The sequence below is a fragment of the Oryctolagus cuniculus genome, chromosome 12 (genome assembly GCF_964237555.1).
Source record: "Oryctolagus cuniculus chromosome 12, mOryCun1.1, whole genome shotgun sequence".
Lineage (NCBI taxonomy): Eukaryota > Metazoa > Chordata > Mammalia > Lagomorpha > Leporidae > Oryctolagus > Oryctolagus cuniculus.
In genome coordinates this window covers 65,833,169-66,280,991 of record NC_091443.1, presented here as the reverse complement: position 1 = coordinate 66,280,991, position 447,823 = coordinate 65,833,169, and the positions used below count along the sequence as shown (strand labels likewise).

The window sequence follows — 447,823 nt, the reverse complement described above, 5'->3', positions numbered from 1 at the left end:
AGGTGGAGGATTAACCTACTGTGCCACAATGCTGCCCTGAGATTTTTGTTTTTAACAGTGCCTGGAATTCAGATATATGGGACTTATCCCTCAGTTTTTTGTTTTTTTTTTTTTTTTGATTTTGATTTATTTGAGAGGTAGAGTTACAGACAGTGAGAGTAAGAGACAGAGAGAGAGGTCTTCCTTCCATTGGTTCACTCCCCAGATGACCGCAATGGCTGGAGCTGCACCAATCTGAAGCCAGGAGCCAGCCTCTTCCAGGTCTCCCACACAGGTGCAGGGGCCCAAGGACTTGGGCCATCTTCTACTGCTTTCCCAGGCCACAGCAGAGAGCTGGACTGGAAGAGGAGCAGCCAGGACTAGAACCGGCACCCACAGGGGATGCTGGCACCGCAGGCAGAGGATTAACCTACTGTACCACGTTGCTGGGCCCCTATCCCTCAGTTTTTTTAATATTAGCATCTAAGATCTGTTAATAATGGAGAATTTTGTTTGTTTAGGAGCAACAGCTCCCATCTGCTGTGCTTACAATGCTTACAATGGCACTGGCTAGGCTGGGGCTGAAACAGGGAGCAGCAAACTCAATCTAGGTCTCCCTTATGGGTGTCAGAAATCCAATTACTTGAGCCATCACCATTGCTTCCCAGGGTCCACATTAGCAGGAAGCTGGAGTCAGAAGTCAGAGAGGGGGGCTGGCGTTGTGGCACAGCGGGTTAAAGCCCTGGCCTGAAGCACCAGCATCCCATATGGGTGCCGGTTCTAGAACCAGCTGCTCCCCTTCCGATCCAGCTCTCTGCTGTGGCCTGGGAAAGCAGTAGAAGATGGCCCAAGTCCTTGGGCCCCTGCACCCACTTGGGAGACCTGGAAGAGGCTCCTGGCTCCTGATCGGCGCAGCTCTGGCCATTGCAGCCATCTTGGGAGTGAACCAGTAGATGGAAGACCTCTCTCTCTGTCTCTACCTCTCTCTGTAACTCTGTCTTTCAAATAAATAAAATAAATCTTTTTTTAAAAAAAAAAAAGAAGTCAGAGATGGGCATTAGAACCCAAGTAGGCCGGCGACGCGGCTCAATAGGCTAATCCTCCACCTTGCGGCACCGGCACACCGGGTTCTAGTCCCAGTCGGGGCGCTGGATTCTGTCCCGGTTGCCCCTCTTCCAGGCCAGCTCTCTGCTGTGGCCAGGGAGTGCAGTGGAGGATGGCCCAAGTGCTTGGGCCCTGCACCCCATGGGAGACCAGGAGAAGCACCTGGCTCCTGCCTTCAGATCAGCGTGGTGTGCTGGCCGCAGCGTGCCGGCCACGGCGGCCATTGGAAGGTGAACCAACAGCAAAGGAAGACCACTCTGCCTGTCAAAAAAAAAAAAAAAAAAAAGAACCCAAGTACTCTAATATGGTTGTCTTAATTTGCATCTTAACCATGAGGCCAAATGCCTGTGAAGAGTGGGAAATTTGAATAATGGAAAGTAGAGCTTTCAACTGAAGATCTTTGCTCATTCATTCATCCATTCAACATCTAAATGTTTTAAACAGATTTGTCAGTGAGCCAAATAATCCCTTATGGAATTTCAACCTAGTAGGAAGATAAGAAATTTTAAAAACACATTTTATATTAGAATTGATAAGGATTTAGAAAATGTAAAGTAGGGTAAGGAAGATCTGGAATATATAGGGGAAGGGATAGTGAGTTATGATACTGACTAGGGTAGGGGTAAATTATTAGCAAAGACCTGAAGCGAGAGTCTTAGATAAGTAAATTACTGGGACAGAGAGTTTCAGACATCCGAATAATCAGAGCAAAGCTCCTAAAGCTTTTCATTACAAACTTTGGCTTTTAAAAGTTGAATAAGGGGCTGGTGTTGTGGCATAGCAGGTTAAGGTACCTGAAACACTGGCTTCTCATATGGGTACCAATTCAAGTCCTGGCTGCTCCACTTTCTATCCAGTTCCCTGCTAATGTGCCTGGTAAAGCAGCAGCAGACGCAAGTGTTTGGGCCCCTGACACTCATGTGGGAGACCTGAGTTGCCACTGTTGCCATTTGGGGAGTGAACCAGTGAGTGGGAAATCTAGTACTCTGTGGTCTCTCCTTTTCTCCCTGTAACTCTGCCTTTCAAGTAAGTAAAATCCTTATGAAAAGCCTTTTGTTTTAAAGATTATTTATTTGAAAGTCCAAGTTACACACACAGAGAGGGAGAGACACAGAGCATGAGCTATTTCATCCACTGATTCACACCCAAAATGGCTACAACGGTCAGTTCTGGCCCAGATTGAAGCCAGGACCCAGGAGCTTCATCCGGGTCTTCCTCATGGATGCAGTGGCCCAAGCACTGGGCCATGGGCTGCTGTTTTTCCCCAGGCCATTAGTAGTGAGCTTGATCAGGAACAGAGCAACTAGGACATGAACCAGCACACATATGGGATGCCAGAGTCACAGGCAGTGGTTTTACCAGCTATGCCACAACGCCAGCCCCAGTAAAATCTTTTTTAAAAATGAAAAGAACTTCGCTTTTTTTTTTTTTTTTTTTTGTATTTTTGATAGGCAGAGTGGACAGTGAGAGAGAGAGACAGAGAGAGAAAGGTCTTCCTTTGCCGTTGGTTCACCCTCCAATGGCCGCCGCTGCAGCCGGCGCACCGCGCTGATCCGATGGCAGGAGCCAGGAGCCAGGTGCTTTTCCTGGTCTCCCATGGGGTGCAGGGCCCAAGCACCTGGGCCATCCTCCACTGCACTCCCTGGCCATAGCAGAGAGCTGGCCTGGAAGAGGGGCAACCGGGACAGAATCCGGTGCCCCGACCGGGACTAGAACCCGGTGTGCCGGCGCCGCAAGGTGGAGGATTAGCCTATTGAGCCACGGCGCCGGCAGAACTTCGCTTTTAAAAGTTGAATGAAGGGGCCAGCCCTGTGGCACAGTGGCTTAAGTTACCATCTGTGACACTGTCATCCCTTACGGGTGCTGGATCCAGTCCTGGCTGCTCCATTTCCAATCCAGCTCCCTGCTAATGCACCTGGGAAAGTAGTGGAGGATGGCTCAAGTGCTTGGGCCCCTGTACCCATGTGGGAGACCTGGAAGAACTCCTGGTTCCTGGCTTCAGCCTGGCCCAGCCCTAGCCATTGTGGCTATTTGGGGAATGAATCAGCAGATGGAAGATCCCTCTCTGACTCTCCTTCTCTCTTTAACTCTGACTTTCAAATAAATAAACAAATCTTTAAAAAAAGAAAAGTTGAGTGAAAAATAGAGTTGTTCAGGGTTTTGGGTGATATTTGACTTTTTTTAAAGTAAGACTTCATGATTTTAGGGAAGTTTTAGGTTTTGAGAGGAAGGTACTTAGATTTTCCATATACTTCCTGTCCCCACCAGTACCTTTGTTACAACTAAGGAATCTATATTAATACAACATCAACACCAAAGACTGTAGTTTACTTTAGGATTCACTTTTGGTGTGGTGTAGTGTATGGACTTGAACAAATATATAATGGAATCTATCCACCATCATAGTATCATATAGAATAGCTTCAATGTCCTAAAAATCCTCTTTTCCTATTCCTCCTTCCTTCTTCCCTGCCACCTGTAAACCACTGGTTTGTTTTTTAATTGTCTTTTGACTTCTCCAAGATGCTATACAGTTGGAATCACACAGTGTTTTCAGATTGGTTTCTTTTGCTTCAAGTTAACATTTTTAAAGGAGGACCCCTCTGGTGAGAATAGATGGTAGGAGTAAAGGTAAGGAGGCTTTTGGAAGATCACTGCAGTAATCAAGATGAGAAATGATGTGTGGATTTAGCTGGAGTTGGGAGAAATGATGGGATTTGGAGTACGTTCTGGGGGTAGAGCCAACAATTTCCTAATGGGCTGGAGTTGGGAATGATAGAGAGGAGTGAGGCTGGGCTGCCAGACTGCAAGCCTAAGCCACTGGAAAGCTGGAACTTCTGTCAACTGAGGCAGAGGAGGCTGCCTGAGGTGCAGATTTGCGAGGGGAGACGAGGAGTCCAGATTGGATGTGGTGCCTTTTGTGACGTCCAAATGAAGATCCACTTGCTCACTCAGCTATTTTTTAGCTTCTATCCTCATCCTTTATGTTCACCCCCCCCCCTTTTCCTTTTCCTTCTTCTATAAATATCCATAGCAAACACCAGAATGGGACTAGCAAATAAAAATGGCCGAATTGGAAATACAAATTGTAACCTTGGAACAGAAGGAGCAAACCTTCTTGTGATGGCCTGAGCCTGGCTGCTCCATTCAGACCATCATCTTGGTTATTTCTAATTTTCATTTCTTCCTGTACTAATGTTTATCAGACATACTGTATGATTCCTTATTAGCAACATTTTCAGAAAGACAGAGTTGACTATTCCCTCTCACGAGCTATCCCCTGTGACACCTTCTTATACCACCTTGCTTTACTGGGCTTCCCAGTTATATGGAAACATACCTAGTTCCCAAGGCATGCAATGCTGCTTCATACCCCCTTTCCTTTCCTTTTTAGAGTCTTCCTGTCTGAACTTTCAATCCTCTCTTTCCTTGCCAAACCCCAGCCATCCCAACCTTGTTCACACAACTCCTACTTGGTTTGCAAAGCGTGTTTTTGGAAGGTGCTTCCTGATTCTAAGTTACCCTTCTTCTGTCTTGCCATAGCATCTTGTAAATATCATTCATATTTAGCTTATATTGTGTTGCGATTTATTTTTTTAAAGATTTATTTATCTACTCAAAAGTCAGAGTTACACAGTGAGAGGAGAGGGCAGAAAGTGGGCAGGGGGGAGGGGAGTGTTCCTTCCACTGGTTCACTCCGCAGTTGGCCGTAACAGCCGGAGCAGTGCCAATCCAAAGGCAGGAGCCAGGAGCCTCCACCAGGTCTCCCACACAGGTGCAGGGGCCCAAGGACTTGGGCCATCTTCTACTGCTTTCCCAGGCCACAGCAGAGAGCTGGACTGGAAGAGGAGCAGCCAGGACTAGAACTGGCGCCCATAAGGGATGCCGGCACTGCAGACCAGGGCCTTAACCCGCTGTGCCATAGCTCCGGCCCTGCAATTTATTTATTTATTTTTTTTCATTCTGTCTTCTCATTCGGACTGCAGTTCCTTGAGGATGAGGATATTGTCTTACCTATCTCTGTAACTCTTGTCACTCCATAAACACTTGAACTGAACAAGGGTCTCTCATAGTGAGTGCTTAATTTCCTTAAGTCAGATGGCTCTCATACCCTTTTAATGTGATAAATTTCAAGTCACTGGCTCCCTGAGGAAGGCCAGAGAAGAATAACAACAGTGCCACCCTCCACACAAAAATGACACAAGCTTTTGTTGTGCAGGCCTGTTCACTGGTCACAAACTAAGAGAGAATGAGTCAGGCCCTTTAGAACTCAGCTGTGACCACACACATCTGCTTTTAGGAGCCCCATTGTTAGCTCTGCTGCTTTGTTTCCTGCTCAGACATCTGGTGGGTAGTGACAGAGATAAGTAACTGCAGACAGTTTTGCATTGTTTTAGTAGAAGACCAGTATATCCATCACATTCCGGCTACTAAGAAGATCCACCTCATTGTAGCTTGAATCTACGACTTAGCTGCCAATCCAGTTTTCTTTGATTTTATGCAGCTTGGGTGACCTATCCCTGTAGCTCCTTTTGATTTGAGTTGACCACCTAGATTCATACCGATGTCAATTCAACCACATGGATTTAGCTAGAACACACAGCAGCTCAAAGTTCTGTCTCTTGCTCTGTATTAACCAACTGTTCATTTAAAAACATTTATTGCTGGCGCTGTGGCACAGCAGGTTAAAACCCTGGTCTGCAGGGCCAGCATCCCATATGGGCGCCGGTTCACATCCCAGCTGCTCCACTTCTGATCCAGCTCTCTGGTATGGCCTGGGAAAGTAGAAGATGGCCCAAGTCCTTGGGCCCCTGCATCCACTTTGGAGACCAGATAGAAGCTCCTGGCTCCTGGCTTTGGATCGGCACAGCTCTGGCAGCTGTGGTCATCTGGGGAGTGAACCAGCAGATGGAAGATCTCTCTCTGTCTCTCTGCCTCTCCTTCTGTCTGTGTATAACTCTGATTTTCAAATAAATAAGTCTTAAAATTTTTTTTAAATATTTATTGTTGCTATTTATTGTGTAAGTTGCCTGTTCGAATTGTAGACTTATTATAAAAAGCAAGATCAACTGTTTTTAAACATTTCCAAGGACTTTCTGACCATCTTGGGGTCCCATTATTTGCCTTTTTATGAGCTCTGAATAAAATAATTATTTTTTACAAGCCCAGAGAAAGTTGACTTCAGGGAGACAGAATCCCAGCCCAGAGGAAGTTTAGAACTGGTAAGAATGTAAGGATCTGAAATAACACCACGTTGTTCCATAGCCTGTGTGTGACATCTAATCAGACAACAAAAAGGTACAGTCTTACTCAGTGGACCAGCAGAGGTCTGGAGTCAGGCTGAGGGAAGCAGCAAGAGGGACCACTGACTTCAGCAGGGGAAAGAGGGTGGAACATGACTCCAGAATACAAGGTGGGACTACCTGAGCCTTGGCAGAAACCAGCATAGAATATGGCAGCACCAGACCAGACCACAGGACACCCCAGATCAGGAAGGAGCCAGAGATCTATGTTTTTGCTCCCCTGAGGACACATGAACGCCTTCTACACTCAGAAGCCACTCTAGGAAGAAGGCAGAGGGTGAGAAATGTCTTGAGAATGGAGAAACACCATGAAGAGGGAGTTAAATGTTGAAATGATCAAAAGCAGGGGCCAGTGTTGTGGCACAGTGTGTTAAGACTCTACCTGCAATGCTGGGATACCATATGGGAGTGCTGGTTCGAATCCCAGCTGCTCCACTTCTGATCCAACTCCCTACTAATGTGCCTGGGAAAGCAGCAGATGGCCCAAGTACTTGGACTCTTGTCACCTACATGGGAGACCCAGATGGAGGAGTTCTGAGCTTCTGGCTTTGTGGCCTAGCTCTAGTCATTGAGGCTATTTGAGGAGTGAACCAGTAGATGGAAGATAATCTTTCTGTCTCACCACATCTCTGTCACTCTGCTTTCAAATAAAGCCTCAGAAAGAAAGAAAGAAAGAAAGAAAGAAAGAAAGAAAGAAAGAAAGAAAGAAAGAAAGAAAGATTGGTTCAAAGGAACACAGTTACCTCAGATTACACAAGTAGCGCATAGTGCAGCCCCAGAACCTGTGCCCTTAGCTGCTACACTACACCTGGATGGGCACCAAGCAGGATGAATTCTCCAGAGCTTTGGAGGCTACCCAAAATGATGTGGATTGGAAAACACAGGAGCCATAATGGATTCTGAGCTGAAGACTTATATGACGTCTAAGGAAGACCAGTCTGGCAGAGCCCTGCAGGATGGGATAAGGGGAGAAGAGACTGAATACAGGATAAAATTATGGGGGCTGGCACTGTGGCATAGTGGGGGAGGCTGCCGCCTGCAGTGCTGGCATCCCATATGGGTGCCAGTTCAAATCTTGGCTGCTCCACTTCTGATCCAGCTCTCTGCTATGGCCTGGAAGAACAGTAGAGGATAGCCCAAGTCCTTGGGCCCCTGCACCCATGTGGGAGACCCGGGGGAGCCTCCTGGCTCCTGGTTTTGGATCAGTGCAGCTCTGGCCATTGCAGCCATCTGGGAAGTGAAACAGTGGGTGGAGGACTTTTCTCTGCCTCTCCTTTCTCTGTGTAACTCTGATTTTCAAATAAATAAATAAATCTTTAAAAAAATTAAACAGCAGTATCTGTAACCCAGGCCAAAAATGGTAAGACCATAATACAGAGCAATAAAAATGGGGGGGGGGGAGTACACACTGGATTACTTGTAATAACAGAATTAGCATCAGAACTATATAGGCACTGAGTATGGGCCAGCACTATGCTGAAGATCATCTCGTTAGGGGCTGGCATTGTGCCACAGCAGGATGCCTGTGATGCTGGCATCCCATATGAGGGCCATTTTGAATCCCAGTTGCTCCACTTCTGATCCAGCTCCCTGCTAACGCACCTGGGAAAACAGTGGAGGATGACCCTACCACCCACATGGGAGACCCAGATGGAGTTCCAGGCTCCTGGATTTGGCCCGGTCCAGCCCTGTCCATTGTAGCATTTGGGGAGTGAACCAGCAGATGAAAGATCTCTCTCTCTTCTCCTTTTGCCTGTCCCCTCTCTGTAACTCTGCCTTTCATATAAATTAATAAGCAAATCCTTAAAAAAGATTAGTTCATTTGATTATCACAGCAATTATTGTATTCAATATTTTAATCTGTTGTTATTCCTATTTTATTCATGAGGAAATGGAAGTGCAAGGGGGCTAAGTCGGGGGGGTCCATGCCACACCCCTGTAAGTGGTAAGGCCAGACACCAAACCTGGGATATCTGATGATAGAGCCCGGGATCTACCCAGACTACTGGAACATCGTGAAGCAACAGGGCCAGGTGGCTCATGACAAGGGACAGGAGGTGGAGGAATCAGAGACCACATAAAGATGTCTAGAACTGGAGATTAGAAATGGGTAGTTGAATGGGAGACCAGGAGAAGCACCTGGCTCCTGCCTTCAGATCGGCGCAGTGCACCGGCTGCAGCGCACCAGCCATGGCAGCCATTGGAGGGTGAACCAATGGCAAAAGGAAGACCTTTCTCTCTGTCTCTCTCTCACTGTCCACTCTGCCTGTCAAAAAAAAAAAAAAAAAAAAAAAAAAAAGAAAAGAAAAGAAATGGGTAGTTGAAAAACAGGTGGTTTAGGGGTTGGTGCCATGGCGCAGGTTAATCCTCCACATGTGGCACTGGCATCCCATATGGGCACCGGTTCTAGTCCCAGCTGCTCCTCTTCCAATCCAGCTCTCTGCTATGGCCTGGGAAAGCGGTAGAAGATGGCCCAAGTCCTTGGGTCCCTGCACTCACATGGGAGATGGGGAATAAGCTTCTGGCTCCTGGCTTCAGATCTGTGCAGCTCTGGCCATCACGGCCATTTGGGGAGTGAACCTATGGAGGGAAGACCTTTCTCTCTGTCTCTCTCTCACACTGTCCGTAACTCTGCCTCTCAAATAAGTAAATAAATAATCTTTAAAAAAAAACATGGTAGCATGCACAGAAAATGAATTTAGTTTGGAATATGTTGAGTATGTCAACACAGATCAATTTCCCGAGCACTGAGATGGGATGTAATAGGACACAGTGAGTTTTTTAAACCCAGTCTGTATATTTAAGGCATTAGTTAATGCAGAGGTAATAGTAAAGTCAACCCTCAAATCTAAAGACATGCATTACTTTTGGTAATCTGAATTTTCCCTATTGCATGAATACAATTATAAATAAGAAAAAAAGTAATATAGTCTCTATCCATGAAATTAAGGACACTTGGGTGAGAGGGAAATTTAGAGATCTCTAGCAGTATGTAAGTTATCACTATTATTCTGTATTCATCAGAGAATTTTATCTTTTTTAAATTTGAGAGTCAGAGAATGAGAGACTGAAAGACAGACAGACAGAGAGGTCCCATTTGTTTGTTCTTTCCCCCAGTGCTTGCAGAGGCTATGGCTGGGCCAGGCTGAAGCCAGGAACTCAATGCAGGTGTCGCATATTGGGCAGGAACTGAATAACTTGAGCCATCACCTGCTATCTCCCAGGGTCTGCATGAGTGGGAAAATGGAATTGGAAGCCAGCGTCAGGTCTCAAACCCAGCTAATCTGATATGGGATGCAGGCATCTTAACCACTAGGCCAGTTTCCTACCCTAGCAGGAAACTTGCTCAGTGACTCGAATCTTCTGAAAAGCTCAACTATTTCTCGATGCTGCTTCCAGGCTTGTGGTTACAACACATACCTTCAAAGGACCTCACTCATCAGATCGAACAAGCCATAGTCCTGCCTTCTTTCTCATCAGAAAGCCCACAGGTGACTACCTGAGGACAGAGGTGAACTCTCCAGAAATGGAATAGGACAATGGAGAATGAAGTATGTTACTGTTGGGCACCAAAAAATACGTTGTGCCCAGATCATTAGATCCCCGCAGAGACCCCCAGAGAGTCGATCACACCGAACTGTAAAAGCAAGGTTTATTCGGGAGTACAAGCCGCGACAGGGACCCCACCCAACCAACCGGCGCAGCAGAGGAAGGAGTGAGGCCCCGGTCTTTGTTTGGGAGAGTTTTTAAAGGAAAAAAGGGCTACATCAGCAGGAAAAGAGTTACATACAGCACGGAAGCTCTGGGCACAGGGAGTTACTTCGTTCAGCAGTCTCTACTGTGCTGTCCTTGGTCTACCGAGCTAGCTGTCCCTGGTAAGCTTTCATATCTCTGGAATGCCTGAATGCCTGCTTTTACAAGGACCCAGGTCTGCTATGGGAAACGGAGGCTGCTTTTTTTATTGTTTAAAAATGGAGTCACTTTGGTTCTTCATTACCACTGGCCAACTTCTGTGGTCCTATCCAGGGGCTCCTTGGGTGAAAATAAGGAAAGCCAAGCAGAGAAGGACAGATATAAGATTTTTTTTTTAAATATGGGGCCAGCGTTGTGACATAGCAGTAAAGCTGCCACCTGTGATGCCAGCATGCCATATGGGTGTCCGGTTTGAGTCCCGGCTGCTCCACTTCCAATCCAACTCCCTGCTAATGTGCCTGGGAAAAGCAGCAGAGGAAGTCCCAAGTGCTTGGGCCCCTGCCACCCATGTGGGGTACCCTGAGGAAGCTCCTGGCTTCAGCCTGGCCCAGCCCTGGCTGTTGCAGTGATCTGGGAAGTGAATCAGTGGATCGAAGATTGTTTTCTCTCTCACTCTCTTTCTGTAACTCAGACTTTCAAATAAATAAATACATCTTACAAAAATAATAGGCAAATAAATAGGCAAAATCACCAAATAGGCAAATCATTAAATAGGCACAATCACTGCTATTTACTGAAAGTTGATTCTGCCCAGAACCGAGTCAAGTACATTTTTGTACGGCCTCCTGTGATGTTCACAGGCCTGTATGTAAAGAGGCCCTACTCCTGTGTCCCCTTTGAAGATGAGGAAACTGAGGCTTAGAGAAAGGAAGCCATGTGTTCGTGGACTCAGGCCAATCAGAGAGACAGGATTCAAACCCAGGATGGAGAATCCTGTAGTAACTCAGCGTTGAGTTCCCAGGTGTGGACAGAATCCAAACACACTAATCTTCCTTGTAAGAAGAGCTACCACCACATCTTCCAGGTCCAAGCTGGGAGCATCAAGCCGGAACTTGAGGGAACTACCTCTGGGAACACGCTGCTGGTCAGACTGGCCGTGCAGGCGGCGGCAGCCCTGCCCCTGAAATGGCACAACTCCCTTCTCTACGCTGCCTACCCAGAAACCTGAAATTCCTTCCTGTCGACTTTGAGAACTAAACCTTCCATAACCCTTGAGTGTCTCTGCTTCTTTTACAAGCCCATGATTTCACGCCACACTGAAATCAAATCATCAAGGCCCTGGTTTCTGTCATGGCAGTTGAACACAAGCCATTAAGGGGAAGCATTGTCCTTTTATTCAGAACAACCAACCAAGCTTGAAACTATGTCAGAAATGAGTGCTATTTCCTGGGACTGGTGCACTGTGGGTGACTGCCCCAGTGCCCAGTCCTTATATTACCCTGAAAACTAACTGGGATAATACAGTTTTGGGACAACTGCTAGGTAGGGAGTTGGCCTAGAAATCATTCTCTCATCCAGAAATTTTGCTACTGCTCTTCCAAGCGGCTTAGAAGCCAGATTTCAGAGCCCGGGTGTTGTGGCATAGTAGGCTAAGCCTCTGCCTGCAGCGTTGGCATCCTGGTTCACGTCCTGGCTGCTCCTCTTCTGATCCAGCTCTCTGCTATGGCCTGGGAAAGCAGTAAAAGATGGCCCAAGACCTTGGACCCCTGTACCCACGTTGAGAGACCCAGAAGAAGCTCCTGGCTCCTGCTTCTTAAACCCAGCTCCTGCTGTTGCAGCCATTTGGAGAGTGAATCAGTGGATGGAAAACCTTTCTCTCTGTCTCTCTCCCTCTCTGTCCATAATTCTCTCAAATAGATAAATAAAATCTGGAAAAAAAAAAAAGGAAAGAAAGAACGAAACCAGATCCATTTAGTTCCTGGTTTCCTGTCCATAACCTTACTGGTAATTGAGTGAGAAGTTAAGAGTGGGGACTAACTTCCAGATCCTGGCAGAAGTGTCGTCTGTCCTGAGGCTTTCTCAAGTCCATGGGAAAGTGTCATTTCAAAGGAGATTGAAGGCTGGCGCCGCGGCTCACTAGGCTAATCCTCCACCTTGCGGCACCGGCACACCGGGTTCTAGTCCTGGTCGGGTGCCGGATTCTGTCCCGGTTGCCCCTCTTCCAGGCCAGCTCTATGCTGTGGCCAGGGAGTGCAGTGGAGGATGGCCCAAGTGCTTGGGCCCTGCACCCCATGGGAGACCAGGATAAGTACCTGGCTCCTGCCATCGGATCAGCGCGGGGCGCCGGCCGCAGCGCGCAGGCCGCGGTGGCCATTGGAGGGTGAACCAACAGCAAAGGAAGACCTTTCTCTCTGTCTCTCTCTCTCTCTCACTGTCCACTCTGCTTGTCAAAATAAATAAGCAAATAAAAAAAAAAGGAGATTGAGTGAATCTCTAGCTTAGAGTTAAGAGGTTTTTGTTTTTTGTTTTTTGTTTTTTTTTTGGGGGGGGGGGGACAGGCAGAGTTAAACAGTGAAAGAGAGACAGAGAGAAAGGTCTTCCTTCCATTGGTTCACCCCCCAAATGGCTGCTATGCGCCGAAGCCAGGAGCCAGGTACATCTCCATGCAGGGTCCAAGCACTTGGGCCATCCTCCACTGCACTCCGGGCCACAGCAGAGAGTTGGACTGGAAGAGGAGCACCGGGACAGAATCTGGCGCCCCAACCGGGACTTGAACCCGAGGTGCTGGTGCCGCAGGTGGAGAATTAGCCAAGTGAGCTGCGGCGCCGGCCAAGATTCTGTTTTGAATCTCAGCTCTCTGCTTGGTGGGTTATATTGTGTGTATGGATATATTGTAATCTCTATTCCAGGTTCTTTTCTCTCACAGAGATAAGATTTTTTTTTAAAGATTTATTTATTTATTTGAAAGTTAGAGTTACAAAGAGAGAGATAGGCAAAGAGAGCGAGAGGTCTTCCATCCGCTGGTTCACTCCCCAGATGGCCGCAATGGCTGGAGCTATGCCGATCCGAAGCCAGGAGCCAGGAGCTTCTTCCGGGTTTCCCACACGGGTGCAGGGGCCCAAGGACTTGGGGCATCTTCTACTGCTTTCCTAGGCCACAGCAGAGAGCTGGATCAGAAGTGGAGCTGCTGGGTCTCGAACTGGCGCCCACATGGGATGTCAGCACTGCAGGTGGCAGCTTAACCTGCTATGCCACAGCATTGGCCCCAGAGATAAGATTTCTAAGTGAAAACATTTACATAGGTGCACAAATAGGACCAAGGTTTAGTTAAAGGTGAGAGAGAAAACATACGTTCACACGTGATTTTTTTTTTTAAAGATTTATTTATTTATTTCTCCCCATAAGGAGAAATACCCACCATGAGCAGGCCAGAGAGTTGCCAGGGTGGGGGAGAGGAAGGAGGACAAACCTGTGTAGCAGCCCAACTGCGGTGCTTCACGAGAGAGGGTCCTCCCCTGCCTCTGGTCTCTTCCGAGTTAGGAGGTGGTGCCATTACATACACGACGCTACCTAAATGTGATGATAGTTTCATGGTGTCTGCCCCCTCTAGGTCCTGTCTAAAACAGGTGCATCCTGGGAAAGGGGGCATTTTGATTGACTAACAAGGGGATGACATTACTTTGGGGCTTGCAGGGACTTCCAAGTCACTCAGACCTAAACTAGCTACCTAGTTACATTGTATCACTTACGCTCAGCACCTCAGCCACCCCAGCCTTGATGCTGCTGAAGCCACAGGGCGTCACTGGCCGCCTTGTCTCATTCCTAACCACCGTCCAGATGTTCCCTTTCAGGATGCTGCGATTCCAAGGGAACGGGCTTCCCACCCCCTTCCCCTGTTGCAAACCCTGGCTTTCCGTCTTCCCAGAAGCTCCACTTCATGGATTCATCTGTAGTCATTTATGGCGTCATGAACACTGGGTCAGGGGACAAGGAGACTCCAGGGAAGGAGACCGAGACATCTGTGAAGTTGTGAAGCTCCTCCCTGACTCCAAACCAACACCTTTCAGGATATGAAGCCATCGCCCTCACTCAGGGCTTGTGGTGAAAGTGCTGAAGCCATGGCTTAGCCGTGTGCCCGTCCTTAAGCTCCAGCCTGGCTCCTTGCCTGGATGTAGGGTTTTGTCAGCCAAGGTTGAAGAGCAGCCACACCTTCCTTTAATGATTTTTGCCCAAAGCCTGTCCCAACCGAGGAGAATCTATGCCAGAATAATAGTTAACAACACCACAGGCTGACGCAGAATAGTCTCAACCTGATTTTCGGTCAAGTTCTGAGTAAACTTTCCATCACCTGGCTCAACGGCTTTTCCTCTTGTCTAAAAGTTGTGAGGGAGTTGCTCGGGTTCATTCCTCCTGCTAACTGAACCTTCCCCAAACAACAGGCAGGGAACTGTCGGCTCAGGTGGAGTCTCACAGCCTGCGACACGGACTCAGGGGACATGGAACCCCGGAAGGCAGCTCAGGGAAGGGCGCTTCCTACCTCTGTCTGTCAAGAGACCAGAGGGAACACAGGGCCATGGGCAAAACTCACTTCAGAAATTCTGTGTGTTGGGCTGGCGCTGTGGCATAGAAGGTTAAGCTGCCGCCTGCAGTGCTGGCATCTCATGTGGGCGCTGGTTCAAGTCCCAGCTGCTCCACTTCTGATCTAACTCCCTGCTAATGTGCCTGGAAAAGCAAGCAGGAGGTAGCCTAAGTGCTTGGGGCCCTGCACCCATGTGGGAGACCTGGAAGAAGCTCCTGGCTCCTGCCTTTGGCCTTGCGCAGCCTTGGCTGTCGCGGCCATTTAAAGAGTGAACCATCAGAATGGAAGACCTCTCTCTCTCTCTCTCTCTCTCTCTCTCTCTCTCTCTAACTCTGCCTTTCAAATAAATAAATAAATCTTTAAAGAAAGAAAAGGTACCACACTGCTGTGGAGAAATGGTATGTGCTGTTTCCATGGGGTTAGGAAAGGCAAGACCCCCCAAGGTAGGGATCCTACAAACTCTAAAAGCAGTTCTGCTTCTGTGAAGTTGGTTAGATTTATGTGGGCTTTATTTTTTATCATAGTCATTATTACCATACTAGCTGTCAAAGTGATCAAATGTTTGAAATTTCAAAATGGCAATAAATTAAAAAATTTGTCTTTCAGTTAAAATTCCAGTATCATCCCCATTTCCCTGCCCTGGCCATCCAGCTGCTGTTTCTCTCATGGTCACCAAATCTGTTGGTTCAAACTCTGCATGTCTGTCAAATCCAGTGTCTTCTTTCCATCTGTTGCCTCAGTTTGCAGCTCTCCAAGGAGCCTCTCACTCAGACTACTGCAGTAGCCACACAGCTTCCACATTCTCCCCACACCATTCTATCTCCCATGCTGACAGGGAAGAAGGAAAAGCCAATATAACAACATGTCAGCATTCATAGCACAACTATTTGCAATAGCCAAAAGGTGGAGACAACCCAAATATCCGTCAACCAATGAATAAACAAACTAAATGTGGCATGCCCATACAATGGACTATCATTCAGCCATGGAGAAGAATGAAGTACTGAGACTACATCAGGGATGAACTTTGAAAACATCATGCTGGCCGGCACCGCGGCTCACTAGGCTAATCCTCTGCCTTGCGGTGCCGGCACACCGGGTTCTAGTCCTGGTCAGGGCACCGGATTCTGTTCCAGTTGCCCCTCTTCCAGGCCACCCCTCTGCTGTGGCCAGGGAGTGCAGTGGAGGATGGCCCAAGTGCTTGGGCCCTGCACCCCATGGGAGACCAGGAGAAGCACCTGGCTCCTGGCTGCAGATCAGCACGGTGCGCCAGTCACAGCGCGCTGGCCGCGGCGGCCATTGGAGAGTGAACCAACGGCAAAAAGGAAGACCTTTCTCTCTGTCTCTCTCTCTCACTGTCCACTCTGCCTGTCAAAAAAAAAAAAAAAAAGAAAGAAAGAAAGAAAGAAAGAAAAAGAAAACATCATGCTAAGTAAAAGAATCCTGTCATGGAGCCAGTGCTGTGGCGTGGTAGATTAAGCCTCTACCTGTGGTGCCAGCATCCCCTATGGATGCCGGTTCAAGTCCCAGCTGCTCCACTTCTAATCCAGCTCCCTGCTAATGGTCTGGGAAAGTAGGGGAAGATGGCTCAAGTGCTTGGGCCCCTGCACCTACCTGGGAGACTGGGAAGAAACTCATGGTTCCTGGCTTTGGCTTAGCCCAGCTCCAGCCTTTGTGGCCATTTGGGGAGTAAACCAGCAGATGGAAGACCTCTCTTTGTCTCTCACTCTCTCTGCCTGTAACTCTGCTTCTCAAATTAATAAATAAATAAATCTTTTAAATAAATAAATAATCCAGTCACTAAAGAGCACATATTATATGATTTCACTTATATGTAATATCCAGGATAGGCCAATTCATAGATGTAGAAGAGAGATTAGTGGTTTCCAGTGGTTTGAGGAAGGGAGGATGGGAAGTGACATCTTTTTATTTTTAAAGATTTATTTATTTGAAAGTCAGAGTTACACAGAGAGAGGGAAGGAGAGGCAGAGAGAGAAAAAGCAGAGAGGTCTCTCATCGCCTGGTTCACTCCCCAGTTGGCTGCAATGACCGGAGTGCGCCGACCCAAAGCCAGAAGCCAGAAGCTTCTTCTGGGTCTCCCACATGGGTGCAGGGGCCCAAGGACTTGGGCCATCTTCTGCTGCTTTCCCAGGCCATAGCAGAGAGCTGGATCGGAAGAGGAGCAGCCGGGACTAGAACCGACGCCCATATGGGATGCTGGCACTTCAGGCAAGGGCGTTAACCCATTGCACCAAGCACTGGCCGGGAAGTGACATCTTAATGGGTCTGGGGTTTAGGGGCAGGGGAGTGATGAAAATGTTCTGGAACTTGATATTGGTGAGAGTTATACAACAATGTGAATGTACTAGATACCACTGATTTAAACATAAAGGTGCTAAAACAGTAAGTTTTATGCTATATGTTAGCACACTAGAAAAAAAATTGTGATCACATTGGTCATTGCCATGGGCTCCTTGAACTCAGTCCTACTTAGAAGACCCTCTTGGAAGCCAGGGGGAGAATACCTCCTAATTGTCTCCTCTGAGCAAAGCCAGAAGGGAGGACTTCCTTACCAGACCCTGTTCCCCAACTGTCAAAGTTTTTACCTTGTGCTATCAATTTCCTTCCCTCCTTCCAGGTTTGCACGTGTGTAAATGCCCAGCAGGTTAGAGATGCCAGGAGATAGAACACAAGAGATTCCTGAGCAAGCTGGGTCCCAGGCCTTCATGACACACCTGTGGGATAGCGTGGCATCGGTCCCACCAGCTGCTGCAGAAACAGCTGGAGTTAATCGTGGGCCAAGGGAAACCGAGATGTGGGCATGAGATGTGTGTAGTACATGGCTGGCTTTTACAGAAGCAGCCTTATGGAGTAGAAAGTAGGTAGGGAGGAGAGAGAAACAGGAGCCTGATGGATTATTGTCACTCTCAGATCATCACTTGTGCTTCAGAGTATCATTGTCTCGTTTCTCTTGAAAGTGACTGCCTGTCCACAGCCTAACTTCTTGCTGTCCATCACGATCTCATACTACTCAAGCTTGCCCACTCAGTTTCTCCCACTGCATCAGAGTGCCCAGGAAATCAAGAACTCAACCTTCTCTCCATTTATCAGCTTCCTCCTGCTTTTCTCCCAAATCCAGTTTAGAATTAATAAAGGTATAGGGGCCAGAGCTGTGGTGCAGTGGGGTAAGATGACGCCCGCAATGCCAGCATCCCATAAGAGAGCTGGCTCATGTTCTGGCTGCCCCACTTCTGATCCAGCTCTTTGCTAATGCACCTGGGAAAGCAGAAGATAGCCTGAATATTTGAGCCCCTGGGAGACCTGGATGGAGTTCCAGGCCATTTATGGAGTGAACCAGCAGGTGGAAGATCTTTCTCTCTCAGTCTCTCCCTCTTTCTAACTCTGCCTTTCAAATAAATTTTAAAATATTTTTAAAAAAAGAATTCATGATATATTATTTTAGTCATTCTCTCAAGACAGTTCTAGGCTCTTGTCCATTACCACTTTCATACCATTCAGCTGACAGAACTCCACTATGTGGAGAAATCAACTCTCGGCTTTCTCCATTGTCACATCCCCAGATGCACCTCACTGGACAGCAAAGGCAGGTGGCAGGCATGTGCTTCCATGTTCACTGTGATCGTGAGGACCAGCTCCATACTCCTCCATTCCTTAAATAGGACCCTTGGTTCTAGTTGGACATACTGCTGCCACAGATAAGATTGTAGTTCCCAGCCACCCTTGTGTGCAGGTGTGGTCAAGGGACCAAGTTCTAGCAAATGTGGGAGAACAGAATGGTGACAAACGTTGACAGTTGCTGCAGGAATGCTTAAAGGGAGCTGATTTACAGAAATAACCCCCCTTTCTACCTTCTGATACAATTCCTGGGGCTGTCTGAACCGTGAGAGGACCGTCAGGATGGAAGCCATGAGCCAAGATGCTGAAGCAAACACAACGCTTTCAGTTTCTGATGTAACTGTACGCTAACCCTAGTCTTATCTTCATAATTTCTTTATGTGAAAGAGAAATAAACTTTGATCTCATTTACTATTAGTTTTTGCGTTTTATTATACACAGCCAAACTCAGGCCTAATAAATCTAATATATGTAACCACCCACCTTAGGAGGAGGGTCCCATACAACCTAACAATCCTACAACCTTTTTATGGTCAATGAATGCTCGTATTCTTCTCTATGGCTATACTAAACCTTCATCATGCTTCTCAAATACCCGACTTTCTGCTTCCTGTCTCACAGTCAGCAGATGACTGGTCTTCTGCACTGCAGTTAAAACAGGAGTCATCGGATCTGAAAGTCCCAAGATTCCTGCCACGACCTCCCCTGCCTTCCCACACTGCCTCGCTCTCCCCTCTGGTCTCTTGACAGACAGAGGTAGGAAGCGCCCTTCCCTGAGCTGCCTTCCAGGGTTCCATGTCCCCTGAGTCCGTGTCACAGGCTGTGAAACTCCACCTGATGCAGGTTCAACTGGACATTGAAAAAGAAAAGAAAGGGGGCCAGTGCTGTGGTGCAGCAGGTTAACACCCTGGCCTGAAGTGCCGGGCTGGTTCGAGACCCAGCTGCTCCACTTCCAATCCAGCTCTCTGCTATGGCCTGGGATAGCAGTGGAAGATGGCCCAGGTCCTTGAGCCCCTGCACCCACGTGGGAGACCCGGAAGAAGCTCCTGGCTCCTGGCCTTGAATAGGCACAGCTCCGGCCATTGTGGCCAATTGGGGAGTGAACCATTGGATGGAAGACCTCTCTCTCTGTCTCTCCTCTCTCTGTGTAACTCTGACTTTCAAATAAATCAATAAATAAATCTTTATAAAGAAAAAAAAGAAAGAAGAAACTCCATAAAATCTCATTCACACAGGAGTGAAACAATAGTAGGTAATATTTAAATATTAGTGAATTTTTCATTAGAAAATAAAGGGATGGTAAAGAGATTCCCTTCAACTGGCCTCTGCCTCTTGGTGTCCTCAATTTCTCCCTTCATTGATTAAAGCAGAGTAAGAGTGAGTTCAGTTTGGCCAAAGCAAAGGAAGTCAATCCTCAGTTGTGTCTAAATTCACATTCCCCAGTGTGCTCCTGACCCTCTTTCTCCCCTGCCATCACCACCTCATCAAAACCCCTCACCAAGCTACCAACAGTCCCCATGCCACAGCTGATGGGTGCTTTCACACTTTGATATTTGACTGTTTAATAGCATTTTAGATCAATATGCACTCTTTGCTTCTAAAAATAGTCTTTTTTAGGCTTCTTAAGACCATCGCCCCTGATTTTTCTCGCACCTCTTAGCCTGTTGTTAAGCTTCCACCCTGCTCTACCCGACCTTAAATCCTGGAGTTTCTCAGGGCCTGTCTAGGCTCTGTGCTTTCTCACTCACTCTGTAACATTCCCCTGGGGGCTCTCATCAAACCATCGGCTCCAGTGACTGTCTACTCAGATCTCTAACCGACTTCTCTGAGCTCCAGATTCACCTCTTCAACAGCCTAATCAACATCTCTGTTATGTCTCATTATCTTTCTAAAAATATTTATTTATGTATTTATTTGAAAGCCAGAATTAGAGAGAGGGAGAGAAGGAAAGAGAAAGAGAAATCTTTCAGCCACTGATTAACTCCCCAAATGGCCACAACTGCCAAGACTGGCCCAGGCCGAAGCCAAGAACTCCATCCAGGTCTCCCGCATGGGTGACAGGGTCCTAAGGACTTGGGCCATCTTTCACTGTCTTCCCAGGCACATTTTTAGGGAACCAGATCAGAAGTGGAACAGCTGAGACTCAAACCGGTGCCCATGTGGGAGGCAGGTGGCAGCTCAGCCTGCTGAGCCATGGTCCCCTCATTTTCATTTCAAAGTCACTACAAATCCCGGACCTGACCCATGATCTGATTCGCTCACTCCCTAAACTCGGTCCTCACCCAGTGTTTCCTATTTCAGAGAAAAGCATCACCGGAAAGCTTGGAGCCTTAAGACTCAGGATTCCTTCTTCTCCCTCATCTGCCTATCTAGTTAATCACACCACCTGCCAGTTTTTCCTTTATTGAATGTCTCTAGAACCTTCTTCTGAGAGCGTATCTGAAGGCACCACCCTGGTCCAGGTTCCCATTGCTTCTCATCTGGATTGCTGCAGGAATCTCTGCTCATCCACTTTGCCTCCCTCCCCATCCATCCATCCATTCTGATGAAAGTCTGAGTGATCTTTTTAAACACAATTTTGACATTTTATCACTCTACTTAAAACTTTCAGTGGTTTTTCACTGCTCTTAAGAAAACAAAGTCCCAGGCATGCCTTTACTTGATACTATACTCCCCTTTGCTCAAGGTACTCAAGTCAACTGACTCTCAGAAGCATGAAGACAATCACATCTGCTTCTGTTCACTCTGCAGCGTTTGTACATCTCTTCCCTTGGCAAGGAAAGTGCCTTGAAACTCAGTGTCACGTTCTCATTCTTAGAATTTACAGTCATCGGGCCGCTGCTGTGGCACAGTGGGTTAAAACCCCAGCTTACAGCGCCAGCATCCCATTATGGTTCTAGTCCCGGCTGCTTCTCTTGCGATCCAGCTCTCTGCTATGGCCTGGGAAAGCAGCAGCAGATGGCCCAAGTCCTTGGGGCCCCTGCACCCACATAGGAGACCCAGAAGAAGTTCCTGGCTCCTGGCTTCAGATCAGCTCAGCTTTGCCTGTTGCAGTCATTGGAGGGTGAACCAGCAGAATGGAAGACCTTTCTCTCTCTGGCTCTGCTTCTCTCCGTAACTCTTTCAAATAAATAAAATAATTGTAAAAATTTTTTTTCAGTCATCTTCCTAAACAAAGTCAAAGGTCATTCCCCTAAGAGCCCTCCGGTCCCTTCCATCCTCCCTAGTTCAGCCTGGCCCTCTAGAGACATGCCTCAGAACAGTCTGCACTTGCTCCCTGGGCTTCGGGAGTAATTATGAGACACCTGCTTCCCCTGAGGGAAAAGAAGCTCCACAAGTACAGCGATGACATGGCTTGTCTCCTGCAGCACCTTCAGAATCTAGCAGAGTGGCGTGCTCATGGGAACATGCAATAAAAAGGTCTGTTGGATGAATTCATGAAAGACTTTTGTCATTATCCTTCTAGAGGCTCATTCTGGAAGAAGTCACTCCAGAAACCCTCCTGCAGAATTACCTTCTAGGAAACAGAGCAGCTTCCTGAGATTTGTCACCTGGGTCAGGGGGGTTGGGTATAGCCACTCAACCATGTGTCCTCCAAGGGGTTGTTTAGGGGAATCACTTTCGTTGCTATATTAAGGTGTAGAATATATGGCACTATTAATTTGGTCTGAAATCAGCACATGTCATTCGTGTGAGGACTCAGTTGCTATGGCTGCTCTCTGAGGTTCATTGCATCTCATGAGATACATCTGCTTCAGCCTAAAGTCCCACTGTTGTTCATTGCACCTGCACCTACGCTGATCCTGTAGTGTCTACCTCTTTAAATAGCCTCCAAGGAGAATTCTGGATATACCATGTAAATCATGTTTCCTAGCATGTCACCCTAAACATACCTTTCTCATAGGATGAAATCTCTTCAACTGTATCTACAGAGCCTGGAATTGTGCCCAGCACATGACAAATCCTTAATAAGTCCTTGTGGAGCAAATGAATGGAACAGCTGCAAACTATGAGAGCATCTATCATGACAAGCTTGTGGGACTATTGCTAGCAGAGGCAGGCAGTGCCCTCCGCCTCAGGTTTCAGATGCAGAAACTGGGCAAAACTCCACTCTTCCTCCATCATTTTCAAGTGTGTCTTAGTGGGGAAAAAGAGGGACTGGGGGCCAACATGACTACTCTCCTTGGCTATCTAGCTACTAAAGCAAGTTTAACGTCCAGATGGAGGTTGAACAGGCAGGTCACCACCAGGAAGGGGCCTTCTGGATGAGAACCAAGACATAAGAGCAGGGGCTGATTCCAGGCAGAGGGTGGGGCTGATGTCACTAACTCCACCTGCCCTGCCTTCCTGGCTATATAACCAAAGGCCTCTGTAAACTTCCCAGGCCGGGAGCATCTAGCCTGGTGGAGCCTGTCAACCCACACTCGAAGAGCATGATACCAGCCGATGGGAAAGCAGACCTGACTGTGGACAAGAGTAAGCAAGCCTGGGGATGCTCTAGGGGAGGCGACTCCGAGTGGTGGAACTCAAATATTCCAGAATACCGGCTTTATTTTGTAGGTAACTCAGTCTGTTCCGGTGAGATTCCTCTGAGTGAACATAGAAGACAGGGAGGCTAGCAGGGAAGAAAAAGTACACAAATGGTTATTTAGAGTCTGATGAGTATTGTGTTCTAAGAGAGTCAATATGAGGACCTCATAGCAAGGGAACGATGCTTCAGCTAAGCTGTGAAGCGAGGGCAGAAAAAGCAACCAGGAAAAAGAAAGGCTTGAGGAAAGATTTAACAACTTATTGCTTCTTCTTAGGTTGTTTTAATTTTTTTGAACTTTATTTGTTGAAGAGGGAGAGAGACAGGCAGACGACAGAGCTTTTATCTGCTGGCTTAAAAAATGCTTACAATGAGGCCGGCGCTGTGGCTCAACAGGCTAATCCTCCGCCTTGCGGCGCCGGCACACCGGGTTCTAGTCCCGGTTGGGGTGCCGGATTCTGTCCCGGTTGCCCCTCTTCCAGGCCAGCCCTCTGCTGTGGCCAGGGAGTGCAGTGGAGGATGGCCCAAGTGCTTGGGCCCTGCACCCCAGGGGAGACCAGGAGAAGTACCTGGCTCCTGCCATCGGATCAGCACGGTGCACCAGCCGCGGCGGCCATTGGAGGGTGAACCAACGGCAAAGGAAGACCTTTCTCTCTGTCTCTCTCACTGTCCACTCTGCCTGTCAAAAAAAAAAAAGTGTTTACAATGGCCAGGGTTGGACCAAGTCCAGGTCCAGGCCAGGAGTGGCAGGGACCCAATTATTTGAGCTATTCTTGTACTGCCTCCCAGGGTCTGCACTGGAACGATGCCGAAATCAGGAATCAGAGCTGGAAAGTGAACTCAGGTACTCTGATATGGGAGATAGCATCTTGACTACTAGGTGAAACTCTCATCCCAGGGAAAGACTTGAATTTGGGAATATGATAACTGGCAAACCAGCAAAAAGATCAGAAAACAAGTGGGAGGGAGAGTTACCGGTGATGTAACTGTAGACATGGTCAGGGAGAAATAAGGTGGCAGAATTGTGGACAGCTTAAGATTTTGGACTTTAGAGCAACAGGAGCCATTGACGAGTTTTAAGCAGAACTAATCAATTTAGGTTGGCTCTGATGTCCTCAGTCCCCTTGGATAATCAAGCTGGGAACACTGGCAAGAAGGAGTGAGAATGAGGCTGGGCTCCAGATAATGCCAAATTCTCCATGGCTATGAGTGTGTCCTTGGACAGTTTAGTAGCAAGTCTTGACAAATGTTCTTTCACTCAACACAAATCTACCATTCCGAAAGTTCATGCTATCATCATTACCAATGAAAGCGGCTAATGTTTATACAGCACTTTATGGTTTCTGCAAACATTACCTATTCAATTCTCAAAGCAAGCTCATAAATTATGCATTGCTATTATTTTACAAAGGAGGAAAGTGACGCTAGTAGATAATAGCTAGCTCATGGCCAAGCAAGCACTAAAGCTCAGAAGGACCAGAGCAGGGTCCTGAACTAGGTTCTCTAACTCAGAAACCCGTGCTCTGCCCATTTGGCCACACAACCTGCGAAGAGTAGGATTTTAAAAAACTGTTGAAATTTTGTAATATTTACAAGAAGAAACAAGAAATATGAATTGGGGGTAGGTAGGTGGAGTTGAGTACAGTTTTGAATATGTTAGATGTGGAGTGACTGTGGGATCTTCAAGCAGAGAAACAAGTAGATACATATAAGGGTGTGGATCCCGGAGAGAATATAGTGTTCTATAGTTTAGTGTTAAAGGTCCTCAGAGCAAGCTGTCTTATTGTGGGACAAATCTAGGGGGTTCAGTAACCAGACGGAGTTCAATCTATTATTAGCACAGTGATGGTTCTACAGAAGGCACTTTTTGCTCTGAAAGCTAAATTTAAAACTTGACTGGGCCGGCGCCGCGGCTCATTAGGCTAATCCTCCGCCTTGCGGCACCGGCACACCGGGTTCTAGTCCCAGGGCGCCGGATTCTGTCCCGGTTGCCCCTCTTCCAGGCCAGCTCTCTGCTGTGGCCAGGGAGTGCAGTGGAGGATGGCCCAAGTGCTTGGGCCCTGCACCCCATGGGAGACCAGGAGAAGTACCTGGCTCCTGCTATTGGATCAGCGCGGTGCACCGGCTGCAGCGCGCCAGCCGTGGCGGCCATTGGAGGGTGAACCAACGGCAAAGGAAGACCTTTCTCTCTCTCTCTCTCTCACTGTCCACTCTGCCTGTCAAAAAAAAAAAAAAAAAAAAAAACACTTGACTGTACCAGGTATTTGTCTTATGGGGGATAATTTAAAAACAAAACCAATCAATTAAAGGACAGGATCTGTAATGCCATGAGTATTAATCATAACTTAATTGATGGTAACTTGATTAAAAAATTAATTGCCAGGACCCATGTTGGGGTGTAGCAGGTTAACACCACCTGCAATGCCATATGGGCACCGGTTTGAGTCTCAGCTGCTTTACTTCTGCTCTCTGCTAATACCTGGGAAAGCAGCAAAAGATGGCCCAATTGGTTGGGCTCCTGCAACTCACATGGGAGACCCAGAAGCAGCTCCTGGCTCCTGGCTTCAGCCTAGCACAGCTCTGGCCATTGCAGCCATCTGGGGAGGAAACCAGAGGATGGAAGCCCTCTGTCTCTCCCTCTCTCTGTAGATAGCTCTGCCTTTCAAATAAATACATCTTTTAAAACAAAAATTAGGGGCCGGTGCTGTGGTGTAGCAGGTAAAGCCACCACCTGCATTGCTGGCATCCCATATGGGCGCCAGTTCAAGCCCCAGCTGCTCCACTTCCTATCCAGCTCTATGCTATGGCCTGGGAAAGCAGTAGAAGATGACCCAAGTCCTTGGGCCATGGCACCTGCGAGGGAGGCCCAGAGGAGGCTCCTGGCTCCTGGCTTTGGATTGGCACAGCTCCGGCCATTGAGACCAACTGAGGAGTAAACCAGCAGATGGAAGACCTCTCTCTCTCTCTCTCTCTCTGCCTCTCTGTAACTCTGCCTTTTAAACAAATAAATAAATCTTTTTAAAAAATTAGTTGCTCAATACAGTTGATGAGCAATAGTAAGATGGCAACAGTGTGTGAGAAACCAACGTAGGGTGATGACATGGGAGAAAAAAGCTAGAAAGAATCAAAAGCCCAGTTCGATCAGTGATGTTTAGGTTTTTAAAACCAATTACATGAGGCTGGCACTGTGGCCTAGTGGGTAAAGCCACTCCCTGCAGTCCCCGCATCCCATATGGGAGTCTGTTCAAGTCCTGGCTGCTCCACTTCCCATCCAGCTTCTGCTATGGCCTGGGAAAGCAGTAAAAAGATGGCCCAAGTCCTTGGGCCCCTGCACCCTCATGGGAAGACCTGGAGGAAGCTCCTGGCTCCCCTGGCTTCAGGCTGGCACACCTCCAGCTGTTGTGGCCAATTGGGGAGTGAACCAGCGGAAGGAAGACCTCTCTCTCTCTCTCTCTCTCTCTCTCTCTCTCTCGGCCTCTCCTCTCTCTGTGTAACTCTGACTTTCAAATAAATAAAATAAATCTAAAACAAAACAAAACAATTACAGGCCTGGTGGTTAAAATTCTGATTAGGGTGCCCAAGTTCAAGTCCTGGCTCTGTTCCCAATTCCAGCTTCCTGCTAATGCACACCCCAGGAGGCAGCAGTGATGGCTCAAGTAGCTGAATTCTTGTTACCCAGATGGGAAACCTAGACTGACTTCCTGGCCCCTGGCTTCCACATCAGGCAAGAGATGATGTAGACATTTTGGGGATCGAACCAGTGGATGGATGGGAGTTCTCTCTCCCTCTGCCTCTCTCTATCGCAAACAAATAAAATAGATTAATAAAACCAATCACCCACCACTAAAGCTCTCATATCTAAAGCAGGGCATGACAAACAGTTTTCATTTTGCATTTCTGAAATTTTTGAGCTGCTTTTTCCTCCTTATTGAAATGATTGATAGAGTGAGTCTGTGTGGTGCAGGCGATTCCTGAGCTACTTTCAGGAGAAGCCCTCGCTGTCCCCCCTTCCCCGACATCACTCATGCTGTGCTTTTGGCCTGGAATGCCTTTCTCCATCCCTCTTCTCCAAGGCCCTCTCCATCCTTCAGTGACACATCACAGACCCCAGCGCCTTTCTGGGGCTCCTCCGTACAACTCCTCCATCGTTTCCAGTCAGCTACTCAGGTTCCATCATAGAGGGTGTGTGTGTTTCTCCAGCAGATTCTAAGCTCCTTGGGGATAAAGCTCAGCTCTTATTTTGTGTGCCTTAAAATATCTAATATGCTTGAACACAAAGAAGCAGGGGAACAGAAAGGCCAGTTATCCTGAGTTGATATGGCATGTTGAAAATTTGCATTGAATGATCACATAGTTCCCCATGAATATGTACAGCTTTTATGTGTCAGCTAAAAATTTAAAAACACTTGATATGATACTTACTTTTTTAAAAAGATTTATTTATTTGAAAGGCAGAGTTACAGAGAGGCAGAGAGAGAGAGAGATTTTCCATGCGCTTGTTCACTCCCCAGATGGCCGCAATGGCTGGAGCTGCTCCAATCTGAATCTGAAGCCAGGAGCCAGGAGTTTCCTCCAGGTCTCCCATGCAGGTGCAGGGGCCCAAGGACTTAGGCCATCTTCTACTGCTTTCCCAGGCCACAGCGGAGAGCTGGATAGGAAGTAGAGCAGGTGGGACTCGAATCGGAGTCCACGTGGGATGCCAGCACCGCAGGTGGTGGCTTTACCAGCTGCACCACAGTGCTGGCCCCATATGATACTTTCGACACTGTAATCATTCAGTGAGGGAAAGGAGCCAAGGTGGTGGTGCAGCAGGTTAAGCCTCCACCTGTGATGCCAGCATCCCCATATGAGTGTTGGCTCAAGTCCTGCCTGCTGCACGCTAATGTGCATGGGAAAGCAGCAGAAGATGGCCCAAGTGTCTGGGCTCCTGAACCCATGTGGGAGCCAGAAGTGAATGAGTGGACAGAAGATCTCTTTCTCTCTCTTTCTCACTCTCTCTCTGTGACTTTACCTTTCAAACAGAATAAACAAATACATGAATTGAAGGAAGGAAAGCAGGGGAATGAAAGTAGAGTTGCCCCTTGCATCTGAGGGGTTTGGTTCCAAGATCTCTGTAGATACTAAAATCCCTAATATAAAATGTCATAGTAATTGTGTAAAACCTACACATATTTTTCTGACACTTCAGATCCCTCTGGATTGCTTGTAATACTTAATACAATGTAAATGCTGGGTTTATAGTTGTGTGTCATTTAGGAAATCATGATGAGAGGAAAAGGTCTGTGTATAATCAGCACAGACACAGCCACCATTGGCCCATCTACATCTTCAACCAACCCCAGGTCTGTTGACCCTCAGGATGCAGAAGCCACGCCCATAGAGGACTGTGCGTGGTATCAGAAATTGGGACATTCAGTCCTAAACGGGGCTCTTAGGATTGACCGCATGGAACTTCCCGGATAACACTATTGTGCTTGCTTTTATGTTAATGTTTATTTTGACATGGAGAAACCTTTCTTCCTACCTGTCTTAGTCTGTTTTCTGTTGCTGTGGCTGAGAAGTGCAGACTGGATGGTTACCAAGAATAAAAGCAGCTCCTGGTCCTGGAGACTGGGAGGTCCAAGGTGGAGAGGCAGCGTCTGGCACTGTCGTCTCACTGGGAAGGACCTTGCCCGAGGCGGGGAAGGGCACTACACGGCAGGGGGTGCTTTACACAGAGGGAGCCACTCTGGAGACGACCGCTAATCCACTAATCCATAAATGGATTCACCCACTCACCAGGGCAGATCTCTCACGACCTAGTCACCTCTTAAAGGCCACGCCTCTTAGTATCTCACAATGGGGATTACATTTCAGCAGGAGTTGTGGTGGGAACATTCAATCCATAGCACCAGCTAAGCCCCAAAATAAATGTCACAGTTTGAAATGTGAAGGCTTATTTTCTCAAAGCAAAAGTCATTACGTTGTTAAAGCTTTATTGTCACATAGGATGGCAAATTGTTTTATGTAGAAATCCTATCTTTGAGATGCAGTGTGATCCCAGCTATGGGAAAAAAAATCCGCTTGTACATAGACAAAATAGCAAGAAGGAAATTTACCAAACTGTACCCATCTTTGTGCCATAAAAACAACAACAACAAAACAAAAAACAAAAAACCTGTTCAAAATATCTTTAGCATGAATTAGGACTTTTTTCAAAAAAAGATTTTTTTTTTTGAAAGCAGAGTTTACAGAGAAAGAGGGAGAGACAGAGAGATCTTTCATCCCCAAATGGCCACACTGGCCAGCACTGGGCCAGGTCAAAGCCAGGAGCCAGGAGCTTCTTCCAGGTCTCCCAAGTGGGTACAGGGGCCGAAGCACTTGGGCCATCTCTTGCTGCTTTCCCAGGCCATTAGCAGGGAGCTGGATTGGAAGCAGAGCAGACGGCACTTGAACCGGTACCCTTATGGGATGCCAGTGCCGCACCTACTATGCCAAATTGGGACTTTTATAACTAAAAACTATTTTTAAATATTCTGCCTTCATCAAAAGAGTATGTATCTCTACTATGAGAGATTCTTGGCAGCAGTAACCAGTTATTTTTCTGAGCCAAAGCACGGCAACTTGGACAAAACAAAGCCCCCGGGTGCTCAGTAAAAGCTTGGTGATGAGTTTCATGTGCCTGATCCAGGGCTATCTCCCCAGTACACACAGTAAAGAAAGCAGGGGAAAGCAGAAAGCTTGGGTTACAATGGGTATGGGAATTGGTGATGAACCACTCAGGGATTCAGGCACTTTTACATACCTTTGATAATGATCTGTAAACACGTCAACAGCTTTGCTTTCCGTGTAGCACTTACTCTTTGGAGGACAAAGTCCTCCTCCAGGGGTGTTGGATACAAACTTCTGCTTCTCACTTCAAACTGTGCTTGTGAACCAGTGGATGGAGGACCTCTTTGTTTCTCTGCCTCTGCCTCTCTGTAATTCTACCTTTCAAATAAATAAATCTTTTTTTGAAAAAAATATTTATTTGAAAGGTGGATTTACAGGAAGAAAGAGGGGGAGGAAGAGGGAGGGGGAGAGAGAGAAAGATAGAGATCTTCCATCTATTGGTTTACTCCCCAAATGGCTATAAAGGCCAGGGCTGGGCCATGGGCCAGTCTGAATTCAGGAGCCTGGAACTCCACCCTGGTCCCCCACATGGGTGCCAGGAGCACAACTACTTGGACTATCTTTTGCTGCTTTCCCAGGCACATTAGCAGAGAACTGGATTGGAATGGAGCAGTGGGGACTTGAACTGACATTCAAAAGGGATACCGCTGTCATAGGCAGTGGCTTAACCTGCTGCACCACAACACCAGTCTCCTTTCACTTGCTTTTTTAAAAAAAATTTCCCCCTCCCTTATTAAAAACATCTTCACACCCACTGTGTGAGGACATTTTTGATTCAGTAAAACATATAAAAGGAAAGCACCTTTCATCATCTCTCTGCTCTTAGACAATCACTATTTCTTATATTTCCATCCATCTTTTAAAAACCGGTCTCTCTGAGTAAACAGCATTTTTCATACTGTTTAGGTATCCTGCCTCCACCCTAGTTAACATCACATCACAGGCATTCACTCCTTGTCATTGGAAAGGCGGTCCATTTCATTTTCAGTGGACAGCTTTGCAATTCTCCATTGGTATGTGCCTTGTTTTCCTTGAAAATGGCAAAGCTCTCAGGGTCCTAAAGGGCTGTGGAAAGCCTTGTCCATGACATTCACATGACAGCTCTGCTCCTTACTCATCCCAACCCAGTGCAGGCACCGGGCCGGGCCAGGCTGAGCTGAGAATGGACAGGGTCCCAGAACTTGAAGTGACCAAGGCACAAGACGACAGACTCAAACCTGGCTTCGCCTTCCCATGCCCTGGGAGTCTTTCCAGCTTCAAAAGGAGGCCACGGAAACAAATCCCTCAGCAAAAATTCTTAAGGCTTAATTAAGGCAGAAGCTCGTTTCCTTAAGCTAAAATGCACCCAGAACAACGGGAAACTTGAGAGGAGAGACGCTGGGAGGAGGAGGAAGTGGCGGCCCCGCCCGGCTCCGGGATGGAAGGAAGGTTCTAGTAGGCTGACTGTGAATGCTCGGAGAGGCAATTAGGTCTGGAACCTCAATGCTGACTAGTGAGGGCCTTGGGCTGCCAGCAGAAGGCGGAAGATGGATCAGGGTGAGTACCGCGAACCTACTTATTTAACTCTTGTGAGGACTGAGCCAGGAGGGGGGAGAGTCCTGGCGAGGGCAGGGGGCAAGCAGAGGAGACAGGAGACCCTGACCTGATGGCTGACCGCTTACTGCATCATCTGGCTTCTCCCCCATTTCTCCACTTTCATCAAACCTTGGGGCACAAATCACACATTCATTTTCTTCCCTGACACCATGAACAATCTTCAACTTTGGGACTAGAATGGCTTTGGGCAGTCCCAGGTGTGTGGGGGGCATTGTTGTAGCCAAGCCTGGCACTGTGGGGGAATGGCATGCAGATCTTAGCTCTCCTCTTGTCCAACTTCTCCTCTGGCTCAGAGTTCCCCACTGAGAGCTGCTGTTCCCACCCCTGAGCTCAGGCCCTTGTCGGACCTCCTCAGAGTCCCTTCTGTCCCATCTGCGAGCAAGGACAGGGCCCCTGCAGGCTGCGCCAGCCAGGCAGGAACAGCGAGCCTGCCAGGAGAGGGCGCCACACGTGCATTATTTATTTCTTTAAATCATGTATCATACATTCTACTAGAGATTGGGGATGTAAATGGTTTGTAACTTATAAGCCAGAGTTTAACTGAGAAGAATCAGGAACCTTGCTCATGTGCCAGATTCCAGGGTATTTTTGTGCTTTTTTCATCAGTTGTCCCCAAATGCAATCAGCTTAAAATGTAACATTATCTTTTAAAATGGTATAGTTTAACTAAACATGTAATACACAATAATATATGCTTATTATAAAAAGGAAAAAGCTCAAGTTTTCCTTTATATATATACAAGAGCACTTCAAAAAGTTCATGGGAGGGGCTGGCACTATGGCACAGCGGGTTAAAGTCCCAGACTGTAGTGCCGGCATCCCATGTGGGTGCCAGTTTGAGTCCCAGATGCTCCACTTCTGATCTTCCCTGCTGATGCACCTGGGAAGGCAGTGGAGCATGAACGGCCCAGGTGCTTAGGCCTCTGCACCCACATGGGGGACCCAGAGGAAGTTCCTGGCTCCTGGCTTCAACCTGGCCCAGCCCCAATCGTTGCAGCCATCTGGGGAGTAGACCAGCAGATAGAAATCCCCCTCTCTCTGCCATCTGCCTTTCAAATAAATAAGTCTTTTAAAAAATGGAGAAGGTCTATATTTTGATGCAAATAATTTTGAGGCTCATGCATGGATATGTATTTTTCATGAACTTTCTGAAGTCATCCATTGTACATGGTTTTCAATTTTTTTTGCTGTAAAAAAGTTACCTTTTAATCTTATTTTCTACAAATGTTTTGAACCTAATAGTAGCTTATATAAAATAGCTTCACAAAAATGAGATGATAGATCAGGTATTACTTGGTGATTTGCTTTTTATACAATTTAATCATGTATTGTAAATCTTCATGTCAGGGTATACTGGTCTAACAAAGACTCATAATGACTTACAGTTTTCCATCCTAGGCACACAAGCATAATTTATTTAATAAATTGATTAATCTAGTTTGTTACTATCCCTTATTGATGGCATTTATATTGTTTCCAATAAGCAATGTTTCAGTGGATAACCCTGTTGATATAACTTCGCAAACATGTGCAATTTTTTTTATATGGAAGATTTCTAAAAGAACAACTGTTGGATCTGTTGATCCTTAAGAGAGATGGAGGCACAAATGGAGTAAGGAACGAAAGAGTTCATTTGCATTGGCTGTGAGCTGCAGCCCAGGAAACACAAATCGAGGAGCATTGAATTTGCACTCCAAGGTCTCACAGATTTTAAACCTATTTTTTTAAAAAGATTTTTGTTGATTTATTTGAGAGGGAGAGACAGAGAGAGAGGTCTTCTATCTGCTGGTTCACTTCCTAAATGACCACAATGGCCAGAGCTATGGCCACAACAGCCAGAGCTGGGCCAGATCTGAAGCCACGAGCTTCTTCCAGTTTTCCCACGTGGGTGCAGGGGCTCAAGGACTTGGGCCATCTTCCCTTGCTTTCACAGGCCATAAGCAGAAGCATCCAGGACACAAAACGGCACCTACGTGTGATGCCAGCATTGCAGGCAGAGGCTTGACTTACCATGCCACAGCACCAGCCTCTCAACTGTTTTAAAGGCAAAGATTGGGACAAAGAAAGGTGTTTGGCCCAGCAGTTAAGTCACCACTTGAGATCCCCGCATCCCATATCAGAGTGCCTGATTTGAGTTCCGGCCAGCCTCCTGCGAATGCACATCCTGGGAAAGCAGCTGATGATGGCCCACGCGCTTGGGTCGCTGCCACCCATGTGGGACATCTGGATGGAGTTCCAAACTCTCAGCTTCAGTCTGGCTTAGCCCTGGCTGTTGCTGGGGAGTGAATCAGAGAATTAAAGTCAATCTCTCAGATAAAATGAAAATAAATGCTTTTAAAGACAAAAATTCTAAGTGGGGAGGGGGATTGTGGCAGTTGTTTGCCGAAAATTTGGATTGATGTAGGCAGGGTGGGATACTGTCTTATAAGTAAGGGATCAGATAACCAAGGAAAGCATTAACCGCAGGTTTCAGAAAGGAAAGTGGGAAAGGGACAAAAACAGGCCAGCGCTGTGGCTCAACAGGCTAATCCTCCGCCTTGCGGCGCCGGCACACCGGGTTCTAGTCCCGGTTGGGGCGCCGGATTCTGTCCCGGTTGCCCCTCTTCCAGGCCAGCTCTCTGCTGTGGCCAGGGAGTGCAGTGGAGGATGGCCCAAGTGCTTGGGCCCTGCACCCCATGGGAGACCAGGAGAAGCACCTGCCATCTGATCAGCCGCAGTGCGCCGGCCGCAGCGCGCCGGCCGTGGCTGCCATTGGAGGGTGAACCAATGGCAAAGGAAGACCTTTCTCTCTGTCTCTCTCTTTCACTGTCCACTCTGCCTGTCAAAAAAAAAAAAAAAAGAGAGAATATTCTATTTCGATGAAAACCATGGCTCTTAGTACACAAATAACAGAGTAGAGAGTCGGGGACCAGGCGGGGAAAGAGTGTCCATCTACGCAGGGTCAGAACTGCTCTGAGGCATACATGGCAGGAGTCTCCCATGTCCTCTGCCCTCAACTTTTAGAGGTACCAGAGCCTGTTTTGTCTTTTGATTTTTAATGATTTTTTTTTTAGAACTAAGGCAATATCCACTTTAAGTTTTGATGACTATTAACTAATTTTCTCTGAAAAATCTGTAAATTTATACTTCTACCATCAGTATATGCCATGGCCCGTTTCCACATACAATCAACAAAAGGAGGTCATTGTTACTTTTTTTTTTTAAATATATACTTATTTATTTAATTATTTGAAAGGCAGAGAGACACAGAGAGAGGGAGAAACACTGAGAGATCTTCCTTCTGTTGGTTCTTTCCCCCAAAAAGCTGTAACAGGCAGGGCTGGGCCAGGCTGGTGCCAGGAGTAAAGAACTCTACCTTGGTCTCCCGACTGGGTGGCAGGGACCCACGTACTCAGAGAATGATCAGCTGCTCTCCCATGCTCATTAGCAGTGAGCTGGATTGGAAGCAGGCAGCCCAGACAAACTGGACCTCCTATGAGGGATGTTGGCAAGGCAAGTGGAGGCTTAATCCACTGTACCACAATGCCAGCCCCATTGTTACTTTTTAAATATTTGGGAATGGATCAAAGATGGATCTCATTATTGCTTTAGTCAGCATTCCTGTGATTCCAGCAAGACTATCTTCTTAATATTTATCACTGCTTTGATGTATTATGAGCAGCAATCCTCTGCTGCAGCTGAGGCAAAGGAGCTGCTGATTTGAACTGTTAGCCAGCCAGGGAGCTCCTGTCTCCTGCCAGTAGCTACTGGACAAGCTGGGCACCATTGTGTAGTTCATTGTGTGTACACCACTAAATGAAAATACCATTGCAAAGTTCATTGTGTATACACCACTAAATGAAAATAATGTCTCCAGGAAACAGCACAATAGTAAGTGAGCAACTGAAAAATCAGTGCTTTGGAGTGAAAGGCAGACCAGGGAGGGTCCTGGAGCTGGTTCTGTCCTGATCTGCTGCACTGACCTGTGGACTTCTGCCCTAAATGGCATTTGGGGTTGAGGAGGCTGAGATGGAGCTGTGATTTCTGCTGTATTCTTGGGACCCTCAGAGCTCTAAAGAGCAGCCTAGGAGACCCCTGCCCAGTTCTTCCACCACAGTGGCTCCTCTTAGGTCTGCCTGTTATGCTTTCATTAGCAGAAGGCCCAGTGGTCACTAACTTGGGGAAAAAAAGTGTGAAGACTTCCAGACCAGTGCCACAGGTCAGAGGTTTGGAGCTGGGCTCTGTAGTCAAACTGTTTAGGTGTAATGCCTATTTCCTCACTCCCTAGGGAAGTGACACTGAGTAAGTGATTAACCTCATTGATCATTTTTCTACTCATCTATAACTTGGAGTTGATGATATCTTAACGGGTAGTTGCAGGGATAGAAGAAGGTAATGCATATGGAATCTTAATAACGTTCAGTAAATATTAGCCAGATATAAATATATGATTGCAGGTGCTAAGAAATCCCCCGTTCTGAAATGCTTGGGAAGGACTTCACGGAGGAGGTGGATGTTGAGTTTTCCTTGATAAACAGGTACAATGGCAACACAAGAAGATTAGCGAAGGGACAGGGACTTCAGACTTTGGAGCTGGGTAGGATCTATTTGGAGGCTACTTGGGAGGGGGTTTCAAGCAATTCATAGAAAATGGAATTAAACAATGTTTATTTTAGTGCAAATAATTTTTGAAATCCATGCATAGTTTTGTTCATCACACACATTTCTCATGAGTTTCTTGAAGACTCTTTGTATTTATGTGCTACCGGGAGAGAGAACTGACTGGATATGTTGGGACCACACTGTAGTGGGCTTTGGGTCCTAGGCTAAAGAATATGGAGTTGAATGTTTAAGTAATACAATATTTTTATTCTTGCACACTTACAAAGGCACAGAACCTAGCAATCTCACCATATAGGCATCTCCTCAAATGCTTTCACACAGATACACCCTTTCACATGTTTTAAGGGAAGAAATGAAGAATACTGTATTTGTGAAAGTCCCTAAACCAACAATGAGAAGTGGGAAAAGAAAAGAACCTGGAATCAATACAGGGACAAAGGTGGGGGAGGGAAGAGGTGGCGTAGGGACAAAGGTGGGGGAGGGAAGAGGTGGCATGCACCTGGCTTTGGGTGCAGGTGCCCATCCTGTGCTGGCTGAACCAAGTAGTGCTTACCCTTTGCCATCTGCACCTGGAGGCTTCCAGGCCTTCAAGGCCAGCCTGGCTGCATTGTTGGCAGTGGATTCCTTTAACTGGCCGCAGGCTTCTTCTGCAGTAGTGGGGTAATAGGAAGCCCTGAAAGTCAAGGTTTCCAACAAGTATTCATTCGTTTTTTTACTGGCCTGCCATACACTCAGGGGTCTCACATGCACAGGGTGGGCCCTCTTCTACTCTTCCGGCACCGTGGTCAAATCCTCATTGGTCTCTGGCCTAGGTTATTATGACAGCACGCTCACTGGCTTCCCCACTCTTGTCTCTTCCCCCTCTGCTGTGGGCTATATACCACAGCTGAATTAATCCTAAAGCACAACTTTGATCCTGCCATCCCTGTCCAAACACTCGCCTTTAATCAAAGTAACACTTTTCTCTAAACACCCAACGAAAGCATGTGTTGAGCAAAAGCTTGGAAATAACCAAAAGACTTAAAGAAGAATGTCCCATAATTTCACCACCTAAGGATCAGCTGTAACACAGTTTTAAAATCTTCTCTATTTTATTTTTTAATATCTGGTGCATTTTCTGCCATGTGACCTTTTTCGTTGCTATTGGTGTCCTCTTTGTCGCTTATATCAAACGAGAGGAATGACATCTATGGAGCCAAGGCTTATTGTAAGATAACTGAGTTGAACTGAACATCCTTATGCTTATGTTTTTGTACACAAATGATTTTCTTAGAAAAAATTCCTAGAAGAGGACTTTTACTTGTATTTTAAGGCTTTCTTTAGTGATAAATATGAATAAATAGTCCTCAGAAGGGAAGAATACTTTAGCCTTCTGTCAGGGGTAAACTCATTCCCAATCACTCCAACAGCAGCGTCTTGGCTGGGGTCACGTCCCTCCTCCCAGGCCTTTTCCATCTCCTTGCCCTGCCAACGGATCACTCTCCCCCTGCAGGCACACTGGCTTCTACTCACTCTGCAAACCTCACTGAGGCCCACCAGAGATTGTAGAGGGCATGGGCAGGGCCAGAGCTGTGGTGCAGTGGGTTAAAGCCCTGGCCTGCAGTGCCGGCATCCCATATAGGAGCCAGTTCGAGTCCCGGCTGCTTCACCTTCGATCCAGCTCCATGCTAATGTGCCTGGGAAAGCAGTGGAGGATGGCCCAAGTTCTTGGGCCTCTTCAGTCACCTGGGATACCCAAAAGAAGCTCCTGGCCCCTGGCTTCGGATTGACTCAGCTATGGCCATTGCGGCCATTAGGCAAGTGACCCAGTGGATGGAAGACCTCCCCCTCTCTCTGTAACTCTGTCCTTCAACTAAATAAAATAAATCTTTAAAAAAAAAGCAGGTTGGGGGGAGGGCAGCAGGCAGGCCCTGGAATCAGCCCAACAACACTGCCACCCCAGAGTAGCTGTAAGAACCTAAGTGTACTTGGGGCCTGTGCCTTTGCACAGTAGGTTAATCCTCTGCCTGCGGAGCCGACATCCCATATGAGTGCCGATTCCAGTCCCAGCTGCCCCTCTTCCAAACGGGCTCTCTGCTATGGCCTGGGAAGGCAGTGGGAGATGGCCCAAGTGCTTGGGCCCCTGCGCCCACATGGGAGACCGGGAGGAAACATCTGGCTCCTGGCTTCAGATCGGTGCAGCTCTGCTCATTGCGGCCATCTGGGGAGTGAACCAAAAAAGACTTCTCTCTCTCCCTCTCACTGTCTGTAACTCTACCTCTCAAATAAACAAATAAACTCTTAAAAAAAAAAAAAAAAAAAAAAAAAAAAACTAAGTGTACAGGATTTCAGACATGTGAGGTGCTTCAGACAGTGCCTGTATGTGGTAGGTATGAAACAGGTATGTAGTAGGTCTCCCGTGAGCATCAGCCGTGGTTACCTGCACTTAGGTGCCATGCTCCACTCTACGCACGGGAGGTCCAGCTTCAAGAATGCAGCAGTGGCCTCTGCTTCCGTGGAACTAATTCTACACATCATTCAGTGCTCCGCGGAAAACAGGGGGCGCTGCGGCAGTGGGGCGGGAGGGGCGCCGGGGTCACTGGCCAGGGAAATCCCTGCTCCCGTGCAGGGGTTTCTTCTGAGCCAAGCCCAGGGCAGAGAGGCTGAGGCTCCCAGGTGAGCAGGCCCGTCTTGGTTTTGGTCCCGGAACTCACTGCAGGCAGACGCCTGTCTCCACGGCTTTCAAAGGCTGATAGTACCCCGGGATCTATTTTGATCCTTTTATACCCCTATCTTTGTATCAGTCCAACGAGGGCCAGAAGTCTTGCGGCTGAGGCTTCTCGCTGCTCTTACTCACGCCATCCACTGCCGTGGGCCTGGCGCCAAGGCAGCCGGCTGTGTGGGCGCTGACATGCTTTTAGTCATCGGCTCTACTTGATTTGCTGCTTCGTTGAACTTTTACCAGATCCTCTTGGCCTTCTTTTCCTGCTCCCCTAAAAGCCCTTCCTTTTATTCTGTGAAGTCACTGTTTCCTTGTGAAAAGCCCTTCAATGAGGCAGGTGCATAATTATGTTAAGTAGAATGAAAAAGAAAACTCAGGTATCCCATGTGTTTTCTCCGTGCACCGCACCTCGGCCATGGAGGAGGAAGAATCTTTCTTATTCCGAGTTCTCTTCTCTTCCCAACCTAAGCGAAGCCAGGGCAGAGGGGGAATTGAGTTGATGCCTTTACCAGCGGTGCTCTGGCCTGTGAACAGAGCCCCGCGTCCTGCCCCTCAGGTCCAGGGGATGCGAAAGCTCCCGTGCGCTCAGCAGTGAGCTTCCAGGGTGGGCCGCTGGGAGTTCCAGACAGGAGGAAGCCGGAAGCCCGGAACTCCAGCCGGGTCTCCCACATGAGTGGCAGGGGCCCAAACGCATGCGCTCTCTTCCTCTGCTGTCCCAGACGCATTAGCAGGGAGCTGGATAGGAAGTGGAGCAGCTGGGACACAAATGGGATGCTGGCCTCACAGGAGGCTTAGTGCACTATGCCCGGCTCTCAGTCTTAACTATGACCCACAGTGTACACCGTGACCCAGTTACACATACAATTATCCTGACTCTCCCTAGACAGCGTGCATTGTGACAGCTTCTATTTTTCTTAACATTGCTCACCTCTTTCTAAATTGTTTTCACAAACTACTAATGGTTTGGACTTGAAGCTTAAAATATGCCACTGAATGTCACAAAAGCATCTGTCCCAGATCTTTCCCTGAATTTTCTGTCGCCAATAACACAGCTCAAGTTACATCAAGAGGCTTAAAAGTTTGGTCCCCCTGTGATGGACTGACCTCAGGGACAGATTGTCAAGGGGTAGGGAGGGGGGATCAAGGGACCATTGCACATACTCTGTTTTCACAGTCAAATCCTTGAAAGATGAAGCAATGGAAGCTGGACTTGATTTTGGCCTGAGAATGAACTTTTTAAAACACCGAATCCAATTTCTTCATTGAAAGAATTGGAGGTGCTCACAGCTGGGGGGATAACCACACCCAAAGGAGAGGGCCTAATGGCTCAGCGTGAACGTGGAGGAAGCTGCACTGGCAGCCCTAATGCTCAGATCCACAGATGCCTTGGAGGACGACATGGGCGACTGTCTGGCCAGTGCAGAGGTGGCAAGGGAAAGTATTTGGGCGAAAGAATTAGGGTAGAAGCTTGAAAGGCAAAGGGCACCCACTCTGGCTGCAGGCACACAGGGGTTTTCCCTCCAGGTTGCTGTTCAGCCACACCCCTGGCTTAATGCTCCAGGCACAGGGGTCAGCCTCTCCCTGAGTCATGCCAGTGTCTCCATACATTGCCAAATGTCCTCCAGGGGACAGAGCTCCTCAGTTGGGAGCCACAGGGATAAACCAATGTACAACCAGGCAGGAAAGACCTCATGGATTTTTGCTGATAGTGAATGTCACATAAACATCGCCAGCAAAAATAGCAAAGCAAATGCAACCTGAACCTGCATTATTCCTGCTCTAAGAGTGGCTCGGAACTGCTGAGTGCTTACTCCGTACCTGGCACGACACCAGGGCCCATCCATGTGCATCCTCTCGTGAGCCCTGTGACGGAGGAATAGGCTTGCCACTGTTTTTCAGACAAGGACACTGATGTCTAAAGGACATTAAAGGACTTGATTGAGATCTCACAGCCGAGCAGGTGGGCTTGGGGCTGTGTCACTCCAGAACCTGCCCACGTGTCCGTGGTGTTGTGAGAGTTTCACAGCCAGCCACTAGGCATACATATTCCAAGAACAAGGCAGTGCCTTCCTTACAGAACTAGAACACAGCTGAGAAGCAAGAAACACGTGACAGGTAACCATGAGCCTCCCCAGGATCCTAAAGTGGGGACTTAGCCCTAGCTGAGGTCCAGCCTCCAGTCTGCTAACTTCACACAGAGTTCTAATGTGTCTTTTATTCCTACATCAGCTGGGTAATAAAGTGACTTTTAGAAAGGTTGTCTACACTGTGGGGAGCAGCCCGGACTGGACTGAGTTACTGGAATTAAGACTTATTCTATGCATCTGCTCTCCCACAATATGGCGCTGGGAGAGAAGTAAACAGCTTCCGCACAGCTGCCTCCAGTTCAGCTAATAAACTGTAGGACTTGCTCCTGATTGGAGGAGAGCAGCGTACTCGGCGTGTGGGCAGCCGAGTTAGGATTGGCGGAGGAGGACTATAAAGGAGGAGAGAGACGGCATGCACCGGGAACATCTAAGGGGAACATCTAGTTGAAGGAACACCTGTGCAGCCCCCGAGAAGAGCCGGCTGGCGGTGTGCCGCTCCCCTGCGGAAGTGGGGAATGTGGCCAGGGGGAACTGCCCTTCCACGGAGGTGGAAGGGATAGTAGCCAACCCGGGAAGAACCAGCAGCAAACCCGGGGAGGGCCGAGCAGACGAAAGAACAGCGCAGGGTCCTGTGTCGTTCCTCCACGAAGAGGGGGAGCGACATAATGGTGCCGTGACTCGGATAGGAAACCTAGGACGGATAGCAAACTTAGGAGGGAAGAAACGGGAAGAACTGGGAAAATATCGGAGAGAGAGACTAGCAAACAGCCTAGGGAAAATATCGGAAAGAGAGACTAGCAAACAGCCTAGGGAAAAGCCGGACGAAAAAGGTGCCGGAAGAAGCTATTGAAAAGCCTAGGCATAGACTCAGATACGGACTACGGGGGGAAGCTGGGAGAAATCTCTAAGGTCGAAAGCGAAAGTGAAAGCTAGAACAAACAGACTCGGATGTGGACTGTGGGGAGAGGCCAGGAGAAATGAGGAGGAGTATTGTTGGAGGAAAACTTAGGGAAACATACCGGGTAGAGAAAAGTGTTAGGGAAATTGAAGCCGCGGGGGGCAGGCCGAGGCTGAAACGAAAGCCACTTTGGGATTCTCAAGTTAGCCTGGGAATGGGGGGCGAAAAGTTGAAACCAGAAGCTGAAACGTAAGCCAGATTGGGATCCATCTGATTAGCCCGGGGAGCAAAGGACGGGAAGCCAGATCGTGGGGCGGAGACGTAAGCTGGGTTGAATTCGCCAGGCTAGCCCGGGGAACTTAGATTGAATGCTAGTGGCGGACACGTAAGCTACGCTGTGTGACTCGCGGAGGCTGCCGCGCGCAGACAGAGCGTGCGGGGCTCAAGTACATAGGGAACGGGGCTGGCGCGAGGCCGTGGTTCAGACGCGAAAGGGTTAAGTGTGAGACCGCGGAGTGTGCGCGCAAAGCCGAGCCGCGCAGATGAGAGAGACGCGGGCTGAAGCGGCTCAGCTGGAAAGCCGCTGAGAAGTAGCCTCGGGGCGGAGCCTGCCGGCAGGGCGAGGCGCCGGGAAGCTGCGGGGATAAGAGAAACAGAAGTTTAGAAGTAAAGTGAGAGAAATAGGAATGCTGGAAGATAGAAGTAAAATGGGAGAAATAGGAATGCCCGGAGATAGAGAAATAGAGAAATAGAAAGGCCTCCCCTCAACATGGCAATGAGAGAGCTTGGATTCCGTCTGCCTGATTAAGTGAGGCGATGAGCACCTGCGGGCAGCTAGCAGCTGATGCGCCGCAGGTCACCGAAGACAGGCACGAATTAACATCAGTAAGGCCTCCCCCACAATACGGCAATGAGAAGGCTTGGATTCGGTTTGCCTGATTGTTAGGGCTTGTAAGCCCCTGCAGGCAGAGCAGAGCATGCGCTGCGGGGCACCGAACACAGGCACACATCAGCGCCTAAAAACCTCCTCATAACATGGCGAAGAGAGGACCCGGATTCGGTTTGCCTGATAGGACTTGTAAGAACCTGTGGCAACTCTAGCAAGTAGAGCAGAGTGTGTGCCGCGGGACACCGAAGACAGGCGTGTATCAACGCCAAAAAATAAAAAGAAAGGGGGATCTGTGGGGAGCAGCCCGGACTGGACTGAGTTACTGGAATTAAGACTTATTCTATGCATCTGCTCTCCCACAATATGGCGCTGGGAGAGAAGTAAACAGCTTCCGCACAGCTGCCTCCAGTTCAGCTAATAAACTGTAGGACTTGCTCCTGATTGGAGGAGAGCAGCGTACTCGGCGTGTGGGCAGCCGAGTTAGGATTGGCGGAGGAGGACTATAAAGGAGGAGAGAGACGGCATGCACCGGGAACATCTAAGGGGAACATCTAGTTGAAGGAACACCTGTGCAGCCCCCGAGAAGAGCCGGCTGGCGGTGTGCCGCTCCCCTGCGGAAGTGGGGAATGTGGCCAGGGGGAACTGCCCTTCCACGGAGGTGGAAGGGATAGTAGCCAACCCGGGAAGAACCAGCAGCAAACCCAGGGAGGGCCGAGCAGACGAAAGAACAGCGCAGGGTCCTGTGTCGTTCCTCCACGAAGAGGGGGAGCGACACTACACAAGTGGTTATATGCCACCACGCTTCAAAGGTTAAGGGTCAGTTATCTGGAATGGATTCATTCTCTGGGACCCTGATCTTCCAGCACTATGTCTCCAGGTCCGGGGGCAGGGGCCACCAGGATGGAGAGCATCCTGCTCCCAGGCCAGAGCCTGCCAAACTGCCTTCAGAGGCTGTGTCGTGAAGGTAGAGGGCAGGGTGACAAAAAGGCCACAAACTGAGCAGGAATCTTACCTAAGTCAGAGCTGGTGCCACAGCAATGATTGAGAAGAGTCAGGGGATCAGAGTGCTGATTGAGACCCGGCTGCTCCACTTCTGATCCAGCTGTCTGCTAACCCCCTTAGGAAAGCAGCAGCAGATGGCCCAAGTGCTTGGGCCTCCGTACCCACGTGGGAGACCCAGAGGGAGTTCCAGGCTCCTGGCTTCAGCCTGGCCAGCTCTAGCCATTGTGGCCATTGCTCTGTCTCTCTCTCTCTCCCTCTCTGGCTTTCAAATAAACTTTAAAGGAAGAGGTGGTCAGGGGATGCCTGAGCCCCGGGACTCACCAGTGGGCAGTGACCTGTCCTCTCTTCTCCCCCAGTGGCAGCCTTGGAGCTCAGGTCTGTGGACCTGCTGAGCCCCAGGAACAACAAGGAGCACCACACGCAGGAGATGGGCCTGCGGCGGCTCATCGTGCGCCGTGGGCAGCTCTTTCATATCCGGCTGGGCTTCCAACGGCCCTTCCAGCCCCACGCTGACTACGTCACCTTTGTGGTAGAGACTGGTGAGTTCACCTGCCCCGGGGTCTGCAGGTTCCCTCAGAGTGGGGGTAGCGACAGAGGGCACTTGTTCCTCCTCGCTCAGCCAGGCTCCCCTCTCTTCTCCTGGGACCTCCAGGACCCTCGCGCTTGGCATCCTGTTGGTGCCAGTAAGGAAAGATTTGGCTAACTCAGCACACTGTTGGCAAAGCAGCCGACCTTTACATTTACAAGCCCCGTATGGAAAATTCACACACATGACCTCACTCAAGCCCCGTGAAGAGACTGTCAGGTGGGTTCTATTATAATCCCATTTTATAGATTTCAAAAAAGAGAGCAAAACCTTAAGTGGTTTGCCCAAGGACACCGAGTCTTGGTAAATGCCTGAAACTGAGAGGATTAGCGAGGATGAATGGATAAAGGAAATGTGGTATATCTAAAAAGAGAATATTATTCAGCCATGGAAAGACACGAAATCCTGTCATTTGCAGCAAAATGGATGGAACTGGAGGATATTACGGTGAATGAAATAAGCCAGACACAGAGAGACAGTTACTGCATGTTCCCTCTCATGGGTGGAGGCAAAAGAAGTTGATGTTGAAGTCAGAGTGGACTAGAAGTTGCTAGAGGTTAGGAAGGGGGGTGGAGGGAGTGCAGAGAGGGCTTGGTTCACAGATGCCTAAACCCAGATAGCAAGAGTGCCTTCCCGCGTTTTGCAGCTCAGCAGGGTGACTGCAGTTCAAAATCACTATGAAAGACCAGAGAGAGGAGCTGGGAGATGCCAGGCAGTGAGGAATGATAAGGAGGGCGGGCACACAGGTGCAGTGGGTTAAGCCACGGCCTGTGACACCAGCACAGGTTCCAGTCCCAGCTGCTCTGCGTCTGATCCAGCTCCCTGTTGGTGTGCCTGTGAAGGCAGCAGATGATGGCGCAAGTACTCGGGCCCCTGCCAGCCATGTGGGAGATCCAGGTGGAGTTCCAGGCTCCTGGCTTTAGCCTGGCCCAGCCCCCAACCATTGCAGCCATTTGGGGAGTGAACCAGAGGATGGATCTCTCTCTCTCTCTCTCTTTAACTGCCTTTCAAATACATAAAATAAACTTTAAAAAAATGATAAAGAGATGGATTTGATCAGCACACGTGTGTACAAGCATTGAAGCATCACACTGTACCCTGGACTCAGATCCAATTATTATGTTCATTAAAAAGAACAAAACTTTAACGGTGAGCACTCAATATTGTTTTATCCCAGATGATGATTACTGGGATGTTTCTCGGGTAGGGAGCAAAAGGGAAAACTTCCACGTTCCACAGTGAGACCCTAACAGCTAAAGCCTGGAACTGAAAAATAAGGCAACAGCAGCAGCATGGGCAGCAAGATGAGCGAGCAGTGGGAGGTTAGGGTCCTTCGCTCCCCCACCCCGAATCCTATGCCACACAGATGTGGAGCCTCGTGTGGGGTCATTCTCTCTCTCTCCCTCTCCCCCACCCCAGGACCGGAACCTACCGAGCTGCTGGGGACCCGAGCCACGTTCCCACTCACCCAGGCCCCGCGTGGGAATGTCTGGCGGGCTTCTGACTTCTCCATCGACTCCAGCTTCCTCCAGGTCTCCCTTTCCTCCCCAGCCAACGCAGTTATTGGCCACTACACTCTCAAGATAGAGATCTCTCAGAGTCAGGGGCACCGTGTGACTTCCCCGCTGGGGACCTTCACCCTGCTGTTCAACCCTTGGAGCGCAGGTAGGACTCGCTTGCTGGCCGCAGTGCAAGCTGGACCCATCGGGGGGCGCTCTGAGGGTCTACTGAGGAGGTCCAGGTGGCACACCACTGGGCATCTGTGCAACCCGTGGGTCCTGTGTTCAAGCTACAGATCCGCTTTACAAAGGTGCTGTAATAGCACGATGGAAGTATTCGTGGTGTGATGTTTAGTGAAATAGCTACTTAGAAAACAGCATGGCATAATCCTCATCATATTAAACATACAAGGGTATTTTAAAAGTTTATGCAAAATGGGGCCGGCGCTGCAGCTCACTAGGCTAATCCTCTGCCTTGCGGCGCCAGCACACCGGGTTCTAGTCCCGGTCGGGGCGCCGGATTCTGTCCCGGTTGCCCCTCTTCCAGGCCAGCTCTCTGCTGTGGCCAGGGAGTGCAGTGGAGGATGGCCCAAGTGCTTGGGCCCTGCACCCCATGGGAGACCAGGAGAAGTACCTGGCTCCTGCCATTGGATCAGCACGGTGCGCCGGCCGCAGCGCGCCGGCCGCGGCAGCCATTGGAGGGTGAACCAACAGCAAAGGAAGACCTTTCTCTCTGTCTCTCTCTCACTGTCCACTCTGCCTGTCAAAAAAAAAAAAAAAGTTTATGCAAAATGGAATTGAAAGGTAAGTTTCTTTTGGTGCAAAAACTTATTGAGACCTACAGAAGTGAGGGGTCTTTAGAAATCTTATGAAAAATGCGTAAACTGTGTATAGATTTAAAATGTTTGTTCCAAAATAAACTTATTTTAAAATTCCGTTCTCCATGAAACTTTCGAAGTCTCCTGGTACATGCAGAGAAAGAGCGAGAGGGCAGAGGCACCAGAATGGAGTGGTGGCTCTCTCCGGGTGGTGGGATGATGACAGCGTCCTCTTCCTGTCCGTCTTCATCGTCTAAATCTCTACAATAAGCTTGTCACTTTGCCACCGTGAAAAGACAATCACTGCTCTTTTAGAGTGTGCCTTCTCGGCCTTTCGGCTAAGATCAAGTGAAGAGTGTGCCTTATGTGGAGAGCCGGCTCTCAAGGGAGGCCAGGCTGAGTTTCTGTTGCCATCAGCCCGCTCCCACTTCTCCTGCTTTCCAGAAAGCCCTGTGGTTCCTGTGTAATGTTGTGGTTCTGCTTTCTGGTTTGGGGTGTTCTGTCTGCGGCCCTTCCCCACTCAGAGGACGACGTCTACCTGCCAAGTGAAATGCTGCTGCAAGAGTACATCCTGAGAGACTACGGCTTTGTCTACAAGGGGCACGAAACGCTCGTCACCACCTGGCCCTGGAACTACGGGCAGGTAACACCCTCACCTGAAGGCGGGCCTGGAGGGCTCCTTAAGGCTGTTCCTGTCAGCTCAGGGAGAGCAGCTCAGCCAGGGCGGGGGGCGAGGGGCTGGCCCAACTCCCATTCGGGGAGCGGCAGTGCCTTTCCTGTTCAGTTTTTAAAAAATGTTTATTTGTTTATTTTCATCTAGTTGAAAGGTTGAGTGATAAGAGAGAGAGAGAGACAGCAAGCAAGCTTCCATCCCGATTCACTTCCCGAATGTCCACAATACTCAGGGCTGGGCCAAGCCCAAGCCAGGAGGCAGGAACTCCATCTGAGTCTCCCACGTGGGTGGCAGGCGCCCAAGCTCTTGAGCTGCCATCTGCTGCTTCTCAGGTGCATTAGCAGGAAGCTGGATCAGAAGCAGAGCCGGGACTCAAACCAGCACTCTCATGAGGGACACAGGTGTCCCAAGTTGTATCTTAACCTGCTGCAGCACATTGCCCAACCCTCCTTTTAGCTTTTAATATTTTATGATGAAAAAACTTAAAGCATAATAAGCAAAAATAGGGACTTCCAGGGAACTTTCTCAGCCTCAATCATGATCAGTTTCTGGTGAGTCTTCTTGCATCCATATCTGGGATTTACAGACTATGGCCCACGGGCCAATGTGTCCATTGTTTTGTGTGGCTTGCAAGCTAAGAATGATTTTCATATTTTTAAGTTGTTGGGGGAAAAAAGAGTTTCCAAACAATAATACCTTGGAACATATGAAAATGACATGAAGTTCAAGTCTCAGTGGCCATGGATGACCTTGTGTTGGAACACGGCCATGCCCATTCATCTGGACATGGTCTGTGACTACTCTTCAGTGTCAGCTGCAGAACTGGGTTGTGGAGAGCCAAAGGCTGCAAAGGCTAAAGACGAGTATTGACTCCCTAGCCCTCTACAGGAACATTTTTCCTATCCCTGGTCTATATTCATCTATTTCCCCCACCCCAACCCTGGAATTTTTAGAAGCAAATTACAGACAGTATGCCATTTATCCCAAGAATACTTCAGAATTAGAGCTCTAAAAGATAATGACTGAAAATTTGACCACAGTACATTATCATAACTGACGACAATGAAGAGTAGTGCCTGAATACCATCCACACGCAGGGAGTGTACACAGTGAGACTTGGGCTCTGGGCAACTTGCCCACTCTCAACCCCCAACCACAGCAGGAGAAGCCTCTCTCCTCCTCCCTCTGCCCTATCAGACCTGTCCACAAACTCTGGGAGGGAAGTCATGCTGGGGCCTTGCTAAAAAAAAAAAAAAAAAAAAAAAAAAGCTCATTTCCCCTTTTCTCAACTGTGGTACCTTGTGAAAGCTTTTGGCACTGAGCCGATACCAGGGCATTTGTCAGAGTTGTCACATATGATGCAAACATGCATCATGAACCTACACCGACTTGTCTGGTGCCCACAGTAACAGCTCTGAATTCCTTCACCTGGTCTTTGAAAATTTTATTTATTATTTGAAACACAGAGAAGAAAAAGAGACACACAGAGGGAGATATTCCATTCACTGGTTCACTCCCCAAATGCCTGCAAAAGCCAGAGCTGAACCAGGCCAGAGCCAGGAGCTAGGCACTCCATCCAGGTCTCCCACGTGGGTATCAGGGACCCAAGCACGTGGGCCATCACCTGCTGCCTCCCAGAGTGTGCACTAGCAGGATGCTGGTATCAGGAATGGAGCCAGGACTGTGCCCAGGGGTTGTAGGAGTCCCAGGTGGTGACCTCAGTTGCCTGCCCCTGCTCTACCTGACTTCAGGACCCTGCCCATCTTCTCCCTTCCCCTCAATCCCAGGTCCCATCTGTACTTGCATTTACCCAACTAATCTTTCCTTGTTCCCATAAGTCCTCAGAGCGGAGGTTAAGTCCTGGGGACCCACCACCTCCGTGGCCTCATGCCAGTGTCCCCACTCTCCTGTCTTCCTGTCCACTCCCTCCTTCAAGTCCACAGGCTCCAAAAACCCTCTCAGATCTAGTGAGCCAACCATCAGTCTCTCTCCCTCTCTGAATTCTGTGTGCGTTTTCCGTCGGAGCCACACAACGCAGTTTCTCAGAACCGCAACTCTAATGGCGTCCCATTTTGATGTACCAGCTCTAGGAAGGCTGGGCCTTGCCTTAAAAGCGGGATGGTCTGTTCGTGACTCCCAATTTCCCAATTCGGGGCAACTGGTGCTCTTCTCTCTTTTTCTCCCTTGAAATCTATTGGAAGTTCGAAGAGGACATTCTCGATATCTGCTTTGAGATCCTGAACAAAAGCCTGCATTTCTTAAGCAACCCGTCCCGAGACTGTTCGCGGCGGAGCGACGTGGTGTACGTGTGCAGGGTGGTGAGCGCCATGGTGAGCAGCGCCGCTCGCGAGCCCCTCCAGCCGGCGCCCTCCCCGTCTCCCCCGCCCCGACCTGGGGCTGTGCAAACACCCCCTGCCCCTCTCCCACAGATCAACAGCAATGACGACAGCGGCGTGCTGGAAGGCAACTGGGGCGAGGACTACTCCAGGGGGCTCAGCCCGCTGGAGTGGAACGGCAGCGTGGCCATCCTGCGGCAGTGGTCAGCGGGGGGCGGGCAGCCTGTCAAGTACGGACAGTGCTGGGTCTTTGCCTCTGTCATGTGCACCGGTGAGTGAGGAATCCTCGGGATCCCCTTCGACCTCGGACCGCAGTTTGCTCTGCTCTGAAAGACTCGGGACCGGGGTGGGGAGAGGGGCAGCTGGCTGGTACCCAGAGCACCTACGCAGTCCCCGGGTGCACATTTACCTGAGAGAGGAGTCACCTGTTGTAGTCACCCCGGTTTCTTCCATGAGGCAATGAGATTGATGCCCAGATGGAGGAGCCTGCAGTCCCAGACATGTCTCTGCCCCTAGGCAGAGCTAGCCGCCTGCAAGCGTTTCTCTGGGAGATTTTTTTTTTTAAAGATTTTATTTATTGGAGAGTTAGAGTTACAGACAGTGAGAGGGAGAGACCGAGAGAAAGGTCTTCCATCTGCTGGTTCACTCCCCAGATGGCTGCAACAGCCAGAGCTGCACCGATCCGAAGCCAGGGGCCAGGAGTTCTTCCAGGTCTCCCACGTGGGTGCAGGAGCCCAGGGACTTAAGCCGTCTCTACTGCTTTCCCAGGCCATAGCAGAGAGCTGGATAGGAAGTGGAATAGCCGGGACTAGAACCAGCGCCCATATGGGATGCCAGCACTGCGGGTGGAGGATTAACCTACTGCGCCAAGACACGGCCCCTGGGAGATTGTTGAGGCATTGGGAGTAGCGTAGACAGCTTCTTTGCGCCTCATCCTTAAGGAGCTTCAGGGTTTTGCATATCCTCAGTTATTTGCAATTCTCTGCCAAGCTGCACCTGAGGTTATCTCTGAAGGTGATGGGAAGATGGAGACCCCTGTCTCCCCGTGGAAGGCCAGGGGACCTCCCGCAGGGCAGCCCTGTTACACTGTGTTGCTTCATAAACACTTGCTGAATTTACTCCTTGGTCCTGAGCGGGAGAAGCGGGGAGCACAGGATGGGGAGGACGAAGACAGTCTGATGACAACGTTCTAGACTTCTCTCTGAATGGCAGCATAGCCTGGCAAGACACACAGGAGCTATAGACAGAAGAGGGTTCGGGGCCGGTGCTGTGGCGCAGCGGGTTAACGCCCTGGCCTGAAGCACTGAAGCATTGGCATCCCATATGGGCGCTGTTTCTACTCCCGGCTGCTCCACTTCTGATCCGGCTCTCTGCTATGGCCTGGGAAAGCAGTAGAAGATGGCCCAAGTCCTTGGGCCCCTGTACCCACATGGGAGACCTGGAAGAAACTCCTGGCTCTTGGCTTTGGATTGGCGCAGCTCTGGCCGTTGCAGCCATCTGGCAAGTGATGGAAGACCTCTCTGTCTCTACCTCCCTCTGTAACTGTCTTTCAAGTAAATAAAAATAAAACTGAGGGTTCCAATTGAGTGCCATACTTGTTCCCTCGTGAAAGGGAGCTGAGGCTGCTCTGTCACCTAGTGTTCCCAATCCTGCCTTGAGCTGGGGAACTCCCAGACAGCAGCCAGGCAGGTCACAGACAAGGCCTCGGCTTTGAGTCCTGGCGGGAGAGAGAACCAGGTCCACGGCCTTGCTCCACTGCAGAGCCCCGAGCCCCACCAGGCCCTGGAGTTCCGGGGCCACTGAGAGGGGGAGCTGCTCTTGCAAACTCCAGCCCCCCACAGCTCAGGGCTGACTTCCCTGCCTGCTGAGAGTTTGTGAGAAGCTTGAAGCTGTACTGAGAGCGGAAAGGTGACTGTCAACAGGTGGCCCTTGTGGGGGTTTTCAGTGAATGGAAACTAAAGGTTTGGTCCTTTCACCCTTTAAGATGGTGGTATCCTCCCTGCAGCCTGGTGGGCTCTGTCTGCTCCTCCCGGCAGAGGTGGGGACCCATGTCCTCAAGGTCACAGCTTGGCTTCATTCCATCTCTCTTTGGGCACGTGTGTGTATGTATGTGGTGGTGGGTAATAATGCCGGCTCTGACCCTATCTGGGAAGGCTCCGCTTAACAAAGCCTTTGTAGCACTATCCTGGGATGCCACAAGAGGGAGCTGTTGCCTTATTGAAGATGGCCGCCACCTCCTCTGGGGTTTCCCTCCTGGCTTCCCCCAAAGTGCCTCTAGAAGCCTAGCCGTCCTCTGATTTCCCTTCTACCTTCCCCAGGGAGACTCTTGTTGAGAACTTCTGAACTGAAAATCACCTACTCCCACCCCTAATTCTTTTCCACACAAGTGGATTAAGACCCAGAGAAGTTAAACCACTTACCTAAGGTCACACAGCTTTGGAACTGGCCACAGTGCAGACCCACAGTTTTACATTTTTTTCCTCCTAATCACCACATTTTCCATTCTCTGTTTTTAACTTGGAAAGGTGTGCAGCAGTGATAGCCGTAAATGATGAGTTGAGTTGTTGTCCATTGTTGTTTAGAGTGATTCTCCCATGATTTCTCCCTCCTGGAGTGGCGGAGCCACTGACAGGGCAGGCGGGCAGCAGGGCTCTGGGCCTTGGCTTCTTTGTCTCTTCCAGCTTGGAGTAGGAATTACGCATGGAAACCCAGTCGTTATGCTTGACGTGGATTCAGGGATTCTCTCTTCCTTGTCTTCTCTTCAGTAATGCGATGCTTAGGTGTTCCAACCCGTGTTGTTTCCAACTTCCGTTCTGCACACAATGTGGATGGGAACTTGACCATTGACACCTACTATGACCAAAACGCAGAGATGCTGCCGACTCAGAAACGAGACAAAATCTGGTAAGGCAGGAAAACTTGTCACCGGTTCTCTGGCTCATGTGGCCCTTTACCTGCTGTGGATGCTCCGAGAATAATCCCCCAGCCCAGGAGGTGGTCCTGACTCACTGGCCCGTTGAATCAAACCCACCCCAGAGACATGGGTCAGGGGGATGACGTTCCGAAGCCATGACCGAATGAACAGCTGTGTGTCCTCCAACTGACCCAAAGGCCTTTCTTCTTACTCTTCCTCCCCTGGGTCTCCCCACTGGTCCCACTCTGTTTCTCCTGCCAGGGCCGGAGCCTGGGTTTGCTGCCTCTGAGTGCCTCTTTTCGTCTCTCCTAGTGTCTCCTCTCCTTGAACTTGTGTGCCATTCTGAGTAGTTTGATGAAATCTTTTTTTAAAAAATACATTTATTTGTTTGTTTATTTGAAAGGTGGAGTTACAGAGAGGAGAGACAGAGAGGCAGAGGAAGGCAGAGGCCTTCCATCTGCTGGTTCACTCCTCAGGGGTTGGACCAGGCAGAAGCCATGAGCCTGGAATTCCATCTGGGGCTCCCACGTGGGTGGCAGGGGCCCAGTACTTAGGCCATCTTCCATTGCCTTTCCAGGCACATTGGCAGGGAGCTGGATTGGAAGTGAAGCAGATGGGACTCAAACCAGTGCCCATATGCACAGCATTTCAGGCTGTGGCTTAACCTACCTCATCACAATGCCAGCCTCAGAATAAAGAAATCTTGGACTGTCCTACCCTGTCCTACCCAGGAAGTGAATCAACCTTTTGTCCAGCGTATCCACACTTTATATGCTGCCCACCCATTAGCCACTTAGTTGCCTTTCTGATTATCAGATCGACTAGCAGTACTGGGTACTTGTGCTCAACTAGCTTTTATGTTACTTTAAAAAAATTCTTAAAACTTACTTGTTTTTCATTTTTAACTTGCAAGACAGAGTGACACAGAGAGAGACACACACAGAGATCCCCCAACTGCTAGTTCACTTCCCAAGTGCCTGTAACAGCTGGGACTGGGCCAGGCTGAAGCCAGTAGCCAGGATCTCCATCCAGGTCTTGCATGTGGGTGGCAGAGATCCAAGTACTTGATCCATCATCTGCTTCCTCCCAGGATGCATTAGCAGGAAGCTGAATCAGAAGTGGTGTAGCCAGGACTCAAACCAGACACTCTGATATGGCGTCCCAAGTGGTGACTTAATCTCTGTGCCAAATGCCTGCCTATGTTTGCTAAGAGTAGTAATGCTGGCAATTCAGATATGCAGACAGAAGCCAGTAAGTGCTCCCTTTAACTGAAAAGGTGAAGTACAGTAAGATACAGTATTCTGAAGGCAGACCATATTCACATAACTTTCATTACAGTATATTGTTATGGTCATTTTATTATTGTTTTTAATCTGCTCTAAGTTATAAATTAAACATTATCATCATTACATGTACACAGCATATACAAGGTTCAATACTAACCACGGTTTCAGGCATCCCCTAGGAGTCTTGGAACATATCTTCCACAGACATAGGGGGACTACTGTATACACGCCCACATCTAGATTGAAGAAAAGCAAATGGGACAAACTATTAACCATAGATGAAGTGGATCTATGGGTGTTCTCTGTAGTACTCTTTTGGCTTTACTGTAGGCTCGAAATTACTTCCAAACAAAGAGTAAAACAAGAAGCAGTGCTCTAACGCACTCAGTATTGTGTGTGGTGCTGGGTAAAGCTCGGGTGTAAGGTCTCATCCCTTTACTCTCTCCTGCAGGAATTTCCACGTCTGGAACGAATGCTGGATGATCCGGAAAGACCTCCCACCCGGATACAATGGGTGGCAGGTGGTGGACCCCACCCCCCAGCAAACCAGCAGTGGTGTGTGAGGACCAGGGTGGAAGGGTCTGGGGTCCGTGGGGAGGCTGAGGACAGTGGCCATCCATGTGAGCAGGCAGAGGCAGCTTCCGGCAGGGAAGCTCACTTCACCTTGACCATGGGGGTCACCTGGGTGAGTCACTCTCTCCACTATCCAGTGGCAGAGGTAATGACACTAACTGCCCCCTCCCGGGGCAGCTGCGAGGGTCAGATGAATTAATGGGATGGGAGGGCCTCCTGTGGGTGAGCTATTAGAGCCACTGCCTGTCCCATCTCCGCACCTCCCGCCCCCACGGCCAGCCGCCCCGGCCCACCTGTCAGCAGCCTTGTTCCTCCACGTGTGCCGCATCCACAGGGCTGTTCTGCTGTGGCCCTGCCTCTGTGAAGGCCATCAGGGAAGGGGAGGTGCACCTGGCCTACGACACCCCTTTTGTGTTCGCCGAGGTGAACGCTGATGAAGTGGTGTGGCTGTCCAGGGATGGCCAGGCCCAGGAAGTGCTGGCCCACGATAGCCGCTCCATCGGGAAGGAGATCAGCACCAAGGCGGTCGGCTCAGACCAGCGCCAGGACATCACCAGCTCCTACAAGTACCCAGAAGGTGGCCCTGGCCCGGGGGGCTTTGGGAAGGGGACGAAGGTGGCCTCCTTTGTGCTGCCCCACCCCCATCTAGAATGGCTCCAGGTTAAAACCATCACTGCCTCATCACCTTGTGTGGGAGATGCCCAGGATGCCTTCCTGGACTCAGTGGATAAAAATAGGGTGCCTGGCTAAAATTTAATTTGAAAGAAATTCAGAGACACTGACACTTTACTAGTAAAACTTTCTCCCAGATACTGCAAGTGACATCCCTGTAGTAAAATGTGTTTTTGGCTGAACTGAAATTCAAAGTCAACTGGGTGTGATTTCCAGTGTCACTGTGTGCCAAATACTGCACACAACACACTACACTAAAACGTGATGTGTTCTCTCTCTGAAATTCAAACCCAGCGGGATGCCCTATGTTGTATCTGGTGACCATATCCCAGGGTCCCACTGCAGTTTCCCAAGTCCCAGAGGGAGAGGTGGCAGCAAGGGGGGAGGTGGATCTGCGAGAGAGAGAGAGAGACAGGGCCCTGGACCTGTGAAAGCAGCGGCATCTCCTGGGAGGAAGCTTCAGGGGGAGCCAGGCTGCCTGCGTGCTACACGCAGCTCTGCTGAGTTCTGGCTGTGTGAGTCCAGACGTGCTCTTCCCATCCCTGTGCCTCCTCTTCCGCATCTGTGAAATGGGATCACGGCTCCTCTGAGGGCTGTGGGGAGGGGTGAATGAGTTAAAACGCAGAACACACTGGGAACAGGAGTGAGGGTGCTGGGGACGGGAAGTCTCAGGCTATGAGGATGATGGTCGTGATGGAGGTGGCACTCGTGACAACTCCCTCTGCTCGGCTTTTTGAGCAAACCCGTGAATGAGGCAAGCAGATGTCGCTGAGCGATTCGGGGACTTAGACAGACCGAGGGTTTGAAGTCACCTTGAGGGGCCCCCATTTTCCAGGGAAGCTCCCTGGCCCGCCCTTTCCTCCCGACTGACACCTGTCCTGTGTCTGCTGTGCCAGGATCTCCAGAGGAGCGCTCCGTGTTCATGAAGGCTTCCCAGAAAATGCTGGGGCCCAACAGGGCCTCTTCGCCGCTCCTGGATCTCCTGGGGTCTAGGGGCTCTGAGGACCAGCCGGCGCGGCTGCGGCTTCACCTGTCCAGGACGCCCGTGTGGGGCCAGGACTTGCTGCTGATGCTGCATGCCCAGAGGGTGCCAGACACAGCCCACGGCCGGGGTCCCATGGGATTGGTGGTACGGTTCTGTGCACAGACCCTGCTGCACGCAGGTGGCACCTGGGGGCCCCTCTGGAGGCAAACGGTGCACCTGAACCTGGACTTTGGGAAGGGTGAGTATGCGGCAGGCCTGAGAAGGCACCTGCAACAAGGGCATCCTTGGGGTGGGGAACAAAGCTGGGCGGTCACACAGACAGCAGTGCCCGGCAGTGAAGCTGGCGCTGGAGGGTGGTTTGAATGGCAGCTGCTGTGACTCTGCAGCCATCCCATCAGGTGAATCACTGCTCTGTGGCCAGTTTGTGCATGGTTCAGGGTAAGCATACTTTCTCTCTCTCTCTCTCTCTCTCTCTCTCTCTCTCTCTCACACACACACACACACACACACACACACACACAGAGAGACACACAGATTCATATTTAATGTCTCTTGAAAAAACACCTTCCCCCTTCTCCATTCCCCCTCGCCCCCTTCCCCCTCTGGTTCTCTGGATCAGCATGGTTTCTGCTGTGTTTAGAGATCTGGTGGCCACTCCTGCTGCCCTACAGCACTTATAGAAACAAGCTGACGGACGAGAAGCTGCTCCGCGTGTCGGGCATCGCTGAGGTCGAGAAGACAGGGAGATCCATCCTGGTCCTGAAGGACATCTCTCTGGAGCCTCCCCACTTGTCGATCGAGGTAAGGCGGCGGATGGGGGCTGGGTGCTCTCTGACTCGCCCCCCCTTGGGGGGACTGGGGGTGTGGCAGCCAACAAGGCACTGTCCCTGCCTGGGATAGCAACCCAGTGATGAAAGCACAGCGGTGGCTGCTCTCTCGTGTGCTGTACAGAGTGCAGGGTGGGGCATGAAGGCTTCTTGGAGGAGGTGACACCTGGCAGGAAATGCACAGGAAGGCATGTTAAGTAAGGAAAGAGCTTTGCAGAGGCAAAGAGACCAGAAAGGCAGTGAGCAGGAGACGATGTAGATTTGAGAGAGACCACAAGGGCAGGTCCAAAAGGTGACTGCGGATATGACAGAGGGCACAAAGAGGAGGGCTGCGTGAAAAGTGAAATTTTGAGCTCAGATGCTGGAGTCGCTGGTGGGGGCATTACACGAGGGGAGAGGTGCAGGTGAAGGGAGGGAGGAGGTGGAGGCTGGCGTGCGCCCCATCTCCTGTTACCAGCATTTTCCTTCCCTGAAGCCTCCTCTAACTCTGAAAGACTGCCTACTGCCGAGATCACACATGGCTGTGCACCTGGTGGCCCCGGCATCAGCATGCCCCTTCCCCACCCAGAATGAGCATCAGTGGCTCTGGGTCATAAATCAGCAACCTCAGCCCATGCTTTGCCCCTGGGTACACTGCCGTGGCATGGGGCCAGCTGGGCAGCCTGCACAGTAGGGCAAAGGTAGGCAGAATGGCAGGTGCAGGTGCAGCCCGCTGCTGAGTTACAGCGCTGTTCACTCACCAGAACAAAGCTCTGGCTGCAACAGGATCCTGATGTACACAGCAGGTGCCAGAGAGGCCATTCCCTGGGGACTTGTGTGACTGCTGGATTCCAGGGCTATTTCAACTGGTTTTCCTTTGACACTCTCATGAGGATCCATGGTCCTGGGTTCTTTTGTTTGAACTCCAGATACGATTCGGTGTATTTCTTCCTTCTCCTTGACTCTCTGGCCAACCAGAACATGCCCATTGTGTGACATGGGTTGTCAGAGCCTCTTTCAGACCAACCCGTGTGTACCGATGTCCACCGTTTGGCTGGCACTGAGCCGGACACAGGGGCTCCAGCAAGGAGTGGGACAGAATCCCTGCCTCCCACTCACGGCCAGGGCTGTGCTGCCCTGTGACGCAGCCCTCATAAGTGATGCGCTGAATACACCCGGACAAGCTCAAGAGAGTGTCCTGCTCGGGTATAGGAAGACACAGTTGCATGGGGGAGAGATGCTAGACTGGAGGAACACATCCTGGCCGCCCTGTGCTCTCACTGGTGGAGCAACAGGCTGGAAGGACATTGGTGGCCCAGGGAGCACCCTCGACATCATTTCCTTCAGCCACACCTGCATCAGACACTGCTCATCAGTCACGACGCTCTGACTGACTCTGTCCTCGGATCCTACTTAACACGGGATTCTTGCTTAGCCAACTGGATGGGGCTGGCACTACAGCTGAAATGCCGGTGTGCACATTAATCTCAAAGATGTAGCTCAACTGCATCTTAGCTCCAAGCAGCAGTCCCTGGTGGTCACTGGAGGAAGGGGAGACCACCGAGTTGGTGAGATCAGGTGCCCATGATACCTGTCTTCCTCCCCCAACAGGTGTCTGGAAGGGCGGAGGTGGGCAAGGCGCTCAGAGTCCACATCACCCTCACCAACACCCTCACGGTGTCTCTGAGGAACTGCACGATGGTGCTGGAGGGCAGTGGCCTCATCAGTGGGCAGCTGTCAGACGAGTAAGTGACTCTGTCCAGGCGCCTGTCCCGTGCCCTGGTCCTCGGGCCTCCTGCGTCTCCCGGCTCCTGCCTACTCGCCTTCACTCAGCTGGGCTTGGTGATGTTGGGGAGTGGGAGGTCCTCACCCAGCCGGAAGGGGAATCTGATCCTAAACTCAAGGCGCTCACAGATGCTTTCTGACTCCCAGCCTTGGGACGCTGGAGGCGGGACACACCATGCAGATTCAAGTGGACCTGTACCCCGTCAGGGCGGGGCCCCGCCAGCTGCAAGTCCTCATCAGCAGCGACGAACTCAAGGAGATCAAGGGCTACAAGGACATTTTTGTCACTGCAGCGAGAGTTTCCTGAGTCCTGCCCTTCCCTCTTCTTGGCCTCCCGGTTCCCAAGCCTTCCTGGAGCCCTCCCCAGCCTCCCAGCCTCCCAGCCCCACCTTGCTCCCTGCTACTCCTGGCTGTGTTATCTTCACTACAGCTGGGTCCTCTGCCCGGCCTGCCTGGGGGATGGGTGGTGGTGGTGGTGAATGCAACTCTGTTAGGACCTCTGTGCACCTTGTCAAGGGGCAGGGACGTCTCATTCATCGCAGGACTCTAACAAGCGGCTCCGTGCCACCAGCTGGTGCTCTTGGCCTGGCTGCCAGCAGTGTGGCTGGGCCCTTGCTGCTCCTCCTACCCTCTCTCTCCTCTCCACCCGGGGCTTCATCCATAAAATAAGCCCAGCATGATTGCCTGTGGAGCGGCCCCTCTGGAGCTAATCTCCCAGGTCTCTGTGCTGCAGGGGTCTTAGCAAGGGCCATGACTGTGACTGCAGCACCCCCTAGGCCACTGACCAAAGCTGCCCAGCCTGCTTTCTTTGCTGGTGGCCCACTAGCCTTCCGGAAGGGTGAGGCAGCTGCCTTCCCACGGGCAGTCATTCAGCAAACACTGGCTGTGGCAGGCGTGCGGCAGGCCCCCCACCCCACCGCATGATGACCTGGCTGGCTCCCTCCAGCCACAGGCCCTGGCCTTTGCCAGCCCCAGCCTGCTGCTCTGCCTCCCTCACCCCAACCTCGCAGCCTCTCCTCCTTGGTGTCCCCTGTTTCTGTTATTTTAGGGACAAAGGGAACCATTCTTTTGTATAGCCCCCCTCCCCAGTGGTTATCGAAACCATTCATGCTCATTCCAGACAATTTGGAAAGACAGCGAAGTGAAAAGAAACTAAGAGAAAAACCACAGCACTGCTCCTGCGGAGGAAATCCCTGCCGATAGTGCCGAAGCGGCATTCTGGGCCTCCCCTCCCACTGTGTGTGCACGAGCATTTTAAGTCACCACTGCGGGTGTTTGGTGCCACTGTTAAGAAACTGCTTGGGACACCTGCATCCCATACCTGAGAGCCTGGGTTCCAGCCCCTGCTCCACTCCTGATTCCAGCTTCCTGCAAATGTGCGCCCTGCGAGGCAGCAGGCGATGGCTCAAACAGCCAGGCTCCTGCCACCTGTGTGGGAGACACAGCTTGAGTTCTGTGCTCCTGGCTTTGGCTTCGTTCAGCTGTTGCAGGCATTTGGGGAGTGAACCAGACAATGGAAAACATCTCTGTCTCTATCTCTCTTTCAAAAAAAAAAGTTGAAAATAAATATATAAAGTTTTTAAGTCATAAACTTGTTGATGCATCCTGATCACAGATAATAAGAAACCCAGAACCACAGAAAAGGGCAGCGGCTCCCTGTAGGTTTTGAGGCATCGGCCTTTGTCCTTGCCCGCTCCGCACTGGCTCCGTGGCTCTGAAGTTTGTTTGGCTCCTCTTGCCGTCCCTCACCTCCCCTTCTTCCTGCTCCTCCTCTCCCTCCTTTTTTTTTTTTTTTTTTTATTTGTCTGCTCGCCTTGCGTCCTCCCCTCCTTCTATTTCCTCTCTCTGGGCAGCCCCTCTAGGCTGCACCTCCCCCTGGCGGGTCCTCACTCAGTTGCTGGGGGCAGAAACAGCCGGAGCTCACACGCCCTCACTCCGCCGTGTGTGCCAGCCGCGCCTGTTTCCTTGAAATGCCATCGGCCATTTCTGTGGAGCTCTGTCACTGCCCTGTCCTGGCTGTGTTTCAGGTGGCTCCCGCCCTTGAGACAGGGTCACCTGTGCTGGACCCTGCAGGGGCATGGCATCTGCTCGTGTGCTGAGTGCCAGGCCCATCTCTGGTTGGTCACTGCCCTCCTGTCCTGCCGGAAGGGCACAGTGGGCAGACTTCGCACTGGGCCCCTGAGGAGGCCGGGGCATGGATATTGCCACCTCTACCTCCCCCACGCCCCTTTCAAATGATTTCCCTGTCCCCACCTCACAACTGGCTTCAGAAGTCACAGTCTGCAGCATTTTCTTCTGCTTCCCATTTTTCACTTGGCCATGCCTGTCTGGCTTTGTGTCCCCATCTCGGTCGGAGGAGCTAGATCATTTAAAAACTGTCTTCCAGCTGACATCCCCCGGGGCTCAGAATGCTAAGGTTCAACCCCACCTTCGTCGCACCTCTGCTTTTAGGTCCTGAGCCACCCTCTCCCCTCACAACCACCCAGTGAGGCTGACACACCTGGGCAGGTGGTGGCCCTCATGGACAAACTGGGGCAGAGGGGTCAGCCTGCGAAGTGAGGGGTGACATCAGCCAGGCCACGCCTGTGGCTTCTGACTTGGCAAAGGCCGTCATGCTCATATTTTGAGGGGTTGGTAGTTTTGGGGGTCCCACGATGTCCAGCATCAATGTGGGATATATGGCAAAGAGCTCTGACTTGTTCCTGGCGTGACCCTGCTTCCCCCACCCCAGTGTAAATTGACAGGTGCGGTGCCCGCCCTACCTTCCCTCGCAGGGCCTCTGGTGTGACTCCCTGCGGCTGGGAGTGGGCAGGGGGTGCCAACAGCGAGATCCACTTGGATCTGTCATTTCCAGGTTCCCTTTGCTGCCATCCATGGAGACCCCTCTCCCCCACCGCCTCTCAGATCCAGGCACCAGGGCGTCAAGAGCCTGACTGACTGCACACAAGGAAAGTGGGATGGCCAAGGGCAGACCAGAAACTCGGGGCAGGGGCAGAACTGGCCCCCAAGTCTCTCTGGGTGTTAGAAAGGCTGCCTGGCCCATGGGGCTGGCACGCGCCTCCACGTCTCTGCTCCAGCACCCCTCCCCTGAGGCTCAGCCCTGCTTCCGTGCAGACAGGAAGGTGCCTGCCAGCTGGGCTCACCTTCCCGACGCTCCTTTGCCTCCTTGCCCGGGACCACGCTACTCTGATCAGAGCTGTCTCCCCTCAGCACGCCCACCCCACATCCTCTGACTAATGCTCCGCAGGAACCTGTAAATCACCTCATTAGGCCCAGGGCCCAGAGCTTATTCAGCCCCAAGGGGCCGGGCCGAGCCCCTGGCGCAGGTTTTCCTGGCCCCATGAATGGGCGTCATGCCCCAGCGGCGCTCCCACCTCCTCTCCCCTTCCCAGGACTGCCCGGGCGGGCAAGTCTTCTCCCAGCCCTGCCTGGCTGTGTGAGGGCCTTTGGGGAGGTCCAGGCCCTGTGAGGACTTCTGCCCCAGGTGCAGGGGGCTGGTGTGGGGGACTGGCAGAGCTGCCCAGTGTGCGGTCCACTCAAGGCACTTTGTCTCAAGTGGCTTCCTGGGGGCTCTGCGATCCCAGCACCTTTCCCCAGCTCCTCTGGGCTGTCCCCAGGGACACCATGAAATAGCAATGGCCTGATGGCCTGTGGGCACCTTCCCCCTCCCATGCTGCCTGTCCTGGCTGCAGTTACCAGGCTGGACCAGGCTAATAGCCTGGAATGCCATGTGGGCAGTCACATGGGCTGCAGGTGGCCAAGCACCTGGCCCTCTCAGGCACCTCAGCAGGTAGCTGCATCTGAAGCAGGGTAGCCAGGACAGGAACAGGCACTCTAATATGGGATGCTGGCACCACAAGTTAGCAGGCCAACCTGCTGTAGTACAATGCCCACCCTCCTGGATCATCTTTAAATTCATTTAAATTCATTCATTCCATCAGACAACAAACAGGAATTGGAAACCCAACCATGTTTCAGATACTGCGCTGAGCACTTGGGAAGCACCCAGTCCCTGGAGTCTGACTGCCTGCCTTTAAAAGCTGGTGCCACTGGTTCTTTATGAGTGAACTTGGGAAAACTACTTAATGTCTTTAAGCCTTGACTCCCTCATCTGTGATAGGAACAATAGCAGTGCCTAACTCACAGGGATGTTTTCAGATTAAGTTGGATAATGTGCATAGAGAACTTGGCTTAAAAGCTACCACTAGTTTTTTCAGTGGTTTTACTACTAATAGCCACTCTCATTGTTATGCATGGGAGCTACTATTAATAAGACACAGTCTGTGCCCTCAGGGGCCCCAGGGCCCAGCTGGAGTAGGAGTTGGCTAACAGGGAACACAAAGAACCCCTAAACTGCTGGTGTGGTGGAGGGACGGGGCAGAGACTTGCCAGAGGGTAATACTGCAGCCCAAGTAAGGAAGTGGGAGGAGAAGGATTCCGAAAGAGACCAACACTCGGGAGAGAGCAGAGGTCTCCACCCGGGAACTGAAGGGGTTTGGCCCAGCTGGGACTCCAAGCGGGGAGGAAAGGGACCACAGGACTTTGAGGGTGATGTTGAGAAGTCTGGCGCCCCAGCTGGGTCTTAAGCAGGGGAGCAACTTGGTCAAACTGTACTTCAGGAAAATTGCTGTGATCCCTTTGGGGGAAAGAATGGTGGAAGACTCGGTAGGAGCTGCTGAGCAGCACAGTGAGGGCTTCGGCAGGGCAGGGCCTCAGACGCAGAGCGGAGGCACCAGCTTTAAACAGGAGCTAGACTGGGCTGCGGGTTAAAGGAGGCGAGGAAGCCCGAACGGCACCCGGGTTCTCCAGGAGTGATTGTGTGGGCGGAGTCCTCACCCACTAGGGCCAGCAGGGCAGGGGAAGGACAGGGAGAGGAGAGCAGGTCCGTCTGGGCACATGAGGAGTGAAGAGTCTGAGGGTCATCATGGAGGGGTCCAGCAGGTGGAGCCTGCAGCCCACAGTTCTGGGAGGTCACAGCGACACCTGGAATGAGTGGACAGCCCAGGACAAATCCTAGGCCAGCACCAGCAGGATGGGGGAACAACCTGTGCAAGGGACTGAATGGAGAGGCCAGGGAGGTGGGAGGACCACCGAGAGAAGTCACCTCACCCAGAGGGAGGGGGCTCCTGCAAGGTGCGAAGAGGAAAGAGCGCCTGGGGCCTCAGGTCAGAGAGGGTGGGGGCAATCAGGGAAGTTCCAGGAACAGAAAGCCAGTTCTGTGGGCCACGGGGAGGCACAGCAGCAGACGGGACTTGGCTAAGAGGTGGGGAGAAAGGGCAGGAGCTGGAGTTGAGGTTGGTGTGGGGGTAGGGGTAGGAAAGCAATGAATTGTGTGCTTTTGTGTATGGTGTACACTCTCAAGAGCTGCCTGGGGACAAGGAGAGGTGAAAATGCAGGAAGGAGGCAGGCATTTGGTGCAGTGGTTAATATGCCACCACCATCAGAGTGCCTGGTTCGAGTCCTGGATCTGCTCCCATTCCAGCTTCCTGCTAATGAGCACCCTGGGAAGCAGCAGGTGATGATGGCTCTAGTACTTGGGTCCCTGCCACCCACATGGGAAAGCCAGGTTGAGTTCCAAACTCCTGGCTGCATCCTGCCCCATTCCCCACTGTTGCAGGCATCTGGGAAGAGAACCAGTGCACAGAATATTGATCTTTCTCCCTTTCAAATAATGTGAAAATAAATTTTTAAAAAACACTGGAGGGAGGATAAAGCTAGTGATGAAGTTCACCTAGAAAGCAGGGGTGTGGGGGTGGGGTGTGCAGAGGTGTCCCAGAGCAGGGAAGGCAGGGTGAGAGTAGGGGTCCCATCCCTCCTAATGGCTGCATGCAGAGCTCTTCCCCCCTTCCCTGTCCCTTCCCCCATGTGCTTTGTCCACAGGGCAAGGGTTTGTACTTTTCTTATTGGGGTCAGGGACCATGCTCACTGGCATTCTCACTGTCTCACTTCATTTTCAAAATTCCTCCATCAGTCGTCTCCCACTACTTTTATTTGAGATTATCCTTGGATATGGAGAGTCTCAGGCCAGACAGTGCCACTGCCAAAAACACAGTCACATGGGGCTGGCGCTGTGGCATAGCAGGTAAAGCTGCCACCTCAAGTGCCGACATCCCATATGGATGCTGGTTCAAGTCCTGGCCGCTCCACTTCTGATGCAGCTCTCTGCTATGGCCTGGGAAAACAGTAGAAGATGGCCCAAGTGCACCCGTATGGGAGACCTGGAGGAAGCTCCTGGCTCTCCTGGCTTCAGATTGGTGCAGCTCGGGGGTTTGCGGCCAGTTGGGGGGTGAACCAGCAGATGGAAGATCTCCCTCTCTCTATGCCTCTCCTTCTCTTTCTGTGTAATTCTGACTTTCAAGTAAATAAATAAATCTTTTAAAAACACACACACACAATAAAAATCACACTCATGGCGATCCAGAGTGGGCTCTCTTTGCATTGAGTGTCCAGAAAGTAACTCTTCAGGCTAAAACAGAGGGGTCAGGCTAAAACAGAGAGAGCAGGGATCTGGGCTCATGGAGTGTCTTAGACGTGAGCAGCAGTCTTGGGATCCTGATCCTCTTTCTCACCAAGACACAGCCCCCCTCCAACCCTTGGAGACCCCGTCAGCTCGCCTCTCGGCCCACAACACAGCACCTGCCAGGGAATCCTCATTGCCCAAGAGCTATCAAAGGCCCACATGGCACAAGGCCCTGTTGCTTCCTCGGGCTCCACACCTCCTCTCAGCTGAGCAACACTGCCAAGAAAAACCAGAGGGTAAGTGAGGGAACCAGTTGTGACCTGCCCGGCGAGCAGGTGCCAGTGCATCAGCTGGACCCCGCCTTCAGTGTCTCCTGGAGTCTCGAAGATGGAAAGGGAGGCAAACACTCTGGGACCAGTTTCCTGAAGCTCCAGTTCATCCAGCTGTCCTGTGAGGAGCAGCCCTGGAACCAGAGGCAGCCACCATGGCGCAAGGTAGGGAAGGTACTTGGGGCCACTGAGTACAGGACAGAGAGAGATTGCGGGAAGTCAAGGGAGGGAAAGTGGATTCAGAGGAAGGAAGAAGGACATTCAGCATTGGGGCAGCAAGAGTAGGAACCACAGAATCCTTTGGATTCATTGGTGGCCTGCGAAGCAGGGGACAGGGCGGAGGCTGGCAGCTGAACCCCGCCAAACAGATGGGTGCCAATGCCTGCTCCCATCACCAGGTGCAGCAGGGTAGGGCCAGTGAGCAGGGGGTCAGAGTTCCTGTCCTTTTCTGCCTCCAGCTGACCTTTGGATGTTGGTCAAGTCACTTCTCTAGTTTCCACTTCCAGTGCCTGAAACATGGAAGGGATCGGGCCAGACCATCTTGAAGTTGCCTTACGGCTCCAAAACTGCCTCAATCTTCATGCCTTCCCTTCCCTCGCTACAGAGCCTCTGCTCTTCATCTTAGCGGATCATCCCACTGTCTTCCTCCTCTCTAAACTACCTCCTTTTTCTCTAGAAAGACCTGCTATGAAATGAAATGCTTAGTGGAAACTATTTGTAGGAATGAGCTTCTAGCTTGCTCTACAGCTATAACAGTATATCTTCATCTGTTACTTTTGGTGCTTAAATTTTTATTTTAAAATTCCAATAACTTTTACAGGGACACATAGTTGGAGTAGGACAAGTCAATAACTAAAGCTGTGGTCCTCCAACTGCCACCCTCAATTTCAGCCTCTTCTCATCTGTTGCTAGTCTTTTTCTACACATCTGCATTCTTTAGATAGGTAGATAAATGGATAGAGACAGATAAATATAGATGGATAGATATCACACGTAATACATAATATTAACATGTGTGCTTCTTTTTTGGTATATCCATGGTGTCATCATATTTTACATATTTTTCTACAACTTGACTTTTTTTCACTCAACAGTATGTCTTGGAGCTCTGTCCATGCCAGTAAGTATCTATAGCTCTACATCAATATTTTCCATAGTTTGGTGTAAGGAGCTTATTTATCCTGTCCCCTCTGGATGGACACTTATGTTATTTCCAATTCTTCAGTTATACAATCCATATTGCGATGAGCACCTTTGTCCATGCTTCCTTCAGCTCATGTGGGAGTGTCTCTCTATGGTAGACACTGAGGTCATTTACTTTCAAAGTTTTTCCTATAGTCTGCTTTTTATTTCCTTTATCACTTCATCTCATCCTCCCTTCACCTCAAGTAGAACAAAAATGCCCAACAGATAAATCAACCTCCCCTCTCAATGCGTGGTGTCTGGGCTGAGGAATATTCCTTGTGTTGTGGGTAAACATGAACTTGACCCATGGTGTGTCCACAGGATGAGACTTGGCTGCAGGGCTGGCTGTCTGGCAGAGGCTACCACACCTGCTGAGTAGTCTGAGTCATGTGTTCAACCTAAACAGGAGCCAGCAGCTGCTCTCTTGTTTACTCTATTGGTCTCCACAAAGGAGTGAGGTTTTTTTTTCCCCACTACTAGGAAAATGCCAAGTGCTTTCCAAGCTGGTAGCGGATCAGGATGATCTTTTTGAACATAAGTGAAAGCTGGCCATGAGTGGCAGCTCTTGGGTAATGGAAAGAGCACTGAACTTGGGTCAGGAATTCTGGCTTTACTCTTAGGGTGACATGTAGTCTACTGGAACCTGAGTTTTCTGGTCTCCAAGTGTGGATGACATGACATTTCATCCCTCCAGCACTGTGTTGAGGGTGAGATAAGATACCTGTCCCAGAGTGCCTAGCACAGGGCCTGGCCTGTAGCAGAGAGGCTGCCAATAGAATGCTGATTGAGCCTGGAATCTGGAGAAACACAGGGTGATTTCACAAAATTAACCAAATAGACATCTCTGAGTACCTACAATGTGCTAATCATCACGCTTTTATTTCTTATATAATAATAATAAGCTAATTTATGAAAAAGATGTGTAATCAGGACGAGGACAGGTGTTTGGTGTAGCAGTTATGATGCTCATATCTCATATATTAATGCCTGGCTTCACTTCTGATTCCAGTTTCCTGTTAATGCACGCCCTGGGAAGCAGCACATGATGCTCAAGTACTCGGGTTCCTGCCACCAACACGGGAGACCCAGATCAAGTTCCAGACTCCTGGTGTGGGCCTGGCCCCACCGTGGCTGTTGTGGGCATTTGGGGAGTGAACCTGTGGATGAAAGATCTCTGTCTGTTTCTGTCTCTGTCTCTCTGTTTCTTTGCATTTAAAATAAGTATTTTTTTAAATAACAAAACAAAAAGAAGTTCAAGAGATTTAAAAAGATAAAGTTTAGGCCGGCGCCGTGGCTCAATAGGCTAATCCTCCACCTTGCGGCGCCGGCACACCAGGTTCTAGTCCCGGTCAGGGCGCCGGATTCTGTCCCGGTTGCCCCTCTTCCAGGCCAGCTCTCTGCTGTGGCCAGGGAGTGCAGTGGAGGATGGCCCAAGTCCTTGGGCCCTGCACCCCATGGGAGACCAGGAGAAGTACCTGGCTCCTGCCATCGGATCAGCATGGTATGCTGGCCGCAGCACGTCGGCCGCGGTTCACCATTGGAGGGTGAACCAACGGCAAAGGAAGACCTTTCTCTCTGTCTCTCTCTCACTGTCCACTCTACCTGTCAAAAAAAAAAAAAAAAAAAAAGATAAAGTTTAATAGTTATTAGATACTGGCCGGCGCCTTGCCTCACTTAGCTAATCCTCTGCCTGCAGTGCTGGCACCCCAGGTTCTAGTCCCGGTTGGGGTGCCAGATTCTGTCCCGGTTGCTCCTCTTCCAGTCCAGCTCTCTGCTGTGGCCCGGGAAGGTAGTGGAGGATGGCCCAGGTGCTTGGGCCCTGCACCCCATGGGAGACCAGGAGGAAGCACCTGGCTCCTGGCTTCGGATTGGCGCAGCGCCGGCCGTGGCGGCCATTAGGGGAGTGAACCATCAGAAGGAAGACCTTTCTCTCTGTCTCTCTCTCACTGCCTATAACTCTCTGTCTCTCTCTCTCTCACACTGTCTAACTCTGCCTGTCAAAAAAAAATTAGTTATTAGATACTTTGATATGGTTGATTTGGTTCATACCATAATAGCTTTATTGGACATAATTCACGCCACTAAAGCTCACCAGTTTAAAGTGTATAGTTCAGTGGCTTTTGGTATAGTCATTCACTTTTCACGAGCTTCACTACTATCTAGTTCCAGAATGTCTTTGTCATCTCAAAAAGAAACCTTGTCCCCATTATCAGTCACATCTTCTTCCACCTTCCCCAGCCCCTGGCACGCTCCAATCTACTTTCCGTCTCTGTGAAATTACCTGTTCTGGACAGTTTCTACAGACGGAGTTTTACAATACATGCTCTGTAGGGTCTGACTTACTTCACTTAGCGCTACGTCTTCCAGGTTCATACAGTCTGCTCAGCGTTCCCTTCTGTGGCAGAGCAGTCACATTTTGTTTATCCCTTCATCAGGTGAGGGACACTGGGGTTGTTTCAATTTCCCAGGCTTTATGAATAATACTGCTAGCCGCATTCATGTGTGGGTTTTGTGTGAATGTAGGTCTCAATTCCCTTGGCTATACCCCTAGGGATGAAATTGTTGGGCCATACGGTGGCCATACATTTAATCTTTTAAGGAGCTACCAGGCTGTTTTCCAAAGTGCACTTTATCCCACTAGCAGTGTTTGAGGGTTTCAATTTTCCACATTCTCACCAATGAGTATCACCTGTCTCTCTTATTCTAGCCATCCTGGTGGCTGTGACATGGTATCTTACTTGTTTTTCCCTAATGACTAGAGGTTTTATTGGCTTTGTATATCTTCTTTGGCGAAATGTCTATTCAGATAAACTGCCCATTTTTAAAGAAGTTTTTTTTTATTTTTTATTTATTTGAAAGGCAGAGAGAGAGAGAGAGAGAGATCTATCTATCTATCCCTAGTTCATTCCCCAAATGGCCACAATGGCTGGAGCTGGGCCCAGCTGAAGCCAGGAACCTGGAACTCCATTTGGGTCTCCCCACATGGGTGTCAGGGGTCCAAGCACTTGTGCCATCACCTGCTGCCTCCCAGGGTGTACATTAACAGGAAGCTGGAGTCAGGAGCAGAGCTGGAACACAAATCCAGGCACTCCAGTATGGGATGCAGATGCCCCAAACAGCGTCTTAACCACTAGGCCAAATGCCTGCCACATATGCTATCATAAATGGGATTGTTTTCTTAATTATGTTCTCAGATTATTTCTGGCAAGCATCCAGAAATACAACTGATTTTTGTGTCTAGAAATAGAATTGATTTTTGTATATTGATATTGCATCCTGCAACCTTGCTGAATTTGTTCATTAATTCTAGTTTTGGGGAGTGGATTTCTTTGCATTTTCATACTCAAGATCATGTCATAAGAGAACAGAGATAATTCCACTTCTTTCCAGTCTGGAGGTCAACAATTTCTTTTCCTTGCCTGATAGCCCTGCCTGAAAACTCCAGGACAGTGTTGAGCAGATAGGATGAGAGCAGACATCCTCGTCTGTTCTAGATCTCAGCAGGAAGGCAGCCAGCGTTTCCCAGTTAGACACGGTCAGCTGAGGGATTTCACAATGTCCTTTAGGAGGCTGAGGAAGTCATCCTTCATTAGTTGCATGTGTTAATCATGATTTTATCAGTAGTCTGGTTTGTTTATATCTTAAATTGAAACACAGCCAAGACAAAGCCCCTAGGTCCTTGTCCTTACTGAATTATCTCGCTTAGTGAAAGGCAGACAAAAAAAAAAAAAAAAAAAAAAAAAAGCTACTGTGGAAACTACCTGAAGACCTCATACTGAGTCTGAAGCTGGTAGGCTCTTGGTAAAATGAACAAACAAACTAGTTTTAAATGGACAAATGAGCATGGCAGGTCATGAACTTGTCAGGAAGTGCAGTTAAGCGCTGTGGGTCAGTAGGAGATGGAGATAAAGGTAGGCCATTGAGGACAGGCTTTGGGAAGGAGGTGGGTGTCGAAGGGCAGGTAGAATTAGACAGTGAAGGGTGCTCTGAGTTGGGGCTGTAGTCAGAACAAAGCACAGGCAAGTGGGGGTACCAGTTGTTTGAGGTCAGACTGGCTGGGGGAGAGTGCCCAAGGTGGGAGTATAAGAAGAGAGTTAAGGCCAAGCATGGAGGATCATAAAAGTCAGGCCAAGGAGACCTTTTGTGCAGGACCACAGGCTATCTCAGAACACTCCAAGAAAAGGATGGCTTGATCAAGCTATCTTGAGGAAAGTTGCTCTGGTGATGTGTTGGGGGGTGGGGGGTGGGAAAAGAGACAGGAAGCAGGAGAGATGAAGGGGACAGATTCCAGTCACTAGGACTGAGGACAGGTGGTTGGGATTATGCTGCACAGGTGGGCAGAAACAGGCTTTTTTTTTTTTTTTTTTTTTTTTTTTGCAAGAGAGATGGAGATGAGAGAGAGAGAGAGAGAAAGAGAGCTCCAATATGCTGGTTCACATCCAAAATGCTCACACAACAGCCAGGGATGGCCAGGCTAAAGCCAGAGTCAGAAACTCAGTTCAGGTTTCCCATGTGGGTGGCAGAGACCCAACTACTTAAGCCATCATCTGCCAGGGTGAACATTAGATTAGTAGGAAGCTGAAATCAGGAATTGAGCTGGGACTCAACCCAGGCACACTGATATGTGACACAGGTGTTTTAACTGCTAAATCAAATGCCCACTTCCAGAGAAATCTTTTAAAATTTATTTATTTATCATTTATTTGAAAAGCAGATGACACAGAGAGTGGGCAAACACAGAAAGAGCTCTCCCATCCACTGGTTCACTTCCCAAATGCCTGCAACAGCCAGGTCTGGGCCAGTCTGAAGCCAGGAGCCAGGAATCCCATCTGGGCCTTCCACATGGGTGGAAGGGGCCCAAGGACTTGGGCCATCATCCACTACCTTCCCACGTGCATTAGCAGGGAGTCAGATTGTAAGTGAAGCAGCTGGGTCTGAAACCAGTGCCCTGTGGGATGTTGGCATCGCAGGCAGCAACTTAACCCATTGTGCCGCAACACCAGCACCACCTCCCACCCCCCACCTGGAGGCATTTTAATGAAAGCAGCAAAGTGACATGTGAGTGGCCACAGACTGAGTCAAGTGTGACTGAAAGGCTGCGAGCTTCCCAGATGCCTGGGGCCCGTGATCCCAAGTGGAGGAGTCAGGGATGGAGCAGTGCTCCCGAGGTCGGTTTCTCAGAAGACTGCACAGAAGTCTAGGAGTAGGGACTTGCTCTGACAGTCCTCAGCATCCAAGTTCCCAAGCTGCTGGTGGCCGGAGAGTTAGCAAATTGCTAAGTGAAGAGCTGTGAATCCAGAGGCAGCTAACCCTGCTCCACGTCTAGTGGCTGACACCTGGGCAGATGAGACTGTTAAGTCCAAAAAAGAGGGTGTCAGGGGCCAGCATTGTGGCACAGCAGGTTAAGTCACCACCTACTATGCCAGCATCTCATTTCTGAGAGCTAGTTTGAGTCCTGCCTGCTCTATTTCTGGTCCAGCTCCCTGCTAATGCACCTGGGAAAGCAGTGGAAGATGGCTTAAGTGCTTGGGCCCCTGGCACCCATACAAGAGACCCAGATGGAGTTCCTGGCTCCTAACTTCATGTGATCCAACGTCGGCCATGTGAGCATCTGAGGAGTGACCCGGTGAATGGAAGACCTCCCTCTCTTTATAGCTGTCCCTCTCTCTGTCACTCTGCTTTTCAAATAAATGCACTTTTTTACATATGGATACCAGGGGAGACTGATGGTAAGCTGAAGGGAGCAATGAATTTTAGCCAGGTCTACAGAGTAGTCAGGCGGGATCAGAAAGCTGTCCACCTCCAGGAGGGCATAAAGGAGAAGGGCTAGAGGGCCAGGGCGGTGGGGGAGGAAGGGAGGGAGAGGAGCTTGCGCCCAGAGCTTTGGTTAATCCTCCTGCCAATGCTGTCAGGCTTGTATTACGGACTCTGTTTCCCCAGTATGGAAGCTGAGGTTCAGAAAGACTAAGTAAGTTTCTCAAGTTTGCGTGACCAGTGAGTGGTGGACAGGACTGGAGTAGATAGATCCTCAGCTCTGCTATTTCGTCTGCGCATGGCCGCCAATCTCAGGGCTGGAGGTGGCCCTCACCGACCTCCAGAGCTCCCGGAACAACGTGCGGCACCACACGGAGGAGATCGCCGTGGACCGCCTCCTCGTCCGCCGGGGCCAGGCTTTCCTCATCACCCTGTACTTCAGGAACCGCGGCTTCCAGCCTGGCCTGGACAACATCATCTTTGTGGCTGAGACTGGTGAGGGCCCCAGCTGGCTCGAGGGTGGGGGTGGGGGCGCGCACCCCCCACGGGGAGATCCCTACGGGCTGCGAGGTCACCACAGAGGGTCTCAGCTCTGCTTCCCTCGAAGGACCCCTGCCAGACCTGGCCAAAGGAACCCGGGCAGTGTTCGGCCTGGGAAGCCGCGGAGGGCCCAGCCCCTGGATCGCCTTGCTGGAAAGCAATGGGGCGACCTCGCTGGAGGTGAGCCTGTGTGCGCCCCCCGTGGCGGCCGTGGGGCGGTACCTCCTGAAAGTCCACATTGACGCCTTCCAGGGCTCCATCACAGCCTACCAGCTCGGGGAGTTCATCCTGCTCTTCAATCCCTGGTGCCCAGGTAAGACTGGGGGGCCCGGGTGGGGGTCCCTTGTCTCTGCGTCTGACAGTGCTGCCACAGCCAGCCAGGCTCATGCTCAAACTCTGGCCACCCACAGACTTCCCCCACTCCTCTCATTCAGTACCCATCCTACCACCAATAGCCGGGGCGGAAGGACCTTGCTATTTGCTTTCTTAGTTAGAATTTTAAAATTATGAACCAAACCATCTTTACATAACACTGTTAGCTTCTACCTGCAGCATGCATTTTTTAAATTTTATTTGACAGAGTCAAACAGTGAGAGAGAGACAGAGAGAAGGGTCCTCCCGCCACTGGCTCACCCTCCAAATGGCCGCTATGGCCGGAGCTATGCCGATCTGAAGCCAGGAGCCAGGTGCCCCTTCCTGGTCTCCTATGCGGGTGCAGGGCCCAAGCACTCAGGTCATTCTCCACTGCCCTCCTGGGCCACAGCAGAGAGCTGGACCGGAATAGAGCAACTGGGACCAGAACCCAGCGTCCATATGGGATGCCGGCCATGCAGGCAGAGGATTAACCTAGTGAGCCATGGCGCCAGCCCTGCAGCATGCATTTTAAAGCTAACTTGAGCTTTTTCATTCTAAGAGTAAGAAATGCACTGCACTGAACATTTTTGGAGTGAAATAAAAAGTAAATCCCTGTGCCCACCCCCAAAGAAAAGAAAGGCAAAGGAGAGAAGTGACACCTTCCAGTCCCCAAATTCATTCTTCAGTGGAAACCTTAACACTTTCTTGCTTAACTGTAGAAAGGCATTCTATGCTTACTAAAAAATGTGTGCTTGTGTGTGTGTGATCCTACAGCACATATCACTAGTGTGGTTATAGACTACACACCAGCCTTGTACACATGTTCCTAACAGGACATTCTTCTTTTTTATTTTTATTTATTTTTTTATTTTTTTTTATTTTTTATTTTTTTGACAGGCAGAGTGGACAGTGAGAGAGAGAGACAGAGAGAAAGGTCTTCCTTTGCCGTTGGTTCACCCTCCAATGGCCGCCGCGGCCGGCGCGCTGCGGCCGGCGCACCGCGCTGATCCGATGGCAGGAGCCAGGAGTCAGGTGCTTTTCCTGGTCTCCCATGGGGTGCAGGGCCCAAGCACCTGGGCCATCCTCCACTGCACTCCCTGGCCATAGCAGAGAGCTGGCCTGGAAGAGGGGCAACCGGGACAGAATCCGGCGCCCCGACCGGGACTAGAACCCGGTGTGCCGGCGCCGCTAGGCGGAGGATTAGCCTAGTGAGCCGTGGCGCCGGCCACATTCTTCTTTTTTAAAAGATTTATTTATTTGAAAGGCAGAGTGACAGAGAGAACAAGAGATCTTCCATCCACTGGTTTACTCCCCAAATGGCCAGCATGGGTAGGGCTGGGCCAAGCTGAAGCCAGGAGCCTGGAACTCCATCCTGGTCTCCCACAGGGGTGGCAGGGTCCCAAGCACTTGTGCCAGGCACAGGCGCATTAACAAGGAGCTGGATTGGAAGCAGAGAAGCTGGGACTTGAAATGGTGCTCTGATACAGGATGCCAGTATTGCCAGCAGCGACTTAACCTACTGTGCCACACACAGGCCCCAGAACATTCTTCTTAACAGCTACAATTATCCACTGTTGGGATGCACCAGTTGTTCTAGGGGACTTTGGCTGTTTTCCAGTTTTTCTCTTGCACAAAGCCTCAGTGAATATTCTGCTTTTACCCGACCCACAAGCCCTGCCCTGTCCATCTACAGAGGCAGTAGCAGACGCATAGACACAGAACCAGGAGGAGCGAGAAGACAAGAGGCAGGAATCAGGAACACAGAACAGGTCTGGTGTGTGCTGGGGCAGAGGCCAGCCTCAACCAAGTCTTGCTTCTGGCTTGGAGAGTGATCTCCTTGCCATCTTCCCTCTCGTCCTCCCACCTTTGTCAACCTTATCCCCAGGGGGCTGCTGGGCCAATCAGGATCCAGAGCCCTGGCTGCATTCTAAGACTCTTCCAGCTTTCCACCTTCCTGTCACTGAAGGGCTAAGAACTCTCACCAGCCAGGTGAGGAGGCCCTGCCCCTGGATCAGGGAGGGCCAGCTCTGTCTCCTTCCCCTCCCCCCCCCCCCCCCGCCTCAACACTTGAGCTATGAGGAGGAAATCTTTTTTTATGGGGCCTTCTCTCCTGAGCTTGTGCCCTCTCCCAGGTCCTAGGGAGGCCCCCACACTGGGACCGGGGATTGGGAGGTGCTGAAGTCAGGATCAGCAGCTGCCTCCCTCCTGACTCACCGCGCCCAGGATCTTGGCTGGAGAGCTCCACTTTGCTGGCCCTGGCTGTGAGGAGGGGCATCTGTGGTGTCCACGGAGTCTGCAGCTTCTTGCCCCACTGGTCCATCCCAGCAAGGAGTCCTCGTGCACCTATATCCTGTCAGACTGTGTCTGAGGCTGAGCCTGATGGAGGGAGGTGGCTCTTCACCTCTGGCTCAGGCAGGCCTTCTAGACAATTCCACCACAAAAAAGAAATCTGCTCCCATGGTCTTCTGTTTGTTCTTAACTTTAAAAAGACAGTTTAAGGGGCAGGCATTTGTCCTAGCAGTTAAGATGCTGCTGGGGTGCCCATATCCCATATCAAGGTGCCTGGGTGTGACTCTGTTCTGGATTCCAGCTTCCTGCTAATGCACAACCCCGGAGGCAGCAGGTGCCAGCTCAAGTACTTGAGTCCTGGCCATCCTTGTAGGGACCTGGATTGACTTCCTGGCTCCTGCTTTGGCCTGACCCAGCCCTGGTTGGCTGTTGCAGATATTTGGCGAGTGAACCAGCAGAGGGGGAGTTCTCTCTCTTTCTCTGCCTCTCAAATAAAGTAATCAAATAAGAAAAGAAAAAACCCTGTGCTAAAAAAAAAAAAGAGATAATTTGCTATATCAAAAAACAACACATGTTCATTCCAGAAAAATTTGGAGAAAACCAACAGGCAGAAAGAAAAACAAAAGCAATTACTGTAAATGTCTTTTGGAATAGGCTCCTAAATCTGTGTTCATAGACATATATATGAGGGTGTCTTAAAAATTCATGAAAAGTGAAATGAAAAGGTAAATATATTTTGGTGCAAAAAGTTTTCAAAACCCATGCATGATTTTTTATAATATGCATTTTCTATTAACTTTTTGGAGGCCCTCACCTGTGCATGGATCTCAAATTATTTTTGAACCAAAATACACTTAATTTTAAATTCCATTTCTCACTTTCTGAAGTCCCCTTTTTTTCTAACAAAAAGTCAACTCATGACATACATATTATTTTGTAACCTATTGAGACTAAAACTAGCACATGTAGATTTATTTCTATGTCATATATACCATTTTGCCCCTTATAGTAATATTGTATGAAGTTCTGTGGTAGAGTTCTTTAATCAGTCCCCAGGAATATGGCAGTTAGGTAATTTCCAGCTCTTCAGTATTATAAACAGCACTCAGATGAACAGTTTAGAATCTAAGTGTTTGTGCACATCCTAAATATTTACATTGGCATAAGTTCTTCCAAAAGAAATGATGTTGTCCATGCCAACACTTAAGTTCTGGTTTGCAGTTTTCTGGCCAAGATCAGTGGAGTATTGCAGAAAAAACACAGAACATGGAGTCTCATAGTTCTGTTCAACTTCTAGCTCTGCAGTTAGGTGTGCTTTCAGCTTAATCTCTCAACTTTAGTGTATAACCATAGTGTATAAATGTGATTTGCAAATCAAGAAACCAGGTCAATTCTTATTATTCCACCTTGTGTTCCTATTGACCTCGTTGCTGGCACTGGGGGTGTGGTCTCCCCAAGCCCCTCCTCCTCAGCTCCATGTCACCAGATGCCCTCTCCAGAACTCAGTTTCCACAGGACTGTGAGAGTGGTGATGGGGCAGGAAGGGTAAGGTGACTTTGCTGCTTTGTGTCCTCCCTCTTTGATTCCTAGAAGACGCTGTCTACTTGGACAGTGAGCCCCAGAGGCAGGAGTATGTCGTGAATGACTATGGCTTCATCTACCAAGGAAACAAGAACTGGATCCGTCCATGCCCCTGGAATTATGGACAAGTGAGTCTTAGCCCTGCTCTTGGACCATTCAGATTGGACCACTGGGCTGCTGGGCAGGGGGGAGTGGGAGCAGGTGTACTGCTGACCAACGCTAACTGAATGCCACCAGGACGGTATGATATGTGATCCCAGGTTGCTAAAGGACCAGCCATGGGAAGTCCCTGCTGACCATGTCTGATTTGGACAGCAGGACCTAAGAGGCAAGGGCAGGTAAAGGCCACCCAGCCAGGAAGTCCACTAAGGCTGAGGGTGAGGGGCTGTCAATCACAAAGGCAGTGATAGAGCTTAGCTTTTTTGTTTGTTAAAGCGTGTTTCCAGTAGGGTCTCATTTTCCACTCGCTCACTTTGTCCTCACAGCCCTGGTGACAGACCCCAGCCTCAGTTCTGCCACACTCATGAAAACTCAATCATCTCAGCCAGAAGCAGGGCTGATGAGCAGTGACACCTCTCCCTCTTCATGACCACTGCTTCTTCTCTTGTTTGTTTGTGTGATAAATCTTTTTCATCACAGAAATAACACATGATCGTTAAAAGAAAAAAAACTTTGAGGCCGGCGCCACGGCTCAATAGGCTAATCCTCCGCCTTGCGGCGCCGGCACACCGGGTTCTAGTCCCAGTTGGGGCGCCAGATTCTGTCCCAGTTGCCCCTCTTCCAGGCCAGCTCTCTGCTGTGGCCAGGGAGTGCAGTGGAGGATGGCCCAAGTGCTTGGGCCCTGCATCCGCATGGGAGACCAGGAGAAGCACCTGGCTCCAGGCTTCGGATCAGTGCTGTGCGCCAGCCGCAGCACACTGGCTGCAGCGGCCATTGGAGGGTGAACCAACGGCAAAGGAAGACCTTTCTCTCTGTCTCTCTCTCTCACTGTCCACTCTGCCTGTCAAAAAAAAAAAAAAAAAAAAAAAAAAAAAAAAAACTTTGCAAAAACACATTACAAAAATGGGTACCTGTAAGTCAGCCAAAGCACCTCACTGGCTTGGTGGATGCTCCTCTACATTTTTGTTTTCTACTCATATTCTACAATTTTATATGCCTTTCTAAAAGGTTGCCTTTCACTTAAGGCTCAGCCCATAGCTGGTGCTCCTGGAAGACCAGGGCCAGCCAGGGAAAGGGTTTCTCCACGCTGAGCCTGGCGCCAGCAAGCAGCACTATGGGAGGGAGGGGATCAGCCCTTGGCTGTGAGAGCTCTTGAACAGGCATTTGCTGTCATACTCATTAAAACCATTAGTGAGGAGTCACTCCTTTCTGAGCCCTAGGTCCCTTCCTTTCTGCAGTCTCCTGTGAACGTACATTGCATGCCTGCTTAGTGCCCAGCTGAGTGCGAAGTGCAAGGCACAGAAAAGTAAATGGAACGCTGTCCCTGATTCCACATGTAGTGGGGACTCAGACACAGGAACAAGCCACTTACCATTAGAGGGGGTGGTTAAAGATGGAGAGACAGGTGCTGAATGTTCTGGGGCCAGAGGAAGAGCTGTGGGTTGGGTAGGGGTGTATGGGGGGAAGCTTCTTGAAAGAGGAACTATGTTAGGCAAGAGAAGCAGGCGGGGAAGATTTCCCAGGCAGAGGGAAAATGTGAGCACAGACGCAAAGGTGAGGGACAGTTTGGCTCCTGCAGAGGTGATGAGGAATTTGGTGTCGCTGGGGCAACAACAGCGAGCAAGGCAGTGGGCATGGAGATGGGAGGCTGGAGAGGTGGGAGGGGGCCCCAGGCCAGGGAGGCTCTTTTGTGTCTTCTACAGGATGATGCAGCCTTCATTCTCTGGGCTGTGGGGACCTTGGGAAAGCAGAAAAGTGAACTGATTAGATAGTCTTGCAGAAACGATGGCTTAGAAAAGCTGCCGCGTTCTGCTTATTGCCCACTGTTATTTGGGAATAAATGCATTCACTTGTTCTCTTTCAGCAAAAGTGTTCTGAGCACCTTGCATGTGCTGGGCACTGTGTGGGTTTGGGGTTTAAAGTGGGGAAAAGAGCTGGGCTGAGATGGAGTTGATGATCAGGCAGGAGAGACAGGCCTTGACTGTGTGGTTGTAATGGAGTGACGCGTAAACGGAGTACATCCAGGGATACAGAGCTACAGCAGGCCCAGGCTGGCAAAGGTCACGGAGGAAGTGACCTCACACCAGGCATGAAGGCTGAAGAGGAGCCATACATCTTAAGTGGGCAGTTTCCATAACTCACTTGCTGTTAGTCCAGCTGCTAGGTTGGTGCCAGTGTGACCTGGGTGTGCAGAAGCCACGGCAGAAGGGGCCAAGTGGTTTTACCAAGCAAATCCCAACAAGTATGGGGATTGAGGGATTGAGAGGGAGACACAGGTTTCCAGGCAGGGAGGCTCATTGGAAAAGAAACCCTACAGTAACAGCAGCCACTTCAAAATGAAGAGGGCGGCATGTGACTTGCAAGGCAAAGGCATCTGCTAGGTCGTAAACCCAGAGCTTTGAACCCCACACCTCGGGGGTGGTTCATGGCTGTTCTGTTTGGCCCAGTTACCTTCCAAATGGGTTTGATTTCCTCCAACACACAGCGGGGTGGGTTCTGTAGTTCTGTCCATAGCCCCATCTGCAAGCCTACAAAATAGGCAGGCAGATAGAACAAAACCTATTAGGTCTGTAAGCTGGAGACCACACTCACCACCACGCACCCTGTGTGATCTCACGTCCCTACGTGACCACACCTGGGCGTCCACCTGCCCACCAGACCTTGTCCCCTTTGAAAAGCATATAAAGGGCGAGGAGTGCCCCAAAATCGCTCTCTGCCTTCGCTTCGCTGTCCATGATAAGCTGCTTATAGCTACTCAAAACCAAATGCTTGCTGCACATGGCTTTTGGCCTGCTTTCTGCTTGGTTTGGACTCCAACTTAATTTCCAGACTTTCCCTTCTCCCTTAGGTTAACACCCTCACTCTCCTATGCATTTCTCTCACTGAATAAAAAGCTTAAAACTTATCATGTTGCCTGGATTATTTGTGCCAGTATTCAGAATTCTTCTCTGAATATGTGACAAGAGCCCACATGGTTTTTTAATATGGATATATATGAATATATATACACAATACATTATTAATAAAATATTATCCTATATTAATAATATATTATTAATATTCGTATTAATTGTTAATCAAATACTTAAAATCAATATATTCATATTCACATTAATCAAATATTAAAATTGATATTAATATATTCATGTCAATTAAATATTGAATAATATAATAATTAAATATGAATATGAATATATTGATGCTAATATAATTAATAATAATATTACTAAGCAAATTGTCTGCATCTCCCCTGCAGTTTGAAGAGAACATCGTAGACATCTGCCTGGAGCTGCTGGACAAGAGCCTCAACTTCCAGGTGGACCCAGCCACGGACTGTGCCCTGCGGGGCAGCCCCGTCTACATCGGCAGAGTGGTGTGCGCCATGGTGAGGTCCCAGGAGTGTCCAAGGAGGGAGGAAGCTGGGTGGGGGAGCTGTGCCCACTCACTCACAGCTGCCCCCCGCCATAGAGGAATGAGAGAGAGAGAGGCTCCCCTCACCCTGGCCATGCAATTTTGGGGAACACGTTTTCATGGCGGAGTGTGGAAATGGCCGGGTGTGGGCCGCCGCCGATGTTAACTACAAGTTGCATTTTTGAGAAAGGCTAAGTGTAGCTCCAGTTGGATAGATGGTCTTGGTTTTTTATCGTTTGAGTTATTATTTTTTCTTTTCTTTTTCCCTAAATTGTCTTTGTTCTGAAATATGTATAAGGTCCTCGAGGCCAAGATCCAGGACAGGAACAGAACAATCAACTAAGAGTAGAACACAAGTCAGAAGAGCTGGCCTCCTCTCCCCTTGCCCGCCCAAGCGAGTCTGCAAGTTCCCCAGTAAAATGCCATCCAGGGGCTCCTGGGTGGCTCAGGCCCGTGGGCTTTTCAGGGCAGCCCACGCAGCACAGGACAAGCACGGTTCTAATCTTCCCACGCCCGGCGTCTCTTCAGATCAACAGCAACGATGACAACGGCGTGCTCAACGGCAACTGGAGTGAGAATTACACGGACGGCCTCAACCCCGCGGAGTGGACTGGCAGCGTGGCCATTCTGAAGCAGTGGCACGCCACGGGCTGCCAGCCCGTGCGCTACGGGCAGTGCTGGGTCTTCGCTGCCGTCATGTGCACAGGTAGGGAGTGGAAGGGGCCCCATGGAAAGACAGGACGAGGGCCCCAGGTGGCTCACAGTCCCTGCCAGGGCACGTTCCCGCTGGAATGCCCCGTCACTGCTCTCAGGCCTCACTTGCCCAGGCTGATTTCAGAGGATAGTTCTGGAGGGGAAGCTACTCGCTTCCCGAGACTGGGCGCCCTTCCCTTCTTCTGAGCATTTTCCTCAGAAAACTCCCTAGAAATCACCCAGGTCCAAGGTAGAAATGAGATGAGAGGCCAAGCGATGAGAAAATTTATACACTGAAGCATGCCCTTTCTGAGCACAGAGAACAGGATTAGTGGCAATGTGCACCTACAGGGGGAATGTGCATCCGAGCTGTGAAATGGGCCATGGGCTCAGAGCAAGACAGCAGCCCAGGAAACAGAGCCTACATAACCTTGAACTTGGAGCTGTTAAGATCAGAGGGCCTGGGGAGTTAAGGGATGGGGACAAATGAGAGATCAGCTTTTCAGATGGGAAGTAGACTCCACGTGAGTCGAAGAAATTCTAAAAAGCAGCAAATGGAAGTTGGGTTGTATGTGGCGAGAGGAGCAAGCAGCAGGAGGAGGTGCGGAGGAAATCCCCAGGGAAGTGACATCTGGAAATGAGTCACACGCTGGCGGCGACAGGAGGAGGCCTTTTGCCTCACCCAGGGCCAAGAGCTAAGAGCTTGTTCCTGGTCCTCACCCTCACTCTGCCCCCAGCCAAGGCTGGTTCTCAGCTTCGTGGCACGCACACCTGTGATGGACTTGGGTCACAGTCAGGTAGTTATTTGTGTTAGCCAGGGCAGGAGGCCCACTCAGGCTTCCACTCACAGGACTGTTGAGTCAAAGTCAGGGAGGCCAGGTGTACCCCTAAGTTGCAGGCTCAGGCCTCCTGTGCATAAATTTCCTGTGAGACAAAGCTTGGTGCAGTCAGTGTTATGTGTGTGTGTGGTGTGGTGCTGTGTGGTGTGTGTGTGTGGTATGTGTGGTGGGAGAGGCATGTATGTGTGTATGTGTGGTGTGTGTGTGTGGTGTGGTTGTGTGTGTATATGGTATGGTGTGGTGTATGTGTGGGGGTTGTGTGTGTGTGGGATGGTGTATGTGTATGTGGTATGTGATTGTGTGGTGTGTGTGTGGGATGTGGTGTGTATATGTGGTGGTGGTGGTGTGTGTGTGTGGTGTGTGTGGGATGGTGTGTGTGTGTGTATGGTGGTGTGGAGTGTGGTGTGTATGGTATGGTATGTGTGTATTGCTCCCATCTCTGGGCTCCCTGAGAAATGTGACAGCCCTGGAGGAATCCCCAAGAGCCCCAAACTACTGGACAGCCCCTGGCCTCTGTCCAAGGGCCCAAGGAGGCTTCTGTCACTCTGGACAGAGGAAGACTCGGCGGGAGTGGATGATGATGTGATCCTGAGTTTCTTCTCCCTGCTTGGCAGCGGCCCTATCTGTAGCGGGATGCTTTGATTGTTCACAGATTAGGAGCAAAGAATCCAACAGCCTTGGTACCCAGAGTCTTGGAGATGTGGATGCAGTGGGAGCTCTTAGTCATTCAGGAAGCAAGGATGAGACTGACGGGCAGAGAATGGTCTTATGCAACATCGAGAGGGAAACTTCTAGTGTGTGGAAAGGCCAAGTGTGTGTGCAAAGGGAGAAGGCTGCGTTTGGGTGTGGTTGTCTGGAACAAGGTGATGAAAGAGGTGGAGCCAGGGCTTGGTGATTATGCCCTGACGCAGACCAATTAAAATGTTTGCAAGATTAATGGCCCTTTAGTGGCTTGAGAAGCAAACATGGCTCGGTTCAGCTGCAGCAATCAGCACCAGTCTTCCCCTAAGGGGCTACCGTGTGCTATGCTAATAAATATATCAGTAGGAAAAACTCGTTAACTCATCCTGTGCTTATCGAGTCCTTATGCTGTGCCAGGCACTGTGTTCCAAGTATTCTTAGATACAAAGATAGGTGAGATCCTACCTCTGTCCTCTACCAAAGTTGAAGTTCAGGACTTAATCAAACTCCTTAACCCAATACAGCTGCCAAAGCACATTAAATTTTATTCTTCTTATTATTATTACTTTATAGCCACAATAGCTAATGTTTATTTCTTGTGTGCTCCACTGTGTGACATCCTGACAGTCTAGAGTAGTGATGAAGCATGCAAACTGCAGAGGCAGACAGTGGATTACAGTGGAGCCCCTTGTCTGCAGGAGACACAATCGAAACTGTGGACAGTATAGATGAACACATTGTGTTTTTTCCTGTAACATACAAACCTTTGAGGAAACTTAATTTTTTAAAGTTTCCTTATTTAAGAATTTTCACTTATTTATTTGAAAGGCAGAGAGAGAGAGAGATCTTCCATCTGCTGGTTCACTTCCCAAATGCCTGCAACAACCAGGGCCGGACCAGGTTGATGCCAGGAGCCTGGATCTTACTCTGAGTTTCCCATGTGCATATCAGGGACTTAAGAATATGAGCCATCACCTGCTGCCTCCCATGGTGTGTGTTACCAGGAAGCTGAGATTGAAAACGGAGCCAGGACTTAAACCTAGGCATTCTGATGTGGGATGTGGGTATCCTAACCACTGCACCAAATGCACATCTCAGAAAATTAAACTTCAAAATTAGGTACAGCAAGAGATTAATAATAACGGGTGATAAGATAGAATAAACAATAACAACAGGGGTCTTCAAAAAGTTCATGGAAAATGAAAATTATGAAAAAAGTTATACATGAATTTCAAAAATTTTGTGCCAAAATAAACTTACCTTTTAATTATGTCCATGGACTATTTGAGGTACCATCATATACTGTAATAAAATTGCTATGGACAGGTGTTTGGCATGGCAGTTAAGATGCTGCTTGCAACATGAGTTTCCTATTTCAGAGTGCCTGGGTTTGAGTCTTGCCTCTGCTTCCAATCCAGCTTCCTGCTAAAGCGCAGCCTGGGAGGGAGCAGGTGATGACTCAAGTACTTGGGTCCCTGCCATCTATGTGGGAGACCCAGATGGAGTTCCAGGCTCCTGGCCTCCACCTGGTACAGTCCCAGCTGTTCTGGGTATTTGAAGAGTAAACCAGTGGATGCAAGATCTCTGTCTGTCTGTCTCTCTCTCTCTCCTTTTCAAATAAACATAATTAAATAAAATTGTCAGCACCACTACGCTTGCACTTTGGGGCCATTAATAAATGAAACAAGAGTTTCTTGACCACGAACACTGTCATACTCTGTTAATCTGATAACCAGGATGTCTACTAGGTGACTAATGGGCAGGTGGCATATATAGAGTGGATACAGTGGACAAACATATTACTCCAGGTGGGATGGAGAGGGATGGTACAAGATTTCTTCATGCTACTCAGGCTGGTGTGTGATTTAAAATGTATTATTTACTTCTGGAATTTTTCATTTAATGTTTTTGGATTGTGGTTGAATCAGGGTAATTGAAACCATGGGAAAGGAAGCTACAGATAAAGGAGGATGCTCTCAATACCAGCACTACCGGTAATTGGCCGAGTGCCCATGGGCAAGTCACTTAGTCTGTGCCTGTCTCCTCAGATGTGTGATGGGGGGAGTAGGGGCGCCTTCTCCCTAGGGTTACTGAAAAGATTAAGTGATTTTGTATGTGGAGAGCGTCTAGGGTAGTGCCTGGGCACTGAGAGTGTTCAGTAGCGGCTAGGGTTGTCTCATTTGATTCCCCAGACGACCTCACGAGCTAGGTTCTATCGTCTCCATTTTACAGATCAGGGAATTAAGCGGCAGAGCTGGTGTTGCCCCCAAGCGTAGCTGGCTCTGCCATCTGTGCTGTGACCATCAGACTACCCTGCCTCATGCACACTGCTGGCAGCTGCCATTTAGCATGTTTCAGTCACACACTGGCACTTCTACTGTTTCTTTTAAAAGTTGCTTTATTGTTGTATTTTATTTATTTGAGAGACAGACAGAGAGATTTCCCGTCTGTTGGTCCACTCTCCAAATGCCCCAAACAGCTGGAGCTGGAATAAAGCTAGAGCCAAGAGGCAGGAATTCAATCTGGGGTCTCCCACATGGGAGGCAGGGACCCAGTTGTTTAACCATCACTCCTGCCTCCCAGGGTCTGAGCTGGCAGGAAGCTAGAATGAGGAGCAGAGCCAGAACTTGAACCCTGGTACTCTGATATGGGACACTGGTATCTTAACTGTTAGGCTAAGTGCCTGCTTCCCTTCTGCTATTCCTAATCCTCACAACCCTACAAAGTAAATATTATCGTAGCCATTTTATAGATGAGAAAACTGAGGCTTAAAGTGACCATGTAACTCTGTCTGACTCTGCAGCCCTCCTCCTAGTATTGCCTTTTAAAATGTCCACATATTAACTTCGGCTTCCTATAGAAAAATCACAGGCATTTGGTGTGCATCAAAGATACAGTTACAATCTTTTGGGCAAGCTATTTCCTTGGCTCCATTTGGTAGATTGTCACCTGGGGATTTCAGGGAACCTGGGGTTTACCCTTCCTGTGCTCAGCACCAGCCTCCCCTTCCCACCAAGCCCCTGGCCAGTGGGCTGGTTCTGGCCTGACCCTCCACTCCCGGACAAGGCTCAGACCTGCAGTCCTCAGCTGAGACGTAGCCTGGATGCCTTGCTTGACAGTAATGTTCTGTTGTTCTGAAAATTCTTCCCCAAAGAGTCAGATGTAAACAAGCCTTATGTTGAATGATTCCATACAATGAAAGGACCGGAACTGACAAATCCATGGAGATACAAAGTAGATTCGTGGTTGCTTAGGGCTGAAAGGAGGGGATAATGGAGTGATTGCTAATGGGTATGGGCTTACTTTTTAAAGATTTATTTATTTATTGGCCGGCGCCGTGGCTCAGTAGGCTAATCCTCCGCCTTGCGGCGCTGGCACACCGGGTTCTAATCCCGGTTGGGGCACCGGATTCTGTCCCGGTTGCCCCTCTTCCAGGCCAGCTCTCTGCTGTGGCCAGGGAGTGCAGTGGAGGATGGCCCAAGTGCTTGGGCCCTGCACCCCATGGGAGACCAAGATAAGTACCTGGCTCCTGCCATCCGATCAGCGCGGTGCACCGGCCATTGGAGGGTGAACCAACAGCAAAGGAAAACCTTTCTCTCTGTCTCTCTCTCTCACTGTCTACTCTGCCTGTCAAAAAATAAATAATAATAATAAAAAAATCTTAAAAAAGATTTATTTATTTATTTATTTACTTGAAAGGCAGAGAGAGAGAGAGAGAGAGAGAGAGAGAGACGTTCCCTCTGCTGGTTCACTCCCCAAATGGCCACAACAGCCAGGACAGGGCTGGGAACTCCATCTGGGTCTCCCATATATGAGTGATATTTGGGCCATCCTCCACTTCCTCCTCAGAATCAGTAGCAGGTAGCTGGATCAGAAGCAGAGCAGACAGGACTTGAACCAACACTCCCATAGGAGATGCCATGATACTGGCCTCTGGGGTTTCTTATGGATGTGTTGAAAATGTTCTGGGGGCCGGCACTGTGGTGTAGTGGTAAAGCCACCGTCTGCAGTGCTGGCATTCCATATGGGTGCCAGTATCCCATATGGGTGCCAGTTCGAGTCCCGGCTGCTCCACTTCCAATAGCTCTCTGCTATGGCCTGGGAAAGCAGTAGAAGATGGCCCAGGTCCTTGGACCCCTGCACCTGTGTGGGAGACCTGGAAGAAGCTCCAGGCTCCTGCCTTCAGATCGGCACAGCTCTGGCCGTTGCAGCCAACTGGGGAGTGAACCAACGGATGGAAGACCTCTCTCTCTCTCTCTGTGTGTGTGTGTGTGTGTGTGTGTATGTAACTCTGACTTTTAAGTAAATAAATCTTTATTAAAAAAAAAAGAAAATGTTCTGGAATTAGATAGTGGGGATTACTGCACAACCTGTGAATATAGTACAAAGCCCTGAATTGTGCACTTTACGTGGGTGAATTTCATGGAGGGTAAGCTACGTCTCAAGAAAGCTGTTTAAGAAAAAGCCAGGCATCCTAGGCATGTGTGTTGCCTGTTTTTGTCCACAGCTGCATTGGGGCAGGGAATGGGGGCAGCAGTGGCTTGGGTGGAGGGTTGGAAGACACTCATGTGTTACTGTGAGCAGGTCTAGGGCACCATCCACTCTTCTGTGAAATAGGGCCTGGGCCTGGGAAGGGGCTGTGGGAACTGCGGAAGGAGATAGGAAGCCATAGGGTTAGGGATGGGCCTTCCCTGTCCAACCAAAGCAACACCACTTATATGTCTTAGGTTTGTTGGATCTCCACTCAGGACTGATCTTCTATGCAGTGTCCTCTGCTTGAAACTATTTTTTTAAACCCTTAGGCTCCCTATCATCTAAGTTTTTTTTTTCTAACTCACTTGGGTGGTGGTCTCTAGATCTTAATTTCAATACAGTAGCTCTTGTTCTCACTGTTTTTACTGAGCCCTGCATCTCAAAGAAGGAACCTGGGCCAAGAACCTGGTGCATTATTTTAGCCTAAGCTTTCTTTAGATCCCAGTCCAATTGCTCCTTTGTGCAATGCCTGGCTTGGACACAAATCTACCGTTATTTTCCATTGATTTATGAGACATCCAGATTGTATGGAATGTTCCCTGTGAGGGTTGTTGGTTAATACATGACAAGTGTTTAGAAAGATGTCTGGCACCCGGTCTGCTTTACATAAGTGTTAGCTGCTCTCATTTTAGTCTGGCACTGTTTTATTCTCTGCCTCTTAGGTTCCGGACCTTTTCTGGATCTCATTCAAAAGGTGTTTTTAGTCATTCACCAAATTTACATTCCAATCCTCTCTGCCACGGTTCCCCCTCCTTGTTTTCTCCCTCTTTTGGAATGTTCAGAGTTAAGTACATCATATTCCTCATTTCATGGCATGACTATAATTGGTCTGTTTTGGGTCTCTCTTGCTCTTTTTTTTTTTTCTTTTAGGATTTATTTATTTATTTAAAAGTCAGAGTTACACAGAGAGAGAGAGAGAGAGAGGTCTTCCATCCAATGGTTCACTCCCCAATTGGCTGCAATGGCTGGAGCTTCACCGATCCGAAGTCAGGAGCTTCTTCTGGGTCTCCCACATGGGTGCAGGGGCCCAAGGACCTGGGCCATCTTCCACTGCTATCCCAGGCCATAGCAGAGAGCTGGATCAGAAGTGGAGTACCCGGGACTTGAACCAGTGCCCACATGGGATGCTGGCACCGCAGGCAGCAGCTTTACCCGCCATGCCACAGTGCCCCCCCCCTTTTTAAAGATTTATTTATTTGAAAGGCAGAGTTACACAGAGAGAGAGACAGAGAAGAGATGGCAACAACGACCAGGGATGGGCCAGGCCAAAGCCAGGAGCCAGGGAATTTCATCCAGGCCTCCACATGGGTGGCAGGAGCAGAAGCACTTGGGCCATCTTCCCATGCTTTTCTCAGGCCATAAGCAGGGAGCTGGATCAGAAGTGGAGCAGCCAGGATACAAACTGGTGCCCATATGGGATGCCAGCATCACAGGTTGTAGCTTAATCCAATGTGCTACGACATCAACCCCCAGGCCTCCATTTTTAAAAATACTAAGCTAATTCATTTCCCCCTTTTCTCCCATAACCCATTTCCATTCTCTTCCTCCTACAGTAGGTGAGCATTTTAATTTGTTTTATGTGTAGCATTGTTCTTGAATGTTTTCTCACCAAAAAGTAAATTGTTGAATTCATGCATTATTCTAGTATGTTTTTGGTGTCATAGGACATGTTTTCCTCCCTTTAGAAGTTCCATTGGGTCTTTTTTATTTACTTACTAATTAATTCAAAAGGGAGAAAAAGAATGACAGATAGAACTCTCTCTCTCTCTCTCTCTTTTTTTTTTTTTTTTTTTTTTTTTTTTTGAGAGGCAGAGTTAGACAGTGAGAGAGAAAGGTCTTTCTTCCATTGGTTCACCCCCAAATGGCTGCTACGGCCGGCGCACCGCGCTGATCCGAAGCCAGGAGCCAGGTACTTCCTCCTGGCTGATCCGAAGCCAGGAGCCAGGTGCTTCTCCTGGTCTCCCATGGGGTGCAGGGCCCAAGCACTTGGGCCATCCTCCACTGCACTCCCTGGCCACAGCAGAGAGCTGGTCTGGAAGAGGGGCAACCGGGATAGAATCCGGCGCCCCGACCGGGACTAGAATCCAGTGTGCCGGCGCCGCAGGATGAGGATTAGCCTAGTGAGCCGCGGCGCCAGCCTAGATAGAACTCTCATCTGCTGGTTCACTCCCCACATGCTCATATGCTGGGACAGAACTGGCACAAAGTTGGGATCGTGGAACTCAATCCAGGTCCCCTGTGTGGATGGCAGGGACATCCTTGTCTCCTCTACTCACTAAGACTGCTGTGCGGTGGGCTGGGATCTGCCTCCAGGAATCCCCTCTGTTGGGATTTGTTGGCATTTTTCTCACTGGACTAGTGTGTGTTTGGGGGAAGAGGAACACAAGGCAGAGTGCTAGTCCATCACATCCTATCAAGGGCGTGTCACTGTGACGTGGCACTGTCGGATTCACCATGATTCCTTTTGCTGGCATAGGGTGGCGGGGGTGAGACTGTGGTGTTTTCCTGTACAAACCAGAATCTAATCCAGAGCCAAGCATTGCGCCTGCTTACAATGTCCTTTGTGTCTCTTTTAGCCTAGAAAACACTCTGTGTTCAATGAGTGATTTTGTCATAGATGCCAGGACCATTGTCCTGCAGCCCTAGTGGGGCTCCTTGCACTGCTGTTCCTTGTATTCTGTAACTAGACGTTGGGTATAAAGTCTTGAAATATTTGAAGTAAACATTTTGTGCTAGAGGCTGTGTGTTGTAAAACCACTTTTTGATTGTTTGTATTCACAACCGTGACTGAAATTTCTGTCTTCTCTGTCGGCCCAAGTGCCTGACTTCTGTGAGGACAGAATTAGACTACAGGGACAGTGCATCGTGAAAGGGCCTTGGCTACCACTTCAGACCCCTCAGACAACCCTTAGAAATGCACACATCGGGGGCAGGGCTGTGGCATAACAGGTAAAGCTGCCGCCTGCAGTGCTGGCATCCCATATGGGCACCAGTTCGAGTTCTGGCTGCTCCACTTCAGATCCAGCTCTCTGCTATGTGGTTGGCCCCTGCTACCCATGTGGGAGATCCGAAGAAAGATCCTGGCTCCTGGCTTCCAGTCAGCCCAGCTCTGGCTTTTGTGAATATTTGGGGAGTGAACCAGTGTGTGGAAGATCCTTTCTCTCCCCTTCTCTCTCTAACTCTGCCTTTCAAATAAATAAATTATTAAAAAAAAAAAAAAAAGAAAAGAAAAGAAAAAGAAATGCACACAAACACGCAAGCCCCAGAGCTGGTCTCCCGGCTCCATGGAGGCTGCTTAGTATCAGCCCCTCTGAGCTTCAGGTGTCTTATCTGTAAATGGATAATCAGAGGGCTGTGGAGAGGATTACATGAGATTATGTGTGTGCAGAGCTTGGCACTGTGATGACCTTGACAAGAAAGGAAGGCTGGGAAAGTTGGAAGACAGGAAGTTCATTTGAGGCTGTGTTTAGTGACAGTGAGTTTTCCACATAGGCTTCAGGTACATACTCAGGAGTTCCAGGCACAGGGGAATGGATGCCGTAGAAGAGACAAGCTCTTTATGGAAGGACGGAGGGAATAAGGCTCCAGGAAACACATACAGACAGATCTGAGCATCACGATGTTGAGGTGAAAGCCTTGTTCTCTCATCCCTGTGTAAGAGACCCGACTTGGTCCTCTATGGCTTCATCCTGCCCCACTGGGACAGTCCGTCCCCCATCTGCATCCTCTCCCAAGGTGTGATGAGAAAAGAGTGAGAAAGCAGCATTGCAAACCCATCACTGTCAACACTTACACTCTGTGGACAAGCGAGCTTGGTACCCAACACATAGCACACAGCTGTTACGACAGAGCTGTGTTGAAACTGCAAATCCCAGAGTGGGCAAAGATTCCCAAGACCTCTCACATTCAGCCATCCAGCAAAGATGCACCAAGCACCTGCAAAGCAGGCCTTGCCCTGGATTGTTAGTACTGACGATGAGCAACACACAGTCCCTGCCCTGCGGAGGACAGGCTTGTAAACAATCGTTACACGCATGCACTCTGGGGTAACCAAGACCTTCAAAGCGCTACCAGACTGGTGACCTCCAAGCCACATTTAGCAGGCGCTGGCACCGCAGGAACACTTCAAGTAGCAGTTCCTGAATTCACCTATCAGGATGAAGGGTGGGAGAGGTGCTCCCTGTCCTCTCTCCCTGCTCACCCGTCCTGGGCACATTCTCTCGCTACCTTGTCACCCACCCTTCTGACTGTACTTTTAACATCCATGTGCCCACACAATGCTTCTTTCTTGCCTCACTCCCATCTCATATTTCTTCAGTGGCAGCTTTTCAAGCCTTCACCCTCCCTCTGCGGCAGTCCTGTGTCACCGCTTCCCCGTAAGTCATCTGTTGGCTCTGCCCACTGCCTGCCCTAGTTCTTTAGCCCTGTTCAAACCTGCCTCTCACGGCAGAGCTCCGGGCATGCCCCTCAGCCTCTCTCTTCCCTCGCCACCCACTCCCGGAGCAGCTTTCTGCCAAAGTGCAGAAGGAACCTCAACTAAATCGATGAGCAATTAAAAACTTGAACTAAAAAGTCTAAATTTTTTTTTTTTTTGACAGGCAGAGTGGACAGTGAGAGAGAGAGACAGAGAGAAAGGTCTTCCTTTGCCGTTGGTTCACCATCCAATGGCCGCCGCGGCCGGCGCGCTGCGGCCGGCGCACCACGCTGATCCAGTGGCAGGAGCCAGGAGCCAGGTGCTTTTCCTGGTCTCCCATGGGGTGCAGGGCCCAAGCACCTGGGCCATCCTCCACTGCACTCCCTGGCCACAGCAGGGAGCTGGCCTGGAAGAGGGGCAACCGGGACAGAATCCGGCGCCCCGACCGGGACTAGAACCCGGTGTGCCGGCGCCGCTAGGCAGAGGATTAGCCTAGTGAGCCGCGGCGCCGGCCTAAAAAGTCTAAATATTTAAAAAGGACAATAGTAGGAAAGGGGTTTAGCCTACAGGTTAAGACAGCCACATCCCATATCCAAGTGCCTAGGTTCAATGCCCGCCTCAGGCTCTTGTTCCAGCTTCCTGCTAATGCGGATTCTGGAAGGCAGCAGGTGATGGTTCAAATACGTGGGTCCCTGCACTCATGTGGGAGATCTGGACTGAGTTCCCAGGTTCAAGTTTCAGTCCAGTCAGCTCAGCCTTTGTGGGCAGCTGGGGAGTGAGCCAGTGGATGGGATCTCTCTCCCTCTCTCTCTCTCTCTCTCTCACTCGCTCTCTCTCTGCCTTTCACCAAAAATAAAAAATAAAAAAAAAAAATAAAATAAAATAAAATAAATAAAACATTGTAACTCAGTTGATTTAAAAAAAAAACCTGATAGTGGTATGTGTGAGAACCCTTAAAAATATCTATACATGTTTAAGATTATTTATTTGAAAGGCAGATTTCCAGAGAGAGGGAGAGACAGATCTTCCATCTGCTGGTTCCCTCCCCAAGTCCTCACAATGGCCAGGACTGGGTCAAGCTGAAGTCAGGACCCTGAACTCCATCAGGGTCTCCCACGTAGGTAGCAGGGGCTCAAGTACTTGGGCATCTTTCCCAGGAGCATTAGTGAGGAACTAGATAGGAAGTGGACCAGCCAGGATTCGAACCGGTAGTCATTTGTGATGCCCGTGTCATAGGCGTTGGCTTACTGGCTACACCACAATTCTAGCCCTGGAAATATCTATATTTGTGACTTAGTCGTTTTACCTCTTGTAATCTGTAGCAGGGGGTGGGGAAGAATTGATCTACAAAGATATTCATCGCAGCTTTACCTACAACAGGAGAAAGACTGGAAACCAACAAAATGCCTAAAAATAACCATCACTAGAAATCGCTTTGGACAAGTATTTGATAACACGGGGAAATTCGTGCAATGCACGATTAGCTGAAAATACTAGAATGCTGACCTGTGCATGCTGAGAAGAGGCTCAGTATCGAGTACAAGCTCAGCTGTGATACCAGGAATCGGTGACAGCTCCGCTCCTTGCCCACTGTGTGACTTTTCTTATCCTGTCTTCTTATATTTCTTATCCACCATCTTCACTGCGGGGATCATAACAGCAGCTACCACGTGGTGCTGTCCTGAGGATGACGTAGGTGAAACGTTTCACACCCTGCCTGACTGGTAGGCCTCGGGATAAAGACCATTCTTGAACTGGGTGGGTCATCACTGTTGGCCTTGAGTGTGAAGGGATCTCCAGGGCCGGTGGTTGTGGGCTGGGCTGGGGATGCTGAGAAGCTGGCTGGCAGAGGGAATGGCCACCCCTTGGGGGTAGGCAGCCCTTGGTGTCCTGTCCAGGGTGGCCCTCCCAGGGGCGCGCTCTCACTTCCCCAAGTGTTTGTGACACAGCCTCCTTCCTGCCCGGCTCTATCTGTGAAGCCTTCCATGAGAGGTTTCCATGATCACGCATCCAGGGGAAGGGGGACTCCCAGTCACAGAACATTTTGCTGGAGAAGCAATGGCCTCAGTCAGCACTCCCGAGAACAGGAAGGAGGAGATGCCCAGCTGGTTGGTTTGAAGATGGAGATTTCTGGTCAGGAGAGATGTGAGGAGGACTGAGTCAGGCCTGTGAGTCTTGCCAGCAGAGGAGGCATGCCAATCCCGCCCTGCCGGTGTCGGCAGGAGAAGCGATGACTCCACGACTTGCTACATTGTCTGTTGGCTCCTTCTGTCCATCCCGCTGTGCTTGCCTGAGCAGCCAGCACTCTAACTTTTGTGCAGTTTTTCCTGTGGACTCAGGAAGTGGGGAGGGAGGCGGGACATGTCATCAACCCACTGCCCAGGCAGCTCCCGCCTGGTCCCACAGGGGCAGAATAAATGACTTCCCTAGAGCCGGGGCCTGCGGGCCAGGAGTCCGCAGTGTTCCCGAGCCCGCAGCCCCTGAGTGAGTTTTTCTGCCCTTTCTGCAGTGATGCGGTGCCTGGGGATCCCCACCCGCGTGATCACCAACTTTGACTCCGGCCACGACACCGATGGAAACCTGGTCATAGACGAGTATTACGACAGCACAGGCAGAATCCTGGAGAACAAAAAGAAGGACAGCATCTGGTGAGAGGACCTCGCAGCCCACCCCCAGTGCTGCACGTCCAAGCCCACCCCCTGAGCAGGGGCCACAGGCTGCCGCCCGCCCCATCCCTCCACCACTCACCAACCCCTGGGCTTTCGTCTCCAACAGAAGGCTGGGAGGCAGCTGGGCAAGACACTAATTTGGGGGTTAGAATCCTTGCACCCCAAGAGCTCTCCACCCTGCGTTGGGTTCACCCCTTCATCACCTCTACCCAGTGTTCAGCCTTGGCGTCTGAGCACAGGAGGGCGCCAAGTCTTCACTCTGGAGGCAAAGCCACGAGGGCCACACACAGGAAAAGGGCCACAAGGCTCTCTCTGAGGGCGAGTGAAGGATTTTTTTTTTTGGTTCTATAGACTCCGGAAGCCTTGCTTTCTATTTACACAGTCAGCAGAGGGCAGCGCTTTTCTGGGTGAGGAATAGGAGCTGACAGGAGGAAGACCCATCACTGTCTACCCCTACAGCTCTCATGCCTGGTTGTGGGCTAAGTCTGTCTTTCCATCTAACAGTTCAAGGGTGGGCATTTGGCCCAGTGGTTAAGTTGGGGCGCCATATCAGAGTGCCTGGTTCAAGTCCTGGCTACTCTGCTTCCTGTCCAGCTTCCCAGTAGTGGGCGCCCTGGGAGGAACGGGCAATGGCTCGCATACATGAGTCCTTACCTCAGAGACCCGGATGGAGTTCCTGGTTCCTGACTCCCGCCGGGCCCAGCCCTGGCTCGTTGCTGGCATTTGGGGAGTGAACCAGCAGACAGAAGACCTGTCTCTGTCTCCCTCCCACGCTGTCTCTTTCTCTCCCTGTCGCTCTGCCTTTCAAATAAGTAAAAACAAACAAATGAACTCGGTGGTGCAACCTCTCCCTCAGCCTTGCCTGACAGGCTCCTCTGACCGCTCCCCCAGGAATTTCCACGTGTGGAACGAATGCTGGATGGCTCGCAGGGACCTCCCTCCTGGCTACGGGGGCTGGCAGCTGCTGGACGCCACACCTCAGGAGACCAGCAATGGTAAGCACATGCGGGAAGGCAGGCAGGACCCGCCCCGCCCCCACAGAGCCCCCCTGCAACCCGCGGCCCTCTCTCCTCAGGCCTCTACTGCTGCGGGCCCGCCTCCGTCAAGGCCATCAAGGAAGGGGAAGTGGACCTGAAGTACGACACACCCTTTGCGTTCTCCATGGTGAACGCCGACTGCGTGTCCTGGCTGGTCTACGGTGGGAAAGAGCAGAAACTGCACCGCAACACGAGCGCCGTGGGCAGCTTTATCAGCACCAAGGGCGTCCAGAGCGACGAGCGGGATGACGTCACTGAGAACTACAAGTACCAAGAAGGTACCATGGAGTAGCCCCCCTCAGAGCCCAAGTCCCGGGAGCCAGGGGGCCGTTCCGCGGGGAGGTGCTGGTCGGGATGTCCCCACATCCCGCAGGCCAGCGAGCTCCCACCACAAGGTGTTCATGTTGATGGATGACGAGTTCTTCACCCCTGCCTCCCCCAGAATCAACCTGCCACCTTTGTAGACTCTCCTGGTGATTAATTTAACTATGCTTGTTTAATTCTAGCATTTTTTTTTTTTATTGGAAGACCAGCTAGACCCCCAGACTGGTGTAAGGCCAAATGTTCATTTTCAAATCCATCCGCTGTGGGGCAAGCAGGGCCAGAGGATGACTCCAAGGGGCCTCTAAGCCCAGCCCGGAAGGCCAGGGGGAAGGTTAAGTTGGCCAGGTGTAGATGCATTCCTGGAAATTGAGGAGGGCCAATCACTGGGATCCACCACCTGGAAATCAAACAAAGTGGGCCATAAGCAGGGGTGGGGCGGGGCCAGAGCAGGAGTTGGCAGGGGCAAGACCTGAGGGGGAGGAAGTGAGGAAGTCAGGGGGCAGAGGCCCGGAGAGCTGCCTGGTTGCTGGGAGTGTTGATGAGTGGGCGTCTGTGCTTCGTGTGGGTCTTTGGGGCAGACCCTGAGAGGTTCCAGAACCCAAAGCTGAGAAAGGCATGCCCAGGCCAGCACCGCAGCTCACTAGGCTAATCCTCCACCTGTGGCACCGGCACACCAGGTTCTAGTCCCAGTCGGGGCGCCGGATTCTGTCCCAGTTGCCCCTCTTCCAGGCCAGCTCTCTGCTGTGGCCAGGGAGTGCAGTGGAGGATGGCCCAAGTTCTTGGGCCCTGCACCCGTGTGGGAGACCAGGATAAGCACCTGGCTCCTGGCTTCGGATCAGTGCGGTGCGCTGGCCACAGCACGCGGGCCGCCGTTGGAGGGTGAACCAATGGCAAAGGAAGACCTTTCTCTCTGTCTCTCTCTCTCACTGTCCACTCTGCCTGTCAAAAAAAAAAAAAAAAAAAAAAAAAAAGGCAAGCCCAGAAGAGGGACAGTTGTTGATCACAGTCCAGCGGTATCATTCCCCATCCCACCAACTCTGCAGCTACAGAGGCCCTGGAAACAGACCCTGCAGCAGGATTCCAGTGCAGCTGGTTTCTGTGGGAGGAACCCCAAGAAATACAGAGTAGAATGAGGAAGTGAGCCTGGAAGGGGAGGAAGCCATATGTTCTATATTCTTTGTTGTTTCTCTAAAATTCAAATTAAAGGGCCTTGCATTTTTATTTGCCGAATCTGACATCCCCACTACGGATTCAGTAAGTGTCAAGTGCAAGATGACACCGCCACCAGTTTATTGCACCAGAAAGGCAAGCATGCAGGGTAATTATCCACCAACTAAGAGTTAAGGGTGGTGCCTCAGGGATGTCGCCTCCCTGGCACTTCTGGCTTGCCCCACACGTGGGCTGAGACTGCTCTGTTGGCAGAGAGCACCTCAGAGACAGAGTCTATGATGTGAAAACAGGACTGATGGGCACTGAAGTGGTGGGGGCCACGAGGATGCACTGGCGGCATTTGCTGCAGAGCTGCCCAGGGTCTCCTGGGGACTTGAGGGGACTGAGTTACCCTCCGGGGGGCCTCCGACCAGCCAGTGTGGACAGTACCTGGGGGTCAGTAGACCAGAGATGAACTAAATCTGACTCGCACCTTTCTGGGCCCACTCTCACCAAAGCCAACATCTCAAGATCCTCTTCCAAGTGGAGTGAGCTTAGACTTAGCTCCGGAGCAAGTGGCTTCTGCCCTGGGAGGTTGTGGCAAATGCACTGAGTGGGTGGAGCGGGGCCCTCAGTCGAGGCAGCTTCTCGCACAAAGAGGGACACCTGGGGAATTTTTCTGCGCATCCTGCCCTCAGGGTTCCCGAGAGCAAGCTGGGCGGCCTCGTCCTCTCTGCATACTCTACTTGTCTGAACGTGTTTCCTCCTTGCGTTCTCTGTGTTTCTGTTTCTCAATTTCTAGGAAATTGCCTACACCTGACCAGTAGTTTAGTTCCAGAACAGGAAATCACACCATCTCTTCTGTCTTTAAGAGATTTATTCTCCTGCACTTGTGGGCTCTCGTCATTCCCTTGAGGATTTCAGGATGGACTCAGGTGGTCACAGACATGGGTTTTGGAGCCAGACGCACTGGGTTTCCACCTGGACTCTGCTCCTTGCTATCTGTGTGACATGGGCAAGTGACATGACTTCTCTGAAAATCATAACAATGAATAATGACGTTTCGCGTACAAGGACGGTGTGAGGCACTCGGTAGAGCCTGACTCTTGGGAAACGCTTGACCAATGGGAGGCAGTGTTTGTTTTTGAAAACAAGGGTTTTAAGCCTCTCCATTGCCGCAGTGGTGCTGGAGGAGGGGAGGGGGAGGGCGGGCTGCCCCGTAAAGCTTTCCCTCTGGGTGAGCCTGGCCCACCCTGGTGCTGTGCTCTGCCCTCCAGGTTCCCCCGAGGAGAGGCAGGTGTTCCTGAAGGCTGTACAGAAGCTCAAGACTGGGAAGTCCCAAGGCCCCCCAGGAGCAGACGCCCCACCTTCCAGCTCCACGCCCCTGAGCGGAGACAGCCCTCAGAGCCTGGACATACCCTCCCTTCGACCCGGTGAGGTTGCCCAGGTCTCCCTGAAGTTCAAGCTTCTTGAACCGCCCCACATGGGCCAGGACATCAACTTTATGCTGCTGGCTATCAACGTGTCCCCCCAGTCCAAGGACCTGAAAGTGAACCTGAGCGCCCAGTCCCTGCTGCATGACGGCAGCCCCATGCCCCCGTTCTGGCAGGACACGGCGTTCCTCACGCTCTTTCCTCAAGAAGGTATGGGCTCGGGGGCAGGGCAGGGCAGCCCGTATGCGCTCAGTCATGTCAGGGCCAGAGGGGACAAGCCAGCCAATGCTTTTCTTCCTCCTGTCCCTTCTGGCACACATTCCTCCCTCCCCCTCCTCTGCTCCCTTCCTCCTCCCTTCCTTTCCTTTCTCCTCCTCCTCTGCACCCCCCAGCCCCTGCTTTACTCCCCCAAGGAATGCGGCCTGCTTAGTGGGAACAGCCCAAGTTCTGCGGCCTCAGCTTGCCCATTTACTGCAGAATGACCTGGAGCAAGCCCTTCTGCCCCTCTCAGCCTCCATTTCTCCACCTGCAGGGCTAATCCTTGCCTCACCAGGGCTCAGTGCATGCTGGTCCCTCTCCTCTAAGCAAGAGCCACCAGATCCAACCCAGGCCCAGCTGATTGTCTGGCTCCTCTCACATTATCCTTGTGTTCTCTCCCTAGTGAAGACCTACTCCTGCATAATCCCCTATTGCCAATACAGCCAGTACCTGTCCACAGACAAGCTGATCCGCATCAGTGCCCTGAGTGAGGAGAAGAACAGTCTAGAGAAAATCCTGGTGAACAAGATCATCACCTTGGCTTACCCGGGCATCATGATTAATGTAGGCCAGAGTGCTGCAGACGACTGTGGGCCCCCTGGGATCCAGAGGGAGAGGGTGGCGCCCTGGAAGAGGGCACCCAGGCCTGCCCAGGAGAGCAGCCCCTCCTTCCCTTCATCTCTGCTGGTGCCCCCGGGAAGGAGAGTTTGAGAAATCTTCTTCCTCTTGTACCACCAGAGGCCTTAGAGAAGAGCTTTGAGCAGGGGCCATGGACAGTCAGAGAGTGTGAGGTCCGCTCTTGTGCCACCTGCTGCGGTTGGCCATCCCCAGGGCCTACATGGGGAAACACCAGCCAAGGCAGGAGGGTCTTGGAAGGGGCACGGCCCTGCCTGGAGGGCAGCTCCCATCTGACTTGCCATTTTCTGACTGTACAAGTCCCTGGGCCTCTACTTTTTGAACTGTCAGAGAGAATTAGACTGGGTAGCCTCTGCGGACCCCTCCTGCTCTGATGTTTGGTGGTCCTCTGAGTGGGAAGAAGAGATTCAGGGCTCTGTTCCTTCAATTGCTGTCTCCCCAAAGCCAAACAGCCCCCTGGACCCATGGGGCTCTCGGTGGGGGGTGGGGGCAACTCAGAGGTTTCGTTAGAACTTGGGCTTCTGTAGCATCTGAGCAGGGGGGCAATAAGAATGAAGGGACAAGACCCAGAGAAAGGACCTTGAGTCTCCAGGGGAGAAACTGTAGGAAGGCAAAGCTATGGGACCCTCATGGTAGACAGGGGCTGGTGAGTCAAGTTCCTCTGGTTCTGTCTCCAGTCTGATCAGGGTCTGAGGTTGTCCCATGGGTTAGCCTTTGTCTTTCTGGTAGAGAGGGGAGGAGGGACACCTTTGTACATATGCGTCCTGCTTTTAGGAAATAGAGGGAGGCCAGAGAACTTTCCCCTTATGTCTACCATCTGCCTCCTCTCATTTTACTCCCCACAGAGCAGTGCCCTCCATAAACGCTGAATGAGGACTGATGTCCCGCTCCTTCCCGTGCTCTCATTCTCTGTTCAGGTTCTAGGAGCAGCCATCGTGAACCAGCCGCTCTCCATTCAGGTGATATTTTCAAACCCTCTCCTGGAGCAGGTTGCGAATTGCGTCCTGACTGTGGAAGGCAGTGGCCTCTTCAAGAAACAGCAGCGAGTTCTGTAAGCACCAGGAGCACTCTGGTTTTGTTTGTTTGTAAGGTTTATTTATTTTTTTGAAAGGCAGAGTTAGAGAGAGAGAATCTTCTATCCGCTGGTTCATTCCCCAAATGCCTCCAATGGCCAGGGCTGGAGCCCTGGGCCAAAAGGCAAGGGCTTCTTCCAGGTCTCTCACATGGGTGCAGGTGCCCAAGAACTTGGGCCATCTTCTACCTGCTTTTCCCAGGCGCATCAGCAGGGAGAAGATTGGAAGCAGAACAGCCAGGATTCAAATCGGCTCTCATAGGAAATGCTTGCATCGCAGGCAGCAGCTTAACTTGCTGTGCTCCAGTGCCCCAGCACCTAGTACCAGGCCCCGCCCCTCCCCTTTCATCCCGGGGTTAGCTTATCCCAGGCCAGGTTCTGAGAACACCAGGGGAGGGGAGGCCAGGAAGTGAGGGCAAGGGTTTTGGGATTATTCTAATGCCTGTGGCTGTTTGATATTCTCCATTTTCTGATGCAGCATCGGAGTCCTCAAACCCCAACACAGGGCCAGCATCACGCTGACGACTGTCCCTTTCAAGAGTGGCCAAAGGCAGATCCAAGCTAATCTGAAGAGCGACAAGTTTAAGGACATCAAGGGTTACAGGAGTGTATATGTAGACTTTGGGTTGTAAATTCCCGGACAATGAGCTACACATGTGGATTTTAAGTTTCAGGAAAAGGAGCAGGTTCAAGAGGATCCACAGAGCTGCAACATGAGTGGCAAGAGAGATACTGGTGATGTCTTGTTCCCTGGGTCACTTGGACAGCCCCCAGGGCTCTGTTCAGGGCCTGGGGATTCCATGGTATCCCATTCAGAAGCGCAATTCAGCACAGTGGGCAGAGCACACTTGTTGGACTTGGCCGTGACTTGCTTCCCCTCAGACATCAAGGCAAGAGGAAGACTGGCTTCACAGCTTACTGTCATTTGTTCTAATGGCCACCTCCCTCTTACCAATAAAGGTCAGTCCTTGTTCTCATCTCCCTGCCCCGTGTGATCATCACTTCCCATCACCTGTTCCCTGGATGCAGGGAACATCCTGCAGTTTCAATGCCTGAACCCACTCACTCATTCAAGAAGAATTTATTTCATGACTTCACATGTGTTGGGCACTGTTCTGAGGGCAGGGGACAAGGCAATCAGCAAAGCCCTCATGGAGGTGGGGAAGACAGACAATAAACATGTCAACAGACAAGATGCTTACAGACGGTATATGGATCCCATCAGGAAAATCAACACCTCTGTAGGTGTTTCTACATACCACCTACCATCCGGTGTCTTGGGAAAAAGCCTGGGAGATTTTTCACCTTGACCTGTACTTGAGTCCCTTGCCACATCCAGGAGGACTAAACCCCTTCACGCAAAGTCCCCCGGTGCATTGTTGTCCAAGCCCACCTTGGGTTGGTTGGGACATAAGATAGAGCCAGCTGAATAACACAAAGGTATGAATTTTTGTGCCCCATGCTTTCCCGGGTCCTACTGAACCCAAGGCAACTCTAGTCATTATTATCCCTTGGACACACTTGGCTTTTTCAGGCCTGTGCGAAGTCCTAAATAGAGAAAGGCATGATGCACCTGCCTTCCAGGCTTGGCTTCCTACTGAGCCAGTTGTCTTGATAAATGTCCACACATTAAATAAAAAGTTGAAGACTTCCATTATATATAAACAAAAGGGTTAGTGTAGTTAATCAGAGGGAGAGCCGGGGGTGTGGTGAGAGCTCTGGTGGTAGGTTGATAGCCTTGTTAGAGAGTGGGCTGAGAACCAGGAGCTGGAGGCAGGGAACTGGAAGTAACGTACAATTATTTCAACCTGTAATTACTACCTGACAATCAGAAGAAATCATTTAAGGAAAACGCTGTGAAGAGGAACGACTTACAGAGATAATGCCTCTGAAGAACTGGGATGATTTCAGCTCCCACACCCTGGGACCTTTCTGAGTCCTGATTCTAACACTGCAACCATTAACTCTTCCACTCAACAAATATTTACTGAGTTTCTACGAGGGGCCAGGTCCTGAGCTAGGTAGGTACTGAGGAGTTAGGAAGCTCAAGTCGAAGGCGATGAAGAGTGAAAAATAAACAGGAGGTTATGACACAGAGTAATGAAAACCAGTCCAATCTCGGGATTGTGGATTGAAGGCTTCCTAAAGGGAGAAGCATTTAGACTGATAGTCAAAAGGCTAGGAGCCGGTCAAATGCAGACTGAGAGTTGGAAGGGGACAGTATGGAGCTGCATGCAAGTCATTCAGAGGGAGAAAGCAGGAAAAAAATGAGGCAAAAGCCAGGTGGTGGAGAGCTTCGGGTGGCGGTTGGAGGTGCAAACACTGTGGTCCACAGGCATCTGCTTCCTGTGAGCGTGGGGTCACAGAGCTCAGTTTTGTGGAGCTGAGCACCCTTCTTGTGACTTAAGCAGCACTTAAAGAGCAAACACAGACTTCTCCACCCAGCTGCCAAGGGAACTCAGTTCCCAGCAGTGTCACTCCTGTGAGTGCAGGGCCTTCCTCGATCACAAAGCTTGTCTCTCACTCATTCCTGTAACATTTTCAGCGCCAATGCACTAAACATTCTAGGCCTGGGGGAGGGCATGGGAAGCGGGGCAGATAGGGTCCTCCCCAGTCCATCCCCACCTAACCCCCGAGCTCCAAAGAACTCAGTATAATATCATTCACACAACACTCAATTCAGCTCCTCATCCAAAGGAACTTTGACAGGGGCTTTTTTTTTTTTTTTTTCTAAATGCTAGTTTTCTGAAGCTGTTGTGTCAGCTGATAGTCTTTATTTTTTTATTTTATTTCTTTTTTATTTTTGACAGGCAGAGTGGACAGTGAGAGAGAGAGAAAGGTTTTCCTTTACCGTTGGTTCACCCTCCAATGGCCGCTGTGGCCGGCGCACTGCGCTGATCCGAAGCCAGGAGCCAGGTGCTTTTCCTGGTCTCCCATACGGGTGCAGGGCCCAAGCACTTGGGCCATCCTCCACTGCACTCCCTGGCCACAGCAGAGAGCTGGCCTGGAAGAGGGGCCACCGGGACAGAATCCGGCACCCCGACCGGGACTAGAACCCGGTGTGCCGGCGCCGCTAGGCGGAGGATTAGCCTAGTGAGATGCGGCGCTGGCCGACAGGGGCTTTTGAAGGAGTTCCTTTTCCCTGGCTGGGTATAGCTTTGTTGGATCTGCCAGCAGGAAGGCCCTGCCTTCCCATGGCCAAGAGCTGGGCATGTGACTTACACCGGACCCGCTGGACTCCTCTCCCTGACGTGAGCTCCAGAGTGCAGTGTGCCGGAGCAAGGAGAAACTTGGAGCCCGTCCACACCCGCAGTAGGGAGCCAGAAACAGACCAGCTGCTTCCACCTCCCCACTGTCCAGGTCTCCACCCTTCTCCTAGATCTCAGCTTGGTTTTCCTTCTTCCTAACAGCCCAGGAGCTCCCTCATACTTCAGCTTCTTTGTCTGAGCTGATTAAAACCAGTTTCAGTCCCTTGCATTCAAAGGACTTTTTCTGTTCAGGATTAGGTGTAAGATCACACAGAATGGTTCTGACTCCAAATTCCCCCTGTGCCATGGTGCCCCATGTTCCTGGAGATCTGCCCTTCAGTGTCACAAGCTAGCCTGAAGTTCAAGGGAGTGGCAGAAGCTCCGGTTCGCTGGAGCCTGGTGGGGCTGGGGCTGGCTGTGTAGAAAGCACAGGTGGCAGCAAGAGCTCGACTTTGCTCCTCCTTCCAGGCCCATTGTGCAGCTTTTTCCACATCGTGTGTCCACTGACCAACGGGCAACTGCCCAGGTACAGCAGGTGCCACCTCACTACCTGTCCCTGAGATCTGAGTTTCAAGTATGTGGGTGGCGGCTGGTGCCAGCTTTGGGCCTGTTGCCTTCTCAGGAGTAATCTGATTACAGAGTGCTGACCGCAGACACTTCCCTTCCTTCGAGCCCACGGGACGGCACTGGGCCTCAGATAGTGCGAGAGTACAGAGCACTCTGCAGGGAGGCTGGCCCTGTGCCCTGCACAGCGAGGGGTTCAGGGACTGCTAGACTTGGATTGATGAACCAATCTGTGGGAATGTGAGAGAGAGCCCTGTGGTCTCAGATAATGCCAGGCTTCGGATAATCCCAACATCCTCCAGAGAATTTTCTTTGTGACAGGCAGTTAGGAGAGAGGCAGAGCGCCATAATCAAGGCTGATTTAGAACTGGTTTCAGGGTTGGATGTCTGGCACAGCACTTAGGTCACTGCTTGGCACACCAGATTCATGTCCCAGCTACTTCCGCTTCCAGTTCAGCTTCTTGCTAAAGTGCAGGAGGCAGTAGGCTCAAGATCTTGGGTCCCTGACACCCACGTTGGAGGCCCAGATTGAGTTCTGGGCTCCTGGCTTCAGCTTGGCCCAGATCTGGCTGTTGCTGGCATTTGGAGAGTGAAAGAACAGATGGAAGCTCTCTCTCATTCTGCCTTTCAAATAAAAGGGAAACAAGTAAATTTTTTTTTTAAATATGAAGTGGGATTCAGTGTTTTAGAAGGCTTTGCCTGTTTCCTGTTCACTTGTGCTCATGGAGCACAGCCCTTTTGGGAACCCAGCCAAAAGCTAGAAATGTGTATTGGGACCCCTCATCCTTGGCTGCCCTGGAACTCCAGCCCTGTGAGGTTGCCCAAAAGTCTCTTCAGATTTTAGGCTGTCACCTGCCAATTACAAGTCAGCAAATGCCCCAGATGGAAAATGCCCTCAGGGTCCAACCTATCTCTTTGGCTCTTCTTCTCTCCAAGGCCTTTGTTTCATTTCATTTCGGTTTTTGGTGTGAGTGGTGCTTTCTTCTTTATTGATGTGCTTCCTATCTTCCCCAACAATTTCAGTCCCTTCTATCTACCCCCCCCCCACTCCAAAAAAAGAGAAAGTGACAAAAGGAAGGGGCTGTCCATGGGGCAGTTAGAAATGGAACAGAAACCAAAGCAACCACTGAATGTGACAGAGATTGACAGTCAAGAAGTCTACAGAATGGGGCGACCACTGTGGCCTAACAGGGTTAAGCCACCAACTGTGATGCCAGCATTCCATACGGGTGCCGGTTCAAGTCCCGGCTGCTCCACTTCCTATCCAGCTCCCTGCTGATGGCATGGGAAAGCAGTAGAAGAAGGTTCAAGTCCTTGGACCCCTGTACCTGCATGGGAGACCCAGAAGAAGCTCCTGGCTTGGGCTTGGCCCAGCCCCATTGCAGCCATTAGAGAGTGAACCAGTGGATGGAAGATTCTCTCTCTCTCTCTCCCTCTCTCTGTAATTCTGCTTTTCAAATAAATAAAAATAATAAAGTCTTTTAAAAATTTATCTCATACTATAAAACCAAGCTTATAGGGAGGAATCTTAAAAAAAAAAAAGTCTACAGCAGCATAAGCGAGGCGGGCATGGGAGCAGAAAGGAGAAAGGAAAAGTACCGGGGTCCTCCCCACATTACCCCATCCACTGAGAGGGGCCAGAGGAAAAACATCAAACATTAAGAAATGCAGGTCTTGGGGGGGAGCCAAGCTGGGGAAGGGGGCCACCTCTTCCTGTAGAACAGGACTCCACCCCCCCAAACTCAGGCAGCAGCTTCACAAACCAGAGACCCTCTCATCACTGTAGACAATGTACAGAGAAAGTTTGTCTTCGGAGTGTTCCTGGTATGGCTGACCCAGTGTGGCACCGGTGGGTGGAATGACTTTTTCTTTGTGTAATAATTGATGCAGTGTTTTGTTTTGCTTTGTTTCAAAAAAGAAACAAAGGCAGAGAACAGAGCAAAAGCTCCCATCCTCTGGTTCACTCCCCAGATGCCCATATAGGCCAAAGCTGGGCCAGGCCAGAGCTGGGAGCAGGGACCTTAATCCAGGTCTCCAATCACTTGAGCCATAACTGTTACCTTCCAGGATCTGCATTTGCAGGAAGCTGGAACTGGGAGACAGAGTTGGGAATTAACCCCAAACACTCCAGTGTGAGATACCGGTGTCATAACCTCAAGGCTGAGCACCTGCACCCGGAATGACAATGCTGACAGGGAAAAACAAGGCAGCCACAGCTCAGAGACAAATTTGCTTCTGAAGCAAGAAGCATAACTGAACAACTGAGATGAGAAGGCACTGGGTATTTCTTTTCATCCAGGTTTCCCTGTCTTCTCATCTTTAGGGAGGTTCCTCTCTCCTCTTTGTATAGGAACTTCATCCACCCAGGAACCTGGCTGGACCAGGCTGGGCTGAGGAACCTGGAGAAGAGAGGGTGGGGCAGGCAGCAACGCCTCCACTCCAGATCGATTTATTTGTTTGTTCAAAAGGTAGAGTTGGAGAGAGTGAGAGATCTTCCATTCACTGGTTCACTCTCCACCCTGAACTCCATCCTGGTTTCCCACGTGAGTGGCGGGGGCCCAAGCACGTGAATCATCAGCTGCTGCTTTTCCAGGCCATTAGCAGGGAGCTGGATCGGACGCCACCACAGGCCACAGCTTAACCCACTGCACCACAACACCTCCCTTCTACCCCTGAGGGCTTGACGCTTCAAGCTCTTGCTGTCTTCAAACAAATACTTAAGATATTTATTCTGCTTTTCTAGTTTACCCTCAACAGAGGTGCTCATTCTAATTGCTGTATCTGGAAGCAGAAATCCTTGAGAGATTTAAAAAGAAGGTTGAACAAGAGATACCTTCCTGGTAAAACAGCTTCACTGAAGACTGCAGTGAAATCCCATGTGTGGGACCGGGGTTGGGAGACCTGTGCTTGGGCCCTGCACCCCATGGGAGACCAGGAAAAGCACCTGGCTCCTGGCTCCTGCCATCAGATCAGCGCGGTGCGCCGGCCGCGGCGGCCATTGGAGGGTGAACCAACGGCAAAGGAAGACCTTTCTCTCTCTCTCTCTCACTGTCCACTCTGCCTGTCCAAAAAAAAAAAAAAAAAAAAAAGGGAGACCTCGCCTCTGTCCAGGCCTCGCCGCAAGCTGTGATGCACATGCACCGGGAAAGCCTCAACTCCTGGACAGCTTTGTGGTTTATTTCTAATGCGTGCACAGCCTGTGGACAGGTCGATTGTGAGGTGCATTTTTAGCCTCACCCTCGGCTTGGTATGGGCTCCTTGTCTATTCTTTCATTGTTTTCATTTTAATGAGCTCTTCAACCATATTATTAGTTTTCCTAAAGTTTTTCTGGAATTATGAGGAATATGAATGGATTTGTTCAAAAAAATCCATTCATTAAAATAAATGTTTACTCCTGAACCTGTTGGAATAATGATCTGTTACCTGATCTATAGGATTCTTCAGATCGTGTGAGAGAATGGATGTGAAAGTGCTTTGTGAAACAATGTTCCAGCGTAATTAATTTATCTGATCCTGGGAGTGACACTGAATACTTTTGCCTTCCCCAGCCCCTCCATTACATCGTCTGTGAATCACTTGTCTTTTCAAATCTGCCCCCATCTACCCTCACCAACACCCCCTGAGCAGGCCACTGTCGTCTTTTCGCCTGAACCATTTCTCTGGTCTCTCCTTGGTTACCCCCTTCCCCTTCTGTTCTCTTTAAATAATGTCTCCTATTTTAGTCAGTGGGATATTTTAAAAATGCGTATCTGATTGTGTTGCTCCCTGGTTTAAAATATCACTCAGCGGCTTCCTACTGCTCCCAGGATAACACCCCAAATCTGCAGCTCAACTCTGCAAGATTTCACCCCTACCTTACCTCTCGCCATCTCGCTCTGGGATGCAGCTCCACTGCCTTCTTTCTGTTGCTCCCCGCCTTAGAGCCTGAGCACCTGCTGTTTTCTCTCCTCCCACTTCACCCACTTCATTCCTCGCCCTGTGGCCCAGCGACTCCCTTTCACCTCCCAGGTTCTCAGCGCGAATACCACGTTCTCAAGGAAGCTCGCCTTGGTTTCCTCTCCTAGGTCTGAGAGCTCATAGCTTCTGTGGTACAGCACTTGCCTACCACAATGGCAGGAGGGTTGAGCTGCGAGTACTTAGTGTTTGTCTCCCCCTGCTGGGATAGAAGCTTCCTGGTGGCAGGGACACTTGGATCTAATTACTACTCCATCATTAGACCCTAACAGCTCAAACCATTCCTGGTGCACAATCACGCTCAGTACGCACTTGTTTCACAGATGAATACGTGAATCCCTCTTGGGTACACGGGAGTGTTTTTCTGCTGGAGGCTGGGGAACGGAACGGCGTGGGTAGGAAGCAGAAGGACAGATCTTTCTGGTCACCCCTCCCTCCATCCTCCTCATGTCTCCCACTCACCCGCTTATCCCAACTCAACCACAGCAGTATCTGGCTCATCATAGGCACCCCTGAAGGTGCCCCAAGAAGCATTCGTGGGAACTGTCCTAGGAAGGAGAGCCTTCTCTCTGCTAGCAACCCCGAAAAGGGGAGCTAGGCGGGAGAGAGCTGTCTGTGGTCACACAGCGATTTTAAGCCAGCCTTTTCTTCCCCCGTGTTTTTTTTTTTTTTTTCTTTAAAAAAAAAATCTCACACATAAATATATACGCATGGTACAAAGACACAAAAGTATACACAGAAAAATGCCTTGGGTCTTGGCACTGAGTCTCCTCATCAGAAGCAGGAACTCTCCAGACAGCCTCTGTGCAAGCGCCTGCACATTCATTTACGTCCCTTCCACATACAGCCCCCGCCTGAAGGCAGCTCAGTGTTTACCCCATTCTCTACCCTGCTGATTCCATCCAACAACACAGCTTGGAGACTGTGCCCCTTCTCACACGGGTACAGTGCTCTGCTCAGTGCACATCTCTGTCAACATCTTTTCTATAGATGTCTATATAGTTGCCAGTCTTTTGATAATATCAATGCTTTGAGCACATTCGTACAAATTTCATTTTATGTTTGGCTATTGTCATGGTAAATATCTAGAAGTGGAATGGCTGAATGGACGGAACTGCATGCCCTGGAGATTCGTATGCTAAAGTCCCACCCATAATGGGACTGCAATTGCAGACAGGGCCTGTGAGGAGATAACAAAGTCTAGGTGGACTCATGTCCCTGTAAGGAAAGGGTGAGCAGAATGAGAGTTTGGCTTAACAGCTAAGCCATCATTTGGGATGTCCACATCCCGTACCAGAGCGTCTGGGTTCAAGTTCCCAATTCTACTCCTGCTTCCAGCTTCCTGCTGATGCACACCTTGGGAGGCAGCACTGTTGGGTCCCTGCCACCCACGAGGGAGACCTGGACTGACTTCCCAGCTCCTGGTTCTATCTGGCCCAGCCTCAGCTGGGGCAGACATCTGGGGAGTGAAAGCGGAGGGAACCTCATTATCTGCCTTTCTCTTTCAAATAAAAAAAAAATAATATTCTTAAAAATAGGAAAAGAAATCTCTGTTTCCTCATGTTCCCAGAGAAGCAGACATGGTGAGAAGACCAGAAAGGAGACCATCACCGGACAGCAGCCCTGACGGCTCCTTGATCTTGGACTTCTGGTCTCAGGATCTGTGAAAACAAATGTCTGTTACTGAGGTCACCGAGTACGCGGTCTCTTGTCCTGGCAGCCCAGGCCGGCATTCACACTCCCAATGGTAACTTTTCCCCTAAACCATCGTCAGCTCAGAGTGCTGTCCAACTATTTTTTCTTTACCAATCTGATAGGTTAAAATGATATCTCAGGAAAGGTTTATTTTGTGTTTATATTAAAATTTTCATGTTTGAAAGATTTGCATTTCCTTTTCTGTGAATTGCCTCTCATATTCATCATCAATTTTCCTTTTTTTTAAGATTTATTTATTCATTTGAGAGGCAGTTACAGACAGAGAGAGACAGAGAGCCAGATCTTCTATCTACTTGTTCACTCCCAAAATGGCCAAAACGGCCAGAGCTGAGCCGATTTGAAGCCAGGAGCCAGGAGCTTCTTCCTAGTATCCCATGTGAGTTCAAGAAACCAAGCACTTGGGTCATCTACTGCTTTCCCAGCCCATCAGCAGGGAGCTGGATCAGAAGTGGAGTAGCTGTGGCCGGCGCCGCAGCTCACTAGGCTAATCCTCCACCTAGTGGCGCCGGCACACCAGGTTCTAGTCCTGGCTGGGGCGCCGGATTCTGTCCTGGTTGCTCCTCTTCCAGGCCAGCTCTCTGCTGTGGCCCGGGAGTGCAGTGGAGGATGGCCCAAGTCCTTGGGCCCTGCACCCCATGGGAGACCAGGAGAAGCAGCTGGCTCCTGCCATTGGATCAGCGGGGTGCGCCAGCCGCAGTGCACCGGCCGTGGCGGCCATTGGAGGGTGAACCTACGGCAAAGGAAGACCTTTCTCTCTGTCTCTCTCTCTCACTGTCCACTCTGCCTGTCAAAAAAAAAAAAAAAAAAAAAAAAAAAAAAAAGAAGTGGAGTAGCTGGGACTTGAACCAGCAACCATACAGGATGCCAACACTGCAGATGGCAGCTTTACCTGATATGCCATAATGTTGGTCTTAGCTTCATTTCTTCCTTTTTTTTTTTTTTAATTATTTACTTATTTATTTGAAAGACAGAGCTAGAGAGGCAGAGGCAGAGGCAGAAAGAACTCTTCATCTGCTGGTTCACTCCCTAGAAAGCCGCAATGGCCAGAGCTGCGCTGATCTGAAGCCAGGAGCCAGGAGCTTCTTCTTGATCTCCCACACAGGTGCAGGGACCCAAGGACTTGGGCCATCCTCCACTGCTTTCCCAGGCCATAACAGAGAGCTGGATCGGAACTGGAGCAGCCAGGACTCGAACAGGCGCCCATATGGGATGCCGGCACTGCAGGCAGCGGCTTTACCCACTGCACTACAGTGCCAGCCCTCCAGCTTCATTTCTTATGAGGACTCTTCTTGGGGGGCAAGTGAGAAAGCAGCAGTTTCTTTTTCTTTTCTTATTCCTACATGTTTCTTCAGATGAGTAATAGGTCAAAGTTTTAAACATACAAAGGGGTGAGTGAATAGCAGAAAATCATTTTCCTACCACACCCCCTTGATCCCTTCCCACCGGCAACCACAGCTTTTTGTGGGTTGTTCCACAGACACCCCCAGCACGTGCAGCCAAGTCCAGCTGCCCCTGAGAGTGCTGCTGACCGCACAGTCTCAGAGCCTAGGCTGATGCTGGGCTTTGGAGGGCCAAAGAGGGCCAGGTATGAGGTTCTCTCCTGTGCCTTGTCTCCTCAGAAACCAAACCAGGAGAAATCCAAAAGACACAGGACTTGAGCCCATAGAGAGTTCCAGACCTTCTCTGGTAGTGTCCCCACCAGGTGGGCCTGGGAGAGCTGGGGCCCTGGCTTCTGCTTTTAGGACATTTTCCACCAAGAAATCCTTATCTGTTTCACACAGATGATTTGCATACGCGCAAGTTCTCTCTTTACATTACCCAACACAGTCCATGAACATCTGGTGACTTGCAGCTCATGAAAGGTTGAGGGCTGTGACGTCTGGGGCTGAGATGTGGACCTCTTGTTCCCATGGAGTCATCTCTTCCAGAGTCTTCCAGGTAATACTGCTGAGAGTCTCCTGAGACCTCTAAGAAACTAGGACTCATGGTTTCTTCTGGATTTCAGCTGCCGCATCTTCCCTATTCCACCCCCTCCTTCAGGCCCGGCAATCATCCTTCTGCCTGGGCCTCCTGGCCCAAGAGATAAAATGAGAAGGGTTCTGTGTAGCAGCTGGCCCAGGAGATACCAGCAGAGGGAGAGCAGCAAAGAAGCAGCCTGTTGAGGTGCTCCCAGGAGGAGGAGCTGGAAATGCCACTACTCATAGATCCTTAAGCTAACAGCAGTTCACCCTTGTTGTCCGGAAGACAGGTCCAGAGAGGAGGCCTAGAAGCAACAGCTCAAGAGAGGCATTTTCTGTGATCAAGTGGAGGAGAGCAGCCTTCAGCGATGGGACACGGTGAGTCAAGACAGCCCTCAGCAGGGTTTACTGGACTGTCAGTAGCCCCTGCTCATCAAGTGTTTTCATTAAAGGAAGTAGGACAGTGGTGGTGGTGGTGGTGGTGGTGGTGTGGCTATGGTAGGGGGTTGTGGCTAGGGAGGGGCTGTGGCTGTGGTGGAGATGTGATGCAGCTGCGGAGTGGAGTGCAGTAGGAGAGCGCCAGTGGAGGCGGAGGTGATGGTGGTACAGCTATGCGGGGTATGGCGGATGGTGGTGTGGCTATGGGGTGGGGTGTGGTGAGTTGTTGGAGTAAACTGATGGTCAGTTGTGATGATGATGGTGAGATGGCAATGCTGGTTAACATAGATCTATATTCTTATCCCAGATCATCATAATGTGATTGCTCACAGCTCACTGGGCTGTGATACAAATTAGAGGTGCCATGGGGAGGTGTCAGAGGCCAAATGATGGAAAGGGGGAGGCAGGAGTTTGGGAAGCCAACTACAAGGGGGCAGAGGCAGGGAAAGCACAAGACATCAAGCAGACCTGGAGGATGCAGCAACCTTAGGGGCTCTGCTGGGGTCTGTCAGCATGGGCGTGGGTCCACGGCCCCCGTGGTGCACCTGAGATGTCAGTGTGTCAGTGTTCCCGCTCTCCCCTTGATCAAGCAAGCATGAGCGATTGGATATCTACTGAGTTCAAAGCTCTGCTGGGGCAGGAGACACAGTTATGAAAAAATACTGTACCTGGGGAAGCTCACCGGAGGATGGGAGCAAGAGGCTAAGGAGATTATAGACACAAAATTGACAGAGTGCTGAAAAGAATGGCGCAGAGTACCATGGGAGCTCAGAGGACTGACTTCCACAGGAAGTCAGTGAGGACGGGTGCCTCTGAATCCTGGAAGATGAGTGGGTGTCTACCAGGCAGAGAAGAGGCAGGGACAGCCTTCCGGACAGAACCGGCCCAGATGAGTTCTGAAGAGTGGCTCTGCTGGAACCCGGCTGCCGTTGTGTGCATTCAGACACCTCAAGGCACAAGCAAAGCCTGCAGTCACACTGCTCACCCGTCCAGTGCCCAGGCTCCAGAGGCAGGGCTGGTCCTGAGCCCGGCAGCAGCTTTGTGGTGTCTGTGTATCCATGGACTAGCCCCAGCCTCACGGTGGCTATTCTATCTACGGACCATCCCACTGGTGGATGAGGGAGACACAGAGCAGAGGCGGCCCTCAAGGGCACCAGGACCGGGGAAGGCCCTTTCCCTCCACTCACTTTCACATCTCTTTGTATTCAACAGTTCCTTCCTTCCCCCTTGACTTCCTGTCCTTGGCCTCTACTATCAGCTCCATCATGAATGAAAGAGAAAGTCGAGCAGGGTGGTTGTTTTCCCTTTTGCCCCTCATCCTTCTTGTATGCTGGAAAGGTGGGGAGCAGAGGGGATCTGAAGTAGGAATATCCTGAGTATGTCTTGGAGTCTGAAGGCCATGCCCTCAGGCTCAGGTCACTTCCTTGAAGAAGCTCAGACCCTAGTCCACACGTGCAAGCGGCCTCTCTCCTGGCAGCTAAGCCGCTGCAAAACTACACTCTGCATCCCAGACCAAGGAGGCTCCCCATGGCCTTCTGCGTACAAAGAGAACAAAAGCACACAAGTCCTGTGTTGCAAGAGAAACTCCGTTCTGTTTTCAGTCATGGGCCTTATCTTGGGTGCACCGAGCATATCTTTTTATTTCTCTGTTTTTTTTCCCTCCCTCTGTAAAAGGAACCTGGCTGACAGACTCATGACTCCCGGGCCACCTCCTTGGAGAGTTTGTCTGGGGTGCGCCGTGCCATGAGCCTTTAAGTCAAAGTGATCTTGACTGAGTCAGTTCCACTCTTCTCAACTGTAAGACAAGACAGTTGGACTCACTGATCTTAAAGGCAGCTCCAAAAATTCTCCGAATGGAGCTGGAGTTCCCAGCATCCCCTGTGACTGACAGTTTGAGTCCCAGCTGCTCCACTTCTGATCCAGCTCTCCATTAATGTGCCTGGGAAGGCGGTGGAAGATGGCCTGAATTCTTGGGTTCCTGTCACCCCTGTGGGAGACCTGAATGGAGTTCTTGGCTCCTGGCCTGGCCTAGCTCTGGTCATTGTAGCCATTTGGGGAATGAACCATCAGATGGAAGCGCTCTCTCTCCCTCCCCCTCTCTCTTTCTCCCTCTCTCTCTAACTCTGCCTTTCAAATAAATAAATAAATAAATCTTAAAAACAAAAATAAACCTCCCCCCAAATTCTCTGATTGTATTCAAAGAAAAGAATGAGTAGGGAGAGCAAAATTCTGGGTGTTATTCATTGCCTTGGACTGGGACCAGAAAAGGATGTCAACAATGAGAACAAGCAATGCTCTCGTTACCACCACCACCAGTTGCAGTTAATGGGACTTACTATGTGTCTGACACCACGCTAAGTGTACACATGATCTCATTTAATCCCCACAATTTTGCAAGGAAGGGTAGTTATGCAAAGGACAAGGAAACTGAAATTGAGTGGTTAAGTGACCTGCCTATGGTTGCACAGCTAGTAAGTAAGCTGAATCTAGCATTTAAACCCTGGTCTCTGCAGATCTCCACTTTTACGTACATCGTCACATTGACCCAGTCTCCTCCTTGACTTGTCTTTCTTCCACAATAGCCCTGGGTATCATGAGCTGTGACTTGCAGGCAGCAAGAAACAACGAGGAGCACCACACCAAGGCCATCAGCTCCCGGCACCTCGTTGTGAGGAGGGGGCAGTCCTTCACCGTCCTCTTGCATTTCCGTACCCCAGTCCGCAGGTTTCTGCCTACCCTGAAGAAGGTGGCCCTCGTCATACAAACTGGTAAGTGAACCTGAACCCCTCTGGCAGCAGGACTGAGCGGGGGAGCTTCTCTCTCCAGCACCCTGTCAGGGAACCCAGGCGGCCCCGGCAGCTGGGCCTTCTGAAGTCCCGGGGGTGGGCAGGACTGTGTGAGGGCACCACAGGACGGTGTGCACAGCACAGACTGCTCATTGGGTCACTCACCGGCTCCTCTGGCTCCAAGCACACTCTCAGCTGTGCACAAGAGCCTGTGTGGGATCTCACCAAGGATGTGTGTAACACGGAACGGCTGCCATTTGTTACATCCATGCTACATGTCAGATACTGGGCCATGAACTTCACGTGCAGTATCTCATTCAGCCCTCACACTGGCCCTATGAAACGAGTACTCTCATTATGCTCCTCTTATAGACAATGAGCCTTTGAGAGACATGGGCCCAGGAATGCCAACAGCCTATGGCTTCCACATCACCCTTTGCTGCTCCCAATTCTTTCATTCTCTTCCAAAGCCAACTTTCCCCTGCTCCATCTTTGTGACACTGGGACTTGATTACTCTGAGTCGTGACCAAGAAGTTCAAATGGCTGATTCACTGCTATGTGACTACAGGAGAGCAACCTTCCACGGCCAATAGGACCCAAGCCATCTTCCCGATTTCCAGCCTTGGGGACCGAAAAGGGTGGAGCGCGGCGGTGGAGGAGAGAGATGACCAATCCTGGACCATCTCTGTGACCACACCTGCAGATGCTGTCATTGGCCACTACTCACTCCTGCTGCAGGTCTCAGGCAGGAAGCAACGCCTTTTGGGACAGTTTACACTGCTCTTTAACCCCTGGAATAGAGGTGAGTCTGGACCTGGCTGACCTGAGCTTTAAAGGGACTGAAGGCACCAGAGCTGGGGGGTGGCTCTGGCAGGGAGCACCTGCCCCCAGATACCTGCAGGCATCTCCCTCCAGGGCAGCACCAGCACTCAGTCCCGGCTGGTGCCTTCTCCCTGGGTGAAAAGACTCTCAGATCCAGGGTCCTTGGCATCATGCACATCAGAAGGAACCTGGGGCCCACTGAAAGCAAAAGCTTCCATCACCAAACCCCAGGGTTACTCAGGTTATTTTGGTCACAGGAGTTCAGACTCACTGAGATGACTCTAGGAGAGCTACCCTTTATTTTAACAGTATAGGGTCGAGAACTGGGAAGACCTCCGGGAATAAGTAGGTGGCAGGAGGGGCTTCTCTGTCACTCTCTCCAGACTCCCTGGTCTGTCTCTAGGATGTGTTTAGCTTTTGTGGGCCCAGGAGCTTCTGTAATTTGGAGGATCTTCTTTAAGAGAAAGAATACAAAGTTTTGAGTTGCTGGAGCACCCAGCAGGCTCCAGGTTAGTGAGAATCCCTAGGCTGCAGTAAATCTGCCCTTTCTTCCTCTCCACTTGCTTGTCTGGCTCTTATTACAAGTGCATGGCTCCTCTCCTGGAGCCATGATAGTTCAGACAGCCTGTGGGTGGGTTTCCCTGTGGTCAGGTGACATCTGTTGTCCAATCAGTGCCCCTCAGGCAGAGCTCAGCCCTTGCTGTGGCTGGAGCTATTTCATCAGAAGATGGTCAGCAGGCACAGCTGATTTGCCCAAAAGAGGACCAAATAGGGCATGTTCTCTTCCTTCTCATTCTGAGTATTGAGCCTATCTCTTCTCTATTTTCAAATTAACTGATTAAAAATTTTTTTATTTAAAAGACAGGGAGAGAAAAATCTTTCACCCACTGGTTCACTCCCCAAATGCCCACAACAGCTAGGGCTGAGCAAGGACAAATCTGGGAGCCCAGAACTCAATCCAGGTTTCCCACATGGGTGGCAGGGACCCAAGTACTTGAGCCATCACCTGCTGCCTCCCAGAGTGCACATTAGCATGAAGCTGGAATTGGAAGCAGAAAATGGACTTGAACACAGGAATTCTGGATATGGAATGTGGACATCCCACGTGGAATGTTAGCTGTTGTGCCAAACATTTGCTCCATATCTTTCCTTTTAGAATCGACCACACCCACCTTAATTCTCTGGGCCCCTGAAGAGCTGATCGGGAAAATGGAAAACAGTTTCTCCCAGTTTCCCTGTCCTGTACACCTGCCCTTTCCTTTCAAGATTTTTACTGCCAGCTTGAGGGGGACTCCATGATATGTCAGGAGCAGGAGACTAGAGGAAATACAGGGAAGTACCAGAGTCTTTCCTGGTTCCTGTGGCCCCAGGCTTGGACCCCACTTCCTGACAGCCCTTCTCTATGGTAACTGAAGCCCTCTGGCCTCTCTGGCCACTTCTCTTGACCAGAGTGAATTCTCTAAGCCCCCCTCAAATGGCCCTGCCTGTCCTCAGCTCAGGCCTTTCTTTCCTGCTCCAAGCAGGTAGGCAAGAGGAACAATGGGTGGAAACTAGAGATCATGCAGGCACCCCTTGCCCTGGGAAGGAATGTGGATTCAGAGCCGTTGACCTAAGGAAGGCCCCATGGCTCTCCCTATCCTGGCCTTTAAGCGGTTCCCCCCAAAGCCAAGGCTTTTGTGAGTTCACTTCCCCCAGGACACATGCAGAGCTAGGCCCTGTAGCCAGAGGAAGGGCAGAGAAAAGACACCCACAAGTCTTGACTCCAGTGCCAAGATCCCTGCTCCATGCTCCGCTTGTAGGGAGTTGCTTAGGGATGGCATCTCCATGTGAGTCTGTCTGGGCAGGGATGGATCACTGGCTCTGCTCATCTGGGAGTTGAATAAGGGATTTTGAGAGATTCTCTGGGATCTCAGACTCGTCTCAGCATACCTGCAGGTGGAAGTCACCTGCATTAGGAAAGAAATTTTACATCATATAATGAAAGTCAGAGCCCAGTCTGTAGGGCAGGGACTTTATAAAAGGGGGCTGTACCCTACTGTACTTCCCAGAGCCCTGCAAGATGCTGGGGCCAAACATCTCAGTTTGAAGGGATTTCCAAGGAAGTGGTGCCAAGCTGACTTCCTGCAGCATTAGGGATGGAAGCACAGGAGACAAGGGCTCCCTGGGCCTATGGTTCTGTGATTTTAGAACCGAGATTTTTCAGGGCTTCCTGACTTGTAATACCTTACCCTTCTGCTGCCTTGACTGCCCCCATCCCAGCCGAATGCCCGAGGCTCCCGAGAGATGTAGCCCAGCAGTTCCTTCGGATGATTTGGAAACGCTTTGCTCTTTCTAGTTTCCAGGAACTAGACTACCCACCTCCCCAGCCCCACTCCACTCCTGCAGCCAGATCAGACACATGGGCATTTGGCAAGCAGAGCAGCTATCCCCATCGCCCCCAGCTTCCTAGAGTAGATGATGGCCTCCTCAAAGGTTGACCAACCTCCACATGATGTCCAGCCCAGCCCTTGGGTGAGAAAAGCCAAGAAGGCTACCCGAAGTGACCATGGGAGTCCTGGGCCCACCAGACACCCCAGGGCAGAAGCCATTGTTCTTGCTTCCACTTCCCCGCCCCAGGGCTCCTTTTGACCCAACCTTGCCAAATGCTCCTCTGTCCTCAGCTCCCCCAACCTATGCTTAATTGCTTCATTTCTGAAACATGTTTTTTGGGGTCAGAAATGGAAGCTGTGGGGAAGACATTTCAGGCCACTGGGCATCTCTCTGAGTGGCAGCCAACATCTCTTTGGCTGATACTGCTCCAGCTGCAAATGTTCTCTGGGAACCACCAGGCTTTTTGAGGTGGTTTGCCTGGTTGATCACACAGGCCACATCCTGACTGACCCAGGGGCTCCAGGCTGGGTACCACAGAGGGTAGTGGAAAGGGACTTCCTCCTCTGTCTTCATTAGGCTGAGAGCTGAACCTGACCTGCGCAGGGAGGGCAGAGGCCTGGGCATGGAGCACGGGCCCAGCACTGCCCAGGTCCTCATCCATCCCCACCTGTTTCTCACAGAGGATACTGTGTTCCTGGAGAATGAGGCTCAACGCAGGGAGTATGTGTTGAACCAGAATGGCATCGTCTATCTGGGCACGGCTGACTGCATCCAGGAAGAGTCCTGGGACTTTGGTCAGGTACAAATGAGCTCCAGGGAATAGAGGGGTGGTGGCTGGCCCATAACCATCAACGTTCATGCCAGAAAGAGCTGGCAGGTGAAAAGGCCCTGGTTGGGAGGCCACTTCTTTATTTATTTACTCACTTATTTGTATGTCAGAGTTAGAGAGGTCTTCCATCTACTTGTTTACTCCCCAGTTGGCTACAATGGCCAGGAATGGGCCAGGCCAAAGACAGGAGCCAGGAGCCAGGAGCAACTTTTGGGTCTCCCATGTAGGAAGCAAAGGCCAAAACAGTTGGACCATCATCTGCTGTTTTTCCCAGGCCGTTAGGGAGCTGGGTTGAATTAGAGCAGCCAGGACATGAACCAGCACCCATATGGGATGCTGCTGTTGCAGGTGGCAGCTTTACCTGTTACGCCACAACACAGGCCGCCACTTATTTAGCTCACTTCAGCCCTGGGGTGCCTCCCTTCCCTTTGACTCACAGCAGACCCTCCTCCACAGCTACCAGAGTTACCTGGCTACACATCGAGGTGAGTGAAACCTCTGTCTCCAGGTGAAGACCAAACACCCTGGCTTTCCATCTAAGGCCTTCCCACAGGCCACCCTGGGCTCCAGTCCTCACCAGCCTGGTGGGCACAGCTGCAGATTCTCTCTGCCTGCAACAGCTGCCCTTCTTCAACGCCTGGAAAACTCCCAACCATCTCTTAAGACCTTCTGAAACATTTCCCTAGCCGCTGAAGGCTAGGGGTGTCTCTCCTCTGTGTCCTGGGTTCTGGCCAAGTGGCTGTGATCTGTAATCCAAGGGGCCATGTGTCCATCTCCAGTCCTGAACTGTGGGCCCCTTCAGTGCAGGAGCTGCCTTGATATCCCCCCACTGCTGCAGGAGCTCACCTGATGGAAATGCAATGAAACAAAGCTACTCAGTGCCTGTCCTCAAGAGCTCACATCCTAGCAGGAGAGTCAGACCCCGGAAGAGTGAAGGCCTGGGTGCTCAAGCATAGGCGGGCAGAAAAAAACAGAACTCCCTCGGGGGACAGTGAGACAGGAGAGGAGGCGTGGAGCCTGCACTTGGGAAGAGGATGGGATGATGCGGCTGTGCTGTGGGATGAGTGCCTGACCAGGGACCCTTCATCATGGCCTTATGTGGTCCTTACAGTTCGAAGGGGATGTCGTGGACCTCAGCCTGGCCCTGCTGAGTGTGGACAAGCAGGTAGAGAAGTGGAGCCAACCCGTGCATGTGGCCCGAGTGCTGGGTGCCTTGGTGAGTGAGAGGCAGGGGAGGCAGAGGGAGGAGAATGTGGGACAAGAGCCCTGACAGAGCTGTCCCACACATCGCAAACAGTTCCCTGCTCCCAGGGGGTGGGAGGCAGTTCCTAGAAAAGAGTCTGGGTGAGGATGGAGAGGGACAGGTGAGAGCATCTCCAGGGACAACAAAAGCCAAGAGAGGAGTCATCCTCAGAACGGGGGGGTGGGGTTGGGGAGGGTGTCCCTCTTACCCCGTGTTTGCTGCCACAGTAACCAAAGGGACTTGCATTTACTTCTAAAGGAGTCCTAAGATGCAAACCGGGGAGCTGGCCTGGTGCTTTCCCTTATCTCTAAAAGTCCTTTGGTAGGAACCCTGCATTCCCCACTTCCTCTTGTGTCTCTGAAGTCCACCCTGAAGAGGTGCTGAGGGTCAAGGCCGGCCCAGGAGGAGGAGGAAGCTGGGATAAGTGGCCCGCAGGACCCAGCAGCACACAACCGCAAAGGAGTCAGTGCTTGCCGGCGGGCAGCTCTCATGGCATCACCCTGGGGATCGGAACCCATGGGCTTAGGAGGGAACCAGCGGAAGGCAGGCACAACAGGCACCCGTAGTTCTGACGCAGGTGGTTTGTTCTTCACTCGGACAGGGGGCTGAGCCCTCTTTACTCAGCACATGGGGGCTGTCCTGCCTGCAGGACCCCCACCAACACCACCCCTCTCCCCAAACAGCTGCATGCTCTCAAGGAGAAGAGTGTCCTGCCCACCCCACAGACCCAGGCTGCCGAGGAGGGGGCCCTGCTGAACAAGCGCCGGGGCAGCGTGCCCATCCTGCGGCAGTGGCTCACTGGCCAAGGGCGGCCCGTGTATGATGGTCAGGCCTGGGTGCTGGCTGCTGTCATGTGCACAGGTACGGAGCAGGGGCTGCACAGGGCGGTCGCCTGGGCCGCTGTACAGAGTCTGCCCTCACTCTCGGGTGATCTGTGAGCTCCCACGTGGGAGGGACAGCTCCAAAAGCAGGTGCTGCCTCTGCTCGGCAGCAGCCTCTGCGCACCCGGCAGGTTCAGGTGCACGATGTGGCCAAGAAACTGGCTGCTCATCCCGGCCACCCTTCCCACCAGCTTCTGCTTCTTTGTCCCCAGCAAAGACGGGCCCATTTGCAGACTCTGCTCCCAGACTCACTTCCTCCCCGCGGCCTCCCCTCACCTGCTCCAGCAAAGCAAGCCCCTTGGCACTGCAACACATGTTCTGTACCCCTCTCCCCTGCCCTGTCCTCTGCCAGCTGAGAACTTGCTGGCCCTGCCTCATTAGCCTCCATGCATCTTGCTGTTGGGTGTCAGCTCTGACCCCTGGTGCCTGTGTCCCTCCTCCTTGCATGACGTCACCTGGCATTTAAGACAGAGCCCTATGTGCCCCACTCACCCCTCTCCCCTACTGGCCCCCTTCCACACACACTCCTGCATACACCTTGGTCTTTCTTGCACCCTCTGATGCTGCGCCTCTTCCTTACAGTGCTGCGATGCCTGGGAGTCCCTGCCCGTGTGGTCACGACGTATGCCTCAGCCCAGGGCACTGGCGGGGGCCTGCTGGTGGATGAGTATTACAATGAGGAGGGTCTTCAGAATGGGGAAGGCCAGCGGGGCCGAGTCTGGTGAGAAGCCCAAGGGAGATGCGGTTCTGGCCCAGGGAGGGCTCCAAAACGACTGGGGGGGGGACAGGAGTGGACCTTGGGGAAGCCTCCACTCCCAAGAGTGCCCCACACTGAGACTGACCTTGGAGGCTCTTGCAGGCAGATGCTGTGGCCAGTGAGGGTGTGTACTGGGGGTGTTACAGCCACCTTTGCACAGTGTCCTCCCATCCCCATGGTAACAACGCCCTGCCCAGCTGCACTTCAGGACTCCTTTGTTTCCCACTTGACTTTCTCCCTGTGCTACTGTCAGGATCTTCCAGACTTCCACGGAGTGCTGGATGAAGCGGCCTGCTTTGCCCCAGGAGTACAATGGATGGCAGATTCTGTACCCAACTGCTTCTGGAGGAAGCGGAGGTAATGCCTAGGGGTGGGCCATGACCGCCCAGGGTCCCTCAGAATGGAAGCAGAAGCAGCAGGCAGGTCAGAGAGACTCTGCCTCCTCTGAAACAGAAGCAGGGCCCTGGGGCCAGCAGGTGCAAGGAAGTGGAGGTGTCAGTTATCCCAGCCATGAGCTAGGTGCATGGAGGGGTTGAGACTCGGAGAAGGGCAGAGGGCTCAATGGCGGCTGAGGAAGTGCTGGGCCGAGGACTTGCAGGTATGCCTCCCAGGTTCTGGAGAGGTTGCAGAGGGTATCAGGAGAGGCGCAAGCCCAGGGAGGAAGCGCCCAGAGCCACTGCAGGATGGCTCTCTTCACCCAGGAACAGAACTGTCACAGAGCCTGGCACACAGTAAGTGCTCAGGAAAGGTGACCGAGTCCTGAACATGAGGAGCACAGCTGGCTGGGGGACTCCTGGGCACTAAGCCTCCTACTCTAAGGTTCTACCTGCCCAGTTTCTGAGGGGGTTCTGCCATGGGCCACGCCCAGAAAGTACCATCACTAGAGAGTTGTGAGTTCACCTCTGGGTTGCCCTCTCACAAGTCCTGCCTGGTACCAACCTCTGACCTTGACCCTGGGGGAGGGAATAAAGGATACAGGACAGGGACTGGGCATGGCTGCCCTGCTCATGGGTGAACCTTTCCCTCCCTCAGTCCTGGGGGCCTGCGATCTGGTCCCTGTCAGAGCAGTCAAGGAGGGGATCCTAGGGCTGAGCCCTGCAGTGTCAGACCTTTTTGCCTCGGTGAACGCCTCGTGTGTGGTCTGGAAGTGCTGTGAGGATGGGACGCTGGAGCTGACCAGCTCCAACACCAAGTACGTCGGCAGCAACATCAGCACCAAGGCCGTGGGCAGTGACCGCTGTGAGGACATCACGCAGCACTACAAGTACCCTGAAGGTACTGACCAGGGAAGGGCCAGCCAGATAAATGCAGGCCAGACACAGCCCTAGTCCTTTTCCCCATCAGGGAGAACAGAGTTTCTCACCCTGGCTTCACAATATTGACATCTGGGGACAGATATCTGGGTTGGGTGGGGGGGTGGGGGGATGGGGAGGCTATGTCTGTCACAGGACCTTTAGCACCATTCCTGACCTCTATCCAAGAGATGACAGCATGCACACCCCTCACCACCACTACCAGTTGTGACAACCAAAAATAATGGCTCCAGATGTCTGTAGGGGCCAAAATGGCCCCCAGTTGATTTCTGCTATAAAACAGCTGCATGAAGCCTTGTGATGCTGCCACTCCTCCTACGCACCCTAACCTGTTGCTCCAAGTCAGTTGAAGGCACTTCTACCTTTGTCCCAACAGGGAGGCTTATGCCACTCTGGGGACTCCCCCTTAACCATCACATGGTATTTCTCACCTTGGTCTCTTCAACTCGAAATTTCCTCTTTGCCTGGAGCTAATCTGGGGCCTCACCAACTCTTATCTACAGTTTCATAGCTGGACTCTGCCTTCAGCTCTCCATTCTTGTTCCCTTTCCAGCTTTCAGTTTCCAGAATGTGCTTTATGAGACACAAATGTTGGCTGGTGCCACGGCTCACTAGGCTAATCCTCTGCCTTGCGGTGCCAGCACACCGGGTTCTAGTCCCGGTCGGGGTGCCGGAGTCTGTCCTGGTTGCCCCTCTTCCAGGCCAGCTCTCTGCTGTGGCCAGGGAGTGCAGTGGAGGATGGCCCAAGTGCTTGGGCTCTGCACCCCATGGGAGACCAGGAGAAGCACCTGGCTCCTGCCTTCGGATAGACACGGTGCGCCGGCCACAGCACGCTGGCCGCAGCAGCCATTGGAGGGTGAACCAATGACAAAGGAAGACCTTTCTCTCTGTCTCTCTCTCTCACTGTCCACTCTGTCAAAAAAAAAAAAAAAAAAAAAGACACAAATGTCATGCACAAGTATCATTATGTTACTCCCCTGCTCCACAACATTCCATCATCCCCATTGCCCTTGGAATCCATCCAGATCCCTTCACATAGGAAAATTCAATTCCTGGAAACATTGTCCTCAAAGACAGTGTGGGCTTGTCCCAAGGTTTGATGTCTCACTGCTCAAGGGGCAAAGTCAGCATTTGAAGAACTTGGTCCTGATGTGGCTTGAAGGAAACACACTGTATCTGTGGTAGATGTGCCTAACACTATTTGTCTGGCTAAATACCAGCATGACCTTAGAGGTCTGTAATGCTCTAGCTACTGCAGTGTTGAGTGGAAGTGGGTAAGTACGTTTTAATCCTGGAACTTTATTAGAAGGGTCTATGCCTGCTAGGTAAGAGGCTGCTTTGCTTCTTGCATTCCCTAGGATCCATTCAAGAAAAAGAGGTGCTGGAGAGAGTCCAGAAAAAGAGAATGGAACAAGGGAAAGACAATGGCATCCCTCCCCCCAGTGTCGAGATGGCCGATCCCCTGTACCTGTTCTTGGAAGCACCCAGCTCTCTACCCCTGAGAGGGGAGGCCCAGCTCTCAGTGATCCTGGTTAACCCTAGCGACCAGGAGAAGGCCGTGCAGCTGACAATTGGGGCCCAGGCCATGTACTACAACGGCGTCCTTGCTACTGAGCTCTGGAGGGAGAAGCTGTCCCTCACACTCAGTGCCAACCTAGGTAAGTCTCCATGGCCCTATCAGACATCCTGAACACACCCGGCTCCTGCCTTGTATGCAGCAGCCACAGGGCACACCCCCACAGGTCTCTAGAGATGGCTTTTAGCTTCTGGTGCTCACGTGTTCTCTCAATCTCTCTCATTCATTCAACACATATTTATTGAGCCTGACACAGGAAACACACACACACACACACACACACTCCAACTGCAATTGGATAAGAGATCCAGCATAGCAGTATAAGAAGTGTAGACAGAGTACAATTGCAGAATATCTCCCTTGCTTCCAAATAAACGCCCTGTCCTGAGTCATGAAGGGTGAGTAAGGAAGAGATGAACAGAAAAGTGAAGTTCAGGCCTTCCTGACAGAAGCAGCAGGTTCACAGGTCCTCCTCCTCCACTCCTCCCTGAGTTGTTGTTCTCCTTCCTCCTCCTTCCTCTTCCCCCTTCTCTCCCTCCTCCTTCCTCCTCCTTCCTTCTCCCCCTCCTCCCCTCTCCCTTCTTCTTCTTCAAAGAAACGCAGGCAGAGCTCTCTTGTCCTCTGTTCACTACCTAAATGTCTGCAACTGCCAAGGCTGGGCCAGGCTGAAGCCAGGAGCCCAGAATTCAATCCGGGTTGCCCATGCACCTGAGCACTCCAATATGTCTTAACCACTGCACCAAAGGCCCATTCCCTATGCTATTTTAGAGTTAAGATTACCTGGTCTAGAACAATTGTTCTCAAATTTTGTTGTACTTTACAGTCATCCAGGGAACTTTGATGTTCAGCTTGCATCGCAGGCAATTAAATCAGAAACTCTATGGCGGGACATAAACAACAGAATTTTGAATACTCCTCAAGTCATCCCAGGAGCGGGCAAGTTTGAGAATCAGTGACCAGTGGGGAGCATGGCATGAGAGCTGGACATGGTCCAGATGAGGAAGTCAGGAGCTCAGAACTTCTGGGTCTCCCACATGGCAGGGGCCCAGGTATTTGGGTCATCTGCTGCTGCTCTCCCAGGCATGTTAGCAGGGAGCTGGATTAGAAACAGAACAGTTGGGACTTGAACTGGCAGATATGGGAGGCCAGCACCACAAGTGGTGGCTTAACCTACTGTGCTACACCCCCAGCCCTTGAGTAATGGTTCTTTACGCTGGCTACACATTAAATCACCTCGAGAACCACCAGAGTCTCACATCATCGATTTGGGGTACGGCCTGGCAATGGGATTGTTCTATAAAATACCCCGATGTGAAGAACCACTGGATCAGAGGTTGGAAGGTTTTGTAATAGCCGAGAAATGCAAGCCAAACGAAGCCAGCAGTACTAGAATGAAGACACGCTAAGGAGGTGGGACAGACCAGCCTCATGGGAGCGGGGGGCTGCCTTCTGACTTGGGTGAATCATTAGAACAGGGAAAATGGGACAGAGCAGCAGATTCCGAGGAATGATGATGAATTTGGCTGTGGTATGTTGCTTGTGAAAACCCAAGAAATTGGGGCCAGCACTGTGGTGTAGTGGGTAAAGCCACTGCCTGCAGTGCCAGCATCCCATATGGGCGCTGGTTTGAGTCCCGGCTGCTCCACTTCCAATCCAGCTCTCTGCTATGGCCTGGGAAAGCAGTAGAAGATGGCCCAAGTCCTTGGGCCCCTATACCCGCGTGGGAGACCTGGAGGAAGCTCCTGGCTCCTGGCTTTGGATTGGCACAGCTCCGGCAGTTGCAGCCAATTGAGGAGTGAACCAGGGGATGGAAGACCTCTCTCTCTCTCTGCCTCTCCTTCTCTCTCTTTGTAACTCTTTCAAATAAATAAATCTTTAAAAAAAAAGAGAGAGAGATAATGACAGAAAACTTACCAAACCTAAAAAGAAAATAAAAGAAAACCCAAGAAATGTCTAAGTAGATGGCCAGTAAGGCAGCTGGAAACCTGAACCTAGTATTTAAGCTAAAGTCCTGAGCTGGAGACCAGTGGTGAGAATCCCAGCACAGAGGGGGCAGCTGAGAGTCAGAACCTGAATGAGCTTTTGGAGGTTGTGAGACGAGAAGAGGATGAGGAGGGAACCCAGGCAGTACCAGCACAGAGGGGGCAGTCAGGAAGGGCAGAGTAAAGGAGACTAAGAAGTCAAAGAGAAGAAGGGGGCACCTAGCAAGGCCAGCAAACAGGGCACGAGATGTCCAGCTCAGAGGCGTCCCTTGAGAGAGGGACTTCACCCAGGAGCAGTGGTGCATGCTAGTTTCCTGGAGGTTCAACCGATTAAGTGGAGGAGGTGAGACATGCTGCATGGCCATTCCCGGCAGCATGACGGGAGGAAGACAGGCTGCGTGGTAGCCAGCGATGCTGGGTCTCTGCGGGGGTGGACGCTGTTTTATTTAGATGACAGAGAATCCATCTGCTTCTGTGCTGAGGAAAACAATGAGCATAGAGGGCAAGACTGATCCTTGGGAGAAATGGGTTGTAATAGAGGAAGCAATCCTTGGGAGTATGAGATAATTGGAATCACTGTAGCTTACACGTATTGAGCACCTAATATTTCCAAAAAATGTTTTAAGTGCTTTATTTATGTTATCTCATTAATCCTCACAACATTCTTAGGAGGCAAGATCCATTTCTGTCCCCACTTCATAGATAGGGGGACCAGACAGAGACACAGAGAGGTTAAGTAACTTGCCCAAGGTTACACAGCCATCAGTGGTGGGTGGGGTCATGATGGGGCTAGACATGAGCAGGGACACAGCAGGGGTGAGGGCTCCAGTTGATGGCTTCATTTTCTCTGCTAAAGGGGAGGAGAAGCAGCAGAAATGGGAGGGAATCAGCATCTATTCAGAGACTGCTAGGTGGTGGGTTCAGAGATCACCACTCTGCAGCACTGCATTCAACACAAACCATCCCGCTGGGCAGGCAGTATCCTTAGACAAGTACAGTGAGGCCGAAGAGCTTAGCTGGTTCTAGTCCACAGGGACCTTTCCACAACCCCGCTGGGGTGCTCTGCCAGGAGTGGTGACAGGTAGAGGATGGAGGGTGAGGTCTTGAGTAGGTTCCAGGTGTACAAGTGGAGTGGGGACTGAGGTACCTTTTTGGCCTGTGAGACCCTAAGTGCTCTGTATCTCCTCTGTGTGCAATGATGGCTTGTTTCCAGGACACACACTCACCCTTTTCACTGACTCCCTCTGTCATGTCTTTCAGTTAAGAGAATAACCACCAGCCTGTCCTTCTCCTATTTTGAGCCACACCCACCAGAGAACAGCTTCCTCAGACTCACGGCCATGGCTACACACTCCAAGTCCAGCCTGAGCTGCTTTGCTCAGGAAGACGTCGCCATCTGTAGACCACAGCTTGCCATCGAGGTAGGCCCCAGTCCTTCCCTGAGTTGCTCTCAGCTGCTACCACTCAGCTCTCCATTCAGAAGGAATCCGAGCCCCCCCCCCGAGCTGCAGAGCAGATGACGACACTGCAGAACCACCAGAAAACGCTGGGTTTGAGAGCGCCTTCTCTTCAGACAGTCCTCTTACACGCACTACGAAGATTTAAATCTCCCAACTCCTTTAACTGGTTAAGTAAAGGTTCTTTCCAATCACTGAGCTATACTTACACAGATGATAACAGCCTGTGTTTATTTAATACTTTATACCTACACCAAAGTATTTTCTCCTCTTTTAATACAAAGGCCCTGTGGGGTGGAACTATTCCCATTATTCAGGTGAGGAAACTGAGTCCTAACACAAATGCCAAGGATCATAAAACAGGAAACTCCAGAGTCTGTGGCTGTTGATCCACTTGTCTACCCTGGCCAAAGTGAATGAGATCTGGTCCCTGGTGGCTATAGCTTGGTAAGGGAGATGCAATACTCGGCCCTTTGTGCTCTATCAGAGGCACAAAGTCACCACGGGATAAATGTAGTAAAGAGGACTAATTCCAGCTGATGATTTTGGGGACAAGTTCATGGAGGAGGCAGCATTTATTTGAGGACTTGCAGAGTGAGTGCACTTTCAGTACAGAGGTAGGGGAAGGCCCCCCCCCCCCCAAAGGCAGAAGGCTGAGCAAAGAGGCGCAAAGGAAAGGAGCCTGAGGAATGTGCTGGGCACAGGCAAGTCCACAACATGGCTGGGGTGTCATTTAACTGAGGGAAGAACAGGTGAGGCTGGAGAGGTGGGCTGACTTCTGAAGACAATGGAGACCTGCCAAGGGTCTCCAGCAGAGGAGAGGCACCATAAGGGCCTGTCAATGACACATCAGAGAGGGTAAGAGAAAACGCAGGAAGACCAGGTAAAGGCGCACAGAAGTCAGCTGTGGAGTCAGGGTTAGGATGGCAGAGATGGGGGTGGAAGTGAGGAGGATACAGGGGTGCCCAGGAAGGGAAGGCGTGCCTGTGGTGCTGTGCCTTTGGCATCCGCTCCACGTATTGCTTCTTCCCACAGATGCCAGAGACAGCAGAGCAATACCAGCCTCTGACGGCATCAGTCAGCCTCCATAACACCCTAGACGCCCCCATGAAGGACTGCGTGATCTCCATCCTCGGGAGGGGACTCATTCACAGAGAGAGGAACTACAGGTGAGACTGCAAGCTCTTTGTCCCGCTGAAACATCTCAACTGGTCAGAAAGCCAAGGGTCCAAAGGTAATGAATGTCTTTTTGCTACATCCATGGAAATACAAGGGGACTTCAAAAAGTTCATGAAAACATGGAATTAAAAGATAGGGTTTACTTCGGTGCAAAAAAAAAAAAAAAAAAAAACACAAAAAAACCGTTTCTTCATAATATGCATTTTCCATGAATTTTTTTCAAGTTCCTCATACATTCTAGGTATTCGTCCCTTGCTGGGTTTAGATGTTGCAAATACCTTCTTTCACATTATGTCCATCACAGCCTTTCTTGAACTCACAGCGTATGGTTTAAAGTTTAGGATGCCTGTTCCTATCATCTCTGAGCTCACTGGCAGGTGGCAGTCAGGGTTAATGAGCCACGGCCTCTGCCTCATGAAACTCACTGAGTTAACCATTCTTGTCAACTTGATGAGAAGGAAACTGGCAACATTGAAGCAGACGTTTGTGGTTTCCCAGATCAATGGTTGTGCAAAGCTCCCCAACAGAAATCTGCTGCATCCCCTCAATCACCACAAGAAGGTCCACAGGCAGGCCGGGAGGCCAGGAGGCTACTACAGGGCACCAAACACCACCTGCCGACACCTCGACGCCCTCTCAGCAGGCCTGCTGTGCACTCTGCACTTAGCACCAAGTGAGGAGTCCAAAACTAGCTTTTCCAAACATATCCAAGGTGCTAGTCATGCTCCCATAGAAACAGAATCAATAGGCTATCTATAGAGACATATGAAGGGGTGTTATTAGGAGAATTGGCTTACAGGATTATACCAACTGAGAAGTCCCACAACAGGTGACAGGCAGGCTGGAGAAGCAGGGGTGCTGGTAGCATGGCTCAATCCAAGTCTGAAGGCCTCAGAACCGGGGGAGCCAAGGAGTTTAACTCTCGGTTCAAGCCTGAAAGCCTGAGTCCCATCAAGGGGACTGCTGATGTAAGATTACCAAGTGTGGAGTATGTCCACGGCAGGGGTCGCAGGAGTTGAGCAAGTTGATTATGTCCCAGCTCTCCAAGTGAAAGACCATTTTGCCTTCTGTATTTATTCTCTCCAGACTCCCAGCCAGCTGGTGGTCCCCGCCCACATGGAGGTAGGGTTTTCCCACCCAGTCTGCTCAGATCCACATGCTAATCTCATTTGGAAACACCCTGACACACCCAAAACAATGTTGTTCCAGGTTTCTGGTATTCCTTAAACCAGTCAAGTTGACATCTATAATCAACCATCATTTACTAGTACTATCATCACCGAGAACTGAAAGAGACTGAAGGCATGGACAGAAGGAAAAACAGATGCAGCTGACAGCCCTTAGGATATTTCTCTTCTCAACCATGCAAGTGCTCAGCACAGGCAGGCTCCTGTCTTCTATCCCTTCATAACCACCTCTGTTTTAACAGCAAGGTTCTTAGCTGTTCATTTCTGCATGGTCAACCTCTCCCTGTAAGGAAGGATCAGAGTCACTGGCATGAGCAGAGCAACCTGGGACAGAACTAGTACCTGCCTTTTCTTTTATTTCAGGTTAGGCCCCGTGTGGCCAGGAAACATGCTGTGTACCCAGTTCCAGTTCACACCAACACACCTGGGGCTCCACAGGCTGACTGTGGAAATGGACTGCAACATGTTCCAGAATCTAACCAACTACAGAAGTGTCACTGTGGTAGCCCCTGAACTTCCAGCTTGAACTTCCAGCTCTTTCACCACTCTCCCCAACCAGCCCTTGATGTTACAAATCTAACACCAAACCTGTACTGGGAAGGGAAACTTTGCTCCTCAAGACAAACTCAGGTTGAGCAGAAGAGTGACCAAACACAAACTAGATCCCCAGGAATCAATAGATAAGACACTCATTTCTGTCACCCCAGCCGAAGACACCATGGGCAGTGGTTTTCTTAGAATAGAAACTGCTGGGCTTGAGTGATAAGAGGAAGCTTTTGAAAAGGTACCCAGTGGGGCCAGCCTTGTGGCATAGTAAGTAAAGCCTCTGCCTCTGATGTGCGCATCCCATAGGGGTACTTGTGTGAGATGCGGCTGCTCCACTTCCCATCCAGCTCCCTGCTAATGGCTTGGTAAAACAATGGAAAATAGCCCAAGTACTTGGTTCCCTGACACCTGCATGGGAAACCCAGAAGCAGCTCCTGGCTTCGACCTGGCACAGTGCTGGCAATTGCAGCCAGAAAAAGCAAATGGAAGATCTGTCTCTTGCTGTCTCTTCCCATCTTTCTGTAACTCTTTCAAATAAAGAAATAAATCTTAAAAAAGAAAAAAAAAAAAGACAATGAAAACTCATTTGGGTGTAGGAGTTTGGCACAGTGGTTAAGTCACCACTTGGGGCACCTGCATCCCATATATTAGAGTTCCCGGTTTGAGCCCTGGCCTGTCTACTTCCAATCCAGCTTCCTTCTAATGCGCACCTTGGGTAGCAGCAGATGATGGATCAAGTACCTGGGTCTCTGCCACTGTGTAGGTGGCCCAGATTGAGTTCTAGGCTTCTAGCATTAGACTGTCCCAGGCTTGGCTGTTGTAGGCATTTGGAAAATGAACCAGAAAATGAGATCTCTGTCTCTGTCTCTCTGCCTTTAAAAAAAAAAAGAAAAAATTTTCAGGGATGGCACTGTGGCAAAGTAGGTTAAGTCTCTATCTGCAATGCTGGCATCCCATATGGCTGCCAGTTCGAAGCCCAACTGCTCCACTTCTGATCCAGCTCTCTGCTATGGCCTGGGAAAGCAGTGGAAGATGGCCCGAGTGCCTGGACCCCCTGCACCCATGTGGGAGACGAGGAAGAAGCTCCTGGCTCCTGGGTTCAGATGGGTCCAGCTCTGGCTTTTGCGGCCATTTGGGGAGTGAACCAGCAGAAAGAAGACCTCTCTCTCTCTCTCCCTCTCTCTCCCTCTCTCTGTCTGTAACTCATTTCCTAATAAATTAATAAATCTTTTTTAAAAAATGTGATATTTACATTTGGGGACACAAGTAGTAATGATGGGTGCATGTACAACAATATAGGTATGCATAAGGAAAACAAATCTGTTTAATATATTTTAGAGGCATTGAGTAAACTGGGACAGCATTCAGAAGGACTATCTGGGGAGTGAACCAGTGGATGAAAGATCTCTGCCTCTGCCTCTCTGTAACTCTGCCTTCCAAATAAATAAATAAATCTTAAAAAAATGATACAGATTGAGAGACTTACTAGAAATACCAACCAATTACAAGGTATGAATAATTTTGAAAAAAAAAGAATAATATCACAGAATATGCTGAAGTACTAAGAGAGGCATTGGAGTCACCTTCTCCAAATAAATTGAAGGCAATTGTTCTAAATAGACTTCTGATCAGAATCAGATCTGTAGACCTATAAACCCAAATGAAAGCAATGTTCTAGCTTCAAACTGCTGTTTTTCTGATAGGAAGAAACTCTGGAAGGGTACTCATTTAATCACTGGCAGGTCAGCATTTTATTGAGACCACCACCATCTTTAACAATGAAACAACATAATTTATTACAAATAAGGCAGTTTCCCTAGTAACCTCTGAGAGTCAATTCAGGATCACGAATGCATGCAATTATCAATTGTATCTAGCACAGAAAAATATATCACACCCATATGATTTGCCAGACTGGTCTAACCAAGAATCTTTGGTAAAAGTGTTTTTTGTTAAATATAGACAGGAACTCCCTTTGTATCCCAGCAAGCATTCTGGCTCCATTTTAAAAAGCAGACATCAGAGCCTGGCTATCACAGAGAGAGAGAGAAAGACAGAGAGAGAGAGAAAGAGAGAGAGAGAGAGAGAGAGAGCAGAGTACAAATGAACCTGAACACTCATAACTGAATTTCACTCTGAGTGAGCTCCTTGATTCTGTTCATGCAATGATCAACGGCATTCATGAGTAAAGGAATCCAACTATCTTCCGGCTGAGGTGTCACATGACTTGCTCTGCAAATGAAGTAGAGAAAAAAAGAAGTTAAACTTTTTACAGTGCCGAGGGAAACACCTGTCCTCAAGGGAGAGCAGCAGAAACCACTCAAGAAAAGGCAAGCTGCTTTGCAGAAACAAGTGCTCCACAACCAAAGTTGAGAAAAGACCCCCACATTCACCCTTGCCCACTCCTTGAAATGGGGGCTTGGGAGTTGACAGTGGCTAGAGAGGAAACCAGTTTTTTTTTTTTTCCCCAAAAGGCTATCTGGGGAGAAGTTCTCATACTTACTTTGTTATTTCAAGTGCCTTCTTTAAAACAGACACAAGTTTTGCGGACTAGAAAAGAAACAGAGAAGTTACTCACCCTGAGCTCCAGCACAGAAGGGAAAGCAGAGCTCTAGTATTTTAAAAGATCCAAGTAATAAAAAAGTATTTTGAAAAAAGAACCTCTGGAGCCAGTGTTGTGGCACAGCAAGTAACGCCACCACCTGCGACTCCGGCATACCATATAGGCACCGGTTTGAGTCTTGGCTGCTCCACTTCAATCCAGCTCCCTGTTGATGGCCCAGGAAAAGCAGTGGAGGATGTTCCAACTGTTTGGGTCCCTGCCGCCCACGTGGGAGACCTGGATGAAGCTCCTGGTTCCTGGCTTTGGCCTGGCCCAGCTCTGGCTGTTGTGGCCATCTGGGGATTGAACCAGCACATGGAAGATCTCTCTCTCTCTCTCTCTCTCCCTCCCTCCCTCCCTCCCTCCCTCTCCCTTTGTCTCTGTAACTCTGATTTTCAAATAATTTTTTTTAAAACACCACACTTAAGGCAATATACAAAGACAAAAATGCCATGTAGGTTAGGGTGGTGGGATCATGGGCTCTTTTCTATTTTGCAAAATCTTATTAATACTTCTGCTATAACATTCTTACTAAGTTTTTAAATTTAAATTATTTTTAAAAGGAAAAGGAAGATAACCTAAATTTCTCCCAATTGTTCACAATTCAGAATGTAAAGTAGAAACAACTAATGTTCCTTTTAAAAATGTATAGAAATTTAAGGACATCAATATCAAGATAATATGGGACATAAGTATGTCACCAATATAAAATAATACACATGGGCCAGTACTGTGCCGCAATTGGTTAAGCCATTGCCTATAATGCCCGTATCCCATATCTGAGTGCTGGTTTGAGTCCTGCCTGCTCCGTCCAGCTCCCTGCTAATGTGTCTGGGAAAGTAGCAGAAGATGGCTCAAGTACTTCGACCCCTGCCATCCACTTGGGAGACCAACATGGAGTTTCAGTCATTGCAGCCACTTGGGGAGTGAATCAGAGTATGGAAGATATCTCTCTCTGTTACTCTGCCTTTCAAATAAATAAAATAAATCTTTAAAAAATACACAAATACAGCACATTTAAAAAAATTTCCATAGTAGATATATGTTTGAGATAACTGACAAGGCATATTGCTAAAGACATTATTGCTTAGGAAGTCAATTTTTAAACATTTAATGCCAAAAAAAAGTCAATGCCTCAGAAGGACGTATTCTACTTCAAAATGTCTGCATATCATGAACATAAATTTGGTGAGTCTACTATCCATTATCCAATTTATCAAATTTTAGAACTGTTACATCTGACTATAAAATATAAGCCATCTGGCAGTTCTTTTTTCAACAACATTAGTGATAAGAACTTGTTTTGAACTTTGTTCAGAAAATGAACAAAAATAAGAGAATAGAAATCCCTCTATTAAAAGGCACAGTACTTGAAAGAATATACTAAAATCATGGTTTTTATAAAGGAGTTGACTCCCAATGGTTAAATCACACAATATGTTTAAATCAGAACAGAGGATGTTTCTGGAACACTTACTTCTGTCTAGATACTTGTCACAATAGGTGGAGAGGTTCCTATAACACAGTATGTTTAAGACTTTCCTTTGAAAGGTCACTGTCCTCTTTTTTTCAAGATCTATTTTATTTATTTGAAGAGCAGAGCTACAGAGAGGGGGAGAGAAAGAGAGAGAGAAAGAAATACAGAGAGGTCTTCTATCTGCTGGTTCACTCCCCAAATGGCTACAAAGATCGGGGCTGGTTCAAGCCAAAGCGAGGAGCTATGAGTTTCTTTCGGGTCTCCCACGTGGGTGGCAGGGGCCCAAGCACTTGGGACATCTTCCGCTGATTTCCCAGGCACATTAGCAGGGAGCTTGATTGGAAGTAGAACAGCCAGGACTAGACCCAACACCCATAAGGAATGCCAGTGTTGCAGGTGACAGCTTTACCCACTACACCACAATGCCAGTCCCATCATTGGCCTTTTAGAAATGATTAGTTGGGGTAGGTATTGTGGCCCAGTGGGTTAAAGCCCTGGCCTGCAGCACTGGCATCCTATATGGGCGCCGGTTCTAGACCTGGCTGCTCCACTTCTGATCCAGCTCTCTGCTGTGGCCTGGGAAAGCAGTGGAAGATGGCCCAAGTCCTTGGGCCCCTACACCCGTGTGGGAGACTGGGAAAAAGTTCCTGCTTCCTGGTTTTGGATCAGCTCAGTTCTGGCCGTTGTGGCCACTTTGGGAGTGAACCTGTGGAATGGAACCTTTCTCTCTGGCTCTACCTCTCTCAGTAATTCTGTCTTTCAAATAAATAAAATAAATCTTAAAAAAAAAAAAAAAAAAAAAAGAAGCGATTAGGCAAGTGATTACGGCAGAGGAAACTACCAAAGTTCATGGTTATTATAATTCAACTTTAGCAAATGTTTATCAAGCTCAAACACATGTAAGAATTGTGACATTGCTACTGTGCATACATCCAAGTATGATAAATAAATACACACACTATATAATGATGAGTGAAATTCTACCCATCAGGTCTGTAGCTATTCCCTCAAAGCTGGTACTTACATTGATTCGCACTGTCAAATGACACATAGGTGGATATATGCTCAGGGCCAAATCATCCACGCTAAGAGTAGAAAGCAAAAATAACTATTAACAAAAAAATGAACAAAGCTCAGCTGGGTTGTTTCTAGCATATAACTATGAGACTAGTGAGAAACTAACAGTGCCAGAAATCAGTTTTACTTCCTTAAACTGGGTAACCAGGCAACCAACACAGAACAGTTGACCTGGTATACACTGAAACACATACATTTCACTAGGAAGCTGGGGGGGAATGCTCTCGGTTCATAGGATGGTGAATAATTCATTCAATCACAAATGCGAGGCTCTACAACCATCAGTTCAGTAACTGACACAGGAAGGGTTCAGCAACGGAAGCTGAAGTCACTGAGTAAAAGACACCCTCTCTTACTAACATGGTACCACTTAACCAAGTGATCAAGTTTCGTAGCACCAAGAAGAGGACAAACCTGTATCACTTGCCTTTCCCACATCATGCAATGAGAAGCACAAAATACTCAAGTACATAATATTCTTGCTAAAAAATGTTTAACCTGAATATAAACATGAGAAAATAATGCTATTACTCCAGAATGTTGGGTATTCTACAAAACAAATGACCTGGTTTCTTTAAAAACATCAATGTAAAAAGACTAAATAGACAGGGACTATTCTAGAGTGTAAGAGATGACAATCAAATGTGATGTGAGACCTGTGGACAGAAGCCTGGATTTATATAATGTATTTTAGAGATAACTGGAGAAATTTGAATACCAGATAATATCTTTATAGTCAATGTTAAATTCTTGTATGACAAGCCGGCGCCGTGGCTCAATAGGCTAATCCTCCACCTTGCGGCGCCGGCACACCGGGTTCTAGTCCCGGTTGGGGCGCCGGATTCTGTCCCGGTTGCCCCTCTTCCAGGCCAGCTCTCTGCTATGGCCAGGGAGTGCAGTGGAGGATGGCCCAGGTGCTTGGGCCCTGCACCCCATGGGAGACCAGGAAAAGCACCTGGATCCTGGCTCCTGCCATCGGATCAGCGCGGTGCGCCGGCTGCAGCGGCGGCCATTGGAGGGTGATCCAACGGCAAAGGAAGACCTTTCTCTCTCTGTCTCTCTCTCTCTCACTGTCCACTCTGCCTGTCAAAAAAAAAAAAAAAAAAAAAATTCTTGTATGACATAACAATGATGTCTTTGTTCAGGAAAACACAGGTCTATCTATCAAGGATTAAATCAGGGGCTGGCGCTGTGGCACAGCAGGTTAACACCCTGGCCTGCAGTGCCGGCATCCCATATAGGCGCTGGTTTGAGACCCCGCTGCTCCACTTCCAATCCAGCTCTCTGCTATGGCCTGGGAAAGCAGTACAAGATGGCCCAAGTGCTTGGTCCCCTGCACCCCCGTGGGAGACCCGAAAGAAGCTCCTGGCTCCTGGCTTCGATTGGCACAGCTCTGGCCGTTGCAGCCAATTGGGGAGTGAACCATCGGATGGAAAACCTCTCTCTCTGCCACTCCTATCATTGTGTAACTCTGACTTTCAAATAAATAAATAAAATCTTTAAAAAGAAAAAAAAAAGGAATTAACTCAAAGGGTGAGCATTGTGGCACAGAGAGTTAAGCACCACTTGGGACACCCGCATCTCATGTTGGAGTGATGATACAAGTTCCAGCTACTCCACTTCCAATCCAGCTTCCTGCTAATCCACCTAGGAAGGCACTGGATAATGGATCAAGTACTTGAGTCCCTGCCATCCATATGGGAAATTCAGATGGAGTTCTGAGCTCCTGGCTTGGGTCTGGCCCAGGCCCAAATGTTGAGTGCATTTAGGGGGTAACCAGCTGACAGAAGATCTCTTTCTCTTGGTCTCTCTTTCTCTGTCACTCTACCTTCTCAAAAATCTTAAAAAAAAAAAAGCGAATCAATACAGGAATAAAATGTGACTAGGTGAATCTAGACAAAAGAATAGAGGTGTTCACTGACGTACTCTTTCAATTTTCCTGTAGGTCTGAAAATTTTCAAAATATTAAAAACTGGGAGGCCAGTGCCGCGGCTCAATAGGCTAATCCTTCACCTTGCAGCGCTGGCACCCTGGGTTCTAGTCCCTGTTGGGGTGCTGGATTCTGTCCCGGTTGCCCCTCTTCCAGGCCAGCTCTCTGCTGTGGCCAGGGAGTGCAGTGGAGGATGGCCCAAGTCCTTGGGCCCTGCAACTGCATGGGAGACTAGGAGAAGCACCTGGCTCCTGGCTTCGGATCAGCACGATGCGCCAGCTGCAGCGCACGGGCCACGGCGGCCATTGAGGAGTGAACCAACGGCAAAAGGAAGACCTAACCGGTGCCGTGGCTCAATAGGCTAATCCTCCACCTTGCGGCACCAGCACACGGGGTTCTAGTCCCGGTCAGGGCACCAGATTCTGTCCCGGTTGCCCCTCTTCCAGGCCAGCTCTCTGCTGTGGCCAGGGAGTGCAGTGGAGGATGGCCCAAGTCCTTGGGCCCTGCAACTGCATGGGAGACCAGGAGAAGCACCTGGCTCCCGGCTTCGGATCAGCGCGGTGCACCGGCCACAGCGCGCCAGCCGTGGCGGCCATTGGAGGGTGAACCAACGGCAAAGGAAGACCTCTCTCTCTGTGTCTCTCTCTCTCACTGTCCACTCTGCCTGTCAAAAACAAAAACAAAAACAAAAACAAAAAACCTGGGAAAAGCTTTGGAATGAGAACACAGACTGAGATCAAAATGGCTCCAACTAGGGCTGACACTTACCTGGGGCTAATCTCATCAGAAATGTCCACAATGTCATCCAGTTGGGCCACCTGCTCCTTCTTCCCATTCTCTGCCACTAAGATCCGGATTTTCTTCAGGCAGGCTTTGGACGCTCTGACCAGTGCCAGGCAAGGGATTATGAGCTCCTGGTCTACTTCTGACCAATACAAATCCCGATTGCTTGGCAACCCCAGCATGTCATCCCCATTACTATGGCTGTCGGAGTTGTCCTCCTCAGAGTCATTCAAGAGGCCACAGTAAGGGTCACATTCTTCCACAGCCTAAAACATACCATGATATATGTGAACGCAAGAAAAAAAGGACTGCTGGGGCCAGTGCTGTGGCATAGCAGGTTAGCTGCCTCCTGCAATGCTGGCCTCTCACATCACAGTGCTAGTTCAAGTCTCAGCTGCTCCACTTCCCGTCAACTTTCCAGCTAATGTGCCTGGGAAAGCAGCAGAAAATACCTGAATGCTTGGGCCCCTGCCACCCATGTTGGAGACCCAGATGGAGTTTTGGTTCCTGGCTTCAGCCTGGCCCAGATCTGGCTGTTGCAAACATTTGGTGAATGAACCAGTTGATGAACAATTTCTGTTTGTTTTGCCCTCTCTCTTTGTCACTGTGCCTTTCAAATAAATAAGTAAACCTTTAATTAAAAAAAAAAAAAAGCCTATTACACTTTTTGTACCATGACTGAGTTGTCTAAAACCCTCGGCTAGCTACTTCACTGTTACTGAATTAAATCACTTTGTAAACCCTGTTCTTGCTTTCTGTGTCCAGCAATGGAACAGAGAGGAATGCTATTAACTCATAACAGAGGGCAGGACTACGAATGGGACCTACTCAGTCTGTGCTCAGGAAACCTCTCTTAGGTCTCATCTATTGGCCATGGAGTGGCATGTTTAATTGCTTTTTTAAGATTTATTTACTTATTTGAATTTACTTGGTCCATCATCCACTGCTTTCTCAGGCAGGTTAGCAAGGAGCTGGATTGGAAGTGGAGCAGTGGGGACTAGAACTGGTGCCCACATGGGATGCTGGCATTGCAGGTCATGGCTTAACCCGCTACACCACAGCGCCGCCCCTGGAATGGTCTTTTAATGACCAGCAAAGACAGAGTTTCCCTCACCCGCTCCATTTCTTCATGTGCGTCCTTCACAAAATCCACACTGTTGGTCAGCATTGAAAGGGCTGCAGCTTTGTTATCTGCAGGTGGAAGATCAGAAGCAGTAGCATTAGAAGGAAAACCCGACAATTCTGTTCAAACTGCAAAGGGCAACCAACACTTGCTACTGAAATGTGTCAATGCCAGTCAATAGTGTGGCAGTTTAATATAAAATTCATCTCACTACATCCACTAGTATTTGCCACAAGAAATAAATGCTTATATGATGGTTCTCATCATGTTCCTCCTAGACGACCACTGCTTTTGGTGCACCTGGCTCTACCTCACTCTGCCCCATAATACTGCTCCTGGGGTAGGACTAGGAGAAAAAACTGTATTTGTGAGACAAAGACACAGCAAGAGGGGAGCTCAAACTCAAAAGTATGAGAACCAGAGAGTGGCAAAAAGTATTACTATCTACCTATTAATGCTGATGATAAACTACATATTTTACAAAACTCTACAGTAACAAAAATACACACTGGATACGAGAGGTCTCTGTGCTTTGGCCATCAGAGTCAATGGCCCACTTCCCACTTTTACTCACCTTTTGGTATTCGAGGAACCTGCTGGCATGCAACCCAGACACTGTTACAGGATATAAGGTCATTGTTCTCAGGGCTAGAGAAAGAAATCAGTGAGGATATGTCAATAACCTAGGTTCCTCTTTCCTAAAAAGCTTCTTCCTACTGGTTATTATTCTCAGTTATCAGCAGACTTACTATTAACTGAGTTTCCTTCCCAGAGGCAAGGAACCCATTAACTGATAACCCAAACTGGGACATCACTACCTCTGGGCTGGAGTGGTGGAAAGTACTTCCATGAGCTGAGCCATGCCATCCACGATGTCCAGAGTGGCGCTTCGAACCAGCTTCCTCAGTGTGATTCCTATGGCCCAACCCAAAGAGTAAGCAGCTGGCCTTCTTCTCACAAGTTATCATCTGCTTTCCTAACTGTCAGCATTCCAGAACCACAAGGTAATGGGCACCACATGCTTTAACCAAAGTGCTAACACAAAATTTAGGTCTTATTTATACCTTATTTATACCGTGTTACAGTCTTGCCCCTCCCACTATCCTTTAGAGCCATTCTCTGTAAGAGATTTGGAATAGAATCTTCCCATGATAGCATGGACTCATTCATTACGACATAATTATGGCTGAAACACTGGAAGTTTAAACCATTTGTGAGTAACCACAAAGAACCATGACATGTATTCATCTATAACTTTGGCATCACTATAATCAAGCCATGATGCACAGGCAGGGCTGAAGGCCACTTAACGCATGAATGAGTCTAGAAATGGGGCTTGATGTGGTATGAGTGGAGAAGAGCAGCGATGGCCTGGGCCTGGAAATGGGGCTGAGACTCAGTCAGCATCTGTAGTGGTCAGAATGTGTTGGAGGAGGAGACAGCAAGAACCACAGGTGTTAAGAGTCAAGCAAAGCAGGGGAGATAAGTTCACTTCTTAGGTATCTTGTGTATCTTAGCACAATGGCTTGTTTTTAGAGGCCACTGACATTACAGAATTATCTTTACCTGTGTTTTATAGGGAACGCTACATGCTCAAGTTGGGGAAAGGGGACTATCTGAGGACATCATGCAACATATTAGCAAAGATCTAATGTAAAATCACAACATTCATGCCCACACAGTGGCTTACCCTGCTCCTTAGGAAGCGAAAAGTATACTGCAATAACTGCTGTGATGACAGCACACACTTGTTCACAGAAACCCTGGGTTTCCTGCAAGGTGAGGACCAATTCCATAATGGGAAAAAAAAAAAAAAGAAGAAGAAAATTAGATCAATGTGGTCAATTCATTTACCAAGGAAGAAAGCAGACAAGCATACAGCATCGTAAACGTCTTCTTATGAGTTGAGCCTTGAGCTATACTTAACCTATACCAGTGAGGAGTTAGCTGATCATCAGACAATGGGCAGACAATTTAATAAAGTATTAAGAAACAACAGGAAAAACTTACTCCTGATACTCTATATCCCCTAAGATATTCATGATCTGTTCTGAGATACTCACCATATCTTAGACCAGAAGGTGGCATGCTATGGTCCAGAGGCTAAATCAGGCTGGTTGCCAGTAAATAAATGTTACCAGGACACATCTATGTTCACTGGTTTACATATTGCTTATATTGTGTTGGCACTAGGAGAGTTGAGTAGTTGGCTTGCAAAGTCTAAAATATTTACTGAGTCTGTCTATCTATCTATTTATTTGAGTTTTACAGGGAGAGACAGAGGGAAAGAGGGATAGATCTTCCGTCTGCTGGTTCACTTCCCAAATGGCCACAATGGCCAGACCTGGCTGGTCTGTAGGCAGGAGCAAGCAGCTTACTCCAGGTGTCTCACATGGGTGGCAGAGGCCCAAACACTTCAGTCATCTGCTGCTGCTTTCCTAGGCATATTAGCAGGGAGCTGGATCAGAAGTGGGGCAGCCGAGTTTCCAACCGGTGCCCATATAGAATGCCAGCACTGCAGGAGGGAGCTTTACCCACTATGCTACAATACCAGCCCCTTTTACTGAGTCTTCACAGAAAAAAATTGCCAACCCCCAGCATTAGATCATTAACCAGCTCTCTCTTTTAGCAAAATTACAATCTTTAAGTGAACATAACTAGCATGTTTAGTGTTGACTGTTTTCCTTCTAAATGGTCACTGGCTCTCTCATCTTCCTTGTCCTCATTGGCTCGCACTGGTACCAGTTAGCAAACTGCTCCCAGTTTGGGATGAAGTAAGTGCAGTGACTGAGAATGTTTAGAGAGATGCAATTTGACATTGTTTCAACATCAAAGCACATAAAATTATAAAAGATATCAGTCCATTCAAGTCAACCATCTGTAGGAATGAAGTGTTGGGATTTTAGAAAGTGATTATCATTTAAATACACACACATTTGAACACATATATTTGTGAATATACATATATATATATAATAAAACCCAATTCTAATTTTTCACCCATCTATGAGCAAACTACAGTCCTTAGCAAGTACAGAAAAATATTTCTGTGCTGGCTCCTCACAGTACTTGCTGTGAGTTTTAGCAGTAAACCCCAATCATACCTGAAAGGAGTCAGCAGACAAGAAAATAAAGATCATATTAGTACTCCAGTTTCAAATGATATTATACAATTCAATTCTTGCTTACTCATCAAAATCTCTAAGGATGCAGAGAAAACAGAGTTTTTATTGTAGGTATATGTAGCAAAAAGATATTTATATCATTTCAAGACACCTGGATACACAGATCGAAAAGAGACCAAAACTACTATGAAAATCAAAGAAAGCAATGAATGTGTCATTTTGAAATAACCTCACGCCCAAATTAAGTATATATAGCTCTAGAAAAAATGGAGTCAGCAGCATAGGGCATACCTGTTCACAACCAATATGTTTATTTTCATCAGTCTTACAATAAAGGATTATTATCCATGTATACATTCTCTGTTCTAGCAATTTCACTTCTGGGATTTTTTTTCTACTGAGGTACACAGGCATACAAAGATTGTAGTATGCAATTCACGATTTATAATACTGACAAGATGGAAGAAGTTTAAATGTCCACAGAATATTGGTTAAATTATGGTAATATTCACTCTGTTGAATACCGTGCAGACACGACAAAGAATTGAGCAACTGTGTATGCGCATCAAGAACAGACACACTGATTTCCAAACTATGTTGCCAATTTTTAAAAAAAGAATGTCCAGAACAAAGTAGTATCATATTATTTGTATAAAAAGCAGCTCATTTACACATAAATGTATATACACATAGAATACACTATATAGGAAAAAAATGGAAAAGTAACCAGGAAGGGAGACAAAAATGAGGAATGGGGTGGTAAGAAACATTTTAGCACACTTATATTTGATATCTTTTGAATTTTATATTACTATAGTATGATTTAAAAGTTACTGATTAAATATAGAATGGAAAAGTACTAATATAAAAGGGTTTTATGTGGCACAGGAGTAGCTGAGACAACAGGTGGATTTAAATTCTAGCTCTATCACTTATGTGTGTTAACCTGAGCCTCTGAGCCTACTTACTCATCTGTCAGGGTGAAAACATCTAGCGAATAACCAGTGCTTTAAAAAGATATCAGAAAGGAAATAACCTAGGCCGGACTGCAAATTCAAAGTCAGAGGACCTGCCTATTCCGCGCCCCAAAGCGCACTTCACAACAATCCTGCGAGGTAAGAACTGTAATCCCGTCCGAGAAAAACACATTTCCTGGCCTGACTGTAAAAGGTAAAAAGAAAGTCCGAGGACTCCAAGAAAGGGCAGCCCACCTGTGGAGACGGCAGCGGAAGCCGAGAGAAGGCAGTGGTCAGAGTCGTGGCCTCCCTCGACACGTTCACAGCCGCCTCATCTGCGGGGTGGCAGAGGGGCAGGCAGAGCCAAAAGGTTAATAAGCGGAGCAGCTGCGTGCGTCCCCTCTCCGCCCGAGGCCTAGCAAAACACTTCTCAGAGTCAGTGGTTTACATGTCAACCTTTCTGGTGCCAGCGATGGGCAAAGTGGGGTATTCCCACAGAGAGGATGCGACTGGGGGACGGAGTCGCCTCCTACGGGCGGCCGGGAGGTTAAAGGACGGGGACGCTGACGAGGGTGAAAGATGGGGGCCCCGGCGCCAGGGGCACTCACTGAATCTTCTCCAGAACGTCTCCCGATTAAACTCCTCGACGGTGCCGCGGGCTTCGCCGACTTGTGGGTATGGCATGGGAGGGCCAGACGGTGGCGAAAGGAAAAGCTCAGGTAAGCGGAACCACGGCCTCGGCCAGGGGCTCCGCCTCCGGTCGCCGGCCAGCCTGGCCTCTCCCTCACCCCAAGAACGCACTTGCCATTCCGCCCCCCTGTGTCAGCTCACCCCGCACTCGAGGTAGGAGCAGTCGCAGCTCCACCGCCAAGTGCCGGAGCTGCTCCAAAGGCGGAACCAGGGTGGGCACTGCGGCCGCAGGTGCAGCTGCGCTCGCCATCGCAGTCGCTCGGGTGACCCCGGAGACCGAGGCAGCCGGAGGCGCTGCCAGAGACGCAGAGCAGCAGTCGTCCCACTAGGCTCGTTTCCGGCAACAAGCCGCTTGCCCCGCCCCTTCCGCCTCCCTGAGGCCACGCCCCCAGACCCGGCCAAGCCTTCCCCAAACAAGCACCACCCATTTCCAGAGGCTGGACAGCAAAGCAATGCTCACGTCCCGGGTCTTTTTCTTTTAAAGAAAATACTATGGTTTTTGTTGCTTTAAATTTTTATTTATTTATTTGAGGCTGACAGTGGGACAGAGAGGGACACAGTGGGAGCATGCTCCCATCCATTGATTCACTCCCCAAAACCCACAAGCCAGCAGCAGGGAACTCAATCGGGTCTTCCACATGGGTGGCAGGGGGCCTACCATTTGAGCCATCACTCCCTGACTCCCAGGGTGTGCATTATCAAGAAGCTGGACTCCAGAGGGGGCACAGCCAGGGCTGTTTCAACTGGTGCCTTAACCACTAGGCCAAATGCCTGCCCTCATGGTATTTATTCATTCATTAAGTCAATTAATTGAAAACACCCCCAATTAGGGCCAAAAGCTCATAACCCGGGGGCCAAACAGGACTGGGAACTAATATCTTAATGGTAGTCAGAGTTGGGCCAAAGTCCACAGTTTCCCTGCCCCTAACAGCACCCTTGACAGCTGCTGAGTTCCAGGCAGCGGTACTAGGTGCTTTACATGGGATAATCTTAAAAACACACGGGGCCTCAGATGCCCCCACTCACACACCCAGACCCTGCCCTGTGGAGCTCCTAGATTAGGATTTTCTCTTCACAAAGATAAATCAATCCTTTGCCTCCCCAGGGAAGGAAGGAATCAAGTCATTATTTAGAGACTTTTCTGCAGTCTGTTCTGTAGGAATCAATAGTGGATAATCCCTGCAACATCCAAGTGTCCAAAGAGCAGCAGCTCCCTGAGGCTCACACACCAGTGCTGGCCCTCCACCTGCTACTGGAGCGGGGGCCTGGCTACAGGTGCAGACGCTGGACTTCCAGCCAGCTGCCAGTGGCAAGACATGGCCCTCAGGAGCTCAGGTGGCTTTTAAAATGCACCATGAAGGTTCCAAATTCAGTGGAGTTCAGTTTCCACACATAACGAACGAGAAGAGGAGTCAGCAGTGACAACCAGGTCCGCAGAGGGGAGAATAAAAGAGCTAGAGTGCCGTGAGTCACGTGAAGACAGTAGCAGGAATAAAGCTGCCAGACGTACAGCAGGAACATAAGTAGGTGCACAGGTATGATTTTCAAGTGTTTTCCTTGATGGAGATGAGACCTGAAGTTGTGACCAAAGCACCGCTGCAGCAAGCTCCAACACAGGTAGGCCATCAAGGGGATGTTAAAGAACACCAGCTGGAGGGAGGAGAACACAACCATTAGCCGCCTTTGCAGGGCTCAAGTCCAAACACATTATTGCTGCTTCCTAAGAATCGGTGGCTTTCTGTCTTCGTTAGCTGTCTCACTAAGTGTCGGTCACATTCACTTACAACACAATAGCTGACTTGTGGCTAGTTGTGTATTTGCCTGTGTTCAGGTAAAGAATCAATTCATGTTGAGGCCTCAATCTGTACTACAGCATTCCATCCACAGTAGGTATCTAATAGTGTTTTACGTTGGAATTGAATAATTATATACACACAAACAGAATGGGGGGGGGGGAGGTGAGTATTAGTGCTTTTCTATTTTTTATTTATCTTTATTTTTTGAGGCAGCATAATGAATGCTGAAATATAGATTAGAAGATCTGAGTTATAATCCAACTTTAACTTATACGATTCACTTACTCAACAAGTACATACTGAGCACCTATTATGTAGCTAGACTCTAAGGACGAAGTGGTGAACAAGACAAAACAGATCCATCATAGCATTCTTTTTTTTTTTTTTTTTTTTTTTTTTTTGACAGGCAGAGTGGATAGTGAGAGACAGAAAGACAGGCTTTTGCTGTTGGTTCACCCTCCAATGGCCGCCACGGCTGGTGCGCTGCGGCCGGCGCACCACGCTGATCCGAAGGCAGGAGCCAGGTACTTATCCTGGTCTCCCATGGGGTGCAGGGCCCAAGCACTTGGGCCATCCTCCACTGCACTCCCTGGCCACAGCAGAGAGCTGGCCTGGAAGAGGGGCAACCGGGAAAGAATCCAGCGCCCTGACAGGGACTAGAACCCGGTGTGCTGGTGCTGCTAGGTGGAGGATTAGCCTATTGAGCCGCGGCGCTGGCCCTCATCATAGCATTCTAACAAGGAGACTAGAGACCCAAAGTACATAAAATCACAGACTCTGATATGTTCAATGAAGGAAACAAGTGGATCATGAGAAGGTAACTGGGAACTAGGTTGTGTGAGGCTGATGGATAGGAACGAGTCAACAGAGGGAAGCACATTCCAGGCATAAGGAACCAAAAAAGCCTGGAGGTGGGAGAAGTCTTGGCCTCTGTAAGGCAATGCTCCTAGAGCATGAAGAGCCAGGAAAAAATGGGACCAGTCAGCAGGACCCAGATCCAGTCACTGCTCCTAAAGGGTTTCACATTGAGACATGTGTGGAAAACTGCAGAAGGGGGCCAGTGCTGTGGCGCAGTGGGTTAACACCCTGGCCTGAAGCACCGGTGTCCCATATGGGTGCAGGTTCGAGACCCAGCTGCTCCACTTCCCATCAAGCTCTCTGCTATGGCCTAAGAAAGCAGTCAAAGTCGGCCCAAGTCCTTGGGCTCCTGCACCCATGTGGGAGACCCAGAAGAAGCTTCTGGCTCCTGGCTTTGGATCGGCGCAGCTCTGGCCGTTGCGTTCAACTGGGGAGTGAACCATTGGATGGAAGACCTCTCTTTCTCTCTGTGTAACTTTGATTTTCAAATAAGTAAATTTAAAAAAGAAAAGAAAAGAAAAAACTGCAGAGGAACAGAGACATAATATTAAGGTGAGGTGCCTGTTAGACATCTAAAGGAAGATATGAAATGGCGTTTGGTTGTGTAGGCACTTGAAGTGAAAAGATGTCTAGGTCAGAGATTTAGATTTGGCCATCATGGGCCTGGATGATATATTTATTAAAATATGAATGTTAACATTTACAAAAGAGAAAGCCTTGCCTTTTGGTGAGGTTCAAGTTCCACATGGCATTACGGTGCTCCTGGGAGCAGGCATTGTGGCAGAGGGCTAAGCCACTGCTTGGGATGCCTGCATCCCACTATCAGACTGCCCTGTTTAGGTTCTGGTTACTCTGCACTTCTAACAAGCCTGTGAGGCAGCTGATGATGGCCCAGAGAACCTGGGTTTCTGTTACACATGTGGGAGAATTGAATAGGGTTCTGGCTGTTGTGGGCATTTGGGCAGTAAACCAGCAGACGGAAGATATGTCTGTCTCTGCCTGTTTCTCTCTATGTCACTCTACCCATCAAATGAATAAATCTAAACAAAGTGTTCCTGACCGACAACCTCCATCTACCTAACTGAAAACGGAACTGGACCCAGACCTACTGACAGCTACAACGCCGCTCTGCACGCAACAGTCTGGAGCAGGTCAGCATCCATGAGGCAGAGGTTGCCCCTACTCTGCTGTCTCTAATCCTGCTGATCGTGTTTTACTGCCCTGTTTGGAGGCCTTGAACTCATTTTGAACACTTAAATGTTTTTGCATCTCTTACAGAATTCCAACTTATTTCAGAGTCTATTAGGTGAATAAAATAAACAGGTAGATACTTTTCAAATTTGTTTATGGAGTTTTGCTATGGATCAGGATTTTGGGGGGAGGGGTGTTATGTGTTTGTTTTAAAAGAATCAAATGTAAGGGCCGGTGCAGCGGGTTAAAGCCCTGGCCTGAAGCGCTGGCATCCCATATGGGTGCTGGTTCTAGTCCTGGCTGCTCTACTTCTGATCCAGCTCTCTGCTATGGCCTGGGAAAGCAGTGGAGGATGGCCCAAGTCCTTGGGCCCCTGCACCCACATGGGAGACCTGGAGGAAGCTCCTGGCTCCTGGCTCCGGATTGGCACAGCTCCGGCTATTGAGGCCATCTGGGGCGTGAACCAGCAGATGGAAGACCTCTTTCTCTGTCTCTACCTCTCACTGTAACTCTGTCTTTCAAATAAATAAAATAAATATTTAAAAAAAATAGAAGAATCAAATGTAAATCCAAGATATCAATGATATCCAAATAAGCATGCGGCTAGGCTATCCCTGGAAAGCCTAGGTCTAGTCTTTGCTTTGTGCAATTTCCACTGAGTAAGTGACCCACTTTTCTCCTGTATCTTCTTTTTCTTTCCCTCCCTCTGAAACATTTTCCTTCTTCATTACCATAATCCATTTTGGTTTACTCAGAATCTATAATTTTACTCTACCATGAGTCCCAAATTTCATTTGTTATCAATGAAAAAATACAATGAAACAAATAAAAACCTCTTCGTAGAAACCCTGCCAAAAATGTATTTTAGACGTGTGAGTGGAAGAAGGCAAAATTTAGGAAGCACTCTAAAAGCAAACAAAACATCAGTTATCAAAGATTGCCCTGAAAATAAAGTAGGAAGAGGATTTATGGTATTTAGGATTTATGGTATTTAGTTTAGGGCTTTTGAATTTATTTATAACCGTTATACAATCAGTCCAACAAGGCCAAGATTCTCTTGAACTTCATTTCTGACTTCTTACCTGGAGAATTCCAAACAGAAACGTTACACTGCCTTGTAGGAAATGTCCACTAACAAAGGTCCCAAAGGAAAAGCAGCAACCCAAATTGCCATCAGTGATTTCACCACAAAACCAAGGCCCTGAGAGAGGCAAAGACCAGAAAAAGAGATTAGACAGCTTTCACTTTGATTACATATGAGAGGGTCATCACAACGTTCATGAAGGGGTAGGCATTTGGCACAGTGGTTAAGATGCTGCTTGGGATACCTATATCCTTATTGGAATGCCTGGGTTTGAGTTCTGGCTCCACTTCTGATTCCAGCTTCCTGCTAATGTGTACCATGGGAGGCAGCAGAAATGCCTCAAGTTCTTGGGTCCCTGCCACCCACGTGGGAAATCCCAGATTGAGTTCCTGAGTCCCAGCTTGGGTATGTCTCAGCTATTGTGTGTTTGGGGAGATCTCATCTGTCTATCTCTTTCTGTCAACAAAATAAATAATTTTTTAAAAGTTCATGGAGGGGCCAGCACTGTGGAGTAGTGGGTAGGGCGCTTTTGCATTGCTGGCATCCCATATGGGCGCCAATTCAAGTCCCGGCTGCTCCACTTCCGATCTAGCTCTCATCTGTGGCCCAGGAAAGCAGAAGACAGCCCAAGTCCTTGGGCCCCTGCACCCATGTGGGAGACCCAGAAGAAGCTCCTGGCTCCTGGCTTTGGATTGGTGTAGCTCTGGCCATTGAGGCCATGTGGGGAGTGAACCAGTGGATGGAAGACCTCTCTCTCTCTCTGCCTCTCAAATAAATAAATAAATCTTGGCCCGCGCCGCGGCTCACTAGGCTAATCCTCCGCCTAGCGGCGCCGGCACACCAGGTTCTAGTCCTGGTCGGGGCGCCGGATTGTGTCCCGGTTGCCCCTCTTCCAGGCCAGCTCTCTGCTGTGGCCAGGGAGTGCAGTGGAGGATGGCCCAGGTGCTTGGGCCCTGCACCCCATGGGAGACCAGGAAAAAGCACCTGGCTCCTGGCTCCTGCCATCGGATCAGCGCGGTGCGCCGGCCGCAGCGCACCAACCGCGGCGGCCATTGGAGGGTGAACCAACGGCAAAAGGAAGACCTTTCTCTCTGTCTCTCTCTCTCTCACTATCCACTCTGCCTGTTAAAATAAATAAATAAATAAATAAATAAAATCTTTAAAAGGAAATAAAAAGTATAATGAAATAAGGATAAAACTTTAAGGTAATCAAAGAAGGTTGCTCTGAGGAGGTTTCTACAAAAGTACTAATTCTTTAATGGTCGTCTTGGTGCCCTTAACTTGGTGTTGACTAAATGTCCTTTTTACATGTTAGGAAAAGAACTTTATTTCCCAAAACCACATCTCAGGAAATGATTTATGAAAAATCCATGTGCCATTTGTTCTAACCTTAAGAACCTAAATTATTCTGTTGCCAAAATTCTCAAAATGTACTGCGGCAGAATTTTTCACAATTTCAAGCTTACTCATTTACTTACCCAACACTGTATATACAGTCAGCAACAACATAGAATAGTAGAAGATGTTTATTTTGCTCAAAATATGAAGAGAAAATGATGTCAGATTTATACATCCTGGAGGCGCTAAACAGAATAAGTTGAAAAATCCAGTGAACACAAGTAAAGTTCAGTTTCTTAATAACATATCCTGTATGACTTCAATAAGCTATCTACTACTATATATTCAGCAGATTTTGTTATGTAATAATCACACAGAAGACACCACCTTAAAGTCAGATTACTGGGAGCCAAAAAATTTAGAACTGTAGAGGGTAGAAAGTTCAAAGAAATGATATAGTTGTGAGGCCACATATAAAGAGATGCATATAATTATTATAATTATAACAATATTATTGGAACTACATATATATTATACATATAATTGCTGAAAACAACAGACATATCTGCCAGAGGACTATACTATTTTATCTTCTTGTAGGTGTGGAAGATAGTTCTTTTTTCAATGGATGATAAGTCTGTTTTCTAGATTTATTGAACTATACAATCTTTCAAAAGCTGTATCAAAATATGGAAAAATGTATCAAAGAAATATCAAACCTTTTCCATTCTTTTTAAAAAGATTTATTTATTTGTTTGTTTGTTTCAAAGGCAGAGTGACGGAGTGAAAGGGGAAAGATAGAGATCTTCCATCTGCTGGTTCACTCCTCAAATGCTGGTAACAGCTAGGAGCCAGGAATTCCATCCAAATCTCCTACAAGAGTGACAGTAACTCAAGTACTTGGGCCATTAGTCACTGTTTTCCCAGGCACATTAGCAGGAATCTGTATTGGAAGTACAGCAGCAAAGACAAACCGGCACTCCAATATGGGATGAGAGTGTAGCAAGGGTGGACTGAGTTCCAGGCTTCTAGCTTTGGCCCAGCCCAGTCCCAGCAATGGCAGGGATCTGGGGACAGTGAACCAGCAGATGAGAAGTTTCTCTGTTCTTCCTCTCTCTCTTTGTCTCTAAATAAATTAATTAACTACAGATTCACAGATATTTCAATTCAGTAAATCTGAAATAGGACTTGGCCTCCATATATTTTTAAATGTCCATGGGTGATTCTGATGTGCTGCAGGTTTGAGAATCACTGCAAGAAAGAAGAAAGAATGAAGAGGGTTTCAAGTAGACCAAAAACATTGGAAGACAAAAAGGACCATTCCAAATTTCTCACTTGTTAGCCATTAGCCTAAGCAGAGACAACTGATAGAATCAAAGTTAGATTAAGCAGTGAATGATGGCAACAGCTGAAAACTAGGGAGAGAAGTTATCCAGCTGAACCTACATGTCTATAACTAATCACTGCTAAATAGTCAACACTAGTGCTTTCATATAGTTACAAACAGTTATTTATTAGAAAATGCATAATATGTGGAAAATTTATTATTATTTTGCTCATTGTTCCAAAAGGTCATTAAAAGCATGACTTTCAAGTGGACTCAGCCTAGGTTTACTAAAGGGATACTACTCTGGAGAGAATAATTAGCCAACAGCCCTGTGAATGCTCCAAACTTGCACCTGTAAGTCTTGACAAAATTTTTAGCCTCTATCAGAGGTGGTGTGCCAACTCTTTATTACCTCCTTAATGGGGGCAAGACTCAATAGACTTCACAGACGTTATGAAGGTGCTAGGCACAAAGCAGGTATGTATTTTTTATCTTTAATTATTTAAATTAACAGGGGATTTTTTCCTGTTTAAAAGTATTTCATATGAAAATGAACTTGCTACTTACATTAAAAGCTGATCATTTTGAGCTATATTGTGACTTTCCCCCTCATTTTGGTTGAGCCTAATTGTACTACAAGGTAGCACAAAAACTGAATTTTTTTCAAGATAAGAATATTGTGGAAGAATGATGGTTTAAAAGGATGCACTTCACAGAGCACACAAAGACAATTTATGCTGTTATTTATCACTTGGTATTAGTGAGGACATTATGTGATACTGTGAAATAAAGTCTTCTAACAATAAAAGGAACCAAGACTTACCTTTAAGCTTTGGGTATCCTAGATACCTAAAAGTAATGAGAATAGCAAGCTGGATCAGCACAATCATCACAAAAAAGATCCGCATCTGCAGAGAAAGAGAAGTTGATGTGAAAACAGATGCATGTGTACAGTCATGTGAGGTGCTTAAACTGGCCTCATTAACAAAAATGGAAACAGCATCTGTGATATTAGACATAATACAAATATATATTTTGGTCTTTGTTCCAGCGCCTGGACAGATGTTGCAATTTTCTTTTTCTTTTTTAAAGAAAATCTTAGTGGCAGGAATTTTTTTCAGATTTATTTATTTGAAAGGCATATTTACAAAGGGAGGGAGGGAGAAAAAGAGAGAGATTGATTTTCCATCTGCTGGCTCACTCCTGAAATGGCTGCAGTGTCAAGGTTGGGCCAGGCCAAAATCAGGAGTCTGGAAGTTCATCATGGGCCATCTTCTATTGCTCTCCCAGACACATTAACAGGGAGCTGGATCAGAAGTGGAGCAGTCAGGACTCAAACCAGTACACACATGGGATGCTGGTGTTGCAGGCAGCAGCTTAACCTGCTGTGCCACAATGCTGGCCCCCAACCCTTGCAATGTTCTAAGAGAAACAGTCCTGAGGAGCATGTTTTGTTATACAGTCATGGGCTGCATAACGACTTTTTGGTCATTGATGGACCATTTATGGGTAGTGGTTCCTTAAGATTATATTGCCAGGTAGCATCATAGCCATCTTAGTCAGTCTAAGTACATTCCATGGTGTTCACACAATGACAAAATTATGTAAATGCACTTCTCAGTATGTATCTCAGTCAAAGTCACATGTGGTGGTGCGCATCGTAGATCACTGGGTTAAGCCATGTCTTAGGATGCCTGCATCCCATCTGGGAGTTCCTGGTTCAAATCCTGGCTCCTCCACTTCCAATCCAGCTACCCGGATGCAGTTGCAGACTCTTGACTTCAGCATGACCCAGTGCTGACTGTTGTGGGCATTTGGGGAGTGAAAGGGCAGACAGAAGATCTCCTTCTCTCCCTCTTGCTCTCTCTGATATGCCTTTCAAGTAGGTGAAAAAAATAAATATTAACAAAAAAAGCCGCATGTCTTTGGTTTTTGTCCCTGACTCCTCAAATAACTCTGGAGTGAAAAACTGAAAGAAGTATCTTGTTACTCACCACAAGCGCCTTTCATCTTCATCAGTTTGTTAATAAAGTGACTTTTGAAAAGCCCTGAAGGGTGGGGGTTTCCCACTACCACAGGTTGCATTAATCACTAATGGCCAACTGTTAAATTAATTACGCCTACATGATGACCTTTCCCTAGAAACCCTAACCAAAGAGATTCAGAGAGCTTTCAGGTTGGTGAGCACATGGAGATGCTGCCAAGGTGAAGGCCGTGTGTGCCTGGAGGGTGTTTGGAAGCTTCTAGCCCTGCCCCACTCTGTGCCCCATGCACCTCTTCCATTGGGCTGTTCCTGAGTTGTACTTTTTTCATAATAAAATGGCAGTCTAGTAAATAAGCTGTTTTCCTGAGTTTTGTGAGCTCTTCTAGGAGCCTTGGGAACCTCTGATTTTAGAGCCTGTTGGCCAAAGCACAGGTGATAACCGGGACTTACAACTGGCATCTGAATTGGGAGGTCTTGTGGGACTAAGCTCTTAACCTGGGGTCTGTGCTAACTCCTGGGAGCTAGGCTCAGAACTGAGTTAACTGTAAAATACCCAGTGTCCAAGAATTGAAGGGTTATTTGGTACCAATGAAAGTACAGAGAAACAGTTTCTTTTTTTCTTTTAATCATCACTAACAAAAAATTACTCTAGTTGAAAAATATATGGTCAAAGAGAATCAAACATCTTGGGGGCTGGCACTGTGGTATAGCGGGTTAAAGCCCTGGCCTGAGGCGCCGGCATCCCATATGGGCGCGGTTCTAGTCCCGGCTGCTCCTCTTCCAATCCAGCTCTCTGCTGTGGCCTGGCAGAGCAGCAGAGGATGGCCCAAGTGCTTGGGCCCCTGCACCCACGTGGGAGATGCAGAAGAAGCTCCTGGCTCCTGGCTTTGGATCAGCCCAGCTCTGGCCATTGTGACCATCTGGGGAGTGAACCAGTGGATAGAAGACCTCTCTCTCTGTCTCTCTATCTCTACCTCTCTCTGTAACTCTGTCTTCAAAAAAAAAAAAAAAAAAAAAAAAAATCAAAACATCTGATCTACCAATTAGGAAAAGCATACATTGTCTCAGCATGACTTTCTGAATTTCCATACTTAGACAAATCTTGAAGCTAAGTAGTTAAATACAGTTATATTAAGTGATCAAATTAAAATAGTACACTGCTATTGTATTAGGAGAGGGTAGTTTGTTTTATCTAAAGTTGTGTAAGCATAAAATAGCAGTATACAGTACACTGCAGGTTGAGCAAGGTTGAGCAAGCAGAGACTGATCTTTGCTTTTCTCCAACAAGCAGTCATTCACTTAAGAGATGGACTCAGTAAAGACAGGTGATCTAAGTGCTTGTTTCCCAAAATTGGTCCTAGATCATCACTAGAATCTTGAGCCTGTTAGGAACATCGAATCTCGGGTCCCACCTCAGCCCCACTGAATCAGAATCTATAGTCTAGTAATACCCCAGGTGATTCATATGTACACTCAGGTTCCCAAATACAAAGATGCCTGCCCTCATAACAGTTATATTTTAATGAAATATTTTGTATAATTCTATAATAAAAAGTAAAGTATATAAAATAATGTGCCTACCCTTTGATCCAGCAATTCTAGGAATTTATCCCTAGAAACTATATTAGATATATGTAAAAACTTAGTTACAAGTATTATTTATAAAGTAGAGAGAAAAATTGGAAGCAAATGTCCCAAAACAGGGAAGTAGTTAAATAAATTAAGGTTTATCTTGATAATATAATGTAGCTAATATCATATTATAAAAGAATACAAGTTGATACAAGAAAATAGTTAAAACAAATTTATTCATTGGGAAAAAATAAGATGGCAAAATAAAATGACAGTACAATACTATGTTTTATATATATATGTAGTATATATGAGAGAGAAAAATAGAGTATCACAATGTCAAATACAATGGTTATAATGAATATCAGTTTATTTCTAAGTTCTCTGTCTTCTACATTGAGAAATATAGTACTTATATAAGAAGAAATAAGTTAGGACAGTCATTGTAAACCTCGTAGTTATTCTGGTTTTATCACATTAAGTAGAACCAGGTTTCAAATGACTTCTCCATGCCTCTGCATCTTTTAATTCAAATGAATTTAAAAGCATTTGATTCTTTTAATCTAGACAAATAACTAAACTTTAATTTTATAAACTTCAGCTTTCTTGTCATATGACTATATTATTCATGACTTTGCAGTCACCAAATCCAATAAAAACACACATGTTTAACTGAATTCACTCACCACGGTGCAGTGCTCAGTAAGGAGAATAAAGGATGCCAGGGGATCAAATGTGAGATGAATATTTTCTTGAATAGAAAATGTGTGGTGAACATTCTTACTTCTTCCAGCAGAATCCTAGTTATAAGCACAGCACAGAGGTGACTTGCATGCACATTTAAAATGTATAAGGTGCAGGCTTTTAGCTTAGGGGTTAAGGTGCCTGTGGACCACATCAGAGTACCTGGTTTCAATTCCTAGCTCCAGTTCTTCACTGCAGCCTCCTGCCAATGCAGACTTCGGAGGCAGCAGTGATGTTGCAAAGTAATTGAGTTTCTGCTACACATGTGAGAGACTTGGACAGAATTTCTAGTTCTCAGCTTCAGCTTGGCCCAGCCCTGTGGGCATCTGGACAGTAACCAGATGGGACCTTGCTTGCTTGCTCTCTCTCTCTTTCAGATAAAAAATAAATTTGTATAATGTTCTACTTCACACAAATTACTTACAAAAATTCCCAGTAATTTTTGTTAGTTATCTCTGAACATCTTCGTTTTTTAAATTTACTTTTAATTTCCCTATAAACACTTCTAAAATGTTCTTTAAAAAAAATATTTGTGAAAAAGAAAGAGCTCTCATCTGATGGTTCACTCCCCAAATGCATGCAGTGGCTAGGGCTGGGCCACAGCTGAAGCATGGAGCCAGGATCATAATCCAAGTCTCCCATGTAGGTGGCTGGAACCCAGTTACCTGGGCCATCACTGCTGCCTCCCAAGGTCGGCATTAGTGAGAGGCTAGAGTCAAAGGAAGGTATTGAATCCAGGCACCCTGATGTGGGATGTGGGATGTGAGAAGAGGCCATCTTAACTGCTAGGCTAAAAGCCTGCTTCCTCTATAAATATTTTTAGTAGCTTTTATTTTAAACCTTGTAATTCTAGACTTCAACTAGAAATAAACACATACAATTATTTTCTCTTTTAAAAAATCTTTATTTCCCTCTGTTGACTAAAAAAGGCCTAGAAATAATTACCAAAGCAATAGCACTGAACTTTCTGGATCATGCTAAGATTGTGGTATCAAAATTCCATTTCTTACTACAATGTACCCGTGCTCTTATAGAGATTGGTGATACTAGTTCTTGTGTAAGAAATGCACAAGAGCTTTGAATATTTGTCATGCTTTGTAAAAAAACTAACAAAGACTATTGGGATTATGTCAAAGGACCTAGCAGTCAACATGAAGAGTTTCCCACTAGTGTAAGATGGAACAATTTGACAAACAAATAAATAAATGCAAGGGGTTGACCAAATGTACACCAAATACACATTTTTATAACTTCAAATTCATAAATAATGTTACTAAAAATAAAAGGCCCATTGGTCACCTTTTACAACTCATTATTCTGAAAACTGGTTTAGAAAAAGGTGGGGGAGGAGGGTTGGGGAAAGAATCAAAAATTTATTCTACATTTCTTGTATGAACTTTATATCTGGATACAAAATAAATGAGAACATTTTTCCTTTATAGGACTATTATAATTGATATTCCCATTAAAAGGAGAGACAATTGAATATCACAATTTTATAACTCTAATGAGAAATAAATCTAGGCAGTACTGTTAAAAATGAAAAGCTGATTCAGGAATAAGACAGCAGTGTGCGGGACGTAGCTTGCCTGGCTCACAAGGGCCAACTGTTAAAGTGTCAGGAATTTTGCAAGTTGGTTATCATTGTGTTGGTGGTTTAAAACCAACCATGGTAGGGATATTTATCCTATGGAAATTGGTACAAATTAGGGAAATGGTACAAACCAATGACCCCAAGCTGGTTGTTAAATATTTAAAAAACACCTCATTGGATAAGGCTACCAAACCTTGAAAACACTGATCTATGTTAACATTATAAAAGAGAGAGATAACTAGATATGATGGGCATACTGATAAAAGCATAAAACACGTAATGAAGTAGTCAAGCAAACAGACTCAAATCTGATCAATCCGCTGAATCTAACTCCTACATATAGAAACTGGTGGCAGGGGCAGGGGGTAGAGGAACATGTGAAACGATACCACAGGGACAGATGTAAACATCAAAAACCCAGAATACAGGATACTGTACAGGAACAAAGATGCAGTTTCCAAAGCAAATAAATTGTAAGGAGTAGGGCCAGGGAGCAGGGTAGGGGGATGGAATGAGGGAGGGATGGCACACACAGAATGAAAAAGATGGAAGGCACAATCAGCTGAATGCAATGCATGACCCTTGTTTGGATTCCGATTTGAACCAACCAAAAGGAAATACATAACAGATCTCCAAAAAGTTCATCGAAGAGTCATATGAAAAAAGTAGGCATGGATTTTTGAACTTTTGCACCCAAGTTATCTTTGTTTTTTAAAAATATTTTATTTTAGGCTGGCGCTGCAGCTCAATAGGCTAATCCTCCACCTGCGGCACCGGCACACCGGGTTCTAGTCCCAGTTGGGGCGCCAGATTCTGTCCTGGTTGCCCCTCTTCCAGGCCAGCTCTCTGCTGTGGCCAGGGAGTGCAGTGGAGGATGGCCCAAGTGCTTGGGCCCTGCACCCCACGGGAGACCAGGAAAAGCACCTGGCTCCTGGCTTCGGATCAGCGCGGTGTGCCAGCTGCAGCGCGCCAGCCGTGGCGGCCATTGGAGGGTGAACCAATGGCAAAGGAAGACCTTTCTGTCTCTCTCTCTCTCACTGTCCACTCTGCCTGTCAAAAAGAAAAAAAAAATTATTTTATTTATTTTGAAAGGCAGAATTAGAGAGAGGTCTTCCATCCACTGGTTCACTCCCCAAATGGCTACAAGGGCCGGGGCTGGGCCAGGCAGAAACCAGGAGCCAGGAGCTTCTTCCAGGTCACCCATGTGGGTTCACAGACCCAAGGATTTGGGCCATACCCCGCTGCTTTCTGGCACATTAGCAGGGAGCTAGAATGGAAGTGGAGCAGCCAGGACTCAAACCAGTGCCCACATGGGATGCCGGCACTACAGGTAGCAGCTTAACCTGCTATGCCACAGTGCTAGCCCCATTAATTTATCTTTTAATTCTAAGTTTCCATGACCTTTCTGAAGTACACACATATATACATGACAAAATGTGAGAAATGAATGCCATCTGGATAGTGTGATATTAAGAAATGAATTTTAATTTTTCAGGTGTGATATGGTGTCATGATTTTATTTTTGAAAATAGCCCTTATCTTTTAGTAACACATACGGACACAGTTACCAATGAAATGACATCATGGCACACGGAGGGGAAAAGCAGATAGAAGCCGAGATGAAACAAGATTGGTTATGGGTTGCTATCGTTTCATTCCCATAACTATAAAGATGGGAAATAATTGATTGTAGGTGAATCTGTGTCCTCAGGTATCTTCAACATGATCCAGTTTCTAATAGCAAAGACATTAAGGGTCCATCCTCCCTCCAGGTTTCTTTTTCCTCCTATGCAGAACACTCCAAAGAAGGGTGGTATAGCAAAGTACCTCCTCTTGTACAGATCTACAAATTCTTCCATCCATGAACTAAGGCTAAAACTACCCACCACATGGGATTGTTTTGTGGATTAAGTAAAAACTTCTAAGTGCCAGGCATCTCCTGAAAAGAAGCTCAGTAAATAAATACTTCCTGTCTCTGTGGAAAACATATTAAAAAAATAATGAAAATAATTACATGTGCTTTCTGAAAGATTATTTGGTGTTTTAAATTAGAACTCTAGGAAATTAAATAGTTTCAAACTATCATCAAATTATAAAGTTGTATAAATTGATAGTTTTTTTTCCTTAGAAACTAATTCCTGAGCACAGTTTATTCCTGGCAGAGTTTGATTACATTGTTCTATTTTGGTCATGATTACCACTTTCCACTCTGATAGGTGCTAATGAATTAAATGCCCCAAACTGAATCAGAGCAAGGACAGGCAGACTGTTATTGCATATAGAAATGCATATCTTCCAAACAAAAAAGTTCCTTTGATGCCTTGAAAATTTGTGTTCTAGAGCTCTCAAAAAGTAACAAAGGGGCTAGCAAATTGAACTACCACTTGCAATGCTAGCATTCCATATCAAAGTAACACTTCAAGACCTGACTGCTTTGCCTAATCCAGCCCCCTGCTAATATGTTTAGGAAGGCAGCAGAAGATGGCCCAGGTGGTTGAGTCCTTGCCACTCATGTGGAAGACCAGGAAGGAGTTCTTGGATCCTGATTTCAGCCTGGCCAAGACCTGGCTGCTACAGCCATTTGGGGAGTGAACCAGCAGACTGAAGGTCTCTGTCTCTTTCTGTCTCTCTCCCTGTAACTACCTTGTGAATAAACAAATCTTTCTTAAAAAGTGATACAATTTTCCTATACTTACGGACAGCAATCAAAGGCATGCATACATAAATACAGATTTTCTGACCTATTCCATCATCTTTGGGTATACTGGGGAATTTTCCCCAATCTTAAAAGACTAACCAAAGTTGGAAGAAAACGAGAATGATTTCATGGGGTTAAAAAAAGGATAGGAGCTGGCCTTGGGATGTAGTGGGTTAAGATGTCACCTGGGATGTCAGCATCCTGTATGGGCAATGGTTCATGTTCCAGCTGCTCCACTTCCAATTCAGCTCCCTGCTAATGTGCCTGGGAAAGCAGAAGAAGATGGCCCAAGTGCCTGAGTCCCTGCTATCTATGTGGGGGATCTGGACGGAGTTGCAGGTTCCTGGTTTTGGCCTGGCCCAGCCCCAAATGGTGTGGCCATTTAGGAAGTAAACCAGCAGATGGAAGATCTCTCTTTGCCTTTCCCTCTCTCCTTGTAACTCTGCCTTTCAAATAAATAAATATTTTAAAAAAAAAAAGGTAGTTGTACATTCTCCTCAGCCCCATTTTTGCCCAATAATAGAACTACTCATGAGTGCTCATTTTCAGAATGAAATAAAGTGTATTTAGTTGTTTTCTTCTTCTTTTTTTTTTAAATTAAACAGCTTCTTTATCAACTGAATAAAAAAAGAAATTCCAAATCAGAGCTTATTTTTGCTACAGCCAAAACATAGAACATAGCAAACTAAAAATTACTAACTTACCTGGACAGTCACTTCTATGTTATGTGTCCCATTACTGTAGTTTTGGGGGTTCCACTTCAATATGAAAATAGGACCAGACAAGTGAATAGCTTGCCCTAAATGAACTCCATCAATCTTAACTGTGACAGAAGTAATGGAGGATAAGGAAAAGGCCAAGACTCTAAAATGAGAGCATATATTAAATGCATGGTTTTAGGCATTTGTCATTGTTTCTGAAAAGGAGAATAACTTTATTGTAACCTAAAAACATATGTGGAGGCAGTACCACACATTGCACAACTGTAAGGATAGCTATCCGATTTTTTTTCTAAATGGAGGCTTTTAGAGTTGGACAGATCAGCAAACCTGAATTGCTAAGGATTCAGAAACTATTCTTTTACTTTTCAGAAAGGAAAATTAATTTCTTTTGACAAATCCAGCTGTGGTTACTCAAAGTTCTTTCTGAAGAAACTCCTGAAGCCCTGATTTTTCTCTTAGGCAGAGAATGCAGGGCAGACAAGTTACTTTGCTATTCTAATGCCAAACCTATCATCTACTCATTTGATTCTGCCCAACAGAAGCAAAGTCAAAACCAGGGCTGGGCTACCGGGCCCTTTCATAAGTATAATGTCTAACCCTGATATCCAGCTCCCATTACAAAACCTGCATGAGGGTCCTGTGCTGTGGGGTAGTGGGTAAAGTTTTGGCCTGTACCACCAACACCTGCACCCCATATGGGTGCCAGTTCATGTCCCAGTTGCCCCACTTCCAATCCAGCTCTCTCCTAAAGGCCTAGGAAAAGCAGCAGAAGACGTCCCAGGTGCTTGGGCCCCTGCTACCCATGTGGAAAATCCAGATAAAGCTCCTGGCTCCTGGCTTCAGCCTGGCTCTGCCCTGGCCATTGTGGCTACTTGGGAAGTAAACTAGCAGATGGGAGATCTTTCTGTCTCTCCCTATCTTTTTCTCTCTAACTCTGACTTTCAAATAAATAAATAAATCTTAAAAACAAAAACCAAAAAAACCTGCCTGATAGATGTGTGTTCACTTTTACTAGTAGTCAAAAAAATAAACAGCTTGGTACCATTTCTTCCATATTAATTAGTAAATATTTTTATTTACTATTTTATATACTATTTTTAAACAACTAATAATTATAAGAAGACTATAAATTTGGTACTTATCTTTCTTGGCAACCTTATGAATTATTATCTATTTTTAAAAGTAACTGGGTGCCTGGTGCACTCCTGGTGGGAATGTAAAATGGTATACCCACCACAGAAAACAGTAAAGCAGCTCTTTAAAAAATTAAACAGAATTACTGAGGCCAACATTGTGTCATACTGGGTAAAGCTGCCATCTGTGATGCTGGCATCCCACATGAGCACTAGTTTACTTCCTGGCTGCTTTACTTCCAATCCCATTCCCTGCTAATGTGCGTGGGAAAGCAGCAAAAGATGGCCCAACTAATTTGGTTGCTGCCCCCATGTGAGAGACCTGGATGAAGCTCCTGGCTCTGGCCTGGTCAAGCCAGAAGATCTCTCTCTCTTTCTGATTCTCTCCCCGTAACTCTGACCTTCAAATAAATAAATAAATCTTTAAAAATAAATTATTATAAGATCCAGCAATTCAACTTTTGGATACTTATCTAAAATAAATGAAAGGAGAGACTTGAGCAGATATTTGTACACCGAGGTTCACAGATGCATTTATTCAATATGAGTATAGTCAAAAGGTGGATGCAGCCCAAGGGTCTTCTTCAGATGAAAGGATAAACAAAATGTGGTAGAGGCATATGTGGGATGTTATTCAGACTCAAAAAAGAAGGAAATTCTGACATGTGCTCCAACATGATTTAACCTTAAGGACATTATGTTAAATGAAATAAGTCAGACAGAAAAGCACTTATATAGGGTACCTAAAGTAGTCAAATTCTTGGGGACAGAAAGTAGAATGGAAGTTGTCAAGGTCTTTGTTAGGGGGATGGGGTGTTACAGTTTATGGGCACAAAAGTTCACTTTTAGAAGATGAGAAAAATTCTGGAGATGGGTAGTGGTTATGTTTGTACAACAATGTGAATGTACTTAATACTACTGAACTGTACACTGAAAAATGGTTAAAATGGCACATTTTATGTTATGTATATTTTTCCAGTATTAAAAAGAATTTAATTGGGGCTGGCGCTGTGGCGTAGCAGGTTAAGCTGCCGTCTGCAATGCCGGCATCCCATATGGGTGCCGGTTCGAGTCCTGGCTGCTCCACTTCCGATCCAGCTCTCTGCTATGGCCTGGGAAAGCAGTAGAAGATGGCCCAAGTCCTTGGGCCCCTGCATTCATGTGGGAGACCTGGAAGAAGCTCCTGGCTCCTGGCTTTGGGTTGGCACAACTCGGGAGTGAACCAGCTGATGGAAGACCTCCCTCCCTCTCTCTCTCTCTCTCTGCCTCTCCTTCTCTCTCTGTGTAACTCTTTCAAATAGATAAATAAATCTTTAAAAAAAGAATTTAATTAAAAAAGTAAAAGTTCACTAACATGATAGAAAAATGGTGAAATTGTGATATATTGTCTGTAATGAAAAAAACAGGCATTAAAATAGACTATGACTTAAATAAAATTTTAAAAAAGGAATAGACTATGCCCTATATTGTAGAAACATGCCTAAAAGATTATGCCTCAGAAGGAACACTAAGAAATGTGACTAAAAGTTCTATTGGGGCTAAATGTTCTATAATCCCATCACCCTATTTTCCAAAGGTTATGTTATTTTTTAAGATAAAATAGAGTATATTTTTAAAATGCCCTGAAATTTGAAAAAAATTATTTGATTCTTTGCAAAAAGAATGTTAACATCTGCTTAAAATTCAGTAATCTATATTGTTGAAGTTACATGCAAACTGAATTTTCTATTCCCTAAGGAGTGTAGCTTTTGTTTGTTTGAAAGGCTACGTAGCAAAATGAAAACTATTTCTGATATGGAATATAAATTTTTAAAAATAGGATACTATGGAATATGTATCTCCTGATAATAACAATGAAAAAACATACAAATGAAAAGGCTCAAAAAAAAGAATGAGTGGATTATGGGTTTCCAGATGGCTTTAGAATATCATCAGCTTAAAAAAATTATGTATTTTTTATTAAATGTGAACAAGATAAGAAATTTATACAATGTTTCCATTATTGAGAAACATAAAGAAGGACATCACAGTTTCACATGGGAGCAAATCACAAAGACTTATTCTCCATCAACATCAAACTGAAAGTAAGTTCTGAAAAACGACTACATACCTGATGTGTGTTGAGTGAAGGAGTCTTTCTAGTGGTTCGTGTTTAACACAAGTATAGAGCAGTGGTTTAGGATTGGTGATGAGAACCACAGGCCACTTGTCAAAAGACAAATCTGCAAAGCTGAAGAGATCATGATCGAAAGCAAAGATCCGGTACCTAGAGAGCAAAGGACAATAAAGGAATTTAGTCACTTCACGTTATAAGGTTTGTAAGTAATACACAGAATAAATGCAAAAATATAAAACTAGGACTTTTTTACACAATGAATTTGAATACAGAATAAATAATATTGCTTCTCTTTCTTTCCTGGTGCCATCACTTTATTCTACAACTGGGCTCTGATTGAGGCAACCAATTTAATGCCCAATACATAGCATGCATGTTTTAATTTTTAAATAGTTACTTAATTAATTCATTTTATTTCTATATAATACTGTACTTTGAACCTAAGCCACTCATCCTAAGCCTAATACCTGGCATTCTTCATCCCATCAGCATTGCTACATAACATAGGTTGAGATGAGCACAATTAGAAACTTTTCATGCTCCTTTTTCCATCTATCTTTATTTCTATAATTTCAAAGAAATTAAAGTTTTTTTTTCCAAATGCAAGATAAAAGGTATGAAATATTAATTAAAGAGGACCAGAGTTTTATGATTTTTCAGCTTTTAAAACTGAGAAAAGAAATGATTAACCAGAGCAGAAACCAGTGCTAACCAAATACTCTATGCGCTCCTGTGCGTTTCCCAGTCTCCCTGGTTTTAGACTGCGGTCTAGTTCCAGCCAGTGGGCTGTGAATAGAAGTGGCATGTACCAACTTCTGCTCCAAAACATAAGAGTGGGTGTGAGTTCTCTGTGTTCTCTTCCCTGCCCTGGTATTGGCATGTTGAAACATTGACATTATGAGATGCAGAAAGTCTGAATTCTTGAGTCATCCCATGGACAAGATGTGCCCCAACTCATACTGGATTTATATGAATGAAAAATAAACATTCATTGTGTTAAGCCACTGATATTTCTGGATTTATTAGCATTCACAAGAAGACATGGCCTAATATTATTAATCTATTAGCTATTTTTAAAAATTCTACTACAACTAATATAATTTAAATGTTTACAAGGGTAGGTAAGGTTAGGTACTCCGAGTAAAACTCCAGATAAAACCAAGGTTGGAATTCAGGAAAGAGAAAGAAGGGAATGGTTTCATAGTTAACATCACAACTTCTAACTGCAGCATTAGAAGAAATAAAGAAGCTGATCAAGGGTTAGGAAGGCTATGTGACAAAAGGTAATCACAGCCCAGCCCACAGTCTCACAGCCACGAATAACAAGTCTCAGCTCAAAGTAATTATAGTTGCCAAGTAATTATAGGCTGTAAGCATGGCTCTTATAAATTCCAGGAAAGCCAACGAAAATGAGGAAATACCTTCCAAGATATAAAGATGCTTTTTACCAAATGGAGGTAATTAAAAATAGGAAGATGAAATGTTGAGTTCCAAAATATTTAAGTGCCTAATATTTCCACAGTACTAGGTTTGAATAGGTTAAACAATTTTGTTAAAACAATGAGATGACACTCTTACACTTACACTATTTCACTTAAATACTTCTAAAAAAAAAAGAGAAAAAAAGTTAATCTTACTATATGCTTTTGATAAACACATTTGTTTTCTGCTAGACTTTAACCTTTGTAAAACTAATTATATATTTGAAGAACTTAAATCACTAACATCTTGCAGCAATAAATAGAATGGTAGATATAAAATTCGTTGGGGGGGAAATGGCATTTCTAGTCCTTTTGTTTCTTAATGTGTTGCCCATGAACCACTTGATAAGGCATTTTTTTTAAAGATTTATTTATTTATTTGAAAGGCAGAGTTACAGAGAGAGAAGAGAGTGGGAAGCCTTCTATCTGCTGGGTTAACTCCCCAGATCACCACAACAGTCGGAGCTGCGCCAATCTGGAGCCAGGAACCAGGAGGTTCTTCTGGGTCTCCCAAGTGAGTGCAGGGACTTGGGCCATCCTCTACTGCTTTCCCTGGCCATAGCAGAGAGATGGATTGGAAGTGGAGGAGCCGGAACTCGAACCAGTGCCCATATGCAATGCTGGCACTGCAGGCGGAGGCTTTACCCGCTATGCCACAGCACCGGCCCCCTTTTAAGGCTTTTTAAAAATAAAGTCTTTTGGCCCCCAATCCAGATCAACACAATCAAAATCTCCAAGTAGCAAGAATGAAAATTTTTTAGTTTTGTTTTGTTTTGTTTTGTTTTTGACAGGCAGAGTTAGACAATGAGAAAGGGAGACAGAGAGAAAGGTCTTCCTTCTGCTGGTTCACTCCCCAAATGGCTGCTGCGCCGATCTGAAGCCAGGAGCCAAGTGCTTCTTCCTGGTCTCCCATGCGGGTGCAAGGGTCCAAGCACTTAGGCCATCCTCCACTGCCCTCTGGAGCCACAGCAGAGAGCTAGACTGGAAGAGGAGCAACCGGGACTAGCATAGGGGATGCTAGCGCCACAGGCAGAGGATTAACCACGTGAGCCACAGTGCCGGCCCCCCCAAATTTTTTAGTTTTAATAAGCTCCTCTATAATTTTTGAGCACACTAGAGTTTGAGACTATTTCCTGGTGGATACAACTTGAAAATTCAATGTAACATGGTATTGTAAACATCACTGCTGTAACAAGGCTTTTGCATAGAGACGATTGACAGATACATACATTACTTTCAAAAATCTATGTCTCAAGTTTTCCTTAACTGGAATAACATTTGATATAAATAAGAAAACTGTCATTGTTTCAGCAAAACTTCAGCATGTCAATTTTATTTTACGGAGTAGATCTCTTACCTTCTGTTATCCTTCCAGTCTCCCACCTCAAGTTCCAAAGTGCCTTGGGAGTGACGAGTGTGCAAAACAGGCATCAGTCCACCAAGCGTATGGAGGTGCCCACAGAAATAAGCCGTGGCTGAACTAACCAATGAAAAATAAATGGGATAAAGGAACAAAGATAACTTGTGATATAAAACTAATTGAAATGTCTCTTCAGGAGCAGCACTGTGTAACACTTTTATTTATTTATTTATTTTTTGACAGGCAGAGTAGACAGTGAGAGAGAGAGAGAGAGAGAAAGGTCTTCCTTTTGCCGTTGGTTCACCCTCCAATGGCCGCCATGGCTGGTGCACTGCGGCCGGCGCACCGCGCTGATCCGAAGCCAGGAGCCAGGTGCTTTTCCTGGTCTCCCATGGGGTGCAGGGCCCAAGCACTTGGGCCATCCTCCACTGCACTCCCGGGCCATAGCAGAGAGCTGGGCTGGAAGAGGGGCAACCGGGACAGAATCCGGTGCCCCGACTGGGAATAGAACCCGGTGTGCTGGCGCCGCAAGGTGGAGGATTAGCCTATTGAGCCATGGCGCCCTGCCAACACTTTTGATTTTAGAAGCCGTCTCACCTCATTATTGACCGGATTCCTGGTGATGGAGAAAGGATAGTGGATGTTGTAAAGTGTCCAAACCAAATCGTGTGGTTGCTCTGACTACTTTCCTTGGACAGTAATAAGAGGTCCTCCATCCGCTTCTGAAATGGGATAAAGAGGGAAGCATCTTTTATTAGGGCTGAGGTTGAAATCTAACGTCAATTGACTTAAACAACTGCTCTCAAATTTTATAATAATTATATTGTATCAAAGGCAAAAACCCTACTAGTGAATTGCCTATTTGAACCTCTGTAAGTTTCAAGCTATTTTCACATACATTATAATTTATTTATAAAAATACTAAAAGTACCTGGAATAAGTAGGGTAGGAATTACCACCATTTGATAAGGAAACCAAATAAAGAAGTTACCAGTAATAGTTTTAGCTTTGTATATATCACATTTTAATTAATAAAGAGGCAACTGAAACAAAATCTTTTTTTTTTAAGACTTATTTATTTGAAAGGCAGAGTTACAGAGAGAGAGAGAGAACCAGAGACAGAGAACCAGAGATAGAGAGAGGGGGAGGTAGGCTAAAGCCAGGAGCCATCAGGGTTTCCCATTGTGGTACAGGGGCCCAAGCACTTGGGCATCTTTTGCTGCTTTGCCAGGCACATCAGCAGGGACATGGATCAGAAGTGAAATAGCCAGGACTCAAACCAGTGCCCATATGGGATGCTAGCATTGCGGGCAGCAGCTTAACAATTGCGTCACAGCACAGCCCCAGAAACTAAATTTTCTAAAATAACACAGCTGTGTCTACACCGATAGACTTTGTACCTAAATGTTTCATCACAGCTTTACTTACAACAGCCAAAAGCTAGAAACCATCAACAAATTGCAGCATATCTATAAAAAATACTATTCAGCAATAAAAAGGAAATCACTATGGCTACACACAACCCTGTGGTGCATCTCAGAAATAGACTGAGCGCAAGAAGCCACACCCAAGAAGTCACACTCTAAGATTTCATTCATATAAACCTCTAGAACAAATGAAACTAATCTATACTAAGAGAAAACTAGTCAGTGGTTCCAAACGGGTGGAAATAGACTGTTTAGGGAGACTCTCTAGGGGGTAGGAATGTTCTATTTCTTGGCTGTGGCGGTGGTATCACGAATATGCACATCAGTCAAAGCTCTTCAAACATATAAAATAAGTGTTTCATTATATATAAATGATATAAAGTTGATTTCAAAACCTAACTTGCACATAAATATGCATTAACAGATTTGTAAAGAGCTTACAGCCTAAATTTCTGACCCCTACCCTCAGGGTTTCTAATTTGGTAAGTATGGGGTAACACCAGGGAATCTGCATTTTATAATACTCCAGTTGTTTTGATTAAATTAACCTGGGGCCAACATTGTGGCACAGCAGGTAAAGTCACTGTGTGCAATGCCAGCATCCCATATAGGTGCTGGTTCATGTCCCAGCTGTTCCACTTCTGATCCCAGCTGCCTGGGAAAAGCAGTGGAAGTTGGCCCAAGTGTTTGGGTCCTTGTGAGAGACCCGGACGAAGCTCCTGGCTCCTTGCTTCAGCCTGGCACAGCCCTGGCAATTGTGACAATCTGGGGAGTAAAGAGTGAACCAGCAGATGGAAGAGTCTTTCTCTCTCTCTCTCCCCATCCCCCATGATGCTTTCGAATAAATAAGTAATTCATTTAAAAAAAAAAAAGTTACTCCATTCTGACCAAAGAAATTTGGTTGGTAGGAAACAAAATCTAACTTCATTAATTTAAATGTTGAAAACCACACAATGCATTTGACAATATAACATTCAACTTGATTTCAAGACCCTTTGAAGGGTGTGAGGGGCAGGCATGGCGGCACAGTAGGTTAAACTGACACTTTCAACACCTGCATCCCATATAGGAGTGTCTGGTTCAAGTCCTGAATACTCTACTTTGATCCAGCTCCTGTTTGTGTAACTGGGTAGGCAACAGATGATGGCTGAAGGGTTTGGGTTCCTGCCACCTAAGTGGGACAACTGAATGGAGTTCTGGCCTTCTGGATTCAACCTGGCCCATCCCTGGAAAGTCTTGCCCTCTCTCTATCACTGTGATTTTCCAATAAATAAATAAATCTTAACATTAAAAAAAAAGATCTTTTGAACCATCATATAACTCCTAACCTCTTTCACCACTTAGCAGATTCTGATGTTTATTATAGTTATTTTTGTACTGGACGTATATTGCACCACTAGATTAAATAAGAGGCCAGGGACTTTATCTTATCAGCTTTGTACAGTTACATATGGGCAATATGTCTTAGATAGGTATACGTGCTCATTAAATGATGAGTTGGCATTTGTTGGGCCAAGACATAAGGAGAAGTTGATAATGTAACTGTATAGACAGTTGTATATAGTTTTACTAGTTAAATAGCTATAGTTTTAACTAGTCTTGCCAAAAATATTTTAAAAGAAACTAATTTAATTGTTGTCCTTACTTATGAAAAAAATAGACTACTAGTTAGAACGGCCAAGTGTAGGAATTTAGTATTATAACACACATTACACAAAGCTATATGCCAGGCACTTCACAAAACACATATTGCACTTAGTACATGTTTAACAAATGCTTACTGACTAAATACAAAATAGAAGGTGCTTCTTCCCCAGATTTTGGGTTAAGAACAGGGATATCTGATAACATGGTTGAAGTAGCACAACTTTGAGCTATACCTGAACCACAATAAAATTTTTCTTAAGCATTTGTACATAAGAACTTGTTGACCTAGGAAAGTTTAAGTGATACATATGTATCTGTGGAAAAAATAAAAAATAGGTAAGCTACAAAGGGAAGTGAGACTTTTACTGTACCTGATCTAAAATCCCAAAGAAATTATAGGGTCTCTTAGGCCCTGGATCTTGGGTGGCGTCTACATAGATGAAAGAATAGTTGCCAAAGGGAGTACTGTGGACATAATGGAAAGAGCCATCCCTACGTACAGCAGAATATTTCCTAAAAAATACAAGACAGGAAAGTTGTAGTGCAACCATTAAAAGACAAGGTCAATTTACATTCCTCCCCTAATATCACACTAGATTTTGCCTCCTTCTCAAGAACAAATTTGCTGATTTGACAGAGAAATACATTAAATTAGATCCACAATGGATAAACTGATTAAAAGAAATTTCAAAGATTTTCTTCTCCTGTCTTCAAAGCCATGTGCAAGCTAATTTGTCAATAATCAAATATAAGGTCACCAAATAAAGCTGAGAAATAAAAAGGCTGTTTTAGGCAATCCAATAAGTACTGAAAAAGAAATGAATAAGAAACCAGTGAAATAGTACTTATCAATCACTTAAAACTTTAGTGAGAGCCTACTAATTACCCAGGTGAATTCTGGGGGTAGTGAAATATGAAATGTCTTCAAAAACTTCATGGAAAATGTTACAAAAAAAATTATGCATGAATTTCAAACTTTTTTGTACCAGAATAAACTTATCTTTTAATTCCATTTTTCATTAACTTTTTGAAGTCTCTGCATATAAAAGGTGTTTCCTTTTATTGTTTATTTTTAAAGACTTATTTATTGACTTGAAAGTCAGAGTTACAGAGATCTTCCATCTGCTGATTCACTCCCCAAATGGCTGCAACAGCCGGGGCTGGGCCAGGCCCAAAGCCAGGAGTCAGGAGTTTCTTCCAGGTCTCCCACATGGGTACAGGGGCCCAAGCATTTGGGCCATCTTCCGCTGCTTTCCCAGGAACATTAGCAGGGAGCTGGATCAGAAGTGTAGCAGCCAGGTCTTGAATTGGTGCCCATATGGGATGCTGGTGTCACAGGCGGAGGTTTTACCCGCTACACCAAAGGTGTTTACTTCTTGAAACAGGACTAGAAAGGCTTAGTTCTCAAAAAGGACTTGCAAAGATGAAGTAGTCATATACTGCTCATCTAGGACTGGGTGAGTAAATCTTTTTCAGTTCCTAAAAATATACTGGGTCCACAGGTAGTAATGACAGTCCAAACCTCCTTAAATGTCAACAGTGCTCAAGTCCAGAAAGTTAAGGAGTGAAGAGCAGGGAAAAAGGATGTTAACAGGGTAGGCCCTCATTTAGCATTTGTGGAATAAATGACTAGGAAAGTATACGTTCTATTAGGGGCATACCTATATTATTCAAATGGCAGAACATCGTAAGAAAAGTTGGTATCATAATTTGTCTAAGTGTCTTAAATAATGTTTAACCTAACAGACATATTCTAAAATACAAATAGACTTCTGAAACTTAATGTGTTACAAGGGAGCTATATTTAAACCACAACAGCCATCAATATAAACAAAGAAAATATATTACATAAACATTATAATCAGTACTGAAAAATCAGTCAAACCTATATTAAACAAAGTCAACTAATTCTATTGCCTCTCTTCTTGGTAATGAATTTCCATTTCAGGGTTCTCTGACACATGAAAATTTGTATCTATTTATTTATTTGTTCATTCTTTTCAGGATTTGCTATCTCACAGAAGTTGTTTCTCTTGCTGTGTTTATTGACACATTAAAATTCAATCATTTAAAAATACATCTGGAGGGTGGGGGTGGTACAGAGGTTGTGGTACAGCAGGTTAAGTGGCTGCTTGGGATGCCTGCATCCCATATTGGAATCTTGGGATCCAGTCCCAATGTGCGAGGGCGGCAGCAGGCAACGGCCCAAGTACTTGAGACTCTGCCGCCACACGGGAGACCCATATGGAGGAGCTCCTGGCTTCTGGCTTCCGGCTTCAGCCTAGCCCAGTCCCAGCTCTTGTAGGCAGAACCAGAGGATAGAAGATATTTCTCTCTCTCTCTCTCTTGCTCTGCCTTTCAAACATATAAAATGAGTAACAAATTTGAATAAATAAATATCTGAGTGGGTGTTTGGCTCAGTGGTTAAGATGCCTGCATCCCATTTCAGAGTGCCTGGGTTTGAATCCTAGTACTACTAATGATTCTAGCTTCCTACTAATGTGAACCCTAGGAGGCAGCAGGTGATGGCTCAAATACCTGGGTATGTGGGAGACCCAGATTGTGTTCCAGCCTCCTAGCCTCAATGTGGCAACGCCCTGGCTGTTGGGGTACTTGGGAAGTGAACCATTGAACAGGCACTTTCTCCCTCTCTCTGTGTCTCTCTGCCTTTCACAAAAAGATGAGAATTTTTAAGAAAAATACACCTCGGGGCTGGCACTGTGGCACAGCAGGTTAAAGCCCTGGCCTGAAGCGCCAGCATCTCACATGGGCACCGGTTCTAGTCCCGGCTACTCCTCTTCCAATCCAGCTCTCTGCTATGGCCTGGGAAACCAGTGGAAGATGGCCCAAATGCTTGGGCCCCTGCACCCATGTGGGACACCCAGAAGAAGCTCCTGGCTCCTGAGTCGTGCAACTCTGGCCGTTGGCGCCATTTAGGGAGGGAGTGAACCAGCCAAAGGAAGACCTTTCTCTCTGTCTCTCTCTCACTGTCTGTAACTCTACCTCTCAAATAAATAAATAAAATCTTAAAACAAAAATATACCTATCTGAAAGAAGAGGGTAAAATACATGATGGGAATGGGCATTTAGCTTAGCAGTTAAGACATCATTTGGAACCCTTGTATCCCATATTTCAGTGCCTGGGTTCAATTCCTAGCTCCAGCTCCTGATTCCAGCTTCTTGCTAATGAAGACTCTAGCAGGGAGCAATGATGGCTCAGGCGTTGGGTTCCTGCTACCCATATGAATGCATGGATTGAATTCCCAGCTCCTGGCTTCAGCTCCTAACAGGCTTAGAGCTATTTCATGCATTTGCGGAGTGAATCAATGAATAGTAGCACTCACACTATCTCTCTCTCATATATAAATAAATAAAAAAATTGGGGGCCAGCAATGTGGCATAACAGATTAAACCAATGCCTGCAGCACCAGCTTCCCATATGGGCTCCAGTTTGAGTCCCAGCTCCCCACTTCTGATCCAGCTCCTTGCTAATGTGCCTGAGAAAGCAGCAGAAGATGGCCAAGGTCCTTGGGCCCTTGCACTAGTGTGGGAGACCCAGAAGAAGCTCCTGGCTCCTGGCTTCAGATCAGCACAGCTCCAGCCATTGCAGCCAACTGGGGAGTGAACCATTGGATGGAACACCTCTCTCTGCCTCTCCTCTCTCTGTGTAACGCTGACTTTCAAATAAGTAAATAAATCCTAAAAATAAATAAAACAAAACAAATAATTGGAGTACTTAGAAACAAAGTAGCACGCTAAATGCCATATCCTAATGTTAAAAAATTTTACCAAATGTATGATGAAAAGAGAGTATCCCTTGTGTGTATAGAACATTTAAAGAAGAATAAAATGATAGTATAGAAATACAAAAAAGATCCCAAAGACTGCCAAAATGCAGAATTCAAAAAATGGTATTAAATATATCTGGCCTAGCAGAGAGTTGGATTGGAAGTAGAGCAGCCAGGTCTTGAACCGGTGCCAATATGGGATGCCGGTGCTTCAGGCCAGGGCGTTAACCTGCTGTGCCACAGCCCCACCCCAATTATTTGTTAGCATATCTCCCAACTAATATTTGAAACTTATTTTACTGTGTACAATTCAAATCCTGGCTGCTCGGCTTCTGATTCAGCTCCCTGCTAATGTATCTGGGAATGCAGCAGATGTCCCAGGTACTCACTCTGGTTCCCACCATCCACCTAGGAGACCTAGAAAAAGCCCCTGTCTTCAGCTTGATCAAGCCCCAGCCATTGAGCTAATCTAGTCATCAGCAGATAAAAGATCTCTTTCTCCCTCTCTCAGTCTCTCCCTGTCTCTCTCTATAACTCTGCCTTTTGAATGAATAAATAAATTTTAAAAAATTAAGATTGAGCTTAAAATGTTTTTCCCTTAAGTTTACATTTCTGTAAAATGTGTCTCTTTCGCAAAATGTCATTTATTAAATTCAGATTGTTTAGATGGCTAGGAACAAAAAAAAATATAAAAGAAACTTAAAAGTCACAAATCACTTTACTTTCCCAGTAACTACTCAGACTCCAAGTCCTGTAATTCTTCTTTGAAAATGTCTCATAACTATGTCCTTAGTCACCATCTAAGAAACAGTGAAAAGAAAGATTTTCATCTATCCTTTCCCTGTCTCACATTAACAAAAGAGAATAATCTCTTCTTCCAAGTTACAGTGACTCCAATCATATAAATGTAGTTAGTTAATCAAAGCTTTTTGATCTGGCATCCCCAAGCTGATGTCAGCATTCCCATATCAAGGACTTTGTACAGGCCAGTGCCGTGGCTCAACAGGCTAATCCTCCGCCTAGTGGCGCCGGCACACCAGGTTCTAGTCCCGGTCGGGGCGCCGGATTCTGTCCCGGTTGCCCCCCTTCCAGGCCAGCTCTCTGCTGTGGCCAGGGAGTGCAGTGGAGGATGGCCCAAGTGCTTGGGCCCTGCACCTGCATGGGAGACCAGGAGAAGCACCTGGCTCCTGCCTTTGGATCAGTGCGGTGCGCCGGCCGCGGCGGCCATTGGAGGGTGAACCAACGGCAAAGGAAGACCTTTCTCTCTGTCTCTCTCACTATCCACTCTACCTGTCAAAAAAAAAAAAAAAAAAAAAAAAAAAGGACTTTGTACAGACAGATGTCTTCTATACATTTCAGGCCCTTCCTATATCAGACAGGACTGGAGTAGGATCTCCTATTTGACCCACGAACTCCAATCTCTCCTTAGATTTTCCTTTTTGCTCCTATCTTCTTCTTTTTCTGTTGTGAGACTGCCCTGTACAAAATACTGTGTTCATTATGTTACTTGTCTCCTAAAGAATCTATACTGGATTATGAACTATTACCTATCATATCTAAATGTCTGTGCTTGTTAGTTATGACTTCCATAAACTTGCTCTAAGCTACTTATCTAGCTAGCATCACACCAGTCCTCAGTAAGAATCTTCATTCTCATGAAACTAATTTTTTTACTGCCATCCCCCGTCTCCACACTCCAAACTCCTCTAGCTTGCAAAGCTCTGTTCATGGCTATCCTTTTGCCTACAATACACTCCTTGGTATTTCTTACTTCTCCAAATGCAAGCTATATTTTAAGCCTGGACACCACTTTATTTCTTTTACAAAGTATGACCCATGTCCACCCCACTGTCTCTCTTCTCTGACTTCTCATGGTGATTATCATGGGCACTAAATCATCCAGCATCCCATTAGCCCTGCCTTCATGCTCTCCTCTAATCATTTCCTATGTAATCCTTTTCTCCCTTAGCTGGACTATAAATTCCTTGAAGACAGAGTCCACATTTTTACACATTAACTCCTTTATCTCAATAAACACTTGGCTACTGATTGACAATGCAGAACAAAGCCAATGGATACCCAAGAACTGAAAGTGAAACTGCGACCAAAAGAATTTCAACACACTGAAACTAAAGAACTGGTTTTCTAACTCAGAAATTTCCTAGCATTTTTTTTTAACATTTATGTCATATAAAGAAAATTATTTGTATGACATGGGATGAAAGGATAGAGCGGGGCCTGTGCTGTGGTGTAGTAGGTTAAGCCTCTGCCTGCAGCTCAGGTATCTCATATGGGGGCCAGTCTGTGTCCTGGCTACTCCTCTGCCAATCCAGCTCCCTGCTAATGACCTGGGAAAGCAGTGGAAGACGGCCCAAGTCGTTGGGCCCCTGCACCCACATGGGAGACCCAGAAGAAGCTCCTGGCTCATGGCTTTGGTATGGCCCAACTCTGTCCATTTGGAGAGTGAACCAGCCTCTCAAATAAATAAATAAGAAAGAAAGAGAAAGAGAGAGGGGCCGGCACTGTGGTGCAGCAGGTTAATGCCCTGGCCCGAAGCGCTGGCATCCCATATGGGCGCTGGTTCTAGTCCTAGCTGCTCTTCTTCTGATCCAGCTCTTCGCTATGGCCTGGGAAAACAGTAGAAGATGGCCCAAGTCCTTGGGTCCCTGCATCCACGTGGGAGACCCAGAAGAAGCTCCTGCCTCCTGGCTTCGGATTGGCGCAGCTCTGACCGTTGCGGCCATCTGGGGAGTGAAGCGGATGGACGACCTCTTTCTCTCTGTCTCCCTCTTTCTGTAACTCTGTCTTTCAAATAAATAAAATAAATAAATAAATAAATGAGAGAGAGAGAGAGAGAGAGAGAGGAAGGAAGGAAGGAAGGAAGGAAGGAAGGAAGGAAGGAAGGAAGGAGGGAAAGAAGGAAACAGCAGCTAGGGGTGACCAACTGGGCTCTCTAGTCACCCCAGCATTCTGAAAACCCATTGGCTTCAGGGATTTGGCTATCAAACTCTGACTGAAATGGCTTTTGCTATGCACCAATGGTCAAAAACACGATAAAAGAAGCCTCTGTAGAGTATTAAAAGTACCACTGAGGTCGGCGCTGTGGTTCAGTGGATTAAAACCCTGGTCTGCAGCACCAGCATCCCAAATGGGCACCAGTTTGAGTCCCGGCTGCTCCACCTCGATCCAGCTCTCTGCTATGGCTTGGGAAAGCAGAAGATGGCCCAAGTCCTTGCTCCCCTGCAGCCACATGGGAGACCCGGAAGCTCCTGGCTCCTGATTTTGGATTGGCACAGCTCCGGCCAGTTGTGGCCATCTGGGGAGTGAACCAACAGACAGAAGACCCCTCTCTCTCTCTGCCTCTCTATAACTCTGCCTTTCTAATAAATAAACTTTTAAAAATAAATAAATAAAAGTACCACTGACCAACACAAAGCATTAAAGTATTTGAAACAGAATGAAAGGAAAGCAAAAATTTCAAAAAACAAAAAGTACTGAATTTGTCACATACATACACAGCTTCCTTCTCTAAATTACCAAAAGTTCTTCATGTAGAAATTGCATGTTAAAAAAATGTTTTCATTTATTCATTCAATTGAGTGCACCTGCTTGTAACACAGGCTCCATATAGTGGTCTGTCTTCTGTTCAGTACAGTACCTGTAATAATTCTGGACACTGTCGAGACTTGGAAGGTTGTATGCATCTAATCAAAAAGAAAAAAGCAAACATGGATCTACATTAAAAAGAAAAATGCAAACATGTTAATGACTAAAGAAAATGACAATTCTTTCCATAGTACTTATAAATAATAGAATACCACTCAGTTATATCAATATTTTTAAAAAAAAATCTTGATAGCTTAAAATAATTTAGACTACCTAGATTCTCTAAGGCACCTATATACTGGATAATAATAGGTGCTGTGAATTATGTAAATTCAGAATAAATCAATTTGAAGTTATAAGAATAGACTGTTGTTGCTACTGTCATATCATGTGAGTCTGGAAGCTAGGAAGAAGCAATTCCAAATGGTGGATCACTTTGGTAAAAGGGAAAAATTCCCTCTCTTAAGTCTTAGAAGATTCAATGGGAACGATGTTATAGAATGGTAAAGTTTAAGATATCTTGGAACATTCACCTAGAAGTATAATAATTCAAGAGACTTTGATTGCTTGGTTACAACAGCTAAAATTGCTCATCATTTTTAGCTTCCAGGAATCCGCTGTATTTCTAATAACCTTAGAGAGTAAGCCTGTGAGTTCAATTAAGCCAAAAGAAGTATCAATGTGAATGCAATCTCCTTACTAACAAGAACAACCTGCAGTTAAATTTCACTGACATCAAGCTTCCTTCACTAACTTATGATATGTGAACCTTCTGTGAACACATCATAAGCAATTATACCTATACAAGTCAAATTACGTAATTATGAACTACAAAGGATTGCCCAAATTATTGAATTGGAAGACTTTTTTATATTTATTACTTGAAATAAATAAGTCAGTAATTTGGCTTGGAATACTTTTAAAAATATAAGCAGGTTTGGTATTTACTGGGAAAAAATTTTGACCTATACCACTATGTAGGACTGGGAAAAAGGGAAACACATGCCAGAGAAAGCTGAAAGCCAGATAGCCTATTTTCTAAATTAAGAATTCTGAGCTTCTTGGAAGAATTATTTATAAACAGCATTTTCTGACTAAACCAATAGTTGTATATGTCACCAAGAAGAACTATCTGTTAAAATGATACTTCTAAAAAATATATAAATAGGTACTCAATGGCTATTAATGACTGGATAAAGCAGATAAATGAAGTACTTAACTAGTAAGAAAGTCAGTCTTTATAAACAACTACATCTACCCTCAGTACTCTTTTGAAGATTTCATTTCTGTACTAACACAACAAGGATAATCTAAACAATGCAACAGATTATCCATTTCTTTGCCTAGTCTATGGGGATGTTTATAATTAAAAGAATTTTAATTTATACACAATAAAGTTCATCCTTTATCATGCACAGTGCTATGTATCTTGACAAATATGAGCACACAAAATCCACCACCACAATCAAAATACAAAACAGTCCCATCAACCCCCAAAATCCTCTCATGATGTCTCTTTGTAGTCAATCTCTTCCCCCATCCCCAACTCCTAGCAACCAGAATCTGTTGTCTATAGTTTAACTTTTTCATGAATGTCATATAAATAGAATCATACATTATGCGGTTAACAGGATAGCTTCTTCCACTTTTGGAGCCAGCGTGTGGCATGGCAGGTAAAACCACTGCCTACAATGCTGGCATCTCATATGGCTGCCGGTTCAAATCCCAAATGCTCCATTTCTTTTTTTTTTTTTTTCATCTTTTTTAAAGATTTTTATTTATTTATTTGAAAGTTAGAGTTACACAGAGAGAAGAGAGGCAGAGAGAGAGGGAGAGAGAGAGGTCTTCCATCCAATGGTTCACTCCCCAGTTGGCCGCAACGGCCGGAGCTGCGCTTCAGCCAGGAGCCAGGAGCTTCTTCCGGGTCTGCCATGCGGGTGCAGAGGCCCAAGGACTTGGGCCATCTTCCACTGCTTTCCCAGGCCATAGCAGAGAGCTGGATCGGAAGTGGAGCAGCCGGGTCTTAAACCAGTGCCCACATGGGATGCCAGCGCTTCAGGCCAGGGCATCAACCCACTGTGCTCCATTTCCGATCCAGCTCCCTGCCAATGGCCTGGGAAAAGCAGCAGAAGATAACCCAACTGCTGGGGTCCCTGCCACTCATGCGGGTGACCTGAAAGAAGTTCCTGGCTCCTTGCTTGAGCATGGCCCAGCGCTGGCCATTGTAGCCATCTGAGGAGTGAACCAGCGGATGGAAGATCTTGCTAACTCTTACTTTCAAGTAATAAATAAATAAAATTTTAAAACATATACATACATACACATACATACTTACCTCTACGATTTTTGCAAGAAGTTTTTCTTCCATGCAAAGAAGAAAAGACTATACTTTCAACTCAAAGGCTAATGGTGACAAATGCAGTTTTGGAACCACATATTACAGTTGTGTTTCAGAGTTGTGGCCCTCAGTCCATTTAAATTTAATGCTTTTTTTAAAAATAGTTTTACAATATAAATTGGAGAAGCTAGGTTCCTGAAGGAAAAAACAAACTGGTCTTTATTATATTTGCTTCTGGATTCTTACCATGATTTCCTTTGATATCCAGCCACTTGGTTTTTTCCAACACCTTTGTCTTCTTCAGAATATCCTGGTAAGTCTGCCATTCTATCTCCTGCTGCCTAGATCCCAACTGTTCCTTTGTTTTGGCGTCTGTCAGGTCTCCTGTAAGTTTACAGAAGCACTGAACCACAGTGCAAATAGACACCAGGGGATTCAAATGTTTAAAAAATGCACACTGAAGGAACAAAGATAAAGTACTGAACACGTGGCAGGTGCCACTTAGGAGCCCACTTATGCCTAAAGCAGCCGTCTAACTGAACAATATTTTCTCAGCAAGCACTCTGTTTCTTACCAGTTAGCCAGAGCCCATTTAACCTCCTAGGATATTAGAAATGAATGAGTGGTAGGGGGGAGTCTTTGAAGAGAGCAGTTCAAAGTGCATGAATAAACTGATAAAGTGAAAATCCTTTATCAGAAATGCCAACACTAGGCAGGTGCTTGACATTTATGGCAACCATATTTTCCAAACCCAGAAGGACAGTGTGTGATCTGACCACGTATTATTTCCACATTAGGAACCAATCCAAAAGGTGCAGTTCAGAAAATAAAAGAGTAAAGGCTCTCAGAAATAAAACCGAACACTTGAAACAGGGACCCGTGGACAAAATGAGGACAGACACCCCATCACATCAGCAGGCGGCTTTCAGGAAGCTGAGAGACAGATGAATCCCCCAGTCTACAGACGCTCCTGCGGCTGCTTCTACCCACCACGTTTGGGAGTCTATGGTCAAGGGTTTGAAAAGCCCAAAGAACCGAAGTCACAAAGTCCTCAAGGGATGAAGGAAAAGCGCCCTGAGTCACCTGAAGCCTCCAACAACTGAAAAATAGAAGATGGATACTGTAGAGAAAACGGGGAAGTTGGAAAAAGAAGACAAGTTTTGATCCGTAACGAAAAGACTTTCCATAATTCTCTCTAGAACTGCAACAATAACAAAAAAAGAGACGACTACAGCCGACCACGCAACTGCTGCTTCCACTGCTTCCGGAAACCTCATTGTGGCCAACACCTGAGCCTGGGCCTTGACCCAGGCTGTCCATGGACAAATGGAAAGAGCACGTCCCATCTGCTCTACCTCGCCGGGCTCGCCGGGGGCCGTGGCTGTCGCGCTCCCAACGTCCCCAGGGAGAAAAGCTGCAGCCCCGGCTAGCATTCTACCATCCGGACCACCGAACACCATCACAGCACGGCAACCCTCCCTACCTGTGGCTAGGACGAGAGCTGGTTGAATGATGTCAATAGTCTCAGAACAGAACTTCTCTAAGTCTACCGCTCTGCCTGGATCGCGATACCTGCTCACGTGAATGTCGGATATCTGCCGAAAGCAGGCATGGAACAGAGACGTCTGAGTCAGGTAGAGGTAGCTTAGGCAGGGGCGGCCCAGCGGCTCTCGCGCGGAAGGAAAAAAGACAAAAGCGCAGCGTGCCAACGACCCGTCGTTGCCCTCCCAGGAAGGACCGAGCGAGGCCAGCACAGGACAGACCCTCCAGTTACCGCATGACCGACGCCCCCAGCTCAGAGTTTGAGGCCCTCACCGGGCGCGGGCCATGCCCCGCAGAAACCGCCAGGGTCTCTCCGCAGCGTGCCCGCGCCGCACCCGCCCCCCGCCGGGCTCCCGCCGTGTCACCTGCAGGCCCCAGAAGATGTTGCTGTCTCCGGGGCCCGGCGCGGGGTGCGGCCTCCGGGGGGCGCGGGGCTGGGGCAGCGGCGACGGCGGCCCGGCCAGGCCGTAGTGCTCCAGCAGCAGGGCCGCCACCGCCGCGGCCGCCAGCCCCGCGACCACCCGCAGAGCCAGCACTGCGGCCATCCCGCCCGCCAGTCGGGGCGCAACCCTCGTTGGTCCCCGGCGGGACTGAGCTGTGCCCACCGCCCCGCCCCCGGGAGCCGCTCCGTCCGCACTTCCGGACTCTATGGTGTCCGGGCCGGGCCGCACACCCGGCCTACGGAGGCGCGCTCGCCTGCACCTGCGCCTGCACCTGCACCTAGGCTGGCACCTACAGCCGGCAGGCAGGGGCTAGAGTCCTGGCTCCGCCTAGGTCGGTCATTCCCGACCCCGGTGGGGCGGTTTCCTTCCTGTGAAGCAGAGTTAATGACAACCTCTCGTGTGTACTTCGCTGAGTTGTTGTGAAAATCAAAGTGAGTACGAGTGAGGACGCCTTTTAAATGGGCCAGGAGCAGAATAAGATTCTGGCCCAGATCTTAGTTTATCTAACCGCTCCCTTGCTGTTGAATTTTCGGATTGTTTATTATGTGTTGCTGTTCTGAATCAGCATTTTTATACAAATAGCACATTTTTTAAAAGCCCCCTTCGAGTACTTTCCTTGGGATAGAGTGCCAGTATTTGTGCCAATTTCAATTTTGTAGGCACGTTTTGAGTACTTTGGAGTAAAAGACATCGATCTAAGGCAGAAAACTTAAAGAACTGCAAGGAAAGAAATTGCTGTTGTTCGTTATCTTAGGAGCTTATGTAGGAGAGAGAATTGGTTTCAAATTATTTTTGCACCATAAATTTATCTTTCTTTTTAAAGATATTTGAAAGGCAGAGTGACAGAGAGGGAGAGACAGAGAGAGAAAGGTCTTCCATCTGCTGGTTCACTCCCCAAATCTTGGCAACTGCCAGGGCTGGGCCAGGCCAAAACCAGGTGCTCCATCCCCATCTCCCACAGGGGTACCAGGGAACCAAATACTTCAGCTCTCCTCTGCTTCCTTCCCAGGTGCATTAGCAGGAAGCTAGATCAGAAGTAGAGAAGCCGGGACTGAAACTGGCACTCCAATATAGTATATGAATATGGTGTTGCAAGCTGTGACTTAACCTCCTGTGACACACTTCCAGCCCCCGTAAATTTAGCTTTTAATTCCCATGAACTTTTAAGTCCGTGAACTTTCTGAAGAACCCTTATAAAAGACTGGAAGCATATTAAAATCAAGAGAGGTAGGTCACATCTTTGGAAAGAATCAAGGAATGTTTAATTAAGGAAGTGTCATACATAGGAAGCGTAGTGTTTCTGGAGTTGTGGTAAAGAGAAGCACTTTCTATCAAAGCCTAGAAACATGAACCAAAGCATTAAGGCGAGAAAATACAAGACCTGTTGAGACAGTGAGTGTTTCAGATTGGCTGGGCCTAGCCTCACACCTAGAAGAATGGTCTAAGTAGACCAGTTTAATGATAGTTAATGGTTCTCAAGGCAAATCCTGGTTTCGCCAGCTATTTACTACAATTCAGCATAATCCATGTCTCCGAGGCCCTGACAGTCAAAGGTAAATAGATTTCTGGTTGTCTGAAAGAAAATGTTAGTGGACACAAGGAGTCTGTTCCTTTGGGATATTACTAAATAATCAACCTCAAACTGGAGATGTGCAGAGGAAAGTTTTATTTGTGATGAATATGACAACAGGAAGCTATAGTTCCCTGAAGAAACTGCCTCCCTGGGAAGTTTGCTAGAGCTTTTATAGTGAGGGTCAGAGGAGCCTGCAGGATGTGGGGACAGGAGCAGCAGGAGAGCCTTCCTGCTTGCGATACACATCTTTATTCCTTGTGTGCTCAAAAATCTGACTCATACTGGTTTCCTGCAGCTTTCCTTGTTCATGGTGGTCTGGCCTCCTCTGAATACGATTGTGTAAGATAAGCTTTCCTGGAGCATCCACTGAAAAACAAGCCGAAGCAGTAAACCCAGTGCCCTACTCTTGCCTGAATCCTATACTCTTGGTTACAAAAGCAGGTAGAAATTCACTGTGAAAGCAAACTCACCCTTGAACTGACGTCAAGGGAGAATTTATTACTTGGACATTTAACAATATAATATACCCTGCCACCAATAGCAAAAAATTCATGACTCTCATAGAACTTCTTTCAAGTCACTATTTCTTTCTTTATAAAAAAAGGATTTATTTTATATATTTGAAAGTCATGATTACACAAAGAAAGGAAAGGCAGAGAGAGAGAGAGAGGTCTTCCATCCACTGATTCACTCCTCAATTGACCACAACTGTCCGAGCTGTGCTGATCCAAAGCCAGGAGCTAGGAGCTTTCTCTGGGTCTTCCCATGCAGGTGCAGGGGCCCAAGGACTTGAGCATCTTCTGCTGCTTTCACAGGCCATAGCAGAGAGCTGGATCAGAAATGGAGCAGCTGGAACTCAAACCAGCGCCCATATGGGATTCTGGCACTGCAGGCGGCGGCTTTACCCGTTACACCACAGTGCCAGCCCAAGTCACTATTTCTCATGTTGATCTTGTTAAAAAATACATAAATATTAAGTCATTGTCCTGCAAAGTCATTTCTATAGAAAGCTAACATAATGTGATTAAAATGATTTGGTTTGTGTAAAGATTTTTAAATTATTTTAAAATATTTATTTATTTGAAAGTTAGTACCAGAGAGGGGGAAGAGACAAAAAGAAGGGAGAAAGATCTTCATTCTCTGGTCTACTTCCCAAATACTTGTAGCAGTCAGGGCTGGCCCAGGCAGAAGCTAGAAACCAAGAACTCCATCCGGGTCTCCCACATGAGTGGCAGGGCCCAAGCACATGGTGCCATCATCTGGTCTGCTACTTTCCCAGGCAGAAGTAGCAGGAAGCTGGATTAGAAGAGAAGTAGCTGAGACTCAAACCAGCACTTGCAAATGGAATGCTGCCATTACAAGCAGCAGCTTAAATGATGCTCCACAATGACAGCCTAGTAAATTGCTTTTTAAATTGTGATAAAATAGGTATGAAATTTACCTTGTTAGCCATTTTAAAGTGTGCAGTTAGGTGGTATTAACTAGTCATACTGTTTTGCAACTGCCACCACTCTTTCCAGACCTCTTCATCATCTGAAACGGAAACTCTATACCCATTAAACATTAATTCTGCATCCTTCTCCCACCCCTGCCAGGCCCTGACAACCGCCACTCTGCTTTCTTGTCTCTGTGACTTTGACTACATAGTCAGATTTGACTCATGGAATCATACGGCATGTATCCTTTAAATCTGGCTTATTTCACTGAACCTAATGTCCTCAAGGTTCATCCACATTGTAGCATGTGTATGAATCTTCCTTTTTAAGGCTGCATCATTTCACTGAATATATGAGGCACGTTGTTTATCCACTCAGCTGTTGATGGACACCTGAGTTGTTTCCACCTTGTGACTCTTGTGAGTGTTGCTGCTATGGACATTGGCACATACCAGACGTCTTTTATAAGCTTCTGAAGTAGCATCTCTTCCTTAGTACAACAAAAGATTGAGGAGAATTTAATGTAGGTAATTAATGCTGTGCACAGGAAACCCAAAATAACTGCAAAAGAAATCACAGAGCCTTGAGACATTATGCTAAGTGAAATAATTCAGAGAGAAGGAAAATACTGTATGATTCCACTTATATGGAATACCCAGAATAGTCAAATTCAAACAGAAAGTTGAATGATGGTTGCAGAGGCTGGGTGGAGTGAGAGGAAGGGGGTTTGTGTTTAATGGCTACAGAGTTTCAGTTTTGTAAAAGGAAAAATTGTTCTGAAAGTGGATGGTAATGATGGTTGTACAATGTGAATGTACTTAATGCTATACTTAAAAATACACTTAAAATGGTTAAAGTGGGGGCCAGCGCTGTGGCACAGCGGGTTAAAGCCCTGGCCTGAAGCGCTGGCATCCCATATGGGTGCTGGTTCGAGTCCTAGCTGCTCCACTTCCGATCCAGCTCTCTGCTATGGCCTGGGAAAGCAGTGGAAGATGGCCCATGTCCTTGGGCCCTTGCACCTGCATGGGAGACCCGGAAGAAGCTCCTGGTTCTTGGCTTTGGATCGGTGCAGGTCCATCCATTGCAGCCTACTGGGGAGTGAACCAGCAGACAGAAGACTTCTCTCTCTGTCTTGACCTCTCTCTCTGTAACTCTTTCAAATGGAGGATGGCCCTGCACCACATGGGAGACCAGGAGAACTACCTGGCTCCTGCCAATGGATCAGCGCGGTGTGCCGGCCGCAGCGCGCCAGCTGCGGCAGCCATTGGAGGGTGAACCAATGGCAAAAGGAAGACCTTTCTATCTGTCTCTCTCTCTCACTGTCCACTCTGCCTGTCAAAAAAAAAAAAAAAAAAAAAAGAAATAAAGAAAGAAAGAAAGAAAGAAAGAAAGAAAGAAAGAAAGAAAGAAAATGCTGTGATATAAACTCAGAGTGTGAAAGAGACAGGAGAGAAACAGAGAGAGCACTTCCATCTGCTGGTTCACTCCCCAAATGCCTATTACACCCAGGGCTGAAGCCAGGAGCCCACAACTTAATCCGGGTTTCCTATGTGGGTAGCAGGGATCCAAGTACTTGATCCATCTTCTGGCACCTCCCAGGCAAATTCTCAGAAAGATGGATTGAACATGAGGCAGAGGGAGGACTTGATGCCAAGCACTCCACTAAGGATATGGTATATCCCAGGCGGCAGCTAAACCCACTCTACCACAACAGCTGGCCTGTGTGCTGTACTTTTGTAAGAGTGGCAGTGCACTAGGTTTGTTTCTACGGCCATCACCACAAATGGATATTGTGTTGCACTACAACATTATGACAGATACAATGTTACTAGAAGATAACAATTTTTTGCCTCCATTGTAATCTTATGTAATATTATTGGACCACGATCGTATATTTGGTCCATCATTGGTTGAAATGTCATCATGAAGTGTGTGGAAATCTTTATAAAATATTTAGGAGAAACATTTAATAAAATATCAATATGTACTTTATAGTCTCCAATAAAATACAAAAATATTAGAGTACACATTCTCTTCTACCTGTTATTTTTCTTATAAAAGCTTATCTCAGGGGCATGTGTTGTGGCACAGATTTATATATCTACACAAGGAATAATAAGGCAAATACAGGTGGGCCCTAATCCCACACAAAATATCCCAGAGAATATGGGCCTTTGAAATGGAATTACCCAGGGGTTCTCACTTCTCATTGAGATCACTTGGAATAGGTTTGTGTGTGTGTGTGTGTGTGTGTGTGTTTAAAAAAAAAAAAAAAAAAAAACTAATGCTCAGGCCCCAATCCTTTCAAATGAAATCAGAATCACTACAGTGATGCCAGGCGATCCTAATGAGCTGAAACCTGCAGCACAATCCCTAAGTGAGAACCCGGGAAAAACAGTTCTGAGGATGGCTGCCCCAAATGAGTTTTATTTGGGGGCCACAAGAAAGAGAACTCGTGTACTTAAGTTGTTAACAATGCTTCAGACAGAAAAATGGCACCTGCAAAACGAGTCGTTTGTTTACTCACAAAAGCTGCTTGGACTAAAGGTAATTTTATTAAAAATGTATCTCTTTGCATAAGAATCAAATTCATAATCCTACTCTAAATTAGGTCAAGCTGTCACTCACCCAAAATTGTGGGCCTGCTTCCCAGAGTTCAATCAAGAAACACACCAGAAGGAGTCGTCACACCAAACAATTTAGTGCAGCAAATTAGGAAACCATAGGGAATTATTCCTAAAGCTGTGTCTCCACAACCCGGGGAAAACAGGTTATCTTTTGTCTTAGGGGAAAATGAATACCTCTTACGTAGTATTCTTGTTTGCACATGCAGGATGGAGACAAGTCCACACAAGAACAGTTCGGAAATATGCTTCAACATAGGTTGCATGAGATGGTAACGAGGCTTAAGCACCTCCTGCGGTGGAGAGCTTAGTGTTAAAATGAAGCAAAGTGGTGTCCTATGGATACTTTTTGACCCACTTGCCCAGGCGTCATCGCTTTTGCAGTAGGGTCTGGACAATCTAGGGTGACAGGTGATTGCACCCCTCCCTGGAATGTGAGTGAAAACCTGAAAGACAACTCAGAATAGCACCAGGTGTTTAAAGGGTCTGGAACTAGGAATCACAGTAAACACTCTCCGACACGTCTTCCATCTACCGAAGGGAATGATTTTAAATTCTTCGTTATTCCCTGCCCCCAAAACAAAACTGGGGCGTCAGCTTTCTTCATACGTGCGCAAGTGCCCATGGGCTCGACTCCTAAAGATGGAAACGCCGCGAGTACTTTTGTTTTTCATTCTGTGGGTGCCGGAGATTGACAGCAGCTGCGTCGGGAGACCAACCAGCCCCCCGCCCGCGACCGGCCAGACAGGACAGGCTCTCCCTTAGTTCTTGACAGTTGCCTTCCTCTTATAGCGGACGCTGAATTTGTCTTTCACCTCGCAGATGCAACAGATTCTAGTACCGAAGCCAGGTGTACAACCACTCAGCATTAATAGCCACTGCGACCAATAAATTTCCAAGCGAAAATCTCCGGCCCCTTCGGGTCGTGACGCCCGCTTCCGGGAAGCAGACCGGAAGCCGCTCTCGAGTCTGCGTCAAACGCGACTTCAGGGGCCGTCGCAAAAGTGTCGCCCTCCGCCTCTCGGACGGGCCACAGGTTTCCACTCGCCTCCGGCCGGGGGTCGAGCACTGCGGGAGTCAGTTTCCCTCAAGATGGCGGACGAAGAGGCTGGGGGTGCGGAGAGGATGGAAGTCAGCCCCGAGTTGCCCCAGACCCCTCAGCGACTGGCATGTGTAAGTGCCTGTAGACAAGTTCCTTTTGTCCTCCCCCCAGTCCCTCCCTACCGCGCTCAGGAGGATGTGGGGCTTCACCTCTTATGGCGGCTCTGGGGAGGGGGAGTCCTATGGATTGATCTGGAAGGAAGCTGCCGAATAAAAAGTTAGTCGTCACCCACATTTCCTGCCAGTCAAGCCTCCGGCATATAATGACTTTGCCGTTTATTAGTCTCGACGGGCTCAAGCATGCATGTCTGTATCCTGAAGTAGAAAGAACTGGTGATGTTCTTCTATGGTTTCATGTAGGGGGCTAAGGAGGGATTGGAGAGAGCCATTTTCCGGTAGACGCCGCGCTAGCCCCTCTTGATGCTAGGAATCCAGGACGCAGACCCCGCTGCAGAGTGGTATGTTGCCCAGCCGGCCGGAACCTGATAGTGCAAGGGAAGGCGGCCACTGTCAAGTCATAGTCAGGTGTGGGGTGTAGGAATTGTTGTGCCTCATTGTAGCCTCTTGAGAACCCCAGGCTTATTCCTCTGTGGAGAAACCTGCCGTATGTTGCTGCTTTTTACAGCTGTGGAAGGGACTCGTAGCTATTTCAAGTCAGAGTAATACGGTTTGCTCCTGCATTTTGAAAGACTCGGAAGGCAGAGATAGTGAGCAAATGTGAGGCAATAGTCTGACTCCAAGAGAAAGCGGACTATGGAGGGTAAGAAGTAGGGTACTGTGTTAAGGGAGTGTTCTAAGTGCCTCTGGGCATCTGGTGGAGAGCTGTGTAGGAAATATGCAAATGTATGTCACAGCTGCATATAGAAAAGTGTGAGGTGCACCCCTCTTTCAGAAGTTCCTTTGGTTTATAGTGTTCATAAAAGCATTCTTGAAGTACTTTAACCCTGTGAACACTTCAGCATTGTTTATGAGCTACAGAAATGAGTCAACCCCAGGGACTGGAGAGACTGGCTGGGAGATAGAAACCAGGTAGGGAGGGAGTTGGACTAAGGGTTTGACCACCGACTAGGCCATCGTTTGGCAATCTTTCTCCATCCCAAATAGTAATTCAAACTCACTTCATTGTTGGAATTGAAGGAAGATACTTGTATGACTATCTGACATGACAAGGCATAATGGAAAGATAGAACAAATTTAGAGCTGGTTTTAGTTTATAGCAAGTTTAGAACCAGCTCATTTTAATGGTAGCTTGTGCTTTTTTCATGTTAAAAGGAATGGAACAGGGCTGGCATTGTGGTGAGGTGCATGAGGCCCCTGCTTGTGGTGCTGGCATCCCAAATGAGTGCTGGGTCATGCCCTGGCTGCTCCACTTCTGATCCAGGCTAATGGCCTGGGAAAGCAGCAGAAGATGGCCCAAGTACCTGGGCCCCTGACACCCACATGGGAGACCTTGATGAAGTTTCCAGAGCTCCTGGCCATTGCAGCCATTTAGGGAGTGAACCAGCAGATGGGAGATTAATCTCTCTATCTCTGTAACTTGGACTTTCAGATAAATAAATCTTTAGAAGGAAATTGTGTATGATAGTCAGAAAAGTTGTTTTAGTTTTGTGTTGCCAAAGATGACTGATATTTATTTAAAGCTTCAGTGTGTTCTTTCCAGATGGTGTAGTAAAACTTCTTTATTCTGGACTCTACTAATTGGGAATTGGGAATTGGAAATAATGGTATAGGAATTTCAGGAGATATTTCAATTTGAATATCTCTGATCTGAAAACTAAAATCTTAAATGCTTTACAATCTAATTCTTTTGAGCACTGACATGATAACATAGGTGGAAAATTTCACACCTGACCTCATGTGTTGGGGCACAGTCCAATACAAGTATACTAAACATATTGTATAAAATTACTTTTCAGGCTATGTGTGTCATATATATATGGAACATAAATGAATTTCATGTTTTGGCTTGGGTCCTGTCCCCAAGATATATCTTGATATATATGCAAATGTTCCAGAATCCAAAAGTCTGAAATTTGAAAAACTTCTTGTTCTGTGCATTTTGAATAAGGGATACATGACCTGTATTAGATTTCTTCGGGCAAAGTTTTTGGATTTTGCAAAGTAGTAGGCTGATGGTGTAATACAGCCTCAGGGAAACCACATTCTAATGACACAGGTAATAGTAGGGCTCAAAGAATTTTTTTTAAAGAATTTATGTATTTGAAAGACAGAGTGACAGAGGGAGAGACTAAGAGATCTCCTAAGGGTTGATTCATTCCCTAAATGATCACAACAGGCAGTGCAGGGCCAGGCTGAAGCCAGGAGCCAGGAACTCCCATCTAGGTTTCTGGCATGGGCGACAGGGGCCCAAATACTTGGACCATCTTCCGTTTCTTTGCTAAGAGCATTAGCAGGGAGCTGGATTGGAAGTGGAGCAGCCCTGGCTCAAACTGGCAGTTTATATGCGATACCCATACCCCAAGCAGCCATGTAACCACTGTGCAGAGCACTGACCTCTAGTGCCCTAAGAAGTTTAACTCAAGATAGGGTCATGTAAGTGTGTAACTGTTAAACCTCATGACCACTCTTGATTTGAATCTATCTATTGGAGGGCCCCAGAGATCATCCTACCTTCTTTTTCTTTTTAAAGCTACCGTCTTCAATTTTATTCTGGCAGTGGAGTAAATTACTAGTTTCCCAGTTTGCTACTTCTTTGCTATTAAACAAAAAGTTCAGGTTTTTTCTTCCATTTGAATGATTCTTATATTTTAAAAAAGGTTTATTTTATTTATTTGAAAGGCAGAGTTACACAGAGAGAGGTCTTCCATATGCTGATTCACTCACCAAATGGCCACAATGGTCCAGACTGAAGCCAGGACCCAGGAGCTTCTTCTAGGTCTCCCACATGAATGCAGGGGCCCAAGCACATTTGACATCTTCCTCTGCTCTCCTAGGTACATTAACTGGGAGTTGGATTGGAAGTGGAGTAGCCAAGGCCCAAACTGGTGTTTATATGGGATGCCAGTGCTGCAAGCAGTGGCTTAATGCACTACACCACAGTGCCAACCCTGAATGATGCACATTTTAAATCAGTATTGGAGGCAGAGGAAACAAAAATAATAAATAAGGAATAGTTATGGAGGTTTGAGGGGTCTTACCAGTCCCATTAGAGTTCTTGATTATAGTTTTTTATTTCCTTAGATCAGATTTGCTTCTTGGATCTAAGATATTTTTCAGTCATACTGCTGTCAGTAACTTTGAAGACTGTCATATCCCTAATACCACTAACATGCAACAAGGTATAATAATAATAATGGGTATAAATAATTGGATATTTATAAAAGCTGTTGCTTAAGAATAATCAAGGGAAATCTGTAGCTTTGGAATGAAGTCCACAGATCTGTGTCTTTGCATCATGCCCTGCTGATTCTGAAATTCTGATCCATAGGACACACTTTGAATAAAATTTAGGTAGATATTTGGAAGTTATCAGTATAGAATTGACGGTTGAGTTTGTGGGAATGGATAAGATCTTTGAGGAAGAAAATGTATGTATCACACACACAAACACACAGAATGAGGAAGTGGACTGAAATGATTGAATTTCAAGGTTAGAAAATAGAGGAAGACTAGTTAAGAACCTTTGGAAATGGAACAACCAAGCAGGTGGGAGGTGAGAGTAGTGCAATATCATGGCGAGTAGTTTTGAAGAGAGGGTATTTTATTGGGTCCGTGGGGATGAGGGTGGGACAGTCTGCAAATCTAAGGATATGTGGGGGTGATCTGCCAGATCTGCATTCTTTGACTGTATTTTCTTCCTTAAGTCTGTCTTAGAGGTTGTCCCTTAGCATGGTGCTAAGCTTTTCTCTTTTGCTTGACTATACCTTCTCTCTAGGTGATTTCATCCAGCAGCTTTAAATACCAGCTGGATGTCTTAACTTCTAAAATTTGTATCTTGGGCCGGCTGCATGGCTCACTTGGTTAATCCTCCACCTGCAGTGCCGGCATCCCATATGGACCCTGGGTTCTAGTCCCAGTTGTTCCTCTTCCAGTACAGCTCTCTGCTGTGGCCCAGGAGGGCAGTGGAGGATGGCCCAAGTGCTTGGGCCCCTGCACCCTCATGGGAGACCAGCAGGAAGCTCCTGGCTTTGGATCGGTGCATCACTGGTCATAGTGGCCATTTGGGGCATGAACCAACAGAAGGAAGACCTTTCTCTGTGCTTTCTCTCACTGTCTATAACTCTACCTGTCAAATAAAAAAAATTTTTTTTTTTTTTTGTATCTTTGGGTCATCTCACTTTTGAGCTCTGGAATCAAATCCAGCTGCTTACTCGACATTTGCACTTGGTTGTCTGATTTTTTGAATGGGAGAGCAATTTGGAAGTAACTGCGGAAACCTAAGCCATGGGGTCGGCACTGTGGCGTAGCGAGTTAACACCCTGGCCTGAAGTGCCGGCATCCCATATGGGCGCCGGTTCTAGTCCCGGCTGCTCCTCTTCCAATCCAGCTCTTTGCTATGGCCTGGGAAAGCAGTAGAGGATGGCCCAAGTGCTTGGACCCCTGCACCCATGTGGGAGATCTGGAAGAGGCTGAAGAGGCTCCTGGCTTCGGATTGGCGCAGCTCCAGCCGTTGCGACCAATTGGGGAGTGAACCATCGGATGGAAGACCTCTCTCTCTCTCTCTGTCTCTGTCTCGGTCTCTCTGCCTCTCCTCTCTCTATGTAACTCTGACTTTCAAATTAATAAATAAATCTTAAAAAAAAAAACAAAACCTAAGTCATGGATCATTGTAGCTTGTATTAGAGAGATTATCACTGAAGATGGAGAGAAGTGGATGAATTTGAGAGAGTTTTGGAAGTTGATAAAAGAGAGACTTGCCGATGCATCAAGTATGAGGAAGAGGGGAACAAACATGATATTTAGGTTCCCAGTTTTTGGCTTAAGCATTCTTGATAGTGATTGTGCCGTAAACTGAGAGGAAGGATCATGTTCTAGGAGGGAAAGGAGGAGGGCACATCAAGAGTTTGTTATCCCTGTCTTAGTAGATGACCTCCATAATAGCTCTTGAATGCAAGCAACTTTTCTTGTCTCCATTCCACCTCTATAGTTCAATCCAACATTTGTTGCCTGGGCAACTGCAGTGACTTCTTAACTGGGTTCTGCTTCTACCTTTGCCCTTTTTCATTCTGTTCTTCCCGGATCAGTCTGAGCAATCTTTTTCAGACTAAATCAGATCATGTCATTCTCATGCTTAAAGCCTTTATTAGCTTTCCATTATACTCAGAACAAAGTCTAAGCTCATTCCAAGCCTTTCAACACTTTCGTGTTTCAACCCTTAAAGCAGCACTTCTTTTTCTCCTTTGTTATTAGTTTTTAAAACAAGTCTAAGCTCTGTTGTCCTTTAGAAACTGTGCTTTTGCTTATTAGGGTGTGTTTCCTCTGCTATTTCTTTTTTTTTCTTTTTTTCTTTTTTTTGACAGAGTGGACAGTGAGAGAGAGAGAGAAAGGTCTTCCTTTGCCGTTGGTTCACCCCCCCAATGGCCGCTGCGGCCGTCGCGCTGCGCTGATCCGAAGCCAGAAGCCAGGTGCTTCTCCTGGTCTCCCTTGGGGTGCAGGGCCCAAGCACTTGGGCCATCCTCCACTGCACTCCCAGGCCACAGCAGAGAGCTGGCCTGGAAGAGGAGCAACCCGGACAGAACCTGGCGCCCCAACCAGGACTAGAACCTGGTGTGCCGGCGCCGCAGGTGGAGGATTAGCCTAGTGAGCTGTGACGCCGGCTCTCCTCTGCTATTTCTTAATAAATTCTTCGTCAAAAAAAGTGCTTTTTGTTCTCTGTCAAAGCAAAGCATCTTGTTTATTTACTCTACTGCACTCATTATAGTCTTTAGTTACTATATTTTAATCTACTGATTGAAATGTCTGTCTCTCCTAAAATGAACATTCCAATGAAAGTTCCAGTGAAGGCCAGGATCATGTCTGACTTGTTAACTAATATATCCTGATAAGTGTTTGATACAGCAAATAGTTTCTTCTCCTCCTCCCTTCCCCCTCCTCCTATTTTTTTTTTTTAATATTTATTTATTTATTTGAAAGGGTGACAGAGAGAAGGAGAGACAGATTTTCTATCCACTGGTTCATTCTCCAAGTGCCTGCAACAGCCAGGGTTAGGCCAGGCCAAAGTCAGGAGCTAAGAACTCCATCTGCATCCCCCAGATGAGTGGTAGGGACTCGAGTACTACTGCCTCCTAGGCACATTAGCAGGAAACTAGATTGTATGGCAGAAGTGGGACTTGAACCTGGGTTCTCCACTATAGGATCCCCAGTGGCACTTAGCCTGCTGTGCCACAATGTCCTTAGTTACATATTCTTTATTTTTAATTTTAATGAGTTTTTAACAGATTCCATGTGATTTATAGATACAATTCTAAGAATATAATGATATTTCTTCTTCCCTCTCTCACTCCTACATGCCTTCTAGTTACGTATTCTTCTTCTTCTTTTTTTTTTTTTAAAGACTGATTTATTTATTTGAAAGTCAGAGTTACACAGAGAGAGAAGGAGAGGTAGAGAGAGAGAGGTCTTCCATTCACTGATTCACTCCCCAATTGGTCATAACCACCAGAGCTGCACTGATCCAAAGCCAGGAGCCAGGAGCTTCTTCCAGGTCTCCCACATGGGTGCAGGGGCCCAAGGACTTGGGCCATCCTGTACTGACTTCCCAGGCCGTAGAGAACTGGATCGGAAGTAGGGCAGCTGGGATACGAATTGGCACCCATATAGGATGCCGGCACTGCAAGTGGCAGCTTTACCTGCTACACCACAGCACCAGCCCCAGTTACATATTCTTAAATGAATAAATAAAAGAGGATCAACATTAGGGATTCGTTTTAGTTAGATTTCTAGTGATGGAGGGTGGGGGAAGGAAGGAAGGAATGAGGGGGCATATTAGTTCAGTGGTCAACCTCAGAACCCAAGCCAGTCAGGAAGTAAGAAAAGCCAAAGTAGGCATGTGGAGGACTTGGTAAGATTTGAGGTATTAAAGGTCTTGTTTTTGACATAAACGAGAAGACTGAAAATTATAGTTAGAAAGGGGAATTTTAGAGTTTGAGAATACGAGGGCATACCAGGTTTTTGTGATGGTAAATTCAGGTTAAACACACATCGTATATGTTTGTGTAGTACACTTTCTGTACTCCTTTTGGATGTAGCATGTTCTGGGTTTTATTACACAGTGCCTATTTATTATCTGCCTTTCCTACCAGACATGAATGTCTTGAGAGCATGAGCTATTCCTTATCCACAGCTGTATCTCCAGTACCCAACACATTGTTTCAGAGTTTTCATTGAATGAAATAAAAAGACTATCTGAAGTGCAATGGAGGTGGATATAATAGGAGTTGAGGAGGTTAAGAGACAGGCTAAAATTTTTAAAATTAATCAGAGAATTAAAAAATAACATTGAGGTATAATTCATATACAATAAAATGAAACATTGGATAAGTTTTGACAAACATGTACACTTGTGTGACTAACACCAAATCAAAATATAGAACATTTCTATTACTCCCCAAGGTTGTCTAGTGCCTAATTGGGAGGTTTTTTAAGTTTAATATTATGTTTGGACCAGTGCTGTGGCGCAGCACGTTAACACCCTGGCCTGAAGTGCCGGCATCAAATGTGGGTGTCAGTTCAAGACCTGGCTGCTCCACTTCCAATCCAGCTCTCTGCTATGGCCTGGGAAAGCAGTAGAAGATGGCCCAAGTCATTGGGCCCCTGTACCCATGTAGGAGATCTGGAAGAGGCTCCTGGCTCCTGGCTTCAGATTTGCACAGTTCCAGCCGTTGGAGCCAATTGGGGAGTGAACCATCGGATGGAAGACCTCTCTCTCTCTGCCTCTCCTCTCTGTGTAACTCTGACTTTCAAATAAATAAATCTTTTTTAAAAATTGTTCAAAAATATTATGTTTGTACAATGATTTTGAAAATCATTACCAACAGTCTCATATGAATAGGAAATCTTGAAAAGATAACATTTTTTGAAGATTGATCTTAAAATATTGAAGATACAGAAGGAATGAGAAATGATGCATTGTTTTCATTAGAGATAATTTTCCTTAGAAATTTGGATTTATGTGATTTTAGGCAAGAGCACAGCTTTCTGTGCTTTGTTTAAGTGGAAAAACAATTATGAAAACCAGATATCTTGCATCCTAGCTGAAGGACTGTGCCACCAAATCTTAGCTGGGGCTAATACCCATGTTTTTCCATTATTTATAATTTATCTTGTGAGCATTTAGGGAAATTCTTACTTTTAGTACTGGATTCTATAGAATTACATATGAAGTTAAATTTTGAAACCTCGGTTAAAGTGACAGATTCACTTCCATTATGGTAAGAGGCTAGGGCGGGAACAGTGACTGAGTACAGATGAGTCGGTACTTGAAACTGTCTTATGTTTAATGACACATTACCCTGCAAATAAAAAGATTCTTATCCTCAGTACTGCCTAGAGTCTGTCTGGGTAGATATTTGTATAAGGCAGTGACATAGGTGAGCCTCAGATTTCCCATTTCCTTTAAACATTTCTCCAAAGCTGTTAGTCATATTCTGTTCTCTGTCAAATAATTTGCTTGACGCTTTTAATCCATTGTCTCAGATTTTAAGACCACTCTAGTTCCAGGTGATTTGCTGTGAACTCTTATGTGTTCTTTCAGGGTATTCTGAGTTAAAATGCTTTCTTTTGAAGAAACAATAATTAATTACTTGATGAGTTTTGTTTTTTTAAAAGCATTTGGTACAGCCTTTTTTTGTTTTGTTTGTTTAAATGTTGTTATACCTCTGTAATAAGATGAGTGCTTACAGAAGTGTGCTGTGCTAAATAAACATTACTGAGAGACTTCAGAAGAATTATTGTTCTGCCCTGAGTGCTCACTTATTACCCCAGAGTGACATAGGCCTTGTCTATAATGGAGTCTGTTATATACTTGAGTATAAATTTCCTTCTAATAGTTTACTTAATGCTGCTCTTCAAAACAATGTCTGTTTGACTTGTCTATTTGGAGGAGTGAGGCTATAACCAGTTAATGTGTCTTTATGTACTATTTTAAAATGCCTTTGAGCTTTTAGTATTTATGGGTAAGCTAGAAATGATTCTAGCCTCATAAGAAGTCTGTTGTTTTATACAATAAATTTTTTTAAATACACATATGCTCTGCTTTGTAATCTAAGAAAAGATTTCAGTTGCTTTGCAAATACATATGCCAGAAAGCAAAAAGAATATGAAATACATACCCTGGAGTTTAGGAAGACAGATTGTATTCATCTACAGACTTGAAGGACGGCCCAGAAAATTGGGGCATGACCTATAGTCAGAAATGAAAAAAGAATAGCATAGCTTAGGGACAGAATACTTCTAAAAACTAGGTTCTGACAGTATGCTTATATGTTATCTCCACAGGAAGACAGAAGAGAGGCCTTGCTTGTCAAGTATCTCTATATTTAACTCTGGCTTATTTTATCAATTCCATGAAGACAGGGAAAACATAATTATCATAGACAGCACAGGCTGGCAATGATAACACATTATAGGATGAAAAAAAATCTCTTTAGGCTGAATATTGCATTAAAACTAATGAAGTGACACTTAATTGAGATGAAAGTAATGCCTTATGTATATCTTTATTTGTGCACAGGGCTGGGTCCCATCTATGTGATTGATCTAAGGGTTTTAGTTGTCTGCATGCTCATCAAGTTATAAGTTTAATGTGGCTGCCAAAAATGTGATTTTTTTAAATAGCAGTTTAGTGCCTAAGATAAAGGAGGCAATAAATAGTCCCACTCCTCAATACAGGGGCTTATTCCATAAAAGTAATCAGCATGGGGCATGGTCTAGATATCCTGTCATTAGGAATGGGTAGATTTCTTTAGTCTCTTCATTCCAGTTTGGCCCTGAATGAGGAGACCAATGAAAGATAATTACCTTCCTCTAATTGAAAAGTGGTTAGATTATATGGATTTATTTTATGAACCATAGGATAAAAGTTACAAGGAGGTAGATTTTGGGTCATTTTGAGCTGTAAGAATGGAAGTTGGCTGAGGAGTATTCAGAAAGGCTTGGGTAGCTTACCACCAGATAATATATAGATGGAGTTTCTTGTAGTAAGCAGTTGAACTAGAGTTGTTTTTAAGTTTTATGAGTCTGTCAAGTATTATTATGAGAAAACTTTGTATAGTCAAATATTTCTTAGTATCCAGAGATGCAAAAAAATTCTAGAGCCTCCAGATTTCGTTAGCACTTTAAGTCAAGAAGAATTAGGAAAGTAATTACAGGGCTTCTGAAGGTTCTATAAATGTCTAGCAGTTTTCTACACAAGGATTAGTTGTGGTTAGAAGAAAGGGATCTACCATACTTAAGTACGTTTTTTCACAGTCATGTTCCCAAACAGGCGTCCAAGTTCCTGGGTCAGAGCTGTGAACATATCTTTTTGTCTCCATGGGGATGAAGAAAATGTTTGGAATGTTTGGGAATTTAAATGTTGTGAGAACTTCTTCTTCTCTCTCTTTTTTTTTTTTTTTTTTAACAGAACAGCCAATTAGGAAAGCCTTCCCTTACTTCCAAATGTTGGGAAAAAAATTTTTAATAGACATTGAAGTTAAAAACCATTATTTTTGTTTTACTAGCATAAAGGGAACACATTTCATATAGCTCATATATACGGTTTTTAGAACATAATGATACTTCATATTCTACTTTTCCTCCCTCTCTTATTCCCACCCTCCTTCCTTCTTTCTTATCTTTCTTTTATTTTTTATGATGACATATTTTCATTTTTCTTTGTAATCGATCTTAACCTCCACTAAATAAAGAATTCAGCAAGTATTAAGTAGGAAAACCACTGTTCCTCAACAATATAGACAACAATAATCAAATCTCAAAATATTGGTTTTGCTCATATACATTACATTTTTTGTACTCTGTATATTAGTTACCATAAATAAGGTAAAACAAGATATTTGTCTACTACAGATAATAAAGGCAAAATAGACAGATGGGATTACATGAAGCTAAGAAGCCTCTGCAAGGCAAATACTCAACAAAGTAAAGAGGTAACTGAAAGAATGAGAGAAGATATTTGCAAATTATACATCTGATAAAGGATTAATATTCAGGATATATAAGGAGCTCAAGAAGCTAAACAACAACAAAACAAGCAGTCCAGTTAAAAAAATGGGCTAAGGATATGAGCAGGCATTTTCCAAAACATGAAATACAAATGGCCAACAGAAACATGAAAAGATGCTCAGGATCACTAGCCATCAGGGATATGCAAATAAAAACCTTAATGAGGTTTTTCCTTACACCAGTTAGACTGACTATCATCCATTAATCAAAATATAACAAATGCTGGTGAGGATGTAGGGGGAAAAGGTGCCCTAATACGCTGCTGGTGGGAATGTAAACTGATAAAACCATTATGGAAGACAATGTGGATATTCCTTAGAAATCTGAAAATAGATCTACCATGTGACTCAGCCATTCCACTCTTGGGGAATTTACCCGAAAGAAATGAAATCAACATATGAAAGAGTAATGTGTACTCCCATGTTTATAGCAGCCCAACTCATAACAGTGAAGTTAAAAATTCTTATTTTTATTCCCATCACAAATGGAGGAAAATGTTATAAATAGTAAAACAGAGACAAAAGCCAAACTTGCTCCAGTCACCAATCGTTAATTCCTGAACATGTCACCCAGTAAAATATGTATTGTGTAGTTTTTCTTACCTAGAAAAAAAAAATTTTAGTTGAAAAGAATTTTCCACAGCTGTGGCAATAACAGAAAAAGTTGTGAGAGAGAATAATTGTGTTTTGTCTTCTGTAAGAATTCTATAAACAAAGGTATAGAAAGCTTAGTAGTGTCCAAATCTGTTTTGTGCTCTCTAGCAAGAACCATATAGCATTTAGCAATTACCAAAAACTTGTGTTATGTACTTTTCCCAAGCTTGTGGGAACATAGGGATTTGAAACACAAAGTTCCTCCCTTCAAGGAGCTTATTATTTAGTTAGGTGGCTCGATGTACACATTTATCTATTTTAATTTTTTTTATTTGACAAGTAGAGTTATAGACAGAGAAAGAGAGAGAAGTCTTCTGTTAGTTCACTCCCCACAGGGCTGTAACAGCTGGGACTATGCCAGGCTGAAGCCAGGAGCTTCATCTGGGTGTCCCATGTGGGTGCAGGGACCCAAGCACTTGAGCCGCCATCCACTGTTTTCCCAGGTGCATTAACAGGGAGCTGAATTGGAAGTGGAGCAGCCAGGACTTGAACTGGCACCCATATGGAATGTCACCATTGCAAGTGACAGCTTAACCCACTACATCACGAGAGCAGCCCCCAGAATGAAATTTTATATGCACAACTTTATAATCTGTGTTAATGGAAATATATTTATTAATGCCTTTCTCTATTTGTAAATAAACATCTTCGGTATCATTTCTTTTTTTAAAAAATAGATTATTTATTTGAAAGGCATAGTGACAGAGAGGAAGAGATAGAGAAAGCTTCTATCCACTGGTTCCCCACCTGCAATGACTATGATGGCTGGGCTGGGCCAGACTGAAGTGAGAAGCCTGAAATTACAGCTGTGTCTCCCACATGAGTGGCAGGCATCCAAGCACTTGGACCATCTTCCACTGCTTTCCCAGGTACATTAGCAAGAACCTGGATCAGAAATAGAGCAGCTGGGGTCACACTGGTACTCTGATAAGGGATGCCCGTGTTGCTGTCTGCATCTTAACCCTCTCACACAAAATGGGCCCCTCAGTATAATTTCTTTTTCTAAAAAAAAAAAAAAAAAAATTATTTGAAAGAGTTACACAGAGAGAGGAAAGGCAGGGAGGGAGGGAGGGCGGGAGGGAGAGAGGTAGGTCTTCCATCCGATGGTTCACTCCCCAATTGGCCAGAACTGTGCCGATCCGAAGCCAGATGCTTCTTCCAGGTCTCCCACGTGGGTGCAGGGGCTCAAGGACCTGGGCCATCTTCTGCTTTCCCAGGCCATAGCAGAGAGCTGGATCAGAAGTGGAACAGCTGGGTCTCAAACTGGTGCCCATATGGAATGCCGGCGCTTCAGGCCAGGGCGTTAACCCGCTGCACCACAGCACCGGCCCTTCAGTATCATTTCTTAAACTATTTTGAACTAATTTTTGACTTGTAGAAAAGTTGCAAAAACTGCAACAGAGTTCCCTTACATCCTTATTTCTGTTTCCGCAAATGTTGACATCTTACATAACTATAGTGAATTATCAAGGACAAGAAATTAATATTAATGAATCTGTAGACTTTGACCTTCACCACTTTTCCTGTAAACCCATAAACATCCTTTTTATGTTCCAGGATCCATTGGTATTTCTCTTTCCATCCGCACTTTTTTTTTTTTTTTTGCACTTTCTTCTGCAACAGTGTCTACTCTTTCCTCATTTTCCATGACTTTGACACTTTTAAATCACACTGAACAGCTATTTTGTAATATGTCCTTCAATTTGGGGTTATTTGATGCTTTTTCATAATTGAGATTATGTTTTTGGCAAAAATAACACAAAAAGGGCATGTTGTCCTTCTCAATGCCTTTGTCAAGCAATGCCTGATATCAATAATTTCTTTTTTTTAAAGAAAGATCATATGATAACCAGTGGTTGACAACTTGCTTTTTATTTTCCTATTTTTGACAGGCAGAGAGACAGAGAAATCTACCATCTGCTGGTTTGTTTCCCGAATTCTTTTTTTTTTTTTTTTAAGATTTATTTTATTTATTTGAAACTCAGAGTTATACAGAGAGAGAAGGAAAGGGAGAGAGGGAGAGAGAGAGGTCCTCCATCTGCTGGTTCACTCCCCAACTGGCCACCACAGCTGGAGCTGTGCCTATTTGAAGCCAGGAGCAGGAGCTTCTTCTGAGTCTCCCATGTGGGTGCAGGGGCCCAAGGACTTGGGCCATCTTCCACTGCTTTCCCAGGCCATAGCAGAGAGCTGGATCGGAAGTGGAGCAGCCGGGACTTGAACCAGTGCCCATATGGGATGCCGGCACTGCAGACAGTGGCTTTACCCACTATGCCACAGCGCCGGCCCCTGCTTCCCAAATTCTTAAAACTCAGTCTTGGTCTCCCACATGGGTGACAGGGACCCAATTACTTGAGTCAATACCTGCCTCCCTAGGTGCATATTAGCAGGAAGCTAGAATCAGAAACAATGCTAAGAGTTGAAACCAGGTGTTCTGATGTAGGATGAGAACATCCCAAGTAGGGTCTTAACTGATCCACCAAATGCCCACTCCTCCATATTTTTTTCCCCCAGGCAGAGTTAGACAGACAGAGAGAGAGAGAGAGAGAGTTATAGACAGTGAGAGAGAGACAGAGAGAGAGACAGAGAGGAAGGTCTTTCTTCCATTGGTTCACTCCCCTAATGGCCACTACGGTCAGCACTACGCCGATCCGAAGCCAGGAGCTGGGTACTTTCTCCCAGTCTCCCACGCGGATGCAGGGACCCAAGCACTTGGGCCATCCTCTGCTGCCCTCTTGGGCCACAGCAGAGAGCTGGACTGGAAGAGGAGCAAGAGGGACTAGTATCCGGAGCCCCAACCGGGACTAGAACACGGAGTGCTGGTGCTGCAGGCGGAGGATCAGCCAAGTGAGCCACGGCGCTGGCCCACCCTTCCATATTTCTTACTGGTGATATTAAATTGATATCTGCAGGATTTATCTGCTTTAAAGTTACTGTCTTTCCAGTTGGAGTTAATAAGTGTCTTCTGGGACGTACTTTGATACTAATTAGCATCATCTTAAATACACATACTAGGTAGACTTTTAAGAGTTATTTTTTAGTTGCAAAAATATTCACATTTATCTAACAATGTCAAACAGTATAACATTGTTTCAAGTAAAATGTGAAAATCCCTAGACTCTCTGGGTAAGTTCTTTTATGTTATCACTGTTAGTAATTTGTTGTTTCTCCTTCCAGACCCTTAGTCTTCATTTAAGAAATGATAAGCATAGGTGTATATGCACATATAATGAATTAGCGCAAATGTGTAGAGATTTTAAAAGCATATATAATTTAGAAATTTATACAAAATGAAATTATTTGAAACTTCTTTTTTTTTTTTTTTTTTTAAGATTTATTTATTTGGCCGGCGCCGCGGCTCACTAGGCTAATCCTCCGCCTAGCGGCGCCGGCACACCAGGTTCTAGTCCCGGTTGGGGCGCCGGATTCTGTCCCAGTTGCCCCTCTTCCAGGCCAGCTCTCTGCTGTGGCCAGGGAGTGCAGTGGAGGATGGCCCAGGTGCTTGGGCCCTGCACCCCATGGGAGACCAGGAAAAGCACCTGGCTTCTGGCTCCTGCCATCGGATCAGCGCAGTGCGCTGGCCGCAGCGCGCCGGCTGCGGCGGCCATTGGAGGGTGAACCAATGGCAAAGGAAGACCTTTCTCTCTGTCTCTCTCTTACTGTCCACTCTGCCTGTCAAAAAAAAAAATTATTTATTTATTAGAGGCCAAGTTACAGACAGAGAGAGACAAGAGACAGAAAGGTCTTCCATCACTGGTTCACTCCCCAAATGGTCACAATGGCCAGAGCTGGACTGATCTGAAACCAGGAGCCAGGAGCTTCTTGCAGGTCTCCCATGTGGGTGCGGGGCCCAAGTACTTGGGCTATCCTCCAGTGCTTTCCCAGGCCATCAGCAGGGAGCTGAATTGGAAGTGGAGCAGCCAGGACTAGAACCAGTGCCCATATAGGATGTGGATGCTACAGGCAGAGGCTTAACCTACTATGCCACTGGGCCAACCCCTTAAAACTTATTTTCTGCTTAACAGTGTTTTATAGTATTGTGACTACATAGAATGGTATGGTTGTACCATACTTGTTTCATCTTTGTTGATAGACATTAAGGCAGTGTAAGTAGTGTTATAGTGAATATTCTGGTATACAAGTAGAAGCTTCAGAACTTTCATGAGCAATGAAAAATCCAATTTTCTCTTAGTTTCTTTTTTCTTTGTTTCTGAATATCCTTATAACATTTATACATTTGGGTAAGGTATGGTTAAATGACATTCTATAACTTCTTATACTATTCCCTTATTGATAGATATTCAGTTTTTCTTTGTTGTTGTGAATAACTTTGTACAAGAAATATGTAAGATTGAAAAGACTGGGGCCAGTGTTGTGGCAATGAGCAGTTAGCACCTTAGGACTCAATTGGGTCACAGGTATTCCTTGGACACAAAGGCCAGCACTTCATAGACAGTCTGAATGGGCATGCCATTGTTAAGTTGGGTTAGTGCATTTATTGCCTCCTCTGTGCCTTTTCACAGGTGTAGCTCTACCCATAGATTCAAGAAGCAAAGGCATGTCCATTTTAAAATATATATAAATTTCAAAATTCATCTTGATTATTTGATTGAAGGAAAAGTTTGAGAAAGGCATAAGGAGTAGCAGAATTGGATATCAGTTACTCATGTTTGTTTTGAAGACCAGAAGGTTTTAATTTTGAATAACCCAGTCCAAGAAATCTTAGCCTGCCCCAAGGATGTGAAGCATTTTCTTCAAAATGTTTTATAGTTACAGCTTTTACATTTAGGTCTATAGTCCATTTCAAATTTGTTTTGTGTGAATGGTATAAAGTATGAGTTGAAGTTCATATTTTTCATAAGGCTAATGGCTCCTACACCATTTTTTGAAGACTCTTTTCTCCTTTTGATTGTGTTGATGTCTTTTTAAAAGTCAGTTGACTTCATGAGTATATTATAGATTGATGTTTTGGACCATCTCTTCTATTCCATTGATAGTTATATCTGTCTCATTGGAGTGCCTGGGTTTGAGTCTAGTTTCTTTTTCTGATTCCAAGTTCCTGCTAACAGGCACCATGGGGAAGCAGCAGGTGATGGCTCAAGTATTTGGGAAACTCAGATGGATTTCTAGGCTCCTGGCATTGGTCTTGCACCAGCCCCAGCTGTTGTAGCCATCTAGGGGTGTGATGGGGGAAGAGAACTTCCCTAAATGCCTGCAAAACCTGGTGCTAGGACACACTGAAGCTAGGAGCTAAGAGCTCCATCCAGGTCTCCCGTGTAGATGGCAGAAACCCACTTGGGCCATCCTCCATTGCCTTCCCACACATATTAGCAGGAAGTGGAATCAGAAGCAAAGCTGGGACCGGCGTGGTGGCACAGGGGGTAAAGCAGCCTCCTGCAGTGCCGGCATCCCACATGGGCACTGGTTCGTGTCCTGCCTGCTCCCTTCTGATCCAGCTCTCTGCTGTGGCCTGGGAAGTCAGTAGAAGATGGCTCAGATGCTTGGACCCCTGCACCCACATGAGAGACCAGAAGAAGCTCCTGGCTCCTGGCTTAGGATCGGCTCAGCACCAGCCATTGGTGCCATTTGGGGAATGAACCAGTGATGGAAGACCTTTTTCTCTGTCTCTCCCTCTCTGTAACTCTACCTCTCAAATAAATAAATAAAATCTTAAAAAAAAAAACCCACATGGAATATTAATAAAACCAGAAAGCCAATCCATTTCATATCAACAGTGTTAATTTAATTGGGAATATGTTAAATACAACTAAATTGCCAGTGTGTTGGGTTGATAGTAGACAGTCCTCTGTTTCCCCTACCTCTGTTCACTTGAGCCTGCTTACCGATTGGCATTAATAATGGTAGGCTGCTTGGATGATTTGGTAACATTCAACCCTAACATTTAAGCCTAGACTGTCAGTGAGTAATTCTCAAGTATTTATTTTAGTAAAGCAGTACTTGATACCTGGAAAGCAGCCTTGTTTGATAAGAGTGGAATGATGATGATACTGAAATTTGTGTAAAATGGCTATTAAACCCACTTATTGTGGGAATTAGAAATTTGGCACATTAAAGGCCTGGAACATGGTGGGCCCAGTTTGTTGTTGTTGTTGTTGTTGTTGTTTTTTTTTTTTTTTTGCCTGTTGCCATCACAGGCAGTGCATGGCCTTTGGGCCACCTGCCTCATGCTTTATGACCTACATGCTCCTCCACATGGCTGGCTCCTGGTACTCGGTATGAATCCAGATTTCTCTCTCTTTTAGATAGGGCCCTCACTCTCCTATGGATTTCTCTCACTGAATAAAAAGCTTAAAACTTTGGGGCCAGCGCTGTGGCGCAGCGGGTTAACACCCTGGCCTGAAGCACCGGCATTCCATATGGGCGCCGGTTCTAGTCCAGGCTGCTCTACTTCCAGTCCAGCTCTCTGCTATGGCCTTGGATAGCAGTGGAAAATGGCCTAAGTCCTTGGGTCCCTGCACCCATGTGAGAGACCCGAAGGAAGCTCTTGGCTCCTGCCTTTGGATCGGCGTAGCTCCGGCCGTTGCGGCCATCTGGGGAGTGAACCTGCACATGGAAGACCTCTCTGTCTCTACTTCTCTCTGTAACTCTTTCAAATAAATAAACTAAATCTTTAAAAAAAAAAAAAAAGCTTAAAACTTAAAAAAAAAATTGGCACAAGCAGAGATAGACTTTGCTTGAGTCACATGGATACCTTCTATATGATCCCAATTGCTAAGGTGCAAACTTTTTAGTTTAACTTCTTTCACAACAGTACATTTTGAGCTTATCCATTATATTGTGTGTATTAGCAGTTCATTCCTGTTATTGCTTAGTAATATTCTATAGTTTGTATATACCACAGTTTGTTTATTAATTTGCCATTTGAAAGTTAGTTGGTTTGTCTCTGGTTTTTGGTAATTATAAATAAAGCCACTATACCATTTGTGTCTACATTTTGGTATGAACATGAGTTTTCATTACTTGGATAATTCCTAGTAGTTTGATTGCTGGGTCATATGGTAAGTGTTATGTTTTGCTTTCTAAGAAATGGTCACTCTTGTAAAGTGGCTTTATCATTTTGAATTTTTTTTAAAGATTTATTTATTTATTTGAAAGGCAGAGTTACAGAGAGAGAGAGTGAAGAAGAGACAGAGATAGCTTCTATCCACTTATTCACTCTTCAAATGACTGCAACAGCAGAAGCTGGGCTGATCTGGAGCCAGGAGCTTTGTCAGGTCTCCTACATGAGTGCAGGGGTCTAAGCACTTGGGCCATCTTCTGCTGCTTTCCCAGGCACATCAGCAAGGAGCTGGATCAGAAGTGGAGCAGCCAGGGCTCTAACACATATGGGATGTAAGCACCGCTGGCAGCAACAGCTTTACCTGCTACGTGTGACAGTGCTGGCCCCACCATTTTGAATTTCTGCTAGCAGTTTCATTTTTCGGCATTTTCTGCATTCTTATTGGCACTTTTCTTTAAGAGACAGCATGTGTGTTCCCACATGGGTGGTGGAAATCAGTTACTTGAGTCATCACTGCTGCAGCCCAAGATCCACATTAGCCAGAAGTTGGAGTCAGGAACGAGAGACAGAACTTTTAACTCAGGCACTCTGATATGGGATATGGGCATCTTAACCGCTAGGCCAAATGCTTACCCATTGTTGGCATTCGAGATTGCTTTTTTTTTTTTTAAAAAGCTGCTTGTGCTGAGATATCTCATTGTCATCTCTCTCTCTCTCTCCCTCTCCTTTTTTTTTTTTTTTTTTTTTTTGACAGGCAGAGTTGGACAGTGAGAGAGAGAGAGACAGAGAGAAAGGTCTTCCTTTTCCATTGGTTCACCCCCAAATGGCCACTACGGCTGGTGCACTGCGCCAATCCTAAGCCAGAAGCCAGGTGCTTCTTCCTGGTCTCCCATGCGGGTGCAGGGCTCAAGCACTTGGGCCATCCTCCACTGCCTTCCTGGGCCACAGCAGAGAGCTGGACTGGAAGAGGAACAACCGGGACAGAATCCAGCGCCCCAACCGGGACTAGAACCTGGGCTGTCGGTGCCGCAGGCTGGGAATTAGCCAAGTGAGCCGCGGCGCCGGCCTCTCATTGTCATTTCAACTTAAATTCCCCTTGATGACTAATGATGTTGAACATGTTTTCTTGTGAAAGGAAGCCGTCTATAACCGTTTCTTTTGAAGAACAGAAGATCTTGCTTTCGATGAGGTCCATGTTACCCATTTTTGTGTTCACACAAAAAAGATATAATAATTTTGGTGTCTTGTTAAACACTATGGCTCGTTAAAACAATTAAACTAAACTTTGAGGGAATGCTTTGTATAGCCTATGACTGATTGTAGAATCACCTTCACACAGCAAGAATTGGTCATTATGGAATGGAAGGGTAATTTTCATTTCCTAGGGACAACTGCACTTATTTTTTCCCATTTTTCTGTGATATGTAGGCAGTGACTTACTTGTGTGTAAATACCCTCTTTGATTTTGTATTAGTAAAAGATAAAATATATTGTCATCACTTTGAAAATACAGAATTATGCTATTGCTTGTTCCCCTAGATCTTAAGAAGAAACTTGTAAGAAAGTCTAATCTCTATCTTCTTCTTTTTTTTTTTTTTCCAGTGGTGGGATCAGCAAATTGATTTTCATCATGCTTTCTTGCAACATTTGGCACAACTGGTGCCAGAAATTTATTTTGCTGAAATGGACCCAGACTTGGAAAAGCAGGAGGAGAGTGTACAGATGTCAATATTCACTCCACTGGAATGGTACTTATTTGGAGAAGATCCAGATATTTGCTTAGAGAAATTGAAACACAGTGGAGCATTTCAGCTCTGTGGGAAGGTTTTCAAAAGTGGAGAGACAACATATTCTTGTAGGTAAGAATTAGAAATCTGCAGGGTTGATTATAATGGAAGTCTTGTTATTTTGTACCTGTTTCATGATCTTCTTGCCTTGGTTTATTACTATTTATAATATATTAAATCCCATTTAATTAAATTTCTTTTATTATATACTTTTAAGTCTCTTTTTGCTAGTACAGCTTGTTTTTGAATATGTGACTTCTAGTTAAACAATTCTTTCACTTTTGCTTGCTGTTTTCCAAATATCTGAATGATAGATTTTTGCTTTGTTTACAATGTAGTCAGCAAACTCTTATCTGAAACCCTGGGGCCAGGTGTATTTCAGAATTCTGAGTACTTGGGCCGGCGCCGCGGCTCACTAGGCTAATCCTCCGCCTTGCGGCGCCGGCACACCGGGTTCTAGTCCCGGTCGGGGCGCCGGATTCTGTCCCGGTTGCCCCTCTTCCAAGCCAGCTCTCTGCTGTGGCCAGGGAGTGCAGTGGAGGATGGCCCAGGTGCTTGGGCCCTGTACCCCATGGGAGACCAGGAAAAGCACCTGGCTCCTGGCTCCTGCCATCGGATCAGCGCGGTGCGCCGGCCGCAGCGCGCTGGCTGCGGCGGCCATTGGAGGGTGAACCAACGGCAAAGGAAGACCTTTCTCTCTCTGTCTCTCTCTCACTGTCCACTCTGCCTGTAAAAAAAAAAAGAATTCTGAGTACTTGACCAGGAGAGTCAGGGTAGGATCCTGTAATCAAACATAGTAAGGCTGGCGCCGTGGCTCACTAGGCTAATCCTCCGCCTTGCGGCGCCGGTACACCGGGTTCTAGTCCTGATCGGGGCGCTGGATTCTGTCCCGGTTGCCCCTCTTCCAGGCCAGCTCTCTGCTGTGGCCCGGGAAGGCAGTGGAGGATGGCCCAAGTGCTTGGGCCCTGCACCCCATGGGAGACCAGGAGAAGCACCTGGCTCCTGCCATCAGATCAGCGCGGTGCGCCGGCTGCAGCGCACCAGCCGGCGGTGGCCGTTGGAGGGTGAACCAACAGCAAAGGAAGACCTTTCTCTGTCTCTCTCTCTCACTGTCCACACTGCCTGTTAAAAAAAAAAAATAATAAATAAAATAAAAAAAAAACACACACACAAACATAGTAAGATTTCTATAAGAAATCTATGAATATTCTTAGCAAGTGGAATAAAGTCTATAGTCTTGTGTCCTTTTGGGTTATTTTGTATCATCAAGTGGGATTTGAAGCTAAGCCTACAAACAATCAAAACCATTTAGTTTTAGGACTTTTTGGATTTCAGAATTGTGATTAAGGAAGGGACTATAGACCTGAAGGAACAGTCAGTTTAGTTGAATAGAAGGAAACTAGTTGTAAGGAAATTAGAAGCAGTTTGAGACTTCTTGTTCTCTGTAAGAATAGTTCCTTTTAAACATCATGTTGGCACAGAGAACTTCTTTATCCTGACACTGCCTGAAATTTTCATCTTTTAGATCTCAGTAGTTTTCATTTTCTTTCTTTATTAAATGTAGTTTAGGTTAAGAGTGAATTTTTAGACTTCATAAATAGACTTTATAAATACAGAAAATTGCTTTTGTTTCACTATAATTCTGGGCTACACTAGTTTATGAATAATCATTGCTGATTATACTCTTTCTCCTATACTTTTCTCAGGATAAAAAATTACTCTCGTGTTTTATGTACTATTTTGTTTTATGGCATAGTAAGGTTTGTTTACCATCTCATGTATTTTCACCTAAAGTCTAGTCAGTTTCATCTAAAGCATAGTAGACACTTGTAGACCTCATGTCTCAGAGTTTCTTGGAGACATTTTTAATTGTTACAGCTGGGGGTTGGTACTGGCAACCAGTAGGTAGAAGACAAGCTTGCTGCTAAATATCCTGCAATACACAGGGTAGTTCCCTGCATCCCCAACAAATAATCAACTGACATCAAAATGTCAGTAGTATTGAGCTTTAGAAATCTTGTTCTAAATAGGTCAAAAGATCATATGTATTTTAGAGAATATTATTAGCCAACTTTTATTACCTATTAGCTTTTTAAAAAAAAATTTTTTTTTTTTTTTGACAGGCAGAGTGGATAGTGAGAGAGAGAGACAGAGAGAAAGGTCTTCCTTTTGCCATTGGTTCACCCTCCAATGGCTGCCACGGCTGGTGCGCTGCGGCTGGCGCACCGCGCTGATCCGAAGGCAGGAGCCAGGTGCTTCTCCTGGTCTCCCATGTGGGTGCAGGGCCCAAGGACTTGGGCCATCCTCCACTGCCTTCCCGGGCCACAGCAGAGAGCTGGCCTGGAAGAGGGGCAACTGGGAAAGAATCTGGCGCCCCGACCAGGACTAGAACCTGGTGTGCTGGCGCCACTAGGTGGAGGATTAGCCTATTGAGCCGCGGCGCCGGCCTTAAAATTTTTTTAAAAGACTTATTTATTTGAAAATCAGAGTTAGAGTCAGAGAGAGAAAAGTTTTTCATCTTCTGGTTCTCTCCCCAGGTGGCCACAATAGCCAGGAATTGAATTGGTACCCGTATGGGATGCTGGTGTTGTAGGCAGCAGCTTTACCCACTGTAACACAACAGCCGCCCCCAGTGTTTCTTTTTCTTCCTTTTTTTTTTTTTTTTAAGGTTTATTTATTTATTTGAGAGACAGATTTACAGACAGAGAGAGGAAAAGACAGAGAGAGGTCCTCCATCAGCTGGTTTACTCCTCAGATGGCCTCAACAACCAGAGCTGAGCTGATCCGAAGCCAGGAGCCAGGAGCTTCTTCCAGGTCTCCCGTGTGGGTGCTGGGGCCCAAGCACTTGGACTATCTTCCACTGCTTTTCCAGACCATCAGCAAGGAGCTAGACTGGAAGTGGAACAGTTGGGACTTGAACCAGTGCCCATAAGGGATGCTGGCACCACAGGCAGATGATAAACCTGCACCACAGCACCAGCTGCCAAAATTTATTTATTTGATTTTTTTATTTTTTTGACAGGTAGAGTTATAGACAGTGAGAGAGAGACAGAGAGAAAGGTCTTCCTTCCATTGGTTCACTCACCAAATGGCCACTGCGGCCGGCACTGCGTTGATCTGAAGCAGGAGCCAGGTGCCTCTTCCTGGTCTCCCATGCAGGTTCAGGGGCCCAAGCACTTGGGCCTTCCTCCACTGCACTCCTGGGCCACTGCAGAGAGCTGGACTGGAAGAGGGGCAACTGGGACTAGAACCTGGCACCCATATGGGATGCTGGCGCCGCAGGCAGAGGATTAATCAAGTGCGCCACAGCACCAGCCCCCCCTCCAAATTTATTTCTAAAATTTACCAATTTCATCTGCTCAACTCTGCAAAGTAAAATATCTGAAAAATTAATCCTGTAATTTGCACTAATTTCTACTGTTCTTAATGTTTCCCTGAAGACATTAAACAATATAATTGAAAAATTGCTGTTAGGGGAAAGAGTAAGAGAGATTGAATTGGTTTCTATTCCTTAAATATTGAGTACCTACTATGTGTCAGACACTGTTCTAGGTGTTTGGGACTCCAGTGAATTTTGTCTTTATTCAAGAAACACTTGACAGTGAGTAATCAGTGTTAATAAAATATATTTTAAATGACAGTATGAGATTATAAAGTAATGAAAAACTCACCCTTTCCATAAAACTAATTTTGAACTGTAATTTAACAATTTGAAACCATGTGAAGGTTTAAAGTTATGATGACATCAGATATAAAATCAGACATCCAAACTTGCACACTGAAATGTAGTTAAAATGAAGATGAACATATGCTTGATAGTGTTGTTTTTGCTCAAAACATTTTTAGAATTCTATTTTTGTAGTATCTTCATATTCAGTTTGTGTGCTGCACAGGAAACTCATCTACTTCATATTATTGTCATACCTTAAGTATCAGAGGAGCCTTCTAAATTTCAAATGTAATTTTCAATCTTTTTCAGAGACTGTGCAATTGATCCAACATGTGTACTCTGTATGGACTGCTTCCAGAATAGTGTTCATAAAAATCATCGTTACAAGGTATGCAAATAAATCCATTAGCAAAAGTCTGATGTCCATCTAGTCCAAATTCTTGACTAGTATTTGAGTTCCTGCTTTAATAGCTTTGATATGTGGACTTTTTAGCCTCTATTTAAGCATATCAGGTGATAGGACATTATTATATATAGAGATACTCCTTACAATTTTATGGTGAGATACATTATTTTTAAATAAAAGATTGTATAATAACTGTAAATCAAACACTTGTATAATAGCTACTGAAGTGGAGAAATAGGGCATTGCCAGATCTCTTCCAGCCCCACCTACTATCCCTTCTAGATTGCAATTGTAACATCTCTTCTATGTTTCTGATAATGATTTATTTGATTTTCCCCCCATTTAGCTTATAACCCAAGTCATATTAAATAATTTTTATCTGCTTTGGAACTTATATATGGATGGAGTGCTTTGGTTTTACAGTGTAAATGTAAAATGTTTTTTGTTGTTTAATAGCAATATGTTTGTAGCATTAGTTTATCTGTTAGCCTTAATAGTTTTCAATAACCATGTTATCTTTATTCATTCTCCTGTAAATGGATATGTAAGATTGTTTCTAATTCAACTATAAACATTTTTGTTCATGTGTTTTGTTATACATGTATAGGAGTTTGTATTGGATATATATCTGAAATAGAATTGCTAAGTTCCAGGGTATATTGATAATATACTTGATAATGTCTGACTGTTTTCTAAAGTGATTATAGTGATTTGTAGGCTCTCCAGCTAAATATGAGAGTTCTCATTGCTCTGTATTCCTGCAACATTTGTTGTTGTAAGTCTTTAAATTTAGCAAATCTATTCAGTATATAATAGTATGACATTGTGGTCTTGATTATATTTTTCTAATTAGTGATGGGACTGAGAACTTTTTCCTTTCCTGTTATATTTTTAGATAACCTTGTTATTTTGAGCTTAGATATGTTTCTCAAATAGTAGTGCTGGTTCTGTACTTTGGAGCTTAAACAGATGTAGTAGTTGATGTTTTTCTTTGTATGCACAAGTTTAAGATACCTCAAATCTTGTGTAAATGGAATTAACATCTTAACATTGTCTAGACAATATCTTCCATAAAGTTGAAAATGGCTTTAGTAGTTTTGGACTGGTCTCAATTTTGCTGTATGTGCTATAAGAACAGGTTGCAGATATTATAGTGCACTAGAGAAAAACAGATTGGGAGCTCAGGGTATAGTGAGATTAAAATGTCTTCCCAAGATTGCAAAGCTAATTATTAGTAGAATTTACAGAGTTTATCATTAGTTATGTTCTATATTTCTTGATCATCTCTATGAGTTATAATTTTCTTGTTCTGTCTCCAGAAATAATGCCAGAAGTAGAGATGAAGAGAAGGTTTTTAATTTCTTCTGATTCCTATTTTGGGAGACTAAAGAGAAAAAATGCTGAATGCCCACCACAAGAGTTTGAGTTCCTCAGATTTAAAGACTCCTAAACCTCTGTTTTCCAAGCTTTGGGATTTTTGTGGGTCAGTTTCAGAAAACTCTAAGCAAGACTTAGGGGACTTTGAGCTTTTTATTTGGCCAAAGAAGTTGAATTTTAATTTAAAAAGTGAGGGGAGAAGGGAGGAAAATGAACAGCAGCTTAAAAAAACCATACCATCTCATATCATTTAATAAAGGAAAACACATTTTAATCTCAAGAAAGTAGGATAACCTCAGAATAAAGAGTAGCCCTTTTAATTGAATGCATGTAACACTATAAAAGAGCTTACCATATTGTCCCTTTTTTTCTTCTGATTTCTCTATGGACTAATTAAAACTCGTCTGTTAATTTTTAGGAACCTCTTCATTAGCTGCCTTCATTTATTTATAATTTGCCAATCTACATCTCTACCACTAAGCAGCCTTTTGTGGAACATTCTTAGATTTGCTGTCTTTAGATTTCTGCAGAGTTGTCCTTGTTATTTATACAGCCTGTGTAAATCACATTGGAAAGATGAGCTATAGTGTGATTAATAAAAAAAAAAAATTGCTCATCAATAAGTTGATAGAAGCTTTCCAGAATATGAGTGTATATGGTGAGACTTTGGAGAAAAATGAAGGAATGACTAATAATTATGTAGTTACTTCTAAGGCAATGTGTGGGACTCTGGATGGTCATATTAGTATAGGGAGCTTCAGCAGAGTTGATAATTTTCTTAGGTTGGCTACTGGATTCATGGGTATTTATTTCATTGCTATACTTTGTTTTTATTTTTTATTTTTTATTTTTATTTTTATTTTTTGACAGGCAGAGTGGACAGTGAGAGAGAGAGACAGAGAGAAAGGTCTTGCTTTGCCATTGGTTCACCCTCCAATGGCCACCGCGGCCAGCGCGCTGTGGCCGGTGTACCGCACTGATCCAATGGCAGGAGCCAGGTACTTAGCCTGGTCTCCCATGGGGTGCAGGGCCCAAGCACTTGGGCCATCCTCCACTGCACTTCCCGGGCCACAGCAGAGAGCTGGCCTGGAAGAGGGGCAACTGGGACAGAATCCGGCGGCCCGACTGGGACTGGAACCTGGTGTGCCGGGCGCCGCAAGGCGGAGGATTAGCCTAGTGAACTGCGGTGCCGGCTCATTGCTATACTTTGTAACTTACCTCTATATTGTATATATTAATTTGTGTAATAAAACACTTCCTAAAAGAAAAAAAATGAAGCTATTAATAAAAAGAATTGAAAGAGATAAAGTATATGTGTTGCTTCAGAGAAAGGGGGGATGGCATTCAGAGATTGAAGATTGGATATTCTGTGAACAAAGGACCAAGGAAAACCTTTAGTGGCAAAATGATCCAAATCAACTTTTTTTTTTTTTAAATATTTATTGATTTGAAAGACAGAGTTAGGGAGAGTGAGAAGGAGAGACAGACACAGAGAGAGAGATCTTCCATCTGCTGGTTTACTCCCAAAATGGCCCCAAAGACCAGGGTTGGGCCAGGCTGCAACCAGGAGCTTCGTTCAGGTCTCCCATGTGAGTGCATGAGCCCAAGCACTTGGGCCTTCCTCCACTGCTCTCTTAGGAACATTAGCAGGGACCTGGATCGGAAGTGAAGCAACCAGGACATGAACTGGGGCCCATATTGGATGTAGGCATTGTAGGCAGCAGCTTAACCTCGTATGCTAAGCATTGGCCCTCCAAATCAACTTTTGAGAACAAGATAACAATAAAAATTTGAGCTCTTTGCTCTACAGTGTGTAATGTGACCCTGTTCTGTAATCCAGCTTTCTGATAGTTTAGCCCTTCAAAAAACTTACAGTATATACCTCTGCATTTTCCTCCTCAAAAATAAGTTAAAAACACATACCCAGTGTGGATAGTTAACCTAGCAGTCAAGACACCATTTGAGATGTGCTTTGGAGTGCCTGGGTTTGATACCCACATCTGACTCATGACTCCAATTTCCTGCTCACCCAGACCCTGGGAGGCAGTGTTGATGGCTCAAGGATCTAGGTTCCTGCCACCTGTATGGGAGATTTGGATTGAATGCCTGGTTCCTGGCTTTGCAGACATTTGGGGAGTGAACTGGTAGATGGGAGTGCTCTCTCTCTCTCTGCTTCTCAAGTAAACAAATTTAAAAAACAAAAACAGCAAAATTCTGAACCTACTCTTAAAGATTATTTTCAGTGTGGATAAATGCCCTTTATATTGTTTAATGAGAAAAGCAGATTACAAAAAGAATACGTTCTTACAACAATCGCTTCTATTCAGAAAAAATAGCAAGTTTAAAATGAAATTTCAGTTATAAAAGAAAGATGAAAGTTATACTTTAAATGGAAAAGCAAAATGTTTAAAATTATGCAGTTTTTGGTGTTTCTTTTAGAATATGTGTATATTTATTTAACTATAATTTATTTTAACATTTATCTATTGGTAGATTTATATGGGTTTCTGTTTTCTAAAAATGATAAAGTGTTGCAGCAAACATCATTATAGGTAAATCATTTTTTCCGTATCTAGGATTTTTTGTGAAGATAGATTCTCAAATAGAATTATTAGATTAAAAATACAGATATTTAAGAGAATAAAAAGCTGTAGATTGAGCAAAAATCTTTGCAAAACATACATCTGGTAAAGGACTGGTTTCCAAAATCTATACAGAACTCTTAAAACTCAAGGATAAGAAAGCAGAAAACTGAGTTTAAAAAATGGGCACGAGACCTGAAAAGATACTTCACAAATAATATATAAAAATGGTCAGTGGGCACACACAAAGATGCTCAGCACCTTATGTCCTTAGGGAACTGCTAATTAAAGCAACAGTGAAGTATCACTACCAACCTATGAGAATGGCAGAATTCCAAATCACCAGCAGCATAAATTCTGGTGAGCGTGTAGAGCTCAGGAACTCTTATTCTTTGCTAATGGGAATGCAAAGTGGTACAGCTACTTTGGGAAGATTGGCAGTTTCCTACAGAATTAAACATACTTTTACTGTACAAGCCAGTAATAACACTCCTAGGTATTAATACTAATAAATTGAAAACTTAAGTTCATGCAAAAGAGCTACACATGAATGTTTATAACAGCTCTTCATATTTGCCAAAACTTGGAAGCAACCAAGGTTTCCTTCAGTAGGTGACTAGATAAACTTGTACATATATAAAATGAAATAATACTTAGTACTGAAAAGAAATACACTATCAAGTGATTAAAAAACAACAACAACAACAACACCTGACAGAACCTTAAATACTTGGTGATAAGTGAAGTCCTTCTAAAACAACATTTTGGAGAAGGCAGAACTATGGAGACAGTGAAAAGATCAGTAAGTGGCCAATAATGTGGTGTACTAGGTTAAGCCTCTACCTGCAGTGCCAGCATCCTCTGTGGGCACTGGTTCGAGTCCTGGCTATTCCATTTCCCATCCAACACCCTGCTAATGTACCTGGGAAGACAGCGGAAATGGCCCAAGTGATTGGGCCCCTGCACCCACTTGAGAGACACAGATGACGCTCCTGTTTCCTGGCTTTGGATTGGCCCAGCTGGCCATTGTGGCCATCTGGGGAGTGAATCAGTGGATGCAAAATCTCTGTCTCTCCTTCTCTTTGTAACTCTGCCTCTCAAATAAATAAATAAATCTTTAAAAAAAAAAAAAAAAGATCAGTAATTGTCAGTGTTGAGAGGGAATGGGGATGGATAGGTGAAGCATAGGCGATTTTTTAGACCACAAAACTATCTGTATCATACTATAATGAAATATTTTATAAAAGGGTTTTTCAAAAAGTTTATGGGAGAAAGAATGAAAATATTTTGGCACAAGAAAAATTTTTGAAATTCACTCATGGTTTTGTCATAATAGGCTTTTCCATGAGCTTTTCTAAGAACTCCTCCTATGTTTGTCAAAACTGAAAAAATGAATGCTATTAAGAGGGGACTATCTTATAAACTTGGACTTTAGTTCACGAAAACATATCAATATTGACTAATGAATTGTTAACAGTGACTGATTATGACAAATGTACCACACTATTGCCAGGTGTTGACAATAAAAAAAAAAAACTGTACAGTGGAGGGGAGAAGGATATTCTGTAATTTCTGCTCAGTTTTTCATTAAGCCTAAAACTGCACTAAACACAAAATATTAATTTTTAAAAATGAGCTTTCTAAGATTCTTGATGAATTTTGCCAAATTGCCTTAGGAAATAATTAAACCAAATGGATTGATGCATCTGTGCCCAAGAACCACAGAAACCTTTTAACTGAACAACTGAACCTGACTTTAAAAATGTTCCCAGTGCTTCTGGAGTATATTTTGTTGATTGTTCTTGATGTTGGTTAAATTTGTCTTTGCTGATTTTGGAAGGATGAATACAGAATATTCTTGCATTGCTACTTTGCCTTTTTTTTTTTTTTTTTTTTTTTTTTTTTTTTTTTGGTTTAAAGGAACAAGGTATTTTGCTGTAATCCTTGCAGATGGAACCAAGGTCTTTGATTTGATGGATAGATTAAATTATAAGAGCCAAGATCAGAATAATAGCACAACTTGATCAAATAGTACCAAAATCATGGCAGAGGTCAGCTAATTATTTTTTCTTGTGTTTTGGAAACGGATGCCAAAAGTTAAGCCTGCTTTTTACCTTGAGAGTGGTATGATACTCTTTGAACACATTCCAAAACAAACTAGAACATATATAGAGTAGAAAAAAAGCCCACTAGCAATCTTGATTTTCTCTTTCCTGTGCAAGCCTCTGTCTTCACTTAGCAAGTTGTAATAATATATTTGTGTATCCCTTATCCCTACCTGACTGCAAACCCTTTGAAAACAAGACTCGGGTCTCATGTGCTTTAGATTTCCTGTCTGTCTTAGACTTACTTTTTTTTTTTTTTTCCCATTTTTGATTAACTTTATACACAGAAGACCAACTATATGCTAAGTAAAGAGTTCAACAATTTGCACAGGAAAAAAAAAAAAAAAAACAACTAAACTGTCCCTCAACAGTGAGACAAGGGCTGTTCAAAGTCCTTGCATCTTGAAGTTAATTTCACTTCTTTTTTTCTTTTTCTTTTTCTTTTTTTTTTTTTTTAGAAACCTAACTTTAAAGAAGCACCCAAGAATGATACATCTTTTGGGAGCACTTAAACATAACTATAATACAACTCTTTGAGGACGGAGGTCCTGCGTGGGAAGTTAGTACACAGGGACTCTTGTTGTTAATTTAGCAATTAACACTCTTATGTATGATCACCTGAGGCTCTTGTCATGAGCTTCCTAGGCTATGGAAGCCTTTTGAATCCACAAACTCCATCAGTTTTTAGATAAGTCCATAAGCTAAGTAGACGTTCTCTCCTCCCTTCAGAGAAAAGTACCTCCTTTGATGACCACTTCTTTCCATTTGAGGTCTTATCCACTGAGGTCCTTCATGTAGGACATTTTTTGTTGTTGTTGTTGTTGTTGTTGTTGTTGCAGTGTCTCGGCTTTCCATGCCTGAAATGCTCTCGTGGCTTTTCAGCCAGACCAGAATGCATTAAGGGCTGATTATGAAGTCAGAGTGCTATTTAAAGCAATTGTCATCCTATGAGTCTGCTGTGTGGACTGCTTCCCATGTTGGAGCATTCCTTCCTTTTTAATGTATCTTAGACTTGAAACGTAGAGGATTTCCAAATGTTGGTCAAAAGGATAAAATTAAGGCAAAGCTGACTGCTAAAATTTAATTATAAAAATAATTATTGGGGCTGGTGCTGTGGCTCAGTGGGTAAAGCTGCTGCCTGCAGTGCCAGCATCCCATATGGATGCTGATTCGAGTCCCAGCTGCTCCATTTCTGATCCAGCTCTCAACTATGGCCTGAGAAAGCAGTGGAAGTTGGCCCAAGTCCATGGACCCCTGCACCCACATGGGAGACCCAGAAGAAGCTCCTGGCTCCTGGCTTTGGATTGCCCCAGCTCCATCCATTGCAGCCAATTGGGTAGTGAACCAATGGATGGAAGATCTCTCTCTCTCTCTGTCTCTCTCTCTCTCTTTCTCTCTGCCTCTCCTCTCTGTAACTGACTTTTAAATAAATCTTCAAAAAATAATTATCAAGGTCCATGAGTATTTTAGTATCAGCAGTGCTTCATGCATTCTGTAATCCTGCACAGTGGGAATTTATATGGTATGTTGTCTTTAAAATTCAATATATTTTTTAAAGATTTATTTTATTTACTTGAAAGTCAGAATTACATAGAGAGAGAAGGAAAGGCACAGAGAGAGAGAGAGGTCTTCCATCCACTGGTTCACTCCCCAGCTGGCTGTAACAGCCGGAGCTGTGCCAATCTGAAGCCAGGAGCCAGGAGCTTCTTCCTGGTCTCCCACGTGGGTGCAGGGGCCCAAGGACTTGGGCCATCTTCCACTGCTTCCCCAGGCCATAGCAGAGAGCTGGACAGGAAGAGGAGTAGCTGGTACTCAAACTGACTCCCACTTGGGATGCTGGCACTGCAGGCGATGGCTTTACCTGCTACGCCACAGTGCCAGCCCCACAATATTGTTTTATTTATTTGAAAGAGTTACACAGAAAGAGAGGCAGAGAGAGATAGGCAGAGAGAGGTCTTCCATCCGCTGGTTCACTTCCCAATTGGCCGCAATGGCTGGAGCTGCGTTGATCTGAAGCCAGGAGCCAGGAGCTTCCTCCAGGTCTCCCACATGGGTGCAGGGGCCTAAGGACTTGGGCCGTCTTCTACTGCTTTCCCAGGCTATAGCAGAGAGCTAGATCAAAAGTGGAGCAGCTGGGTCTCAAACCAGCATCCATATGGCATGCCTGCGCTTCAGGCCAAGGTGTTAACTCGTTGTGCCACAGCACTGGCCCCACATCTGCTTTTCTTAAAAATGCTGCTCTGGTGTTAAGAAGTTAGATTGCCCACCTAATTTTTTTATCTTTAAAGTCTGTTAGTTTTACTTAGATATATTTTGGAGTTAATCACACTGTGGGGGGCCAGCGCTGTGGCGTAGTGGGTTAATACCCTGGCCTGAAGCACCGGCATCCCATATAGGTGCCAGTTCATGTCCCGGCAGCTTCTCTTCCGATCTAGCTCTCTGCTATGGCCTTGGATAGCAGTGGAAGACGGCCCAAGTCCTTGGGCGCCTGCATTCATGTGGGAGACCCAGAAGAAGTTCCTGGCTCCTGGCTTCATATCGGCGCAGCTCTGGCTGTTGCGTTCATTTGGGGAGTGAACCAGCGGATGGAAGACTCTCTCTCTCTCTTTCTCTCTCTGTCTCTACCTCTCTATGTAACTCTTTCAAATAAATAAAAAATAAATCTTTTTAAAAAATCACACTGAATTTATTTTTTTTTTCTGTTACTCATGGGCTTATGGGACTTTAAACTCATCTTTTTTTTCTAGAAAGTTTTCTTAGTTTACAATTTTATTTTATTAAAAATTATTTATTTATTTGAAATTTAGAGAAAGAAGGAGAGTTGGAGGGTGGGGAGTTTGTATCTGCTGGTTCACTCCCTAATTGGCCCCAGTGGCCAGAGCTGTGCTGATCTGAAGTTAGGAACCAGGAGCCTCCTCCGGGTCTTCCCACATGGGTGCAGGGGCCCAAGCACTTGGGCCATGCCATCTTCTACTGCTTTCCCAGGCCATAGCAGAGAGCTGGATCGGAAGTGGAGCAGATGGGACTCAAACTGGCACCCATGTGGATGCTAGCACTGCAGGCAACAGCTTTACCACAGCACCAGCCCAACCCTTCTTTACTTCTCATTTTCATTCTCTTGATGCTTATCCTGCTGTGCTTCAATGTTTATTAACCTTTCATTTAAGTCTATATCTTGGACACCTTGTAATTTAGAATCCATTTCTGGCGTGTTTTTTTTTTTTTTTTCCCATTTTATTCTATTTTTTCCCCCTTGAGTTCAATCAAGTCTTTGTTTTTTTTTTTTTCTTTTTCCATTTCTGTTCTTAATTTTTGCTGAATAAAGGTGTTTTACTCCCATTAAATGTTTTAATATCCCCAAATGCAGGATTGAGGCTATGTAATTTAATTTGACATATTGTGGTACAGATTTTTTCAGTGTTGTTTGTGTTTTGACTAGTGTTTGCCTAATTTTTTTTTTTTTTTTTGGCTGTTGACATTGTTACAGTATTTATGTGGATATGCTCTCTTTTTTTTTTTTTTCTATTCTTGTCATTTCCTGGAGATGAGTCACAAGTACTGTCTTCTGTCAGTTCTACCCCCTTCTGTCTTAAGTTCTTATGTAGATGATGGTGGTAGTGCTGACTGGAGGAGAGGATTTGGCATGCCTTGTTTCTCTCACGTTCCTGTGGATCCTTAGTTTTCCCTGCTTATTTCTTTCTTCCATTTACTGCTCTATTTTTTGGGATTACCCTGTTTTTAATGTATTTGATTTTTCTCCAAAGGCAGTGCTTCTCTGAGGCTGCCACTTCTGGTCCTGCTCACTCCTATGAGCCCCACGTCCCAACTGTTTAGTTTTTATACCTTAAATTTGGACTTTCTTATCTTGACTGTTAGTTTATCTGTATTTCATCTGTACCCTTCTGCCATTTTTCATGGAGTATCTTAAGTCCCTTCTCAGGCTGTATGAACCTACAGATCTGAAGTGAGTGCTAATGGCAACTTTGTTGGAATAAGTTATTTGAAGGTTCTGGTATTTATATTTAGTTTAATGTAGAAATCATGGGTCACATTATGTTTTCCTTAGCCATTATATGTTTTAGAGGAGGAAGTTTTGAGGGAGATTTGAAAAAAATCAGGTTGTTGCCATCATTCTCTACCTAAATTAGTATATTTAAAATTTTTTTTTTCTTTCAGGATCACTGAAAGGGAAAAGGTTGTGAATTACTTTTAGGTGTGCTGGGATATCAGTGTAAATGAAAATAACTGTACTAGACACAATTCTTACCATATAAGTTATAATGATTTTTAAAAGTCTTTTAGTACAAAATCTTATTACTCAAGCATTCTAGGCATCGTTTATATTATTTTATGTGCATTTCTCCATCTGTTCTTCTCCATTAGCTAAAAATTTAAACAACTGCTATTTTAAAAATTAGAGTTATAAGGGGTGGGCATTTGTTATAGTGGCTAAGACAGTGCTTAGGATGCCCAAATCACATATTAGAGTGCTTGGGTTTGAGTCCTGGCTCTGCTCCCTGTTCCAGGTACCTGTCAGTGTACACTCTGGGAGTCAGCAGGTACAGCTCAAGTAGGTGGGTTTCTCCCACCCATATGGGACACCTGGATTAAGTTCCTGGCTCCCGGCTTTGGCCTGGCCCATCCCTGGCTGCTTGGAGCATTTGAGGAGTGAACCTGTTTCTCTCGACCTTTCAAATAAACTATACTTTAAAAAATAAAATGGGTATGATATAAAATTTTTTATTATGATGAAATATTTAGGATTTGGTGGCTTTTTGTTTATTTTTGGGGCAATCAAAATGTTTTTGTTATTCAGTTTTTATTACATTGAAGGCAATTAAAGTTGAAGTATTAGTGAGTATTTGTTATTTGAGTCACCTTTATCTTTCTTGCTTCCTTTGTAATATGTTTTTGAACTCAAGACAAACTCCTTTTATATTTATCAGATGCATACTTCTACTGGAGGAGGATTTTGTGACTGTGGAGACACAGAGGCCTGGAAAACTGGTCCTTTTTGTTTAAATCATGAGCCTGGAAGAGGAGGTACTACAAAAGAGGTAAGAATGATGTTTTTAAAAAATGGGTAGGTAATTTAAACTTAATGAAATTAGATAATAATAAATGTTAGGTGTATGGGTTACACTGAATTCCATTTAGAATTTTACTATTTTTGTTTTCATATTTACATATAAAGAATTTTTTCTTCTTCAAAGAAGTTAAAGATTTGATAATTTCTCTAAGGAGGGAATGAATTCCCATTGAAGAATGAATCCAGAATCCTTTTTTAAGCCATCAACTTGATAAGCATAAAATAACAAGAGAAAATAATTGTTAATAAATATGAGCAGAATTTAATGAATTAGGAAACAGAATAGGTGAATAACCTACAGAATCACAGATACAGAGGAATGAAAAGGATTGTAAAAGGCTCTTTGAATGAATCCGCAAATATATTTGAAATGGATTGTTTTATAAGACAGTGTAAAGTGACAAAATTTATTCAAAAGCAGGAAATTTGGGCAGTAACCATTGAAGAAATTTTAAAAGTTGTCAAGAAAAAGTACTTCCTTCAAAATATAATGTTCAAATAGTTTCATAGATAAATCCTTTCAAAACTCAAAACATAGGTAGTTTTTATGCTCTTTCACCTGTTCCAGATTCCTCTATGGTAGTGAATACCTCTAGGTCCCAGGAACTGAGCTCTCTCATTTATTTGAAAGGCAGAGTTATCGAGAGGCAGAGGCAGAGAGAGAGAGACGGAGAGGTCTTCCATCTGCTGGTTCACTCCCCAAATGGCCACAATGGCTGGAGCTGGGCCAGTCTGAAGCCAGGAGACAGGAGCTGCTTCTGGGTCTCCCGTACAGGTGCAGGGGCTCAAGGACTTGGGACATCTTCTACTGCTTTCCCAGGCCATAGCAGAGGGCTGGATCAAAAGTGGAGCAGCCTGGACTTGAACCAATGCCTATATGGGATTCTGGCACTGCAGGTGACAACTGTACTCACTACGCCACAGTGCCGGCCCCAGAATTGATCTCTTGAGTACCATTTCCCCTAAAAGAAATCAGGCTTTTTGTTAAAATACCTGATTCCGGGTCTGTATTTTGGGAATGTTAATGTAAATTTGTTCAATTAAGTTTATATCAGAGAACTAGGACCCAACTTGTAAAGGCTCCTGTTGACATTAGTTGGATAATTGGAGCATTCTTACTGTATGATTAAATCATACTGAATATATAAAAATTCATGAGTTTCTAATGAAACTTAAATGAGAGCTAAGTAAAACAGAACTTCTTTGTCACCATGGCAGTAGTTAGTATATCAATTTCTTGGTAATTAAAGGGAATGAAATAAACATTTATTCTACCTTTTTGGAAGGAATTTTGTTTCATGGCAACTAGGTATTTCTGTTTTATCAGGAAAAGTTCTGTCTGGAGAAATGCTATTTAACAGAGAAGGAATGGTAGTTTGCAGATTCTAAGGAAATATCTGATTCAGACATGGATTGTTAATGAATGCTAAAAGCATTCAGACTTAGATTGTTAAGGAGCACTATTCATATGGTTCTAAATTATTTGCTAGTTTTAAGGGGGGAAAATGGAGCTTTACAATGAAGGTATTCTGCTGTCAGCTCAAACTAATTGTCAATATTAACATCATTAATAATGGAGTGATGTAGCACAGTAAGATCCTCATTTGATATAAAATGAATTACAGATTTGACTATCTCTTATCCAAAATGTTTCAAGTTTTGAGATTTTTCAGATTTTTAGGATGTTTTTATAGACTTTACAGATTGAGCATCCCTTCTGTGCATCAAAGATTTCAGAGTGTCTCGGGTTTTGAATTTTTAGATTAGGGATGTTCAACTTGTTGATTTAACTTTTAAAAACTAATCAGTGTAATATGCCATGTAAATAGAATAAAAAACAAAACCACATGGGGATCATAATAGAGGGCACAAAGACATTTGGCAGAATCCAGTATCCTTTCATGATAAAAATATTCAGTAGACTAAGAATAGCAAATTTCTCAACCTGATAAAAGGTATCTGTATTCATCAGTTTAATTTTTTTTTTTTTTTTTTTTTTTTTGGTCACAACTGAATACCTAAGATACACTATTACAAAGTAGGGAGGTTAAATTTGGCTCATGGTTTTGGAGTTTCACAGTCCAAGGTCCAGTGGGCCCTATTGTTTTGATGATCTGGTAAGACTAGAAGATGGCAGTGAGGGAGTATGTGCAAAGGAATGATCACACAGCAAGCTAAGAAGTATAGAAACAGGGAACATCCTTGCATCTACATGTTCTTTCACCTCAGAAAGCCACCATGATTTTCTCATGGGATGGGCTCCATCATAACAACCTAATCCAATCTAATTATTCTCTAAAGCTCTGTCTTCAGACACCATAACTAGGTTAACTTCATCCTTAATCCATTAGTCATTAACATAAAACTTTGAGGACTAACACATGGGCCTTTGGTGAACTCTCAAACAAATATCCCAATCTTAACAGCATCTGTGAAGAACTCACAGCTAATATACTTACTGGTGACATACTGGGTGTTTTCCTCCCAAGGTCAGAAGTAAGACAATGATGTCTGTTTTTCCCATATACATTCAACATTTCACTAGAGGTTCTACCATTCCTTTTAGGTAAGAAAAAGTGGTAGAAGATATCCACGTTTAAAAAAAAAAAAAAAAAGCAGCAGGAACTGGCAGTGTGGTATAGCAGGATAAGCCTCTACCTGCAATGCCACCATCCCATATAGGCACCACTTCAAGACCTGGCTGCTCCCATTTCTGATCCAGCTAATATGCCTGGGAAAGCAGCTGAAGATGGTCCAAGTGCTTAGGTCTCTGCACCCATTAGGGAGACTAGAAAGAGGCTCTGGACTCTTAGCTTCAGCTCTGGCCATTGTGGACATTTAACTTGCAGATGCAAGATTGATCTGTCTCAGGGCTGGCACTGTGGCGTAGCAGGTAAAGCCATCACCTGCAGTGCCAGCATCCCATACAGGTGCCAGTTCAAGTCCCAGCTGCTCCACTTACGATTCAGCTCTCTGTTATGGCCTGGGAAAGCAGTAAAAGATGGTCCAAGTCCTTGGGCCCCTGCACCCACGTGGGAGGCCTGGAAGACTCCTGGCTCCTGGCTTTAGATTGGTTCAGCTCCAGCTGTTGTGGCCATTTGGGGAGTGAACCAGCGGATGGAAGACTTCTTTCTCTCTCTCTCTGCCTCTGCCTCTCTGTAACTCTGACTTTAAAATAAATAAATAAAATTTAAAAAAAGATTGTCTCTTTCCATCTCTCTCTGTAACTTTGCCTTTCGAAAAAAACTACCTCTTTTTTTTTTTTAAGATTTATTTATTTATGTGAAAGAATCACAGAGAGAGAGAGAGACATTCCATATGCTGGTTCACTCCCCAAATGGCCACTATGGCCATGGCTGGGCCAGACAGAGCCAGGAGCTTCATCTGGGTCTCCGACATGGGTATAGGGGCCCAAGCATTTGAGCCATCCTCTTCTGCTTTCCCAGATGCATTAGCAGGGAGCCAGATCAGAAGTAGAGCAGCTGGGTCACAAACCAGTGGCCCACAAGGCAGTGTTTTTACATGCTATGCCACAACGCCAGCCCCAGAACTAACTCTCTTTGCAGATGTATATGGAAAAAACTGAAGAATCCTTAAAAAATTACTGGGACTAATAAACTAGTTTGGCAAGATTAAAGGATACAAGAGAATTATATGGAACCAACTTGCAGTTCTGTATATTAGCAAATATACTAAATAATTTCATTTAGTATCAAAGACAATAAAATATTTAGGAATAAATTTAACAAAAGTATAAACCTTTTACTCTGAAAACTGTAAAAACACCATTGAAAAAAATTAAAGAAAATCTAAATAAATGGAAAAGCATCCCATGTTTCTAGATCAAAAGCTTTAATATTAAAATGGCAGTACTCCCCAAAGTGACATATAAATTCAGTTCAATTCCTGGTAGAATCCCAGGTGGGAATAGCAAAATGACTGAAATTTATGCATAATTACAAAGGATCAAAATAGCTACAACAATCTTGAAAAAAAGAACAGAGTTAGAAAACTCACACGTCCTTGTTTTTAAACTTACTACAAAGCGATAGTAATCAAGATAGGGTAGTACTAGTATAATAATTGACTTATGTTGATGGAATAGAATTAAGAGTCCAAAAATAAACCAACTTGTCTATAATTAAATGATTTTCAACAAGATTACCAAGACCATTCAATGGTGGCAAAAATAGTCTTTTCACCAAATGGTGCTAGGATAATTGGCTACCCGTATGCAAAAAAAAAAAAAAAAAAAAAAAAAAAACCAATGAAGTTGGAGCCCCTTAGCCTATACCTATGTGTAATTTTTAGTACATAAAAATAAGTACATCAAAGACCTGAGTGTAAGAGCTAAAACTATGTATTTCTTAGAAGTAAACATGGGGTAAATCTTCATGATCTCAGATTAGGCAAAAAATTCAATGATACAACACCAAAAGTATGAGTTAAAAAAAGAAAAAAATAGATAATTTAGGCTTTATCAAATTAATAACTTTTATTCTCCAAAGGGTACTGTCAAGAATGTGACAAGGCAGCTCACAGAATGGGAAAAATGTATTTGCAGATCACATAGCTGATGGGAGACTTATATGTAGAATTTACAGAGAGCTCTTAAAACTCAGTAATAGGGGCCAGCACTTTGGTATAGCAGGTAAAGTCACTGCCTGCAGTGCCATATGTGCGCCAGTTCAAGTCCCATCTGTTCTACTTCTGATCCAACTCCCTGTTAATGGCCTGGGCAAACAGTGGAAGATGGCCTAGGTCCTTAGGCCCCTGCACCTATATGGGGGACCTGGAAGAATATCCTGACTCTTGGCTTCGGATCGGCCTATCTCTGGCTGTTGTAGCCATTTGGGGAGTGAACCAGCAGATGGAAGACCTACCCCTCTCTCTCTGCTTCTGCCTCTCTGTAACTCTGCATTTCAGATAAATAAATAAATAAATATTGTTAAAAAGACCTCAGTTATAAAGACAACCTAATTTAAAACTGAACAAAGAATCTCAAGACATTTCTTCAAAGAAGAAGTATTCTTATCAGGAAAATGCAAATCAAAACTACTTGTTCACACCAAATGGGCTGTATAATCAAAAGGATAATAAGAAAGGGTTGGCAAGGGTGTGACAAAATTAGAACCTTTGTATACTGTGATGAAAATATTAAAAAGTGCAGCTTCTTTGGAAAATGATCTGGCAATTTGTCAGTCAAATGTAGAGTTACCACATGACTTAGCAATCCCACAGCTAAATACAAGGACGCTTTAAAAATTCAATTAAGATGGAATTAAAAGACAAGTTTATTTTTGGTACAAAAATTTTTTGAGATCTGTACATATATGGGGTCCTCATGAAAAAAGCATATTATGGAAAAATGTCCATGGATATCAAAATTGTTGACACTAAAATAAATTTATCTTTTAATTCCCTCTTCCATCAAATTTTTGAAGTGCTCTTACATGTATTCAGTTGAAAATAGGTGTTCATATATTTGAACATGAATGTTCATAATAGTATTATTCATAATAGCCAAAAATGTGTAAACAACCCAGATGTCCAAGTGATGATTAGTTACACAACCTGTTATATATCCATACAGTGGAGTGTTATTAGTCTATGAAAGGGAAGGAAGTGCTACTTGGAAAAAGTAGGGTAAGTAAACAAAGCTCATCACAAAAGACCACGTTATATGATTCCATTTAATGAAAAATGCAGAATAGGCAAGTCCATCATACAGAAAGTATATTGGTGCTTGTTTAGGGCTAGGAGGGATGAAAGTATTGAGGGCTGAGGTTAGGAAGGATCATTGCTAAAGGATGGGGTTTTGTGCAGTTTTTTTGGGTGATAAAGATATTCTGAAAGTGATTGTGATAGTGGTTAGATCTATGAAGATACTAAAAATACTTGAGTTATACACTCTAAATTGAGTGAATTGTATGGTATGTACATTATACCATAATAAAACTTTTGAAATTCTAAATAGATAGTTACTTATGAAATATTCTTGTTAAAGGTGTTTAACCTGAACTTCATAGATTTAACTTCTAGTTTATAGGAAATACGGGAATAGATGAATAAGATAATGCCACAAGGAAGATAAATCTAAAATGATATACATTTTAAAATAAATCTAGGGGCTGGCATTTTGTTTAGTGGTTAAGAAGCCTTTTGGGACGCTCCCACCCCATATCTAAGTGGTTGGGTTTGTTGCCTGGCTCTACTTCCAGCTTGCTACTGATATACATCCTGGGAGGCAGCAGGTTATGACTCAAGAGGTTGGGTACCTGCCACCCACATGGGAGACTTGGTTTGGGTTCTTGACTCCAGACTTTTGGCCTAGCCCAGTCCCCAGCCATCGCAGACTTTTGGGGAGTAAGCCAGCAGATGGGAGGTCTTACTCTCTGTCTCTCTACCTTTCAAATAAATAACATTTTTAAAAATATGCTTTTAAATAAATTTAAAATATAGAATTTTTAACAGAAAGACTGTCTTGTCTCCATCACTAAGAATAAAAGGAGATGAGGATGGGAGAAATATCTAGATGTTAATGACATAAGAGACAAGAAATTTCTTATATGCTTACCATACCTCATCCAAAGAACTCAACTACTGATACAATATGAAGCATAGGTAGTTTAACTCTTCACATCAGGCTACTTTTATGAAAAGTTGAAAGGAAAATTTGAGCTGAGAGAGGGTTAGAAAGATAATCTGTCTCTAACAAAGGCATCTGAGTAAAATCTCCAGAGAAAAAATGTCAGACTGAGTAAAAATTGGAATTGTAAAGCATTGCAGGGTGGGACAAAATGAGTGCTTAAGAGTAAATGAGTGGGTTAATGGTTTGGTGTCTATAGAATGAAGCAGAGTTCATTAGGTTATCCTATAGAATTTAGGTTAAAATTTAATATTAAAAGCCTTATACTGCATTTCTTTTTAAGATTTATTTTATTTATTTGAAAGACAGAGTTACAGAGAGAGGTAGAGACAGAGAGAGAAGTTTTCCATTCGCTGGTTCACTCCCCAGTGATCTGAAGCCGGGAGCCAATCTGAAGCCAGGAGCGGGGAGCTTCTTGCGGGTCTCCCACTCAGGTGCAGGTGCCCAAGGACCTGGGCCATCTTCCACTGCTATCCCAAGCCATAGCAGAGAGCCAGATTGGAAGAGGAGCAGCCGGGACTAGAACCGGCGCCTATATGGGCTGCCAGAACCTCAGGCCAGGGCTTTAACCTGCTATGCCAAAGCGCTGTCCCCTATACTGCATTTCTATTGGATTTTTTTAGTCTTAAAGAGCTACCAGTTTTCTTCCTGTTTATGCCCTTTAACAGTTTATTGAGTTGTAATTTGTATGCATATTAAAAATTCACCCATTTAAAGCAGATAATTCAGTGATCTTTATAAAGTACAAGTACTTCAGAAATTTCACGGCCAAGTGGAATTAAGAGATAATGCACCTGAATTTTTGCAACTATCACCACTGTGGACTGTAGGATATTTTCATCACCTAGAAAGAAACTCTGTATCCTTTGTGTGTTTTTTTTGTTTTGTTTTGTTTTGTTTTTTGGTTTTTTTTTTTATTTTTATTTTTTTTTATTTTTTTATTTTTTTGACAGGCAGAGTGGACAGTGAGAGAGAGAGAGACAGAGAGAAAGGTCTTCCTTTTGCCGTTGGTTCACCCTCCAATGGCCGCCGCTGCCAGCGCGATGTGGCCGGCGCACCGCGCTGATCCGATGGCAGGAGCCAGGAGCCAGGTGCTTTTCCTGGTCTCCCATGGGGTGCAGGGCCCAAGCACCTGGGCCATCCTCCACTGCACTCCCGGGCCACAGCAGAGGGCTGGCCTGGAAGAGGGGCAACCGGGACAGAATCCAGCGCCCCGACCGGGACTAGAACCCGGTGTGCCGGCGCCGCAAGGCGGAGGATTAGCCTAGTGAGCCGCGGCGCCGGCCTGGTTTTTTTTTTGAGTTTCTTTTTTGACAGGCAGAGTGGACAGTGAGAGAGAGAGACAGAGAGAAAGGTCTTCCTTTGCTGTTGGTTCACCCTCCAATGGCCGCCACGACCGGCGCGCTGCGGCCGGCGCACCGCGCTGATCCGATGGCAGGAGCCAGGTGCTTATCCTGGCCTCCCATGCAGGTGCAGGGCCCAAGGACTTGGGCCATCCTCCACTGCACTCCCGGGCCACAGCAGAGAGCTGGCCTGGAAGAGGGGCAACCGGGACAGAATCCGGCGCCCCAACCGGGACTAGAACCCGGTGTGCTGGCGCCGCAAGGCGGAGGATTAGCCTAGTGAGCCACGGCGCCGGCTTCTGTATCCTTTGGAAGACATTCTTCATTTCTCCCCAACTTCCTAGCCTTAGGCAGCTACTAATCTACTTTCTGAGTCTACAGATTTGTGTATTCTATATATTTTATAAGCATAGAATCGAAATATCTGGTCTTCTGTGATTGACTTCTTTCATTTAATGTTTTCAAGATTCACCCATGTTGTGGCATGTACTTCATTCTTTTTCATGGACAAGTAATATTTTGTTGTATAGATATATATATACCACATTTTATTTATCCTTTCATCACTTGATGGACATTTGTGTTGTGTTTCCATTTTGGGCTCTTATGAACTATACTGCTGTGAACATTTCTGTATAAAATTTTGTGTGAATATATGTTTACATTGTTTTTAGGTTTGCTTTTTTAAAAGATTTATTTATTTGAAAGGTAGAGTCACAAAGAGAAAGAGAGGACAGAGAGAAATCCTCCATCTGCTGTTCACTCTCCAAATGGTTTCAACAGCCAGGCCTGGGCCAGACTGAAGCCAGGAGCTAGGAGCTTCTTCTGGGTCTCCCACGGGGGTGCAGGGGCCCAAGGACTTGGGCTACCTACTGCTTTCCCAGGCCATAGCAGAGAGCTGGATTGGAAGAGGAGCAGCTGGGTCTTGAACTGGCCCCCATATGGGATGCTGGTGCGTCATGCCAGGGCTTTAACCCACCGGGCCACAGTGTCGGCCCCTTAAAATATTTATTAGGCCGGTGCCGTGGTGCACTGGGTTAATCCACCGCCTGTGGCACCAGGATCCCATATGGGCGCCGGTTCTAGTCCTGGTTGCTCCTCTTCCAGTCCAGCTCTCTGCTGTGGCCCAGGAAGGCAGTGAAAGATGGCCCAAGTGCTTGAGCCCCTGCACCTTCATGGGAGACCAGGGGGAAGAGCACCTGGCTCCTGGCTTCAGATCGGCATAGCTCTGGCCATTGCAGCTATTTGGGGAGTGAACCAACGGAAGGAAGACCTTTCTCTCTGTCTCTATCTCACTGTCTGTAACTCTACCTATCAAATAAAATAAATAAAATCTTTAAAAAATATTTATTAAGAAAGATTTATTTAGGGGCTGGTGCTGTGGCGCAGTGGTTTAACGCCCTGCCCTGAAGCGCTGTCATCCCATATGGGCGCCGGTTTGAGTCCCGGGTGCTCTTCTTCCAATCCAGCTCTCTGCTATGGCCTGGGAAAGCAGTAGAAGATGGCCCAAGTGCTTGGTCCCCTGCACCCCCGTGGGAGACTTGGAAGAAGCTCCTGGATCCTGACTTCAGATCAGTGCAGCTCCGGCTGTTGCGGTCATCTGGGGTGTGAACCATCAGATGGGAGAACTCTCTCTCTGCCTATTCTCTCTGTGTAACTCTCTTTCAAGTAAATAAATAAATCTTTAAAAAAAAACAAAAGATTTATTTATTTGAAAGGCAGAGTTTGGAGAAAAAGAGAGAGAGAGACCAGCGCCGCGGCTCAGTAGGCTAATCCTCCACCTAGCGGCGCCGGCACACTGGGTTCTAGTCCCGGTCGGGGCGCCGGATTCTGTCCCGGTTGCCCCTCTTCCAGGCCAGCTCTCTGCTGTGGCCCGGGAAGGCAGTGGAGGATGGCCCAAGTCCTTGGGCCCTACACCCCATGGGAGACCAGGATAAGCACCTGGCTCCTGCCTTCGGATCAGCGCGGTGCGCCGGCCGCAGCGCGCCAGCCGTGGTGGCCATTGTGGGTGAACCGACGGCAAAAAGGAAGACCTTTCTCTCTCTCTCTCTCTCTCTCTCTCTCTCTCACTATCCCCTCTGCCTGTCAAAAAAAAAAAAAAAAAAAAGAGAGAGAGAATCTTCCATCCACTGATTCATGCCCTAAATGGCCGCAAAGGCTGGTAGTGGGACAGGCCAAACCCAGGAACCTGGAATTCCATCTGGGTCTTCCACATGGATGGCAGTGGCCCAGGCACTTGAACCATCTTCTGCTGCTTTTCCAGGCATATTAGCAGGGATCTGGATCAGAAGTGCAGCAGCCAGGACTTGAACTGGTGCCTAAATGGGATGCCAGTGGATTTAACCTGCTGCACCATAATGCCTGCCCCTGTGCTTAACATTTTAAAAAATTATTTATTTATTTGGGATGCAGAGGGGTAAAGAGAAATCTCCTATCAAGTGGTTCACTCCACAAATGTCTGCAACAGCTGGGGCTGAGACAGGCCAAAGTCAGAACTCAACCTCAATTTCCTGGGTTGGTAACAGGGACCCAGTTACTTAGGTTATCACCTGCTGCCTCCCAAGGTGCATATTAGCAGGCAGCTGGAATCAGGAACAGAGCTAGGAATTGAATGTAGGTACTTAAAACTGGGATGTAGGTGTTCCAAGCAGCATTTTTTTTTTTAATGTTTATTTTCATCTACTTGAAAGGCCAATTGTCAGGATGAGAGAAAAGAGAGAATGAAGAGAGAGGGAAAGGGAATGGAGGAGGGAGGGAGAGAGGGGGAGGGAGAAGAGAGATATCTTCCATCCACTGCTTTACTTCCCAAATGCCTGCAGTAGCCAGGGCTGGGCCAGGCCAAGGCCAGGAGCCCAAAACTCATTCGAGTCTCCCATATACCTATAAGTCTGTAAGTAGCAGGGGCCTAAGCCTTGAGCCATCATCTGCTGACTAATAGGATGCATTAGCAAAGAGCAGTATTGGAAGCAGAGTAGCCAGGATTCAAACTGGCACTCTGATATGGGATGGGGAAATGCTAAACAGTGTCTTAACTCACTGCACCACAAATGCCAACCCCCTTACTGTGATTTTGATGTGCATTCCCCAAAGTCTTATGATATAGATAGAACAGTCAAATACATTTTATAGCTGAATAGCTTGAACAAATGTTTTATTCATGTTATGTAATGAAGAAAACATTGTTTATTGTGGAAGTCAAAAGACCCAGATTTCAGTTGTGCTTCTGCTCTTTGACTTTGGATGGATTCTCAACCATTGTGTTTGTGTGTATGTATTGTGGATATTGTGGCACAGTAGGTTATGCCACTGCTTGGAGTACCCCCATCCCATATCAGAACGTCTGGGATCAAGTACTGCCTCTGCTTCCCATTCAGCTTCCTGCTAATGTGCCTTGGAGGGCAGCAGATGATGCCTAAGTACTTGGATTCCTGCCACCCATGTGGGAGATCTGAAGGGAGTTTCTGGCTCCTGAATTTAGCATGCTCCAGCCCTAGCTGTTGCAGGCATTTGAGGACTGAACCAGCAGATGAAAGAGATCTGTCTGTATCTTTCCTTCTCTGTCTCTCTGCCTCTAAAATAATTAAATAAATCTCTCCTTTTTAAGGTAGATATATCATTTGTTTAACAAACAATGCAAGACATTAAATTTACAGTCTTAATTGTTCTTAAGGATATATTTCAGCAGTGTAAGTAGATTTGCATTGAGTGTAGCAGATCCCAAGAACTTTTTACTCTTGAAGCCCTACAAATATACCCACTAAATACTTATTTCCTCTCCTCCAAGCCTTTGGCAGTCACCTTTCTGCTGACGTTTCTATAATTTGACTACCTTAGATATTTCGTGTGAACGAATCATATTTTGTCCTTTTGTGATTGGCTGAGTTCCTTATTTTTTAAGTGTCATTAGTACCTGTTCAGCCTTCTTTTAGAGTAGCCACGAGGATCTGTTGAAATAAAGTACCAGAGGCTGGCGCAGTGGCTCACTAGGCTAATCCTCTGTCTGCGGTGCCGGTACCCTGGGTTCTAGTCTCAGTTGGGGCACCGAATTCTGTCCTGGTTGCTCCTCTTCCAGTCCAGCTCTCTGCTGTGGCCCGGGAAGGCAGTGGAGGATGGCCCAGGTGCGTGGGCCCTGCACCTGCATGGGAGACCAGGAGGAAGCACCTGGCTCCTGGCTTTGGATTAGCGCAGCACGCCACCCGTGGCGGCCATCTGGGGGGTGAACCAACAGAAGGAAGACCTTTCTCTCTGTCTGTCTCTCTCTCACTGTCTAACTCTGCCTGTAAAAAAAAAAAAAAAAAAAAAAAAAAAAAAAAAAAAAAGAGAGAGAGAGAGAAATAAAATACCAGAAAAGTTTTTATAAAGGATAACCAGTTATTATATAATATTGTTATAATTATGCTGCTCAGAGAGGCAGAGGAAAACATTCTTAAGGGGAAGAAAATCACTGAAGGGAACTCTGTGGTTGCCTCCTTTCCCTTCTGTTATCTGTAGCACAAACTCGGCTACCAGGGTAGACAACACTGATGTGAATAGCAGCTCTCTTGAGCTCAACCCGAATTAATTCTTGGAGGATATTTTAATATCTTATGAAGTGATTATTTCAAATTGATAACATTATCTTCCTCATCTATTTGTATACAGTCTTGGTTAGTATAGTATGTTTTTCTCCACTTTCTTACAGAGTTCACATTGTCCGTTGAATGAAGAAGTAATTGCCCAAGCCAGGAAAATATTCCCTTCAGTTATAAAATACATTGTAGAAATGACTATATGGGAAGAGGAAAAAGAACTGCCTCCTGAACTCCAGATAAGGTGGGGATATTGTCAAAGCAGATGTGGCTTAGTGATGGTTATTGATATTGCAAAATAAGTGTTGGATAGCTATTTTTGTTATGATTTACTATGTAGTTTATTATTCTGAAAAATTTATGGAGAATTGTCTCTTGGGAATATCTATTTATTTTTGAAGATTTATTTATTTATTTCAAAGGCAGAGTTAGAGAGGTCTTCCATCCACTGATTAACTCCATATGGCTCCAATGGCCAGGGGTGGGCCAGGCTGAAGCTGGGAGCCAGGAACTTCATCCAGATCTCCCACTTGGGTGCAGGGGCACAAATACTTGGGCCATCTTCTGCTGCTTTCCCCAGGCCATTAGCAGGGAGTTGGATTGGACGTGGAACAGCCAGACTCAAACCTGTGTCTGTATGAGTTGCTGGTGTTGCAGGCGATGGCTTACCTGCTTTACTACAGTGCCAGTCCCTCTTGGGAATATTTTTAAAATTTCATTTATATGAGGTGGTTTGCTAGATACTTTGGGTATAGAAATTAAGACAAAAGAAGAGCCCATCAGGAGCTTTTGATTTTATTGATATCAACATTTAGTGTTCTTTTTCTAAATGTTACAGAATTTTAGCAGCCACTCATCTGATTAGGCAAATAAGTGGCTCAGTTTGATACTGGTTTGTGCCAAACTCCAGGTTTCCCAAGGGTTTGGGGCCACACAGGGTCTTTGCAACAGTGTTTCCTTTCAGCCCATGTCTTTAGCCCTTTTCCTATTCAAGAAGTTTGAGGACAGGTATTTGATGCAACAGTTTGTATGCCCATATTCCATATCTCAGTGCCTGGATACAAGTTCCAGCTCTCCTTTTGATTCTATCTGCTTGCTAATGCTCATGCTGGGAGGCAGCAGAAGATGGCTCAGGTACTTGGGTGCCTGCAACCTGCTATGTATGAGACCCAGGTGGAGTTTCTGTCCCCTGGCTTAGGCCTGGCCCAGCATTTGAGGAGTGAATCAGTATATGAAAGATCCCTCTCTCTCTTGTTTCTTTACCTCTTGCCTTTCAAATAAAATGAAAATAAATAACTTCTTGAAAATCCAGCAATATCGTAGTCATACATCTTTCAATGTTGCTAAGAATTACTCTTAACTTTAAAAATGCAAAAACCAATTCTGGACCTGGTATAAAGATACAATTAGATCCTAGAAGAATTTTTCTACCTGTATCATAGTAGGAATTTTACAAGATGTTAGCATATACCCAACTGCAGTCAGTTTTGTTTTTTTTTTAATTGTTTTGCTTTTTGGAAGGAGAGAGAATTAAGAATTTTAACTTTGGCTGGCATTGAGGTACAGAAAGTTTAGCTGCCACTTGTGATGCTGGCATTCCATATTGGAGGGACATTTCACATCCCAACTGCGCTGTTTCTGGTCCAGCTTCCTGCTAGTGCTAATGTACCTGGGAAGGCAGCAGAAATTGGCCCAGTTAGTTGGGTCTCTATCACCCATGTGGGAGACCAGGAGGAAGTTCTTGGCTACGGCTTCAGACTAGCCCAGCCTTGGCTGTTGTGGCCATTTGGGGAGTGAACCAGTGGATGGAAGATTCTCTCTGTCTCATTCTCTCTCTCTCATTTTCTGTTGTTCTTGCTCTGCCTTTCAAATAAGTAAGTAGATATATTTCAATAAGAATTTTAACTTATAGAGACATAAATGTGTTGTTTGGACTCTTTTTGGACCACAGACTGCTTAGGGGAAATAAAGGTCATAAGAAATTGTGTTCACAAATATTTTAATTTCAAGTTAGACTTTTTAAGGAACATTGTGGTGGTTAGCTTAATAAGAGCCACCACCTGCCAAAAAAGAGGAGCATTGCTTGAGTGTCATTGATCTTTGGATTTACAGTTCTGAGTTATAGTCCCATCTACTGCTTGTTAACATTGTGACCATAAGTCTTTGAACCCTTTTGAGCCTATGTTTTCTAGAACTATAAAGAGAACTGAGAAAATCTGACTCTTAGATTTGTGAGGATCAATTGAGTATCTTGTAGAAAACATATTATAAATGTTTAAAACTGATAATGGGCTGGCATTTACCTAACAATTAAGATGTAGGCTAGGATACCCAGGTCCCATATTGGAGAACATGAGTTTGATACCCAGCTCCAGCTTCCTGCTAATGCAGACCCTGGGAAGTAGCAGTGATGACTTAAAGTAGTTGGATTCCTGCCACCCACGTGTGAGACCTGAATTCAAGGCCTGGCTACTGGCCCCTGCCTCTAGGCTTCTGGCTTTCATCTAACCCAGCCTCACCCATTGTGAGCATTTGTTGAGTGAATCAGTAGGTGGGAGCTTGCTCTCTCTCTCTCTAATAAATACATCAAAGTTATTTATTTATTTATTTATTTGACAGGCAGAGTTAGACAGTGAGAGAGAGAGACAGAGAGAAAGGTCTTCCTTTTTCCGTTGGTTTACCCCCCAAGTGGCTGCCAAGGCCAGCGTGTTGCGCCAGTCCGAAGCCAGGAGCCAGGTGCTTCCTCCTGGTCTCCCATGTGGGTGCAGGGCCCAAGCACCTGGGCCATCCTCCACTGCCCTCCCGGGCCACAGCATAGAGCTGGACTGGAAGAGGAGCAGCCGGGACAGAATCCTGCTCCCCAACTGAGACTAGAACCCAGGGTGCCGGCGCCGCAGACGGAGGATTAGCCTGGTGAGCGACGGCGCCAGCCTACATCAAAGTCATTTTAAACAACCAAAAGCAGTTATGTTACCTGTCTGAGATTCTATAGCCAAAATGGGAATGCTGGTACTTTTTTTTTTTTTTTTTTTAAGATTTATTTCTTAGAAAGGCAGAGAAAGGCAGAGCTGGGCCAATCTGAAGCCAGGAGCCAGGAGCTTCTTCTGGGTCTCCTACTCAGGTGCAGGGCCCCAAGCCTTGGGTCATCTTCGACTGCTTTCCCAGGCCATTAGCAGGGAGCTGGATTAGAGGTGGAGCTGCCAGGACTAGAACCAGAGCCCGTATGGGATGCTGACACCACAGGCAAAGGCTTAACCTACTACACCACAGCGCCAACCCCTATTTTAGGGCTTTTAAAAATTCTATGGCACTGTGCTACTTGAAATAATTTCCTGTGTCAGTATTTTAGTGTTGCTTTCCTACATGTAAGAAATTACATGGTGTTGCTTCAGTATAGATGTTTATATTATTTTTGTCTATTTTTTACTTTTATTCCATTTGTAGAATCTGAATATATATTTTTTCAACAGAGAGAAGAATGAAAGATACTATTGTGTTCTTTTCAACGATGAGCACCATTCATATGACCACGTCATATACAGCCTACAAAGAGCTCTTGACTGTGAGCTTGCAGAGGCCCAGTTGCACACCACTGCCATAGACAAAGAGGTTTGTGGTCTCTATTTGGATTATGCTGCTGTCTTAGTATCAGCTTCCTGACAATCAAGTGTTGACCCAATTGCTTGTCAAGTGACTGAGTATTGTGTTAGGTACAACCATACTCTCCAGTTACTCTCTGTATCCTAGGTAAATTAGCTAGAATTTTGAAAAAGAGAATAGAAATAGGAAAAGAAGACAGAAGGAAGAATAGAAGGAAAAGAAAGTGAAGCAGAATGATCAGCAAACATTTTTAGTCCTTGGCAGTAATACTAGATTAGCCCAGGTGTTAGTGCCTGTGTTACTATTGCACTGTGGGTATAGATCATAGAAGGCGCTTTGAAGGTAAGTCAGGCTGCTGATTTTCAACTACTCGTTGTATGAAGTAAAGTCTACTTTGGTTGTTAGATTTTCCCAAAAGTTACTTAATGTATTTATACCTTAATCAAAAAGCATTAAGGTAGCTTAATCTCAAAGGCATTAACAGGTAGCCTTTAAATAACCTTCTTAAAGGAAAAAATCAGGACCTGATTTGCTGATAAGGTAACTATATAATGGAAGATTGGGAAAAGTTAAAAAGCACTGAAAAGGGCCATTCTTGTACTGAGAGCACAGTATCTGCTCCCAGTGGACGTCTAACTTTTGCTTTAGTATTTACAGTTTGGTTCTCTGTATGACTGCTTGTTTGGCAACTCTCCTAACTCTCCTTCTTAGGAGAATTATTTTTCCTATGTTGAACCAAAATCTATCTCCATGTATTTTCTGACTCATTTCTTTTAGGATAAACCAGGAAGTACTATCTTTTGCAACCCATCAAATAGTTTAAGAAACCTGTATTTTCTTTTTTATTTTATGTCTACTTTCTTCAATTCTCTCTACTATTTGTCTTGTGATAATAAGCTCATACTAGTCAAAATCTATTTTTTTTTTTTTGCCTCCATCTCCTCTCCTTGGATAAATACCAGTTTGTAAAAGTCCTTCCTTTTTTTTTTTTTTAAAGAATTATTTATTTATTTATTTAAGAGGCAGAGTTAGAGAGGGAGAGACACAGAGAGAGGACACTGCAGGAGGTGGCTTAACCTGCTACATCACAACGCTGCCCCAATGTGGTCCATCTTTACCACTGGGTTTATCTCAGTTCCTTCTTTACTGCTGTGACCTACAAGCAAAATGAAATAAATGTTCTGGAAAAGATTTCATCAGTTTTCTATAGCATAGTGTCTTTTGTTCTCTAACCTCATTTCCTGTAATATTCTTCCATGTGTAAATAATTTTCCTATAATTATTTAACTGTCCCTCTGCCTACTTGAAAATGCCTGGATTTATGGTAATATGTTGGTGATGTTTGTTTTAGGAATTGTATTTAGAATAATTTTTTGAATTCTTATATTTTTTTAAGGATTGAATTTAAAAAACACAGATTTTTACAAAAACAGTGATTCTATTTTTTTAAAATTTTATTTAATAAATATAAATTTCCAAAGTACAGCTTATGGATTACAATGGCTTTTTGTGCCCCATAACTTCCCTCCCACCCTCAACCTTCCCATCTCCTGCTCCCTCTCCCATTCCATTCACATCAAGATTCATTTTCAATTATCTTTATATACAGAAGATCAATTTAGTATATATTAAGTAAAGATTTCAACAGTTTGCACTCACACAGAAACACAAAGTGTAAAATACTGTTTGAGTACTAGTTATAGCATTAATTCACATTGTACAACACATTAAGGACAGAGATCCTACATGAGAAGTAAGTGCACAGTGACTCCTGTTGTTGACTTAACAAATTGACACTCTTGTTTATGGCGTCAGTAATCACCCTAGGCTCTTGTCATGAGTTGCCAAGGCTATGGAAGCCTTTTGAGTTTTCTGGCTCCGATCTTTTTTAGACAAGGTCATAGTTAAAGGTGAAGTTCTCTCCTCTCTTCAGAGAAAGGTACCTCCTTCTTTGATGGCCCATTCTTTCCACTGGGATCTCACTTACAGAGATCTTTCATTTAATTTAGTTGTTTTTTGTTTTTTTGTTGTTGTTGTTGTTGTTGTTGTTGTTGTTGTTTTTTCTGCCAGAGTGTCTTGGCTTTCCATGCCTAAAATACTCTCATGGGCTCTTCAGCCAGATCCGAATGCCTTAAGGGCTGATTCTGAGGCCAAAGTGCTGTTTAGGACATCTGCCATTCTATGAGTCTGCTGTGTATCCCGCTTCCCATGGTGGATCGTTCTCTCTCTTTTTTATTCTATTAGTTAGTATTAGCAGACACTAGTCTTATTTATGTGATCCCTTTGACTCTTAGACCTATCATGGTCAATTGTGAACTGAAATTGATCACTTGGACTAGTGAGATGGTATTGGTACATGCCACCTTGATGGGATTGAATTGGAATCCCCTGGCACGTTTCTAACTCTGCCATTTGGGGCAAGTCCAGTTGAGCATGTCCCAAATTGTACATCTCCTCCTTCTCTTATTCCCACTCTGATATTTAACAGAGATCACTTTTCAGTTAAATTTAAACACTTAAGAATAATTGTGTGTTAATTACAGAGATCAACCAATAGTATTAAGTAGAACAAAAAAATACTAAAAGGGATAAAGTATTAAGTTGTTCATCAACAGGACAAGGACTGATCAAAATAGTGATTCTATTTTAAGAAAACTTAATGAGTTAATTTTTTCCAGTTAATAGTTATTCTAATTAAAAGTTATTCTATTATTTAAATCCTTGAGACTGGTTGGAAAAAGGAGCCCTCTATTCTCAAAAATGTTGAGATTTACTAACCTGTGCTTTTGATAGATTTAATTAATGGAGTATTAAATAAACATAAGTAATATAGTAACTAACAAAGAGTAGTTAAAAAGTTTACTTGGGGCCTCTGTGAGATTTTATTGAGTAAGTAACAATGATGATAATATAACAGTGGCCTTGAGTAATACTAAAGAGTTCTTTTGGTATTAAGCACATGTAACTATCCCAACCAACCCTTGAGACACATTCTAGCATTCTCCCTATTGTATATTACAGCAAAGCGCAGGGTAGTTACTCAACTTTCTTCCCTTCTACTCTGCTTTATGGTCAGCATGGAGAAGACTGTGGCTATAGCTATCCTACCTACTGGTAGACCGATTTGGTTTTGGAACCACAAGAAAAGCTTTTCAGTAAATCATCTGCTCATTCAAAAGGAAAAATAGGATGTGAGATAAAGTTGTTTACCACATCAAGGTAGAAAATATATTTATTGACTAGATGAATTGATGTTGCAATTAGTCTGTTTTACAAACCCATACTTATAGTTCTGTGTTTTCAGCTATTGTATGAGAATAAAGAGAATCCATTAAAATCATTTGGAGAGAATTTTTTTTAAATGTAGACATGCTTAATAGACTAGAATTTTTGCCGGCGCCGTGGATCACTAGGCTAATCCTCCGCCTTGCAGCGCCGGCACACCGGGTTCTAGTCCCGGTCGGGGCGCCGGATCTGTCCCGGTTGCCCCTCTTCCAGGCCAGCTCTCTGCTGTGGCCCGGGAGTGCAGTGGAGGATGGTCCAAGTACTTGGGCCCTGCACCCCATGGGAGACCAGGATAAGCACCTGGCTCCTGACTTAGGATCAGCGTGGTGCACCGGTCGCAGCGCACCGGCTGCGGCGGCCATTGGAGGGTGAACCAACGGCAAAGGAAGACCTTTCTCTCTGTCTCTCTCTCTCTCACTGTCCACTCTGCCTGTCAAAAAAAAAAAAAAAAAAAAAAAAAAAAAAGACTAGAATTGTTAATAATGGGGAGAGGAAAGGAAAGAAAGTCCTATGTATTTTGAAAAAGCTGCCTCCTTCCAATTGATTTATTCTTATTTCCCCCTCCCCCACCTCCTATTTGTTCATTTAAGAAAATTTTTAATGATGATAAAAATCCATATAAGGTAAATTTTACCATCCTAACTCTTCTTTCATGTGAACAGTACAGTAATGTTAACTGTACACACATTGTTATGGAATAGATTTCTAAAACTTTTTCATCTTGTGAAACAGAAACTATTTCAATTGAACAACTTCCTCTTTACTCCTCCCTTTAATTCCTGGCAGCCACCATTTTACCTTGTAAGACTCTTTTTTTTTTTTTTTTTTTTTGACAGTCAGAGTGGACAGTGAGAGAGAGAGACAGAGAGAAAGGTCTTCCTTTGCTGTTGGTTTACCCTCCAATGGCCGCCGTGGCCGGCGCGCTGCAGCCGGCGCACCGCACTGATCCTAAGTCAGGAGCCAGGTGCTTGTCCTGGTCTCCCATGGGGTGCAGGGCCCAAGCACTTGGGCCATCCTCCACTGCACTCCCTGGCCACAGCAGAGAGCTGGCCTGGAAGAGGGGCAACCGGGACAGAATCCGGCGCCCCGACCGGGACTAGAACCCAGTGTGCCGGCGCTGCAAGGTGGAGGATTAGCCTAGTGAGCCACAGCGCCGGCCTTGTAAGACTCTTTTAGATGTCTCATATAAATGGAATTCTGCAGTGTTTGTCTTTTTGCAGCTGGCAAATTTAGCATAAACTAATTTAACATAAACTCTTCAAAGTTCATACATGCTGTAGCATATGACAGGATTTCCATCTTTTTTAAGGCTAAATAATACCATTAGTATATAAACACATTTTGTTCATCCATTCATCTGTTGAGACACATGGGTTACTCTTCTACTTTTTGACTATTGAATTGCTATAAATGTGAATGTACAAATACCTGTATCAGTCCTTTCAATTTTTTTGGCTGTATATCCAGAAATAGAATTACTGAGTCATATAGAAATGCTACGTTTAATTTTTGAGGAACTGGCAAACTGTTTTCCATAGCAGCTGTGCACCATTTTTCATTTCCTCCGACAGTGCACAGGATCTGGTTTCTCCATATCCTTGCCGACACTTTTTTTTTCCTGTAATAATCATCCTAGTAGATGTGAGGTACATCCCCTCTTCTCATTTACGTTGAGATCCATTGAGATCCACTGCTTTAGGTTGATTACTAGTATCCCTGCATGTAAGCTTATTAAGGTGTCTTATATGTTCTTTTTTTTTTTTTTTTTAGTTTTTAGATTATTTATTTATTTGACAAGTAGAGTTTACAGACAGTGAGAGAGAGAGACAGAAAGAAAGGTCTTCTGGCCAGTGCTGTGGCTCACTAGCTAATCCTCCACCTGCGGTGCCGGCACCCCGGGTTCTAGTCCTGGTCGGGGCGCTGGATTCTGTCCCGGTTGCTCCTCTTCCAGTCCAGTTCTCTGCTGTGGCCTGGAAAGGCAGTGGAGGATGGCCCAAGTCCTTGAGCCCTACACTTGCATGGGAGACCAGGAGAAGCACCTGGCTCCTGGCTTCTAATCGGCGCAGCACGCGCCGGCCGTGGTGGCCATTTGGGGGGTGAACTAACGGAAGGAAGACCTTTCTCTCTGTCTCTCTCTCTCTCTCACTGTCTAACTCTGCCTGTCAAAAAAAATAACAATAATAATAAAAAAAAATAAAGAAAAGAAGGTCTTCCTTCTGTTGGTTCACTCTCCAAATGGCTGCAACGGCCGGAGCTGCGCTGATCCAAAGCTAGAACCCAGGAGTTTCTTCCTGGTCTCCCATGAGGGTGCAGGACCCAAGCACTTGGGCCATCCTTCACTGCTATCCCAGGCCACAGCAGAGAGCTGGACTGGAAGAGGAGCAACCGGGATAAGAACTGGCACCCATATGGGATGCTGGCGCCACAGCGGAGGATTAACCTAATGCGCCACGGCGCCAGCCCCGACTTATATGTTCTTAAAATCTCTTACAGTCTTGGCTTTTCTGCATTTTTTTCTCTCTAATGGGAACCTTACTGGTATAATTAACAGTTCAAATTTATTTGAGTAGTTCTTACACTAAAGAGTTAAAGAAGAAATAGTATAGAATGATTAAGGTATAAGGCTATGAAGATGGACTACTTGTCATGGATCCCTGGATCTACCATTTATCAACTTTCTGATATGGAAACAAGTTACTTAACTTCTTTCTCTTAGTTTTTTTATCTGTGAAATGGGGAGTCCTTCCTCATCAGTTTTTACAGAGGGGTAAAAGGATGCGCTTCCAGGAGATCCTATAGAGACCTTACCTGGGTGCCTCAGGGCTTAAAGAATCAGTAGCCTGATAATACCCCGACACATTAGTGAATCACAAGTATGTTGTGGAATTCTAAATTCATTCACGAATGTACTAAAACATATAGCAGGAGTTCAGCGAACATACCTAAGTTAGTATCTGTTATAAATAGGGTATACCACCTTTAGTAAAGAACTGGCATTCTTGCTAGACAAGAAACTCAGCATCCTACGCTAACAGCACTTCTTTCCTAGAGGTACTGAATGTTCTAATGCTACATATAGATATTAAGCATTTATGTCTGTCTGCTTGGTATTATCCTAGAGTCTTACAGCTTTTAGTCAGCCAACTGGTGATTTATGATTGAGAGCTCAAATTAGGTCTTTGGGATATGAATTACATGCTGATTGTAGTTGTCATTCCACTACTTAATTCTCATTTTTACCTAACCTCAGGGTCGTCGGGCTGTTAAAGCAGGTGCTTATGCTGCTTGTCAGGAAGCTAAGGAAGACATCAAGGTAACTTCATGAATTAAGGACAAAGCAATTTTTTTTAAAAGATGTATTTATTTATTTGAAGTCAGAGTTAGAGGAGAGACAGAGAGATCCTCTCTCCACTGGTTCACTCCCCAGATGGCCTCAATGGCCAGAGCTGGGCTGGTCTGAAGCCAGGAACTAGGATCTTAATCTCAGCCTCCAACATGAGTACAGGGACCCAAGAGCTTGGACCATCCTCTGCTTCTTTCCCAAGCTTATCAGCAGGGAGCTGGATTGGAAGCCAAGCACTTGGAACTCAAACTGAAGTCCTTATAGGATGTTGACACTGCACTGTAGCCCCGAGATTTTTTTTTTTTTTTTTAAAAGATTTATTTAAAAGGAAGAGTTCCAGGGAGAGAATGAAAAATATCTCCTATGTTCTGGTTTACTCCCCAGGTGAGTGTAGCAACTGGGGCTGGGCCAGGCCAAAGCCAAAAGCTGGGAACCCCACCTGGGTCTCCCGTATGGGTGGTAGGAGCCCAAGTACTTAGACCATCTTCCATTGTTCTCTCAGACACATTAGTGGGTACCTGGATTAGAAGCAGAGCAGCCAGGACCCAAACTGGTGCTCATTTGGGATGCTAGCATTGCAGTCAGTGAGTTAACTTGCTACACCACAAGGCTGGCCCCAAAGAATTATTCACATTATGAGGATTCAAGTAGAAAAATTAGAGTGATCATCTTGAATTAGTCTGACATCCTAAAGATAGGATTGGGACACTTATATTTGGGGAGCTGGAGTTTTATCATTCCTTTTTTTTTTTTTTAATAGACCACTTAGCTAAATGTTAATTTGGTTTTTAACGTTCCTTTTATTTGTAGAGTCATTCAGAAAATGTCTCTCAACATCCACTCCATGTAGAAGTATTACACTCTGAGGTTATGGCTCATCAGAAATTTGCTTTGCGTCTTGGCTCCTGGATGAACAAAATTATGAGCTATTCAAGTAAGCATATAGTCTACTTTTAGTATTTCTTATCAAATACTATGTATTTTGTAGTCAATTTTTTAAAATGTCATTGAGCATAAAATTTTCTGTTTTGATTTATACATTTTGATTAATTTTCAGGATTAGATTTTCAAATACATATTATCAAATCATTTTCTTGGCTCTTTAAGATTGGTAGAATTATTCTTGACATTAAGCATGGGAGAATTATTGTTGGTCTTTTATCATGCTACTATAGGAAAGGTACTTTTAGAAGAAATATACTAAGAACCAAAATTCTTACTTTTTTGTTTGTAGGTGATTTTAGGCAGATCTTTTGCCAAGCATGCCTTAGAGAAGAATCTGGCTCTGAGAATCCCTGTCTCATAAGCAGGTTAATGCTTTGGGATGCAAAGCTTTATAAAGGTAAGTAGACCTTTCCCTATGCTGCTTTCTAGGAATCAAAAGATTATAACCTCCTAGTAGACCATACCCTCTTGTTTATTAACCAGTTACTAAATCTGTGATCTAGATTGATAAAGTACTATACATGAAGGTAAAGTTAAATAATCTACCTTTAAAAATTAAATTACACCTTTTAATTATATTACTCTTTTATTTAGTCGGGTCCAGTTTAAAAGAGTATGTATGTATATTCATGTGGTGTTGCCATTATTAAAGCTACATTAATTTTCATTTTAAAAATCTAAATGAGTAATAATTAAAAGGAGAAATTTAAAGAATATGTGGAAGGAAAAGTATAGTGTCAGTAGTTTTGAGTGGAATAGAATAAAAATTAATAAAAAAGTTGTGGGAAGGTAAAATTAAAGAAGATTAAGTAGTAGGAGGGAGGCAGAAAAAGAGGAAAAAAGCATGTATATGGGTGGATTTTTAAATCTTTCCTATTAAATGTTAATGCAATAAGTGCTGTTCATATTTGAGTCCTTGTGATTCATTAGCATGTAAAATATTTTTATAATCTGTCATGTCTAATAGCTGGATTTTTTTCTTTGATGTTGCCCTAATTTAAAAATGATCTGTAGGCGCCCGTAAGATCCTTCACGAATTGATTTTTAGCAGTTTTTTTATGGAGATGGAATACAAAAAACTCTTCGCTATGGAATTCGTGAAGGTAATTGCTCTTTATAAATAATAGATAATAACTAGAAGTACAAATAAGTTATGGAATAATGAGACAAAGGGATAATTATGGATCAAAAGTATTCATGGATTTTTTGATTCATTTCTTTGTCAAAAATCTGTTTTCTTGGGGACTGGTGTTACGGCACACAGCAGGCATCCTAAATGAGCACCAGGTCTTGTCCCAGCGGATCTACTTCTGATCTAGCTTTCTGCTAATGGCCTGGGAAAAGCGGCAAAGATGGCCCAAATGTTTGGGCCCTTGCCCATGGGTGGCCCTTGCCACCCATGAGGGAGACCCTAATGAAACTCCTGGTTTCAGCCTGGTCCAGCACTGGCTGTTGGGGCATCTGGGGAGTGAACCAGTGGATGGAAGATCTCTCTCTATATCTCTCCCTTTCTCTCTGTAACTCTGACTTTCAAGTAAATAAATAAATCTTTAAAAAGATCCATTATTTTGTTTTATGTAAAGATTTTCTTTTTTAAAAAAAGATTTGTAAAGTACAGAAAATGCAGGTATTTTATGTGTTACATGGACATTATAAGTAACGTTTGAGATGTATGTCTTACCCTTCTGAGGTGATGGGAATTCAAAATGTCAACTCTACTCAAACTCTTCAGAAATAGAATATTGGGCCATATGTATGATCTGATACAGAGTTTTGTTTTCTCATACAAAGGCCCTTAGATTTTATTTATTGATTTTGTATACCATGGTTACCTCTTAGACTCTGTGGGAATTATGCACAGTAAAATTTAATATATAGATATATCAAGTATCCAATTCTTCTTACACATAATAGATGCTTGAAACATAACTGAATTTAATGTGTGTGTGTGTGTGTGTGTGTTTCTGTTAATATATTAGGGTTGCTTTTAAGTTGACATGTTCTGGTGTGGATAACAAGTTATTTGTATCTGGCATCTGTTCTCTTTCAAGCTGGATTGAATCTGATTGGCTGGTTTTCTGAGTTATACCAGTTGTTAAAGCCTTTGCTTATATCCCTTTCTTTAACCATTAAAGTAAAATTTGCTATTTGCCCCAGATTCTGTTAGTAGCAAAGATAAACTGCGCTCCAGTGCCCCTGTGATTTTTACTGGTGTTTTTAGTTTAAGTTGTTGCTTTTTACAGTTCTTCTAACTCTGCTGGATTGGGCAGCTGAATTTATTATTTGGTCTTGTTTGGTAGTCTCTAGGATGTTTTTGTTGAGAATTCTTTAATAGGAATTTTATTACTATTTGTCATTTTATGGATATATATAAATAAAACTGAAACAGTTATTAAAATTAGATTTTAAAAGCTTTAGGTAATTTGTGGTTTCTCTCTGTATCTTTCAGTATTATAAACAGCTGCAGAAAGAATATATCAGTGATGATCATGACAGAAGTATCTCTGTGACTGCACTTTCAGTTCAGATGTTTACTGTTCCTACTCTGGTATGTGTCAAATATTTCTTCACAGTCTAAGTAAAACTTGTTTTAATTTGAGCTAATGCCATTTGAAAAATTGATTAATACTTAAATGCTATCTGCATGTGAACAATACTTTGGTACCTATGGTGTTGCCTTTGTCCTAATGTCCTTATCCTTACAGATGACATCTACTTTTCTCACTTTCTAGCACTGCTTTTTCAACATCAAAACTTAAAACAAAACAAAACTTCTTTTGTTCTTTAGTTATTGTTTGAGGGATCAATAGCATAAGATAAAATTAAGAAGGGGCATTTGTGCCTGTCATACATTTGTGTGAGATGGTGCTGCACAGGCCTGAGAGGAGTGTGGAGGATTCACCTTCCTTTGTTTACTACTACTTTTCCCTGTTTATTCTGCACAGTTTATGAACCACTTGTACTTCCCCTTTCCAAAGGTGAGAGAAATGATGAGCAAGGGAAATTGCATTGAAGATGAGAGAAGGAGATGCCAGAATACACAGAAATATGATAGAAATCATAGAGTAAATCTTTCTTCTTGTACATTTTGTGATTGCAATGATAAATATTTATCTACATAACCTGTATAATAAGCATGGGACATCCAGACAAGTGTTTTCCAGTTACTGAGGAGGAGATAATTTTTCCCTTTAGAAAATGACTGCTTAGTAGTTGATTTGTGTGAGACTGAGTACTGTGTTTAATGATCGCTAAATATTAAAAGTGGCCTGCTGACCAGCCAAATGAATAAATAAGGTCCATAGTATGATGTGTTAATACTAAAGACAATATTCTTGAAATATTCTGCAGGCTCGACATCTTATTGAAGATCAGAATGTTATCTCTATCATTACTGAAACACTTTTAGAAGTTTTACCTGAGTACCTGGACAGGAACAATAAATTCAACTTCCAGGGTTATAGCCAGGACAAACTGGGAAGAGTATATGCAGTAATATGTGACCTAAAGTAAGTTGTTGGAGTCATAAGGTGAGGGCACCTGTTAAACACAATGTGCTTATTTGCTTTTATATAAGTCAATTACTGATCATTTTGGTTATCTGGGATTCAGGTACAAAGAACTGTGCCTGTTTCTTGTTAATGTAGTTGGGTCTTTCAATCCATGTGCTACATCTATGGGTTCAGCCCACCTCAGATCAAAAATACACAGGAAAATACCAATTTTGCATCTGTACTGACTCTTTCTGTTCCTTTTCCTGAAACAGTACAATATAACAACTATTTACATATCATTTACAATGTATTAGGTATAATAAGTAATCTAGAGATGACTTAAAGTATATGGGGTGGAGTGGGCATTTGGCACAGTAGTTAAGACACTTGGGATGCCTGCATCCCGTATCAGAGTGCTGGTTTTAGGTCTCAAGTCAGCCTCCAATTCCAGCTTCCCCCTGTCACACAGCCTCGGAGGCTTCAGGTCATGGCTTAAGTACTTGTGTACTTGCCACCCACATAGAAGACAGATTGAGTTCCAGGATCCTGGCTTCAATCTAGCCCAATCCTGGTTGTTGCAGGCATTTGGGGGGAATATCTCACTTTCTGTATGTCTCTATTTCTGTCATTCTCTCTCTCTCCCTATGCCTTCCAAATAAATAAAATATTCAGTAGGATGAGCATAGGTTATATACAAATACTATACCATTTTATATATACAGCTTAAGTATCTACAGATTTTGGTATCTGTGGGAATCCTGGAACTAATCTTTGCAAATACTAAGGGATACTGCAAATGTGTTCAATGAAGGCTTCTTACTGAGTTATAAAACCAGTTTAATAAAGGAAGGTAATGAGAAGATCTTAAAAAAAATCCCTGGAAATGTGTATTATGAAAAAAAAAAAAACAAAACGTGAATTTCACATTTTTGCACCAAAATAAACATCTTTTAATTCCATTTTTCCATGAATTAAACTTTTTAATTTTACATGAGATAGAACTAGCTCCCACCTACTCATTCACTGTCCATTTGAATCTCCAAATGCTTGTAATGACCTGCCAAATCAAAGCCCAGTGCCATTAACTGAAATCTGTGTCAGGAACCCAATCACTTGAGCCATCACCACTGCCCACCATGGGAAGCTAGAGCCGGAAGCTGGAGCTGAGTGTCTAACCCAGGTACTCCAATTTGGATCACAGGCGTCAACTGCTTGGCTAGATACCTGCATTTATATATATATATATTTGAAAGGCAGAGTTACAGAGAGGCAGAGGCAGAGAGAGAGAGAAAGAGGTCTTCCATGCACTGTTCACTCCCCAGATGGTCGCAATGGCTGTAGCTGGGCCAATCTAAAACCAGGAGCTTCTTGAGGTTTCCCACGCGGGTGCAGGGGCTCAAGTAGTTGGGCCATCTTCTGCTGCTTTCCCAGCCCAAAAAGGGAGCTAGATCAGAAGTAGGGCATCTGGGATTTGAATCAGTGCCCATATTTAACTTAATGAAATATTTAAAGACAGCAGATAGATGTGGGGATTTGGCCTAACAATTAAGACCCTATTCAGGACGTGTCCCATACCAAAGTGCCTGGATTCAACTCCTGGCTCCAGCTCCTGATTCCAGCTTTCTGGTAGTGCAGACCCTGGGAGACAGTGGTGATGGCTCAAGTAATTAGATTTCTACACCCACATAAGACAGCTGGATTGAGTTCCCAGCTGCTAGCTTTGGTAGCAGACATTTGGGGAGTGAATTGCTAATGGGAGCTGGTTTTCTCCCCTACAACCAATCAATCAATAAATACTCAAGAAAAGAAAGACATAGGTTACGGTGCAAGTCTCTTATCAGAATGCCTTGGTTTAGATAGAAGCCTATAACTAGCTTCCTGCTAATCCAGACCTAGGGAAGCAGCAGTGATGGCTCAAGTAATTAGATTCCTGCTATACCTGAGGGAGACCTGTGTTGAGTTCTCAGCGCCTGATTTGGGTCTCCCAGCTGTAACTGTCGTAGACATTTGAGGAGTGAAACGATGGGTGAGAGTTGTCTGTCACTCTCTCTGCCTCTCCGTTGAATAGATAAAAATGTTTTTAAAAAGATGGCAGTCATAGCAGCCAAGTCTTTCTACCTTAAGCTGTGTCCATTTCTTTAGTCTTTTCTTTTTTTTAGGTGTTTATTTTCATATAATTGAAAGGCACAGTGATGGAAGAGAGACTTCCATCCACTGGTTCATTTCCCAGGTGTTTGCAACAGACAGGGCTGAGGCAGGGTAAAACCAGGAGCCCAGAACTCAATCCAGGTCTTCCATGTGGGGGTTAAGGGCCCAACTATTTGGCCCATCACCTGCTACCTCTCAGGGTACATTAGCAGGAATCTCAATCAGATGCAGAGGAGCCAGAGTCTAATGGTCCTCCGATATGGGATGCAGGTGTACCAACTAGCAACTTAACATGCTATGCTATAGTGCCTGCCCTAAATCCATTTCTTTAACTGTTCCCATTCATATTATTTAACATTTCTTCTAAATCATTGTTATCTACTTAATCTGTTCCAGTTGAATATATACCATTTATGCATTTATGTGCCAAGAAATGAACATAGTGCTCCAACTGGGGTGTATCTCAAAGAGCACAGAAGGGAGGGATTATTACCTACCTCATTTTAAATCTAATAATTCAGTCTTGTCGTCTACTCTGAGGAATGTACCTGATGGGGTACTTTGTTTCTTAGTTGCTAATTCACTGTGGAAATGAAACTTAGAGATGCATTTGAATATTAGTTCTATTAAGAAATAATATTGGGCCTGGCATTATGGTTTAGCAGGTTAACCTGCTGCCTGCAATGCTAGCATCCCATATGAGCACCAGTTCATGTCCCAACTGCTCCGCGTCTGATCCTGCTCCCTGCTAATGTGCCTGGGAAAACAGCAGAAGATGGCCTAAGCACTTTGGCCCCTACACCTACATAGGAGACCCAGAGGAAGCTCCTGGCTTCCTCCTGGCCCAGCCTCAGTGGTTGTGGCTATCGAGGAAGTAAACCAGCAAATGAAATATCTCTTTCTCTTTCTGTCCCTTTCTCTAATTCTGCATTTCAAATAAATAAATAAATAAATAAATCTTTTTTAAAGGAACAGTACTATCTTTTTAATTAACCTGTTTCTGTGTCCCATTTGTGAAAAGTATAAGCGTCTTATAAACCAAATCATTCCTTTACTCTCTCACTCTGTCCATGCCTTTCTCATATATCTTTTTAGTTCTTGGCATTGGGTTTCAGTGTCCATAATAGGTTTCTGTTTTCTCCACTATACTTTGAACTTCAAAGACAAGATATGTCTTATTCTTGTTTCTGTTCGCAATACTTTATATAACAGTATATTTTGATTGAGTGCAAATTAATTTTTAATAATTGTTAGTGAATACTTCCTGAGAAATCATTCCATGATAAACATTAGATATGAAACCAGTCATTGTTTTTTTTCATCCAGAAGAAATATTGATCTTGAAAGTTGTAGGCTGAAATGAGTTTGTTTATCTGTTGAAACTAGTGCATCCTGGTGTGAAAGCCAAGATGACATAGTTGCTTACATCCTCCTTCCAGGTTCTGACTCATGAAAACCTGGAGGTAGGAAATTGATTTCAAACCTCCTAAGCCTGGAAGGATTTCAGCTGGCTCTTTGAGTGATGGGTATGAACAGTCCTAGGAAGTCTGTACTGTGATTTTCCAGGGTTAGCCATTACAGGCTAGGTTGGTTCTAGGTTCACTTAATCAGATTAACCTCTGAGGGCATAATGTGTGTAAAATTCAGGCTTAGCTTTGGAATCTGTCCCTTGTGGACCATTCACATTTTGCTGGTTATTTAAAGTAAAGAAGAATAAATAAATCTAGCTCTGCCCAGTGATTCTATTTGTCATAAGAAATTAGAATTCATAATTTTGATAAATCAACATTGTCTGTAGCCTGAGAATCTTAAAATTGCCTTAGAATACTGAAGTGAAATATTTCTTTCTTTCTTGAAATCATAGGTATATACTGATCAGCAAGCCCACAATATGGACAGAAAGATTAAGAATGCAATTCCTTGAAGGTTTTCGATCTTTTTTGAAGATTCTTACCTGTATGCAGGTATGATAATTCTTTTATATCAGTAATAAAAGAAATTTATTTAAAAAAAATTTAAAACCTGATCTGTTTTATCTTCTTTTTAAAGACATTACAGTTTTTATTTGAGAAAGAATTTATCTAACAAAGTAGAAATAATATTTAAACACCGAACTACAGCTGCTCTAATAGATCTTTCTATAAGTTTTAGTTTACTGCTGCTCTTAATGTGTACTGAATGCTTACCATGTGATAACTGTGTACTAAGCACATTACATGCATTTTCTCTTTTGAGCCTTATCGTCTTACTCTTGTTATGGTTATTATTCTCCTTTTATGTACAAGGGAATTGGAGCTTAGAAATATTTCACAAAAATAGCTAGAAATTCCACACACAGCTGGGATTTGCAATCATATGTTCTACTTCTAAGCTGTACCCCTGAGGACTGGGAATTAAACTATGTGTTCTGACCTTTTGAAACAAACATGTTAAAATACTATGCATATATGAATATGAATCCTGACAGCTTTGTATTTTGTCACTAGAGGTATAAAGAAAGAGGGCCATGTATGTTTATGTTGACTAATCTTCTTGCAGGGAATGGAAGAAATCAGAAGACAGGTTGGGCAACACATTGAAGTAGATCCTGATTGGGAGGCTGCCATTGCTATACAGATGCAACTAAAGAATATTTTACTCATGTTCCAAGAATGGTGTGCTTGTGATGTAAGATTTATCAGTGGGTTCCATGCCTTTTTAAGGGCTGTAATTGTCACGAGTAGTATGATGTTATGTAACAGCTTCCTTTTTATGAAACTTTTTATGTAGTGTCTTACATTTTTATATTAGTCTTTCTGAATTTAGGAGGAAAATTCAGTCTTTTACACTTAATTAGAAAACATGCCCCATGATAGTTTTGCTTATTTTGACAAATACCAGGGTTAAAAATATAAATATATTTATAGTCACATACACATTTAATTTTTGAAAAATAAGTATCAATAATGTGGTAATAGGAACATAGGGACTTTAAAATATTTCAAGAATGGAGAGGGGTGGATATTTATTCCATCAAGGGTTTTGTTGTATATGTTAAACTATTAAGAAAATTAATTTCAAAATATAGAACTGGAGGCAGGCCTTTGGTGTAGACAGTAGTAAAGACAGCAGTTAGGATGCTCATGTCCCATATTGGAGTGCCTGAGTTTGATGCCTTGCTCAGTTCCTTACTCTAGTTCTCTGCTAATGCAGGACCTGGCAGGAAGCAGTAATGGCTGCTGCTACCCTAACATGGGAGACCTGAATTGAGTTCCTGGCTTCCTGCTTTTGGCCTCAGTGGGGGACTGTTGGCAGGCATTTGGAGATTGAACTGGTAGATAGAAGCACATACTTGCTTGCTCTCTTTCTGTCTCTCACAGAAGTAAATAAATTTTTAAAAAAATATTTAGAATCAATGTATTTCCTTAAGCAACATTTTGGATCATAAATTTCTCTGATCACACAGTCCTACCCCAGATTCCCTTTGGGGAAGAGGATCTCATTTATTTCATTTCACAGAAAATTGACATTACCTGAGTCAAATTCCTTCATCTCCAGTTTCATTGTACCTGTCACCATAATCTGTTCGCTGACTAAATTTGTCTACCCTCAACTGTTAGTCTCCTTTTTTTCTCTTTTTAGGCACAATGCCTCTACCTAGCCTCTTGGTTTCAGCTTATGTTATTTTTTTCCTGGAATCTGCCTCTTCAACTTGTCTCCACTTATATTCCCAACTGTTTGACTATTATTCCTATAAATACACAAGACTCCTCTCTCCTTTTTTTATTTTTTATTTTTAATTTTTTTTACAGAGTTAGAGAGTGAGAGAGACAGAGAGAAAGGTCTTCCTTCCGTTGGTTCACCCCCCAAATGGCCGTTTACTCCCCAAATAACCACCATGGCCAGTGCTGTGCCTATCCGAAGCCAGGAGCCAGGTGCTTCCTCCTGGTCTCCCATGTGGATGCAGGGGCCCAAGCACTTGGGCCATCCTCCACTGCCCTCCTGACCACCGCAGAGAGCTGGACTGGAAGAGGAGCAACCGGGACTAGAACCCAGCGCCCATATGGGATGCTGGTGCTGCAGGCAGAGGATTAACCAAGTGAGCCACAGCGCCGGCCCCTCCTCTCTCCTTAAAAACAACCATAATAGAGCTCTCTTACTCACTTTACTACCTCTGTGAACTATGTTCTCTTTGTTTTCTTTTTCCCTTCACCACCACCAGCAGTTGTTCACAGATTCAAAGTAACAGTCACACTCACAGATGCAATATACTTTATATTTTTTTAAGATTTATTTATTTATTTGAGAGGTAGAGTTACAGACAGTGAGAGGGAGAGACAGAGAGAAAGGTTTTCCTTCTGTTGGTTCACTCCCCAAATGGCCGCAACGCCAGAGCTGCGCCAATCCTATGTGAGGAGCCAGGTGCTTCTTCCTGGACTCCCACATGGATGCAGGGGTCAAAAGACTTGGGCCATCTTCTGCTTTCCCAGGCCATAGCAGAGAGCTGGATCGGAAGAGGAGCAGCCAGGACTAGAACCAGTGCCCATAGGGGATGCTGGGACCGCAGAGGGAGGATTAACCTACTACGTCAGAGCGCCGGCCCATCAATATACTTTAACAACTAGCTTTATAGAATAAAAAGGACAGGAAATATTGTCTAGCAATGGTAGCACGTGTTTTTTTCTTCCCCTCATCATTGTGAGGGACATGCATAATTGTTGGGCGAGGGAATCTAGTGTGTATTGTTCATCATCATATCACCTAAACTTCTCAATCATTTATATTTACATTTACTGTCGTCGCTCACTAGCTCCTAATATGTCTGATGCTGCCCTTAACAATCAATAGGAACTACATTTAGAAAAAAAAAAATCTCAAAGGATCGATTTAGTAGCCAAATTTAGAGATGTTTTCTTAGTCCTTATCTTCCTTGATTCTCTTGGTTTCACTTGAGTACCTTAATCTTCTTAAACTTTTTTCTAATTGTTACAAATCTACATTATCATACTCCTATTAATGATTGTCCATTTCAGTCATTAATGTCCCTTTCTCCCCATTCTTTCTGCTAAATGAGACATTCTTTAATATTCTTTTTCTTATAAATCTTTTGTTTCTTTCATTTAATTAAATATTCATAGGAATGACTCCAAGCTGTGGTATCACTTCTGTTTATATTCCTACTTAGACCTTAAACTGATTTTTCAAACTGAGTGTCTTAAATTGATCTGTCCTCATTTCCATCTACTTGCAACTTGTGTTTTTCTCATTTTGATTCTTTCTATTAATGACAGTACTAGTAATATATTCATCCACATAGGAAGTCTTTTTTTTTTTTAATCTTTTATTTAATGAATATAAATTTCCAAAGTATGACTCATGGGTTACAATGGCTTCCCCCCCCATACCATCCCTCCCACCCACAACCCTCCCCTTTCCCACTCCCTCTCCCCTTCCATTCACATAGGAAGTCTTAAAGCCACTAGATTCTCTGTGTTTGATATTAACAGGTGTTTTGAGAGGAAAAAATTTCATGTAAGATTAGGAAATTTGAGGTTGAACAAAAGCAAAACAATTTTTCTTTTTTTTTTTTTTTTAAGATTTACTTATTTATTTAAGGTTCAGAGTTACAGAGAGATGGAGAGACAGAAAGAAAGGTCTTTCATCTACTGATTGACTCCCCAGATGGCTGCAACTGCCAGAGCTGGGCTGATCCAAATGCAGGAGCCAGGAGCTTCTTCCAGGTCTCCTAAATGGGTGCAGGGGCCCTGGCACTTGGGCCGTCTTCCACTGCTTTCCCAGGCACATTAGCAGGGAGTTGGATTGGAAGTGGAGCAGCTGGGACTCAAACCATTGCCCATATTGGGTGCTGGTGCTACAAACAGATGCTTAACCTACTACGCCCAAGCTCTGGTCCCCAAAAAAGAACTTTTCTAAGCTACTATACTTCTTCAAATCCTTTAATTGGTATGATAATTTCTAAAAGGAATGTTCCCAGTATTTATTTGACTGTGGGATTCCTTTTTCAAGATAAAAATAATTGGGGGCTGGCATTGTGGCATAGTGAGTAAAGATGCCTGCCTGTGGCACTGGTATCCCATTTGGGTACCTTTTTGTGTCCTAACTGCTCCACTTCCAATGCAGCTCTCTGGTGATGACCTGGAAGAAGTGGCAGAGCATGGCCCAAGTGTTCAGGCCCCTGCCACCTACTCCTGGTTTCAACCTGGCCTAGCCCTGGCAGTTGTGGCTGTCTGGGGAGTGAACCAGTGGATAGAAGATCTCTCTCTGTGTCTCTCCTTTTCTTTCTGCAACACTTTCAAATGAATATTTTTTTAAAGATTTATTTATTTTATTTGAAAGTCAGAGTTACAGAGAGAGAGAGAGAGAGAGAGAGAGAGAGGTCCTCCATCTGCTGGTTCACTCCCCAATAGGCCACAACGGCTGGAGCTGCGCTGATCCGAAGCCAGGAGCCAGAGGCTTCCTCCGGGTCTCCCATGCAGTGCAGGGGCCCAAGGACTTGGGCCATCTTGTGCTGCTTTCCCAGGCCATAGCAGAGAGCTGGATCGGAAGTGGAGCAGCTGGGTTTTTAACTGGCATCCCTATGGGATGCCGATGCTTCAGGCCAGGGCATTAACCCACTGCGCCACAGTGCCAGCCCCTCAAATAAATCCTAAAAAAAAAAAAAAAAAAAAAAAAAAAGAAAGAAAGATAATTGTAAGAAATGACTGTCTTATGAGTGACCTTTGATTCTTTTTTCTTCCTGACATAATTACCCAAATGTTTCTTCTTAATCCCAAATGTACTTTAAATTCCTAATTTATTGTCTGTGGGTTTATTTGTTTCTGTCCTAATTGTCCCACTCTAATTTTGACTCTTAGGCTTTACATCTATACTTTTAGTGAGCTTCCTATAGGTTTTCTATCTGCCAACTTCATATACAATAATTTTTGAAGCAGTATGTTGACTACATTATTACATGTTAGACACAATTAGTGTATTCACATAGCAATGCCAAGGCATATTTCTAGCTAGATTGTTCATTAATTTCATCCATAAATCCTTTGATTTATCTAGTTTTTATTCCTCTCCACTGCCTGATCAAGAATTGTAGTTTTCCTTTATTTTTATCTTTGTTCCACATCTCTGCTTGGAATGCACCTTCTCTTCATCTTTCCCTGTACTTAAATTTTGCATATTCTGTTAGAACCTGTTCAAAAGCTGCTTTCACAGATATATTTTACCAATTGTTTGTGATCCTTTTCTTTGCCTTGTTAAGGCAATTAGTTTGTGCTATTTAAATAGTACTTAACAAAATTTTACTTTGATTATATGTATATATGTATGTGTATCTTTCCTGTTGGTTTGCACATCCTATTGAAGTAGCCCTAGTTTTATGTGGAACAATTTTGCACTCATATTTAGTAAGTGTTGAATGCTGAATGGCAAAGTAAGTAACTTGTCAATGTTCTTTGCATTTTTATTTTCCTTTTAGGAAGAACTCTTACTAGTGGCTTATAAAGAATGTCACAGAGCTGTGATGAGGTGCAGTACAAGTTTCCTATCAGGTAGCAAGACAGTAGTGCAATTGTGTGGCCATATGTTGGAAACTAAGTCCTACAGAGTATCTGAGGATCTTGTAAGCATACATCTGCCACTCTCTAGGACCCTTGCTGGTGAGTTTTGTTTTTTGCTTTTCGGATATTTCTGGTCACTGTTTTTTACATGTTCTGAGTAGTAAAATCATTTCTGTTCTGGTTCTGTGCTGGATATACAGACATACTCCAATCAGACACTGCAGTTAAGGCTGCCACTCTCCTTTAAGGAGCTATCACCAGAACAGCAGGCTAAGGGTGCTTTTTTACCTAAGCTTTTTTTTATTCTGGTCAACTAATGGATCCCTACAGTATACACATTAGGGCTAACTTGGTAACTCATCTCTCATTCAGAGTTAAATGTGATCAAATCTTAGAATGCCACTTTCTACCTAATTTTTCTAGTGTTTTGTCTGTGTCACTGTTTCTTCACCACCAAAAGAATGAAATCATTATTTCCTTTAATCTTGAATTTCCATGTCAATTCATCCTTTATCAGTTTTTTTTTTTTTTTTTTTTTTTTTTTAAAGATTTACTTATTGGGCCGGCACTGTGGATCACTAGGCTAATTCTCTGCCTGCAGCACCAGCACCCCAGGTTCTAGTCCTGGTCAGGGCGCTGGATTCTGTTCCGGTTACTCCTGTTCCAGTCCAGCTCTCTGCTGTGGCCCGGGAGGGCAGTGGAGGATGGCCCAAGTGCTTGGGCCCTACACCCGCATGGAAGACCAGGGGGAAGCACCTGGCTCCTGGCTTCAGATCGGCACAGCACACCGGCCGCAATGCACTGGCCGTAGTGGCAACTTAGGGGGTGAACCAACTCTCACTGTCTAACTCTGCTTGTCAAAAAAAAAAAAAAAAAAATGATGTACTTATTTATTTGAAAGGCAGAATTACAGAGAGGCAGAGGCAGAGAGAGAGAGAGGTCTTCCATCCGCTGCTTCATTCCCCAAGTGGCTGGAACAGCTGGAGCTGGGATGATCTGAAGCCAGGAGCCAGGAACTACTTCCAGGTCTCCAACACAGTTGCAGGGGCCCAAGGACTTGGGCCATCTTCTACTGTTTTTCCCAGGCCACAGCAGAGAGCTAGATTGGAAGTGGAGCGGCGGGGACTTGAACTGGCGCCCATATGGGATGCCAGCACTGCAGGTGGCTACTTTACATGCTATGCCACAATGCCAACCCCAGTTGGTCTTTTTTAAAAAAACTTTATTGAAGTGTTTTTTATTTATTTATTTGCAAGTCAGAGTTACACAGAGAAGGAGAGGCAGAGAGAGAGAGAGAGGTCTTTCATCTGCTGGTCCATTCCCCAATTGGCTGCAATGGACGGAGCGGCATTGATCTGAAGCCAGGACCCAGGAACTTCCTCCAGGTCTTCCCATGCTGGTACAGGGGCTCAAGGACCCAGACAATCTTCCACTGTTTTCCAGGCCATAGCAGAGAATTGGATCGGAAGTGAAGCAGCTGGGACTTGAACCAGTGCCCATATAGGACACCGGCACTGCAGGTGGTGGCCTTACCCGCTACACCATAGCACTGGCCACTACTGAAGTGTTTCTAATGGTGGTAAAATATATATAACATAAAAATTACCATGTTAACCCTTTGGAAGTGTACAGTGCTATTAAGTATATTCAGACTGTTGTACAGCCATCACCACCATTCATCTCTTGAACTCTTTTCATCTTCCAAAAATAAAACTTATTTATCTTTTTTTAAAGGATTTGATTTATTTATTTGACAGGTAGAGTTATAGAGAGAGGGAGAGACAGAGAAGATCTTCCTTCTGGTCTCCCACACATGTGCAGGGACCCAAGCATTATATGGATCATCTTCTGCTTACCTGGACCATAGTAGAGAGCTGGATTGGAAGAGGAGCAGCCAGGACATGAGCTGACACCCATAAGGGATGCCAGCGCTGCAGGCAGAAGCTTACCCTACTATTCCACAGTACCAACCCCAACTTCTATGTCTTAAATATATAGTTGTTAATAATAATACCATACCCACACCCACCCACACACACACATAGTTTCTAGCAACTACTATTCTACTTTCTGTCTATAAATTTGACTACTCTAGATATCTATTTTAAATGGAATCATAAACTCCTTGTTTTCTTGTGGCTTATTTCACTTAGCATAGTGTCCTCACTCTCCTTGTTGCTGTGTGTTTCAGGATTTCCTTTTTTTTTTTTTTTTTTTTTTTTGACAGAGTGGACAGTGAGAGAGACAGAGAGAAAGGTCTTCCTTTTGCCATTGGTTCACCCTCCAATGGCCGCCGTGGCCGGCACGCTGTGGCTGGTGCACCGCGCTGATCCGAAGGCAGGAGCCAGGTGCTTCTCCTGGTCTCCCATGGGGTGCAGGGCCCAAGCACTTGGGCCATCCTCCACTGCACTCCCAGGCCATAGCAGAGAGCTGGCCTGGAAGAGGGGCAACCGGGACAGAATCTGGCACCCCGACTGGGACTAGAACCCAGGGTGCCGGCGCTGCAGGCCTATTGAGCCTCAGCGCCGGCCAGGATTTCCTTCCTTTTTCAGGCTGAATAATATTCCATTATATGCCTACACTACATTTTGTTCATTTCTCCATTAATGACACATGAGTTACTTTTCTTTTCTTTTTTTTTTTTTTTTATGATTTCTTTATTTGAGAGGCAGAGATACAGCGTGAGGGGGATAGAGAGAGAGAGGTCTTTCATCTGCTGGTTCACTCCCCCAAATGGCCACAACGGCTGGAGCTGGGCCGATCCAAAGCTAGGAGCCAAGAGCCTCTTCCAGGTCTCCCATGTGGATGTGGGGGCCCAAGTACTTTGGCTATCTTCCACTGCTTTCCCAGGCCATCAGCAGGGAGCTGAATCGGAAGTGGAACAGCCAGGACTAAAACTGGCACCTGTATGGGATGTTGGCACTGCAGGTGGAGGTTACTCTACTACGCCACAGTGCCAGCACTGGGAATAATACTGTTGTGAACATTGATGTTCAAATAGCTGTGTGAATCCTGGCTTTCAAGTATTTTGGGTATGCTTCAATTGCGGTACCATATGGGAATTTTGCTTCTTTATGATTTACATGTCATTGTATTGATAGTATCCTCTGATGCACAAGAATTTTTGGTGTAGCCAAATTATCTGTTTTTCTTTTGTTGCCTGTGCATTTGATCCAAGAAATACTATGAAATCTAAGGTCATGAATCCTTCTCCTGGTGTTTTATTATAAGAGTTTTATAGTTTTGTCTCCTATGTTTAGATCTTTTATCTGTTTTTTTATATGATATAACTGACATCATGTGATTTTTTTTTGACAGGCAGAGTGGACAGTGAGAGAGAGAGACAGAGAGAAAGGTCTTCCTTTGCCATTGGTTCACCCTCCAATGGCCGCCGCGGCCGGCGCACCGCGCTGATCCGATGGCAGGAGCCAGGAGCCAGGTGCTTTTCCTGGTCTCCCATGCAGGTGCAGGGCCCAAGCACCTGGGCCATTCTCCACTGCACTCCCTGGCCACAGCAGAGAGCTGGCCTGGAAGAGGGGCAACCGGGACAGAATCCGGCGCCCCAACCGGGACTAGAACCTGGTGTGCCGGCGCCGCTAGGCGGAGGATTAGCCTAGTGAGCCACGGCGCCGGCCCGACATCATGTGATTTTTATGTTACTCTGTGTTTGTTTATTTTTTTTTGACAGGCAGAGTGGACAGTGAGAGAGAGAGGGACAGAGAGAAAGGTCTTCCTTTGCCATTGGTTCACCCTCCACTGGCCGCCGCGGCCGGCGTGCTGCAGCCGGCACACCGCGCTGATCTGATGGCAGGAGCCAGGTACTTATCCTGGTCTCCCATGGGGTGCAGGGCCCAAGCACTTGGGCCATCCTCCACTGCACTCCCTGGCCACAGCAGAGAGCTGGCCTGGAAGAGGGGCAAGTGGGACAGAATCCGGCGCCCTGACCGGGACTAGAACCCGGTGTGCCGGTGCCGCAAGGCGGAGGATTAGCCTAGTGAGCCACGGCGCCAGCCAGCATATTATTCTTATATAATGTATGAACATACCTATAAGATTTAAGTACAAGGAGATTTCAGAAAGTTCATAGAAGTAGCTAGTATTTGGCACAGCAGTGAAGACACTATTTGGGGTGTCTGTATCCCAGACTGGTGTGTCTGGCTCTAGTCCTGCCTTGGCTTCCCTTTTCAGTTTCCTGCTAGTGCATGCCCTGTGAGGCAGCAAGCTCCAGTCCTTGGATCCCTGTCATTCACATAAGAGACCTGTTTTGAGTTCCATGCTCTGGGTTTTAGCCTGGCCCAGCCCAGCCCTGGCTGTTCCAGACTTTTGGGGATGAACAATCAGGTGGAAAATCTGTTTCTCTGTCTTTCAAATAAAAATAAGTTTTGCATTTCATGGAAAATAGAATTAAGACATAAATTTGTTTTTAAGTAAGAATTTTTGAAATCCATGGATAGTTTTTGTCATAGTATGCATTTTCCATGAGCTTTTTTGAAAAAAATATTTATTTTCATCTACTTGAACAGCAGAATGACAGAGACAAATGACAAAAAGAGATCTTCCATCCGTTGGTTGGTTCACTTTTCAAATTCCTGCAGTAGCCAGGGCTGGATCAGGTTGAAGCCAAGAGCCAAGAACTCCATCCAGGAATCCTATGTGGGTGGAAGGGACCAAGCACTTGAGCCATCTTCCACTCATTCTAAAAATTCATTAGGGACTGGCGTTGTGGCATAGCAGGTAAAGCCACTGCCCGCAGTGCCAGCATCTCATATGGGTACCAGTTCGAGACCCGGCTGCTCTGCTTCTGATCCAGCTCTTTGCTATGGCCTGGGAAAGCAGTGAAAGATGATCTAAATGCTTGTGCTTCTGCACCCACATGGGAGACCCGAAGAAGCTCCTGGCTCCTGGCTTCAGATCTGCCCAGCTCCGGTTGTTGTGGCTGTTTGGGAATGAACAAATGGATGAAAGACCTCTCTCTCTGCCTTTGCCTGTCTGTAACTCTGCCTTTCTGCATTAGCAGAAAGGTGAATCATCAATAATGCAGCTGTGACTCAAGCTGGTGTTCTGTTAGGGAATGCATGCATCCTGAGTGACAGCCTAACCTATTGAGCCATGTTTAGCCCTACCACGCCCAACCCATGAACTTTTTGAAGACCCCATGTATGTTGGTAATAGTTTTAAAATCAGATGTCATTCAGTTTACATGGTAGAATATCATCTCTAAATTTACATTCAAATCACTCAAATTGACAAATTTGATGAGTTAACTACTAAACAAATTGAATAGGTTTAATTGCTTTCACATTTTCTCTTTTTTTAAATTTTAGGTCTTCATGTACGTTTAAGCAGACTGGGTGCCGTTTCAAGACTTCATGAATTTGTGCCTTTTGTAAGTGACTCTATTAATTATTGATTTGATTTTATTTTGTTTCTGAATACTTCTTGGTTGATGAGCGGGAAATAAAATATTTGGAAACTCACCTAATTTACCAGTCTATCATAGTTAATAACTGTATATCACACTGAGATTTGAATCACAAGGACTTTGAAGTCATGTGGTTCAAGCCTTTCCAGTTAACAGATGAGAAAACTAAAAAATGTGCACAGTCATAAGTGAGACACATCCAAGCTCTGTAAGAAATAATTAAATTTGGCTGGCACTGTGGCATAATAGGCTAAGCCTCTGCCTGTGGCACTGACTTCCCATATAGGCACCAGTTCATGTCCTGGCTGCTGCTTTTCTGATCCAGCTCTCTGCTGATGGCCTGGGAAAGCAGCAGTTGATGGCCCAAATCACTGGGCCCGTGCATCCATGTGGGAGACCTGAAAGAAGCTCCTGGCTCCAGATTGGCCTAGTTCTGGCCATTGCAGCCATCTGGGGAGTGAACCAGCAGATGGAAGAGCTTCCTCTCTGTCTGTCCCTCTCTCTGTAACTCTGCCTCCCAAATAATATAAAATATTTAAAAAAGAAATAATGTAATTGAATTCATTTGTTTCAGGAGGATTTTCACATAGAGCTACTAGTGGAATATCCTTTGCGTTGTCTGGTACTGGTTGCCCAGGTTGTTGCTGAGATGTGGCGAAGAAATGGACTCTCTCTCATTAGCCAGGTACAGTAGGATCTACTGTATCTCTAGATTTTGCTATGAATTTGCTTCTTTTCTCTTGGATAAACTATTAGATGTGAATGTTCCAGGGATCATATAGGCATTTCTCTTTTTATACTATTTACTGCTTATACTATCAGAATTATAAGAGACCAGGGTGCCTTGATGAACTGAATAGGTAAAGGCCAGCAGAACCTCCAGAAACCTCCCCTTTAATAGCTCTTTTCTTAAGAGTATCTTACTTAGAGGCCTTTATTCTTTCCACTATCTATCTTAATCAAGTGCTACCTTGAAATTGTCCCTTCTTTGTTAGAGTAAATACAGAGAAGTGCTTTTCCTGAAAGGTGGAAAATATGACTTGTAAATTACTACCTGGGAAAAAATGGTATTAGGATTTAATGTAGAAATTTGTTTAATTTTATGGAAGTAGGCATTTTAAACTAAAGGTTAAATAAATTTTTTTTGTTACACATGCCAAGGGAAATGACCAATATAGACCATTTTTCAATTTCATGTTCTTTGATACCATACTTCCTCAGTTTATCCTCGCAAATCCTGTAAGATGATTCAGACATTTACAACTTACTTTTTTTTTTTTTTTTTTTTTTTTTTTATCACTAAGGAGTTCTAAGAGTTCTAGCTTTAGGAGAGTTTTAAGAAGAGCTTTATTGAGAACTTTGTTGGAAATAAAATAATTCTCTTAGCTTCTAATCTACCTTTTATTTTATAGGTGTTTTATTACCAAGACGTTAAGTGCAGAGAAGAAATGTATGATAAAGATATCATCATGCTTCAGGTATCCCGTTAAGTTAACTTAAAATACTCTTTATGATGAGAGGATATTGTATTATTTTTTAACTCTCCTTAAATTTTTCTTCCCATTAAACTGAATATATCATAGAAATAGTAGAAACTGCTATGTTGTCTTTTGAAAATTTATTGAGTAATTTTTTAACAGTGTTACCAGACACAAAGTGTTTCTTCATTTATTACTCAGGAAAGTGATGCAGCATCTTTTTTCACAGATTGGTGCCTCTTTAATGGATCCTAACAAGTTCTTGCTATTGGTACTTCAGAGGTATGAACTTGCTGAGGCTTTTAACAAGACCATCTCCACAAAAGACCAGGTAAGCAGCAGAAACTGATAGGAAAATTAATTCCGAAGGAAATGTTAAAGTTTGTTTATGTAAACCTCTTAAAAATCACACAAAATGAATGGGTGTTGTAGCACAACAGGTTGAACCACCGCCTGGGGCACCCACATCTTATGCCAGCCAGAGTGCCACTTCAAGTCCTGGCTGCTCTGCTTCCAATCCAGATTCCTATTAATGTATCTTGGGAAGCAACAGGTGGTGGCTCAAGTGCTTTGGCCCCTACCACTCACATGGGAGATCTGGATGGAGTTCTGGGCTCCTGGATTTGGCCTACCTAGCCCCAGCTGTGGTTGGAGTTTGAAGAGTAAACCAACAGAAGGAAGATTTCTTTCTCTTTTCTCTTTCTCTCTCCCTCTCCCTCCCTCCCTCCCTTCCTTCTTCTCTCCCTCCCTCTCTGTCACTCTGCCTTTAAAGTACATGAAAATAAGCATTTAAATACATTTTAAAAATCTCATATATACAGTAGCATGGATAGGTACACATATTTTTTTACTCTTAAAAATTAAAATATATAGGTTAGCAAAGAGAAGAAAAAGTACATGATCACATTTAAAGTTGATGTCTCATTTTTAAACAAATAGTCTATTCTGTGTATGCTGTTTTTTAATCTGCTTTTTATACTTCACAAAATATTGTGATGGGTTTCTTGTGATTAAGTAAGTTTACAAGTATATCATTTTTGTATCATTTTTAATGACTGTGAAATATTGTGTTGTATGAATGAATTATACTGTAGTCTCCTGCTGAACAGATTTTTCCTAGTGTTTAAAACACTTCTCTGATTTTTTTTTAAAGATAAATTCTTAGAAGTGGATTCAGAGGATAAAAAAGCATACTCTCTTTTAAGGTTCTAAATACGTATTGTCTAACTGCTCTCAGAAAAATCATTTCTCTATGTTCATCTGTAATGGCATGGTATTTTAAACCTTTATAGATTGGTAAAGATGATTTTTTTAAAAGATTTATTTGATTTATTTGAAAGACAGAGTTACAGAGAGAGGTAGAGACAGAGAGAGGTCTTCTATCCGCTGGTTCACTCTCCAGATGGCCACAATGGCCGGAGCTGTGCTGATCCAAAGTCAGGAGCTTCTTCTGGGTCTCCCACGTGGACGCAGGAGCCCAAGGACTTGGGCCATCTTCTACTGCTTTCCCAGGCCATCAGCAGGGAGCTGGATTGGAAGTGGAGCAGCCGGGACTCAAACTGGCACCCCAGTGGAATGCTGGCGCTGCAGACTGGGGCTTTAACCTGCGCCACAGCGCCGGCCCCCTAAAGATGATATTTTAACAGTTTATTAATTATCAGTGAAGTTAACCATTGTTTTATTATTCACAGTTGTTTTTTTTCTTTTGGCAATGAATTCTCTGTTAATTGTCATTTACGTTTTCTCTGGTTTTGAAAAAGCTTCATATTTAGGAAGAATATTAACTCATTTCTTACTGCATTTGTTAGATTTTCACAGTTTGTAATTTGTCTCATAATGTTTGTTTTAATATTTACTTATTTTAAAGATTTATTTTATTTATTTGAAAGGCAGAGTGACAGAGCAATAGATAGGGAGAAAGAGATCTTCCTTCCGCTGGTTCATTCCCCAAATGACCTAAACCATTGGATCTGGGCTAGGCCAAAGCCAGGAGACTAGAGCTACATGGGTGTTAGGGGCCCAAATGCTGGAGACATCTTCCTCTGCTTTCTTCGGTGCCTTAGCAGGGAGCTGGATCAGAAGTGGAACAGCCAATACAGGATGCTAGCATTGCAGGCAGTGGCTTTAACCTGCTGTACCACAATAGCTGTCCCCCCCTCCCCAATTTTAATATTTAAAGTACCCACCTATAAAGTAGCTCTTAACTACTTTGAATTTGTAAAGTTCCATTACTTTATTCTTTCAAATTAGAAGTCTTAACAAAGGCCAAAAGTAGACTATAAAATACAAACCGATTGAATATCTGATTTGATACTGTACTTAAATGAGTGATGTATTAGGGAATGGTACTCTCACTCTAACTGTTGGGTATCCATTTGAAGTCTTGCTAACTCAGGTAAGAAGGAAGCTAGCAGTAGAGGAAGAGTTAAAGATTAGAATTAGTTTGTTGGCTTAAGACATTATGGAGAATGGTGATTATGGAAATAATGAGAGTATTTGGCAGTTGTTGCTGAGTTCTTATGTGCAGGATATTGCAAACTTTGTTGAGTTTGCTATCAAACAAGGAAACTATTTATTAAAACTATCTGTTGCTGTTAAAAAAGAAAGTCCTGGACTGGACAGCCCATGAGTCAGATCCAGAAATGCATGTTTTGTGGAAGTTTTTAGTTCTTATGTAACTAATTTATTCTGTTTCAATTCTATAGGATTTGATTAAACAATATAATACATTAATAGAAGAAATGCTTCAGGTCCTCATCTATGTTGTGGGTAAGATTAAAACAAAGAAAACGTTTTGAAACAGAACATGGGTTACTCTTTAGAGAGAACCTCAATAGCAATATAATTAATCATTATATAGCATAGAGTATTAGTTAGAGTTTAATGTGACAGATATGATTAAAACTTAGCCAGATCTTGTATTTTTATTTTTCAATACTTGATTTGTGGTTGTTTGGACTTGTTTAGACATCTGGTATATAATTATCTCAGATACAAATGTAGATTTAAAATATCTCATTTAGTGTTAAAAACCTTAGATATGTATGAAATTTAAATATAACAGATCTAAGTAAAATATATTTTCACTGTTTAATTCTGTTAAATTAGTTCTTAGTTTTGTGAAGATAACTTAGAGAAAGGGAAAAGAATATTCTTTGCCAAAAGAATATCTCTCAAATTACTATATTGACCTTTAGAAATGCGTGTTATAATTCAGATGAAATCAAGTATTCCTTGCAGAAACAGTTACAGATTCTAGTCCACTGAATATAGATATATACTATATCATAATATCTGCTGACTTCATCAGCTGGGCACACTCTATTGCCATCATCTTATTCTCAACTTCTCTTTCTGGCCTTTGTTATTTATTTTACTATACCAGGCACTTGTTTTAATTCCTAGTGAGGATTTTAGCTATTAGCTAAATCTTTAAAAATGAGTTCGTTTTACTTGCTGTTCCATCAGAAATATTTTTGATAGACTACCTGCTAATCTTAGCAGAAAGTGTGGTAAGTCTTTATTGTTATGCAAGACATAGATCTTCCAGGCTGCTAATTCTTTCTGTCCAGAATATTCCAGTAAGAAACTGATGAGAGAAAATGGACAGATTAAAATATGTAAAATATTTTGACATTGATTATATACTTTATCAAATTAAAAAATAGAGAATTTTTTATGTTTGTCTCTGGAAAACTATGAATTTTGAATTTGTACTTTATTTTTGCTTTTTTGTTTTTTGTTATCTCGTTATTGCTACTATTATTTTACTGCTGTTATGTATACTCAGATTTATTGGGTTTCTCCTTCTATGTGATTTGATTTTTTTAGTTAATTCTTGGTATATTTGAGTATAAGTTCAGAATTTTTGTTTAAAACAATTATAATCTCTGATTTTATAATGGAATTAGAATTTAAGTCTAGTCTTGGCCTTGCTGTCGGCTATCAAGAGCATTCCACTTACGTTCTTTGGGTTTTAGATTCCTGGTTTATTTGTAGATGTAATCGACATGATCCCTAAGGTTCCTTATAGCACTAAAAATCTAGGGAATACTGTTTCTGGCAAAAAAAAAAAAATTCTGTCACAAAATAACTATACAAATGTAAAGATGAGTATGTTGGAAACAAATTCACTTAACGAAGTTATTCTCTGACAGATTTGTATATAATCCATCAAATCTCTCAGATAAGGCATTTCTTTCTTTGTAACCTTATATATATCCTAGGTCTTCATACAGCTGTTGTAGTATTAAGAGTCAATGTAGGCCGGCGCCGCGGCTCACTAGGCTAATCCTCCGCCTAGCGGCGCCGGCACACCGGGTTCTAGTCCCGGTCGGGGCGCCGGATTCTGTCCCGGTTGCCCCTCTTCCAGGCCAGCCCTCTGCTGTGGCCAGGGAGTGCAGTGGAGGATGGCCCAGGTGCTTGGGCCCTGCACCCCATGGGAGACCAGGAAAAGCACCTGGCTCCTGGCTCCTGCCATCGGATCAGCGCGGTGCGCCGGCCGCAGCGCGCCGACCGCGGCGGCCATTGGAGGGTGAACCAACGGCAAAAGGAAGACCTTTCTCTCTGTCTCTCTCTCTCACTGTCCACTCTGCCTGTCCAAAAAAAAAAAAAAAAAAAAAAAAAAAAGAGTCAATGTAAAAGATGCTGTAACTCGTCTGAAGGCAATGAGAGTTAGATGCTGTTGGCATCCGGCTAAGTTCCCGTTCCCATAATTTATTTAGCCATTTCCTGTCTCCATTTGGCAGTTTATTGTGATGAAAAATGGAAAATTGACCATGTGGGCATTTTGACAACACTAGTCATTCCTGATACATATTACTGTTTTGTCATTTAACCCATGAGGACATTTTTAAGTATTTTGTTTTTCAGTTTTCACTTTGTTTCTTAAATAACAAGTAGAGACAAAATTGAGGAAGATCTTGAAAGAAAAGCTATTCAGTGATGGCCACTGCTCATTCAGATGCCATCTGCCTTGTTTTCTGGATTAGGAACACATGCTAATTTAATTGAGGGGCCTGGTTTATAATGTGTGAGTATGTGTATGTATATGTATGTGTATGTGTATATAAGTAAGTTAAGACACAGCATGGATTCTTCCCCAAGTCACTTCAGTATTCTCCCTGTCTTGCAACAGACTCTTGTTCAGATTTAGGAACATGTCCAAATCATTTTCTGTCTCTTCTTATGGACTTAATGCAGTGTTCTATATACAAGTGTTCCTGGTGGGAAGATGTTTTAATAGAAAGCAGTTAATCAGTTTACTTTTTCTTTTCATTGTTTGTATTAGGTGAGCGTTATGTGCCTGGAGTAGGAAATGTGACTAAAGAAGAGGTCACAATGAGAGAAATTATTCACCTGCTTTGCATTGAACCCATGCCCCACAGTGCCATTGCCAAAAATTTGCCAGAGAATGTAAGTCCAATCTTGTTTTTTTCTCTTCATCTGAAGATGGGATTTTTTTTCTTAAATTGGAAGCAACTTCAAATTTCAGAAACAATTGTCTAGCAGAAAACCCTATGTAAATCAATCACCACTCATCCTCTAGTGATACAAAATTTATTTCTGGATGAAACTTTGACTTTTTGTTTGCTTAAACTAGTATTTCTCCAGAGAAAAAGGAGGTTTCATGAAATACTAAGACTGTGTAGTGTGTTAATCTGGGACTTGAACTGGCACCCATATGGAATGCTGGCACTGCAGGCGGTGGCTTTACCCACTACACCATGGCACCTGACCCAGTAATAAAATCTTAATGGTTTGGAGCTGACACCTGTTCATGTCCTGGCTGCTCCTCTTCAGATCCAGCTCTCTTCTGTGGCTTGGGAAAGCAGTAGAAGATGGCCCAAGTCCTTGGGCCCCTGCAACCATGTGGGAGACCCAGAAAAAATTCCTGACTCCTGGTTTCCGATCAGCTCAGCTCTGGCTATTGAGGCCATTTGGGGAGTGAACCAGCAGATGGAGGATCTCTCTTTCTCTCTGCCTCTGCCTCTGCCTCTCTGTAATTCTGCTTTTTGAATAAATAAATAAATCTTTTTTTAAAAAAAATGGATTTTATTATTAGCAAAAATGGTGAGAGTGGAGACAGCCAGGGGAATTGTCAGAGTTTTACACAAGTCATATTCCTGGTGAAAGAAAAAGGAGGATTAAATGGAACGATTCTGGACTGTTGAGCATTGGTGCTTTCCTATGTGTCCCTGCATTGTGTCTCTGACTTGCTTATTGTCTGGAAGCTCCTAAGAAGCTTGGCCATGGTGTGACCAGAGCACAGCAGCTGAGGCACGTGGTTGTTTACTTTCCCAATGGGAAATCTACAAGGTGGATTCTAATGGCCACCACAGATAGTATTTATGTTTTTATATATAGATATTGAAGTGATAGTCCAAAAGGGGTTTGTTTTTGTTTTGAGATTTATTTACTTACTTGGAAGACAGAGTTACAGAGAGAGAGTGTGCACTTCCATCTGCTGTTCCCTCCCCAGTGGCCGCAATAGCTAGGGTTGGGCCAGGCCGAAACCAGGAGCCTAAAACTTCATCTGGTTTCCCATGTTGGGGGCAAGGGCCCAAGAACTCTGTCCATCTTCCACTACTTTCCCAGGCCCATTAGCAGGGAACTGTATCAGAAGTGGGGCAGCTAGGATTCCAACCAGCACTTATATGAGATGCTAGTGTTGTAAGGCAGTGGCTTAACCCACTATACCACAACACCATCCCTAGTCCTAAAGGTTTTGCATCTTATATTTTTCCCTTGAGATTTGAGTATAAATTAAACAGTGATTTTTTAAAAATAATTGTACTTACCTGTTGCTGTCAAAGTTTTTCAGGAAGATAGAGATAAGCTTTGACTACTGGTTGTTTCTGTTCCCAAATTATTTTTATCTTTTTCCAGTTTCATTGTTAATTGGTTCTCAAATTGTAGTCATTTGGCCTATAACCTTTATAATTTTTGCATATCCATCTACCTGTTTTATGATTAATACAGTGTTAATGTCAACTTTTTTTCTTAAATATTTCTCAGCATAGCTGTGGAATAGTAGGCTTGATATCCTGGATTATTTTTTCCTTAGTGCATATTAAAAACAAGTGAATAATTTTTCAAAACTCTAAAAATTTTATGTGATACCTAAAAAATTTCACATGTGGCTAGTGATATGTATACCATGCTTTGCAAAAAAATAAATAAATAAAAGTATTAGGACTTTTTGCTGCTTACCTTATCTCTGTTCTTTTAAAAAATAGGTTTAATTTCTTAATTTTTGCAAGACTGTAAGAATCTATAAGTAGCTTGGCTAGGTCCTCATCCTAATTTTAAATGACCTCATAAAAAAAAAACAGTATTCCATCTTCAAGGAAAAGTTCAGGCCAATCAGAAAAAAACATACTTGAGGATATCTACACATGTTTTTTGTGGTGTATTACTAGTTGGATACCATTTATTGTTAAATTGGTTTTAGGGATTAGCACAGCATGGGTATATGCTTAAATGATGTGGATGATGAGCATACTACATAAAAAAATTTATTTTGAACTATTCGTAATGCTTTATGTGTGTGTTGGGAGTTATAGACAAATGTGAAAGCAAATTTGAATGGCATTTCTTTCTCTTTTTTTAAAGATTGATTGATTTAGTTGAAAGTCAGAGTTACACACAAAGAGAAAGAGGGGCAGAGAGAGAGAGAGAGAGAGAGGGGTCTTCCATCCGCTGGTTCACTTCCCAGTTTGCCACAATGGCCAGAGCTGTATCAATCTGAAGCCAGGAGCCAGGAGCTTCCTCCAGGTCTTCCCATGTGGGTGCAGGGACCCAAGGACTTGGGCCATCTTCTATTGCTTTGCCAGGCCATAGCAGAGAGCTGGATCGGAAGTGCAGCAGCCAGGACTTGAACCAAACCGGTGCCCATATGGGATGCCTGCACTGTAGGCAGTGGCTTTCCCACTACATCATAGTGCCAGCCCCAGCATTTCTTTTTTAAGCAGTTTTACATAGATCTTTTCTCTTAAACATTGGTCCTTCAAAATACAGCTAATTGATTTTTGATTTAATATTTTTATATTTGAAATCTCTTATTGTTTACAAAATATGTCAGACATGCAGTTGAAAATGTATTTCAGTTTGCTTTAACAGAAAGTCATTATATGAAGGTAAAAATAAGAATATTCCTTCAACAGGAAAATAATGAAACGGGCTTAGAGAACGTCATAAACAAAGTGGCCACATTTAAGTAAGTGCTTAATATTTATGATTATTCTAAGGTAAATTGATCATTGTTCTTATACCCTTGATACTTTGTAGAAACTCTGAATATCTTGCCAGAATTCCCAAGAATAAGAAAGGACTACAGAGTAGAGAGAATGAGAGTGAGGTGTGCATACTTGAATAAATGAGTTTTTTTGTGCAAATGAATGAGAAATACCCATTTGTGTCAGTAAATAATTTAGATAGTAAGTCTTTCCAAAGTCTCTTTCCATTAATTCATAGCCATGATTTCTCTTATTCTATAGAATATTTTATTTTGTTTGCCAATTTTAGATTTTTCTCTAGCAGAATTATAGTATTTTACAATCTTTTCATTCTTTGAGACATATAGATTGGAATAAAATTTTAATTGGACTAACTTGATATTTGAATGATTAATACTGGTAGTAAATTTCTACTTGTTATAGTATCTAGTTTATAGATAAATCACTAGTTTCAAATAGCTCTTAAAACAGGGTATACCTTGTCTTATCCTCTAATAATGTTGAGTGTAATATTTGACTTAAAAATTGAATAGAAACCAAAAGCTATTTGATGTTTAGAACAAATATGGTGTATTCTTTTTGACCTTGATGCTTTTCTTTATAGTACTGTATAGAGAATTCAACACTGTATTTTCATCTACAACTTGATGGGAATATGATCTTTTCCCACCATTTTAGATTAGACCTTATGCAATGCAATGTGCTTTAGTTGAATAGGCAACCTTTAGGTTTCAGAGGCTATAAAAGAAATCTTAGGAATTTAAATAAGGCATGGGATCAGATCTAGATAGTATAAAATAAACTTCCCCAAATGTGTTTGTATTTCATAATAATAAAATATATATATAACAACTATCATCAGAACTTTTTGTTTGCAGTGTTTTTAGTTTTTACTACTGTAATGAAATTTATCATTTCAGTTTGAAAATCTTAGAATTTTAGGTTTTTATTTTGTTTGTATTCTATACTTCAAGAACATTTCTGTATTTTCCATCTACTTAGGAAACCTGGTGTATCAGGCCATGGAGTTTATGAATTGAAAGATGAATCATTAAAAGACTTCAACATGTACTTTTATCATTACTCTAAAACACAGCATAGCAAGGTAGGAAAAAATTGTCTCTTCAGTGAATAAGCCTAAAATGCTTTATGCTTTCTAATGCCACAGAAAAGTTCCTTGTTGTTCCATACTTTCGTGCTGATTCTTATTAAGGAGCATTGTCATACCCAAGAAATTGAAATCGCATCAATAATACTGTATGCAGGCAATATTCAGATCTTTCTAGTTATATAAAAATGTCCTTTTTATCTGTCCTTAGGGAAGGAGGATGCATTCATATATCTTGAACTTGTTTAATAATCAAATAGATCATTTAGCTGTCAATGTTTCTATAGGTTCTTCAGGATAAACCTTTTACTCTTTTTGTTTTTCGCAACTTTGACATTTCTATAAAGTACAGGCTAATTGTCTTTTGGAATAACCTACATTATGCATCTTATTGTATTATCATGATTAGACTCAATTTAAAACATTTTTAGGTAGGAGTACTACCTAGGTGATGTCTATCCCATGAAAGGTGATGTTAAGTTTGATCATGTAGTGAAGATGATATCTGGTTTCATCCTTGTAAAATGAATAATTTACAGTCCTTAGCACAGTACCCTGTATGTAATAGGCAATAGGTAATTTTTTAAAGATTTATTTCATTTATTTGAAAGGCAGAGTTAAAGAGACAGATCATTCATCCACTGGTTCATTCTCAAAATGTTGCAGTGGCAAGAGCTGGGCTGATCTGAAGCCAAGAGCTAGAAGCTTCATCCAGATCTCCTATGAAGGTGCAGGGGCGCAAACACTTGAACCATCCTCAGCTCCTTTTCCAGGCGCATTAGCAGAGCTGGATTGGAAGTAGAGTAGCTGGGATGCTGTCCTATATGGGATGCTGGCACTGCAGACAGAGGCTTAACTTTCTATGCCACAGCACCGACCCCAGTAGATAAATTATTTAAGAGTTATTTATTTATTGGAGAAGCAGTGAGAGTAAGCAAGACACAAAACTCCCATTTGCTGGTTCAGTCCCCAAAAGCCCACAGTTGCTGTGTCTGAGTCTGGGCCAAAGCTAAGAACCTGAAACTCAATCCAGGGATACCTACATAGATGGCAGGAACCCAATTACTTGAGCCATCAACACTGCTTCTCAAGGTCTCCATTAGCTTGAAGCTAGAAGGAAGCAGGAACTAGAGCCTGGGATTAAACCCAGGCACTATGATACAGGACAAGATTATGTTCCTAGGCTCAGTGCCACCTATAGGTAAATATTTCTAAAGAAGGCTATCTGTCAGTTGTTTCTCAGTGTTCTTTCCTAGGTAGGCAATTTCGTTTCTAAGACAAGGTAGCATTTTAAATATATGCTTCAGTATATAAAATATCCTTGTAGATGGATGATTCTTTCCTCTCTGCATTTGTTTCAAGATTTCTAAGCAGTATATTTAATGATATGTTATTTTTTAACAGGCTGAACATATGCAGAAGAAAAGGAGAAAACAAGAAAACAAAGATGAAGGTAAAAAGTGAGATTCTGAATTGACTTATTTTGACTATTTTCTTTGGTTTTGTGTCAGCAAAGCATATAGTGTTTTGTTTTTGTTGGATTTTGAGAGTAGACATCTAGAAGGAAGTGAACAGAGCCTTTTGCTTTTTGTTCACATATTAAAATATTGCCTATATAATTGGTGATAAAATTTACAATTGATAGCAAATGGGGTTTATTTTGATCAGCTGACAGTAATTTACATTTCCCTTAACATTGATGTTATTAAGCATCAAAAATCATATGTAGTGTATGCAATCTAGTGTTTTTGACATTGGCAATTTAATATGTAGGATAACCCAAATAAAAATGTACCTGTGGCCGGTGCCGTGGCTCACTAGGCTAATCCTCCGCCTTGCGGCGCCGGCACGCTGGGTTCTAGTCCCGGTTGGGGCGCCGGATTCTGTCCCGGTTGCCCCTCTTCCAGGCCAGCTCTCTGCTAGGGTCTGGGAGTGCAGTGGAGGATGGCCCAAGTGCTTGGGCCCTGCACCCCATGGGAGACCAGGAGAAGCACCTGGCTCCTGCCATCGGATCAGCGCGGTGTGCCGGCCGCGGGGGCCATTGGAGGGTGAACCAACGGCAAAGGAAGACCTTTCTCTCTGTCTCTTTCTCTCACTGTCCACTCTGCCTGTCAAAAAAAAAAAAAAGAAAAAAAATGTACCTGTTTTTTTTTCCCCATCCATTCTCAAGCATTGCCACCACCATCACCTCCTGAATTCTGCCCTGCTTTCAGCAAAGTGATTAACCTTCTCAACTGTGATATCATGATGTACATTCTCAGGACCATATTTGAACGGGCAGTAGATCCAGATTCTAACTTGTGGACTGAAGGAATGCTCCAAATGGTATGTCTATGTGAAATATTTTCTCTACATTGAGTCCTAGAGTTCTCAGGGACCTAGAAAAAAATCTTTGGTCTAATTTCAGTTGGAACCTCATCAAGAGTATCCGTATCTGGTACAGATTTCCTTAGTGATACGTTCTTATGTTTTCAGCATCCTTACTCTTGGTAACCATTCATTTTTATTGTTTTTTTAAGTATTTATTTATCTATTTATTTAACTGTTCATTTATTTATCTGTTTATCTATTTATTTATTTAAAAATCAGAGCTAGAGAGAGAGATCTTTGGCCACAATAGCCAGGGCTGAGCCAGGCCAAAACCAGGAGTCAGGAACTTCTTCCTGGTCTCCGATGTAGGTGGAAGGGCCCCAAACACTTGCCATCTTCTACTGCTTTTCCAGGGCATTAGCAGTAAGCTGGACTGGAAATGGAGCAGCCAGTATTTGAACTGGTGTCTCTATGAGACGTCAGCACAGGTGGTGTCCTTATGCACTGCACTATAGTATCAGCGCCAGAACCACTTATGATTTTAAAAATTCAAAAAACAGAAAAAAAAAACTCACCATGCAAATAATAAACTGGCATATCATTTTTAGATCATGATTTTTCATATTTTATTATATTTATATTTTGTTTTATTATAAAGAATACAGTAAAGATTTTATGACAGGTCTAGGACTGAATTGTGAATTCTCTAACTTCTACATAGAGCAAATAATAATTTTCTCATTAGGGTACAAATAGAATTATTTCATAGAGTTGTTATGAGAATTCGCTTAGCTTGTGGGAATAGCTGTCTTTCTTTACACTGCTATAGGTTAATTACTTCATCTTAATACTTTTAGTAATTATCACTGGATATTCATTTAACAATTGCCTAACTAATCTTTTTTCCTTAGATACTGTTGCTCTGTACATCTGCTATGTGTGTATCTCATTTTTTGTTATAACTCTAGTAAATATAGTACATGCATTATTTAAATGTGAAACCATAGAGATACATTTGAAAGCATGTTAAAATTTTTCTCCCTGTGGCCGGCGCCGCGGCTCAATAGGCTAATCCTCAGCCTTGCGGCACCGGCACATCGGGTTCTAGTCCCGGTCGGGGCGCTGGATTCTGTCCCGGTTGCCCCTCTTCCAGGCCAGCTCTCTGCTGTGGCCAGGGAATGCAGTGGAGGATGGCCCAAGTGCTTGGGCCCTGCACCCCGTGGGAGACCAGGATAAGTACCTGGCTCCTGCCATAGGATCAGGGCGGTGCGCCGGCTGCAGCGCGCCAGCCGCGGGGGCCATTGGAGGGTGAACCAACGGCAAAAGGAAGACCTTTCTCTCTGTCTCTCTCTCTCTCACTGTCCACTCTGCCTGTCAAAAAAAAATTTTTTTTTTTCTTCCTGTGTCTTAGTGGCCTACATGTGAAATAAGCACTGTTAAAGTTTTACATGTTCTGGAAATTATCCACATTAGTAGTGGAGGTCTACTCCATTCTTGATGTGTATTCTACTATATGGATATACTGTAATGCATTTAAGTAGTCAATTAATAAACATTCAGGTTGTTTATAGGTCTTTCCTGTAACATAGACCACTAAAATGAACATCCTTGTACAAATAACAAATAAGTGAATGTATCTCTCTTATTCTATTGCTAGCTCTATACCTTTACATTTTTTATAGATTTGTCAGATTGACCTCCAAAAATGTTATACCAGTTTACTTTCTATTACCAGTATGGTGAGAAGTACTATTTTCCAACACCTTTGCCAGTCCTGTATTTTACTAAACTTGAAAAATTTTCCCCCTCTAATAAGTGAAAAATAGGGTGATCTTGTTTCAAATCACTTTTCTTTACTTGAAGATGAGCATTTTTTCCTATGTATGTTCATCATTTATCTTTCTGTGGACTGCTTTTTTATAACCTTTACCCATTTTTACCTATCAAGTTGCCTATTTTCATAACTCCATTTAAAATATATTTACCTGAAGAAGCCCAATCTTAAGAGATTTCTTATTTTCTCCTTTAGGCATTTCATATTCTGGCATTGGGTTTACTAGAAGAGAAGCAGCAACTTCAGAAAGCTCCTGAAGAAGAAGTGGTATTTGACTTTTACCATAAGGCTTCAAGTATGTTTGAGTATCAGTTTCTCACACAGTTCCAGATGGCTACTCATTTATAATTGAAAGTTTAGTGCCTACAGAATTTTAGTCTGACAATCCTTGAAATGTAGAACAACCTGAAATTTTTTGTTTTTTTTTTTTTCTAACATTTTAGTTTTTAATATTTTCCAAAGTACATATACATGTGTTTTTTTTAAACAAGAACCTTATTTTATTGACTCTAAGATTTAATTTATTTTGAATTAGATCATTATTTGATGTAACCTCTCCCCGCAAATACCAAACATGTATAGCACTGCCTCTGAGTTTGGGGAGATGATTTTGCCCTCCAAAGGACATTTGGCAATGTCTAGAAACATTTTTGTCACAACTGAGAAGAAGCTACTAGTTGAACATCCCTAATCCAAAAATGCAAAAATTTGAAATGCTTAAAATCCAAAATTTTTGAGAGCTGACATGACACCACAGGTGGAAAATTTCACACTATGAAATTCTCTCATGTACCAAATTATTAAAAATATTGTATGAAATTATTTCAGGCTTTGGTGTATATGAAACATTAATGAATTCTGTGTATATATTTGGCTCCCATTTCCAAAATTTTCTCAGTATGTCTGTGCAGTTATTCTAAGCCTGAAATCCAAAACACTTCTAAAGCCTGAAACCCAAAATCCCAAGCATTTCTAATAAGGGATACTCAGCCTTTACTGGTCTGTAGTGATTAACAGGCCAGGGGTGTTGCTAATTATCTGTTATATGCAGTATACAGCAGATAGCCCAACATGTCAGTAGTGCCAAGGTTGAGAACTCAAGAGGAGGTTGTCATAGGTTGGAAGATACGTCTGGGATATTAAAAGAATATTTGAAGGTATATGAAATATAGTAGTTCAGTTAGCTTGGAGTGAACTTAGGAGTTGTAAAGGAGCATTGGAAAATAATCCTGACATTGTATCTGAATCAGTTTTCTCAATTAAGTAATGACTATCAGATTATTTGAAGAAATTAATTTAAAGCAGTGTATGTCTCAGAGCTGGCCTTTGAGACCTCTCTGTCTATGCCTCACATTTGAGAAACTCTGCACTCTAATCACACTATTGATATGTCTATGCTAATTCTGATCTCAGGAAAAACACTGACTCAGCAAACATATGTATCTCTCATTGATCTTTTCTTAAGTCTTTTTTTTTGAAAATTGATTTATTTATTTGAGAAACAGTTACAGAAAGAGGGAGAGACAGAGAGGTCTTCCATCTGCTGGTTCACTCTCCAAGTGGCTGCAATGGTGAGAACTGTGCGGATACAAAGCCAGGAGCCAGGAGCTTCTTCTGGGTCTCCCATGTGGGTTCACGGGCCTAAGGACTTGGGCCATCTTCTGCTGCTTTCCCAGCCCATAAGCAGAGAGCTGGATCAGAAGTGGAACAGCCAGGACTCCAATCAGTGCCCATATGGGGTGCCGGCACTACAGGAGGAGGCTTAACCTACTATGCCACAGCATAGTTGTTCTGTGCCACTTGCTCCACAAAGCCCCCTCCCACAGTGCATTCAGTTTAAAACATTCTTTTCTTCTTTTGAACTTATTTAATGTATCATTTGTACAACTCTAACAATGTTTGTTTATTTCCATGATTTATTCTTTCTTGGTGTGGGATCTATGACTGGTTCAAATTTGTAACTATCAAAGGAGTTCCCCTTCCCCACTACAGTGTCTTGCACATCATAGGTGGTTAGTAATATTGTAGAATGAATAATTGAATGAAATATACATTGCTGGGGTCAGCAATGTGGTGTTGTGGCCAATTGGAGAGTGAACCAGACCAGTGGATGAAGACCTCTCTCTCTCTTTCTTCCTCTCCTCTCTCTGTGTAACTCTGACTTTCAAATAAATAAAAATAAATACATATATACACATTACTGTATTACTATAATTAAATATAGGCTACTCAAATTTTCCCTAGGCCTTTGCAGCCTTTCCTCACAGGGCTCATTTTTACATCTTTAATCATTTTAGTAGTTTTCCACATTGTCCTGTGTCAGTTTTTTTTTTTTTTTTTTAAGATTTATTCTTCCAGGTCTCCCACATGGGTACAGGGGCCCAAGCCCTTGGGACATCTGCTACTGCTTTCCCAGGCCATAGCAGAGAGACTGGATTGGAAATGGAGCAGCCAGGACTCAACCAGTGCCCATGTGGGATGCCAGCATTGCAGGTGGTGGCTTTACCTGCTACATCACGGCACCTGCCCCAGTAGAACAGAATTCTCTAACCTACCTACCCACTACTTTATAAAATACCATTTTATAAATTTCATTACACTTCAGATCATCCCCCTCCTAAGGCAGCTAGTGTTTGATCTCAGAACATTTTTATTTTAAGATTTCTTTATTTCTTTGAAAGGCAGAGCTACAGAGAAGGCAAAGAAAAGACAGAAAGATAGAGAGACATCTTCCATCTAGCGGTTCACTCCACAAGTGCCTGCACTAGTCAGGGCTGGGCCAAGCTGAAGCCAGGAGCCAGGAATTTTATTTGGGTCTCCTACATGTGTGACAGGGGCTCCTGTACTTGGGACATCATCTGCTGCCTTCTCAGACACCTTATCAGGGAGCTGAATCAGAAGTGGAACAGCCAGCACTCAAACTGACACTGTGAAATGGAATATTTAAAGCACCTTACATAGACAGAGTCTCCATTTCTTCTGAAGAAACAAGGGAAAATGAGGGTATAGATATATAGGCAGTAAGAAAATTTCTATTCATTGCCCACAAATCCCAATTACATTTCTGATGGTCATACTTTTTGCACACATGTATATATGTGTGTGTGTGTAGAGGAGAACTAGTGTAACAAAAATCATTAAAAATATGAATATCATATCAAAAGGAATTAAGAAAAAGATCAAAGAATTTTAAGGGGTTCTTTTAAAAGATAATGAAAAACAAAATTGTTAACCTTCTATTGCTATGGAGCCTAATGGCAGAAGAAAAGATTGTAGTCAATATCTTAGGAATATTCAGGGACTATATTTTAGATTAATTTGCTGGACTTTTGTTTTCTTTAAGTCTCCCCTTTTTTCTCAGCATGGGTCATAGGAATCAGTCATTGTTTGATAGTTGCTTTTTGCAAGTTTTTGGCTTTATTTTGGTTGTTAAGTAAGGAAATCTACCTTTATCTCAGTGATTCAAAATCATGATTCTCCAGTGAAATGTTCTAATTTAGGCCTTGCTAGCAGATGGGCTTCCACCTAAAATAAAACTTAACTCTCACCCACTCGTTTTCTGTTTAAATCCTCCTTCATAGTAGAATGAAAGGTTCGGAGTTGAAATCTTCCTTGCAGTTCCTGTGATTACTTATTCCAGATATGAAATCCTTAACTGACCTGCAAGTGCAAGAGCCTTCAATACCCAGTCCTACAGCTGTCAGACTTCTTGCCAGAGCCTGGTGGCTCTCAGTGTCCAACTGTTGGGCTGAGGGCAGCAGATACTTAGTGCCACATGGTCCATTGCCAGTTGCACAGGAGTGATACCACTGTCAGCAGCCATGGCAATGCAGCCTAGCTAATATATTTTTTAATTCCCTATAACAGACCTTTTACTGCATGATTTCCCTCCTGAATGACAGGTGATCTGTCTTGCACTATTTTTAATTTTGAAGAATAGGATAGATTTAGATTAGATTTCTATTAAATGCTACCTGATTCCAGTTATATTGATTACAAAACTAATAGATGAAAAACATTTCCTTTTAAGTTTTTTTTTTTTTAATTTTATTTATTTGAAAGGCAGTTAGAGAGAGGCAGAGGCAGAGAGCTAGAGCTGGACCAATCTGAAGCCAGGAGCTTCCTCCAGGTCTCCTACACGGGTGCAGGGGCCCAAAGACTTGGGCCATCTTCCACTGCTTTCCCAGGCCATAACAGAGAGCTGGATCAGAAGTGGAGCGGCTGGGACTCAAACCGGTGACCATATGGAATGCCGGCACTGCAGATGGCAGTTTTACCCATTACTCCACAGTGCTGCCACCCACTCTGCCCCCCTTTTTTAGTTTATACACTGTGTTTTTTAGATCCATGAAGACATCATAAACCTGTTTTTTTATGGATATATCACATCCCATTTTGATAATTTGGGAAGTTTTTTCTTACTAAGGACAAGGAACTAAGTGGAAGAGAGACGAGACAGATCATTACAGGTTATTTTTACTTAGCACTGCTGCTAGTGGAAGATATAGGAGAGAGTCAAAGTAATTCAAGTTTTTCTCTTTTAATTTAACCCTTAATAAATACAGTTGTAACTCAGTACTTAATGTACTTGTGATTCTTTTGTTGAAAAATTAATATAGTTAAGGGATTGATTCTTAAAATTCAGTTATCAATGTGAATAATAAGCACTTTAATTTGTACTTCATTATGAAAGTATTTATGTTTATTGTTTGTAATTTTGTGTTTAAAAAAGGATTGGGGAGTTCATCCATGAATGCTCAGAATATACAAATGCTTTTGGAAAAACTCAAAGGAATTCCCCAGTTAGAAGGCCAGAAGGACATGATAACATGGATACTCCAGGTAAATTAGAACAGTAAACTGATCACATCTTTATTTAAATACAATCACATGTTGCTTAATGACAGGCATATATTCTGAGAAATGCATTGTTAGGCAATTTTATCATTCTGTTGAATTTCGTAGAGTAGACTTACACAAATGTAGATGATGTAGGTCAATCCTTGCACATGTCTGGTAGTGTGATCAAGAAACATTATAAATGTGAGATGTCTGGGACTATTGCTGGCATAACATTGCATAATGTTTTATAATAAAATCTTTAAAAATTATTTTATTGTCATAACTCTTTGAACTTTTATGTTACATTTCAGGTTTGTTTTTTTTTTTAAGACAGAGACCAAGACATAAAGAGATCTTCCATCATCTGGTTCACTCCTTTCCCAGATGCATACAACAGCTGGTGGGAGTTAGGAATTCAATTTGGGTTCCCAGTGTGGATAGCGGGTCCCAAGTACTTGAGCCACCCCTTTCTGCCTCTTAAGGTGCACATTAGCAGGAAGATGTAACAGAAAGCAGAGTGGGACTCTGGTATATGGAAAATAGGAATCTCATGAAACATCTCAACTGTTGTGTTAAATGCCCACCTCATTTTTTTAAAACAAGATTTATTTTTTATTTATTTGAAAGACAGAGTTAGAGAGAGAGGAAGAAACAGCCACAACAGCTTGGGCTGTGCCAGCCAAAGCCAGGAGTCTGGAGCTTCTTCCCGGTCTCCCACATGGATGCAGGGGCCCAAGCACTTGGGCCATCTTGTGCTGCTTTCTTAGGTGAAGTAACAGGTAGCTGGATAGGAAGTAGATCAGCCACGTCTCGAACCAGCTCCCATAAGCGATGCCAGCATTGCAGACAGCAGGTTAACCTGCTTTGCCACAGTGCCAGCCCCTTAATTTTTTCTAATGAGTAGTAAGAATATACTCTAAAATGCTAAAAAAAAATTATAGTACAATAAATACATAAAACATTAATATAGGCACTGGCCCTGTGACACAGTGGGTTCAAGCCCTAGCCTGCAGTGCCAGCATCGCATAGGGGAGCTGGTTAGAGTTCTGGCTGCTCTATTTCCAGTCCAGCTCCCTGCTAATGTGCCTGGGAAAGCAGCAGAGGATAATCCAAGTCGTTGGGCCCCTGCACCTACATGGGAGACCCAGGAGAAGCTCATGGCGCCTGTCTTCAGATTGGTTCAGATTGGCTCAGCTCTGGCTGTTGCGGCCATTTGGGGAGTGAGCCAGTGGATGGAAGACCTCTCTTCTCTCTCTGTACCTCTCTCTGTAATTCTGTCTTTGAAATAAATAAATCTTTTAAAAAAATATAGTTGTTACTTACCAAGTATTATGTATTACACATAGTCATACATGCTGTCCAGTTGTATAATGTACATAATGTTGAAATAATTTAAGTCAAAGACCTCTGGAGACATAATGACCAAATCAAATTAGTGATTTTTTATGATCCTTTGAGTCTAACCAAATCTTTTAACATTTCATTTGTTTTTCACAGATGTTTGACACAGTAAAGCGATTAAGAGAAAAATCTTGCTTAATTGTAGCAACTACATCAGGATTAGAATCCATTAAGAATGATGAGGTAATAACAGTGTAATGATAGTGATATTCATCTCTGACTTTGAACTTCACTGCTTTAAGGAAGAGCTGCTTTTTGTTAGGAGGAGCCTATTTATTTTAAAGTGTGATATCTGTCCATGTTTTATTCATTACACTTCTGTACTAGTGATTAATGATACTTGACAGATAGCTATTGGGTACAATGTATGCATTTTACAAAGGCAGAGGAAATTGATGTGTAGTGGAGCTCTATTAGAAATACCATATTTTATTGCTTCTTGACCTTTTGGCTAAGATCAAATATAGAAATACCATATTTTATTAATTTTTAATATATTTTAATGTCTGAAATTGGGATATGTCTCACCATTGGTGGTTTATTGTAGTTTGGCCAATATACTTTTTGTTAGAGGAATATAAATATTCTTTTTTTTTTTAAGATTTTTATTTATTTATTTGACAGGTAGAGTTACAGACAGTGAGAGAGAGAGGGAGAGAGAAAGAGAGAAAGGTCTTCCTTCCGTTGGTTCACCCCCCAAGTTGCTGCTACGGCTGGCGCGCTGCGCCGATCCAAAGCCAGGAGCCAGGTGCTTCCTCCTCGTATCCCACGCGGGTGCAGGGCCCAAGCACTTGGGCCATCCTCCACTGCCTTCCCAAGCCACAGCAGAGAGCTGGACTGGAAGAAGGGCAGCCGGGACAGAATCTGGCACCCATATGGGATGCCAGCGCTGCAGGTGGAGGATTAGCCAAGTGAGCCACGGCACCGGGCCCAATTATTCATTTTTGATTCAATAAAATGTAATAATATTTGGGTTATTTCCATATGTAATGAATCAGCTTTTCATAATCTGGTATTTAATTATTAGACTATTGCTTGTAATTAAAAATTGTCCTTCCTAAAAGAAAAATACACTGCACTGGCAGAATAGAAGATAAAAAGGCACAAAATAATACCAGTAACATTGTTGATGTTCTCAGTCTTAGCAATATATTTGTGAGCCTTAGATGTCATCAAGTTGGTTTAGATTGATTAAATGTCAGTAATTAAGTCATTGGGAAATGATTTTAAAATTTTGTTTAAATGAACTTTCTTGATATACTTCCATTAAATATAAAAGGCAGTTTATTGGATTTTTATGGTGGTTGGCCTTTTACTTTAAGTAATTGGGATAATCAGAAGAGCAATTAGTTGTATGATGTGATGGAACTTTTAAAGCTAATTTTGAAACATTAAGTTGAATCTAGGCCTTAAGTGATTATCAAGTTTTTCAGAATCTCACTCAGGATTTTTTTATAATTGAACAGTATACAGATAAGCACTCTCAATCCGAAAATTCGAGATCGGAAATGCTCTGGAATCCAAAACTGATAATTAATGCAAATATTCCTAAACCTGAAATCTGAAACACTTCTAGTCCCAACCATTTTGGATAAGGCATACTCAACATATATGTATATTTTTAGCAGTATATCTTACCTACTTTTGTGGTTTCTTAATACCTAGATTACTCATGATAAAGAAAAAGCAGAACGGAAAAGAAAAGCTGAAGCTGCTAGGCTGCATCGCCAGAAGATCATGGCTCAGATGTCTGCCCTACAGAAAAACTTCATTGAAACTCATAAACTAATGTATGACAATACATCTGAAATGCATGGCAAAGAGGATTCTACTATGGAGGAAGAGAGGTGAAACAAAGCAAAACCAGAAAATAACTTAGTTTTTAAAGGAAACATTAAATATTCACTTTAAGTCATTCTTTTCTAAAATGTATCTTATGATAAGAGAAATTGAACTTCTTTTTTAGCTGGAAAGGTGAAATTATTGAATATAAATTTATATTTATAAAGGGTTCAAGTGTGCAATTAAGTTTTATTGGGAAGCTTTATGCACACAGAGATACAAAGATGAGTAGGTGGAAACCAGAAAAATAGAAATGTTCCCATTATTTTGTATTACATGCATATTTTTAGCTACACGTACACACAAGAGTTTACATACTTCACATCATTTTTATGATGTCTAAGAAAAATGACTGTAGTTATTGCAGATTGAAAACAAATTCTTCACCTGAAAAAGGTTTTCCCTACTGTAGATATTATCTGCTAACAATATACTATTTAGAAAGTAATGAGAGGCTATTGACTCTCAAAATAAGACGTAAGCAAAGTTATACTCAGAGTTAATTAATGACTTTAGTGCTTTCATTATTTAATATTTTATTGCTTAATTGATTGGACATATAGTTTATGGCTGTGGTTTTTTTTTTTTTTAATTCAGATAATTTAGGAAGTTCCCTGTGGCCATTCTCTACATTCCTATTCTTTAGCCACAAATAACCATAGTTAGAAACAACCACTGTTCTAGGCCTCTTTCTATACACTTATAAACAAAGTTACATAAAGAAATAATGAGGCTTATTTTTTTGCTTTTTATTAGTTTGTTTTGATTTCACCATAAACTTTTTTTAATATTTATTTATTTATTTGAAAGATTTACAGAGAAAGAGGGAGAGACAGAGAAAGAGATCACTCACCCACAGGTTCACTCCCCAAATGGCTGCAATGGCCAGGGCTGGGCCAGCCAAAGCTAGGAGCCCAGAGCTTCTTCTGGGTCTCCCACGTGGGTACAGGGGCCCAAGGACTTGGGCCATCTTCTGCTGCTTTCCCAGGCACATTAGCAGGGAGCTGGATTGGAAGTGGAACAGCTGGGACTTGAACTGGCACCCATATAGGATGCCGACGTTGCAGACAGAGGCTTAAACTGCTAAGCTGCAGCACTGTCCCATAAACTTTGTCTTGTAGCCTGCATTTTCAATGTCTTACCAGTACATACACACATATACAAATGAGAGGGCTTCAAAAAATTCATGGGAAATGCATATTACCTTTTAAATTCATTTTTCCATGAATTTTTGAAACTCTTGTGTATCTATAGTATAGATTCTACATCATTCCCTGTGACTGCTGCATATTCTTCCTTAGTAGGGAAATTTAATATTCTATTTTGAACATTTAGGTAGCTTGTATTATTCTCTCATTATAGTTATATCATAATATTTTGTATGTGCTCCCTGTGGATTTGTGCAAGTACTTCTGAAAGGTGGAATCCTGTAAGTGAAATGCTGGGGCAAAATTTTAATAGATATGACCATGTTGTCCTACAAAATGGCTTTCCTGGTTTCTATACCTAAGCATATACCAGAGTGCCTATTTACTTCATTCTCACCAAAGCTTAACTATTATCAATAATTGAAAACATTTGTGGCATGGCAGGTAAAGCCACCACCTGCAGTGCCGGCATCCCATATGAGTGCTGGTTGAGTCCTGGCTGCTCCACTTCTGATCAAGCCCCCTGCTGATGCACCTGGGAAAGCAGCAGAAGATGGCCCAAATTCTTGGGCTCCTGCACCTGCGTAGGAGACCTGGAAGAAGCTCCAGGCTCTTGGCTTTGGATTGCCCAGCTCCGGCAGCTGCAGCCATTTGGGGAGATAACCAGTGATGGAAGAGAGCTCACTCTCTTGCGCGCGCTCTCTCTCTCTCTCTCTCTTTCTCTCTTTCTTTCTCTTTCTTTCTTCCTCTTCCTCTTCCTTTCTGTAACTCTGCCTTTCAAATAAATAAATCTAAAGAAAAATTTGGTATCAAAATTATAAATTTATGCCAGTTTGACTCAATTTCTCTCATTGCTAATTATTCCTAGTTTGAGTATCTTCTCATAAAATTCTTCACTGACCATTCACATTTTATCATCTGGAAATTGCCTGTTGTTACCCTTTGCTCATCTCTGTTGGGTGCTTTGCTCTTAATAATTTATGGCAGTCCTTTAATATTATGGATACTTAACTTTGTTACATATGTCTCCCATATTTTTCCCTATTTCCTTAACATTAATTATGGAGCTTAGCCATGCAGAAGTTTCATTGTTGATGAAGATGTATTTATCAGTCTTTTAGATTTTTTTTAAAAAAGATTTTATTTGGGAGGAGAGTTAAAGACACAGGGAGAGACAGAGAGAAAAGTCACCCATCCTCTGGTTCACTCCCCAAATGGCTGCAGTGGCCAGAGCTGGGCCAGCATGAAGCCATTAGCCAGGAGCTTCTTCTGGGTCTCCCACTTGGGTGCAAAGGCCCAAGCACTTGGGTCATCTTCCAGTGCTTTCCCAGGCCATAGCAGAGAGCTGGATAGGAAGAGGAGCTGCCAGGACATGAACTGGCGCCCATATGGGATGTCTGCGCCACAGGTGGAGGCTTAACCTACTACACCATGGCACTGGTCCCTAGACTTTTAATTATATATATCTTTTTAAGATAGTGTTTCCTTTTAAAAATCAAATCTGAAGTTCCACTTTAGCATCAGGTAAGATCCTGGACCCCTTTTTGTTCTTCCTCAGAGATTCTCTGGTTGTAAGTTTTTTATACACACACACACACACACACACACACGATGAGTGTCTGAATTGTTAGTATACTATTACATGCAAATACTTTCACTACAATAATTAGTTATCCATCATTTTTATTTGTATATATGGTATTATGTACATATCATTCTTAAACTTTCCATTTCCCCTAAGTAGTGTCTTGAAAGTTGATGTATGTTCTTACATCAAAATGAGCTCTGTATTTCTCAGTCTTGGCATTTTGGGAAGCAATTCTTTTCTTTTTTTTTTATTTTTTTTTTATTTTTTTATTTTTTTGACAGGCAGAGTGGACAGTGAGAGAGAGAGACAGAGAGAATGGTCTTCCTTTGCCGTTGGTTCACCCTCCAATGGCCACCGCGGCCGGCGCGCTGCGGCCGGCGCACCGCGCTGATCCGATGGCAGGAGCCAGGAGCCAGGTGCTTTTCCTGGTCTCCCATGGGGTGCAGGGCCCAAGCACCTGGGCCATCCTCCACTGCACTCCCTGGCCACAGCAGAGGGCTGGCCTGGAAGAGGGGCAACCGGGACAGAATCCGGCGCCCCGACCGGGACTAGAACCTGGTGTGCCGGCGCCGCTAGGCGGAGGATTAGCCTATTGAGCCGCGGCGCCGGCTCGGGAAGCAATTCTTTTCAAGAAGGACTCTCTCCCAAATTGCAGGACATTTAGTATGCTGTGTCCCACTAGTTCTAATGACAACCCAAAAGTCAACTTCACCCACATGTTTATTTTTGATGTCTCCTAGGAGGTGGTACCACACCTTGTTGAGACCACCTTTTAAAAACTGCATTGCTTTTAATATTATGTAAATTCATTTGCATTAATGATGAACATTTATTTTCAGTTTGTTGAATGATATAGCGTATTTCAGGGAGCTTCTTGTATAGTTGGTAAAGCAACATTACAGAGTAATTTAGAGCATGTGAGGCCAAATCACTTGGGTTAATTTTTGGATTTGCTACTGAGTAGTGAGAAGTCATTTGTTAAATCTCTTACTATCTCTGGACCTCAGTCTCTTCACCTGAAAAAAATGGAGGTAATACCTACCTCATAGGGTTGTTGCACGGATTAAATAAATAAACAAGTTATAAAGTATTTGAAACAGTAACTAACACACAATCAACATGTTATAAATATTTGCTTATCTATATTATTATTGCCCACATCTATAAATCCTAGGGTTTGTTAGATCAATAAGAATAGATTCTAAGAACTGCTAAGTCATTGAGGCAAAGTTTTTTTAGTTTTAATAGCCATCAAAATAGAACAGAAACCAAAATACCTGATGAGAAGGAATGGATAAAACTCCTGTGACACATGCAGTACGATTACTGTCCAGCCATTTAAACATGTTTCTGAGGAAATTTTAATGACCTGATAAAATAGCAAAGACATAAGTGAGTAAAGCAGGATATAACCGAATAAATCTGTGTATGTAACATGATCTCATTTATGTAAAAATGTACATTACAAATAGACTGGAAGGAAATATTCAGGGATTCTAATGATTATCTCTAGGTTTTTGGGAGTATAATGCTTTTTATTTCCTTTATACTTTACTAGATTTTCCAGAGTATCTTCAGTAAATATGTATTGCTTTTATATTCAGAAAAAACACCTCAGCTTGTGGGTATCGTAAATTAAATATAATATACATTCCATTTTATGATTTGCTCTTTTTAAATAGTTAGTAATATGAAATGTATTTTCTAGTAGTGAATTAACTGATATAAGCCAGAAAGGTCCAAAGGGAGCTTTTAAGATATTGCTAAATATTTTTATTTTTTATTCTTAAAATTCATACCTATACCTGCTTAAATTTACCAAAATATAAAGATAAGTGACCAAAACCTGTGTCTTCATTTCTGGTCGTTTCTTTTGGTAGCACCCCAGCAGTCAGTGACTACTCTAGAGTTGCTCTGGGTCCTAAACGGGGTCCGTCTGTTACTGAAAAGGAGGTGCTGACATGCATCCTCTGCCAAGAAGAACAAGAGGTGAAAATAGAAAATAATGCCATGGTTTTCTCGGCCTGTGTCCAGAAATCTACTGCCTTAACCCAGCACAGGGGGAAACCCAGAGAACTCTCGGGGGGTATGTATTGTTCAGTCATATCTTTGTGAGCATTTCTTTTCATACCTTGTAATTAGAATTAATTACTATTTGCAAGAAGTTTGGAAATGAGGCCTTATTTAGTCTAATTTGGTCAGATCACTTAGCCCACATGTAAAATAGACCCCAGCTTTTTATACGCCATGTTGGCTGCTTTGTTTTGTTAGCTCATTACTTTTTCTCTATTTTTCTTTTTTTCTTCCTCTGAACCATGAAGTATGTTGCAGGCATCATGATGATTTATCCCTAAAATTTCCATATGCATTTTTTGTAAAAAATTTATTTGAAAGGCAGAGTTAGAGGCAAAGGCAGAGAGAGAGAAGTCTTCCATCCGCTGGTTCACTCCCCAAATGGCTGCAAGGAGCCAGGAGCGTCTTCTGGGTCTCTTGCGCGAATGCAGGGTCCCAAGGACTTGGGCCATCTTCCTGTGCTTTCCCAGGCCATAGCAGAGAGCTGGATCGGAAGAGGAGCAGCCAGGACTCGAACTGGCACCCATATGGGATGCTGGCACTGCAGGCGGCAGCTTTACCCGCTATGCCACAATACCAGCCCCGTCCACATGCATTTTCTAAAACTAAGGACAGTCTATTAGATATTTGCCATAATATTATCATATTTAAGAAAGTTACTGATAATTAGGAATATCATTTACTATAAAATACACATTTACAAAGTGGTTCTCAAAATTGCTTTAATGACTAGACTTTTTTTTAAAGATTTATCTATTTATTTGAAAGACAGAGTTATAGAGAGGCAGAGATAGAGAGAGATCTTCCTTTGCTGATTCACTCCCAAAATGGCCACAGTGGCTGGAGCTGGGCCGATCTGAAGCCAGGAGCCAGAAGCTTCTTCCTGGTCTCTCTCCGTGGGTGCAGGGGCCCAAGGATTTGGGCCATCTTCTGCTGCTTTCCCAGGTGCATCAGCAGGGAGTTGAAACAGAAGTGGAGCAGCTGGGATTCAAATTGGCATCTGTATGGGATGTCAGCACTGCAAGCAGTGGCTTTACCCACTACGCCACGGTGCCAGCCCCATAGACTTTTCTTTTAAACTCAGAATCCAAACATGTTGCTTTGATTATGTTTATTTTAGTGTGTTTTAATCTAGGAAAGTTCCTTGACTTTCTCTCTTTTTTCTCATAATACCATGTTTGGAGAATGCAGGCAAGTTGTCTTGTGCATTGTTTCACATTGTGAATTTGATTGCTGCCTCATTACTAGATTCATGTTAAACATTTTCTTGTCAAGAATACTAATTAGATGAAAGATTGTTTTCCTTATGTCACATCAGATGTTAGCTGTTTTATTTTAAAATACTCTTGACTAATAATGATAATAAAGGCTAACATTTATTGAATACTTAACATATGCAAATCACTTTTTAAGCGATTTATATATATTTGCTTAGTTAATCCTTACAAAAGCTCTAGGAGTTAGATAGCAATATTGGCTCCATTTTTACCAGTGAGGGGGCTGAGGCACAGAGAAGTTAAGTAACTTAGCCAAAGCTATGAGTTAGAAATGATAAAACTAGAACTTGAAATCCCTAATCTATGCTTTTTTCTGCTAAGTTATAATGCAGTATGTTTATCACCCCATTCAAATATTCTTAAAAGGATAAAAGTAAATTGTGTTTAAATCATAAAAAATCACTTCAGCAACCAAAATAATGTAGCTTAAATTTAATGTTCAGAATTAAAATCTTGATAAAAGATTTAATTGTCATTAATCAATCATACTAATTTTGGAATTATTCCTGAGAGTTTAGATTTAAATATTCCCCCTTTTTGTTGCTTTTTATTTTATTTTTTTTTTATTTGAAAGAGTTACAGAGAGAGGTAGAGACAGAGAGAGAGGTCTTCCATCTGTTGGTTCACTCCCCAGCTGGCTGCAACTGCCGGAGCTGCGCCCATCCGAAGGCAGGAGCTAGGAGCTTCCTCTGGTCTTCCATGTGTTTGCAGGGGCCCAGGGACCTGGGCCATCTTCCGTTGTTTTCCTAGGGCATAGCAGAGAGCTGAATCAGAAGAGGAGCAGCCAAGACTCAAATCGTGCCCATATGAGATGCCGGTGCTTTAGGCCAGGGCTTTTTTTTAAATTTTTTAAATTTTATTTATTTTTTTGACTGGCAGAGTTAGACAGTGAGAGAGACAGAGAGAAAGGTCTTCCTTCCGTTGGTTCACCCCCCAGATGGCAGCTACAGCCCATGCGCTGCGCCAATCTGAAGCCAGGATCCAGGTGCTTCCTCCTGGTCTCCCAAGCGGGTGCAGGGACCCAAGGACTTGGGCCATCCTCCACTTAGGCCAGGGCTTTAACCCACTGGGCGACAGTGCTGGCCCAGTCCCTTTTTGTTGCTTTTAAAAACATAGATCCTGCTGTCATGTTGTTGTGACACTTTATTTTTTCTAAGAAGGTTGTGATTAGAATTTTAGATCTGATATCCTCTCATTCTCTCTCTCCCTCTCTCTCTTTCCCTCTCCTTTTTATTATAACTTTGCAAGAGATAAACACGTACTTCCTATTTTTGTCTTCCTGTACCAGAAACCCTGGACCCACTTTTCATGGATCCAGACTTGGCCTATGGAACTTACACAGGAAGCTGTGGTCATGTAATGCATGCAGTGTGCTGGCAGAAGTAAGTTGTCCTTCTGGCATGTTCTTGACAGAGACTAGGAACACTGATGTTCACTAAAGGCCACAAAAAGGCATGTTTTCCATGTCTTCTTTCCTTTTTTCTTATTTGAATAATTGAAGCGGTTTCAATTGCTGATTGTATTTGCATGATACGAATTATTGTCAGCTTTAGAGATTGGAGTATAAAGTTACCAACTTGAGGTTTTCACTATTCCTTTGGGCTTGTTCTATACAAACTAATCAATTGCTCTTCATCAGTATTCACAGAAATGAAGCAATAATCTTTACCATTTCCCTCAAAACACACAGTGAAATGCAACTTTGAGAAAGTAGATAATACATTTTAGTTCTTTCTCTGGAGATAAGATTTCAGAAATGTAATTCCTGAGAAATATTTTGTATAGCATTTACCTGTTTAGCATTGGATTAAAATACATAATTTTCCTGTGATAGCCCTTTCTACCTCAGTTGTTCATTAGAAACTATGGGAAGTGGTGTCCTCATTGCACCTGCATCCTGTTGAGGCAAGAAATGTGTTATGATTCAGTAAATTTACTTTAAATTTGTATCAGTTCTGAGATACATTCCAGTATCTCCCCCTTTTCCCCAAAATGGACAGCCTGTTCTTTCTGTAATCATAACATGTATATTTTTGTATGTAGGTTCTAAAAATGTTTTCTTCTGATGGGAGGGGGACAGAAATTCCAGATATTTAAATGTGGATTAAAGATAAATCTGTAGTTCTAAGTGGACATGTGTTTTGAATTTTACAGGTATTTTGAAGCTGTACAGCTGAGCTCTCAGCAACGCATCCATGTTGATCTTTTTGACTTAGAGAGTGGAGAATATCTTTGCCCTCTGTGCAAGTCTTTGTGCAATACTGTGATCCCGATTATACCTTTGCAACCTCAAAAAATAAACAGGTATGTTTTAACTTGTATTTTGGTTAATTTTTAGGGAATTCTTTTTAATCCTTTAATTTTACCTATTTTTGTTAGATACTGGTTTCTTTTTTACTCTTCAAAGGAATTAACACTCTTTTATTTCATAATTTATATCATACTATAAACTATGATTTAAAGTCCAGTGTTTGGTCTCAGAGGATTTGAGTGCTCCTTTACTTGAGTCTGGATGTTGTCCATATATCTTCCACCAAAGACCACTGAAGCAGTGGAACTCTAACCTCTTAACACTTATGGAAGAAAATAAGATGCAAAAAAATTCATTCCTTTTGTATGCCCTTTGCCACCATCACAGTTGCTATTTGGAGTTTGATAGTGCTTAAGGTCTTTGTGAGCTTTTTAAAATTACATTTTTCTCAAGATCCAAATGGTAATATTAACTATAAAAATAATAAAAACAAAAAAAATCATTTTTCTAACAACTAGGGTGCTTAATTATATATTTCTATATTCTCAGTGTTCTCTGTGGTAACAGTACTATTTGTTATTATTTCAGTTTCTTTAAAACTTAGTGAATTTGTAATTATAAACCCAAGTATTGCTACAGAAAATTGTTTTGTTGGTTAAAAAATACTTTTAATATGTTCCTGTAACTAAAGTTCAAAGTTGATAGGTTTGCAAGATCAGTAATTAGTTTATCTCTGCTATTCTGTGTCATTGCAAAATCTGATTTGGAAATTGCCTTGTTCAGCATATTGGTACATAGAAAATTGTTGTATAGGAAGATCAGGTAGCATCAGAAAAATTTATTGAGTAACTAATACTGTATTCTAGGCACTCTGCTAAGTACTTCCTAAATTATCTTACTTAATGCTAGCAATAGTGTAATGAAGTAGGTACTGTTATATCCATTTAAAGAGAGGGTGAAAATTGCAGCCCAGCATTAAGATAGCACTTAGGATTAGGATGCCCACATCGCATATTGGAGTGTCTGAGTTCGAGTTCCTGCTCCACTTCTTGCTCTTGCATGCCGTGGAAGGCAACAGGTGATGGCTTAAGTTGTTAGGTCCCTGCTACCTACATGGGAGACCTGGATAGAATTACAGGCACCTAGCTTTGCCGTGGCCCAACCCCTGTTCTTGTGAGTATTTGAGGAATGAACTAGTGGAAGGGAGATCCCTCTATCTGTCTCAATCTTTGTCTCTGTCTCTGTCTGTTACTCTGCCTTTAAGTTAAGTGAAATAGGGGCTGGCGCTGTGGTATAGCAAGTAAAGCCACCACCTGTAGTACTAGCATCCCATATGGGCACCAGTTCGAGTCCCAGCTGCCCCACTTCCAATCCAGCTCTCTGCTATGACCTGGGAAAGCAGTAGAAGATGGCCCAAGTCCTTGGGCCCCTACACCCACGTGGGAGACCCGGGAGAAGCTCTGGATCAGCACAGCTCTGGCTGTTGCAGCCAATTGGGGAGTGAACCAGCAGATGGAAGACCTGCCTGTCTGTCTGTCTGTCTGTCTCTCTCTCTCTCTCTGCCTCTTTATAACTCTGCCTTTCAAATAATAAAATAAATAAATCTTTAAAAAAAAAAAAAAAAGCTTGTGCCCCACAATAAGCTTACTTTTTTTTTTTTTTTTTTTTTTTTTTTTTTTTTTGACAGGCAGAGTGGACAGTGAGAGAGAGAGACAGAGAGAAAGGTCTTCCTTTTGCCGTTGGTTCACCCTCCAATGGCCGCCGCTGCAGCCGGCGCACCGCGCTGATCCTGGCAGGAGCCAGGAGCCAGGTGCTTTTCCTGGTCTCCCATGGGGTGCAGGGCCCAAGCACCTGGGCCATCCTCCACTGCACTCCCTGGCCATAGCAGAGAGCTGGCCTGGAAGAGGGGCGACCGGGACAGAATCCGGCGCCCCAACCGGGACTAGAACCCGGTGTGCCGGCGCCGCAAGGTGGAGGATTAGCCTATTGAGCCACGGCGCCGGCCAATAAGCTTACTTTTAAAAAATAAATAAGTAAAAGTAAATAAACAAAACTTAAAGAAAAAAAGATAAGGAATTGCAGGTGGGCATTTGGCTCATTGGTTAAGATGTCACCTGAGGCAATGCATCCCAGATCTGAGGCAATGCATCCTGGATCAGAGTGCCTGGGTTTGAATCCTGATTCCGCCTCCAGTTCTAGCTTCCTGCTGATGCTGGGAAGAAGCACATGATAGCTCAAGTATTTGAGTCTCTGCCACTGAAGTAGGCAACCTGAATTGAGTTCTTGTCTCTGGCCTGGCCCAGCTCCTGCTGTTGTGGGCATTTGAAGAATAAACCAGTAGATGAGGAGATCTCTAACTCTCTTTCTACTTTTCAAATAAATAAAGTTTCATTAGAAAAAAATATTTTACAAAAATAAAGGGGTAGTTTGCACTTTTCCTGAGACAGAATCAGGAATTTAAACCATTATCTGACTCTAAAGTCTTATGTAACTATATACCTGAAAATAAAAATAAAATAAATAATAATAAAATCAAGTGATTTTCCAACTTCTTGTTAGCCTATCCAAGGTTTTTTTTTTTTACATAATGGTTCCTTCATATAAGGATTATTAAATATGTAAATTATTCTTTTTCCTCTTTCTTTGTTAGAGAGACAGAAACAGATTTTCTATCTGCTATTTTACTCCCCCAAATACTTCCACTGGTGTCTCACATGCCATCATTTGCTGCCTCTCTGGAATTTGGATTCAAAAATGGAGAGGATGCAGGTATCTTAGGTGGCATTCTAGCTGCTTCACTAGATGCTTGCCCCCTGTGAATTACTGTCTAAAAGAATATTTGGAAACTCCTTTCCTTTATATCTTTAAGAATAGAATGCTTCTGGGCCAGCGCTGTGGTATTGCAGGTAAAGCTGCTGCCTGCAGTGCCAGCATCCCGTATGGGCACTGGTTCAAGTCCCGACTGCTCCACTTCTCATCCAGCTCTCTGCTATAGCCTGGGAAAGCAGTAGAAAATGGTCCAGCCGGCGCCGCGGCTCACTAGGCTAATCCTCCGCCTAGCGGCGCCGGCACACCGGGTTCTAGTCCCGGTCGGGGCGCCGAATTCTGTCCTGGTTGCCCCTCTTCCAGGCCAGCTCTCTGCTGTGGCCAGGGAGTGCAGTGGAGGATGGCCCAAGTGCTTGGGCCCTGCACCCCATGGGAGACCAGGAAAAGCACCTGGCTCCTGGCTCCTGCCATCGGATCAGCGCGGTACGCCGGCCGCAGCGCGCCGGCCGCGGCGGCCATTGGAGGGTGAACCAACGGCAAAGGAAGACCTTTCTCTCTGTCTCTCTCACTGTCCACTCTGCCTGTCAAAAAAAAAAAAAAAAAAAAAAAAAAAAAAAAAAAAAAAAAAGCCCAACTCCTGGGCCCCTGCACCAATATGGGAGACCTGGAAGAAGCTCTAGGCTCCTGGCTTCGGATCCACACAGCTCTGGTCATTGCAGGCATTTTGGGAGTGAACCAACAGATGGAAGACTTCTTTCTTTCTCTGCCTCTCCTTCTCTATAATTCTGCCTTTCAAATAAATAAATGAATCTTTAAAAAAAACAAAAAATAGACTACGTCAGGGAATTTATCAGCTGTCCATCCTCCCTCCCTCCCCTTCCTTCCTTCCTACTTTGCTTCCTTTTTTAAGATTTATTTTATTTATTTGAAAGGCAGAGTGACAGAGGAGAAAAGTCAGAGAGATCGTTCATCCACTGGTTTATTCCCTAAATGGCCACAACGGCCAGGAGCCAGGAATTCCATCCAGATCTTGCATGTGAGTGGCAGGGGCCTAGGTACTGGCCATCATCTGTTGCTTTTCCAGGTGCATTATCAGGGGGCTTGAATGGAAGTGGCGCAGCAGGAATCAAACCATCGCCCATATGGGATGCTGGTGTCTCAGGCAGTGGCTTAACCCGCTACACCACAATGGTGACCCCAGGGAATCTTTTCTAAAGTAAGAAAAACTGATCCATGTGACAAGGTGTTTTTTTTTTTTTTTTTTTTTTTTTAACATTTATTTATTTATTTGAAAGGCAGAGTTACGGAGAGGTAGAGACAGAGAAAGAGACACAGAGATCTTCCACCCACTGGTTCATTCCCTAGATGGCTGCAACAGCCAGAGCTGCTCTGATCCAAAGCCAAGAACCAGGAGCTTCTTCCAGGCCTCCCACACGTGTGCAGGGACCCAAGTACTTGGGTCATTTTCTACTGCTTTCTTAGGCCATAGCAGAGAGCTGGATCAGAAGTGGAGCAGCTGAGACTTGAGCTGGTGCCCATATGGGTTGGTGGCATTGCAGGTGATGGTTTTACCCACTACACTACAGCACCAGCCCCAACTAGGTCTTTTTGAACTGTAGGACCCTTTTAATCTACAGTAACAGTTTTACTACTGTATCAGGCACTTGAACTTACCTGTGTATTTGAATGTATTAGCCTTTTTGCTTTTTAGAATATCGGTGTTAATTATAATCTAGGATATTAAAGTTAAAATATAAAGTTTGATCAAAATTAATATTTTGATAAAATGAATATAAATTTGTTTAAAGTTTAAAACTATCAAGCTTGTATCTTTTTAAGAAAATTGGTCCCATATAATTCATAGTATCCATAGTACTATACTTTCATTTTTGAGAACCAAAAACTTTCTCTTACCTAGATATTGCAGATTTTGGCACAATTCATTTTATTTTTAAACCTCATTCAAGACTGTCCTATCAGTCAGTGGATTCTTGTTTATAGTGCTTTTTAATAACATTATTCCTGGTCCCTTTTGTTTTTCACTTAACAGTCTGAATCAAATCCCTGTCCTAATGAAATTTACATTCCAGAAAAGACAGGCAGGCAATAAACCAATAAATACAGAGTGTTGAGTAATGAGAAATCCTATAAGAAAACAAAAGCCAAAGGGTAAAGAGCTAAAGACAGACTGGGGCATACAGCTACTTATAGATAGAGTTGTTAGGGAGTCTTCCTTGAGATGGTGACATTTGAGTGGAAACCTGAATGAAGTGAGAGACAACAGTACTACTGTCTAGGATCAGAGAATTCTAAGCAAAGGCAACGTTAAGAGCAAAGGCCCCAAGATAGGAACATGGTTGGCGTGTTTGAGGTATAACAAGAAGGTAGTATATCTGGAATAGAACAAGCAAAGAACCAAAGAAGATAAGATTAGAAGTTAGAATTTTTATTTTATATGTGGTGGAAAACTGTTGCAATATTTTGAATAGGGAAGTGATATGAGCCAATTTATATTTTTAGAAGATTCCTCTGGCTGTTGTATGATGAATTCATACTTAATGAAACACAGGAATAGAAGCAGGAAGAAAGTTAGGAGTCTATTGAAGTAGTCCAGGTAAGGGATAATATGACCTGGACTTGGGTAAATAGTGGTAGGGGTAGAAACAAGTGATCAACTTGGGATATATTTGGAAGGTAAGATCTGCAAGAATAGCTAATAAACTAAAATATGTAGGGTATGAGGGAATCAGAGAAGTCAGTAACAACACCTAGCTTTTGTCTTGAATTGTTAGAATGGTAATTCAGTTTACTGGTGTTTATTACTTCTGAGTGATGGGGCATATGGGTGGTATCTTATTCCTTATAGTACTTTTAAAATTCCTCTCCCTCCTCCGAAAGCTAAATATTTAGACATGTTTCTATGACCTAGAAAGTTAATCTGGAGAAATTTGTCATTTTTACATAGCCATTGATTTAAGGAAGGACTGCAAATTCAGCTTTTCAGTTTGATTTTCTACAATGACTTTAATAATTTTTAAATATCATTTTTCAGTGAGAATGCAGAAGCTCTTGCTCAACTTTTGACCTTGGCACAGTGGATTCAGACTGTACTGGCCAGAATATCAGGTTATAATATGAAACATGCTAAAGGTTTGCTTAAATGTATTTTATATTAGCTATGTGAAAATTATGTATTAGAATCTTTAATATTTTAAAGTAATTATTATGCTAAATGTGATTTATAACTACAGATTTATTGAATACCTGGAAATAAAGTGTTTTTTTGTTTTTTTTTGTTTGTTTGTTTTTTTTTTTTTGACAGGCAGAGTGGACAGTGAGAGAGAGAGACAGAGAGAAAGGTCTTCCTTTTGCTGTTGGTTCACCCTCCAATGGCCGCCACGGGCGGCCGGCGCACCGCGCTGATCCGATGGCAGGAGCCAGGTGCTTCTCCTGGTCTCCCATGGGGTGCAGGGCCCAAGCACTTGGGCCATCCTCCACTGCACTCCCGGGCCACAGCAGAGGGCTGGACTGGAAGAGGGGCAACCGGGACAGAATCCGGCGCCCCGACCGGGACTAGAACCTGGTGTGCCGGCGCCACAGGGCGGAGGATTAGCCTAGTGAGCCGCGGCGCCAGCCGAAATAAAGTTTTCTTAAGCCATTACTAAGTCTGGCTTAAATCATCTCACTCAGCTTAGTTGTTTTTCATCCTGGAAGGCCTATAGTTAGAGATTAACCTGGAGTCAGATTACTTAGATTTAAATCTTAGATCTGAGGCAGGTGTTGTGGCTCAGCAGCTTAAGCTACTGTTCAGGACAATTGCATCCCATATCGGAGTGCCAGTTCAAGTCTCAGCTATACTACTCTTCTGATCCAGCTTTCTGCTAATGCATCCCAGAGAGCAAATGGATGATGGCTGATATGCTTTGGCCCTTGCCATCCATCCACATGGGAGACCTGGATGGACTTTTCCAGGTTCCTGGCTTTGGCCTGGCCCAGCCCTCGCTGTTGGGAGTGTTTGGGGAGTAAACCTGCAGACGGAAAGTCTCTCTCTGTCTCTCTCTCTGTCTCTCTCCCCCGACCCTGTCTCCTTCTTCCATTTTCTCTCTGTCGATCACACTACCTTTCAAGTGGTAAAAATAAGTAAATTAAATTTAAATAAATAAATCTTTGATCCAAGATCTATCTAAAATCAGTAAGAGGGGCTGGTGTTTGGCATGGCAGTTAAGATAACTAGTTGAGTCCCAGCTCTACTCCCAGTTCCAACTTCCTACCATTGTGTACCCTGGGAGGCAGCAGTAATGACCCAAGTAGTTGGGTCCCTGTAACCCATGTGTGATACCTGCATTGAGTTCCTGGTTCCTGGCTTTAGCCTGGCTCACCCCATTTGGCGTTTGAGAAGTGAACCAGCATATGGGAGCTGTGAGTTTCTGTGTGTGTGTATCTACTTCTCAAATAAATTTTTTAATCCAAAAAAGTGATTAAAATTTTTGAAGTATGTCATTAGCATTTATTCTGCTATCTTTTTGATGCGAGAGTTTTTCATTGGGTGAATTGGAGATATGAAGAGATGATTCATGTAAGATTAATCAGAAGGGGCCAGTGCTGTGGAGTAGTAGGTAAAGCTGCCACCTGCAGTGCCAGCATCCCATATGGGTGCTAGTTCGAATCCCAGCTGTTCCACTTTTAATCCAGCTCTCTGCTGTGGCCTGGGAAAGCAGTAAAAGGTGGCCCAAGTCCTTGGGCCCCTGCACCCAAGTGGAAGACCTGGAAGAATCTCCCGGCTCCTGGCTTGGGATTGGTGCAGCTCTGGCCATTGTGGCCATCTAGGGAGTGAACCAGCTGATGGAGGACTTTCTCTCTCTGCCTCTGCCTCTCTGTAACTCTGCCTTTCAAGTAAATAAATAAATCTTTTTTAAAATAAGATTAATCAGGAATTTGTTGCTGTGGTCTTACTATGAGGTGATGAGAAGTGGTGGCAGTAGGCGTTGATAATTACTCTCTGAATGCTTATTCAGTAATTGTTAGGAGAAAATAAACAGCCAAGAGATTGCAAAGGAAGCATTGCAAATAAAGAGTAAGAATATCCTTTATTCCCATTTACAGGTATGATGAGGTTAGGAGAGAAGAAGGAAAATATAGTGAATTCAGCTTCTTTGTTTTCATTCAGTGTTGTTTAATTCATAAAGAAAATTAAAAGCATATTTATAGTGGGTAATTTTACTAGACCTTCCTAAGGATATGATTGATTAAGTTGTCTTAAAATATGTAAGAACTTAGAGAATTTTTTAAATTAAGCTTGATTTGGTAATTTTTAAAGACATTTGTTCACATTAGAAAATATACTTTGGTGGCCACTATTGTAGTGCAGTGAATTAAGCCATCACCTGCAATGCTGGCTTTCCGTATGAGTGCCAGTTTAAGTCCTGCCCGCTCTGCTTCTGATCCAGCTCCCTGCAAATGTGCCTGAGAATACAGCTGAAGATGCATTCACGTGGTTGTGCCCCTATTACTCACGTGGAAGACTTGGATAGAGTTCCAGGTACCCGGCTTAGGCCTGGCCCACTCCCAGCTAGTTGTAGCCATTTGGGGAGTGAGCCAGTCGATGGAAGTTACTCTCTCGGTAACTGCCTTTTAAGTAGATAAATAAATTTTTAAATAAAGGAAAATAAAATATACTTTATCAGATGGCCCTTATTACTTAATGAATTAGGCCACATAAAAATCTCAGTAAGGTCAGGTATTTGGCTTAGCAGTGAAAATGCTGATTGGGATGACACTCAGTTAGCATATCAGACTGACTGGTTTTGAGTCCTGACTGTGCTCTAGCTTCCTACTAATGTACACCCTTAAAGGCAAAAAGCAATGGCTCATGTAGTTGGATCCCTGCCACTCACATGTAAGACCTGGATTGAGTTCAGCCCCCAGCCATTGTGGGCATTTGAGGAGTGAACCAGAAGATAGGATATCAGTCTCTTATCTTTCTCTCTCTCCCCCTCCCTCCCTCCCTCTCCCTCTTCTCCTCTCTCCTTCACCTCTTAAAAAATAAACAATTAAAGGGGCCGGTGTCATGAAGAAGATAGCCCAAGTCTTTGGGACCCTGCACCCATGTGGGAGACCAGGAAGAAGTTCCTGGCTCCTGGCTTCAGATTGGCGCAGCTCTGGCTGTTGCAGCCAGTTGGGGAGTGAACCAATGAAGGAAGACCTTTTTCTCTGTCTCTTCCTCTCACTATCTGTAACTGTAGCTCTCAAATAAATAAATAAATAAATTTTGAAAATTAATTAAAAAAGAAATCTCAGTTGTGGGGCCAGTGGTGTGGCATAGTACGTGCCATGACACCAGCCATCCCATATTAGAGTGCTGCTCTAATAAAAAGTCTCAGCTGCTCTGCTTCTGATCCAGCTTCCTGCTAATGCACCTGGGAAGGCAGTGGGAGGTGGCCCAACATCTGAGGAATATGGTCCAAACCCTAATTAGAGGAGAATTCATAACCCAAAAGGGATAATGATCAGGTTGGGCTTATTCTAAGAGTGCAACGATGGATGAAAGTTTTTTACATTAACAGGTTAAGGGAGAAAACTAACTAGTCATTGTAACAAATTTTTTAAAAAGATTTTTAATAAAAGCCAATATCCATTCCTAGTGAATCCCTACCAGTTTCACAGAATGCAAAAAGAATACCTAAAGACTATGAAAAGTGAAAAATGCAAGCAGAATGGAGGAAAGTCAAAATGTGAAGAATGGATAGTATAGGCAATGAATTTCTTGGTTGGTTGGTTTTTCTCACCTTTATTTCCCAACTTTGACCCAACAGCTGTCTGAGTCATAGAACTGTGCAGTGGGCATGAACAACAAAAAATCCAAGAGAAGTGCCCTCATTTCTGCCGAAGGAAAAGCCTCTTAGAGCCAGAACATATAATGAGAATTCTGGTCTTACTTTATTTCTCCTTCAGCTGTCTCCCATGACATGGAATTATACTGCAATGGTAGCCACATAAACACCTAAAATCCCAAGAGAAAACAAGCCTCTCTGACCAGAGGAACCTGCAAAAGGACTCAAACGTAGGCAGCTTGACTCTGGGTCCTTTACTCTTTTTTTTTTTTTTTTTTAATTTTTTTTTTCATATACTTGAAAGACAGAACTATCTTCCATACACTAGTTCACTTCCCAAATGCCCACACAGCAGATATCTATCTATCTATCTATCTATCTATCTATATCTATCTATCTCTATCTATCTCTATCTAGATATAGATATCTAGATAGAGATAGATAGATAGACAGACAGACAGACAGACTTTCCAACCATTGGTTCACTCCCCAAATGTCTGCAATAACCAGGGCTGGACCAGGCTAGAGCCTGGAGCCATGAACTTCCATCTATGCCTCTCACATGGTGGCAGGGAACAAAGCACTTGAGCCATCATCCACTGCTTCCCAGGATGCATTAGCAGGAAGCTGGATCAGGAGCAGAAAAGCCTGGACTGAAACTGGCACTCCCAATGCAGCTATGCACTGCCCAATACCTGCCCCCAGATCCTTTAGTTTTAGTCACTGATACATGCTGCTTTACTGAGAGAATACTTATACAAGGATAGTGATTAAAAACGGAAATAAAGCTGGCGCCGCGGCTCACTAGGCTAATCCTCTGCTTGCGGCGCTGGCACCCCGGGTTCTAGTCCCGGTCGGGGCGCTGGATTCTGTCCTGGTTGCTCTTCTTCCAGTCCAGCTCTCTGCTGTGGCCCGGGAGAGCAGTGGAGTATGGCCCAGGTGCTTGGGCCCTGCACCCACATGGGAGACCAGGAAAAGCACCTGGCTCCTGGTTTCGGATCAGCGTGGTGCGCCGGCCGCAGTGGCCACTGGGAGGTGAACCAGTGGCAAAGGAAGACCTTTCTCTCTGTCTCTCTCTCACACTGTCCACTCTGCCCGTCCAAAAAAAAAAAAAAAAAAAAAAAATGGAAATAAAGAGTGGGAGTTACTGACGTGGAAAGATATACATAATCTTTAGGTGAAAAAGCAAGGTGCAGAACAATATATGAGATCTTTTTTAAAGTTTATGGAAGGGGTCCGCATTGTGGCGCAGCAGATTAATCCTCCGCTGCGGTGCCAGCATCCCATATGGGTGCCAGTGCTAGTCCCAGCTGCTCCTCTTCCAATCTGGCTCTTTGCTATGGCCTGGGAAAGCAGTGGAAGATGGCCCAAGTCCTTGGGCCCCCACACCCACGTGGGAGACCAGGAAGAAGCACTTGGCTCCTGGCTTCGGATCAGCACAGCTCCGACATTTGTGGCTATCTGGAGAGTGAATCAATGGAAGGAAGACCTCTTTCTGTCTCTCCCTCTCACTGTCTGTAACTCTACCTCTTAAATAAATAAAATCCTTAAAAAAAAAGAAGTTTATGGAAAATTTATATGTGCAAAAACTACATGGATTTCAAGATTGTTTTCGCACCAAATATATTTTCCATTTCTTTTTTTTTTTTTTTTTTTAAGATTTATTTATTTGAAAGAGCTACAGAGAAGCAAAAGCAGAGAGGGAGAGAGAGAGGTCTTCCATCCTCTGCTTCACTTCCCAGATGGCCACAACGGCTGGAGCTGCACCGATCTGAAGCCAGGTGCCAGGAACTTTTTGCAGGTCACCTGCAGAGGCCCAAGGACTTGGATCATCTTCCACTGCTTTCCCAGACCATAGCAGAGAGCTGGATCAAAAGTGGCGCAGCTGGGACTAGAAACGGCGCCCCTATGGGATGCTGGCACCTGCTATTGTCGCAGCGCCTGCCCCTATTTTCCATTTCTGTATGAACTTTTTGAAGTTCCCTCAAGTGTGTACTATTTATATAGAAAAAAGGTATCACCTGGGCCGGCGCCGCGGCTCACTAGGCTAATCCTCCGCCTAGCGGTGCCGGCACACCGGGTTCTAGTCCCGGTCGGGGCGCCGGATTCTGTCCCGGTTGCCCCTCTTCCAGGCCAGCCCTCTGCTGTGGCCAGGGAGTGCAGTGGATGATGGCCCAGGTGCTTGGGCCCTGCACCCCATGGGAGACCAGGAAAAGCACCTGGCTCCTGGCTCCTGCCGTCGGATCAGCGCGGTGCGCCGACCGCGGTGCGCCGACCGCAGCGCGCCGGCCGCGGCGGCCATTGGAGGGTGAACCAACGGCAAAGGAAGACCTTTCTCTCTGTCTCTCTCTCTCTCACTGTCCACTCTGCCTGTCAAAAAAAAAAAAAAAAGGTATCACCTGAATGTTTCCTGTAGTTATCTGGGTGGAGAGATTTCAAGTGATTATTTATTGCTTATTATCATTTTTTTATTTTTCTGAAATAATCATAAATAATTTTTAAAAGCTAGAAAAACATTTCAGAATAAACTCATTGATTATTTTTCTTTCTTTTTCCTTTCATTAGGAGAAAGCCCAATAATTCCTGTCTTGTTCAATCAAGGAATGGGAGATTCCACCTTTGAGTTCCATTCCATACTGAGTTTTGGAGTTCAGTCTTCGTAAGTATCTCAATAGTTAAGAGAAATTTGTGAATGGTTGTGGAAATAAGAGGGGAAACATCCTTACCTTCTTCTTTCTTTCCTTCCTTTATTTGTGAAATTGTTGCTTTATCCCATTTTTATCTTGTGTCTTACTCCTGCTGTTTTATTTCTAATAGTGAAATTAATATATATTAGGATAACTCATACTTATACATAACCATTTTGACCAACAAGAATGCCAATTCTATAGTTCCAACCTATAAAAGGGTTAAAATATAAGAGATTTTCATTAGAGTCATGTATAACTTGCTCTGTGACTTTCTGAAAAATCTCAGTTCATGCAGCGCCAACCTCAGTTCATTTTCAGGTATGTAAAACTAAGGCTGTGGTCTTCTTATCTACTTCATAAGCTAATTGGAAAGGTATTTATGTTAGACATTTTGAAATAAATAATGTGCCATAATCAGGTATTATTTCATGAATACTATCTGGGGTATGTTTTTGTTGTTGTGTTACTTGTTTATAATATCTATCCTATTGCTACTGAAAATACTTGAATACTTGTTACAGGTGGAAGTTTAGAAAGCCAGAATTTATCATTCCAAGTACATATTATCACAGATAGACACAGCATGCATGCATACACACACACACACCCCAATATAAAAGTGCTTCTTGATACCTTTTCCAAACACCAAAACTTGTCAGGTCATATTTATTTCCTCTGAATTTTATTGCCTCTCTTGTCCATTCTGTCCTCTGATTTGGACCTGAAACCTTCCAGATGTGATGATTTACTTTATCTTTTACAGAAAATGAAGTTACCTGGGTCATTACCATCTTGCAAGAGCTATTTTTGTACCTTTAGGAGATAAAGTTATGCTTTTCCCATTTTTTCTTGTTGAATAAATCATCAGAGTGATTCAGCCAAAAGCACTTTACTTACGTCAAAGGAATTTTGTTTCTTTTGCTTTAGTATCTAATTGAACTTCTCAGTTAAGTGGCCATCTCTTACTAAGTCATTATATAATTTTTTCTTTTTAGGATCAAATATTCTACTAGCATCAAGGAAATGGTCATTCTCTTTGCCACAACGATTTATAGAATTGGACTGAAAGTGCCTCCTGATGAAACAGATCCTCGAATCCCCATGATGACCTGGAGCACATGTGCCTTCACCATCCAGGCGATCGGTAAAGCCTATAAGAACCATGGGTGTGGAAGTCTCAGTGAAACAGTTAGCATTGATTGACCTAAAATTATTCTCTTTTTCTCTGTTGGCCCAGAACACTTTGACTTGTTTGAAAACTACTAGTATTTCAGTTTACTAGGATGGCCTGATGCCATTTGGTCTGAGACTTTTTTTTAAAGGCTTATTTATTTATTTGAAAGTCATAGTTACAGAGAGAAAAGGAGAGGCAGAGAGAGAGAGAGAGAGGTCTTCCATCTGCTGGTTCACTCCCCAATTGGCTGCAACAGCTAGAGCTGCGCCGATCCGAAGCCAGAAGCCAGGAACTTCTTCTGGGTCTCCCACACAGGTACAGGGGCCCAAAGACTTGGGCTCTCTTCTACTACTTTCCCAGGCCATATCAGAGAGCTGGATTTGAAGTGGAGCAGGCAGGACTTGAACTGGTGCCCATATGGGATGCCAGCACTGCAGGTGGCAGCTTTACCTGCTATACCACAGCGCCGGCCCCCAAGAAATTTTTTGTATTGATCTCTTTTTAACTATCATAATGGCCATGTACAACATAAATTAAAAATATCTTGAATAGCACAAAGCAGGCTATAGTCAAAAGGTAGCAAATTTACAGCACTAGAAAATCAAGAAAAAATACAAATGAGGAAAAAACAACCAGAAATGTTCAGTAATTTTTATTTTATAAATTTGAGAGAAAAAGAGAAGGCAAATAAAATCACCTAAATAATTACCAGAAAAGGAAAAAAAAATACTGAAATATGGATTAGCAAGCAGAAATGAGCCAAGTCTGAAGGGAAGCCTGATGCCAAATTCTCTGCTTTACTGAAAGTTTCCCATAAAAAAGTGTAGCAGCATAGAAAAAGTAAAATTTTTTAGTTGGTACATTTGCTTACTGCAGTCACAGGCTCAGTATTATATAGAAAAGATTAAGAATTTTATCCCATGCCAGCTTTAACATTCCTTTTCAATATATATTTTTGATAATTATTTTTAATGGAATCTGTCACATTTTCTTCATTTAAATATATTTAAAGTATTTCAAAAAATTGCTGGGAAGTAGAATTAAAAAGTTTATTTTAGTGCAGGATTTTTTAACCTATGGCTAGTTTTTTCATAGTATACATTTGGATAAACGTTTTGAAGATCCCCTCTTATGCAAGAATTTCCAAACTTTTTGCACCAAAATAATCCTATCTTTATTTAAAAAAAGAGATTTATTTCTTTATTTGAAAGAGTTACACAGAGGAGAGAAGGAGAGGCAGAGGAAGAGAGGTCTTTCATGCACTGGTTCATTCCCCAGTTGGCTGCAACAGCCAGAGCTGTGCAAATCCAAAGCTAGGAGCCAGGAGCTTCTTCTGGGTCTCCTACACAGGACTGGGCCATCCTGCACTCCTTTCTCAGGCCATAGCAGAGAGCTGGATTGGAAGTGAGCAGCCGAGACTTGAATTGGCACCCATATGGGATACTGACACTGTAGGCGGTGGCTTCACCCTCCACGCCACAGCGCCGGCCCCAATAATCTTATCTTTTAATTCCATTATTTCACAAACTTTTTGAAGTTTTTTCTGTATTTGTAACAAGAAACTTATTTCATTTTTTTTAAAGATTTTTTTTATTTAGTTATTTGAGGAGTAGAGTTACAGACAGTGAGAGGGAAAGACAGAGAGAAAGGTCTTCCTTCCATTGGTTCACTCCCCAGATGGCCGCAATGGCTGGAGCTGCGCTGATCCGAAGCCAGGAGCCAGGTGCTTCTTCCTGGACTCCCATGTGGGTGCAAGCACTCGGGCCATCTTCTACTGCTTTCCAAGGGCACAGCAGAGAGCTGGACTGGAAGAGGAGCAGCCGGGACTAGAACTGGCACCCATATGATATGGATGCCAGCACTGCAGGCAGAGGATTAACCTACTGCGCCATGGTGCCAGCCCCACAAACTTATTTTATAATTTGAATTAAATATCATGAAACCTCTTTTTCCCCAAAGCTTTTCTAAACACCAGCATCAGTCTCTAAATAGATTTTAGAAATTACCTCCAGAGGCCTATGCTGTGATGCAGTGGGTTAATCCTTTGCCAGCATCCCATATGGGTGCTGGTTCGAGTCCTGACTGCTCCACTTCCGATCCAGCTCTCTGCCATTGCCTGGGAAAGCAGTGGAAGAAGGCCCAAGTCCTGGGCCCTTGCACCTGTGTGAGAGACCCAGAAGAAGCTCCTGGTTCCTGGCATCAGATTGGCTCAGCTCTGGCCGTTGCAGCCAAGTGGGGAGCAAACCAGCAGATGGAAGACCTCTTTCTCTCTGCCTCTCTTTCTCTCTGTGTATAACTCTGACTTTCTAATAAATAAAATAATTTTTTTTAAATAAATCACCTCCAAACCTGTTTGACTAAAATTATGGGTACTGGTTTATTTTTACTATGATTAAATAAAATGAGAAATAAGAGAAGTGAAGTTTAACTAGAACAGAATCTGAATAAACTGTTAAGAAATGTAAAGCATTCCAGGGCTAGCACTGTGGTGTAGCAGGTTAAGCCTCCACCTATGAGACCAGCATCCCATATGGGTGCCAGTTTGCGTCCCAGCTGCTCTACTTCTCATCCAGCTCCCTGCTACTGGCTTAGGGAAAGCAGCAGAAAATGACCCAAGTGTTTGGGCCCCTGCCCCCATGTGGGAGACCGGAAGAGTCTACTGGCTCCTGGCTTTGGCCTGGCTCAGCTCTGGCCATTCTGGCCATTTGGAAAATGAACCAGCAGATGGAAGATCTGTCTGTCTGTCTCTCTCTCTCTCTCCCCCCGCCCCCTTCTTCCCTCCCTCTCCCTCTCTTTCTACTCCTCTCCCTCTCTCCATCACTTCCCCTCTTTCCTCCTCTGTCTAAATCTGCCTTTCAAATAAATAAAAAATAGACCTTAAAAAAAAAAGAAAGAACAAAATAATGTAAAACATTCTTTTGGAGTCATGAGCTGCTGAGTCCCTTCAAACTTTCAGTGTGGGTATTTCATACTGTACTATTTTGGGGATGACTAGAATTAGGAGTCACGAGTTTATTTAGACCTTGAAGTTTAAAAATTGTCACAGGTTTTTAAAAAATTTGTCACAGTCCTTGGGCCCCAGCACCTGTGTGGGAGACCCATAAGAAGGTCCTGATTCCTGGCTTCAGAACAGCATAGCTCTGGCCATGGCGGCCAATTGGGGAGTGAGCCAGTGGATGGAAGACCTCTCTCTCTCTCTCTCTCTCTCTCTCTCTCTGCCTCTCCTTCTCTGTGTAACTCTGACTTTCAAATAAATAAGTCTTTAAAAAAAAAAATAGAGAGAGAGGTAGAGACAGAGAGAGTGGTCTTCTATACGCTGATTCACTTCCCAGATGGTCGCAACAGCTGAAGCTGAGCTGATCCGAAGCCAGGAGCCAGGAGCCAGGAGCCAAGAGCTTCCTCTGGGTCTCCCATGTAGGTGCAGGGGCTCAAGCACTTGAGCCATCTTCCACTGCTTTCTCAGGTACACCAGCAGGGAGCTGGAGCAAAGTCAATAGTTAGGACTACACCCATATGGAATGCTGGTGTTATAGACTAGGGCTTTAATTGACTTTGAACAGACTTTGTCTAGACTATTGAGGCTTTTTTTTCATACTATTTCTTGAACTTTTTACTAACATAGAGTCAATCATATGTGTATAAAGTTAATTTACAATAGATTTTAGTAAAAAAATAAGAGTGAGAATAGGAGAGGGAGGAGGAGGGAGAGGGGTGGGAGAGTAGGTGGGAGGGCGGGTACAGTGGGAAGAATCACCATGTTCAGAAAGTTGAATTTATGAAATGTATGAAGTTGTAATTATGAAATGTATTCCTTCAATAAAAGATTTCTGGTGTGTGGTGGGGAAGACAGCTTACTTTGCAACCATCCATAAAATGTAATGATGGACAAATAGATATGATAAGGCAACTACAGTAAAATGTTAATTGTAGAAAGTAAAAAAAATAGATAAATATTTATTTATTTATTTGGAAGGCAGGGTTACAGAGAACACTTCCATCCACTAATTCACTCTCCAAATGGCTGCAACCACCCTGGCTGGGCAAGGCCAGAGCTAAGAAACAGGAGTTTCTTCCTGGTCTCCCACATAGATGACAGGGGCCCAGGGACCTGGACCATCTTATGCTGCTTTCTCATGCACATTAGCAAGGATTTGGAGCAAAGTGGAGCAACCAGGACCTTAACCTGCACCCATACTGGGATGGCAGTGCAGCAGGCCACAGCTTCACCTACTGTACCACAGCGCTGCCACGATTTTTCTCTTGAGTGGATATCATGCTCTCCTTTATTCTTAGTACATTATCAGCTAAATTCATTCCTTTTGGGGATGGAGAGATGTTCAGGATGTGTTAGCTTATTATAATGGTTGAGGAGTTAAAACCAGAGGATCTTTCATTATTGTCCATTTCAAAGTGGAAAAAAAATAGAAAAGAAAACCTTCTTGCTCATATATATATATATATATATATAGCCTTCTTAGGATCAGTGAAAAATGAGTAATTTAGCAATAAATGTCTTGTCCAACAGGAGTTTTAGTATTTTCAATTTCTTCCTTTTTCCTGTCATCTATTCTAATTATTTTTTAATGTACCAGAAAGAATAAAGTTTCTCACATTTGCCTTACATATTTTTTAGAATTTATATTTATTTATTATGTAGTGTTTGTTTGAAAGGCAGACAGATAAAGACAGAGTCAGAATTCCCAGCCTCTAGTTCACTCCCAAGATACTCACAACAGCCAGGGCTAGTCCAGCCCAAGCCAGGAGCCACGAACTCAATTCAGGTCCCCCACATGGATGACAGGGACCTGACTGCTTGAGACATCACTGCTGCCTCCAGGGTGTGCTTTAGCAGGAAATTAGAAACAGAAATGGAGCTCACATTTGAACCTCGGCATGCTGATATGGCACATGGGCATCCCAAACAGTGTCTTAACATTGTGCCAAACACCTGCTCCCATTCTATTTTTAAACAAAATGGTTTGATTATATATAAGAATTACTAAAGTTTTTCATGCATAGAAGAGATGGTAAAAGGGAAAATAACAAGTTTCCTTGTTTTTCCCACACATTCTTTTCAGATTGCTGCAGGGGCTTTATTATTTATACCAGTAATTTCTAAGTAATTTACATATGCTTCTCTAGTATTTTCTCAAAAATTATAAATTTCTAATTTAAGAATTGTAAGGGGAAGAGTAAAAATCTGATAAAAAATTAATTAAAAGACCTCTGATAGAAATAATACAATTGTAGTAGGATTTAAGATTTATTGTTTTTATGCTTTTCTTATTCTTTGAGAAAACCTGTTGGGAGATGAAGGAAAACCTCTGTTTGGAGCTCTTCAAAATAGGCAGGTATGTGTATTCCAACAAGGGGTGACTAACTCATGGGGTTTTGTTCTGTTTTGTTTTGTAGTAATTCCACACTTATCAAAATAGATTAGCAGGATTCTGTAGAGAGAAAGGAGTTGTGTCAGGCTCATGGAAAACTGAAAGATCAGTGTTTGCACTTTCCAGAGTTTGCTCAGTCTCTGCGGTTAATTATATTTCACACAGAGATTTCAGGTGATAGTTCATCTTCCCTTTTTTGCCAGATCAGAAACCTGTCATCTCCTCCATTTCCTCCCTCCCCCCCTTTACCAATTTTGTACCATCATATAACATTGAGAATCAGTGTGGCTTAGCTCTAGCTAATTCGTCTTACTAAAATCAAGAATCAAACTCAGCTATAGCTTCTTGATGGGCAGATCCTGACACTTTTGCAGGACTGTATTTCTGCCTCTGACCCAAGCCTCCTAACATAAGAGGCCCTAAAAAACAGTACTCAAGAAATGTGCTCAGTTGTCCTGTGAAGACAAAAGACCAGTCCTTACTTTACTGACAATTGGCATAGGGGACTTGCATTCAGTGTATTTTCCTGTGGCTGCCATCCTGCAGATGGGAAGCAGACAATCTATTTTAGTGGTTTTCTGCCATCATTTTAGAATTTCTAGAAATAGACTTGCACAGGTCTCAATAGAATAAATTAGGCCAGACTTTTAAAAAGTTGACTTTGGAGATAACGAGTACCTTACTGAGAATTGAAGGATTATAGCTTTAGTATCTCTTTGTCATGGGAAAATCTATTAGAAATTTTAGTCGTAAGAACTTTGTAGAGGTATTAAGAACATTGTGATTTATTTGTAAGAATGTGAATTATATAATGAGTCTGCAACAGATTCTGCCGGATCAGAATTGTTTTATTGTGAATGACTTAAGTCTGTCATCTCTTGTTTTTCCCTTTTCCTCTTATGATCCAGCATAATGGTCTGAAAGCATTGATTCAGTTTGCATTTGCACAGAGAGTTACCTTTTCTCAAGTCGTGATACAGAAACATCTGATTCGTCTTCTCTCAGGTAAAGTCTTCTCTGAATGATTTTGTTATTATTTGGGAGTCTTTTTCCACTGCATTTTTGACTACTTCATTAGGAAACAGCACACTGCACTAATTGTGAATACTATTATCTACAGCAGACTCGGAAAAAATAAATACTGTGCTGTAATGCTTGCAATATTTTAATTTTTAGGTTTTTTTTTTTAATTTATTTGAAAGGCAGAGACTGTGAGAGAGAGCAAGTGCTGCCATTCACTGATTTACTCCCCAATACCTACTATGACTGAGAGTAGGCCAAGACAAAGCCAGGATCCAGTAACTCAATCCAGGTCTCCCGCATGTGTGGAGGAGACCTAACCACTTGAGCCTTCATCTGTTGCTTCCCAGGGTCCTCATTAGCAGGAATCAGGTGTTGACCCCAGGCACTCTGATGTGGAATACAGGCATTCCAACTCATGTTTTAATTATTAGGCCAAACACCCAACCCAATCTTATTTTTGTTGGGGAATTTTCCATATACTTTTGATATTTGTTCCTTGAACCATATCCACACCACTAATATCCCTGGTGTCTTCAGTATAGTTAGAAAAGGGAAGGATGACATGGATATTTATTTTAAAATGTTTAGTTTTGTTAGTGAGCCAAAGTCAAACAATAGAAATACCAAGTGTGGTAATCTCAAAATTCAGGTCCATGCCCTTTTCTTTGAGAAGCAGATTATAACAGCTAGTTTCGTCAGATTCTAACAAACTGTAGAATTACTAAGAGCTCATATAGTGCGCTCAATATAAAACTAAGAAAAATGGTGCAAGTGCCATGATGCAGTGGGTTAAGCTACTGCTTGGACGCCTATGTGTCAGAGTACCAGTTTGAATACTGGCTATTCTACTTCCTGGATGCATCCTGGGAGGCAGCAGGAGACAGCTCAAGTGCTCGGGCCCCTGCCACCCACTTGGGAAACCCAGATTGAGTTCTGAGCTCCTGACTTTGCCTGGCCCAGCCCCAGCTGTATTTGATACAGCTGTATCAAATATTTGCTATTGAACCACAGGTGGAAAAAATCTTTCTCTCTCTCTCCCTTGCTCTTCTTTTCTCAATTTGCCTTGCAAGTAGATGAAAAAAATAATAAACACTTAAATAAAATATAAAGGATCAGAAGTTACAAGTAATAGAATGATGCTGCTTCAATTTTAGTTATCTGCTTTTACATTTGGGAATTTACAAAGACTACTACAAGAGCTCCTTGTACCCAAATAGGTCAGCCTTACAAAGGGTTTATAAGTCTGTTTGTTCATATGTCCAGAACTCCATAGGTAGGTGGGATGGTGGTTCAATTTCATTTTTCAGATGTGTGTGTTTCTACCAAATACAAATGTTAGGTATTTTTAAGCCTTAAAACTAGACAGGGTGGGACTGGTGCTGTGGTTTAGTGTGGTTTAGTGAGTAAAGCCGCTGCCTGCAGTGCCGGCATCCCATATGAGCATTGGTTCGATTCCTGGCTGCTCCACTTCCAATCCAGCTTTCTACTATGGCCTGGGAAAGCAATAAAAGATGGCCCAAGTCCTTGGGCCCCTGTACCCCTGCACCTGCATGGGAGACTCAGAAGAAGCTCCTGGCTTCGGATTGGCCCAGCTCCATTGCAGCCATTTGTGGAGTAAACCAGCAGATGGAAAACCTCTCTCTTTCTCTCTCTCTCTCTCTGCCTCTGCCTCTTTGTAACTCTGCCTTTCAAATAAATGAACAAATCTTTTTAAAAAATATTTATTTATTTATTTATTTGAAAGGTATATTTACAGAGAAGCAGAGAGAAGTCTTCTATCTGTTGGTTTACTCCACAAATGGCTGCAATGACCAGAGCTTAGCTGATCCGAAGCCAGGAGCCAGAAGATTCTTCCAAGTCTTCTATGCGGGTACAGGGGCCCAAGGACTTGGGCCATCTTCTACTGCTTTCCCAGGCCACAGCAGAGAGCTGGATCAGAAGAGGAGCAGCTGGGTCTTGAACCGGTACTCATATGGGATGCTGGCACTGCAGGCTGAAGCTTTACCTGCTGTGCCACAGCACAGCCCCAAATGAATGAATAAATCTTAAAAAACAAAAAAAACAAACTAACAAAAAAAATTAGGGAGGTTTTTTTCTAGCTGAACAGGCAGACTTTTTTTCTAATGGGTAGACCAGCTTTACCTTGATAATCTGTTGAGGGAGGTACCTTTGCTTCTAGTTAAATTCCCACAATGCTGGTTCGAGTCTGTAGAAGCAATTGGACATGCATGTTCACTGCTGTAAATGTGTCCTAGGAATTGTACTTGGATTTTATTGTGCAGTCTTATTTCTTCTAATCACCATCCTTCAAGGAAGTCATCATTATTCCCATTTACAGTAAGAAAACTGAGGCACAGAGAATTTTATGACTTGCTCATAATCATAAAGCCAGTAAGAGGCAGAACTAATATTTGAAACCTTGCTTTTCTCACATCATGTAAACCTTGCTGAGGTAGTAAAATTAGCAAAAAGAAATTTTGATAAAGTGAAAATATGCATTCCAAAACTGACTTTTGATTTCAAAGGAAATTTAAAATATTTTCATCAACTAGGGAAATAAAAAAGTTCAGAGCTGCCTTTAAGAAAAATTTGACTATAGAAAGAATATTCCCAGGGCTGGCACTGTGGCACAGCAGGCTAAAGCCCCTGCCTATAGCACCAGCATCCCATTTGGGTACCGGTTCAAGTCCTAGCTTCTCTATTTCTGATCCAGCTCCCTGCTACTGTGCCTGGGAAAGCAACAGAGGATGGCCCAAGTCACTGGGTCCCTCACCAATGTAGGAGATCAGAAGAAGCTCCTGGCTCCTGGCTTTGCCTGGCTCAGCCATTTGGGGAATGAACCAACAGATGGAAGATCTCTCTCTCTCTCTCGTACTGTCTCTACCTCTCTCTCTCTGACTCTGCCTTTTTTTTTCCTTCTAAGATTTTTATTTATTTGAGAGGTAGAGTTACAGACAGTGAGAGAGAGAGACAGAGAGAAAGGTCTTCCTATCATTGGTTCACCCCCCAAATGGCCGCAATGGCCGGAGCTGTGCCGATTAAAGCCAGGAGTCAGGTGCCTCCTCCCAGTCTCCCATGTGGGTACAGGGGCCCTAGCACTTGGGCCATCTTCCACTGTCTTCCCAGGCCACAGTAGAGAGCTGGACTGGAAGAGGAGCAACTGGGACTAGAACTGGCGCCCATATGGGATGCTGGCGCCACAGGCAGAGGATTAACCTAGTACGCTACGGCACCGGCCCCTCTGCCTTTCAATTAAATAAAATAAATCTTAAAAAAAAAAAAGAAAGAAAAAAGAAAAAGAGTATTCCAGGACTGGCGCTGTGGCTTAGCAGGTTAAACTACCCGCTGCAGCGCTGGCGTCTCTGCAGTGCTGGCATCTCATTCGCACCACTTTGAGTCTTAGCTGCTCTACTTCTGATCCAGCTCCCTACTAATTCACCTGGGAAAGCAGTGGAAGATGGCCCAAGTGCTTGGGCCCTGCCCCCTGCCCCCTATGTGGGAGACCCGGAAGAATCTCCTGACTCCTGGTTTTGGATCAGCCCAGCTTCTCCCATTGTGGCCATTTGGGGAGTGAACCAGTGAATGGAAGTTTTTCTCTCTCTCCTTTCTCTCTCTCTCTCTTCTCTAACCCTGCCTTTCAAATAAACAAATCTTTTTTTAAAAAAGAGTTTTCCACCAGCTTAGAATGTGATGAAATTCAGGAAAAAGAATTCAGGGGTTATTTAAATGTCCTGAGAGTAAAGTGAGTTGTAACACTGAGAAGAAAGTAAGTTAGGTGATGTGATGGAATTGCTGATATATCAGAAATAATCATATTAACTATTTATTTATTTGAAAGGCAGAGCCGTACAGACTCCCATCCAGTAATTAACCCCTCATATGCCTATGATAGTCAGGGCTAGGCCAGGCCAAAGCCAGGAACCCAAAACTCAGTCTGGGTCTCCCATGTGGTTGGCCAGAACTCAAGTAATTGAGCCATCATCTGCTGCCTCCCAAAGTGTGCATTAGTAGGAAGCTAAAATCAAGAGCAGAGCTGGGACTCAAAGACAGAAATTCTATATGAGATACATACAACCCAAGTGGTATCTTAACTGCTGAGCCAAATGTCCACCCTAGAAATATTCATGTTACTGAAATATTTTGTGAGGAAATGAGACCTACAGACAACAAGGGGTTTGTCAGGATCACTCAGCAGGTTAAAGGAAGGACCCTGTAATCAGCACGTTTAATGTAGCCAGTATTAATAACATTATTAAGTAGTTATTACATACCAGGCTTGGGGAAAGTGCTAAGTACATATGTGGATGAGCCTCCCAGCAGTCTTGTCTGCAGTGTAGACAGAGAAGTTCTACTGCTTGCCTGTGACACATAGTCACAGCTAGTACTTGAACCCATTTCAGTCCAGTTCCAAAGCCTCTGATCTAACCTTTTTGCATTTTGTTTAGAATCTTTTTCTTTCCCATTTCTAAACAGATTTAATAAGCTTTTTATAGTTTATAATTTTACTTCATGGAATGTCAAATAACTTGACCTAGTAGCATGAAAAATTAAAGAAGAAGTTGAGGCTTGGAACTCATCACCTGTTATGATCCTTCACCATTGATTGATCATTTTTCCTGAAGCTCATCTTACCTGCCTTAATAAATTCAAAGAATATGAAGGCCATGTGTTTTTTAAAATGGTAGTCTATTAGCTTTTTGTTTTATTAGACATTTTTAACTTTCTGTTCATTTTATTTTTCCTGACTCAAAAACTATGGTTTTGACTTGAGTTCATATGAGTGTGAAGCTTTATATTATTAGAAATATTATAATTTTGAATTCCTTTCATAGCTAACTATGCAAAGATTGAGCTATTAAAATAAAAACAAAGATAATTTTGTACTGCTTTATATACCAATAAATAAGCTTTTATTTTAAAAGTAGAAAATAAACATGACTTTTTATCCTTGCTGCTTTTTTCTATTTTTAATGCAGATAATGAAAATAATAAATATATCAAAATCAGCAATGCATATTTACTAACTCAAGCAAGTAGAATGAATGGGGATTATGCAAAGATCATTTCTCTTTGCAGATAAGTGACTCAGAGCATTACACTAAGGAAAAGTATTGTACAATAACAAATATAACAATAGGCTGGCGCCACGGTTCACTAGGCTAATCCTCTGCCTGCGGCGCCGGCACACCGGGTTCTAGTCCCGGTCGGGGCACCGGATTCTGTCCCGGTTGCCCCTCTTCCAGGCCAGCTCTCTGCTGTGGCCAGGGAGTGCAGTGGAGGATGGCCCAAGTGCTTGGGCCCTGCACCCCATGGGAGACCAGGATAAGTACCTGGCTCCTGCCATCGGATCAGCGTGGTGCGCTGGCCATAGTGCGCTGACCGCGGCGGCCATTGGAGGGTGAACCAACAGCAAAGGAGGACCTTTCTCTCTGTCTCTCTCTCTCACTGTCCACTCTGCCTGTCAAAAAAAAAAAAAAAATATATATATATATATATAACATTACCATCTCAGATATGTAGTAATTTAAGTGTATATTTCAGTCTGTTGATCCCAAAACATTATTTAGGATCTTGATTTGGGGTTTCAAAATTTGTTTGAGAAGAGTCTTGTTTCCTTCATTTTGTAAAATAACAGTTTTACTGAGAAATAATTCGTTCCCTCCCTCAGACAAAACCATTCCTGTTGTCCTGACTTCCTGATTTCACTTCCTTTCTACTCTTCTCTAATGTCTAATTTATTGCTTTTCCTTAGAGACTGACCAAATTAGAAAAGATGATAGCTTTTGAACAGTCTGCATTTCCTCTTGATCATTATCTGTATAACCCATTACCTAATTTTGTTCAGGAGAATTTTCTCCATCCTCATTTCACCCGTACTGCTTTGTGTATTCTCCATGCTCTTAGTATCAAATGTATTCACATATTCCGTATCACAGAACACTTGAGAATGTACAGTTAGTGGGGAAAGTGATCAAAGGAACATTGTATAAAAGCAACTCTATTGATTCATTATTGAGAAATCCTTGTCTCACTTACCCTGGTTCATTTATCTTACCCTCTGAGATCTTATCTTTCAAGCTTAAATTGTATCTGAGATTTTTTAAGAGACTTTTCTCAATTTGTCTTTGATTATATTCCCATATCTTAAAGCTGTGAAGTAGCAGTTTCTATGTTTTATAACCCTGTTATATTGTCATTTTAGATATTTTTTAGCTTTCATTTTGTCTTGCTGACTGAATTATATTAACTTCTTGTCTTTTTTTTTTTTTTTTTTTTTTTAGTTGTTCTTCCTAACCTAAAATCAGAAGATACACCATGTCTTCTATCTATAGATTTATTTCATGTTTTGGTAAGTATTCAGTACAACTTTTTCAAGTCACTTAAGTTTATAATTTCATGTGGTTTTCTCATTCAAATTTATGCTCTCTGTTCAAGATTACAAATTATTAGTTTTCAACCTGTAAATTTTGCTCCCTTATCCATTCTATTTATAAACAGGTACAGAGTACATGGAAACCATCAAAATCACTCTATAATATAATAGCACATTTACCTTTTACTTTGTAATAAGTCTTGTCCTAATTGATTTTATTAGCTGGTACTTGTGCAAGCAAACTTTTTCTAACTCAATATAATCCTTCCTCCCACCCCCATTTTCTTTTTTATATCTTAAGCAATGAATGACAGTGTAAGCTATTTTAAAGTCATTAATTATTTGTTGGTAGAGACTAGGCCATGGGTGTCTTTTGGCTTTCTCAAAACACTTGTAGACCTGGTGAAATTTCTTAAGTTTTTTTATTTATTTGAAAGGCTGAGTTAGAGAGACAGAGTTCTATCTGCTGGTTTACTACCAAAATGGCCACAACTGCTGGGGTTATGCCAGGCTGAAAATGGGAGCCAGGAGCTTCCTCTAGGTCTCCCACATGGGTGGCAGGGTCCCAGACACTTGGGCCATCTTCCTCTGTTTTCCAGTAACAGAGCTGAATCAAAAGTAGAGCATCTGGAGGCCGGCACCGCGGCTCACTAGGCTAATCCTCCGCCTGCGGTGCCGGCACCCCGGGTTCTAGTCCCGGTGGGCGCGCCGGATTCTGTCCCGGTTGCTCCTCTTCTAGTCCAGCTCTCTGCTGTGGCCCTGGAAGACAGTTGGAGGATGGCCCAAGTGCTTGGGCCCTGCATCCACATGGGAGACCAGGAGGAAGAACCTGGTTCTGGCTTCGGAACGGCGCAGCATGCTGGCCGCAACGCGCTGGCCATAGCGTCCTCTTAGGGGTGAACTAATGGAAGGAAGACTGTAAGACTGTTCTCTTTGTCTCTCTCTCTCTCTCTCTCTCATTGTCTAACTCTGCCTATCAAAAAAAGAAAGAAAGAGAGAGAAAGAGAGAGAGAGAGAGAGAAAGAAATAGTAAATAGTAGAGCATCTAAGACTCAAACTGGTGCTCATATGGGATACCAGTGTCAGGTGGCAGCTTAACTTGCTGCGTCAAAATGCTGGCCCCTGTTTTGTAATTTCTTGCAGAGCTTTTCCATTCCTTCAAACTGAGTTCTGTTCAGAAAGTGGTGGCGATATGCATAGGGAACATGGAGTTTATGACTGCAGGGTTGGCTGCCATCTCTATCCCTCAATTGTTCTGACCTTTAGAATCCAGTGGTTGTCAACCCTGACTCTCACTTGGAATTTTTGGAATCCTTGAAAAGAGTACTGGTAACTGAATCTTAGAGGTTCATATTTAGTTGGGGTAGGATGTGGTTATGTTATTTGAAAAACTCCCCAAGTGATTTTAATGTTGAGTCTTCTGAAACACGTAGTTGGAACCACCACCTAGACCCAGAATAAGTAGGTCCAGCAAAAGGTAACTGTTTGGTAATGAACTTTGTCTTTCATTTATGGTATATTCTAAGATACTCTGCCGAATAACTAGGAAAAATATAGTGGTTATTTAGAAACCCCACAGCACAGCATTTGGTACCCTTTACATTTAGTTGTATTTGTATTTGTATTGGGTTTTTGCTATTATCCATGTTGATGTCCATTTTTCTCTCACAGGTAGGTGCTGTCTTAGCATTTCCATCTCTATACTGGGATGACACAGTTGATCTGCAGCCTTCATCAATTAGTTCTTCCTATAACCACCTTTATCTCTTCCATTTGATCACCATGGCACACATGCTTCAGATACTTCTTACAATAGACACAGGTAAAGCTCCTCTGTGAATGTTGACTGTGAAGAATATTTGTCTATGCTTTGTTGCCCAAATTCATTGTGCTGTGATAAGCCATTTTTTTGTGTCTGAGTTTTATATTATGCCTCTCATTGAATGATTATTTGTTTATTTCTTCGTGGATACTATTTAGACAGAGAAAAGTAGAATAAGGTATTAAAGAGATAGTTATCTGAAACAACATGATTCCCTCATTACTTTGCACCTGGCTGTCTATTTGGACCTGTTTTTCTCTGGTTTTTTTTTTTTTTTTTTTTTTTTTTTTTTTGACAGGCAGAGTAGACAGAGAGAGAGAAAGGTCTTCCTTTGCCATTGGTTCACCCTTCAATGGCCACTGCGGCCAGCGTGCTACGGCCGGCGCACCACGCTGATCCGATGGCAGGAGCCAGGTACTTATCCTGGTCTCCCATGGGGTGCAGGGCCCAAGCACTTGGGCCATCCTCCACTGCACTCCCTGGCCACAGCAGAGAGCTGGCCTGGAAGAGGGGCAACCGGGACAGAATCCGGCGCCCTGACCGGGACTAGAACCCGGTGTGCTGGCGCCGCAGGCTAGAGGATTAGCCTAGTGAGCTGCGGCACCGGCCTCTGGTTTGTTTTAATTCTCCATTTTGAAGGTCTTTCCAAGGCTTGTCCTGAGAACTTTGATAATCCTATCTTATTGAAAGGAATCATTCTTGATTCCTCAACAGTAGAATGACAGCTTTTTGTTTGCCTTGTAGCATTTGTTATTTGTGTGGTTATTTGTGAATATATCCTATTGTTATTCCATACCTTCCTGCTTCTTGTATCTCCTGCCACTCACGTGAGAGACCAGGACTGACTTCCAGGTTTATGGCTTTAGCCTGGTCCAGCCCTAGTTGTTGCAGGCCTTTGGGGAGTGAGCCAGCAGATCACAGAGAGCTTTTTTGCTTTTGCTGTCTCTCTGCCTTTCAAGTAGATGAAAAATAAATAAATTTTTTTTAAAAAAGTGATTTTAAAAGGATAAATAAATCACAATATTTCAGTTATACTTCCCTAGTGGGATGTATTTTGACAACAAACTACTGCCCCCAAATAATCCTGAATTGAAATCATAGTAGTGGTACCTAGTGTTGGTTAATAATTTGGGGAATACAAGTGTTAATTTTGAGGATATACTAAATAAGTAATGGAAATCAAGATTTTAAATATAAAAGGGAAGAGACACAAGAGTAAAATCAGAAAAGTTAAGTAGAAACCCAATAATCTCCCCATGAAAATCACAGCAAGTTATTTTATACATAATGACAAATTGATTCTAAAGTTTATACAGAGAAGAAAAAACCCAGAAGATCCAGCTGAGTACTGAAGGAGAAGAACACAGTTGGAAGGCTGACACTACTCTGCCATAAGACTTTCTGTAAAGTTACAGTAATAAAGACAGTGTGTGACTGGCAAAAGAAGAGACAGTGGAACAGAATAGAGAGCCTGGAAGTGGACCCACATAAATGTAGTCAACTCATCAATAAAATGGAGGAAAGAAAACAACCCAATTTAAAGAACAAAATCTTTAAAGAACACCTCACCAAAGAAAATAGACACGATGGCAAGTAATCATGTGGAAAAGTGTTCAGCATCTGGCTGGCGCCACAGCTCACTAGGCTAATCCTCTGCCTATGGCACCGGCACCCCAGGTTCTAGTCCCGGTCGGGGCTCCGGATTCTGTCCCGGTTGCTCCTCTTCCAGTCCAGCTCTCTGCTATGGCCTGGGAGTGCAGTGGAGGATGGCCCAAGTCCTTGGGCCCTGCACCTGCATGGGAGACCAGGAGAAGCACCTGGCTCCTGGATCTGGATCAGCGTGGTGCACCGGCCGCAGCAGCCATTACGGGGTGAACCAACGGCAAAGGAAGACCTTTCTCTCTGTCTCTCTCACTATCCACTCTGCTTGTCAAAAAAAAAAAAAAAAAAAAAAAAAGTGTTCAGCATCTATATATCATTAGGGAATTGCACATTAAGATAGCACTGTACACTTATTAGAATGGTCAGAATCTGGGACCAGCAGTATGGTGCAGCAGGTTAAAGCCCCAGCCAGCAGTACCCCTAATGGGTTCAAGTCCTAGCTGCTCCACTTCTGATCCAGCTCCCTGTTAGTGCTCCTGAGAAACTAGTGGAAGATAGCCTGAATCCTTGGGCCGCTGCATCCACATGGGAGACCTGGAAGAAGCTCCTGGCTCCTGGCTTTGGATCAGCTCAGCTGCAGACATTGTGGCCATTTGAGGAGTGAACCAGTGCATGAAACACTTTTCTCTCTCTGTCTTTACCTCTCTCTGTAACTCTGTTTTTCAAATAAATAAAATATATCTTTAAAAAAAAAAAAAAAAAAAAAAGAATGGTCAAACAAACTTCTAGGATGGGCATTTAACAAAGTGGTTAAAATGCCACTTGGGACACCCACATCCTTTAGCAGAGTGCCTGGTTTGATTCATGATTACAGCTTCCTGCTAATGCAGATCCTAGATTATAGCAGTGATGGCTCAAGTAATTGGGTTCCTGCCACCCATGTGGGAGACCTGGATTGAGTTCCTGGATGCTGGCTTCTCTTGCCCCACCTTCTCACCACCCCAGCTGTTACCTTGCTTTCTCTGTCTTCAGGTAGCTGTGACCTAACTACTTGATAATTTTTTTTTTTAAAAAAAGATCTATTTTGAAAGAGTTAAAAGAGTGAGAGGGAGAGAGAGAAATCTTCCATCCGCTGGTTCACAACCCAGATGGCCACCACAGCCAGCACTGGGCCACGGCAAAGCCAGGAGCTTGATTGGGGTCTTCCATGTGGATGGCAGGGGCCCAAACACTTGGGCCGTCTTTTGCTGCTTTTCTTATGTCATTAGCAGGGAGCTGGATCAGAAATGGAGCAGCCAGGACACAAACCAGCGCCCTTATGGGGCTTTACCCACTACACCACAGTGCTGGACCCACTGCTTGGTCTTACCTGCTATACCAAACACTTGTTCCCCACCCCAGCCCCCAGCAAGGAGATCTTATTTGGAAAAATGAAAAGAACTAGTGGTTTTCAGCTATGATAATATAAAAATTACGCAGGGTAATTTTAGTTGTGACCTTTTAGATGAATTAATGCATATGTGAAAGCTTTTCCAAAAGTTATTTTTTAAGCATCAGAACACTGTTTAAATATGCTATAATCATCCCTCACAGCAAACTGCAAAGTAGGCATTTTTAAAAAGATTTATGTATTTATTTGGAGGGCAGAGTGATGGTGAACAGAAGGATGGTTTTGGAAAGAGAGCACTTTCATCTACTGATCCACTCCCCACATGCTCACAACAGCTGTGGCTGGGCCAGACTAAAACCAGGAGCCAGGAATTCCATCCAGGACTCCAGTGTGGGTGGCAGGAACCCAAGTACTCGGACCATCAAGCTGTGTGGAGCAAGGAGCAGTATCAGAAGCACAGAGCAGCCAGGACTTGAAAAGCACTCTAATATGGGTTATGGGTATCCTAAGCCACTGTACCACAATGCCTGCTCCAACAATAGGCATTTTTATCTCAATTTTTTATTATAATTCAAGAGACAGAGATAGCCCATCCACTGTTTTACTCCCCAAATGCCTCAAAAGCTGAGCCTGCAGCCAGGAACTCAGTCCAGATCTTCTACTCAAGTGGCAGGGACCTATTTGGACTGTTATCTGCTGCCTCCTAAGGTCTGTACTGGCATGTAGCTGGAGCCAGACATTGAACACAGGTACTGCAGTATTGAATATGGGAATTTTAACTGAAATCTTAACTACCAAGCCAAATGCCTACCCTTAATCTCCATTTTGATAAAATAAAACTGAAGTTCGGAGAGCTTAAGTGGCTTACCCAGAACCTTACTCTGAGTAACAGAAAGATTTGGAATGGTCCTCCTTAAGGAAAGGTCAGTGGAGGAAGACAACTTCACAAGATTGTTTTCATGGGGCTCTTAGCTGGAGGGTGAATGCAGAAGGTGAAGACTGAATAACTTCGCTTTGTAGACATACAAGCTTCTCTTTTAGACTAAGACTCTTAGGAACTCAGAGCACTCCGATATGTGGGATCCTGGCGTTGTAAGCAGTGGCTTAACCTGCTGCACCACAGCACTAGTCCCTGGGCAGTACATTTTAAACATCTGTACTTAGTAAGTCACTATTAAGCATCGTATTTAGTAGATTCTGCTTTATTGGTCTCTCCAGCTAGTATACAGATAAACAAAATTTACATAAAGTTTTTAACATTCAGAGCCAACTATTTAGAATTGAGAACAAAGGAAAGAGTCCACTCTGAATCAGCATTATTGTAGAACCATGAAAATGGTATAATTTGTAAATTAAATAATAAATTCATAAATTCATCTTACGGATTTCTTTTTCAGGCCTCCCCCTTACTCAAGTTCAGGAAGACAGTGAAGAGGCTCGATCTGCTTCGTCTTTCTTTGCAGAGGTTTCCCAGTATACAAGTGGGTGAGTAATAGTCCATTAGTCTACTCTGCTTCAGTAGCATTGTGTTAATAACTCCATTTCTGTCAGTTGCTTGGCAGGACGCTCCAGATAAACCATTTTAATTCCAGATTTTAAAATCAGTTGAAGGCTTTTAGTATGTGACTTTGTCACAAGATAGGCTTATATTGAAAATAAAAATGATTTTGGTGATTTTACCTTGAAATAAAAGATAGTATGTTGGAATAAAATCTACCTACTTGCTGATGAGACTAACACAAGTTTGATACATCATTGTTTACTTTTTTTAAACTATGAGAACACAGGCATAAGATGATGGAATTTTAACAAATGGCAATATTTAAAATTTACGAGAATGCAGAAAGTAGAAAATGAGTTGTTCTTCTACAGCCACCCATGCAATTGGTGTGCTTGATTCACTTAACTGATTACATTTGGCCATCCTTGTTAGATTTTGCATCCTCAGATTCAGCCAGTCACAGGTCAAAAATATTTTTAAAAATTGCATCTGTATTGAATATGTACAAACTTTATAGTCTTGTGATTAGTCCCTAGCAATGCAGTATTAAGTACTAGTTACTTAATGGTTATATTACATGAAGTATTAAAAACATCCAGACATGATTTAAAGTATACAGGAGGGGGCGGGCATTTGGCCTAGTGGTTAAGATGCCAGTTAGAACACCTGCATCTCACATCAGAGAACCTGAGTTCAGTTCCTGGTCCCAGTTCCTGACTCCCACTTCCTACTGTTGCACACCGTGGGAGGCAGCAGGTGGTGACTCGAGTCATTGTGTCCCTGCTGCCCATGTGGGAGACCAGATTGAGTTCTTGGCTCTTTGCTTCAACCTGGCCTAGCCACACCTGTTGTGGGCATTTAGGGAGTTAGTGGATGAAAGGCATCTTTATCTCTCTCTGTATCTCTGCCTCTCACATAAATAAATACTTTTAATAGAATATTTAAAGTGAAGTTATTAACTATTTAAGTATTTTGTATGTTTGAAAATTAAATGAGTAACTGGTTAACTGTGACTTTGAAAGAGGATGTGTTAAAATCTAGGGTTTTAGACTGATGCATATTCCGTTCTGTTCTGGAATTAATGTCTCTCAGCTGCACTGGGTGTGGTATCCCTGGCTGGTATTTGTGGGTCTCCTTGAAGAATGGCATCACCCCCTACCTACGCTGTGCTGCATTGTTTTTCCACTATTTACTTGGGGTAACTCCACCTGAAGAACTGCTTACCAGTAAGTAGGAAAATAAAGTCACAAAGTATAAAATGGAGATATTGTTTTTCTCAACCTTCAAGCTCCAAAACATACACTAGAGTAGGCAAAACTACTTCATTTCCCACCCAGTTTGTCTGTGCTCCTTTCAAACATGTGCCAGTGATCAGGTATAGGTTAGTGAGGCCAAAACCAGATGCAACTCATAATCTGCAAGACCTACTCTTCTGTGTTGTTTATGTGCTTGAGTTTATAAAATGCCTGCCTGCAGAATATGACTGATAGGGTAGTAAGAGGTTGGAAATATTGTTTGTCTCTAGAGAAGAAAATTATTTAGCTTAAGTAGGAAGTAGACTTGACGGTATACCCTGTTATTTGAAATTTCAACATATGACCATTAAAGAATTAAAATGCTGCTGGGAAAGATCTGTGGGAATCAACCAAAGCTACATAAAGTTAAGCAATAGAGTCATTTTCTTTCTTATTTACTTGCCTCTAAGTCTAGAGCTAAGTAGAGAAGGCTAAAAATTAGAATGTTTGTATGACTTTGGGAGAGTCGTCAAAATTCCTCAGAGATTCTTCTTTTGTCTTTTGAGAATAAAATGACCAGATCACCTTTACTATCAACTTCTTTATCTTGAGCTCTGTTCACTTGGATTTATCTGACCTAGGTTTATCTTGATTCTATACAAAATACAATGCTGAGAAAATCAAAAAAGAAAGAAGAAAAACACAAGATGCTACTTTCCAACTATTTGCTAGTACAGATCTGATATTGGCACATACACAAAACTCATGTGTTTGTTCATCTCCTAGATGCCTATACTCTGGCAGTGAATGTCAATAACAAATGCAAATGAACAGATAAATTTGTATAATATAATATCAAACAGTGATAAATACGACAAGAAGAAATAAAGCCGAGCATGTGAATAGAGTGTACTGGGGCAGAGTGGCAAACTCTTTGGGATGTAGTCATGGAAAACTACTCTGCAAGGAGACATTGGACAAATAGCTGCATGCATGAGGTTATGCTAGGCAGACAGTTGAAGGAAGAGTGTTTTTAAGCAGAAGAAAAGATAAACACAAAAGCATAATTTGGCATAGGCAAAGAGACGAGAATGGCTGATGCCTAATGAACAGGAGAGGAAAAGCGAGAGATGAGATCTAGGAGGCAATAGGAGGCAGCTCACTTGGGGCCCTTAAGCCATTTTTACACATTTTACACTAAGTGTGGTAGTTAGACATTGGAGCCATCTCATCAGAAGAGTGACTCACCCAGACTTATGTTCTAAAAGGATCTCTGTGGCTTGTTTGCCACCCACAATTTTATCAAGTACCAGCTATACTTTCTCTATATAGCATTTAGAAATGAGCATAGCAATGAAGAATCTCTGCTGACAGATCGACCAGGTAGAATAATGTGTTTATAAAATGTATTTTTCTGCTCTTACAGATTCTGCAGAAGGAGAATACAATGCACTCTGCAATTATCTGTCTTTACCCACAAATTTGTTCCTGCTTTTCCAGGAATATTGGGATACCGTAAGGCCCTTGCTTCAGAGGTACTATGGGGGCATTGTTGGGCTACTATTTTGTTTGTAAATTCTAAATTAAAAGTGTTTGCTAAGCTTTTAGGATGGTTGGCATTGATGGAAGGGGTGGCGAAAGTAGAGAAGAATCGTAATTCACGCACTTGAGGAGGGGGGAGACTGGCAGCAGCAGGCATTTGCTGCTTGCTGCACTATGACTAACGTGCATTTTACTTTTCTCCCTATGGCTGATGTTTCGCCCAAGTTTTAAGTCAGGTAGAGAAGAGGGGATGTGGCTAGCAGACATAAAGTCATAGTTCAGTATCAAAAGAACCCAAATTGCATCTCATTTGGCAGCGTACGTCTCAGTCAGGTGACTGAGGATACAAGAAAAGTTATTTGGCAGATGAAAGACATTGAAAGGTCAGTTAACTTTCCCAGAGGGAAGTGTGTCTTTCAGAAAAAAATTTCCCTGTTTTCACTGGCTCTGCTATTCAGTGTCAACCCTCCTTAACCTCCAGCCTCCTTACCTGTGTTTTCCTACATCATTTTCTGTCAGTTCTATAATCACTTCTCCCTGTGCTACTCTCACTTTATTCCCTCATGATTTTCTTTAGTCTGCTTGCTTTTTCTCTTCCTCATTTTTCTTTCTTTTTTTTTTTTTAAAGATTTATTTATTTATTTGACAGGTAGAGTTACAGACAGTGAGAGAGAGAGAGAGAGAGAGAGAGAGAGAGAGAGAAAGAAAAGTCTTCCTTTCATTGGTTTACTCCCTGAGTGGCCGCAATGGCCAGAGCTACACCAATCCGAAGCCAGGAGCCAGGTGCTTCTTCCCGGTCTCCCATGTGCGTGCAGGGGCCCAAGCACTTGGGCCATCCTCCACTGTCTTCCCAGGCCACAGCAGAGAGCTGGACTGGAAGAGGAGCAACCGGGACTAGAATCGGCGCCCATATGGGATGCTGGCGCTGCAAGTGGAGGATTAACCTAGCGTGTCATGGCAGCAGCCCCTCTGTTTTCTTTAATCAATGTCTTTCTCCCTCCATGCCCCCATCAGGACTTGCGTCAGCCTCTGTCTCCTGTCACTCTTCCTTTCTGGTTTTTTTTTTTTTTTAGATGTATTTATTTATTTGAAAGTCAGAGTTAATACACAGAGAGGGGAGGCAGGGTGGGGGGAGGTTTCCATCACTCCCCAGTTGGCCACAACGGCCAGAGCTGGACTGATCTGAAGCCAGGAGCCAGGTTCTTCTTCTGGGTCTCCCATGCAGGTGCAGGGGCCCAAGGGCTTGGGCCATCTTCTACTGCTTTCCCAGGCTATATAAGAGAGCTGGATCAGAAGTGGCGTAGCCGGGACTCGAACTGGAGCCCATATGGGATGCCAGCACTGCAGGCGGTGGCTTTATCTGCTATGCCACAGCACCGACCCTGGTAGCTTTATCCATTATGCCACAGCGCTGGCCCCTTTTCTGTTAACTTCTTTTCTTTGCCTCCTTATTTCTCATGGGTATTCTGGGTTCCAGTATTATCAGAATGAATTGTTTTAAAAAAATCAGTATTATGGGTTTTGATAAGCACCATCACAGTAGGTTGTACTAATTATATTTTTATATTCTTAGATTACTTAAATTTTGGACTTACTACTATAGTTTAGTATAGTATTAAAAATTCAGAGGCAAGTGTTCGGTGCAGTGGTTAAGAGACCACTTGGGATACCCATATATCATATTAGAGTGTGTAGGATCAAGTCCTGGCTCCACTCCTAGGTCCAGCTTCCTGCTAATATGCACCCTCGGAGGCAGCAGGTGATAACTCAAGTAATTAGGTGCCTTTCACCCCTGTGAGATACCTGGATTGAGTTCCAAACTCTTGGCTTTGGCCTGACCCAGCAGGCATTTGGGGAGTGAACCAGTAGATGGGATATCTCTGTCTCTCTGTCACTCTGATTTTTAAATAAAGAAAAAAATAAGATAATAGACTTTTTAAAAATCCTTCTTTGTGAAATACTAACAATGGTTTCTGTTTTTTTAGTAAGTCTTTGATTGACAAACTCTTTTTAAAAAAATAGAGGGAAAAAGATACAGGGAGGGAGCTTGCACCATGGCATAGCAGGTTAAGCCACTGCCTGTGACATCCCATATTGGAGTGCCAGTTCAAGAAATTTCAACTGCTCTGCTTCTGATCCAGCTCTCTGCTAATGTGCCTGGTTTTCAGCTATTCGGCATGTGAACCAGCGGATGGAAGATATCTCCCCCTCCCACCCGTCATTCTGATTTTCAAATAATAAATAATTTTTTTTATTTGACAGGCAGAGTGGACAGTGAGAGAGAGAGAGACAGAGAGAAAGGTCTTCCTTTGCTGTTGGTTCACCCTCCAATGGCCGCCGCAGCCGGTGCGCTGCGGCCGGCGCACCGTGCTGGTCTGATGGCATGAGCCAAGTACTTATCCTGGTCTCCCATGGGACGCAGGGCCCAAGGACTTGGGCCATCCTCCACTGCACTCCCTGGCCACAGCAAAGAGCTGGCCTGGAAGAGGGGCAACCGGGACAGAATCTGGCGCCCCGACTGGGACTAGAAGCCGGTGTGCCGGTGCCGCAAGGCGGAGGATTAGCCTAGTGAGCTGCGGCGCCGGCCCATAAATAATTTTTTAAAACTACAAGGAGAGGGGCCGGCACCGTACCTCACTTGGTTAATCCTCCACCTGTGGCGCTGGCATCCCATGTGGGCGCTGGGTTCTAGTCCCAGTTGCTCTTCTTCCAGTCCAGCTCTCTGCTGTGGCCCGGGAGGGCAGTGGAGGATGGCCCAAGTGCTTGGGCTCCTGCAACCACAGGGAGACTGGGAAGAAACACCTGGCTCCTGGCTTCGGATCGGCGCATACTGGCCATGGCAGCCATTTGGGGAGTGAACCAATGGAAGGAAAACCTTTCTCTCTGTCTCTCTCTCTCACTGTCTATAACTCTGCCTGTCAAAAAAAAAAAAAAAAAAAAAAACCAATAAAAACTACAAGGAGAAAGAAAGGGGCAAGGTTTAAGATCAAAGAAATATAGGAAAAACACAGAAGAAAGGAACAGAACTGGAGAGAATGGCTTGTTGACAAATATTATGCTGAAGTTGTGATGATTCATTTGCTTTTTCTCTTGGCTCCAAATATAGGTGGTGTGCAGACCCTGCCTTACTAAACTGTTTGAAGCAGAAAGGCACTGTGATCAGGTTGGTTTTACTGCTTGATGCTTTTTCTCCCATCCACATGGTGTGTTCCTAAAGTTGTTGGTTGAGTGGTGCTTTGTAGACTACCTTCTTCTTTCTCAGTGCATTGCTTACTGGATCTCTTGCTAGCTCCTTCTCTGAAATCAAATTTTTTTCATGCTATTCGTTTTTCTTGAATGGACTGTCTTTTGTCTGTTAAATTATTTGAAGTCATCGGCTCCTCGTAAGAGAATTTTCACTAAGCTAGTGCTTGCCCATTAGAAGACAAAAGATCTGCTGGTATATTAAAATCAGAGGGTAGTGGTTTATAGTATTTCTAGAAACTCTTTTTTTCTTTTGAGGATATAGATATAAATAGAACTCTCTCTCTCCTTCTTTCTCTTCCTATGTGTATGCCTAGAAACTACCCAGAAACTTTTCTGTGTTTTTTTTTTTTAATTATTTTATTTATTTGAAAGTCAGAGTTGCACAGAGAGAGGAGAGAGAGAGAGAGAGGTCTTTCATCTGCTGGTTCACTCCCCAAAGGACTGCAATGGCTAGAGCTGAGCTGATCCAAAGCAAGGAGCCAGGATCCAGGAGCTTCTTCCAGGTCTCCCACACAGTACAGGGGCCCAAGGAGTTGGGCCATCTTCTACTGCTTTCTCAGGCCACAGCAGAGAGCTGGATTGGAAGTGGAGCAGCAGGGACTCGAACTGGTGCCCATATGGTTTGGTGGCACTGCAGGTGATGGCTTTACCGGTTGCACCACAGCACCGGCCCCGACTAGGTCTTTTTGAACCCTGGGACCCTTTTAATATACAGTAACAATTTTACTACTTTATCAGGCACTTGAACTTACCTTAAAAAACTTAACCTTTTTGCTTTTTAGAATATCAGTGTTAATTATAATCTAAGATCACTAAACAGTAAATTCTGTATCACTAAACAGTAAATTCCACAAGGTTAAGAGCTGCATGTTCATCTTTTTTGTATTCTCTCTCAGGCCTGGTTTGTGTTATGCAATGTCTTATTTTTATTCAAATTTAACTGCATCAATAAACAAGCAGAGAAGTTGACCCTCAGCTATAAATACCAACACTAGTACCATGTTTCTGTGGATAAAACAAAAATTATGAGACAGTGTACCTTTTTATTTTTTCATCTTCTCTCACCCCTCAAACTCATTTCCATTCACTGCTTTATTACCTTTCTAGATATTACAGAAATCCATAGACTGCTTTCTACTATAACCCAGCTTCACTGATTTAGTGGTAATAGATCCACTCTTGTGCTTAGCATTATTCACATCACCAAGAAAATTAAGATCTTAGAGGCCAGCACTATGGTGCAGCAGGTAAAGCCTCCGCCTGCAATGCTGGCATTCCAAATGGGTGCCAGTTCGAGTCCTGGCTGCTCCACTTCCGATCCAGCTCTCTGCTATATCCTGGGAAAGCAGTAGAAGATGACCCAAATTCTTGGGCCCCTGCACCTGCATGGGAGACCCAGAAGAAGCTCCTGGCTCCTGGTTTCGCATTGATGCAGCTACAGCGTTCTAGTCATCTGGGGAGTGAACAGCGGTTGGAAGACTCTCTCTCTCTTTCTCTGTAACTCTGCCTTTCAAATAAATAAAATAAATCTTAAAAAAAAAAAAAAAGAAAGAAAGATCTCAGAATAGAGAGGAGTGAAAAGTGTAAGATATGAGAACATATTTTTGTATTGTGAGTCTCACAGTTTTTCCTGTATTTCAAGTCATTGTGTGGTTTGTAGCTGTTTCCCCTCCATGGTACTGAAATATTCTGGGTAACAAATACAGCTTTTGGTCATGGGTAATTTGCAATATAGTTATAAACATGAGACCTAACACACTATAACATACAGTATAATAATATATGGGATATATCATTAAATCAATAGAAATCTAAAGAGGAAAAAGTTGTTAATGAGGCAGAACTAGTGTAAGAGGAAATCATTTTTAGCTGAATGTAGGAAGAATTTAAATTAATTGGAATGTGAGGAAGGAATTCCATATTACTCAGATAATCTTCTGGAGGACATGTAAATAAGGCTTTTATTTTATCTAGCATGGTGAGAATGAATAATAACATTTGCCAGCATGTATCAAGTTCTAAGTATGTTTCACTTCAGTGTCTCATTTAGCCTCCAACAGCCCTGTGAGTTTCCTTGATGGTATTGCTCACATTTAACATTTCCTAAATCAGGGTGAGTCTTTCAACTGATGAGTTCATTTAATATGATGTTTTTCTCTTTATCCCCATGAAAACCTATTAGTACATTGATGGAGTGCCCATAATTGGAATGTAATACATTTCAACCCTAGTATATATATGAAAAAATAGCAGGCTTATGTTCAGAGATTTCTCGAGTATCAGAAAAATTGAGATTTTTAGTTTGACTTGTCTGATTTCAAAAGCTGAGTTCTTAACCACTGCTTTATGTTACCTTTCTAGACAGTATGGAAATCCAGCCAGAGCAGTTTAGTCTTAGGAAATACTGGGTGTTGAGTTTGGGAAGTAGCCAGCTAATGAAAAATTTGGAATTGTAGCCTATGAAATTTGGAATTAATGTAGTCAATGGTAGGAATTAGTTTGGGTTGTAATTATGGATTCTTTGCTTATTTTTAAGATATTCTTCTATCATGTTGGCCAATTTTTGATCTGGGCTTATTGACTCATACATAAAATTGCCTTTTAAATTACATTTCTAGGTACCCTAGAAAAAGAAATAGCTTGATTGAGCTTCCTGATGACTATAGCTGCCTCTTAAATCAAGCTTCTCATTTCAGGTAAGAAGAGAAAGAAAAGAATGTATGTGTGTATATGTATGTGTGGGTGGGTGTTTGCACACCTACATATGTATACATATACATATTTAAATCTTTTTCTGAGCTTGCAATTTGCATACACTACAACTAGTTAACTTTTTCTAAGACAATAACTGAACATCTCTATTGCAGTGATTATCAATCTCTTCTTTAAATTGATGTGAAACATACATAGCATACAGTTAATCATGATAAAGTATACATTTAGTCAATTCACAAATGTTATGTGACAACCATTTTTCTCTAGTTTCACAACATTTTTGTCATCCCAAGCACCTTGTACCGCTAATCCTTCCCTATGTTCTTTGTCTCCTATCCCTTGATAACTAATAATCTACTTTCTTTCTCTCTGGATTTGCCTTTTCTGGATATATAAAAGGCATCCTACAGTAGGTGACGTTTTACATCTGACTTATTTCATTTTGTGGTTTATCTAAATTGTAGTGTATCAGTACTTTCTTCCTTTCTGGGCTAAATAATACTCCACTGTAAGTTTATCCCACAGTGTGTTCCTTTATCCCTTGATGAGCCTTTATATTCTGTCAGCCCCTTCGGACTGTTATGAATCGTGCAGCTATTAACACCGATGCACAGTTCTGCATGGAAGTGTGTTTTCATTTCTTTTGGATATATGCCTAACATGGAATTGCTGGGACACAGGATAATTTTGTTTCACAGTTGGAGGGACCACAGTGGCTGTGCCATTTCAGATTCCTGCTAGCATTGTGTGAAGCCTCCTGTTTTTTCACATCCTTGCCAGACCCTCAGTGAACCACCAGCAAATCTAAACTTACAGTCCCAGTTTTTGGAGGACAAGATCCCTGTGGCCCATGCTGGCATAAACAAGCCACACCAGGAAAACAAGGCATTATCTCCATAGCTGCCTGCAGAGGGCCGGGGACAGAGGCTGGTAGCTGCCGTACAAAGTGCTGAAATTCATGAAATTTGCCAGACCCCCCTTTATCACGCACTCCCATAATGCAGCAAGTGTTCATCTAGACTCAAGAGTTCCAAAATCATTGCTTTAAACAGTTCCTGTCAGTTCAGTGATTGTTTTATTAGAGGGATTGCTTCCTGGATCTCCCTGCACCACCATCAGTTTATTTATTTTTAAGTCTCAACAACTCTTTTCAAAAAAAAAAAAAAATCTTACATAGCAACCCTTTAAACTTGTAACAGCGGAACGGGTAATAGCATTGTGACTCAGGCTTCAGTCTGGATCCTGGAGAGAAGAGTATACTCCCTTGGGCTTTTCTGGCATCATGTTCCCTCCTACATCAGTCAAAAGCAATCTAGGATGGAGGAGGTAGTCTAAAACTGTTAAAAAAAAAAAAAAAAGTATAGTTATACACACAAGCATATAGACTCACCTCTAAGGGTACAGCCTAAGAACTAATCATGGGGCTCCAAACCCATAAGAATCGGTGGTATAAACACCATCTTCAGTGTTACAAAGATCAACTTAACTGTTAAAGGCAACAGACTGGTCTAAGTTTAAAAGAGATGACATAAATAACATCAAATACCCGGTAAAAATAATAGAATTAAAAAGGAAGGAAGGACCAACATGGGAAACAGTCCACACAGGAGACTCCTAGAATGACTTTCACAGTAAATAACACTCTAACCTCAGAATCAACCCATAAGGCTTCCTGGTTGGGCTGAAAGGCCTGCAAGAGCATCTCAGGCATGGAAAGACAAGACTCGGGGGGGAAAAAAAACAACCACCCTACATGGAGGATCTCTGCGAGACCTCAGAGGAAAGGAAGGGTCATCAAAGAAGGAGACACTCTTCTCTGAAGGAAGAGGAGAACATCCACTTTGCTTATGGCCGTGTCCAAATACCGATGGAGTCTGTGGTCACAAAGGGCCTCCATAGCCCTGGCAGCTTACGACAAGAGCCTGGGGTGATCACTGACATCATAAAAAAAGAGTGTTAATTGTTAAAGGAACAACAGTAGTCAATGTGTACTTGCTCCCCATGTAGGACCTCTGTCCCTATTGAATTGCAATATGAGAATGGACTGCAAATTCTCTCCCCAAACTGTACTCTATATATTGTGTGTGGGCGTGGGGGCAAATTGTTGAAGTCTATGATTAGCATAGAGATGGTCCTCTGTATATAAAGTCATACTAAATGATCCATAATGAAGGAGATGGGAGAGGGAATGGGAGGTGGGAAGGGAACGCGGTGGGGGGCATGAGGGAAAGAAACACTGTATTCCTAAAGTTGTATCTATGTAAAAATGCATTCATTAAATAAAAAAAAAATCTAGGGAGCAGGCATAGAGCAGTGGTTGAGAGGCAGATGCCTGTGTACCATATCAGAATGGCTGGAACTGTACCAACTGATATAATATCAGTTCTCCTCCTGCTTTGCACTTCCTACTGGTGCAAATACCCAAACACCCTGGGGGGCAGCAGGTGATGGGTCAAATGGTGGGATCCCTCTCACTCATGGGGAAGATCCAGATTGAGTTTTGGAATTCTGGTGGCCAGACTGTTCTTGGCATTTGGGGAGTGGGCTATCAGATGGGAGAGTGCTTGCCATCTCTCTCTGTTCTCTTCCCCTTCCTCCTTACTCTGCCTCTGCCTCTGTCTCTCTGCCTTTCAAATAAATAAAAAATTTGAAAAAAATGGGGCCAGCCTTGTGGGGTAGCAGGCTAAGCAACCGCCTGAACTCCAGCATGCCATATGAGTGATGGTTAGAGTCCTGGTTGCTCCAGTTCCAGCCCACTCCCTGCTAAAGTACCTGGGAAAGCAATAGATGATGGCCCAAATACTTGTGGCCCTGCCAGATGGAGTTCCAGTCTCCTGACTTCAGCCTGGCACAGCCCTGAATGTTGTGGCAATTTGGGAGTGAACCAGCAGATGGAAAATCAATTCTCTTTCTCCCTCTCTCTCTTCCCCCTGTAACTCTGACTTTCAAATAATTAAATCTTAAAAAGGGGGGGGCAGTCCTGATCATTCTAGTTCTTCAATATCCTGTGATTTTTTTTAAGATTTAGTTTATTTTTATTTGAAAGGCAGAGTTACAGAGAGGGGGGAGAGGAGAGGGAAGGAGAGAGGGAAGGAGGAAGGGAGGGGGAGAGAGAGAGAGAGAGATTTTTCATCTATTGGTTCACTCTCCAAATGGCCACAACAGCCAGAGCTGAGCTGGTCTGAAGCCAGGAGCCAGGAGCCAGGAGCCTCTTTGGGTCTCCCACATGGTTGTAGGGGCCCAAGGGCTTGGGCTATCTTCTGCTGCTTTGCCAGGTGTATCAGCAGGGAGCTGGATCAGAAGTGGGGTGGCTGGGACTTGAACATGTACCCATATTGATGCAGGCAGTGTGAGCAGTGGCTTTACCCACTGCACCATAGTGCTGTCCCCAATATCCCTTGATTTTAAGAAAAAAAATGCAATGGTCTCAGATTTTAAGAAAAAAGCAGTGGCTCTCAAAAAAATTTTTTTAAAGAATTTAGTTATTTATTTGAAAGAGTTAGAGAGAGGCTGTGCCGGCCTGCGGCACAATGAACTGGGTCTTCCTGAAACAGAGAGTGGGAATGCGGGGACAAGGACGCAAAGAATGGAGCCAAGACAAGTCCTGATCAAGGCTCGTTTATTGAATAAATGCAGTAGTATTTAAACATGACCAGTTGTTTACAAGGAGGAGCACAAAAGATTTACATATCAAAACGGCTCTTAAGGTTACAATAAAAACACTTAGGTGATAAATGAAGGTTACAGGTGTGACTGATTATTTGTATCATCTCTTGTGAAAGGTTTTGGTTCCTCCTGCCTCTTCCCGGAATCTCCCCTAGCCTAATTGTCTGTGCCGGGAAGTCTCCATTCATATGTTTAAAGTGTAAACAAAGGGAGTGACTACCTGTGGCTGCCCACAAGAGGCAGAGGCAAAGAGAAGAAGAGAGATCTTGCAATCACTGGTTCACTCCCCAAATTTCTGCAATGGCCAGGGGTGAGCCAAGCCAAAGCTAGGAGCTTCTTCTGGGTCTCCCATGTGGATGCAAGGGCGCAAGGACTTGGGCCATCTTCTGCTGCTTTCCCAGGAACATTAGCAGGGAGCTGGATCCAAAGTGGGGCAGCTGGGACTTGAACCAGCACCAATATGGGATGCCAGTGCTGCAAGCGGTGGCTTTACCCACTGCACCACAGCACCAGCCCCTCAAATTTTGTTTTTTTTTTTTTTTTTTTAACACTGTTTTTACTGATCAGTTTAACTGGAAAAGGAACTACATGATAGTAAAGACTGTTGAGACACAAATAAGTTACAGAATATTCATTACTAATACTGTATGTACAACACCTGTTACTTTTACAAGAGAAGAGCATAAGCTTAAACATGACTTTATGTGATAAAATAATGTCCTATAAAGTTGAAAATATTGGGGCTGGCTCTGGCACAATGGGTTAAAGCCCCAGCCTGCAGTGCTGGCATTCCATATGGACGCCAGCGTGGGTCCCGGCTGCTCCTCTTCCAATCCAGCTCTCTGCTATGGCATGGGAAAGCAGTGGAGGATGGCCCAAGTCCTTGTGCCTCTGCACCCATGTGGGAGACCTGGAAGAAGCTCCTGGCTCCTGGCTTCGGATCAGCTCAGCTCTATCTCTGGCTCTACCTCTCTCTGTAACTCTTTGAAATAAATAAAATGATTCTTTAGAAAAAAAGTTGAAAATATTTATTTTATTACACTTACCTTGGTCTATTGTCATGTAAGTTATTTGAATAGCATAAATTCAGTGACTACCTATGAGATATCAGTGAATGGAGGAATTTCATTCATATCTGCTTCAGCCATTGGAGTATAAATATTCTTACTTGAATCATAATGCATCAGGTTTTGACAATTATAAAGTAAAACTTCTTTTGATGTATTAATGTATCCTGTACACTCAGATGATATCACATCACTAATCATAAATCAGATTGATAATAGTGACATGAAATTGTAGTTACTTGTAATTACAGGAATCTCAGCAGTTTGAGAATTATAGCCTATTCAAGACTTCATTAATTATCTACTGGTAACTGATTGCTTTAAGCCCTGGAGTCAGGGGGTTTAACTGGCCCAGCAGGGGCTTGAGTAACCCACACTCCATTCTGTTACCAGGTTGAATTGACCTGGATGTTTAAGTTCCCTTGCTAATCAGCCAATTAAAGCAATGGTTGAATCACTTTCCCTTTCAACATTAAAAAAATTAGCCAACTAGAGACTGGTATTGTGGCACAGAGGGTAAAGCTGCTGCTTGCAAGGCCAGCATCTCATATCGGTGTGCTGTTTTGATTCCTGGCTGCTCCACTTCCAATCCAACTTCCTACTAATGAGCCTGGGAAAGCAGCAGAAGATAGCCCAAGTGCTTGGGCCCCTGCTACCCATGTGGGAGACCCGAATGGAGTTCCTGGTTCCTGGCTTCAACCTGACTTGGCAGAGCTGTTTTGGCCATTTGATGAGTGAACCAGTGGATGGAAGATCTCTCTCTGATACTCCATCTCTCTCATTCTGCCTTTAAAATAAATAAATATCTATTTTTTATTTAAATAGCTAGATAATTTCAAAGATTGAAACTGCCTCTAAATTCACTGATTCTCCTACTCTTAGGACTACATTGCTAACACAAAAACCTGATAGAGGTGGGCATTTGGTGCACCAGTTAAAGCAATACTCGAGAAGGCCATATCCCATACTGGAATACCTAGGTTCAAGTTCAGTTCTGCTACCAATTCCAGATTCCTGTTGATGTGCACCTTGAGAGACAACAGGTGATGGCTTAGGTGATTTTATTCCTGCTACCTGTATGGGAGACCTGGATTGGGTTCCTGGCTCCCAATTTTGTCCTGACCCACACCCAGCCATTGCAGGTGTCTGGGGAATGAACTTAATAGAGCTCCTGTCAGTCTGTCCTATTTCTCCTGCTCTGTCTCTCAAATAAATTTTTTTTTTTCAAAAAAGGATTCCATAAACACGTCTCAATCTTAAGGCATATCTAATAGTCAGACTTTGTAAGAACTATCAGGACACCATATATTTACTAATAGATTTTCTTACTGTGGACAAATCAATTTTTTGTTATATCCTTAGGGAGAAGTACTAAAGAAGAATTATTAAATGTTTCATTGTTTTAAGAGTTTTATTTGCTGGAGAGGAGCAAGTAATGAAAACATGCTTCATTGCTCATTGGATATATGGTGCTTTGTTTTTCCCTCATTCTGAATGTCTCTTTCCCTTTTGAGGTGCCCACGGTCTGCAGATGATGAACGAAAGCACCCAGTCCTCTGTCTTTTCTGTGGGGCCATACTGTGTTCTCAGAACATTTGCTGCCAAGAAATCGTGAATGGGGAAGAGGTTGGAGCTTGCATTTATCATGCACTTCACTGTGGAGCAGGAGTCTGCATCTTCCTTAAGTGAGTCAATATTGCTGATTGCCTTTCCCAAATCCGCTGATCTTTGCTTCTTGACTCAAGAAAAGATAACAATGTTTGCTCCCTTTTTTTAGACAAAACTCAGTTTAGTTTATTTGTCCCTGTTTATATTATCTCTGTACTGATTTCCTAACAGATAATGGCCTTGGCTTTTCTATATGTTAACTGTGATGCAGTGCTTATCATACGCACATATGCATTTAATCATATTTCCTGGTGCAACAGGTTAAGTTACTGCTTAGGACTCCACATCCCGTATTGGAGTGCCTGATATTGAGTCCCATCTCAGTTTAAAGTCTAGCTTTCTGTTAATACATACCCTGGGAGGCAGCAGATGATGGCTCCAGTGCTTGGGTCCCTGCCACCCACATGGGAGATCCAGATGGAGTTCCTGACTCCTGGTCATCAGCCTGGCCCAGCTCCAGCTGTGGCAGGCATTTGGGCAGTGAACTAGTGGGTTAGTGGATGGAAGGTGGCTGTCTCTCTCTCTCTCCCTTTCCCTCTCACTCTTTCTCTCTCTCTTGTTCTGCCTTTCAAGAAAAATAATAACTTTTTAAAAAATTGTATTTCCTTTTGATTGTTTTGCTCTTCAGAATCAGAGAATGCAGAGTGGTCCTGGTTGAAGGTAAAGCCAGAGGCTGTGCCTATCCAGCCCCTTACTTGGATGAATATGGAGAAACAGACCCTGGCCTAAAGTAAGATTTTCTTTTAATAGGAAGTTTCTACCAGTTTTCTTTTATATATTTATAGGTTTTAGTCATGGTATTGTATGTGAATGGTTACAGTTCTTTAAATGCAGAAGCTAATGCTAAATGTGGAATGGTATTTTTAAATAACTGCAAATTGAAAATATTAAATATGATACTATCCTAAATGTAACACAATTGCCAAAAACTGCCTGCCTCTAAATTTTAAAAATAATACTTCTTCCGGCCGGCGCCGTGGCTCAATAGGCTAATCCTCCACCTTGCGGCGCCGGCACACCGGGTTCTAGTCCCGGTCGGGGCGCCGGATTCTGTCCCGGTTGCCCCTCTTCCAGGCCAGCTCTCTGCTATGGCCAGGGAGTGCAGTGGAGGATGGCCCAGGTGCTTGGGCCCTGCACCCCATGGGAGACCAGGAAAAGCACCTGGATCCTGGATCCTGCCATCGGATCAGCGCGGTGCGCCGGCTGCAGCGGCGGCCATTGGAGGGTGAACCAACGGCAAAGGAAGACCTTTCTCTCTGTCTCTCTCTCTCACTGTCCACTCTGCCTGTCAAAAATAAAAAAATAAAAAAAAAAATAATACTTCTCCAAAACTTTAAAGACAACATCCTAATGTTTGAATGTTTTATATTAATCAATCTTTCTTCAGAATTAGAAGATTTGACACTGATATACAAAAGAATTTGTGGTGTCCAGTGAGAGAGTTTGGTTTGGAGTAGACGTTCATAATTTCCATTACAATAACTGAAAGCTTTTATTAGCCAGCTATATGAGGCTTAATGACTTCTGAGCATTAACAAAATATCTATACTTCTTAACTTTTTGTGCCATAATCCAGTTGGGGTTCTACTCATTGCTTATGAGATTGAGGAGACCACTTTAATAGTTGTCCTGAAGTATATATAAATAAAGATTTGATCCCATGACAATAAACTGTCTCTCTTTCCATGTAACTAAAATTTTGTTCTTTTATGGTGGTGTTGAGAATGAACAGGCTCCCTAGATGGGGCCTGAGATCTCTGATCATACAGAAATTTGTTTTTGTTGTGACCACATTTGATCTTTCTTTAGGTTTAGGGAGGAAAAAAAGTAGTTAATGACAGGATAATTTGAGTTGGTCCAGAAAGAGAAACAGTAGCAGAATTGTAAAATTAATTAGGCAATTTCATATTTTCTCCAACCAACTGAGACACTTGAATGCTTCAAAGAATGTGATCTCACTGTTCATTGTTGGCAATGGCCAAGATTTAGTCATTTTTGATGAACTGTTACACAGTGTTGCAAACTGCAACCCTAGAATGGAAGTGATTTTATTTTATTTAAATGTTTGCTAATCACCTGCAAGTTTGTTGTATCATAAAAACAGTTATAACCAAATATTTATGAGTAGCGGAATATAATCTGAGGGCTAAGTGTTAGGCCTCAAACCTAACCTCCAGTATGCAAAGATCATAAATCCAAGCTGGATAAATTTTAAGATCCAAAAAAACAAAACAAAACAGCCAATGAAGTCCCATTCAGGCTAAAAGAGAATAGTGCTGCTTCAAGTTATAAACTGCACTGGCCATTTAAATAAGATCTCATAGTGTCCATAGTGTACTTGACCTGAATTCTGAATAGTATAGGGTAAATTTCTGCCTCATTAAATATATAACCTATCAAGTTCTTAGTGACTAATGGTGAAGGGACACTATCCCCTTTTAAACCTTTTCTTAGTGGTTCTTCCCAGCTCTAGGAACATGTCAAGAATGCAAACTAATTTCGACAATAAGGCCAAGATAGTTATTTGATTCAAATTTGCATGTTTTTGTTTTGTTTTGTTTTCCCCCAAAGGAGAGGCAACCCTCTTCATTTATCTCATGAGCGATATCGGAAGCTCCATTTGGTCTGGCAACAACACTGCATTATAGAAGAGATTGCTAGGAGCCAGGAAACTAATCAGATGTTATTTGGATTCAACTGGCAGTTGCTGTGAGCTCCAATTCTGCCTCAAGACAATCACGAATGACTTCAGTGGGAAGACTGATTGAGAATTACGGAGACCTTTCCAAGGGCTGGGGAAGGATTGGAGGGTTTTTTGCTCCATGTCCAGATTCACGTACATCAATAAAATATTCCTTAATGGAGTATTGCTTTCAATTAGAAAATGTATGCTTCAAGGGAAAGAAGGACATAGATTATCTGTTTTATGTTCTAGAACACTAAAGAAATGCTTGTTCACGCCATGTGTCTGATTCTGCTAATATTTCCAGGAAGCTCATTCCCCTTCATAATCTGTCCGATTTCATTTCATCCACCTAATGAATGAAGTCACATCAAGTAAATTGTGTACAATGTTGTATTGGATAACTTTTCTGCCATTTTGTGTTTGTTGGTTTTTCCCCCAAGTTTAGTCTAGCTGGCACTGGATCACTGACAAGAGTCTAATATCTGTGATAGTCTTCCTTGCAGCTGAAGAGGAAATGCAGAAATCATGCATTACAGTTCATTTGAGAAAGACTTCAAAAATGTAAACCTATTATTTGTGCTTTAAGGAAATACCCCTAATTTCCACCTGCTGACTCCTATATGGACAGATTGTGATTTCAGCCAGTGTAAAACAGTATTTTTCTTCTGTAGACGCCAAGAGGACCTAGGATACTGCTTTCGTTACTCATTCCTGATGAGAAGAGTAGCCTGTAATCCACACCTCTGACTACAAACAGCTTTGTTAAATTCTGAAATTACACTTTCTATTTCCCAGAGGCAGGTTTCTACAGTGATATTTCTTATCTCTTAATCATGGAACTACCCTATCTGACTCGTAGAAACCTAATATGATTCTGATGGAAACTATTTATAGAATGAGAGTAAGAAAATTCTCCCAGTGAATGGATCATGACAATTGTAAATTAAAACTATCAGATTTAAGCCAACTCTGCAACCTTCTGTGTCTTTGTAAAAGACAAATCCTTGATTTGTTCCCTGTGTGCAACCTTCTCATAAATTCTGGTTGTATGACTAGTACAAACAACTTTAAAAAGCCATGTAATCAGTAGTCTGCATCCCATAATAAATGCCCTGTGGTTGAGCCATCTTGTTTATAGATAACCGAAGTCTCCCGACTCTGTGCATAGACTTCTTGGTTTTGGGCTTTAACTTTTTATATCAAGAACTTGTGATACAAAACAAAAGACAGAAGATATATTGAAACCCTCTATTTTAGCTTCTGTTTTCTCTGGGGTAATGTCAGGTGTTTGAAAGATTCAAAGACTGTATCTTATTTTGACTTTGGCTACTACTGTCTTATATGTGTGGAAGTGTTTTGCTAACTGCTTTTTGCTCAGCAAAGGCAAGCAAATAAAAATATATATGCTAAGTGATTCATGCACATTTGGGGCGAGGTATTTTTTTTTTTGGTACTTTTATGTAAAGAAAAGTGAATTTTGTGGTAAGGGCTTGGCAGGAGCCAGTATCGGAATCACAATCATGAATTTTACTTGAATAATTGCTATTCAGAAGATATCAGGAAATATCTACAACTGTAATGAATTTGTAACAATCAACAGGTGAGGATCAGAAAACTCAGTATTCACTTTGTCAGATTTGCCAGTTTAAATGATTTGAACATTTTCCTTTGTTTCTTATATAATTTATCTGATGGATTGTTTGGAAGTCTGACCTAGAATAGACAACAGAAAATGCTGATTTCTGCCCTGATTGGCCCCAGTTTAACAAAATAAACTTTCATTCAAGTTGTTTCATGTTCACTTCATAAATCCTGGAGTTAAGTTCTCAAGCTGCCAGAAGGACTACCTGGCGATGGCCAGCCAGACCTTAGCTGCCAAAGAGCACACTTCTTACTGAGTTCTGCTTATTGGGCTTGATTCAGATCTCCACACTATAGATGAACGTAAGTTTCAGCGCTGCCCCAAGCCCGAAGGATTTCTCATTATGTTCAGATGTACCAGTGGTATGCCTTCATCACTGCAAACAATTATGCTTATGAAGTTTACTCACAAACAGCCAAGTCACTTTGTTTTCTTTAGCACAGTAAATGAAGGAACAAGTTCAACAGGATGGCCCCAAAACTGTGTTTCTCAAATGTTTAATGAGGGACTGGCAAGAATTTTAATGATACAGTGAAGAAAAACATATCTGTAAAATTAATTTATTATGTTGGTGTATGGGCTGTGAGTTCATCTTTTAGTGGTCATTTGTCATTTCATAACAACTATGCATTTTGGTTCACTGTGATGATGATCTATATTTAGTGACTGCAACATGTTTATACCACTGATTCAAATTCCATCCATGATGAAGTTATACAAATAATGCATATATTGATATCTTTTATTGCAAAAATGTAAATTTAAAACTTGTATAATGTTCTTGTGCTTTTTGAAATAAAATATATGTGTATATTTAAAAAGAAAAAAGGGACTTCTCATGTTTGGGGATTTGGGTTTGAAGTATAAAAATTTATAACTAGATAAAAGCTATAGTAAAAAATTATGCTTATCAGTTCAGGCAAATTTTTTAGAAGACACAGATGTTTAGTGTAAATGGATGTCCAAAGTTTTTGACCATGCATTCCATCTGTAAATAGTTTTTTAAGCATACATACCAAATATAAGTACATATTTTTTTGTGTTCATATAGTACCATGCTAATACATTAAGTATGATGAAAAACAGCTCAGAGGTGGGCATTTGGCCTGACAGTTAAGACCCAGATTGGGGCACTCACATCCTGTACTGGAGTGCCTGAGTTCATGCCCTGGTTCTGCTTCCATTTTCAGCTCCCAGGAAATGTATGCCCTGAGACACAGCAGGTGATGGCTGAAGTAACTGGGTCCCTGCCACCCACATGGGAGACCTGTACTGAGTTCTCAGCTTCTGCTTCAGCTTGGCCTGCCCTTGGCATTGTGGGCATTTGAGGAGTGAACCAGCAAATAGGAGTTCTCTGTCTCTAGCTCTCCCTCTCTAATAGATAAAAATTAGTAAATACATTTTTTAAAACATAGCTCAAGGAAGGGAGATTAAAAGACCACTTGAAATAGAAACAGATATTTAAGTATCTTCCAAGTGAACCTGTACATCCCTTTGTGTATGCACACTTTATTGTGCAGACAGCTGTCTGGAGCAACACTGCCCGGAAAAGTTCTGCATTTGCATTGCAGGGTAGTAGTCACCATCTTCACATGGCTACTCAGTGCTTGGAATGTGGCTAGTAGAGGACCTGAATTACTGATTTTATTCATTTTAATTAAATGTACAGTCCTAATTGGGTAGTGGCTACCATATGGGCATCATATGGTAGTGTAATCTTTCTCAAACTTGACTGCATTAAAGTCACCTCTAGAGGGTGAGCACGTTCTCAATTCTCACCCTGGATTCTGAATCTGAAGAGAATCAGCGGGATTTCCTTCTGCTCCTGAGCCACGACTCTCCACTTGTATGGAGCTTGCTTCTTTTCAGCTTAGTAATTTTCAGACTAAGTGCCAAAGAAAGGGAAAACATGCCAAACTTGGATAGTTATGTTTTGTTTTGTTTTGAGTTTCTATATAAGCTTTCATTGGTGCCTAGAGTCTAAAAAGAAAAAGTCATTGTTTTAGGACTTTAAAATATTCTAGGAGTAACAACACTCAAGACAGTGAAGCAATGTTTTCTTTGGGAAGAGGATGAAAATGCAGGACACTGGTAGTTGGAAGGGAAATCACTAAGGGTCTTTTCCATACTTAACCTTAGAATAAATGGACACTACTAGGAAAATCAGATCATCTGCTCAGGCATATTGTTTATCATTTACAATTAAAAATTTTTATATTACAAAGGATGCCATTAATTGTCGCTCCCCCTCTTCGTGGAGGAACGACACAGGACCCTGCGCTGTTCTTTCGTCTGCTCGGCCCTCCCCGGGTTTGCTGCTGGTTCTTCCCGGGTTGGCTACCGTCCCTTCCACCTCCGTGGAAGGGCGGTTCCCCCTGGCCACTTTCCCCACTTCCGCAGGGGAGCGGCACACCGCCGGCCGGCTCTCTCGGGGGCTGCACAGGTGTTCCTTCAGATAGATGATCCTGGTGCACGCTGTCTCTCTCCTCCTTTATAGTCCTCCTCCGCCAATCCCAACTTGGCTGCCCACACACCGAGTACGCTGCTCTCCTCCAATCAGGAGCAGGATCAGCTCCTGGAGGTCATCACTCAAGTTGGCAAGAGGCAGCTGCGTAGAAGCTGTTTTCTCCTCTCCCAGCGCCATATTGTGGGAGAGCAGATGCATAGAATAAGTCTTAATTCCAGTAACTTAGTCTAGTCCGGGTTGCCCCCCACAGATCCCCCTTTCTTTTTATTTTTTGGCGTTGATACGCACCTGTCTTCGGTGCCCCGCGGCACACACTCTGCTCTGCTTGCTAGAGTTGCCCACAGGTGCTTACAAGCCCTACCAATCAGGCAAACCGAATCGGGGTCCTCTCTTCGCCATGTTGTGAGGAGGTTTTTAGGCGCTGATGCGTGCCTGTGTTCGGTGCCCTGCAGCACATGCTCTGCTCTGCTAGAACTGCCTGCAGGTGCTTACAAGCCCTATCAGGCAAACCGAATCCAAGCCCTCTCATTGCCGTCTTGTGGGGAGACTTACTGGTGTTGGTTCGTGCCTATCTTCGGTGACCTGCAGCTCATACTCTGGTCGAGCTGCCTGCTGGTGCTTATCGCCTAATCAGGCAGACCGAATCCAAGCTCTCTCATTGCGGTATTGTGGGGAGACTTATTGATGTTAATTCGTGCCTGTCTTCGGTGACCTGCGGCGCATAAGCTGCTAGCCGCCCGCAGGTGCTCACCACCTCCCTAATCAGGCAGACCGAATCCAAGCTCTCTCATTGCCATGTTGAGGGGAGGCCTTATTTTTCTCTATTTCTCTATCTCTGGGCATTCCTATCTCTCCCATTTTACTTCTATCTACCAGCATTCCTATTTCTCTCATTTTACTTCTAAACTTCTGTTTCTCTTATCCCTGTGGCTTCCCGGCGCCCGCCCCGAGGCTGCTTCTCGGCGGCTTCCCAGCTCTGAGCCGCTTCAGCCCGAGCTTCTCTCATCTGCGGGGCTTCCCGGCGCCCGCCCTGCGGCGGGCTCCCGGCTCTGCGCGGCTCGGCTTCGCGCGCACACTCCTCGGTCTCCACGCCCTTCGCGTCCGCACCACGGCCTCACGCCAGCCCCACGTTCCCTATCTATTCACGCCCCGCGTGCTCTCTCTGCACGCGGCGGCTTCCGCGAGTCACACAGCGTAGCTTACGTTTCCGCCACCACCGGCATTCAGTCCAAGTTCCCCGGGCTAACCTGGCGAATTCCAACCTGGCGGCCCACGTCTCTGCCTCTGGTTCCAGATTTTCGCCTTTTGCTCCCCAGGCTGACTTGAAGAATTCCAAGCTGGCTTACATCTCCGCCTCGGCCTGCACTCGCGGCTTCATCCTCCCTAACATTTTTCTCTACCCGGTATGTTTCCCTAAGTTTTCTTCCAACAATATTCCTCCCTCATTTCTCCTGGCCTCTCCCCACAGTCCGTATCCAAGTCTAAGTTTCTTCTAGGTTTCACTTTCACTTTCAACCTGCAGTCCGTATCTGAGTCTAAGTTTCTTCTTGCTTTCACTTTAAATCCTAATTTCTTTCCCACAGTCCATATCCGAGTCTATGCCTAGGCTTTCAATAGCTTCTTCCGGCACCTTTTCTGTCCGGCTTTTCCCTAGGCTCTTTGCTAGTCTCTCTCTCCGGTAATTTCCACTTCTTCCCGTTTCTTCCCTCCTAAGTTTCCTATCCGAGTCACGGCACCATTATGTCGCTCCCCCTCTTCGTGGAGGAACGACACTAAACCCTGCCTAGGCTTCCTATCCGAGTCACGGCACCATTATGTCGCTCCCCCTCTTCGTGGAGGAACGACACTAAACCCTGCCTAGGCTTCATATCCGAGTCACGGCACCATTATGTCGCTCCCCGTCTTCGTGGAGGAACGACACAGGACCCTGCCCTGTTCTTTTGTCTGCTCGGCCCTCCCCGGGTTTGCTGCTGGTTCTTCCCGGGTTGGCTACCGTCCCTTCCACCTCCGTGGAAGGGCAGTTCCCCCTGCCACATTCCCCACTTCCGCGAGGGAGCGGCACACCGCCGGCCGGCTCTCTCGGGGGCTGCACAGGTGTTCCTTCAGATAGATGTTCCCCTTAGATGTTCCTCGTGCATGCTGTCTCTCTCCTCCCTTATAGTCCTCTTCCACCAATCCCAACTCGGCTGCCCACACGCCGAGTACACTGCTCTCCTCCAATCAGGAGCAAGATCAGCTCCTGCAGCTCAGTCAATCAAATTGGCGAGAGGCAGCTGCGTAGAAGCTGTTTCCTCCTCTCCCAGCGTCATATTGTGGGAGAGCAGATGCATAGAATAAGTCTTAATTCCAGTACCTTAGTCTAGTCCGAGTTGCTCCCCACAATTAATAAAGTTAAAAGGGGCTAACTCTGTTGCACAGTAGGTTAAAGCCACAGCCTGCAGTGCTGGCATCCCATGTGAGCACCAGTTAAAACAGCTGCCTGCAGCACTGGCATCCTGCAAAGGTGCTAATTCAAGTCCTGGCTGCTCCACTTCCCATCCAGATCCCTGCTAATGCACTTGGGAAAGAGTGGAGGATGGTGCAAGTGTGGTTTGGCCCCTTGCACACACATGGGAGACCTGGATGAAGCTCCTGGTTCCTGGCTTCAGCCTGGCCCAGCCCTGGCTGTTGAGGCCATTTGGGTAGTTAACTAGTGGATGGAAGATCTCGCTTCTCTTTCTCCCCTCTATCTCTGCCTTTCAGATAAGTAAGCAAATTTCTACAAAAGTTAAAAGGCATCCAAGAGCAAGGTGGTATTAGTACATAAACTGTAAATTCTCTCTCTCTCTTTTTTTTTTTTTTCCGGTAAAGATTTGTTTATTTGACAGGGAGAGACAGAATGAGAGAGCTCTTCCATCTGCTGGTTCACTCCCCAAACAGCTGTGGCTGGGCAAGGCCGAATCCAGGAGCCAGGAGTTTCTTCCAGGTCTCCCACTTGGGTACAGAGGCCCAAGCACTTGGGCCATCTGCTGCTGCTTTCCCAGGTGCATTAGAAGGGAGCTGGATTGGAAGTGGAGCAGCCGGGACTCAAACCTGCACGAATGTGGGATGCCAGCACCCCAGGAAGAGCTTTACCTGCTGGGGGCACAACACCAGCCCCAACAACACTATAGTTTCTTACTCTCCCTAAAACTTCCTGAAAAACACATTGCTGGACCAGGATTGATGGCTGTGGGGGAGGTTAGTAATATTCAGTAAAACTAGATACAAAGAATCTGTTGTACCCACAGCCTCAGCAACAGCAGGATTTGTGTGATGGTGGTGGTGGAAAGTGAAAAAGCATGCTGAATATAAATTACAGAACTGAAGAAATACCAATAAATGACCTCAAAATGGAAGGGACCCCACTCAGTAGACACCTGGGCAATCAGGTCTGAGAATTACTGGGAAAGCTAAAAAAAGTCCTCATAGACTTTAAAAGTAAAAGTAGAAAAAATTAACCTGGAGAGGATCAATATGGAGGCACTCTTGCATACTCTAGATTCTTATAAATAACCATTAAATACTGCTTTTATTAGGGAAAGAACCTCACCCCATGGGAAACTGCTAGAAACAAACCAAATTGAGAATAGCAGGGGTACTGTGTGTAATAAAGTTTAGATTGTGTGAGTATTTATGTAAAGTAGTAGATTAGCAGAATGTAGCATTTGAAGATGTAAGTACAAGAGGGTACTAGGAATATTTGACAACACCAGCAGAGGAGGGAGCCCTGGAGCTGTGAAGCTAAGAAAGCTTTCTTGACCATCCCTGCCCATTTAATAGTCTCTTCCTTCTAATGATGCATCTCATTTATTGATTTTTGAAAAGCAGGCAGAGACAAAGATCTTCCATCTGCTGGTTCTGCCCTCCAAAATGTTCTCAACAGCCAAAGCCAGGAGTCCAGAACTCAGTATAGGTCTCCAACTTGGGAGCATTAAATGGTACAAATATTGCACAAAGCCAACATGGACCCCATGAGGCAGCAGTGAAGGCTCAATAAATTGGGTTCTGCCACCCACATAGGTGACTTGGATTGAGTTTCTGGCTTCCGGCTTTGGCCCTGGCTCAGCTGTGGCTGGATGAACTGATGAATGGGAGAGTTCTCTATTTCTACCTGTATCTCTGTCTCCTCTATCTATTTGCCTCTCAACATCACAAATCAAAAAGTGACACAGAAACACTGAGAACTAGTGCTTGTGTTTGTTTCAAAATTTAGCATGAAGAAAGAACTTACCAAGAGTTCTTGCCTTCTTTTCTTTGAATAACATATGATGCAAGTGACTTTTCTACACTTTAGTTAATTATCTTACTGGTTTAGACTGTAGTTACCCTACTGGGCTATAAAGCACCAGAAGTAATTCCTCCTATCTAATTGTGTTTTGTTATCTGTTACTTAACTTCTAATTTCCTTCTCTCCCCTACTGTTTTTTTTTTTTTTTTTTTTTTAAGATTTATTTGAAAGGCGGAGTTACACAGAGAGGGAGAAACAGATAAAGAGAACTATCTTCCATGCACTGATTCACTCTCCAAATGGCTGCAACGGCTGCAGCTGAGCCAGGCTAAAGCCAGGAGCCTGGAATTCCACCCAGGCCTTGTGGGAGCAAGGGCCCAAGCGCTTGGACCATCTTCTGCTGCTTTCCCAGGCACATAAGCAGGGAGCAGGATCGGAAGTAGAGCAGCTGGGACTTGAACCAGCACTCATACTGGATGCCAGCATTGCACGAAGCAGCTTAACCCGCTGCACCACAACACTGCCATCTTCACCCACTTTTCAAGTCTACAGTGACCATTATGCTACTCTCTCCTTCTGTGAGAGTAACTTCTTAATTGTGGCAAATAATTTTATTTTTTAAGTATTTATTTGTAAAAGAGATCTGTGCACTGGTCCACTCTCCAGATGTCCATCTATAATAGCTGGGGCTGCACCAGGTAAAAATACTAGAAGCCTGGAACTCAGTCCAGATCTCCTACATGAGTGCCAGGGACCTAACTGCTGCCTTCCAGAGTGTACATCAGTAGGAAGCTGGAGTCGGAAGCAGAGCCAGGTCTCAAACCCAGGCACTCAGATATGGGATGCTGCTGCTCCAAGCAGCTTCAGAACCTCCAGGGCAAATGCCCACCCTGTCCACTACTTTTAATGCTTTTTTTTTTCCTTTGGCTGCTTGGAAGATTTACCATGTGAATAATGTGTTATTTCTCTTTCCTTCCATTATTTATATCTTGTTTCTTTTCTTTGCATGGACTCAAGCAGAAAGTATGGCTTTAATTTAAACTTAAAGACAAGAGTGAAAAATTATTATGTAGACTCTGTACGCCATGCTTGGACCAGTGAGAAATCACTACTGTTTTTTCATAGATGAATGACGTTGTTAAATTTGCATTTAGAGACCGGCGCTGTAGCTCACTAGGCTAATCCTCCGCCTTGTGGCACCGGCACACCGGGTTCTAGTCCCGGTTGGGGCGCCGGATTCTGTCCCGGTTGCCCCTCTTCCAGGCCAGCTCTCTGCTGTGGCCCGGGAGTGCGGTGGAGGATGGCCCAAGTGCTTGGGCCCTGCACCCCATGGGAGACCAGGAGAAGTACCGGCTGCAGCGGCCATTGGAGGGTGAACCAACGGCAAAGGAAGACCTTTCTCTCTGTCTCTCTCTCTCTCACTGTCCACTCTGCCTGTCAAAAAAAAAAAAAAAATTGCATTTAGGAAGAGGTTTCTGGGTACACTGTGGGAAAAAAAAAAAAAAACAAGGATGGCTAGAGTGAAAACCAAGGGTATTATTATTATTATTATTTAAAGATTTGTTTATTTAAAAATTACAGAGAGGGAGAAACAGATCTTCCATCACTGGCTCACTCCCCAAGTGGCTGCAATGGCCAGGGCTGAGCCTGGGCAAAGCCAAGAGTTTCATCTGAGTCTCCCATGTAGCTAGCAGGGGCCCAAACACTTGGGCCATCTTCCACTGCTTTTCCCAAGCCATTAGCAGGAAGCTGGATCTGAGGTGGAGCAGTAGGCACCCATATGGGATGTCGGCTTCAGAGGCTGTGGCTTTACCCACTACACTACAGTGCCGGCCCCAGTAATTGATTTTATAAAAAATTTTATTTATTTGAGAGGTAGAGTTACAGACAGAGAGAAAGGTCTTTCATCCACTGGTTCACTCCCCAAATGGCCAGACCTGGGTGGAACTGCAGCCAGGAAACCAGGAGCTTCTTCCAGGTTTCCCACGTGGGTGCAGGGACCCAAGCACTTGAACCATCTTCTACTGCTTTCCCAGGTGCATTAGCAGAGAGCTGGATCAGAAGAGAAACAGCTCAGATGTGAAAGGTGGAGGCTTAGCCTGCTACACCACAGCGCTGGCCCCCAATAATTGATTTTTAAAATATAAAACATGTCTCCACTTAGTCCATATCAAGTGTGATTTGATTAAACCAATTTCAATAATATAGGCACATATTTCAAGCCATTTTGGGGAAGACGGACATTTCCCTTGGGGAAAATTCATCTCCAAAGTTCATGAAAAAAGAATACTTTAACATATATTACCGGCCGGCGCTGCAGCTCACTAGGCTAATCCTCCGCCTTGCGGCGCCGGCACACCGGGTTCTAGTCCCAGTCGGGGTGCTGGATTCTGTCCCGGTTGCCCCTCTTCCAGGCCAGCTCTCTGCTGTGGCCAGGGAGTGCAGTGGAGGATGGCCCAAGTCCTTGGGCCCTGCACCCCATGGGAGACCAGGATAAGTACCGGCTGCGGCGGCCATTGGAGGGTGAACCAACGGCAAAGGAAGACCTTTCTCTCTGTCTCTCTCTCTCTCACTATCCACTCTGCCTGTCAAATATATATATATATATATATATATAACCAAACTGTTAGCAAAAAGCACTTGACAGAAATGAAACAGCTGGGTTCAATGTAAAATGAAAACAATGCAAAATAAGTTACTGGAATTTATAATTTTTTAATCTGTATTTTCATCTACTTGAAAGGCAGAATGGTAGATGAGAGAGAGCGATTTTCTATTTGCTGTTTCACTTCTCAAATGCTGGCAACAGCTAGGTCTTACCCAGGCTGAAGCCAGGAGCCCAGAACTCCATCCAGGTCTCCCATGTGGCTGGTAGAGGCCCAAGCACTTGAGACATCATCTCCTGTCTTCCAGGATGCATAGCTGGATTGAAGGTGAGTAGCCTGTCATTTGAACTGTCACCTAAAATGGGAAGTGGGGGGCCGGTGCTGTGGGTTGTGGCCTGAAGTGTCGGCATCCCATATGGGTGCTGGTTCAAGTCTCGGCTGCTCCACTTCCAATCCAGCTCTCTGCTTCATCCTGGGAAAGCAGTGGAGGATGGCCCAAGTCCTTGGGCCTCTGCACCCACATGGGAGACCCAGAAGAAGCTCCTGGCTCCTAGCTTCGGATTGGCGCAGCTCTAGCTGTTGCGGCCAATTGGGAAGTGAACCATCTCATGGAAGACCTCTCTCTCTCTCTCTCTCTCTCTCTCTCTCTCTGCCTCTCTTCCTCTCCTCTCTCTGTGTAACTCTGACTTGCAAATAAATAAATCTTTTAAAAAAAATGGGAAGTGGGCATTTTAACCTTCGTACCACAACCCCTGCCTGTGGAATTTATATTCTAGTAAACACATGCCCTAGTCAGGGTATATCACAAGTTGTTTATGCCAGCTTCCAGAACTGGTTAACTGAATTGTAGGAACAGTTGATGTGGCCCTTTAAAAACAATGTAGAGCAAGTGAAACCTGTGGCTGACAGTAAAACAATAAGGTAATACCAATTTCTCCAAAATTAAATTTTTTTGTTCATTTGAAAGGCAAAGTAACAGAGAGAGGGAGATGGGGCTGGGAGGAGGGAAAGACCTTCCATCTGCTGGTTACAGCAGAGGTGGGAGCCAGGAATTCCCTCCCACAGGCACTCCCATATGGGGTGCTGGCACTGCAGGTGTGGCTTAACCCCCTGCACCAAAACACCTATCCTTGATCATATCAATTTAGAAAAAAAAAAGTTGCAAGCAAGAGAAAGGGTGGCAAAAGCAGAAATATGAACTGAATTATAAAGACAAAAGCAGGTGACTTTTAGAGAATGTAATATGCTTATCCTGATATGATACTCACCCAAAGGAAGTGTCCATAACTTTAGAACTGACACGACCCCTCTACTCCCTTACTTTTTTCTTCCTCCCATCTGCCCTGAACCCTCCCCTCATCTTACCTGCTTTGTGGAGTCCACATTCCTTAGAGCTTCTCACAGCTTCAGTTTCATTTTAGGTAAAAAATGTTCAAGTCTTTGTGTCTAGTCTTTATTTATTTATTTATTTTTGACAGGCAGAGTGGACAGTGAGAGAGAGAGAGAGAGAGAGAGAGAGAGAGAGAAAGGTCTTCCTTTACCGTTCATTCACCCCGCAAATGGCTGCTACGACCGGCGCGCTGAGCCGATCCGAAGCCAGGAGCCAGGTGCTTCTCCTGGTCTCCCATGCGGGTGCAGGGTCCAAGGACCCGGGACATCCTCCACGCCCCGGGCCACAGCAGAGAGCTGGACTGGAAGAGGAGTGACCGGGACAGAATCTGGTGCCCCAACCAGGACTAGAACCTGGTGTGCCAGCGCCACAGGTGGAGGATTAGCCTAGTGAGCAGCGGCGCCAGCCTGTGTCTAGTCTGATCAGAACCTGCATTTCCAATTTTCTCCCTGGTAGTGCTGCTGGACTCTTACGTTTGTAGAGTTTAAATGAAACTCAGAACCAGTGTTGTAGTGCAGGTGGCTAAGCTACTGCTTGCAAAGCTGGCATCCCATTTGAGAGAGTTGGTTCAAGTTTCTGGCTGCTTTACTTCCAATACAGCTTTCTGCTAATGGGCCTGGAAAGGTAGCAGAAATGGCAAAGCACTTCAGTTCTTTCCATCCTCATGGTAGACCCAGATGGAGTCCCTGGCTACTAGCTTCACCCTGGCCCAGCCCTGGGAGTTGGGCCATTTGAGGAGTGAGATAGCAGATGAAATATCTGTCTGTAAATGTGTATGTCTCTCTTGGTCTCTTTTCCCTTCAGATAAATATTTTAGAAAACTAAATCAAATTCATCTTTGGCTCTAAACCAGTTCTTCCCGTCTCCTATTTCTGTTACAGATACCACTGTTCTCCAAGACATGCAGGTTTGACACCTAATTGATCTTTGCCTCTTCCTTCCCCAGTCAGTCACTTGCCAAGGTTGCCAAGTCCCATCGATTGTTTTTTGAGATTATATCCAGTACCATACTTTCAGGCCCTTCTCATACCTACTCCAGGACAACTACAATAACTCCTTGCTGGTCCTGTCATCATCTCTAGTTTCTTACTTCTTTGAACTAATTCTGCACCTTATCACCTTTAATCTTCCTAAAGCATGGATCTGGTAATATCTCTGCTAGACACAGTGGCTCTCTGTGGCTCCAGAAACACAATACTCCACAAAACATGGCTCCAAGTTATTTTGCTGGAGTTTCCTCCCATTCCTTTGCAACTGGCTATACTTTAACTTTTAGATAATTTGTAAAAACAGTATAAATAAGTATTTAAAATTTCCCACTTCACTCTTTAATTGTGGACTTTAGGTAATGACTTCTTCCAAAAACAGGAAGAAAGGAGTAGTGGGGCGGGGGGAGATACTTATGGTGGAGAAAACTGAAAACTGACAAACGTAAGCTCAGGCAGGCACACAGGTCACATCGCTATATCCAGTAGCCTCTCCTTAATCCTGTCCCTCCATCTGCCTTGGCATTTCTCCAAGTTCCAGTCTTGCCCATTTGCCTTCTAGCTTCCTTGGCTCTTCCTTGGGGATTTCATCCATCAAAGTCATTGATTGTAAATAGGGCCAGGGTTGAATGACAAAAGAGAGACAGACTAAAGCTATTTTGAGCGGCAGCTAATATTGTTAGAAGCTCAGTTTTATGTTCCATGAGGGTTCAACACTTAGGTGTGTTGGTATAAAGATAGGGGAACCCCTATATTTGGTTTTCATTTTCCTTTTCCTTTTCTCCTCATTGTGTGTGCATGACTCTAGGTGCTAAACATGGGCTAATAAATTTATTCCTGCAGAGTGGGACTCTATCATTTGAAAAATCCAACACAATTGTCATCCTGCATATAAAATGGTACTTGGTTAAACTGACAATTGGAGGAGCATCAAAATAGGCCTGACTGGAATTTAAAATTTTATTATACTTGTTAGCAAGGAAGACACAAATCATTGAGGATTTATAGCCATTTCTTAAAGGAATCCCCAAATTCTAACATAAAATTAAATAATTGGTGCAGAAATGAAAAAGCAAGAATATACAAATGATTAATATTATGAAGGCAAATTGAAAGTTGTAAGAAAATTTAATAGTGAATTCAAGTATTACTTTCTCTGTGATGTGTTCCTTTGAGAGGCAGAGAGAGAAGAGAGGGAGATATACCCCATCTACAGGAACTCAGTCCAGGCTTCCTATGTGTGATAGGCACTCAACCTCTTAAGCCATCACTGCTGCCTCCCAGAGTGCATTAACAGGAAGCTGGATTCAGGAGCAAAGCCAGATATGGAACCCAGGCATTCCAGAAGGCTAACTACCCACCCCAAATTAAAGGTTTAACACTCTTTATTATTCCTGTTGCTTTTACTTTCCCAACAATGGATGTCTTGAAAATATACATAAGTGGGGCTGGTGCTGTTGATGCAGTGCTGACATCCCATGTGGGTGCCGGTTCGAGTCCCAGCTGCTCTACTTCCAATCCAGCTCTCTGGTATGGCCTGGGACAGCAATAGAAGATGGCCCAAGCCCTCCGGCCCCTGTGCACGGGAGACCCAGAACTTCCTGGCTCCTGGCTTCGGATCGGCACAGCTCCAGCTGTTGCGGTCACTTGGGGAGTGAACCAGCGGATGGAAGACCTCTCTCTGCCTCTCCTTCTCTCTCTGTGTAAGTCTGACTTTCAAATAAATAAATAAAATCTTTTTAAAAAAGATTTTTTTAAAAAAGAAAATATACATGAGCAAGAGAAATAAAGTTAGTTTACTGCAAAAAGGAAAACAAAGATAATACCTTTCTGCAAAAGTATAGAACAAGAATCCCCAAGTGGGTCTAGATGGTCCCTTATATACTGGCACCTCTGACTTAGAGCAAATTTAAGGTACCACTAGACAAGGGATACAGTGCTAAGAATAGGCGGGGCTGCTATTTAAATGCTGTGTGTCAAATGCACTGGCACAGGAACCTAAAAAGCCCATCTTTCTGGTTCTGTACTGTTATTACCACTTTCAAGGTAGATTTACTAGGATTATTCTCTCCTCTCTCTTCTAAAGTCTATACTGGGGGATCTCTCCCCTCCCCCAACTTCTTTTCTTTACAGTGACCCTTGCTATGTTTCTGGTAAGAGTTGAAGAAAATTCAAAAGTTGTGTGAGGGTACTTGAAAAAGTCCATGGAAGGGCTAGTGTTGTGGAGCAGCAGGTTAAGCTGCTGCCTGCAACTCAAACATCAGCTATTAGTGCGCTGTTTCCAGTCCCAGGTGCTCTTCCTCTGCTCTTGTTCCCCGCTAATTCACCTGAGAAGGCAGCAGATGCCACATATGTGGGAGACTGGGATGGAGCTCCTGGCTCCTGGCGTCAGCCTGGTCCAGACTTGGCTGTTGCAGACATGTAGGGAATGAACCAGCAGATAGATGCAAGATCTCTGTCTCCTTCCCTTTCTGTCACTCTGTCTTTCAAATAAACCTTTAAAAAAAAAAAACTTCCTGGAAAATGGAATTAAAACATAGTTCATTTTGGTCCTTAACTTTTGAAATCTATGCACGCAAGATGGCTTCATTAGGACTTTTATGAGAAATGTGTATCATGAAAAAAGTACGCGAGGCTGGCACTGTGGCGTAGTGGGCTAAGCCCCACCTGTGGCACTGGCATCCCATTTGGATGCTAGTTTGTATTCCATCTGCTCCTCTTCTGATCCTGCTATGGCCTGGGAAAGCAGTGGAAGATGGCCCAAGTGCTTAGGCCCGTGCATCCGCATGAGAGACCCAGAAGAAGCTCCTGGCTCCTGGCTTCGGATGGGTGCAGCTCCGGCCGTTGCGGCCATCTGGGGAGTGAGAAAACATGTTTCCAGCCATTGGTTTATTACCCAAATAAATGGCCACAATGAATGGCCACAACAGCCATGGCTGGACCATGCTGTTTGTCAATAAGACAAAAATTTGAGACCCTTTTTTTAATACATCATGCAGTGGCGCTCTATGGTCACTAGGATGCGCTGCTAGCATTTCTAGCCAGGCAGTCATCTTACCAGGAGGGTCTGAAAAAAGCAGAAAGCTTTTCTGTCTAGTGTTTGCAGTTGCTAATCGCTGAACCAGTCACTTAACATTTTACACAATGTCATAGGCAGATGTTAGGAATGACAACATCACCCCATCACTTTCTCACTTAAAAACTGTGATTATACTACAATGCTATATTAGGGATGACCCTGCAACAAAAAGGTCTAAAAGACAAATATGTATAGAACTCACTATTCTAATAAAACTTGGAAAAAGTAAGCTGTTAACATTTAGTGGTATGATTATTCTGTGTTTCACAAAAGTTAGGCATAAATGGGAAGCAGATCAAGACATTTAGAATTATGTCTATAAACAATTTCTTACTAGTTATAATCAGTGTCAATCTCTATTATAGTCCTCTTTAATCATTATCAAACGTAAATTGATATTCAATAGGTTAAAAGACAAACTCATATGCCCCAAATTGGTTACCTTGCCCATGCCCACCAACAGCGTTCTCTTAACTAATTTTGTGCTCAGTTGATTAGAAATAATGCATTTCACTACAAAATAAAGGATGAGGTTTCAAAAACACAACAGATATTTGGTGTGAATGCACTTTTGCCAAATTCAGAATGCAGGGGTGAGTGTTTGGCTTAGCAGTTAAGACAATACTTGGGATACTAGCATCCCATACCAGAGTGCCTGAGTTCAAGTCCTGGCTCTGCTCCCAGTTCTGCTTCTTGTTAATGTGTACCCTGGGAAGCAGCAGGTAATGATCAGATAGTTGGGTCCCTGCCACTCATATGGGAGACTCAGATTGAGTTCCCAGCTCTGATTCGGCCTTGGCTGTTGTGGGCATTTGGGGAGTGAATCAATTATCCAGTTATCCCAACAATGCAGTGCTTAAAGCAACAGTAAACACTTACCCCAGTTTCTCTGGGTATGGGTTTGGGAGTGGCTTAACTGGGCATCTCTGGCTTGGAATGTCTCACTAGTTGGCGGCCAAGATGGTAGGTGGTCCTGACTGGGGATGGAAAATCCATTTCCAAGCTGGTGCAGATTATTGGTGTGAGGCCTCTGTTCCTTGCCAGGACACCTCTTCATGGGGCTGCTTTAGTGTCCTCATGATATGGCAGTCGGTTTCCCTCTAAGTAAGTAATCCAAGAGAGCATAAGGCTCGAGCTACAAAGTCTTCCATGGAGTAGCCTTCATATCCACACCGTGTAATTTCTATTAGTTACACAGGCTAGCCCAATCCAGTATGGGAGAGACAACATAAAGGTGAGAATACCAGGAGGTAGGGATTACTGGGGATCATTTTCAAGACTGGCTCCCTTATTTATTTCTTTTTAAAAAGATTGATCTGTCTCAAAGGGTATTCCTGAATTCTAGTACCAGCTCTTGAATAATATATTACCTTGCCATTTATCCTAAATGAAAAAGTATCTCTGGGGACAGACCCACAATTAGTAAATGGAAAAGACCGAGAAAAAGGGAGACTCATTGCTAGGTATATTCAATGAATCTGGACACCCTTAGCCATTAATTGCTTTAATTTTAAAGAAAGGTATTTGCAGAGACTCTAGTCTTTTCCTATTCAAATTATATGTCTGGACAATACTCTGAATTATAATGGAAAAAGCAACTTGTGGTTTTAATCAGTAGGAAGTGAAATTTGGCAACTTCTTTATGTTTGAATAGAACAAGATGAGCTGCATCTTCAATTGCTTTTAATGTACATTCTGTCCTGCTTTTTATCCAAGAACCTGGACACCACAGAGAGCACAGCCGCCTGCTGTTTTTTTTTTTTTTTTTTTTTTTTTTTTTTTTTTTTTTTAAGAATGTCAAGAAGGTGTGGCATTTCCCCAAGAAGAAGATTCTTGTAAGAACAGTTCTGAGACTGAACATAGGATTTATATTTAACCTTTCTATACGATTTTATATATATATATATATTAAGATTTAAAAGCGAGATTTATCAGAGTCAGAGACCTCCATCAGGGAGGGGGACTTCCAAGCGAGGAAAAACCCTTCTATATTCTTATTTAGCTTTAATGACGCCTCTTGTTCGTTTCTGTCTTTTAACTGTTAAAGTAAAATGGAGCTTATACGTCACTGCACGCGCTCTGTACACCGTAGACCGCTGGGAGTCCTGCGAGTATTATGAGGAAAAGCACTGCCCACGAGGGGTTTAAGAGACTTGAGTTTTGCGTCTGCTGCGAATTAGTTTTAGAGCTTCTGGAAAGTTGTTGAACTGGGGTTTCCCTTCTGAAAGCGGCGGGTGAGGATGGGATGGCAGAAGCTCTGGGTCGGAAGGTTTTCCTTCACCGGAGAGGCTGGCACGACCAACACGCAATGCAACTGGAACCCGCAGCACCTCTGCTCCGCCCTCTTCGCTCTTCTTTCAAAATCTTGAGCGACTCCCGCACACTCTCGCTTAGCATCCCACGCAGTCCGCCCCGCGGCTCTCGACCGAATCCTTGGCGGCCGTGTTTCAAACAGGGCAGGCAGTTCTGTTCTTCGTGGGCTGAGAGACCGCTGCGGCACAAAGGCTGACGTCCTTGGTGGAAGTCTCCGTCCCTTTTCCTCCTCACTCCTCTAGGCCTTTCCCTGGTCCCCCGCGGCGGGAGCTCCGTGTGGCGCCGTTGCGGGCAAGCCCGGCGGCTCGGGCTCTGAGGAGGCAAATGGCTCCTTTAACCTGTGACCCGGCCTCACGATCCCGGGCCCTTCCCCGCAACCGCCTCGGTGTGTAAATTCATAGCGTGACGAAGCAGCCGCGGTTTTCTGTCAAAACAAAACAAAACAAAACAAAACAAAAAAACAACACCTCAATCGTGGCGTCACATGCACGCCTCTCTAAGTTAATCACTGAGCTGGGAGAACACCTTCCTGCGGCCATCATTCATCTCAGAAGCCCTGCCTCTCTCCTCGGGACAGGCGGGCAGTTGCGGCTGGGGTTGGAACTACGAGGCCCAGAATCCCCGCGCGCATGCGCGTTGCCATTGTGATGCTCCTTTCCCGGTAACTCGCCCTCTCAGGCAAACCTGAAGATAGCGGCAATTCTCCGGTGGGGGGCGGAGACGCTCCCTGCCCGACTCTCCGCCCCCTCCGTGATAGGCAATGGGACCAGCCAACCGACGCTGCGGGCTCGGAACGCACTCTCCAATCAGCACCTGTGGCGGAGAGGTGGGCGTGCGCACTGGCGGGGCAGGTGGGCTAGGCTGTGCCGGGTTGCGAAGGGGGAGCATAACGTCGGGTCGGGTCAGCGGGCGCTGCAGTAGTCGCCGCAGCGGCGATGGGAGCGGTGGGGACTAGGCGGCGGCGGCGGCGGCAAGAGGAACAGGGGCTGGTACAAGAGCAGCGGCTGGGGGCGGCCAGCAGCAGCAGTAACGGCAGCAGCCGCCGCCGTCGCCAGTAAGCGCGGACGGTACCTGAGGGGACAATCCACCGGCCGGCCCTCGAAGCCGCGCTCAGGTCCCGCCGCAGTCGGCGGCGGGGGATGGGCAGGCGGCGACGGTCCCGCCTGCCGAGGGTTGTCCCCTGCCGGTCCTGGCCCTGAGCTGGACCCCAGCCCTCCGCCTGAAATCCCCGCGTCCGCCACGGCCCAGGTAGGACACACCCCCCGCACCCCTAGGGCGCCCCGGGTGGCCCCGGCCCCGCCCTCCCCCAATCCTGACCCCCTTCCTCGGGCCGCAGCCCTAGCGGAGTGGCCGCGCCTGGCGAGGAGGAGAAGGGCACCCGGGGCTCGTAGGTCGCTGCCCACGCCCCGGACTTCTGCCAGACCCAGTCACTTTCCAGCTCGGAGACGGTTCTGGTTCTGCCCCATTTCCCCGAAGGCGCCTGCCGCGTCTCCCCCCTCCCCGAGGCTTCGGGTGTCTTCGCCGAACTTGGAGGGTCATGAAGCTTGATTCTGTTTCTCTCTCTGGGTGACCCACATATCGCTGAGACTCATTCCTCTCCGGGTGCCGGAACCTGGGTGCACCGAGGGTTCTTAGGAATTAGCAGTGCGCCTTTCCCAGCCCGCCCGACTGTCATGGAAGGGGGCATAGGACCGGGGAGTCTTGTCTGCTGTGTTGCAATGAGGAGGAAGGCCCGGGACTTTCTGGTACTTAGGTGCTGAAGTAATGAGCCGAGGGATTTGTTCGTCACTTGCTTCGACAAAGATGATGATGTTGACACCGTGGGATGCTGTGGGAGGGACAAAAGACTCCACACATTCATACTGTCAAATCAGAGAAGTAAATCAGCCGTTGTTGTGCAAGGGTACTTTATCTTACAGGGAAGTTAATTTCGATTCAGTCGTGGTTGCGTTGGAGATAAAATGACATTGAGTTGTACTCTGCTTTGAATTAAAGTTGATAGGTGGCAGCAATACTGGAATTAACTCTTCTCTCACCTAGCTTTACAAATTTGTTCCTTCTTGGAGGAACACTAAAGAGAACAGTTTTATTGTAACCTTTTAATGATGTAAAGGTGTTTTCTTATTCAGTAGAAATTCTCTGTGTGTGCCTGGGTGTGTGTGTGGGTGTGGCTGTGAATGGGCCCAGGTCATATACACCGAGGATCCACTCTGTTTTCTTACAGTGTTGATTCTGAGCCCTTCATAACAGTTGCGTTGGTATCTGCACACTGATTTGCCAGGTAGACCAGGAAGATGTTTCTGCTGTTTTTCTTTCAGACAAACGGAATAGAGTAGCATTTATTTAGTTGGGGAAAAGGGGGAGTGATTTATAGAGCAGAGTGAGTGCTGTGTGTTGCTTCCCCTCCTCCCCTTTTTTTAAAGAAGCAGTAATGGTGGTAAATACAATGTAATATGACAAATGTTGAAAATTGCTTTTATTTATTTATTTTTTTGAAATTGTATTTATTTATTTGAAGGGCAGTGTTACAGAGAGAGGAAGAGAGTGGTCTTCCATCCCCTGGTTTACTTCCCAAAGGGCCACATTTGGACCAGCCTATAACTTCATCCAGGTCCCCCATGTGGATTGCAAGGGTTCAAGTACTTGTGCCATCTTCCACTGCTTTTTAATTTTTTTTTTAAGATTTATTTATTTGAAAGTCAGAGTTACACAGAGAGAGGAGAGGCAGAGAGAGAGAGAGATCTTCCATCTGCTGGTTCTCTCCCCAGTTGGCCACAACAGCCGGAGCTGCACACATCTGAAGCCAGGAGCCAGGAGCTTCTTTGGGGTCTCCCACGTGGGTGCAGGGGCCCAAGGACTTGGGCCATCTTCCATTGCTTTCCCAGGCCATAGCAGAGACAAAGAGCTGGACTGGAAGTGTAGCAGCTGGGACTCGAACCAGCGCCCATATCGGGGGTCGGCGCTTCAGGCCAGGGTGTTAACCCACTTTGCCATAGCGCCGGCCCCTCCACTGCTTTCCTAGGTGAATTAGCAGGGAGCTGGTCAGAAGTGGAGAAAGCAGGACTTGAACTGGAGCTCATAGGGAATGCTGGCATTGCAGGCAGCAACTTAACCTGCTGCACCACAGCCCTGCCCCTGAATAGCTGTTCTTTTTTTTTTTTTTTTTTTTTTTTTTTGACAGGCAGAGTGGACAGTGAGAGAGAGAGAGAGACAGAGAGAAAGGTCTTCCTTTACCGTTGGTTCACCCTCCAATGGCCGCCGCAGCCAGCGCGCTGTGGCCGGCACACCGCGCTGATCCGAAGGCAGGAGCCAGGTGCTTCTCCTGGTCTCCCATGCGGGTGCAGGGCCCAAGCACTTGGGCCATCCTCCACTGCACTCCCTGGCCACAGCAGAGGGCTGGCCTGGAAGAGGGGCAACTGGGACAGAATCCGGCGCCCCAACTGGTACTAGAACCCGGTGTGCCGGCGCCGCAAGGCGGAGGATTAGCCTAGTGAGCTGCAGCGCCAGCCACTGAATAGCTGTTCTTAAATCTAAAAAGAAAAAAAAAGTTTCATTGTGTATACTTGGATGGTATTTGAGGTATACTGTAATCTATTCAAATTGGGAACATATTGAAATGAATCTTTAATTTAGAAGCTTATGTGTTTCTTGTGTGATACATTTTCATCAAGGTACTAAAAGGGATGTTTGGGAACATGGCTATAGAGGAAAGTTTCTCTAATATTTTTCTCTCAGTAATATCAGGAAAATTTTTTCCTGTTCTAGTTTTAGACATGTAAAGAAATCGAAGTCTACAGCTTCATCAATTTCATTATAGTATCAAATTAAACAAATTTGCTCATTAATAGAGGGCTGACTAAAAATATAACTTGTACTATAGTTGATAGATAATTCAGTGAATTTTCTATTATTATGTATGTCTTCAGATATTTGTGTCTTTTTAAAAACTTTGTTACTTCAAGAAAGCTTCATAAAGTTAGAACTCATTTGTTTTAGCAAATTGAACTCAATTATATAATGCTTCAGATATTAAATAAAATGTTAGAAGTGAAATTTGTTTACTTTAGACAGTGTTCAAGGGTATTTTACATCTAAAATACATTAAAATATGATAGTGAAACTTTGTTGGTTTTTTCAAAGTAAGTACTCCAGAGCTGAGTTATCTATTATTATGGAATTTAAATTTAGCTTTATGGGGCAGGCAATGCTTCATACACTTTACAACTAATATATAAACAAATTGATTTCAACTCATGAGAGACACTGAGTTGGAATCACCCAACTAGGACACTTTCAGATTCTTAATCTTCAGAAACTATGAGATAATAAATGTTTGCTCTTTCAAAAAATATGTAATAAGAGAAGATGTTTAATGATCATTGTAGAACTAGGGGAGGCTGGATTGACTAGCAAAATAAAATAGCCTTTGAAAACTGGTAGAAAACAGTTTCCTTCCTTCTTCACTTTTATTTGTTTATTATTTGAGATGTGGGGAGAGACAGAGAAACTCAGAGAGATCCCTTATCTTCTGGTTCATTCAGATGCCCCTAATAGGCAGAGGTCTGAAACTGGGAACTGGGAATTCACTTTGGGTCTCCCTTATGGGTTATGAGGATGCAACCTCCTGACCTATCACCAGCTGTCTCCCAAGGTGTGCACCAGTAGGAAGCTGGAATCAGAAGCTGTATTCTGTAAACCCAGTATTCCAGAGTAGGATGTGGGCTTCTCCAGTGGCATCTTAACTGCTAGGCCTTCCACTTTTAAAAAATAGCTCCTATAGGAAACATTGCTTAAAGAAAAGCTTTATTTATTTGAAGGGGAAAGAGAGACAGATGAACTACTGATTCAATCTCTACATGCTTGGCAACAGCTGGGGCTGGGTAAGGCCAAAGCAGAAGCCTGTAGCTCAATCCGGGGCTCCCATGTGGGTGGCAGGGACCCAGTTACTTGAAGCATCACTTGTACTCCCAGGATATACATTTTTAAAAAATCTGAATGGCAGAGAGAGAGAGATATCTTCTGTGCACTGGTTTGCCCCTCAAATGACTGCAATGACCAGGGCTGGGCCAGGCCATAGCCAAGTCTCTGATGTGGTGGCATGGGCCCAAGTACTTGGTCCATCATCTGTTTTCCCAGATATAGTTAGCAGGAAGCTGGATCGCAAACAGAGCAGCCAGGACTGGAACCTGGCACTCTAATATGGGGTGCCCCCATTAGAAAACTCAGCTTAAACTGCTGTACCAAAGGCAGCATTCCCCTCCCCCCCTTCCCTCACCAATTCTGTATGCAAGGATGTACATTAGTAGGAAGTTGGAATTGGAAATGAGTGGGGACTCACACCCAGGCTTTCCAATATGGGATGTGAGTGATGTCTTAACTGCTATGCCACAGTATCCCCAGAATTTCTTTTATAGATACGTGGCAAACAGCTTTTTAAGTTTGAGGCCATGTTTCTCAAAATTACTCTAGTTGTGTATTTTTTTGTTCCTTGAGAAACACTCAAAATATAGCTGGAGCTATTTTTGCTTATTTGCTTTGATTTTTTTTAATTGATAATGTGGAATATCTTCAATATTTATAGATTTTTGAAGTTAAACACATTTTATGTTATTTTACTTCTTTGCTATCTTTTTTGGGTTATCCAGCATATTGTAAACAGTAGTGATGGTAGTGATAGTTTTTTCCTCCAGGCCTCAGTGAGTAGAATCTTTTGTGCTGAAAATACTCAGTGCCTTCAAGTTAAATATCGTATTTCTATATTTGATAAAAGAACCTTTAAGTTCATATGAGAAAGTTGAGTTTTTTCGGGCTAAATTTTGATAAGTATAACATATATTACCACTCAAAAATAGTTTTAGTCCTGATTACATTCTGGTGATCCTTGATTATAAATTTAAAATACAGATTGAAATTGTATGAGTATATCCATAATGTGAATATCTGTTTTTTCAGAAAATTTCATCTTCTAAGTAGATGGTTTTTAAAAAAATGTATTCGTGTATTTGAGAGGCAGATAGAGAGTGCCTTTATGTTGATTCAGTCCCCAAATACCATCAACAACCAAGGCTGGCCTGGGCTGAAGCCAGGAGCTTAAAACTCAATATTGGTCTCTCATATATATATGGCAGAAACCCAATTATTGGAGCCGTTACCACTGCCTCGCAGAGTCTGTATTGGTAGGAAGCTGGAGTGAGGAGCTAGAACCAGGTATTTAACTCAGGTACTCTGATTTGGGATGCTGGCATCTTAACCACTCAGCCTAATGCTTGCCCTTAAACACATGATGTTTAAATGGACTTCTTGCTGTATTTTAATTTATGTTATATGACTTTAAACATGATTGTTCTCTTTGTAGTTATTATTTTATACACTTTTGATAGTTAATGTAGTATACTAAGAAAATTTTTGTGAACATCTTAGTTTTCTTCCTATGATTTGTTTTTTAAACTTTGGATATAAGCTCTCTGGTACTTTTGAGACGTTATAGTTGCTTATTGTTGTATTATAGGGATTTATTTTCATTTCAATCAGGGGAATGCTTTACAGGGTAAAATATGAACTGTTCTTTGAAAAGAATCTGGGGTATAGTAGTGTTTTCTGAAGAATCGGGGTAGAGAGTAGCTTATTGGCTTCCTTTGGCAAATTATGAAGATTTACCCTGTTTTAAGAATCATTATTTGGCCGGTGCTGCAGCTCAATAGGCTAATCCTCCACCTTGCGGCGCCAGTACTCCAGGTTCTAGTCCTGGTCGGGGCGCCAGATTCTGTCCCGGTTGCTCCTCTTCCAGGCCAGCTCTCTGCTGTGGCCTGGGGGTGCGCTTCTTGGGCCCTGCACCCCATGGGAGACCAGGATAAGCACCTGGCTCCTGCCTTCGGATCAGCGCAGTGCGCCGGCCGCAGCGCGCCGGCCGCGGTGGCCATTGGAGGGTGAACCAACGGCAAGGGAAGACCTTTCTCTCTGTCTCTCTCTCTCACTGTCCACTCTGCCTGTCAAAAATAAATAAATAAAAATAAAAAAAACATTATTTAACAGAGAATTTATATCTTTTTTTTTTTTTTAATTATTCATTTACTTGAAAGTTAGAGTTACACAGAGAGAGGAGAGGCAGAAAGAGAGGTCTTGCATCTGCTGGATCATTCCCCAGTTGGCCGCAATGGCCGGAGCTGCACCGATTCGGAGCCAGAAGCTTCTTCTGGGTCTCCCACGTGGGTGCAGGGGCCCAAGGACTTGGGCCATCTTCTACTGCTTTCCCAGGCCACAGCAGAGAGTTGGATCAGAAGTGGAGCAGCCGGGTCTTGAACCGGTGCCCATGTGCGATGCCAGCGTTTCAGGCCAGGGCATTAACCTGCTGCACCACAGCGCCGGCCCCAGAGAATTTATATCTTTATTGACATTAATAGTCATTGTTTTTTAATGTTTGAATTAAAAACTTGTTTGCCATTATGTCTGTTTTTACCAAAATACTGTTGTTATTAATATTTTTTTACCTCTTGTTCAGAGTTTCAAAGTAATTACCTTAAAAAGTGAGGTAACATTGTTTCTCTTTTCTTATTCTACATGTATAATCTAACTACTATATTTATCTGACATATAGCTTTTTTTTTTTTTTTTAAACAGGCAGAGTTAGACAGTAAGAGAGAGAGATAGAGAGAAAGGTCTTCCTTCCATTGGTTCACCCCCCAAATGACCACTACGGCCGGCACGCTGTGCTGATCAGAAGCCAGGAGCCAGGTGCTTCCTCCTGGTCTCCCATGTGGGTGCAGGGCCCAAGCACTTGGGCCATCCTCCACTGCCTTCCCAGACCACAGCAGAGAGCTGGACTAGAAGAGGAGCAACCCGGACAGAACTGGTGCCCCAACCAGGACTAGAACCCGGAGTACCGGCGCCACAGGCGGAGGATTAGCCTAGTGAGTCATGGTGCCGGCCACATATAGCTTTTTAAAAAATGCCTATTTATTTTCTTGTACTTGAAAGAGTAAGAGAGAGCGAGAGTGAGAGAACTTCTACCCACCATTTCACTTTCCAGATGCCTACAAAAGCTAAGGCTGGGCCATTCTAGAGGCAGGAGTGTATAACTCCATCTAAGTCTCTTTTTTTTTTTTTTTTTTTTTTTGACAGGCAGAGTGGACAGTGAGAGAGAGAGAGACAGAGAGAAAGGTCTTCCTTTGCCGTTGGTTCACCCTCCAATGGCCGCCGCTGCAGCCGGCGCACCGCGCCGATCCGATGGCAGGAGCCAGGATCCAGGTGCTTTTCCTGGTCTCCCATGGGGTGCAGGGCCCAAGCACCTGGGCCATCCTCCACTGCACTCCCTGGCCATAGCAGAGAGCTGGCCTGGAAGAGGGGCAACCGGGACAGAATCCGGCGCCCCAACCGGGTCTAGAACCCGGTGTGCCGGCGCCGCAAGGTGTTTTTTTTTTTTTTTTTTGTTTTTTGTTTTTTTTTTTTTCATCTAAGTCTCTTTCACAAATGACAGGAGCCTAAGGACTTGAGCCATCATCTGCTGCATTCCAGGATGCATTAATAGGAAGCTGGATCAGAGGAAGAGTAGCCTGGACTCTGACATGAGTGGCAGCTTAACGTACTGCTCTGAAATGCCCACCCCTAACATTAAAAAATTTTTGATATGTATTGTGTATTTCTGATGGAGTTTAAAGTCCTCTGTATTTTTACTCCATCTATGAAGTGCCTCAGTTTCTAAGGTATCAAAAAAAATATTTTATTAACAACTTTCATTTGGATAGAATAAAACTTTTTTTAAAAAAAAGATTTATTTATTTGAGAGGCAGAGTTGCAGAGAGAGAGAAGGAGAGACAGAGAGAGGTCTTCTATTAACTGGTTCACTCTCCAAATGGCAACAACAGCACTGCAGACAGAGGCTTAACCTACTATGCCACAGTGCCAGACCTATACCCTCATTTTTTTTTGTTGTTAAATTTTATTTATTTGAAAGGCAGAATTACAGAGATAGGTAGAGCCAGAGGGAGAGAGGGGTCTTCCATCTGCTGGTTCACTCCCCAATTGGCCACAATGGCCAAAGCTGAGCTGATCCTAAGCCAGGAGCCAGGACCTTTCTCTGGGTCTCCCATGTGGGTGCAGGGGCCCGAGTCCTTGGGCCATCTTCCACTGCTTTCTCAGGCCATAGCAGAGAGCTGGATCGGAAATGGAGCAGCTGGGACTCAAACCCGTGCCCATATGGGATGCCAGTGCTGCAGGCCAGGGCTTTAACCTGCTGCGCCACAGCACCGGCCCCATAACCTCATTTTTAGAAAGGCAATTATTTTGAAACTACACAGAGAAATAAGACAGTATAAAATATTACAAGAACATTTTGGTAAAAACAGACATAAAGCAAGTTTTCTAATTTAGACATTAAACAATAATGAATCTAAGGTCTGGTGTTGTGGTGTAGAGTGTGAAGCTGCTGCCTGCGACGCCAGCATCCCATATGGGTGCCAATTTGAGATCTGGCTGCTCTGCTTCCAATCCAGTTCTCTGAAAATGCACCTGAGAAGGTAGTGGAAGATGATCCAAGTCCTTGGGCCCCTGCATCCACATGGGAGACACTTGAAAGACATTCTTGGCTCCTGTCTTCCATTGGGCCCAGCCCGAGCCATTGCATCCATTTGGGAAGTAAACCAGCAGATGGAAGATCATTCTCCCCCTCTCTCTCTCTAACTCTGACTTTCAAATAAATAAATAAATCTTAAAAAAATGATTCTCAATAAGATAGAGCTGAAGGGTAGAAAAATAGGAAAAACTGAATGAACAAAGAGAAAAAAAATGAAATTTGATTTTAAGAAATCATCTGGAGGGGGCAGGTATGTGGCACAGTAGTTAAGACACCACTTGGGTTGCCTGCATCCTGAATCAGAGTGCCTGGTTTGAGTCCTGGATCTCCCTCCTGCTTCTCATTCAGCCTCCTGCTAATGACACCCTAAGAGGAAGCAGTGATGGCTTATGGACTTGGGGCCCTGCCACTTAAATGGGAGATCTGGATTGAATTCTAGAATCCTGGCTTTGGCATGGCCTGGCCCTTGCTATTGCAGGCCTTTGGGGAACGAACTGACAGATGGAAGATTGATCTCTCTCTCTCTCTGTCACTTTGCCTTTCAAATGAAATTAAATAATCTAGGGGTAAAATTACATGGTAAGTGGGGCAGGTGTTTGGCACAGAGGTTAAGATGCCACTTGTAGGCTGGCATTGTGGCCATTGTGGCCATCTGGGGAGTGCATTAGCAGATGGATGATCTCTGTGTCTCCCCCCCACCCCTCTAACTTTCAAATAAATAATTCTTTAAAAAAGATGCTACTTGCAATGGCCATATCCCATATCCCATATCGGAATGTCTGGGTTTGAGTCCTGGCTCCACTTCCGATTCTAGATTCCTGTTGATGTGCACCATGAGAGGCAGAAGGTGATGGCTCAAGTAGTTGGATCTCTGCCACCAATGTGGGATACTAAGATTGAGTTCCTGGCTTCTGACTTTGGTCTAGCCCAGCACTGGCTATCAAGGGCATTTGAGGAATGAACTAGGGGTGGGAGATCTCTCTGTGTTTCTCTCTCTGCCTTTCAAATAAAGAAAATAAATAAAATATAATAAGCAAAACATTATGTGGCAGATGGGAAACTAGATCAGGACTTCATTTCTGCTGGACTTCCTTAGTACTTAAAAAATTCAACTACCCAAGACAAATACAGCCCACTTTTTAACTTCCTTAATTCCATAAATGAAAGTATCACCACTTAATCAGACACCCAAGCTCAAAAATATCAAATTTTTTATATCTCCTGGTTTCTTCTAGTTCTACTTGTACAAACCCTCTTTTTTTCTGTTTACACTTCTTCCACCTTAACTCAGCTTTTCTGAACCTTTGAACTACTGCAGTAGTCACATCTGTTCATTCATTAAATACTTGTTAAGTATCTACCATGTTACTGTGTTAGAGGTCAGATTCATCAGTGAACAAAACATATATAAGCTCCTCACTTTTTGAACTTACAATATAGTAGAAGACATTTGTGGAACAGGAATTAAAAGTGTTCCAAGCATTATGAAGGGAAAAATGCAGACATGTACATATAATAGATAGACCCAGGGGCCAGCGCTGTGGCATAGTGGGTAAAGCTGCCTCCTGCAATGCCAGCATCCCATATGGGCACCAGTTCAAGTCCTGGCTGCTCCACTTCCTATCCAACTCTCTGCTATGGCCTGGGAAACATGGCCCAAGTCCTTGGGCCCCTGCACCAGTGTGGGAGACCCGGAGGAAGCTCCTAGCTCCTGGCTCCTGGCTTCGGATCCATGCAGTTCCAGCCGTTGTGGCCAACTGGGAAGTGAACCAACAGGTTGGAAGATCTCTCTCTCTCTCTCTCCCTCTCTCTAACTCTGACTTTCAAGTAAAATAAATAAATCTTTTAAAAAATAGATAAACCCAACAGTCAAGAGATGGGCTCAGGGAAGAAGTTTCTTTTGTTTGTTCTACATACAGTTTGTTCTACATACTCTATCAAATTTAGAGTTTAGTGGATATATTACAGGTAGAAGTAGTTAAATAATTTAAATGTTTTTATATTAAAAAATTAATAAAACTAAGTTTTTACACACAAATCCTAAAACAGCTTAGACACATCCTTTCAGAATACCAGGCTGTTGTGAAAAGGTTTGTCCTGAAGAGTCCACTTCTTCCTTCATTGTGGGTTTCTACTTTGGGTTTTTCCAGGCTTCAGTTGCTTGAGTATTGATAGAGTTCCTTTGTTATATTTCACACTCTCTGAACCATCAGAAGCAAGGATGGGCCCGGTGCCATGGTGCAGTGGGTTAATCCTCTGCCTGCGGTGCTGCCATCCCATATGGGCGCCGGTTCGTGTCCTGGCTGCTCCTGTTCCAATCCAGCTCTCTGCTGTGGCCTGGGAAAGCAGTACAAGATGGCCCAGGTTCTTGGGCCCCTGCACCCGCAAGGGAGACTGGAAAGAAGCTCCTGGCTCCTGGCTTCGGATTGGCGCAGTGAACCAACAGATGGAAGACCTTTCTCTCTGCCTCTCCCTCTCACTGTAACTCTACCTCTCAAATTAAAAAAAAAAAAAAAAAAAAAAGAAGCTAGGACTAGGTGTTACCAGTAGTGAGGCTGTATATGGTTACAAGAAAAAATGTTCCAGTAGTTACAGTGTCTGTGTAACTAGGATCTAGCAGCTTATAGGTGATTCATTAAATGTGCAAGTAATTAAGCTATAATTTGAACTGAATATCTTTGTAAGTTGAAAAGATATTTTTTTTTAATTTTTTTTTTTTGACAGGCAGAGTGGACAGTGAGAGAGAGAGACAGAGAGAAAGGTCTTCCTTTGCCGTTGGTTCACCCTCCAATGGCCACCGCGGCCAGCGCGCTGCGGCCGGCGCACCGCGCTGATCCGATGGCAGGAGCCAGGAGCCAGGTGCTTTTCCTGGTCTCCCATGGGGTGCAGGGCCCAAGCACCTGGGCCATCCTCCACTGCACTCCCTGGCCACAGCAGAGAGCTGGCCTGGAAGAGGGGCAACCGGGACAGAATCCGGTGCCCCGACCGGGACTAGAACCCTGTGTGCCGGCGCCGCTAGGCGGAGGATTAGCCTAGTGAGCCGCGGCGCCGGCCGAAAAGATATGTTTTTAAACCAAAAAGTATATATACCGTATCATGCACTGAAACCTAATTTTTATTTTAGAGAATAAAATTATTATATCTGCTACTTTTTTAAAAAAAATTTATTTAGTTTGAAAGAGTTACAGAGAGAGGGAGATAGAGACAGATCTTCTGTCCACTGGATCACTCCCTAGATGGCTGCAACAGCTAGCACTGGACCAGGCTGGAGCCAGGAGCTTTACCTCGGTCTCCCACGTTGGTGGCAGGGACCCAAACACGTAGGCCATCTTCTGCTGCTTTTTCTGGGCTGTTAGCAGGGAGCTGGACTGGAAGTGGAGCAGTGGGGACATGAATCATTACCCATGTGGGATGTCAGCGTCACACATGGCAGCATTACCCGCTTTACCACAACTCCGTTCCCTATCTACTACCTCTTTTTTTTTTTTAAAAGATTTTCCTATCTACTACTTCTTAATAAATATTTACTAAACAAATTAATATAAACTGCTTATTATGCATCCATATGATGTTTGAATTTATTCTGGTTTCTCCTGTGACTTATCATAGGACTTTAGATAACTTGACTTCTCTTTGCCTATTTTTGTTTTTTAAAGGAAAGTTAATATACTTAAAATCTTTTTACAATGAAAGTCTATTTTTTTCTTTGTCTACTGAGAGAGTCATAACATAAAACTTTATTTGATTGGTTTGGTTACAGTAGGTTTTCTCAAGAATAATATAGCTTAGAGTTTTCCAAACAATCTGACCATACAAATTGCACAGTATTTTCTATAAGGGGAGAATTTGTTTCTGTGTTGTTAGCTTTGTCGTCAGGGAGGGGAGAACTACATTGTTTACACTTTATTCTGTTGTTAGTAATTGTAACCATACTGACTACTAACGTTTCTCTTCACTTTAAAAATAAGATCTGTTTTATTTGAAAGGCAGAAATAGGTATGTAGGTAGAGGCAGAGAGAGATCTCCCATCCAGTGCTTCCTTCCCCAAATGCCTGCAACAGCCATGACTGGGTCAACCGGAAACTAGGACTTTGGGGCTCAATCTAGGTCTCCCATGTGGGTGTCAGGGACCTGAGAATTTGAGCCATCACCTGCTTCCCCCAATTTGGACACTAGCAGGAAGCTAGAATTGAAAGCAGAGCTGGAAGTTGAAACTAGGCACTCCAACATGAGATATAGGAATCCCAAGTGATCTCTTCATTATTATGCCAAATGCCTGCCCCCTCTTCATTTTTAAGAGATATTTAACTTGATTGGATCTATTTATTGAGCTGGGAGAGATTCCATGCTGCTATAAATATAGTTTAGAATGGGAGGCCAGTGTTGTGGCATAGCAAGTTAAGCTACCTTTGATACCGGCATCCAATATGGCTGTAGGTTTGAGTCCCGGCTGTTCTACTCCCAATCCAGCTCCTTGCTAATGCACCTGGTAAAGCAGTAGAAGATGGCCCAAGTACTTGGGCCTCTGCCATCCATGTAGGACACTGGTTGAAGCTCCTGGTTTCTCATGGCCATTTGAAAAGTAAATCAGTGATGGAGGATATCTCACCCTTCCCAACCCCCCATAAACCAGCCTTTCAAATAAATAATGAATCTTTAAAAAAAAATAGTTTAGAATGAACAGTTGAGTTGTTAGAATTAGTATCAAATCTTTCTCTCTTTTTATTTACTTTTTTTTTTAAAAGATTATTTATTTATTATTTAAAAGGCAGAGTTACAGAGAAAGAGGGAGAGAGGAGGTCTTCCATCCTCTGGTTTGCTCCCCAGTGGCTACAATGGCTGGAGCTGGGCTGATCCGAAGCCAGGAGTCAGGAGCCACAAGCTTCTTCTGGGTCTCCCACATGGGTGCAGAGGCCCAAGTACTTGGGCTCTCTTCTGCTTTCCTAGGCTGTAGCAGAGAGCTGGATCAGAAGTGGAGCAACTGGGATGCGAACTGGTACCCATATGGGATGCTGGCACTGCAGGTGGTGGCTTTACCTGCTATGCCACAGCACTGCCCCCTTTATTGATTCTTTTTTTTTTTTTTTTTTTTTTTTTGACAGGCAGAATTAGAGAGAGAGACAGAGAGAAAGGTCTTCCTTCCGTTGATTCACGCCCCAAATGGCCGCTTTGGCCGGTGCGCTGCGCCGATCAGGAGCCAGGTGCAGGACTCCCATGTGGGTGCAGGGCCCAAGCACTTGGGCCATCCTCCACTGCCTTCCCAGGGCACAGCAGAGAGCAGGACTGAAAGAGGAGCAACTGGGACAGAATCCGGAGCCCCAACTGGGACTAGAACCTGGAGTACCAGAGCCGCAGGTGGAGGATTAGCCTAGTGAGCCATGGCGCCGGCCCTTCATTGATTATTTAGAGGGGCTTTTGCTAAGACAAATGGGGAAAAATGAAAACACCATATCCCACTGGATTTTTCTATTGTTTACATATTAGATATCTTGAAAAGCTTAGCTATTGTATAGTCTTTATAAATTTGTGTATATATCCATCTTGCTTTATTTTAAAATATAACAATTTATATAATTTGATAGTGTAAAAAATGTAGTATTTTGATTTTTAGAATTTACCACTGTGCATCTCACTACATTTTTATCAAGTTTTAGAATATATGTATATAAATCAGGCATTCTGAATACTGTTTACATAATAGATCATGATTACTTTGAAAGTATCTCATCTTTTGCTTTGATAATAGGAGGTATTTGGTGAATAATTTTTATCAAATTTGGAAATGTGATTTAGGCGTACTTTTTTCTAAGCATGGGATCTCCCTGAGCCTTATAGGTGTATCCAGAAAGTAAAACAATGTTTTAAAGGTAGAGAGAAACATTTCTTCTTTTCTAAAGATTTATTTAAGAGGCAGAGTTAGAGAGAGAGGTCTTTCTTCCACTGGTTCACTCCTCAAATGGCTGAAATGGCTAGAGCTGGGCTGATCTGAAGCCAGGAGCCAGGAGCTTCTTCTGGGTCTCCCATGTGGGTACAGGAGCCGCAGCACTTGGGCCATCTTGTACTGCTTTCCCAGACTGCTGGCAGAGAGCTGGTTCAGAAGAGGAGCAGCTGGGATGTGAACTGATGCCCATATGGAATGCTGGTACTGCAGATGGAGGCTTAACCTACTATGCCACAGTGCCAGTCCAAGAGAAACATTTCAGGACAATATGTTTACTCTTTTATACAGTAAAAAAAAAATATTACAGAATAAAAGTATAAATAACCTTTTTATTAATCTCCTTTTGGGACTCCAGTAACATATACAGGGTACTTCACAAAGTTCATGGAAGACTGGAATTAAAGAAAAGCTTTATTTTGGGGCAAAATATTTTTGAAATCCTTGCAGTTTTTTTAGTTTCATTTTCCATGAAGTTTTTGAAATCTCTCAGGTGTTAGGCCTTTTGATATTATCTCAGCTCATTGATGCTGTGTTCATTTTTTTTGTTTGTTTCATTTTGGATAGTTTCTTTTTTATTTTATTAATTCCTGATACACTTCTATAATATTTTCCACGGAGTAACTTCTGGCTTTATCCATTTCAAAACTGGCTCCTCCTTTATATCTGGGGCCCAGTGCCACTGGACATGTTTGTGTCATGATGTGCTCTCTTGTCTAGAAGTCAGCAAGGTTGACCATAGTAATCTTCTTGGGAAACCTTCAGATCCTGGACCCAAGAGCACAATGAGTTGGGAGAGTAGTCTTGGATTCGTGGGTCACAGGAGGCAGGAATGAAGAATGGCAAAGATGAAGAGATGTGTTTGGAAGAATGGGTGCAGAGCCTCCATCCATTATCTGGGCATAACCCCTTCTAGGAATCTCTATGTGTTCAGGTATTTGGAAGCTTCTAATAGTTTTTTAAATTTGTTATTTGTTTTTCTGCTTTGGTTAATCTGGCATTAATCCCATCTAGCATATTTTTCAAAGTATTTTTCATCTCAGATACATTTTTTTCTTTTCAAGATTTATTTATTTATTTATTTGAAAGGCAGAGTTACAGAGAAAGAGAAAGAGGGATATTCCATCTGCTGATTCACTCCCCAAATGGCTGGAGCTGGGCCAGTCTGAAGCCAGAGACCAGAAGATTCTTCTGGGTCTCCCATGTGGGTGCAGGGGCCCAACGTCTTGGGCTATCCTTTGCTGCTTTTCCAGGTGCATTAGCACGGAGCTGGATCAGAAGTGGAGCAGGGCCCATCACAGCGGGTTAAACCTCCACCTGCAGTGCTGGCATCCCATATGGGCACCAGTTCAAGACCTGGCTGCTCCACTTCTGATCTAGCTCTCTGCTATGACCTGAGAAAGCAGCAGAGAATGGCCCAAGTCATTGGACCCCTGCACCCATGTGGTGACTTAGAAGAAGCTCCTGGCTCCTAGCTTTAGAACAGCTCAAGCTCCGGCCATTGCAGCCATTTGGGGAGTGAACCAGTGGATGGAAGACCTCTCTCTCTGTCTCTGCCTCCCTCTGTAACTCTGTATTTCAAACAAAATCTTAAAAGAAAAACAAAAAGAAGTGGAGCAGCCAGGATGTGAACTGGCGCCCATAGGTAATGCAAGGAGCTGCTTTATCTGCTACACTACAGTGCCGGCCCTATCAGATGTGTACTTTTAGTGTTCAGAAACTCAATTTTTAAATTTTTCTTTCCTTCTTGAGTTTGTAGTTTTCTCTACCTTTTTGAATGTATTGATTATTTTTGTAATAGCTGCTTTAAAGTCCTAACCTGCAAGTTTTACCATCTGCACTTTTTCGAGGTCTGGTTAGTATTTCTTCTTGTTTGCATCCCTGGTAATTTTTGTTTGGGTACCAGACATTGTGATTTTACATGGTTATGTACTGGATTTGAGGATGGGGAGTTGTGTGTGTGTATGCTCCTTTAAATATTTTTGAGTTTTTTTTTTTTAATTTTTAATTTTTCTGACAGGCAGAGTGGACAGTGAGAGAGAGACAGAGAGAAAGGTCTTCCTTTTGCCATTGATTCACCCTCCAATGGCCGCCGCGGCCGGCGCGCTGCAGCCGGCGCATCGTGCTGATCCGAAGCCAGGAGCCAGGTGCTTCTCCTGGCCTCCCCTGTGGGTGCAGGGCCCAAGCACTTGGGCCATCCTCCACTGCACTCCCGGGACACAGCAGAGAGCTGGCCTGGAAGAGGGGCAACCGGGGCAGAATCCGGAGCCCCAACTGGGACTAGAACCTAGTGTGCCGGCGCCGCAAGGCAGAGGATTAGCCTATTGATCCGCGGCGCTGGCCTTGAGTTTTGTTTTGTGATAGTTGTTTTATATGTTGAAGGCCTTGGAAGTGTGAAGGTCATTTTCACTCTTGCTGGTGGTCATATGAACTGTTCACAGCCCTGTATAAGCATCAAGGATTGTTCTGCCTGCCACCTCCCAGGGGTTCTTTCCCTGGCCTTGACTTAGGGATACATGTACTGATCAGTACTCCTCCAAAGACTCCAGGGGATCCCTCTGTGAAATACAGAGTTTCCTGTCTCCTCTCTAGTATTCTGTTCTATGAACTTTAGTTTATTTGACCTTTCCAAACCTTTGAATTCTGTCTCCTTATCATTGAGACCTCTGGGGTCTGTTTGGGTTCCTTGTTTCTGTGGTGTTTCATGGAGTAAGCTAGAGTAGTCATAGAGCTCTTTTCATTTATTTGCCTTCTCTCATGGAACTCTGTCCTTTACGGCTTGTTGTGCCTGACCACTGTTTCATATATCTGTTTTTCTAGTTCTTTAAGGTAAGAGGGTAAATCCAGAATCTGTTACTTTATTTTGGCTAGGAGCTGAAGTGGTCTTACAGGTATATTTAAATCTTAAACAAAAAGCCGGCGCCGTGGCTCAATAGGCTAATCCTCCGCCTTGCGGCGCCGGCACACCAGGTTCTAGTCCCGGTCGGGGCGCTGGATTCTTTCCCGGTTTCCCCTCTTCCAGGCCAGCTTTCTGCTGTGGCCCAGGAGTGCAGTGGAGGATGGCCCAAGTGCTTGGGCCCTGCACCCGCATGGGAGACCAGGAGAAGCACCTGGCTCCTGCCTTTGGATCAGCACAGTGCGCCGGCCGCAGTGTGCCGGCCGCGGTGGCCATTGGAGGGTGAACCAATGGCAAAAGGAAGACCTTTCTCTCTGTCTCTCTCTCTCTCACTGTCCACTCTGCCTGTCCAAAAAAAAAAAAAAAAAAACTAAAACAAAGAGGAGTCATATTTCACACTTAATGCTGTCACTAGAAGTGTGCATGTATTATATGTATATAACCAAAATGTAATTTCAAATATATTTTCCTTACCTTTGAACACATCATAAGCTTTTTTGGTGATTAATTCTAGCATTGTAGATTGAGATTAAAATCATATATTAAAAATACCTTTCTGATATTTTTCTGTTAAGGAACATAATTATCTCGTATAAACTAGATGTGACACTTATAAAACTGCTGTTTAGTGAATTATTGAGCTCCCACCCAAGATGCAGGTAAACATTGCTTGAGCCTATGTAGAAAATAACAACAGTCTTGTAACTGACTTACTTTCCACTTACATTATATCATCCATCTACTCTGATGTCCTTCAGTGGCTCATTCCTTACCTAGAAACAAAAAGATGTCCATCTTCTTAGCTTGATTTGTACATCTGAACTCAGTTTTCCTTTCAGGCCTATGTATTCTTTCTTCCAATAAGAACTCTCTTGCTTTTTTAATCATTCATTTTTCCATGAACTTGAATGTTACCCTCATTTCCTCTCTGTACCTTGCTTACCTCCTCAGCCAGTTAGCTTTTTGCCTTGAAACAAGCCAGCCCAAAATTTAGAGGCTAAAACAATCATTGTTTAGTACTATTCTGTGAGTTGACTGGGCTCAGCTGAATAGTTCTTTTGGTCTTGTCTGGGCTTGCTTATGTGAGGCAGTAAGCTGACTTGGGTTTCTTCTCATGTGTTTGTGTTCCATAACCAGCCAAAGAGGATAAGATTCGTGCATACATGCTTTTCAGTCTTCTGTATTACAGAGGGCATTGTGGCACAGTGAATTAAGTGGTTGCTTGGGTATCTCACATCCCAGTTTGGAGTGCAGGTTTGAGTACCACCTGCTCTGCCTCTGATCCAGCTTCCTGCCAACATATTCTGGGAGGCAGCAGATGATGGCTCCAGTGCTTGGGTCCCTGCCACACATGTGGGAGGCCTGGTTGGAGTTCCTGTTTCCTGAATTCAGCCTGACTCAGCCCCAGCTGTTGTGGGCATTTGGGGGAATAAACCAGCAGATGGAAAATACTTTTCTCTTTTCCTTTCTCTCTGCCTTTCAAGTAGATGAAAATAAATAATTTTGTCTTGGAAAAAGAGTGTTTTGGAAATAATTGTTCAACTTTCTCTTCCCTTAACTTGATTGGAAACTCATTGAGGTTTGGAAAACTGTGTGTTATAGTTGTTCTACTTGTCTGTGTAATAATGGCAATTTATTGAATGAGTATATTTGAATTTTTAAGTTAATTATTTGCTGGAAGACTACTTAGTTTCATGCAGCTGTAACATTTATTGAAGGATATTTTTGTAGTAGGTGTTATGCTAGGTCCTAAGAATATAAAGAAGGGAATTGAATGAGTAGATATTCTTGACCTCAAAAATTGAGAGGCTGGCGCCGCAGCTCAATAGGCTAATCCTCCGCCTACGGCGCCGGCACACCAGGTTCTAGTCCTGGTCGGGGCGCCGGATTCTGTCTCGGTTGCCTCTCTTCCAGGCCAGCTCTCTGCTGTGGCCAGGGAGTGCAGTGGAGGATGGTCCAAGTCCTTTGTCCCTGCACCCGCATGGGAGACCAGGAGAAGCACCTGGCTCCTAGCTTCGGATCGGCGCGGTGCGCCAGCTGCAGCGCGCTGGCCGCGGTGGCCATTGGAGGTGAACCAACGGTAAAGGAAGACCTTTCTCTCTGTCTCTCTCTCTCACTGTCCACTCTGCCTGTCAAAAAAAAAAAAAAAAAAAAATTGAGAGTGTTAGTAAGAAATTAGAAATTGCTTGTGTACTTGTAATTACCGTTTCTTTACTCTGAACCTAGATTTAGACACGATGCTCAACTCACATGTTAACTAACTTTTTTAAATTACCTATTTTATTTATTTGAAAGGCAGAGAGGGAGTAGGTAAGGGAAGAGAGAGAGAGAGAATCTTCTCCTGTTTGCTGATTCACTCCTCAAATTCATGCAATAGCCAAGGCAGGGCCGGGCCAAAACCAGGAGCTGGGAACTCACTTCCAATTCCCACTTAGGTGGCTGCTACTTGAGACATCACATGCTGCCTCCAAGAGTACACATTAACAGTTAACTGGAATCAAGAGCAGACCTGGTTCTCAAACCCAAGCTCTGCGATTCAGGACACAGCAACATCAAGTGGCATCTTAACTGCTATACCAAATACCTGCCCCTATTCTTTTTTTTTTGGACAGGTAGAGTTAGACAGTGAGAGAGAGAGTCAGAGAGAAAGGTCTTCCCTCCGTTGGTTCACCCTCCGAAAGGCTGCCACGGCTGGCGCTGCACCGATCCGAAGCCAGGTGATTCTTCCTGGTCTCCTACTCGGGTGCAGGGGCCCAAGTACTAGGACCATCCTCTACTGCCTTCCTGTGCCACAGCAAGAGCTGGACTGGAAGAGGAGCAACTGGGACTAGAACCCGGCGCCCATATGGGATGCCGGCACCGAAGGTGGAGGATTAACCAAGTGAGCCTCAGCGCTGGCCCCAGTTGCCCCTATTCTTGTAATTTTTGTGCTAATCTTGTTCTTACTTTTCTTTATCTACTATGTATATTTGCATACCTTAATGTAGTATAGTTTTGTTTATTTTAAAATTTTATGTAAAAGGATACTGTGTGAATTCTTTTGATTTTTTTCAGTGTTGTTTCTGAGATTCATTCATACAGATCAGTGTAGCAGTAGTTTCTTCCATGTGATAGAATGATGTCCCCCAAAGATGGTCATATCCTAATCCCTGAAACCTGTGAATATGTTAGCTTTATGTGACAGAAGGGATTTTGCAGATGTGGTTAAATTAAGGCTATTGAGGGGAAATGTGTCCCTCTTGATCATCCAGGTGGGTCCAGTGTAATCACAAGGGTTCTCATAATAGGGGAACTTATTTATTTATTTAATTTTTTAAAAGGTTATATTTATTTAAGAGGTAGAATTACACACAGAGAGAGGGAGAGACAGTGAGAGGTCTTCCATCTGCTGGTTCACTCCCCAAATGGCCGCAATGGCTGGAGCTGGGCCGATACGAAGCCTGGAGCCAGGAGCTTCTTCCAGGCTTCCCATGCGTGTGCAGGGGCCCAAGCATTTGAGCCATCCTCCACTGTTTTCCCAGGCCATAGCAGAGAGCTGGACTGGAAGAAGAGCAGACAGGACCTGAACTGGTACCATATGGAATGCTGGTGCTGCAGGCAGAGGATTAACCACAACGCCAGCCCCAGCTTATTTATTTTGTCAGAAATAAGGAGGTATGATAGCGGAAGCAAGGGACAAAAAGGGCTCGGGCGGGAGTAGGGGTGGGGAAGAGACAGAGATTTGATGATGCTATGCTACTGACTTTGACCATAGAGGGGAGAATGGGGCCATGAGCCGAAGAATTAAGACAGCTTCTAGGAGCAGGAAAAAGCAAGGAAAAGGATTCTGTCCTAGAGCCTTCAGAAGGAACATAGCCCTGCTTAACATGTTGATTAGAGCCCAGTATAAGCCTAGATTTCTGATCTCTAGAACTGTAAGATTATGAATACTTGCTGTTTTGTCACTTAATTTGTCCAACTTGTATGACAATTGCAGGAAATGAAGGTGTGAATTTATCCATTCTTGTTGGATGCTCAAGGTGGTTGCACTTTTTGGGTTTTATAGATACCATAACTTTGAGTTGTCTTGTCTCTTAGTACATGTTGGAGAATTTCAAGGATATATACATAGAAGAAAAGTTGCTGGGTCACAGTGTATGCATATTTTCAGCTTTACTTTATAACAGAATTATTTTCAAAGTATATCTGTACCAGTAGTGTTGTACAACAGTCCTCACTTTTTTATTTTTTAGTTATTTATTTGATATTAGCTATGTTAATGCTTCCTTTATGTAGGTGGGTACTCAAAATTTGCTTCGTTTCGGAGTAATTGGAAACTAACTTGTACTCTTCAATCTAGAGATAAGACAGTAGTTGGCATTGATTTCCTTTTATTCCCTTTTTGATGAACTAATTCTTCTGTTACCTTTAAAAGCAAATTGTAACATGCAAATACTGTAATTTGTAATTGTAGTTACAGAGTTATCATTTTTCTCTTGCTGCCAAAAACATTATTTATAGATTTATTTATTTGAAAGGCAGAGTTACAGAGAGAGAAGGAGAGAGAGAGAGAGATCTTCCATCTACTGGTTCACTCCCCAGATGGCCCCAATGGCCAGTACTGGGCCAGGCCAAAACCAGGAGCCATGAGCTACTTCTGGATCTCCCAGAGATGGGTAGCAGGGGTCCAGACACTTGGGCCATTTTCTTTCCACTGCCTTTTCCAGGCCATTAGCAGGGAGCTGGATGGGAAGTGGAGCAGCTGGGACATGAACCAGTGCCCATAAGGGATGCTCGCATTGCAGATGGCAGCCTAAACCACTATGCCACAACACTGGCTCCTGATAAAAACATTTTCATATGAGTTTGATAAGTATTGTGTCATTAGCTTCAATTTGGGGCATCCATTATAATTTCCATTTATTAGTATTCAAATAGTATAGGGATTGCTTTGGAATATGACTATGAATGTGACTTTTTCTACTGTTGGCTGAGAAACATACAAAGGGTGAGCTTTGGCCTAGCAATTAAGACTCAGATTAAGACACTTGTGTCCACATCAGAGTACCTGGGTTTAGTATCCAGCTCTGGCTCCTGATTCCATCTTCCTGCCAGTGCAGACCCTGGGAGGCAGCAGTGATGGCTTAAGTGGTTGGGTTTCTGCATCCATGTGGGAGATCGAGATTCCAGAGTTCCCAGCATCCAGCTTCAGATCCAAGCAGAACTGTTTCAGGCATTTGGGGAGTGAATCAGTGAATGGGAGCTCTGTCTCTCTTTGCCTCCCAAATAAACAAACAAACAAATGGAAACATGCAAAATAACCTATGTTAAGACTGCCATTTATGAGGGTTATTCAAAAAAGTCACAAAAATGGATTAAAAGATGCTTATTTTGGTGCCTAAAAAATCAAAATCTGTGTATATTTTTTCATAATATGCATTTTCATGAACTTTTAAAAAGATTTTTTAAAAAGATTTATTTATTTGAAAGTCAGAGTTATACAGAGAGAGGAGAGGCAAAGAGAGAAAGAGAGGTCCTCCATCCAATGATTCACTCCCCAGTTGGCCGCAACGGCTGGAACTGCACCAGTCCGAAGCCAGGAGTGAAGAACTTCTTCTGGGTCTCCCATGCAGGTGCAGGGAACCAAGGACTTGGGCCTTCTTCAACTGCTTTCCCAGGCCACAGCTGAGAGCTGGATCGGAAGTGGAGCAGCTGGGTCTCGAACTGGTGCCCATATGGGATGCCGGTGCTTCAGGCCAGGGTGTTAACCTGCTACACCACAGTGCTGGCCCATATTTTATTTATTTGAAAAGCAGAATTAGAGAGAGAGAGATAGGGAGAACTCTTCTTTCCAGTTGTTTACTTCCCAAATGGCCACAATGGCTGGTGCTGGGCCAGGCTGAAGCCAGGAGCCAGTAGCTTCATCTGGGTTTCCCATGTGGGTATAGGAACCAAGGACTTGAGCCATCTTCTGTTGCTTACCCAGGCTCTTTAGCAGGGAACTGGATTGGAAATGGAGCAGCTGGGATTCGAACTGGCGCCCATATTGAATGCTGGCATTACAGGCTGCGGCTTTAACCTGTTACACCACAACACTGGCCCCTTCATGAACATTCTGAAGACCTCACTTAGCATATACTAACACTTTAAGTCCTTAGCCACTGTTATTTTCCTTTTTTTAAAAAAAAATATTTATTCACTTTAGAGGTAGAGATAGAGACAGAGAGAGGGAGAAACAGAGAGAAAAAAAGGTCTTCCATCCACTGGTTTACTCCCAAAATGGTCACCAATAGCCAGAGCTGGGCCCATCTGAAGCCAAAACCAGGAGCTTCCTCTGGGTCTCCCATGTGAGCACTTGGGCCATCTTCCACTATTTTCCCGGGCCATTAACAGAGAGCTAGATTGGCCGGTGCCGCGGCTCACTAGGCTAATCCTCCGCCTTGTGGCGCCAGCACACCGGGTTCTAGACCCGGTCGGGGCGCCGGATTCTGTCCCGGTTGCCCCTCTTCCGGGCCAGCTCTCTGCTGTGGCCCGGGAGTGCAGTGGAGGATGGCCCAAGTGCTTGGGCCCTGAACCCATGGGAGACCAGGATAAGTACCTGGCTCCTGCCATCGGATCAGCGTGGTGCGCCGGCCGCAGCGCACCAGCCGCAGCGGCCATTGGAGGGTGAACCAACGGTAAAGGAAGACCTTTCTCTCTGTCTCTCTCTCTCACTGTCCACTCTGCCTGTCCAAAAAAAAAAAAAAAAAAAAAAAAACACAGAGCTAGATTGGAAGAGGAGCAGCTGAGACTTGAACTGGTGCCCATATGGGATGCCGGCATCACAGGCAGAGGATTAGCCTACCACGTCACAGCTCCCACCCCTATCCCTTTTTTAAAATAATGAGTAAATTGGGATGTAGAGAAGTTAAATAATGGGCTCAAAAGTTAGAGTTTGAACCTAAGTAGTTTGGTTTTGATCTTTATTTCATGAGGATTGCTTAGGGTTAGGAGATAATAAATATACTGCAGTGTTATGTTAATTTTTACAGGTAATACTTTTTAAAAAATATTTATTCATTTACTTGACAAGCAAGAGAGACAGAGAATGCCAATCAGTTCACTCCCCAAATGCTTGCAGTGGCCTCTGTATGGAGCCAAAGCTGGAAACTGGGAACTCATTCCATGTCTTTTATGTAGATGGCAGGAACATAAGCACTTGAACCATCCATCACCCATGCCTCTCAGGTCCACACTACCAGAGTGTTGGAATCAAGTAGGAGTCAGAGCTGAGAACTGAACCCAGACACCCCGGCAAGAGACATGTGCATCTCAGCTGCCTCAGATAATACTTTTATAGGGAGTTCTTTTCATAAGTTTTATTTGGTCTGGTTTATGGTTTTTGAAGTTATTATATAATCTTAACAATATTTCCCTTTTGTTCTTTTCCCCCCCTCTTGTTTTTTTTTTGTTTTATTTGTATATGTGAATGTGACTTAAATTACATACAATTGTTTGACAAGATTTATTTATTTGAAAGGCAGAGTGACAGAAAGAGCTTCTCCATCTGTTGGTTCACTTTGCAACTGTCCGCAATGGCCAGGACTGGGTTGTGCTAAAGTTAGAGCCAGGAACTCCATCCAAATGTGTTATATGAGTGGCAAGAACCCAAATACTTGGCCATCATCTAATGTCTCCCAGGCACATTAGCAGGAAGCTGGATTGGAAGCATAGGGTAGCTGGAACTAGACCCACCATGCTACAGTGCCTTTCCAGTGCACAGTTTGATTTTTTGAGCTGGTTAGCTTCACCAAATACCTGTTGATTAACTGAAATGTTCAATAATTGGTTGTGACAGAGGATCTAATGATTATGATATGATCTTCATCTTCAGTAAGTTTATAATTTAATGTCAACATTTATTAAGAAGTTGAGTATTTTCTTCTCAGTCTTTTTCTGTCTAGCAAATGTTTCAAATGATTTTTCACCACATGTTATTTTATATTTACAAGTTGAATCTCCATTTAATATGTTCTGTCCATATTTTGATCTTCTTTGGGTCTGTTTTGGCAACATTTCCAGATTTAGCATCATTGTCAGAATTCATTAGCATGATATTTACTCCCTATTTTAGATAATTAAGGATATTGCCAAGCAAGCACTAAGACTGTTTAACTTATTAGTGTTACTGGAAAAATGAATTCAAAATGGCAATTGACAGTATTGGTACTACAATCAAGTTTTTAAAATTTTTCATATATAATCTGTGATGCGAAATCATGAAGGAACCTAGGGTCAGCCACACTTTGAGGAACTTTTGCTCCATACCAGTGAAGTCTGGTGTATAGTAATCTGTTGCTGCATAACAGAGGTCCCAAATATGAGTGTCTTAAATCCACAGTTTTTATTATCTCGTAATGTCTGTGGGTCAGGATTTGAGGTGTGACTGAAGTGGGTGCTCTGTTTCAGGGTCAGTTACAGGTTGCAGTCAAGCTAGGCTGCAGCCCTCACAAGTCTCAGCTGGAGGAGGGTCTGTTTCCAAGCTTACTCTGATGGTTGTTGGCAGGATTCAGTCCTTGTGTTGTTGGACTGAGGACCTCAGATCTTTGCTGGCTGATAATAGCTGTTGTCAGCTAAATCACGCATTCTAGTAGAAGCTGCCTCAGTTCTTTGCCATATGAGTCTTTCCATGGGGCAGTCTGGCAGCTTGCTTCATTAGAGCAAGCAAGTGAAAAGTCAGGGAGACAGAAAATGAGCAAAGAAGATGTCATAGGCTTGTAACCTCTCTGGCAACTTACATATCATTACTTTTGCTCTATCTCAGTTCCTTGCTATCTGTTTATACATATTAGACCTAATCACACATTCTAGCAGGCACTGCCTCAGTTCTTTGCCATGTGGGCCTTTTCCTAACCCATAGACATTGTGAGATAGTAACTATTGTTGTAAAACACTAAATTTTGGGTAAATTGTTATGTAGCAATGGATAACTACATATCAGGCCTCATGGATATTGGGCAATAGTTTTTCAAAGTTATGCACAATGAGTTTCCATTTTGTTCCATGATCTTTCTTCCTGGTGATTTAGAGTGAGATAGTGAAAATTGCTTGGAGCTTTTATAATTATATCTGAGAAGTACATAAGATTGAATGTTAAATGCATTCACTTTGTTGTGCAGCCATCATTACACTCTACTTCTAGAACTTTTTCACCTTCTAGATGGAAACTTCATACATATTAGACACTAATATTAGACACTAACTCCTTGTTTCCTCTCCCTAAAGGCTCTGAAAACCACCTTTCTGTCTTTAGGAGTTTGTGCTAGATATCAAGTGGATCATCCTGTGAGCTGGCTTATTTCACTTAATGTAATGTTTTCAAGATTCATCCAATGTTGTATGTAGCTTGTCTCAGAATTTTCTTCCTTTTTAAGAATATTCAATAATATTTATATACTACATTTTGTTTATCCATGCTATTGTGAATAATGCTACTATGAACATGAGTATACCTAAATGTGAGTCCCTACTTTCAGTTCTTTGGGGGTAAATACTTGGAAGTGAAATAACTGAATTTTATGGTAATTTTATGCTTCATTATTTGAGGACCCACAATACTGTTCCTTTTTTCTTTATTTTTTTTTTATTTGAAAGAGTTACAAAGAGAGAGGAGAGACAGAAAGAGAGAGAGAGAGAGAGAGAGAGAGAGAGAGAGAGAGTCTTTCATCTGACAGTTCACTCCCCAATTGGCTGCAACAGCCAGAACTGTGCCGATCTGAGGGCAGGATCCAGGAGCTTCTTCCAGGTCTCCCATGTGTGTGCAGGGGCCTAAGGGCTTGGGCCAATTTCCACTGCTTTCCCAGGCCATAGCAGAGAGCTGGATTGGAAGTGGAGTAGCCGGGTCTCGAATCGGTACCCATATGGGATGCTGGCACTTCAGGCCAGGGCATTAACCCACTGTGCCATAGCGCCAGCCCCTCCTTTTTTCTTTTTAAGATTTATTTATTTATTTGAAAGACTTACAGAGAGGGAGAGACAGAGGCAGAGAGAGAGAGATCTCCATCCACTGGTTCACTCCCTAATTGGCCGCAATGGCCAGGGCTGGGCCCATCCGAAGCCAAGGGCCAGGAGCTTCATCTGGATCTCCAACACAGGTACAGGGGCCCAAGCACTTGGGCCATCTTCTGCTGCTTTCCCAAGCACATTAGCAAGGAGCTGGATTGGAAATAGAGCAGCCAGGACTCCCATATGGGAAATGCTGTCCCCACCATGGTGTTTTTCACAGTAGCTTGTCACTATGCCCGTTAGCTAGCTGTGCACAAGACTTCCAGTTTTTATGCATCTTTATCAGCATTCACCCTTTTCTTTTTTCAGAGTGACTGTTTTAATAGATGTAAATTGATTTCTCCTTGTGATTTTGACTTGCATTTTCCTGATGATAGTGATGTTGAGCATATTTCCATGTGCTTATTAACTATTTGTATATCTCCTTTGGAAAAATACCTGTTCAAGTTCTTTGTTTAAACAGAATTATTTTTGTGGTTGAATTGTAGGAGTTCCTTATATATTCTGAATGTTAACTTTGGATTTGATTTGCAAATATTTTCTGTTATTCTGTGGGTTGTCTTTTTACTCTGTGGATAGTGTTCTTTGATGTACAAAGTTTTTAATTTTGGTAATGTCCAATTTGTTTTTAATTTTGTTCGTTTTGGTGTCATATCCAATAAATTATTGCCAAACCTAGTGTTAGAAAAATTTATATCTCTTATGTTTAGTTTCTTGATTCATTTTGAGTATATTTTTATATATGTTATAAAGTAAGGATATAGTTTCATTCTTTTGCATGCAGATGTTCAGTTTTTCAAACACCATGAAAGACTGTCCTTTCCTTATTGAATGATTTTTGTCATTCTTGAAAATCATTTCATATATGTGAGTTAAAAATTCTGACTTTGAAAAATAGTGTTTTTTTCCTAATTGCAAACATACATATTTGCTGTAATAAGTTTACAGATGACTAATTCTCCCTCTCCACCAGAAAATCATCATACTACAGAAATAACCACTGTTGATAAATATCTGTTCAAGCTTGTTTTATGTATAATTTATGTGTGTAAATTTTTAAATAGAAATGAGATCATACTTATGTTTTTTTTTTTTTTGTCTCTTTTATTAAGTAGTGAGTTTCTGCATATGGCTTTTTAAATAATCCAGGCAGAGGGAGAAGGGAGAGGAAGGCACACTTGTAAATCCCCACCCTCCAATATATAAGTATTTACATTTTAGTGGTTGAATAATCCTGGCTCAGGAGGAGTTAGTGAGAATGTGCAGAAGTTGGGAAGAGGTGCCTCAGAACAAACAGCTAGCCTCATTTTCCCCAGCCCATCTCTCAAAAAAGCCATCTATCCCATCCTCATTTCTGCTGGTATTCTTTTCCCTTCCTTCTCAAATCAACATGAATAAGTTCTTCTCAATAGAATAAGAGCATTTGGGATAGCAAAAAAAAAAAAAAAAAAAAAAAGCCCAACATCACAATAGGGCATTATTTCCCCCAGAATCAGCAATCCTGGACTTAGGTAGTGTGTCCAAATAGGGAACCCTTGGCTGGGGAAAGGATCCTCCTGCTAAAATTAAGAGCTGCTGGATCACTGGAAGGAAAGCACCCTTGCGCAAGTAAGAACGTCCAAACTAAACATGTGTGATGGTAGCAGGAAGTGCCAGTATGGTACTAGCAAGTCATTAGAATAAGAGTTCTGGGGCTCAGAATGTAAGTAATTTCAACCAAATCAATATCTAGCAAAACAGGAAGCAAGAAAGTCTCTCCTTTGGAACAAGGGGCCTGGTTTCTGGGAGAAAGGCTCCTTCACAGGACTGGGCAGACTTGGCTTATTGTATGACCCCAGGGGCCCCCTTTTCCAACCTTAGTAACATTGGATTGTTAGTGACCTGTAAAACCTGGTCAACAGATGTCCGTCTGTCCCTGGGCCATGGCCATTACAGTCACAGGGGGCATGGCCAGACCTTAGGACAGTAGGGACGAGGACAGATGGGACCAGGACACCTCCTCCTTTGGGAGAGGGATGCATTTGCATCCAGGGGTCCAGCAGAATCTCCTCCAGTGAGAGTCGGGAGGAGGGTTTAGGGGCCAGGCACCGGCAGATCACGGCATAGCAGTCTGGGGAGACATGGCCAGGAAGTAGAACTCAGCCTTGAGAATTTTCTGGTCCTTCTTGAAGAGAATATCCCTGCACACCATGTCATAGAGGATACACAGTGGCCAAGAGCACGTGGTACTGGTGTTAAGAGATCCACTGTAGTGGGCTGTACACCCTTGTCCCATCAGAGTCAGGGTGAGGTTCATCATGAAGCAGGGCACCCAAACCAGAATCGGTGAGCTTGGCACATCCCTGGCAGAGGTCTGTCAGGATGTTCTCTTCTCTGATGTCATGATGGATTACTCCACTGGCATGGCAGTGTTGGACAGCTGTCACCACTTGGGCAAAGAAGCTATGGCTTTGGGCTTCACCCAGTGGGCCCTTCTGTGTGATGTAGTCAGAGATCCTGGACAGATAGAGGGTGGTCAAAAACCAGCATAAAGCCTTCAAATGTCTCAAACCAGTCAAGCTGGTGGATAACAACAGGGTGCCCACTACCAGAACCCACCTTCCAGAGCATTGCCACTTTGAGTAGGCATGTGGCTCTGTCTAACAAGGGGGACCAGCCCAACATAGGATTCCAAGGGATCTCCTTGATGGCCACCAGGAGTCAGTTTGTGATGCAATGTCCTGCGAAGACAGAAGGAAGCCACGTTACTGCTCAGCTTCAAATGCTTTCCAATTCTTGCTCCTTGGTGGCAGTGTGGGAGGCACACGGGGTATTAGGAGCTGCAGTCAAGGCTTAGTAAAGGAAGCACTGTGCAAATTGAGCCTGCTGAATATGGTGTGGATGGCTGGGGAGTCAGAGCTGGGAGGGGAGCCAGGGCTGTGGATGGCCGGGGAGCCAGGGCTGGGAAGGGAGCCAGGGCTGTGGATGGTTGGGGAGCCAGGGCTAGGGGACACCAGGGTGGAAGGGAGGGAAACTGTTGGCCTGGAAACATCCATAGATAGGGCAGCATTGAGATTTCAGCCCCAGGGCTGCTCCATATGTAATATTTTATATATATATATATATATATATATTTTTTTTTTTTTTTTTTTTGTCAGGTAGAGTTATAGACAGAGAGAAAGGTTTTCCTTCCGTTGGTTCACTCTCCAAATGGCCACCACAGCCAGCACTGCACCAATCCAAAGCCAGGAGCTGGGTGCTTCCTCCCAGTCTCCCATGCGGGTACAGGGACCCAAGCACTTGGGCCATCCTTTACTGCCCTCCCAGGCCACAGCAGAGAGCTAGACTGGAAGAGGAGCAACTGGAATTAGTACCTGGCGCCCCAACTGGGACTAGAACCTGGGGTGCCGGCGCCGTAGGCGGAGGATTAACCAAGTGAGCCATGGCGCCGGCCCCCAATATTTTATATTTTCAACTTGAGACCCAGAGAATAACTTTTCAATCTATATTATATATTTAGTATATATTTATTTTCATCTAGTGGAAAGGCAGAGAGAGTGAGTGGTATCTTATATCTGCTGCTTCACTCCCCAGATGCCTTCAAATGGGAGCTAGGAACTCAATCCAAGTATTTTAAGTGGGAGGCAGCAACCCAGTTACTTGAGCCATTTGCTGCTGGTTTTAACTAGCAACAGGAAGCTAGACTCAGGAGCCAGAGCTGGGTACCAATCCCAGTGCTCTGATAAGGGACATGATCGTCTTAAATGTGGCTAAATGCTTACCCCCAGTAATCTTATATCTTAACTTTGATTAGGCTGGTATTCAGTTTTGAGTTATTATGACTCTATAAAAGATGCTTTTAACATCTGTGCCATGATATATAGTATGAGTGTCTTTCTTGTGCTAGTTTTTTGTTGTTCCTGGAGCTAGTATTAATTATTCATGTATAAATTATACATGGGGTCTGTATAATTTTCTTTCTTATTTATACTTTTGTTTTAATGAAATACATTCTCCAGTAATATCTTGGGAAAGAGTGTGGAAAATAAAGACATTCACACTTTAAATGTCTGGTAATATCTGTATTCCTCCTTTACACTTGACTGAGAGTTTGGTGAGTGTAGAATTCTAGATTGGAAGTAATTTTGGAAGTAATTTTTCCTGAGAATGTAAATTTTTCCCTTGGAATTTCTGAATGTGCTGCTTTTTTGTTTTCTAACACCAGCCCTCGCTGTTGAGAACCCTGTCATCGTTCTGATTCTTTGTATGAAATATTTTTTCTCTTTCTTTTTGTGAGTTTGGACAACTTTGTGTCCTTGGAGTACTGAAATTCTTCTAATGAATCTTGGTGTGGATTTCTTATGCTGGTTATTTGGTGTGCCCAGTATAATCAGAAAATTTGGATATTTCAAGTTGGGAAAATTTGAGTTTTTTTATTTGACTATTATGTTAAATTTGTCTGATCTCTTATTATTCTAAAAGTGAGTCTTTTTGACTAGTCCTGTAATTTGATTGTCTTCTCTTTCCTTTTTCATGTCTTTGTTTAAGTCTCTACTTTTTGAGTTGACAGAAAGCATCAAGGTGGGCATTTGGTGTAGTGTTTAAGATTTCACTTGGGACATATGTGTCCTATATTGTTTCAAATCCTGATTCCTGTGCTTCTGATTTAGCTTTCTGCTAATGCATGTCTTGAGAGACAGCAACCAATGGCTCAGTTACTTGAATCCCTGCTACCCACGTGGGAGACCTCCCAATGGAGTTCTGGGCTTCTTGCTTTGGCATGACCCAGCTCTGGCTGTTGAAGACATTTGGGGAGTGAATCAGCCAGGTGGAAGATGTCTCTCTTACTCTTTCTCTCTGCCTTTCACATAAAATGGAAATAAGTAAATATTAAAAAGAGATGTGAACATATGAATAAAAAGTGTATCATCTAGTTCTTATTTTGTGGATAACAATATCCATCTCAGGATATCAAAGTTTGTTTTTTCCTCTTTTGGACTTTTTCCCATTCATTTATTTATGACCAATACTCCACATCCTTGATTCTTTCCAGTCAGAAGTTCTTTGAGACGATGCTGTTGACTTTGGCCAATTGGAGAATGCAGTCATCTGACTCACCCATCCTGCGAATGGCCCCACAGATAGTGTAAGTTTCAAACTAGAAGGAGAAAGCTGAAGTTTTCTTCTTTTTTTTAAAATAAATATAATATATACATTATATATATAAATATATATATACTTTTATTTGAATGACAGAACAAGAGAGAGTGGGGAAAAGAGAGAGGAGAGAGATGAAGAAAGAATGAATCTTCCATTTGCAGGTTCATTCTCCAAATGCCCGAATGCTTGTGCTAGGCCAAGCTGGGAGCCAGGAACTCCATCTGAGTCTTCCATGTAGCCGGTAGGGACCCAAGTACTTGAGTCATCACCTACTGCCTCCCAAGGTGTGCTCCAGCAGAAAGCTAGAATCAGAAGTAGAGTAGCCAGTGATTTGGGATGCAGACATAACAAGCCACAACTTAACTGTTGTGCTGCATGCCTGCCCTTAGAGTTTTATTCTTTCTTAGACTATTTCCTCCTAGTGCTTTTTAAAGTTTTCTTTGTTTAGATTTTCTATTTTTATACTAGATATCTTCCTTAAGTTTGCTCATCTGTGGTTATCGCCTTTAAAAGTGAAGCTGTGGGATTTGTGTGTGTGTTTGTGTGTATGCTTGTTCTAATAGTATTCCTCTTTTTTTTTTTTAAGATTTATTTATTTATTTGAAAGTCAGAGTTACAAAGACAGAGAAGGAGAGTCAGAGAGAGATTGAGGCCTTCCATCTATTGGTTCACTCCCCAGTTGGCTGCAATGGCCGGAGCTGCACCCATCCGAAGCCAGAAGCCAGGAACCTCTTCTGGGTCTCCCATGCAGGTGCAGGGGCCCAAGGACTTGGACCATCTTCTAGTGCTTTCCCAGGCCATAGCAGAGAGCTGGATCGGAAATGGACCAACCAGGATGTAAACTGGCACTTATATGGGATGCTGGCACTGCAGTTGGTGACTTCACTGGCTATGCCATAATGCTGGCCCCCAGTATTCCTCTTTATAGGCTTATTTTGCTGGCTGATTCTTCTCTCTTCCTTAGAGGGTGCTAAGAGACAGGAAAAATGAGATATATTATTTAAGTTACATTTTACTCAGTACTCTTTTTAGTAGAATATTTTTCCCTCAGCTATATCTGGTATCTTAGAAAGTACCCCTATTGCTTTTCTGCATGTCATCTCATAGACTAATGCTATGGTGAGAGAGGGACAGTCACTTAGCAGTGTGGTATAGGGGAAAAAGATTTTGGAGTCTGTTATCTTTTCCACTGTTTTCCCAGGCACATTAGCAGGGAGCTGGATCAGAAGTGGAGCAGCCGGGACTCAAACCAGTATCTATATGGGATGCCAGCTTAATGCTGTGCCCCAACGCTGGCTCAGTGATTCAGGTTCATTTTCATTTATACTTCCAGAGGTAGCTAGTCCTGCCAATTTCTGAACTTTCATGGATTTTTAGTGTAAATTAGGCTGCTCATTGGCCTTTTCCATTGCTGATGTGGGTTCAGGTTTTCCAGGTTTGTTTGATCAGTTATCTCTTTTACATATTCTATCCAAGTTTCAAACATCTGTCACTGTTACCTCCTTATGTTTTTTTCATGTGAACAAGTGCTAAAGGACAATGCCTGGCATATGTGTTCCTGGTAAACATGGGGGTACTTCAAAAAGTTTGTGGAAAATGGAATTAGCAGGCAAGTTTTTTGGGACAGACATTTGGCCCAGCAGTTACACACTAATTAAGATGCCCATGCCCTACATTGGAGCATCCGAGTTCAAAATCCGGCTCTAACTCTTGCCACCAGCTTCCTCCTAGTGCAGACCCTTGGATCTGTACTAGTATGAAGAAATTTCTTGAAATGGATCAAGAAATAGGGTTTCTGCTACTCACATGGGAGACTTGGATTGAGTTCCTGGCTCCTGGCTTTAGCTCTGGCATAGATAGCTATTACCCCTTTTCATTGTGGGCATTTGGGGAGTGAACTAGCTAATAGAAGCTTTCTCTTTCTGTCTCAACAAAAATATATATTTATGATGTGCAGTTTGATATTTCTTACATTTTTAAAAAAGATTTATTTTATTTATTTGAAAGATAGAGTTAGAGAAAGAGAGGGGCCAGAATCAGAGAGAAACTGGTTCACCTCCCAAATGGCTGCAACTGCCAGTGCTGGGCCAGGCTGAAACCAGGAGCTATAGCTTCTTCTGGATCTCCCATGAGGCTACAGGGGCCCAAGCACTTGGCATTTTTTACTGCTTTCCCAGGTGCAGTAACAGGGAGCTGGATCAGAAGTGAAGCAGCCAGGACTTGAATCAGTGTTCATATGGGATGCTGACATAACAGGCACACGTAACCCTCTATGTCACAATGCCAGCCCTGTGATAATTCAATAAATGTATTCAATGTGTACAAATCAAATCAGGGTAATTAGCATTGTCCTCTGTTGTTACTACTAGTTAAGATTATTAACAGTAAATTTTTTTTTTCCAAAACACAAAAACAAATTGGTAAGAAGATTACATTGTTTTATATTTTTTCAAATCTCTCTCTCTCATTGAAAGGCAGAGTTACAGAGAGGCACAGGCAAAGGCAGAGAAGAGAGTCTTCCATCTGCTGGTTCATTCCCCAAATGGCTGCAGTGCTGGAGCTGAGCCAATCTGAAACCAGGAGCCTGGAGCTTCTTCCAGGTCTCCTATTTGAGTGCAGGGGTCCAAGAACCTGGGCCGTCTTCTACTGCTTTCCTAGGCACATTGCAGGGAGCTGGATTGGAAGTGGAGCAGCTGGGACTCAAACCAGTGTCTATATGGGATACCAGCACTGTAGGCAATGGCTTTACCCACCATGCCACTGTGCCAGCCCCTTTTCAAGTAACTTTGATGCCTGGCATGATAGACAACAGCTGGATTCTCATACTTTGCATGTAGTCTATTGAAGTCTGTTCCTTTGGTATGAAGAAAATACAATCTCATACAAGTACATAGCTGGAAAAGGGTGGAGTATTTTATTAGCATTTTTGTACATTATAAAAATATTTTAATCTACTTGAAAGAGTTTCAGAGAGAAAGAGGGGGAGATTTTTTTTTTAATATTTATTTGTTTACTTGAAAGTCAGAGTTACACAGAGAGAAGGAGAGGCAAAGAGAGAGAGAGAGGTCTTCCATCATTTGGTTCACTCCCCAATTAGCCATAACGGCCAGAGCTGTGCTGATCCGAAACCAGGAGCCTGGAGGTTCCTCCGGGTCTCCCACATGGGTGTAGGGGCCCAAACACTTGGGCCATCTTCTACTGCTTTCCCAGGCCATAGCAGAGAGCTGGATCAGAAGTGGAGTAGCCAGGTCTTGAACTGGCACCCATCTGGGATGCCAGTGCTGCAGGCAGTGGGCCTTACCTGCTACGCCACAATGCCAGCCCCTGGTTGGGGGAGGGTGAGATCTTTCATCTGCTGATTCACTCCCCAAATACCTACAATAACCAGGAACCTGGAAGTCCATCCAGGTTTCCCACATGGGCAACAGCGGCCCAAGCACTTGAACCATCATCTACTGCCTCCCAGGATGTGTTAGGAAGCTGGATCAGAAGCAGAGGGAGAATTCCAACTAACACTGCACTGTAGGATGTGGGTGTCCAAAGTGGTAATTTAGCCCATTGTACCACAATTCCTCCCCCACTTTTTACAAATTTTAAATATTTTATTTTATTTTATTTATTTTTTTTTTGACAGGCAGAGTGGACAGTGAGAGAGAGAGACAGAGAGAGAAAGGTCTTCCTTTGCCGTTGGTTCACCCTCCAATGGCCGCCGCTGCAGCCGGCGCACTGCGCTGATCCTGGCAGGAGCCAGGAGCCAGGTGCTTTTCCTGGTCTCCCATGGGGTGCAGGGCCCAAGCACCTGGGCCATCCTCCACTGCACTCCCTGGCCATAGCAGAGAGCTGGCCTGGAAGAGGGGCAACTGGGACAGAATCCGGCGCCCCAACCGGGACTAGAACCCGGTGTGCCGGCGCCGCAAGGTGGAGGATTAGCCTATTGAGCCACGGCGCCGGCTAATATTTTATTTAAAAAATTAGTATGTAATAAATGAACTTTTGTGGGTATATAGTTCTAGGAGCTCTAACATGTATAGATTCACGTAACCCTCAGTATAGTCATACTTCATAGTAATTACTCATGTTAGCTCCAATACTTCCAAAAACTTTTTCATACTATTCTTTTTATAGTCTTGGCCTCACTTTACTACTTTATTTTGTGTTAAGATTTATTTATTTATTTGGAAGTCAGAATTACAGAGAGAGATGGAGAGATGGTGATGGAAAGAGAGAGAGAGAGAGAGAGAGAGAGAGAATATCCTCTATCTGTTGGTTCACTCCCCAAATGGCTGGAGGCAGGATCCAGAAGGTTTGAGTAGTTTCAAGTAGATTAAAATATTTTTATAATGTATAAAAATGCTAATAAAATACTCCTCCCTTTTCCAGCTATGTACTTGTATGAGATTGTATTTTCTTCATATACCTCAACCAAAGGAACAGACTTCAATAGACTACATGCAAAGTATGAGAATCCAGCTGTTGTCTATCATGCCAGGCATCAAACCTTCCTGATGTGCCACAGCATTGTTCCCCTTAAAGAACAGTTTGAATTTGTGTCTGTCATTTGCTCATTTTCAAATTGAATCATTTATGGGTCCAGTGTTGTGGCAAAGTAGGTAAAGTCACTGCCTGCAACTACAGCATCCCATATGGGTGCTGGTTCATGTCCTGGCTGCTCCACTTCCAATCCAGCTCCCTGCTAATGGCCTGGGAAAGCAGCAGAAGATGATCCAAGTGTTTAGGCCCCTGCCACCCATTGGAAGACCTGGGTGAAGCTGCTGGTTCCTACCTTTGGCCTGCCCATTCCTGGCTATTGTGGCCATCTGGGGGATGCACTAGTGGTTGGAAGATCTATCTCTCTGTTTTTCCTCCTCTCTCTGTCACTTTGTCTTTCAGATAAATAAGTAAATAAATCTTGGTTAAAAGTTGAATTTTTTTCTTACTGTTGATTTTTTTTTTTAATTGGAAAGATAGTTGGAGAAGAAGAGGGAGAGGTATCTCCTATCTACTTGCTATTCGTTCCCTAAATGCCTGTAACAAGCTAGGGTTGGGCCAGAAGCTGAGAACTCATTCTGGGTCTTCCATGTGAGTGGTAGGGCCCCAACTACTTGAGGGTCACTTGTTGCTTTCCAGGGTATGAATTAACGAGGAGCACTGGGAATAGATCCTGGAGCTGAACCTGAGGCAGGCATCCCAACTGGTGTCTTAACTACTATGCCAAATGCCTCTCCCCTCTTTATTGTTGAATTTTAATAGTTCTCTATATGTTTGGGATAAAAGCTTTTGCTTGGTTACATGATTTTGCAGACATTATTCTCCTAAACTGTAACTTGTCTTAATTTTCTTAATAGTGTCTTTCATGGACTGAAATTTTTGAATTTTAGTGAATTTTAGTTTATTGGGGTTTTTTTTCATATATGAGTTGTACTTTTGGTGCAAAAACTATTTTTTAAAAAGAAACTATTTTAAAACTCTGTGTCACAAAATATTTTCATATAAGTTTATTTCTAAAAGTTGTATATTTTACATTTAGAACTATAATACATTAAGTTTTGTATGAGGTATGAAGTTTTGTTTTTTACATGTGATGTGTAGTTGTTCCAACACCAATTTTTAGAAAGACTGTCTTTTTTTTTTTCTTTAAGATTTATTTATTATTTGAAAGGCAAAGTTACAGAGAGACAGAGACAGATTGCGAGAGGGGTCTCCATCTGCTGAGAAGACTGTCTTTTCTATACTGAGCTGCCTTTGCATCTTTGTCAATAATCAGTTGACCAGAATAGGCAAATCCACAGAGACAAAGTAAATCAGTGATTTCCAGGGGCTGACTTTAGTGGGTGTAAGGTTTCTTTTTTGGGGTGGTAAAAGTATTCTAGAATTAGATTGTGGTTGGTGGTTAAATAATTTCATGAATCTACTACAAATCAGCAAATTGTATAATTTAAAATGGTGAATTTTGTGGTATGTGAATTATATTTACATGTAAAAAAGAACTTCAAATTAATTGGTTATGTTTATATAGATCTATTTCAAGACTTTTTATTCTGTTATCTTTATTTCTGTCCCTTAGATTACTATATATAATGTCTTAAAATCATGTGGCATAATTCCTGCAGCTTTTTTGCTTTTCAAAAAATACTTTGGATATTTTTTGCTTATCCGTGTAAGTTTTAGAACAAATTATCCACAGAATCTAGGCACAGAGATTGTTTTGTGGAATGGTTTTAAATTACACATTCAGCTTTGTGCTGTGTCTTCATTTTTGCAGGCATGCTGTTCATTTTACTGTTATCCTCTTTCTTACAATATTATGTGAGATGTGATCAACAGTCCCTTTCTATATTCACATCTATTTCTGTACATTTAAAAATTTTATTAATTGATTTTATTTGAAACTTCGAGAGGAGACTGGCAGGGAGAGACAAAATGAGAGATCTCTCATCTTCTACTTCTCAACCCAAATGCCTGCAATGACTGAGGCTGGGGAGCCAGTTAATCAATCTTGGTTTCCCATATGGGTGGCAGGGACCCAGCCATTTGATCCATCATCTGCTTCCTGATAGGTTATACATTACTAGGCTCTAGAATCAGGATTGGAGATAGGACTCTGGTTCAGGTACTTCAGAGTAAAATGCAGGCATCCAAAGTGGCATCTTAATTCTACATCAAATACCTACTACTCTCTGTGCTTTTAAGCACATTTTGTAACATTAAAATACTATTAGCTCAATTGACACTATAGACCAAATAGACCTAGTATATATCTACAGAGCCTTCCATCCCACAGCCACAGAGTACACATATTTCTTCCCTGTGCACAGAACTTTGTCTAGGATTGACCATATGCTAGGCCATAAAGGGAGCCTCAGAAAATTCAAAAAATTGAAATTATACCATGCGAGGTCTCAGACCACAATGCATTGAAGCTTGAAATCAACAACTCAAGAATCTCTGCATCATATGCAAACACATAGAGGATGAACAACATGATTATGAATGAACAGTGGGTCATAGAAGAAATCAAAAGAAAAATCAGGCCGGTGCCTGTGGCGCCAGCACACCGGGTTCTAGTCCCGGTCGGGATGCTGGATTCTGTCCCAGTTGCTCCTCTTCCAGTCCAGCTCTCTGCTGTGGCCCGGGAAGGCAGTGGAGGATGGCCCAAGTGCTTGGCCCTGCACCTGCATGGGAGAGCGGGAGGAGCACCTGTCTCCTGGCTTCGGATCGGCGCAGCGCACTGGCCACAATGCACCAGCCATAGCGGCCACTTGGGGGGTGAACCAACGGAAAAAGGAAGACCTTTCTCTCTGTCTCTCTGTCTCTCTCTCTCTAACTCTGCCTGTCAAAAAAAAATTAAAAAATTAAAAGAAAAATAAAAAAATTTCTAGAAACAAATGAAAATGACAATACAACTTATCAAAATTTGTGGGATACAGCAAAAGCAGTGCTAAGAGGAAAGTTTATAGCACTTGGTGCCTACATCAAGAAACTGGAAAGGTACCAAATAAATGATCTCTCTATGCACCTCAAGGATCTAGAAAAACAGCAGCAAACAAAACCCAAATCCAGTAGAAGAAAAGAAATTATCAAGATTAGAGAAGAAATCAACAAAATTGAAACCAAAAAATAAAAATACAAAAGATCAGCAAAATGAAGAGCTGCTTTTTTGAAAAAAATAAACAAAATTGAAACACCATTGGCCCACTTAACCAAAAAAAGGAGAGAAGACTCAAATCAGTAAAATTATAGATGCTAATGGAAATGTAACAACAGACACCACAGAAATAAAAAGAATCATCAGAAACCACTACAAAGAGCTATTTGCCAACAAATTGGGAAACCTAGAAGAAATGGATAGATTGCTGGACACATGCAACCTACTGAAACTGAGCCATGAAGACATAGAAAACCTGAACAGACCCATAACCATGAAAGAAATCGAATCAGTAATAATCACGCTACCAAAGAAGAAGAGCCCAGGAGTGGACGACTTTACTGCTGAATTCTACCAGACATTTAAAGAAAACTAATTCCAGTTCTTCTCAAATTATTCAAAACAATTGAAAGGCAGGGAGTCCTCCCAAATTCTTTCTATGAAACCAATATCACCTTAATTCCTAAACCCGGAAAAGATGCAACAGAGAAAGAAAACTATAGACCTATCTCCCTGATGAACATACACGCAAAAATACTCAACAAAATTCTGGCCAACCAAATCCAACTACACAACAGAAAGATCATTCACTCGGACCAAGTGGGATTTATCCCTGGTATGCAGGGATGGTTCAACATTGGAAAATCAATCAATGTGATTTCTCAATTAACAAATTGAGAAACAAAAATCATATGATTATCTCAATAGATGTAGAGAAAGCATTTGACAAAATACAATACCCTTTCATGACGAAACTCTAAGCAAATTGGGTTTAGAAGGAACATTCCTCAACACAATTAAGGCAATTTATGATGAACCCATGGCCAACATTATATTGAATGCAAAAAGTTGGAGGCATTTCCATTGAAAACTGGCACCAGATAGGGATGCCCACTCTCACCATTGCTATTCAATATAGTCCTAAAAGTTTTAGCCAGAGCCATTAGGCAAGGAAAAGAAATAAAAGGGATACAATTGGGAAAGGAGGAAGTCAAATTATCCCTATTTGCAGATGACATGATTCTATATATAGGGGATCCAAAAGACTCCACTAAGAGACTATTGGAACTCATAGAAGAGTTTGGTAAAGTAGCAACATACAAAATCAATGCACAGAAATCAACAGCTTTTGTATACACAGACAATGCCATGACTGAGAAAAAACTTCTAAGATCAATCTAATTCACAGTAGCCACAAAAACAATCAAGTACCTTGGAATAAATTTAACCAAGGATGTCAGAGATCTCTATGAGGAAAATTACAAAATATTAAAGAAATACAAGACACAGCTGGTGCTGCGGCTCACTAGGCTAATCCTCTGCCTTGCAGCGCCAGCACACCGGGTTCTAATCCCTGTTGGGGTGCCAGATTCTGTCCCGGTTGCCCCTCTTCCAGGGCAGCTCTCTGCTGTGGCCCGGGAGTGCAGTGGAGGATGGCCCAAGTGCTTGGGCCCTGAACCCATGGGAGACCAGGATAAGTACCTGGCTCCTGCCATCAGATCAGCGTGATGCGCCAGCCGCAGCGTGCCAGCCGTGGTGGCCATTGGAGGGTGAACCAACGGCAAAGGAAGACCTTTCTCTCTGTCTCTCTCTCTCACTGTCCACTCTGCCTGTCAAAAATAAATAATTAAATAAATAAATAAATAAAAAGAAATAAAAGACACAAAAAAAATGGGAAAATCTGCCATATTCATGGATTGGAAGAATTAATATCATCAAAATATCCATTCTTCCGAAAGCAATTTATAGGTCCAATGCTATACCAATCAAAATACCAAAGACATTCTTCACAGATCTAGAAAAAATGATGCTGAAATTCATATGGAGGAAAAGGAGACCTCGAATAGCTAAAGCAATCCTATACAATAAAAACAAAGCCAGAGGTATCACAATTCCAGACTTAAGACATACTACTGGGAAGTTATAATCAAAACAGACTGGTACTAGTGCAAAAACAGATGGATAGATGAATGGAACAGAATAGAAGCATTGGAAATTAATCCAAACATCTACAACCAATTCATATTCGACAAAGGAGCTAAAACCAACCCCTGAACAGGGGCAGCCTCTTCAACAAATGGTATTGGGAAAACTGGATGTCCACATGTAGAAGTATGAAGCAAGACCCCTTCCTTACACCATATACAAAAATCCATTCAACATGGATTAAAGATCTAAATCTACGCCACGACACCACCAAATTAATCGAGAGCATAGGGGAAACCCTTCAAGACATTGGAACAGGCTAAGAATTCCTGTAAAAGACCCCAGAGGCACAGGTAGTGAAAGCCAAAATGAACAAATGGGATTACCTCAAAATGAGAAGTTTCTTTACAGCAAAAGAAACAGTCAGGAAAGTGAAGAGTCAACTGACAGAATGGGAGAAATTATTTGCAAACTACATAACTGTTAAAAGATTAATAACCAGAATCTATAAGATGATCAAGAAACTCCACAGTAACAAAACAAACAACCCTATAAAAAGATGGGTCAAGGACCTTAACAGGCATTTTTCAAAAGAGGAAATCCAAATGGCCAACAGACACATGAAAAAATGCTCAGGATCTCTAGCCATCAGGGAAATGCAAACCAAAACCACAATGAGGTTTCACCTCACCCCATTTAGAGTGGCCCTCATACAGAAATCAACAAACAACAAATGCTGGAGAGCATATGGTGAAAAGGGCACCCTAACCCACTGTTGGTGGGAATGTAAATTGGTAAAGCCACTGTGGAAAACAGTGTGGAGATACTTAAAAAATCTGAATATAGACCTACCGTAATATGCAGCCATTCCACTACTAGGAATTTACCAAGGGAAATGAAATCAGTAAACAAAAGAACTATCTGCACCTCCATGTTTATTGCAGCTCAATTCACAATAGCTAAGACATGGAATCAACCTAAATGTCCTTCAACCGAAGACTGGATAAAGAAATTGTGGGATATGTACACTATGGAATACTACACAGCAGTAAAAAGGAAAGAATCCGGTTCTTTGCAACAAAATGGAGCAAGCTGGAAAACCTCATACTTAGTGAGATAACCCAGTCCCAAAGAGACAAGCACCATATGTTCTCCCTGATTTGGGAGAATTATAGCACAGCTAAAATGAAAGCTATAGAAGCGAAATTGTCACTTTTAGAATCAATGTCTTCAAGAATCCTTGACCTGATTGTTGAGGGACAGTTTACCATTGTTACTTTTTACTGTGTATATCCTTTTTGTTTTGTTTTGTTGTTTTTTTTTCTTTCTTGTCCTTCTTTCTCTCTCATTTCTCTACTTCACACTATATGCTGAACTCTCTATGTGATACAGAGTTAATTATATGTATTTTAAGGCAATTGGAAAAAGATCCCATTTAAAAATAAGAGAGGGAAGGCTGGCGTCGCAGCTCAATAGGCTAATCCTTCGCCTGTGGCGCCGGCACCCCGGGTTCTAATCCCGGTTGGGGCGCTGGATTCTGTCCTGGTCGCTCCTCTTCCTGTCTGGATCTCTGTTGTGGCCCGGGAGTGCAGTGGAGGATGGCCTGAGTGCTTGGGCCCTGCACCCGCATGGGAGACCAGGAGAAGCACCTGGCTCCTGGCTTCGAATCAGCGTGGTGCGTCGGCTGCAGCGCACCGGCCACAGCGGCCATTGGAGGGTTAACCAATGGAGAAGGAAGACCTTTCTCTCTGTCTCTCTCTCTCACTGTCCACTCTGCCTGTCAAAAAATAAAAATAAAAAATGAGAGAGGGAATAAGAGATGGAGGAGGTAGTCTAAAGCTATAAAAAAAAAAAAAAACCAGTAAAGTTATGCATACAAGCATATAGACTTAGATTTACCTGTCAAGGTACAGCCTAAGAACTAATCATGGGGCTCCAAACCCATAAGAATTGGTGGTATAAACTCCATCTTCAGTGTTAAAATGATTAAATGTTAAAGGCAACAGATAGATCGGTCTAAGTTTAAAAGGGATGATATAAATAACATCAAGTACCTGGTAAAAATAATAGAATTAAAAAGGAAGGAAGGACCAACATGGGAAGCAGTCCACACAGGAGACTCCTAGAATGACTTTCGCAGTAAATAACACTCTGACCTCAGAATCAACCCATAAGGCTTCCTGGTTGGGCTGAAAGGCCTGCAAGAGCATCTCAGGCATGGAAAGACAAGACTCTGTGACTAAAAGTATCCTACATGGAGGATCTCTGCGAGACCTCAGAGGAAAGGAAGGGTCATCAAAGAAGGAGACACTCTTCTCTGAAGGAAGAGGAGAACATCCACTTTGCTTATGGCCGTGTCCAAATACCGACAGTCTGTGGTCACAAAAGGCTTCCATAGCCTTGGCAGCCCATGACAAGAGCCTCGGGTGATCACTGATGTCATAAAAAAAAAAAAGAGTGTTAATTGTTAAAGGAACAACAGTAGTCAATGTGCACTTGCTCCCCAGGTAGGACCTCTTTCCCTATTGAATTGCAATATGAGAATGGACTGCAAATTCTCTCCCCAAACTGTACTCTATATATTGTGTGTGGGCGTGGGGGCAAATTGTTGAAGTCTATGATTAGCATAGAGTTGGTCCTCTGTATATAAAGTCATACTAAAACTGATCCATAATGAAGAAGGAGATGGGAGAGGGAATGGGAGGTGGGATGGGAGCGGGGTGGGGGAGGGATTATGGGAGAAAGAACCATTATATTCCTGAAGTTGTATCTATGCAAAAATGCATTCATTAAATAAAAATTTAAAAATGAAAAAGAAAGTACTATTAGCTATAGTGACGTTAAGCTCTAACTTACAATGGTTAAACTATAAGCTGTAGTAAATTAGGTATCATGTCTTTTTCTTCAGCAAAGGATATTGGTCTCCCTGGATCAAGTGCTATTGACACCATGTAGTCTTGTAATCTCAGTTATTTTAAAAATCTGTGTTGAAATGATGGTTTTTATAGTGTTTAGCTATTCTACTGGGCATTTGTAATGGAATGATACATGCTTTTGAAAATATATGTATTAGGCAGGTTTTGGTACTGGGTTTTTTAGTTTTCCCCTTTCCAATAAAACATCCTAATTAACATATAGGATCAGCAGGGTTTCTTGGTGCTAGAATGTTATTTTTGTTAATTAGTTAGCCTTGATATGCTGCTACTGTTTCTTTTGTTTTAGGTTAAATGGAAACCACCCCTGGGAACTGGATGCCTGTGTAGCTGTTCTGCCACATCAGTATATTGCAATGAGTGGGGGAGGAGAGCAGCCGGATATCCTGAGTGTTGGCATCTTGGTCAAAGAGAGATGGAAAGTGGTGAGTGTACATCTCAGTGTGTAAATGTGTGTACACATTTGTACGTATATGGACAGGAGTAACTTTTGGTATTGTGATAAAAATAGCATTTTAGTAGGAAATAAATATTGCTTATATGACTTGTTATTTTTCCATAATTAAATTCTGTTTATACTTTTTTTAAAAAAAGATTTATTTATTTATTTGAAAGGCAGAGTTACAGAGAGGCAGAGGCAGAGAGAGAGAAGTCTTCCATCCATTGATTCACTCCCCAGATGGTTGCAACAGCCAGAGCTGACCGAATGCGAAGCCAGGAGCCAGGAGCTTCTTCTGGGTCTCCCACATGGTTGCAGGGGCCTAAGGACTTGGGCCATCTTCTACTGCTTTTCCAGGCCATAGCAGAGAGCTGGGTCAGAAGTGGAGCAGCTGGATCTCAAACCAGCACCCATATGGGATGTGGCACTGCAGGCGGTGACTTTACCTGCTACGCTACAGTGCCAGCCCTGTTTATACTTTAAATCTTACTATCACTTCATGCAGTGCTAAATTTTCCTAACTTCAATAGCTAACATCTAGTAAGGTAAATAAAAATGTACTTAGGGAAAGAAAAATGTGTTTGAAAATATAATGAACTATTCTTTCCTTTTTAATTCTTTATTAAAGAAAATTATAAGTATACATAAAAACAGAATGATTTAATGAACCTCAGTGTACCCATGCTCTAGCTTAAACAGTCATAAACTTATAGTTTATTTATTTATCTATTTGGAAGACAGAGGGAGAGAGGGAGAGAGAGACACACATACACAAACAGATCTCCCATCTGCTGATTCACTCTCCAATTACCCCAACAGCTAGGGCTGGGCCATGCCCAGCTTAGTCTGGGTTTCCCACATCAGTGGCAGTGACTCACGTCCTTGAACTGCTGCCTCCCAGGGTGAGAGCATTAGCAAGAAGCTGGAATCGGGAGCAGAGCTGAGTTTCCAACCTGGGCATCCTGATATGGGATGTGGTCATCACAAACAGCATCTTAACTACTAAGCCACTGCTCACTCTATAGTTATTTCTGCCTCATCGGTTCCATCTTCCTCCTAGAATATTTTTTTGAAGATTTATTTATTTATTTGAAAGGCAGAGTTGCAGAGAATGGGAGAAGAAGAGAGACACAGAGAGAGAGAGAGAGAGAGAAATCTTATATCTGCTGGTTCACTTTCCTAATGGCCATAAGGGCTGGGACTGGGCCAGGCCGAAGCCAGGAGCTGGGAGCTTCATCCAGGTCTCCCATGTGGGTGCAGGGGCTCAAACACTTGGGCCATCCTCTGCTGTTTCTCCCAGGCCATTAAGAGGGATTTCGATTGGAAGTGGAGCTGCTGGCACATGAACTGGTGCTCCTGTATGAAATGCTGGAGTTGCAGGTGGTGTGGCTTTACTTGCTATGCCACACACTGATCCTCTCCTAGAATATGTTAAAGCAGTCTTTGCCCTAGTGTGGTTATTTTTTTTTTTTTTTTGTTCTGTATGTGCTTTAATATGTATCTTTAAAAGATCAGGAATTCTTTAACAAAAATAGCATTGTCACCCCAAGAAAAAATAAGTTTCTTAATATCACTACATATCCTCTCAGTTTCTACATTTCTTTGATTTTGTAAATTATTTTTTAAGTTTTGATCAAGATCCAAATAAGGTCTGTATTCTACAATTGGTTGACATCCCTTAAGTTTCTTTTAATTTCTAGAATTCTGTTCATTCCCCTCTCTCGTTTTCCTTAAAATTTACTTAACAAAGAAACTAGGTGGTTTGTCTGTAGAGTTTGTCGTTGTTGGGGCCTGTTGTGGTGCAGCAGGCTAATCTACCACCTGCAAGGCCAGTAACCTATCTGAGTGATAGTTCCAATCCTGGCTGCTGCGCTTCTGAACCAGAGTCTTGATTAGATCAGCTTGTTTTTTGAAGTGGGGCTTCCCCGTCCCCGCCATGAGTGTTGCTGCAGGCTTTCACTAGGAAGCAAGTTATTTCTCACTGTTAGTACCTGTTTATGATATTGCCTAGATCTATTAATTTGGGATTGTAAATTGATGAAATTCTGTCATTCTTTTGTTTGTTAGCTGAAATAAATCATTAAGAAAAAATTCCTATCATCAACTATTTGATTATGCTGAGATACAGTTTGGTTAAAAAATAAAATAAATATTTGCTTTTTTTTTTTAAGATTCATTTCTTTATTTGAAAGGCAGAGTTACAGAGAGAGAGGGGGAGAAACAGAGAAAGAGATCTTCCATCTGCTGGTCCACTACCCAAATGACTGCAACAATGAGGGCTGGGCCAGGCCACAGGAGCTTCAGCTGGGCCTCTCATGTGGGTGGCAGGGGCCCAAATGCTTGGGCCATCTTCCAATGCTTTCTCAGACACATTAGCAGGAAGCTAGATTGGGAGTGGAGCAGCTGGGACACAAACTGTTGCCCATATGGGATGCTGGCATCTCATGTGGCAGATTAACCCACTATACCACAACTCTGACCCCTTCTTTTTCTTTTTTTCAAAAATACTTATTTATTTATTTAAAAGGGGGACCGGCGCTGTGGCTCAGTGGGTTAACGCCCTGGCCTGAAGCGCTGGCATCCCGTATGGGCACTGGTTGGAGACCCAGCTGCTCCATTTCCTGTCCAGCTCTCTGCTATGGCCCGGGAAAGCAGTAGAGGATGGCCCAAGACCTTGGGCCCCTGTACCCACATGGGAGACCGGGAAGAAGCTCCTGGCTCTCGGCTTCAGATCGGCACAGCTCTGGCCGTTGTGGCCATCTGGGGAGTGAACCATCGAGACTGTCTCTCTCTCTCTCTCTCTCTCTCTCTCTCTGTGCCTCTCCTCTCTCTCTGCCTCTCCTCTCTCTGTGTAACTCTTTCAAATAAATAAATAAACCTTTAAAAAAAAAAAAGAGTGACAGAGAGAGACAGGAAGGTACAGAAAGAGAGACATCTTCCATCTACTGGGTCACTCCCCAAATGGCTACAACAACCAAATTTGGTCCAGGCTGAAGCCAGGAGCCTGGAAATCCATACTAGTCTCCCACATCTGTGGCAGGAAGCCAAGTACTTGGGCCATCTTCCACTGTCTTCCCAGGTGCATTAGCAAGGTTCCTTTTTTTCCTTAACTTTCTTAGTTTTCAAAATAATGAATGGATTCCTTGAATTCCCTAAAAATGACCAATGAGATTTATTTTTCAATATAATTAAGAATTCATGGATTTAAACATTTTTAATGTGTTTAAGTCTGTTGTGGTTCTTATCCTTATAAATACATTGTCTCCTTTGATTAAGGGAATACCCTTTAAGTTGTCTCTTGAGTTCATTTGACATGGGCCCAGTTGTCTTTTTTTCTTTTGTTAAATATTTATTTATTTTTTTATTTGAAAGGCAGAGTTACAGAGAGGCAGAGGCAGAGAGAGAGAAGTCTTCCATCCATTGATTCACTCCCCAGATGGCCACAACGGCCGGAGCTGGGCCGATCTGAAGCCAAGAACCAGGAGCTAGGAGCTTCTTCTGGATCTCTAATGTGGGTACGGGGACCCAAGCACTTGGGCCATCCTCCGCTGCTTCCCCAGCTCATAGCAGAGAGCTGGATTGGAAGTGGGGCAGCCAGGACTTGAAATGGTGCCCATATAGGATGCTGGTACTGCAGGCGGCGGCTTTACCTGCTACGCCACAGCGCCGGCCCTGTCCCAGTAGTCTCTTAATGGCTTTCTTGCCCTATACTTGGAACTTCCTATCCCTCTAAGAGTACTTATTTCTTAAAGGAGCTGTTTTTGCTTGGTGTACATTTAAATATCTTTTATTGCTACCCAATCTTTGACAACCACAGTTTTGTACCATTAGCAGATTTCACAACACAATTTTACTAGTTTCTTTGCCCTATCAACAGATTGGTACAGTGTGTTCTGCTGATTAGATAAGTCAGCAGGCTTTGAGATTTCTTGGACCTAATATAAGAAAAGAACCATGTCATCATCATGAGTTAGTGCAAGGAGATTTCCAGCAGTTTGTAATCTTTTATGTGAGTCAGACATGAGTGTTGCTTTGGTGGGAGCCTTGTACTCAATACTGTTATAAAGGTTGGCCATTCTCCAGTAAGCATATCAAAAGGGGACAAGTGAAACTTCATTTGGCATCATTCCCCTCTCCTGATAATTAGAGCTATGTATTTTTTAACTTTTCTGCCAAATTTGGGGTATATTTGGTGGTGACATTTTTAATAGGAAATCACAGACTCATTGTTAAGAGTACTGCTTTGGTTACCTGTTGTTATGTAACAAACCAAATCAAAAATTAAAGGCTTAAGCCAATCATCTTGTGCACAGTTTTGTTTATTAAGAATTTGAGAAGAGTTTCCTTGAGTGATTTATCTCTTAGCTATGTGGCACTAGCAGGATTGGTTGGTTTGAGGATTCACTTCCAAATGACTTTTTTTTTTTTTTAAGATTTATTTAATTATTTGAAAGGCAGAATCACACAGAGAAAGAAAGAGAAGCAGAGAGAAAGAGAGAGAGAATCTTCCATCCGCTGGTTCACTCCCTGTGGGGAGCAACTGGGAGCAACTCGGACTAGACTAAGTTACTGGAATTAAGACTTATTCTATGCATCTGCTTTCCCACAATATGGCGCTGAGAAGGGAAACAGCTTCTACACAGCTGCCTCCAGTTCAACCAATAAACTGTGGGACCTGCTCCTGATTGGAGGAGAGCAGCGTACTCGGCGTGTGGGTAGCAGAGTTGGGATTGGTGGAAGAGGACTATAAAGGAGGAGAGAGACGGCATGCACCAGGAACATCTAAGGGGAACATCTAAGAGGAACACCTGTGCAGCCCCCGAGAGAGCCGGCCGGCGGTGTGCCGCTCCCCCGCAGAAGTGGGGAATGTGGCAGGGGGAACCGCCCTTCCACGGAGGTGGAAGGGACAGTAGCCAACCCGGGAAGAACCAGCAGCAAACCCGGGGAGGGCCGAGCAGACGAAAGAACAGCGCAGGGTCCTGTGTCGTTCCTCCACGAAGACGGGGAGCGACATAATGGTGCCGTGACTCGGATAAGAAGCCTAGGCAGGGTTTAGTGTCGTTCCTCCATGAAGACGGGGAGCAACAACTCCCTAATTGGCTGCAATGGCCTACTGTGCTGATCTGAAGCCAGCAGCCAGGAGCTTCCTCCGGGTCTCCCACACAGGTGCAGGGGCCCAAGGGTTTGGGCCATCTTCTACTGCTTTCCCGGGCCATCATAGCAGAGAGCTGGATTGGAAGTGGAGTAGCCGAGACTTGAACTGGCACCATTATGGCATGCCAGTACTGCAGGTGGCGGTTTTACCCACTATGCCACAGCGCTGGCCCCCAAAATGACTTCTTTGCTTACTTGCCTGCTACCTTGAGGCTCCTTACCTCTCCATATACCCCAAACGTGGTTCATTGTTAGGACATCCCCATATGGCTTTGGCTTCTCAGAGTGCTTATACTTTTAAGTAGTGGCTGGCTTTGAAGAGGAAATGGAAGGACTAGTGTTGTGGACCAGTGGATTAAGCCACAGCCTGTGATACTGGCATCCCATATAAGTACCAGTTTGAGTCTTGGCTGCTATACTTCTTTTTTTTTTTTTTTTTTTTTTTTTTTTTTAAGATTTTTTTATTTATTTATTTGACAGGCAGACTTACAGACAGTGAGAGAGACAGAGAGACAGAGAGAAAGGTCTTCCTTCCATCGGTTCACTCCCCAAGTGGCCGCAACAGTTGGAGCTGCACCGATCTGAAGCCAGGAGCCAGGTGCTTTCTCCCAGTCTCCCATGTGGGTGCAGGGGCCCAAGCACTTGAGCCATCCTCCACTGCTTTTCGAGGCCACAACAGAGAGCTGGACTGGGGGACTAGAACTGATGCCCATATGAGATGCCGGCACCGCAGGCAGAAGATTAACCTAGTTGGTTAAAGGCTATCCTCAGAATTGATACAGTGTCACTTTCCCATGTTCTTTTGGTGAAAGCAGTCATGAGATTCACTGAGATCTAAGGGAGTGGGAAAATGGACTGTGTTCCTAAACTGGGGAGAGACAAAGTAATATTGCCCTCTTCAATGTGAAAGGTCTTCAAGAATGGGTGATACTTTGTTGGCCTTCTTTTGGAAAATATAATCTTTTAAAAATATTTATTTATATATTTGTTTGAAAGGTAGAGTTAGAGAGAGAGAGAGATCTTCCATCCACTGGTTCACTCCCCCAATAGCTGCCACAGCTAGGGCTGGACCAGGCTGAAGTCAGGTCCTACATCCTAGTCTCCTACATGGGTGGCAGGTGCCCAAGTATGTGTGCCATATTCTGCTTCTTTCCTGTGCACTTTAGCAGGGAGCTGGATAGGAAGTAGAGCATCCAGGACTTGAACCAGTGCCCGTGTGGATGCCCACATTACAGGCAGTGGCTCCTCCTGCTACACCACAATGCCAGCCTCGGAAAATACGATCTAATAGAAAGCCTACCTCTATTCTTTCTCTAATCTGCGTACCCTCATTGTACTAAACTGCCCTGTCTCTTCACCTTATAAACATTTATAATGTTTTAAGGCTTTGTCAAGCCAATAATAATAATAAAAAAAAACCCTCTACTAATGTTCAAATGGTATCATAGGAATAGACTAAGGAGCACACTTTTCTTCAGCCTAGACTTTTTTTCATTCTGTCATTTCGTTTTTTTGTGAGGTAAAACATGAAGATACTTCTCACCGGTCTTTAATTAGAAGAACATCCCTTTGGTACTGTTTATGGGTTTCTTTACTTACACTGGGCTTTGTTTAATGGACCAAGATACAAGGAGTCAGAAGTAACAATTAGGGCTTCACAAAGAGCAATTTACTCAACTGAATGGTTCTGGAACATTTTTTTAACCCCAAGCTCATTATGTAACAGGTCCTCATAGTATTCCTTTCTGATCACCAAACAAAAATAAAGGATTATGGCTCACATACAAGTTAATAAAAAGTTATAAACAATAATTATGTAGTTAGCACTTTGCCATATGCTATGAGGGATACAAATAAATAGGACAAATGGCACTCTCTTTGAAGAAGTTTAGTTTCTCTGTGGTGGGGTAAGACATAGACAAAGCAAAGTTAGAAAGTAGTATAGTAATACAAGTAGAGGCTGAGGAATGGCCTGGTGAAATGATTGAGTGATTAGATAAGTAATTTCCATAGGAATTCAGACAAGAAATATCCCTAGATCCAGTAATCAGTAAAGATACAGTGGAGAAGTTAGTGGGACACGAACCAGTGCTCTTTGTGATGTTTAGGATTTACAATCTTATGCCTGTAAGTGACGATTTCTAATGAAAGGCTAATTTCTTGTCATATCATTTTTTTTAAGATTCATTTATTTCACTTGAAAGTCAGAAGGAGAGGCAGAGAGAGAGAGAGAGAGAGGTCTTCCATCGTCTGGTTCATTCCCCGGTTGGCTACAATGGCTGGAACTGCACCAATCCGAAGCCAGGAGTTTCTTCCTGGTCTCCTACGTGAGTGCAGAGGCCCAGGGGCTTGGGCCATCTCTTCTACTGCTTGCCCGGGCCATAGCAGAGAGCTGGATAGAAAGTGGAGCAGCCAGGACTTGAACCAGCACCCATATGGGATGCTGGCACGGCAGGCGGCAGCTTTACCCACTATGTCACAGCGCCAGCCCCACCATATCTTTCTTGAAATATATCATCTACCCTTCACTCACTCCAATTGTCCTGAGCTTTCCATGTTCATTTGTCACTAGCTCTTCAGAACTTTTTTGTGGTACTCAGACACAGATCCTTGAGCTGGGCATTTGGCCTAATGATTAAGAGACCGCTTGGGATGCCTGCATCCAATACCCAGAGTGCCTGGTTCATGTCAGCTTTATTCCTGATTCCAGCTTCTGGCTAGTGCATACTCTGCAAGGCAGTAGATGATGGCACAAGTAGTTGGGTTGCTTCCACCCATGCGGGAAACCCAAATTGAATTCCTAGCTCCAACTTCTGTTTGGTTTGCCACAACTGAAGACATTTAAAGAATGAATCAGCATTTGGGAGATCTGTCTTTCTGTGTACTTATTTTTGTGTCTCTGCCTTTTACATATGAACACACACACACACACACACATCTTGATATTCCCAGTTAAGCTAACACATTTTATCTGGAAAAATATTAAGTGTTTGATGAAAGTGAGTAGAGCTTACTCTTATTTGAATATATGTAAAGATGCATTCTGAATTCGGGAATAGTTTAGAACAGGAGCTCTTTGCCTGCTTTCTGTAGTTGTCAGGAACCTCACAGAGGAGAGTAAATGGTGGTGAGAGGACTTGGGTGCTGGCTGTCCCATCCCTACTTCTAAATCCCCACCATAGCATACACCATTTAGTTCCAGGTAAGATTTCAATTGGCAGAAGGATTTTCTGATTTAAAAAGTCTGCAGGGGGATTCATTTGGCACAGTGGTTAAGCTGCTGCTTAGAATGCCCATACCCCATATTGGAGTGCCTGGTTCAAGTCCCTGCTCTACTTCGTGTTCCAGCTTCTGGCTAATATGCACCTGGAGGTGGTAGTGATGACTCAAGTACTTAGGTTCCTGTACATGTAGGAAACAAATTGAGATAAGAGCTCCTGGCCAGAAATGGGGAGTGAACCATTGGATGGAAGATCTCTCTCTCTCTCTCTCTCTTTTTTTTTTTTTTTATTTGACATGTAGAGTTATAGACAGTGAGAGAGAGAGACAGAGAGAAAGGTCTCAAATGGCTGCCACGGGTGGTGCTGCACCGATCCATAGCCAGGAGCCAAGTGCTTCTTCCTGGTCTCCTATGAGGGTGCAGGGCCCAAGCACTTTGGCCATCCTCCACTGCCCTCCTGGGCCACAGCAGAGAGCTGGACTGGAAGAGGAGCAACTGGGACTAGAACCTGGTGCCCATATGGGATGCTGGCGCTGCAGGTGGAGGATTAGCCAAGTGAGCCATGGTGCCAGCCCCAGATCTCTCTCTTTATCTCTATGTTTCTGTGTTTCTCTGCCTCTCAAATAAATTCAAGAAGAGAAATAAAAAAAATCTGCAGATAATTGCCTTAGAATTAAAATAATACATCCTGTGTTGAATGGTGTTTGTGGGAAGTAATTCTTTGAGATACCATATTTTTTGTGACATTTTTGATAATGGCTGTAGAACAAACTTTAAAATTGTTTGTAGTTGACATTTCATTGGTTTTTGTGAGCAAACTTGTAAAGAAAGCTTTTGATGTTATTTCCATACAATACATGTTCTTCTAGGCACATATATAGTTCATTTAACAATATTGAAATTTTTCTATCATAAAATAGGACTAATAAAATTATAATTTTCTAAATATAAGAGATGAATTGGTTTCCAATTAGAATTTTTCTAGTAATTTTAAGCATGTGTGTCTTTTTTTCTGTACAGCTGAGAAAGATTGGGGGTGGTGGTTTTGGAGAAATTTACGATGCTCTGGATATGCTTACCAGGGAAAATGTTGCACTGAAGGTGGAATCAGCTCAACAACCAAAACAAGTTCTGAAAATGGAGGTTGCTGTTTTGAAAAAACTACAAGGTAAGCTGCTTTGTACAATACGCAGTTTATACTTTGTCTCATAATGATATATAATTTATTATGTTTCTGAACATCAGTTACATTCTCTATTAACTGAATGCTCTGGTGTCAGCCAGGGATAAATATGCTGAGCCTTTTCCTCTAGGAAATTTTATCACTATTAGTACTGCTGGACATGTATGATAGTTAAGAATAATTGTACTTTGGGGAATCGTTTTCATGGTGAGTAAGGATGAAAGAAGAGTGAATTAGCAGAAGATTCTGCTGCTTTAGAAATTGTTGTTCTAAGTCAGCCATGGTAGAATTTACCCATTTTGGGGGGGGGTTTGTTTTTAAATAATCAATCTTAACTACCTCTGAATTGTTTCTTCCTATGTTTTTGGAGGCTGTCATGCTTTAACCATATTAAGGAAGCTGCCTTCAGATTGCATTGTAGGATGGGTTAAAAATAATATTATTCATTATGTGTTGTTCTTAATAACTTTGGTTTCAGAGAGAAACTCATTCTGGCCATTTTGTTATATTTGAGATCCACTTTACTACTTGCGTCCCTATTTTTTTTTTTACCATACATTTATGAAAAAAAAAATTTTTTTTCTGACATCAAATCCAGCCTTGTAAAACCCAGAATACATTGCTAGTTTGTGTTCACTTTTGCATTCTCAGTTTATTGATGTACCCTGATATTTGATCCAAATAAAAATTAAATAGGGATGATCATTATCCTCACCCTAAGCTTTCCAGTTATCCAAGTTTATCAGTTTGTTTATTTGATTGGAGCATGATGTTAATAAAATTACCAATCTGTTTAACAGTTGTTTTTTACCCTAAACCTGGCTTTCTTGTCACATGGTAAGTCAAGGAGATAGCACATAGATCAGCACCATTGTCACAACTAGAAAAACACATGATTGTAGAAGGAAGACAGAAACCATGACCTTTCCTCATCTTTTCTTCCTTTCCCCCTTTTTCTTGAGTTGTTTCTGCTCACTGATGTGTTGTGTCTCACTTATTGATATAGAGGTCAGAAATAGGTGTAGTGGGAGTAACCACTTCTTGGGATTGCACAGAGTTCTACTCTTTCCCAAGCTCGTAAAGGGTATGTCTGCATCAGCTTGACCTGAACAGGGCCGCTTCACTTGTCTTTCTACTGTGTGGCCCTGAGATGATGTTCAGACGGGGCAGGATGCAGCTCTGCAGCACTGTCAGAAGTTACCCTTCTGTTTGGGCCATGTTCATGCGGGATTCTTAGTGATAGAGCTAGAAGATCAGCGTAGTACCTTTTCTGAATGAATTGGAAAACTCTGGATGCTCCATTGAGGCAGCACTTTACTTTCTCCTCCTATATAATTATGCCTTTTTGTTGAGGATGCTTTGATGTATGTGCTGCCAAAGCGAGCACATGTTGAGGATGCTTCGCAATCTAGACCCTCCATTGTCTAGATTTTTATGGTGCTAAGCTGCTTATGCCTTCTCTTGGCATAATGACTCCTATGAGAATGCTAAACATGTAAGGAAAAGGTATATAACCAGAGGTTAGCCTTTTACAGGATTGGTTGGCTTTTAAATGATGTTTAATGTTCAGTTTTTTTTTTTTTGTTTGTTTGTTTGTTTTAAGATTTATTTTTTGCTTGAAAGGCAGAGTTACAGAGAGAGAGAAGGAGAGACAGTGAGAGAGATTTTCCATTTACTGGTTCACTCCCCAAATGGCCACAACGGTCTGGGCTGGGTCAGGCTGAAGCCAGGATCCAGGAGCTTCATCCGTGTTTCCCACATGGGTGGCATTGGTCATCCTCTGTTGCTTTCCCAGACACATTAGCAGGGAGCTGGACTGGAAGTAGTATAGCCAGGACTTGAACCAGTACCCATATGGGATGCTGATGTTGCCAGTGGCAGCTTAACCCACTACATCCACCACAGCAGTAGTGTCCAACATTCCTTTTTTTTTTTAATTTTTAAAAATTTATTTTATTTCAGGGGGGTGGGGGAGGGAGAAGAGGGAGAGAGAGAGAGAGATAGAGAGAGAGTGAGCACACAAGCATCTACTGGTTTATTTTCCCAGTGCCAGCTAGAGCTGTGGCTGATTCAGGCAAGGCTAGGAACCAGGAACCCAATCCAAGTTTTCCATATAGGAAATGTAGTTGGTAGTGACCCAGTTACTTGAGCTGAGCTATCACTTGCTGCCTCCCAGGGTCTGCATTAGCAGGAAACTGGAATCATCAGTGTAGCTGGGACTTGAACCCAGGCACTTTGATATGGGTTGCAGGTGTCCCAAGTGGTGTCTTTTTTTTTTTTTTTTTAAAGATTTTATTTATTTATTTGGGAGGTAGAAAGAAAGAAGGAAAGACAGAGAGTTCTTCATTCCCCAAATGGCTGCAATGGCTCGAGCTGGACTGATCTGAAGCCAGGAGCCAGAAGCTCTCTGAATATGTATTTATATATTCAGGAACCAGAGAGACAGACAGAGAGAAATCTCTCATCTGCTGATTCATTCCTCAAATGCCCACAACAGCTGAGGCTGGGCCAGACTGAAGCCAGAACTTATGTTTCATTGAATTTTTTTCCCCTGCTGCTTTCAGTTTTAATCATTTGTGCTAATTTTAATTATTTCCTTTCTTTTGCTTTCTTTGGATTTATTTTCTAGTTTTTTTTTTTTCAAGATATTATTTATTTGAGAGGTAGAGTTACAGAGAGAGAGAGGGCTGGTTCACTCCCCAGATGACTGTAATGGCTGGAGCTGAGCCGATCCGAAGCCAGGAGCCAGGAGCTTCCTCTAGGTCTCCCACACAGGTGGAGGGGCCCAAAGACTTGGACTATCTTCCACTGCTTTCCCAGGCCATAGCAGAAAGCTGGATTGGAAAAGGAGCCACCAGGACTAGAATTGGTGCCCATATGGGATGCCACTGCCACAGGTGGAGGCTCAGCCCACTATGCCACAGTACTAGCCCCTCTAGTTTTGTAATATGAAAGATTAGATAACTGATTTTAGATCCCTCTTCTTTTCTACACTTGATCTTTGCCAAAAGGCCAAGAAGTGATCTTTTCTTCTTTTCTAACATATGCATTCAGAAGTATAAATTTTCTTCCAAGCACTGTTTTCACATCCTATGAATTTTGGTAAGTTGTGTTTTTATTTTCATGTAGTGCAAACTATTTAAAAATTTCTTATGAAGATTTCTTTTACCTATGTGCTATTTAAAAGTGTGTTGTTCAATCTTCATGAACTTTAGGATTTTTCAGTTATCTTTCTATGATCTCTAGTTTAATTATGTTACTGTTGGTAAGCAGATATTGTAAGATTTCTATTCTTTTTTAAAAAGATTTATTTATTTATTTGAAATAGTTACACATAGAGAAGGAGAGGCAGAGAGAGAGAGAGAGATGTTTTCCATCCGCTAGTCACTCCCCAAATGGCCGCGATGGCAAGAGCTGTGCAGATCCGAAGCCAGGAGCCAGGAGCTTCCTCTTGGTCTCCCATGTGGGTGCAGGGGCCCAAGGACTTGGGCCATCTTATACTGCTTTCCTAGACCACAGCAGAGAGCTGGATTGTAAGTGGAGCAGCCGGGTCTCAAACCAGTGCCCATATGGGATGCCAACCCTGCAGGCAGTGGCTTTACCCACTACACCCCAGTGCCAGCCCCAAGATTTCTATTCTTATTAAGGTCTGTTTTATGGCTCAGAATGTGGTTTATCTTGATGGATATTTTATTAGAGCTCAAGAAGAATATGTATTCTACTGTTGGATGAAGTAGTCTATAAATACCAGTTATCCATTTATTTACAGTTGATTGATAGTGATGTTGGGTTGAGGTGTACCCTTACTGATTTTATGCTTGCTGGATCTTTCCATTTCTGATAAGAGGGTTTTGAATCTTCCAACTATAATAGGGTATTCATTTGTTTCTCCTTGCAGTTCAAATTGCCTCATGTGGTGAGAAGCTCTGATGTTGGGTGTATACACTTTTTAAAAAGGTATTATGTATTTATCTTTACAGTAATTTGAAAGGCATAGTGACAGACAGACAGACAGACACACACACACACACACACACACACCCAGACCCAGAGATCTTCCATTCCCTGGGTAACTCCCTAATTGCCTGCAACAGACAGGGCTGGCCAGATTGAAGCCTGGAACCTAAAATTTCATTTGATTATCCCATGTGTTGTAGCACTAATATTCTTTTTATGTTACCCTGTTTTCTGACACAGTAAGGTGTTTCAGGTTTTCCTTAAACTTTCTTTGTGCCATAGTTGGAATCTGCAGCCCTGTTTCTCCACAGAGCCCTGTTCCTTCTATTAGGCCATAATTGAGACCACAGTATGACCAGTAGGGCACTATTTGCTATTGAGCTAACACATTTTTCTCAATAGGTCTTTTTTTTTTTTTTTTTTAAAGATTTATTTATTTGAAAGAGTTAACAGAGAGAGGGAGAGACAGAAAGAGAGGTCTTCTATGTGGTTTACTCCCCAAGTGGCCTCAAAGGCAAGGGCCCAAGTATTAGGGACATCTTCCTCTGCTTTTCCCAGACCTTAGCAGGGAACTGATCATGGGAAGTGGAACAGCCGGGACTTGAATTGCCACTGCCCATGTGGAATGCCAGCATTGTAGGCGGTGGCTTTACCCTCTATACCACCATGCTGGCCCCTCAATAGGTCTTAATAAGCACTATATTTTGCCTTGTTTCTTCTTTTCAACTTTTGTAGTTTACTTTTTAATAAATTTGTATGTTCTTTTAAATTACGAGCTTCATAAAGGCAGCAATTATTTATGTTTAACGACTTTATATTATACTAAGTGACAAAATAATATCATAGAGTAGTTTTATGTTTAGTGATAGTATACATTTTTAAATGAAAGTGGGAGGATAGGAATAACAGCTCTTTTTCTGTTTTCTTCATAAATCTCACTGTTAATATTTTTTGAAGTAAGAAAAAGAAAGATTAAGGTTCTGAAGTGTATGTTAAAGAGGGCTGTGAATACCTTTGGATGACTAGGTAGACTCTCAAGAGCATATTATATAGAGACTCAGCTCTTCATTGTAATGGAAGATGATCACTTGGATCTTCCAGACATTTATTTCTATTTGGTTTAAATGTTTGTTTTGACCTTTTTACCTTTTCATGTATCAGTAGATCTAGTGTTTTGGATATTGAGAATATTGTAAAATTACTGCTTTTATACTTAGTATATCTTTTAATTAAAAGAAGTTGTCTTAAGATTTTGAAAGTTGTACAATGCTTTCTTGTTCCCAGTTGATATTTAAATATACTTAAATGTCACAAAATGTTTCTCTTTTAAAATATTCTGTAGATCTAATATTTCAGTAATTCTTATGTGTGATCTTTTTATAATCTGTTAAATCTAATTACATTTGTTGTATTTAAAAATTACTACTTAAGTCAATAAGTGACTAGAAAGTTGTCTAGCCTTTCTGTCCCATTGTAGCTCCCTCCTTCATGCTGTGAATGATCAGCATCATCTTGTACTCTTTCAAAGCACCATCTTGAGTAAAACTGATGCCCTCTGTATATATATATATCCCTTTGGATGAGAAGGTAATTAAAGGATTATTTCAGGGGCTGGAACTGTGGCGTAGCAGGTTAAAGCCCTGATCTGAAGCGCCGGCATCCCATATGGGCACCGGTTCTAGTCCTGGCTGCTCCTCTTCTGATCCAGCTCTCTGCTATGGCCTGGGAAAGCAGAAGATGGCCCAAGTCCTTGGGGCCCTGCACCCACGTGAGAGACCCAGAAGAAGGTCCCGGCTCCTGGCTTCGGATCAGCGCAGTCCCAGCCATTGCAGCCATCTGAGGATTTGTCTAGTCATTACTCTATACAGGGTTAGAAGAATGTCACATAGGAAACAGATGAGTCTAGATTATTTGAAGGAGATACATTTCCTTGTAATGGAATATGGTGTGTGTGTGTGTGTGTGTGTGTGTGTGTCTCTCCATACACACATACTCACATGCATTTTTTAATGCTCTATAAGTATAAAGAAAGTCTAGAATCAAACATAACTCTAGGAGCCCTTGAGGGAATTGATAGTAGAGGAATTGGGGAAAGAGATGGTCTTTTCTTTTTTCTTTATTATACCCTTTAGTGTTTAAGAAATTTAAAAGAATAATGCAAGTATTTCTTTCATAGTGAAAATGAACTGTAATGATATTTGAAAATGTCTTCAACATCCATTCTTCTCTTTAAATTTTCGTGCTTAAAAACAGTGCAGTGTAGCATAATTTAATCAAAAGTTGTTTTGTACTGCAGACTTTATAAATACTTGGTAAATCACTTATTGAAATGCAGATCTGTAGTAGTGTTTGAATGCTCACTATGTGATAGGAATGGTGTTCTCGAAAGGCTCATTCATACTTTGATTTGTTTTAATATCATATATATCTAATATGCAGTTCACACATAAGGCTTCCCCTCATTTACAAACCTTCTTAAGAGTATAGATATTTTAAAAGATCAAACACAACAGAAGAATAAAATAAAAAATCAAAGTTTGTTTTTTCAGCTCCGCACTTATTGTTACTGGTTTCTTATGTTTTTTCCAGAAACGTTTTATGCACATTGTAATCATATCTATGTATCTGTGTATATATAGAAATGAAAACATATATAATGATTTCAAACCATGTAATATATGTGTGTGTGTGTGTGTGTGTGTGTGTAGAATCTTCCTTACCCTCTCCCCAAACACCATACGGAATCATAGTATATATACAGTTGTGCAAATTGATGCAACCCATGAGTTCTCTCAGTAAGATTCATTTTCTTTCAGCCTTAATGTTCTGCATCAGGAGTGATCCTTTAAATACAGGTCATATGTGTTACTCCTCAGTCCTTGCTAAAATAATTCAAGGGCTTCCCTTTCTTACATGAAGTCTACCTCACCTTGACGTGGCATGTAAATCCGAACTGATCCCCTTGTTTCTCCTGCCTTTTCTCTCAAAACTGTTGGGCTAACGCTTGATGTGCTGTTCATCCAGAATGTTTTTCAGTTTCTTTACGTTTGTAGCCTCTCCTCTACAAACTGCTTCCTCTGTCTCACTCTTTGGGTAACTCTTGCTATCTTCCCATCTTTTTAAAAGTCCATAATAGTTTTTGTATTTATCGGGATCTATATGTAAAACAAAATTCAAAGAAGTAAAATAAAAGAACTTCACTATTTTCATAAGCATACAACATACCAAAAGATATATATGCCTTAAAATGTAATCCTACCAACTTGTTTTTTCTTCAATCAGATTATTATGGTATTTATTCATTTTCAATTTATTAAAATCAAAGTTATACAACTAGTTTAAATGATCAATTCTACAAAATTTGTTATGAAAAAACATTAGGCCAGGTTCTGGTTCCAGATAAGATGAAGTAAGCATACTTCACCCTGTCTCTCCCACTGAATGCAGCTATAAAACCTGGACAGAATGCTTGGAGTGGCTATTTGAGGACTCTGAACAGTAAATAGTAGGAGGCAGATTGGGGAAGAAGACCAGAATTCAAAGTACCACTGAACCAGCGGTGAGTTTACCATTTTTTACTTCCAGTATGCCCAGCCTGAATTTAATGTATCCTGAAACTTGGAAGTGAGGATTAACATGGACAGAGAAGCACCAGAAGTTCTCTAAATCTGACTCAAGGAGCAGGAAGGGGGTCTCTCAATACTCAGAGAAATGTGAAAAATCCCACCTCTTTCTCTTTTGTTCTTCTGTTTTTCCTTTTCTTCATTCTCTTGCACCCAGGCCTTGGGAAAAGCTGCAGTGGCTTCAGCAGGGGCAAGTAAAAACTAAAACTCAGAGGAAAAAGACCCTTCCTCTCAGACTAGAAGAGCTATGATTCGAAGAGAGTGGGACAAATCCCCATTACTTTCATCTCTCTTTGCCCTTCTTTGGGTGGCCCTGATACAGCATGGTCTTGGAAATTACCCTGCAGAGTGGTGTCAATAAAGCCTTGGCTTTCTGCTGGAAGGCTGGAAAGGAGAGCTGAAAGATTGCACAGAAGAGGCTTGAACTTAGGAAACTCACCATTTAAAGTTGCTTGTGGACTTCTGAGTTGACTTCCAAACTGGGCAATGTATGTGTCTAATCCTAAACTGCATTCACAGACATTGAGAATTGAGTTATGGAATAGATCATTGCCCACATCCAAGACTGACACTGCGTGGGCATTTATGGAACACATTCAGCATGACTACAAAATTGAAAACTGAACTGATGTTAGAACTACAACCCACAGAATGCTTTTCAGAATTTAAAGCCTGAACTCAGCTGTTTCATCTACTGGCTGAAACAAATATACCAGTATTCTCAGTAGGATTTAATTAAAACATGGAATCTCATAATATTCAAAATGTCTGGAATACAATCTGGAATCACTTGGCTTTAAAAAAAAAAAACCAGAAAAATCTGAAATCACATAGAAAGAGATAGGAAATAGATAACAATGCCAGGATCATACAAAATCATTGCAAAAAGACTTTAAATCAGCTATTATGACTATGTTCTAGGAATGAATGGGAAGATAGAAAGTCTTAGCAGAGAAATAGAAGATATAAAGAAGAATAAATGGATAAATGGAATTTTTAGAACTGTGAAATATAATGAAAATTAAAAACACAGTGGATGGTTTCAATAGCAGGAATACACAGGAGGTGAAAGAGTCAGTGAATTTGTCAACAGATTAATAGGAATCTAATTTAAACAACAAAAAGAAAACATTTAAAAAATAAACAGAGCTTCTCAGACCTATGAGACAATGGGGAAAAGTCTAGTATTTATCATCAGGGACTCAGAACAAGAAGAGAATGAATGATACAGCAAAAGTATGCCAAGAAATAATGACATTTATATCGAAAAGGAAAAGATAAAATGGAGATCACATGACAATCTATGTAGAAAATCCTAAGGAATCCACAAATTCAAATTCCTACAATAAAGGAATTTTGTAAATAATATAAAACCATGAGGGGCTGGTGCTGTGGTGCAGTGGGTTGACGCCCTGGCTTGGAGCGCCGGCATCCCATATAGGCACTGGTTCAAGACCCGGCTGCTCCACTTCTGATCCATCTCTCTGCTGTGGCCTGGGAAGGCAATGGAGGATGGCCCGGGTCCTTGGGCCCCTGCACCCACTTGGGAGACCCGGAGGAGGCTCCTGGCTCCTGGCTTTGGATCGGCGCAGCTCTGGCCGTTGCAGCCAATTGGGGAGTGAACCAGAGGATGGAAGACCCCTCTCTCTCTCTCTCTCTCTCTCTCTCTCTCTCTCTTTCTGTGCCTCTCCTCTCTCTGTGTAACTCTGACTTTCAAATAAATAAATAAATCTTTAAAAAAAATAATAACATAAAACCATGAAAAGCTATCCTGTTTATACTGGCAATGAACAATTAAAAACTGAGTTAAAATATTACAGTGGCTTCTAAAAATTAAAGTATTAGGTATGAATGAAACAAAATGTGTTTAGGATCTCTATGCTAAAAATTGTAAAATCCTAATTAAATAAATAAAAGAAGGTTTAAATAAATGGAGAGACATAAGATATCCATGGATTGGAAGATTCACTATAGTTAAAAATTTTGATTCTCCACAAATGGATCTACAGATTTAATATAATAATGAAAATAAGGGCCAGCTTTGTGGTGTAGCAGATTAAAAAGCTGTCTGCAAATCCAGCTGCTTGCTAATGTGCATGGGAAAGCGGTGGAAGATGTCCCAGATTCTTGGGCCCCTGCCACCCTTTGGGAACCTGGAGAGAATTCCAGGCTAGGTGTAACCCAGTAGTGAACCAGCAGATAGAATATCTCTCCTATATGTCTTCCTTATTTTATTTACTTGAAAGGCAAAGTTACAGAGCGAGAGAGAGAGAGGGAATTTTTTTTTTAAGATTTATTTATTTGAGAGGCAGAGTTACAGAGAGAGATCTTCCATATGCTGGTTCACTCCCAAAATGGACACAATGACCGGGACTGTACCAAACCAAAGCCAGGAGCCAAGAGCTTCCTCTTAGTCTCCCATGTGGGTGCAGGGGCCCAAGTACTTGGGCCATCTTCTGCTGCTTTCCCAGGTGCATTAGCAGGGAGCTGGACTGGAGGTGGAGTGGCTGACTTGAACCAGCGCCCATATGGGATGCTGAAGCTGCAGGCTGTAGCTTTAACCTGTTGAGCCACAGTGTCAGCCTCTCAAAATCTGTGAACTCTTTGAAAACCCCTTGTATGCATACATTTTAAAATTTTTACATCAAAATTAGCCTTTTAATTCTGTTTTTTTTTTTTTTTTATCATGAAACTTTTGAGATACTCTTTGATTTAACCACTTCTTAAATTTGGACTTACTTAAGATCTTGCAGTCCCACTCCAAGGTGTTTGCCCTGTAGATATAAAAATTCATATTTATGAAAAAATATACTTGAATATTTGTCAGTTTTATTCTCAACTGCCAGAGAGTGAATGGATAAATAAACTGTGGTGTCCGTACAATGGAATACAACTCAACAATAAAAGTGAGAGGCTGGCATACTGGTACAGCAAGTTAAGCTGCCACTTGTTATGCTGGCATCCCATATCTGAGTGCCAGTGCCAGTCCTGGCTGCTCTGCTTCTAATCCAACTTCCTGATAATGCACCTGAGAAGCCTGTGGATAAAGGTGCAAGTGCTTGGGCCTCTGCCACCTGTGTGGGAGATCTGGCTAGAATTCCTGGCTCTAGGCTTCAGCCTGGCGCAGTCCTGGCTGTTGTGGCTATTTGGGGAGTGAACCAGCAGATGGAAGAGCTCTCTTTTTCTTTCCCTCTCTCTGTGTCAGTCATTCTTTCAAGTAAATAAATAAACCTTTAAAAAAATAAAAACTAATTATTGATGTACAGAACAACTTGAAATAAATCTGGAAAGCTTTATGCTGAAAAGGACGTGTATTGGGCACATATTGGGGCTGCTGCTATGGTGCAGCAGGTTAAGCTGCTGTCTGCAGTGCTGACATCCCATATGAGTGCTGGATGAAGTCCCAGCTGCTCCACTTCCTATCCAGCTGTCTGCTAATGTACCTGGGAAAGCAGCAGAAGAAGGCCCATGTGGGAGACCTGGTGAAGCTCCTGGCTCCTGCTTTTGTCCTGGCCCAGCCCAGGCTGTGTGGCCATCTGGGGAGTTAACCAGCAAATGAAAGATTCTCTCCCTCTCTTTTTGTAACTCTGCCTTTGAAATAAATAATTTTTTTAAAAAAAATCATTTATTTGAAGGACAGACCTGTGAGGTGGTAGGGGGCAGGGGAGAGCCAGTGAGTGAGTTTCTGTCTGCTGGTTCAGTCTGCAGATGGGTGCAACAGCCAGGTGAGCCTGGCCAAAGCTACAAGCAGAAACTTTATCTGGGTCACCTGTGTGGGTGGCAGGGGCCCAAGTACAGGGTTGTCATTCTCTGCCTTCCCAGGTGCATTAACAGGAAGCTGGTTCAGAAGCAGAGCAGCTAGAACTTGAACGTGCACTCTAGTATGTCTTCCACCATTGCATCACAATGCCAGCCCCAAGCAGAAGCCTTTTCAATTCTAGTAACAGGTTGTTTTAGGTCTGTTTTTTTAAATAATATGCTAAACTGCTATTTCTTGAAATTAAAAGAAAATTTAGGGGTCATATACCAACTTTCCACAAGGGAGGAAGATGCTTTTGCTCTCCTCCTCCTTATACGTTTATATTCTTCCCATCCTTCTGTCTTCATGGTGTGGATATATCTGACTTTAGTTTGATTAATATTTATAATTTTTTTAAAAAAATTATTTGAAAGGCAGAGTGACAGAGAGCGAGAGAAGGATAGACATATCTTCTATCTTCCATGCTGGCTTTGAAAGTGGCAGCTTGACCTGCCGTGCCATCATGTCAGCCCCTACATTGTTTCAATTGAATTAATATTATTCACAGCTGAGCCATGTAGTGAACTGATTACTCTTTGCTTCCTGCTTTGTTGTCTTTCCCCACGTTAATTTTTAAAAATTACTTTTTAAAGCTTTTATGTACTGCCACTGATTCAATCTTGTGCTCTTTACAGTTTAAAATTTCTCTGAAGATGTACAGATGTTTTGGATTTACTTCAATTTCATCTTTTTGGGGAAATCTCTTCTGGACCCTCTTAGTCTGCTTTCACCAGATTAAATTTTTTGTATGCTCATGATTATCACCTAAGGGCACCCTGAACATGTTCCCAGGGAGTTCTTTTATTCTTCTGTTGTATGGCTTGTTGAATCTCTTGTCTCTTTGTCATTTATTCGCATTTCAGTGAAGCACCACTCTAATAGCTTCTTGTGTAAAGGTGTGTGTGGGAGATATTTATGTAAAACCTATTATGCATGTCTGAAACTAGTTTTATTCTATCCTGATGTTTTAAAAAAGATTTATTTTAAGGGAGAGTGGAAGAGAGAGAGAGACAGAGACAGAGAGAGATCTTCCATCTGCTGATTTACTCCCCAAATGCCTGCAATAGCTAGGGCTGGGCCAGGCTGAAATCAGGAGCCAGAAACTTCATCCTGATCTTCCACAAGTACTTGCACCATCTTTTACTGCCTTCCCAGATGGAACAGAAGTAGAGGAGCTGGGACTCTAATCAGCATTCTGATATGGGACAGGCAGAAGCTGGAAGCCAGAAACCTAATCTAGGTCTTCCACATGGACCCAGCACCACTGCCTTTCAGGCTACATGTTAGGAGAGATCTGGAATCAAGAGCAAAGCTGGGTATTGAATCCAGGTACTCTGGTCTGGGATGTGGGCGTCCAAAATGACATTTTAGTTGCTAGCCCAGACATTTATCCGCATAACACTTTCTCTTTTTTTGGCAGGCAGAGTGGACAGTGAGGGAGAGAGAGACAGAGAGAAAGGTCTTCCTTTTGCCATTGGTTCACCCTCCAATGGCCGCCGCAGCCAGCGCACTGCGTCCGGCGCATCGCGCTGATCCAAAGCCAAGAGCCAGGTGCTTCTGCTGGTCTCCCATGCGGGTGCAGGGCCCAAGGACTTGGGCCATCCTCCACTGCTCTCCCGGGCCATAGCAGAGAGCTGGACTGGAAGAGGGGCAACCGGGACAGAATCCAGCTCCCCGACCGGGACTAGAACCCTGGGTGCCGGCGCCGCAGGTGGAGGATTAGCCTATTGAGACACGGCGCCGGCCCCCATAACACTTTCTAAGCAAACGCATATATTGAATTTCTGTTTAATGCTTATTCTTGGTTGTCATAAGCTACCATTTGATCTTACATTTCTTTTTTTAATAGAAAGCTTTTATTTAATAAATATAAATTTCATAAGTACAACTTTTGGATTATGGCAATTCTTCTCCCCATAGCCACAAACCATCCCACTTCCTGCCCATTCTCCCATTCTTTATTAAGATTTATTTTTAATTATCTTTATATACAGAAGATCAACTCTATACTAAGATTTCAACAGTTTCCACCCACACAGACACACAAAGAAGTACCGTTTGAAGACTAGTTGTACCGCTAATTCTCATAGTTTAACACATTTAGGACAGAGGTCCTTCATGGGGAGCAAGTGCACAGTGACTCCTGTTGTTGATTTAACAATTGACACACTTTTTTTTAAAGATTTTATTTATTTTATTTGAGAGTTAGAGTTACAAACAGTGAGAGGGAGAAACAGAGAGGTCTTCCTTCCATTGATTCACTCCCCAAAATGGCTGCAACGGCTGGAGCTGCACCGATCCAAAGCCAAGAGCCAAGAGCTTCTTGCTGGTCTCCGACGTGGTTGCAGGGCCCAAGGACTTGGGCCATCTTCTGCTGCTTTCCCAGGCCATAGCAGAGAGCTGGATTGGAAGAGGGGCAGCCAAGACTAGAACTGGCGCCCATATGGGATGTCGGCGCTGCAGGCGGAGGATTAATTTACTGTGCCACAGTGCTGGCCCCACAATGGACACTTATTTATGATGTCAGTGATCACCTGAGGATCTTGTCATGAGCTGCCAAGGCTATGGAAGCCTTTTGAGTCCACAAACTCCATCAGTATTTAGATATAAGCAAAGTGGAAGTTCTCTCCTCCCTTCAGAGAAAGGTACCTCCTTCTTTGATGGCCCCTTCTTTCCACTGGAATCTCACAGAGATCTTTCATTTAGCTCATTTTTTTGCCACAGTGTCTTGGCTTTCCATGCCTGAAATGCTCTAATGGGCTTTTTTAGCCAGATTTGATTGCCTTAAGAGCGGATTCTGAGGCCAGAGTGATGTTTAGGGCATTTGTTATTCTGTTGCATGGCCCACTTCCCATGTTGGATCGTTCTGTCCTTTTAAATTCTATCTATTAGTAGTAGTAGACACTTGGTCTTATTTATGTGATCCCTTTAACAATTCTTTTTTTTTTTTTTTTTTTTTTGACAGAGTGGACAGAGAGGGAGACAGAGAGAAAGGTCTTCCTTCTCCGTTGGTTCACCCCCCAGTGGCCGCTGTATCCAGCACGCTGCAGACGGTGCACCACGCTGATCTGAAGCCAGGAGCCTGGTGCTTCTCCTGATCTCCCATGCAGGTGCAGGGCCCAAGGACTTGGGCCATCCTCTACTGCATTCCCGGGCCACAGCAGAGAGCTGGACAGGAAGCGGAGTGACCAGGACAGAATCTGGCGCCCCTACTGGGACTAGAACCCGGTGTGCCTGTGCCTCAGGCAGAGGACTAGCCTATTGAGCCACGGTGCCGGCCAACAATTCTATCTTTATGATCAGTTATGAACTTAAACTTACAACTTTAACTAGTAAGATGGCATTGGTACTTGCCAACTTAATGGGATTTGGAGTCCCATGGCAAGTTTTTAGCTTTACCCTTAGGGCTAAGTCCCAGGGAACTTGTGCCAAACTGTACATCTCCTCCCTCTCTTATTCCCACTCTTAGTTTTAACAGGGTTCAATTTTCAATTGGATTTAAACACCTGAGAATAATTCTGTGTTAAGTAAAGAGTTCGGCCAGCACCACGGCTCAATAGGCTAATCCTCCGTCTGCGGCGCTGGTACACTGGGTTCTAGTCCCGGTCAGGTTGCTGGATTCTGTCCCGGTTGCCCCTCTTCCAGTCCAGCTCTCTGCTCTGGCCTGGGAGTGCAGTGGAGGATGGCCCAAGTTCTTGGGCCCTGCACCCGCATGGGAGACCAGGAGAAGCACCTGGCTCCTGGCTTCGGATCAGCGCGGTGCGCCAGCCGCAGTGGCCATTGGAGGGTGAACCAATGGCAAAGGAAGACCTTTCTCTCTATCTCTCTCTCTCTCACTGTCCACTGCCTGTCAAAAAAAAAAAAAAAAAAGTTCAGCCAATGGTATTAAGTAGAAAAAGAAAATATTAAAAAGAATAAAATAGTAAGCTGTTCCTTGACAGTCAGGATTAGAGCTGATCAAGTCATTGCTTCTCCTGGTGTTAGTTTCACTTTTACATGTTTCCTTTTAGGTGCTCAGTTAGTTGTCACAGATCAGGGAGAACATATGATATTTGTCCCTTTGGGACAGGCTTGTTTCACTCAGTATGATGTTTTCCAGATTCCTCCTTTAGTTGCAAATGACCGGATTTCTGAGAAGAATGTCTTTGGTATTTTGATTGGTATCTCATTGAATCTATAAATTGCTTTTGAAAGAGTGGACATTTTGATGATATGAATTCTTCCAATCCATGAACATGGAAGATTTTTCCTTTTTTTTGTATCTTCTTCTATTTCTTTCTTTAAAGTTTTGTAATTCTCATTGTAAAGATCTTTGACATCCTTGATTAAGTTTATTCCAAGGTATTGGATTTTTTTTTTTTTTTGTAGCTATTGTGAGTGGGATTGATCTTAGAAGTTCTTTCTCAGCCACGGCATTGCCTGTGTATACAAAGGCTGTTGATTTTTGTGCATTGATTTTATATCCTGCTACTTTTCCAAACTCTTCTATGAGCTCCAATAGTCTCTAAGTGGCGTTCTTTGGATACCCTAAATAAAGAATCTTATCATCTGCAAATAGAGATAGTTTGACTTCTTCCTTCCCAATTTGTATCCCTTTGATTTCTTTTTCTTGCCACTTGGCTCTGGCTAAAACTTCCAGTACTATATTGAATAGCAATGGTGAGAGTGGGCATCCCTGTCTGGTACTGGATCTCAGTGGGAATGCTTCCAACCTTTCCTCATTCAATATGATGCTGGCTGTCAATTTGTCATAAATTGCCTTAATTGTGTTGAGGAATGTTCCTTTTATACCCAATTTGCTTGAGTTTTCATCATTAAAGAGTGTTGTATTTTATCAAATGCTTTCTCTCCATCTATTGAGATAACCGTATGGTTTTTCTTCTGCAGTTTGTTAATGTAGTGTATCACATTGATTGATTTGTGAACATTGAACTATCCCTGCATACCAGGGATATCCCACTTGGTCTGAGTGGATGATCTTTCTGATGTGTTGTTGGATTCTACTCGCTAGAATTTTATTGAGGATTTTTGCATCTATGTTCACCAGGGAAATTGGTCTGTAATCCTCTTTCTCTGCTGCATCTTTGTCAGGTTTAGGAATTAAGGTGATTCTGGCTTTGTAGAAAGAATTTGGGGGGATTTCCTCTCTTTCAGTTGTTTTGAATGGCTTGAGAAGAATTGGAATTAGTTCTTTAAACGTCTGGTAGAATTCAGCAGTGAATCCATCTGGTCCTGGGCTTTTCTTTGTTGAGAGGGCCTGTATTACTGATTCAATTTCTGTCATGGTTATGGGTCTGTTTAGGTTTTCTGTGTCTTCATGGTTCAATTTAGGTAGGTTGTATGTATCTAGGAATCTATCCTTTTTATCCTTTTCTGCTAGATTTTCCAGTTTGTTGGCATACAACTCTTTGTAGTTAGGTTATAATATTCTGGGATGACAGTTTTTTTCCTCTTAGTACTTGGGCTATATTTTGCCACTCTCTCCTAGCTTGCAGGGTTTCTGATGAGAAGTCTGATGAGTTTAATTGGAGATCCTCTGAAAGTAATCTGGTGTTTCTCTCTTACACACTTTAGAATCTTCTCTTTATGTTTCACAGTGGTGAGTTTGATTACAATGTATCATGCGAGGATTTTTTCTGGTCAGGTCTGTTGAGAGTTCTGTGTGATTCCTGTACTTGGATGTCTCTTTCTCCAAACCCAGGATGTCTTCTGCTAGTATTTCACTAAAAAGGCCTTCTAATCCTTTCTTTCTCTCCATTCCTTCAGGAACTCCTAGAACCTGAATGTGTGTGTGTGTGTGTGTGTGTTTTATAGTATCCTATAGATTCCCAACAGTGATCTTTAGATTTCTGATTTCCTCTTCTTGTCTTTGTTTTGACTGTATACTTTCCTGTGTTGTCTTCTAAGACCAATATTCTCTCTTCTGCCTCACTGATTCTGTTTTTAAGACTCTCCATTGTGTCTTTTATTTGTTCTATTGAATTCTTCATTTCATTTTGATTTGTCCTTAGGATTTCAATTTCATGGGAGAGATTTTCTTTCATGTCCTGCAAGGATTTCAGTAGTTTGTGCGTTTGCTTTTGATTAGTTCTGTGTAATCTTATGATCAATTTTTGAGTTCCATTTCTTCTATCTCATCATTTTCATAATCTATTATTGAAGTGTCATGTTCTTTTGGGAGCATCATGTTGTCTTCCTTATTCTGTTTCTTGAATTGTTGTGTTTGTTGTTCGGCATTTGTGGAGATATTCGTTGATTTCTTCTTTTCTCCCCACCCCCGACCATGGCAGCTTTTATTATTGCACTATGACTCTGTAGATAAATGGACTGTCTGCTTTCAGTGAATCTCTAGAGGCTTGTAGTGGGTGTGGCCAGAGAGCTCTGTTCAGTTCTCTAGGGTTAGAGTGTGCCTAAGGTGACACACCCAGGTTTGGCGTGGTAAATCTCTCTCTTTTTTTAATCAGAAGGGAAGTATATTCTGCTCAGCTGAGTTCTTCTCCTCGATGGAGACCAGTGCCTGAGCACTAGCCCCAGTGGGTATAATATTTGTCTGCTCTGTCCCAAGGACCACACAAAGGATCTGTGGCAAATCAGTTGGGATGCAAACATTCCATACTGTGTTACCTACGTTTGAGACTCAGCTCTGCTCTGGATTACAGCTTTCTGCCAGTATGTACGCTGGGAGGCAGCTGGTGGTGGCTCAAATAGTTGTGTTACTTTCACTTATGTGATAGACCTGCACTGAGTTCCTGGTTCCCAAGCATTTGAGGAATGAGCCAGTGAATTGAAGCTGTGTCTGTCAGTCTGTCTCTCAAATACAATTAATAAACAAATAGAAGGGGAGGGGGGCTGGTGCTGTGGCGTAGTGGGTAAAGCCGCCATCTGCAGCTCCAGCATCCCATATGGGCACCGGTTAAAGACCCGACTGCTCCACTTCCTATCCAGATCTCTGCTATGGCCTGGGAAGGCAGTAGAAGATGAGCCAATGCCTTGGGCCCCTGTACCCTTATGGGAGACCCAGAGAAGCCTCCTGGCTCCTGGATTAGGATTGATATAACTCCAGCCAGAGGGGCTAACTGGGGAGTGAACCAGCAGATGGAAGACCTCTCTCTCTCTCTGCCTCTCCTTCTCTCTATGTAACTCTTTCAAATAAATAAATAAATCTTTTTATAAAAAATAGAAATAGGGGCTGGCACTGTGGCACAGCTGGTTAAAGCTCTGGCCTGCAGCACCAACATCCCATAGGGGGTGCCAGTTCAAGTCCCAGCTGCTCCACTTCTTATCCAGCTCTCTGCTAATACACTTGGAGAAGCATCAAGGATGGCCCAAGTGCTTAGCTCCTGCACCCACTTGGAGGACCCAGAAGAAGCTCCTGGCTCCTGGCTTTAGCCTGGCCCAGCCCCACTCACTGTGGTCTTTTGGGGAGTGAAACAGCGGATAGAAGACCTCTCTCTCCAAAATGGCCTGTGTCTCTACCTCTCTCTGTAACTCTACCTTTCAAATAAATAAAAATAAATAGAAATAAATGCCCTAGAAGAAATGTAAGAAGGCAGTTCCAAGATGGTGGAGTAGGGAGGGAGCTTACTGCTCTAGCCCAGAAAAGGATAGTTTTAAAAAAGTAAAGATAGTGTAGTCTCAGGGAAGTTAGAGAAAAAACACCAGAGGAAACTCTACCGAAATTAGAGGAACACGGTGGACCTACATGAGGGTGTGGGCGCCCACAACTCAGGACTCTAATAGCTGAGAGCCTCTGCAACAGCGCTGTATAGTGAGGTGAGACAAGGCTGCAGTAGCTCGAGCCATAGGTGGCAACTTAACCTACTACATCACAACACTGGCCCCATGTGTTGATTTTATTTCCTGAAATTGCAAAGTGTTTGAAATCCATGCATTTGCAGTTTCTATAAAACACACACACACACACACACAGAGAGAGAGAGAGAGAAAATGCATGTTATAAAAAACCATCAGGAACTGGTGCAGGTAAAGCCACCACTTACAATACCGGTATCCCATATGGGCACCGGTTCTAGTCCTGGCTGCTCCTCTTCTGATCAAGCTCTCTGCTATGGCCTGGGAAAGCAGTAGAGGATGGCCCAAATGCTTGGGCCCCTGCACCCACGTGGGAGACCCAGAAGAAGCTCCTGGCTCCTGTCTTCAGACTGGCGCACTCCAGCTGTTGCGGCTAGTTGGGGAGCAAACCAACGGAAGCAAGACCTCTCTGTCTCTGCCTCTCCTTCTCTCTCTGGGTAACTCTTTCAAATAAATAAATATAAATCTTTAAAAAAAAAAAAAAACTATGCTAGACTAATTATCTGCTCTTCCTTGAATTTTTGGAAGTTCCCTGAAAAATCTGGGGATTTTGGTATTCTCTGGGGATCCTGGAACCAATCCCAATGGACAGCAAGTTAATCACTGTGTATCATATTATACTATAATGATACAACACTTTACCAAGGAGTCAGGGTTGTGGCACAGCAGGTTAAGTTACCACCTGTGACACTGACATTCCGTATGGGCACTGGTTCTAGTCCCGGCTGCTATACTTCATATCTAGCGCCCTGTTAATGCACCTGGGAAAGCAACAGAAAATGATCCACCACCAATTCAAGATTCGGCTGCTCCACTTCCGATCCAGCTCTCTGCTATGGCTTGGGAAAGCAGTGGAAAATGGCCCAGGTACTTGGGCCTCAGCATTGCATGAGAGACCTGGAAAAAGCTCCTGGTTCCTGATTTTGATTTGGCCCAGCTCCAGCTGTTGTGCCTATTTGGGTAGTGAACCAGTAGATGGAAGACCTCTCTCTGCCTCTGCCTCTCTGGAGCTCTACATTTCAAATAAATAAATAAATCGTTTTTTAAAAAATAGGGAAAAAGAAAATGGCCCAAGGGCTTGGGCCCCTACACCCACATGGGAGACCCAGATGAAGCTCCTGACTCATGGCTTCAGCCTGGCCCAGCCCTGGTTATTGCGGGCATTGGGGAATAAACCAGCAAGTGGGAAGATTGATCTCTCTCTCTCTGTCTCTCCCTTTCTCTCTGTAGTGCTCCCTTTCAAATAAATAAATAAATCTTAAAAAAAAAAAAAGACCTTATCTCACTTTTCTTGCATCATCATGCTCCACACATTCACCAACTTAACCTTATCCACTCTTGTAGCCTGTGTTAATCTATTCAACCTTGGAAATTGTGGAAGCAAAAGAATCTTTTTTGGAGGTGGTCTTATTAATGAAAATAGCTGGAACAGAAGTTCTTGTCTTCCCATGAAAAAAGAATTTCAGATGTGAGTCAGAGATCAGTAGTTAGCAGGCTAGCAAGGTTTAATGAAGAGAATATACCTGGGAGATCAGGTAGACAATTCAGCAAAGAACTAAGCTCTCAGTATGCATTCATACTGTAGTTACCATGGGTGTGGGCCCACCATTTCTCCTCCCCCTTCCCTCCTCTGGGATATTGCTGGGCAGAAGGCTTTCCTGGAGTGGAATTTATGAAATTTCTTCCAAGGAATTGGACCTAATAGCATCCCTTGGCACTGGCCTGGGAAGATTCCCCTGATAAATCCTTAGGGAAGCCTGAGATCCACCTGTAAGTTTATCAGACATGGCAGGATTTTGATGTGTAAATGTTGGATTGCTTTCTGTGGTTCTTTCCTCATTCAGTCATACAAACGTCTATGTTTTTGGTTTTGTTTTGTTTTCCTTTAGCTCTCTCACACATATAAGCTAATGTCTATCTTATTACCTAATAGTCTTAGAACTTGCAATTTGGGTGACAGATTCAGATAGCTTTGAATGAGTATTCTAATGGCGACAGAGAAAGTGAGAGCTTATAAGTAAGGAATACTGATTTCTTACACAATTGTAAAATCTCCTTTGTAATAAACATTTCATGAATGTTGAGAAAGAACAGTTGTTATGTGACTGATTAAAGACAAAAATAATCCATACATATGGTAAAAATGTTCATAAACACCTGATTACCTTTTTGAAATTATTTTTATTTATTTTCATTTTATTTGAAAGGCAGAGAGAAAGAGATGTTCCATTTGCTATTTTATTCCCTAAATGCCTGCAATAGCTGGGTCTGTGCCAGGCCAAAGCCAGGAGCAGAGAACTCAATCCAGGCCTCCCACATAAGTGGCAGGAACTTGTGCCATTACCTATTTCCTCACAGAGTATGTGTTAGCCCCAAGCTGGAATCAGAGGTAGACCTGGGACTAGAACCCAGGCACTCCAATAGAGAATGCTGGCATCCTAAGCATGTCTTAACTGTTGCACCAAACACATGCCCCAAAAGTCTGATAACCTTTTGACGTGTATCTGGAGTCTTTAGACATAGTGTAATTATCTGGTTGTTATAGATGCCTGCATTCAAAGGGTGAAAGTAACCAAAATTTTATATCCAAGCAGCAACTGGAGAAGTACATAAGTCCTGTACTTTTTTTTTCTTAAAGATTTATTTATTTATTTGAAAGAGTTAGAGAGAGAAGGAGAGGTTGAAAGAGAGAAGTCTTCAATCTACTGGTTCACTCCCCAGTTGTCCGCAACAGCTAGAGCTGCAGCGATCCGAAGCCAGGAGCCAGGAGTTTCTTCTGGGTTTCCCATGTGAGTGCAGGGGCCCAAGTATGTGGGCCATCTTTTACTGCTTTCCCAGGTCATAGCAGAGAGCTGGGTTGGAAGTGGAGCAGCTGGGTCTCGAACCAGTGCCCATATGGGATGCCAGCACTGCAGATGGCTGCTTAACCTACTATGCCACAGCACCAGCACCTAAAATCTTTTTTAGTTATTTCTGGCATAATGGTTAAGAATGCAAGTCTCGGGGCTGGTGCTGTGCATAGCAGTTAAATCCATTGCCTGCAGTGCCAGCATCCCACAGGGGTACCAGTTCAAGTTCCTGCTGCTCCTTTTCCAATCCAGCTCCCTGCTAATGTGCCTGGGAAGGCAGCAGCGAAAGATGGCCCAAATTCTTGGGCCCCTGCACCCAGATGGGAGACCTGGATGAAGCTCTTGGCTCCTGGCTTTGGATTGGCCCAGCTCTGGCTGTTGTGGCCATTTGGAGAGTGAACCAGCGGATGGAAGATCTCTCTCTCGCTGTGTCTCTGCCTTTCTGTAACTCTGCCTTTCAAAAAAAAAGGTCTGGAATTGAACCACTTTTCAGCTGTATGATTTTGGACAAAGTAACTTTGCTAAACCTCTATTTCTGTAACTGAAAAATAGAGAGAAAATAATAATACTTACATTGTTGTGGCAATTAAATGAATTCGAAGCACTTAATATAGAGCCTGGCATAAAATGCTCACATATTATATGTGCATATCATGCATATTTTATTAGCTATTATGATTTCTGTTAATTTTTTCATTCAGAAATATTGATTATTTCACTCTGCTAGGTACTGGAACAAAATAGATGATGTTCTTGTACTCATGGGGTGATACTTCAGTGTGTGCTAGTTATTATGAAAGTTGTTTTTTAACAGTTGCTCTAAATAGTGGTGAGGAGTTACTACTCTAATTAAATGGTAGTTTTCTCATGCTTCCAAAAAATCTGTGCTTTTTAATTGAACTAACTTTATCAAGTAGTTTCATTAATTGCATATATACATATATATACAAGATTAGAGCAGCAGTATATGGTTCCACAAAGTATGAGATAGGAACTCAATAAATTCTTACCTAACGCAATAAAGATGTATTGATGAATTCTAGAAAGTTTGCCCGACTTTGTGTTTTGATTACCAGTAAAGGCTCTACCATTTATTCATTTTTTTTTCTTTAAACAAGGATGGGTTTAGTATCAAGAGAAAGTGCTTTGGTGTAATTTATAAAATTATTTTTAATTTTAATTTTTATTTATTTGAAAGGCAGAGATACAGAGAGAGGTCTTCCATCCACTGGTTAACCCCCAAGTGTATCCAACAGTAGGGGCTGGGCCAGGCCACAGCCCAGTAGCCTGGAACTCATCTAGATCCCCCACATGAGTGGCAGGGACTCAGCTACTTGAACCATCACTGGCTGCCTCCAAAGCTGTGACTACCAAGAAACTAGAATCTTAAGCAAAGCTGAGACTTGAATACAGGCACTCCTATATGGGTTGTGGATATGAGTGACATTTTAACTGCTGAGCCAAAGGCCTGCCCCACTTTTAAAACATTTTAAAAGGAGCATTCTGGGGCTGGCACTGTGGCACAGGGGGTTAAGCCACCTGCCTGTGATGCTAGCATCTCATATGGGCACTGGTTCATGCGCTTGCTGCTTCACTTCAGATTCTGTTCCCTGCTAATGCATCTAGAAAAGCAGTGGAAGATGGCCCAAGTGCTTAGGCCCCATGTAGGAGACCTAGATGGAGTTCAGGTTCCTGGCTTTGGCCTGGCCCAGCCCCAGCTATTGTGGTCATTTGGGGTAGTGAACCAGCAGATGAAAGATCCCTCTCTGTCTCTCCTTCTCTCTCTGTAACTCTGCCTTTCAAATAAAGAAGAATTTTAATATTATTTATATATTAATAGAAGGAACATTCCAAGAGGAATTAAATCAATATTTTTCTCCCTAGATGATTTAAATCTCTTTGTAAAAGAGGTACTGCATTTACAT

At 44.2% G+C, this 447,823-nt stretch overlaps 7 protein-coding genes, 1 long non-coding RNA gene and 1 pseudogene across 33 annotated transcripts in view; 5 read left to right on the top strand and 4 right to left on the bottom strand.

Moving 5' to 3' along the window:
- Positions 1-30,749: 30,749 nt before the first annotated feature.
- On the top strand, positions 30,750-59,504 carry TGM7 (transglutaminase 7). Of its 2 annotated transcripts, XM_051822053.2 has the most exons (13): positions 30,750-31,009; positions 43,605-43,787; positions 45,254-45,499; positions 46,676-46,794; positions 49,026-49,154; positions 49,254-49,431; positions 51,926-52,064; positions 53,812-53,915; positions 54,268-54,510; positions 55,502-55,828; positions 56,231-56,391; positions 58,008-58,141; positions 58,329-59,504. In XM_051822053.2, exons 1-13 carry the CDS (start codon positions 31,000-31,002, stop codon positions 58,486-58,488), a joined length of 2,133 nt encoding a protein of 710 aa, XP_051678013.2. In that variant the 5' UTR covers positions 30,750-30,999; the 3' UTR covers positions 58,489-59,504. The 2 variants fall into 2 exon arrangements, with proteins under 2 accessions (XP_051678013.2, XP_069910189.1); XM_070054088.1 differs by lacking the exons at positions 30,750-31,009; positions 43,605-43,787 and having other exon boundaries at positions 45,377-45,499; positions 46,596-46,794.
- A 5,474-nt stretch (positions 59,505-64,978) lies between these two features.
- TGM5 (transglutaminase 5) lies at positions 64,979-100,958 on the top strand. The gene is made up of 13 exons (XM_008269112.4): positions 64,979-65,135; positions 72,225-72,404; positions 72,517-72,762; positions 76,683-76,801; positions 80,089-80,217; positions 80,772-80,949; positions 93,913-94,051; positions 94,964-95,067; positions 95,148-95,387; positions 97,860-98,225; positions 98,677-98,837; positions 99,827-99,960; positions 100,460-100,958. Exons 1-13 carry the CDS (start codon positions 65,126-65,128, stop codon positions 100,611-100,613), a joined length of 2,160 nt encoding a protein of 719 aa, XP_008267334.2. The 5' UTR covers positions 64,979-65,125; the 3' UTR covers positions 100,614-100,958.
- Positions 100,959-111,648: 10,690 nt separating this feature from the next.
- EPB42 (erythrocyte membrane protein band 4.2) lies at positions 111,649-131,359 on the top strand. The gene is made up of 13 exons (XM_051822042.2): positions 111,649-111,800; positions 114,443-114,628; positions 115,216-115,449; positions 118,520-118,638; positions 119,780-119,884; positions 120,595-120,772; positions 121,375-121,513; positions 121,803-121,906; positions 122,582-122,824; positions 124,221-124,520; positions 127,681-127,841; positions 128,913-129,046; positions 130,607-131,359. Exons 1-13 carry the CDS (start codon positions 111,791-111,793, stop codon positions 130,767-130,769), a joined length of 2,076 nt encoding a protein of 691 aa, XP_051678002.2. The 5' UTR covers positions 111,649-111,790; the 3' UTR covers positions 130,770-131,359.
- Positions 131,360-132,516: 1,157 nt separating this feature from the next.
- Positions 132,517-144,948, bottom strand: CCNDBP1 (cyclin D1 binding protein 1). 3 transcript variants are annotated; one of them, XM_002717950.5, is made up of 11 exons: positions 144,694-144,948; positions 144,471-144,530; positions 144,118-144,197; positions 141,472-141,553; positions 140,600-140,696; positions 140,356-140,429; positions 139,773-139,849; positions 138,644-138,924; positions 135,893-135,953; positions 133,293-133,339; positions 132,517-133,021 (listed from the first exon to the last, which is right to left on the bottom strand). In XM_002717950.5, the coding sequence occupies exons 1-11, from the start codon at positions 144,800-144,802 to the stop codon at positions 132,907-132,909; spliced, it is 1,083 nt and encodes a 360-aa protein (XP_002717996.2). In that variant the 5' UTR covers positions 144,803-144,948; the 3' UTR covers positions 132,517-132,906. The 3 variants fall into 3 exon arrangements, with proteins under 3 accessions (XP_002717996.2, XP_051678008.1, XP_069910188.1); XM_051822048.2 differs by lacking the exon at positions 135,893-135,953 and having other exon boundaries at positions 144,694-144,922; XM_070054087.1 differs by lacking the exon at positions 144,471-144,530 and having other exon boundaries at positions 144,694-144,907.
- A 100-nt stretch (positions 144,949-145,048) lies between these two features.
- TMEM62 (transmembrane protein 62) lies at positions 145,049-182,614 on the bottom strand. 10 transcript variants are annotated; one of them, XM_002717952.5, is made up of 14 exons: positions 182,264-182,614; positions 181,840-181,951; positions 180,603-180,740; positions 178,071-178,116; positions 170,996-171,137; positions 168,148-168,272; positions 167,548-167,670; positions 164,704-164,859; positions 161,443-161,602; positions 156,389-156,502; positions 152,970-153,054; positions 150,960-151,064; positions 149,480-149,598; positions 145,049-146,202 (listed from the first exon to the last, which is right to left on the bottom strand). In XM_002717952.5, the coding sequence occupies exons 1-14, from the start codon at positions 182,441-182,443 to the stop codon at positions 145,876-145,878; spliced, it is 1,932 nt and encodes a 643-aa protein (XP_002717998.2). In that variant the 5' UTR covers positions 182,444-182,614; the 3' UTR covers positions 145,049-145,875. The 10 variants fall into 10 exon arrangements, with proteins under 10 accessions (XP_002717998.2, XP_051678003.1, XP_008267338.1 ...); XM_051822043.2 differs by lacking the exon at positions 167,548-167,670 and having other exon boundaries at positions 182,264-182,560; XM_008269116.4 differs by lacking the exon at positions 181,840-181,951 and having other exon boundaries at positions 182,264-182,541.
- On the top strand, positions 182,532-351,532 carry UBR1 (ubiquitin protein ligase E3 component n-recognin 1). Of its 5 annotated transcripts, none has more exons than XM_070054074.1 (47): positions 182,532-182,772; positions 209,530-209,786; positions 213,694-213,772; positions 224,801-224,911; positions 237,617-237,747; positions 240,974-241,112; positions 247,639-247,701; positions 248,542-248,665; positions 248,966-249,073; positions 249,691-249,779; positions 251,126-251,224; positions 252,028-252,185; positions 256,183-256,282; positions 256,857-256,985; positions 261,787-261,967; positions 267,193-267,254; positions 267,865-267,975; positions 268,703-268,768; positions 268,998-269,099; positions 271,474-271,537; positions 274,059-274,183; positions 276,934-276,986; positions 278,008-278,110; positions 279,518-279,566; positions 280,284-280,438; positions 282,453-282,552; positions 286,990-287,099; positions 288,597-288,683; positions 290,166-290,347; positions 294,959-295,164; positions 297,717-297,810; positions 298,583-298,732; positions 304,498-304,595; positions 310,841-310,934; positions 311,961-312,109; positions 317,435-317,490; positions 318,435-318,531; positions 324,831-324,898; positions 326,594-326,744; positions 331,134-331,221; positions 332,330-332,463; positions 333,899-334,007; positions 337,121-337,177; positions 339,879-339,956; positions 346,223-346,393; positions 347,005-347,106; positions 348,948-351,532. In XM_070054074.1, exons 2-47 carry the CDS (start codon positions 209,611-209,613, stop codon positions 349,087-349,089), a joined length of 5,100 nt encoding a protein of 1,699 aa, XP_069910175.1. In that variant the 5' UTR covers positions 182,532-182,772; positions 209,530-209,610; the 3' UTR covers positions 349,090-351,532. The 5 variants fall into 5 exon arrangements, with proteins under 5 accessions (XP_069910175.1, XP_069910178.1, XP_069910176.1 ...); XM_070054075.1 differs by lacking the exon at positions 182,532-182,772 and adding an exon at positions 188,921-189,147; XM_070054073.1 differs by lacking the exon at positions 182,532-182,772 and adding an exon at positions 188,928-189,147 and having other exon boundaries at positions 304,498-304,571.
- An 11,816-nt stretch (positions 351,533-363,348) lies between these two features.
- LOC127483696 (uncharacterized) lies at positions 363,349-368,255 on the bottom strand. The gene is made up of 2 exons (XR_007910197.2): positions 366,361-368,255; positions 363,349-365,256 (listed from the first exon to the last, which is right to left on the bottom strand). It is a non-coding gene; the product is annotated as an uncharacterized lncRNA (long non-coding RNA).
- Positions 368,256-368,470: 215 nt separating this feature from the next.
- Positions 368,471-447,823, top strand: part of TTBK2 (tau tubulin kinase 2) — a 163,891-nt gene continuing 84,538 nt past the window's right edge. For 2 of the 10 annotated variants that reach the window (XM_051822032.2, XM_051822031.2), the window contains exons 1-4: positions 368,471-368,620; positions 401,256-401,344; positions 414,152-414,287; positions 423,696-423,843. In XM_051822032.2, coding sequence (XP_051677992.1) covers positions 368,555-368,620; positions 401,256-401,344; positions 414,152-414,287; positions 423,696-423,843 — 439 coding nt within the window. In that variant the 5' untranslated portion in view covers positions 368,471-368,554. Of the gene's footprint in view, positions 368,621-368,905; positions 369,043-401,251; positions 401,345-414,151; positions 414,288-423,695; positions 423,844-427,756; positions 427,816-431,262; positions 431,375-447,823 lie in introns of those variants that run through there. The other 8 variants (XM_008269118.4, XM_070054078.1, XM_008269119.4 and 5 more) reach the window with 8 other exon arrangements.
- On the bottom strand, positions 397,984-401,235 carry LOC103351208 (serine/threonine-protein kinase pim-2 pseudogene; annotated as a pseudogene).

What these genes read in the sequence shown, in the direction of transcription:
- TGM7 (XM_051822053.2), top strand. An exon ending in CTCCTACAAGTACCCAGAAG is followed by an intron (nt 54,511 to 55,501) that starts GTGGCCCTGGCC and finishes CTGCTGTGCCAG; the next exon opens with GATCTCCAGAGGAGCGCTCC. An exon ending in GAACCTGGACTTTGGGAAGG is followed by an intron (nt 55,829 to 56,230) that starts GTGAGTATGCGG and finishes TGCTGTGTTTAG; the next exon opens with AGATCTGGTGGCCACTCCTG.
- TGM5 (XM_008269112.4), top strand. An exon ending in CGCTGCCGTCATGTGCACAG is followed by an intron (nt 80,950 to 93,912) that starts GTAGGGAGTGGA and finishes CCCTTTCTGCAG; the next exon opens with TGATGCGGTGCCTGGGGATC. An exon ending in GAACTACAAGTACCAAGAAG is followed by an intron (nt 95,388 to 97,859) that starts GTACCATGGAGT and finishes TCTGCCCTCCAG; the next exon opens with GTTCCCCCGAGGAGAGGCAG.
- EPB42 (XM_051822042.2), top strand. An exon ending in AGTCCTGGGACTTTGGTCAG is followed by an intron (nt 118,639 to 119,779) that starts GTACAAATGAGC and finishes TGGTCCTTACAG; the next exon opens with TTCGAAGGGGATGTCGTGGA. An exon ending in CCCGAGTGCTGGGTGCCTTG is followed by an intron (nt 119,885 to 120,594) that starts GTGAGTGAGAGG and finishes CTCCCCAAACAG; the next exon opens with CTGCATGCTCTCAAGGAGAA.
- CCNDBP1 (XM_002717950.5), bottom strand. Translation starts at nt 144,802, where the DNA reads ATGGCGAGCGCAGCTGCACCTGCGGCCGCAGTGCCCACCCTGGTTCCG. An exon ending in GCTCCTACCTCGAGTGCGGG is followed by an intron (nt 144,531 to 144,693) that starts GTGAGCTGACAC and finishes CATACCCACAAG; the next exon opens with TCGGCGAAGCCCGCGGCACC. An exon ending in GACGTTCTGGAGAAGATTCA is followed by an intron (nt 144,198 to 144,470) that starts GTGAGTGCCCCT and finishes GCCACCCCGCAG; the next exon opens with ATGAGGCGGCTGTGAACGTG.
- TMEM62 (XM_002717952.5), bottom strand. Translation starts at nt 182,443, where the DNA reads ATGGCCGCAGTGCTGGCTCTGCGGGTGGTCGCGGGGCTGGCGGCCGCG. An exon ending in AGTGTCCAGAATTATTACAG is followed by an intron (nt 171,138 to 178,070) that starts GTACTGTACTGA and finishes TGTATTTTTTAG; the next exon opens with GAAATATTCTGCTGTACGTA. An exon ending in GGAATCCGGTCAATAATGAG is followed by an intron (nt 167,671 to 168,147) that starts GTGAGACGGCTT and finishes TTCATTGGTTAG; the next exon opens with TTCAGCCACGGCTTATTTCT.
- UBR1 (XM_070054075.1), top strand. Translation starts at nt 189,067, where the DNA reads ATGGCGGACGAAGAGGCTGGGGGTGCGGAGAGGATGGAAGTCAGCCCC. An exon ending in TCTACTATGGAGGAAGAGAG is followed by an intron (nt 290,348 to 294,958) that starts GTGAAACAAAGC and finishes TTCTTTTGGTAG; the next exon opens with CACCCCAGCAGTCAGTGACT. An exon ending in TAATATGAAACATGCTAAAG is followed by an intron (nt 304,596 to 310,840) that starts GTTTGCTTAAAT and finishes TCCTTTCATTAG; the next exon opens with GAGAAAGCCCAATAATTCCT.